Source organism: Rhinatrema bivittatum, chromosome 1, assembly GCF_901001135.1.
Source record: "Rhinatrema bivittatum chromosome 1, aRhiBiv1.1, whole genome shotgun sequence".
In the NCBI taxonomy this organism is placed as follows: domain Eukaryota; kingdom Metazoa; phylum Chordata; class Amphibia; order Gymnophiona; family Rhinatrematidae; genus Rhinatrema; species Rhinatrema bivittatum.
In genome coordinates, this window is record NC_042615.1 from 572,182,785 (window position 1) to 572,759,500 (window position 576,716).

Below are 576,716 nucleotides of genomic sequence, written 5' to 3' on the forward strand. Positions count from 1 at the left end.
TAGCAGGAGCTGTAGTCAAGGTTTGGCACAGAAAAAATACATTATGTACAATTCATGTTTTCTACACAAATGAAATGTGCATACATCATTTTTCAGTGCATTACACCTTTGCTTTGTGTACACTTTTTTTTTTTTTTACTCCTGCTACAGTAGTAGACTGCATGAGCATTAAAACAAAAACTTGTACATTAAACTGTATACTGAATGTTACCCTACAATTTTAACACTTTGCTAACCCTTAAGGAGGATGAGGTTATCTATAGAAGAACTACCATCGCAGTTGGAAGGGGCAGAGCTAAATAGCAGCAATGAGCGAATTTAGTAATTTCTTCTAAGCAGAATTTAAAAATACTTAGACATAGCTTTGTAAAGGCAGTAGGCTCTGATTCTTCATACTTTAATAATGCATAACAACAAGAAGTTCTACTAACTTTATTTTACATATTTGTACAAGAACAGTCTCCCTTTTAGTATAAAACTAGTTCACATGATATAATGCAATATTTATAGACACTGCATATTAACCAAAATATTCAAGACTTTAGGAAGCTTACTCTTAAAAATACCCTCAGCAAAATAGTCTTCCAGTAGCTCCGCATTTAAAAAAAAATATTACAAATATACAATTTGCTACAAATTAAAGGTGTGACTACAGCACTGATTAGTCAATTACATTTCAAACATATGTACATGATTTACACAACACATTCATGAAGAAACTGTAACAAATACAATTTTCCTGATTTCCAAGATTTATTTGTAAGCACTTATTGCCACAGAAAAGTATGTATTTTAAAATCGGGGCAAATCTTCCTCCATGTACTATCTTGGTTTTATTCCCTTTTATGGAGGTCCAGTGGCAGAGGAAGAACAGACAAGCTACTTACCTGCGCTCAAAATAAAGTTCAGAACTTGCTTAAAAGTACCTCCAAGTAAAAGCACAACTATTCATACACATTCCTTACCTTGTCCAGGCTTTATCCACCTGACGTTTTAAAACCAAAACACAAAATATGGAGTGCAGCTGAAGTCAGTGTAAGGGATGCAACAGCTGTTTACAGCAATTCCCAGCTGTGGCAACGTTTGGGAATGCTGCAAGTACCCATAACTAATTCAGTGAAGTTGCAGATCCAGGCAAGCTGTCATAACCAGAGATATTTAAGTCTGGGTCCCTTTTTCCTTATGTTACAAAAAGAATATTGAGTGATATACATCAGCCATCCAACTAAGAACAGCAGGGAATACCTGCTACAATTTAAAAGGCTGCTTACTGATTTTTTTCTGAAGAGGATAAAAGGTAGTAACAATTTTCACCCAGAACATTTCAGATCAAGACAAATGCCCAACAGTCACTAGTGAACAGGGTAGCATGCAGATGAGAGTAGAAGGAAAAAACCTAGACTTGAGCAGAACCTGTTTTTTTGCAGTTTTAGCCTTTGTTTATGAATCTTTCCAGCAAAATGCTGCCTTCCATTCCTTCTTCCCTTCAGAAATTGTGTAGTACAGGTTTCGAACGAAACACATTGCCAGTTCCTCCACCCCATGGTCAGGCAACATGCAAGTTTCTGAAATATTAGATTATAAGGTTGGTTTGAAAAGCCTCTCAATCTAAATTAACTGTTTCTACTTTGAGATAGTCCAATCCCTGGTACCATACATCTGAATGAAAATGCAGATGTATATAACTGCTTGTCAAGATTTTCTTGGTCCATAATCTTTGGGAATTTAGAAGTATAATATACTCATTTTAAAAAGTGCACTTTGTTTAGGCAATATATACAGACTAACACCATTGTACTTGTTTAAAGCACTTTCTTCCCAAAATATTCACAATCATAGCCTTGACTTGTATATGACGTACATGAACACATTATAACAGTCAAAGCACTAACTTCTAAAAGGCAATGATATCGTGAATTGGATGTAAATTATATTCCCCTCTTATAAAACCCAGGCATGGGATGAAAAGTTCTCATTTGCAACTATGGGAAAAATCTCTTCATGATGATTAAAGCTCCTCTACAAGCTTCCAGGCACACACAATCTCTGTTTTGAGAGTTTCCTGGTAGAATATGAACTTACATTCCACATGTACTAAGGCATAAGCAAGATAGACCTCTACCTAATGGAACACTTGCAGCTAGGACTAACACTTTCTGGTATCATACTCTTGCTAGGGAAATGGTAAAAGCCACTGATGAGGGACAGGGGAGCTTGCAGACCATTCATACTCATCTTCTTTTCCAAGATCCCCTGGCCTCCTGCTTGTGAGGAGGAGGAAAGCATGACTCACTCTACACAAAACAAACTCTTTGAATAAGATCAGGAGTAGCCAGATTTCTCCATGGACAAGCAAGATCAAACACACGTGTGGGAGACATCATACAGCAGCACCCATGTGGGAAAACTCTCTCTAGCAAAGTTTGAGCATGCACACAACTTCCCACGCTGCCTCTGTCACGAGACCCTTTGAGTTTTCTTTGTCCGCTGTAGCACTGCAACAAGATCTTCTCTCCACTCCCTGCCCCCTTCAGGTTTTTGCTAGTTGTCTTACTTTATTCCCATCTTCAGTTATTCTTTCAGTAAAAAAAATATTTAATTTCTTCCACCTACTTCAACATGCCAGGGAAGACACTAAGCAGGTAAATATCTCTTTGAACTATGCGCAAGATACTGCCATAAGATGGAAAGCCAGGATGTACATAATATAAGCTTAAGATGCCTCGGACCTCATCATGAATCCTCAACTTGCAATCCAAGTGGTAAAAAGTTACCTTGTGCGATTAAACACGGAACAATGAAGTTAAGATGTGAGCTTCTGTCTGCTTCGGATAAGGACAGCTCCTCTTCAAAAAGACAGGATTATAAAAGGTCACAGTTGAGAAGAAAAAAAAAAGAGCAAAAGTTCCTCCTCAAATAATAGTTCTCTAAAGAGGAAACATGACTCTTTGGCACCGGGAGAAAAAGATTACCATGCTGAAAAAAACCACACAAAATCTCTGAAGCCGTATTTGGAAAAAAAAATGGTGCTGAAGTCATCCTTGATCAATACTCAGCCCAGTGTGATTCTTTAAAGTCAGGGCAATAGGCATGTCCCTCAGTGCCATATCCATTGTGCTGAATCGAGCAATGCTGGAGCTAAAGCTTATGACTCCCAGTTCTAGAGAAATTTACTTCTAAATTTAACAAATTCTCCAACAACATATCTGAAGAATATTCAACAACCATCTTTGGCTTCAACACAAAAACCAATAAAAGATTCTCCTATTGTAATCCAGGATTATGATGACTCAGTCTATTCAGGCTCTGTTCCAATAAATGAAGAATCTATTTAGTACCGCATCAATCATCAGAGCCTCAAAGCGCAATACCCCTCCTGAGGACAGGACTTATCCAGTTTTCTTGCAAAGAATATCACAACTTTTCAACTTGAAGAGCCTGTTCAACATGAGGAAGATTTCCTGGGAGTTCTGAAATTTATACAACCTTAAAAACAAAGGCAGTTCCTGTACAAAAGGTTTTTCAGGATCTGCAGTCCAGGATTTGGAAAAAACCATTGAAAATGGTTCTGGTAACAAAAAACAAAATATATGGTACAACAGCTTCCAGGCCAAAGGAAAATTTAACTCCAACATGACTCCCTTATGGTTGAGTCAGGGATGCGAAAAGCTAAGCAATTTTAGTTTTTTAAGGTGTAACTGATGAAAAAAATCTTAAGATACTATCAACTCCTTAGACCTGGAAGACCAAAACAAGTTATCACTTTTAAATGAAGCTGAACCGATAAGTAGTAGCTTTGTATATATCTTCAACAGAAATAGTTTGGAGATGAGCCACTGAAATCTCTATCGCTCAGCCTTGATGAGCTTTGACAGTCTGTAACTTATAAATCAGCCAGAGCATAAGTGCACGCCAATTAAGAGTTCTTTTTGGCAGCTGTCCTTCCTAAAGTATTAGAAGGGCAAACAGCTGAGAAGCTTGACAGGGAAGCTGAGTCCTGCTTAACTAATATGTTACAGTTCTCTTGCAGTTCAAGGCATGAAGAGCATGCTCTCCTTTGTGTATGTGGTCTTGGAAAGAATGCAAGAGGCACAATAGCTTTGTTACTATAGAAAGCAGACACTACTTTTGGAAGGAACTTGGGGCAAGTTCATAGAACCCCATTATGAAAAAAACAGATATGGTGAATAGGAAACCACATTGTGTAATTTGCTTACTCTTTGTTTTGAAGTGATGACAACAAGAAACACTTTCCAGGTGAGAAAGTAGGTCCACCAACTCAATATGTTCAAAAAAAGGTTTTATGATTACTATTTTGAGATTCCACAGCACAGGAGGGTTACTGATCTGATATGTACAATGCCAAAGGTGGAGAGAGATCTAAACCATTTCTACCAGCTTATGATACACTGCAATTGCGCTGAGATGAACTTTGATTGAAGAGGTACTAAGACTTGAGGAAGAATATATATGGAAATAAATCCCTTAGGCCACAGGAGAAAGGATTCACATGCCTGATCTCACACCAAGCTGGGAACACCTTAGTTGAAGGCTTCTGGCCGCAATCAAAATATCCTCCACTTCCCTCAAAAAGAGCAGAGGAAACTACTGCATGTTCAAAATCCAAAGACATGAGGGCCAGGGATGGCCGATTATGATGGCCTGGCCCATCTTTCTCCTGTGTGATGAGGATCAGAAATATCCCCAATAGAACTGGGGACTACATCAATAGACTGAAGAGATTTGGAAACCGCACTTTCCATAGCTAGGTTGACACAATGAGGTTCATTCTTGCCTTGTCCTGAAGATGATCCACCAACATTTTCTGAATTCCTGAAAGAAAGTTCTCTGCAAATAGGCATTGTGATGACCTACCCATGACCAGATTTAGATGGCCTTCTGGCAGAAAGCATGAGAACTTGTCTTTCCCTGTTTTTATCTAAAACATCTGAGTGTTAGGATTAAAAAAATCTTTCCCAAGAGGAAGTGAAAGTTCTCAGAGCATAATAAATGGCTTGCAGTTCCAGTAGGTTGTTCTGCAGGTGACTCTCCTCTGGGGACCCCACTCAATGTGTCCAAATAGCTCCAGGATGAGTCCTGTGGAGGCGTTGGTAGACAATCACTTGCTATGGTGGGATATGTAACAAGAGACCCATTCTTAGAACTTCCAGATTCATCCACCACTGAAAAGGATGCCCTCATCTCCAGGCATCAATGAGATTTGGTAGGATAAAAGTTGAAAGTTGGTCCCATTGGTTTTGAAAGCTTTACAGAATCACATGAACCACAGCAGCCAACATCAATGTTGCTTTCAGTCCAAATTAAGGCAAGATTGTACGAGACCCCTTAGCACTGTAGCTCCTAAAGAGAGTCTCTCCAGGCTCCTATAAACTGAATCTGTTGAAGCAGATCCAGGTTCAACTTGCCAATGTTGAATAGGAACCTCAAGGATTGGAGAAGCCACACTGTTTTCTTTAGGGACTCTAAACTCCCATTGGGGATGGTCCTGTGACCAACCAAACATCTAGGTAAAGGAACATGCAGATACTCTGCTGACAAAGCTTTGCCTCCTCCATAGTCAGCCGTTTTGTGAATACCTTGGAGCCACAGTTAGGCCAAAGGGGAGCACCTTGTATTGCTAGTGCGTGTCCTTCACCACAAACCTAAGGAACCTCCAGTGGGTCAAGTGCATGGGATGTACCCATAAAGTGTCCTTCAGATCCAGTATACATAACAAATCCCTTAGTTAAAAGGAAGGAGTCTCATTTAGAGCAGGGGTGGCCAACTCTGGTCCATGAGAGCTACAAACAGGTCTGCTTTTCAGGATAACCACAATGAATATGTATGAAATAGATTTGCATACAATAGAAGCAGTTCATGCAAATCTATCTCAATCATATTCATTGTGGATACCCTGAAAACCTTGCCTGTTTGTGGCACTCGAGGAATGAAGTTGGCTACCTCTGATCTAGAGGAAGTTAATCTTTGAACAAACTGCTGACTCAGGAGAGATTAATCTTTGTAAAATCAGAATAGGCCTCAGTCCTTCCACTTTCTTGGGGGATTAGGAAATACTGGAAATAGAATGACTGGCTATGCTCATTGGAAGGTACAAGCTCGATCACCTTCTGCAGGAGAAGCAATTCCATTTTATAATTGTAGTTAGGGAGATTGAGATGAGTGAATTACAGATCAAAATCTGATGAATCAGAGAAGGAAAGGAGAAATGCCAGCAGTGGTGGTATCCAATAATTTTCAGAACTTGCCAGTCTTTGGTGATCTAACACCACTCCTGCAGAAAGGATTTAACCTCCTCCCCCTCACACACTGGTGGAGATGGGAAGGCACGCCTCAAAGCCATCAAAAAGTGGTGCCTGGCTTAAGCTGCATCTGCTGCAGGGGCTAATGCTTCTCCCTTAGATGCCTCCAAGCAGAAGACTGCTGCTGTAGAGGGGGCAGGGATTGATGATGCTGGAAAGAGTGGAAGGGAGGTCTTTAAAAGAATGGCTGCTGGTATGAGAAGAATTAGCTTCTAGCTGAAGCTGTCTGATCCCCCCCACTGCAGCTGACAGTGATTGCACCATGGATTGATGCTCCTTATAGAAGAGCCACCATCTTAACTATCACTGAACAGATTGTCCCCATGCATTGCACTCCTTCAAGAAACTCATGCACATCATCTTAGAAACTAACTCACAACAATGTGAGTGTCCGGGCCCCAGTGGCTACTGCTGAAGTTCTGGGTGCAATGTCAAAAGCTTCATAGACAGAACAGATAAGATGCTTTTCATATCTCTCAGTGTCTTCCACTGCTCTATGAATAGCTGCCTGCTATAGGTCTAACTTCTGGAAGCATTCATACAGCCACTGTACTATACAACATTTGAGAGCTGCATGCACGCACTCAATACAGAAGTCTGGAAGACTTTTTTTCCATACAAATCCAATAACTTCAGATCTTTTGCCGGGGAAAAGTTGGAATGGTCATGGATACAATTTGCATGCTTCAATGCCGACTTGACCAACAGCAAATGGTGTGGAAATTGGACCACTTTGCACTCTATTTTAAATTGTTTCTAGGCCATGGGAAGGCACGATGTAGGCATCTGCCACATCCTTTTCTGGAGATGATCCTGGAGCAACTTATAAACTGGGATAGCTGCAGAAATTGAAGGAGCCCAAAGATGTCTGTTCTCTAAATCTTTTCCTTCCTATTACTGATAGCTTGGGTCTTCGCCAACTTATCCATGAATGTGAAGTAGCAAAGATCTTCAGGGGGGAAAAGGGAGATATGCTGCAGCAAGTCTGGAAGAATATCAGATGGAATCTCCACATAGTCATCCTCATCTCCTGACCCCAGGGGAACACTAAGCCACAACCCCAATGATGAAAGCAGCAACTGAGGTAGAGACCTCTGCTGGCCCAGAGGGGAAATATCCAGAAGGAACTCAGACTTAATTGATCATCCTCTGGTAAGGATTTACACCCAGTACAGCAGTGTAGGACTTGGAGCAGCTCCATTATACAGAAAAATGTCCTCCATCTTGGAGAACAGAGGCTCTAATCCTCCTGGCCCCCCTCCCCCACCTTCAGATATTAAGGAGGCAACAGAATTCTTCACTAGCTTTGATAATTGGGCTCCCACTGGTTGGGGACCCTGTGAACCATAGTTGAAGGAGATACCTTTTCCTTAGAATCTAAGATGGCCTCATCCTCAGTGCTAACAGGAAGGCTGCAGGAGACTTCTCTACAGTCGCAACAGCTGCTGGCTCTGAGGCATTCCACTGCATTGACCATTCTCTAAGATTAGGGCTCCTGTGCGTTGATGGCACCAGCAGTTCCTTCTGTGTCATGACATCCACAGTGGGATTAACTTCCATGCTAAAGTGCTTTGTTTCAGCTCCTCGGATATCTGCACCAAGTGCATAGATTATGGGCTCTGTACCAATAGCAGATGGCACTCGTGTGCCTCACGTCTGAGAAGAGTAGATGACTATACCACAGGGATCTTCCTTGCTAGAAAGAGACACTCAGACAGTGACGCTACATCTCTTCTTGGCATAGGGAGGATCTGCTTCTGCAGTCCTCTGTGCTGGAGGCACCAATGTTTTTGCTCTGACGAGTGTCCCCCCTTGCTGCTTAGGTGCCTTTTTCCATGCCTCCTCTGCTGCCAGAAGCTTCCATGCCATGCTTAATCCCTGACCTGGGATGGATCCAGAGGCTGATGCCATAAAGAAGCCTTCCAATGCTTGTGGGGACCAGAAGAGAAATATTCCATATTGTCTCTGCGTGGGAGCCCAAAGACATTTTGCTCAAGGTAAAAGCAGCTCCACGACTCTGCCTTGTACCCAAGGCTTAGGGCTCTTAGTCTTCAGTGCCTTCTGAAGGTCTTCCCCATCTTCCAGTCATGATATTGCTGTGTCCAGGGAGACATACAACCACAGCTACAACAGTTTGATGAGGCATGATCCAGGCCAAAATATTCGTAATGAACATATGGTGCCCTCAAATGCAGGCCTTAAACCTATTTAGTGTAGGTTACTTGGACTTTGGCTTCTCCAATTTTTTTGATAACTAGATCTGAAAGAGTTCTGTTGCAGGGACTTCTAAGGCAGTGTGGTAACAAAAAAAAAAAAATCATCAATGAGGCAGAAAAAAAATAAACCGTTACTAGGCCTCATTAGATAGTGACTGAGGGGCTCCCAGGACAGCATGTACATGTGTGAACTCTTGCGGATGCTCAGTAACACTTTTACTGAGCTCTGAGAGCTGGGTTCATGTCCATGTCTTTGGATGACATCATCCAAATATTATGGCTGATTCATGAGTGCTTATCAACGGAGAAACAAAACTTCCAAGGGTCCTTCCAGCCAAGTAAAGCATTTGGACAAAGAATTATCAAGTGCATGCCCTCCCTTTTTAACAAATGCAATCCTTAATTTTCTTCACACCTTGGAAACTAGATTATATAGTTGTCTTAACAGAACAGATTTGCAACACTGAACATTTTATCTGTAAAAATACAATAAAATGAATGTTGAAAGGCCTAAACCACAAGATGACAATCATATTGAAACAGAGCAGTAATACTTTGATATATTGCATTTCCAGAGACATCACCTTCATGAACACAATTACATTTTCTCCCCTTCCACTCAAATGATCATAAACCAAACCTCTGGAAACAAGTCTTGCTTCTATTTCTTACATTTCACCAACACATTCTTTTTTAATTATTTAAATTAGCATGAGTATCATCTAGCGAAGGAAGGCAGGATGAACAAACAACCACATGAGCACAATGCATCAAGATCTCTTATAGGTCCAGAATGGGAGCAACCAGTTGCTTAACAGGTCCCACTAACAAAGCAGAGGAGCAATAGAATTTGACCTTACAAGATTATTAATATGGGCAGTTTAAAAAAAAATGTGACTAAACAGTTAAAGCAGCTGGCGACTTCCAATATTTCAAATTTATGAATGCACATTTGAGGGCAACAATAAGCTAGACACCAGAGTGTACAAGAGCAGTGGCTTTAACTTTTCCCCAGGCTGACCCCTAGAGTCATCAAAATGCTAATATCGCAGCCCTAACACCCGCGATAGTGTAAAGGGGCATGTTTAGGGTAATTTTTAGAGTTACCGCGCCACGCTGCAACATAGCGCTTCGCACAGGTAGCATCACATGGTGCAGTAAATTATTCGCACCCCACAACACTTCCTATTTCTCGCACTGAGAGAGGGAGAATGCACATTTATAAGGCCTTCATAGTAGTGAAGTATTTATACGACTATTAATTGCCCCTCCTATAGGCATATAAATAGTTGCACACTGTGAAAGCCTCCACAAAGGCGCTCTCTCTCTACTCCACTCCCCTCCCAAGCCCAGAAATGGCAGAAATGCAATTCGAAAAATGTATCATGACTTGCGTTACGGCCATTTCGGTCATATCGCACAGCTTAACACCAGGAAAAAAGGTGTAGTTATTTCTGCTGTTAAAACTGTGGGATAGCATGCAGTACGCTATCACACGGTGCGATAGTGCCCCTCATGTTCATAAATCCCACCCAAACACCTCCCTAATCCTACCCCTTCCCAAAATTTGTATTCGCGCCATGCGCCAGTGCTATTGTCACATGCATTAAAGCCATAATGCATTTTGATGAATGACCCTGTGAGTTTGCTAGAGTCATCATTAAACATTCAATACCTGTCCAAAAGAGAATACAGAATTAAAAAATAAAAGCATGTAGAAAAGGTGTCACACTGTCTTGGTCTTTTCACAGGGCCGCAGGTTGTTTTGATTATGAGCTAGAATACAAATTAATAGCTACTACAATTTTCAGTCACGAGCCACAGGTGTTACTCAACATGGGACCTTGTTTCATGGTTTGCATTGCAATCATTAAAGATTCCATTTAATTATGGAAGCATGATAAGAAAAATGTTAAGGAAATAAGTTGTCCTTTGCCTAGCACAGCCTCTCCCATTAACAGAAGGCAACTCTTGCATTGAACAGAGACTCCAATTTGTGGTAGGGAATCTCTGTCCTGTGTCCCCCATAATCCACAGGGCCAGCAGATAAGAACAACCTCACGATTGAGATGAACATGCATCACACATACTGTACAACCCTTGTTATAATAGAAGGCTTCATTATTTACACCTGAGATGAAATACACAGCAGAAATCATTATTTTAAGCAAGTAATGGAACTTTTACAAATGCATGGCTGTGCCCTAAGGAGAGAAGCTTCAAGGAGAGCACTTTTTTCGGTACACTCAGATGACCGAAAGATCTGCCATCAGAATGCCATTATAACCCATTCACAGTTCATAGGTCTTTCGCTGGTGGCAGAATCCTCTCAAATCCCACGATTATTCTTCCTCCCCTGTCACACAGACCCTCGACTGCCTTAACGCAGCACTGTTCGAGCCCTTGGAATGGAGTGACTGCTGCAGGGGAAAATGCATTAACAAAAATAATTAAATGCATTAAGTAACAAACACACTGGTTTTATAAATGAAAGGCAAGCACAAAAAAACCCCAAAAACCAAAACACTCAGCAGGAAACTCAACAACTACAAAGCACTACTAGCAAACTATGCATGCGTAATAATAATTTGGATAAAAAAGGAAAAATGAAAAATGACAAGGATAGGGTTTTGGGGGAGTTTTTTTTGCAGAGACAATGCTGTATTGATTCTAAAAAGCAGCACAGACAGGAAATCTTGAAGCAGATGAAACATTTGCAGGAAAGAAGCAGCGGAAGATTGAGAGTACCATAATTTCATTAAGCGTATTTGGTGCAAAGCATTCCTTTTCTTTCTCGCTCTCTGATGAATCAGGCTGTGGGGTGAAAGTAGAAAGAAGACAGAGTAATAAAAAAACAAGGAAACAGCGAGCAAGTACCAATTTTTGCTGAGACAGAACTAGATTATACTCAAGAGCAGCTCAGTCACTTCAAGCAATGCCTGCTTTTCAGAGGGAGCAATGAAGCTGTGGCTGACCATGCAGCATGGAGAGAAGGCCATAGCATTGTTGACAAGAGAAGAATTTTAGAAAAGATTAGGAAAGCAGCAAAAATTATGGTATCCATAGGCAAAAGGGGGGGGGGGGGAGTTTCTCTCCTGGAAAGCAGAAAGGGGGGGGAGATAGGGGAATACCAATTTTTATGCATCTTCATAATTAACAAACCTAAGCAACTGCCTATGCCTAAATCTAGCTCTGCTTACCCCCCTCCCCCCCGAGCTAAGGAAAATACATTGTTTGTTCTTTGCAAAGAGAATACCTCTTTAAAAGAAATACATATGTGAAGCCATTTCCACTCCCATCATGTCAGAGTACGTTTCACTGAATCCCATGAATGGCCACAAACAAGCTTAAGAACATAAGAAATTGCCATACTGGGTCAGACCAAGGGTCCATCAAGCCCAGCATCCTGTTTCCAACAGTGGCCAATCCAGGCCATAAGAACCTGGCAAGTACCCAAAAACTAAGTCTATTCCATGTTACCATTGCTAGTAATAGCAGTGGCTATTCCCTAAGTCAACTTAATTAATAGCAAGTAATGGACTTCTCCTCCAAGAACTTATCCAATCCTTTTTTAAACCCAGCTACCCAGCTTCCTGCCATAATGTGTTTGGACTGGGAAATACTGATGAAAAGCGAGCCCCACCGTTGTAAGGAACTTGCAGCATTAATGCATAGGGCATGTCAGATTCCCAGGGTTGTAAGGGGCCAAAAGTGTGACCACAGCTTGGTATGGGATGATGGCTGTCTCCTAACTTGGGCATCTATGAGAAACTAGTTGTCTTGGATCGCATCAGTCAAACTAAGGCTAGCTGCTCCTCCCCTAGTTTCAGAGGTGAGGGATGCCTGTGCTCTCTGTGCTGCAACTGTTGAGGCTCATGGATTAAAGATTCTCATCCTAAGTAGGCCCCCCAACAACTTTCTTTAGAGGTAGGATTATTCTGTTTAGGCACCAACACTGAAAAAAAACATAGCAATCAACAAGAAACCACAGTTTGTGCCACTGCTCCAGAGTGTAAAACTTATCGACCTTTCCTCTGTTCAACACAATCTTTCACTTACTCATAACCATATAAGTCTCAACGCACAATACATTTTTTTTGCATAGAATAGCATTACGTTTTTTACAAATGCATTTCAAAGCTTGTGTTAAACACAAAAAATTCTAAACTTTAGAAAGGGAAACAAAATATATCTGGATGATTTAAAAAAGTTAAGCGTGGCTTACCCTCTTAAATTGCTGTTTCCTGTAGCAGACCTGGTTCTTATAGGAACGTCTGCGCTGACAGACTTGGATGTTTTACTGCTTTGCACACTGGACTGCAGAATTACTCTGAAAAGAGCAGGAAAAACATCAATAACTAGGGATGCTGTCCATGAATCTCCCAGGACCCAGCAGTGGCAGCACTAGAAGCAGGTTCACTGAGCCACACATTTGCTGGCCATCCTGAATTTCTTTGCAATTCAGAAAAGAAACTGTGCATTCTGCAAAGATGGGAAGACCCAAGGACAGTCCTGGACAAATGCAGGCATTAAGTATAATTCCTTTCACATGTCCTTTAACTGCACCTCAAGCCTAGTTTGGCTCAACATCTCTATCTTGGCATCCAGCTGTTAAATAAAATGACCCATCTTGCCACTTAATTTTCACTTGATTACCATCAAGCCAGTAGTGAGGGAATGCTGAGGCCTTCCGTAGAAATCGTACACTATCACACCATAGGATGCAGAGTTACAGGTTATGCAACTATAAGTGTCATATGCACACATTGGGAAAACAAAGTTTCCAGTGAAAATGAAAAGCATTTATTGGCCAAGACACATACAATAGGAACCATTTCTAGATGCTACAGCTAAAGAGCCTTATGAAGTATCCAAAATGATCCCTCTCATTTCTCCCTGTGGATTTCTGAACTGTGATCCTAAAAGGCGGGGCTCTCTGTCTGGTTAGCATCTTCTAAGAGGTAGAGAGAGGACTACTTTAAAGGTGGCAAGATTTTGTTTGGATTGCAATCTGGAAAAAAAAATGGCAACTTAAATTTTCAGTCCAGTTTTTTTCCTGTCACAAAAATTCCAGTTGTGGATTAGAATCCAAAAATAACCCCTTAGAAAATAGCCACAGGAAATTTAGCAATTTTGGATTGTAGCCCAAAACCCAGGCATTTCAAGCTTTGTGCATAACACATAAAAGAGGCAGCAGTGGCAATTTCCCTTCAGTTCTGACAACATGTAGCTCCCTCTTAACAAGCATACAGGCCGATACAATAAAACCCGCGGGAGAGCTGGCGCAACGAGGCGAGCGCCCGCTCTCCCAATGCGCGCCCAGGCCACTCTTCTGGGTGCGCGATCAAGTATTTAAATGAGGGCCTGCTGTAAAAGGAGGCACTAGGGACACTAGCGCGTCCCTGGCGCCTCCTTTTTGACAGAAGCGGTGGCGGTCAAGTGGGTTTGACAGCAGACGCTCAATTTTACCGGCATCAGTTCTCAAATCCGCTGACAGCTACGGGTTCGGAAAACAGACGCCGGCTAAACTGAGCGTCTGTCTTCTGACCCACGGGCCAATTTTTAAATTTTTTTTTAATTTTGGGGCCTCCGACTTAATATCACCATGATATTAAGTCAGAGGGTGTACAGGAAAGCAGTTTTTTCTGCTTTTCTGTACACGTTCCCGGTGCCGGAAGAAATTAACATGTGCGGCTTTGGCTGCACATTTTACTTTGTGTATGACGCGGGAATAACTAATAGGCCCATCCACATGCATTTGCATGTTGTGGGCGCTATTAGTTTCGGGGAGGTTGGCTGCGCGTTTGACACGTTATTACCCTTTACTGTATAAGGGGTAGAAATAGTGCGTCGAAAAACGCGTGGCCAATCGTAGGCTAACAGTGCACTCCCGCACTGTAGTGTATCGGCCTGATAGTTGTGTCACAGTAAATTACCCCTCACCCCCCCCCCCCAAGGAAAGTTGGCTTAAGTTTATCCTATTTAAGCTCCCAACCCAAAAATGAGATGCAGTTATACAATGCCCTTTTGGCAGAGGAGTAGCTAGTGGTTAGATTAGCAGGCTGTAAGTCAGGGAAACCAGGGTTCTCACCCCACTGTCACTTTATGTGATTTCACCCTCTTTTGCCTCAGCTACTAAGCATTTTTCCCACAGAAACAGAATGGGAGATCAGCCTTAGTAAATCAGGCCCTTCCTCCGCAGACAGGGAATATCTATAATGCCTGAATGTAATCTGCTTTGAAGTGTCCCAAAAGGCAGAATAGGAAAAACAAAAGTCATCCAGAAGTGGAATACCTATAGATTAAACCATTTCTTTTAGTATGGTAAAGCTACTTTAAGAATTATACAAGATCATCAATTCCAACCAATATAAGCCTATGTAGTTTTAGTTAATGTAATTTAAGGCTTTGAAAGAATGTCAAAGTATATATCCCAGTATTCTCAGCCTCTTTGATTTAAAAAAAGCTGCAATCATTTAGGAAATTGCTAATTGTAACAATGACAGAATTCAGGTACAGAAGCAGCCTTGAATTGCAACTTATCTTACCCAAGTATAGATTATATTCATATATGGAGAGTAAGAATTTTACGTAATTTTTTTTCCCAAATACACAACTTGCTAGTGGCAGTGCAAGGGTGCAGATGATTTGTGTTGTACTCAAACTAATTATGATCCAGGACATCAATTTGCTAGCATTTCTGCATTGTGACCTCAAAGAGAAATCACAATAAGGGTCTGAGAACATAAGACACTAATTTTTGCAGTACATTTTGTGATTATCAGTTCCAAGGAGCATGCTACAGTTACTATGACAGTAATCCTCTCTTAATAGTGGTACATACAGTGGTATAAAAATAGAACAGTAGAATATCATCGCAGAGAGTGTCTTCTTACAGACTTAAAAGATCTCACACAGTCTGTTCACTTGCTCCAATGCTTCATAAATCTTAGGTTGTGTGTGTAACAAGTAAAAGTTTGCATAAAAATTAGTGATAAATTTCAGGGTGGGCATACTGTTTCAACAATTCACCCTTTGGACTGCTAAAGTGACTTCTCCAAAGAAATACTTTTTGATACATGATACATATACCCCCCTGTGGAACCTAAAGATAACGTGTTCATTCAAAGGCTTAATCTGGTGATGGTAAATATGCTGGGGGATGAGCAATCTCTTGAAAAACAAATCCACTCCATGGCACAAAAAACAAACAAAAAAAACCCACCACAAACAGTCCAACCTGGAATTAGTTGCCTACACATCCCTGATGGAAATAGGAGCCTTGAAAATACATACAAGATTAGTAAATAAGATTCTTCACTACTCTCGATGTAAAAATGAAAACAATTCTTCACATCTGGCAAAGCAGTAAAAGTCTCTAAGTTCTTGTCCTAAGAAACTGATAAATATTTTCTACACTGCATAAACTACTTCTGCAGAAAGATCTGGGAATGTACAATCCATCGCCAAGTTATCAACTGAAAGGTGATGGCCCCCAACCTGCTATACAGACATTGTTATGTAAGGATTCTGGATTTAATAGTTCCCATTTTTTGTACAACTTTTCATTGTTACATAGACACATCAGGTGGACATGCAATTTTTGGCAAACAGTTTTATACCGGAAAAACTGCGGTTCATGACCACTGAAAAATCTCGAATCATCATACAGTGTTTTCTTCTTTTGTATTAATTATGGAGAGTAAAGGTTTCTTCAAAGATGATAAAATGGCTAGCAGTTTCGAATGTGAATTCAGTGAATTGGGTCAGCTGCACAGTGTGCTTGGGGTGCACACAAAACTAAAGAAAATCTATATAGCAGTTTGATCTCTATGCAAAGCAGTGTCAAAAGCGATGATTGCATCATAACAGACTGGGCACCCCCAACTGTTTTGGATCTCACAGCACAAAACACATAAGAACCACCCATGCTTACTCTGGCAAACTTTTCATGAGGCTTTATGATTTTATTGCAAATCTGACTCGCAGAATTGAAAACTGACTTACCACAAAATACCCAGTTAAAAATGTAGCACACTACATACTGTTCTTTTGTCACTTATGGGCATGTTTTGTGGTCTGCACAGAAATTTACAACGCCTGATGATGAAAGCCCATTTCATCTCTACTTTCTAACACAGCTCTATTCTTTCGTTAGATTTACCCTACTAATTTATAACCAAGTATACATGATACGCTGGAAATACCATGCACAAGAACACATACCAAAAGAATCCTACATTTTGGCAACTACTTTTTTCCATTTTTCTGCAAAATGTTTGCATTACATATCTATTCAATTACTCTCCACTTTAAAATGAAAATAAAGATCTCAGCCCCTCATGACCCATCTGGTTCTCTTAAGAGATCCAAAACTCAATACAAACATTCCTTGCTTGCACCAGAAAACTCCTCAGTGATGGCAGTGAGAAGAGCTTATCTTGAACCAGAAATCACCGAACAAAATTTACATAACCTAATCTAGCATTCAGCCCATAGAACAAAATCAAAATAGACAAAGTCTGTGTCCATGGGGTCAAACCAGAACAGGAAATCCATCATGCAGCTGCTTTAGTTAAGCTTAAGTACTACAGTGACCCACCCTAAACTGAAAAATAAGGAAATGGCTTCCATCAGAACTACTTGCAATCCAAGCATCAACACGAGACCAGTACTTTGTTCACTATCTCCTTTCCTCCAAAAGCTGTGCATGCTGTTTCAAGGGCTCTCCCAGCCCAAACACCAGACATCAGAGTTGGAAACAGAGCTAAGTTGATATCCCTTTTCTCCAAAGGATTCATGTCCTAATATATAGGTAACATCATCCGACAGAGACCGGGTAAAGAGCTGAGATTCTACAGCTCTAAAATACTCTGAGGATTTGCAGATTATTATGCATCAGTGTCCACAAGTGGCCTCTCCCAGTTTTTTTTCCTCTACGCAGAGTCCAATGGACATTTTGTGGGGCTCTCTGTTTTTTCTTTTCTTCAGAGGCTTTCTTCAATTCATTTTGTTTTCTATCCTCGATTTAGATCTTTTCTTCTCAAGTCAGGTTTTTTGCATGGTGAATATGAAACTAGAACCTGTATTTCGCTTATTCTCTGTGCCAAGGTGATTGCCGCGAGAAGCAACACTTATTAGATATTCATACATCTGCTAATCAGTCTTGTGAATTAATTTGTTAGATTTTGACAACATAATTTCTTAAAACATTCTGTAGAAAACTGAGGAAACTTTTCTAAAGTCAAGATAAATCAGATTATCTGCAAGTTGGGTTTTTTTTTTTAGTCTACTAGTGTCTTTATGCTTGTTTATCGGGAAGTGGGTAGAAGTGGGAAAACTCATGACATCAACTGTTCACAGATCGATAATTTGAATGATACCTTTGTCCTTTTAATACTTATTCTAATGCTTTTTTGAAGGTCCTGTGAAAAGATTTGGCAACTGTTTCTAAATTAGCGAACATTTTTTTTCAGAGGGTTACTTGCCAGGCCACCTTAAAGTGGCTTCTCTCCATCTGATTTAAAAGTCTAGTCTAGTCTAGACTCCAGTGATTTTGGGAATTATCGCCGTATTTTGGCTCTCTGTTTTATCAAAAACAGAGAATGTCATTTTAAGTCAACTTCAATTTTTATTAATGCTCATGATATTCTTGATTTTAAATTTGGTTTCTGCCCTGGTTATAACAGACTTTACCTTCTAGCTAGTTGTGATTTATTTAGATAGGGATCTGCTAGAAGGCGATATTTTTTTCGTGCTACTTTACATTTTCTCTGTATCTGACACCCTAAAATCATTCATTTTTGTTAAGTAGGCTGTGTAATTTGGGTATATCATCTGTAGTTTTGTCTTGGCCTTCCTCCTTTCTCCAGGATAGTTTTCAGTGAGTTACTCTAGAGAAATCAACATCCTCCCTTTTTGGTTTAAGGACATTTTATCCCTAGGATTTGGCATTGTCAGCAACCCTCTAATATTTACATTTTCCCAATATGTTGAGTACTTGCCAATTTGGGGATAGGTTATAGACTTAATGTTGACATCCAATTCTATATTCCAGTCGAGAAATTGTAACTGATGCATTAACTAGGTTAATAAACTCTCTCAGTGCTATTAAGAGCTGGATGTTCTCCAATCATCTAGACTTTAATGCTCAAACAGATTATTTTACTTGCTGTTTCCTCATTTTAGATATTCTTTATAGGTCGATTTTAAAAGCATTACTCATGCAAAAATGCCCATATGCATGCCTATGTGGTCTGCGTGTGAGCAATGCGGATTTTAAAAAGCCAAAGTATGTGCATATAAACCCATGTGTGCATCAAAGGGCGGAAAAGGGGCATGGAATGGGCGTTCTGAAGCAGGGCCAGTTACATGCAGAACTCCGGATTTTAAAACCAGAGACTATGGTTAGAGTCTGCTTCTCTATCCGCGTAACTTTGCTGCTGCTCCAGATAAGGAGCAAGTCTGAAGATCTCAAGTTTTAGGACTTACAGGACAAGGTGAAGGGTCTTTGTCAACTGCAGGATGAAGAACATAAGAACATAAGACTTGCCGTACTGGGTCAGACTATCAAGCCCAGTATCTTGTTTAACAGTGGCCAAGCCAGGTCACAAGTACCTGGCAAGATCCCAAAGGGTAGATAGATTCCAAGTTATTTATCCAAGAACAGGCAGTGAATTTCTGAAACTCTACCTTAATAATGGTTAATGGACTTTTCCTTCAGGAACTTGTCCAAACTTTTTTTTTTTTTTTTTAAATACAGCTACACTAATAGCTTTTACCACATCCTCTGGTAAAAGAATTCCAGAGCTTAATTATCATTGAGTAAAAAAATATTTCCTCTTATTAGTTTTAAATGTATTACCTAGTAACTTCATTGTGTCCCCTGGTCTTTGTAGTTTTCAAAAGAGTAAACAACTGATTAAAGTTTACTTGTTCCATTCCACTCATTTTATAGACCTCTATCATATCTCCCCTCAGCCGTCTCTTCTCCAAGCTGAAGAGTCTTAATTCTCTTTAGCCTTTCTTCACAGGGGAATTGCTCCATCCCCTTTATCATCTTGGTCGCCTCTTCTCTGTACCTTTTCTAATTCTACTATATCTTTCTTGAGATGTGGTGACCAGAACTGCACAAAATACTCAAGATGAAGTCGTGCCATGGAGTGATACAGAGGCATTATGATATTCCCTGTTTTATTCTCCATTCCTTTCCTAATAATTTCTAGCATTCTATTTGCTTTCTTGGCTGCTGCTGTACACTGAGCAGAAGATTTCAATGTATTTTCAACGATAATATCTACATCCTTTTCCTGAGTGGTGATTCCTAATGTGGAACCTTGCATTATATGTAGTTATAATTTGGGTTACTCTTCCCTAAATGCATCACTTTATGCTTGTCCACATTACATTTCATTTCCATGCCCAGTCTCCCAGTTTTGCAATAAACCACCAGAGGAGGTCCTAGGCTTTTCCTGCATCTGCTGCTGGATCTTCGGTTGATGCCATTCTGTAGTGGGTAGCTGCTACTTATGAACACTGGAAGGAGCTCAATGACATTGAAAAGGACATCTCTGGAAGAAGGGATGTTTGTAGGACAAGAACTGCTGGCAGGCTTGCCCCTATTGTTGCAGAAGTTGACTGCAGGGTAGGCTGATGCTCCTTAAATCAGACCCACCATCTCCTGTACCTTATTGCCAAACAATTTATCCTTACAGGGCACATCTGCAAGATGGTCATGCACATCTTTATGAAAGCCACTCACTCACAACCACACAAGCCTTTAAGATCCTATGGAAAAGGACAAAGTCATGTCTGTGGTGTCAAAATGCTTCATATGTAGATCAGATGTTTCTTACATTACTCCACATTTTCCTTCACTTGATAGAAGTCTGCCTATCCTGTGTCTGATAAGTCTGTCAAAGGCTTCAGTTTTTGCATGCATTCGTACATATACTGCACCATGCATATCTGATGAGCTGCAATCCAAGGACTCAGCATTGATCCTTAGAAGACCATTTCTCCAAACGCACCCCCTTTGGATCCTTCCTAGGTGGTGTGTGAGAGTAATCACAGAGTGCGCTTTGCATGCTTCAATGCAGACTCCACTATTAGAGAGGTGCAGCAGCTAGACTACTCCAAAGCTTGGGATGGCCTAACTCCTATACTCAGGATCAAGTTTCAGGCAACCAGAAGATGAAGTCAGGGTTTGCCATATCTTCATCTTCATGTTTTTGAGGAGCCTATGTACAAGAATAGGTGCAAGGGCTGCTGGAGGCTGAAGAATCTGAAGTTGTCCAAAGACATTATTCTTTGGTCTTGCTCCTTCCTGTTATTGACATACATCCAAGAAACATGAGTAGCAGAGATCTTCTGGAGGAAAGGTATCCTGAGGCAAATCTGGTAGGGGATATGAAGAAATCCACAAGGAATCCTTCTCCCCTGATCCACTGGGGTATGCTGAGCCATGACTCAACTATGTTGATTGTGTCAGAGGAAAGGACCTCTGTTGGTCTGAGGAAGAAATATCTGGCAGGATCTCAGAATGAACTGAGTCTCTCTCTTCCTTGTGTAATCCATGTATGAACTTCTTCTGGGGGGTGGGGGAGTGAGGAGCCCCACTATGTAGAAAATTTTTTTCCATCTTGCACAGGAGAGGTTCCAACCACCCTCTCTAGTTTTGAGGATTCATGGCAGAAAAGAAATTCTTCACCAGCTCTTGCAACTGGGCTCCCAGAGGCTGGAGGGATCCTTTGAGCTGGAATTGGAGGACAGTCATCCTTTTCAGAAGCCCAGACTGGTTTATCCTCACTAAAAGTTGATGATGTTTATAGCACTGAGCAGGATCTCAGGGCTGCACTGGTAGCTTTAGAAGTGGCCAGCTCGGAAGTGGTCCCCACCAGTTGTGTCAACACCTTTTGTTGGCTAGTGCTAAAGCTGACTGGCAGTGCCAGTGAAACTTCCTTCTGTGCCGCAGCATACTTATGCACCAAAACACTCTGACAAGGAAGCAGACTTAGGAGTTTAGTTTATCTGTTCTTCATTATCCATAAAATCATTTTCAAAGTGTTTTATATATTAAAAAAAATCATAAAATTATAGAAAAAATACAAATACTAGTGCTATTCTAACTATAAATAACAACATATATTAAAATACTAATATATAGCCTAACATAAATCATCATATATATTACAATAACCATAATAGGTGCCCCAAAGCTGAAGAGATGGATGGCACTGGATCCGGGTAGAACAAATGACTTGGCACCATGGGGATCTTCCATGCCATGAATGATGGCACCTATGCTAAGGAGGCAACCTCCTCTCTCAAGGTCTAAGATGGCTCCACACTTGAGGAACCCCAGGCTCCTTCAATGCCAAGGAAAACAGCCCCTGAGGGGCTTTACAATGCCTTTAATCTTCTGCGTCATGCTTAACCTCTGACCTGTGCCGAGTCAGGAACTGGCATCACGAGGTGGAGAGCCTTCCCTGATTTGTAGGGAAGAAGAATCCCGCCTCAACTTCTTATGCTATGAATAGACATCTCACTCTGAGAGGAATGGTGGCTCTGCTGCTCCACCTCACATTGTGGCTTCAGGCCCTTATCCAATGGACTCTTCTATGGGGCTTCTCTTTTCTTGGTACAATATTGTTGCACATTGGGAGACATCCTAACACAACTGTAACGGTCGAGGTATCATGATCCAGGCCCATGCAGCGATAGCAAACAATGTTTATCTGTGTTAGACATCTGGCACTCACAGATGTAGGCCTTAAAACTGCTGACCTGAGTTTTCTTGGATATGGGGCTTTTCCTTTTTTTTTTTTTTTGATAGAACTAAACATTCTGTTGAGGGGCTGCTGAGGCATTGGCAAAAACAAGAGATATGCAAGTGAGGCAAAAATCAGGCCAAGCAATGACCCTAGCAAAATCTTAGAGTCTGGAAATAACATCTGTGCAGTAACTAAAACAGAGGAGCTCACAAGGCTACATGCACGTGTGGGAACTCCCATGTAAGCTCAGTAAAACCTTTAGTACGCTGAGAGCTGGGTCTGTGTCTGTGCTGTCCCATGATGTCACCCACACGTTATGACTGATTCGTGCCTGCTTGTCAACGGAGAATGGTGCGATATGCTTAGTACACCTCACATAACTAAGCAAAACATGTGTCTTTGCTGTTATAAAAGCAGCTAACAGGGTTTAAAAAATGGCACAAACCCTTACCACAATATTCCTGATAAAGTGTGGATAGCCTGCTTTATGTATGCCATAATGATTAATTGATCAAAACAGCACCTGCATGGTTGGGAAGTTTCCCAGTCAAGATTACTAGTCTCAGCTGAGCCTGCACTACCACCTCAGTTCACAGAACTCCCCAGAGACGTGAGCAGGACATTTGAAAACCGAGGTAATGGATCCTTTCTCCTGCTTTTGCTGTTTTTTTTTGTTTTAAAGAAAGGCAAAAAAACCTCCCGGATGAGAGCAGGAACGGTCCTGGCTACAGGGGGAGAAGGCTAAAGCCTTCACTGCTGAGACTCTCTCGGCCTGCAACCACTATTGAATCTTTTTTTAGTCCATGCCAATCAAAGCTACCGGACTGAGGGCAATCTATTGAGGAAGGGACCACATGGTATCACCTCAGGAGGCAAGCGGTGCTATATAGATGTCTTGTCTGTCCATTAACTCCTTTTAATTCCTCCTCCTTTCTTTTTAGTCACAGGCAATCCCCCAAAAGGAAATGCATATCCACCATCTGCTGGAGATGGAGAATACTGGCCAGCTGATATCGAGGTAGGACAATACGGCCATCACATCAGTTTTATCTCCATCTTCACCTGCTGGCAGAGGTGCCTTACCCACTCGTTGGGTTGACCTACCTGAATGCTAAGGAATTTTCAATCAGTTACAGCAGCTGATATATTACAGTTTCTCCAGCTTAAATTTTTTCTCTCGTGCACTCTCTATATAATATCTATAGAAAACGAGCGCAAGAAAAAGTTTAAGCAGGTAACAAGTTACTTAGTTTATTCCTTTTCTGTCATATCAGAAACCAATCCAGACCATAGGTATTACCTATCCAGCACATTTTCTTATGCTCAACTTTTACAGAATTATGAGTATTTTTCTTTTATAGCAATCTAGTAGCTGTATTGGTTAAGGAAAAACAATTATTTGTAGGCTGTGAAGGGACATGTTTGTGGTCTTGAAAGCTTATGTGCTTAATCAGCTTTGGGTTAGGCATATGGCGAGTCTAATATTTCTATTTACCTCCACCAACATTATTTTATTCTGAGATTTAAGAGACCTCTTTTCTCCATTAACCTAATTATTGAAAACAGTAAAACTATCCCCCCAGTCTTCGTCATAAGAAATAAACTAACAAACTCTAACATAGCTGCAATATTGCCATCAGCTATGCAAAAATTTGATCTGTTAGGACAGCACCATAGCTAACCTTCAGGAGAACAGATTAGGAAATAAAATGTCTGAACTAGTATGTAATAAGTCAAGAAACATTGCCCAAAATACCAATCTTCCTTTCATGCTTATAGAGAAAAAAATGTTCCAAGGACACTCAAAATAAGCAAGTATAAGGTACTCAAAAATATTCCCAAACACTTCCCTTACAGTCATTTGTCCCATAAACTTCATTTTATAGATTTTTAAATTGCACACAGAAACATGTTTCAAATTCCAAAGAGAAAAATGGGTTCCTGCTTATATTTTGTTTACTCAATACAGATCCATATTTTGAGATAATCTGTTTGAAGAGTAATTCAGATTCAAACACATTTCTTCACATGACTCAGCATTCAAACAACTTTCTTTCTGAAATTTAAAATGAAGGTGGTTTTATGTGCAATTAAAAATTTATAATATGAATTTTCTGGGACAAATAGGGGAAGTGTTTGGCAATATCTTTGAGTACCTTACATTTGTTTGTATTCTTGTCCCAAAACACTTTTTTCTATAACTACAAAGGCAAGATTGCTATTTCATGTGCTGTTGCTTGACTTATTGTCGGTTCACCCTTGGTTGTAGACTTATTTTGGCGATTTGCTATATATAGATATATATATATATAATAGTTATGTTTAGCTCTAAATCTCACCTCTTCTTCTTGTCTTGCTCCTTTTCCCCTTCTCAAATTTCCTCTTCTGATGCCCTCCTACTGTTTTTCTCTTCAGGCCACTTCCTCTTCTTCTACTGTCTGCTTGCTCTGAGTAATGCAGCAATGGCCTCTGAACAGTCCTGCGATCCAACGGCACGTGTCACAACTTGAAAAACACGGTGGGCAGTCAGTGAACACTCCAGGATGCCGCCAGGACTGTTCTGGGACCTACCATGCAACTTTAGAAATGGGAGTTGCACAACAGGTCAAAAATATGTATAACTACAGCATAATGCATATCTTTCTCAACAACCTATTATCAGAAAGAAACTAATTAAAGAGAGGAATAATGCTGAGTCAAATCTACAGTACTGAAAGGCAGCTTCACAGTAAGGAATACCCTTACTGTGTGCCACTTATGGGAGGCATTTATCTACATACAAGTACAAAAGGAGTAATTTCTGGTATAGCAGAGTTGCTTACCTGTAACAGGTGTTCTAGGACAGCAGGGTATTAGTCCTCACACATGGGTGACATCATCAGATGAAGCTCGGCACGGAAAACTTTTGTCAGTTTCTAGAACTTTGACTGGCACACTGAGAATGCCCAGCATACCACTATCTGCGTGGCCATACAGTGACCCCCTTCATTCTCGTTACAGAGAATTACAAAAATAAAATAACTTAAAATGAAACCAGACTCTGCAGGGTGGCGGGCGGGTTTCATGAGGTCTAACATCCTGCTGTCCTAGGAGAACATCTGTTACAGGTAAGTAACTCTGCTTTCTCCTAGGATAAGCAGGATGGTAGTCCTCACACATCGGTGAATACCTAGCTGCAGGCTGTTTCCGAACGGACAGGACCAACAGACACCAAACAGGTGCCAACGGGCACAAGAACCTAGGTGTTGTTGCTAACAGAGGAAAACAGCCTGAACCTGAAAACAGGGCCCTAGGCAGGAGAGTTGGGTTTAGACCTGAAAAAGGTTACGGGGGACAGACTGGCCGAAACTACTATCTTGTCGGCCATCTCTGTCCAGGCAGTAAGTGAATGACGAACATTTGCAGAGAAATCCACGTTGCAGCTCTGCAGATCTCCGTCTCAGGGACCACTCTCAAGTGGGCCACTGAAGTTTCATTGGCCCTTACAGAGTGTGCCTTAACACGGCCCCAAGCTGCAGCCCGCTTGCATGTAGAAGAGATGCAGTCTGCCAGCCAGGCAGACAGGGTGTACTTGGTTACAGCAACTCCCATTCTGTTATCATCAAATGAGATGAAGAGTTGTATGGCCTGCCTATGCCCTGCCGTTCTCTCAAAGTAGAATGCTAAGGCCCTCTTACAATCCAGGCCCGTTCACCTGCTTGCGAATGAGGTATGGTAAAGAAGGTGGGTAGGACAATAGACTGGTTCAGATGGAAGTCCAATACTATCTTAGGCAAGAACTTAGGGTGAGTATGGAGACCCACCCTATCATGGGAGAACTTTGTATAAGGTGGGTATGTCACCAATGCTTGAAGGTCACTGACCCGACGCGCTGAAGTGACCACAACTAAGAATATGACCTTCCAGGTCAAATATTTCAGGTTACATGTGCGCAAAGGCTCGAAAGGATTCTTCATGGGGCGAACCAAGCCAACATTAAGGTCCCAGGAGACAGGTGGAGGACGCAGACGGGGCTTTAGATAAGGCAGAACACACACGCAATGTCCCACCAAGGGTTGTACGGAGACGGGCATACCATTCACCTCATGATAAGCCTTAATGGCGCTGAGATGCACTCTGAGTGAGTTTGTCTTTAAACTAGCTTCCGACAGGTGCAACAGGTAGTCCAAGAGCTTCGGGGTGGAGCAGGTGAACAGGTCTATCCCTGTGCTGCTCACACCAGACAGTAAACCTCTTCCACTTCAGGCTATATGACTTCCTAGTTGACGGTTTCTTGGAGGCAACCAGAACCCGAGATCCATCATTAGGTCAATGCCAAGGGCTGCAATACTGGCCTTTCAACATCCAGGTCGTTAGAGACAGCGACCTGAAGTTGGGATGGTGCAGCCTGCTCTGATCTTGTGTGACTAAGTTTGGGGAGGTCCCTAGACTGATCAGGTTCTAGACAGAGAGGTCCTGCAGGAGCGGGAACCAAACCTGCTACGGCCAATAGGGGGCTATGAGGAGAATGGTTCCCCCGTCCTGCCGGAGCTTCAGGAGCGTCATCACCAACAGGAGCAGAGGATACGCATACAGAAGCCCCTTGCACCAATAGCAGGCAAAGGCATCCAAGGATGGTTAGCCCTCCTCCCCATAAAGGGTGCAAAAAGACTCCACCTTGTTGTTGCAGGGAGAAGTGAACAGACCCACGTCAGGGATGCCTCAGCGACAGAAGATCAGAGACCACTTGTGGGGTCAAAAAGCTCGACAGACAATCCGCCACTATGTTCTCCGTCCCCTCCAGGTACACTGCTTGGAGTGATACACTCTAAGACAGGCACAGGACCAAATCTGAACTGCCTCTTGGCACAGGAGGAATGACCCCATGCCTCCCTGTTTGTTGATGTACGACATCACCACCCGATTGCCGGTCTGGATTAGATCGCCGGAGCTCTAGGAAGTTGATTTAGTACACAGCTTCCTGAGCCGCCCACAGGCCGTGGGTGCAGAGCTTCTCCACATGGACACCCCTACCTCAGTGTGGATGCATTGGTGGTGAAAACAACATGGAAGAAGGGAGATTGGAAAAGGATCCCTTGCTCCAAATTAGTCAGGTCCTCCCACCAGGACAAGGAGGTCTGGAGCGGTGGCATTACACATACGTGCATTGAGGTCTTGGGAGGCTTGCTGCCACTGGTACCGCAAGGTCCACTGTGCCCTGCGTATGCACAGACGGGCATAAGGTGTGACATGGATCGTGGCCGCTCTATGACCCAGAAGGTGAAGCATGAACAGGTGGTGACCCGCTGGCTCCAGCACACCGAGCCCGCCAAAGCCGCCAGGGTAAGCGCCCAGTCATGCGGCAGATATGCTTTGGCCTCCGTCATGTCCAGGCGAGTGCAGATGAAGTTCAGGCACATCGACAGGTTCAGATGGGACTTTGCATAGTTGATGACAAACCAGAGAGCTTCCAACACCTGAATGGTCAAATGGAAAGACCGAAGCGTTCTCTCGAGAATTGCTCTTGATCAGCCAGTTGTCCAAGTAGGGGTATACTTGCACCCTCAGGCGGCGTACGTGCGAGATGCCGAGGCAAGGCCAAACACAGGACCCTGTATTGAAAATGCCTGGTGCCCACTAGGAAGCGGAGATATTTCAGATGACTGCGGGAATTTCTATGTGAGCATATGCATCTTTGATATCAAGGGAGCAAAGCCAGTCCCCTCCCCCTCTGTAAGAGGGGAAGCAGAGTGCCGAGGAAGAGCATTTTTAATTTCTCTCGTTTGAGGAAATGGTTTAAAGCTCTCAGATCGAGGATAGGATGGAGTCCCCCAGTCCTCTTGGGGATCAGGAAATAGCAGGAGTAAAACCCCGTCTCCTGCTGAAGAGGAACAGGCTCAACTGCCCTGGTCTGTATGAGGGTGGAGAGCTCGAACAGCAGTATTTCCTGATGGGGAGACTGAGCCCAAGAGGGGTACTGGGGAGCATGCCCTGGTGCACTCACAAAGTTTAGACGGTACCCTCGGCGAATGATAGAGAGGACCCACCAGCCTAAGGTGATCGCTAGCCAGCGATCCAAAAAGAACCGCAGATGGCCTCCTACTGGAGGGTTCGGTGCAAAGGGCGTGATGACTGGGCTCCTGCTCCCTCGTTCTCAGTCAAAACCCCATAGCTGGCCTCGGCTGAGGTCTAGGGACTCGCTGCTGCTTACAGCGGCCTCTAGAGGACCCCCACTGAGGATGTCCGCAGGAAACCGGAGGGTAGTACTTCCTCTGGCGGTAGAATGACCTATGCGCCCCTTGCCTCGCAGACTTTCTGGCCGAGGAGGGAGTGTCCGAGGCACCAGCCGAAAGATGCTGGAGGATCTCATGATGGTCTTTCAGCTGAGCCATGGTATCCCGGATGTTATCCCCAAAAAGGTTATTCCCTGTACAAGGGAGTTCTGCAGTTTCTCCTGGACCTCTGGCAGAGATCCGAAACTCTGAGCCCGGCCATGCCCGCTGCGGCCAGACGAGCTGACATCTCAAAACGTCATAAGTGGAACGTACCTCGTGCTTACCATATGTGAAGCCCTGCTGGACCAGCACCAGGAATGCCTCCTGCTGCTGTTGAAATAGACATTCCGCCAGCTCCTGAACCTGTTTCCATAGGTTTCGGGAGTGCTGAGCCATATATAGATAATAGGAGGTGATACAAGCTATTAACTTTGCCACTTGGTACACCTTCCTACCCAGGGCATCCCATTCCTTATGCTCCCGACCTGGAGGAGCGAAAGCATGGTTCCAGGAGCGTTTGGCCTTTTTGAGGGCAGACTCCACTACCACCGACTGGTGGGGGAGCTGATACCTCTCAAATCCCAGGGATTTCTGTACAAGGTAGACAGCATCAGCCTTCCTGTTTACTGGTGACACAGAGACAGAATGTTCCCAAATGTGAAGAAGCAACTCCTTGAAGATCTTGTGCATGGGAATAGCAGCTACCACCTCTTTTGGCGTGTCCAACATTTGGTGTCGGGCGTCCTCTTCTGTTAAGATTTGGAAGGGAATGGACTCCGCCGCGGAGCGGACAAATCCGACAAAGGTTAAGTCCTCTGGTGGAGATCGGCGCCACTCCTCTCTGGAGGGGATGGTTCCGAGAGGACATCCTCGGAGGACTCAGAATTATTGCGCCCCCCCCCCCCCCCCCCACGAGTCATATGGAGCAGTCTCCTCACTAAAAACCCCTGGCGAGGATAGTGGGGGACCCGTGCTCACAGTCTTTGACCTGGGACACCGATGGCACCGGAGTTGGGAGCGGCAGCTGAGGCGCCAGAGGCCCCGATGGCCCTGGAAGCGCTGAGCCTTCTTCCTTAGAACCGGCAATGGGTATCGACCCAGAGGGGAGAGGCATTGATGGCTACCAGGGCATCAAGGGGCCTCCGGGCATCGGTTGTGGAGGGAGGATGCCCAGCAAGACATCTAGGCATCATAGTGGATAACACATTGAAATAGTCAGTTTAGTGTACTGCGGCAGTCAAAAAAGCAAACAGAATGTTGGGAATTATTAGAAAGGGAATGGTGAATAAAACGAAAATGTCATGCCTCTGTATTGCTCCATGGTGAGACCGCACCTTGAATACTGTGTACAATTCTGGTCGCCGCATTTCAAAAAAGATATCATTGTGATGGAGAAGGTACAGAGAAGGGCGACCAAAATGATAAAGGGAATGGAACAGCTCCCCTATGAGGAAAGACTAAAGAGGTTAGGACTTTTCAGCTTGGAGAAGAGATGGCTGAGGGGGATATGATAGAGGTGTTTAAAATCATGAGAGGTCTAGAACGGGTACATGTGAATCGGTTATTTACTCTTTCGGATAATAGAAAGACTAGGGGGCACTCTATGAAGTTAGCATGGGGCACATTTAAAACTAATCAGAGAAAGTTCTTTTTCACTCAATGCACAATTAAACTCTAGAATTTGTTGCCAGAAGATGTGGTTAGTGCAGTTAGTATAGCTGTGTTTAAAAAGGGATTGGATGAGTTCTTGGAGGAGAAGTCCATTACCTGCTATTAAGTTGACTTAGATAATAACCACCGCTATTACTAGCAACGGTAACATGGAATAGACTTAGTTTTTGGGTACTTGCCAGGTTCTTATGGCCTGGATTGGCCACTGTTGGAACAGGATGCTGGGCTTGATGGACCCTTGGTCTGACCCAGATGGCATGTTCTTATGTTCTTATATCAAGGCACTCCAACAGCGGTGCTAGGATCAAGGGCGTAGGCTCCGGCATCTGTGTTAGTGGCACCAATGGGGCTGGCATTTCGATACCCCTGAGGGCTCAGAGCACAGCCAACTGAACCCTGTGATGCAGCTCCTCCTCGAAGGTCGCCGTAGGTAAGGCGGGTGGAGGAGGAGTAGGCGTCACCAGATTGCCCTCGAAACAAGGCAGATCAGTGCCTGGCACAGACAAGGGCATCAGTGAGGAGCGCCTCGGACTCCTGGGCTTGATTGAGGGTGCAGTCTCGTCGCCACGGGGTTGCTTTGGGGGCAACACAGCAGATGCTGGTGCCTTCCTGGAACTAGTGCCATGCATCGATGGCGACTGTGCTTCCTCGATCTCCCATGGTGTGTTTGGCCTAGTCTTTCCCCGGCGCTGAGAAGGGTGAGGAATCCAACGTCCTGGAATGCGACGATACTGACAGCAGTCTATCCCCGGCACCCCTCTCCCGAAGGGGACCCGGTGGGGGGTGGACATCGATGGCTCGGTGTCCAAGGGCTTCCCCCAACCCCGTGGTGTTGACGGCCCAGATTTCTTGGGAGGCAAAATGTTTCTCCATTTTATCCAAAGGTGCCTGATGACCTTTAGGAGTCATCTGGTTGTAGAGCTGGCAACCCCGATACTTTATTCTTTGCCTGGGGGCATCGCACAAACTTCATGCGGATCACTCAAAGACATGGTCTGCGGGCACTGATGAAAACTGGAGGAAGCCATGCTTCGGGCCGGCTAGTGGTCAGTGCAGGGCAGCCAGACTCCAAAAAACCCCAGGAACCAACCGCAAAGAAGGTACAAAACTTACCGCAGAGCCCTACTGACTAGGGGGAACTAAGAAAGTGACCCTGGCGCGGACGCAATGGAAACCTCAAAATGCAAGAACTCTGAAAAAAAAAACAGCAGAGCTCCACAACCGCGAGACAACAGCACCGCAGAAAGAGACTGAAGGGGGACCCTGCATGGCTGCGCGATTAGTGGCATACTAGGCATGCTTTGTGTCAAAGTTCTAGAATCTTTGACAGAAGTTTTCCGAGCCGGGCTCCATCTGATGTCACCCATGTCTGAGGACTACCATCCTGCTAGTCCTATGAGAATATCAAATGCTCCAGTAAACACTAAATAATGCTTTCTATCTCCCTCCTCATTCTCTCCTTCCATAGCTAATCTTATCTATCTCAGGGTCTCCTTGTGCTCTTCTTCCTCCATCTTTGCCCAGCTCCACCTCCCTACATGTAATGCTGTAGTGCCAGAGATCCTCCTCCTCAGCCCCCTCTCCTTTGCCTTCTCTTTACTACTGCTCTTTGATCTTCTTCCTTTATTTTGTGCTCTCTCCCACAGCTCCCCTTCCCTCTGAGGAACAAATAGCTTTCTTCTGTGGCGGAGCTGCAGTGAGAGTTGGTTGGAAAGGTATACAGGCAGAAAGTGCTTCAGCAACTTCCTGGTCCTTATACAATCTATGGGTGCGGTGGTACTTAAGAGAAGTGCTTCATGCCTGCTACTGTACCCCAGCAACTCACAAGCTGGGGCGCAGGAATTTCATATCCTGAAAAAAATACAGGGGGACTCTAGGCTACTAGAGAAGTGAAGTTCTTTTGCTTTTAATATGAAGTACCTTCAAAAGTATATTTTGATAAGAATTGCTATTTACTAGGCACACTTTTGAAACATTGCATAGTACACATAATATGATGTTTTAAGCACTCTAAAATGCTTAATGGCATTGAGCAGTCCTAGGGCAAGAGATCTAAAAACGAGGCCACTGCTTAAATTCTCTGTGAAATTTGTGGAAGACTCATTTTCTACGGATGAAAACCAATGGGATGAGGGAGAGTCTTGTTCTATGTATTTATGCATGTGATGTGTTGGACTTTTATTAAGAAGCAAACATTTATTTTGATACAATGGCTGATTCTGGAAACTTGCAACAAGACTGGAGAACTAAACAAAAAATGCTGGAGAAATGGGTTTCACATTTTAAGCACGAAACAAGGCTTCTTTTGGGAACATTCTGATTAATGGTAAATGTTCTCCATTTTTCAGACTTGTTTGTGCTACCTAACTATTTCCTCCATAGGCACAGCAAAGCAAAGATGGCCTTTCAGCACACGTTGTGGATGTGAGCATACTACGTTGTTCTCTAGACAGCAGTTCACTGTGCAGACCTTTCTTGAATTGCATTTTTTTTACACTATTTTTAACTATATGTGGAGAAACTGATTTTTTTCTACATTGATGTATTTTGTGTTGTGATTTGTCTAGCATGAATATTTCAACAGAGGCAGACAAATGTTTTAATAAATAAGTACAGAGCATATTTAAAGATCCCTACCAAAATTCCTGTTTTTGAAATTAAAAAAAAAAACCCAAACCAAAAACATGCAAGTAGATAATTAAAATTGTGTAACATTAAAATTGCATGAGTACTATCTACTTGTTTATGATGCCCCTTCTCCACAGTTTCCTTATATGCTTGTCTGTTTTCCCCAATAAGAATTTTTACAATAACTGTCAGAAAGCTCATTTTGCTTGTTTACTTGTAGTCTAGAACATTTAACTGAAAATGTCAATTTTGATTATCTCAGAATGTTGCATCTCCATGTGTCATTCTATTATGTTATGAAAAAAAATATATAAATATATTGTATACTTTCTTCATAGGAGAGCAAAAAATGTACATTAACCATCTCAGAGTTCCCTCCGAAAAGCAGAAGTGGAAGCTTTCTTAGGGGAGACAGACACTTGAATGAAATCTAAATTATCTAGGAACCTGATGCAAAGGTTTTTTTCCCCACACGTGACCCTGCTGATTTTGATCTATAGTGAGAATGACTGGAAAGCTTCCTACATCTGGGGTGAGATACATGAAGAAAGGGGGATAAAAGACATGCCTGGGACTTGACCCCTAACAGCACATCTTAACAATGGTCAGGAACACAGAAGACTTATGTGGCGACAAGAATGGTCTACAGGGCAACTGCCACTTAGCTTTTCAAGTTACCAGTCACCATTCCATGTCTGATGCCTATTTCTAGTGGCAAACCATGCAAGTAAGTAGTAAGATTATAGCTTCATTTTTTTCTACTGTTTTACAGCCCTAGGCTAGCAAAGGAAAATTCTCACAGGGGCTGGAAAAAACAACCAAAAAAAGTTCATAAACAAGTAGCAAAAGCACTCACCATGGGTGTTGCACATTTTTGGGTACTGAAGGTGAATGCGCCTCCTTCAACCTCCCACAGATGCTGGTTCTTTTCCTCCTTTCCTGCTCTATCCCTCAGCCTGCAACACTGATGGTGACAATCCTACTCTTCCTCACTATTTCCCCATATTAGTTATATTCCTAATTCTCTCCCCTTCCTTGTTTAATCACCACCTTTGACTTGACACTTCTATTCCCTTGCAAGGACTATCTTCCTATCCTGCTTCCCACTGGTGATAATTGTTGCTCCCTCACCCAATGCTGGTGATCTACCTTGTCCAATGGGATAGGACAGTGGTTCTCAGCATCTATCATCACTTTTCTTTTCACTATCCACCCCTGGCACCATTACCTTGGCATCAAGGACAGAAATGGAAGGGAAATGGTACTGCCGGGGGGGTGGGGTGGTGGAAGTGAATATGATGCTGGGGAGGGATGAAAAGGTAATGATATCGGGTAGGGGTACGAGAGAGAAGGTAATTGTGCCCGGGGTGGGTGGGTGGTGAAAGGGGAAAGTGAGGGTGTGCCACAGCAAAATGAACCTATTCATAAACATGAAAGTAAGGAGCAGTTCTGGAACTACAGACCAGTTAGTCTGACCTCTGTGGTGAGCAAACTAGTGGAACTGCTACTAAAACAGAGGATGGTGCAATTTTTGGAATCCAATGGATTACAAGATCTGAGGCAGCATGGTTTTATCAGAGGTAAATCTTGTCAGATGAATCTGATCAATTTATTTGACTGGGTAACCAAAAGCAAGTGCTAGATGTACTGTACTTGGATTTCAGCAAGGCCTTTGACACAGTTCTGCACAGAAGACTTATAAATAAATTGTGCGCCCTTGATATGGGTCCTAGAGTGACTGACTGGGTTACAAACTGGCTGAGTGGGAGGTGACATAGGGTAGCAGTAAATGGAGTTTTCTTTGAGGAGGGAGTTGGTACTAGCTGTGTGTGCCTCAGGGATCAATCCTTGGACAGGCTCTTTTCAACATTTTTGTGAGTGACATAACAGAAGTGTTGTCGGGAAAGGTTTTGTTTTTTTTTTGCCGATGATACCAAAATCTGTGACATGGTGGTCAGCCAGGAAGGAGTGGAAAACATGAGGAGAGATCTAGTGAAGCTCAAGAAATGGTCTAAGATCTGGCATACAATATTTAAAAGCTAAAAAAATGCAGTGTAATGCATTTAGGATGCAAAACCCCAAGGGAAAGGTACTCCTTATTGAAGGAGAAATTATTCTAAGCACAAAAGAAGAGTGGGATCTGGGGATAATTGTATCTGATAATCTTAAGGTGGCCAAACAGGTCGATAAAGCAACAGAAAAAGCCAGAAAGATGCTTGGCTGCATAGGGAGAAGACTGGTCAGCACAAAAAGGGAGGTGATATTGCCCCTGTAGAGGTCCCTGGTGAAACCTCACTTAGAATATTGTGCACAATTCTGGAGACCGCGCCTTCAAAAGAAAGGATATAAACAGGATGGAGACAGTCCAGAGGGTGGCTACTAAAATGGTCAGTGGTGTTTGTTCTAAAGCATATGGGGACAGACAAAGATCTAAACATGTATACTCTAGAGCAGTGGTTCTGAACCTTTTTTCAGCTAGGAAACACCTGACAGATGTTTCTCACATGCGTGACACACTGAACATGGGACCATCATGGGGCAGCCTCAGGAACCCCCTCGACCCCCAACAATGGGTGCAGAGCACAACTAGGGCATTATCCATAGAACTCACCATGCAAAAAAAGATATTCTGGATCTGATAACATCTCAGTAAAAGCAAAACAAACTCTTTACTGGCAGGCACAATACTCCTCCTTATGAAAAGACAGTAATTTACCACTAATGCATGTCCTATTGAGAAAACACAACAAATGAGATTGATACAAATGCCTACATGCTAGTAAATTACCTCACCTCGGTCACACACCCAGAACTCTCCTTCACCAAGTACAGAAAGACCACACATTATAAATATAGAGACAAAATGGAATGGAAAACAAAAAAAGCTACACTGCATGCAGTGCAAACCTGGAGAAATGGAAAGAGAAATATAGCACCAAACATAATAATGCACACAAACTAACTCGCACAAAGTTAAATATTATGGAACACACTCAAACAGTAACAACCCTATCTATGAAAAGGCAACACCACAAATATTTAACCAGGCCCCAAACACTAATACACCTCCTATTAGGAAAACAGAGCAAGCCAAGCTGCTATAGATCCCCACACAAAAATAATTGTAAAACTATACTAATAAATGTTACAAAACAGCTGATGAACAGAACATCCAACAATTAAACTCATAAAAATTATTAAAAATTGTCCAAATATCAATAAAATATTTCAAAACAGCAGACATCACATAATACCCAATAATTAAAATGGCAGTCAATCAAGAAAAATAAACTTAAAAAGCCATCTTTACTTACCCTCTCCAGTAACTCTCCTACTCCTTTCCCTTGCAGGCCAATAGAACTCACCAGAAGCAACAGTGGCAGATGAAGCTCTGTCCTCATAGTCCTCTCCCTTAGGGCCCACAACCAGTCACTCACACAGTCTTCTCTCCCTCACACACACACCAGTCACCTCCCTGACCAGTCTGTCTCTCCCACACACACACGTCACCTCCCTGACCAATCTGTCTCTCCCCCCCAACCCACACACACAAGTCATTTTCCTGACCCGTCTGTCTCTCTCACAGAAACACATCACCTCTGACCAGTCTTTCTCTCAATCACACACATGCTCTCTCACTTATATACAAGCTCTCAATCACACACAAATGCTCTTGCTCCCATTCTACCACAACCCACAAAGCTGCCACTCACAGACCCAGGCACCCATTCTACCACACACAAAGCTGCCACTCATGCACCCATTCTACCACACACACACACACACACACACACACAAAGTGGCCACTCACGCACCCAGGTACCCACTCTACCACACACACAAAACTGCCACTCATGCACCCACTGTACCACACACACACACACAGGTGCCACTCACGCACCCATTGCAGCACACACACAATCAAAGCTGCCACTCACGCACCCATTATACCACACACACAAGCTCTCACTCATAGAAACATAGAAATGACGGCAGAAGAAGACCAATCGGCCCATCCAGTCTGCCCAGCAAGCCTCACACTTCTTTTTTTTCTCATACTTATCTGTTTCTCTTAGCTCTTGGTTCTATTTCCCTTTCACCCCCACCATTAATGCAGAGAGCATTGATGGAGCTGCATCCAAGTGAAATATCTAGCTTGATTAGTTAGGGGTAGTAACCGCCGCAATAAGCAAGCTACACCCATGCTTATTTGTTGCACCCAGACACCCATTCTACCACACACACACTCACACAAAGCTGCTAATCATGGCCTCTGGCGGCGCGCAACATCTCTTCAGCCACCGCCGCTTCGGCCCCACCCCTGGGGAGAAGAGAAGCACAACTGGGGCAGTGGGACACCGGGAGCCGTGACACACCGGTTGAGAATCGCTGCTCTAGAGGAAAGGCTAGATAGGGGAGATAGTGTTGCTTACCTGTAACAGGTTATCAGAGGACAGCAGGATGTTAGTCCTCACACATGGGTGACATCAGATGGAGCTCCGATGTAGAAAACTTATGCCAGTTTCTAGAAACTTTAACTACACACAATGAGCATGCCCAGCATGCCCTATAATCACACATCTATGTAGGGTCCCTCTTTCTGTCTCGTAAAAAAGATTATGATAAAATAAAAAAAATAGGAGAAACCCAACTCCGCTGGGTGGTGGGCAGGTTTCTTGAGCACTAACATCCTGCTGTCCTAGGAGAACACCTGTAATAGGTAAGCAACTCTGCTTTCTCCAAGGACAAGCAGGATGGTAGTCCTCACACATGGGTGAATACCTAGCTACAGGCTACTCCCCAACACAAAAGAGGACCAAAAGACACCTAACCAGGTGCTAATGGGCACAACACCACCGGTTGATAACAGAGGGGGGAGAAAGCCTGAACCCAAACAGGCCCTAGGTTGGGAGTTGGATTCTACACCTCAAACAAGTTCCGGAGGACAGACTGGCCAAACCTACTATCATGTCAGCCATCCTTATCCAGACAATAATGGGATGTGAATGTGTGGAGAGAACTCCAAATTGCAGCCTTGCAGATCTCCTCCACAGGAACTGTTCGTAAGTGGGTCACTGACTCTGCCATGGCTCTGACAGAATGAGCCTCGACATGACCCGCCAATATGCAGTTCCCCCTGGGCATAACAGAAGGAGATACGATCTACTAGACAATTTAATAGTGTCTGTTTGGCAACGGCAACGCCCAACCTATTCTTATCAAAAGAAATAAAAAGTTGGGTGGACTGTCTATGGGCTTCTGTCCACTCCAGATTAAAGGTTAAGGTTCGCTTGCAGTCCAAACCGTGCAGTGCTTGATTGCCTTGGTGTGAATGCAGCCTGGGAAAGAAAACTGGCAGGACAATTGACTGGTTAAGATGGAAATCCATCGCCACCTTAGGCAGGAACTTAGGGTGTGTATGCAACACCACCCTGTCATTATAAAACTTAGTATAAGTTGGATGAGTCACTAAGGCCTGGAGCTCACTGACCCTGCGTGCTGAAGTTACTGCCACCAAAAATATGACCTTCCAGGACAGATATTTCAGGTCACAGGCATGTACCGGCTCAAAGGGAGCTTTTATCAGCTGAGCCAACACTACGTTGAGGTCCCAAGACACAGCAGGAGGTCTTAGGGGAGGGCTTCAATTGAAGCAGGCCCGCATGAATCATACAACTATAGGCTGTACAGAGATGGCTAACATCTACACCTTGGTGGTATGCGCCAATAATGTTGAGACAATCTCAGACAGAGTTGGTTTTTAAGACAGCCTCTGAAAGGTGTAGAAGGTAATCAAGTAGTTTTTGTGTAGGGCAGGAGAACGGATCTAGGTCCTCCACTTCAGTCCATAGGATTTTCTAGTGGAAGGCTTTCTAGAAGCCAGCAGGACCCAACACACATCCTCAGAAAGATCAAGCGGCTGCAGAATTAACCTCTCAACATCCAGGCTGTGAGTGACAAGGCCTAGAGGTTGGGATGTCACAGCCTGCCCTGATCTTGTGTGATGAGATCTAGGGAAGTCTCCAGACTGATTGGTTTCCAGATGGACAACTCCTGCAGGAGTGGAAACCAGACCTGTCTCGGCCAATGAGGGGCTACAAGAATCATAGTACCTCTGTCCTTGCCAAGCTTCAAAAGAGTCTTTGCCGCTAATGGAATCTGAAGATATGCATATAGAAGACCCTTGCCCCAATGAAAGGCCATTGTGTCTGTGGCTGGTTTGCAGTCTGACCGGGACAGGGAGCAGAACAAAGTCCTGTTGCAGTGGGGATGCGAACAGATCTACATCCGGGCTCCCCCAGAGGCAGAATATCCGATTCGCTATCTCCTGGTCCAGGGACCACTCATGGGGGTCTGAAGGTTCAATTCAGCCTGTCCGCTCCCAGGTTCTCCATCCAGGCCAGATACATAGCCCTGAGCACCATCCTGTGAGACAGGGCCCATGACCAGATCTGAACCGCTTCCTGGCGGTATGATCCTATGCTTGCCTGCTTGTTGACATACCACATGGCTACTTGGTTGTCTGTCTGGATCAGGACAACTTTGCTGGACAACCAATCTCTGAAAGCCCATAGTGTGTACCTGATTACCTGGAGCTCCAGGAAATTGATTTGACAAGAACGTTCCTGAGCAGATCACAGACCCTGGTTGTTGAGTCCATTCACATGAGCTCCCCACCCCAGGATGGATGCATCCGTAGTTAGTACAATTTGAGCAGCTAGACTCCGAAAGGAAATTCCCCGACCCAGACTGGAAAATACCTGTCACCAGGACAAGGAGTCCTTGAGAGATGGGGTGACTGATGCAGTCCTGGAGTTCTGAGTGGCTTGGCGCCACTGTGACTTTAGGGGCGGATTTTAAAAGGCGCGCGAATAGCCTACTTTTATTTGCGCTCCAGGCGCAAACAAAAGTACGCTGGATTTTAGTAGATACGCGCGGAGCCGCGCGTATCCACTAAAATCCTGGATCGGCGCGCGCAAGGCTATTGATTTTGTATAGCCGGCGCGCGCCGAGCCGCGCTGCCTACCCCCGTTCCCTCCAAGGCCGCTCCGAAATCGGAGCGGCCTCGGAGGGAACTTTCCTTTGCCCTCCCCTCACCTTCCCCTCCCCTCCCCTACCTAACCCACCCGCCCGGCCCTCTCTAACCCCCCCCCTTACCTTTGTCGGGGGATTTACGCCTCCCGGAGGGAGGCATAATCCCCCGCGCGCCAGCGGGCCTCCTGCGCGCCGGGCCGCGACCTGGGGGCGGGTACGGAGGGGGCGGCCACGCCCCCGGGCCGTGGCCACGCCCCCGTACCCACCCCCAAAACGCTGCCGACACGCCCCCGAAGCGCCGCGACGACCGGGCCCGCCCCCAACACGCCCCCGACACGCCCCCCTCCGAGAACCCCGGGACTTACGCGAGTCCCGGGGCTCTGCGCGCGCCGGGAGGCCTATGTAAAATAGGCTTCCTGGCGCGCAGGGCCCTGCTCGCGTAAATCCGCCCGGTTTTGGGCGGATTTACGCGAGCAGGGCTCTGAAAATCCGCCCCTTAGGGTCCATTGGGCTCTGTGCATATGTAAGCATATCAAGGGAGTGAATGGACAGTCGTGGCCATGTGGCCCAACAACCTCAACGTGTGCCAGGCTGATACCTGCTGGCTCTGTTGAACTTCTGCCACAATGGATGCCAAGGTGACGGCTCTCTGGCACGTCAAAAAGGCCTTGGCCTAAGCAGTGTCTGGCAGGGCTCCAATGAAGTCCAATTAAGGTGATGGACTGAGATGGGTCTTTGGGCAGTTGAGAACGAACCCTAGTGACTCCAACACTCAAATGGTCAAGCGCATGGACCTGGTGGCCCCTGCCTGAGAGACGCTCTTGACCAGCCAATTGTCCAAGTAAAGGAAAACATGCACTCCCAGCCTGCAGAGATGCGCCAATATCACCGCCAGGCATTTTGTGAAGATCTATGGGGCGGACACAAGCCCGAACGGCAACACCTGGTACTGGAAGTGCTGTTTTCCCACCACAAATCGGAGGTACTTCCTGTGACTGAGGAAGATCTCGATATGGATGTGTGTGTCCTTTAGGTTGAGGGAACATAGCAGGTCCTCTTTTTGCAAAAGGGGGAGCAAGGTGCCCAGGGAAACCATCTTGAACTTTTCTTTTTTTTAAAAACTTGTTCAAGGCCCTCAGGTCTGGAATGGGATAGAGTCCTCCTGTTCTCTTTGGAATCAGGAAGTACCTGGAGTAGAATCCCCACCCTCTTTGCCCTGGTGGTACGGGTTCAACTGCTCTGGCCGTTAAGAGGGAGGACAGCTCCTTTTGTAGTATCTCCTGATATGCTACCGACCCCAAAATGTGCATAAGAACATAAGAAATTGCCATGCTGGGTCAGATCAAGGGTCCATCAAGCCCAGCATCCTGTTTCCAACAGAGGCCAAACCAGGCCACAAGAACCTGGCAATTACCCAAACACCTAGAAGATCCCATGCTACTGATGCAATTAATAGCAGTGGCTATTCCCTAAGTAAACGTGATTAATAGCAGTTAATGGACTTCTCTTCCAAGAACTTATCCAAACCTTTTTTGAACCCAGCTACACTAACTGCACTAACCACATGAAGGACAATTTGGCAGGACATCCAATATGTTCAATTGGTACCCCTGGCGGAAGATGGATAGAACCCACTGGTCCGAGGTTACACTGGGTCACTGGTTTGCAAAGAACCGCAGCCTACCCCCGACTGGATGGCCATCATCCTGGGTACGAGCAACTGGCTTATGCTCCCTATGGCCCAGTCAAAACCCCGTCCCCAAAGTTGACTGAGGAGATGGCTGGGGCTTGGGAGCTCTCTGCTGCCTGGGATGGCCACAGGAGCTCTGATGGTAAGGATGGGATTGAGGAGACGGAGGACAGTATTTCCTTTGGTGAAAGAGAGACTTCCTGGGCCAGGGCTTTGACAGCCTCCTAGAGGAAGACTGGTCTGGAGTACCGGCAGAGAGTTGTTGGAGTTTTTCATGATGGCCCCGGAGTTGGGCCACAGCATCCCTTACTCTATCTCTGAAGAGATTCTCTTCAGTACACGGTACGCCAAGAAATCTATCCTGTACCTCTGGTCGGAGATCAGAGGCCCGCAGCCATGCCATTCGGCAGGTGCAAATTCCTGCTGCAGAGACCCTTGATGACATCTTAAAATCATAGGTTGCACGGACATCGTGTTTCCCGCACTCCAGACCCTTGTGCACCAGCGACATGAGGGTGTCTTGTTGCTGTTGAGGTTGCTGCTCAGCTACCTACTACACCTGCTGCCAGATGTCCCGTGATTATTGGCTCACATAGAGCTGGTAAGCAGCGATGCAGGCAATAAGCATGGCACCTTGGAACACCTTCCTCCCAAGGAGTGTCCATTGCTCTGTGGTCCTTCCCCCAGGGGCGCCAAGGAATGGGTACGAGAATGCTTTCCCTCCGGAGGAAGGATTCGACCACCACTGACTGGTGAGACAGCTGACACTTATCGAATCCGGCAGCCTTCTGGATGAGGTAAACCCCCTTCGCCTTCTTATTAACGAGAGACACTGTGAGGGGGTGTTCCCAAATCCTCAGCAGCAGTTCCTTAAGTATCTAGTATACTGGGGCCGCCACAATCTCCTTAGGAGGCTCCATGAACTGATGGATCTCAAGCATTTTGTGCCTGGCATCCTCTTCAGTTAAAAGCTAGAATGGGAAGGCCTCCTCCATCACCCTCACAAAACCTGTGAAGGTTAGGTCCTCAGGCAGAGACCTCCTTCGCTCATATGGAGGGGAAGAGTCTGACAGGAGATCATCCTAGTCTGAGGAGGACTCCATTTGATCATCCCCCTAGGTGTCCTAGGACAGTCATCTAACTGCATGCCATAGGGGATGAGGCCCTAGCTTCTCTGCCTACGTCCAGAGGTGCCTGCACCAATGGAACTGGACGGGGAACTATAGGCCTCAGCGTCTCCATTGGCCTCAGTGGAGCCTCCTCCTCGGAGGGACCAGCGATGACCACTGTAGCGGCAGGGGGAAGTTTTGGTGTCATCCCGGGAACTAATGCCAGCTGGGTCAGTAACACACCGATAAGCACATTGAGCTTCTCCAGAAGTGGAATGAGGACGGGTGGCACTGGCTTCGGTGCCGTCTATGCCATGGGACCAAAACCCTACAGCGCCTGCTCCAACGCCAGCTGGACTAGACCCCCCAGCTTCTCCTCAAACGTTGCCAATGCCAACCCCAACTGGGAAGGAGGAGGGGTGGTCAGATCTTCGGACCTGCAAAGGGGATTGGCGACTGGCACCAGGACCAGTGGAGACCGTCGTGGACCCTGGGCATTGATGGAGAATGGGCACTCGCCACGGGGTCATTTTGGGGGCATTGTGGCAAAAGCTGGTACATTCCCATGCCCGGCACAGTGCATCAATGGGGACTGGTGCCGATGCTTCCAAGGCTTCCTTCGATGCTTGGCCCGGTCCTTCCCCAGTGCCAAGGTCGAGGACAACAAATCCGCTGTGCTCGGACCGGAAGAGATAGACAATGGTTGGTGTTAAGCGCCAAACACACTTATGACGCTTCTCCATGGATACACGAACACTTAGATTTTGTAGAAAGCATAATTTTTATTGAGCAATGTAAGTATTCTTGGGCGATGCTGTGGATTCCCTTCTCTGACAAACTGACCACCAGCATCTCGTTGTATACATGAACTGATCCTTCTTTTACAGGTAAAATACAATACAGTACTAGGTCAGAAATTCTTAAGTTGCGTGACCACTTGGAGTATCATTTACAAAGGTTGTCATGACAACAGCATGATAGAGTATCCCTAAACTATCCTGACCAGTTCTCCAAGTTGGGGCCCATTTACCATCACTTTTTAGATAATCCTTTGTTCTGTTAAAATCTTGCTGCTCAGGGCAATCTTATATCTTAGGCTGCATGCTGTGTTTACAGATGCCCCTGTTACAGTTGCTCCTGTAACAGACATTCTAGCCTGAGGTTCTAACCGCTGCCTTCTGCTTTTGTGACCCTATAATTAGGCATCACAAATTGTCGCCAGCTTCAACTGCTGTTCAGGTGTCCTTGGAATTCCTCCAGGTCAGGCTCAATAGGGCATTTAAAGTTCAACATAGCCAGAAAGGCTAAGACAGCAGAGGATTCTGGGTCAGTTGTCGTCTCCATGTTGGTCTCAAGCTCAGGCACACATATCACTGGTCTCCAATGTCCTTATCCACTGGCGACCTCGACATATAGAAAGTCCCACCGATGTTAATGGCATGGTGTCCATCGGTGCAGTTCTGATGTCCTTTGATGCTGATGGCTCGGACTTCTTCAACCTGAAGAAGTGATCCATCTTGTCAAGTAAAAGCATATGTCCCTTTGGGGTCATCTGGGTGCATAAGCACACCTCCTGGATGTCATGCAATGCCCCCAGGCAGAGGATGCAAACATCATGAGGATCGGTGATCAACATGGTCCTTGGGCATGGAGGATTGACAAAAACGGGATGTGGCGTTGACGGGGCGAAATAAAAGGGAAAGAATGGAATATTGCGGTGTGCGTCGATGGCCGGCGGGCATCAAGGCACCGCCACCACAGGGAGGAATTGACTGTGAAAAGAAACTTACCTAAACGCCGAAAACTCTGACCTAGCGAAGGACCTGAAGCAAATAAACATGAAAACTGCAAAAATTGAAGTTTTCCACAAGGCAAATGGAGAAATTACTTACCTGATAATTTCGTTTTCCTTAGTGTAGACAGATGGACTCAGGACCAATGGGTATAGTGTACTCCTATTAGCAGTTGGAGACGGATCAGATTTCAATCTGACGTCAGCACCTAGTACATATACCCCTGCAGGAAGTGCAGCTCCTCAGTATTCTTCCTTGCAAAGCATTGTGGATATATGTGTGACTGACTGATTGATTAACTTAATATGGTTAACTTAGATAACTTTTGTTAGAACGTTAAAAACTTGATTAACTTGAACTGGTTGGTTGACTATAGCTGGAGACCGCCAGTGTGCTCAACTGGAAAGTGTTGACACCCGGCAGGGTGGATGCCCTATGTAAATGAAAGCATGGCTTACCCTTGATTCGTTGAAGGACCATGTATAATGGCAGCCGAGGGTGGGCTGCTGAGTCCATCTGTCTACACTAAGGAAAACGAAATTATCAGGTAAGTAATTTCTCCATTTCCTAGCATGTAGCAGATGGACTCAGGACCAATGGGATGTATAAAAGCTACTCCCGAACTGGGTGGGAGGCTGCCCGTGGTCCACTTAGGATTGCCCTTGCAAATGCTGTGTCCTCCCGAGCCTGAACATCCAGACGGTAGAATCTGGAGAAGGTATGGATGGAGGACCACGTTGCCGCCCTGCAGATCTCGGCAGGTGACAGCAATCTAGTTTCTGCCCAGGAAACCGCCTGGGCTCTGGTAGAATGGGCCTTGACCTGTAGAGGTGGTGGTTTTCCCGCTTCTACGTAGGCTGCCTTGATGACTTCCTTGATCCAGCGGGCAATGGTTGCCCGCGAGGCCGCTTCCCCTTGCCTCTTCCTGCTGTGAAGGACGAAAAGGTGGTCCGTCTTTCGTACTGGTTCCGACATTTCCAGGTATCTGGATAGGAGTCTGCTGATGTCGAGATGGCGCAGACTACGGGCTTCTTCCGACTTCTTTAAGCCGTCCATCGTAGGTAGTCAGATGGTTTGGTTAAGGTGGAAGTGTGAGACCACTTTGGGGAGGAAGGACGGAACCGTGCATAGCTGAATAGGCCCCGGGGTGAGCCTGAGGAATGGCTCACGGCAGGACAGTGCCTGTAGCTCTGAAATGCGGCAGGCCGAGCACACGGCCAGCAAGAACACAGTCTTTAAGGTTAACAGATGGAGGAACAGGCCTTGGAGGGGTCTGAAGGCGGATCCCGCTAGAAACTCCAAGACGAGGTTGAGGTTCCACAGAGAAACTGGCCACTTTAGTGGTGGGCGAATATGTTTGACTCCTTTCAGGAAGCGTGATACATCTGGGTGCGAGGCTATGCTGTCGTCCTCGCTCCTGGAGCTGTAGCAAGACAATGCGGCCACCTGTACCTTGATGGAGTTGAGGGACAGACCCTTCTGCAGTCCATTCTGTAAGAATTCCAGGATCACGGGAACTTTAGAGGAGCGTGGTTTGACGTTGTGGTTTTTGCACCAGGCCTCAAAGACTCTCCAGATCCTTATGTATGTTAGAGATGTGGAGAACTTGCGTGCTCGGAGGAGAGTATCTATTACTGCCCCCGAGTATCCCCTCCTTCTCAGGCGGGCCCTCTCAATGGCCAGACCCGTAAGAGAGAATTGAGCTGGATCCTCGTGGAGGATGGGACCTTGTTGTAGCAGGTCTCTGTGTGGGAGCAGGGGTAGTGGATTCCCTGCCAGTAGTCTTCTCATGTCTGCGTCCCAGGGTCTTCTTGGCCAGTCCGGGGCCACCAGAAGAACTAGTCCCCTGTGCCGCTGAATCTTGTGAATGATTGCGCCCAGCAAGGGCCATGGCGGAAAGGCGTATAGCAGGGTCCCCGGTGGCCAGGCCTGTACCAGGGCGTCGATCCCGTGGGACTGCGGATCCCGCCTGCGGCTGAAGTATCTGGGTACTTGAGCGTTGGATCTGTTTGCTAGAAGATCCATGTCTGGCCGCACTTTTCCTGGGTGTTTGCTCTGCTGAGAAGCCCGCTTTATTTCTTTGCTGAACCGGACTCAGCTGTTTGGTGACATCGGAGAAGGAGGAGCCGGGTAGAGTATAAAATCCTCTCTACCCCGGCAGACGTTGCCGCACTTTTCCTGGGTGTTTGCTCTGCTGAGAAGCCCGCTTTATTTCTTTGTTGAACCGGACTCAGCTGTTTGGTGACGTCGGAGAAGGAGGAGCCGGGTAGAGTATAAAATCCTCTCTACCCCGGCAGACGTTGCCGCACTTTTCCTGGGTGTTTGCTCTGCTGAGAAGCCCGCTTTATTTCTTTGTTGAACCGGACTCAGCTGTTTGGTGACGTCGGAGAAGGAGGAGCCGGGTAGAGTATAAAATCCTCTCTACCCCGGCGCGACGTCGCCGGCGCGACGGTTAAGCCGCGTGCGGTGAAGGGGCGCGCACGGCTTTGTCCGGCTTCGTCCGGATCGGACGCATCGGGCAACAGTGGACTTGATTTGTAAAAGAAAAGTTGCGGTCTTAGCAAACGACGACAAGATAAGTAAAGTTATTTTCTCATTGTTTAATTTGAGAACAGTGAAGGTGACTTGTTTGTGGACGTAGAGACATTATTACCTGTTAATTGCCATGCCTCATTGCAAGAGGAAGGCAAAATTAAGAGATTCGTCCATGACCTCCACCCCGGTGAAGTTATACCAGCCTACTATCCCTGACTGTTTTCAAACTCCCACAGTAGGAACACCGGTTGGGGCCGCAAGCAGTATAGCTCAGGAGCAGGAGCTTTCTGCTCTGGCCAACGAAACATCTTTAACCCCCGGTGCCCCGCAGAGACCGGCTCCTCCATCTATAGATCTCGAGCAAGCTTCAATAACATCAGAAGCACTACCTGATCCCCATAGAGATGTTGAAAATGCAACAACAATCTCTGTGGACAGTGAAAATCAAAAGTCCGGGGAGATCAGGGAAGGCCCTGATATAGGAAGAGGAACTGAGTCTCTGTTACAACTTGGAGATATGGTATCAGGAAGTAAATCGCAAGAAATTAAAGAGATTATTCCTAAGAAGCTTACTCTAGAGGAATTGGGACTGATGATAATGAGAATGCAGAAATCTATAAATAATTTAACATCGAATGTGCAGGAAGTGTTGAAGAAGAATGTTTGTATGCAAGGAAGCATAGAAAGTTTAGAGAAGAATATGACTGGGGTAGATGTGAAAATGGCTGAAATAAAAGAAACACAGGTGAACTTAATAAAATCAGTTCAAGAACATGAAGGGAAGTTAGAAATGATTGAAAATCAGAATAGGAAATTAAATTTAAGAATACTAAACTTTCCTTTAGTTCACTTGGTAACTCCAGTGGACATATTTTACAGTTACTTAAAGAATATCTTAAAGTATTCTGAAAACTCATTTCCTAAATTATCAAAAGCTTATTATCTACAACAACAAAATAAAGGAAAAACTGATTTAAAATCTTCAGAAAGTTTTAACCTGACAGAATTTTTGGAAAAATCATTTGAATCAACCATTGAGACTAGAGCAACTCTTCTAGTACAGTTTGTATCCTACTCTGAAAGAGATGAAGTGTTAAAACTTCATTTTAGACAGCAAAAACTAAATTTCTATGGAGCCCCAGTGAGAATATTCCCAGACATTATACGTATAACACAGATTAGGCGCAAAAATTTTATAGCACTTCGAAAAGAAGTACAAGATAGAGGAGCACAATTCTCTTTACGTTATCCATGTAAGTGCTATATAAAATATCAAGGAAATTCATATGTCTTTAATTTCCCTGATCAACTACGAGTATTTCTTGATACACACTCCTAAAGGTTGTATTTTGGGGGAAAATAAAGAAATGTAATGAGGGAGTACAATGAGAAATCTTATGTTTAAAAATTTTCTTTGTAATGCTCCATTAGTTTATACTTATTTCTTGTCAATGTTTGCTAATATTACTTTAAATATTATCCTAGATTTGATACTATTTATTTATTTATTTATTTTATTTAAGTTTTTTTTATATACCAACATTCAAGACAGTAGTCCCATCATGCTGGTTCACAAGAAACAGGGGTGCAATAAACTTTACAATTTGAACAATGGTGCAGAAAAGCAGTTACATGTAACAGGGAATCAATAACTAGGAGTAAGAAGGAAAATGAAGATCAAATAATTATATATATATATATATATAATAACATTATAAGAGGTGGCTATTAATGCTAATACTAGCGAAGAATGTTGATTGGCTATTAATGCTATTACTAGCGAAGAATGTTGATTGGAGGAGGTTAAGTAATGTTGGAGTTAGGAAAGGCCTGCGTGAACAGCCACGTCTTGAGTCTTTTCTTGAATGTTGAGATGCTGGGTTCCATTCTAAGATCCGGGGGAATGGCGTTCCATAAAGTTGGACCAGCTGTGGAGAAGGCCCGATCTCTAAGCGTGATGTGTCTGGTAGTTTTGGCTGGAGGTACTTGAAGAGATCCTTTGTAAGCATCTCTTGTCGGTCTTGTTGAGTAGTGTAATCGGAGGGGGATATGGAGATCGATTGGGGCTAATTGATGGATGTTTTTGAAAATGGTGAGAATGGTCTTGTAGATTATTCTGAAGTGGATAGGCAGCCAGTGGAGGCCCATCAGGATAGGGGTTATGTGTTCTCTTCTCCTGGTGTTAGTGAGTATACGGGCGGAGGCATTTTGGACCATTTGCAATGGTTTGGTGTGTGAAGAAGGGAGACCAAGCATGATGGAGTTACAATAGTCCAGCTTTGCGAAAATGATTGATTGTAGAATCGTTCTGAAGTCATGTGTGTGGAAGAGAGGCCGTATTCTTTTCAGCACTTGGAGCTTATAAAAGCAGTCTCTGGTGGTTTTGTTGATGTTCGCTTTCAGGTTTAGGTGATTGTCAATTAGAACTCCTAGGTCTCTCACTTGTGTAGTATTTGGTAAGGCTGGATGAGTGGGTGTGAGGGAGCTGTTTTCTGGTGTGATGAGTAGAAGTTCCGTTTTTGAAGAATTTAGTATAAGGTTGAGACTTGTGAGAAGCTGTTTGATATTTTGGAGGCAGGTTTCCCAGTGAGACAGTGTTTTTGCGAGTGACTCCTTGATGGGGATCAGGACCTGAATATCGTCAGCGTAGAGGAAGTGTTTGAGATTGAGGTCAGTGAGAAGTTTACATAAAGGTAACAGATAATGTTAAACAAGGTAGGAGACAGGGATGAGCCCTGAGGGACTCCTACTGACGCAGGGTGAAGAGAGGATTCTTTATTATGAATCTTAACCTTATATCCTCTGTTGCTGAGGAAGGTTCTAAACCAAGATAGGGCGGTGCCCGAGATACCTATGGCTGTTAGTTGGTTGATGAGAAGAGAGTGATTGACCGTGTCAAATGCAGACGAAAGGTCGAGTAGGATCAGAAGGAAGGATTGTCCTTTGTCTAAGCCTAGGATGATGTGGTCGGTCATAGAGATGAGAAGGGCTTCCGTGCTTAAGGTTTTACGGAATCCGTATTGTGATGGGAAAAGTAGGTTATTGTCTTCAAGGTAGTTTGAGAGTCGGGAGTTTACCAATTTTTCCATTATCTTGGCTATGAAGGGGAGGTTGGCTATAGGTCTAAAGTTGTTAGGATCGTTTGGGTCCAGATTTGGTTTTTTGAGAAGGGGTTTGAGTGAGGCTAGTTTGAGGTTGTCCGGGTAGAGTCCTTGAGTGAGGGAGCAGTTTATGATATCTGCCAGTGTTTTGGCGATAGAATCTGGAATTGATAGTAGTAGTTTAGCTGGGATGTGATCTGAAGGGTGGGAGGAAGGTTTCATTTTCCTTAGAATTCCTTGGATCTCCATGGATGAAGTTGTGTCAAGTTCTTCTAACTGAGTGTAGTTGATTGAGGGTTGACGAGTGGTTAGTGGAACAGTATGGTTAGTGGGGAGCTGAGATAGAAGAGTGTTGATTTTGTTGCTGAAGAATAGAGCTAATTCTTCCGCTTTCGATTGAGCTTGGTCATGTGGGATCTCTGGTTGGTTTAATTGTGTGAGGTTGGCTACATAGCTGAAGAGGGCTTTGGCATCGAATACCAGGTCATGTATCTTCGAGGCGTAATAGTCCCTCTTGGATCTTAGGGTGCTTGATTTGTATTGGTGCAGAGATGATTTGTAGATTGAAAGGGTGTTGGTTCCTGGGTTTCTTTTGTAATTGGGTTTCTTTTGTAATTGAAGTTGACTTCATGTTTTTTTTATGCTGTATCTCAGTATTAGAATTACTGTATGTAAAAATCAAGAGAAATGCAATAAAAAATAAATTAAAAAAAAAAAAAGAAGAAGATCCATGTCTGGAGTCCCTCACCGATTCACTATCATCTTGAAGGCTGTGGGTGACAGCTTCCATTCTCCTGGGTTTAGACTTTCCCTGCTGAGGAAGTCTGCGTGGTGTTGTTCTTCCCTGCGATGTGGACGGCGGAGATGTCCTGGAGATTTGCTTCCGCCCAAGCCATCAGAGGGTCTATTTCTAAGGACACCTGTTGGCTTCTGGTTCCGCCCTGCCGGTTGATGTAGGCCACCGTTGTGGCGTTGTCCGACATCACTCTGACCGCTTTGTCTTGAAGTCTGTGGGCAAACTGCAGGCAGGCTAATCTGACCGCCCGTGCTTCTAGGCGGTTGATGTTCCACCCCGCCTCTTCTTCGTTCCACCGCCCTTGGGCGGTTAACTCTTCGCAGTGTGCTCCTCACCCATGTAGACTGGCATCTGTGGTGAGCAGGGTCCAGGTTGGGGAGGATAGTCTTGATCCCCGGCTCATGTGGCTGGTCTGTAGCCACCACTGTAGCTGGGTCCGGACTCTGCCTGGTAGTGGTAGACGTACGGTGTAGTTCTGGGATCGTGGACTCCACCGTGATAGAAGTGAGCATTGCAGGGGCCACATGTGGGCCCGCGCCCATGGCACCACTTCCAGTGTGGATGCCATTAGTCCGAGGACTTGCAGGTAATCCCATGCTGTGGGACGAGGGGCGCTCAGCAAGGTCTGGAGCCGGTCCCACAGCTTTGATCTCTTCGTGGGGGTCAGGCTGACCTTGTCTTCCTTGGTGTCGAATCGGCCTCCTAGGTATTCCAGCGACTGTGAGGGCTGTAGGGAGCTCTTGTTTGTGTTGACTACCCATCCCAGGCTTTCCAGTAGAGCTATGACTCTGCTGGTTGCTTGGTGGCTTTCCTCCGGTGATTTTGCTCTGATCAGCCAATCGTCCAGGTAAGGATGAACGAGGATTCCTTCCTTCCTGAGTGTTGCCGCCACCACAACTATTACCTTGGTGAACGTCCGGGGTGCAGTGGCTAACCCGAAGGGTAGTGCCCGGAACTGGTAGTGACGATTCAGGACCTTGAAGCGTAGGTAGCGCTGGTGTTCCTGATGAATTGGGATGTGTAAGTAGGCCTCCGACAGGTCCAGGGATGTGAGGAACTCTCCTGGCTGTATTGCACGTATGACCGATCGTAGGGTTTCCATGCGGAAGCGTGGGATCCTTAGGTGTCGGTTGACCAACTTGAGGTCCAGGATGGGTCTGAATGTACCCTCTTTCTTGGGTACGATAAAGTAAATGGAGTAATGTCCAGTATTTATTTCCCGTGTAGGTACCGGGGTTATGGCCTCGAGGGCCAGAAGTCTGGTCAGTGTAGCTTCCACTGCCGCCCTCTTGCGGGGGTCGTGGCAGGGAGATTCCACGAACTTGTCCGGAGGGGTTCGAAAGAAGTCCAGGTAGTACCCTTCTCGGATGATGGCTAGGACCCACTTGTCCGAAGTTATCTCGACCCATCTGCAGTAGAATAGGGTTAGCCTGCCCCCTATGGCTTCTTCCCTTGGATGGGTCGGCTGAATCTCATTGTGGGGTGCGGCTGGGGCCTGGACCCGAGCTGGTTCCCCTCTTGTTGTGCTTGTTCCGAAAGGACTGGTTCCTGCCCGTAGGGCGGGGCGCTTGATAGTTGTTCTTGTAGGGGTTGAAGCGCTGTGAGCTTCTGCCTCTGGTGGACCTGGGAAAGGGACGCTGGTTTCTCTTCGTCTTGTCTTGTCTTCCGGTAGGCGAGGGTAATGGGGAGTCACCCCATTTGTTGGCCAGTTTCTCTAGTTCGCTGCCGAACAGGAGGGATCCTTTGAAGAGCATTCTTGTGAGGCGTGTTTTGGAGGAGGCGTCAGCCGACCAATTTCGAAGCCAGAGTTGTCTCCTGGCTGCCACTATGGACGACACTCCTCTGGCTGCTGTGTGCACTAGATCGGAAGCCGCGTCAGTGAGGAATGATAGTGCCGATTCCATGTCTTCTCCCGGGGTGTTGTTCCTGGCTTGGGATAAACAGGAACGTGTCACCACGGTGCAGCAGGCCGCAATCTGCAGGGACATGGCTGCCACCTCAAATGATTGTTTTAGTATGGCTTCCAGGCGTCGGTCGTGTGCATCCTTGAGCGCCGCTCCTCCCTCCACTGGGATGGTAGTGCACTTAGCGACCGCGCAAACTATGGCGTCCACTCTAGGGCACGCCAGAAGCTCCTTGGTTGCTGGGTCCAGGGGGTACATGGCCGATAGGGCTCGACCCCCTTTGAATGAGGACTCCGGCGCATTCCACTCCAGGTCAATTAGCTGTTGTGCCGCCTGTAAGAGAGGAAAATGGCGAGATGTCTGTTGAAGGCCCTCCAGCAGGGGGTTCATTCTAGGTTCCCCCGGGGTGCCTTGGCCAGGGATAGCGAGTTCCGATAGGCATTGGGATACAAGGTCCGGAAGATCATCCTTTCAGAAGAAGCGTCTCATGGTTCGGTGTGGCTCTGTCCCCGAGGGAAGTTCTCCCTCCTCAAGGGGCTCGACTTCCTCTTCGGAGAAATCCGTGTCCCCATAAGTGGGGCTTCTGGGTGGTGGGAGCCTGTGCCTAGGCCTCGAGGGTCCTGGGGCATGAGGGTCTTCCGGTGGCGCATATGGCTGGTCCGTCCGGGGTTCAGTTTGCATTTTGACAAAGGCGTGAATCCCCTTAAACAACTCTACCCAGGAGATCAACGCTGGATCTAAGTTGAGGGGCGCCGGTTCCCTGGGGATCCCTGTCTGTGGGATGGACTCACTGGGGCCTGCTAGGTCTGGGGTGCCCCCTGAGGAGCTAGCACTGGGCCCTGGGTAGGACTGGCCCTGACCTGGATCTCTCAGGGCCTCCTCACAGTGTGCGCATAGGGCATCTGCTTCCTCGCTCTGTGCGGCTCCGATGTGGCATGCTGGGCAGAGGCCTTGAGCTTTTATTCCTGTTTCTGGAGGTGCCAGTTCTGTGGATGCGTAAGCTCTTATGCACTCCATTGTGTCTGATATGTGCACGCAGATGTGCGCCTTGTACTGTGCGCGTAACTTATGCGCGTAAGGTTTTATGTGCGCCTAAGATTATGTGCACAAATAATTTTGTGCGCTTAGCTTAATTTGCGCGCTCGGATCGGACGGCGGGCGGTGTGGCGAACAAGGCCAAGATGGCGACGGCGAGCCTGTGGGCAATATGGCAACCTCCTCGAAGGGTCTCCACGTGGGCAGACCCTGGAACAGCCGGGGCCTAGCCCTGCTAGGGCGGATCAACCTGGTGGCACAGATTCCAATCGCCGACCTGTGCACCTCCTTGATCTTCGGAGACCGGATTAAAGTAGAAGATTTCCACCTTACCTTGTCTTCGGCGCTTCCCGGTTTCGCTCCGGGCGGTCTCCGGCTGCGGGGGGAGAGGGCAAATACCTTCACCGTCGCGCTCGAGGGGGTGCACCCGCTGCCTCTCAGCCGCACCCGAGATCGGGGGCTACGTCCTCGCCGCGATTTGGCCGTCTACGCCGCGCCCGAGGATTCAGGGGCTAGGTCCCTGCCGCGAATCGGCCACCGGACCGAGGCTCACCTCCGAGGGACCACGGAAATCACCTCGGGAAACTCAACTGGGGGAGGGACCCGAGGGTATCACCGCAGGAGTGCGGGGCTCGTCTTCAGGTAGGATTCTTCTTTAAATTTCGGTTTTGTTCTTTTAATTTGGTCTAACGCTCTGAGAGCGTGCAGATAGTCCCTAACTGCTATGGAGACGGAAAATACTGGGGAGCTGCACTTCCTGCAGGGGTATGTGTACTAGGGGCTGACGTCAGATTGAAATCTGATCCGTCTCCAACTGCTAACAGGAGTACACTATACCCGTTGGTCCTGAGTCCATCTGCTACACGCTAGGAAAGGCCACTTTTTAAAAAAAATTTTTTTTATAAAGATAAATCAACCCACAAGGCTCACAGCTCCGCGGGAAAAAAAAAAAGAGACTGACGAGGGACCCCGCGTAGTCGCGTGGTATAGGGCATGCTGGGCATGCTCAGTGTGTCTAGTCAATGTTTCTAGAAACTTTTGACTTAGGTTTTCTGAATCAGGTTCCATCTGACGATGTCATCCATGTGTGAGGACTACCATCCTGCTTGTCCTCTGAAAAATGATAGATGCATTCAAATACAGTATCTTAAAGGTTTCCATGCACAGGAGGTGAGCCTTTTTCAATGGAAAGAAGGATCTAGAATGAGAAGTAATGAAATGAGGTTGAAAGGGAGTAGACTCAGGAGTAATCTTAGGAAACATTTCTTTACAGAGAGGGTAGTACAGCCTCCCAGTGGAAGTGGTAGACAAAAACAGTATCTGAATTCAAGAAAGAATGGGATAAATATAGGGGGGGGGGATCACTAATGCTAAATTAATTGGACAGATGGGCAGACTGGATGGGCCATACATTCTTTTTCTACTGTCATGTTTCTATACTTGTGTTTCTTCCTCACCCTTCAGCATCATCAGTTTTCTTCCCTCCCGCCTCTCCTAATGCTGGTAGCACCACATCCCTTCCCCTCCCTCCCTCCTTTTCTAACTCCTGGCAGCACTCCCTCCCCCACCCCCACCCCTGGCATCATTACCATCCTTATCCTTTCCTCCCATAATCCCTTCCTTCCCACCTCCCCCATCCCCTCCCTACATTACCATCTTCCCTTTCTGCTCTGGTCCATCTCCATGTGACAAGAGGAATTGGGCGAGCAGAGGTCTATCCCTGCTGCTGCCTCCTCTACTTGCTTCCAGTTGAAGGTGGAACTGTAGAGAGTCCCTTAGTTTCACAAGATCTATCAGGCTCTGTGCAAACTTAACTTTAGCAGCATGCAGGCAAAGGAGGAAGGAGCAGCAGGTAAGGTATGCTGCTCACTGACTTCCAGCTGGTGGGAGGCCACCATGCAGAGGCAAAGAGATGAAAGCTTCGCTGAAGACAAGGATAGCAGCTATCAACCACTCATCTTCCCTCCAACGGGGGCCAAAATTTCACAGCATACCTGAGGTTCCTTGTGGAGCACTGGTTGGGAACCTCTGGGCTAAGAGACATTAGGAAGAGAAGAGGGCTGGAAAGTTTTAGCAGGGATAAGAAGAGAGGAGGAAATATGGCTGGGAGTAGGGAAGGTACGGAAAGGCATTAGCAAAGAAAGGAGAGAGCTCTGGTTAGCAGGAAGGTTCAGTAGTAACAGCAAGAAAGGGCAGGGCAATACTCATTCTCACACAGTAAGGCAGGCAACAGAAGGTGTCACTGGCATCATGTGGAGGTCAGCAGAGAAAAAGATGGTGCATGTATTATCTGCATTACTAGGTGGTGGGCATGAGCTTGGCTTGGTGGTGGAGAGGGGCATAAAGGCCACCTTCTTCACTCTGCCACCAGCTGCTTCCTATGTCCATGGTAAGCTCTGTCAACATGCTTGTACTTATTTTGATAACAGACAGAAGCAGCTCATTATAAGGTTTTAATAGTTACATCTTCAGAACTCGAAAAACAGCATTTAGCTTCACTTTCTTCCAAAGTACCAACTTTCAAAGGGATTGTTGTGATCATAAGCTCATTTTTTTTTTTAGCTATTCTGAAAAAATGAAGCATGGTGCTCATCAGTCACTAATTAGTTTTTGTTTTTTATTCTGCTCATATAACAAGTTCTGTCAATTTGCTCATTCTCAACTAGTGAAGTCTGCACTTGACCAGTATCAGTCTCCACCTACCAAGGAATTCATGATGTATCTTAGGGTGTCTACCATTACGGTTGCTTCTCTTTCCTCTCCAATTTCTCTGTAGATTTATATGTCCTCAACACCTCAACTCGGTTCAATCATCTCCAATCCCCACCTCCCAACATACTGACGACAACAGTTGACACTGAGCTCTATCACTATGTCAGACTAGATGGTTAGCTGCATCATCCAGCCCATGCCTCTGTCACTGGTGAAGCGAAAGGCTAGGCAGAGTGAAAGCCAATAATGGCTTTTCCCTTCCAGAGAGAAGATCATGCACCTAAAACTCTCACGCGTGTCCTTTTTCATGTTGCTGTTTGCTCCTGCAGGTAGCACTTATTCCTCCCATTTCCGAATGGGAGGACAGGCGACTGGAATCCAATAGTTTTACACTGGCACTCTAAGTTTCAGTGATTTCACAGTGAGTACACAATAAAAGCAAAAATAAATAAATAAATAAATTTGAGAGGCATTCTTCAAATGCTCAAAAATTCAAATAGGAACAAATAGAAGGCACAACATGCTTTCATGCCACACAAATACAAAACTTCACAAGCATTACAATAGATTCAGGCCAATGTGTTTTAATACACTTTTCCCATGCCTTTCAGAATGGGCAAAGACTATTAAAAGGAAAAAAAAACCCCTCACAGCACATGAAAATTAAAGAGCTCCTTTGCAGATTTCAATGAGATCAAAAGGTGGTGGTGGTGGTGGTGATGGTGGGAGCGGGGAAGGGAAATCATCACAATGTCCGAAAGAAAAGTAAACCAAGTTCTTTGAAAACAACAAAGCCAAAGGAAGCAGATACAGAGACATGCAGCTTCTGAAACACACCAGACACAGAAGTGAGGCACTTTAGAGAAATGGAATGGGACACTTACAGTGGCTATCTGTCATGGTCCTGGATGGTTATTACTTTCTTAAACCATCTAGACAGAATAGCAGGATGGGCAGGGGGGAGCCACAAACAATCCACCAGATGACAATGCTACACAGTGTAGAGACCAGCATAGCTAGGAGCCATCTAAAAAGAGGGAAGAGATGAACAAAAAAAATGCAAATGGGAAAGCAGAAACGTTTGTGAGCTACAGACGCATTTTAGCTAAACTAGCCAGCCATAGAAAGCAAGGTCTGTGCAAGAACTGCACCATGCCAGTGGTTTTGGTTTTAAATTGCGGTTACAAAGTAGTCCATGCAATCATCTTGCATAAAGCGGGTCTTCAGTGCGGCAGACAAAGGTGATTTACTGACGGCGTGAAAGATCTTCCCTGGGAAAAGTTTAAAAAGCAGTCATTGTTGTCCCATATGTTAAACTTCACTGACAGACTCTGGTAGGGAAGGGAAGCATTTGATGAGGTGAAACCAAACACTGGTCCCTTGTATTTGACAATCACACTTAACAGAATAGGCAGCTTATGCAAAGGCCTCGGGCTGCAAACCAGGCAAATATATCTTTTTTTGCAAAATTTTAAGTATCATAATAAACAAACAAGATACAAAGCTAGTCATCTGTGTCCAGCATGAAAAATTAAAACCACATGGAGGGGAGTTGATTGTTATAGTCTATTACAGTGCACTGCTATCTTCCTATTCCCTGTATTCTCAGGCACTTCCAGAAGCATATTTATGACACCATTCTGAGGGATCACCTTCTCACAATCCCCATGTCCCTAATTTTGCATGCAAGTGTGCAACAAAGAAAACAGTGTCTTGCACGCTGCAGTGAAACACCGTGCCAGGAGATGAAAAGGCTCTGACTGTGCAGCTGCTTAGAGGTTTACGCATCTCTGACCACAAGCCTGCAGAATTCATGATTAGCGACGGTTCAAAAGCAGAGAATGGTCTCTCCTTTGCTTAGGACATCTTTTTATTTAAAAAAACAAACAAACAAAAAACTTCATAACCTGTGAAGTTACTTCTTCTTTCCAAGGAAAGCTACTAATTTCATCTAGACATTTATGCTTCAGATAAGCAAACTGCTCCCCAGTGTCAAAAAATGCACCACTGTACATTAACATGACTGGCTTTATAAGATGTGGGTCTGAGGATCAAGCAGTCTGGGTAGCAGCACAACATGAACATGGGTTTGAATAAGAATTAAAAAAATAAAATAAAATAAAGCAGCATCTCAAAATGAGCAGGCCCCAAGCAGTTTGTTTAGCCATGTGATAATGTGTTGAGCGTAGACTTTGCGACACTTCTGCCTGATTTACCTTCCAAGCAAGCATCCTTCTCCTTCTTCAGAGAGAAAATACAGGCCAGCGGATGAGGGCAGGAACGTTTAAAAGGAAAAACGGCCCCATGATGCCTCAAGACTGGCTCTATCGAGGGCATTGTTTCCACCATCAAACAGAGGCCAACAGGTAAGGAGACTACTGACTGCGGCAACTCCTAGACAAACAGTAAGGCTAAATGTAATTAACTTGGGCACACTGTAACACGCCTGGGCCCCTTTCTTCCTTTTGCTTTAAAGGAAATGGGAGAACCCAGGTAAGGGAGAAACGATGAAAAAGCTCCACCATATTTGCCATCATCAAGCAAGGGACCAGCACAGACAATAAATATTAAGGATCCCAGAGGGACAGCATGTCATTGGGCACCAAATGCTGAACACACACGAAACCTGTCCTATGACTGCCCATCAAACCCAGAACATTTGCAGGCTGCACAGAACCTGTAAAATGAGGTCAGGGTCTGTAAAGACCAGGAGTGATTTTAACTGACCAGCTTCAGAGTTCCTGCATACTGATGCATGCTGCAGTGTGTGTTAGCAGTCATCTTGCATACATTTTCATTATCTAGGATTAAGATTTAAGAAAGAAGTGGAGGAAGGATATGCTAGGTTTGCTAACAGAAGCTGGAAGACCACAGGAAGGCATGGTGGTCAGGGAAGGAGGCAGGCTTTAGAAATAACTAGTAGTGGCAATAGTAGTGCTAGTAGACTGTAGCATCAAGATTACCACCAAGCTCCATCCCTAACAAAGGTTGCATGCAGCCCAAAGCACTTAAAGTAGACCTCTTACACTACAACTGGGCTGTGTACCTAAAAGAGCACTGAATGAACATGCTAGTCTAACGAAGTATGGCCTCAGCCCTTTTATCTGCACTTAATATTCCTTTATCATATGCACTATGGAATTGTATAGCATAAAATGTTTTGTAATCTTCACTTTTCCTACAGTCCCCTGTTGCTCCCAGCTCTACTTCCTTCTTCTTGCTCTATAGCCAATCCTTCTCTTGTTTGTTATTTTCCGTGTCCTCTAAAATTCACCACAAATTTCAAATATGGGCTAATTTAGCTTCTATTTTCTATTGATTTTCCACCACTTAAAATAACCTCTTGTTAATTGCAGGCCCATTCTTCTCCTCTCTCAAAAATCCTGTAGAGGACTGCCCATTTCTAATGTTACTCAGTTCCTTCTCATTTCAGTCTCCCAGGGTCCGTTATCCTAAGTTTAAATTCAATGAATCCATTAAAACTGATCTTTTCTGAACTTGAATTTCTAATACGCATCCATTAAACCTTTTTCTTAATTCTCTTTGTACTTCTTGCTCTATCCTCAGCTTTTGACATTATGCACACATTCATTCCTACTTTTTCACTCTTTAGAAGTTGTTGGCCCTGTCCTGGCCCCAACCTCATCTTCTTGGTACTTAAAAGGTTTGAGCTCTGTATATTCCCTCAGCCCTGCAAGGCTCAGTGATTGGCCCAATGCTTCTCACCCTGCTCCTTGATTTCTCCGATTTTGTGCTTTGAGATCTCTCATTTCCATGCTAATACGCAACACTCCATTCCAAAACATCTACTGGCCTTATTGATGTTTCATCATTACTTGCAAATGAATTTGGATGAGAGGAATTTCTTTTACTTTCTAACTCTCTTTGTAGGTTTCCAAAGGATCCGGACCATGTAGAATATAGTGCCCTATACTTGGCTGGACAAACGCCAGCTTTCAGGAAGGAAAAATGAATAAGATATTGCCGCTTGCCTATCAGGATCCAGTTTGCTGCGCCTTTTCCTCCTGTCTTAAGTGCTAGTCCAAATACAGCAGGCCTTTTTACCCCGCACAACGTGCTGGCTTCCTGCAGTTCGGCTGCAACCCCATTGGTGTACCGGTAGAACAGTTTTGTGGCAAGACCATCATCTGAGGATCAAAGATGACAAAGGGACTGTGTTCCCAGGCCCAAATCAGACCCAAAGGTCACTTGTTCTTTGGGGAGCTCTGTAAAATGAGATCAAGAAAGAAAGCCAAAAGGCAATAGCTATGGACACAGACCAGAAGGCTAAAGCACACAGGATATAACTAGCATTACTCTCTTAAGGGAAAGGACCAATGGGTTTACTGGAGGAAGCTTGATTCCTCAAGAGCCCCTCTATACAGCTCTAGGGCAATACATTTTTTTTTGTACTTGCTCAGATACAAACATAGGTTAAGGCTGTCCAGCACTTATGAAAAACAGCATGGAAGTAAAGGAGGCGGCGGCGGCAAGGGGCTGCCACTGTCTAGATTGTGAGGCCTGAATGCACTAAAATGCAGTTTCTATTCGCCTGGTTTGTGAGGAGGCACTCTCAGAGAGCGCGAATGTTGGGTCCCAGGATGCTGGAGGAGACACTGAGGAAGCAGGATAGCTCCTAGGAGTCAGAGATGGCTCTTAAATGCATTGTACATATCTTTGGCTCCTCTTAAGTGAACTGGCTAGAATAGGTATTTCTGGGGGGGAAAAAATCCCCCTCTCTTTTCAAAACAGCTTCTTTATCATGGTGTCTCAAGCCTGATGAAGACATAACAGCAAACCAAACTTATTAACTTATCTTTTTTTCTTAGTTCTATAATTTTTTCTTAATGTCTATCTCCACCTGAAATATTTGCCAACCACTACTCTAACCTGATTATCCTGATCAATTTTTAAATTTTCCAGATTTTCATATTACAAGGACCTGTCCTTCAGCTTCTGAACTGTCAGATGTATACTTTTCTTACTCTCCTAGCTACAAAACGTTTACTCTTAATGGACTGTAACCCCATTTTGGCTGCTCACCCTCATTATCACCTTCTGCGATATTCAACTCAGATCTCTATGCTCAACGGTATCTTTCTCAGCTTTCCTACCACCCACATTTAAAAAAAAAAAAAATCCCAATGTTCTTTTTTTGGCTTTCATTAATTTCTGCTTTCATTTCAAAATTGTATCAAATTTACTTAACTCTTGCTTTTCACCTCTGGGTGCATTCTTAACACTCCTTAATTTCAAAATATGTCTTCTTTTTGTGGCCTTCACTCCCAATCTAGGCTTCCTCCATCCTATCCTTTTTCACTGGTTTTCTCCGTTCTGTTTTCTCGATTCCTATCAGCCCAGGCATTTCCTGACTTGTATTTACTCACTTCCTAAACAGTTTACTGGAATTATTCTGAATGTATGTTCTGATATTTGAAATCTTTAGATAAAGATTATTAAAGCACCACATACTGCCATACTGGGTCAGACCAAAGGTCTATCAAGCCTAGTAACCTGTTTCTAATAGTGGAAAATCTTGGTCACAAGTACCTGGCAGGGTTCCAAACAGTAGTTAGATTCCATGCAACTTTTGCCCATGGATAAACAGTGGCTTCCCTGTCTACCTGGTTAATAATTGTTTATGGACTTTTCATCCAGCAGCTTGTCAAAATTTTTTTAAATGGAGCTACGCTAACTGCCTTTAGCACATCCTTTGGCAATGAATTCCAGAGCTTATTTTTTTTCACTCTATGCACAATTTTGTTTGATTTGTTTTAAACGTGCAACTTCGTAACTTTTTCAAAGAGTAAAACCACCAATTTGCATTTACTATTCCCCTCCATCATTTTATAGGAAAATTGGTTCTTACCTGCTAATTTTCGTTCCTGTAATACCACAGATCAATCCAGACCAGTGAGGTTATGCAACCCTTCCAGCAGATGGAGTCAGAACAAAACTTTGAGGCACTGCTTCTTAACTGAGTGCCACCTGCAGGACCTCAGTATTGACCTGTATCCAAGCCAAGATACTTTAGAAACCTCTTCACACAGACATAGGGAACTAAAGGGTGGATATCCCTGAACTATAAACCTTGTTCATCAAGAACCAAACAAGACAAGGAAGGGAATCCCATAGCTGTCCTCTAAGAGACAATTCTTTATTAAACAGAAAAATTCTGTACTAAGCAGCAAAACTTGGCAGAAAATCAGTCTTTCGGCATCAAACAGTAGGGCCTCTGGACTGATCTGTGGTATTACAGGAACGAAAATTAGCAGGTAAGAACCAATTTTCCTTTCCTGAACATACCCAGATCAGTCCAGACAAGTGGGATGTAACCCAATCACCCCTAAACTGGGTCGGCCCCAGAAAGACCTGCACGCAGGACACTTTCCCGAAGGATGGCTCATCTTGCGCCCTGACATCCAGTCGATAATGCCTGGTAAAGGTATGAATTGAGGAACACACCTGCTGTCCTACAAATCTCCTGTGGTGACAGAAGTTGACACTCAACCCAGGAAGCAGCCTGCGCCCTAGTGGAATGCGCCCACAAACTGACAGGAATTTGTCGCCCCTTACAAATGTAAGCCGACAGATATGGTAGCCTCACCTAAGCCAAAGAGATATGGTATCCTGAGAGGCTTTGTCCCCTTTCTTCAGTCCACTGAAGTGGACAAACAGATGATCTGAGTGACGAAAAGCATTAGTAACTTACAAATACCGAAGTAGCATCCGCCGCACATCCAGAAGATGTAATTCTCTACCTTGAGGAGAATCTTTCAACTATTCTGGAAAACCCAGAAGATCTACTGTCTGATTAACACGAAAGGCAGACACTACCTTAGGAACAAAAGAAGGCACTGATCTCAATGGGTTTCCATTCCGAGAAATCTGCAAAAACGGATCCCTGAATGACAGAGCCTGAAGTTCCAAAATCCTTCGAGCTGAACAAATAGCTACCAAAAAGATCGCTTTCAAAGTCAAATCCTTCAGGGTAGCCCTTCTCAAGGGTTCAAAGGGGGGGGGGGGAGGGGGGGCGCAAAGGACATGAAGTACTAGGTTGAGACTCCAATCCAGGCAGATCTTTCGCACTGGAGGACATAACAGCTTAGCCCCTTTGAGGAACCTTACCACAACCGGATGAACAGAGATGAAAGCTGCCTCTAAATGCACCCAAGGCAGCCACCTGCACACAAAATGAGTTGTAAGCCAAATCCTTGGACAACCCCTGCTGCAGGAAATCTAGCACATGTGACACCTCTACAGCCAGAGGATCTAGACAACGCTGAAGACACCAAACTTCAAACAGTTTCCAGACCCTAATATATGCCATAGAGGTCATTGGTCTTCTGATTGAAGAAAATTGGAGATGACCTGTTTGGAATAAACCTTCAATCGAAGTCTCCGCCTCTCAAAAGCCAAGCTGTGATCCAAAAATATGGGACCCTGACGCAACAGGTCTGGAAGATGAGTCAGACTGAGGACTTTCCGCTGCAAGTTGAACCATGGTCTCAGCGGCCACTCCGGTTCCACTAGAACCATGGTCCCAGGATGTGATTCTATGCACCTGAGGACCTGACCTATGAGGGGCCAAGGAGGAAAGATGTACAGAAGAATTCCTGGCCAAGGACACACCACAGCATTGAAGCCCACCAAACAGAGTTCCTTTCAGCAGCTGAAGAATCTCTCTGTCTTGGAGTTGAGCCGCATCACCATAAGATCGAATTGGGGAGCACCCCACCTCGCACAAATGTGGTTCCACGCCTCCGGGGACAACTCCTACTCCCCAGCATACAACTGCTGCCTGCTGAGGAAGTCCGCCTGCACGTTGTCTACTCCCACTATGTGCGATGCGGCTAGGCCTTCGAGATGACGGTCCGCCCAGGTAAATAATCTCCGGGCCTCCAACGCCACTGCATGATTCTTCGTGCCACCCTGTTGATTAGGACCATCCTCATCTTGAGGCGATTGATGGACCAGAACTTCTCCTCTGGTTGCCACAGACTTTACGCTGATCGGCCAAGCACATCGCTCCCCAGCCGGAGAGGCTTGCATCCGTGGAGACCACCACCCAGTGCAGAGGCTCCACATCCATCCCCTTCTCTAAAATTGGGATGAGACAGCCACCAGGAGAGAGACTGGACCTGGACTCCCGAAGCAGAGGCAAGGGAAGATGAAACTCTTCTGAGCAGGGATTCCACCTGGATAACAGCACGTGTGGCAGTGGTCTCATGTGTGCAAATGCCCACGGAAACAAATCTAACTTGGATGCCATGGTCCCCAGGACCTGTAAATAATCCCACATTTTGGGCACCTCCAGACGAAGACACTTGATCTGAGACTGCAACTTCGACTTCCGGTCCGCTGCCAGGAAAACCCTACCTCGCTGAGTGTCGAAGTGGGCCACTAAGTAAACCAGCGACTGAGTCGGCTCCAAATGACTCTCGGGCACATTGATAACGCAACCGAGAGACTGTAAGGTGAACATCACTCTTCGGAGGGATTTCTCACATTCCTTCCTAGACTTCGCTTGAATCAACCAATCGTTCAATACTAGTGGACCAAAATTCCCTCCTGGCAAAGAGCCGCAGTCACCACCGCCATCAACTTGGTGAATGTGCGGGGCGCAGTCGCCAAGCCGAACAGGAGGGCTCTGAACTGAAAATGTTGACTCAACACTTGGAAGCGAAGAAACTTCTAATGCTTCTGTCGAATGGGGATGTGCAAGTATGCTTCTATCAGGTCTAGGGAGGTGAGAAATTCTCTTTTGCAGACCACTGCCATCACAGTATGCAGTGTCTCCATGTGAAATTGCGGAACCCGAAGGACCCGATTCACCTTCTATAAATCGAGAATGGGCCAAAAGGAGCCCTCCTCTTTCAGCAACACAAAGTAAATGGAATACCTTCCCTGACCCTACTCCTCCAATGGAACAATGGTCTTTAGGGCGAGCAGCCTTTGCAGCATCCCCAACACTGCCTCCTGCCTGACGCAAGAGACCACGTGGCACTCCACAAAGGCCTCTCGAGGCGGGCACAAAAATTCTAGAGCATAGCCCTCTCGTATCACCTCCAGCATCCAATTGTCCAAGGTAATCTTTTCCCACTCTTCGTAGAAGCTGGACAATCTGCCTCCTACAGCTTCTACAGAGGAGAGGGGACCACTGGCTTCATTGGGCTGATTTTCCGCTGTCTCTGCCTGACCTGCATACTCCACGAAAGAACTGTTGGTGCCTGTTGCCCTGTTTCGAGACAGAAACAGACGAGGGACTTGCTGGAACGAAACAGATGGGAATCCTGAAAACGAGTCTGAGAAGGAAACATCTTCTTACTGGGCTTCCTGCCCCCTGGCAATCTATTTCCCTTGGATTCCCCCAGGGACCTTCAACAACTGATCCAGGTCCACTCCAAATAACAGCTTCCCCTTAAAGGGAAGATTACAGAGCTGGACCTTGGACGATAAATTGGCCAACTAGTTACATAACCACAGCAGCCTACGAGCTCTACCGAGGAGAAAACGCAGCAAGCCAACATATGCACCAAATCATTCAAAGCATCTGCCAAGTAGGCTATATGCCTGCCTCCAGATGTGCGGCCTGCAATGCGTCACAGTCTGCCATGGAAATCGGCATCGGGCCCTTCTGAACCCAATAGAGACAGGCCCTTTGCATTAAATTGGCACAGACAGCTGCCCAAAGACTCAATGCTGAGACCTCAAACATCTGTTTACGATCCTGGACATCCTTCAGGGCCACTGCCCCGGCCACCGGGATCGTTGTCTTCTTGGTTACCACTGAGAAGGCCACGTCCACCTTTGGGATCCTCAGCAATTCCAGGGAGTCCTCCATTAGAGGATAAAGCTTGGCCATCACTCTGCCCACCTCCAGGCCAGCATCCGAATCTTCTTGGGCAACGGAAAAGCGCTAGTGGGTCTTCTCAGCCCATCCAGGACTGGGTTAACACCCTTATTATCTAACTCTTCCTGAGTGACCTTCACTTCTAATTCCTCCAGCATCTGTGGGATGAGGGAGCACAGTTCATCTCTTTTAAACAGATGCACTATCCGTGGATCGGCTCCCTGTGGGACCGGGAAGTCGTCGGGATCAGGGTCATCTTTTGCCCTGTCTGCGTCAAGGGTCGGCGGCACATCCAGGTCAACTCCTGCATCAAGGGATGCAATTGGGACTGATCCGAGTCCTCACCGCCTCTGGGACTAGCATCTGCAGCCACACGGAGGAAACCCAGGCACTGAAGAATAATCGCCAGTCCCCCGAGAAGCCACTTTTGACTTTTTAGCCATGGGGACCCACGGGCAATCCCCTGCCTGCCTTATTCCTCCACTTCTCCTAGCCAGGTAGGCCTTATGGAGAAGGAGAATAAAATCCAGGGAAAATAAATCAGCCAATTCATCTTCCCCTGAACCTGGGGGACTGTCAGTCGCCTCACCCTTCCCTTCAGAGGCATCCTGCTTGACCAGGGAAAGAGCGGGGGGGGGGGAAAATCGCTTGACTGCGTTGCGGTCTCCTGCATTGCCTCCCTGGCGGCAAGGGGAACAGATCCTTCTGACCTCCTGTCATGATTTCCTGCATGGCTCGAGGGGTCTTCCTTCCCCAAAACACACGCCGGGCAGAAGGAATGCAAGTTCAGACCCGATACCACCATACCACACACACGGCAGGAGGTCATTTTAGTTTTTGCCATGTCTCCCAATCACGCCCCGCAGCGCTCCCCCCACAAGGCCTCCTGCGTGGCAACATGCACCGGACTTATGCCCACTGAGCCCCCGGCGGGAACGGGTGCAATCCCCATTGAGGAGTTCCTAGGAACGCTGACAAGAGTCCAGTTGGCCCCACCAGAGCACAGGACTACAGAGCACTGTGGCTCCCTCCCGGAACTAGCATTACAGCAGACCGCGAACCTATGGAGCCCCCGGTTAACAGCAAGTCGACCACCGCTCAGTCCTGCACCTCCCGGCCCTGGCCAACAGCTCCGGCTCATTAGGCTCTCCGCACCAGAAGTTCCTGCTAAGCTCTGCTCTTCTGCTTCTTGTATGCTGCATTTTAATTTTTTTAAACAAGGAACTGAAAAACTTTATTAAGCGGGTACTTCCCTGACCAGAAGAAGAAGGCCGAGAGGGAGACTTGGAGAGTCGAGGGAGCCATGATCCCTGGCTATCGGACCGTCTGGTACGCTGTGGGTGAACTCAGTCAGGGGTATCCACCCTCCCCCCTCTCCCGGTGGCCCGGCTCCACCTGAGGGATGGCCCACGAAGATGCCTAGCACCTCAGGGAGCGTCCATGATCTGGAACCTAAAACTACTGTAAAACAAAAAAATCTGTCTTTTTTTTTTTTGTTTTAACTATCAGCCTTCAGGGTAGTTCTACCATCTGCTGGAGTCAAAGAAATACTGAGGACCTGCAGGTGGCACTCAGTTAAGAAGCAGTGCCTCAAAGTTTTGTTCTCAGATTCCATCTGCTGGAAGGGATGCATAACCACACTGGTCTGGACTGATCTGGGTACGTTCAGGAAAAATCTCTATCATATCTCCTCTCAGTCATCTTCTCCAGACTGAAAAGCCCTAACCTCTAACTTCTCATACGGGAGCCATTCCATCCCCTTTATTAATTTTGGTCACCCTCCTCTATATCTTTGAGATGCGGCGACCAGAAATGCACATGGTGCTCTAGATACAGTTGCCTCATGGTGCAATACAGAGGTATGATGATACTCTGCTTTATTTTCCATTTCTTTCCTTGTACTTCCTAGCACTGTTTGCTTTTTTGACCACCGCCACACTTTGAGCTGAGGTTTTCAACATACTGTCAATGAGGACACCTAGATCCTTTTCCTGGCTGGTGACACTCTAATATGGAACCTAACATCATGTAACTACAGTTTGGATCATTCTTCCTTAAGTACACACATCACAATTGTCCACTTTAAATTTCATCTATCTTTATCACGTTCAGTCTCCCAAGGCCCTCCTACAATTTCTCACAATCCACTTAATAATTTAGAACAAGTATCTGCAAATATGATCACCTCACTAGTCGTTACCTTTTCCAAATCATTTATAAATATATTAAAAAGCAAAGATCCTAGTACATATATCGCTGAGGCACTCCATTATTTACCTTCCTCTATTGAGAAAACTGATTAGTCCTACACTCTATTCCTGTCTTTTAAACCAGTTCGTAATCCACCATAGGACATTGCCTCCTATCCCATGACTTTTTAATTTTCTCAAGAGTCTCTGTTTACTAACCCCTTCAAATTAAACCATGTCTTTTTATGTGTTTTTTAATTTTGTTCTTTAGAATACTATCTATCATTTTTCTCCAATACAGATATCAGGCTCACTGGTCTATAGCTTCCTGGATCGCCCCAAAGCCCTTTCTTAAAGACTGGCGTTACACTGACCACCCTCAAATCTTCAAGTACAATAGATGATTTTAATGATAGGTTACAAATTACTGAAAGCAAATGTTGCTTACCTGTAACAGGTGTTCTCACAGGACAGCAGGATGTTAGTCCGACATCACAGGATGGAGCCCAATCACGGAACACCCTTGTCAAAGTTTCTAGAACTTTGACTGGCACCCACTGGGCATGCCCAGCATGGCACTAAACCTACAGCCAGCAGGGGTCCCTCTTCAGTCTTGTTTAAAGGTACAGGAAGTGCCGAAAAAACAAAATAAGAAAACGTATCGAACCCAACACCGCAGGGTGGCGGACGAGTTTCGTAAGGACCAACATCCTGCTGTCCTGTGAGAACACCTGTTACAGGTAAGCAACATTTGCTTTCTCACAGGACAAGCAGGATGATAGTCCTCACATATGGGTGAGTACCGAGCTGAGGATGTCCGAGAAATGCACCAAATGTACCCAAGATGTGCAGTAGGCACGAAGAGTGGGGTGGAATTTGGTAGAGGGCATCCTGAACCCTAACAGGCAGGCGGAAGGGTGTTGGTACATCAAGTTGTAAAAAGGTTGCGCAAGACAGACTGGCCAAAGATGGAATCTTGTCTTCCGGCCTTGTCTAAGCAATAATAGGTTGTAAAGGTATGGAGAGAACTCCAGGTAGCAGCCCTACAAATGTCAGGAAGCGGCACAGAGCGTAGGTGCACTACTGAAGTCGCCATGGCCCTCACAGAGTGTGCTTTAACACGGTCTTGAAGCGGAATGCTGATTGCTGATAGCAAAAGGAAATGCAGTCCGCTAACTAGGAGGAGAAAGTCTGCTTACCCACAGGCTGCCCCAATTTGATGGAATGGAAAGAGACGAACAATTGAGTGTTGTTCCTGTAGGCAGCTGTATGGTCTAGATAGAAGGCTAGAGCCCGTTTGCAGTCAAGGGTATGCAGAGCCTATTCTCCTGGATTGGAGTGAGGCCTGGGAAAGAAGGTAGGTAGTATAATGGATTGATTAATGTGAAACTCCGATACTACCTTAGGTAAGAACTTAGGGTGAGTGCGGAATACTGCCTGGTCCTGCAGAAGGTTAGTGTAAGGCGGGTAGGTAACTAGGGCCTGTAACTCACTAACTCTGCGAGCAGATGTGATTGCTAAAAGAGAAATCATTTTCCATGCGAGATAGCGAAGATCACAGGATTGGAGAGGCTCGAGTGGTGGTTTCATGAGCCGACCCAAAACCAGATTGAGGTCCCAAGAAGGGGCCAGAGGGCGTAATGGAGGCTTGAGGTGAAGCAAGCCTTTTAGAAAACGTGTTACGAGGGGTTGTATTGTACTGAAATAGGAACATCCCCAACACCTTTATGGAAGGCGGCCAACGCACTGACATGCATTCTGATGGAGGAAGTTTTTAGACCTGATTCTGACAAGTGCCAGAGATAGTCTAGAAACTTCATGGTGGAACAGGTAAAGGGATCAAGGGATTGAGAAGAACACCATGACTTAAACCTGTTCCATTTGTATAGATAAGACTTTCTCGTGGAAGGCTTCCGTGAAGCAATCAGGACACGGGAAACTGGCTCCGAAAGGTTAAGTGGCTGAAGAATTAACCTTTCAACATCCAGGCTGTCAGGGACAAAGCATGAAGATTGGGGTGGCGTAGGCACACGCCATTCTGAGTGATCAGAAGTAGGTCCATTCCCAAGGGAACATGCCTGCGAATGGAGAGATCCTGAAGTATTGGATACCACACTTGGTGAGGCCAGTGAGGTGCTATCAGGATCATGCATCCTTTGTCCTGACGTAACTTCATGAGAGTCTTCGAGAGAAGTGGAAGTGGAGGGAATGCATATAGGAGACCGGTTGCCCACGAGAGGGAGAACGCATCTCTTGGCTGTGAGTGTTGGCTGCGAGTGAGAGAGCAAAAGTTCTCTACCTTGCGGTTTTGAGGTGACGCAAAGAGGTCTATGCGAGGATGACCCCAACGTTGGAATATTGCATCTGCTACTGAGGAGTTGAGGGACCACTCGTGCGGATGGAAAGTGCAACTTAGGTTGTCCGCCAACACATTGTCCACTCCCGGCAAATAGGTGGCCTTGAGGTACATTGAGTGGGAGAGGGCCTCCGCCCATATCTGCGCAGCTTCCTGACACATTAGGAAGGAGCCCATCCCTCCCTGTTTGTTGATGTACCACATGGCCACCTGGATGTCCGTCAATCAGGATGACCTGATTGGAAAGGCGATCCTGAAATACCCTGAGAGCATATCTGATTGCTCGAAGCTCCAGGAAATTGATTTGGTGTTTGGCTTCCTCTGGAGATCAAGATCCTTGTGTTTGCAAATCGGCCACATGGGCTCCCCAGCCGAGGTTGGAAGCATCGGTGGTGAGAATTATTTGAGGGTCTGGAGCCTGGAAGGGCAGGCCTTGGAGGAGATTCCACCAGGCTAGAGGACTGACGGAGTGTGTCGGTGATGTGGACAGTGGTTGATAGAGGTTGGACGGACTGAGTCCATTGTGACCTCAGAATCCACTGCATGACTCTCATGGCCAAGTGGGCTATTGGGGTAACCTGTACTGAGGACGCCATGTGTCCCAGTAAGATGAGGAAGTGGCATGCAGTCGTACGTTGCTGAGACTGTAGCTGGTGTGCGAGGGAGATTAGAGTGAGAGCTCGCTGTCGAGGCAGAAATGCCTTTGCCTGCAAGGTGTCCAAGTCTGCCCCTATGAATGATAAAGTTTGATATGGGACTAAGCAGGATTTTGCATAGTTGACTAGAAATCCTAGCGAAATCAGAGTGTGTAAAGTAAGACGTAGGGACGACAGAGCAGCTTGCTGAGTGGGAGCCCAGATTAACCAATCGTCTAGATTGGGGTAGACGTGAACACCTTGACTCCTGAGGAAGGCTGCTACTACTACGAGGCACTTGGTGAAGACTCGTGGTGCAGATGCCAGGCCAAATCGGAGCATTCGGTATTGATAGTGCTTGGGGCCTACTAGAAATCTCAGGAGCCTGCGATGAGATGGATTTATCGCAATGTGCGTGTATGCAACTTGAGATCGAGAGAGCAGAGCCAGTTTCCTCTTTGCAGAAAAGGAAGGAGGGAACCCAAGGTTACCATCTTGAATTTTTCTCGGAGGTACTTGTTGAGGGCACGTAGGTCCAGGATTGGACGAACGCCGCCTGATTTTTTGGGGATTAGAAAGTACCGGGAATAGAATCCTAGGCCTTGTTGAGAGTAAGGTACTGGTTCTATTGTTCTGGACTGGAGGAGGAGGGAGACCTCCTGCTCCAGGAGTAGTGAGTGGTTGGATGTTCTCCACGCCGGTAGAGGTGGGGAGTCTGGTGGAATGGAGAGAAAGTTCAGGTGATAACCTTGAGAGATTATGGCAAGGACCCACTGGTCTGAGGTGATTGTGTACCACCTGTTGTTGAAATGGCACAATCAACCTCCCACTGGCTGCTGCTCTCTATGCAGGAGTCAAAAACCAGAAGCAGGGCCCGGCTGAGGAGCTGCTTGTGGCTTTTGTTTACGAAGTTGACGAGACTGGGCCTTTTGGAAAGGTCTCGTGGAACGAGTCCTAGACTGTGGCGGATAGGACTTCTTTGGATGGAAGAATGACTTTTTAGTATCCTTCCTGAAAGGCTGTTTGGAGGAATACTCAGAGCATCAGAGAGAGCTGGCGAAGGGTCTCATGATGGTCCTTGAGTTCCACCACCGTCCGCTGAATCTGTTCGCCAAACAGATTGTTGCCTATGCAGGGCAGATCCGATAATCTGTCTTGTACTTCAGGGCACAAGTCCGAAGACTTAAGCCAGGCCCATCGTCTTGCTGAAATAGCAGTTGCAGATATCTTTGACACCGCTTCCAGGGTATCATAAGAGGATCTTATTTCATGCTTCCCTGCTTCAAAACCCTTGTGTACTAGGGTTAAAAGTTGTTCCTGGAATTGCTGAGGCAGGGACTCTGCAAAGTCCTGTATCTGCTTGAATAAGACCCTGTTGTACTGGGTCATATACAGCTGGTAGGAGGCTATCCGAGAGATAAGCATTGATCCTTGGAAGACACGCCGGCTAATGGCATCCAGGAATTTCTGTTCCTTACCTGGGGGAAACGAAGAGTGGGGTTTTGCTCTTTTTGCCATTTTTTGGGCAGATTCTACAACCACAGATTGGTGATCCAGCTGAGGTTTCTGGAAAACTGGGGCTGACTGGACCAAATAAGTGGTATCAGCTTTTCTGTTGACTGAAGCAACAGAACCAGAGTGTTCCCAGTTCTTTTTGAGAAGATCCAAAATAACCTGGTGAATAGGGATGGAGGTTATTTTCTTGGAAGCATCCAGGAATTGTAACAGCTCCATCATTTGATGTCTGTCATCTTGTTCAGTCAGAAATTGGAAGGGAACCAATTCAGACATTTCCTTCACAAAATTTATGAAGGATAGGTCCTCCGGAGGGGAATGCTTCCTGCTTTCAGTAGGAGAAAGTGGCGATGGCAAGTCATCGGTGTCTTGAGAAGAATCGTCGGTCCAGGTGTCATAAGGATCAGCACTTGCCCCACTAGGAACCTGAGAAGGACGGGATGATGGTATTCCTGAAGGTCCTGGTCTAGGCTCCAAAGGCATCGATGGAAGTACTGGAGGCACCGATGAAGGCATCAAGGGCACCGATGGATGGATCAGTGGTGCCGATGGGCGCATTGGCATCAATGGTTGAGGCATCGGCAGGACTCCCGATGGAGGAATGCAGAACGGTGTTTCCCCTCCCGATGACAGGGTAAGCGGGGAAGGCACCGGAGCCATCGGTGACTCAGGATCCATCGGTGGATAAGCAGCTAGAAGCACTTCCATCTTCGAAAGCAGCAGTGCCAATGCTGCCAGAATGGGATCGATGGTCGGTTCCGCGACCGGCACCGATTTCGGCGCCGGGAGACCTTGGAGTCTGTGCATCGCCTTATCGATGGCCTCCTGAACCATCTGGTCCAGTTCTTCACGGAGACCTGGAGCAAGCAGCCCCAGCTCCGGAAGGGAAGAAGGAGGCAGAGGCATAGCCAGAGGGACAACCGTTAAAGGTGGAGTCGCGGCTCCCAATACCCGTCCGGGTGAGGGTTGCCTCGGTGACCCGGTCGCAAAAAGGGTTGGTGCCTTTTCTGAACGGGGTTTCTTCGATGGTAACTCGGATGATGGCGAGGTCGATGACTTTCCTTCTTCGATGGTCTGAGACTTCCGGTGTCGATGCTTCTCTCTACAATCCCCTCGGTCCTGAGGGGGGGGGGTAGAGGAAGTCAAAGGCCGAGAAGTTATCAACGCCGGGCGGTCACCGGCCGGTGGCCGATACTGGCGCAAAGTGGACGGAGCTGGTTCAGACGACGTCGATGCAATAGACGGCGTCGGGGTCTGAGAACGGAAGAGAAGTTCCATCTTCTCCATTCTAGCCTTGCGACCTTTAGGTGTCATTAAGGCACATTTGGTGCAGGTCAAGACATCATGTTCGCACCCAAGACACATTACACAGACTTTATGAGGGTCTGTTATGGACATGTGCAAGTACAGTCCAGGCACCGACGGAACCCCAACGCCATGGCCTCTGAAAAAATTGAGCCGCGGTAAGGTCGATGGCCAGTAGGCAGTGAGGTCCAAACTCGACAGGAATAGACAGAAAACAGGTAAAAAATTACCGGAGTACCATGGAGACAAAAATTCGAAGAAAGGACCCCTGTGGGGTATGAAAGTTTTTAGTAATTCCGTGAGGAAAATTCCTGTCAGGAATCTCTGTGGAGCTCCTTAACCCACGTGGCTACTGCTGCGCGGAAAAAAAAAGACTGAAGAGGGACCCATCGATCAGTGGTAATGGAGGTCCAGAGGGACCTGCTGTTGGTGAGGGTGGCTCTTTGGGGCAGCCCGAGCTGGTCCAGCACATGAGGCTGGAGGACAGTACCTTCGTTGCCTGTAGAATGACTTCCTGGAGTCCCTATGTGGCACCCTGCAGGTTGTTGAGGAAGGGTCCAAGGTGGTAGCAGACAACTGACGCAGGGTTTCATGATGATCCTTTAATTGGGCCACTGCATCCCGGACTTTTTCACCAAACAGGTTTTTTCCTGTACAAGGGAGGTCGGTCAGCTTTTCCTGGACCTCTGGCCGGAGGTCAGAGGCCTTTAACAAAGCCCAGTGATGAGCACTAATACCGGCTGCTGAGACCCTTGCTGCCATCTCGAAGACGTCGTAGGCCGCTCTCAATTCATGCTTGCCGGCCTCAAATTCCTTCTGTACAATGTATTCCAAGCCCTCTTGGAATTGTTGTGAGAGACCTTCAGCGAGCTCCTGAACCTGCTTCTAGAAGTTTCAGTTGTACTGGTTCATGTACAACTGATATGCCGCTATACGGTCAAAGAGCATAACCCCCTGGAAGACTTTTCGGCCTAAGAACATAAGATACTGGGTCAGACCAAGGGTCCCATCAAGCCCAGCATCCTGTTTCCAACAGTGGCCAATCCAGGCCATAAGAACCTGGCAAGTACCCAAAAACTAAGTCTATTCCATGTAACCATTGCTAATGGCAATGGCTATTCTCTAAGTGAACTTAATATCAGGTAATGGACTTCTCCTCCAAGAACTTATTCAATCCTTTTTTAAACACAGCTATACCTACTGCACTAACCACATTCTCTGGCAACAAATTCCAGAGTTTAATTGTGCGTTGAGTAAAAAAGAACTTTCTCTGATTAGTTTTAATGTGCCCCATGCTAACTTCATGGAGTGCCCCCTAGTCTTTCTACTATCCGAAAGAGTAAATAACCGATTCACATCTACCCGTTCTAGACCTCTCATGATTTTAAACACCTCTATCATATCCCCCTTCAGTCGTCTCTTCTCCAAGCTGAAAAGTCCTAACCTCTTTAGTCTTTCCTCATAGGGGAGTTGTTCCATTCCCCTTATCATTTTGGTAGCCCTTCTCTGTACCTTCTCCATCGCAATTATATCTTTTTTGAGATGCGGCGACCAGAATAAGGATCTTTGGTTCTTCCCCAGAGGGGTGGAGGAGTGAGTGCGGGCCCTCTTGGCCTTTTTCTGAGCTGATTCCACTCCCACAGATTGGTGTGGAAGCTGGCTCTTCTGGAAGCCCAGATCCTGTTGCACTAAATAAGTGGCATCCATCTTCCTGTTGACCGGAGCCACGGAGCCTGGGTGCTCCCACAACCAGTAGAGGAGCTCTAGGAGGACCTCATGCACCGGAACAGCCACCACTTCCTTAGGGAGGTCTACGAATTGGAGAACCTCCAGCATCTTATGGCGGGCGTCTTCCTCTGTCAATAGCTGGAAGGGAATGGCCTTCGCCATCGCTCAAACAAAGCTGGCGAAAGATAAATTCTTGGGGGGGGGGGGGGGGGGGGGGGGGCGGCACCGTTCGTCTGGAGGTGAAGGCTCCGACAGAAGATAGAGGCATCCGAGGAATGCTCAGAGAAGGCATCCCCCCAGGGGATGTAAGGAGCCGCCTCCTCACCATTAAACCGCTTGGGTCAAGGAGGGAGGCCAAACCCCGGGAGCACAGGCATCGATGGTCAGTGAGGTGGCACCGAGTGTGCCGGCATCAAGGGCACCGGGATCTTCGATGGACACCGCGGTACCGGATGGCCCAGGAGCAGGATGCGGCACGGACGACATTGCTGGTGGTGGCAGGTGCAGAGTTGCATCCTGCTCCTCCGAGGAACCCGGAATTGGGATTGTGTTGGAGGGAGGAGCTAGTGGCGGACAGGGCACCGGAGGACCTCCGGGCCGGCTGCATTGGTAAGGCCCTGAGCAGCCCATCCAACCTTTCCAGAGGCGCTAACATGGAGGGCGCAGGAATAGGAGTTGGCATCGGTACCTGTTGGAGGCCCTGTTGAACCACACGGTCCAACTCCTTCCGAAATGCGGGAGTGGTGAGCATCGACCCAAGAGGCAGCGGCAGGTTGGGCGTCAAAGGAGCCCCACAGGGGTCCGCGGAGGCTCAGTGCCCGACACCGGAATCTGTGGGGAGCGCCCTGGGCTCCCGGGTTTGGAGGAGAATGGGGCCTCCTCACCTCAGGGCCACTTCAGAGGGGTTCGACTGGAGCCAACACCACTCCGGTGTCTGTGCCGACACCTGACGGCGATGATAGTCTGTATCGGTGCTTCCCATGACGCTCAGCCCAGTCCTATTCCAGCGCCGAGGAAGATGACCCAGAGACCTTGGAATGGCCCGATGCAGGTGAGGAACGGTATCCCGTACCTTGATCATTGTGGCAGGATGCCGAAGGGGAGGGTCCAGAGTCAGATCGATCCCCATGACTTGACATACCCAGCACTGGAGTTGATTCTCTGGAACCAAACAAATGCTCCATCTTGTCCAGGCGGGTGCGCCGACCTTTGGGGGTCATCTGAGCACAGCTGGGACATTGACGGACAGGCAGAGGACGCAAACGTCATGCGGGTCCGTAATGGACATAGTCCGCTGACACTGGGGCACTTCTGAAAGCCGGTGGCCATTGAAAAGAAAAGACGCCTTGTAGTCGTTGGCTGGTGGCCCCAGGAGGTAGTTGTGGTCTGTTACCAAGCATCAACGCGAAAAAAAGCACCTATCGAATGCCGGAGGAACCGATTCGCGAGGGGGAACCATGAAGCAGGAAAAAAAGAGATGAACAATGGTGAATTTCTTCCGTGAAGAGAAAATAATGAAGAGCTCCACAAACCATGAGGCAACAGCACTGCGGAAAAAAAAAAAAAAAAAGAAAAAAGAGAGACTGAAGGGGGACCCCGCGTGGTTGCGAGGTTAGTAGCATGCTCAGTGTGCCAATCAAGATTTCTAGAAACTTTGACAAAAGTATTCCATGCCAGGCTCCGTCTGATGTCACCCATCTGTGAGGACTACCATCCTGCTCCTCCTAGGAGAAAATAATGAATACTAAGAAAATATGGCCTTTCATGGTTTGCATGCACATTCGTACATGCCTGATTATAACCATGAAGCATGGAAAAATGAGTGACTAGAGAATAGTGGCTGGACTGAAGAAACCCTATGTTATTACTGAGCTGTATAGTTTGACAAAAAAGTGGCAGCCATACAGCGACAGCTTTGACTATGACTGGAGGGATCCTGGTCTGTCAGATCTCGGGTGCTGCACAGGGGAGTCACCTGCCGGTGACAAGGGCCCCTTAGAGGAAAGGTGACCCCAGCCTGTCAGCTACTGTCTGGCAAAGCAAATTTGCCTGGCACAAATATCTTGAGTGGGTTAGAGGGGAAGCAGGTAAAGATTAGCCATCCATAAAAATATAGGACTGGGTCATGCTGGTTAATTAGTTAAGCCAAGTTGCTCCTTGTTTTTTTTTAAAATACATTTAATTACCAGAAAAGATACAAGCTGAGGAAGGAAAAATCCTCCCTCCCCCAAGCACAAATATAGAGGTGAAGTAGGCAAAAATTAGGAATCCATAATGATATGGGACTGGGTCATGCTGGTTAATTAGATAAGCCAAGTTGTTCCTTGTTTTTTAGCAAATAAATTTAACTACTAGAAAGGATACAAACTGAGGAAAGAAAAAAAATCCCCCCCCCCCCCCCCCCCCCCAAGCCAATACATGTTACACAGACTTACGACAGCGGCGATGTGATTGATCTCGTCTGCCTTTTGGATTTCATAGCCCGGAGCTTATCACCTTGTGTCACTTTGCCCATTTCTTCCTCATCGCTGTACTGTGGAAATAAACAGAACATTAACACACTGTAACAATACAATCACTAAACCAATGTTCTACCTTACACTTTTATATTTTAAAAAAATAAATTAATTAAAGTTTGCTGATTTGGTAGCTACACTGTGTACTGCCATGTGAAGGACCTGGCATTGAGTCAGTTTCAAGGTCAAGTATCCTGTTCCCCAACTCGGCATTCACAGGCAGGCCCTGGGTTTGTCAATAGTCACTTTAAGCCTGTGCCTAGGATGGCAAAAATCTAGGGGCACCCCAATATTAATCTCACCCTCCTGTGTTAATTTTATTATGTTGATTTTTATTTGCTTCAATTGGAAAATAATGTAAAACGGGAAAAGGTAAGTTTCATACGTTTGAATGCATGCCTTCCTCGGCCTTGCTTCATTTATGTAGTGTAATCATTAACTTACCTCCCCTCCCTCCCAATCCCTTTATTTATTAAATATTTTATATATCTTCTTTTTTGAAACAATTTATTATAATTAATGATTAAAATGTCCACTATATAGTGCCAATGTTGGTTTTTTTTACTCTTTTTACTTTTTATGAAATATCCACTTTATATTTATGATCAAAACGCCAATTACTTGCTATGGGTTTCTGTCGAAAAGAATTCTCAATTAATTTATTCTCTTATGAACCCCATTTAGGTGAAAAATTATTTCGACAAAGAAATGTCCATATTAGACGGCAAGCGCTGATCCATAGCGATGTTGGTTTCTTTCTTTCTCTCAGGCTAAACAGCTCTGAATGACGGCGTTTTTTCTCCCGCACTACCTGATGTGCTTTTTTTAATTGGTCAGCAGATCAAAGTCCCGCCAATGGTAAGGAGGACGTCTTGCTTGTTACGTCACTCGTAGTAGTATCAATCCAGGTGTATTTCTAAATCAGGTGAAGGAAGCGTATTACGTGTTACGTCACCAAAAATGTATTTCTAATTCAGATGTTCTATAATCTACAGGAAAACTCAGAGGAGCTAATTTTGATCTTAAGGTCTTTTAAATCAGTGTTGTCCACTCAATTTCTTCGTTCAATCCCTGTGGAACTACTGTTTTTAACTTAAAGATCCAATGTTGTTCATTATAATTTAAACTTCTCTTTTGATCCCCTCCTCGATTGTTATCTTCTATTTTGTCCAAAATCGTCCATCTTAATTGTTGAAATTGATGTTCCTTTGTTACACAATGGTCAACTATTGGAGCCTCCAATGTTTTAGTGTTAAGTTTTGATCTGTGCTCTATCAATCTCGTTCTTATTGGCCTTGATGTCCTGCCCACATAATTTTTCGGGCATGGGCATTGTATAAGATAGACCATGTTCTTGGATGTACAATCTGTGTCTCTCCTCCTCTTTAAATGGTATCCTGATACAGGATCTTTCCATTCACTGCCCTCTATGGTCATGCTACACATGTCACAATTTTGACATGCTCTATGTTGTCCCCTATGATGTTCATCATTTCTTGTTATATCTGCGTGTACCACTTTGTCTCTAATGTTTGACCCTCTTGTAGTGGCTATCAAAGGAAATTCCTCAAATACTTCATGAACTGCTAATATAGGCCAATGTCTCCGTATTGAGGCTATAACAGATGCCGTTGCAGTACTTTGTGGTATGATACAAGTTAGTCTGTTCTGTTCTTTTTTACTTTGATATTGTAACAGTTGATTGCGGTCTGAAAATTTGGCTCTTTTATAAGCCTTATTGATGATTTTCTTAGGGTACCCCCTATCCATAAATTTGTTTTTCAGTAATTCCGCCTGTCTTTCAAATTCTTCTTTAGTTATTTATTTATTTATTTATTTTTAATTTTTATATACCGATGTTCCTGTAAAGAATACATATCGCACCGGTTTACAAGGAACTGAACAGTCGCCTCCAGGGCGGAAATACATTAAAACAGTGGAACATATTCTCTTGTATCTATTTAGTATCTATCTTGTATCTATTTAACATATTTAGTGGAACATATTCTCTTGTATCTAAAAAATTGGCTAGCCGGTAATCCCTGTTTTAGGGATAAGGCATGATGACTATGATACTTCAACAAGGTGTTCCTTTCTGTTTGTTTATGATGTACCGTTGTTTCAAGTTTTTGACCCTTTTTGTGTATTTCCACATCCTTCACCTGATTTAGAAATACACCTGGATTGATACTACTACGAGTGACGTAACAAGCAAGACGTCCTCCTTACCATTGGCGGGACTTTGATCTGCTGACCAATTTAAAAAAGCACATCAGGTAGTGCGGGAGAAAAAACGCCGTCATTCAGAGCTGTTTAGCCTGAGAGAAAGAAAGAAACCAACATCGCTATGGATCAGCGCTTGCCGTCTAATATGGACATTTCTTTGTCGAAATAATTTTTCACCTAAATGGGGTTCATAAGAGAATAAATTCATTGAGAATTCTTTTCGACAGAAACCCATAGCAAGTAATTGGCGTTTTGATCATAAATATAAAGTGGATATTTCATAAAAAGTAAAAAGAGTAAAAAAAGTCAACATTGGCACTATATAGTGGACATTTTAATCATTAATTATAATAAATTGTTTCAAAAAAGAAGATATATAAAATATTTAATAAATAAAGGGATTGGGAGGGAGGTAAGTTAATGATTACACTACATAAATGAAGCAAGGCCGAGGAAGGCATGCATTCAAACGTATGAAACTTACCTTTTCCTGTTTTACATTATTTTCCAATTGAAGCAAATAAAAATCAACATAATAAAATTAACACAGGAGGGTGAGATTAATATTGGGGTACACATATATTGTTTGGTGAAAAATCTAGGGGCAGCAGACTGGTTAAAGACTTGCTGCCTTCCAACTGTACTGAATCTCACTCATTAGCTCTCTGCTCTAGCACTCCCCCTCCTTAGGCAGGGTGCAAGGAACAGGAGGAGAGGGAGTAAACATGGACAGATCAAAGAGGGATCATTGGGGACTAAGGAGAGAGACTGGGGGATGTATATGTGTCAGATTGGGGAGGGGGTTAGTGAGGGATACAAGGTGGTGGAGCAGGACCGAATCATGGGAGGGACACCTACCTCTCCCCCCTCATGTCTACTGTAATTCAAACTCTCTGATTCTATCCCCCGGAAACTCCCCACTTCTCCCTTATCCCCAGATCCTAAAACCATCCCCACTTTCTCCTCCTCCCTCCTTTCAATCCCAGAACCTCCTCTCCACCTATTCTCCGATTCTGGATACCTGATATTCTCCCCTTCCTTTATCTTCCCCATCTCCCATCCTCAGCCCTTTTTCCTTCTCACATTCCTCCCTCCATCCCCAGTCTTCCTCTTTTCCATTCTTAGTCCTTTCCACCCTCTCCCCATCCCAGAGATCTCCTTCCTGTTCTGATGCTTGAGATCTCTTTTCTTCACCCAGTGGAAATAATTTACACAGACAAGCAAGGTTTGAAAATTGTTTCAGTTTTATAAAACTAAATAAAAACAATGGGAATATTTGCCGGTGTGCTTCAGATTTTTCTAAGTTTTGCTACAGAATCTGCCCTTAAACTACAATAGCAAACCATGCCTTAGACCTTCTAAATCCATGTTTTTTTTTGGGGAGGGGGGGGAGGAGGGGGGGCAGTAGGGGAGGCACGATAGCATTAACAGTATTCTAGGGGTGGCAAAACCCTACATCCATCACTGTTCATAGGTCTGGCGGTGCTCAAAGGTGACACCTACTGGTCAGTCTTAATGTGTACAGGACTCTAGAGAGAGCCAGGATCTGTGGTCCCTGGTAGGGGAGGAACTCCAGGGAGCTATGAATGAACATCCCAATAGAGAGTTGTGAAAAGGGCAGAAACAGTCATGGAACATTTAAATAAAGATCATAGAAATAAATAATTCCAAACTGCCCATTTCAACTCAAGGCAGGTTGTAAAATACACAAACATAATATGAATTGTCTGTATACAAATGCCAGAAGTCTAAAATAAAATTGGAGATTTGCAATATATGACAGTGAACAAAGATACAGACATAATTAGAAACCTGGTGGAAGGAGGATAACCAATGAGACACTGATATCAAGGAACAAATTATACTGTATTGGAACAAGAGGTCAAATCAAATTGGTGGAGGAGTGATGCTATATGTTAAGCATGGAACAGAGGAGTCGCAGGATAAAAGTCCTTCAGGAAACAAAACACACTGTGGAATCTCTATGGATAAAAATTCTGTGTGTGATGGGGTATTCTACTGTTTGTTAGGCCATGATAAAAAGGCAGGCAGTGAAATGCTAACAGAAATTAGGAAAGTTAAACCTGGCAACACAATAATAATGGGAGATTTCAATTATCCTAATATGGATTGGGTAAATGTCTCATTGGGACATACTAGGGAAGTTAAGTTTCTTGAAGCCATAAATGATTGTTCATGAAGCAGATGGTCCTGAAACTGACGAAATTGAAGGAGGGGCAGTAACTAATCTAGACCTAATCTTCACCAGAATGCAGGATCTGATGCGAGATGCAACAGTGGTGGAGCCGTTTGGCAATAATGTAATAACCTTTAGTAATCACTGAAGGGAGAATATGAAGGAAAACTAGAGCAAAAGCATTTAATTTTTAAAAGAGAGACTATGCTAAAATGAAGACATTAGGAACACAACCTAAAAGGAATGGTTGCAAAAGTTAAAGGTTCACATGCAGCATGGACACTGTTTAACAAGCCCAAACTTGATATATTCCATGCATTTAAAAAAAACAAAACAAAAACAAAAGAAAACAAAGGTAAAAAGACAACCAAATGACTGCCAGTGTGGTTAAATGGTGAGCTGAAAGAGGCTATTAAATTCAAAGGACATCCTTCAAAAATTGGAAGGTGAATCTAAATGAAAAAAGGAAAGAGCATAAATACTGGCAAGTTAGATATAAAGCATTAATAAAGTGGCTAAAAGGGAATTTGAAAAGGAACTCGCCAGAGAGGCAAACACACAAGATCATTTTTTCAAGTACATTCGAAGCAAGAAGCCTGTGAAGGAGTCTGTTAAATTACCAGATGACCAAACGGGTAAGAGAGACTCTCTGTGAAGCAATGGACATAGCAGAAAAACTAAAAGGAATTCTTTGCTTTGGTCTTTACTCAGGAGGGTATTGGGGGAAATACCTACATCAGCAACATTCTTTGAGAATGGAGATTCAAAGGAACTGAATCAAATTGCAGTGAACTGGAAAGATGCTATAGAGAAAATCAAACTAAAAAAGAATAATTAATCACTTGGGGCAAGATAATATAGACCCCAGACTTCTGACAGAGCTCAAAAGTGAAATTGAAGACTTAAATACTAGTAATATCTAACTTTTCATTCCAATCAGCTATGGTAACTGAGGACTGGAGGGTGGCCACTGTAAAGCTGAGTTGCTTACCTGTAACAGGTGTTCTCTGAGGGCATCAGGATGGCAGTCCTCACATATGGGTGACATCCTCGGACGGATCGAGGCCCAGAACTTTGATCTCAAAGATTCTAGAGCTTTCAAACATGCTCTACTAAGCATGTGCAGCTGTATTATAACCCTGCCCCCTAGGCAGAGTCCCTCAGTCCATGATATAGCTAATACACGGAGACCCAAATCACAGAGGAGGAGGGTGGGTTTCATGAGGTCTGACAGCCTGCTGTCTTTGAAGAACACCTGCTCCAGGTAAGCAACACTGCTTTCTCCGAGGACAAGCAGGGTGGCAGTCCTCACAAATGGGTGATTCCCAAGCTATAGACTGCCCGAGGATGACAAAGCGGGGAACCCCACAGTGCTGAAAGCACCACCTTTCTCCTTTTTGCCTGTGAGGCAACCAATCCAATAATGGGTCTAGGTCAGAAAAAACTTGGATTCTACACAAAAGAAAACCATAGAATAGAGACAAACCCCGATGCATAGCAGAGGTGCTTACGGCAAGGCATGATGCAAAGTCTGGCAAGAAGCCTCACGGAATCAGTGTCAGTGTTTTGGATCAGCGAACTCTTGACAAGCAAAGCAGGTCTAAATCCTCCTGTATACAGGAAAAAGCTTAGAAAGTCAACTAAGAGAAGAATTCTTGGACAAAGATTGCACAGTTTCCTTCGGTGTCATGAGAACACCAGAAAAAACTGGGGCCAGAGCCCTCCAGACAGAAACTGCAGTCCACTGGCATCTGAAGGACAGAACGCATTTGCAGAAGCGTACCCAATGGTTGGCTGATAGGCACAATTGGCAGAATACCTAGGGAACACTTGAAAGAAGCCGCGGCAGGGTCTGTGGCAGACCCTACCTGCCAGATATGACCACCCAGATCAGACGTCAAGAGAGTCAGGGGATGAACAGCAATCCCTGAAACGGGATCACTAGCCCAAACCCCTGAGCAAGGAATTAAGCTAGGCCTGAAGCTCAGCCACACTGCACTCTATCAAGGGTAGGCTTATCAATCTGTCCACAGGATAGCTCAGATGAGCAGGAAGGCATTTTGGTCAACCCAGTGAAGTATAAGAACATAAGAAAATGCCATACTGGGTCAGACCAAGGGTCCATCAAGCCCAGCATCCTGTTTCCAACAGTGGCCAATCCAGGCCATAAGAACCTGGCAAGTACCCAAAAACTAAGTCTATTCCATGTTACCATTGCTAATGGCAGTGGCTATTCTCTAAGTGAACTTAATAGCAGGTAATGGACTTCTCCTCCAAGAACTTATCCAATCCTTTTTTAAAAGCTAAAGGCAGTACTGGCCAGAACTTGGCAGAAAAACAGGGGAAAGTGGTGTACCTTTCCCTGCAGGTATACACTAACATATATCATGAACGCCCTAGCATCTTTCTCCCCCCTTCCAGACATTCTGACAAAGTCGGAAGGAGTGGAGGACACAAGGAGGCAGACACCAAGGCTGCAGAGATGATAAAGTTTCTAGGCCGTTTATCTCAACCTCAACTTCAAAAACTCACTGCTGATTCCCCTCCCCACCCCCCAGGTAGACCTCTCAGCATAATAGAAACAGACAAAACTGAGAGCAAACCTCCTGGGGAAGAAATCCGGAAGCTCTCCACCAAGAGACAAAGCAGGGGTGCTGCAAGTGCAAACCCCTGTAGAAACAGGATTTCTTCATCGTCCTGGAAACCTGAAAGGGAGCAAGGCAGGGTCAGTCTTATCTATGAAAAGACTGCCCCCATCAGCTTGGCCTAGGTATCAAACAAACTTAAGGTCATGATTACGTACACTTCCTCAAGGAATCACGCAGTCCAGTACCACATTCTCCATGCCCCTCCAGGTACATGGCCCTGAGCACCATTCCATGGAACAGGGCCCACGACCAGATCTGAACTGCTTCCTGACACAAGAGGTATGATCCAGTGTTACCCTGCTCATTGATAAACCACATTGCTTCTTGGTTGTCAGTCTGGATCAGGACAACTTTGCTGGACAGCTTATCTCTGAAAGTCCATAGCACATACCTGATTGCCCGGAGCTCCAAGAAGTTGATTTGACATGAACGTTCCTGAGCAGACCATAAACCCTAGGAGCCAAGCCCATTCATATGAGCTCCCCACCTCAGGGTAGACACATCCATGTTTAACGCAATTTGAATGGGAAGACTCTGAAAGGAGATTCCCTTTTCCAGATTGGAAAGCACACGCTACCAGGACAAGGAGTCCTGGTGGGACTGGGTGACTTGGATGCGATCTTGGAGGCTCTGTGTGGCCTGCCACCACTGAGACCTCAAGAGTCCATTGGGCTCTGCGCATGTGTAATCGTGCCAAGGGAGTAACATGGACGGTCGCTGTCATGTGGCCCAACATCCTCAACATGAGCCACTCAGATACCTGCTGGCTCTGCTGAATGTCCGTCACAATGGCTCCTACTGCGACAGCCCTCTGGCGTGGCCGAAAATCCTTGGCCTGAGCCATGTCTAGTAGGGCTCCAATGAAGTCCAATTGAGGTGACAGACTGAGATGGAACTTTGGGTAGTTAAGAACAAATCCTAGTGACTAACACCCGGATGGTCAAGCGCATGGACTGGCTGTCCCTGAGTTGTGCTCTTGACCAGCCAATTGTCCAGAAAAGGATAAACATGCACTCCCAGCCTGCAGAGGTGCACCATCACAGCTATGCCTTTTGTGAACACCCGTGGGTAGATGGAAGCCCGAAAGGCAAAACCCGGTACTGGAAGTGCTGTTCCCCCACTACAAATCGGAGATACTTCCTGTGATCTTGGAAGATCGCGATGTGTGTGTATGCATCCTGTGGGTCAAGGGAGCATAGCCAAACCCCTTGTTGCAAAAGTAGACTCAAGGTGCCCAGGGAAACCACCTTGAACTTTTCTTTTTTTAAAAAACACTAAGCAAAGATTTTGTTTCCTTCAGGCTTTTTGGTGTTCCAAATAGATTTTTTGATGTTGATCACAGATATTACTTTGAAATTTATACATCACATAAGGTTTTTGAGAAACGGCCAATTTTATGTTACAATAATTGTGAAATTTTAAAACATTCTCGCGTATATATATTTTGTCTGTCAGTAGTTTATATGATTTTTAAAATTCATGTCAAATTTTTGATGGCAAGCAACGTAACATGTAACGGAGATTAACTTTTTAAAAAATACACCAAGAAACTCTGCCTGATCATGCCAGAACTTGCTCGGGCAAGCCCCAGTTCGGCTGCAAGATTCCAACTTGTTTCCATGACAACGCAGCCTTATATAAGCAGCTACAATAAGTAGTCTCCTATGCAACGTCTGTGTGAAAGAGCGAATTGTATTGCTAAAACTGTTGAGTTTAAAGCTTGTGGATTTAATTTCATATACTTTCTAGGCAACTATAAGGCAGCAGACTATGTCGAGCAGGTTGAAAATCTGCTTCAGGCATACAAATTGATGAAGTGCAACATGTCATTGAAGATACATTTTCTTCATTCCCACTTGGACTTCTTCCCAGACAACCTTGGCGCTGTGAATGACGAACATGGTGAAAGGTTTCATTAAGACATTGTCAAAATGGAGAAATAGTATCAAGGCAAATGGAACCCCTCCATGCTGGATGACTATTGTTGGACTCTCATCCACGAAGCATCGGACAGTGATTACAAACGAAAATCTGCAGCAAAACATTTTGAGTTTTGTTTTCTGGTGCCAACATTGCCATTATAGCTTATGCCGCTACAGACACATAACAATGCTTAATGTATATCACACTTTTCTGGCAAACGGTACGTGATACAGACATAATAAAGGCATATTTGTGTTCAGCTTGTTAAAATCTACTTGTTTCATTGAAGGTTGTGGAGGAAACAAAATGTTCCCAGAAATTTGTTTACGGCCCTCAGGTTTAGGATGGGATGAAGTCCTCTTGTTCTCTTTGGAATCAGGATGTACCTGGAGTAAACTCCCCATCCTCTTTGCTGTTGTGGAACGGGTTCAACAGCTCTGGCCGTTAAGAGGGAGGAGAGTTCTGCTAGTAGTATTTCCTGATGTACTACTGGCCCCCAATGTGGGCATGAAGGGCAATTTAGTGGAACATCCAATAGATTTAATTGGCACCCCTGATGGACGATGGGCAGAACTCACTGGTTCGAAGTTATACTGGGCCACTGGTTCACGAAGAACTGCAGCCTGCCCCCAAGGGTCCATCTCCCTGCAGCTCAATCAAAACCCCTTCCCCGGGTTTGACTGAGGAGCCGGCTGGGGCTTGGGAGCTCTCTGCTGACTGGGCTGGCCGTGAGAACGGGATTGAGTAGGCGGAGGATAGTACTTTCTTTGGCAGAAAGAGGACTTCCTTGGCCTCTGCATCGACAGCCTCCTGGAAGAGGATGACTGGTCTGGAGCGCTGGCGGAGAGTTGTTGGAGAGAGTCTCATGATGGTCCCGAAATTGGGCCACAGCATCCCTCACCCTCATCTCCAAAGAGATTCTCTCCCATACATGGCCCATCAGTGAGTCGTTCCTGTACCTCTGGTTGGAGATCAGAGGCCTGCAGCCATTATGCGGGCGCAGATTCCTGCTACAGAGACTCTTAATGCTGTCTCAAAAACATCGTAGGCTGCACAGACCTTGTTTTTTCCACACTCCAAACACTTGCGCACCAGTGACATGAGGGTGTTTTGCTGCTGTTGAGGCAGCTGCTCGGCCACTTCCTGCACCTGCTTCCAGATGTCCCATGAGTACCTGCTCTTATAAACCTGATAGGTAGCTATGCGGGCAATGAGCAAGACTCCCTGAAACACCTTTCTCCCAAGAGCATCCATTGCTCTGTGATCCTTCCCTAGGGACACTGAGGAATGGGTCCAAGAACGCTTGGCTTTCTTGAGAGCAGATTCGACCACCACTGACTGATGGGGCAGCTGTTGCTTATCGAATCCGGCAGCCTTCTAGATGAGGTAAACCCAGTCAGCTTTCTTGTTCATGGAAGGCACTGTGAGGGGCCTCAGCAGCAACTCCTTAAGGATATCATGTACCGGGATCACCACAATCTCCTTAGAAGGAACCATGAACTGGAGGATTTCAAGCATTTTGTGTCTGGCATCACCTTCTGTCAGTAACAGAAATGGGATAGCCTCAACCGTCATAGGTTTTATGAGTGTGATGGCGAAGTCCTCAGGTGGAGGCTTCCTTCGCTCTTCTGGGGAAAGGGTCTGAGGGGAGACCCTCAGAGCCATCAGAGGACGACACCGTGGTGTCATCCCCCCAAGGGTCACAGGGACTCTCATCCTCACAAAGCAACAGGGGATGGGGCCCTAGGCATTCTGCCTCGTCCAGAGGTGCAGGCATCAGCAAAGCTGGACATGGGGCTGCAAGCCTCGGCATCTCAGCCGACCTGGGCAGAGCTTCATCTTCCGAGGAACTGGCAATGACCATCGTACTGGCAGTGGGAGGCTGCAGTGCCCCGACGAGTACCGATGCTAGCCCAGGAACAGACACCAGCTGGGTCAGTAGTGCACCAATGAGTGCACAGAGCGTCTCCAATAGAGAGTGTCTAGGACAGATGGTACTGGCTCTGGTGCCATCAATGCCACAGGAACGATGTCCTGCATCACCTGCTTAACTGCCTGTTGTACTCGCCACTCAATCTCCTCCTTGAACGTTGCTGATGCCAACACTGAGAGGAAGGAGGGGTGGCCAGATCCTCTTGGGACCTGTGAGGCAGATCGGGTGACTGGCATTAGGACTGGTGGAGATTGTCGTGGATCCCCAACACCGATGGAAGATTAGTGATCCTCGCTATGGGATTGCTTCAAGGGCATCACAGCACTGGGTATCAACTGGGACAGATGCCTATTCTTCTTTGGCTCGTACGTGATATGAGCGGAATCGGAGGGAACGCATAAAGGAGGCCGTGAGACCAATTCACTAGAAAGGCGTCCGAAGCGAGTCGATGAGGGCTCGGGTAGACTGAACAAAAGGCTTCCAGTTTTCTGTTGTTCTCTGTTGCAAAGAAGTCTATGCAAGGGAGACCCCATACGGAGAAGATTTGATGAACTACTGCCTGGTCTAGTTCCCATTCGTGGGGATGAAAGATTCTGCTGAGCTTGTCTGCTCTGGAGTTTTGGATGCTGGGCAGATAAGTTGCTTGAAGAGAAATCGATCTCTGGTGAGCCCATTTCAGGATCAGAACAGTTTCTATGCAAAGGTTCCAAGAACCGGACCCTCCTTCCTTGTTTATGTAGAACATTGTTACCTGGTTGTCTGTGTGAATTACTATCTTCCCTCGTAAAGATTCTTCGAAGGCTCGAAGGGCGTTTCTCACCGCTTTGAGTTATTTATTTATTTTATTTATTTAAATTCTTTTAATATACCGATGCTCAAGACCAAGTCTTATTGTACCGGTTTACAATAGAACTAGGGGGAAAATCAATTAACATCGGTATAGAAGGCAAAGTTACAAAAGGAGGTTTTTGTGTGCAGTCCATAGACCTTGAATCGTTAAGTGATCCAGATGAGCTCCACAACCTTTGGGGGACGCATCTATGGTGAGTATTATCTGATGACGAAGGGGTCCATAGGGGTGAACCAGTCTGTAGCATTGACGGAGAAAGCCACCACTGGAGGTCTTTTCTCATACTGTCTGTTAAGGCAATTAGGGTAGACAGTGGATGAAGGAATTGGATCCATTGTAACTCAGGCCCCATTGCAGACGACGTATGTGTAGGCGTGTGTGAGGGACCACATATATGGCTGCTGCCATGTGTCCTAGAACAGTATCTGGTGAGCTATTGTAGTCGTGTGGTGTAGTAGATCCATAGCCAGCAAAGAGAGGGCTAGAGCTCTCGGATGAGGGAGGAAAGCTTTGTCCTGTATGGTGTCTTTGAGAAGACCGAGGTTGTCGAGACAAGAAAGTATGAGGAGAAGATTGGATTGCAGTAGGTCTCGACTGGGTGCTACTAGAAGCCAATCTTCCAGATAAGGGAATATCTGCACCTCCTGACGACGAAGGTGCGCCACCGCCACTGTGAGACATTTGGTAAAAACTCTGGGGGCAGAAGAAAGGCCAAAGGGAAGGACTTTGTATTGAAAGTGCTGGTTGTCCACTTGGAAGCATAGGTACCGCCAGGAACTGGGGTGCATTGGGATATGTGCATACGCATCCTTCAGATCTAGCCAGCACATCCAATCCCCTGATTGAAGATAGAGAAGGATGGATTTGAGCGAAGTCATTTTGAATTTCTCCCTGTAGAGGTGTTTGAGGGGTCGTAGATCCAAGATTGGACGCAGACCTCCCGATTTCTTGGGAATTAGGAAATATTGGGAATAGAATCCCTGGCGGAATCCTTCTGAAGGTAATTTCTGAATGCAGTTGTTGTGCAGAAGCATTTAAGTTCTTTCAACAGAGGTTCTTTGTGAGATGTTAATTGCTTCTGTGGAACCCAATGAGGAAGGGTCAGGAGGGAGGAAAAGTGAAGGGTGTAACCCTGGCATATGATTGTAAGAACCCACTGATCTGTGGTTATTTGATTCCAGGCTGGTAGATATTTGGTTAATCTGCCTCCCACTGGAGAGGGTTGTGATGGTGGCAAAGGTAGGTTCAAAAACAGGATTGAGGCTTTGCGGGTGAAGATTCCGCCTGCTGTTGTGGTGGACGGGCAGCCCTTGCACGTTGACGTGGTGCTTGAGCTTGATAGGGAAATTGGCGAGGCTGCTGGGAGGTTTGAGGCTTAAAGTATGAAAAGGGCTTAAAGGATTTAAATGGGGCCCTTCTGTAGGTTGTGGAGGACGTATAAGGACGTTGATATGGATGGAATGTGAGGAGTGGTCAAGGAAAGGACAGCCATCTTTTGTTCCTTGAGCTTAGCTACCGTTTCAGTAAATTTGTCTCCAAACAAATTTTCGGGACGACAGGGTAGATTCACCAATTTTTCATGGACATCGTCCGTATGGTGCTAGATCGCAACCATGCCAAGCGCCTCGCTGCAACTGTGTTTGTGAAGATGTTATGATATTGATGAGGAAGGGTGACATCCGGTAAAGCTTGTTGCATGGACAATTTCAATGCCTGGAGATTCTCAAACAGATATTGGGTTATGTAGAATTGATGATTCTGGATGCGAGCATTCAACATCGTGGACTGGAAGGATTTCTTTGCAAAATCATCCAGTGACTTTTGGTCCCGGTGTGGTGGGGTATTAGAATGAATTCTTGATTTTCTGGCTTTCTGCATTGCGGATTCAACTACCACAGAATTATGAAGTAGTTGAATTGATGTATGAAAAGAGGAATCTTTCATCCGGTATTTTAAGTCTATTTTCCTTGATGTAGGAGGACTGGTCAGTGGCGTGTCCCAGGAGTTTTCCATCAGAGCTGCTAATACCGAGTGCTGCGGGAGAGCCACACGTTCTGTAGGAGCGTCGAAAATCTTCAATATGCCAAGCATTTCTTGGATCAGGAAGTCGACACGTCTCCACATTCAAGAATTGTCCTACCTTTTCAATAAACTGCGAATACGTCAGGTCTTCTGGAGGCGAAGACTGTTCTGGGGGAACCACTTCCGGGTCAGAGGGGTAGCCCGTGGATGAAGTATCCGTATCTGTTAAGTCATGTGTCTGAGATGGTGGTTGAGTGGAAGGGGACCTTTGGTGCTGGTCCTGGAATGACTGGCTCCACTGCAGGTTGTGATGCGTCTGCAGGTACTGAAGGTGGATGCTGAGATTATTCTACTGACTGTAAAAACTGTGTCAGTATGGTTGTGATTTGGCTCATGGCCTGTGTAGCGAAGTCTGAAGTGGAAGGCATTGGCACAGGTTGAGGTGGAGTGGGGCGAAGCCCTTCTTGAAGTGGCCGCCATTTCTATGGAGGCGGTTTCAGTGGCAGAAGTTGTGGAATATCTAAAGGTTGTTCTGGAGCCAGAGGTCCTTCTGATGGAAGGGAAGTAGAAGACATCTCTCCCGGTGAAGGAGAAATGGATGAACGAAATGGTGAAATATCTCTGTCCAGATCCCCTATTGATGATAGCGATGCTTCCCGAGGCCTCTTATGGCCAGAATGGTGTTTTTTATATTGACTGATAGGTGTCTGCATTGGCTGTGCACCGACGCGCTTCGTCTGCGTCGGTGAATCGAGGGTGCGTCGTAATGGCGCTCCTGCGTCGATGCGTGGTATGCTTCGACGATGTGCCGGCATGATAAAGCTTCAGCGCAAAATCCTCTTTGCGCCGGTGCGCCGACCGCTCGGCTTCGCTTCGATGAGTCGACGCTTCGAAGCAGTTTCAACACGCCTGTCCTCTAGAAGTGGATGCGTCGGTGAAGCATGCGGCTGCAATGCCGCAGACGCATCACCCGCTCTGATCCCAGCCGAGAGAGCAATTGCGGGTGTCCTGATGAGGGAGGGTCGACAGAAGAAGCCCTCCTCGATGAGGAGGTAGTTCTTTTTCGCTTTGTGCCTGGGGAGGATCGCACCGAGGCCTCAGAAGGGGCATAAGAACCTGTAGCAGTTAGTTGTAGCGCCTGCATTTTTGCAGCGCACAGACGCTGGGGGTGTGGGGACATGCGTCCGCAGTCCTCACAATTTAATTGGTCATGGGATGGTCCCAGACAAATATAACGCACCTTGTGGCCATCGGTGGCCGACATAATTTTGCCACAGATGCAAAATTTAAAGCCAAGACGTGGCATTCTTTGTTTAGTGATGATTTTCTGATCAAACCTTTAAATTTAAGATGATTTTCTTTTTCTTCACAAAGTTCTCTCACAGGAGAGCAGAGCTCCGTGTGCCAACTGCCGCATGGAAAAAAATTGACTGAGTAGTCTAAGGTGGATCAGAGAACATATAGGAGGGAGCACCTAGCTGAAAGACTTTGCTAGACTTAGAGAGCTCCGCCACCTAGTGGCACGGAAGACTTACCCAGACAGCATGGCTAATTCAGCTGCTTATCTATGTGAAAATGTATTTTATTTTCTGTTCTGTATTTCATTTTTGTACAGTTTGGAGTTGTATTTATTATTGATTTTATTATGCTACTGTACATCGCACCAACCACGGATCTCTCTGAGTAGGGAGTTACTAAGAATGAATAAATGAATAGATAAACAACAGGTAAATAGGGAATGATTCTTTTCCTCTTCTAATAGTACTAGGTCTAGGGAACACTCAATGAAGCTAGGTAGCAAATTAAAAACAAATCAGAGAAAGCATTTTTTCACTCAGTGCACAATTTAAACTGTTTATTTATTTATTTTAGTTTTTTCTATACCGGCATTCGTGAGGGTATCACATCATGCCGGTTTACAATAAACAGTGGGGTGATAAACGGTAACAGTGAACGACAAATAAATAATAGGTGCTAAAACAATAACAGTTACAGTTATAATAAAACAGGGAGGCGTAAAACTAGGAGCGAGAAAAAAATAATAGGAACTTTAACATAGAATATTAACCTGAAGTATGACGGGGTACAAAATGAAGCATTTTGTGATTTGCAATGACATTACTGTTGCCAGAGGATGTGGTAAAGGAAGTTTATGTAGCTGGGTTTTAAAAAAGATCTAGACTTGGGAAAGTCACTGCTTATCTCTGGTTATGAGAAAGGAGGACTGGATCTATTCTTTGGGATCCTGCCAAGTATTTGTGATCTGGATTGGCCACTGTCAGAGACCCGGCATGGCATTTCTTATGTTCTTATGGCACAGCAGCCCCAGAGGCTGGTTCTGATTAATTTGAAAACCCAAATGAACAGGTGAAAACTGCTAGACCAAAAAGACAATAAAAAAATAAATGTGAAACAGAGTGGGATGCAATCAAGAACAACCCCCATTTCCAAACACTCCTCATCTAGTATTAGCAATCATGGGTCCTAAATCCTGCCACTAAGTGTCACTGTTGCACAATGCGACTCCTTCCTCCTCAGAGGCAGTAAATGCTGCTTTCATACAGGCCAATACAGTAAAACCCGCGGGAGAGCCGGCACTCCGAGGCGAGCGCCCGCTCTCCCGACGCACGCACAGGCCACTCTCCTGTGCGCGCGATTTAGTATGCAAATGAGGGCTCGCAGTAAAAAGAGGCGCTAGGGACACTAGCGCATCCCCAGCACCTCTTTTTTGACAGGAGCGGCGGCTGTCAGCGGGTTTGACAGCCGATGCTCAATTTTACCAGCGTCTGTTCGAGCCCGCTGACAGCCACGGGTTCGGAAAACGGAAGCCGGCATAATTGAGCATCCGTCTTCCGACCCGCAGGCCGCCGGCTGATTTAAAAAAAATTTTTTTTTAATTTCTGATTTTTTTTTTTTTTATTTCTGATATTAAGTCAGAGGGTGAACAGAAAAGCAGTTTTTTCTGCTTTTCTGTACACTTTCCCGGTGCCGGCAGGCGTTACTTTCTGTATCGCGCGAGAATAGCTAACAGGGCCATCAACATGCATATGCATGTTGCGGGTGCTATTTGTTTCGGGGGGGGGGGGGGGGGGTGTTGGCCACGCGTTTTCAACACGCTATTACCCCTTACTGTATAAGGGGTAAAGCTAGTGCGTCAAAAACGCTCGTCCTAACCCGGGCTAATAGTGCGCACTGTACTGTATTGGCCTGATAGTATGCCCAGCCCCAACACACCTGGGAGTCAGAAGATCTGGGCTGGCAGTCAAACCCTGTATCTCGGCACGGCAGTATGCAGCACTGCCATTGAATCGGCCCAAAAATGATCCGATATCAACTTACTGGCTCAGACACACATTGTCAGGTTCTGTGACATGAATGGATCTCCACTTAGAAGCCCAAATCCCTCTGTTCCCTGACACTCAAGACATCATTCCCATCCTCCCCTCCCCTCCTAGGCCAGAACACCAAAGATCTTCAACAAGAATAGGGGGTGTGGTGGGGGGGGGGCCATGCCCTTTTAATGAAAGAATTATTTTGCCTCTGAGCCCGGTCAACTGCAGTGGAGATGCGGATTTCTACAGCAACTGTGGAAGTCCACCATCTATCCCTCCCCCTGAGGACCACCACTGCAATACTTTGCTTTCTTAGATAGTCCTTCACGTTTATATCAAACAACAAAGAGGGGGGAGGAGGAACAAGGGATGGGGAGGGTGGGAGACCTCACACAAGACATGAAAAGATGCATATAAGACCACCATCAGGGAATGAAGGACCTTCAACCTTCTCTCATAACAAACCCAGGTGGTGCTCTCTAACTTCTTCATGCTTGTGGCTCTGACATGGCAAAGAACTATCCAGAGAACAGACCAGTATCCAAGCAAAGCCTTACTTCTCAGAGAGCAACCAAAACACAATTATGAGCAGGGCTAATGTTTCATTGACAGTTTTTCCTCTTTCACGTTTGTACAACATATGCTACCTTTCACTCTAACCTGTAGGGGGCAATGGAAGGCAGTGATGTTATTGCTGGGAACAGTTACTCAGCTTAGAGAAGAAAGAATTGGAAGGAGTTAAGAGTAAAGCAAGAGTTAACAGCCACATCCTGGGAGCCTGACTGCCCCCCCTACAGGTGGGTCAATAGCTGTGAACATTAAAAGCAGCCATGTTTGGAAATGGCTTACCAAGTCAGAGTCGTCTTTTTTACTTGCTTTGTTCTTGTGGTCATTGATAGAAATGTCATCCACTCCAGAAAGGATTATGGTCACTGCCATTTTGTGCTTGTTTTCCTGGTCTTTTAACTTTTTACGGTAAATGTCTCCTTCCACCCAAAGCCTGGGCTCTTTACTAATAAAAAGGATAGGAGGGGAAATAAACATATAAATAAAGCCAAAGAAACCATATTTAAATAGGACAGTAAATTTGGGTTGGTGAGGGGATATTATTTCTCTTTAAGGAACACTAAGACACATTACAACATTGTACTATATTAGACAAAAAGCTCAACAAGCCCTTTGAACAACTGAAATGTGTTACCAAACTGATGTTCAGAGACATCAGTTTGGTAACACATTATTCAAATTTATCATGGCTCCAAGTCAGTCCAATAGAGACCCCAAAATATCATAGTTACATAGTAAATGATGGCAGAAAAGACAATTCTGCCCATCCTGTCTGCCCAGTTATTTTATCTCCACTGCTAAGGATATATCCCAGTTGCCAGCCATTGAGTAATTGCCTACAAGATTTCTCCTTATCAAGGACAATTTTGTCTTACTTTGTAATCCACAGTCTTTTGCTAAGAGTGTATAAGATTAGATCTAAATAGATGGCAACATCTGGCCTCCTAGGTCCTTTGCATTTCCTACTAGATAGACCTGTCTGCATTTCCATTCTAGTTCATTACAAAACTTACAACCTGCCAGACAGACCCATCTGCCAATTGATTTTACCTTCACAACCCAGCCATATGAATGCTTATGTTATCACTAGGACTACTAACCTTTTCAGAATGGCTTAGTGTGCATGTTGGGGCTTTCGTAACTAGCATGCTATTTTTGTGTGTTTGCTATAAATGGTCTTAGCATGTATACTAAGCTTTAACGCATAGGCTCCTTGGCTGACTTTTAACCAGCAACATTTACATATATTTGAATTTGATTCCTTGACTTCTGCTGATAACATCAAGGCAGATTAAAATAAAGGAACACAAGAAATATAAATTACAATTGAGTTAAAGTATCTAAGTCATCTATGTGCGGGTTCGCAAATTTTCTGCCATCTGAAAGTATGAGTATACTTTCATCACCCAGAAAAATGTATTCACATAATCATATTTATCTATTTTAGACTTTTTAAAGAATGTCATGAGATGTTTTAGTGAAGCAATTTCTTTGAGGTGGCTACTCCAGTGACTGAGCTGGGACTCAGATTTCCAAAGATAAGCTATACTGTTATGTCTGCCTGCTTGAACTGTATTTTTTTTTTTTTTGAGGAGCTATTCCCTTCATGACCAAGCAGTGAAAAAGTGGGAGGAGATAGGACAAATTTTAAGACAAAGGATCTTTAGAGAGAGTCAACTCTATATTCTTTTCAAAAAATTCAAATACGCCAAGGCAGTTGACCACCACCACATGTAAATGGGTACCCATTCTACCAAAAACTCTGACTAGGGTTAGGAGTCTACTATGGGATCAAATTTTACACAACTCCAGTACAGAAGTCTTAGAAGTATGTCCTTCCATCTGTAGTAAAAATAGGAAAATTGGTTCTTACCTGCTAATTTTTGTTCCTGTAGTACCATGGATCAGTCCAGACAGTGGGTTGAGCCTCCTGTCCAGCAGATGAAGATAGAGGAAAAACTAAAGGATATCCTGATTCAGGACAGTGCTCACCCTGCATCCCTTCAGTATAAATGTTATCAAAGCAAGAAAAGGTAGAAACCAGTAGAAGATCAAGCAAGTAACACCCAACATATAATTTGAACTATCAACACATGAAAGAACCGCTCTTACACAGATATCCAGTTGGGAAAGGCTTCCGGTGCCTTGAAGTTCCGATAGGAAGTAAGTGGATCCAAAATGCTGTTAAGAACCAAACAAAAAAAAAGAAGAAACCTTCAAGCAGACGAATCAAAAAGAAACCACAGCCCGGGCGGGAGTCTGGACTGATCCGTGGTACTACAGCAGGGGTGGGCAATTAATTTTCCCATGGGGCCGCATGAGAAATTGGAATGGTTTTAGAGGGCCGGACTAATATAATTAACTCAGTTCTCAATAGCCCTACTTATGAAAAGACAGCAGTTTACCACCAATGCATGTCCTCTGAGAAAACACAACAAATAAGACCGATACAAACGCTTACATGCTAGCAAAATATCTCATCTCGGTAACAGACACAGAACTGACCTAACATACTCCCAGGATCTGTAGTAATGCACATAAACTAATCCGCACACAGTTACACCTGTATTATGGAATACAAAACAGGAGCAACCCTATCTATGAAAAGGCAACACCACAAATATTAAATCAGGTCCTAAAAACCAATACACCTCTTATTAGGAAAACAGAATAGCAAGCAGCTATAGATCCCCACACAGAAATAATTGTAAAACTATACTAATAAGCAGAATAAATGTTTCAAAACAGCTATGAACAGAATAACATCCAACAATTAAAAACTCATAAAAACTATTAAACATTCTCCAAACACCAATAAAATATTTAAAAAAAGCAGACATCACACAATTAAAATGGCAGTCAATCAAGAAAAATAAACTTAAAGCCATCTTTACTTACCCCCTCCAGCAGCTCTCCTACTCCCCTTCCCTGCAGGCAGTGGCACACACCAGAAGCAGCAGTAGAAGCTAAGCTCTATACTTATGGTCCTCTTCCTTAGTGCCCATGTCTCTCACACACACACACCATACCAGTCATGCCCCCATGACCAGTTTCTGTCTCTCAAACAATCATCTCCCAAACAGTCTTTGGCACACACACACCAGTCACCTTCCTGAACAGTTTCTCTCATGCCATACACACACACAGGCTTCCCACTCCCGTGTTCTACTTACATATATGGGCTTCTCACTCTCATAATCACTTTCTCTGTCTCTCTCTCTCTCACACACACACACTCACTCACCAGTCTCTCACTCCCATGCTTGTTCTCTCCACATGCACAAGCTTCTCATTCCCATAATCACTTTCTTTCTCTCTCTCACACACACACACACACTCACCAGTCTCTCACTCCCATGTTCTCTTTCAGATATACAGGCTTCTCCCTCCCATGATGTGTCTCACACACACCCAGGTTTCTCACTCCCATGCTCACTCTCTTCACATGCACAGGCTTCTCATTCCCATAATCACTTTATTTCTCTCTCTCTCACACACACACACACCAGTCACCTGATCTCACTCATGCATACACACACACACACAGGCTTCCCACTCCCAAGTTCTCTTTCAGATATACAGGCTTCTCCCTCCCATGCTGTCTCACACACACCCAGGTTTCTCACTCTCATGCTCACTCTCTTCACATGCACAGGCTTCTCATTCCCATAATCACTTTCTCTCTGTTACACACACACCAGTCTCTCTCATTTCCATGCTCACTCTCCACGTGCACAGGCTTCTCATTCCCTGAATCACATTCTCTCACATTCACACACACCAGTCTTTTTCTCTCACACACACTGTCACCTTACCAAGCAGTCTGTCTCTCTCATGCATGCACACTCACCCAGGTTTCTCACTCCCACACCAGGCTTCTTAGGCTCATGCTTTCCCACATACCCAGACTTCTCACTTCCATGCTTTTTCTCTCTCACACACACACACACATCAGTCACCTCCCTGACTAATGTCTCACACTCTCACATACACATCAGTCATCTCCCTGAGCAATCACTTTCATTGTCTCTTACATACACACACACATCAGCTCTCTGACCAATCAATCACACACAAGCAGGCTGGCTGGCTGCTTCTCTCTCTTTCTCTCTCCCCCCCCCCCCCCCGAGCACAAATGGGAGCTGCAGCAGCCCCCGCAGGCCAAGAAAGAAGAATCCCATCGGCCGCGGGAGGCTCATGCTGCTGACTCCTTTCTAGATTACTGGCTGCTTCAATTGCTCGGGGACCGACGCTGCAGCCGACGCGGCACGGCTCTTTCTCCTTCCCGCGCACCGCTCCATGTATCACTTCCTGTTCCGGGTCACGGGAGGGGGGGTGCAGGCGCGGGAAGAAGAAAAGGCCAGCCGCGGGTGCCACAGCTTCTAACACCGCTGCCGTTCCCACTGGGCTTGAACGTGCTGACAGCCCAGCGGCAACGGCAGCAGGAGAGACCGGGAGCGCGCGCCGCGGACCGGCAAAAAACTCCGGCGGACCGGTGGTTGGGGACCCCTGAAAAAGACCACGAAAGGCGGAACTGGTAGGTAGGTAGGAAAGAAACTCGAGCGAAGGCACGCTGCCCGATTGGCCGGTGCTGGGCAAGGCTTGCCCAGCACCGGCCAATCGGGCAGCGTGCCTTCGCTCGAGTCACTCCCTCCCCCCCCCCCACCGAACGCTGTAAAAAAAAACAGTTCATTCTCCGCTCCCTCGCTCCCCGATTGGCTGGCCAATCGGGGAGCGAGGGAGCGGAGAATGAGGCACGCTGCCTTCCCTCTGCAAGGGAAGGCAGCGTGCCTCATTCTCCGTCTGCTCTCAGCAGTGGGCGGGCCGGTCACAGACCGTAGGCGGGCCGGATTCAGCCCGCGGGCCGCCCTTTGCCCAGGTCTGTACTACAGGAACAAAAATAGCAGGTAAGAACCAAATTTTCATTTCCCTGTATGCACCCGGATCAGTCCAGACAGTGGGATGTACCAAAGCTTCCCTAAACAGGGTGGGACCGAGAGAGTCCCGCTGGAAGTACCTGCTGTCCGAAGGAGCCAAAACCTAGCGCCTGTACTTCAAGGCGATAATGATGAGCAAAAGTATGAAGAGACTTCAAAATTGCTGCTCTGCAGATTTCCTGCGGAGAGACCAACTGACTCTCTGCCCAAGAAGTAGATTGTGCACGCAAAGCATGGGCCTTCAAGCCCTCCGGAACTGACTGGCCACGACAGATATAAGCAAACGCAATGGCCTCCTTCAGCCAGCGAGCAATGATAGCCTTAGAGGCCTTGTTACCTCTATTTGGGCCACTCCATAGGACAAAGATGATCAGAGATGAGAAATTCATTAGTAATCTGTAAGTAGTGGAGTAGGAATCTCTTTACATCAAGACGCCGGAGGTCACCGCCAGGCGTGCGTGTAATGTCTTCAGGAGAAAAAGCAGGAAGCTCCACTGACCGATTGACGTGAAAGGAAGACACGACCTTTAGAAGAAAGGAGGGCACTGTCTTGAGGGAAACACCCGAGTCCAAAAAGTGAAGAAAGGGCTCCCGACAAGACAAGGCTTGGAGCTCGGACACTCTCCTGGCCGAGCAAATAGAGACCAAAAATACTGTCTTAAGAGTGAAGTCTTTAAGCGTAGCCCGCCAGAGGGGATTGAAAGGTGCCTCGCAAAGGTCTTGAAGCACCAAATTGAGGCTCCAGGATGGACAAGTAGGCTGGACAGGTGGGTTTAAATGTTTGGCCCCCTTTAAGGAAGCGAATAACATCTGGATGGGTCACCACCGCGTAACCATCGATACTCCCAAGGAAAGAACAGAGGGCCGAAACCTGCACCTACAGAGAATTGAAAGACAAACCTTAGGAGAGACCGGACTGCAGGAAGGAAAGGACCTGAGACACCGAAGCATTGCACGCCTGGACTCCAGACTCAGCACATGCACCCTCAAACACTCTCCATACCCGGACGTAAGCGAGAGAGGTAGAGGTCTTCCTTGCCTGCAAGAGAGTGGAGATAACGTCCTCCTTATATCCTTTTTTTCTCAGGCGCCACTAGACAAAAGTGATCCGCCTGATTGAAAAATACTGGTCTTTGGCGGAGCAGCTTTGGGAGGTGACCGAGGTGAAGAGGACCATCTGTTGTGAGGTTCACCAGATTTGCGAACCACGGTCTCAGAGGCCATTCCGGCGCTACGAGAATGACCGGCCCCCTTGTGGAGTTCTATCCTTCTGAGTACCTTTCCCACCAGAGGCCAAGGTGGGAACACGAAGAGAAGAACGTCGTGAGGCCAGGGAAGAACCAGGGCATCCACCCCTTCTGCGCAATGCTCCCATCTGTGACTGAAGAATCTGGAAGCCTTTGTGTTGTTCAGGGTAGCCATCAGGTCGAGGTGAGGAGCTCCCCACTTGCGCACCAGAAGAGTCATCGCCTTGTCGGACAACTCCCACTCTCCGGGGTCTAGGTGTTGCCGGCTGAGGAAGTCCGCTTACACATTCTCCTTCCCCGCAATGTGGGAAGCTGCCAGACGACTCAGGTGTCTCTCCACCCAGGAAAGCAGCTTGCTGGCCCCCAGATCCACCAGATGACTCCTGGTGCCACCCTGGTGATTGATGTAAGCTACTGTGGTGGCGGCATTATCAGAGAGGACCCGCATGGCCTTGTGACGGAGCAAAGGCAGGAACGTCTTGAGTGCCAGACGGACAGCTCGGGCTTCCAGACGATTGATGTGCCATCGGGATTGCACAGGAGACCACCATCCTTGAGTAGACTGGTGCTGACACACCGCTCCCCAGCCGGAAAGGCTGGCATCCGTTGTCATAACAATCCACTGGGGTGTCTCCAAAGGCACTCCTTTCAAAAGGTGTGTGAGTGAAAGCCACCACTGCATGCTGGCAATGGTAGAGTCTGAGAGCGGTAGGGGTATTTGGAACTCCTCTGAGACCGGCTTCCAGCGGGACAGCAATGCTTTCTGTAGAGGACGCATATGCACAAAAGCCCAAGGAACCAAATCTATGGTGGAAGCCATGGAGCCCAGGACTTGGAGATAGTCCCAGATTGTGGGTACCGAAAGAGATAAGAGATGTTGTACCTGGTCCATGAGCTTAATTGCTCGGGCAATAGGACTTTGCTCGCGCAGGTGTCGAAACGGACTCCTAGAAATTCCAGGACCTGGGAGGGCTTGAAGTGACTCTTGGATAAGTTGACAATCCACCCGAGGGAGGAGAGAAAAGTTACGACCCTGTTGACTGCTGCAGGGACAGATTCTCAGACTTGGCCCGGATGAACCAGTCGTCCAGGTAAGGGTGGACCAGGACTCCCTCCCGACGAAGGGAGGCCGCCACCACTATCATGACCTTGGTGAATGTAAGCGGCGCAGTGGCCAGGCTGAACGGACGCACCCAGAAGTGGAAGTGGTGTCCCAGAATGGCGAAGCTGAGATACTTCTGATGGTTGTGGCGTATTGGGATACACAGGTAAGCCTCTGTCAAGTTGAGAGAGGCCAGAAATTCGCCTGAGCGAACCGCCGCTATGACCGCTCGTAGGGTCTCCATCCAAAAATGGGCCACCCGGAGAGCTCGGTTGACCCTCTCGAGGTCCAGGATCGGTCGGAAGGAGCCATCCTTTTTGGGCACAACAAAGTAGATGGAATACTGGCTGGATCCCTGTTCCTCCAGGGGTACAGGGACTATGGCACCAAGCTCCTGAGCCTGTCCAGAGTCTGGCACACCGCTGGACGCTTCCGAGAGCTGCAGGGAGAGATTAGAAAGCGGTCAAGGAGTTCCCGAGCAAAGCCTAATGCGTAGCCATTGGCGATCACAACGAGGGCCCACTGATCAGACGTGATGTTGGCCCATTCCTCGATGGGCCGCCTGCATTTCATTGGGAGGACTTTGAGGTGGAACCTGAAGGGTTCGTATCCCGGAACGGCCGTCGGCCACGAAAGGCATGAGACCAAGACTGGGATCTAGTGGAGGTGGGTCTTTGGGCAGCTCCTCTCGGCCTGTTGTACCTGCACTGACCCCTGAACCGACAGTGCGAAGGAAAAAAGGATTTGGATTGCAGAGGGCTGTCCTTCAGCAGCTTATACACCTTATTGTCCCCAAGAGAATTAATAAGCTGCTCCAGGTCCTCCCCGAAGAGTAACTTACCCTTGAATGGAAGAGTGCCCAACTGTGATTTAGAAGAGAAGAGGAGTCCGCTGCCCAATTACGAAGCCAGAGGAGACGTCTAGCGGACACTGCCGAAACCACAGCACTGGCCTGCACCCTGAGAAGATCGTAGAGGGCATTCGCCCCATACGCAATGGCGCCTTCCAGCCGCTCTGCCTTTTCCACCTCTGGGTGCTGAGTAGTTGTTGAATCCACCTAAGGCTTGCCCGCTGCATGAGACTGCTGCAGACTGTCGCCTGGACCCCGAGCACCAAGACCTCAAAAATCCTTTTGAGGTAGACCTCCAATTTGCAATCCTTAAGATCATTTAACACAGTCGCCCCCACGACTGGGATAGTAGTGCACTTCGTGACAATGGAGACCGAGGCGTCTACCTTGGGAACCCGGAGCATATCCAGTCACTAGTCTGGAAGCGGGAACAGCTTGTCCATGGCTCTGCCCACGTGCAAACTGGCTTCCGGTGTCTCCCATTCCCGGAGCAGTAACTGCATTAACATTGGATGAAAAGGGAAGGTGCGCAGGGGTTCCCTCAGGCCGGCGAGGACTGGGTCGACGTTGCTAGAAGCTGCAGCAGACGGTTGTCCTCCGGAGGGGCGTCTAAGCCCAATCGGCCAGAACATGGGGTATAAGCGGATCCAGCTCTTCACGCTGGAAGAGATGCAACACCCTAGGGTCGTCCCCCTTTATCGGTGGATTCAGAGCGAGGACATCGGCATCCGGGTCGGGGTCGGGGTCCGGTATTGGAGCGGGTGGATCAGTGGGGGCCGGAGGGACTGGAACCCCTGGGACCACCTGAACCTGGTTCGCCCCTTGTGAGTCTGGGGTCCTGGACCCCTGCGCTGCAGCCGATCTAGGGACCTTGGCAGGAGGAGGGCAGGCAGGCAGCTGAGGATCTGGTGGGTCCATCCTGTTGTAGAAGGCTGGCAACATAAGCATGAGAACAAAATCAGCTGAAAAAAATCCTGGAGATTTGCCTGGGAGAGGAGGGGGTTCAGCAGGCAGGGTGTCAGAACTGGCATCTGGGGGGTCCACGGGGCTTTAATCGGGGGGGGGGGGGGGGGGGGGGGAATGAGGAAAATAAACGGGTCCCTTCCCCCATCAGGCTCAGAATCTTCAGCGAGGTTTGGAACCAAAATGTCCGCCGTTCCTGCGGTTTGCAGGAACGGGGCTGTCCCTGAAGCGTGTCTGCTGGGCCGGGAACGAGCAGCTGATCTCTCCGGTGCAGAAGAGCCTTCCCCTCCGTTCCAAGCATTGAGAACACACTCCCTCGCAGGAGAGCCGCTAGGCAGACTTTCCACACGTGAGGCAAAAGGCTGATCGAGGCATAGAGGGGGTGGGGCAGATCTGCCACGTGTGAGACGGCAAGAATCGCTGGTGCCTGGCTGAGAGCAGGGAAGAGAAAGTTCAACTACCCTCTCTTTCCCCCGATCGAAGGTCTATTTATTTTTTTTTTTTTAATTTGTTGGAAAGGTTGAAGCAGCAGAGGAATGAACTTCTCTGCAGCAGACCTGAGGTCTGCTTCATCTCTGGGTCTGCGTGGGGGAGGGACTGGACCACCAGTTTCACCCCTAGCCAGGCAGGTCACCGGGTAAAGTGCTAGGCTGAGGATCTCAAGGGGCAAAGCCCCCCCTAGGCACCCAGTAAGAGCAAGGGCAAACACTGTTGCTCCCTACTAGAAATGAAAACTTGAAGATTTTTTTTTTTTTAAACAAACTAGAAATGAAGTACTTACTTGATCCAAATAAGACAGAAAGAGGGTGAAAGTAGACTTTCCCAAACAATCTAGCTGTCTAGAGGGGAGCCGCAGGGTCTGCCTTCTGCATCTGCTGGAGATAGAGAAATACTGAAGGGATGCAGGGTGAGCACTGTCCTGATACAAGATACCCTTTAGTTTTTCCTCTGTCTCCATCTGCTGGATAGGAGGCTCAGCCCACTGTCTTGTCTGATCCGGGTATGTACAGGGAATGATATTTTGTGGGTGTTAGTCCAAAAATATTTTTTAAACACAGATTTAAAATTCTTTGTTACAATCTGCTCTCTAAACTTCAGAGAGGTTGACAGTTATATGGTTCTCCCTGACTTCTTAACCCTGACTGCACTGCAGCATACCACAACAGACCGGGCATACATACTTCGCCAGAAACTGCTGCTGCGGCCCAATCACTGAGCCAGGCCGGCAAATCCTGATCCAGGCAATGCACTCGCCTGCCGCCATCCGGTAATGCTTCATCATGTAGCAAGCTATGAGTGTGCCTGTCCTGCCAAGGCCAGCTGTGAAGAAAAGGAGATCGGGTCAGATAACTCAAAATATCTTATGTTTTTCGGAGTAACACATATGTATGTGCAGAAAGCCCAATAATTTCACGTTTCCACAATTTACCACACACTAAGAAGCATTTTTGTAAGCCTATGTTTAAACAAAACCTTGACCAACTCTGAGTTTAACTCGTGTCATTTAAAAATGTGTTGAACTTCTCCTTGTGGGCCACCTGAGAAGCAATGCATTGTGTATGTCATATTTTGTAACTGTTTACTTTTAAAAAGGATCACTTTAATCTTGCATGCCTTGAGAAGGAATAAGGTGAAATTACTTCTTACCTGATAATTTCCTTTCCTCAAAGTAAGACAAGCCAGTCCACACCAGTGGGTTGTGCACACCAACCAGCAAGTGGAGACTGAGAACAAACATTTGCGACGTCACCCTCAGGCACCAGCCAGCCAGTATTTCTCCAAAAGCAAATTGTGGAAGCTAACCACTAAGCATTAACAATAATATTGGATCCTACAAACACCATTTAACTTAACCTTGTGGATTTTTTTCTTTTCTTTTTTTGTTAAACAATGGAGACACTGGATTCAGCTCCACTAACAATAGAATCTTAGGACAATCAGAGTATCTTAGAAGAACGGAGCTCACTTACCCAATTTGCGGGAGACCAGCTGCATGAAAGATCCTGGAACCTCATTCCTTTCTGGACAAGGATCTAGCAACTCAGAAGAAAGTCTGTCACCTCAAGGCACCCCAGGGCAGGAAGGTGGACTAGCTTGCTTTACTTTGAGGAAAGGAAATTATCAGGTAAGAAGTAATTTCACCTTCCTCTTTATTCAGGCAAGCCAGTCCACACCAGTGAGATGTACCAAAGCTAATTCCCCAGGGCAGGAGGCTGCCTGAGACCCAAGCAGTACTGCCCTAGCAAAGGCAAAATCCTCCCGCCACATCCATACCTGGCAAATGTATGCAAAGACAACCACATCACTGCTCTACAGATCTCTGCTGGAGAAAGCAAATGCAATTCTGCCAAGGAAACCTCCTGAGCTTGAGTCAGATGTGCTCAGACTTGTCTTGGAAGAGGCATCCCAGAATCCACATAGGCTGATGCTACTTCCTTAATCCAATGAGCCACCGGGCCCTGAGAAGCTGTCTCCCACTTCTTCACCCCCCCCCCGGTGAACAACAAAAAGCCTATCCAATTTCAGAAACTGGTTTGTAACCTCCAGATAATGCAGTAAGTGCCACCACATGTAAAATGGCCGCAATTTGCTGTATTCCTGACCATCCATATCTTTATCCAAGGATGGCAATACAACCGACCGATTTAAGTGAAACTCCGAAATCACCTTTGGAAGAAAGGCAGGTACCATCTGAATCTGCACCTTATCAAAGAAGGATCTCTGCACAACAAGGCTTGCAATTCTGAAATCCGCCTTACAGAACAAACAGTGACCAAACACACCATCTTCAGAGTCAGTAACCGCAAAGAAATACCCTCATTTATGGTCCTCATTTATAGAAATATCTGAACAAGAAGTTGAATCAATGATAAAAAATATAAACCCTGCTCCACATAAAATCGATACAATACCAACAACTGAGATAAAAAAGATTACCAATGTAGTAACCCCAACACTAACTAATATCATAAACCTATCCCTAACTGAAGGATTAATGCCAGATACACTAAAAGGGGCAATCATTAAGCCAATCATCAAAAAGAAAAACAGTGACCCATTAATCCTCATTAACTACCGCCCAGTCTCAAACCTTCCATTATTAGCTAAATTAATAGAGAAAACAGTACAGAAACAGCTAGCTGAACATCTAGACAATAATAACATACTGTACCCTTCACAACACGGCTTCTGAAAACACTACAGCACTGAGACATTACTTCTCTCACTAACAGACAACATACTAAGAGGTTTTGATAACAGTAAACATAATATCCTTATAATGCTCGACTTATCTGCAGCCTTTGATACAGTAAACCACAAAATACTACTAAAAAGACTTGAAGAAATTGGATTATGTGACAAAACAATAAACTGGTTCAGATCCTACCTAAACAGGTTCTTTCAAGTCCAGATAAAAAACACATTATCAGAAAAATTTAAACTTGAAACAGGAGTACCTCAGGGTTCAGCGCTGTCTGCTACCCTCTTTAACATATATATGCTACCCTTATGTCATCTGCTGGCAGGCCTAGGGATAATACATTACATTTACGCAGACGACATTCAATTAATTCTACCAATAGACGACACAATTGAAAAAACATTAAGTCTAGCTAACATGTACCTAGACATAATTAAACAACTACTAAACCAGATGGAACTGGTTATCAACATTGACAAAACTGAATTCCTTCACCTTGAGAGAAAACATACTAAAATCATTCAAACACCGATAACCCTAAGAAATAACCAAAAAATTGAGCTAGCCGAAAAAGTAAGGAATCTGGGAGTAATAATGGACCCAGAAATCAACCTGAAGCAACACATATCTGTAAAAGTAAGAGAAGGCTACGCAAAACTTATGGTCCTCAGAAGATTAAAACCATTACTCACACCTGCCCAATTCAGAACAGTATTGCAAACACTTATCTTTTCTAGCACTGACTACTGCAACGCACTCTTACTAGGACTCCCAAGCACATCGATAAGACCACTCCAGATACTTCAAAATACTGCAGCCAGAATACTAACGGGTAAAAAGAGGAGAGACCATATAACTGAAACTCTAGCAGACTTACATTGGTTACCCATCGAATACAGGATAAAATACAAAGCCTTATGCACCATACACAAACTAATATATGATAAAGAAGCAGACTGGCTAAACACAGCCTTACGAGTACACGTTCCACAAAGAAACCTCCGCTCAGCAAACAAAGCACTACTAACAATCCCTTCAGTAAAGTCAGCAAAATTAACCCAAGTGAGAGAAAGGGCTTTATCATTGGCTGGGCCCATACTATGGAACACGATGCCACCCGAACTCAGATTACAGAATAATCTCAAAACTTTTAAGAAAAATCTAAAAACATGGCTCTTTAAAAAAGCCTTCACTAAAGAGTGTGGAGGGTAGAGAATGAAAGTACAAGGTAATGCAGATGAGAATGAATTTAATCAATCCTACTTTTAAGAAGTAATATTTCAAAGCGATAGCAACTCAATAATATACCTGGACTTGACCAACATTACTCAAATGATGATTTTATTTATGAAACTGTAACCGAACTTTATTGGCACCTGTTAGAATATAAGATATCCTACATTTACTTACCTTAGTCTATGTGCCTATTTGTAAACCGTTGCGATGGTATATAACTTAGCGACGGTATAGAAAAGTTTTTAAATTAAAAAATAAATAAATAAATAAATACCCGGGAGAGGACAAAAGGTCAAACTTGCCAGAAAGGAGAGAACCAGATTCAAATCCCACAAAGGTACTGGGAATCGTAAGGGAGATCTAAGATGTTTACTCCCCTCAAGAATCTAGATACGTCTGGGTCAGAAAAGAGCAATCTCCCCTGCATGCAGCCCAATAACACACTACAGCAGCCACCTGCACCTTCAGAGTGTTCAAGGTTAATCTTTTACTCAGACCTGCTTGTAAAAATTCCAAGATTAAGGGAACAGGTGCCGAGTGGGTAAAGAAGCATAATTCTGACACCAATACTCAAACACTCGCCAGTCGCAAATATTTGCCAAAGAGGAGGAAATATCGCGCACTCTCAAAAGCGTTTCCATCACTGCCCCTGAGTAACCTCGCTTTAACAGCCTAGACCTCTCAAAAACCAAACCGTAAGACAAAACTGACTCGGGCTGTTGTGGAAAATTGGTCCCTGCCGAATCAAACCCCCCCCCACCCCCCCCAGAAAAGGGAGTTGCCAAGGGTCCCCCATCAGAAGACAACGCAGATCTATGTACCACGGCCTGCGTGACCAATCCAGAAGCACCATGCCTGGATAGCATGTTATTTTCTGCAACAAATGGCCGATCATGGGCCATGGCAGAAATGCATAGAGTAGCTTCTCTTGTGGCCATGTCTGAACTAGACATCCACTCAGAGCGTAAACATCCCTTGTCAGACTATAAAATCTCTCCACTTTCACATTCTTGCGTGTTGCCATTAGATCCAGAAAGGGACACACCCAGCAATCCACAATAAGACGAAACACTTCAGGAGGCAGTTCCCATTCTCCAAGATCCAACTTGTGACTACTGAGATAATCCGTCTGCATGCTGTCTACTCCTGTTATATGGGAGGCTGACAGTGCCTGTAAATGAAGTTCCGCCCACAGAAGGAGTAGATCCATTTCTAGACAGACTTGTTGAATTAAAGAGTCCCTTCCTTGGTGATTTATGTACACCACCACAGTCGCATTGTCTGACAACTTTCACTGCCTTTACTTCTAACTGGTCCGTAAACTGAAAGAAAGCTAGTTGAATAGCTCATGCCTCCATTCGACTGATGGACCAAGTCGCCTCTTCAGGAGTCTACTGCTCTTGTGCCACCAACTCCTGACAGTGTGCTCTCCAGCCCTGGAGACTCGTATCCGTGATGACCACCAACCAGTCGGGAGTCTCCAAATTCATACCTTTTTTCTAGATGCTCTCTTCTCAACCACCAGAGAAGCTTCCGCCTCACCTCTGGCAGCAAGGCCAGTTTCATATCATACTCCTGAGACTGGGGATTCCATCAAGAAAGGAGAGATCGCTAAAGAGGATGCATATGGAACACGCTCCCAAGGTACAACCTCTATTTGTCACGGCCACAGATCCCAACATCTACAGATATGAACAGGCTGACAGTCCGATCACCGCACGCAGGGCCTGAACCTGACCCCAGATCTTCTGAATCTCTGGGAAAGACACCTTGCCTTGGCTGTGTCGAACCGGATGCCCAGATACTCCAGAACCTGAGATGGCTGCAGGTTGCTCTTGGCTAAGTTCACTATCCATCCCAGGTGCTGCAATCATCCAAGTACAGATGAACCATAATGCCTTCCTTTCTGAGGGCTGCGGCCACGACTACCATCACTTTGGAAAAAGTCCAGGGTACCGTGGCCAAACCGAAGGGCAACGCTTGGAACTGGTAATGCTGACCTTACGCTGCAAAGTGCAGATATCGCTGATGCTGCTTGCAAATTGGAATGTAGAAGTAAGCTTCCAATAGGTTCAGAGAAGTGAGAAATTCTCCCTTCTCCTCCACCATGATCACTGATCTTAACATATCCATCTAAAAATGGGTAACTCGGAGGATCCAACTGACTCCCTTGAGATCCAAAATAGGTCGAAACAAACACTCTTTCTCAGAACTACGAAATAAATTGAATAGTGGCCTGTGCCTTCCTGATCCTTTGGAACTGGAACCACTGCCTTTAGGATAAGCACTGGACCACTGACTTCTTTTCTATGGAGTTGCAGGGGAAACCATAAAAGTGTCAGAGAGAATGAACAAGTTTTAAAGCATATCCCCCCACCGTTGGAAGTGATGTGCGTCCACCTCCAATAAAATTGAGACAGGCGACAGCTTCTCCCCGGCACCTAAGGATGGACCCTCAAAACTTCATTGGGAGGAATACAGTGTTCCAGAGCCAGAGTCTGCGTCTTTGCCTGGCTTCCTTGGCTGAAAGGACTGAGATCTTCCAAATGTCTGAGACCTTTGACTACTCAAAACTCTGGAGGAACGAAAATGCCAAGAGCTCCGAAATCGTCCCTTGGCTTGAGAAAACTAGGGAGTCTACTTCTCTCTGGTAACAGAGGAAATTTCGACTCTCCCCATCGATCCACCATCTTCTCTAATTGCTCTCCAAAAAGCGCCCCTTAAAATGTTACTTTCTAAGGTTCGATTTTGAAATAGTATCAGCAGACCAGTTCCATAGCTACATAAGCCTTCAGGCTGCAATCAAAGCTACCATCCACCAAGAATGGCTTCCAGCTCCAGATATGGGCCATTCTCTCCCAGAATTTCCTGAGCATCCTGGGCTAACTGTAACCTGGCCACCATACAACAGCAAGCAGAGATTTGGAGATTCATTGCTATCACTTCAAAAGCCTGCTTCAAAATAGTCTCAATCTTCCGATCATAAGCATCTTTTAAAGCCACACCTCCTTTCACCAGAATGGTGGTCCGCTTCGGCACAGCAAAGACTAATGCATCCACCTTAGGAAACCGGAGTTGCTCCCTCACTTTAGGGTCCCATAGGATACAATCCTGCTAAGAAGTGACCTGTAAAATTAGCCTCAGGTGCACTCCATTCCAAATCTATCAGCTTCTGGATGGCCTCATGCAGAGGAAAAAACCAGGATGCCTTGTGCAAGCTGATGATTACAGGGTTCCGCTTCGGATCTCTGGCCGCTGCCGGCAAGATCTCCTCACACCCAAGGGCATTCAAGGTCTGTAAAATTAAACCGGACATCTCATCCCTGTGGAAAAAAGTTGCAGCATAGTTCTGAGGCTCAGCATCTGGGGGAATCTCCCTCTCTTCCAATAATGGATCGCTGGGATCCCCCCTGAGGATTCCAAATCCCCATCTGAGTCTCCTGAAGGATTCTTGTCCTCGCCATCTGCCTCCTTCTCTTCTTCCTCCTGGAAAGAGACAAGGACTCCCTGGAACCCTTTCTAGGTCCCAAGGAGGGAGATTTCTGAAGCGGGCGATCTCTAGCCTCTTCCCGACAGAAGGCCTGGAGACCATTAAAAAATTCCACCCATGAAATGGCAGAAAGATCCATCCTTGGGGTAAGCAAAACCCTCTCGGAACCCACTCCCGAGGGGATGGGGAAGACTCCTCAGTTGCTCTAAATAGGAGTCACTGCCACAACCTCTGCTGTAAAGCGGGGAGAGACTCTGAGGTCCCTGCAGGAACAAACTCCCCAATAGAGACATTCCCCTGGACTTCCACATAATTTTGGCAAATACTGAGGGATCTCCTGGGACTAAGGACCCTCAAATGGCATGCTGGGCAGTTGCAAAGCTTCTTCCCGCGCTGCTCTCTAGATGCCACGTCACACTCTCTTCTCTTCTCCTCTAAAAGCTGAGCAAATGCGACCCACCGTGTGCCTCAGCAGTTCCTGCCAATCAAAATGGCGCCTGCCATGTGTGGCTTTGCTGTTGAAACTTTGCCTATTTTAAAACTAGCTTGCAGCACTCCTGAATAATATGGCTCAGCACAACTGCGACCGCAGCGGTCTGCTTCCCAGCCTGCAAAAGATTGCGCCGGCATCCGCTCCCAGCGCTGCTTGATGTGCACACTTTTTTTTTTTTTTTTAAATAAATTTTACACAGACTAAACCAGCAAAATAAGAAAAAGGCAGGGAGAGAGCAGAGGGAAGAACGCAGGACCAGGCAGAGAAGAGGACTATGTAGCAGAGCTGAGCCCAAGGCCTTCTTACCTTACCGGATCTCTTTTGCTACCCAGAGGAGGGCTAGGGCTGCAGCCTTCTCCTCACTCCTGTCCTATTTTTGTTTGTCTCCTGAGATTGTTTCTCACACACTCAACTGAGGGAGCGAGTTACTGCTTTCATCACAGGATGTCAAACCAGCCTGTTCAATCCAGGCAGGCCAAGATCCACAAGCACGGATGTATATCCAGCACCTGCTGGAGACTGAGAAAAAAACTGGCTGGCTGGTGTTTGAACAGAGCTATATGAGGGTGATGTCAGCGAGTCTTTGTTCTCCATCTACATCTGCTGGTTGGAGTGCACAACCCACTGGTGTGGATTGGCTTGCCTGGATGAAGAGGAAGAACTGATTTTCTCCAGGTTTTGTGGCTCTGTACATACTCTTGTTCCCTTCCCTTACAATACTCCACCCTCTGCTCAGACTCATAGAACAGGCTGACAGACAAGGACCGCAAGGCCCATCTATTCTGCACAAATTACTTCCTGGGGCACTGCCAGACAAGTCAGTTGATCTCTGGCTTTCATTTCACTTTTTTCTAGTTAAGGATTCTTTGTGTTTATCCCCATTTCTTGAGCTCTGCTACTGTCTATGCCATTATTACCCCCTTTACATGGCGATTCCATGCATCTACGATCCTTTGTATGAAAACATTTCTTGATGTTACTCCTGAGCCCCTGTTGTCTTTCTTTCCATCTAGAACTTCCTCTCCACGTCTTTGAGGTATTTGAATATCTCTATCATAAAACTCCTTCTCCCTTCCTCAAGGATATACCTATTTAGGTTTTTAAGTCTTCTCTCCTAGGGCTTTTGGAACAAGTCCTGCACCATTCCGGTAGCCCTTCTTCTTGACTGCTTCTACTCTGTTAATATCCTTTTAAGAGGTATGGAAACAATACTTCAGATGAGGTCTCAACAATGACCGGCACAGAGGCATTACCACCTCGTCTTTTTGTGCTGGTTATGCTTCTTCCTATGCTCTAGCATCCCTCTGGCCCTGTGTCAACAGTTTTGCTACTTTGAAATTACCAGGCAAGGGCATCCCCAAGGTCTTTTTCCTGCTTGGGGCACATCAGCATCTCATTCCCTCGGCGTTCCTCCCATTCCTTGGATTTCTGCAAACCAAATGCATGATTCTGCATGAACTTAACTCCTCAAACTCTCCCAAACCTCATCTCATTCTACCTACTCTGAGGCAGATGCAGAAAGATGCATTCAGTGGAACGTACCTTTAAGCCTGTATTTGTATGCGTCTTTTCTGCAGGCAAAACTTATTCCAGATGCAGTTTTTGCGTGCAGAAAATGTGCATACCTCAAGGAAAGTAATACTTAGTGCCTTTACATGGAAATCCCATGCTAGTGAGGGCATTAAGTATTACTCCCCGATGCAGAGAGACTGCATTGGGCCAGCACACCTTCTTTAGCACTGGAAACCTAACTCCTGGGTCAAGGCCGGAATACATCTTTCCAGCACTATAGATAAAATAATTATAAAAGGGGGGAAAAAACTGTTTTGGCAGGTAAGTGGCGGCAACCGCTGCTGCCACCTAGATGAATAAGAAAAGACTTCTCCTTCAATCTGGCAGCAGGAACCAGCTATGAGGTAGGCAAATACATACCAATAAATTGGTATTTATCAGACTATGTGGTGGTGGAGACAGCTGCTGCCACTTGTTGAAACAGCTCCCCCTCCCTGAGTTAAAATGTGCATTCGGCTTGTGCTGAATGCACATTTTACAGTTTTTATACGTTTATAACACCCAATGCATTAGCAAATCATTAGCTTATTGCATCAGGAGTTAAAAAAAAATTAACCAGAGCGTTAAAAATGTGCACTGAAAACCAAATAGTTTTTTTTCCCCCCTCCAACTTTCAGATTATTACATCTGTCCCTGTCAGGAGCATCCACTTGCTTGCAGATCTTTTTTCCTGCTAACTCCTCTGCAATACTGCTCACAAAGATAGAGCAGAGCCAGCAACAGGGCAGATTCCTGAAGTACACCACTAATCATTCTTCTTTCCTCGCAGTGAACTTCCATTTTTCATTAACCTCTGTTGTTGTCTATCACAAACCATTTTCTAAAACAGACCTCAGTCTCCGGACCACACCCCCCCCCCCCCCCCTTATTGTTCAGTTTATTCATGAGTCTTCTATACATGACAGCATCACAAGTTTTGCTGAAATCCAAATATACCACACCCAGCTCATGCACCTGATCTAATTCATTGGTCACCCAAAAAAATTGATCAGATTTGTTTAACACAATCTTCCTCTGGTAAAAACCATTATTACTTTCAATCCTGTAATCTACTGGATTCAAGGTACTTATAAAGGAAAGGATAATGGAGAATCGCCATTAATTAATTACCAATTATATGAGGAGGGAGGACATCTGCCCTTCCCTGTTTTGTGGGGGTACCTCCATCTCCCAAGACAGACTTAAGAGGTACGTTAGTGGAGTTGCCAGAATCTACCTAAACTCCCTTAATATGCTAGAACAGTGGTTCTCAACCTTTTTTCTGTCGGGACATATATGACCGATGGTTCTCACATGCGTGACACACTGAACACATGACCATCATAGGGCTAAATGTAAAAGTACAGTTTGCATCCACAGGAACCCCCCTGACCCACAATTATGTATGTAAAGCAGAATTATGACATTCCTTGTACAACTCACCTTACAAAAAAGATATTCCGGTTCTAGTGTCATCTCAGTAACAGCAACACAAACTCAGACTACCAGGCTCAATAGCCCTCCTTATGAAAAGACAGCAGTTTATCACCAATGCATGTCCTCTTGAAAAAATACAACAAATAAGACTGATACAAACGCTTACATGCTAGTAAAATACCTCACCTCTGTCACATACCAGAACCAACCTAACATACTCCCAGGATCTGCAGTAATGCACATAAACTAATCCGCACACAGTTACACCTGTATTATGGAATGCACTCAAAGAGTAACAACCCTACCTATGAAAAGGCAACACTACAAATACTAAATCAGGCCCTAAACACCAATACACCTCCTATTAGGAAAATAGAATTAGCCAAGAAGCTATAGATCCCAACACAGAAATAATTGTATAACTATACTAATAAGCAGAAAAGCAAGTTTGCTTACTGTAAACGGTGTTTCCGTAGATAGCAGGATGAATTAGCCATGCTGTCATGGGAACGGTCCATCAGGGCCCAGGAGGCGGAGCTTCTAAGTAGAGTTCAGAGCTTTGCTCTGTGCAGCTGCGCGTGCCTTCCTGCGCAGAAAAACAGAATCTCCTCAGTCTGTGATTAAGCAGTCAATGAAGTAAGTTTGGTACTTCCACTATCCAGGGAGGTGGGTGGGTCAGCATGGCTAATTCATCCTGCTATCTACGGAAACAACATTTACAGTAAGCAAACTTGCTTTTTCCAGTTAATAGCAGGGCTGAATTAGCCATGCTGTCATGGGAGTCCTAAGCTCCCGATCACGCTGTATTGTTTGAGTCCTTTTTGTTATGCGTAATCCAATCGTGGTGGACAGTCAAGTATATTTTTTATGTGGATACAGATTGTAGAACGGCTCACCCCAGTCTGGCGTCGTCAGCCGTCTGCTAATTCAAGCAGTAGTGGGACGAAAACGTGTGTAAGAATGACCATGTTGCTGCCTTGCATATGTCTATGGATTGCACATGTCGGAGATGTGCCATTGAGGTCACAACTGCTTGCACCTGATGTGCGTTTGGATGAGAAGACAAGGTTAACTTCCTTTTCTGGAAGCAGAATTGGATGCATTGTGCAATCCAGCTGGAGATGGTTCGCTTAGCCACAGGCAGACCTGGTGCGTTCGGGTTGAATGATACAAACAACTGTGACGCTCGTGTCTCTGACTGTGTCTTTTTCCTGTAATAGGCTAACGCTCTTTTACAGTCCAACGTGTGTAAAGCAAATGTTGCTTACCTGTAACAGGTGTTCTCACAGGAGAGCAGGATGTTAGTCCTCACATATGGGTGACATCATCAGGATGGAGCCCAATCACGGAAAACTTCTGTCAAAGTTTCCAGAACTTTGACTGGCCCCTATTGGGCATGCCCAGCATGGCACTAACCCTGCAGCCAGCAGGGGTCCCCCTTCAGTCTTATTTGAAAGCTACAGGCAGTGCTGAAAAATAAAACAACAAAATGTTACGAACCCAACACCGCGGGGCAGCAGGCAGGTTTCGTGAGGACTAGGATCCTGCTGTCCTGTGAGAACACCTGTTACAGGTAAGCAACATTTGCTTTCTCACAGGACAAGCAGGATGGTAGTCCTCACATATGGGTGAGTACCGAGCTGAGGATGTCCGAACATGCACCAAATGTACCCAACTGCGTGCAACAGGCACAACTGGGATGGAATTTGGTAGAGGGCATCCTGAACCCCACCGGGCAGGCTGAAGGGTGTTGGTATGTCACGTTGGAAATAGGTTATGCAATACAGATTGGCCGAAGATGGAATCCTGTCTTCCAGCTTTGTCCAAGCAATAGTGGGCTGCGAAAGTGTGGAGTGAGCTCCAGGTGGCAGCCCTGCAAATGTCAGGAAGCGGCACCGATCGTAGGTGTGCTACTGAAGTCGCCATGGCCCTCACAGAGTGTGCTTTAACATGGTCTTGGAAATGAATGCCTGCTTGCTGATAGCAAAAAGATATGCAGTCTGCTAACCAGGAGGAGAGAGTCTGCTTACCCACAGGTTGCCCTAATTTGTTGGGATGGAAAGATATGAATAACTGAGTGCTCTTCCTGTGGGCAACTGTATGGTCTAGGTAGAACGCTAGAGCCCGTTTATAGTCAAGGGTATGCAGAGCCTGTTCCCCTGGGTTGGAGTGGGGCCTGGGAAAGAAGGTAGGTAGTATAATGGATTGATTAATGTGAAACTCCGAAACTACCTTAGGCAAAAACTTAGGGTGAGAGCGGCGTACCGCCCGGTCCTGCAGGAGTTTAGTGTAAGGCGGATAGATAACTAGAGCCTGTAACTCACTAACCCTGCGAGCTGAAGTGATAGCTAAAAGGAAAATCACTTTCCACGTGAGATATTTTTGGTCACAGGTGTGAAAAGGCTCAAATGGAGGTTTCATGAGCCGACCGAGAACGAGATTTAAGTCCCAAGAAGGGGCTGGAGGACGTAAAGGTGGCTTGATATGGAGCGAACCTTTAAGAAAACGTGTTACGAGGGGTTGGACCGATATAGGGACAGCCCCGTCACCTTTATGGAAGGCGGCTACTGCACTGACATGCATTCTGATTGAAGAGGTCTTTAAACATGATTCTGACAAATGCCAGAGATAGTCCAAAAACCTTGGGATTGGACAGGAAAAGGGATCAATGGACTGCAAAGTGCACCATGATGTGTACCTTTTCCATTTAATAGGAGTAAGATTTCCTTGTGGAAGGCTTTCGCGAAGCAATCAGGACACGAGAAACCGAATCTGAAAGGTTAAGTGGCTGAAGGATTAGCCTTTCAACATCCATGCCGTCAGGGACAAGGCCTGAAGGTTGGGATGGCGTGGACATCCGTCGTTCTGAGTGATCAGAAGCGGGTCCTTTCCCAAGGGAATGTGCCTGCGGATGGAGAGATCCTGGAGTATTGGAAATCACACTTGGCATGGCCAGTGAGGTGCTATCAGGATCATGGTTCCCTTGTCCTGACGGAGCTTCACGAGAATCTTCGAGAGAAGAGGAAGTGGAGGGAATGCATAAAGCAGACCAGCTGTCCACGAGAGGGAGAATGCATCTCTGGGCTGAGAGCGCTCGCTCCGAATGAGGGAGCAGTAATTGTCTACTTTGTGGTTCTGAGGGGACGCAAAGAGATCTATTTGGGGATAACCCCATTGCTGGAAGAGAGAGGTCGCTACCGAGGGATTGAGCGACCACTTGTGCGGTTGGAAGACACGACTTAGTTTGTCTGCCAAGACATTGTGCACTCCCGGCAAGTAGGTGGCCCTGAGGTACATCGAGTGGGAGAGCACTTCCGCCCAAATCTGCGCAGCTTCCTGACACAGAAGGAAGGAGCCTGTGCCTCCCTGCTTGTTGATGTACCACATGGCCACCTGGTTGTCCGTCTGAATCAGGATGACGCGATTTGATAGGTAATCCTGAAAAGCTCTGAGAACATATCACATTGCTCAAAGCTCCAGGAAATTTATCTGGTGTTTGGCTTCCTCTGGAGACCAAGATCCTTGTGTCTGTAGATCGTTCACATGAGCTCCCCAGCTGAGGCTGGCAGCATCGGTGGTGAGAATGAGTTGAGGATCTGGTAGATGAAAGGGCAGTCCCTGGAGGAGATTGTTCCAATCTTTCCACCAGGCGAGAGACAGACGGAGTGCATCGGTGATGTGGACAATGGTTGACAGAGGCTGAGTCGCTTGAATCCATTGTGACCTCAGAGTCCAATGCATTGGAGTGAGATGGACTGAGGACGCCATGTGTCCGAGAAGGACAAGGAATTGCCGAGCCGTTGCTGTATACTGAGACTGCAACTGATGAGCGAGAGACATGAGGGTTTGCACTCGTTGTTGAGGTAGAAAGGCTTTTGCCTGCATGGTGTCAAAGTCTGCTCCAATCAAAGACAAGGTTTGAGATGGGGCTAAATAGGATTTCTTGTAACTGACAAGAAATCCTAGAGAGATTAGAGTGTGTAGGGTCAAATCCAGGGACGACCGAGCGGCTTGCTGGGTTGGGGCCCCGATTAACCAGTTGTCTAAATAGGGGTAGACGTGAACACCTTCTTTCCTGAGAAAGGCTGCGACAACCACGAGATATTTGGTAAAGATTCGTGGTGCCGATGCTAGGCCGAATGGAAGCACCCGGTATTGATAGTGCTTTGGGCCTACTAAAAACCTGAGGTACTTGCGATGAGCTGGAGCTATAGCAATGTGGGTGTACGCGTCCTGGAGGTCCAGAGAGCAGAGCCAGTCTCCTCTTTGTAGAAGAGGTAGAAGCGAGCCCAAGGTTACCATCTTGAACTTTTCCTGCTGGAGGTACTTGTTGAGGGCACGTAGGTCCAGAATTGGACGAAGCCCCCGGATTTTTTGGGGATCAAAAAGTACCGGGAATAGAACCCTAGACCTTGTTGCGAAAGAGGAACGGGTTCTATTGCTCTTAACTGGAGAAGAAGGGAAACTTCCTGCTCCAGAAGGACAGAGTGGTCAGTTACTCTCCACGCTTGTAGAGGTGGGGAGTCCGGTGGAACAGCAAGAAAATTCAGATGGTAACCCTGAGCAATGATTGCCAGCACCCATTGGTCAGTTGTGATTGATTGCCATATACCATGAAAGTGGCATAATCGGCCCCCCACTGGTGTGCTTGGCAGAGGGATCAGGCTGCTGCTCTCCAAGTGAAAATCAAAAACCTGAAGCAGGCCCCGGCTGGGGAGCTGCTTGTGGCTTTTGCTTCCAGGGCTGGCGAGGCTGAGATTTTTGATAAGGCCTTGTAACTCGGGACCTTGTTGGTGGGGGATAGTACTTCCTTGGACGGAAGAATGACTTCTTGGAGTCCTTCTTGAAGGGCTGTCTAGAAGGGAAGTCAGAAGGTATCGATGAGAGCTGTTTGAGGGTCTCATGATGGTCCTTTAACTCAGCCACTATTTGCTGAATCTGTTCACCGAATAGATTATCTCCTATACAGGGCAGGTCAGAGAGCCTGTCTTGTACTTCTGGGCGAAGGTCAGAAGACTTGAGCCAGGCCCAGCGTTTTGCCGAAATGGCAGTTGCAGACACTCTAGTGGAGGTGTCAAAGATATCGTAAGCTGTTCGTATCTCATGCTTCCCTGTCTCAAAGCCCTGCTTGACGAGGGTTTGAAGATGTTCTTGGAATTGGTCAGGCAGGGTTTCAGAGAAGTCCTGTATTTGCTTGAAAATGACCCTATTGTATTGGGTCATGTACAGCTGGTAAGAAGCAATTCTGGAGATGAGCATGGCCCCTTGGAACACTCGTTGACCAATATTGTCTAGGAACTTGTGTTCCTTGACAGGAGGGGTAGAGGAGTGTGGCTTCGTCCTTTTCGCTTTCTTTTGAGCTGATTCTACCACAACTGAGTGGTGGTCAAGCTGAGATTGTTGAAAGCCCGGGGCTGACTGTACTAGATAAGTAGTGTCAGCTTTTCTGTGTACTGGGGCAATGGATCCAGGATTTTCCCAGTTCTTTTTGAGGAGGTCAAGAAGAACTTGATGAATGGGAATAGAAGTAATCACTTTAGGGGCATCCAGGAATTGGAGAAGCTCCATCATCTGGTACCTATCATCTTGCTCCATCTGAAGCTGAAAAGGGACCAATTCTGACATTTCCTTCACAAAATTAATGAAACGCATTCTACTTTCAGTAGGAGAAGGAGGTGAAGGTAAATCATCGGTGTCTGTGGAAGTATCATCACCCCAGGTGTCATAAGGATCAGCAGGCTGATCTGTAGGATGAGAAGTGGGCTGGATACCCGAAGGGCCCGGCTGAGGCTCCGAGAAAAATCGAAGGAATCGCCGGTGGCACCGCGGACGCCCTGGGGGGCATCAGTGCCGGCATCGAAGGTGCCGATGTGCGTATCGCCCCCGATGAATGAATTGGTGGCGAGGGACGACATGGCATCGATGGCTGAGGCAATACCCCCGAAGGAGGAATGCAGAACGGTGTTTCTCCTCCCAATGAAGCAGTCATCAGGGAGCGCACCGGAGCCATCGGAGACCCGGGAATCAGCGGTGGAAGGGCAGTCATGAGCGCCTCCATCCGGGATAGCAGCGGTGCCAGCACTGCTGGAATCGGGTCGATGACTGGTTCCACTCTCGGTGCTGGTGTTGGTGCCGGAGGGACCTGGAGTCGTTGCATCGCCTTGTCGATGGCCTCCTGGACCAGCCGGTCCAGTTCTTCCCGGAGACCTGGGGCAATCAGCTCCGGCTCCGTGACGGAAGAGGGAGGCTGAGGCACAGTCGGAGGGACCACCTTTACAGGCGGAATCGCGACTCCCAAACCCCGATCGGGTGAGGGTGGCCTCGATGTCCCGATCACAGGAGTGGTCGGTGCCGCTCCTGGACGGGGCTTCTTCGACGGTGGCTCAGTCGATGATTTCGCTCCCTCGACGGTCCGAGACTTACGATGCCGATGGCGATGCTTCTCCCTACGATCCCCTCAATCCTGAGGGGAAGAAACGGGAGTTGATGGCCGTGAAGACGTCGATGGCGGGCAGCCACCGGACAGTTGTCGATGCTGGTGCGACTTAGACGGTGCCGGTTCCGATGACATCAACGCGATGGACGGCGTCGGGGTGTGAGCACGGAAAAGCAGTCCCATCTTCTCCATTCTGGCCTTGCGACCTTTCTGTGTCAGAAGGGCACATTTGGTGCAAGACAGGACATCATGCTCACGACCTAAACACATTACAGACTCCATGAGGGTCTGTGATAGACATGGTACGAGTATAGTCCGGGCACTGACGAAAACCTGACGGCATGGCCATAGAAAAATCAAGCCGCGGTACGGTCAATGGCCAGTAGGCCGCGAGGGCCAAACTCGACGGTAATCGATGAAAAACGGTAAAAAACTTACCAGAGTACCGCGGCTTGAGAAAAGTTAGAGGAGGGACCCCTGTGGGGGCGAAGTAATTTTAATTAAATCCGTGAGGAAAATTCCTGTCAGAATCTCTTCAGAGCTCCTAAACTTCGAGGCTACTGCTGCGCGGAAAAAAGAAGACTGAAGGGGGACCCCTGCTGGCTGCTGGGTTAGTGCCATGCTGGGCATGCCCAGTAGGGGCCAGTCAAAGTTCTGGAAACTTTGACAGAAGTTTTCTGTGATTGGGCTCCATCCTGATGATGTCACCCATATGTGAGGACTACCATCCTGCTTGTCCTGTGAGAACAATTTCTCCCTGTCATTCTGATGAGGTCTGGGAAAAAATGTTGGCAGTTCTATGGATTGATTTAAGTGGAACTGGGTGACTACCTTCGGAAGGAAAGAAGGATGAGTTTGAAACACAACTTTGTGATGGTAAAACTGAAGGTAAAGGTTATAATGTACTAAGGCTTGAAGTTCACTGACTCTGCACACAGAAGTTACTGCTATCAGGAAGACTACCTTCCATGTAAGGTACTTGATGTGTGCAGAGTCCATCGGTTCAAATGGCAATTGCACAAGTTGTTCCAAGACCAGGTTGAGATTCCACGGAACCGGAGGTTTGGAGATTGGTGGTCGCAGGTGGGCAAGGCCTCAGAAACCGAGATACCATGAGGTGGACTGATATTGGTTGACTGCTATGTGGTCTATGATATGCCTCTATGGCGCTGAGGTGGACTCTGATTGACGAGGTTGCGAGACCTGCTGTATATAACATGTGCAGGTAATCAAGTAAGGATTCTGGTGCGCAATACAACGGATGTAGGCCTTTAGACGTGCACCAGATAGAGTATCGTTTTCATTTAAATCCATAGATCCGCCTTGTAGATGGCTTTCTGGATTCTATAATTATTCCTTGTGTGGTTACTGAGATGCCTTACTCCATTAGAAGGACCCGCTCAATCTCCACGCTGTTAAGTGAAGAGAGGCGTGCATTGGGTGAAGCAGAGTACCTCCGTCCTGCTATAAGAGGTCTGCTCGATTCGGCAACGTGATTGGGTCTTCTACGGAGAGATGTAGAAGGTAGGTGTACCACGGCTGTCTGGGCCAAGTCGGCGCTATCAGTAACAGTTGAGCTGCGTCTTGTATGCATTTCTGTATCATTTTCGTGATGAGCAGTATTGGAGAGAAAGCATACATAAGAGGTTCCGTCCAAGGAATAAGGTATGCATCCTGTGCAGTTCGTTGATGGCTGAGCCACACTGAGCAGAAGCGAGGAACCTTTGCATTCTGTTCTGTTTGCCACAGAGGTCAGTACACCCTTTTTGGCAAAGATGTCTAGCGTCATTTGCTGGTTCAGTGACCATTCGTGAGGGTAGAATATGTGACTTAACTGGTCCGCCCGAGTATTGATGGCCCCTGGCAGATAGGTCGCTTAGAGGTGTATGGGTTGACAGTTCGCGTGATCCAAAATCTGCAGTGTCTCCTTGCATAGGGACCAAGAACTTGACCCTCCTTGCTTATGTAGAACGTTGCTACCTGATTGTCCGTATACACCATGACTAGATGACCTCTTAATTGAGGAAGGAACGTTTTGCACGCATGTCGTATTGCCCTGAGTTCCAGAAGATTGATCTGTAAATGTTGTTCCTGTGTTGACCATTGACTTTGGGTCTGCAGGTGGCCTAAATGCGCTCCCCAGCCCTTGCGGGAGGCACTGGTGGTAAGTACTGTATTGTGCGGAGGAGTACTGAATAAGGCACCCTTGGTTAGTGTCGTTCCCATGAGCCACCACTCTATATCTTTCCTCATGTCTGGAGTTAGAACGATTCTCTTCGTTAAGGGTTGTGAGTTTTGTTTCCACTGTCTCTTGAGCCCCCACCGAAGACGGCACATGTGTAGTCTGGTGCTGGGTACGGTGTGAATGGCCGCCATCATGTGACCCAGTACTTTAAGGGCTTGACACACTGAAGGATGTTGCATTAGTCTGAGAGAACACAAGAGGCGTCGTATTTCTAGCTTCCTTTCCAGAGGTAGGAAGGCTCTGGTTTTGTGGTGTCCAAAGGAGCCCCTGTGAATTGGAGAATTTGAGTGGGGTTCAGTGTGGACTTTTGATAGTTGATTACAATTCCCAAGCGGTCAAAGCATTGGATCGTTTGGCGAAGCTGGTTGTTGAGCATTTCGGGGTCCGACGCTACTAGGAACCAGACGTCGAGGTATGGAAATATCCGTATGCACTGCTGTCGCAGATGCGCCACCACCACTGCCATGCATTTCGTAAAGACTCTGGGGGCCGCTGACAGGCCAAATGGAAGGATCTTGTATTGATAGTGCTTACCCTGAAATTGGAAGGACAGGTAATGCCACGACGACTGGTGGATAGGTATATGGTTATATGCATCTTTCAAATCTATGGAGCACATCCAATTGTTGGGTTGAAGTAGTGGTAGGATGGTTTTCAGTGATACCATTTTGAATTCTCTTGATTAGGTGTTTCTTCAACTCGTGGAGATCCAGAATGGGTCGGTGGCCACCTGTCTTCTTGGGAATTAGGAAATAAGGTGAATAGAACCCCTTGTTGAGGGCATTCTGCGGCACAAATTGAATTGCCCGTTGCTGTTGAAGGGATGTTATCTCTTCCGCTAGCTGGGGTTGATGGCCTTTGGCCATTCTGGTCGATAAGATGAGGAGGACGAAGCCTAGTTGAAAATTGAAGTTGGTATCCCTGTTGAACAATTTCCAGAAGACAGAAGGCATAGTCCTTGGAATGTGGGTCCCAGTGTGACAGAAAATCCTTCTGCAGAGGGCACGTCAGCTTGTGCCCACAGAACAGGATCCAACACCATTGCCACTGAACTGAGCAGTTGAAGATAATTCCAGACTGTCTGACTTCTGGCAGACAAAAGCCAGGGCCTAATGACACAACTTCTGGATCATTTGCTTCATCAGACAAATCAGACCCAGCTTTATTTTGAAATGTGCTCTCAGATAATCCAGTACCTGAACCAGTTGATGGTTGCTCTTACAAAAACTGACTTTCCATCCCAACTCCTGCAAAAACTGAACCACCCTCTGGGTGGCCACGAGACCTTCCTGGTGTGACTTTGTCCTTATCAACGAATCATCCAGGTAAGGATGGACCAAAATTCCTTCCTTGTGCAATGCTGCCGCTACTACCACAATCATCTTGGAAAAGGTCTTTGAAGCCATTGCCAACCCAAAGGGCATGGCCTGGAACTGAAAGTGTCGTACCAGCACTGCAAAAGGAAGGAAACACTGATGATCTTTCCTTCTGGGAATGTGAATATAGGCTTCATTAAACCCAAAGAGCTCAAGCGCTCTCCTCTCTGGACTGTCAAAACCACAAACCCCAAGGTTTTCATTCTGAAATGAGTCACCTTCAAGAACTCATTGATGTGCTTTAGATTGAGAATGGGATGGAAGGAACCCTCCTCCTTTGACACCACGAAGTAAATTGAGTAGCAGAGTCCTTCCTGATCCTGAGGTACTGGGCTCATAGCCTTTTTGAACTAGAGAAAACAGGGTTTGTATCCTACTGCCGCTCTTAGTGATCTTGGGCAAGTCTCTTTACCCTTCGTTGCCTCAGTTTCAAACTTACATTGTGAGCCCTCTGGGTCAGGGAAATACCTACAGTACCTGAATGTAATCTGCTTTGAAGTGCCAAAATGCGGAATATAAATAAAATAACATAAAATAAAACATGGTAGAAAGACCATTCGGCTTATCCACACATAATAAACTATAATATTTTCTAGCGTGTAGCCAGATGGACTCAGTACCAATGGGATATATGCTCCCCTGCCAGCAGATGGAGACTGAGTCAGGTTTCAAAGCTGACGTCACCTTAGATAAATCCCTGCAGTGACCTCAGCCCTTCAATATCTCTCCATTTCCTAGCAGATGTGGACATGCTTTCTCTTCGGGATTGCAGTACTCAGAGGAAATTTTACCTTTAAATTGGAGAAAGATTGATCCCCATTCTCCTGCAGTGATACCTAAAGTCCCTCTCCCAGTCGAGAATTCCTGAGGCAGTTTCCGAGATCCCTCAGAGGTGTGCCTTAGTCCGGTAGCCAGTTCCCGGTGTGGACTTTGCTGCTGAAGCAGTTAAAAGGTAGCGGGTGCAGAAAGCTGAGCGCGGAAGTGACGGCCAAAGCTCTCTCTCCCCGCAGCCGGAGACAGTCTCTGTACTCAGCCGGTAAGTGCAGAACCCAGGTAAGTAAAGAGAGAAGAGGATTCCTCCCGATTCAGAGATGTGGAAGGGCTTCGGTAAGTCTTTCCTCCGGTCTCCTTGCTTGGCACGTCGTACCGACAACGTTCCCTATCCCGTTGGGGTAAGGGAAAGGGGCTTCCAAGCGGGTTGAGCGCCGCCCCCCCCCCCCCCCCCCCCCCCTCCTGATGAGCTAGGCTCTGCTTCAGGCTTGGTGGGCACACCGCATGGTAGGCCACAGCAGCGCCATCTTGCGCGTGATTTTGTGCGCCTTCATTGCCCTCCATTGAGCATCGGTACACGCAGTGCTTGCCAGCTGTGCTTGTAATGTCATGCATAAGCTCGCACATACGTGCACTTCAGCTTACGCACATCAGTACAGGATCTGTGCGCACTCGATTTCAAGCGCTAGCCGGCTGAGCACACAGTTACTGTTCATAATGGCTCCGGCAGCAAAGAAACATAAGTGACACTCTTTTTACTGCCTGCCATATTAGGGCTACACAGTTTGACCCTGATTCTTATTTATGTCAGCACTGTGAGGAGGCCCAGGGAAAGTTGGACTCCTAGAACTTTTCTAAGCCCTGATCCTCCCATTCAGAGGATGGGTCAGCCTCTATCTTAACCAGTAGCACCCTGGATCTGAGTAATCCCGGGGCTGTGTCTACCACGGGAGAGGGAAATTCAGCTGCACTTACCCCAGTTCCCCCGGGCTAGACATGGACCCGGCAGCCTTTTCTTGGGTGGAATTTTTTTCAAGGCCTTCGTACAGGTGCAATCTGTCAGACACCACAGACGATGAAGAGGATGCAGAGTCAGAGGATGGGGAAATCCCTCCAGGCTTGGAACCATTTCAGACCATGTTACAGTTTTTCCCTAGAGATGAATTACCAGCCCTGGTTTCCCAGACCTTGATTACTGGAAGTTCCTGGTGCAGTCCCTATGATGGAACTAAAGAAGAATCCCATCCTGGTGTCTCTACGGAAGGCCTCTTGCTATTTTCCAATGCTGGAAGCCATCCAGGAGTTGATTGACCTGGAATGGGATGTCCCGGAAGCCAGTTTTAAAGGTGGCTGAGCATTGTGAACTCTGTACCCAATGGATTCGGCGGCCAGAGAACACCTGCATTTCCCCAAAGTGGACATCCTGGTCTGTGCTGTTTCGAAGCGAACTACTATCCCAGTGGAGGGAGGAGCGGTCTTAAAGGTTGCGCATGATAGGCAGTTGGAGTCCATCCTTAAGCAAGCCTTTGACACGACAGCAATGACACTACAGATTGCTTCCTATTGAGCCCTGGTGGCTCACTTGTGACTGCTTCCCTCTCGAGAGAGGCAGATATCTCAGGGGCGCATTCCAGAGAGGCTATGGAGCATGCTGCTGCCTTTTTAGTGGACGCAGGCTCAGACCTAGTCCGTACCTCGGCCGGAGGAGTGACCTTAGTGGTGGCGGCCAGAAGACTGCTACGATTGTGGAATTGGTCAGCGGACACGACCTCTTAAGGCACAAAGATGCCCTTTAAGAGATCCCTCCTATTTGGGAGCGAATTGGAAAAGTTGGCCAGTAAGTGGGGTGAATCTCCAGTGCCTCAGCTACCGGAAGATAAGAGAGAGGTTGCAGTACCCCTCGCCTATGAAGAGTCGGGCCAGGGGCTCCCAGTGCTTTCGGCCCTACAGAAACTCGACGTTTCAGACATCTCGGTCTTTGGGAAGGTCTCAGTCCTTTCAGAGTCTACAACCAAAGAGAGGGGCTGGTTTGAGTTCGCCTGAACTTCCCAATGAAGTTTTGCCAACCCATCCTCGGGACGAGGAGATAGGGGGTCGACTATCCCTCTTCTACCAGCAATGGGTTGGAGATCACGTCTGACAAATGGGTATGGGATATCATACGAGAAGGATATGTGCTGGAGTTTCACAGCACTCCTTGGGACACATTCATGATGTCTCCGTGCCACTCCCAGCACAAGAAGCTGGCAGTGGAATCTACCTTAATAAGGCCCCTCAAGTTGAGGGCTGTAATTCCAGTACCTATGCCCCAAGTAAATATGGGGCATTATTCCATCATCGCACCCAAGAAGTAGGGTTCCTTTCGCCCCATCCTGGACCTCAAGAGTGTCAACCGTCATCTACAAGTAATTCATTTCCGCATGGAAACTCTACATTCCGTCATAATGACCGTGCAACTGGGAGAGTTCTTAACCTCACTGGACCTCTCCGAGGCCTACCTTTTATATTCCAATCCAATGACCAACGCTTTACTGTGATCTATTAGTTAAAATTTGCAACCTGTCATTAAATCATCCATTTCCTAGCGTGTAGCAGATGGACTCAAAACAAGTGGGTATAGCGTGCTTGTGCTAGCAGTTGGAGACGGATCTGACGTCAGCACGGGTACATATACCCCCACAGGAAGTGAAGCAATTCAGTAATTTCCGTCTCCAAAGCAGTTTGGAGCTCCTTCACGCTCACTGAGCGTTCTTCCAAATTCTAACTACTAAATTCACTAGACGATATCTATTGACGACGAGCCCCGCACTCCTGCGGTGATACCAGTCGGTCCCTCCCCCGGTTGAGTTTCCCCGAGGTGATTTTCGTGGTCCCTCGGAGGTAAGAGCCTCGGTGGCCGATGCACGGCAGGGACCTGCCCCCGAGCGAGTAGGGCTCGGGCGCGGCCTAGAGGTAGCCTCTGTCCCGGCGTGGACTTGGCCCCCGAGCGAGACGAGTTCAGACGCGGCCTAGAGGCAGCGGGTGCACCTCCTCGAGCGCGGAGGTGAAGGTAAACCCCCTCTCCCCCCGCAGCCGGAGACCACCCGGGTTGCAGCCGGGAAGTGCCGAAGACAAGGTAAGGCGTATATATATTACTTATTGGTCTCCGAGGATCCGAGGAGAAGCAGAGTGTGCCTCTGGGGCGGCTAGTGGAGTAGGCCGCCATTTCGTCTGCCTGCCCGCCATTACCTAAAAGCGCCCGTTTGTAGCACGTTGCTAAGCGCAAGTCCTTAGGCGCCCGATTATAGGCGCCCGTTATAGGCGCACTGCTATAGCCGCACATTATTCGGCGCATGTGGCTAGGCGCCCGTTCATAGGCGCACATTGCTAAGTCGCAAGTCCTTCGGCACACGTTATAGGCGCACGTTATAGGCGCACTGCTATAGCCGCACATTGTTAGGCGCAGGTTGCTAGGCGCCCGTTCATAGGCACACATTGCTAAAGCGCAAGTCCTTCGGCGCACGTTATAGGCGCACATTATTGGCGCACGTCATAGGCGCACATTGTTCAGCGCGCGTTGCTGAGCGCTGGTTTCAGGCGCCTCCTTCGCGCACAGCGCAGACTCTTCTTGAGTTTACGGGCGGCATGGAGAATAAGAGTGACCAGGCTTCGGCAGTGCCGGCACCTCCAGAATCAGGCATCAATCTCTGCTCTGCATGCAACCTCAGGGCCACACAGAATGAGGATGCAGACTCCCTATGTGCCCAGTGTGAAGAGGCCCTGGGAGTACTGGGCCAGGGCCGGTCACAGCCCAGCGTTCTTGCCGGTTCCTCAGGGAACACCCCGGAACCAGCTAGTAGCGGGGAGCAGCCAGGGAACCAGGGGGGCCTGTTCCCATGCGGCCAGATATGGCTTCGATCTCCTGGGTGGAATTATTCAAAGGGATTCATACCTTTGTCACGATGCAGTCAGCTCCCCGACCGGGTCCGTCCATCCAGAATGACCCGGCCCCTGGACCCTTGCGGCCTAGGCGCGGCCACTCGCCACCTGATAGCCCCGATTATGGGGATTCAGACTACCCGGCAGAAGATGACGAGCCCCCCCGAGGAGGGAGAGCTTCCCTCGGGGGTAGAATCTTATTGGACCATGCGGCGCTTCTTTACCAGGGCGGATCTTCCAGACTTGATCTTGCAATGCCTGTCGGAACTGGCCCTTCCGGGCCATGACACCCCAGGGGAACCTAGAGGGGAACCCCCTGTTAGAGGGCCTGCGCCAAACTTCTCACCACTTTCCCCTCCTCCGAGTGGCACAGCAGCTAATCGATCTGGAATGGGCTACACCGGAGGCTCCATTCAAGGGGGGGGGTCGGGCCTTGGCTGGCATGTACCCCTTAGCCCCGGCAACTAAGGACATGTTGGCGTGCCCGCAGGTAGACGCCATAGTCAGCGCAATTGTGAAGCGCACCACCATCCCGGTGGAAGGAGGGACGGCCCTCAAGGGTACACATGACCGGCGTTTGGACGCCATCCTGAAGCAGGCTTTTGAGGTGGCAGCCATGTCCCTGCGAATTGCTACTTGCTGCATGGTGGTGACGCGTTCCTGCTTATCTCAGGTTCGGAACAACGCCCTGGGAGAAGGGATGGAATCAGTTCTCTCTTTCCTTACTGACGCAGCCTCCGACCTCGTCCGTACGGCAGCCAAGGGAGTGTCGTCCTCAGTGGCAGCCAGGAGGCTGCTCTGGCTACGTAACTGGTCGGCAGACTCCTCCTCCAAGACTCGTCTCACGAGAATGCCCTTCGAGGGATCTCTCCTGTTCGGCAGCGACCTGGAGAAGCTGGCCAATAAATGGGGCGCCTCGCCTTTACCTCGTCTACCAGAAGATAGACCACGGAGGAGGAGGCAGCGCCCGTCTTCTAGACCACCCAGAGGTAGAACCTCTCAGCGCTTCAACCCTTACGGGACTCGCTACCAGACACCTCGGTCGCAAGCCAGGAACCAGTCCTTTCGGCCCCGGCGCAATAAGAGGGGAGCCGGCTCGGGTTCCGGCCCCGGCCGTACCCCACAATGACAATCAGCCGGCCCATCCGGGGGTAGCAGCCATAGGGGGCAGGCTGACCCTCTTTTACCGCAGGTGGGCCGCGAGTACCTCGGACCAGTGGGTCCTCACTATCATCTGAGAAGGGTACTACCTGGACTTTCTTCAGCTCCCGCCAGACAAGTTTGTGGAATCTCCTTGTTCTCCCCTAAAGAGGGCGGTGCTAGATGTTACCCTACAGAAGCTTCTTTCCCTCAAGGCCATTATTCCAGTGCCTGCAGGGGAGATAAATTCTGGGCATTATTCCATTTATGTCATAGTGCCCAAAAAGGAGGGCACTTTCCGGCCCGTCCTGGACCTCAAGTCAGTCAACCGCTACCTACGGGTACCCAGCTTTCGCATGGAAACCCTGCGATCGGTCAAAAGTTCAATACAGCCAGGGGAGTTTCTCACATCCCTAGATCTGTCAGAAGCCTACCTGCATATCCCAATCCATCGGGATCATCAGCGCTACCTACGTTTCAAAGTCTTGAACCAACACTTTCAGTTTCGGGCGTTACCCTTCGGGTTAGCCACAGCGCCGCGGATCTTTACCAAGGTCATAGTAGTAGTGGCGGCGGCCCTCAGGAAGGAGGGAATTCTCGTCCATCCCTACCTGGACGATTGGTTGATCAGGGCAAAATTGCCAGAAGAAAGCCATCGAGCAACCAGCCGCGTGATTGCTCTACTAGAGAACCTAGGCTGGGTAGTACACTTGAACAAGAGTTCCCTACAGCCGTCTCAGTCGAAGGAATACCTAGGAGTCCTATTCGACACCCAGGCAGACAGAGTCAGCTTGACTCCCAAAAGAAGAGAAAAGCTCAAGAGTCATCTGCAGGCGCTGCTGCGCGTCGTCCGGCCCACAGCTTGGAATTACCTACAAGTCCTTGGCCTGATGGCATCCACTCTGGAGGTGATACCATGGGCACGGGCGCATATGAGGCCGTTACAACGCGCATTCCTATCCAGGTGGAGCCCGCGATCACAAACTTACACCGTACACCTCCCTCTGCCAGTCAGGGTACGGAATCAGTTGCGATGGTGGCTGCAGCAATGCCACAGGAGCCGGGGGTCCAGGATGTCGGCTCCAACCTGGACCCTGCTTACGACATACGCCAGCCTGAGCGGCTGGGGCGCACATTGCGAAGGACTCAAATGGATGACTAACCAGGTATGTCAGTCAACACCAATTTCAGATTCCAGACACATACTCTCACCGGAGACTGAAAATGCTTCATACCCCGAAGCAAGGGTGGCCAGCTCTGGTCCTCGAGAGCCACAAATAGGCCTGGTTTTCAGGAAATCCACATGGATGTAGTGCATGCAAATCTATCTCATGCATATTCATTGTGGCTCTCGAGGATCAAAGTTGGCCACCCCTGCCCTAAAGGAAATAAAACATCAGGTCTGCCCATCAACTGGTCCCTGTAATAGGAGTTAAGGACCAATTCTTATCCAATCCCCGCTGCAGGAATTGTAAGGTACCTTGCACAGAGATCTTGCTAATCGAGCATCAAATTTCAATCAACTTTCAGACTTTCACATATGCCAGGGATGTGGAAACTTTCTTGTACCACACTAAAGGGTATTTACAACCTTTGGAGAATATCCCTTTTCTGACAGATGAGCTCTCTCAAGGGCCAAGCAATAAGACAAAACTGAGACAGATCCCTGTGAACAACCGGCCCCTAAACAATAGGTCCCTGTTCTGAGTCAACAACCATAGTGGATTGTGTCCGGCATCTTCACTAGATTCACTTACCAGGGAAACCTTGGCCAACCAGGAGCTACCAACACTAGCCCCCAATGCCCAGAAATTTTCTGCAAGATTGTCCACCAGAAGCCACGGAAGGAAGACCTAAAGAAGACCCTGAACCAGCAAGTCTTGAAGCAGGGCTTAAAAACTAGTTGATCCTCTTACTTTTCTTCGGCTTAAAAATCTTTGCACTCATGCGTTACTACTACCTCTTGGGACAGGGTACTCTCTGGGATCTAACCTGTTGCAAACTGAGGCAGTGATGGATCACTTGGTTTCCTTCCAATTCCTTGAGCCACTGGATTTTGACAGCAAATACCCCGGTCCCAAAGACTGGCATCCAAAGTCACCTTTATCCAAATGAGAAATTCAAGATTTGATAGCCACTCCCACTTCTAGGATTTTGCGCAACTGCTACCACAGCAAAAAACTCTCCTTGAGTATGTTTTCAGTGTGAGCATCATGGAATACACCTTGGATTGAAACCACTGAGTATAAGGTCCTCTGCAAAGATTTCATGTGTGCCCTTGCCCAAGTAATTAAATCCAAGGCAGCCATCATGGAATCCAATACCTGAAGAAAAAAACATCTCTGAATCCTCAAATCATGCACCTAGTTCAGCATCTTCCAGATCCTTATGGCTGTCAACCGGATCCGGCCTTACTTGGTGACCAACCGAAATCCCAGGTACTCCAGGGATTGAAAGGGTAATAAGTTGCTCTTGTCAAAATTGAAAACCCAACCTAGGTCCTACCACAACTGCATCACTCTGGTCATCGCTGATTCACTTTCCTGGGCTGACTTCATTTGGATCAACCAATCATCCAGACACAAATATACCAAAATACCTGCTCTACACAGGGCCGCCATCACCACCACCACAACCATGGAAAAAGATCTTGTAGCCATAGCCTATCCAGAAGACATGCCACCACACCCCCACCCCCGCCATTTCAGCAAAGCGAAGAATTCTAAGCCTCTCATCAGGGAAATGTAGATAAGCCTCCATCAGATTTAACGACAATAAAAATTCTCCTTGTTGCACTGCTACCACAACTGACTTCAGAGTCTTCATTGTGAAGTGGACCACCTTCAGAGCCTTGTCTCTGATTCAGGTCGACAAGAATAGGGAGAAAAGTACCCTCCCTTCTTAGGCACCTGGAAGTAAATTGAGTACCAACCATGGCCCCCTTGAGAGGGCAGAATCGGAACCATCACTGCTATATGCAGCAATTACAAAAGCATCATCGGTATGACTTCATTTTCTGAATGGAGTGACAAGAGGAAACCTTAAAGTGTCTGAAATAGGACAGGAAAACTCCAGAGTATATATAATCGCCAACGACTCCTAAGACCCACTGGACCAATCTTCTGGTAAAAGGCTGACAACCACCCACCTAGCCTTTGTACCGATTAATGGCCTCCCTCACCTTCATTGGAAAGTCTTGAAATTTCCAGACACAACCTGCCCTCCCCCCCCCCCCCCCCCATCCTTGGTGTTTTGAAAGGACTGGAACCTACTAAAGGATCTAGAACACTAGTCACCCGCCAACCTTCCCATCATAGCATGCTCAGAATCCCTAAATCAGCTGCTAGAGATGGTCGCAATGTCCTCTAAGGCTTGTCTTTGGGCAATATTGGAGAAATTACTTACCTGATAATTTTGTTTTCCTTAGTGTAGACAGATGGACTCAGGAGCAATGGGTATTGTGCTCTTCTGATAGCAGATGGGAGACGGAGTTAGATTTCAAAGCTGACGTCAGCCTACATATACCCGTGCAGCGTGCTTAGCTATTCAGTATTTCTTCGAAAAGCCAGTGTGGATATATGTCGCTTAATACTTGATTAAACTTGGTTAAACTTTTGAAAAAACTTTTTTTTTTTTTTTAAACTGAAGACCGCCAGTGCACTGAAACAGTAAACTCCGACACCTGGGTAACTGCAGGAGTCTTGGATTAGAGGTAGGCCATGGCTTACCTGTACTTGTTGTCTTGCGAGTTGATATCAGAGGTTCTCTATTTCTGGAGCAGCGGTGGGCGGGATGCTGAGTCCATCTGTCTACACTAAAGAAAATGAAATTATCAGGTAAGTAATTTCTCCATTTCCTAGCGTGTAGCCAGATGGACTCAGGACCAATGGGATGCACAAAAGCTACTTTCCTAAAGGGTGGGAGGCTGCCCGTGGCCCACTTAGTGCTGCCCTTGCGAAGGCTGTGTCCTCCCTGGCCTGGACGTCCAGGCGGTAGAACCTGGAGAAGGTGTGTAGGGAGGACCATGTTGCTGCCCGACAGATCTTGGTTGGCTAGAGCAGCCTGGTTTCGGCCCAGGAGGTTGCCTGGGCCCTTGTCGAATGCACCTTGACCTGTAGAGGTAATGGCTTTCCTGCCTCTATGTAGGCAGCGTTGATTACGTCTTTGATCCAACGGGCTATGGTGGCCCACGATGCCGCTTCCCCCTGTTTCTTCCCGCTGTGGAGGATGAACAGGTGGTCTGTTTTGCACAGGGGTTCAGATTTCTTCAGGTATCGGACTAGGATTCTGCCGACATTCAGGTGGTGAAGGGGGTATGAGTCTTCCGAATCCATGTGTTCCTCTGGTGATGGTAAGGATATGGTCTGGTTCATATGGAACTGGGAAACCACTTTCAGAAGGAAGGATAGTACCGTACGCAGCTGTATGGTGCCCGTTGTGAACCTGAGGAACGGTTCCTGACAGGATAATGCTTGGAGGAGAAGTCCATTAACGGCTATTAATCAGGTTTACTTAGGGAATAGCCACTGCTATTAATAGCATCAGTAGCATGAGATCTTCTTAGTGTTTGGGTAATTGTCAGGTTGTTGTGGCCTGGTTTGGCCTCTGTTGGAAACAGGATGCTGGGCTTGATGGACCCTTGGTCTGACCCAGCATGGCAATTTCTTATGTTCTTATGTAAGTTCAGATATGTGCCGAGCTGAACAGATTGCGATCAAGAACGCTGTCTTCAAGGTCAGGAGACATAGAGACAGGGCGCTTGTTGGTCTGAAGGACTCCCCTGCTAGGAAGTATAGTACTAGGTTGAGGTTCCATAGAGGCACTGGCCACTTTAGTGGTGGTCGGAGTTGTTTGACTCCTTTCAGGAAGCAGGACACGTCAGGGTGAGTTGATAGTCTGATATTGTCCCCATTGAACCTGAAACAGGCCAATGCTGCGACTTGGACCTTGAGGGAGTTGAGGGACAAGCCCTTCTGCAGGCCGTCCTGTAGGAGTTCTAGGACCGTGGGGATCTTGGCTGTCCTTGGTAGAAAGCCGCGGTCCTCACACCAAGCTTTGAATATTCTCCAGATTCGTATGTAGGACACGGATGTGGAAAACTGACACCCTGCTCCGGGCAAGCAAATCACTGCTTTGGAGTAGCCACGCCTCTTTAGGCTAGTCCTTCTCAAGGGCTAGTCTAAAGAGAGAATCAAGCCAGGTCTTCATGGAAGATCGGTCCCTGCTGGAGGAGGTTCCTGTATAGCGATAGACGCAGAAGGTTCGCTGTCAGCAGTCTTCGCATGTCCGCGTACCATGGTCTTCTTGGCCAATCCGGAGCGACTAGCAGGACTAGTCCCCTGTGGTGCTCTATCTTGTGGGTGACCCTGCCCAGTAGCAGCCAGGGTGGAAAGCGTACAGGGGGCGTTCCTCTGGCCACTCCTGAACGAGAGCATCGATTCCCTGAGAGTAGGGTTGTTGTCTGCGGCTGAAAAATTTGGGAACCCGGGTATTGCGACCTGTTGCTAGTAGGTCCATGACTGGGGGACCCCATCGATTTACTATCAGCTGGAAGGCTGTGTCCGCCAGTGACCATTCCCCCGGGTCTAGGCTTTCTCTGCTGAGGTAGTCCGCTGAGATGTTGTCTTTTCCCCACCTTGTGAGATGCCGAAATGTCTTGTAGGTTTATTTCCGCCCACGCCATGAGGGGATCTATCTCCAGCAATACCTGCTGGCTCTTGGTTCCTCCCTGGTGGTTGATGTAGGCAACCGTTGTTGCGTTGCCCGACATGACTGATGGACTCGCCCCAAAGTCTGTGGCTGAATTGTAGGCATGCTAGTCTGACCGCCCGAGCTTCCAGGTGTTTATGTTCCAGTCTGCCTCTTCCTTGATCCATTGACCCTGGGCCGTCAGTTCCTGACAGTGGGCTCCCGAACCTCGCAGGCTTGCGTCCGTGGTGAGCAAGATCCACTTTGGAGTGGATAGGTTTACGCCTCTGCTTAGGTGTTCTTCCTGTAACCACCATTGGAGCTGCTCCTGCACCTTTGACGGTAACTGGAGGCGGATCGCGTAGCTCTGGGACACAGGGTTCCCTTGTGACAGTAAGGAGCGTTGTAGCAGTCGCATGTGGGCCCTTGCCCACGGGACAACTTCCAGAAGGTAGTCCCACACCTTGGGACGGATCGAGGTCAACAGCTTTTGTAACTGCCCCATTAGTTTCTTCCTCTGTGGAGGGGGAAGGTAGGCCTTGTTCTGCTTGGTATCGAATCGGACTCCCAGGTATTCTAGTGACTGGGAGGGCTGTAGGCCCACTCGAGTTCCTGTAGTAGATTCTTGACTCTGGTGGTTGCGTGTCAGCTCTCCTCCGGAGACTTTGACCTGATCAGCCAATCGTTCAGATAGGGGTGTACCAGGACTCCTTTCCTCAGTGCTGCCACCACAACTACCATAATTTTGGTGAAGGTTCTGGGGGTGGTGGCTAGACCGAAGGGTAGTGCCCTGAATTAATAATGATGGCCCAGTATCGTGAATCACAGGAAGCGCTGGTGATGTTGGTGGACCAGGATGTGAAGGTAGGCTTCGGATAGGTCCAGGGAGATTAGGAATTCTCCCGGCTGTACTGCCACTATAACTGAGCATAGTGTTTCCATGCGAAAGTGTGGTACCTTCAGATATCGGTTGACGGTCTTGAGGTCCAGGATGGGCCGGAATGTTCCCTCTTTCTTGGGGACGATAAAATAGATGGAATAGTGGCCAGTATTTTGTTGAGACTTGGGCACCGGGGTTATTGCCTTTAGGTTGAGTAGTCTTGCTAGTGTGATTTCCATTTCCAGTCTCTTGGAATGGGAATGGAACGGTGATGAGGTGTGCACGAGGTCTGCAATTGCATCGGTTAGGAAGGAGACCGCGGGCTCCATCACCTCTCCGGGCGTGGTTGCATCTCTGGCAAGGATCAAAAGGAACGTGCCACTAAGGGGCAGCAGGAAGCAATTTGTAGCGTCATTGCTGATACATCAAAGGACTGCTCGAGGATGGCTTCCAGCCTTCTATCCTGGGCATCCTTCAGTGCCACCCCTCCCTCCACTGGGATCATGGTGCATTTTGAGACTGCACAGATCATAGCATCCACTTTGGGAAAACAAAGGAGTTCTTTAGCCGTGGGTTCCTGTGGGTATAGGGCTTCTAGTGTCCGCCCACCTTTGAAAGTAGCCTCTGGAGCATAGCATTCTAGGTCAATCAGTTCCTTGATGGGTTCCAGCATGGGTAAATAGCATGAGGCCTTACGGAGGTACATCAGCATGGAATTCTTCTTTGGTTCCGCTGTGGACTCCTGCATGGAAGGCCCAGTGTCTTCATGGTCTGGGACACAAGGGTTGGTAATTCATCCATTCGGAGCATGGTCCGGTGAGGCTTCATCCCTGGGGAATTTCTCCTTCTTCCAGGGAGGCGGTTTTGTCCTCTGAGGTATTTGGATCCCCCTCGGGGAGGCTCGTGGGTATGAGAGACATGTCTCGAGTATCCCAGGAGGTGCCGGGAAGGGCTGGTGCTTCCAACGGAGGTTGAGCCTGATGCATGGCCGGGGCTGGTGTGCCTGGACAAAGGTTTACAGCCCTTTAAAAAAATTCTACCCAGGAGAAGGTTCCTGGGTTCATGGTGATCCCATGAGAGATTGTAGTGGTAGCCCCGGAGGAATTTTCCTGTGGGGGTGCAGAGATGGAGATGCTTAGGTCCGAGGTGCCCTCATCAGTGGTTCCGGATCCCTCTCCTGGCTGTAGGGGGTCTTGATTAGGGCCCCCCTGGGTCTGCTCACACTGCTGGCACAGAAGGTATTCTAATTCCGGCTGTGCAGCTCTCAATTGGCAGACTGGGCAAAGGAAGGCTCCTTTGGATTTCTTGGCTGGCGGTGCCATTGCCTGCGCAGGTGTAGGTCTGGAAAATTTGACGTTGCGTGGAGTTATGCTCGTGGATGCGCTTAGTTGGATGTGCGGAAGTTATGCTCACGAGTTGTGTGTGATGTCGCCCTCTATATTCCTGTCAGTATTCTCTGTATCCAGCAGATGGCAGGAATATAGAGGGCGACATCACAAAGCCTGTTAATGTTTCCATCTGCTGGTTGCAAGGCATAAACCCAGATATCTGAACTGGTCTCATTGGCTGAAGAGGAAATTTTCCTTTTCCTACTAATTCTAAGAAACACAGGAATGAAAAACAAAACTGGATGGTTCAGCTGGGGAGGGGATTTAGAATATTACCATGAGTCTCCCCCAAATCTGATCAAAAGCTGAGCAAGTCCACAACACAGTTGCTTTATCTACCCTCATCTTTTCCCAACAAGGTTGCTTGCTTCACGTCTCACCAAAGCACAGACTCCCATTTCATGTCTTCCATACATAAAAAGTAACCCACACAGAGAAATAAAGAATCTGTACACACACCTTTACAGTGCACTGCAATGGCACCATCCGAATTCTCACAGATGTTTAAAAACTTGTTAACGATGGCATCACTAGGAGTGCTTCCATCCACAAAGAAAAGATCATAATGCTCGAAACCGGCATCCGTGAAGCGCTTGGCATCGTATATTTTCTTGTTAAGGCGAACGATAGTGGAAACGTTGTTCCTCTTGAAGTATGCAAAGTAGGCTTCAGGAGCATGATGGGGATAGCCTGAAGAGAGAAAGGGCATGAGAAAAAGAGAGTCACGAAGCAGAAGGAGTTCTTAATATGCTCAAAAGCAAGATTACATACAGTGCTGAAAAGTGTTGCTGCGTTCTCAGATCTTGTACTGGGCCTTATACTCCTGCACCAAATGAAACAATTATGAACTCTATACTCACTCTCTTTCTAAAAGGAATGTCCCTTCCCTGAAGCTATTCAATAACATTTTACAGGGAAACACTAGTTACATCTCTGGCATAATTTCAGTTTGGTTTAACTTGGGTCATACAAATTCCAACTGCCTTACGCTGGATAACACAACAAAACAGAGCACAGCAGACAGTAAATACAAAATTCAGAAAGCACGTTAGAGTCAGGAGACTGACATGCACAAGGTGGGGAGCAGTGAAGAAAGGAAGGAAGGAAATGAGAGAAGAGTAGTCATACAAAAAAAAAAAAGATTATGGATACAGAACATTTTTAGGAGATTTAAAATGGTCAAGGCTTTACTTGAAGCATTTGCTATAATACCCAAGTAACCCACTGATGGCTTTAGAAGACAAACACCCAGAGAAGTCATCAATAACCAGATTCAATGGTTCTAATTTTAATTGTCATATTTCCTTTTCCTCCATCATCAGTCTTTGCCAAGCTCCCCTTTCCCCACCACACATATTCCTCGGTGGCTCCAAGGTACCCTCAAGCTGGAGGAATGCCATGTCTATTGTGCACCCATTGCACTGTTTGCTGGCCAGTGGTGGTAGTCATCCTCCCTCCTACCTTAGGCCTGAATGTGCCACCTCTGCGGCATACCCAGGCCCCAGAGGGCCTCAATGAATGGGGGGTGGCCACAACTGGCTTTGACTGAGTTTATGCCACTGACTTAAATCTACTTGTAAAGCAAGTTTGCTTACTGTAAATTGGATCTCTATAGATCGCAGGATGAATTAGACATAACACGCGGGTGATATCTCATGGCGCTGAATGAATCCTTCTCTCCTAGAGCTCATATATCTTCTGCTCTACTGAGCAAGTGTGGGCAGTTCCAGTGCAGGCACTGCCTTGCGAGCCCCTCAGTTGATTGAACAGTTTAGCTTTGGCGAGGCAGTTGACTCTCCAGGGAGGCAGGCAGGTATTAAGCATGTCTATTTCATCCTGCTGTTTATTAAGAACTCAGTTTGCTTACCATAAACTTGCTTTCTTTCTTGACAAGCAAAGCTGAATTAGCAACAATATGTGGGGAATCCCAAGCTGAGGGTTGCAGCAGAGCAATTACTGCAAAATTAGACTCCACTGTGGAGAGTGGACAACTGGATGAACAGATTGCACAAAACTGCTTGTACAATGTTAGTCACTTCTTGACAGATTGTCCAGACAGTAATGGAATGTGAAGGTGTGAACTGATAACCAAGTTGCAGCTTTGAAAATGTCTTCACCAGGCACGGCTCATAGATGAGTCACTGGAGGTAGCCATGTCTCACTTGATGAGCCTTGACAGAGGCTGATCTGAAGGCCAGCCAGAACATAGCAATGTGCAATACAGTCTGCTAGCCATTTGGACAAAGTGCATTTGATAACTGCAAGCCAAGGTTCTTAATAGTTTAACGTGTGTGTCTGATATAAAAAGCAAGCCAAGGTAGTTAATTCTAGTGTCTGTCTTTTCTTCCCACCCACGCTCATCCTTTGATTTACAGGCAAGAGACACTTACTTTCACATTAAAAAAAATCAATCGAGCCTTACCAAGAGTTTAATTATTCCCTTGCAGGTCACTACCAGATTAATAGTGAATACACCAATAAACTTAAAGGACTAGTTTACGAATTCCTACTTCCTTAGCAACCTAAACTTAAGAACTCAACAAAATTAAGATGAAAGCAGCAATCCAGCAGCAAAAGGGAGGCCTTCAAACTTTTTGCATTGAGTGTGACATGTATGATTAGAACCCAGTACAAAGAGCTCCTGGCTCTCGGAGAATGATTCTGATCTCTAGGCTAGAGGCAGACAGGTATATAGAGACCACTTTCAGGGATATAGTAGCCAAGTCCCAACTCCAGTCTGGCAGCCCTGGTACTGCCTTGGAGGAGGAAGATATCTTGGTCAGAGAGCATCACCCTGATGTAGCAGGAAGTGATCTTGTAGCAAGGACCTGCTCTCCAGGTGATGCACTGTCCTCTCGCACAGAGAACGAGACCCCCAGGAATACTGCCCAGAAAGGAAGGGTTAGATCGGCCATCATAGCTGGCGATTCAATTATAAGGAACGTAGATAGCTGAAAGGCTAGTGGACATGAGGATTGTCTAGTAACCTGCCTGCCTGGTGTGAAAGTGGCGGATTGCACACATCAACTAGACAGGATTTTAGACAGTGCTGGGGAGAAGCTGGCTAGCGTGATATATGTGGGCACCAATGACATAGGAAAATGTGGGAGGGAGGTTCTGGAAGCCAAATTTAGGCTTTTAGGTAGAAAGCTGAAATCCAGAACCTCCAAGGTAACATTCTCTGAAATGCTCCCTTTTCTGTGTGCAGGTCCCCGGGGCAAACAGAGCTCCAGAGTCTCAATGCTTGGATGAGATGATGGTGCAGGGAAGAGGGATTCAGTTTTATTTGGAACTGGGCACTTTTGGAGAATTGGGCGAGGGGTAGGAGTTTTTTTCCAAAAGGACAGGCTCCACCTTAACCAGAGTGGAACCAGGCTGCTGACACTAACCTTTAAAAAGAAGATAGAGCAGCTTTTAAAGTAGAATAAGGGGGAAAGGTGACATCTGCTCAGGAGCGCATGGTTTGGAGGGAGGTATCTTTGAAGGATACTAATGAAACAGGACAGTTAGGTTATCCCAGCAGAGAGGTTCCAATAAAAGCAAAAGTAGTCCATGTGCCTATAAGTGAAGAATCACCTGAGCTAATAGATGCCAAATTATCCCTGTGGAATGAAAAGCAGGTTGTTAATACAAACAAAAAACGCACTTTGAAATGTCTGTATGCCAATGCCAGAAGTCCAAGAAGTAAGATGGGAGAGTTAAGAGTGTATAGCAGTGAATGATGAAAGATATAATTGGCATCTCAAGAGACCTTGTGGAAGGAGGATAATCAATGGGATTGTAATACCAGGGTACAAATTGTATCGCAATGATAGGGAGGATCAACTTGGTGGGGGGAGGCACTTTATGTCTGGGATGGCATAGAGTCCAACAAGATAAAGATCCCACAAGAGACTAAATGCACAGTAGAATCTTTATGGGTAGAAATGCCAGGTGTGTTGTGGAAGAGTAACAATAGGACTATACTACCGTCCACTTGGCCAAAATGATTAAGACAGATAATGAAATGCTAAGAGAAACCAGGGAAGCTAACCTATTTGGAGGTGCAGTAATAAAGGAAAATTGGTTCTTACCTGCTAATTTTCGTTCCTGTAGTCCAGACCGCTGGGTTGTCTCCCCCTTCCAGCAGATGGAGTCAGAGAAAAAAAACTGAAAGTCACCCCCTCTTACACCGGAATTTTGACTGAGCGTGTCTCGATGTTGTGGTCCCCGCACCAGGCTTCGAATACTCTCCAAATCCTTATGTATGTTAGGGTTGTGGAGAACTTGCGTGCTCGGAGTAGGGTGTCAATTACTGCCAGAGAACCCGCTCTTCTTCAGGCAAGTCCTCTGAATGGCCAGACTGCAAGAGAATCGAGCTGGATCCTCGTGGTAGATCGGTCCTTGTTGGAGCAGGTCCCTGTGTGGAGGTAGAGGAAGGGGGCTCCCTGTCAGCAGTCTTCGCATGTTTGCGTACCACGGTCTTCTTGGCCAGTCTGGGGCCACTAGAAGTACTGGTCCCCTGTGGTGTTCTATCTTGTGGATGATTGCACCCAATAGGGGCCAGGGTGGGAAGGCGTATAAGAGTATCCTGTGGCCAGGTCTGTACCAGGGTATCGATTCCCCGGGACTGGGATTCCCGCCTGCGGCTAAAGAAGCTGGGCACTTGAGTGTTGGACCGGCTTGCCAGGAGGTCCATGGTTGGTGCTCCCCAACGGTTTACTATCAATTGGAATGCTGTGGTCGACAGCCTCTGTTCTCCTGGGTCTAGACTTTCTCTGCTGAGGTAATCCGCAGCGACGTTGTCTTTCCCGGCGATGTGGACGGCCAAGATCTCTTGAAGGTTCGCTTCCGCCCATGACATTAGGGGGTCTATTTCCAGAGACACCTGTTGGCTTCTGGTTTCTCCCTGGCGGTTGATGTAGGCCACTGTTGTGGCGTTGTCTGATATTACTCTGACCTACTTGTCTCTGAGTCTGAACCGTAGGCAGGCTAGTCTGACTGCCCGGGCCTCTAGGCGATTGATGTTCCACCCAGACTCTTTGTTCCATTGTCCCTGAGCGGTCAAGCTCCTGGCAGTGTGCTCCCTATCCTTGTAAGCTGGTGTCCGTGGTGAGCAGGATCCAGGATGGTGAGGATAGTCTCGCTCCCTGGCTCAGGTGGTCTTCTTGTAGCCACCATTGTAGTTGGGTCCGGACTTTATCCGGGAGCTGAAGACGTATGGTGTAGTTCTGGGTCAGTGGATTCCATCGTGATAGTAGTGAGCAGTGTAGGGGTCTCATGTGAGCTCTTGCCCATGGCACTACTTCCAGTGTGGATGCCATGAGGCAGAGGACCTGTAGATAGTCCCATGCTGTGGGGCGAAGCTCGCTCAACAGGGTTCATAACTGGGTCATCAATTTCGATCTCCTTGTCTGTGTCAGGGTGACCTTGTCTTGTTTGGTGTCGAACCAGACTCCCAAGTATTCTAGGGATTGGGAGGGCTGCAGAAAGCTCTTGTTTGTGTTGACCACCCACCCAAGGCTCTCCAGTAGAGTTTTGACTCTGTGGGTCGCCTGGTGGCTTTCTTCTGGGGATTTCTCCTTGATCAGCCAATCGTCTGGATAAGGGTGTACGCGGATTCCTTCCTTCCTCAGTGTTGCTGCCACCACCACTACTATGATCTTGGTGAACGTCCGAGGTGCTGTGGCTAACCTGAATGGTAGTGCCCAGAACTGGTAGTGACGGTCCAGGATCTTGAAGCATAGAAAACGCTGATGCTCTTGATGAATCAACGTGTAGGTAGGCTTTCGACAGAACCAGGTATGTAAGGAACTCTCCCGGTTGTATCGCCCTTATTACCAAGCGTAGGGTTTCCATGCGGAAGCGAGGAATCTTCAGGTGACGGTTGACCGACTTGAGGTCCAGGATGGTCCTGAATGTTCCTTCTTTCTTGGGAAAATAGATGGAATAATGTCCAGTATTTACTTGTTGTGGAGACACTGGTGTTATAGCCTCTAAGGCTAGCAGTCTGGTCAGTGTAGCTTCCACTGCCATCCTCTTGGAAGGGTCGTGGCATGGGGAATTCCACAAACCTGACCAGAGGGAGGTGGTGGAAATCCAGGTAATATCCCTCTCGAATGATGTCTAGGACCCACTTGTCCAAAGTTCTCTCGACCCATCTTTGGTAGAATAGGGCAAGTCTGCCCTCTACGGCTTCTTCCTTTGGATGGGTCGGATGATTTTCATTGTGGGGTGCGGCTGGGGCCTGGGCCCGAGTTGGCTCCCCTTTTGTTGTGCTTGTTCCAAAAGGACTGGCTTTGGCCTGTGGGGCGGGCCACTTGATGTGTGCTTCTATATGGGTTGAAGTGTTGTGATACTCTGCCCCTGGAAGTTCGGGGGAAGGGTCGCTGGTTTCTCTTATTCCTGTCCTCCGGTAGCCACGGCAGTGGGGACTCGCCCCATTTGTTGGCTATTTTCTCTAGTTCGCTCCCAAACAAGAGGGTTCCCTTGGAGGGCATCCTTATGAGTCTCGTTTTGGAAGATGCGTCGGCCGACTAGTTTCGGAGCCAGAGTTGTCTTTTGGCTGCCATGGCGGATGACACTCTAGCTGCGGTGCGCACCAGATCAGAAGCGGCATCGGCGAGGAATGATACCTCTGGTTCCAGGGCTTCCCCGGGAGTTTTGTTCCTGGTCTGTGACAAGCAGGCGCATGTCACCACGGCACAGCAGGCCACGATCTGTAGAGACATAGCAGAGACGTCAAAGGACTGTTTGAGAATGGATTCCATACATCTGTCTTGAGCATCCTTGAGTGCTGCTCCTCCCTCCACTGGGATAGTAGTGCGCTTCGAGACCGCGCAGACCATGGCATCCACTTTCGGACATGCCAGGAGATCTTTGGTGGCTGGGTCCAGAGGGTACATGGCTGCTAGAGCATGTCCCCCTTTGAACGTAGTTTCCGGGGCATCCCATTCCAGAAAGTCATGGGATAGGAGGCGATGTCCTTTCGTGGATTACAAACTGGTTAAAAGACAGGAAACAGAGAGTAGGATTAAATGGTCAATTTTCTCAGTGGAAAAGGGTAAACAGTGGAGTGCCTCAGGGATCTGTACTTGGACCGGTGCTTTTCAATATATATATATATAAATGATCTGGAAAGGAATACGACGAGTGAGGTTATCAAATTTGCGGATGATACAAAATTATTCAGAGTAGTTAAATCACAAGCAGACTGTGATACATTACAGGAGGACCTTGCAAGACTGGAAGATTGGGCATCCAAATGGCAGATGAAATTTAATGTGGACAAGTGCAAGGTGTTGCATATAGGGAAAAATAGCCCTTGCTGTAGTTACACGATGTTAGGTTCCATATTAGGAGCTACCACCCAGGAAAAAGATCTAGGCATCATAGTGGATAATACTTTAAAATCGTCGGCTCAGTGTGCTGCAGCAGTCAAAAAAGCAAACAGAATGTTAGGAATTAGGAAGGGAATGGTTAATAGAACGGAAAATGTCATAATGCCTCTCTATCGCTCCATGGTGAGACCGCACCTTGAATACTGTGTACAATTCTGGTCGCCGCATCTCAAAAAAGATATAGTTGCAATGGAGAAGGTACAGAGAAGGGCAACCAAAATGATAAAGGGGATGGAACAGCTCCCCTATGAGGAAAGGCTGAAGAGGTTGGGGCTGTTCAGCTTGGAGAAGAGACGGCTGAGGGGGGGATATGATAGAGGTCTTTAAGATCATGAGAGATCTTGAACGAGTAGATGTGACTCTGTTATTTACACTTTCGAATAATAGAAGGACTAGGGGGCATTCCATGAAGTTAGCAAGTAGCACATTTAAGACTAATCTGAGAAAATTCTTTTTCACTCAACGCACAATAAAGCTCTGAAATTTGTTGCCAGGGGATGTGGTTAGTGCAATTAGTGTAGCTGGGTTCAAAAAAGGTTTGGATAAGTTCTTGGAGGAGAAGTCCATTAATGGCTATTAATCAATTATACTTAGGGAATAGCCACTGCTATTAATTGCATCAGTAGCATGGGTTCTTCCTAGTGTTTGGGTAATTGCCAGGTTCTTGTGGCCTGGTTTTGGCCTCTGTTGGAAACAGGATGCTGGGCTTGATGGGCCCTTGGTCTGACCCAGCATGGCAATTTCTTATGTTCTAATTAGTTGTTGGATGGCTTGTAATAATGGAAAATGGCAGGAGGTCTGACTGAGTCCCTCTAGTAGGGGGTTCGTCTTAGGTTCCCCTGAGGCACTGGTGCTCGGGATAGAAAGTTCTTTTAAGCTGTGTGTGACTAGGTCTGGAAGCTCGTCCTTGGTGAAGAAGCGTCTCATGGTTCGGTGGGGCTCTGTCCCCGGAGGGAGTTCCCCTTCCTCCAGGGGTTTTGAATCCTCATCCGAGTTGTCCGTGTCCCCGAAGGTGAGGTTTCTTGGCGGTAGGATCACATCCCTGGGCATAGAGGGTCCCGGGATGTTGAGGTCCTCTGGTGAAACTTGTGGCCGTTTTATAGGAGGCCCCGGTTGCATGTGGATGAAGGTATGCAGACTTTTGAAGAATTCCACCCAGGAGATAGATGCTGGGTCTAGACTAAGGGGCACCGTATCCCTGGGGAGCCCTGTTTGAGGGGGGGGGTCCCCGCTGTGCGATGCTAGGTCCAGTGTACTGTTCAAGAGGCTGGAACTCGGTACCAGCTGGGGAGGGCCACGAGATGGAACCCCTAGGGCCTCTTCGCACTGTATACACAGGGCCGTGGCCTCCTCATGCTGTGCAAAGACCCTGAGCCTTGAGTTTCTTTTCCGGTGGTGCGATGGCTTGTGCACATAAAATACAGTTGTGCGTTTAGGTTTGGTGCGCACACAGATCGAGTTGTGCGTCCAGCACAGTAAGCGCGTGGCTACGCACGTCGTCTGTGCGCACGGTATTTGTGCGCACGGATCAGGGCGGCGAACAGATCAAAATGGTGACGGCGACCACGCAGACAATATGGCGACCGCCTTGGAGGGTCTCCTCGTGGGAGGACCTTCGAATCTAACCGGGGTCTAGCCCTGCTAAGGCAGATCAACCCGGTGGTACTGGTCCTGGCTGGTGACCTGTGCGACTCCTCGAGCTTCCAGGACCAGAGACTTAATTAGATTTCTACCTTACCTTGTCTCTGCGCTTCCCGGTCTCATTCTGGGTAGTCTCCGGCTGCGGGGGGAAGAGGGAAAATACTTTCACCATCGCGCTCAAGGTTGCACCCGCTGCCTCTCAGCCTCACCCGATGTCGGGGGCTAGGTCCCCACGAGGTTCGGCCGCTGGACCGAGGCTTACCTCCGAGGGATCGCGGAAATCACCTCGGGAATTCTCAACTGTGGAAGGGACCCAAAGGGTGTCACCGCAGGAGAGAGGGGCTCGTCTGTAGAGGTAAGAATTCTTCTTATTCTTTTGGTTTTCTTTAGTGAAATTACTCTAACGCTGTGAAAGCGTACATAGAGTCCCTAACTGCTATGGAGACGGAAAATACCGAAGAGCTGCACTTCCTGCAGGGGTATATGTACTAGGGCTGACGTCAGATTGAAATCTGATCCGTCTCCAACTGCTATCAGGCATACACTATACCCATTGGTCCTGAGTCCATCTGCTACATGCTAGGAAAATAGCATCTTAGAAGCACAGTTCAGATGTATTCCACGTATTAAGAAAGGTGGAAGGAAGGTCAAATGATTACCGGCATGTTTAAAAAGCGAGATGAAAGAGGCTATTTTAGCCAAAAGTACTTCCTTCAAAAACTGGAAGAAGGATCCATCTGAAGAAAATAGGAAAAAGCATAAGTACTGGCAAGAGAAATGTAAAACATTAATAAGAGACTAAGAGAGAATTTGAAAAGAAGTTGGCTGTAGATTCAAAAACTCATAATAAAAGTTTTAAAAAATATATCCAAAGCAGGAAGCCTGCAAGTGAATTGATTGGACCGTTAGATGATTGAGGGGTTGAAGAGGCTTTTAGGGAAGATAAGGCCATCGCAGAAAGACTAAATTAATTCTTTGGTGTTTAATAATTTTGGGGAGAGACCCGTTCCGGAGACTGTTTTCAGGGGTGATGATTTGGATGAACTAAACCAAATCACAGTGAATTTGGAAATGTAGTAGGCCAGGTTGACAAACTGAAGAGTAGCAAATCACCTGGAGCAGATGGTATACACCCCAGGGTTCTCAAAGAACTAAAAAATGAAATTTCAGACCTATTACTAATAATTTGTAACCCATTATTAAAATAATCTATTGAAACTGAGGACTGGAGGGTGGCCACTGTAATTCCGATATTTAAAAAGGACTCCAGGGGTGATGCAGAAAACTATAGTCTGGTGAGCCTGACTTCAGTGCAGAAAGTCATGAAAACTATTCTAAAGATCAAAATCACAGAATAGATAGACTGAGTTTAATGTGCCACAGCCAGCATGGATTTACCCAAGGGAAGTCTTGCCTCACAAATATGCTACTTTTTTTTTGAAGGGGTTAAACGTGGATAATGGCAAACTGGTAGATGTAGTGTATTTGAATTTTCAGAAGACATTTGACAAAAGTCCCTCATGACAGACTTTAAGAAAATTAAAAAGACATGGGATAGGAGATATCCTTCTGCAGATTGTAAACTGATTCAAAGACAGGAAACAGAGAGTATGATTAAGTAGTCAGTTTTCTCAGTGGAAAAAGGTAAACAATGGAGTGTCTATGGGGTCTGTACTTGGACTAGTGCTTTTTAATATATTTATAAATAATCTAGAAAACGGTATGATGAGTGAGGATCAAATTTGCAGATGATACAAAATTATTCAGAGTAATTAAAGCAATTCCATGCTTTGCTCAACCCTGTTGAGGTGGTAGGCTCTGAGGCCTATATTACAGATAGGGTAGTCTGCTCAAAGATCGCCTTCTCAACTTGGCACCGAGGGAACTCAAGTAGGGGTGACATCAGCTCTTCACCACCTGAGTGACTTCTCCATTTTCCAAACTGTGGATCCTCAGAGTCCTGGTAGACATCTAACCACAATGGTAACAAGGGGCTCACAATGCAATTTACATGCATGCTCAGTACAACAAAAGCTCTACAATCTAGAACGGAAGGCAATATGTTATGGTTAATTCAGCCCTGCATGTCAAAGAATGTATCTTATCAAGCTAAATAATAAATCACTGAACAGTGTGGGTGCAGGAGCGAGACCAGCAGTGGAACACCAGGATCACTGCTGTGAGAAAGTCCAATAGACTTTACAGCCAACCATGATGACATGAATATCAAGCTTAAGACAAACTATGAATGTCTGGACAAAATCCCAACCCTCCTCCTACACCAGTGTCTCCTCAAAGGAAACAAGTTTTGCTTCCCAGCCACTCAACTGCTCAGCAAACTCATCAGGCAAGATAGAACTACTGAGCACATCAGTAATGATCAAATGCACCCTTACTAGAAACTGACCTTAACATCATTAATTTAGAGTTTCACTTATTGGACAAAGGCATTACCGTTTTCAACTTTACTTCTTGGATGAGGCCCACTGAAGGCCAGGAACCTTCCTGGTATTATCCAATTAAAATCACCATTTTCTGCTCTCTGGAAAGAAAAGAAAAAAAAATAATTTAACCCCAACACTCCCACTTCTTCCTCCACCCCAAATAGCCTTAAGTAGTAAAGTGCACAGCAAGAAACTTGCCTTCCTCCCCCATGCCTGCAACTCTTTCCTTTATGCAAATAAAGGTTTCATTACTAAAGCAGCAGGTCACTACACTAACAGGGAGCAGTCCCAAAAATCAAGCAACACTATGTTATATAATATAATTGTTAATATATATTATATTAATATACATTTTACCCCAATTTCAATTTTATTTGTAGATTCGTCAAAACTGTCCTCTTACTCAACCCCTCTCCTGGATTGCTGACAAAATCTATCAGAAAACTTGAGGTAGGGTGTGAAATTTCAGGCCCAACGGCACTTTTTTCTCCCCCCCCCCCCTCAAAAAAAAAAAAAACCCTTACATTTGCCAGACCCACCCATACTGAGACTGGCTGAGGTGCCCACGTGACATTCCGCAACAGCACCTAGAGCAATTTGTGGCACCATCATGAGTGAATTTCCTAGTCCCAAACCTTCCCATCCCTCCTAATTTCAGGGTGAGCAAAATCTAAACATTCCCAGGTGTGCCCATATTTGCCTCCTGTTCCCATTTTGTACTCTCTAAACCCTCTTTCTCCCCTCCATTTCCTCTTACACTATTGAGCAAGACCCGGCCACACTACTTTAGCATGAGCAGACTGTGGAAGGCAAACGTAATGGAGAAATTACTTACCTGATAATTTTGATTTCCTTAGGGTAGACAGATGGACTCAGGACCAGTGGGGGTTTATGCTCCCCTGAAAGCAGATGGAGCCGCAGCAAACAGACGCCAAGTATAAACCGCCCTGCAGTGACCCCAGCCTGCCAGTATTCTCTTCAAAAGCAACCAGACTAGCAAAATCCTTGATTAAAACATGATTAAAAACAGATAAACCAGAACTGTACTCAACCAACCATAAACACTGAACTCACATAAGATTCTAGGTACCCCAAGCTAGGGACTGGATGAACACTTACCAGTAATCCCTTGGGACCCAGAGCCCCACAGGAGGGCTACAGACACACTCTTTCTGCTGCCGAGGGTGGGAAGCTGAGTCCATCTGTCTACACTAAGGAAAACGAAATTATCAGGTAAATAATTTTTCTATTTCCTGGCGTGTAGACCAGAGCTTTCCAAAGTGCGTGTCACAACACTTTAGTGTGTCGCGCAAGCCCGGTCCATGTGAGGAGGCAGAGCAAGTGACGTCACCCACCTTCACTTCCTCGCAGTGAAAGCATTAAAGATTTCCAGTTGCAAGTCCTAACAAACAAATTTGCTGTAGGTTCGCCTGGCCTGTTCTTAAAAAAAAAAAAAAAAAAGTACTTCACTGCAGACCTCGTGGTGGCGTGGCTCTGGCGTAGGACCAGCCCTCCATCTTGCCGCGCTCTTTGTTAATGAAGGAAGGTGTGGCCTGGTATCTGCTGGTTTCTGCTGGTATCTGCTTTCCAGTTTGCGCCACGCTCGCCCCCCTGCCTAATTGTAGAATCGCGGCGGTTTTATAATCAGGGCAGGGGTCAAGCGTGGTGCAAAACTAGAAGAGGCTGGCAGAGAGTGTCCCCCGGCTTCCACCACCCACAAACTCCCCCGCAGCCCTGGCCCTTCCCAGCGAGCAGTAGAGGAATCCGCAACCGCAGGGCAGGTTCCTTACAGAGTGATGCCGTGCTGCTGGGAAGGGGGGGGGGGGCTTCCCACCCAATTTGGACCCAGGCCCACCCAACTGGAACCGGAAGTGGAGCACCGGACCTGCAAGGCCATCGCGGGATCCCATCTCTGTGCGGCGAAGAGGAGGACCCAGGGCTGGCGCACCATTCCATGCATTTGCACGGCACACATGGGGAAGCGATCCTGCAGCCGTATGGCCCACCGATCCTCCTATTGGGGTGGGGGGGAATGAAGCAGAAGCGCTGCACACAGCTTCTGCTTCCTCCCCCTCCCCTCCTCCAAGCAGGAAGATTGGTGGGCCGTACGGCCCAAAGATAGCAGGAGCCCGGTGGCAGCGGGAGAGGCCAACTGATCTTACTGCTTGGGAGGGGGAGGAAATGGAAGCTGTGCGCGGGCTTGAATGTGTATGTGTGGGTGAGAATGGGAGCTTGAATGTGTGTATGTGTGGGTGAGAATGGGAGTCTGGGTTTGATTGTGTGGTGAGAATGGGTGCCTGGATGAGCGTCTGTGTGTGCATAAAAATGTAAGCCTGGGGAGGGGTGAGAAAGTGAGAGCTTGTATGTGTGTCTGTAGAGAATGTGAGTTTGTGTGTGTGGGGGGAGGGGGGGAGAGCATGTGAGAGCTTGAGTGTGTGAGGGAGTCTGTGAGAGAAAGAATGTACGTGTGTGTGTGGAAGGGAAGAAGACAGTAGAAGAAGAAAGACACTGAAAAGGAATTAGGAAATGAATGACAAGGGAAAAAATAGGAAAGAGAGACCAGAACCAACTGATTAGAAAAATACAAAGATCAGACAACAAAGGTAAAAAAAAAAAAATGTATTTTGAGATGTTAGATATGCCATCTTTGGGAATGTGCATTTCTTATATTTTGTATTTTTCTCTTTCTTCAGAATTCCACTGTTCAGAGACTTTAGTTTCTCAGGCTATTTTGTTTTTATCTGCATGTTTCTGTTTCTAATTTGTGGTCTCTTATTTCTATATTAGGTAAAGATCAGTTTCTGTTTTGCCTGTGTGTGACTGAAATGTAGTATTTCTGCTAGCGTGTAGTTTCTCTGTAGTAGTAGTCCAGCTTTGTTCTGTTATTCCCGTAGGTGATGTATTAATGTTCTTAACCTTTAACCTCTGGTTTGCTAGTAGATTGAATTACTGTGTCGTGAAATTATGTTTGTCTAAAAAGTATGTCACCAACATGAAAAGTTTGGAAAGCTCTGGTGTAGACAGATGGACTCCAGACCAGTGGGATGTACCAAAACTACTCCCCAACAGGATGGGAGGCTCCCATGGTCCAATCAACACTGCATGTGCAAAGGCTGCATCCTCCCGGGCCTGCACGTCCAGACAATAACACGTGAAAAAAGTGGATAAGGAGGACCACGTCACAGCTCAGCAGATATGGACAGGAAACAACAGACTAACCTCCGCCCACAACACTGCCTGTGCTCTAGTGGAATGAGCCCTAACCTGAGTAGTCAACGGCTTTCCAGCATCCACATACGCAGCCGTGACCACCTCCTTAATCCAAGAGCTATGGAAGCCCGCGAAGCCGGAGCGCCCTTACTCCCACCATGGAGAACAAACTGGCAATCCGTCTTTCGAAAAGACTTAAAGACCTCCAGATACCGCACGACAAGACGCTTAACATCCAAGGAGCACAAAAGGTGAAACTCCCCTGCATCCCTAACCTTATCCAGGGATGGCAAGGAGATGGACTGATTCAAATGAAAGTCCAAGACTACCTTGGACAAGAAGGATTGAACAGTAAGCAGCTGTAACGCCCCCGAAGTCACCCGAAGGAAAGGTTCCTAGCAAGTCAAGGCCTGCAGCTCAGAAATCTGATGTGCAGAACATATAGCCACCAGGAACAGTCTTCAAAGTCAACAACCGTAAGGAAAAGCTATGCAGTGATCAGAACATAGGGCCCGCCAAAAAGTCCAGCACCAAATTAAGACTCCACAATGGAACCAGTACCCTCAAGGGAGTCCTAAGGTGCTTCACCCCCTTCAAAAACTGGGCCACATCAGGATGAGACGACAAAGGAACACCATTCACCAGGCCTCTGAAACAGGCAAGAGCTGCAACCTGCACCTTCAAGGAATTAAGGGTCAAGCCTTTTTGCAATCCATCCTGCAAAAAGTCCAGAATGAGAGGGATCTTAGCTGAACGAGGAAGAACACCACGCTCCTCACACCAGGCCTCAAAAACTCTCCAAACCCGCATATAAGCCAAGGAAATGGAGAACCTGCGAGCGTGGAATAAAGTAGCAATCATTGCAAAGGAATAACCACACTTTAACAGACGAGCGCTCTCAAGGGCCATACCGTAAGATAGAATAGAGTCGGATCCTCATGAAGAACCGGTCCCTGCTGAAGCGGATCCATGTGCGGCGGAAGACGAAGAGGGGCCTCCATTAGGAGTCATTGCAAATCTGCATACCACGGACACCTGGGCCAGGTCAGTGCCACCAGGAGGTACTAGCCCCCTGTAGCCTTTGACCTTGCAAATTATTCTGCCCAGCAAGGGCCACGGAGGAAAGGCATAAAGCAATCTGTCCTCCGGCCAGACCCGTACAACATCTATTCCCAGAATCAGGGATCTCTCCTATGACTGTAGAATCAAGGAACCTTCACATTTCGAGAAGTCGCCAGCAGGTCTAGGAACAGAAGGCCCCAGCGATCCACAATCAGCTGAAACACCTCGGCTGATAACACCCACTCTCTCCTGGGTCCAGACTCTCCCTGCTGAGAAAGTCCGCTCTTATGTTGTCTTTTTCTGCCATGTGACAGGCCGAGATTATTTGTAGATGACCTTCCGCCCATTCCATCAGCTGGTTTATTTCCAGTGACACTTGCTGGCTCTTGGTTCCTCCATGGCGTTTGATACAGGCCAATGTTGTCTCGTTGTCTCATCACGTGAACCTCTTGATTCCGCAGCCTGTGGCTTTACTGTAAGCATGCCAGCCATACCGCCCGGAGGCAACTGATGTTCCAGCGGGACTCTGGCATTCCAGTGCCCCTGGGCTCCCCCTACTGTGGAGACTTGCATCTGTCATGAGAACCAACCAGGTCGGACCAACCAGATGATCCTCCCACCACTGGAGGTGGGAGCAGATTTCTATCAGCAAGTGGAGCCAAATCACATAATCCTAACACTGTGGGTTCCAACGAGATAACAGAGAACGCTGAAGACACCGCATATGCGCCCCTGCCCACTGTATCTCGTCCAGGGTAGAAATCTGTCGGCGGTATCATGTTCACCAACTGACGCACTTGACACAATCTCTGGATCTGAATTTCCTGTGGGAGAACTCTGTCTTGTCTCGTGTCGAACTGGACCCCCAGATACTCCGACTGGGATGGTTGAAGATTGCTCTTTGGTCAGGTTCACCACCCAACTGAGCTCCTGCAATAAGGAGATCACATTGAGTGTCACCAGACTGTTCTCTTCCCGACGCTTGGCTCGAATCAGCCAGTAATCCAAATACGGATGCACCAGGATTCCTTCTTTTTCACAAGGCCGCTGCTACCACCACCATAATCTTGGAAAATGTTCTGGAAACTGTGGCTAGACCAAAAGGCAGCACCCGAAACTGATAATGGCGCCCAAACACCGTAAACGTAGAAAGCGTTGGTGTTCTAATCGGATGGGAAAATGAAAGTAAGCCTCTGACAGATCCAAGGAGATCAGAAATTCCCCCAAGTGCACCGCCATTATTACAGAGCGTAAGGTGTCCATTCGCAAATTAGTCACCTTCAAAGTGACAGTTGACTCTCTTGAGATTCAAGATGGGACGAAGGGAGCCCTCCATCTTGGGAACAACAAAATAAATGGAATATTGCCCCATACTTTCTTGAGTCTTGGGCACCGGAACCACAGCCCTCAGTCTGACAAGACTTTGAAGCGTGAACTCTACTGCCTACTTCTTCTGCGGGGAGTGGCAAGGGGACACCATGAACAGATCCCGAGGAATACAGTGAAATTCCAGTGCATACCCTTCGCGTATCACTTCCAGGACCCATTGGTCTGACATTATCTCGACCCACCTCTGATAAGAGTGAGACATCCCCCCCTATTTCCTGTTCTGGAAGGTGGGTCAGCAAACCTTCATTGGGAAGGTCCACTCCCAAGCCCGCTCCTCTCTTGGGCTGTTGGGGATGAAAGGACTGAGACCTACCGAAAGGCAGAGTCCACTGAAAGGTTGTACCTCTATGGGGACAAAAATGCCTGGAATTCCGGAAACGACCCCTCATACTAAAGGGGCGCTGTAATTGTTTCTTATCCTCCAGCAACCGAGGCACTGGAGACTCGCCCCACTTACTGGCCAGTTTCTCCAACTCACTCCCAAACAAGAGCAAGCCTTTAAAGGGCAGCTTGGTAAGATTGGCTTTGGAAGCTGTGCCAGCTGACCAGTAGGCTCCACAACTGCTCTGGAATTCCCTCCAGACTCAATCTCCTGAGAGAGAAGGAGACAAGATCTCGCCACTATGGCGCAATAGGAGGCAATCTGTAAATTCATCACCACTGCCTCAAAGGCTTGATTAAGAATAGCCTCATCCATCAAGACCGCTTCGCCCTCTACGGGGATAGTCGTCCGCTTAGACACAGCCCATACCAGAGCATTCACTTTGATAAAACGCAAACGTTCTCTCACAACCTTCCAATGTCTGACCCCCCTTTAAAATTTGCCTCTGGGCATCCTATTCCAGATCATTCAATTCCTGGATGGCATCCGTCACAAGGAAAAAACAAGAGGCTTTACCGTAAGGAAATCAAAATGGTATTTTTCCTCGGCTTTGACATAACATACGAATCAGGAACACCCAGCTGTTTAAAGATCTGGGAAATCAGGGCCAGCAGTTCATCTCTATGAAAGAGCCGCAACATGCTTCGATCCAGTTCCAGCCCTGGAGGAATTTCCCCATGTTCCAGGGAATCAGGATCAACCACATCATCAGTGCCATACAGATTCCTGTTGGGAACAAACAGTGGTGAGCACTGGCACTTAAGTATAGGACTGGAATATTCGTCAGAACGGCTTGCGCTCAAAAATGAAATGTGCCCAAAAAATGAGCATGGCAAGGCACACACACAACCTGTGTGCCAAGTTAAGCGCGTAAAAATGTTTGTGCATGTAAAAAGCACGCGTAAAAACAGAGCACATAACATGTGCGCAGAGCCAACACACTGAGCATACAGACGGCCTATAGAGGGCAGCAGAACATGCACAAGAGCGCGTGAAAACGGCCACTGCGGCCTACCACACAGTGTGCAAGAAAAAGCATAAGTGCGGGGCTTAGCCCACCAGGGGAGACTCAATCCACCAGGCTGCCCAGTTCCCAAGTCCAATGGGTATGGGAACGAACGTTGGCACGGCCTGCCGAGAACGGAGACTGGAGGAAGTCCTGAAACCCCTCTAACTCTGATTCAGGGACAACTTTCTCTTCTTTTTTTTTTTTTTTTTTTTAAACCTTACCTGAGCTCAGCATTTACTGGCCGAGTACAGAGACAGTCTCCAGCTGAGGGAAGACAGGGCATCTGCCGTCACCACGATGTTCAGCCTCCTACACCCTCTGCCTTTCAGCTGAACTAGCAGCTAAGTCCACGCTGGGAAACCCAGCAACCAGACCAAGACCCTCTGAGGGACCATGGAAATCGCCTCAGGAACTGGGGGAGGGACCTTTAGGTATCACTGCAGGAGAGCCCGGCTTTCTTTTCCTGAATTTAGAATTTCAAATTTTTCCTTTCAAAATGTTCAAAGCAAACCCCATAGGGAGATGCATGTCCACCATCTGCTGGAGATGTAGAATACTGGCAGGCTGGGGTCACTGTAGGGTTAAATATACTGTGACATCAGCTTGCTCTATCTCCATCTGCTGGCAGGGGAACATAAACCTACTTGTCCTGAATCTGTCTCTAGCAGTGGTTCCCAATCCTGTCCTGGGCACCTCGAGCTGGTCGGGTTTTCAGGATATCCACAATGAATATGCATGAGAGGAAATTTGCATGCACTGCCTCCATAACATTACTCCTGGGGGAATTCTGCACAAAAAATGTAAAATTCTGCACACAAAAACTTAAAATCTGCAAACTTTATATTGGTCAAAATAACAATTGACATGACAGTCTAAGTAATTACATTTTAAATTAATACAGAAAAAAGTTATTACTTAAAGATGCGAAACTTTAAATATTTTGAGCAGAATTCCCTAGAAATTCACTGTAAAATTGTCCCTTTCAGTCTCTCTCCCTACTTCCCTGGCCACTTTGCCCTCTCGGATCCAAAGTCCTCCACCTGCCAGTATCTCTCCCCTCCACCTCTAGGCTCAACCCCTTCCACTCTATTGCCAGTCCCAGAGTTTGACCCCATTCTCAGTACTGCCCCTCACACAGGCTCCCTCTGTCCCTCCCTCTCTCACACACATGCTCCCTCTCTCTAATACACATACACACCCTCATACAGGCTCCTTCACTCTCTCGCACACATACATACACCCTTTTTCATACACATGAGCTCCCACTCTCTCATACACACTCCTTCACGATCTCCTCATATAGGCTCCCTCTCTCTGAAACCAACACTCAAGCATCCCCTCCCACTCTCTCTCACACCCTCCTGCTCTCTCACCCTCCCCTCATATAGGCTCCCTCTGAAACCCACACAAGCACCACCACCCCTCTCTTACCTCCCATGCTCTCTCACACCCTCTTGCTCTCTCACCCGCCTCTCCCCCACACCCCTCCCCTCATATAGGCTCCCTCTCTCAGAAACCCACACTCAAGCATTCCCCCCCGCTCTTACCTCCCATGCTCTCTCACCGGGGCCTTCCATCTTCGCTGTGAGCGGAGTGCATCCCGCGGCACACGCTGGATGCGCTCCCTTCGCGGTATGCCGGGGTCTCCTCTGCTATTTTCTGCATAGAATTTGGCAATTCTGCACGGGGGGGGGGGGGGGGGGATTCTGCACTCCGCAGTAGCGCAGAATTCCCCCAGGACTAATAACATGCAAATTCTCTCATGCATGTTTCATTGTGGATATCCTGAAAACCCAACTGGCTGGGGGGGGTCCCCAGGACAGGGTTGGGAACTACTGGTCTATACGCTAGGAAAACTGCTTTTCTTCGGTGCTGCTGCTCCCGTCTTCTCCTGTGGCCTACTGATTATTAGTTCTCATTCTGTCCACAAATATGCTGCAGGAGGAGACGGGAGCAGCAGCAGTGCTGGAGAGACCTATTTCCTGCTCATGCTACAGCAGCAATTACCAGGACTGGTGAATCACTTGCCAGGTCTGAATTTCTAGCGAAAAGTGGTGACTAGAAATTTGATGTCTCGCTGGGTGTGACTGGCCAGTGTCTTTTGTTAAAACTGCACTCCATTTGGCCTTTTAAAACATTAAAAGTCCTAGACAAAGTCAGGTTAGAATACAGAAACTCTTATAAAAAGTCAAAGTTTACCTCATAATGTTCATACTCATCTATATCAAAGCTGTTGAAGTCCAGAAAGCTGTACTGTGAAGCCTGAAGCATACAATAAAGAATGTGTAACTAATCAAAGCCCTACAAGAAAGCACAACTCCTAGGTCTGCCAGCACGAGTCACACATGGCACAGACAGGTTTTGCATTACAGTACACAGATAAGCATAACACAATATCCAAATTGTCCAAACTGAGCAAGAAAAGACATTTTTACACACACATTACTGTTCAAAAGCTTTCAGGGCCCCATAGGTCTCTTTCCTTCAGATGCCTGGAATCTGCTCCTAGACATCTTTAATTGGTTTAGGAAACCTAGATGTATTTTACTCCTAGAGGAATTCAGTGCCCATTTTAAAATTCAGATATTTGTTCAAACACCACAATATAGTCGCTGTCTTTGGGTAATTTAATTTAGAATGCAATATAGAAAAAAATTACTCAAGGAAGCAGAATATTTTTTTTCAATTTAGTATTTATTAAATATCAAACAAAAAACCAAAAAGAAAACAGTTCAATCGCATATTCATCAATACCCATCCCCTTAAAAATTCTTAAGTTTAAGTGCAGATTTTTTCGTAAGTCCTGGCCTCTTCAGATTGCTCTCCCCCTCCCCCAAGGCTCAACAATCCTTTCCAGCCCTCTCCCTCTTATGGCTTGAACCCCTTCCCCATGCTTGACCTGTCCTCCCACTCAATTCAATTCCCTAATTTACTCACCAACTCTCCCCCTCCTGACTCTCCCTCCCCCCCCCCTGCCCAGGATTGACACTTCTCCCATAGCAACTAGCTTTCACTCTGCCACACCAGATTCAAACCCCTCCTTGTTCTTTCTCCGCTCCTCAGGAAGCCTCTGACAAAGCTCGAACCCCTCCTCAGCTCTCTCTTTCTGCTCTCCCTCTCTCTCCCACCCCTCATCCCAACAAGATTTTCTAGCTTTCTCTGTCTGACAGCTTCCACCCCCCCCCCCCCCCCCTTTTTGAAGACCCCACCAGTTCTCTCCTACTTTCCCCCCAAGGTTCGCCGTCTACCTTGTTCGTTCGGGCTCCACCGGATCCCAATTCCTCTCTCCTTTGTTTGGGGCACGCAGGCCAAGGCGGACACTGCAGGCTGATCTCTTCTGGCCTGCGTGAGCCAACACTAACTCTCCCAACTCTCTTCCGATCCACTTAGGCCACACCGCCGCTGCTCCTTTCTCACTTTCAGTTGATACAGACTATTCTCTTTCTTCTCTTCCATCCTGTGCAGGCTTCCACTGCTGTTTCTGCTGCTGCTTCCTGGTCCCTATACCTAATTCTAGGGCGCAAATGCAGAATTCTGCATAAATTCTGCACAACTGCACAATGCAGCATTACCCCAGGAGTAGTATGTCACCAATGCTTAGCAACTATTGCTTCTGCTGTCTGTCCATAGGCATAGATTGGAAGCCCTCAAGCAAGCCTAAGACTGAAATTTTGTAAGCAACTGTATTGCTGGAATTCCAGCATGCCTGCCAAATCTGGGCCAGATTTGTGCAAGGAGAACAGCTCCCAATCATTGTTCTGGGTGTGATGAAAGCTATGAAATGTACCTCCTTTCTGTTTTGCTAGACGCCTCTCCCCACTTTTGCTTTTGGGCTACTTCTTTATCAATTTCTCTAAGCATTGTATTTAAAAATCAAATCTCATTTGACAAACTTTTATTCATGGAGATGGGTCTCTAATCTTTTCGCCAAAGCCAGAAATAGCATTGCCAGCCACAAAGGGAGCTTTAAAAAAATAAAATAAAATAAACCACTCCTCGAAACAGGCTACTAATCGGCAAGCTAAGAATTTACAAGGAATGAGAACTATCATTCCTGTTCATACCCAGATCAGTCCAGACAAATGGGTTTTGCATCCCTAACAGCAGATGGAGGCAGAGAACAAAACTTCGAGGTGCTGCTACATAACTGAGTGCCACCTGCCGTCCCTCAGTATTTCTGTCTCCAGCAGAGATGGAAACCTGCAGTCTGACAAAAAAAAAAAAAAGACTAGAATAGTTTTGAGAGAGAAAAATATTGGACATTTCGGAAGCTCCCTGAGGAGTTAGGCTCCTTCGTGGACCATCCCTCAGGTGGAACAGAGCAACTGGGGGGCTGGAAACCCCTGGCTGGTGTTTGTCCTCGCTTAGCCGGAGGTCCTGATAGCTGGAGGACTGGCTCCCTCAGGGCTCTGGATGTCTCCTCCTGAGTCTTGGGCTGGCCTGTTTGCCTTTTAAGCTGTTAAAAAATTTTTTTTTTTGTTGTTGTTGTTGCAGCTGCCAAAGGAGCAGTCTAAGGCGACAAGTGCACCTAGGATACTGGGAACTGTCGGCACTTTCAGGAGGGGGAGGTTGGGAGGGGGGGATTCCCTCGTCCCTTCTCCCCGGGGGGGTTTGAAGGAGATCACGGCTGAGCTGGTAGGGAGCCATGGGTGCAACTTAAGTTTGCTTTGTGCGCCGTTCAGGCCACTGCCGTGGGGCTCCGGTGTCGCTGCGCCAGCGACCCTCGTGTTTTTTCCTATGCACCACCCAGGCCTATTTTTTGGTTTGTGATGCGTGGCGTTGCAGCCGGATGTGTGGCCTGCTGGGCATGATGTGTGCACGCATGGCGCCGCGTTTTCAGCCGTATGCACGGCCTGCGTTGGAGTGCACCAATTGTCTAATGGCGCCAAAGCTGCGTGTTGCGGCCTGCAGGGTCTGGTCTGCACAGCTTAGCAGTAGTTCCCTGTGCTCTGGCTGCATGGCAGAAGATGAAAGGACCTTGATTGGGGGGGGGGGGGGGGGCATGAAGAAGAGGACCCTTCATCGGGGGTTGCACTTACAGTCCCAGGGGGGCCTTCGGGGGATAGCCTTGAGCACAACTGCCAGAGACTCCAGGGATTCCCCTCCCCCTCTGTCGCCTGTGGTGCAGGAGGGTCAGGATGGGGAAGGGAATTCGGATGGCAGCCTTCTTGAACAGGGGGGCTGAGGATCCCGAAGATTTCTCACTGGAGTTCATTCTGCTCCTCCACCATGCTTCCCAAAGTCCTAAGGTGGTCCCCTTCTGGAGGGTCCGGGGATCTGCTGCAATGCCTGGGTTTGGGGTCAAGCAGGTTCGGAGGCTGATCCCAGGGATGGGGAAGATTCTGATGATTTGCTGGAGGAACCTTTAAATTTGCAGGGGGCCGATCCGGATGTGGACACGGATGAGACCCCGAATGCAAATAAGGATGATCTGGAACTGGATGAGTTTCCTGTGCCAGAAGGGGATGACCCTAGGGTGGTCAACTTGTTTAAGGACGAACTGCATACCCTTATTCCTCAGGTGTTGCAGGAATTAGGAGTTAATATGACTCAGGAGTTGGATAATGAGGGCGTGAATCCAGTCCTGGATGGGCTGCGGGGCCTTCCTAGTGCTTTTCCCTTACCTAAGAAGGTTTGCAAGTTGGTGTACCGGGAGTGGGACATTACAGAAGTGGGTCTAAAGGTCGGCAGGGCCTTGGCTATGCTTTACCCCCTGATGGAGGAGACCTTGGATCTCCTGCAGGTGCTGTAGGTGGATGCGGCGGTTTCAGTGGTGACCAAGAAGTTGACCATCCCGGTGGCCGGAACTGCTGCCCTGAAGGATGTTCAGGACTGTAAGTTGTAGATTTAATTGAAGCGGATGTTCGATGTTTCTGCTTTGAGTCTCCAAGCTGCAATTAGTGGCAGCATGAGCAAGCCTCATCATGGGATGTCTGTTCTCTGCAGTCAGCATGCTTGGAGGCTGGAGTGGCTTACGTCGTGGATGCTCTTTATGACTTGGTGTACACTTTGGCCAGAAGCATGGTCTCGGCAGCAGCGGCTCGCAGACTTTTGTGGTTGCGAAATTGGTCGGCGGACATGTGGTCCAAGGCACAACTGTGTAAGCTTCCCTTTAAGGGGAAACTCCTTTTTGGGGAGGATTTGGGTCAGCTGATGAAGACTTTGGGGAGTCCAAAGGGAACAGGTTGCCTGAGGATAGGAAAACCAGCAAGAAGGTATTTCTGCCTCGATCCCGGTTTCAGGAATCACATAGGTTCCGGTCAGGCAAGCCCTCCTCTGGTGCGGGAGCAAAGCAGATGGTAGGACAGCAGCAGTCCTTTCGAGGCGCCTGCAGATCTTCCAGAGATGGTGCAGGCCAAGGGGCCAGTGGTGGAAAGTCATTGCAATTAAGCCACCATCGTCCATTCCTATGTAGAAACGGTAAGGGGCAGATTGTCCAGCTTTTACGAGGAGTGGGTCAAGATTACCTCAGACCACTGGGTTCTAGAGGTGATCCTAGACAGCTACACGCTAGAATTTTCTCGCCCTGTCATGGAAGCCTTTCTGGAGTCCCACGTTGTCTCTCAAAGCAAGCTAGGGGCAGTGTGGGGGACTCTGCAGAGGTTGCTAAGCTTAAACGCAATAGTTTCTGTCCCGAGGGAGGAGCAGGGACAGGGAAGGTACTCCATTTAGTTTGTGGATCCCAAGAAGGAATGTTTTGGTCCATTCTCAACTTGGAAAAAGTGAACAGGGCCCTGAAGGTTCTGCATTTTCGAATGGAGACGTTAAGAATGGTGATTGTGGTGCTCCACAGAAGAAAGTTCTCGGCGTTGTTGAACCTAATGGAGGCGTATCTCCATATTCCCATTCGACAGGACCATCAGAAGTTTCTTTGGTTCATGGTGTTGGGGCAGCACTTCCAGTTTCGTGCTCTTCCCTTCAGAGTGGCCTTGGTGGCAGCCCTTTGAAGAGAAGGGGTGTTGGTTCATCCATATCTGGACAACTGGTTCGTTTGTGTGACGATGGAGGACAAGTGTTTGAGGTCTCTCCAGCGAGTCATAGGCACCTTGCGGTCGCTGGGATGGGTGATAAATGTGGCAAAAAGTCACCTGTTGCCTTCCCAGTCTCTGGAATATCTGGGGACGCTTTTCAATATCTAGAAGGGCAGAGTGTTTTTGACCTCGGACAGGGTGGCGAAGTTAAGAGTACAGGTGACTCGGCTGCTTCGGCTGCCGCTGTCAACTGTCTGGGATTATTTACAGGTTTTGGGGTCCTTGGCTTCCACACTGGATTTGGTTCCGTGGGCCTTTGCACCCATAAGACCGTTGCAGAATGCGCTCTTGTTCAGGTGGATTCCCTTGTTTGAGGAGTATCATCTGCCTTTGCCTCTTCTACAAGAATCCATATCCAGTCTTGTCATGATGGCTGTCGCATCACAATCTGGACAAGGGAATGGATCTGAAGACCCCAGACTGGGTGTGGTGACCACGGACACCAGTCTCAAAGGTTGGGGAGCGGTATGCCTGGGGCAGTCTGCCCAAGGGCTTTGGTCAGCAGAGGACAGGCCTGGTCCATCATTTGCCTGGAAATAAGGGCAGTTCAATAGGTACTGGAGGCCTTCCTTCCCTGGATCAGAGGCAGGATGGTTCAGGTATTCTCGGACAATGCAACGACAGTGGCATACATCAACCTGCAAGGAGGAAAGAAGAGTTAAGCGGTGGCTCTGGAAACTCGGCAGTTGTTTGGGTGGAGCTCCATCTCGAGGGAATAGTGGCGTCTCATGTTGCAGGTGCGGACAATGCATAGGCGGATTTCCTCAGCAAGCAGCAGTTGGATCTGGGGGGGATGGGAGTTGTCCCCAGAAGCTTGGGATCGCATCTGTGCCAGATGGGGCGTCCCCCAGTTGGATATGTCCACCGCAAAGACGGCAAGGTTTTTCAGTTGTAGAAGAGAGGTAGGTGTGGTAGGGCTGGATGCTCTGATGTGTCCTTGGCCAACAGGGATTCTGCTGTGTTTCCCCTGTGGCAACGCTGAGCATCACTTCCGGGGGTCAGTGGTGCTAGTGGTGCCAGAGTGGCTGCGGCGCCCATGGTTCACAGATCTCGTGCATCTCACTGTAGAGGAACCCCCTCAGGTTGGCCTCTGTCTGCTCCGCTTGCTGTGGCAGGGGCCCATATTTTCAGATTGGGAGGATCACTTTGGTCTCGTGGCTTGGCTTTTGAGGCAGCAGTTGCGTCTGATGGGCTATTCAGAACAGGTTAATTCTACACTCCTCCAGGCTCGAAGACCCTCTACTTCTATGGCAAATGTCAGGGTCTGGAAGGTCTTTGCGTCGTGGTGCCTACAGAAGAAATTGGCTCCCCTATCTGTTGACATTCCTCAGATTTTACCCTTTTTACAGGAGGGACTGCCTAAAGGTTTGGCCTATAACTCCCTCCGCATGCAGGTATTCGTTTTGGGTTCCCTTAGGGGCAAGGTGCGGGGGAGGCTTTTGGCCTCTCATCCTGATGTGCTTCGATTACTGAAAGGGGTAAAGCATTTGCAGCCTCCAGTTTGGAAGTTGTGTCCAGATTGGAACCTCAATCTGGTTTTGCAAGTGCTCTATGGCACACCCTTTGAGCCTTTGAGAAGGGCGACGTTGAAGGACCTTACATTAAAGACTATTTCTGGTGGCCATGTGCTCTGCCAGATGGCTTTCGGAATTGCAGGCTCTATCGTGCAGGGAACCTTTTCTGCGTATTTCTAATGATTGGGTCACGTTGCAGATGGTTCTTTCATTCTTGCCGATGGTGGTGTCCTCTTTTCATGTTTATCAGACAGTGGATCTTCCAGCTTTTCTGGAGTGGTCTAAGGATTCTCAAGAGAGCGCTGCATCTTTTGGATGTGTGATGGTCTCTGCTGTGGTATCTGGAGGGTCACTAATTCGTTTTGGTGCTCAGATCACCTTTTTGTGTTGTTCGGTGGCGCAAAGAAAGGTGATAAGGCCTCAAAGGCCATGACTGCTTGTTGGCTGAAGGAGGCCATTTGCTCTGCTTATATTTATAAGGGTGCAAGATTCCAGTGCGGCTGAAAGCGCATTCTACAAGAGTGCAAGCGGCCTCTTGGGTAGAGTCAGTTGCTATCTTCCCATGAGATTTGTAGAGCAGCAATGTGGTCTTTGCTTCATACTTTCACCAGACATTATCGTTTGGACACGTGAGCGCAAGAGGATGCATCCTTTGGTGAGTGTGTGCTGCATGCGGGTCTTTCGGGTTCTCGCCTAGTTTAGGAGTGCTTGGGTACATCCCACTTGTCTGGACTGATCTGGGTATGAACAGAAAAGGAAAATTGGTTCTTACCTGCTAATTTTCGTTCCTGTAATACCATAGATCAGTCCAGAGACCCTCCCCGTCGCTGCCGAAAGACTGCACTGCCTGATAGTTGATGTAATATATTCCAAAGAGTTTTCTGCAATTTCTACATTTATTTAAAAAGAATTTTTAAATAAATAAGTGACAGAGGCTCCAATGCAGGGGGGGGGGGGTTCCAGCCCTGCTTTACCTGTTCGCCCTGAAGAGGGTTTTAGGTTCTAATCTTTGGCTTGGGTACAGGTCAATACTGAGGGACTGAAGGTGGCACTCAGTTATGTAGCAGTGCCTCAAAGTTTTGTTCTCTGCCTCCATCTGCTGGTAGGGATGCAAAACCCACTTGTCTGAACTGATCTGTGGTATTACAGGAATGAAAATTAGTAGGTAAGAACCAATTTTCCTATTTCAGCATAGTCATAAAGAGAACAAAGGGTATTGTGCTAGCCCACAGAGAATAAGTTTGTAAGAAGAAAAACCTAAAAAACTGGGTCGAGATGGCAGCCTAGTATAGTAGTGAAAAGTTCTGAGATACAAACTGAGAGCACTTCAAGGAAGAGATCTTTGCAGACCCCAAACACCTGCATCATTAAAACATCTATGTTGCCCAAGGGTATCATCTCTACCCAATTCCTCCCTTGAAAAGTACTTCACAATGTAAAGCAATGAACAAAACCCACTCACCTTATATACTGCAAAAAAGCAGTCAAGAAGGGTCAGATTAAAACTGCAGGCGCCAAAGGCAGCGTCCCTGTAATACAAGTGCACACCCAAACTCATCAGCAAATAGTTGCACACTGGAGCTCCATGTAAGGGGGAAAAATTTGTTTAATTTCCTGTTTCCTAGAGAGTCAAGAAATAGCATTTTTTGCTTCATTACAACAGACAAAAGGTTTGTTCAAGACAACCACCACACCTGTCTGCAGCTTTTGCCTCCCGTGCCAAATTTCAAACACACACACACAACTGGACACGTTCCTTACATCCACAATGCCTCACTACAACCTACTAGAAAACAAAAAAAATATAAATAAAAATCACTCTTACAAGGAAGAAGAGAGAGGGGCCAAGACCATTTCAGCAGTCACATTATCGTTGAGCATTTCTTTTTGAAATTCAAGCACATGCATTCCAAAAAGGAGGCTCCATTAATTCTGCATGAACTTCTTGTTCTTTTTAATTTCATAAGTCCTCCTCTTATGTAAGAGCCAATGGCAAAAGGCGTATTTTATTTTTTATATTTTTACTTTATTTCATTTTCATTTCTATTTTATTTTAGCTGCCTGTATTTTCAACTTGCTTTGTTTTATTACTATTAGGAGTGTTTGAAATGTTATCCACTACAAACCTTTGGATATGTAGTTCAGCTTTCTTCTAGTCTGCTGGCTTTTCCCACCCCATTCCCAGACATATGTATGAAGACTATATTCCAGGGGGAATTCTGCACAAAAAAATTTAAAATTCTGTGCACAAAAACTGAAAATTCTGCAAAATTCTGCAGACTTTATATTGGTCAAAATACAATTTACATGACAGTCTAAGTAATTACATTTTAAATTATTACAGAAAAAAGTTATTACTTAAAGTTGCAGAATTTTAAATATTTTGAGCAGAATTTCCCTAGAAATTCACTGTGTCCCTTCCATATACACACACCCTCATATAGGCTCCCTCACTCTCTTGCACACACATCCCCTCATAAAGACTCCCTCTCTGAAACCCACATTCAAGCATCCACCCCACTCCCCCTCTTACCAAGCTGTCTCTCACCCTCCCCCACACCCCCTCTCCTCTCTCACACACACACATTCTCTCTCACCAGCATCCCCCCTCCCCTCATATAGGCTCCCTCTCTCTGAAACCCACACTCAAGCATCCCCTCCACCCACCCTCTTACCTCCCATGCTCTCTCTCACCCTCCCCACCCCTCTCTTACCAACTATGCTCTCTGTCACCTTCCGCTCTCTCACACACACACATTCTCTCTCACTGGCATGCCGCGGGACACACTCCGTTCACGGTGAAGATGAAGGCCCGGCGCATCATTCGCAGCACACGGGGGCCTTCCATTTTCACCTTGAGCAGAGCACAGTCCATTCATGGCACACTGGGACTTTCCCTTTTCGCCGTGAACGGCGCGCCGGGCCTTCATCTTCGCCGCTAACGGAGCGCATCACGTGTGCCGCGGCATACCAGGGTCTCCTCTGCTATTTTCTGCACGGGGGGGGGGGGGAATTCTGCGCAAATTCTGCGCTCTGCAGTAGCGCAGAATTCCCCCAGGAGTAAGACTTGCAGGATCACTAATGTCCTTGTGTTGACACCAATAGAGCAGCTGTCACACCATACCCAAAACCATAACCATATAACCTGAATCCACATCAGCTTCTAGCACTGTTAGAATTTTCAAAGCTCCTATTTATCACCATAAAGATTTTCATCTCATATGGCACTGCTGTTCCTATGTCATATAAAAAAAACATTGAAGGGCTTCTTAGTTAGCCCTAAAATTGTTCAAGTTAATCTTCCTCACCACCCAAAGAAGGAAAGATGAGATTCTTGCTGGCTCCCCTGTTAGCAGACTATCTCAACTAGTTCTTTCTATACAGAATTCACATGCCCCAGTCGTCTTAGCTGAAACGTTTATCAAGTGAATCAATTTATGAGTGTGTCTTAACTTGTGGTCCCTTTTATTTTTTTAGATACTATAACTACGATTCCCTTTCCCATGCAAGATCCGAAAGAACAGAACAGATTATGCTATCATACCAGGTGAGTAGCAGGGATGACCACCCTTCACAGTATGCCTGAAATACCCTGCTTCAATACCACTGTCAGGTCCAGGGGATTTAATTTTGTTGTGGTTTAAAATTAGCTGTTAAGTCTGTATTAGGAATCATGATTCCTTCAGCTGTCCGAGTTTCTGTGATCAACAACTAGTTTGCAAATTATTTTATCCCATCAGGAGGCAGCAGCATTTCAAGTTCACTCCAAAATGAAGGGCTCTGGGTTCCCAAACACGTCAGTTGAATTTTCAGGATATCCATAGAGAAGAAATAAACTTACACTGACTGCAAGCATTGGTGACCCAGATTTCTCTCATGCATCATCACTGTGAATATCCTGAAAACCCGACTGGCTCTGGGAATTAGTCAGAGTTCCTTGTTCCCCATCGATTAGCAGGCTGAATTAGTCATGCTATCTGGGACATCCTCCGGGAGGCCTGGGCAGAGCTTCACAAAGATCACAGAGCTTTGGCTCTGTGCAGCTGCACGTCCTTTCCCACACGGCGCCATCTTCCTCCTTCAGTCTGTTTTTTCCGCGCTGCAGGCTGCACGTGGATCTTCGTTTCTAGTCTTTTTCAGTGTTTTTTTTTCTCACATCGTGGAAGCCCTCCCTCTGATGACATCATCGAAGATGAAGCATCTGCATACTTGACATTAGGATGCATCGAGGACCTCCGACGCAGTGTGCGTTGGTTCTGCTTCGTCAGCCACATCGACGCACGCAAGACAAGGCACGACACAGACACTGGCATCAAAGCACACAATGCAAAAGGTCCAGGAGTCGCGTCTAACTCAGCAGCTGTTGAGCAAGTCTGCTCACAAGACTCGCCACAAGCCAGGACCAGCCATGGACCCTCAGGTCATGTTCGCTCCAGTGGAGATGGCTGAACTCGGGTCCTCAGATGTGAAGACACTCTCGGAACATCTTTCCACTGGTTCCTCTGGAAGAGTTTATGGAGACATATCTTCTGTGTCCAAAAGGAAGAGGAGTTTCCCTCATTTACAAGAACTCCTCAAGAAGAGACATAAGAAGTCTAACAAAATCGAAGTGTTGACACATCATCCAAGGGGTCCAGACTTGAACATTCTACTGCCCGCAGTATTCCATCAAACCACAGTCACAGGGGGGTGGGGTCCCACCCCTGGTCAGGGGGAGCTTGCATCACAAGCCATGTCACAGATATCAGAAATCCTGTCACAATTCTTCTCTTCCTTCGAAAGCAAAAAGGGCTGCCCATTGAGCCCTTCTTTGGCATATCTCTCACCAGGTCCCCGTCTCCACCTCTGAGGGAGCACAGCCTGGCTCATGCCCTCAGTGTTTCCTGCAACCGGATACGGGTTCTGAAAACTCCCCTCCTTCCTCGCTGGGTTCATCTACAGGGATCCCATCGGACCCGCTACAGGATCAGCCAGAACCATCCTCGTCCCTGGAGGACCTTTCCTACTCCAAGTTTGTTGAAAAATGTAAGAACTCACCACAACATTGAGCCCAAGAAAGTTCCACATCCACGAGCAGATATTGGAAACTCTGAAAATATTCAAGGTCCCAGCTGAGCCTACGGCTTTACTATCCCACACTGTCTTGGATTCGGTGATGGTGAAGACCTGGGAGTCCCTTTTTTCTGGTCAGCCAACCTCCAGAAAAACTAACCTCAAGTTCAGAATGTGGCAATCATCATACTACGGCATAGTCCAGCTTTCGCATGCCTCGGTGGTGGTCGAGTCGGCCATTAAGCGCTCAAAAAAGATCCGCCTTCACTCAAGTATTTGGACGACTTTGGAAAGAAGGCCTTCCAAGTGGGTATGTTGAATGCAAAAATCCAACAGCATCAGTTTTATAATCACTCAGTATCTGTATGAATGCTTGTAGTCTCTAAAACCCCACCTTGCATCCACTTCGGCAGATGCAGCTCTTCCACAGCCATTCTTCGACCTGGAAGAGGGGTTGCAGCATCTGCTCTATATGATTATATGAGGTATTCGAGACGTCAGCCCGTGCATCAGCGGGGGCAATAGGAGCCTGAAGAACAGCCTGGTTGCGAGCTAGTGCCATGTGGGAGAATATCATGAAAAACCAGCAGACCTCTCATGTAAAGGCGACAATTTGTTCGGGGACAAACTATGGGAGACAGTCTCCCACCTGAAAGAGCAGACTGTGGCAGTCCTGTCCCTAGCATCATCAGCGGAGCAGCAGCCCTCTGGCTGGAGATATTATCAGGCTATTACTGGCAGGCAATTACCAGAGGCACCCCTTCAAGCCATACGTGCCTTACCGCCCGCCGACCTTCCAGCAAAGCAGACCGCAACCTCCGCAGCCAGAGAGAACACAGGGACAGTGGCAACCACAAAACAACGCCAAACCCCAACAGGGTTTTTGAAGGTAACTGGGCCACCTCTACCACTGCTAGTGGGGGGGGGGGGGCAGGATATCGCTCTGCTATGATTCTTGGGAAGCAATTACCTCAGATCATTGGGTGTTAAACAGTCAGAGAAGGATACCCGCTGAACTTCAGAGCCAGCCCCATCCTTCCGCACCTAGTACATTCCCCTTAGTCCCGCATGCATAGCCATCTGCTTCACAAGGAAGTAAACAGCCTTCTTCATCAAAGAGCTGTCCGGTGTGTGCCTCGGCACCGGTTAGTCACGGTATTCCATTCCCAACACTTCCTTATTCCCAAGAAGTCAGGAGGGCTCCACCCAACCCTGGACCTGTGGGCTCTCAACAAATTTATTCGGAAGGAGAAGTTCAAGATGACATCTCTCAAGTTGATCCAACTCTTCTTGCTCGCTGGATTTCAAGGATGCATACTCCCACATCCCGATGCACCGCTCCTCCTGGTACTTCCTCTGTTTTCAAGCCAATATGCATCGTTACCAGTACAAAGTCCTCAGTTTTAGACTACTGTCTGCACCGAGAGCCTTCACGAAGTGTTTAGCGGTAGCGGTGGCCCATTTAAGAAGGAAAGGAATACAGATATTTCCTTACCTGGATGACTGGTTGCTAGTGGCAACGAAGCTCACCACTCTCCAGTCACACATGGAAATGACAATACATTGCCTGGAAGGGCTGGGATTTGTCATCAACTACGAGAAATCCAGCCTTCAACCCACACAGACTCTACAATTCATTGGTACCAGGATAAATACTGTCATGGGGACAGTGTTCTTACCTACAGAAAGAGTCCAAACCCTTCGCAACTTGGCCTCACAATTGAAGAACTGTGCGCATCCCTTGGCCCATCAGATCCTGACACTCCTTGGCCATATGGCAGCGGCGATATATGTAGAAGCGCACACTCGTCTGCACATGCACCGCCTACAGCAGGGTCTGAAGGCTCAATGGACCCAATTATCTCAAATACTGTCCAAGAGAATAGGTCTGTCCCCAGCTATGCGGAGATGTGATGTGGTGGTTGCACCCTACAGTTCTCATAGAAGCACCATTCTGCACCTCAACATCAATTGGCTCTTACCACAGATGCCTCAACCAAGAGTTGGGGAGCCCATCTGGAGCATGTACAGACATAAGGACTGTAGTCCACATGGGAACGTACTCAGCAGATAAACCTGTTGCAAAAGAATGCCCTTCACACATTTGGCGTCCTCCTGGGGGGAAAGAATGTCATAGTCGACCTGGACAACCAGATAGCAATGTTCTACGTAAACAAGGAGGGAGGGTCCATTTCCTGGATCTTGCAGGGAGGCGATTCAAATCCTGGAGTGGGTAGAGAGATGATCCATTTCTCTCCAGGCAACCTATCTTCCCGGCATGGCAAACACCACAGCTGACAGGCTAAGCAGAATCTTTCATCCACATGAATGGGCTCTTCACCAAAACATGGCGAACAAACTCTGCGACATGGGGCCTTCCATGCATAGACCTTTTTACAACAATACACAACAGGAAAGTTTGAATGTTCTGCTCAATCTACCCCAGCAGGACGTGTTCTTCATTCCATGTACAGGGGGAAGTCTCTTTTGCACTTAACCAATTCTGCTAATTTCCAGGACTCTCCAGAAGCGTATTGCGGATGTCGCAGGCCTCATTCGGATCGTTCCAGCCTGGCCCAGATAACCCTGGTACGCCTATCTAGTTAAACTCTCCATCGCCCCGGCTGTTCCCTGGGCGACAGCAAGGACCTTCTGATTCAAGAGAGCAGCAGCCTGCTCCACCCCATGCACTCCTTGCTACATCTCCCTGCTTGGAGGTTGAAAGAAAAGTATTAAGCTACTTGCACTTTCCGACAGAGGTTTAGGAAGTCTTGATATCATCCAGGAAGACTGACTAGAAAGAACTATCAGGGCAAGTGGCTCCGATAACTCTGCCTGCTGTGGGGGCAGAAACATAGACCCCTTCTCTTGCTCCCCGGCACTGTTGTTGGAATATCTCCATACCCTGTATCAGTCTGGTCTGGCGATGGCATCTGTGCGTGTCCATGTGAGTACTATCTTTTCGTATCATCACTCATGCAATAGGCTTCCGGTATCCAACCATCCTTTAATCTCCCGTTTCATGAAAGGGATCCTGGGATTGCGACCTGTAACAAAACCCCCTGTTCGGTGGGACCTTAACTTAGTGCTGGAACAGCTCACACTTCCTCCCTCAGAACTGCTGCATAGCAGCCATATGAAGTATCTAACTTGGAAGGTGCTCTTCCTGGTTGCAGTGACCTCAGCAAGATGAGTCAGTGAGCTTACAGGCACTTGTTCACTACTCTCCGTATCTGCAATTTCCCTATGACAAGGTTAGCGAACGCATCCCTCTTTTTTACCTAAGGTTGTATCGGCTTTCCACGAATCAGAGCATCACGCTGCAGACATTCTTTCAAAAACCACATGGAAACTGTAAGAGAGCCTTAGTTTACTATAAACAAAGACCACATTCCAAGAAAAGGACTTCTCAACTGTTTCCTTGCCCTCCCGGTACTCAAACAAACTCTGTCCAATTGGATTTCTCAGTGCATTCACTTCTGTTACGCCACACGAGTGACAGGCCTTTCTGGCACGCCAAAGGCGCACCAAGTAAGAACAGTAGCAACTTCAGTGGCTCATCTCCACAAGGTGCTGTTGCTGGACATTTGTAAAGTTGCCACTTGGTCATCGCTGCATACATTCAAGTCTCCCTCTTTGGATGCAGCGCTGGGCTCAGCAGTGCTAGAATCAGCAATAAAATAATGAGACTGTCCACAATAAGGGCAGGTTAAGCACACAGTGACCATCCAGGACAGCATGACTCTTATGTCCTCTCTCAGAGTCTTTAAACTGCGCTCACAACACTCGGCTGAGTACTCCCAGACAGCATGTCTAATTCAGCCTGCTTATCGATGGGAAAAAAGCAAGTTTGCTTACCATAAAGTGTTTTCCATAGATGGCAGGATGAATTAGCCATGCTGACCCACACACCTCCCTGGACAGCCTCTGAATTCTTCGCTGTATTATAGGCTGAAGGAGGAAGATGGCGCTGGACGGGGAAGGACATGCAGCCACACAGAGCCAAAGCTCTGTGATCTTTGTGAAGTTCCGCCCACCAGAGGACGCCCCAGACAGCATGGCTAATTCATCCTGCTATCTACGGAAAACACTGTTTATGGCAAGCAAACTTGCTTTCGATAATAAGGACCAGAATACATTACCATTTTTTGTTACAACATAATTAAAATTATTTCTAAAAGAGACTTTAAGGTCCAAAACGCTTACTGGAAGATTATAGTTTCTCAGTTTACCAGCGCCTCACCCACCACACTTGTTACTACATCATAGGGTACTTAATCCAACAATACCCCTGGGAGCCATTTATAAGAAAATTATTCTTTACCTGCTAATTTTCCTTCCTGTAGTACCACGGATCAGTCCAGATGGACTTCAGAGGGCGGAGCTACTTATACCAGTGCACCCTCTGGCAAACCCTCAGTATATTTCTGACTCCAGCAGATGCGAGTGTGGAACCTTTGGTTCCCCATTAGATTATTTTCTCCTTACTGCTTTTGCACTTATTTGTCTTGTATTTCCTTGAATGAATCACCTTTGGCTATTTAAACAAAAGTAAAAAAAAAAAAAAAAAAAATTCTCTTCAGCGAGTCTAATGTTCAACGACTACCTTGCAGTCTGCACCTTCCTTACCTCTCTATTCTTTCCTGTGGTTTTGGGGTAAGTGTTTGGTTTTTCTTTAACTTACAGGTGAATTCCTGGCTCTTCTCCCTGGGGAGCATGCTGGTAGTCCAGCCTCTCCCCCCGGCCACAATTCGACCCCTGCCCCTGAGAGGCGCCTTCCTCGGGGCAGTTTCGGCAGGGACACGCAATACCCCTGCTGTTCTTGAGGATTTTATTCTCTTGGGTCGGATACTTTTGGGCTAAACCCCCTTGCCGCGGCGGACGAACTTTCCTGCCTTTCTCTGCCGTGTGGCGCCCCGCCCCCACTCCCGATGTCGCGGCCATACCGGTGTAGTGCGTGCCGGGAGCCTGGGTCGAGGCTCTCCCGTGAGGGGCTCTGTTAGACGTGCCTCCCCGAGGGGGAGGGCCCATCGCTGCCGCCAAAGCGCTCAGTTTCGCGCTCGCAATCGCACGATGAGGGGCAGCCCTCGGCTCCGTTCCCTCTTAGTGAAGGAACGGCGGCCATTTTGAGTGAGGAGCCGGATGCCCACTCTCTGTCGGAGGATGAGCAGGACAGCGTTTTGGACACACTGCCGCAAATTTTCGCCCCGGTAGCGCCTATGGGCACACTGCCTCAAGCGGGAGACCCCCCAATTCAGACATCAGCGGGGACTGCACCGTTTACCACGGATTTTGTCCTATTGATGCACAGCGCTTATCTAGCTAGCCTGAGCTACCCGCAGGAGCCTGCACCAGGTCCTTCACCTCCCAAAATACCTAGGCTGGCGGACTCTGCTCCATCAGGGGTCTCCCAGGGCACAGCGGGCCAAACGCCATCGGCCCCCCCGGGCACTTCCAGGATCCGGGTGGTGCACCCACCAGGGGGTGGGACGGATCCCTCGGCAGAGCCTGATCTGGATTAGGTTCTACCAGCAACGCAGACTGATACCATTCATTATTCAGGAGCTGGATATTGACGCCCTGCCGGACCCCCCGATGCCCACCCCGCTACCTACTCCTCAAGGAAAGAAGGGAGATCTGGTTTTAGCGGGACTGCGACCGCCAGCCCGGGTTTTCCCTACCCCACCCTACCTTATTGCAGATTTTAGCTAGAGAATGGGAGTCTCCGGAGGCCTCTCTTAGGGTCGGTAGAGCGATGGAGCGCCTTTATCCGCTTCCAGCTGATTTCCTGGAGCTTCTCAAGGCCCCCAGTGTTGACTCTGCGGTCTCGGCCGTCACAGAAAGGACAACCATTCCGGTGACTAGGGGCACAGCACTCCGAGATCTTCAGGATAGGAAGCTCGAAGTTTACCTCAAAAGGGTGTTTGAGGTTTCCGCTCTAGGGATTAGAGCGGCTTTTTGCAGTTCTCTGGCGCAACGGGCAGGCCTTCGTTGGGCTCAACACCTACTCAGCTCGCAGGAGTTGCCCCCGGAGGAAGCTCAGCAGGCTGACCACTTGGAGGCGGTGATAGCATATGGGGCGGATGCTCTGTATGACATTATCAGAGTCTTGGCCAGGTCAATGGTCTCTGCAGTCTCAGCTAGGCGCTCCGCAATTGGTCGGCAGATGCCTCCTCTAAGTTGCGTTTGGGATTTTGGAGATGATCTGGACCAAATTATCAAATTGCTGGGAGAAAACTCAGTTTATAAATTGACGGAAGACAGGCCACGGTCGTCTAGATCTTTCAACACCTCTTGAAGTCGCTATCGGAGCCAACGTCGGTATCGGCCTCAAAAACAATCGACCCCGCGCCAGCCCTCTGTACGTTCCCAGACATGGTCCCGTTCCTTTCGTGGACGCCGGCAGTCTCGGGACGGGGGGGGGCCCAAGGGGGGCCCTCCAAGTCAACCCAATGAAGCCAGGCAGACCCACTCCCCCATCCCCAAGGTAGGGGGACGGATCGCATTCTTCTACGAGGAGTGGGTCAAGATCACATCGGATCAGTGGGTCCTCGATATTCTAAAACATGGTTACGCATTAGACTTTGCTCGCCCTCTCAGTTTCCTCTTTTCTCCCTGCGGTTCGGCGCAGAAGGAGGTCGTTGTCCGTCAGACACTCGACAAACTCCTCGCGCTTGGGGCCATCATGCCGGTTCCTCCTCGCGAAGTGGGAACGGGTCATTACTCCATCTACTTCGTAGTTCCCAAGAAGGAGGATTCCTTCCGCCCGATCCTGGATCTCAAGACAGTCAACAGGGCGCTCAAGGTGCCACGGTTCCGGATGGAAACCTTGCATTCCGTGATCGCTGCGGTGCATCAAGGGGAGTTCTTGGCTTCTTTGGATCTGACGGAAGCCTACCTCCACATTCCCATTTACAAGCCACACCAGCTTTTTCTTCGCTTCAAGATTCTGGGTCAACATTTTCAGTTTCAGGCGCTTCCATTCGGCCTGGCTATCGCTCCAAGAGTCTTCACAAAGGTAATGGTGGTGGTGGCGGCTTGTCCACCCTTGTCCTTGTCCACCCCTATTTGGACGATTGGCTCATTCGAGCGAAGTCTTTCAGCCTGTGTCAGCCTGTGTCAGCCTTTCAGCGTGTGTCAGCAAGCGGTCGACAGGGTGGTACACCTCCTTCAATCACTGGGCTGGATCATCAACTTCGCCAAGAGCACCCTGTCTCCCTGTCAGTCTTTAGACTTCCTGGGAGCCCGCTTCGACACGGTGAGGGGCATGGTGTTCCTGCGCCCGGATCGGGCCCAGTCCCTGAGGGCTCGGATCCAAAGCTTCGAGGCTCTTCTCCTTCCCACGGCCTGGGATTACCTCCAAATACTGGGCTCCATGGCATCCACTATCGATCTGGTGCCATGGGCGTTCGCACACATGCGGCCCCTTCAGAGAGCTTTATTCTCCCGATGGAAGCCGGTGTCTCAGGAGTATCAAGTGGTTCTAGCCTTTCCACAGGAGGCCAGGGACAGTCTGTCTTGGTGGCTCGATCCCCTTCATCTGGCGCAGGGGATGCCCTTGGAAATGCCGGAGTGGGTAATAGTCACGACGGATGCCAGTTTCTCCGGATGGGGAGCTGTATGCCAGTCACACTCGGTGCAGGGGCAGTGGACGCCGTTGCAAGCACGTTGGCCCATCAACCGCCTGGAGACCAGAGCGGTGCATCTAGCGTTGGAACGGTTCCTTCCCCTGCTCTATAGTCGAGCGGTTCAAGTGCTTTCCGACAATGCAACCACCGTCGCCTACATCAACCGACAAGGAGGAACAAGGAGTCGGCACATGTCTCTAGAAACGGACAAATTGATGGCGTGGGTAGAGACTCACCTGGCCCGGTTGGCGGCCTCCCACATTGCGGGAGTGGACAACGTTCAGGCAGACTTCCTCAGCCGACAATGCCTGGATCCCGGGGAGTGGGAACTCTCCGAGGAGGCGATGCAGCTCCTTGTCAGGCGGTGGGGACACCCACGGGTGGATCTGATGGCCACGTTCTGCAATGCCAAGGCGCCGCGATTCTTCAGCCGCAGAAGGGAGCGCGGGGCGGAAGGAGTGGATGCCCTCGTCCTCCCGTGTCCCTCCTCAGTTTCTTCTATACGTCTTTCCACCGTGGCCTCTGATCGGGAAGGTTCTTCGCCGCATAGCAGTCCATTGGGGTCCGGTGATACTGGTGGCTCCGGAGTGGCCTCGACGGCCTTGGTTCGCGGACTTGGTCAATCTTACAGTGGACGGTCCTTTTCGGCTGGGCCATCTCCCACGGCTTCTCCACCAGGGTCCTGTATTTTTCGACCAGGCAGATCGCTTCTGTCTTGCGGCTTGGCTTTTGAAAGGCGCCGCTTGAGGCGGCGGGGCTACCCGGAGGCCGTGGTTTCCACTCTCCTCTGGGCAAGGAAGACTTCTACATCCGTTGCCTACGTTCGGGTTTGGAAGGTCTTTGAATCCTGGTGTTCTTCTAGTGACACGCCTGTTAGATCAGCTTCGGTCTCTCAGATCTTGTCTTTCCTGCAGCAGGGGCTGGAGAAGGGATTGGCCTACAATTCTTTGAGAGTCCAGGTGGCAGCCCTTGGATCTCTACTTCACCAGCGCGGGGGGAGTTCCTCTTTCCGCACACCCGGATATCGTCCGTTTCCTAAAGGGCGTGAAGCACCTGCATCCTCCAGTACGGGCTCCATTTCCTTCATGGAACCTCAATTCAGTACTCCGGAATCTAGGGGGCCCCCCTTTTGAGCCCATGTGATCCACGACTCTCAAAGACCTCACTCTTAAGACGGTGTTTCTTGTAGCTGTCTGTTCTGCCAGGCGGATTTCGGAGCTCCAGGCCCTCTCCTGCCGGGAGCCGTATTTGCGTTTTTCGGATTCAGGGGTTTTGTTGCGTACGGTCCCATCTTTTCTTCCCAAAGTGGTTTCCACCTTTCATGTGAACCAGACGGTGGAACTTCCGTCATTCGCGGACTCGGCGTCCAGGGAGCTGCGTAAATTGGATGTCAAGAGGATTTTGCTTCGCTATCTAGAAATTACAAACGGCTTTCGTTTGTCTGATCATCTGTTTGTTCTCTGGAGTGGCCCTCAGAAGGGGTCCAAGGCATCAAAAACCACGATTGCTCGCTGGTTGAAAGAAGCTATAGTAGCAGCTTACCTGGGCTCAGGTAAACAGCCGCCGGCGGGCGTTAAAACGCATTCTCTCCGCGCTCAGGCGGCTTCCTGGGCGGAAAGTGCCTCTGTCTCGCCTCAGGAAATATGTCGAGCTGCAACCTGGGTTTTCTTGCACACTTTTGCTAAGCACTATTGGTTGAATCTTCCATCGCAGGTTTTTGGTTCCTCTGGAAATCATGTCATTTGGGCAGGGCTATCTGGGGCCCACCCTACGTAGGGAAGCTTTGGTACATCCCACTGTCTGGACTGATCCGGGGTACGTACAGGGAAAAGAAAATTATTCCTTACCTGCTAATTTTCGTTCCTGTATTACCCCGGATCAGTCCAGACGCCCTCCCTAAGATTTGGTGGACGTGGGGTTGGCTATCCCTGCTCTAATGTTCTTGATTTACTGCTCTGTTCTTCCACGTCTGTCAGACTGGAATGTCTGTTCGTTTTACCAATTTGTTGTCAGTTTGTACAACTGTTTCGCAGTTTTATCTGTCATGTTGGTTCGATTGTTGATCCATCCAGTTTTTCTGTTTCTGTCCATGCTTGGATATTCTCTATATACTGAGGGTTTGCTAGAGGGTGCACTGGTATAAGTAGCTCCGCCCTCTGAAGTTTGTTCTGACTCCATCTGCTGGACTGGGGACATAACCCACTGTCTGGACTGATCCAGGGTATGTACAGGGAATAATATTTAACTAAACATGCCTTTAACTTCTCAACCACTAGAGCTTAAAAAAAATATCTAAATGCCCTTAAGGAAAAATAAAAGCAAGCCGTTTGCAAGTGTCTGGTGAAACTTTCCTTTTACCATTAGACCCATTTTAATATTTATACTGTCACAGATTTACTTTCTAAAACTGGATAGTTTTGTTAAAAATAATTTTTACATTTTTAATGCCTTTCTTAAATCTCAAAAAGCTGTAAAAAAAAGTAAATTTTGTTTTATGTCACTGTTTCACACTATTTCCAAAAGGGATTTTTATAAAATTATTAGATTTGTGACAGGTATAAAACCTTTTTAAATGGCTCAAAAGCATCTACAAACTGGCCAGCAGGTGAGGAAGGGGGGAAACTAGCAACTTGCTCTTCAGTTTGACTAATTAGTAACCAATAAAATGTTCATCTTCAAAACGTAAATCTAATTCTAAGTGCAGAGGATGAACAAGTGGGCAACAGCATCAGTGTGCAGATTTCTCACCTCCTGCAGGGCAGGGCTTGATAGATATTTATCAGAGAGCAGATTAAAAATGAGCTGGTCAGAGCAGAAAGTTTGCCTTAATCCCGCATTAGGAGCTGCTAACTCTTGCCTGGCAGAAAACACCATGGCTTTACTTGCTGTCCTTTCAAAACAAAATCAACTGTACTGGAGCCAGCCACAGAAAAAGTAGCAGAGTCATGGGATCTGAGCAGGAATGAAGCTATGAATCCTATCGCTCATTGTTAGCCCGAGGATAAACCAGAAGCATGTCTTTTAGAGAAGGGGTGCGATGTGACAGCTCACATTCATTACTTCTTCCAGCCCATTTTAAGCCACCCCTGCGAGAGTACCCAGTTCATCTGGACGGTCTTCTTTTAAATGTTTCAAAATACAGGTGCAAATCACGTCAGATTCCGTACTTCCAGCACAGGAAGAAATGGGTATTTTTAGTTAACCAAAACTTTCCCCCATAGTTGGGTTGCGCTCTTCCATTCACAAGACTTGTGTCAAACGCTGTGCAATCCTGCACAGACAGAATCAGGTGCTGTATCGGAATTCCATCAGTCTTATGTTCATCCAAAAAAAAAAAAGGCAATCATAATCCATCTCTTGCCTGTCGCAGGGAGAAAATCCACTGCAACCCTTTAGTCTTGCCAGCACCCCGCCTCCAATCATGAAAATCCTTAGCGTAAAAGACTGAAGTATATGCTAGCACAAGCTGGTAAACAATTTCAAATAAGGCATTTTCTGATTGGAAAAAGCACTGGTACTGTGAAACTGTAAATGTGTTTACCTGAAAGGAAGGTATGATGTATTTCCTGACAACAGCAACCTATAAACCTCTTCTGGGGCTCTTTTCAAATATATCACCTATGTTAAAGGAAATAAAGAACAAGATCAAGTGTCAGAAATTAAGTCATTTTGTGGTGTACTTTCGGTTATTTATCTAGGTAATAACCAAGACGTGTATACAAACTTAGTCAAAGGGAGTTGCTGAAAACTTGTATTGTTATAGATGCGAGACTCCATCGTCTAGGTAAATTCATGCAATGATAGGCCAGTAAGCTGTTTAACCTCACTTTAGATTCCTTTATCTGTACTGGACTGAAAAACATGCTTTCACCCATCTCATTTGCCCTGATAAATTACTTCACAATGTGAGAAGAGCGCAGGAATAAACCTTGCAAGGCGCAAGAGAGAGAGAGAGAGAGACTGGGGAAGGAGTCACTGGTTTGAAATCACCAACGGCAGCATTAAAAGGAAGAGAGTGGCGTCTTATTCTTTTAGTTTCCATCTGCGACTGGGGCACCAATGGAAATGCCAGCAGGGGTAAGGGCTGCTCTCTGCTGACACTTCTGCTCAACTCAGGTCTGTTCTCTAAGCCAGGAAAGGCCAAGGGGCATCCGTCCACACAGGCAGCCCGGAGCCAGGAAGAGAGAAGAAAAACACCCTCAACCCAAGGCAATTGTTGCCAGTGTGACAACAAAGATCCAAGTTCCCGTTTGCTCTAAGTCACTGCTGCACATGTTGCTAACCCCACAAGCTGGCGTGGGAAGTGCTTCAATACTTACAGCGTAAGATCCTATGAGGAAGGCGGCATTTGCTTGTTTCTTCTGATCACATCCAGTAAAATGAATGATTTTCTTCCTACCCAATGAAGTCGACTGCATTAAGAACAAAGGGGTGGGGGGAGGGGAGAATGAAATACCAGTCAGGGCTGGGTTTTGGATTTTAATTTAATCTGAACACTCTTTATACATGGTAACCAATGCACTAGTAAGAACGTTCTGCCATTCAGTTTCATTCTGACATCTGTCAAGACTGTCTCAGTATATTACAGAAAACAGTACTTCCATCAAACAGTTCAAAACAAAAAAACTATACTAAAGTGGGCAGAGGAGGGGGATAGGTAGTCACACAACTGTCCCTTATTAAAAGGCCTCAGAGAGCCCAAGTGTGAGGTTACAGTGGAACAGGAGAGGTAGATATCTGTTTTAACCAAACTCCTGTGCCCTTCTGGGTTCAGGTTTCTCAGAGGTCTCTCTTTCTAGGCCTTTCTGGCATGGTCTCTCCAAGGAGAGGGCTGGCTTCCTGAGAAGGTGGCTGGGGACCAAGGCCTTCAGGACTAGGGAGACACTTGCCTCAGGATCCAAGAGTAGATTTCTAAGATTTTCTGAAAAGCCACAGAAGAGGATTCCAAGGAGGAAGTAAAGTTCATATGCCTGTCCTGCCCGAGAGGATACTCTTCAGAGTTGGAGAGGATTCATCTTTCTGGGGAGTCAGAGGGAAGGCTGCCTTACAGGTGATCCTTAAGAATTGCTGTCCGAGTAAAGTTATCGGCAAAGGCACACCTTGTCTATGTCTAAAGAGATGCACCCGGTTCTAATTCTCTGGCTTCCAGAATCCACACCCAGACTGCCAGCATTATCAGGGGACGTGCACGGGGAGAGTTTTCCTAAGAGTACCTACTGCCAGTTTGTGCAGAATTGATATTAACCGAGAATGATTTTCAGAACTCTCTTTTTCTGCATTAACTGTACACTAAACAAAAACGTACCTTGTGATTTTTACCTGCTGCTATCAAGTTTAGCGGTAAAGGATTTGATTTTGAACACCTACAGTGGTAGTGGTCCCTGGACTGCTGCAGCGATCCTAGACAAAAACCTTTAAGGGCCTGCTCTTTCCCCCCTGCACAGGAAGAACTCAGGTACATGGGAGCTGCAATGGTCCATGACTTCCCATATTAATCCATCACCAAGAAGAGGCTGCAGTAAAGGCCACACTATCATAAATAGAACCAAGTTAAGCCGGCCCCCGCGTAAAGGGGCAGCACATTGTATGCTTTGCTATATTTGCCAAATTCCTAAGGAACCACACACATTTCACTGTGACTGCATAAGCGACGTGGTACATGTGGTTTGTGGAATTAGTCATGATCATAGTTTTGGGTACTGCATTTGGAAGCACAATAACTTGAGACAATTTCAGGTGCCCAATAATCAATAGACACACTGGTGCACTGCAGCCCTTGGTATACGAGGTAGTTGCTCCTTCGACACATCTAAATGATTTAGCATGCCTTCTAATCCATTGATGCACAGCGCAAGAACCGACAGTAATGCCCCTTTAAGACTAACCATCATGATGCGTGCATCAACAAAACATCCTCTGTCCTTACCAACCTCACTGGCACATATCGTGAAATATCCCTCGAAACATTTGTCTGGAGCTTCCAGGCATTTCCACTACAGCAAAGTAATCCACACATTGAGTCCGGGACCAGAGTCATCATGCCACATTGCAGACACAGCTATATGCAGGCCACCTAGGTCAGTTGTAGAAGGGATCAAGTTATTTTTGTCCCCTTCAACTATGAGAGCCCTTACTCCTTCTAGATTGCTAATGGAGGGCTTCCAATTGGAGACTCCAGATCCAGTATGTTCAATAGAACCACTTTCCTCCAATAAATCATCAAAATGCAAGAACCTATTCTTTATCTCCAAAGAGGATGATTCGTTGCCTACACCAAGTTAGAAGTCATTTCAGTCACCTGACCAGATTGCAGATCTAGTAAGAAGTTTCTTTACCTCTGACTAAAGAGATGGAAGGAAATATCCAGCTGCTCCTCCAGCACTGCTGCAGTGATCCCTCAGACTGGAGACCCTATTTCATCTATTGGGCAAACACATCATCAGTGCCATCAACATGGCGTTCATCATCCCACATAACTGCAACGGAGTCAAGTCTGTCAGAGGCGGCTGACCAGAGAATTTCCCCTCAGGAGCAAATGGAAGAACCTCCACCTTCTTTGTCATTGGGGTGCTGGGTTAGTAAGCCCTGATCATTAGGCTCAGAAGAAGGGTCTACACGCATACCTTCTTCACTTACTTCCGGATCCTTCTGATCATACAGCGCCCTCAGAGGACACAGCATATTCAAAGTTCATGGTAAAGATAGGAGGTCTTCAGACTTCCCCAAATACTGGACACCCCATGAGAACAAGCAGCTCTTCCAGTCCACAACATTCTGAACATAAAGCAGATGAAAATATGGCAAACACCTATCTCTGGCATTCCTACAGCTAGGAAGCTAGATCTGAAATACAGAGTCCAAAACTCACTGGGGTTTGGGGTTGTCCAACTGCTTACCCCTCACATCTCTACTCATCAATTCTATAAAATGGTACAATAGCTCCACAACTGCATTTGAAAACTAAAGCCTTTTCTACAGCCTATGGAGGGGGGGGGGGGGGGGGAGTTATTACTCCCAACCACTTTTGGATGCAGAAGAACACATAGCTCACCTTCTCGTCTTTAGACTCAGTCTCATGTACCTCCTCCAGCTTCAAATTGAAGCTCAGTGTATGTCGTGGCTTAGAACAAGTAACATCCAAGATGATGTCCATGAGAAGTTAGCAGACCTACCTTGTCTGGGGGACAGCCTGTCTGGCGAAAAACTCAAAGAAACCGTTGCACAAATAAGACAGCAGAACGTAGCAATCCAATCCCTCTCGACAGTTCCCAAGCAGCCTCTATTTTGAGATGCTCTTTCTATATTTACAAAAGGCTGTACTTTCACAGATGCCAATTCTGATCTTTTTCAACAGTACCGTCTACCACCTCTTCCAACCCGACAGCAACCACGTCTCTCCAGATGTCAAAAACATGAATGCCATTAGCCTAAAACCATGCAACAGGCCCAGCCTAAACCAGAGCCCAGTTTTTGATCCCTCTGATCATCAATCCTCCATACCAGTGGGAGGCAGAATCCAAGTCTTCTTCATGATGTGTTGCCAGATAACCAAGGGTCCTCAAGATCATGGAGTCTTGGTATCGTTTGCATATTTTCTGTCTACCATCTCTTCCATGTTGCTCAACTCAATCCAAATCAGTCTCGCTTGACACAATTTTGCCTAGAAGTACAGTCACTTCTTCAGCAGCTAGCAACAGAACCAGTCACTGCATCCTATCATGGTCAATGCTTCTACTCCTGATATTTCCCCATTTCTAAGAAGTCAGGAGGATTGAGGCCCATTCTGGATTTGAGACATTTAAACAAACATCTGCTCCAAGAGAAATTCAAAATGAATTTGCTCAGCCCGATTCTCCCCTACATCCAGAAGAAAGAATGGATGTGTGCTGTTGATCTGAAGGATTCCTATCCTCACAAACCCATCGATCCCTCCTACAGGTGCTACCTTTGTTTCAAGATGGATTCTTCCCACTACCAACACAAGGTACTCCCAAGTTGGCCTGTCAGCAGCTCCGAGAATCTTTACCAAATGGCTCACAGTGATAGGGGTGCATCTGCGTTGCTAAGGGATTCAAATTTTCTCTTAAATGAACAACTGGCTAAACACAGCAAGCTTTCAGTAATCAGTGTTGCTTTTCCTTCACAAGATTATTCATCTTCTATAAGATTTCGGATTTCTGGTCAAGTTTGAGAAGTCAAATTTAGTGCCTGCTCAGAGAATCAAATTCATCAGAGCATGGAGAGAGCATTTCTTCTATCAGAACAAACACATTCAGAAACACTGTTCTGCCACACATACAGCAGAAAAACAACACGTACATAAAATGGCATAATAAGCATAAATATATAGTAAAGATAAATATGCTAACTAAAAAAAAATTATGAAATTAAATAGAAAACAAATAATTTTTAAAACAAATGATATACTGAAATAACTTAATTAGAATTATTTTCATTAAAACAATACTTGTTCAGGCATACTTGGCTCAAGCGCACAAATTTGAACTCAGCTTATAAAAAGTTGCAAAAAATTTTTTTTCCACACATCACCAAAGAAATTAGAGAACATTATTCACAAACTCTGTGCTCAACAGCCACATTGATTCTCATTGTGTTGGTCATATGGCAACAGCCCTTTCATTTAGTCCCATTAACCTGCTTTTGTATGTTACCTACAGTGGGATCTGCGCTCTCAATAGGATCAGCTAACTCAATCATTGTCTGCTATAGTGCAGATTTCCAGGGACATGAAGCAGGAGTTACACTGGTGGGTGGAACCCTGGCATGCTTCAGGATGGAGTTTTACTTCACACTCTCCCCCAACAAGTAACGCTAGAGACAGACACTCTACAAAAGGATGGGGCACTCTCATAGGTTCCTTTTGAATCCAGGGTACCTGGTCTCTCAAGTAAAGCCACTTTCAGACCAATCTCTTAGAACTAAGAGAAATCAGATATGCTCTATATCAGTGTTTCTACATCTTTGGGAGAAGAACATCTTGATTCAAACAGACAACCAAACTGCCATGTTTTATGGTCTCTCTGTCAGGAAGCACTGAAAATTTGGAAGTGGGCAACCAGGAATTGGACTGTCCTACAATCTATCTTCCAGGAATCTCCAACATGCTGGTGGTCCACTTCAGCACAGTATTCCATCCACACGAGTGGTATCTGAGACAATTGGTAGCTGACAAATTATTCGGCTTATGGGATCTAACATTGGTCGATCTATTTGCGTATGAGCAGAACAGGAAGTTAGACCAATTTTGCTCAGTCCTAACCAGCGATCTCAGGCTAGCTCAGGACGTTTTCCTCCTGGTTGGGGGGAACAAGCCTCATTTACTCCTGGGGGAATTCTGCGCAAAAAAATTTAAAATTCTGCAAAATTCTACAAACTTTATATTGGCCAAAATAGCACAATTTACATAAGTCTTAAGTAATTACATTTTAAATTAATATAGAAAAAAGTTATTACTTAGAGATGCAGAATTTAAAAAATTTTGAGCAGAATTTCCCTAGAAATTCACTGTAGGAGTGTCCCTTCCACTCGCTCTCTCTACTCCCCTGGCCACTTTGCCATTTCAGACCCCCACTCCTCCACCTGCCAGTATCTCTCCCCTCCACCTCTAGGCTCAACCCCTTCCACTCTATCGCCGGTCCCAGAGTTTGACCCCATTCTCAGTACTGCCCTTCACAAAGGCTCCCTCTCTCTAGTACACATACACACACATTCATACAGGCTCCCTCACTCTTGCATTCATACCCAAACAAACTCCCTCTTTCACGCATACATCCTCACAAAGGTTACCTGTCTCTCTCATGCATCCCTTCACACAGGCTCTGTCTCACACATACACAATCCCTTCACACAGGCTAGCACCCTCACATACACACGATCCCTTTTTCATATACACGATCTCCCAATCTCTCACACACATACACACTTCTTCACAATCTCCTCATATAGGCTCCCTCTCTCTGGCACCCACACTCAAGCACCCCACCCCCCCGCTCTCTCATACCTCCCATGCTCGCTCTCACACCCTCCTGCTCACACCCCTCCCCCTCTTTCACCCTTCCCCTCACGCACATATTCACTCTCACTGGGGCCTTCATCTTCGCTGCAAACTGTGCACACTCCGTTCGTGATACATGGGGGCCTTCATCTTTGCGTGCTCCGTTCGCGGCACACCGGAGTCTCCTCTGCCATTTTCTGCGCAAGGGGAAATTCTGTGCTCAACTGCACCGCCATTATCACAGAGTGTAAGGTTTCCATGCAAAAATGAGTCACCTTCAAGTGACTGTTGACCCCCTTGAGATCCAGGATGGGATGATAGGAGCCCTTCTTGGACATAAAAAAATTAATGAAATTAATGAAATATCGCCCCATATTTTTTGAGACTTGGTCACCGGAACTACAGCCCTCAGACTGAGAAGCTTTTGCAGTATGAACTCCATTCCCTGTTTCTTCTATGGGGAGTGGCAAGGGGACACCATGAACACGTCCCGAGGAATATTGCAAAACTACAGTGCATACCCTTCTCGAATCAACTCCAGGACCCAACTGGTCCGCCGTGATCTTGACCCATCTCCAATAAGAGAGAGAGACATCCTCCTATTTCCTGTTCCGGAAGGTGGGTCGGCAACTCTTCATTGGGAAGCTCAGAAAGGTCCACTACCCAAGCCTGCTCCTCTCGGTTTGTTGGGGACGAAAGGACTGAGACCTACCGAAAGGCCAAGTCTGCTGAAAGTTTGTCCCTTAGTATGGTCGAAAATGACAGGAACCCCAGAGACAACTCCTCATACCAAAGGGGCGCTGCAACTGAGGAACTGGAGACTCGCCCAACTTACTGGACATTTTCTTCAACTCGCTCCCATACAAGAGCAAGCCTTTAAAGGGCATCTTGGTAAGATTGGCTTTGGAAGTTGTGTTAGCTTGGCCACCATCACCAAAGCCACTCCTCTGGCCAAGGTCAGGACCAAATCACAGCCTGCATCAGCTAAAAAGGCAGCAACAGGCTCCATAACCACTTGCAATTCCCTCCAGACTCTTCAACCTCCTGAGAGAGAAGCAGACAAGATCTCGTCACTAGGGCACAACAGGAGGCAAACTGTAAATTCATTGCCACCGCCTGAAAGGCTTGCCTAAGAACAGCCTCAATTCTTCTATCATGTACATCATTCAAGTCAGCTCCTCCCTCTACAGGGATAGTCATCCGCTTAGAGATGGCACATACAATTTCATCCACTTTGGGAAAACCGCAAACGCTCTCTCACAGCCGGATCCAGGGGGTACAAGCCTTCCAATTTCCGACCCCCTTTAAAATTAGCCTCTGGGGCGTCCCATTCCAGTTCAATCAATTCCTGCATGGCATCCATCACAGGAAAAAAAACAAGAGGTTTTACACAAGGAAACCAAAATGGGATTCTTCCTCGGGTCTGACATAGCATCCGAACCAGGGACATCCAGCTGTTTCAAGGTCTGGGAAACTAGGACCAGCAGTTCATCTCTATGAAAGAACCGCAACATGGTTCGATACGGTTCCAGCTCTGGAGGAATTTCCCCATCTTCCAGGGAATCATGATCAACTTAATCATCCTTGCCCTCCAGATTCCTGTCGGGAACACTCAAAGGGAGCAGAGGCGAGCCTCTGTGCTTAAGCACAGGACTGGAAGAGGGAGGAACCACCAGCTGAGAGTCTGACCGGACAGGAATGGGGGGAAATGGAGGGATGCGCCTGAAGAAAGGCTTGTAAACCTTGAAATATTTCCACCCAAGAAAAAGCAGCCAAGTCCAGACCAAGCCCAGAAGGTACTGCAGCTGGTCTCATAAAACTGCCCTTGACACCAGAATAGGAAGGGCCAGACTTAGCAAAATCCGAGAAAGACAACTCTTTTTGAGCATCTGAGCAGCGCTGACACAGGTTAGAAGACAGGTCAGGCTGAGAAGCCCTATTATGACAGGCAACACAAATAGGAAGACACTTAGGCTTCTTGCTTACCAGCGCCACTGTGGCAGTAAATGTGCATCGGAACTGCTCGCGCTCAAAGTGGAATGCGCACAAAAAATAAGCGCCCAGAAGAAAACGCAGCAAGGTGCACGCACACTTTGTGCGTTAAGCACGGTAACAATGAAAACATTTCTGTGTGCGTAAAAAGCATGCCCAAAAACCAAGCGCACAACTCATGTGCAGAGCAACCACTGTACACATTGATAGCCTGTAAAGGGCAACAGAACATGCACAAGAGCAGACGAAAACGGACACCGTGGCCTACACCATGCAGCGTGCAAGAAAAAATCCTAAATGCACGGCCTAACCTATCGGGCGCCGCACAACCCGCCAGGCTGCCCAGTTCCCCAATCCCAACGGGAGTGGGAACGAATGTCGGTATGCACACCGAGCACGGAGACTGGAAGAAGTCCTGAAACCCCTCTGTCTCTGATTCAAGGTAAAACTTTTTTTTTTTTTTTAAACCTTACCGGAGTTCAGTGCTTACTGGCTAAGCACACATATGTTCTCTGGCTGCGGAGGGAGAGGGCATCTGCCATCATCAGCGCACTCTGCCTCCTGCACCCGCTGCCTTTTAGCTGAACCAGCAGCTAAGTCCATGCCAGGAAACGCAGCTACCTGACCAAGATACACCTCTGAGGGACTACGGAAATCACCTCAGGAATTCTCAACTGAGAGAGGGAACTTTAGGTATCACTGCAGGATAGCGGGGCTCTTTTTTCCTGAAATTAGAATTACAAATTTCTCCTTCCAAAAAGCTCGAAGCAATCCCCATAGGGAGATGCACCTCCACATCTGCTGGAGACTGAGAATACTGGCAGGCTGGGGTCACTGCAGGGCTATATATACTGTGATGTCAGCTTGCTCCATCTCCATTTGCTGGCAGAGGAACATAAACCCACTGGTCCTGAGCTCATCTGTCTACACGCTAGGTAATGCACCATTCTTTTGATGAGCTCTGCTTTTAGTGTCATCGATCAAGTGTTTGCACACTGGCGAGGGGGTGACCTGAATTGACAGTTACTGCGATTGAAGCAGTTATGGATTTATAAACTGAAATCTTTTGGTCCTGGGGCTTTAAATGTAGATTTAGATCCATGTATTTTTTTTTTTGGGGGGGGGGGGGGGGGGGGTGTGTATATAGAAAGGATTGGGATCAATAAGGATTAAAAATAAGGGACTGTATTATGTGGTTCATTGCAGTAGAATATATGTAGGTTCTATGGTACAAGTAAGAATGTTTCAGTGATATAAATGAACATTATATAATATATATTGTGAACTCAGATTCTGAGATTGTTTTAGACATTGTGTGTGATTGTTTTATAGATTATTTATGCTTGATAATGAATAGTGAGTATGTATGTGAATGGGTATGTTTGAGAGTGAATGAAGGCTGATTTAAGTATTATATAAAGTCATTGATGCACTTTGATGAGAAATAAATATAAATGTTCATTGTATGTTTTATGTAAACTCTTATTGAAGAGGATTGTTCACTTTTTGATACTTTTCTAAGAACTTAATAAAGAGATTGTTCTGATCATAAGAATAGTGCTGGTATTTCACTCCAAAGGGAGTGTTTTTGATATATATAAATACATATCTATATATCCATATAGATATATATCTATAAATAAACACAGATATATATTTATATATATATATTTTTTATTTTTATTTTTTTTTGTACTGACTTCGTGGTACTTAATCTCTGCTTTAATGATTCCCGGGTGGACTGCTGTTTTGGACATACTGCATCGTTATCTTTGACGCTTTAAAGGATGCCATTTCCTTCTGCTGCTTTCTTGACATCTGATTGAGACGATCCATCCGACATGAATTTATTCCTGGCATGCAAATAAGTACTATTATAATTTGATGGTATACTAACTGCATCATGTGTTATATGTTGCAGACCAGTGTCTTTTTTATGGATTATAAATTATTTAATTAACCCCTGAAGAACCTGGTTCACAGTGAAACACTGGCCGTGTTGGGCTTGGTGATTCTCAGATTAGACTGTTTGTTTTTCCTTTTTATTTGTTATAAAAAATGAAAAAGTTTTTCTTTGGATATCTAAGAAAGGTAGATTATTGAATTGTTTGGATGGTCCTTGCATAATATAGCAGGACACTTCATCAGGCATGCTGACACCTTTTCTAAGTATATTTACTGCTGACCTTTGGAGTATTTGAGTTTTGTTTTGTTTTCTGCTTAGAGCTCAGCCAGGTAGTTTTCATGCACCAGCAAGATGGTGCCAGGCAGCAGCGCATAGCACAAAGGAGTCCTGAGAAGCCAGAGAAAAATCACAAAGATGCTATGGCAAAAAGTATGCTGGAGAGGAGAGGCAGCAGGGGGTGGGAAAAAAACAACAAAAGAAGTGCACTGTTTTTTTTTTCCCTGCAGATACATTTTTATCAAATTTAAGAAAGCATTGTTTTCAGATTAGAATGCAGGTTAATAAAAAGGTTCATTACCAGAATCGAAGTCAGCAATTTTTAACTACACTTATTTAAAAATAAAACATAAGCATCACCATTTTTCCTGGCCAGTAAATGCAGTTACCTTATTGGCCCAATGGCCAAGAGAACAAAATGGCCCAAGTTCAAACATTTTTTTTCTCAATCAGTATAATTTTATAATATATATTTTGCAATGACACTACATAAGCAGCATCGCTACTGTCAAACAGTCATCTGCAAGTATTCCTAAGTATGCTTGCGAGCTGCAGCAAGTCAGGGACATGCAGATAGCTGCTTTGGTGAGGGTGTCCGGGCACATGTTTCTGGCACCTAGACGATCACGACAGCTTTGAAAATGGGCATAGGGTGAAGCCACTGCTATTCAATTACAGACTGGAAGAGACTTAGCAGGAAAAAAACTGCTGCAAATTCACAAAAAAGTGGCAACAGGGCGAGAGCCTAACAGGCATCTTGGGGTTTGTCCTGACTTGCAGTTTTGTGCTCTCAATGCCAGCCAACAAATCCTCTTCCTCAAGAAGAACCTCACGTGCAGGAGTTTAATGAAAACAAATGCACAATGTGCTCTCAAATAAATTCTCACTGTGGGCAGCTTATTCCATCTCCACCCAAACCTCCATCCCGGGAAAAAAACATAATCACCCCACATCCCCAGCCAGAAATAAATTTACCTTCAATTTCTTATTTAGCCTGTGACAGTATCGGAAAAGCATGGCCAAGTTGAGAGGTCCAAAATCTGAGTAGAAGCTGAAAGCAGAAACCAAGTTAAGAGGGTGAACAAGACACAGGCAGTAAATGCTGAAGAGATATTTCTAAATTCCCCAGAACCTGGCTAAGGCTGTAGGAGCAACAGCCCCCCCCCCCCCCCCAAGTCTGGCCACTAAGCAATGGAGACTCTCTCCAGACCAATTATCTGCCCTACATTATCAACAGTATCCACACTCACCCAGCTTTCAAACCTCATTTTCTTATTCTGGCCCAGTAGCTCAGTGCTGTCATGAAGGAAACCAGGGTTTGATTCCTAAGCGCACCGTCTGCTTCTTGGGCTGGGGGGTGCTGCAGATGTAATGTTTACAGCCTGGGCTGGGGGGGGGGATGAGTCCTAGCCACTGTACAACAGCGACACACAATGGTCAGACAGGAGAGCACGCAACCGGTTCTAGAAAGCACCAAGCTCTGAGCAGCATCCAAGGGCAGCTGCTACAACGGCTGGCCAAGACAAAGGAAGGAAACAGGGGAGGGTGTGGGTTGGGAAAAAAAAAAAATGGGGCAAAATTAACAGGTAGCTGTGCATGATGGTTCATGGTGCCACCGCACCACCAGAGGCTGTTTCTGCCTGATCTGGAGGCCCACACAGAGAGGAGGAAACTGCTGGACTACCATAACCTCTCCTTCTCAAAAGTAAACAACCAAAGCAGCCCTTATTAAAAGTATTACATGGTCTCCAGGAACTGGATTATCTGTGAACTCTTGCTCCTTTCCACCCCCCCCCCCCCCCCTGGCCACACTTTACTGTTCCTTCTCCTACAAGCTCTACCACTTCCCTCCTACAAAACAGCCACAGACTGACTGACTAAACGCTTCAAGCGGCCGACGCAACACTGAGCGCAGCAAGCTAGTGCCATGGTTTAACACGGGACTGGATGCACGTCCATAACCCCCCGCTGCAGTACGGGGATTAGCGCGTCCAAATCACCGCGTAGCCAATAGCACTCGTCACATATAAATTCCATGTAGATGAGGCTATTAGCTAATCCCCGCGATGCAGTTTCCCACGCAGCCAATGCACCCAATGCAATGTGGCAAATTTTACGCCAGCCTGGGGCTGTCATAAAAGGTATGCCACATTCAAGGGCGCATTGAAAAAAATCCTGCTTTCTGGGATTTCTCCTAATAGTATCGACGCAATACCAAGTAGGAGGAACCAAATAAAGCAGATTTAGTTCAAGTTTGTGAAAAAAAAAAAAATAATTCTGGACGACGAATAGACACACACAAGATACACAGTCCAGGCCGTGTATCTTGTGTGTGTCTGTGCTGGTAGGAGAAAACGGATGCACTTATATTGAACGTCTGGTTTTCCCAACCCACTTGACAGCCACTTCTCCTGTGCGCCCGATGCAGAAGTGGTGCTAGGGATGCACACATTTTCCCTAGTGCCTCCTTTTTTTGCACAGCCCCTAATTTAAATATTGCATTACGAGCCCAGCAGAGGTGGCTGGGCACGTGGTTAGGAAAACGGGCGCTCAGTGATCGCGCGTTTTCTCACAGGACAAGCAGGATGGTAGTCCTCACATATGGGTGACGTCAGTGGACGGAGCCCTGTCACGGAAAACTTTTCTGTCAAAGTTTCTATAAAGCTTTGACTGGCGCTGGCACACTGAGCATGCTCAGCCTGCAATTATCCCTGTGACCACAGGTGTCTCCCCTCAGTCTTCTTTTTCCTGCCCTGCAGTTAGCATCTTGGTGAGAAGTTCTCACAACTTTTCCTCACGGAAACACTTGAAGTTTTACTTCACAAACACTTTTTCCCTGCACGGGTCTCCCTCCGCATACATTTAATCGATGCTCAGTAAGTACTATGCCCTGTTTTTCGGTCGGTTCCTGTCACCTCACTAACGGTTTCCCAGGCCTACCAACTGAATTGCAGCCTTCCCTCTCCCTGTCTTTTCATCCTTAGTTAGCCCCACAAAGCCTGCGAGTGTCCTCCTGCGATCCTCCACCTGCTTATTAGAGCTAGTGGGACAGGGACATCCACGGTTATCGTTGCCGCCAGGACCGCTGTCGAAGCCATGCCTCCATCAATTCCCTCGGTACCTTCGTGCAGTCGATGCCCCCATCCATGCCGTACTGCCTCCATTGATGCCCCTCCCCCCTCGGTCCGTCAATGCCATCAATCCCTGCATCAATTTTGTCAGTGCCATCGATGTTTACATCCATGATACTGATCTCTCCATGAATTTCATTGATGACCACATCGATTCTATCGATGCCCGAGCCGATGCCGATGTCCATGTTGTCGATGCCATTGGTGCCACACCAATTCCATCGATACCTATGCTGATGCCGTCGTGGCTTCTGTCAATGCTATTGTTGCTCTGCCCGGGCCATAGACGTTTACATCGATGTTTCAACGATACCCTTGAGGCTGCTTTCAATGCTGCCATTGATATCGTCAGTACTGACATAGCACATAAATGCAATGCCCTCAATTAAACACAATGCTCCATACTTCGGGTTCTTAACTAAAGCCCCGTATCATCCTAGGACACTACATAGTGCCAGGAGCAGTGCAGGCATGCTGACAATCCATCACCACTCGCCATCCAAGACAGCGAAGGCATCCACCTAGGCGCTGGGGAAAGACCGGGCCGAGCACCGTGACCATCCGCCACCGACGCAATCCAGGACATTGGTGCTGGAGAATGCCCAGGCCGCGCTCCGAGGGATTCCACACTGGAGTCAGGGTACACTGAGCCAGCTGCAAAGCGGGCCCGGGTTCATGAGTCATGTGCTCCTCTGCTCCCGAGGCGTTCCCCACCGACATCGGTGCGGGGTTCTGATCCACCACAAAATAATGTGGAAGCACCAGATATGCCTAGCCTGTCTCCTCTGTAGCTGCGCTACCATACCAAATTACAGAGTTGAGTCTGACGTTACATCCTTCAGGCTGTCCTCGATGCCTCCCGAAATCCACCGAGCCATCGAGATTCACCGACTCGTCCTTCTGCGATCCACCACGAAGGTCAGTAAGTTCTCTACTCCTGCTTCAGTTACAATCCTATCGAGACCCGGTCACTAAATCGGACCACATGGTTTCGTAAGGTTCTAGGTCATGTTATCTTCCAAGAACCGTGTTAGTGTCACATATCGCTATTGCTGGCTATGATTGACACAACACCGAGAGAATCTATCTACCAATAATTGTGATTACATCGATACATCCTCCCGTTTTCAGCAATGGGACTCCGCTCTTGATAATACTCTGGCTTCTGGATCCGTATTACGGTCCGAAGTCCCAGATACACCAGCTGGTCTGCTAGGCACAAAATACAGCAGACATTGCCTCATTTGCAAGCCCACCTCGAGACCTGGTGACAGCTCTTGACGTTTTCTTGCACTGCAGACAGACATGCGGGTAAGATTTTTTACCGCTCACCCTCCCGCGGGAGACTAGCTGATATCCAGATTACATCAGCTCCGCCAGTTGGACGCCTCCTAGTCTCCTAACTTGCCGGATATCAGAGCGGCCACCCCACTTAGTACCAGGGTTCAGGGTACAGTCCCCCGGACGCTACAAAGTGCGGGGGGTGGGGGGAGTTTTAATCTCACTATTCTTTCTTTCAACAGAAAGCAGATGCTGTCCGCCCACCCTGGACCTCAGAAATTTCAACTTTCTTCAGAAGGGACAGGTAAAATGGTATCTCTTGTCACATGCTTCCCTTACCGCGGTAAGTGGGTTGCCTCTCTCCTCTAGTCTTTCTATGTGTTCATAGTGAGTCAACAACATTCCACTCCCAAGTTGCCAGGTGCACTTGGGATTGGAATACCACATGTATTTCACCAAACTCACTAGCAGTGACTGTTGTTTCTCTACGGACTAAAACATCATACACACTTTCCTTGCATGTATGACTGTCTAAAAGCAGTCAATCCAAGCAAGGAGCTCTATCTTCTCCATGACTCATTATAAATCTTCTACCTGGGATTGTGGTTTAACTATCATAAATCCCATATGGAACACTTCCGGGCACTACAGTCGCAATTAACTTCCTGCCTACCAACTGCGCAGACATACGGACATTTTTCCTACACATCTCTGCGCGCATGCAACAGAACCGCAGCCCCTCATTCTTTCGGGGACGGGCCACGAGGTGTTTTCACTATCCACTTACTCATCTGCCCAGAATGTCTATGAGTCAGATTCAGTGGAAATTTCAATGAATAGTGGCTTTAAGCAGTTCAACCGCTTTCGTCCCCGATCCATATTACTGTTCTAGAACCAAGGCATCTCTTAGCTGCTCTGCCAGGAAACTGCACAGCTTTTAGCCTTTGGCCCTTGCTCACTCCATGCATTCCCGGGCCACTTATCTAACAGACTTCCCGAACGCACTAGCAGATCTTATTCATAGATGTTTCCATCCTCTCGAATGGTCTCCGACTACAGGTGTAGTGAGAAAAATCTTTTAGCGCTAAGGTCAACTGACCTTCACCTCCGTGTCCGAACCGAACCTTACGGGGGACAGATTCTACACCCTACATATGTCTCAAAATGTGTTCCCATGGACGCCTTTGTTCGTTCTACAACAAAGGCCTCTTATATGTGTCTCTTTCGACGCCTCTCATAGCCAAAACTCTCATTAGGATGCACTAGGACGGTGTTCACTGTTTCTCAGACCCACGTCCTGACCGAGACCAGTATGTTTCCCATTCTTCTCAATCTATCATACCAGTAACCAATTCGCCTTCTCACAGGTCAGTCTCATATCATGGACTCACTGATGTTTTCAGGTACTGGTAGCGTTACAACAGCCTTCCACACAAATCTCACCATTCAAAATGGCATGATTTACCACACGGCACATGCAAAAGGCTATTACCCCCTTTTTTTCCTATACCACTCTTTTTCTCTTACTCTCGGATTCTGCTCCCCAGACATCATCCACATAGGTACTCCTCAATTCCAATTTGGCGTACCACTTGGGAGTTGGGATACCCAAGTCATGGTTCAACTCCTTCTGAGTCAGCTACCATGGATCATCCACTGATTAAGCCGCCTCTATTTTCACTGGTTACGGAATGGGGCCTACATTTAGTGCTTACAAGATTCATATATTCCCCGTTCGAGCCTTTACATTCCTATCACTCAACAGTATGGCATGGGAACTCTTTCCCTCGTAGTCATCACTTCTGCCAACAGGGTCAGTGAATTCCACACCTGGTTACAGACTCACCGACCCTGCGTTCCTCTGTGACAGAGTGGTCCTATGTGGTCTTATGTACTCAACCTCATATCCTTCTTAAGGTGGACGCAGCCTCTCACCTTACTCAGATTACACTCTGCCCACTTTTTCCCAACCCCTCTCTCTCTCTCAGGGAGAGAAGGTTTTTCCACTCCTTGGACGGTAAAAGTGCACTTGCATTCTATCTAGACCGCACTACATTCCATAAGAATTACACCTAACTCTTTCCTTCTTTGACAAAAGCCAAGCTGCGAGTTCTAGTGGGCAAACAGACCTTTTTCCTCCTGATTGGCGGTCTGTATCTCCTTTTGCTACCAACAAGCAGACATTCCACTCCAACACTGTGTGACAGCACACTCTGTTAGGGCCGTACCAACCTCAGTAGCTCTCCTATGGTCGGTGCCACTTGATATTTGTAAGGCTGCGACCTGGAGCTCTCTCCATACCTTCGCAGCCCATTATTTCTTAGGTAAGACTGGCTGGCGAGCTTCCGTGTTTAGCCAGTCCGTTTTACTCAACTTTTTTTTTTAGTTTAACTACCCAACATCCTTCCACCAACCCATTAAGGGTTTCAGGATGCCCTCCTTACCAAATTCCACCCCCGTCGTTGCGCCTGTTGCACGTCTTTGGTTGCATTTGGTGCACTGCTCGGGCATCCTCAGCTTGGTACTCACCCATATGTGAGAACATAAGAACATAAGAAAATGCCATACTGGGTCAGACCAAGGGTCCATCAAGCCCAGCATCCTGTTTCCAACAATGGCCAATCCAGGCCACAAGAACCTGGCAAGTACCCAAAAACTAGGTCTATTCCATGTAATCATTGCTAATGGCTGTGGCTATTCTCTAAGTGGACTTAATAGCAGGTAATGGACTTCTCCTCCAAGAACTTATCCAATCCTTTTTTAAACACAGCTATACTAACTGCACTAACCACATCCTCTGGCAACAAATTCCAGAGTTTAATTGTGCGTTGAGTAAAAAAGAACTTTCTCCGATTAGTTTTAAATGTGCCCCATGCTAACTTCATGGAGTGCCCCCTAGTCTTTCTACTATCCGAAAGAGTAAATAACCGATTCCCATCTACCCGTTCTAGACCTCTCATGATTTTAAACACCTCTATCATATCCCCCCTCAGTCGTCTCTTCTCCAAGCTGAAAAGTCCTAACCTCTTTAGTCTTTCCTCATAGTGGAGTTGTTCCATTCCCCTTATCATTTTGGTAGTCCTTCTCTGTACCTTCTCCATCGCAATTATATCTTTTTTGAGATGCGGCGACCAGAATTGTACACAATATTCAAGGTGCGGACTCACCATGGAGCGATACAGAGGCATTATGACATTTTCCGTTTTATTCACCATTCCCTTTCTAATAATTCCCAACATTCTGTTTGCTTTTTTGACTGCCGCAGCACACTGTACCGACGATTTCAATGTGTTATCCACTATGACACCTAGATCTCTTTCTTGGGTTGTAGCACCTAATATGGAACCCAACATTGTGTAATTATAGCATGGGTTATTTTTCCCTATATGCATCACCTTGCACTTATCCACATTAAATTTCATCTGCCATTTGGATGCCCAATTTTCCAGTCTCACAAGGTCTTCCTGCAATTTATCACAATCTGCTTGTGATTTAACTACTCTGAACAATTTTGTGTCATCTGCAAATTTGATTATCTCACTCGTCGTATTTCTTTCCAGATCATTTATAAATATATTGAAAAGTAAGGGTCCCAATACAGATCCCTGAGGCACTCCACTGTCCACTCCCTTCCACTGAGAAAATTGCCCATTTAATCCTACTCTCTGTTTCCTGTCTTTTAGCCAGTTTGCAATCCACGAAAGGACATCGCCACCTATCCCATGACTTTTTACTTTTCCTAGAAGCCTCTCATGAGGAACTTTGTCATCCTGCTTGTCCTGTGAGAAAGCAGAGTTGCTTACCTGTAACAGGTGTTCTCACAGGATAGTAGGATGTTAGTCCTCACGAAATCCACCCGCCACCCCGTGGTGTTGGGTCTACATACGTTTTATTATTTTATTTTTCGCTTGCGCTTTTTGCTATACACGAGACTGAGGGGAGACACCTGTGGTCACGGGGATAATTGCAGGCTGAGCATGCTCAGTGCACTCAGTGTACCAGTGTCAGTCAAAGCTTTATAGAAACTTTGACAGAATAGTTTTCCGTGACAGGGCTCCGTCTACCGACGTCACCCATATGTGAGGACTAACATCCTGCTGTCCTGTGAGAACACCTGTTACAGGTAAGCAACTCTGCTTTCTCACAGAACAAGCAGGATGGTAGTCCTCACATATGGGTGAATAGCGAGCTGAGGGTGCCCGAGTAATGTACCAAGAGCACCCAATGGCATGCAACAGGCAGAACAACAGGGGTGGTCTTGGGTAGACGGGCAGACTAAATTCCCCAGTGGGTCGCTGAGAGGAGTTGGGTTATTAAGTTGAGAATAAATTGCGCTGAACAGACTGGCCAAAGATGGAATCTTGTCTGCCAGAATTGTCCAGACAATAATGAGCTGCAAAGGTGTGCAGAGAACTCCATGTAGCAGCCCTGCAGATGTCAGCAAGAGGGACCGAACAAAAGTGTGCTACCAACGTTGCCATTGCTCTAATAGAGTGCGCTTTTACGTGTCCCTAGAGCGGAAGGCCTGCAAAAGGAAATACAGTCCACCAGCCAGGAGGACAGGGTCTGCTTGCCCAACGGGATTCCCAGTTTGGTTTTATCAAACGAGATAAATAACTGGGTGGACTTCCTATGGACTGCAGTGCGCTGCAAATAAAAGGCTAGCACCCGTATGCAGTCCAAGGAATGCAGAGCTCGCTCACCTGGATGTGAGCAGGGCTTTGGAAAGAAAGTAGGTAGTATAATGGATTGATTTACCGTAAATGAAATTCAGATACTACTTTTGGTAAAGATTTTGGAGGAGTGCAAAGCACCACACAATCATGGAGAAATGTCGTGTAAGGTGGGTATGTTACCAGCGCCTGCAGCTCACTTACCCTGCGAGCTGACGTTATAGCAAGGAGAAAGAGCACTTTCCAACTTAAATGACGTAGCTCGCAGGAATGGAGAGGTTCAAACGGAGGTTTCATGAGCCGTGCCAACACTACATTGAGGTCCCACGCAGGGGCCGGACGCAGTGGGGGCTTTAGGCGCAGCAAACCTCTCATGAAGTGTGCTACGAGGGATTGCGAGGAAATTGAAGCATCACCTATGTCCTTGTGGTAAGCAGCTACGGCGCTGACGAACTCAGATAGATGAAGTTTGCAGACCAGACTCCGACAGAGACAAGAGGTAGTCGAGAAACTTCGTTATAGGGCAGGTAAAGGGATCTATCTCCTTTGACCCGCACCACAAGGAAAACCTTTTCCATTTGGAACAGTAAGATTTCCTGGTGGAAGGCTTTCGTGAAGCTATGAGGACATGGGAGACCTTGTCTGAGAGGTTCAGAGATTGTAGAATCAACCTGTCAACATCCAAGCTGTCAGAGACAGGGTCTGGAGGTTTGGGTGACGCAGTCGACCGTTGTTCTGGGATATCAGAGACGGATCTGTGCCCAGGCGAATTTGTAGACGGACTGAGAGGTCACGAAGGATGGGAAACCACACCTGGCACGGCCAATAAGTGGCTATGAGGATCATGCAGCCCTTGTCTTGTCGCAACTTCACAAGAGTCTTGCTGATGAGTGGAAGTGGAGGGTACGCATACAGGAGACCTCTCGACCATGAGAGGGTGAAGGTGTCTCTTGGTGGTGTCCTGTAACTGCGATGTAGTGAGCAGAAGTTCTCCACTTTGTGATTGTAAACTGACGCAAAGAAATTTATGCGTGGATACCCCCACTGTTGGAATATTCTGTGGTTTACGGAATACTCGTGGGGATGAAAGGTGCGACTGAGTTTGTCCGCAATCACATTGTCCACGCCTGTCAGGTAGGTTGCTCTCAGTAGCATGGAGTGTGAGAGAGCCCAGGCCCAGATTTGCACTACTTCCTGACACAACAGGTAAGAGCCGGTTCCTCCCTGTTTGTTAACGTACCACATCTCTACTTGGTTGTCCGTCTGGATTAGGATTGATTTGTTGGATAGGCAATTTTGGAAGGCTATCAGAGCATATCTGATTGCCCTGAGTTCCAGAAAATGTATTTGATGTTGCGATTCTGCTGCAGACCAGGTTCCCTGAGTCTGTAGGTCTTTTATATGGGCTCTCCAACCGAGAGTGGACGCATTGCTTGTCAGCGTGATCTGTGGTTCTGGAGTTTGAAAGGGAAGGCCTTTGGTCAGATTGGACTCTTGAACCCACCAAGCTAGGGAGAGACGAAGCTGTCTGGTGATATGGACAATGCTGGACATTGGATGGTGGGCTTGCGACCATTGGGACTTCAATGTCCACTGTGTGACTCTCATGGCCAGGCGAGACATTGGTGTAACATGGACCGAAGCCGCCCCGCCATGTGACCTAGCAAGATGAGAAGATGACAAGCTGTGGTTACCTACCGAATCTGAACAACATTTTCAAGGAGTGCAAGAGTGTGAGCGCGGTCTTTTGGAAGAAAGGCCTTTGCTTGGGTAGTGTTGAGGTCCGCTCCGATGAAGGAGAGGATCTGGGAAGGGTTCAGATTGGATTTTGGATAACTGACTAGAAATCCCAAAGACAGTAGCAGCTGGAGGGTCAGATGGAGGGAGTGGAAAACCGCCTCCGCTGATGGGGCCCGTAGCAACCAATCATCTAGATAAGGGTAGACGTGGGTGCCGAGGTGCCTTAAGTATGCAGCTACTCCTGCCAGGCACTTTGTGAAAACATGAGGCGCTGATGCTAGGCCGAACAGAAGCACATGGTATTGGAAGTGCCGGCGTCCGACCAGGAAGCGTAAGTACTGTCTGTGAGACGGGGATTATCGCTATGTGCGTGTATGCATCTTGCAGATCTAGAGAGCAAAGCCAATCTCCCTGTTGGAGAAGAGGGAGTAGGGAGCCTAAGGTTACCATTTTGAACTTTTCCTTTCGTATGTGTTTGTTCCGAGTCCGAAGATCTAAGATGGGACGAACTCCTCCTGATTTTTTTGGTATTAGAAAATATCGGGAGTAGAATCTCTTTCCCCCTTGTAGAGTGGGAACTGGTTCTATGGTGTTGGACCGAAGGAGGGAGTGTAATTCCTCCTCCAGAAATGGAGAGTGGTCAGAGAGGCTCCACCCCGGCCGAGGTGGAGAGTCTGCTGGTATTGAAAGGAAGTTCAGATGGTAACCGTGAGCCACCACCGACAAGTCCCACTGATCCGTGGTGATGGTACGCCATGTGTTTATGAAGTGGCAAAGACGATCGCGTACTGGAAAATATGGTAGAGGTGGAAGTTGATAATTGCTCTCTAGTAGTGAGTCAAAACCCGGAAGCTGGAACAGGCTGCGGAGGTGGCTATGCTTTTTGAGACCTAGCTTGGTGGGCCTGACTCTTTTGATACAGCCTGGTTGGCCGAGCCCGGGATGGAGGGGGATAATACTTATGGGCCTTAAAGGTAGTCCTCTTTGCTTCTCTTCTGAACGGCCATCTAGAAGCAGAGGAAAAGTCCGAGGGCACTGAAGAGAGTTGTCGCAATGTCTCATGGATCATCTTTGAGTTGTGCGACAGTCTCTTGAATTTTATCCCCTAATAAGTTATCCCCTGTACAGGGGAGGTCTGCCAACTTTCCTGTACTTCGGGACGCAGATCGGAAGACTTCAGCCACGCCCACCTCCTGGCACTTATTCCAGTGGCTGAAACCCTGGAGGCAGTGTCGAATATATCATAAGCTGCTCTCACCTCAAATCTTCCAGCATCAAGGCCTTTCTTGAGAATGGAACTCATCTGGTCCTGGAACTGTTCTGGGAGGGATTCAGAGAAATCCTGTAGCTGCTTAAAATATTCCTGGAATATTGCGTCATATATAGTTGGTAGGCCGCAATATGGGAAATGAGCATGGAACCATGGCAGATCCAACGTCCTAAAGCATCAAGGAACTTCTGATCCTTCCCAGGAGGTGTGGAGGAATGTGGCAGTGGTCTTCTTGCCTTTTTCTGGGCAGATTAGACTACCACAGAGTGGTGAGACAGCTGGGTCTTCTGGAACCCCGGTACTGACCGCACTAAGTAAGTCGCATCAGTCTTTCGGTTCACCGGGGGAACCGGACCAGGACGCTCCCAGGTGCAGTGGAGAGGCTCAAGGAGGACATCATGGACGGGAATGGACATAACCTCCTTAGGTGGATCAACAAACTGGAGGACTTCTAGCATCTGATGTCTGGAGTCCTCCTCGGTCTGAAGTTTAAAGGGGATGGTCTCCGCCATTTCCTTTATAAAACTGATGAAAGATCTTCCAGAGGACTTGGTTCTGACAGTATATCATCAGAGTCCTGAGAGGCTGAAGAATCATCGGTCCAGGGCTGGTATGGCTGATCACCCGCATCAGATGGACCTCCAGACAGTAGCAGAAGACCTACTCTAGCTGGAGCAGGATGAGGCACCTATGGCATCAATGGAGGCACCGGCAAGGGGCGATGCGGCATGGAATGCAGCGGAGGCACCGATGGGATTGGTGACTCCGGTGGACACCTCGGTGGAGCGACTCTCGATGGCCCAGGAATCGGGTCGGGCCTCGATGAATCGGCGTCAATGGACGGTGAAGTATCTGTGTTTTCCCCGGTGCCGGTGGAAGTGCACCGATGAGTAGATCTAGTCTGTCCAGTAAAGGAGCGAGAATCAGGGGCATCAGTTCTGGAACAGTGTTGGTGGCGCTGGAAGTCCTTGCAGGGCTTGCACCACCGCCTCTTGAACCATCCGGTTCAATTCCTCACGGAAAGCTGGTGTTTGGAATACCAGTTCCAGAGTTGGAGGCTGGACAGGCATCGCCGGAGGGTCCACAATAACATGTGGAATCTCGACTCCCGGCACCAACAAAGGCAGGGAACGCCTCTGTGTCCCAGGCATGGAGGAGGATGGAGGCTCCACCGTGTGGGATTTCTTCCTTGGTGGCTCCATAGAAGTCAATGTCGAGGCCACCGGTGCACCCGGATCGGAGGGTGGAGTCTCTCTGATGGTGGTGGCAATGTTTTTCCCGGTGGTTGGGCTTGCTCTTGTCCAGTGCAGAGGACGAAGAGGCAGATATCTTCGATGCTGACCAGGAAACATCGGTGTCTGAATGGTGCTGTTGCTTGGAAGACGATGGTGTCGAAGACGTGGAGTCCTTCGATGGCATGAGCTGTTTGGAGGAAAAAAGAAATGCCATCTTTTCCAAACGGGCCCGGCGGCCCTTCTGAGTCATTTGGGCACACTCGGTACACGCATCTACATCGTGAGCAGGCCCCAAACATAACACACATACCCGATGTGGGTCGGTGATGGACATTGTCCAAGGACAGTCGGGGCACCTGCGAAAACCCGTCGCCATCATGAAAGAAAAAAAATCTAGGCCGGAGCGCGGTTGGTGACCGTCTGCCTAAAAACAGAAACAGTCTGCAACCGACCGAAAAAACGAGGTAAACCTTACCTTACGAACATGGGTACCGACATCGAAAAGGGGGACCCCAGATGGGGTACATTTTGTTAAAGTTTTGAAAATTCCGTGAGGAAAAAATTCCTGTCAGGAATTAAAGTAAGAGCTCCTGAATCCGCGTGGCTACAGCTGCATGGAAAAAAAAAGAGACGGAAGGGGGACCCCTGCTAGATGCAGGGTTGGTGGCATGCTGGGCTTGCTCAGTGTGCCAAGTCAAAGCTCTTGAAACTTTGACAAAAGTGTTCCGTGAAGGGCTCCATTCTGATGATGTCATCCATTTGTGAGGAATGCAGAAAACAAATTATTTCAAAGAAGTAGCCTAATGTGAACGGTAGATACATCATTCTTATTAGATCATATCGGGAACATTATTGCCCAGGAGGAATTGCTGTTACCATACTCCTGGAATTTAAAAAGGATTTTAATTGTTCAGGAAAAAAAAGATATATAGCAATCATTTTGACCTTGTAATACGCATTTGCATGGATACCTCAGGATAAATGAGTAACCCAAAGCAATCACTTGGGCTCTCATGGAAAAGAAATCTCGCCTTCTAACTTGTGTCACCCTCGCAAAATCTGGAAATATTCGAATAATTTGACCATGAAAAGTAGAAGAGATATTTTTAAAATACCTCTTCATTGTTTCATTTAAATCTTGTTCCATTATAAAAGAAATGAGCAGGGTAGACCTCTCAATAACATCGGCAGTCGAGTCCTCTAGAAACTGGATTAAATTAGAGATAGCGTCTATGTGACCTCCTTTAAGAGAACTTTCTTTGCTGAGGCTAGGAAGGAAAAAGGTTTTATTTATAGAAGGTGTCTCATCCATATCGAAACCAAGAATTTCATGAAAATATTTCTTCAGGGTGATAAGTATTCCCTCTCACAGAGCTCTAGGAAAGTTCAAGAAGCACAAATTCAAGTGTCTAGTGTGGTTTTCAAGATATTCCAGTCTCCGCGAACAAGTCCAAAAATCTTTAACAAGCTTAAAATTACATGCTTGAGTTTGTACCAAGGTCTGTTGCGAAGAGACCATTTGATTTTTTAAATCTTGAATTTGGCTTTCAAATATAACATTCTGGGAATTCACCTTGGAGGTTAGGGTCTCAATTTTATTCTGGCATTCCTTCATTGACCTACCAAAGCTCACAATAAGGTCCCATAACGCGTCAAATGTTACTGTAGCTGGTTTAGCAAGGGGTTGGAAACATTCACCCCTTGCACCAGCTAATGCCTCTCTTGACGGTCCCAGCGCCGCTGCATCGATTCTACCTCCCAACTCGTCCTGCGCTTCTACAGGGGATGAGGAACCAGGCAAAACTGCAAAATCCACAGGCAAAGATGTCTCCAACAAGCCAGGAGAGAATTGGTAGTTCAGCAGCAAACCTCCTCTCTGACCCCTGATTGCAGTCGCTCTGATGATATCATCCTGGACTGCAATCCCAAGCGGAGGGACGCTGGGCACCGGAGCCGGCGGTAAGTGCTGATCCAGGGGACTCAGCGTGGTTTCCCCAGGCGACTGCGGTGCTCCCTCACTGCTAGCCGCAGCGGGGAGAGGTACCCCATGTTCTACCACTCCGGCAGCGAAGGCTGTTATCAGACGCTGACCCAGAGGTAAGGATTCGTCTGGGGGGGAAAGCCTTTGCGCTTTGAGAGCATTTTCGAGGTAATGTTACAGGTAACCATGGGAGAGCATTCCTCTGCTGCCGCTCACGCCGCCATCTTGGCCCCTCAACCACATAAATATTGATAAATGAAACAGCAAGAATTAAATATACCCCTGAAACGACTGAGCAAAAAGTAAACTAAGATTTTCTGAATTTCCTGTAGTCCTCTAGCTGCACACTTAGAGGAAGAAAATTCCAGATGCTAGGAGCCAAGTTCAGAAAACCACTGCCTCTGGTGGATACAGCCCAATCTCTTTATGTGAGGGGACAGAAAGGAGTTCTTGATGAACAGAATGAAGTATTGAACTGGGACAATAAGGCGTAATTAAATTTGCAAGATAAGGCAGTGAACCAGGTCTAAAAGCTTTAAATGCTTATCTAGCAATCTTAGAACTGATACGAGTAGATACTGGCAATGAAGTTCAATCAGGAGTGGAGTGACATGATCAAATATATGCTTGCCAAAAATGACTTTAGTTACAGTATTGTGAACTAACTGAAGTCTGCAAATAGATGTTTTAGTGCAGTGGTTCCCAACCCTGTCCTGGGGACCCCCCAGCCAGTCAGGTTTTCAGGATAGCCACAATGAATATGCATGCAAATTCTCTCATATGCATATTCATTGTGGATATCCTGAAAACCCGACTGGCTGGGGGGTCCCCCAGGACAGGGTTGGGAAGCACTGTTTTAGTGAGACCACGAAAAATTGCGATACAACAATCAAGTCTGTTAAGAATTAGAGCACATCCAAGAGTTTTGAGGTCCTGAGCTTTAAATGGGAAATGTGGGTGGATCATGTTAAATCTCTATCTTAAGAGTGGTGGATACCTCATTGATCGGAATACGGATATCAATTATAACTGGAGTTGGGGGTGAATTGGATAGCTTTTCTCAAGGCTTCAGACTTACTCAGATTAACTTTAAATTTGGAAATCTTTAACCATTGAGCCACTGCAGTGAGGCAGTCATTAAATATTGGCTAGGCTAGTGGGTTAGGGGCTTTCAAATCAATAGATGCAATGATACCTGAATGTCCTCAGCATATATGTAAGGAGATAACCCTAGGCTTTGAATTAAAGTTCCTAAGGGAGCAAGATATAAATTAAACAGTGTGGATGATGGCACTACCCCACAGCTGAGGAGTCTGGGACTTGAAGTGTTATTTCAAGAAAAGACAAACTAACTTACGGGCCGATACAGTAAGGGGCGGTAGAAAGAGGTGAGTTAGTGCCCGGCGCACCCGCGTTTGCCGCACGCACAGTTCGGATCACCTGCCGCGTCCAACCCGCGTCCATGAAGCGCAATCCATTTTACTGTATAGGCGCTATACAGCGCCTATACAGTATCCTGGGTGCGTTGGTACCTGTCATTTCAAATGTCATTTCAAATGACGTTTGAAATGACAGGTACCAGGAAGTGGATGGCTCTCCTACAGTCCCAAACCAACCCAATCCAAGCCCCAGCAGAGAGAGACAAAATTTCACAGTCCCAAACTTTCCCCCAGCCCCTGCTCACCTGCCCTGGCCGTGGCCACGCAAGCCCCCAGCAGCAGCAGTAGAAGTAGAAAGGCGGCGATAGAGAGCGGCTTCAGCAGCCCCGCCGGCGAAGATGAATACGTGCACCCCTGTAGGTCCAATATGGACGCTCAAGGCAGCGAAGGCGCATGCGCACACGCCGTGACCAGATGGCGTGTGCGAGAAGCATTTTTTTTTCTGTGGATTGGGTTGGTTTGGGACTGGGCGGCTAAGTGCGAGAAGCATTTTTTTTTTCTGTAGATTGGGTTGGTTTGGGACTGGGCGGCTTTTGGTGGTAGAATCAGATAATTACATTCTTGTGAATACAGACAGTGCAATGGAATGTATGGGATCATGCTGAGCCTTAAATACAAAGGTTAAAGCTTTAAATTGAATATGCTGAGCAACCAGTGAACCACACTAACGCAAGAGTCAGAGTAGGCGGTAAATTAGTAGGTTAAAGACGCGGCAAGATAGCAGGTTAAAAAGGCGATAGTCGGGGCGCACTTTACTGTATGGGAGGAATAGCTAATTGGATCGTTTACATACATATACATGCCGCAGGCAGAAAGGGATACGCGTCGAGTTAAAGAAGCGGTAAGGATCGGTAAAAACAGATAGCGAATCGCGGGTTAGACTTACGCGGCGAAATTGTGAGTACACAGTGGGTTAGAAATGGGGTAACTGCGGCCGCGCTTTACTGTATTGGCCTGTTAATGCTGGATATCTGGTGAATGTGGTTATGCAGGATGTGAAAGGCAGAGAGCCATGCTATTATTTAACAGCTTATGTAAGCCACTGGTGTTTTGACTGCTAAAGTGCAATATGCAGGGTGTAACTATTCACAACACTAATCACAGTTCAGAAGTACTTCCATGACCAGCCAGAGAATAAAAAACCAACAGTAAAATGTGTCACATTTTCATTGTTACACCCATATAGAAAATTTCAAACTGAGATTTTTGCTGTTTGGATAAGTTCTTAGTTTCTAGTGAATATATTCAAACAGGATTTTCATTATAAACTACAAGGATCCTTTCACAACCTTCTATTCACTATAGGAGCCACAATTCAGCAAACTGCAGGTGCCATCTTTTAAATCTCGGCCCAAAATGTTTATTTTTGGTATTTTAGATTTCAACACAAACTCAACCTTGCAGTAGTTTAGGGCTTTGTAACACACTGCCATCTTAATTCCAACATATTACAGCAGCTTCTAGGAGTGCCTCCACCTTTCCTAAAAGAGTTAAACTCGAAGTAGCCTGGAAACTACAACTCAGCTTTCGAAGGAGAACATCTGTACTTACTTCTCGTATACAAGTTCTTCATCTGTGCAGAAATAGTGTGCGTCTGGAACAGCCTTTGGTGCATGACACAGTATGGCAAAATAAAGACGATCTGAAATGCAAAAATGTTAGTTGTATTATTACATCATGTGTCTCTTCCTCAGGAAAACACAAAGCAAGTGTTGAATTAGTGCAGTTATTTCACACTGTGGACGATTCTACTTCTTTCACCAAGTAAATAAATTTAAACAAAACACACTTGGTTGTTTCCCCTTCTGTGTTTATTAAAAAAAAACAAACAACATTGAACAGTTTTTGAAGAGAGCTTTCCGTGTACAAGCCTCTTTAAGATACAAATCATTATCTAGCTTTCTTTCAGAGGTATAACTCAAAGCAATCAAACATATCTTCAGACTAATCTTTCATTACAAAAGACCTTGCTGGCTTGCCTCTTTATATGCCTCTGCCTCACTGTTTGACTTGGAAACAGTGCAGCCCTGCATGGAATTTCTTGTTCGTAGGAAAATCTAGAGGTGGTGATCAAGTTAATTGCTACAGATCCAAAAACAAAACCAAAAAAAAAAGCTCCACGAAACGATCATCATAAAATACAAGGAAGATTCCCACATCGTTTATATGCAAGATCTGCATCTCTTTTTAATCTAGGTTTAGGGCGTACGAACCCAATCCGAATGAAACTCACGCAAACTTCCGAAAGACTTTTCTGTACAATATATACATTTCATAATTACGAGATTCGGGTGCTCCAATTGCAAGTCAAAATAAATACCACCCCCCCCCCACTAAAATGGGTAAAACAAATCATTGCAATTATTCGAGCATCTATGCTCTCATTTTCCTCCATTATTTTAAATAGGTTTCGAAATCACCAATTCCTACCATAACAAATGCGTACTTCACTTACCTCTGACAATCTCAACAGCATGTGACAAATACTTAGAGTCGCTCATTATTAAAAAAAATAAATAAAAAAGTTTCAACAAAAAAAGTAAAAATTTAAAAGTCGGAGCCGCCACTCCCCTCCGTGACTTTTAAAGATGAAAGCGCGCTAGGCAGCCGCGCAATCACAAATCTCGGAGACCAGGGCTCCGATCTCCTGCAGAATCCAGGCCGCCGCCGCCGCCCAGCCAACACTCAGGACAGCAGAAGCCAAAACTGCAGCAACACTTGAAACACAATCAAAAAGAAAAAGAAAACCGCACTGAAGTCACAACACACTTGCAGCAAAGATCAACTTTTAAATCCAGACGCACATGATTAGAAAAAAAAAAAAAAAAAAAAAGATCATAAAAGAGATCTCTACAGGCTGGAGAAACACCAACAAACGCCACCGTAACCCTTGTCATCGTCCTTTGGATCCCGCCACCTCTGCCCTTCCCCCTCGGGAGGAGGCGCCACCGTCCATTGGCCCGCGCGAGGAGGATGGAGAGAGAAGCGTAGTCACAGATAAAGCCGCCTCTCCTACGTCACAAAGAGCCGCCCACCAAAAAATGAATAATAACAACCACCCTCCCAAACTCCGCATTCGCGCTACAGGTCGAAGAGAAAAGGGGCGGGTGCGGTGGCCTCAAATTGGTGCGTTCTCATTGGAGGACGGGCCGGCTTGCGGCGTATCGACGAGGCCATCTAAGCGAACCACGCCCCCTTTATTTCCAAAAGCCAGCCTCAACTTGCCTTCCCTCCCACTCCAAAAACAGAATAAAAATCCTTCCAAATGAGCCACCCCTCCCCCCTCCGAAGTAAAGGTGAGACTGCAATTCCCTCTCCTTACCCCCACACCTCTTTGTAGCACAGCAGGACGGCCTGTGCCTTTTTCCAAAGGTCACCAAAACGGATTGTTTTGACGGAGAGGCTGCACCCTACACTATTTACCCTCAACAGTCCTGCACCAGTCGATTCCTGCTTCAGTAAACTTGCTACATGTTGGACCTGGCAACAAGCATAAAAGCAAAGCGCATATTGTATTACAGTAGCCAGTCACCTCCCTCGCAGCAGCTATGCGGACGGTTCAACACACACTGGCCGATACTGTACTGTACAGTGCACCGGTGGAGCGCACTGTTAACCCGCATTTGGACGCGCTAGCTTTACCCCTTATTCAGTAAGGGGTAATAGCGTGTAGAAAACGCGCGTCCAACCCTTCTCCCCCCCCCCCCCCCCCGAAACTAATAGTGCCCGCAACATGCAAATGCATGTTGATGGCCCTATTAGTTATTCCCGCGCGATACAGAAAGCCGCACATTTTACTTTCAGAAATTAACGCCTGCCTGTGCCAGGAAGTGCACAGAAAAGCAGTAAAAACTGCTTTTCTGTGCACCCTCCGACTTAATATCATGGCGATATTAAGTCAGAGGCCCCAAAAGTAAAAAAAAAAAAAGTAGCAAAATTTAAAAAATCGGCCCGCAGGTCGGAAGACGGATGCTCAATTATGCCGGCGTCCGTTTTCCAAACCTGTGGCTGTCAGCGGGTTTGAGAACAGACGCCGGCAAAATTGAGCTTCGGCTGTCAAACCCGCTGACAGCCGCCTCTCCTTTTACCGCGGGCCCTAATTTGCATAGGCCACCCCCTGGCTCGCGTGGCCCAGGAGAGTGGCCTGTGCGCGCGCCGGGAGAGCAGGCGCTCACCAGCTCTCCCGCGCGTTTTTCTGAATCGGCCCGACATTCAGGCTGATGCAACATCCCGCGGGAAAATCAGACGCTCATGATTTAGCACCCGTGGCCATCCACCTTCGTTGCGTTAAAAAGGAGGCACTAAGGGAAATTGTATGTCTCTAGTGCTTCGGCATCAGGTACCCAGGAGATGTGACTGTGCGTGAGTTAGGAAAACGGACGCTCGTAAATTGAGTTTACGTTTTCCTACCCTGACCACCATCAAAGACTTAAAAAAATATTTTTTTTTTTCACAATTCTGCTTTCTGTGGTTCCTCCGACTTAATATCACCTTTTTCCTAACTCACACACAGCCACTTCTCCTGGGCACCTGATGCTGAGGCGCTAGGGACATACAATTTCTCTTAGTGGTTCCTCAGACTTAATATCGCCATGATATTAAATCAGAGGAACCACAGAAAAACAGTATTTTCTGCTTTTCATTTCAACTTTTTGGGGCTCCTTCAAATTTAATGCCAGCTCTGGGGCTGGTGTTAATGTTTGAGGGTTAAAATGTGCATGCTTAACACACTTTTTTTTTTTTTTTTTACATCCAAGGGTAAAAGGTAATAGCCTCATCAACATGGTATTTACACGTGATGAGCACCATCAGCTACAACCTGGTTTGGATGCACTCATCTCCTTATTGCATATAGGGCTGTGGATGCGCGTCCAAAACACCTGTGCGCTAGCCTGAGCATACGGTATTGCATCGTGCACTTTGATATTCCATCTTTCAGTCACCTCAAAGCAGATTATATTCTGATACTAAAGGTAGCTCCCTGTCCCCAGAGGGGACAGAAGTTTACTCCTGAAGTAGCAAAGAGTTGTGTGCACAAAGCCAAGTAAAGCTGAGCACAGCCTAGCGCTCCTCCGTGCAAATCCCAGCAGAACCAGAACCAGCTTTTTCTGTGCCCAGGGCAGATATTTTATTTATTTATTTATTTATTTGAGTTTTTTCTATACCGGCATTCACGGAGTTCGTATCATGTCGGTTTACATAAAACAAGGGGTGATCAATAAATTATAAACGTACATAACTATAACATGAGAGTATACATTTGCAAAATATAACAAATTATAACAAGTGCGCAGAAAAAGCAGTTACAATAAAACAAGGATGGTTCTAACTGGGAGTTGAAGAAGAGGATGATAGAAGTTTAACAAGAAGTAGAACGTGCAGTGGTTGGTAAGTCTGTATCAGTTTTGTGGGTGATAATCAGTCTTGCTGTGTTTGGTGGGAGAGCATCAGTCAGGGTACGGAAAGGCTTTCTTGAACAGATATACAGAATTGCATCCCCCTTTACTTACCAGTCTGCTCTGACATAGCACTTTCTCTTTTAGCAGCAATGGCACAGCTGTCCTTAAGGGAGTGACAGCTTCAGCATCCCTCACTCTCACCCCTCCTTGCAGCATCTTCCTTACCTCCTGCCCACGCAATCCCTCTCTCTTCCCCCTCTGGGCCCTGAGTTCCCCCTCTTTCTCTTACCATTGCTTGCCCTGCATCCCCCTACTATTTGCTCTAGGTCAGTGGTTCTCAACCTTTCTAATGCCGTGACCCCGCAATACAGTTCCTCATGTTGCGGTGACCCCTCACCCCGCCCTCGCCCTGCGAGGGCGGGGTGAGGGCGGGGCGAGGGTGGGGCTTTGGTCATATGGGGGTGGGGTTATGGATGGGGTTGGATTTTAGTGCATACTTATTTATTATGACATTTATAAACAGAACCACCATTCCTCATAAAACAATAAAATTAAACATAAAGCATCAGTTATAATAGTAAAACCATACTAATAAAAGAATATTTTAAAATTACTGATAAATAGAATTTCTATTAATTAAAATCATATACATTTTATAATTTCCCAAACACCAATAAAATATTTCAAAACAGCACATATATCAAATAACACACAATAATTAAAACTAATAAGGATTTTAAAAAGCCCCTGCTGTCCATACATGGGAGCTCTTGATTTCCAGTCACCCTGATATTGTCGAGGATTAGGAGGTTATCCTCTCTCTCTCACACATACTCACATGTCCATTCTCTCTCACACATACACTGTCACATACATACACATTCATGCTCTTATACCCACCATAACCTCTCACTCTCACAGACACTGATACACTCTCAGGGTGTAAGACACTCTCTCCCCCCCCCCCCCCCCCCACCCCCCCCCCCCCCACCCCCCCCCCCCCCCCCCCCCCCCACTCACACACACTCTTACTCCCCTGGATTTTCTCATACACACTCATGCTCTCACTCTTACTGGCTCCCTCACAACCTCAGAGCCTCTCAGATAAAACTCTATGCAGCAGAAATAATGCTGAATGTTGAGAATTGTGTTATGCAGACTAATCTGGAAAATGCACTAATTTCTACATGAGTCATAATGAATCAGTCCTCAGCTGCAGGCTTCAATTGATTATCCTGGCTCCCTTAATGTTTGCCAAATACAGTTCATGTGTAACAGCAATCCTAATTCTCCACCAGATCAAGCTGATTTCACATCCCACTTCATACTTTGTCACCTCCAGCTGAGTCAAACAATTAATCTAATTACTGCCACGTGGCTATTGGGGAGGCGCTGATTGCTGCTATTGGCACTGAAGCCCATTCTGCTGCCTCCTTTGTGCAGGCCCCCGTGGGTTTCCACTTCCTCCATGTTGATCTCGTACATTGTGAGATCCGCCATAGAGAAAGTGCTACTCTTGCACATTCCCAAAGATTACATGTACCAATCAGTAAAAAGTAATTTATTTTTTTTTTACATCTGCTTCCCTTTCTTATTTTTTTGCCATTTCCTTTTATATTGCCTTTTTTTCTATTTCTTTTCTCTCCACCTGTCTTCTTCCCTCAAACACACAGTCAGGTTCTCATTCTCACGTGCATTTCTCTCTCACACACACATACACACACAGGCTCTCACTGTCACATGCTCTCTCTCTCATGCAATCATTCATACACACAGTCTCTCATTGGCACAGGCTGTCTGAGTCTCACACACAAGCTCTCTCACACCCCCACATGCTGCCTTGCTCAAGCACAGGCTCTCACTCTAACATGCTGTCTCTTTCACACACACAGAGGCTCTCACATGCTGTCTCTGCAAACACACACAGTCTCTCAACTCACTCTCACACACAATCTCTCAACTCATCTCATACTCGCACACACCTCTCTCTCACCTCTGGGCCTCTTCTTTACGGGTTGCCACAGGATGGGCTCTGCAGCGGCCCTAGTCTTCCCGGCCCCGCTGCTCCTCTTCTGCACGCGGCTGAAGCACCTCTTCTACCCACGCGGCTGACGCGCCTCCTCCTTCCTGCCCGTGTGGCTCCGGCAACATTTGTCTTCCGGGGCAGGGCGGGCAGGAAGTAGGAGGAGCACCTGCAGTGGCTGATACACCTCCTTCCTGCCTGCGCGGCTCCAGCCACATACTTTACTGCGACGCGCTAGCTTTTTGGGCCATGTCTCTTCCAGTGGCGTAGCCAGAATTGATTTTTTGGGTGGGCACAAGGTTAACATGGGTGGGCTGTAGGCATGCAGGTCTACTAGTTGTTTTTTTTACTGATAAATAATGCCAAATTATGCAGCATAGCATTCACATCTACGCCTAAGTATGAGGTTTACTTAATGATACAAACATAATTCACGGTGATTTGTGGTACTTTAGCCTTCTTATTATTACGATTTTATACACGGCTCCTACCTGTCCATAAATTTTGAGAGAGAGGTTGTGTTGCTTATATTTAAATTGCTAACATCTCAAAATATAGATATATATTTTTACCTTTGTTGTCTGATCTTTGTATTTTTCTAATCAGTTGGTCCTGGTCTCTTTTTCCCATTTTTTCCCTTATAGCTCATTTCCTAATTCCTTTTCAGTGTCTTTCTTCTATTACTGTCTTCTTCCCTTCCACACACACACACACACATACACGCTTTCTCTCACAGACTCCCTCTCACACACTCAAGCTGTCACTCTCATATGCTCTCCCCCCCCCCCCCCCCCAACAAGCTCACATTCTCTGCAGACACACATACAAGTTCTCACTTTCTCACCCCTCCCCAGGCTTATATTCTTATGCACACACAGACGCACATCCAGGCACCCATTCTCACCCACACACATAAACCCAGACTCCCATTCTCACCCACAAACCCATGCTCCCAGTCTCACCCACACATATTCAAGCTCCCATTCTCATCCATACATATACACATTTAAGGTCCTATTCTCACCCACACATACACACATTCAAGCACCCATTCTTATCCACATATTCAAGCTTCCATTCTCACCCACCCACACAAACCCAGGCTCTCATTCTCACCCATATATACACACATTCAAGCTCCCATTCTCACCCACCCACAAACCCAGGCTCCCATTCTCAACCACACATACACACATTCGAGCTCCCATTCACCCACATATTCAAGCTTCCATTCTCACCCACATACACAGCCAGGCTCCAGTTTTCACACACACACACACTCCCATTCTCATCCACACATACACATTCAAGCACGTGCACAGCTTCCGCTTTCTCCCCCAGAGCAGGAAGATCAGCTGCCTCTCCTGCTGCCACCGGACTCCTGCTATCTTCGGGCGTCGGGCCGAACTTCCTGTCGGGGGGGGGGGGGGAGGGAGGAAGCGTACGTTGTGCGCTGCGCTTCCGCTCCCCCCCCCCCCCGACAGGAAGTTCGGCCCGACGCCCGAAGATAGCAGGAGTCCGGTGGCAGCAGGAGAGGCAGCTGATCTTCCTGCTTTGGGGGAGAAAGCGGAAGCTGTGCGCGGCGCTTCCGCTCCCCCAAACAGGAAAATCGGCGGCCGTTTGGCCCGAAGATAGCAGGAGAACGGGTGGCAGCAGGAGAGGCAGCTGATCTTCCTGCATTGGGGGGAGGAAGCGGAAGCTGCGCGTGGCGCTTCCGCTCCCCCCCGAACAGGAAGACCGGTTGGCCATACGGCCGCAGCAGCGCTTTCCCATGTGTGCCGTGATGGCGCGCGAGGCGTGGGTTCTCTTGTTCGCTGTCGCGGGGATGGGATCCCGCGACAGCCTTGCAGTTCCGGTGCCAGTTGGGTGGGCACCTGCCCACCCAGGCCCACCCGTGGCTACGCCACTGGTCTCTTCCCTTTTGGGGTTGGAGGAGGCAGGTCTCCAGCTTCGCCCCGCCTCCCCGCAGCAGCCGCGGCGCCACGGACCGGCAAAAAACCCCAACGGCCCGGTACTGGTCCGCGGACCGGTGGTTGGGGACCTGCTTTAGGCGACCCCTGTGTTTTGGTCGTTCGACCCCCGCCGGGGTCGCGACCCACAGGTTGAGAACCGCTGCTCTAGGTGTTCCCTCTTACACACACACACTCCCTCTTCTCTGTCTTGCATCCCCTGTTCACCCTCACTCACCCCAAGTGCAGAAGTTCCCTCTCGCCCAGCAGCAGGAAACCCCTCTCCTCCACCACTGTCAGGAAGCAGCAGCCTCCTCTCTCTTTTTTTCCCCTCCCCCCAATCTACCACACAGCACCCGTCCCTTCTTTGGCTCTCCTCTTTCCCCCTGCCAAGCAGCAACCTCTTCCCCTCTCCCGTTCTCTCCTCCTGCCTATGCTCTTCAGCCTGCAATGCTATAGATCAGGTGTGAGAAAACTGGGAGGTGAGCCTCCCCAGGGGGGCTTGAACATTCCTGAAAAGGGGGGGGGGGGGGGTGAGTCCACTATCTGTTCAATCCAGGAAGGAAAAAAAAAATGGACTCGCTGTGAAGAACAGAGTTGCTTACTGTAACAGGTGTCCTCCTAGGACAGCAGGATGTCAGCCCTCACAGATGGGCAACATCATCGGATGGAGCCCGGCACAGAAACCGTTTGACAAAGTTTCTAGAACTTTGACTGGCACACTGAGCATGCCCAGAATGCAACTATCTGCGTGTCCAGGCGGGGTCCCCTCTTCAGTCTCGTAAAATAGAATTCATGAGCGAAAAAATAAAATAAAACGCAGGAGAACCCAATTCTGCGGGGTGGCAGACGGGTTTCCTGAGGACCACCATCCTGCTGCCCTAGGAGAACACCTGTTATAGGTAAGCAACTCTGCTTTCTTCTAGGACAAGCAGGATGGTAGTCCTCACAGATGGGTGAACACCAAGCTACAGGCTGCTCCCAGCAACGAGTATGACAAACTGGCACCGAACTGGGTGCGAACAGGCACAAAAGAAAACTGTGATGCTGTTGATAGGATAGGGAGACAGCCTGATCCCAAACCATGGGACTTAGGTAGAGAGAGGTGGGTTTAAGCCTGGAAGAGGTTGCGAAGGACAGATTAGCCGAAGCTACTGTCTTGCCGACCATCCTTGTCCAAGCAGTAGTAGGCGGCGAATGTGTGTAGAGAACTCCACGTCGCAGCCCTGCAGATTTCGGCAATGGGAACCCCATAAGTGGGCCACCAACACTGCCATAGCTTTCACAGAGTGAGCCTTAACACGGCCTCCAAGCTGAAGGCCCGCCAACCAATTGGTCAGATTTTGCTTGCCCACTGCAACTCCCAAACTATTCTTGTCAAAAGATATGAAGAGCTGAGTGGATTTGCCTGTGGCCTGCTGAGCGTTCTAAACAGAAAGCTAAGGCTCTCTTGCAATTCAATGTGTGTAGAGCCCATTCACCCTGGTATGAATGGGGCCTCAGAAAAAACGTGGGCAGAATGATGAACTGATTGAGGTGAAATCAGTCACCACCTTAGGCAGGAACTTGGGATGTGTACACAGGACCACCCCATCATGAAAGAATTTTGTGTAGGGCGCATACGTAACCAAGGACTGAAGCTCACTAACCCTGTGAGCCAAAGTGATCGTCACCAGGAAGAGAACATTCCAGGTGAGGAACGTCATATCTCAGGAGCGCATAGGCTCGAAAGGATCTCGCATGAGCCGCGCCAACACCATGTTGAGGTTCCAGGACACAACAGGAGGCTGGAGGGGGGACTTCAGTTTAAGCAGGCCCCACATAAACCGTCCTACTATGGGCTGCACAGAGATGGGCGTGCCAGCAACATCGTGATGGTAGGTGCTGATGGTACTCAGGTGGACCTTAACCAAGGTGGCTTTCAGCCCAGCTTTGAAGAGGTGCCACAGATAGTCCAGTAACTTCAGAGTGGGACAGGCGAAGGGATCGAAGCCAAGCCCCTCACACTAGATGGAGAATCTCCCCCATTTCAGTTAATAAGACTTCCTGGTGGAAGGCTTCCTGGAAGCTACCAGCACCTGGACACGTCATCAGAGAGGTTCAGGGGCCGCAAAACTAGGCGCTCAACATCCAGACTGTCAAGGCTAATGTCTGGAGGTTTGGATGGCGCAATCTGCCCCGATCCTGCGTTATCAGATTGGGGAAGATCAACAGATGGATAATTTCTCTGACTGATAGGTCTTGAAGGAGCGGGAACCAGACCTGTCTGGGCCAGTACGGAGTCATGAGAATCAAGGTCCCTTGGTCTTTCTGGAGCTTCAAGAGAGTCTTCATGACCAGTGGAAGAGGAGGATACGTGTACAGGAGACCTGTGTCCCAATGCTGGCAAAAACGTCCGAGGCTGGAAGTCCTCCTGTCCTGAACAGGGAACAAAATTTGCTCACCTTGCAGTTCCAGGGGGAGAAAAAGAGATCCCCATCCGGAGTGCCCCACTGGCTGAAAATCTGGGCTGCCACTGCTGGATCCAGGGACCACTCATGTGACTGGAATGTAGGACACAGACAGTCCGCCACCATGTTCATTGCTCCAGCCAGGTATATCACTCTCAGGAGCATGCCCTGCGATAAGAGCCTAGGACCAAATCTGCACCGCCCCTCGACAGAGGAGGAATGACCTCGTGCCTCCCTGCTTGTTAATGTACAAAATTGCCACTTGATCGACAGTCTGGATCAGGACTGCCTTGTGGGACAAGCGGTCTTGAAATACCCAAAGGGCATAACAAATCGCCCGAAGCTCCAGGAAGTTGATCTGATATAGAGATTCCTGAGCCATCCACCGATCCTGCGTGTGGAGGTCATCCATACGCGCCCCCCAACCGCGGGGGGAGTCATCAGTGGTAAGCATCACCTGAGGCGGGGCAATCTGAAAAGGGACTCCCTGCTCCAGGTTGGAGAAATTCTCCCACCAGGACAGGGAGACCTGCAGAGGTGGTGTGATGTAAACACATGCCTCGAGGTCCTGGGACACATGCTGACATTGCAACCGCAATGTCCATTGCACCCTGCACATGCAAAGGCAGGACAATGGGGTGACATGGAAAGATGCAGCAGATGAGCAGAAACCTGATGACTGCTGTGGACCAAACTCACCAGCGATTGCAGGGCAGAAATGCCTTGGCCTGAATCGTGTCCACTCTGACTCCTATGAAGTCCAGGTGGGGCGACAGGCAGAAGTGGGAATTGGGATAATTCATGACAAACCCCAGAGATTGCAGCACTTGGATGGTCAGACTTAAAGAGTGAAGAGCCCCCTGTTGGGAGGCGCTTTTGACCAACCAGTCTTCCAAGTAAGGGAACACATGTATCCCCTGACGCCTAAGGTGCACCCTCACCACTGCCAGGCACTTGGTGAAGTCTTGAGGGCTGAGGCCAGGCTAAACGGCAGCACTTGATACTGGAAGTGAGCTTCTCCCACCACAAAGCGAAGATACTTCCTGTGACCCCGGAAGATCGCAATATGGACGTAAGCATCATTCAAGTGGCGGGAGCAAAGCCAGTCTCTTCTTCTGAGGAGTGGGATCAGGGTGCTCAGAGAGACCATTTTGAACTTTTCCCGCTGAAGGAATTTGTTCAAGGCTCTGAGATCGAGAATAAGGCGTAGGCCTCCAGTTCCCTTTGGTATCAGGAAATACCTTGAGTAGAACCCTCGGTCCTGCTAGTGAAAGGGAATGGGTTGCACCGCTCCTGCCATTTAGAAGGGTGGAGAGCTATGTCACAAGTATTTCCTGCAGAGCAGATGAAATCCACGACGGACATGGGGGGAAAGTCCGCAGGGACATCCCTAAAATTCAGCCAATATGCTTGGCGGATGATTGTGAGAACCCACCCACAAGGGACCAGCGGTGGGTAAAGCAAAACAGTCTGCCCCCAACCGGAGGGGCAAGATGCCAGGGGTTTGGTGAACTGACTCACGCTCCCTTGCTCCCAGTCAAAACCCCATGGCGGGGCTCTGCTAGGGGTTTTGACGTGGGTGCGGGAATGCTTGGCTTTTTTGAGAGCGGATTCCACCACAACCGATTGGTGAGGGAGGTGGCGCCTCTCAAATCCCAAAGCTTGTTGGACCAGGTAGATGGCATCTGCCTTCCTGTTAACAGGAGGAACAGACACCGGATGTTCCCAAATCCTAAGGAGAAATTTCTTACAGATATGATGGACTGGGTTTCTCTTTTGGGGTACAGACGAACTGGAGGACTTCCAGCATCTTATGTCGAGCATCCTCCTCTGTGAGGAGCTGAAACAGGATTGCTTCAGCCATAGCCCGGACAAAGCCTGCAAAAGAAAGATCCTCTGGGGGAGACCTATGACTCTCATCTGGCAAAGAAGGCTCCGAAAGGAGATCACCGGAGTCCTCAGAAGACAACCCAGGTATCAGCTCCCCAGAGGTCATATATGAGAGGCCTCTTCCTTGCTAAGGTCCCTTGGGGCCTGCGTGGATGGGCCCTGTCCAAGCTTCTCGGTCTGGGCACCGAGGGCATCAAGGGCACCGATGGCCTTGAGGGCGACAAAGACACTGATGGCACAGAGGTTCCCGACGGCCCAGGAACAGGATCGGGGAACTCTAATCGTGGGACAAGCAGACTCAAAGGTGGCGGTAGCCGCAGCAAATCTTCCTCCTTGGAGGACCCAATAATGGGAATTGCTCCAGAGGAGGGCATCAGTGGCCACTGGGGAATAGATGGTCCTCCGGGCACCGGCTGCATCAGAAGAATGCCGAGTAGGACTTCCAGATGCTCTAGCAGGGGCGCCAAAAGAGATGGCGCAGGCTCTGGCACGGGGACGGGTGCAATACCCCGCAGGGCTCAGAGCACTGCCATCTGAACCCTGTGGTCCAGTTCCTCCTGGAAGTCTGGTGAAGTTAGGACTGATGGAGGAGAAGGAAGTGGCTTCACCGGAGCCTCCTTGGAGCTCTGAGGAGGCTCGGTGCCTGGCACAGATATCGGTGGGGGAACGCCTAGGACTCTCATGTCTGATAAGGGATGATGCCTCTTCCCCACTGGGTTGCTTCGAAGGTAGCATGGCTGCCACCAATGCCGCATCAGCTCCGTGGTCGTGTGTCAACGGTGACCAGTGACTGTGTTTGCGGTGGTGCTCGGCCCAGTCTTTTCCCAGCGGCGAGGAAGTTGAAGAACCCAACGTCTTGGAATGCAACAACATCAGAGAATGCCTATTTCCGGCTCCACTCTTGCTAGAGGGGCCTGCTGGGTGAGCGGAAAGGGATGGTGTATCCAACGGTTCTCCTTAGCCTCTAGGAGTTGACGCCCCCGATGCCGGAGTGGATGGATCAGACTTTTTGGGTCCAAAAAGCTTTTCCATCTTATCCAGCTGGGTATGACGGCCCTTGGAGGTCATCTGATCATACAGATGCACTTGTGGACATCGTGTGTCGCCCCCAGGCAGAGGATACAAACCTCATGCGGATCAGTAACAGACATGATCCATGGACACTGGGGGCACAGTCAAAAATCAGACAACGCTATAAAAAACAGCCGGCAATCAGTCAATGGCAGGAGACCACCAAGGAGTGACACGCCAGGAATGGTCTGCAGCGAAGGGGAAAAACAGTACCTAACACTCCGCTGGACGGCACCTACCCAGCGCAGGAAAAAAAAAGTTGAAAAATAACCAGGAACACTTTTTTTTTTTTTTTTTAAAGAAAAAACGAAGAGCTGAGCTCCAGAACCGCGAAGCAACTATTTCGCGGAAAAAGAGAGACTGAAGAGGGACCCGGCGTGGACAGTAGCATGCTGGACATGCTCAGTGTGCCAGGCAAGGTTTCTAGAAATTTTGACATAAGTTTTCCGTGCCGGGTTCCATCTGATAATGTCACCCATGTGTGAGGACTACCATCCTGCTTGTCCTAGGAGAATCTCAGTGCCATAGAGGCACTGCAAGCTCAGGAGGCAGGAAGCTGCCAGAATGTAGTGACAATGTAAGTATGCCACAGTTTAGACATGTCTTTTGGTGGGCCAGGCAGAGGGCTGCTTCTGCAGTCTTCTGGTGGACTCAGGGGGGGAGCCTCTTTAATCTATTGCAGAACTGGACCTTGGAGAAGCCACTGTGGTGTTCCACAGCCTAGGAAGACCTGTCATTCTCACGCCTCCACCCGGGAGGAGCTCTTGCTACTGCTGGGCCCTTACCCAGAGAGAGAGAGAGAGATAACAACTGTTGCCCACCGGAGAAAAAGAAGTGGTGATATAGGAGAGAGGAATGGGGAAAGGCTAGAGAGAATGAGGAAATGGAAGTGAAGAGGAGAAAGGGAGGAGGTGGGGGAAGGAAGAATACCGGCAAAAGTGTGAAATAAGTTAAATATGCAAATCATAACATGAGAAAATAAAAAACAAGATAAGCAAACTAACCAAATTGGAAAAACTAGTGAAAACAAAAAAAAAAAAAAGCAAAGAAAAAACTGGACAGGTGAAATGGAGTTTCTCAACTCCTAAAAAAATTTTGGTTGGCACCTAAGTTTTTTGGAAAATGTTCTAGTCCTTAGCATTGGATTGTGTGGCCTCTATGTCTGGGTGTGGTGTGGAATGTGCGTCTGGTGTGCGTGTGCCGTCACCCAGAGGAGAACTTTGTTGATTTCTTTTGCGTTTCTCATGGATAAAAATAATGTGTTTAAGTATTTCTTTAGAAATAGTCAAGAAAAAGTTTTTGGTCACAAGCTATGGTGTTACCCTGATATAGTTAAATCAACCCAAATGAGACGTAAATCTTTTCTCAATATGAGGGCTGAAGTTGTCCAAATGGGGGCTCAATTTAAACTCCATTTTCCATGCAAATGTTATATTATCTATCAGGAACAAAAATATATTTTCTTAGAACCCTCTCAGCTTAGGGACTTCTTGGTCTCTTGCTCCTAGATTGTCTCACTATAAGCAGTTAAAAAAAAAAAAATTAACAGGCGAAGTGTCTTCTCAGGTTGCCTTTTCTGCAATAATATATTACATTGGTATTGGTTTCACTCCATTTTCATGGGCTCTCCCGTATTTCCTTTATTGTTAAAATACAAATCAACAATTGTTATTATGATTATGTATTTTCTTTTTTGTATTTTATGATTTCTAAACTAGTTCTACTTGTATGTAGATCTAAAAATTTAATAGAAAAAAAAAAAAAGATAAATATGCAGATAAAATTCTTTTTTGTTCTACAAGCCTCTCCAATTCCCTCCCTATTTCTGTTCCCTGCAGATGGGGGGGAGGGGGGGGGGGAAGGAGCTGAATTAGGGTGGGTTCTTTGCTTTGACACTCACATCCATCCCCATCCAGTTCCTTGCATGCCGCTTGAGAGGGCAGGGGCTGAAGTAGGAAGCAGAGGGCTGATCTCTGCTGCCTGAGATTCAGGGCACTGGCCAATTAAAGTCTTTGGGGCATAACCTTGTGTACTTATACCTATAGGTAAAAGCAGCCTTGCTGATGATGCCCCCTTGAGCTTGACACCCAGGGCAGCTGCTCCCCCTTCCCCCGGCTCTCAATCCCAGGTTAACAAAGGCATTAGCTATTACTCCCCAAAGCAGAGAAGTGCATAGGCTTTTAAGGATGGAAATTTAACCAGATCAGAAGTGCAATAAAGGTTCTACAGCTAGCATTAGTCTATGGGGCTGACCCTGGAATTTGTGGTGTCAGGGTCCTATACACACGCTATGTGTGCCTTCTGTTCACATAACCCGAACATACATTTTATGTTAACACTCATACCACTTTTCTATGCACAAATCAGTTTTTCTGCACACAAACCACAATTATGTTCCTAAATCATGGTTTGTGCATATTAAAATGTGATTTGTGTATGTTTTTCATTTTTTTGGGCACATTTTAGGTTTACCCATCTTTTTTTTTTTTTTTAAACTCCCACTGCATTGGCAGTGGGAGTTAACTTTACCACTATTTACCACATTTACCACTATTAAGAAAATGTGCACTGAAATACAGCACATATTTTACACTTATCTTAATAAATCAGGCCACGGGTTTGCAGGTGGTCTCCAGCAGTGGGGGTTTGGACTATCAGGGGATCGGGCTTCCCTGGTGGGCCGGTCTCTCCCATCATTTTTTTTTTTTTTTTTTTTAAACTTCCTGGCTAAAGAAAAGGAGAGGGGCTGCTGCGGCCAGCAGAGATGCCTGCAAGGCCGCAAAAGACCCAATCGAGCTGAAGCTGGAAGACATGTATGCGGAGCCGCGGCAGAGCACGTGCTGCCAGCAGTGTGAAGAGGGGCCTGTGGGTCGAGGCAGGGCCCATGCTGCCATGGCCAGAAGTGAGGCCTGCAAGGCCGTGTGGTCCTCCCCCCCCCCCCCCCCCAACATTGCAAAAGCAGCATGGCTGCCTTTCACCTCCCTTCGGGGAGTGAGGAGCAGCACTGTGATTCAAAAACCAGCAAAGAGAAGGCCCAGAAAAAAGGGGAAGACCTGAAAGGGGTATGTGTGTATACCTGTGTGTGTGTGAGAGATAGAGCGACTGGGTGTGTATGTGAGAGAGATCTTGCATGTATGTATGAGAGCCTGCATATGTGTGTTTGTGTGTGTGTCAGAGCCTATGTGTGTATGAGAGAGTGAGAAAGACTATGCCTGACAGCAAAAGAGCCTGCATATGTATGAGAGACTGTGTATGTATAAGAGAGCCTGCATGTATCTGAAAGAGTGAGAGCCTATGTATGTGACTGCATACAGGATTTGTATGAGATCTAAGGAGAATCCCCAGAAAGATTTTCCCAGATCCAAACAAAAAGGTGGGGATTTATTAATAATTAGGAAAAAAAATAAAAAAGGAACTTAAGCTAGTACCCTACAAAGTAGAGATTAACCCTCCCTATCTGGTAGCAATTCTAAAATCTCTTCAATTAAACATAGGACTGGTCTACTGCCCTCCAGGCTTACTATAACATGACTGCTCACCATTGACTGAATTATTCACTACGGTGTTTCCATCACCAGACACTAACCTCATCTTAAAAAAAACCAAACACACCTAGAGAACACCTGGAAACAAAAAAACACCTGAAACAATGAATGCTTTGAAGTGGTCCCAATTTGTCTTTAAAGCTACTCATAAAGCAGGACATATTTTAGATCTAATATTTGCCAATACCAGCAACTGTCGAATCAATACTTCGCACACTATATTGTCCTGGTCTGATCACCAAATAGTAAAGGCAGAAATAATCTTCCTCAGCCCTACTCATAAAAAAGTATAGATAAAAATCATACTTTTACCTTTAGGAAAAAGACTGACATTGAGGTACTGTCAGAATCAATAGAAAATAAGTTAATTGAACTAAATGAAGCTAATGCTTCTTCGGCATTTCATTCCTGGGATCGGATTGTCAATGACATAGCCTAAAACCTCAGTCCTGTCCAGATGAAAACTATTAATAAAGAAAGGAATAGCTCCAAACATAAGAAGCCATGGTACAATGATAATTTAAGATGCACTAAACAGAAACTTAGAAAATTAGAGAAATAATGGCAGAAATGTCAGTCTTCTGAATCCCTAGGAAGATATAGATCTTTCCTAACAAAATACCGTGCGTTAACTAATAAAGCAAAAAAAAAAAAAAAAGGATTACTATGCTAAACAGGTTCATGGAGTAATATTTAATTCCAAATTACCTTTTGATGTTGTTAAACACTTAATCAAGGACCTGTCATCTTCCTTTTTGAGAAATAACTTCCTAAAGGGCGAATGCAATGAATATGCCACATCCTTTTTAGATAAAATCAATAGGTTGAAAAATCATTTCCCTATCTGTACAAGAACCCCTGAAGATTTACATGGCCTGGTTAAATGGACGTTTGACAGCGTAACAAAACTTGAAATTAGTCAAATTATTGCTAAAATTAGTCTTGCCATTCACCCATATGATCCAATTCCAGCCAGTTCCTTGAAACAATCACAACATTAATTGATCTCACTCTCTCAGAAGGAATTGTTCCACATGGGTTAAAACATGCTGTGATAAAGCCAATTCTAAAAAATAAAACCGGTAGAATCGACAATTGGGACAGCTATTGTCCCATAACCAAATCTGTCTTTTCTCTCAAAAGTACCTGAAAAAGCTGTGTTATCCGAACTTGTAAATCATTTGGAAGAACAAGATATTCTTTTCCCAAATCAATTTGGATTTAGGAAATATCATTCAACTGAGACATTACTCCTCTCCTTAATGGACTCTGGTCTACAAGGATTTGATGCTGATGAATCTTATTTTCTCGTGCTAATCGATTTAACAGCAGCCTTTGATACTGTAGACCATACCCTTTTATGCAATCAGCTAAGCAACATTGGGACAGACGGTAGTGTTCTCAGATGGTTCTCTTTCTTTCTTTCTAATAAGTCATTCCAAGTCAAATTGGGCAACTGCATATCTGATACATTCCATATTGATACGTGTGTCCCTCAAGGTTCAGCCCTCTCGGCAACACTATTCAATATCTATATGCTTCCACTGTGTAAATTACAGCAAATTTAGGAATTTCTTTTTTCTTGGATGCTGACATACAGTTTTACATTCCATTCTCTAAATCATTTGAATATACAGTATAGACACTTTCAACCTATATGAAAGCAACGCAACAAGAGCTATATCTCAGCTTTAACATTAAATCCTAAAGACTGAAATCATCTGCTTAAGTAGAAATTCTTCTATAGTCAAACCTCAGGCTTTAGAATTGGGTACTATTCATATCACTCCCTCAAATCAAGTATGGAATTTAGGTATCCAGCTAGATGAAAATCTCACCATGAAAAAGCACATCAATAAATGAAGTTGTGTATATTACATCAGTTGAAACCATTATTAACTTCCAAGGACTTCCATACCATATTAAGTATAGAGAGCGCTGGAGATTTTTAATCCTATTTTAAATTTTTGGATGTTATTTCATGTGTCTGCTGTTTGAAATATTAGAAAAAATTAGTTATTTTAATTATTGGATGTTCATTGGCTGTTGCCTGCTTGATATTTATTTTTTCTAGTATGGTTTTATTATAATGAATGCTTTACATCTTGACTTTATTGCTTATTTATGAGGAGTGAGGATGTTTATTTTTCCACTGTTGCACTGAATAGTCAGGTTTACTATGCTTTCCAGAGCATGTATGTGAGACAGAGTGAGTGAGCCAGTGAGCATGTGTGTGTGAGAGAAGGAGAGAACGTGTATGTGAGCAAGAAGACTATTTAAATCAGTGAGCATGTATATGAGCCAGTCAGCATGCTTAAGACAGAGAATATAAAGGAATTTGTGTAAGAATTAACATGTATGTTAGAGTGTGTATGTAAAGAATATGAAAGAGAGGAGAAAGTTTGTGCATCCCTCCTATCTCTACCTAATCCATGACAATCTCAGGGTAACTGAAGTCTAAAGTTCCCAGGTATAGAGATCGGGGGATTTTTTTTTTTTTTTAGCCTTAGTTTTAATTATTTGGTGGTATTGGATGTATCTACTGTTTTGAAATATTTGTTTGGAAAATTTTGAAAAAAGATGTATATTTTTGATCATTAGATGCTCTATTTATCAGCTGATATGAAATATTTTTTATGACTATGGTTTTACTATTATGATTGATGGTTTATATATCTTGATTTTATTGTCTGATGTTTAATGAGGAATGGTGATGTTTCTGTTTTTCCATTGTTGCACTGCATATGGAGTCGGCCTTGTTACGGTTTCAAATTCAGGTTTTGTCTGTATGTTGCTAGTTTTACTTTATTGCCTCTCTATTCTGTATTTGGTGAGGGTCTGTGTGTTCTGCATGTGTGACTCAGGTAAAGTATTCTGTTAGCATGTAGTTTCTGTGTAGGGATCTAACACAGCTTGGTTTATTCTGTTTTCCTAATATCAGGTGTATTGGTATTTTAGGGCCTGATGTAATATTTGCAGTGCTGCCTTTTCATAAGTAGAGTTATTACTGTTTGAGTGCTGGGAGTTAGTGCTGTTTTCATAAGGGAGATTTACCATATTGTAATTCAGCTACTTAAAGCTATCTGAAGGCTGACATGCTTTACAATAGTCCTAATACCATATGGCTGCAGGTGACTTTGTAAAAGTTTATGGCTGGTACCACAGCAGTGCATGTAAATAATATATATGTTGTGATACTTTTACCTTAAAACACTAAAATGTTTTTTTCCCATGTCAAATCTATTATAAATGCATATTTTTTAATTATTTGTGGGAAAGGTGGAGCCAGGAGTGTGTGCAAGGCTGTAAGATTCAGCTGACACCTAATACCCTTGCACCAGCCCTGGCTTCACAAGGAAAAACAAGATTCCACCTGAAGCTGTGCTGCTTTGGGTTAGTGGCTCTCCACAGTCTCAGCCAGGGCTTAATTTTTTTTTTTTAAGCACAGGGAACAGTATGGGTCACTTCTGGGGCCCCCTCCCCTGGAGTCGGTAGGCAGAGCACAGCCTGGGAACCATAAAAGCAGCAGACTGTGTAGCCTGCAGTCAATGGGAATGCACTAGAGTGGTGGAAGAGTTGCAGAGAAGTGAAGGCAAGCCACAGACATAGGAAGGGGGAAGTCAGGAAGAAGTGCCCTATGCAGTGTTGAGGAGGCTTCTTTCTGAGGTATCTGTACTAAGCTCTAAGAGAAACAGCTGGCTGTGAAACCAGCGAGCTTTCTAGTGCAGTGGTTCTCAACCTTTTTTGTCGGGACATTCCTGACAGATGGTTCTCACATGCGTGACACACTGAACACATGATCTTCACGGGGCTAAATATAAACATATACTCTGTATCTACAGGATCTACCCTGACCCTCCAACAATGGTTACAGAGCAGAACTAGGCCATTCCCCTTTCAATTTACCATACAAAAAAGATATTTCTGGTGTCATCTCAGTAACAGCAACAAAAACATTCCTTATGAAAAAACAGTAATTTACCACCAATGCATGTTCTATTGAGAAAACACAATAATATTGATACAAATGCCTACATGTTAGTAAAATACTTCACCTCACACACATAGAATCGACCTTCACCAAGTACAGAAAGACCACAAATTACAAATATGGAAACAAACTGGAATGGAAACCCAAAAAAGCCACTCTGTATTCTGTGCAAAACAGAAATACAGCACCTAATATACTTCCAGGATCTACAATAATGTACAGAAACTAATGTGCACAAAGTTACACATGCATTATAGAACTCAAACAGTAATAACTCTACCTATGAAATGGCAGCACTGCAAAAATTACACCAGGCCCTAAACACCCAATATACCTCCTATTAGGAAAACAGAACAAGCCAAGCTGCTATAGATCCCTACCAAGAAACTATAAGCTCACAGAACACCCTTAGCTGGATCACACATGCAGAACACAGACAGACCCTCACCAAATACAGAAAAAAAGAGGAGAGACCATATAACTGAAACTCTAACAGACTTACATTCAGCTCGATCCAGTAAAGTCCGCGGGAGAGCAGACGAACGCCCGCTCTCCCGGCGCGCGCACCGGCCCCTCGCCGGTGCGCGCTATCCAGTATTTAAATGAGGCGACGCGGTGCAAACGGGGAAAAGGAGGCGCTAGGGACACTAGCGCGTCCCTAGCGCCTCCTTTTGGCCTGGAGCGGCGGCTGTCAGCGGGTTTGACAGCCGACGCTCAATTTTGCCGGCGTCGGTTCTCGAGCCCGCTGACCGCCACGGGCTCGGAAACCGGACGCCGGCAAAATTGAGCGTCCGGTTTTCGGCCCGACAGCCGCGGGCCGAATTCAAAATTTTTTTTTATTTTTTTTTTTTACTTTTTTTTACTTTTGGGGACCTCCGACTTAATATCGCTATGATATTAAGTCGGAGGGTGCACAGAAAAGCAGTTTTTACTGCTTTTCTGTGCACTTCCCTGGCGCCGGAAGAAATTAGCGCCGACCTTTGGGCGGCGCTAATTTCTTAGAGTAAAATGTGCGGCTTGGCTGCACATTTTACTTACTGGATCGCTAGGGAATACCTAATAGGGCCATCAACATGCATTTGCATGTTGAGGGCGCTATTAGGTGCCGCGGGCGGGCCGCGTGTTTTCCTCCCCTTACTGAATAAGGGGTAAGGGAAAACACGCGTCCAGAGCAGGGTGACAGTGCGCTCCGACGGAGCACACTTTACTGGATCGAGCTGATTGGTTGCCCATCGAATACAGGATAAAATACAAGGCTTTATGTACCATACACACACTAATATATGATAAAGAAGCAGACTGGCTAAACACAGTCTTACGAGTACACGTCCCACAAAGAAACCTCCGCTCAGCAAACAAAGCACTACTAACAATCCCTTCAGTAAAGTCAGCAAAACTAACCCAAGTGAGAGAAAGGGCTTTATCATTGGCTGGGCCCATATTATGGAACACGATGCCCCCTGAACTCAGAATACAGAATAATCTCAAAACTTTTAAGAAAAATTTAAAAACATGGCTCTTTAAAAAAGCCTTCACTAAAGAGTCTGGAGGGTAGAGAATGAAAGTACACGGAAATGCAGATGAGAATGATTTTATGCAATCCTGCATTTAAGAAGTAATATCTCAAAGAGATAGTAACTCAATAATATACCTGGACTAGACCAATCTTGCTCAAATATTGATTTTATTTATGAAATTGTAACCGAACTTTATTGGCACCTGTTAGAATGTACGATAACCTACATTAAATACCTTAGTCTATGTGCCTATTTGTAAACCGTTGCGATGGTATATAACTTAGCGACGGTATAGAAAAGTTTTTAAATAAATAAATAAAATAAATTTAATTTATTTAACAGCTTTTTTATACCGACATTAAAATACACATCATATCGGTTTACATTTTAACAAAAAGGAGGAAATTACAATAAACAGGGGAGGGGACAACAGGATAACTGATAGAATAGTAAGTAGAAAATAGGGAGGAAGCAAACTTAACAGAAAGGAACCAGTAAATAGTGAAAAATTAAAAATGGGAGGCGAGTTTACAAAACTGCAGCATTGTTACAATAATTAGGTGATTCAGCGGGTTACTGTGGAAAAAGAAGGAAGAAACAGAAGGTTTTATAATAGGTATAAAGGTGGGGGGAAATTGCAAGGAAGTAACAGTGCTGGACTGGGGGCACTCACTGTGCGAGTTCATAAGCAGCAGCACAACAGGAGCAAGTCAGAGAGTGAGTTTGTGAGTCTGTGTCAGATATTGAGAAAGACACACACACACCCCCACCCATACACTGTCTGTGAGAGCGTGTGTGTGGGTATTTTCTGACAGACACATACACTCTGTGATTGGGTGTGTCTGTGTCTGAGAGAGAGTGTGTCTATCTATATGTGCCAATAAAGTTTCTGCAATTTAAAAATCTGATAGTGACTGAGAATGGGCATTTGACACTGGCTGGCAGAGTCATTATTTGAAATTGGTTCAAGAGCCAGACCGGGAATCCAGGCTCTCTCTCTATAAGAGATATAAGTAGATGTGCAGGGGGCCCAACTAATTTGCATGGAGGAAATGAGGGCTGCAGCTCTGCTCACCCTCGGTCTAGAATGTGCTCAACTTCTTAGTTATTTGGGAAAAATGAAGTTTATTTTGGAGATATTTTGGCTCAATTCCGCCGGCTTCCAGAGTTGACTTTGCTTGCTTTTGGGAGCTGTTGACACACGTGCTGCAGAGAAAGTGCATGGGCTGGTTTGAAAAAATCCCCCGTGCCAATATTTTCCTGCAATCCGCCCTGGCCTCCAGGGCTTTCTTACTGCACACCTGTGTTCACCCAGCTATAACCACGTGGAGATCTGTGGTGTAACTTTAGTCACCGTGACAGAAAACAAAACAAGATGGGAGGTATTCAATCAGCTTAAAAGAGAACTGCAGTAACTCAGCTACCTGGGAAAACTGAGGGGTGTTTGTTTTCTCTGAGTATTTGCTAAGGATGCTGAAACTACAACAGCCCACTAGTTTTTGGCTCTGCCTTTCCAGAGGTGTTGTTTCACTCCCTACCTACAGTATTCTTCTGTTTTGTTTACCTAGTTGCTGGGGAAATTACAGGAGTCTGTCTCTAGTCATTAGGTAAAATCTAGGTAGGTGGGATCTACCCTTGACCTGTCTTATCTTTATTCCACAGATGTGTTTATTTTCCTACAGTTAAAATTGTACCATATCCTTGTAACAGGGAGAATCTTATATTGCTATGCAAGGTTTATTTCCACACCTGACCTTTGAAGCAAAGACTAAAACACTTTTAAATACATATCTTTACACAAAGAAGACCTGTGTATGTACCGTAATTTTCTATTAGTGCTAAAAAACACAAAACAAATAAAAAAAAAAAAAAAAAAAGACAGCAAGATTTGGGGGAGAGGGAAATCTCTGAACATTTCATAATGCCTGGTTTGCAGCTTTGGTAAAGAATTTTGCATTTGGCTATGATTACTAACCAATGGCAGAGGACTTTTCAAAATACTCAAAGTCCTAATGTGCCCTGACATTCCTGAGATTTCCACTGACCAGAACTGTCCTGTTTCCCTCTAAGTACAAAAAAAAAAAAAAAAAGGTATTCTTAGTTCCTGGATGGAGCACAAGAAATTGTGACTTTTTTTTTTTTTTTTTTTAAGGTGGGGGAGGTAGTAGTCACTCTGTGCACTTTCTGTGCAAGAAATCTGAATGAAACTGGATAAACAATTCAAAATAATAAGTGGTGTGTGGGGGGGGGGGGGGGGGGGGACGACACACGACAGAATTTTACAAGGCCAGTTTCCCAGTAGGAAATGGCTGAGAAGTGATTAGTACTCACTTTCTACATTGGTCCCGTTTAACAACCACAGACAGTATGTCCCACCAGCCTCTTTCCATGGCTTGTCAAAAAACTGTTCAGTGAGAAACCAGATACCAGTCATTTTTCTTCTTGAAGAAGCTAGGAAAGACAGATATCTACTCCAAGTCAGAATAAAATCAAAAGAACTACAGTGGTTAAAGTCACATCATGTGACTAGTCTGATTACATTTTGATACCAAACCAGGGCTCTCATCATGAAAGAACAGAGTTAAATAGATCTCACCACAGAAAACTACATGCTAACTCTCACCTCAATCACACCACAGAATAAGAACACAAATTAGAAACAAATATGCAGGCAACAAGTTAAACAGAAACCTGTTTACAGGTAAACTGGAGAAAGCAAGTTGGTTTACCTGTAAATAGGGTTCTCCATAGATAGCAGGATGAATAAACCATAAATGTGTGACTCGATACTGATCCAGCTCTCAGAGCTCAGTAAAAGCATTACTGAGCATATGTGGGAGTTTCTGCACACAAGGACCGCCTCGTAACCCCATCAGTCTGTCTCTTCTAGAGTTTAAGATTCTCAAGGAAGGCAAGCCGTTATTATGCCAGATTCATCCTGCTGTCTAAAGAGAATCATCTTTAAAGGAAAGCAAATTTGCTTCTTGGTCGACAAGCAGGCATAAATCAGCCTTAATGCATGAGAAGTCCCAAACTGAGGGCTGTATTGTGGAGCAACTACTGATGAGATAATCCAGACTTCACCAGTGGTGAGGTGAAGAGGCTGTGCAGAACTGCTTGCCCCAAGTTACAGGAGACCCAGCCATTTAAAGTGTGTGTGTGGGGGGGGGATCCTCATAACTGGTCAGGCATGCTGCAGCCAGCTTGGGGGGGGCCTCATAACTGGTCAGGCATGCTGCAGCCAGCTTGGGGGGGAGGCCTCATAACTGGTCAGGCATGCTACAGCCAGCTTGGGGGGGGCCTCATAACTGGTCAGGCATGCTACAGCCAGCTTGAGGGGGGCCTCATAACTGGTCAGGCATGCTGCAGCCAGCTTGGGGGGGGGGAGGCCTCATAACTGGTCAGGCATGCTGCAGCCAGCTTGGGAGGGGGGGGGGAAGAGTGGTTGATCAATTGGTCAATTGGCTCCCGGCATAGTTTTAAATCAGTTGGGAGCCAATGAGAAGGGGAGAAGCAGCAAGGGCTAAGAAGGAGTACGGGATGGGGAGGAGGTATAGCACATTTGCCGACTGAGAACGAGAGCGCAACCCTCCCCCATCATCCTATGGCACTACAGGGCATGGGTTGGGGGCAGGATTTTGTCACAACCTTAAGCCACCAGCAGCAGAGCCCTCACCGGCACATAAGGGGATGCTTTAGTGCTTGTGGGAGGGGGAAGGGTTCAGGCACCAAAGGTTATGTATAGGGGGAGGGCGCATGAAGCAGGAGGCTATTGGTCAGCCTATTAAAATGCAGGGGGTGATAGACCTATGCAAGGAATGGCACAGACCGAGATGGTGGCCAGTCTGGGGGCGTGTCCAAACGGGAGGCCTGGCGTAAATAAAATAGACGTGGCTTGCAAATACGGCCAGGGATTGTTAGGAGGGGGTATACTGCACGGAGCTGCAGTGGCCAGCCATGGAGGCATTCACGAAGCGGGATGCCAGTGGGTACCACCTTCATGGAACGGAAAGTTGGAGGGCTTCTGCCTCACCAGGATGGCAGCAGCAAGCGGGGGATAACAGCATGAAAGTCTTTGCCAGTGGGGGATGTGGGCCAGTCTCTTATAAAAAGTTTAATGTTAAGTTTGCGGAAAGTATTTCTGTATGCTATGTTTACGTTCCATGCTTGTATGGCTAGGGCTACGTTTATCCACTCAAAAAGCATTATGGAAATTGTACTATGTCACTGTTGGCAATGGGGCAGGGTTCTGGGAAGCTATGGCATGCCTAAAGTCATCCGACAATACTGGGACTTTTAGGTGTGAACTGATGGTCAAGAAGCAGCTTTGCATGTGTGTTCAACAGAAGTGGCCCGGACATGAGCCACTAAAGTCACCATGGCTCTCACATAATGAGCCGCGACAGTCTACAAACTGTAAGCCAGCCAGTGCATAACTGTGCACTATACCGGTGTGCCACGGCACACTAGAGTGGCGAGACTGACCTATAAGCGTGCCGCAAGAAGAGCCGGGAATGAAAAGAGAATGTGCCGGCAGTCTTGTGTTTTTCCTTTCTTCCTAACCTGCAGGATTGTCCTCCTGCCAGCAAAGGACATCAGAGAGCAGGAACTAAACTGCTACTGCTGCTTCCCCTTGCAAGACTGCCTGGGCCTCATGCTGGTACTACTGCAGAGGCAAGCCGGCAGAGGAGAAAGCAATAGCAGCAGGTAAGTGCTGCTCAGACTTGTGCTGGTTCGAGGGGGGGGGGGGGGGGGGGGGAGAAACAGCAAAACGTGCCAAGAGGTGTGGAGGAGGAAAAGATGAATGTGTGCCAGAAGATGTGAGGGAGAGGGGAGGGAAGATAATGACAAGGGCTAGACAGGAGCTGGGTGGCTGGACAAGGAAGGTGATGATAGACCAGAGGGGTAGAAGGAGAGGGAAGGGAAAAAAGGTGATGCCAGGGGAGAGGGAAGATTAAGATGATGGCGCTAGAGGGGTGGAGGGAAGAAAAGAGAAAGTGGGGATGATGCCAGGAGGTGGAAGGAGAAAGAAGAACAAGCAATGATAAGCCCAGTAAGTGAAGCCTCAAAGGTCTGTTTCAGGATATCCTTAATCTCCTATCATGAGCATCTTCTAAAACTGCACTTCCTTCCACTGGAATGGCAGGTTCACCTAGAACTGTGCATACCAAGGTATCCACTCTTGGGATTCACAACTGAAGCTTTGCCTTCAGATTTAAAGGGTACAACACCCACTAATGCGTGCCCCCTTTAAACTTGCTTCCAGGCGCACCATTCAAGGGTTAATCTTCCTTAAATCTGATTCAGGATGGGAAAGAAACACGAGGCTTTGCATAGGGTGACCAACATGGGAACCTATGCTTGCAAGTCCCATAGCATCACCCCCTTCCAGGACTGCTTCAACAGACCCAGCAACTCTAGTGGAAAAGTCCGATGTAGTTCTGAATTTGGTGGGATTTCTCCTTTTTCAAAAGGGAGAATCCAAATCCCTGTTGAAGTCATCCAACATAGCATGATCAAACCCCTAAACATTACCAGGGAACTGCTTCCCTACAGTGCTTTCATGAAGAAGCTAGCAAGAGGGAGCCTCAAAGTATGCGAAGCCTCCATAGGATTGCTCTGCTTTCTCCAAATACTTCTGCAGAAAAATTCTGCAGGCCCTTAAAACATTCCACTCAGGAAAAAGGAGGATGGATCCATCAATCCTGACACTCTCAGACCCTTCTTCCGGAGATGTCACTGTCACTGGGAACAAGGGGTGAGGGGACACAGCTGCTGTTGCCTTCCGCCACACTCCCCTCTGGAGCTAGAGTTCGAGGGGGACAGCCCAACATCTGCAAAATCCATAGTAGACAAATCGCCTTGAGCATCTAAACAGTGCTGTCATAGGCGTAGAGAACGCCATGACTGTATTGCCATACATGGTAAGCTGCACCGACAGCAAGGCAGGTAGATTCCCCTTTTTTTTTCTCTTCCCAGTATCAGAGCTTTCATGCTGTGCACTCTAGGCAGCTTCCTGCGCATCCAACAACAGTGCACAGGAGTACACGTGCAAAATATGCTTATAAATAAAAAAAAACACTCCATTATTATATATAATACATTAAAATAAAATTACATAAAATACTAAGCATTGAAAACCTCTAATAAATGAAAAAAATAAATTAAAGATGATCATAAGATAGTAACTATCACAAGATGCAGATATTCAGATTCTGTCTGAAATAGTTTATGACAAATCCCAGATGTTCCAGGTGTTGAATTATTAGCTTTAATGCTTCCTGAATTGTGGAATGTGAATTGCTCTCAATTCTGAATCCTTTCCTGACGGAACTGAAGCATAGGGCCTTCACTTCCTTTGAGCCAATTTTACCACTGCTGAATTATGTGATAATTGAATTTTTTTCAGATCCTGGAGCCAGTTGTACTTAGTACTTAACATCCAGCCTGACACCAGAGGGGTAAGTCTAGGTACCTTAGGATTCCTAATATTGGAACTCTTTGTCTCTGACTCATCCTGAAAAACAAAAGGTTGCTGCTTGGGACGTTCTCTTAATAAATACTACAAAAGAGATCCTTTGCAGGGAAGTACTTCTCATCCACGAAAAGATAGACCTGGCATGTTATCACTATCCAATTTTAGCTCTTCTGACAGTCCAGCTTCCATTAGTGTTGCAATTCTGAATCAAACTCCAGTGAGGAGAGGGATAGGACTAAAATATCATGAGAGGACTAAAACAGATAAATGTGAATTGGTTATTTACTCTTTCAGATAATACAAGGACTAGGGAGCACTCCATGAAGTTAGCATGTAGCTCAGTTAAAACAAACCAGAGAAATTCTCACATACTCAATGCACAATTAAGCTCTAATTCATTGCCAGAGGATGTGGTTAAAGCAGTTAGCATAACTAGGTTTAAAAAAGGTTTGGACAATTTCCTGGAGAAGTCCATAAACTGTTATTAAATTGCTTATTACTGGCATTAGTACTATGGGATTTATTTACTATTTGGGTATTTGATACGCTGCAACGAACCAAAAGCAGACCACCCTCGACTAATGTGGATACCTTGGTATGCACAGTTCTAGGCGAACCTGCCATTCCAGTGGAAGGAAGTGCAGTTTTAGAAGATGCTCATGATAGGAGATTAAAGATATCCTGAAACAGACCTTTGAGACCGTGGCACTGCCTTGCAGATGACTTCTTATTGCTTCTTGGTAGCGCGGGCTGGTTTGCATCTCTCTAGGAGTCACAAGGAGCGATGATGGATCCTTGATGGACCGGGGCTGCAGTCTTAGCCAATGCCGGCTGTAACTTGGTGCGCTTGGCCACTAAAGGGATGGCTTCTGTGATAGAGATTGGATGCCTGTTATGGCTGTGAAATTGGTTGGCAGCCACTATGTCCAAATCCAACCTCACAATGTTACCCTTTTAAGAGTTCTCCTTTATCCAGCAGTGAGTTGGAGAAAATGGCAAATAGCAGAAAGGAATCCAAGGTTCCTCGTTGGCAGAGGGCAAGAAGGCGACATTGCATCCTTTTGGAACAAAGGGCTGCTCCAAGAATTTCTGGTGATTTCGACCTTACTCAGGTGTTTCTACATAAAGGTCTCAGGCCTTTTGGCTTAGCAAGTCTTGTAAGGAGGTGGACTCAGAGAATGGAGCACCTTTGGATCAGCAGGTCCTGGAAATGGTGAAAAGAGACTATGCTCTGGAACTTCTCCGTATTCCTCCGGTTACCTTTATGGTCTCTCCATGCAACTCTCTACAGAAGAGAGTGGCAGTGGAGGTAACTTTACAGAGATTCATGGTTGGATGGCCATGATTCCTGTTCCCAGATCACATGACATATGGTGCAATATCCCAGTTATTTTTGTCATTCCCAGGAATGAGAGGGGGTCTTTTCGTCCCATCCCAGAATTCAGTGCAGTCAATCGACATTTGACGGGCCCTCATTTCCGTATGGAAACTCTACTTTCCAGAATAATGGAAGTGTAAATGGGGGAATTTCTTGACTCTCTTGTTAAGACAGAGGCATACAAGCCCCCCCTAGGCAGATGACATTGGTCATCGATACATGAGCTCATGTTGGGTTTGTTGTTTATAAGAAGTGGTTGAGGGTTGATGGTGGTTATATATAAGAAGAACGGGTTAACAGCATTTAGATCAGATAAGTTTATTTTTTTTATTTGGGATTAGTTAGTGAGAAATTTTTCATGTGATTAAAAAGTGGTTCTCATAGCCCATATATAATAATTGATAGTGTTGAGAGATTTGAGACAGATTTACAAACAATAAAAGAACAATGAACCAGCAGCTGAAAGACAACAGTTATGTATATTTCTGATACCACTTGAGGCCCATTGCATGGCAAGAGGCGGTGGATGTAAACTCAATTACATCTTTTCTTGCTGATGCAGTGTTCTTGACAAAACTATTGAATAAATGCATTCAAATAAGATTTTTGAATTAATGTTGTTCTCTCTTGTTGTGGTTTTGAATAAGCTATTTGGGTATTTGCCAGGTACTTGTATCCTGGATTGGCCACTGTTGGAGACAGGATGCTGGACCTGATGGACCCGCCATCTGACCCAGTATGGCATGTTCTTATGTTCTTACTGGCAAATAGAAAGATATATGGCTCTTTGATAAAACTCTCCAAGGAATTTGAGGGCCTGTTTATCTCTCCAAGGTCAAACAGCTCTAAATGATAACGGGCTGGCGTAAAGGTATGCCACACTCAAGGGCGCATTGAAAAAAAAAAAAAGAAGAAAAATCCTGTTGAGATTGAAATAGTCCCTAGCGCTTCCTTTTTAGCACGACCCCTCATTTTAATATTGGATCAGGAGCCCAGGAGAAAATGGGCAATAAATGTGCCCGTTTTCTGCACACATTTATTGCATTGGCCCCTTTGGAAGTAGGATTACCCTGTCTCACACTCCACTCAAACAAGGAAGAGGCAACATTTCAAAGTTGAAGGTCAAATGTGATGACTTGGATGCTGAATGCTTCAATGTCAAAGCTAGACTTAGGAAAGTCTGGAAGATCAAAGCCTTTGGCTTTTTTGCTACCTACTGTGGGAAGAAGGCATATATCCACAATGCTTTTCGAGGAGAATACTGAAGAGCTGCACTTGCTGCAGGGGTATATGTACTAGGGCTGACGTCAGATTGAAACCTGATCCAACTGCTATCAGGAGTACACTAGACCCATTTTTCCAATTAAAAGAAAGAAAAAAAATGTTTTAATTGGGGGGGGGGAAGAAGAAGAATATCCCCCCCAAAAAAATGGAGAAATTACTTACCTGATAATTTCATTTTCCTTAGTGTAGACAGATGGACTCAGGACCAATGGGTCTAGTGTACTCATGATAGCAGTTGGAGACGGATCAGATTTCAATCTGACGTCAGCCCTAGTACATATACCCCTGCAGGAAGTGCAGCTCTTCAGTATTCTCCTCGAAAAGCATTGTGGATATATGTATGACTGAATAATTTGAATAACTTGATTAACTTTATAACTTGGTTAACTTGATTAATTTGAACCGGTTGAATTGGTTATAGCTGGAGACGGCCAGTGCCCTCAACCGAGAAACGTCGACACCCGGTAGGATGGGTGTCCTAGTTGGAGGAAAGCAAGGCTTACCCATGAATCACTCGCTTTTGGGGATGTCACCCGAGAATTCCATGAATAAACGGCAGCCGTGGGTGGGATACCGAGTCCATCTGTCTACACTAAGGAAAACGAAATTATCAGGTAAGTAATTTCTCCATTTCCTAGCGTGTAGCAGATGGACTCAGGACCAATGGGATGTATAAAAGCTACTCCCAAACTGGGTGGGAGGCTGCCCGTGACCCACTTAGTACTGCCCTTGCAAATCCTGTGTCCTCTCAAGCCTGAACATCCAGGCGGTAAAACCTGGAGAAGGTGTGGATGGAGGACCATGTTGCCGCCCGGCAGATCTCGGCGGGTGACAACATCTAGGTTTCCGCCCAGGACACTGCCTGGGCACTAGTGGAATGGGCCTTGACTTGTAAAGGCTGTGGCTTGCCTGCTTCTACGTAGGCCGCCTTGATGACTTCTTTGATCCAGCGGGCTATGGTTGCTCGTGAGGCCGCTTCCCCTTGCTTCTTCCTGCTGTGAAGGACGAACAGATGGTCTGTCTTTCTACGGATTCCGACCCTTCCAGCTATTGGACTAGGAGTATGCAGACATTGAGATGGCGTAGGCTGCAAGACTCTTCCGAGTTCTTATGCTCATCTGGCGATGGTAGCGAGATGGTTTGGTTGAGATGGAAGTGAGATACCACTTTGGGGAGGAATGACGGAACTGTGTGTAACTGGATGGTTCCCGGGATGAGTCTGAGGAATGGCTCCCGGCAGGACAGTGCTTGTAGCTCGGAGATACGACGGGCTGAACAGATTGCAACCAGGAAGGCTGTCTTCAATGTTAATAGTCGGAGAGACAGGTCGCCAAGAGGTCTGAAGGAAGCTCCTGCTAAGAAATCTAGGACCAGATTGAGGTTCCAAAGAAGCACAGGCCACTTTAGGAGTGGTCGGATCTGCTTGACTCCTTTCAGAAATCCAGATGAGAGACTATGCTGCCGCTCTCACTCTTGGTTCCGTAGCATGACAATGAGGCCACCTGTACCTTGATGGAGTTGAGAGACAATCCCTTCTGTAGACCGTTCTGCAGAAATTCCAAAATCGCAGGAGTTTTGACTGAGCGTGGAACGATGTCGCGTTCCTCATACCAGGCTTTGAATACTCTCCAAATCCTTATGTATGTTAGGGATGTGGAGAACTTGCATGCTCGGAGCAAGGTGTCAATTACTGCCCCCGAGTATCTGCTCTTCCTCAGGCAAGTCCTCTCAATGGCCAGACCGTAAGAGAGAATTGAGCTGGATCCTCGAGGAGGATCGGTCCTTGTTGGAGCAGTTCTCTGTGTGGAGGTAGCGGGAGGGGGCTCCCTGTCAGCAGCCTTCGCATGTCTGCGTACCACGGTCTTCTTGGCCAGTTCAGGGCCACTAAAGTACTGGTCCCCTGTGGTGTTCTATCTTGTGGATGATTGGGCCCCAATAGGTGCCACGGCAGGAAGGCATATAACAGAGTCTCCTGTGGCCAGTCTGTACCAGGGTACCGATTCCCTGGGACTGGGGTTTCCACCAGTGGCTGAAGAAGCTGGGCACTGGACCGGTTTGCCAGGAGGTCCATGGTTGGTGTTCCCCAACGGTTTACTATCAATTGGAATGCTGTGATAGACAGCCTCCATTCTCCTGGGTCTAGACTTTCTCTGCTGAGGTAATCCGCAGCGACGTTGTCTTTCCCTGCGATGTGGACGGCCGAGATCTCTTGAAGGTTCGCTTCCGCCCATGACATTAGGGGGTCTATTTCCAGAGAAACCCATTGGCTTCTGGTTCCTCCCTGACGGTTGCTGTAAGCCACTGTTGTGGCATTGTCTGACATCACTCTGACTGACTTGTCTCGGAGTCTGTGACCGAAACGTAGGCAGGCTAGTCTGACTGCCAGGGCCTCTAGGCGATTGATATTCCACCCCGACTCTTCTTTGTTCCATTGCCCCTGGGCGGTTAGCTCCTGGCAGTGTGCTCCCCATCCTCGTAGGCTGGCGTCCGTGGTGAGCAGTATCCAGGATGGTGAGGATAGTCTCACTCCCTGGCTCAGGTGGCCTTCTTGTAGCCACCATCGTAATTGGGTCCGAACTTTGTCCGGGAGCTGAAGACATAAGGTATAGTTCTGGGACAGTGAATTCCATCATGATAGTAGTGAGCGCTCTAGGAGTCTCATGTGAGCTCTTGCCCATGGCACTACTTCCAGTGTGGATGCCAAGAGGCCAAGGACCTATAGGTAGTCCTATGCTGTGGGGCGAAGTTCGCTCAACAGGGTTCGCAACTGGGTCATCAATTTCGATCTCCTTCTCAGTGTCAGGTTGACCTTGTCTTGTTTGGTGTTGAACCGGACGCCCAAGTATTCTAGAGATTGGGAGGGCTGCAGACTGCTCTTGTTTGTGTTGACCACCCACCCGAGGCTCTCCAGTAGAGAGTTTTGACTCTGTTGGTCGCCTGGTGGCTTTCCTCTGGGGATTTCACCCTGATCAGCCAATCGACTAGATAAGGGTGTATGAGGATTCCTTCCTTCCTCAGTGTTGCTGCCACTACCACCATGATCTCTGTGAACATCCAGGGTGCTGTGGCTAACCCGAATGGTAGTGCCCGGAACTGGTAGTGATGGTCCAGGATCATGAAGCATAGAAAACGCTGATGCTCTTGATGGATCGGAGTGTGTAGGTAGGTTTCCGACAGGTCCAGGGATGTAAGGAACTCTCCCGGTTGTATCACCCTTATTACCGAGCGTAGGGTTTCCATGCGGAAGCGAGGAATCTTCAGGTGGTGGTTGACCGACTTGAGGTCCAGGAAGGGCCTGAACGTTCCTTCTTTCTTGGGAACGATAAAATAGATGGAATAATGTCTAGTATTTACTTGTTGTGCGGGCACCGGTGTTATAGCCTCTAAGGCTAGCAATCTGGTCAGTGTAGCTTCCACTGCCATCCTCTTGGATGGCAGGGGGATTTTAGCATGTTTTAACCTTTTACTGATATTGCTTTTACTTTTTATCTTTTGGTAATTTTATAGTCTTAAAAATCTAGATTTTTAGCTATATTTATAATATAATAATTGTATTTTTCTATTTTCCTCCCGTTTTTACTGTGAAATTGTGAACCGTTGAGATGGACCTGTCCGCACAATGGTATATAAAACTGTTTAAATAAATAAATAAAATAAACAAACTTGTCCTGAGGGAGGTGGTGGAAATCCAGGTAATATCCCTCTCGAATGATAGCTAGGACCCACTTGTCCGAAGTTATCTCGACCCATTTTTGGTAGAATAGGGCAAGTCTGCCCCCTATGGCTTCTTCCTTTAGACGGGTCGGCTGATTTTCATTGTAGGGTGCAGCTAGGGCCTGGGCCCGAGTTAGCTCCCCTTTTGTTGTGCTTGTTCCGAAAGGACTGGCTCCAGCATGTGCTTCTGTATATGGGTTGAAGCGCTGTGATCCTCTGCCCCTGGAAGTTCGAGGGAATGGTCGCTGGTTTCTCTTATTCTTGTCCTCCGGTAGCTATGAAAGTGGGGATTTGCCCCATTTGTTGGCTAGTTTCTCTAGTTCACTTCCGAACAGGAGAGTTCCTTTGAAGGGCATCCTTGTGAGTCTCATTTTGGAAGATGCGTCAGCCGACCAGCTTCGGAGCCAGAGTTGTCTTCTGGCTGCCACAGCTGATGACACTCCTCTAGCTGCGGTGCGCACCAGATCAGAAGCAGCATCCGTGAGGAATAATACTGCCGGTTCCAGGGCTTCCCCAGGAGTGTTGTTCCTGGTCTGTGATAAACAGGCGCGTGTCACCACGGCACAGCAGGCCGCGATCTGTAGAGACATGGCGGAGACGTCAAAAGGACTGTTTGAGGATGGATTCCACGTCTTGAGCATCCTTGAGCGCTGCTCCTCCCTCCACTGAGATAGTAGTGCGTTTCGAAACCGCGCAGACCATGGCATCCACTTTCGGACACGCCAGGAGATCTTTGGCAGCTGGGTCCAGAGGGTACATGGCTGCCAGAGCACACCCCCCTTTGAACGTAGTCTCCTGGGCATCCCGTTCTAGGTCAATTAGCTGCTGGACAGCTTGTAATAGTGGGAAATGACGGGAGGTCTGACGGAGTCCCTCTAGTAGGGGATTCGTCTTAGGTTCCCCCGAGGCACTTGTGCCCGGGATAGCAACTACCTTCAAGCTGTGTGTGACCAGGTCTGGAAGCATCTCATGATTCGGTGGGGCTCTGTCCCCGGGAGTTCCCCTTCCTCCAGGGGTTCTGAATCCTCATCTGAGTTGTCCGTGTCCCCCAAGGTGGAGCTTCTGGGCGGTGGAATCACTTCCCTGGGCATAGAGGGTCCCGGGATGTTGAGGTCCTCTGGTGGAGCTTGTGGCTGTATTATCGGAGGCTCTGGTTGCATGTGGACGAAGGTATGCAGACCTTTGAAGAATTCCACCCAGGAGATAGATGCTGGGTCTAAATTCAGAAGCGCCGTGTCCCTGGGGAGCTCCGTTTGAGGGAGGGTTCCGCTAGGAGATGTTAGGTCCGGCGAACTGTTCGAGAGGCTGGAACCCAGCAAAGGCTGGGGAGGACCATGGGCTGGATCCCCTAGGGCATCCTCGCACTGTATACACAGGGCCATGGTCTCCTCTTGCTGTGCAGCTCTAATGTGGCATGCTGGACAAAGGCCCTGAGCTTTGAATTTCTTTTCCGGTGATGCCATGGCTTGTGTGCGTAAAATACAGTTATGCACTCCGGTGCGTCGAAGCTGTGTGCGTAGATTTGGTGCGCACTCAGAAGTGCGCGCTGTCGTGCGCACAGATCGAAGTTATGCGCCCGGCACAGTAAGCGCGTGACTATGCGTGTCGCTTGTGCACACAAGGTATTTGTGCGCACGGCTCGCCTCTGTGCGCACGGATCAGGGCGGCGGACAGGGCGGCGAACAGATCAAAATGGTGACTGCAACCACGCGGACTATATGGTGACCACCTCAGAGGGTCTCCACGTGGGAGTACCCTCAGATCTAAATGGGGTCTAGCCCTGCTAGGGGAGAACAACCCGGTGGCACTGGTCTCGGCTGGTGACCTGTGCGACTCCTCGAGCTTCAGGGACCGGAGACTTTTAAATAGATTTCTACCTTACTTTGTCTCGGTGCTTCCCAGTCTCGTTCCGGGCAGTCTCCGGCTGCGGGGGGAGAGGGAAAATACCTTCACCGCCGCGCTCGAAGTTGCACCCGCTGCCTCTGTCTCACCCGATGTCGGGGGCTAGGTCCCCGCAGAGGGTCGGCCGCCGGACAGAGGCTTACCTCCGAGGGATCGCGAAAATCACCTTGGGAATTCTCAACTGGGGGAGGGACCCAATGGGTGCCACCGCAGGAGAGCGGGGCTCGTCTGTAGAGGTAAGATTTCTTCTTATTTTGGTTTTCTTTGGTAAAATTACTCTAACGCTGTGCGAGCATGCATAAAGTCCCTAACTGCTATGGAGACGGAAAATACTGAAGAGCTGCACTTCCTGCAGGGGTATATGTGCTAGGGCTGACGTCAGATTGAAATCTGATCCGTCTCCAACTGCTATCAGGAGTACACTATACCCATTGGTCCTGAGTCCATCTGCTACACGCTAGGAAAACAGAATTAAAGGAGGGAAAACTGACAATATTTAAACTGAAAAAACTAGCTTCTAGAGGTTGCCTTCTTTGGTACCAAGATTTGTAAATGGTTAAAATATTTGTTATGAAAACATTTCTATGTAATAAGTGCATCATTAAACAAAGTTTTTCCTTGTAGATGCCAAGAAATGAGTGCAGTTACCTGGTGGACAAAACAGCTTTAACGTGAGCTCAATGGCAGAATTGTGGCTCAAGTTGCTGCAGAGCACTGTTCACAGGCTCCGGGAGGGAAAGGAGTTGTGGTCATCACTCAAGGGTGACACCTAATGGCTGGATGTAGGGCCCATAATTGTAGGGTTCCAGAAAGAGCCCTGGTGCTTGTCCCCCAGCCCAGGACCATTACTGCAATGTCTAGACAAGGTACATGGGCGAGGGGGGCAAGTGGGGAATACAGAGATAGGAATAAAGTCCCCACATAATTGCCAATGAAGGCTCACGATGCCATCTATGATTCCATTTGAGCTGGAGGCCCAAGGGGGCAAGAGGAAACTGTTGAGTAAAAAAAAAAAAAAGAAAAAATTGTAGTTTGAAATATGCTGCACGTCAACCAATGGCAGGGCAATTTTAACAATGCTTGTTGACCTCACAATCAGGCCGATACAGTACAACGCGCGTTTGATGCGCTAGCTTTACCCCTTATTCAGTAAGGGGTAATAGCACGTCGAAAACGCGCATCTAACCCCCCGAAACTAATAGCGCCCACAACATGCAAATGCATGTTGATGGCCCTATTAGTTATTCCCGCGCGATACAGAGATTAAAATGTGCAGCCAAGCCGCACATTTTACTTTCAGAAATTAGGGCCTACCCAAAGGTAGGCGTTAATTTCTCTCGGCACCGGGAAAGTGTACAGAAAAGCAGTAAAAACTGCTTTTCTGTACACCCTCCGACTTAATATCATGGCGATATTAAGTCTGAGGTCCCAAAAGTTTAAAATAATCAAAAATTTTAAAATTTAAAAAAAAAATGTAAAATTCGGCTCGCAGGTTGAAAACCAGATGCTCAATTTTGCCGGCGTCCAGTTTCCGAACCCGTGGCTGTCAGCGGGTTTGAGAACAGATGCCGGCAAAATTGAGCGTCGGCTGTCAAACCCAGTGACAGCTGCCACTCCCTGTCCAAAAAGAGGCGCTAGGGACGCGCTAGTGTCCCTAGCGCCTTTTTACCGCGGGCCCTCATTTGAATAAATTATTTTTCTGAATCGCTCGCCCGCTCTCCCGAGATTTTTAGTGTATCAGCCTGAATGTGCTCTGACCTGCCTGAGATTTCCACTGAACTGAACTGGCCTGCTCCCCTATAGAAGAAAGAAAAATATCGAGGGCATACAAAAAGAGTGAGCTGGGAGTTACTGAGTGCTCTATTAGAAAATGCGACGAATGGTTCAAAATGGGGATGCTGCAGAGGTAGCATTCACAACTTTGGAGGAGTTAGAGCAGAAGAGGCATCATAGTCAGCAATAACAGGGGGGGGGAGGGGGGGGGAAGACATTTAGTGACTAGATTTAGAGCCCATGATACAGAGTTCTGAAAAAAGCCTCAGGACTAGTGCGGCAATGACCAGACTAGGACAGTGGGAGTGTGGGTCTATTAGAATAAAGGGAGAAATTCCTGGGTAGTTGCAAATGAAAGCTCATGGCACAAGAATCCCAGCATTGGTTCCAAATGAGCTGGAAAAACAACAAAAAAGAAAAAGATTAAAAACTTCCAGGCCTAGCCCCCAAAATTATGGGAAACTAAGCAAAAAAATATTCCCTTGTACAATACACATGAATTGTACTGCTTTAATCACAACATGAGGAGTTTTTTTTTTAAACCTTTATGATATCATAGCCTCTACAGCCAAGCCATATAAATTCAAATATTCTCCTTGTTATAATCAAAGCATGCCAGGCAGACCTTTATCTGAATGTTGCATCTCCTCATAAACACACACAAGGTTTATACGGTACCAATGGCTAGCAAAAAAATATATGTCATGTCTTACACAGGCAAAACTGACATCCTGGTAATTGAACATCACATGTGTCTTCATAAGAGTTTAACCCCAACATCTTAAGGAATGTAGTGACACGCACACATAAGAATGTAACCCCAAAATGACTGGAAAGGAAACACATTCCCGTGCAGTGACTACTTTGAAAGAAGCATCCAACCTGAAGATTTTTTTTTTCTATTACAGTTCATAAAATGAATAAATTAATTTTTTTTTAAGGTCAAGTGTCATTTCCTTATCTATGATGCCAGCAGCAGTAAAAAAAGAAAGACTATTTAGGCAGAAATCTCAATCTGATTTCCTGTTCAGAGCAAGTACTGTTGCTCTGTAATTTTATGCCTCAGATGTGCTTGTGAGGCAGACGCCCAACTGATTCCAACTGCCTGAAAAAAAAAGAAATGGATCGATCATGTGCAGCAGCAGTTCCCAACCTGGTCCTGATGAACCACCAGGCCCAATCATGTTATTTTTAAGGGTAGCCACAATAAATATACATAAGATATATCTGCTTGTAGTAGAAGCTGTGAATGCACATAACATCTCACGAGCATTCACTGTGAATATACTAAAAACCCAGACTGGGCCCAGTGGGTCCTGGAGTACCAGACAGAGCTATTCATAATAAGAGTGGTTTCCTTTATTCTATCTTCTGCCTGCTTATTTGAGTTATTAAAAGCTTTAACTGCATGACCGTGCTTACTAATGCCATGAGGCCAGCCTCTTACCTAACTGTGTTGATACAATTACATGGTTAGGGCAGATCACAAGCTACCCAGGCCATTCCGTTTCTAAATGCTAATATGTGAATATTAATGCTGATTTATAGCGCCAGTATAACAAGTGCATTCTGCTAGCATCTTTTAAGAAGCCCCCTTTTAGGGCAGGCCCAGTGGTATGGTTGTCTGAAAACCTGGGTTTTATTACAGCAACTGGTTTTTGCTCCCCAGCCCTGGGGAGGCAGCATAGTTTAAATCAGTTTTGATATATTGCTCTTCTACAATAAATCAAAGCAGTTAACGTAACAGTTAACAATGAAACATAAGATATGTAATTTTTTTTTTTTTGGCTGGAACTAGAGCAGCATGCGTACCAGGTTCCGGAGAAAAATCAGTCTATGGCTGCTGGCCAAGGACAGACACTGGACTTGGCTAGGAAAAGTTAATACTGCTAAAATCAAGGCCAGTTCTAATTTGAGCTGGAACACCAACAAAGCAAGGGAAAATTGCCAGGCCAAAAATACAATTAAAGAGAAGAAAAACAAATCATAGTTTTGCCTGTATTCATTCAGTCACCATGCTCAAGGAGAGAACATGACCCATAGCCAGGAGCAGGATAGGAAAACTGCAGATGCAGCACCACGTGCTGCTGGGGGTATGGATAAATACTTTTCCAAGTGCTTCAAACAAGATAAAGCGGAAAAAAAAGTAAGCACAATCTAAAGTATACAATTCCTTTAAACATTTTAAGAACAGCACAAAATTCAATCTGAAGGTTAGGGATACAACATCTGAACCTGGCTGGCTGCTAAACAAGGCTCACAAAACTGGAAATTTGATCTCCAACTTCCTGGTAACACTGAGAAATCTCTCTGGGGCTGATTTACTAAAGATTTGAGTCAGTTTTGCTCTGGTATTTTCAGAGCACGAAACACTGGCACAATGTCTACCCCGGAACAAATCATAATAATAATCATCAGCCCCCCTTCTGAGGTCTACAGAGTCAGCAAATGCCCAAATAGAATGCATCACGGAAATTAATGTATTCTGTGCAAAACCTGGCTCTCTAAATCCCAACACCTGTAAAGCATGTTGGGATGTTTATTTAAATAAGTAGTAACATGCTTCAGAAGCGTGCCAGCCCAGCACTCTGCTGTCACTTTGCGTCACCTGAACTGTATGACAGCACTCGGTGAATGGGGCCAATGTGATTAGTAGCCAATTAAAAACAATTCAGCTATGACACAGGGAGCTAAAAGGGATTCGCCTGGGGTCATACAGCAGCAGAGCAGGTGCCATGAGTTCCTCTGACTCATAGGTAAGTGATCCAAGAGCCAGGCTAACATGCCACCAGAAAAATTATTTTTTAGTCATAGGGATATATATATATATAAAAAAAATTTTGGGGGTGGGTTAGGGGAGGTTCCTAAGAACTGGGATAATTTGCATATTTTGATTACATTGAAAACCGGACTCGTGCACTTCTCTGGGTGACCGGCACGGAAGGCCATTGTTTCAGAGCCCCAGTTATCTATTAGTCACAGAATTCAAACCGTGCCAGGCTTTTCACAGCAGTAGCCACCAGAAGCGCAAGTGGCAGAATACAAGGTAGACCTAGAACCTGAGGCATACTCCCTTGATCCACAGGTGATCCACCAACACTGCTATATATTTTTTTGCCACACATTTATTGGAATCCAAAAATCAGGTCCAAGGATTCCTTACCTTCCTACTCGAAGCACACACACACACACACACACACACACACACACACACACGCACACAAAGTTTGTAAGAGGCACTGCTGCTTTAAAGGTGAAAAGTTCTGGTTGCAAACATTATTCGGAGAACCTTACCTTTACCCACTCAATACGCCGCCTCCTCATCCCCCACGTCCTTATTTTGAAGTATTTTATTTATTTCAATCCAAAAAAGGGGGGATTTTCCAAAGTCTGTGGGTGGGTGCAGAGTCTGGGAATTCTGTTTCCCTATGCACCATTTCTCACTGGGAAAATGATGCATGTTATTTTCCCTTTGAAAGCCGCCTATGTGTACCAGTTTTCACCACTAGTCTCTACGGAAGATGTCGTGCGTGAGATGGCTGGACAGACTGAAAACATTTTCATACGCAAAAACACACTAAAAAGGATAACACTTCAGATACTGTATATTTTACATCTAAACAAGCAGTAAGGGATATGAGAATGTTAATAAACGACTTTCCCGTTTACTGCTGCTGCATCCTACTAATCCTTTCCAGAGTACTACTTGACCTGCACAGCACTGAATTAATGCACATAAGAGACCCTTGTTCCATAGAGCTTACAATCTAGTCAAGACAAACAGATTGAACAAAAGAGATGTGCACATAAAATGCTGGTGCTCGATGGGCAGGCATTGCTAAATGAGTGCAGCAATACATCGCAGGCTCCTTCTGTCCTGCCAAGCACAGCCTGCTAAGACTTCTGCCACTATATCACAGGCACTTGAGAAAAATGAACGAACAGTCTCAAAATGTAATCCACGGTGTCTACAGAAATGCTTTTAGTCCTCTTCCTTAGAAGCAGGCAATTGGCTAAGCCTGCAGCAAAGCAATGGCTTCTGCAGATTTCTAGCTGCTTGGAGCCACTCTGAAACCCAGAGAGGCTGCATTCTTCTTTCCCTGGCCAGAAACAGGAAAAGAGCACATGCTGTCTTGGGCCTCCCGATGTAAGCAGCCTGGCAACCGTGCAGGGTTGCCAGCTTCAGGCGAATTCAAGCTCCCAAGTCCTCGCCAGGGCCATTAGTTACATGTCCACTACAAGGGGGCTAATCTTGCTCAAATATTAAGAAATAGATGAAGGACGCCCATTTGCTGGTTTATAAAATACTTCTAGAAAATAGAATAGCTTTTAAATGGCATGCGCACCCTAGCTTGGCAGTGTTTGATCATTTTATTTTAGGATTTTCAGAACCCTCCCTCTTCCCAAATGCAGCATTACTTGAATTCCCAGTACAAGCCATTCCATTTCTATGCACACATGGGGAGGACACACAACAGAGTATGACCATTTCTAAACAGCTGAAGTGATAGTTAGGAGAACATTTATAACCAGACAAGGAATGGTCAAAATGAAAAAACAAGGTGTAAACAATTCAAGAAGAATTGCAGGAATATTTCCCAAGCTTCCACTAACAAAATTTCCCATCATACAGAACATGGGTAAGGAAGTCTCTTTCATCTGTATTTATTACGTTTTCTAACATTCGGGATGTTGGAAAGAAATGTAGAAAAAAAGGGATTGATGTCCATCTCTCTACTCATAGGCATAATTCTCCAAAAGAAAATAAATTCACCAAATCTGGTAAGCAGGAAAAAAAATATTCATATTTTGGATACATGAAAAGCAGAAACATCGGGTCAATATTTTCAGAGAACCAAGCATCCAAAAAGAAAAATCCCCATTCGTTTCCAATGAAAGCTGTTTTAATTGAGAATGCTGACCAGCACCTCATGAGAAATAATGGAATTAGCTGGTGACAAGATGGTAAGAAACCCTCAAGGCCACCTCCCCACAATGCTTCCAAATCACAAACACTCAACATACTCCCCCCCCCCCTCCATATGCTCCCCCCCCAACCCTACAAATAGACCCTCAACACACTCTCCCTCCATTCACACACACACCACATATACACATGCCCTTCTCCCACCCACATTCCCCACAGCATCATACAAACATTTCCTTCATGCACACACCCCCTCCTTACTGCAATCTTGTTGGGGATATTGCTAAAATCGCCTTTGTTAAAAAATGATAGTTCACAAAAACAGTGGTAGTAAAGTTCCAAATGTTTTAACACCATTCCTATAGACTACAAAGCAGTATACAACAAAAAACATAATTAAAACAAAACTGCAGTATCGCAATAAGCAAAACAGGAGTGTACATGACAATTAAATGACAAACTCTGGAAAAGAGCTGTGCCTTACAGTGCTCCTAATAAGAACAGCTCACACAGGAGAAATAAGCACTTTCCAATGAGAAGACTGCTAAAGGTCTGATGTTAGGTCTTTTATATTTCAAGAGAAATGCACAATTTTTTTTACCACTATAAAACTTTCAGAATAAGTGAGATTTTTTGGAGAAATTACTGCCAGCTGGTTTTTTTTTTTTGGTTTTTTTTTAATCATTCAGCAGTCGAGGGTTCTCTCTCTACCTCTCAATTAAACCAACACAATCATATTTCACACTCTCCAGTGGGAGATTTCTCTTGGTCATCTGATCTGAGGTTGCCATCACATCAAGAGCCCCCCTCAAAAAAAAAAAAAAAGTGCCACTACATATGTGCAATGCCAGAAAAACAGCTGGACATCCGGTTTCTCTTTCTCAGTTATCCTACAGGGCAGAGATCGAGTCGTCACATTAGTCCTGGAAATATCCGGCTTCTTTGCAGGCTGTGATGTTTATTGGACCAAATATAAGAAATATTGAAAGCTGTTCTGCATTAGCTTTCAAGCCCACACAGATGGCAAGAGCTGATCGGTAACAGTTTCCCTGACTGCCAGATAAACAGCTGGCTGCCTGGCCACATCTCCCCACATCTGGAAGCTCGATAACGCCAGGCATTTGACTAAACCCTATCCCAGGTGGGAACCTGCGGCCTTGCTGCTGATGTAAGACTTCTGGAAACTGGGGACGTGTGTGTTTCGGGGCAAAGGATTAGGAGGAAACGCTCCATATCTTTTTCTATCAACTGCACCTCCTCATTCCTACCCATATGTTCCTGTACACTGTCAAGTGCCGAAAAGCGGAATATAAAAATCTCAATAAATAAATCGACATAATTTTGTCCAATATTGTTCCCTTCCCTTTTAGGGTTGTTTCCTAATGCCACGTCAGGGAGACTTGCTTGGCTCAGAAGCTGCTGCCTCCAGAAACTCTTTCCACTCCACATCAAATGAAAAAATGCAGAATGCGTATTTCTCCTCCGTTTGCTCACATCTGTTACTTTGTTAGGCTGAGGAGCCACACAGATTTATGTTGCAACTGTGGTTTTATTTAGAAATGGTGATAACATAACTGTTCCTATCTTATGTACGGCAACTAAAAGTAAGAAATGAGGGCAAGGCTTACTTCCAGTCCGGATCTTTTCACCATAGATTCTCTCAGTTAACAGCACACAGCACAAATGTAGACAAGACTTCTGGTTACAGACGAGGCACAGAATTCCAGATATTAATACAACGTAACATTATTATATATCCAAGGAAAGAACTCACGAGTCTCCTCCGGGATCCCACACTTTCTTGTGGCTTCCATGCCATTTAAATGCTGAGAACACACCTTCGACTTTTGAAAGTCCTGAGGACCACGGCCATATAGCAGGCTACCCGGAGTCTGGAGTTGGCTTTCATTGAGTCACTCTGGGGCTCTGCACATAAAGCACCAGACCTAAACAGAGCAGACTCCGGCTCAGAAGCAGGAAGTAAGCAGAGTTGCTTACCTGTAACAAGTGTTCTCCTAGGACAGCAGGATGTAAGTCCTCACACACAGATGACATCATCGGAGGGAGCCCGGCACGGAAAACTTATGTCAAAGTTTCTGGAACTTTGTGCACACTGAGCATGCCCAGCATGCCACTACCAACGCATCCAACACAAGAGAAACCCAATTCCACGGGATGGTGGATGGGTTTCGTGAGGACTAACATCCTGTCCTCCTAGGAGAACACCTGTTACAGGTAAGCAACTCTGCTTTCTCCTAGGACAAGCAGGATGGTAGTCCTCACACATGGATGAATCCCCTAGCTACAGGCTACTCGTGAACAATGAAGAGACTAGACACTTAACTGGTGCCAACATGCACAACAAATTGGTAAGAGGGAGATTTCCTGCCTAGGGCCCATTTTTCATGTTTAGGCTGAGTTAGGTTCTACAGATGAAAGAGATTCCGAAGGATGGACTGGCCGAAACTATCATGTCGGCCATCCTTGTCCAGATAGTAGTGAGAAGCGAAAGTGTGGAGAGAACTCCATGTTGCAGCCTTGCAGATCTCATCCACAGGGCCCGCTCGCAAGTAGGCCACCGAAATCGCCATGGCTCTGACAGAATGAGCCTTGACATGGCTCCCAAATTGCAGTCCCGCCTGAGCGTAGCAGAAGGAGATGCGGTCTGCCAATCAGTTAGACAGTATCTGTTTAGGCCAATCTATTCCTGTCAAAACAGACGAAGAGTTGCGTGAACTGCTTGTAGCCTGCTGTCCACTCCAGGTAGAAGGCTACGGCTCTCTTGAAATCCAAACTGCGCAGAGCCTGTTTGCCCTTGTTTGAATGAGGCTTGGGAAAAAAAGTGGGTAGGATGATTGACTGGTTAAGATGGAAATCTGTCACCACCTTAGGCAGGAATTTAGGGTGTGTACACAGAAGCACCCTAACATGAAAATTTCATGTATGGCAAGTACGTCACCAAAGCCTGAAGCTCACTGACCCTGCGCGCTGAAGTGAGCGCGACCAAAAACATGACCTTCCAAGGTCAGGTACTTCAGGTCACAGGAGCACAGTGGTTCGAAAGGCTCCTTCATGAGCTGAGCCAACACCACATAAAGGTCTCAAGACACAGCAGGAGGCGCATAGGAGGCTTCAACTGAAGCAGACCCCGCAATAAAACAACTAACAATGAGTTGCACAGAGAAGGGTGCACCATCGGCACTCAGGTGTACCCTGACAGAGTTGGTCTTCAAGCCAGCATCCAAAAGGTATAGTAGGTAATCAAGCAATTTCGATGTAGAGCAGGAGAACGGGTTCAGGCCTTGATGCTCACACCACACAGAAAACCTCCTCCACTTCAGGCCATAAGACTTCCTATTGGAAGGCTTCCTGGAAGTTACCAGGACCTGAGACACATCGGACAGGTCAAAGGGCTGCAGAATTATCCTCTCAACATCCAGGCTGTTAGAGACAACGCCCCGATGGTGGTATGGTGCAGCCTGCCCTGATCCTGCGTGACGAGGTCTGGGGAAGCTCCCAGACTGATCAGCTCCCAAACTGATAGATTCCGCAGGAGCAGGAACCAGATCTGCCTCGGCCAATAAGGGCCTATAAGGATCACGGTCCCCCTGACCTGCTGGAGCTTTAGGAGAGTCTTCATCACCAGAGGAAGCAGAGGATACATATACAGAAGGCCCCTGCCCCAATGGTGGGCAAAGGTGTCCAAGGCTGGTTTGCCGTCCCCCTCTGTACAGGGAGCAGAAATTTTCCACCTTGCTATTGCAGGGGGAGATGAAGAGAGATCCACGTCCGGGGTTCCCCAGAACCTGAAGATCTGATCTGTCACTGCCTGAGCCATAGACCTTTTGTGGGGGTCGAAAGGCTCAACTCAGCCGGTCTGCCACCACATTTTCTGTCCCGGCAAGATATAGGGCTCGTAACATGCCCTGTGACCGAGCCCATGACCAAATGTGAACAGCCACCTGACAGAAGGAAGGACCTCTTTCCTCCCTGCTTGTTGATGTACCACATTGCCACTCGGTTGTCGGTCTGTATCAGAATCACTTTGTTGGATAGGCGATCTCTGAACGCCCATAGCGCATAATTTATTGCTCAAAGCTGCAAGAAGTTGATCTGGCACTGAGCTTCCTCAGCAGACCACAGACCCTGCATGTGGAGCCCTTCCACATGGTGCCCTAACCCAGGGCTGACGCATCCATGGTAAGCACAACTTGGGTAGGGGAAACTGAAAAGGAACCCCCTGCTCCAAATTGGGCAGACTCTCCCACCATGACAAGAAAGTCTGGAGGGGAGGAGTAATGCAGAAGGTACATGGAGGTCCTGTGTGGCCTGCTGCCATTGGAACCACAAAGTCCATTGAGCTCTGTGCATGTGAAAGCAAGCCAAGGGAGTAAACAAGGATGGTTGCAGCCATGTGACCCAGAAGTTGGAGCATGTGGTGGACAGAGACCCGCCAGTACCAGTGAACCTCTCCTGCAAGGGACGCCAGAGCAAGCACCCAATTGCGAGGAAGATAGGCCTTGGCCTGAGCCATGTCCAGTCGGGTGCCGATAAAGCTCAACTGCGGCGATGGGAAAAGATGGGACTTCAGGTAGTTGATGACAAAACCCAAGGACTCCAACACCCGAATGGTCAAGCGCAGGGACCAAAGTGCTCCCTCTTGGGTGGCACTCTTGACCACCCAATCGTCCAAGTAGGGGGAACACCTGCACCCCCCGTTGACGGAGGTGAGCCCCCACTACTGCCCGTGGGGTCAAGGCTAGGTCAAACGGCAACACCTTGTATTGGTAATGCCTCGCGCCCACGAGGAACCGAAGATACTTCCTGTGAGCTGGTAAGATCCCGATGTGGGTGTACGCGTCTGAGATCGAGGGAGCAAAGCCAGTCCCATCTTTGCAGGAGGGGAATCAAGGTGCCCAGAGAAACCATCTTGAACATTTCTCAGGCACTTGTTCAAGGGTCTCAAGTCCAAAATAGGGCAGAGTCCCCCTGTTCTGTTTGGAACCAGGAAACAGCAAGAGTAAAATTCCCTCCCTTACTGCCACAGTGGAACAGGTTCAATCACTCTGGCCGTTATGAGGGACAGAACCCATCAATTTGAGGTGATACTGGGCCAGTGGTCCATGAAGAACCTCAGGCAGCCTCTGACCGGAGGGCTCAGTGCCAGTGGTATGGTTGATTGGTAAATGCTCCCTTGCAACTAGTCAAAATCCCATAGTGGGGCTGGGGTGCTGGCTGAGGCCTGAGAGCTTGCTGCTGTCTGGAGCGGGCCCTTGGACCCTTGAGTTGTGAACAGGTAGGAGAGGCAGGCGAATATTATTTCCTCTGGCAATAAAAGAAACTCCTAGGGCCCTGTTGCAAGGACTTTCTGGCAGAGGACAGCGAATCCAAAGTACTGCCAGAGAGATGCTCAAGGGTCTCATGGTGATCATACAACTGAGCACAGCATCCCTCACCTTATCACCAAAAAGATTCTCACCAGTACAAGGTAGGTCCACGAGCTTCTCCTGGACCTCTGGCCGGAGATCAGAGGCTCAGAACCAAGCAATCCTGCAGGTACCAATGCACGCTGCCGCCACCCTAATAGCTGTTTCAAACACATCGTAGGTGAAGCGCATCTAGTCTTTGCCACATTCTAGGCCCTGCTGGATGGCCACCAAGAAAGCATTCTGCTGTTGTTGGGATAGGCGCTCTGATAACTCCTGGAACCTGCTTCCAGAGATTCTGAGAATATTGCATCATGTACAACTGGTAGGAAGCAATACGAGCAATCAGCATTGACTCCTGAAATACCTTCCTATCCAGCGCATCCAGTGCCCTATGCTCCCTACCCAGAGGGGCGGAGGCATGGGTATAGGAACGTCTTGCCTTTTTTAGGGCAGACTCTGCCCCAAAACCTGCTGTACCAAAGTAAATGGCATCAGCCTTCCAATTCATTGGAGGCACCAAGATGGGATGTTCCCAAATCCGAAGAGTAACTCGTTGAAGATCTCATGGACGAGAACAGCCACCACCTCCTTTGGAGCATCGATAGACTTGAGCATCTCTAGCATCCTATACCTGGCACCTTCCTCAGTCAGCAGTTGAAACGGAATGGTTTCTGCCATGGCCAAGACAAACCCCGTAAAGGTCAGGTCCTCAGGCAGGAGACTAATCTGAGAGCAGATTCCCCGAGTCGTCAGAGGAAGACTCAGAGGGGTCATCCCCCCATGGGTCATATGGGGCGTCTTATTCACTGGGAGCACCCAGAGTCATCAGGAGAGGGCCCCTGCCCAGGCCCTCTTGGCTTGGGCACAGAGGCCACGGAACCAAGGGCTTTGACACTGCCTTGGGCTGCAACGGGCATTCCCCCTTGGAGGAATCCACGATGGGAATTGTACCAGAAGGAGGAGGCAATGGTGGCTACCAGGGCATCGATGGGCCCTGGTGACCGGCAGCAGCAGCGTGGAGAGGACACCAGGAAGGACAGAGGCACTCCAGCAGCGGTGCTAACATCGATGGCGCAGGCTCCAGCACCAGCGGCTCGATGCCCTGCAGGGCTCAAACAACCGCCAGTTGCACCCTGTGCTCCAGCTCGTCCTGGAAATCTGCCAACAACATGATAGATAGAGAAGGGAGGGATGTCACTGGATCTCCCTCAGAGCCTCGAGGTAGATCGGTGCCCGGCACCGGTATCAGTGAGGAACGATGGAGGGTTCAATGGAAGGTAGTGCCTCCTCTCCATGGGGTTTCTTTGGAGGCATCACAGCAGGCACTGATGCCAATTAGAGCCTGGTTCCATGCATAGAAGGAGACCAGTATTGATGTTTCCTGGACTTCTCAGGGTGCTCGGCCCAGTCTTTCCCCAGTGCGGAGGAAGAAGGGACAATCCCGACGTCCTGGAGCATGAAGACACTGATGATGGCCAATCCCCAGCTCCTCTCTCCAGTGAGGGCCCCGGAGGGATGAACAGCGAAGGTTTGGTGTCCAACAGTTCCCCTTGGCCTTTCGGAGTCAATGTCCCCGACACCGGAGTCGAGGGATCAGATTTCTTCAAACCGAAGAGTTTCTCCATTTTATCCAGGTGGGCGCACCAGCCCTTGGGGATCATCGGGTCACTAAAATGACACCCCCGGATGTTGTGCGACACCCCCAAGCAGAGAACACATACCTCATGCAGATCCATACGAGACATGGTTTGGGGACTTTGACGAAAACCCGATGATGCCATTTCGATGACTGGCGGGCACCAAGGGAGACACCACGGGAATCGACCGCACAGAAGGGAAAAACTTACCGTGCCACCCAACTAACTAAGTCCGGGGGAATGGAAAGAGACCTGGTTCAGGAAAAGTCAATGAATCGACTGGGGAAAAAGCTTTCAGAGGCAAAAAAAAAAAGAGCACGAGCTCCACAACCGCAAGACAGCTTCACGGAAAAAGAGAGACTTAAGAGGGACCCCGCATGGACGTGTGGATAGTGGCATGCTCAGAAGTTTTCCGTGCAGGGCTCCATCCGACGATGTCACCCATGTGTGAGGACTGCCATCCTGCCTGTCCTAGAAGAATTCTTTTTCTCCAACACACGTGCCAAATTTCTCTCAAGTGGCTGTAACCAGTGGGGAAATAAAAGAACCCTTAGCCAACTTCTCTAGAATAGGGGCGGGAGGGTTTCCAAAGCCAAAGACCTGAGGACCCAGCACAACCTGAAAACACTTAAAGACCTAAAACATTTTTATTCCGCAAATTCTATTCTATCAGACACCTGATCATCCCAGTTCTCAACCAAACTCGCAGACATAATCCTCTTTCTTCCTGCTCTCCTGATGTACCCCTTACCCTTCCCTTTTCACCCCTCCCTGATCTCTGACTTGTTACGTTAAGTTTTATGAAAATGTTCTCCTCACTCTGTTTCTCTTCTACTAAGAAAAAATGTTTATTTTTCACAAAATCTCTACTGTTTCCAACTACTATGATAATTGCATTTTATTGAATGATAATTGCATATTTTGTAAACTGTTATGATGGCTCTACCGAATAACGGTATATAAAACTCTACAAATAAATAAACAAACTACATTGCATCCTTGGGGAGTCAAGGAGAAGCAGCAGTATGACAGAGCAGCCAATTAAATGCCTAGCCTCAGAGCCGCTGCCATGCCCTGCCATGTAGCATGCTCTTGGAACCCAGTTAATTCATAGCTAGAGATCTCTCTAACTTTAATTGTGTTATGTATGTGGGTTGAATTTTTTTTTATTTTATTTTTTAAGTTGACTGGGATAATCTCTTTCTTGTTCATCCCACCATATCCACCCTCAGCTGATTTAAGCGAATGTTGAGGGGAGACAAGTAGGAATTTATTGATGCCGCTGCTGTAGTAAAGTTAGTGCATTCTGAAAAACACTCTTCATACAATTATTTAATCATTTGTCCAAGTAACCATGAGGTGTTTTTTTTTTTTTTTTTACTGAAGGCCTAAAATGTTTTTCAGACAAAAAAAATCATTCTACAACGGAAAAACATCTTGGATCACGTGGAGGCAGACGTAATAAGCCACGCTGACCCTAGCACAGCTTTTACTCCTTTTTTAGCAAAGACGTTTCCGCGCTAACCCAACTCCGGTATGCAATAGGAGTTTTAGCTCCGAAAATCATGTTGCAAAGCAGGAGTTAAAATCCACACTACGATAGCACAGGGATATGCAAACTGCAGGATAACTATTACCCTGCAATGCAAAGAGGCATGCTAGTGGGGAGGCTAACTAGCTTGCTTTTTTTTTTTTTTTTTTTTACTGTGGGAAATTTACCTCCTGGTCAGAAAAGGAGTTAAATTTCTCACAGTAGAGAGAAGGCCTGGCCGAATCCTCTCCCACTCACCCACGTTCCAAGTTAAGCTACGTGGGCAGAGTCCTCTCTCCTGCAAAATTAGCTCAGCCTAGCAGGCCAAGCCTCTCCTGTGCACCTGCCTACAAAAAGGTAGCCAAAAGCCCTCCAAATCCTGCCCTATCCCAAGACTACCTTACCTCCTCAGGTGAGGTTGCTCTTTCACTGGGTGCTGATTGGCCCCTCCTGTGCAAATGGGAAGCCCAATCCTCTTTCAGAATTCTGAAAGGACATCTGTATGAAAACAGTGGAGGGATCAATTAATAGCCAGTGAAGGAGCAGTCCAGGTCTTCTTGGGCTGGGGTTCCCTGGGTATGGGAGGAGGAGGATATGGAGGGCTCCTGGCTACTTTATAATTTTTGAAGGCAGGAAGGGGGTTCCGTCACATAGCCCAGCTAATTTTGAAGGTGGGAGTTCCGCTGTCCGGCCTGACTAATTTTGAAGGGCATGGGGGGTGTGTGTCAGGAGATTTCCACCACTAGGCTAAATTTTGAAGGTGGATAAGTGGGTGAGAGGGAGGGCTTCCGCTGTTTGGCTGACCCAGCCAATTTTGAAAGTGTAAGGGGGTTTGGCCACCCAGTTAACTTTTGAACTTGGGTTGGGTTTTTCTAGCATGGATTTTCTGTTAATGACATGCAAAATGGTCAATGAAAGAAAAAAGTTGTTTAGCAAGTTTTTACACTTCTGGTCTATTTGCATGTCATTAGCTTCAAAATATCCCACAGGGCCCTGTCTTTACCGTGTATGTTAAATAAAACCTATGATTTCAGCGTGGGCTTTATTGCACTAGCCACATAACTTGTTCAGGCAAAATGTTTCCATCATCAGCTTAAGGAAAATTTAGATTTAATGAATGGATGCATTAAATTTGAGATCTCATCAGCCCAGCAGACAGTGTCAATATGCTTAGGAGGCTGTCAGATGAGAGGAAACAATTAATTCCTTAACTAATTTGCGAAGAGAGTAAATGTTGGCAGCCCAGACTGAACCAAAGCTCTCCTCTTGGCTGTGTGAAATGGTGCAAACTCCTTCCATAGCACCCTGCACCTTGAAGATAGCAAACCAGGCATTTTTCAATCTGAAAGGCCAAATAGGTGTTTTAAGAAATACCAGCGGTGGCTTTATCAGAAAATCCACTGATTTATTTCACTTCTAAATGATGAACATGCAAATGGAGTCCTTTATCTATTTTATCTACAAACAAGTATTAAATTTCCTGGGCTCCAGGGGTGATCCAGGAAACTATAGACCAGTGAGCCTGACTTCAGTGTCGGGAAAAATAGTGGAAACTATTCTAAAGATCAAAATCATAGAGCATATAGAAAGACATGGTTTAATGGAACATAGTCAGCATGGATTTACCCAAGGGAAGCCTTGCCTAACAAATCTTCATTTTTTTGAAGGGGTTAATAAACATGTGGCTAAAGGTTAACTGGTAGATGTGGTGTATTTGGATTTTCAGAAGGAGTTTGACAAAGTCCCTCATGAGAGGCTTCTAAGGAAACTAAAAAGTCATGGGACAGGAGGTGGTGTCCTTTTGTGGATTACAAACTGGTTAAAAAGACAGGAAACAGAGAGTAGGATTAAATGGTCAAGTTTCTCAGTGGAAAAGGGTAAACAGCGAAGTGCCTCAGGGATCCGAACTTGGACCGGTGCTTTTCAATATATATATATAAATGATCTGGAAAGGAATACGACGAGTGAGGTAATCAGATTTGCAGATGATATAACACTGTGATAAACTGTAGGAGGACCTTGCGAGACTGGAAGATGAAATTTAATGTGGACAAGTGCAAGGTATTGCATATAGGGAAAATTAATCCATGCTGTAGTTACACGATATTAGGTTCCATATTAGGAGTTACCAACAAGGAAAAAGATCTAGGCATCATAGTGGATAATACTTTGAAATCGTCGGCTCAGTGTGCAGAGCAGTCAAAAAAGCAAACAGAATGTTAGGAATTATTAGGAAGGGGATGGTGAATAAAATGGAAAATGTCATAATGCCTCTGTATCGCTCCATGGTGAGATTATTGTAGTATACTTATATGCTATAAAACAACTTATTTTACACATGAAATTAATTTTAAACATGGACAAAACTGAAATAATACTGTTAGAAATAAAATGCAGGAATGATGATATCCCATCACTTATTTTTGAGAACATCAAGATAAAACCGTCCATTTTTGTGAGAGATCTTGGAATAATCCTAGATTCAGAACTTAGTTTGAAAAAATATATATCTACTAAAAGGAGGGGCGGTTATTTTAAACTTCTTACGCTGCGAAGGTTAAAACCATTACTGGAAATGAATGATTTTAGGACAGTTCTTCAAGCTCTGATCTTCTCTAATATCAATAACTGCAGTTCACCGTTACTAGGACTCCCCCAATCCACAATCCGTCCCCTTTAGGTATTACAGAATGCTGCCACTAGAGTGTTGACCGGGAGTAAAAAATGCGACCATATTACACCAGTTTTAAATTTTGCTACACTGGTTACCAATTACATAACGCACACAATTTAAAACTGCCTGTATTTTACACAACATTATTTATGGTGAAAAAACTGAATGGCTAAACACGGCAATACGTCTGCACATCCCTCAAAGAAACCCGAAGTCAGCAAATAAGGGCTTATTAACAATTCCAACACTAAAGTCAGCACGACTTAGTCAGGTGCGAGATCGAGCAGTATCAATAGCCAGCCTCAAACTCTGGAACACGTTACCAATCCAGATAAGACTTCAAGCAGACACTAAGAAATTTAAGACCGAGCTTAAGATATGGCTTTTCAAATGTGCATATGCAGATATTAACAAATGATTTCATACTTACTGTTTTTTAGTTTTTAAGAAACATTTTCCACAATTATCTTCTTTTAACGATTTTATATTGTAGCTGTGCCTTGATTTTATGTTTTTACTATTTGTAATGGCTCTTAATTATTTATTATTTCATAATTATCTATTTAGTTGATTTTAAATACTAAATGATTTATTGTATTTTTCTTACTCTCATTTTATTATAAACCATTGTGAAGGTTTTACTGATCCGACGGTATATAAAAAACTAATAAACTATCAAACTAAACTAGAAACCGCACCTGGAATACTGTGTACAATTATGGTCTCCGCATCTCAAAAAAGATATAGTTGCGATGGAGAAGGTACAGAGAAGGGCGACCAAAATTATAAAGGGGATAGAACAACTCCCCAATGAGGAAAGGCTAAAGAGGTTAGGACTGTTCAAGCTTGGGGAAGAGACGGATGAGGGGAAATATGATAGAGGTCAAGATCATGAAGAGGTCTAGAATGAATCAGTTATTTACTCTTTCGGATAACAGAAGGACTAGGGGGCACTCCATGAAGTTAGCAAGTAGCACATTTAATCTAATCAGAGAAAATTCTCTCTCACTCAATGCACAATTAAACTCTGGAATTTGTTGCCAGGGGATGTGGTTAGTGCAGTTAGTGTAGCTGGGTTTAAAAAATGTTTGGATAAGTTAGAAGTCCATTAACTGCCATTAAGCAAGTTGTCATAGAGAATACCCACTGCTTTACTGGCATCAGTAGCATGGGATCTACTTCGTGTTTGGGTACTTGCCAGGAACTTGTAGCCTGGATTAATCACTGTTGGAAACAGGATGCTGAGCTCGATGGACCCTTGATCTGACCCAGCATGACAATTTCTTATGTTCTTATCTCAGCCCACCTTTGGTTGTCTAAGGCAGTGCTTCTCAACCAGCAGGCCAGAGCATACTGACGAGCCTTTGCAGAGATCTTCTAGTGCCCCAGTTTTGGCAGCCCCAAGATAATCCTCCTCCCTGGGCTCGTGATCTGACTACTGGACAGTGCCCTTCCTGCTGACTGGTGTACAGAACTGTTTTCTGCTGTGCTCTACTTAGACAGTCAATGTCCCAGGCCTTTGATGTCTGTGCTGCAGGGACTTAAACTTAGCTGACAGCAAAGGAGAGAGCCACCCAGAGCTCCAGTCAGGTGAGAATGGTTTGTGGGAAGGAAAGAGAAGAGGGTTAAATGCTGCAAGGGGATGAAGGGAGAAATCTGACTGCTTGGGGGATGGGGAGAAAATTGGAAGGTCAAGCTAGGCCATATGAGTGGAGGGAATAAGCAGGGAGGGAGAGATAAAAAGGATCAGGTATGTGGGAGAAGGGGGAGAACCAGGTACTTAGGGAGAAGAGAGAAAGGACGCTAGATAAGGGGCAGGGTTAGAGAGAGGGATACAGGACCCAGGATAGAGAAAGAGAGAACCAGGTCCTGGTTAGATGGAGAAATGAATCAAGAATATGAGAGAAAGGAGGAGCTAGAATAGAAGAAGAGGGGCAGGGATGGAAGGGGGCAGGAGAAAAAAAGAAAAAAAAACAGTGAATAGGGAAAAGGGAGAGGGAAGGAGGACCAGATATTGGATGGTGAGAGAAAGGGGAGATATGGGAGTGAGAGAGAGAGAGAGACGACCTTGGATTTGTGGGTGGGGGAATCCTGGGATATAATGAAAGAGATGGAATGAGAAATGAAGGAGGAAGAATAAGGAAAGAGCAGAATGAGTGAAGGAGGAGAAAGTATTAAAATATCCACTCTGAAGTGAAGAGACAAAGAAGAAAATACACTACAGAGAGAAGGAAAAACAACAAAAAACAAACAAAAAAAAACAAAGATAGAGAAGAAGAGCAGTAAATGAGAAAAAGACAGACATGTTGAACCAGAAAAGCAAACCAAGGACTCCAAAGGTTGGAAACTTATTGGCTGATAGAGCATATTACACTCAACAGTTTGAAATATCCTGGGACACAGTTCAAAGCCCCCTGACTTGAACAGGTCTCCCATATAAAATTTACGTTTGTTTGCTAATTTTATTATTTAATATGCAACAAGCTTATTATTTACATAGTTACAGTATTTATATATCGCGGCCCTAGGCGGGTAACAAAAACACATAAGTACTGCAAACTTGGCAGCAGAGATAAAAATGAAATCAAAGAGTCCAAATGGCAGGCCGCATTCACAGATGTGCCTGTCCGAAGAATCAAGTTTTCAGCTTAGATTTAAAAGCTTGTCCATTCTCCATCTCTCGTAACTCCACGGGGAGCAAGCCCTCTCTCTCTGGTTTCCACTTAGGTGGGCCTGCTTCTGAGCAGGACCATCAAGCAAGCCTTCCTGTCCGGAGCACAGAGACCGCACTCGGTGGTACATTTTCAGCACTGCATTTGCCCATGGGCTAGGCTGCATGAACGAGTTTAAACGTGCCAAGCATCCAAAAAGGTATAGGTGCACCCTTTGTAACCCTACGGATAACAGTCAGAGATACCAAGCAGAAAACTAGAAATTCAGGCCTAAAACTAGACAGCATCATTGCTTGTCTCTTTTTTTTTTTTTTTTACTCGCCCCAACCCCCTTCCCAGGCCCTCCCTCCCTCAATATCCTACTTAAGTGACAGCGGAGAGTAAGAGTTTAGCTACAGTGAATCTATAAACAACGAAGACATAAGGTTCGAGCACTATAACACAGCTCTACTAATTTTGGGGGCAAAGAAGAGAAATCACAGGTCACCAGACTTTCTAAACCATCTCCTACTTCCCTCTAACTCTCACTGAGAGAAGTTCAAGTTCAATCCAAGCACTCACATTTTTAGACCATTCTTCAACTGCAGGAGAGGCAATTGTACACCAAACTCGAAGAAGCACTCTTCTCCCTACAGCTAGCAGCTTAGAAATGCTTCCCCTGCCAGAGATCAAGAGGCCAATAAAATATATGAACTCTGGGATTATCCGGTACCATCAGATCAAGAATAGAAGAAATTGGTTTACCAATATCAGCACAGAAATGCCTGATAACTGGATGGCCAAATAAAAGAGGAGTTGTCCACAGGCCCTCCAGTGCTTGGCACTGTTCACAGCACCCAAACAAGAGGGTACGAAATAAGCCCGCCACGTAATTTTATGCCACTGCTCAACAACGCCCAAGCAGCGGGAACATTTCCACAATTCCATCCAAATCAAATTCCATTCTTCCTCAATAGCTTGCCCCCATGCCTGAACCCCTCTATGCAGCCCAAAATCCTTAGTCCACTGCAGTGCCTTATAGATTTTTTACTTAATCAGACTTTTGGTGCTTAAGAAAAACCCATCCAGCATAGTCTGGGTTCTACCAATGGCTTCCTGCACTCCAGCTCTGCATACCGTATCATCTCTCAGCTTTCAAGAATGCAAAGAAAGGTGGATGGAAAAAAAAGTCCAAATGGAGCCACTCTTTAAATTCTACCCAAGTATAAAATGTACCCTGTAGAAAAAGTTACCTTTTTTAACTTTTTTCTACTGTATAATTAATTCTCTTGTAATGAAAATATGCCCACCAACACAGAAGCTTTTGAATTGGGTCTAAAAACATTTTGTGGTAACAAAAAAATGTGCTTTTAGGTATATTTTGAGAGTAGATTACCATTTTCCAGGGCACTGTCCACCAGGCTTCCCCCATACTACCAACATGAACTGCTTACTTACTACTGGAACTACAGAGAACACATGTCCCAGCTTCACCCACCAGAACAACTCTGGTAACCTCACCCTCCCTCCCTCCTTCCCACTGGCAGGAGAGCAGCACTTCTTACTTGTGTCTGCCATCTCTGCCAGCTTCAATCTGATGTTTGAATACAGGGGGGCCCTCTAATCTCATAGGAGTAAGCTGGTTCCGCAGTTCAGATGTCAGACTGAAGCCTGCAGAGTTTACATAGATAAAAAGTGCCAGTGGAAGGTGGGGAGGGAGGGTGAGAAATCGTGCAAAATTTGGTATGGTTTGCTATGACCACGCCCCCCCCCTGACGTCACTGGGAGCCCCGGCGACGGTTGAAGAGCGCCTCACCATCAGGCGCCGGCCAGCGGGGAGGCCACCCTCCATCCTGGGCCCCCGCAAGAACTGAACATGTCCCCTTTGTGCACCCCTTCGTGCAACCCTTGTGCTTTTAAAAAAAATCTTTTATATTTTTCTGTTATTTAACCTTTATTCCAATTCTTTACCTTTTCTTTTCACTTGTTAACAATTTTAATTAGAAATGTTCATTGTATTAGACTATGGAAATTTATTTCCTGCTATTCTGTTTAATGTAAACCGGTATGATTTACATCGGATGTAAGAATGTCAGCATATAAAAATTAAAAATAAATAAATAAATGAGGACTGAGCAAAAAGCTTGAAAGTGTGCTACGAAAAAAAAAAAAAAAAAAAGGCTGAGAAGAACCATTCTAATGTTTTCACAGACTCCTCCGGTAACAAAGGGGCCAAAAGTCCAGAGAGTCTACCTCTATAGCACGCACGACAGGTTAGAAGGGAAGCAGCTTTGAAGGGGATGGCACAGAGCGCACACGTACACACAAACCGCCGGATTCCCCACAGGGGTCAAGAGTGTTGCCTCCCTTTTTTTTTTTTTTTTTTTTTTTTTTTAAACTTGATCCCTGTCAGCTTCAAAAAAAAAAAGCATCTTCATTCTCTGGTACCCGCAATGCCTACACATGGCCACTTATCCCACTCTTAGAGTAGAAGTCTTTCCTCACTACCTAAAAAAACCCCCATTAACTTGTGTATGCCATGCCATATACCGGTACTTTCTCCTCTGAAGTGTCTCATCTCCCCCAGCAGGTTGGCTGCTGTGCTAACCTATTGTTCCAAGACATGCTTTCTTACTAACAACTCAAAAGCAGTAACCAGACTCCCATCAGCCTGATCAGCAGGACTTGTCTATCTTCTGGCTGCATGCTTGGGCATATCCTTCCTTCCTCTGGATCACAGATATACCATTTACCTTCCCCATCCCCCTTTTCTGCTTTTCCCTCTCCCCATTGTTGTTTTTGCTTAAATACAGACTACTACCTCTTTCCTCCCTGGGGGACGATGCAATAAAGTGTGCCCGGCCCAGCGCACAGGTCAACGAGCGATTAGACGCGTAAGCCTAAGACCCGATGCAATATGGGGATTAGCACATTCAAAACCTGCACCCAAACAACTGCAAAGCTGACAGCCTCATCTACGTGGAATTATCCCCAGGAACTCAATGCACACCTCTTAACGTGGAAAATGTATCGCCAGCCCCAGAGTTGGCATTTAAGTTATTCTGCGAGTCATGGGCTTAATGAAAAAAAAAAAAAATTCTAAAAATCTCCTGCTTTTGGTGAACAACAATAAAGAAGAATTAATGAAATGGATCGATTACAAAACAACAATTTCTGGATGCACAACATACATACTCAAGGCCGATTTGGCCCTTGCTATTGTGCATGCATATTGTACGTCCAGAAAAGATTTTTTTTTTTTTTTTTTTTAAATCAATCCATTAATTCTTTCTTGAGCGCCTGTAACAATATGTAAGCCCACAGCCATGTCTCCTGGGCACCCGATGCATTTGAGCGCTAGGGACGCACAATTTCTCCCTAGTGCGTCCCTTTTAACGCACCAGCTTATTTAAATATAGCATCGGGCACCCAGGAGAAGTGGCTATGCCTGCGTAAAAAAAAAAAAAAAAGGCACCCAGTTTGGTCGCACGTTTTTACACGATTCTTACTGCATCAGCCTATCTGCCTCTTATATCTTCAATCTGCTCCTTCAGTCTCTTGAGATGATGCTAGATGCATGCTTCCAGCCTACAAACACCAGCCCTCTCCCCACACCTCCCCCCCCCCCCACTCATAAAATAAGGTTACAGCCTTAGGACTGTGTTACATAAGAACATAAGAAAATGCCATACTGGGTCAGACCAAGGGTCCATCAAGCCCAGCATCCTGTTTCCAACAGTGGCCAATCCAGGCCATAAGAACCTGGCAAGTACCCAAAAGCTAAGTCTATTCCATGTTACCATTGCTAATGGCAGTGGCTATTCTCTATGTGAACTTAATAGCAGGTAATGGATTCTCCTCCAAGAACTTATCCAATCCTTTTTTAAACACAGCTATACTAACTGCACGAACCACATCCTCTGGCAACAAATTCCAGAGTCTAATTGTGCGTTGGGTAAAAAAGAACTTTCTCCGATTAGTTTTAAATGTGCCCCATGCTTGCAAAAACAAACAAAAAAAACCCAAAAAACCTTATTTGCAATAGCCCATATATCTATAACAAGCAGGCTGAGAGCCATTGTTTTCTCCATTAAAAAAAAAAAAAAAAAAAAAAATTGCTGCCTCACCCTGTCTGGTTACCCAAGTCACAGGGCCCGAACTCACCCTATTTCTCAAAACAAAAGGTGCTCTTTCCCTCCTTGTTGTGAAGGTGCTTCCACTAATTTACTATATAAAATGAATACGTACAGCACAAAAATTACTCGAGAGGCGGGGGGAACTTTTGAACCATTCATCCAAGCTCATTCAAATTTCTATTGCAGAGTGCTTTGTGACTCCTGGCCCTCACTTTTCATGGGCTGTGGATGCCTTTGAGGCCCCCCCACCTCCATCTATAATCCCTTTTTATCATCTCCCACGAGGAAATAGGCCAATTCAGTACAGCTGAAATCCCAGGTAGGTCACTGAGTGTTTTTAAAGCTGTCCTGTCATTCTTAGACAAATTTTGTTCAAAGCACAGTAGTGAAACTTTGCTACTGTGGATTATTTTTTTTCCCCAAGCGCAGCTTTGAGATGCCCACCAGATATATTTTGGTTCTACTGGTCATCTCAGTCACATCTGACACTATAAATCACCAACTGCTATTACCCACGGCTACAGGAGATTGGCATTACCAGTGGTGTACTAACTTGGTTCACATTCTCTCTTACAAACTGTTCGGTCCACGTTGAAATTGGTGAAATATATCAGATTGTTGTCCAATTACCACCGAAGTTCTGCAAGGTTCAGTGCTTTCTGCACTGTTATTTAACATTTATATGCATCCAATCTGTAGCCTACTTGCCAATATTAGAGTGAGCCACAGACTGTACACAGATGGCATACAGTTTTTTTTGTACCAGTCACATCATCAATAACTGATGCCTTTGACTGTGTCAGTAATTGTTTGAGAGCAGTCCAGAAATGAATATTTGATAACAAATAGACTTAAATGTAAACAAAATGAACATAATTCTCACTAGGTTCCCAAACCCAGAGTATCCAGCCTCTTTCAAATTAGAAGATCACATATTACAGATTTCACAGCTTGAATCAGATTCATCACCCAAAGATCAAATAAAACATTTAGCAACAAGTGCATGCAAACAACTCCGGGTACTTCGCCATTTAAACCATATCTAAACTATGCATGACTTCAGGACTATAATTTAATCGTTGGTATTATCAAAACTTGAATACTGCAATGCTTTGTATGTAGGCCTTCTAGCCCATATGCTGAAGTGTCTAATAACAGGAGCTAGTCTTTATGATCACATCACTCCTGCTCTGTTTACACTACACTGGCTCCCACTACACTGGAGGATACAGTTTAAAATTGTTACATTAGTCCACCGAGCTTAGACATAACACACCACTGGGTGAAAGTAACCTTCTGAAAATATACCAGCCTTCAAGAGCTCTAAGATCAGCAGGTCAGAATTTATTAGACATTCTTCCCTCAGCTCAGCTGGTAAGGCTAGATGAGACAAGAGAGAACATTCTATATCACAGGTCCAGTCCAGTCCTTTCAACAATTTACCCAGTGAAATTCACTTAATTACCTGTTATTCCACCTTCAGGAAGCAATTAAAGCCTTTTTATTTTTCACAAGCATTTAGCAGTTTAATATCTCATTAGTAGTGGCTTTTGCTATGGCTAGTTCAGTATTTTTTTTTTCGTAAATTTTACTTCAAATCTTATGATTTTATTATGTAAAAAACCTGTTTAATTTTAGTTTATTGTTTTTGAATATGTATGTTTTATTGTAATCCACTGAGCACTTTGGATCACGCAGACTATAAATTTTTCAAATAAATATTCATGCATCCCTGTAACAACTTTTCTATGAGCCTTCAGTGTCAAAACCTACCTATTCACTGGCCTACCTCTAATCAAATACCCCTGCTCCCCTCAATGGAAATTTGGACTGCAAGGTGCTGCCATTTGTGGAAGTCTCAAATTGAAAGTTAGCTCTTCTCACTTAAGTACCTGGCAATCAGTGCACAAATAAAAAATAAATACAACAAAAACACATCTCCCAACACATTCCCTGCCATTGATGCAAGTTCATTGGGTTTTTTTTTGCTGCTCCTTAGCTCTGATCTTAGCTCCTGTTACCACACACAGTTTCCCAAACTTTCAGCACTTTGAGTCCCCTCAAAACTTCACATAACTCAAGCTCAAAAGGTATTGGGGTGTTTTTAGAAGTCAATAAAGACTTCTAGCCTAAGGCTATGTTTAGCTGGGAGGGCCCCCCTGGATTATATAGATACTTGTGTTTTGCTGCATTTGCTGATGTTTTTATTCTTTAATTAATCAATCATGACAATAGTCACTATAACTTCCCTTAATGTTGACGGGCTTCACTCACCAGTTAAAAGGAAAAAGGTGCTGGTGGAATTAAAGAAACAAAAAACAGAGGTAACTTTTCTTCAAGAAAAGGATCTCGATGATGCAGAACATGCTAAAACTTCGGAGGGAATGGGTTGGCCAATGTTTCTATGCCTCTATTTCAAAAAGACAGAGAGTGGCGATACTGATTAATAAATGCCTACCCTCTGATTTTGAATGACAATTTAAAGACCCAGAGGGCAGATTTATTTTGGTTGCAGGTACTTTATTCAGGGTGAAGGTCCTCTTTTCCAATATTTATGCTCCTAATCAGTACTCTCAAGTCTTTTGCTAGCTTGGTCACTACTCTGCTTGCTTGGGAGGGCTGTGTCTTTTTTCTAGGGAGGGGGGATTTTAATGTCACTAATAATCCCCTTGTGGATTTTAAGCCACCCAAAACGCCAAAAAAAACCAAACAAACCCCAAAAAGATATGGGTGTCAGTTTTTTATGTCTGGAGCTCCACTTGGTTGATGTGAGGCATCTCTCTCATATTGATGAACAAGACTTTACTTATTTTTCCTATGTCCATAATGTTTACTCTAGAATAGACTACATTCTTTTGCCAGAGTCATGGTTTGATATAGGGTGCATTATTGATACGCCACCTACAGATCATTTGTTGGTTGTCACCAAATGGCCTTTTCTCTGGAAAGGAAAAGAATACCCAGATGGAAAATATCTGCCCTCCTATATTATGAGGAGGGGTTTCCTAAGTTTTTTATGGAGCAATGGGAAGAGTATCAAAGGCTCAACCTTACTCAGGGGATATCTCCTATTACCTATTGGAACACTGCTAAGGCAGTTTTGGGCGGGGGGAGAGGAAAGCAAATTATTGCTTATCAAGTGGGTAAGCGCCGTGAGCACGCAAAAAAAAACCCAAAAAAAACCCCAGAAGTTAGTAGAACTTTAACGATTACATGTGGAACACTTTACTACCGATCTTAAATTACAAATTTCAGCGGTGCATAGGGAGTTGGATTCTTTGTTGAACTTAAGGCCAAGCAAAATTTGCTCTTTTTTCAATATAAATTGTTCCAGTGGGGAAATAAATCTGGAAAACTCCTTGCTAATTTACTCAAGAACAGGAAGAAAGTATTTGTTAATCAGCTGCTATCCCAATATGTAGTCCATAGAGGTACCACCCAGGTGGTTAAGGTGTTTGAACAATACTTTCAGAAGCTTTACTTCTCTAATACTTTATGAATGAGGGGTTGCAGGACTTTTTCCAGGATATATAGCCTTGCCAAAACTTTCCCAAGAACAGAGGCATTTCTTAGAACTGCCTATTAAAGAAGCGGAAATTAGGGAAGTCATTGTTTCTTTGCAGTTGGGAAAAGCTCCAGCGCCTGATGGCTTCAGAGCTGAATTTTATGTTATTAAAAGGATAAGATTCTTAGTCCGCGGAAAGATATGCTGCTCTAGCTACTGGCTCTTTTGAAAGGGGCATAATTTGGCCACCATTGTGCTACTACAGAAACCGGGCAAGAACCCACTTTATCCCGAGTCTTATAGGCCTATTTCACTTCTTAATCAGGATATTAAACTCTTAGTCTCTGTTCTTGCTCATAGGCTCAATATGGTGATCCCCACCTTGGTTACTCCTGACCAAACTGAGTTTATTAAGGGAAGACACGCCTCTACTAATTTGTTGAAGGCCTTATTAGCTATCATAGCTGGGAGGGGCCGAGATAGCCTTTTACCAGGTGGAATGGCTAAATCTTTGGTGCCGCCTTACAAAATATAATTATGGGGGTCAATTTTTCAGTTGGGTGCAACTATTATATTCTCAGCCAATGGCACAGATTGTGGTTAATGAGGTGTTATCCCAAAGTTTTGTCCTGCAGAGAGGAACCAGGCAAGGCTGTCCCCTTTCTCCGCCATTATACGCCCTAGCTTTAGAGCCCTTGGTGATTAAGCTACGAGGTCTCCCTTCCTTTCAGGGCATCTCTTATAAATCTAAACAACTTAAAGCAGCATATCATCTGCAAATAAACTCAGTTTATGTGGGTAAGCCCAGGGATAGTATCCAGGATATTATTCACACTATCAATTTGTTTGGTGTGTTCTCTGGTTTGAAAATGAATTATAATAAGTCTGAGGCATTTCCAGTTCACCCTGAGTTGGTAAAAAAAAAAAAAAAAAAAACAAAGGAGAAGAGAGGAGAATTTGCACTAAAATGGAATGTGGGAGCATTAAAATATCCTCTTATTTGGCTGGCTCACTCTGCTAAGGATATGTATGCCCTGAATGTTATAAATGTTTTGCATAAAATTAAACTCCTCCTACGTAACTGGATGTCCTTTCCCATTAACGTGATAGGTCGCTGTGCAATAATTAAAAGGATCATTCTACTTAAAATTTTATATAATTTGCAGATGTTTCCATTTTGGGTGTGCAATGCAGACATTTCCATGTCTAGATCTATAATCTCTGAGTTTATTTGGGGAAAACTGGCATGCTCAAATTAGATTGAATGTGTTTTAATGGGTGTGAAAAAGAAGGGAGGTTTGGGTGTCCCTGATTTGTGTATCTATAATGCTGCTTGTTTGTTACTGTACAACCAAGATTGGTGGGCACAATAAATATGACTTTGAGGACCTTCTGATCGAATGGTGTAAACCTCATAACCTGTTGCACTATTCCACTGAAACGTTGCACACTTGCCACCTCTCTGTTTGGGTATCTGTTTTTAGGAAAGCGTGGGAGTAGAAGAGATCAGAGGTCCTGGCAGGTCTCTTTTTTTTTTTTTTTTTTAATCTTTTGTGGGTAATAAGGATTTTCTGGTGGGTTTAGCTGTGTCGGTATTTTATCAATGGGCAGAGAAGGGGCTCTTTATCTTAGGGCAATTGGTAGATATTGCGTCGAAGGGATTATATTCTTTGCAGCAGGTAAATGAACAATGGGACATACCTAGAACTCATTTTCATGCCTATTTACAAGCACGTCATTACACTGTGCAAATCAGTCATAGGGAGTTAAATTCTATTATGTTTACAGAGGCTGAAGATTCTTTTTTTGATACCACACCTAAATTCAATAGGGTGGGTATATGGGTCCAACATTTAAAGGACCATTCTTTGCTGTCTGTCTTAAGCCTCACTAGCTAATTATTGGACCACAGACTTGGGAATTGCGCTGGAAGACGCAGATATTATGGAAGCATTTGTTACCTATCGATATCTACTGCCTGCTTAGCTCAGGGAAATATAGTTTAAATTGTTACATAGAGTATATGTCACGCGACTAAAAGGAACACAGGTGCATTTATGGGAATCTCCTATGTGTTTAAAGTGTCATTAATACTGGGGATCTATGTCCTATGTTCACTGACTGTCATATATTACGAAGTTTCTGGGGGCAGATACAAAGATTTCTGGAAAAGATTTTACAAAATTCTATCCCCTGGAGTGGTAAACTGATAGATCTTCATTTATTTCAACGAAATGATATATTGCCTAGTGGGGGAAAAACGTTTATTGCTTTTTCTACAGAGATGGCCAGGAAGTTAATTCAGTTACATTGGAACACCTTGGATGTACTTTTCTTTTGAAGTGGGAAACTTTGATGCTGTGCCACGCAACTTTGGAGAGGTTAAGGAAACAGGAAGTGCTTGGGAGAAGGGCCATCATGTCTCAGAGAGGCTATTTTCCGCTTTGGGAAACCGTCCTGAAAGGGAAGTAGGTATTTGAATTTCCGGGACTATTTTTACCTGTCATGGATAATAGGCTGCCTTGCCTTCCTTTGGTGTGTGTGTATGTTTTCTTGGTTTGAATGGGATGTGTATGCAATGTAATTTGTAAAACTTGTGAGATGTTATGCGGGGTACAAGTTTGGATTTTAAGGAGTTTTTCTCATGAGCTTGTTGACTTTATGGCTTTGTATTGCTTCTCATTTAATAAACATCAAGTGGGGGGAAGACTTTCTTACTCCTTTAGACGTAGAAGACATGAAAGTGAAAGGTTTCCATATTAAGATCATAGTTAGGTTAGTTCTCCTGAATTGGAGTAGTGCCTTTCTGATATTCATTCATTGATGTTTCAATAAAAACACAGTGTTTCAAAATACATTGTGTCTGTTACAGGGTCCACTCTTCCAACAAGAAACTGCAGCAAATAAACTTGGCCAGAAATTAACAAGCAATGTATTTGTTTTAACTTAATTTTTTTTCATTGAAATATCTAAGAATGAATTTCAAAAAGGCACCACTCCAATTCAGGAGAACTAACCTATTAGGCCGATTCAGTAGAGTGCGCACAGTTTAGCTCGCGTCTATTACTCCTTATACTGTAATGGGTAATAGCGCCTTGAAAAAGCGCGACCAAACTCGCGAAAATAGCGCTCATCACACGCAAATGCATGTTGATGAACCTATTGGTTAGTCGCCCGGGATACTGAAAGTAAAATGTACGGCCAAGCCGCACATTTTACTCTCAGAAATTAACACCTGCCCAAAGGCAGGAGTTAATCAGACAGCACTGGGAAAGTGTACAGAAAAGCAGAAAAAACTGCTTTTCTGTACATCCTCCAACTTAATATCATAGCGATATTTAGTCGGAGGTCCCAAAAATTTTTAAAAAATCTTTAAAAAAAAATCTGTCCGCTAGTCCGCAGGGTCGAAAACAGACGTTCAATTTTGCCGGCGTCTATTTTCCGAACCTGTGGCTGTCAGAGAGTTTGAAAACACATGCCAGCAAAATTAAGCATTGCTTGTGGGACCAGCTCACAGCCGCCGCTTCCGCTCATAAGGAAGCGCTAGGGACGCGCTATTGTCCCTGGCGCCTCACTAGCGCAGGCCCGGATTTAAATAGAGAATCACCCGCCCAGGAGAGGTGGCGCTCAACACAGAGCGCTGGCTCTCCCGCACTTTATATTGAAATCGGCCTGTATGATTTTAACATGGAAACCTTTCACTTCCATGTCTTATTCGTATTTCTAAGTATAGAAGTCTTTATTGACTTCTAAAAATGCCACAATACCTTTTGAGCTTGTGTTATATACAGGAAGGATAAGAATGAAGTTTTGAGGGGACTCCGTAAGTACTGAAAGTCTGGGAAACTGTCAGGATATATAACTCTTATCCTTAAAAATATTGTGCCAGATCCTGACAAAGTGGGACAACGTCATGTGAGAAGTTTTGTGGGGGATGGGGATAATAGTGCCAGAGATGGGAGAATGGGAGGATGCCTAGAGAAAAGCCTTATGATGGCCATTACTTGCACTGCTCTTTAAATTGCAAATATGACAACCCACAGAAGTTTGGGGGGGGGGGGGGGGGGTGGTTGTGCCATACAGTGGGCGAGAGGAACCCATTTGTGCTCACTGCTGCCCTGTGCCCCTCGAGCTCCAGTGGCATTGTTACATCATATATCTCCCAGAGGAGTTTGCTGCTTCTCCCAGGGAGGAGGAGGCATTATGGCATCACAGGAGCTGGAGGCACTGATGTCACAGAGCTGCAGGGAGGCATTTATCACACACACACAGTCCCATCAATGTTGTCCCTCTGCGGTAGGGTTACCCGCTGCCCTAACTGCTAAAACCCTAAAAGCAATACAAGTCACTAAGAGCCCTATAGATACCAGTCAGTCTCTTCATGTGTATACAACACAGGTTGGGTTCTATGCAATACATAGTAAATACTAAGCATTTTCCCCATTGATACAAGTTAGAAGAAAATACTTTGGTGCCCTAGGATAGTGATAAACCCGAAGCTGGTGAACCACAAATGACTTAATGGCCATCACTATGCTTTCATAGAGCACAGACCAAAATGAAGTAAAGTTTGGCGCAGAAAACCTTGGTAGTTGACTGTGGATCGGTTTTAGCAGCTACGAATAAACGTAACCCTCCTGGACAGGAGACAACATTGCTGGTCTGTGCCGGTGCGGTAATCCCCTCAACTGCAGCTGTGACATCATAATGCCTCTCCAGCCCATCATCTGTGACGTCGAAATGCATCCGCAGGCTGGGGCAGGAGGCGGCGAGAACCTCTCTGGAAGATACGTCACAATGCCACTATAGCTCGAGTGAGGCACGGGGAAGCAGCGGGCACGATCCATTCTCTTGCCCCCCCATAGCCCTTACCTGAAATTCCCCTGTAGGTCGCCATGTTTGCAATTTAAGCAGCAGCGCAATTAACGGACACCGTAAGACTTCTCTGTGGGCGAGTTCACACCCCCGATCTCCGGCACTCGGCACGCTCCCGCGGAGGTGGCCGACCGCCGTGTGCCGAGGGAGTTGGAAGGGGCGCGGCGGCAGCAGCCCTTCGCTCTCGCCCCTACCTGTGAACGCGATGTAGCCACTATGGCGCGAGATCCACCTCTGGTCCTCCTCGCCCGCCGCTGTCCCCTTAGATTTTTTCACAGCTAGCCCCAAATTCCTCGTCTGGGGCGCCCACCGTTTCCTCTTCTCAACCTTACGCTTCATACCAAGGGTCCCGGAGGACCCCCGGTGCCCCTCCAGCTTGTACGCGAACGAGGGCGGGCCTACGTGCGCGCGCCCCTGTGTGTGGTGGTATTGCTCACGTTGCACGGGGACGTGCCGGGCTAGCAGCAGCTTCAGCCTTGGTAGCTCCAAGGCGACTCTTTGGCCGGCTCAGTGCACGGCCCCCAACCCCGGGCTGGCGCTGCCTCCTCTCTCCGCCGCGCTGGTAACCCTCCTGCCGGCATGCCCGACCAAGCCAGCCCCTGGGGTCCCCCTGAACTAGCGGGCATGGCCAATAAAGGCCGCGACCCTCCAACTGCAGCAGTCCCCTGGGGGGAGGGGCGGCACGTCAGGAGCTGCGTGGCTTTACCGCATGGCTCGCTGACGTCATAAAAGCTGTGAGGAGGTGGGGGGGGAATAGCAGCGCAGCGCGTCCCCCTTATCTCCCCCCCCCCCCTGCCGAAGCACGCGCATGGAACGAGCCATTGCCTCCCCCGCCACTGTCCGGCAGGGGATTGGTGAAGAGCAGCCTTCAAGCTGGCCCGCAGGGCCGCGCCAGAACCCGAGGAGACCGCAGAAAGGCGCAAAGCGGTGGAGGGTTAGGAGCGTTTTCTGCACGGCTGCTTCCCATCACTAAACTCTAAATAAGACAACTTTTATTCCTCATGCTCTCCACTGCTCGAAGAGTAACGAAATCATGCGCACACAATATTAAAAGAAATGCTTAAAAAAAATAACAGTAAACAGTTACCAAAATGGCCTGTCCTGTACACACTAAACAACTTAAGACACTAGAATCCTGTGTAACATGGGATGCCATTGTTTTTTTTTTTCTTGAAGGTAGACAGCTAGGGTATGGCTTGGACGTGAGAAGGCAACGCGTTCCACAGGTAGGGCCCAAAGAACATTAAGCAGTCCCACGGAACTAGATCTCGGCCCAGGGGAAGGACACTATATTTTCAACTCAAACGAGATACATAAAAGCACTCTGCTCCTTCTGGCACTGGTGGGATTGGGTCCACTGACCTCCGCTTCTGCTACCGGTGGGATTGGGTCCACTGGCAGCACCACAGGCCTCTGCTTCTTCCGCTACCGGTAGCGATATTAAGTCGGAGGCCCCCCAAAATAAAAAAAAAATAATTAATTAAAAATCTGCCCACAGCCCACGGGTTGGAAGACGGACGCGCAATTTTGTCGGCGTCCATTTTCCGAACCTGTGGCTGTCCGCGGGTTTGAGAACAGACGCCGGTAAAATTGAGCGTCTGCTGTCAAACCCGCTGACAGCCTCCGCTTCTGTCAAAAAGGAGGCACTAGGGCGGGCCAATACTGAATGGCGCACAGGACAGCGGGTGCGAGCCGGCTCTCCCGAGCTTCTTTCTGCATCGGCCCGTTTGAAAGCCGGCCTCTAGGGCCTATTGCTTCTTGAAGCTACCCTCTCCTACAGGCCAGGGCCGGATTTAAGATTATAATACCGATAACTGGTTTTTCTCACCAGAAGAATAGCAAGAGGAAATCCCAGGCTGGGGGGGGGGGTAACTTCAGAATGTGACACTAAGTACGTGCCGATGTTGCCAATGCTTAAATCCTGCCATGCTGCAGACCAGAAATTTAGCACATCGGTCCACCACGCAGGCCTGGTGGCACCAGATGTGCAAAACCATGCAATAGCGCACCCGTTGGGGTGCCGTTGGGAACAGAGAGAAGCCTGTGTTGCCACCGGTGGACCCGATCCACCGACGGCGGAAGCAGAGGCCTGTGGTGTCTGTGGTGTACCTGAACCCATCGGCGGCGGAAGAGGAAGCCCATAGTGCTGCCGGGGGAACCTGAACCCACCAGCGGTGGGAGGAGGAGGCGGCCCTGGTTTCACTGCTGAACCTGACCCTACCGGTGGCGGAAGAAGCAGAGGCCTGTGGTGCTGCCAGTGGACCCAATCCCACCGGTAGCAGAAGAAGCAGAGGTCCGTGGACCCAATCCCACCAGTGGCAGAAGAAGCAGAGGCCTGTGGTGCTGCCAGTGGAGCCACTTCCACCGCTAGCAGAAGAAGCAGAGGTCCGTGGACCCAATCCCACCAGTGGCAGAAGAAGCAGGAGGCCTGTGGTGCTGTCGGTGAACCCGATCCCACCGGCATCAGGAGGAGGCCACAGCAGAAGAGGAAGCCCATCTGGCAGCTGCCCCTCAGGTGCTGACCCCACAGTGCTAGCACTTCCTGTATTCGCATCTTGCTAGCACCATGAGTGTTGAATTACCTCAGGGCCAGTACATGAAGAGGAGCTGCAGAACAGCTTTTCTCCCCAAAGAAGGAAAAGGCTGGCAAGAGCAGTGGAGGAGGAATGATCCATGGACCCTGACTGCCTGTCTGCTTTTGTGTGTGAGTGAAAGGAAGGCTGCCTGTGATGTGTGTTTGTAATTGGGAGACTGTCTTGGATGTGTGTATGTGAATAGGAGGCTGCCAGGGATGGGGTGTGTGTGAGTTGAATCCAAGCCTCCCTGGGATAGGTAGGGGTGTGTGTGTGTGTGAATAGGAGGCTGCCAGGGATGGGATGTGTGTGAGTTGAATCCAAGCCTCCCTGGGATGGATAGGTGGGTGTGAATGGGAGCCTGCCTGGGACTTGGGTGGATATGAATGGGAGCTTATCTGGGGTGTGTGTTTATGTTGTGCAGGTGTGACTGAGGTGAGGCATTTTCCTAATAGGAAGTGTATTAGTATATTTGGGCTTTCATAGGGTCAAGCCCACACCCCACACACATTACAATAGGCCTAATACCATATGTGTTCCAAAAAGTCATTTCTGCAGGGATGTCTGGTTGGCATTACAGCAGTGTATATAAATATAATGTAAATTATATTTTTACTTCAATAGTACTGTACTTTGATATTTTTCATGTAAAATATAAATGCCTTATAGCCTTGATGTTGTGCAAGGTTTGCCTAGGGCACCTAATACCCTTGCACCAGTCAAGGGTTTGGAAGGGGTGGAGGTCAGTTTTTAAAGTTTGTATCACTGAAGGGAGCTAGGCTTTTTTTGGGTGGGCCTGGGACACAGAATGAATGAACAGGGGGGGGGGGGGGGCAGCACAGTAATTGTTCACACAGGGTAGCAAAAAAAAGCTAACAACGGCCCTGCCACCAAGAAGCACATAACTCGTTCAGTTGATCTGCAATCAATCCAAATCTGTGATAGCTTTTCAAGTCTGAAGGTGTGGGCCTGAAGTCGAAGCTTCATCTTCTGCACATAACTAGCACTGAGCCACAGCGCTGACCCAGGAGTGCTGCTTTTAAAGGAGTGCTTGCACCAGAAGCACTTTACAGCAGCCTCCTCTTAGGGGAACTTTATCTGTTTTCCCTATAACAACAATCCATTTCACCCTGCCAAAGGAACAAACCTCTTGTGTTACTAATTAGGGGACAGGGCTTACAATTAGGAACAAGCATCAACTGTACTAATCCTCCCTTTCGCAGTTTACCATTGAAGTAATACCTCATTAAATTCTATATAGTAAAGGATAAGGAAAATGTGTATTTCAGTAACTTTTTTTTTTCAATACAGTTTTTAGGTACTTGTTTCTTTAAACGTGTCTTGCATATTTTATCCACCGGTTACCACTGTCCCTTGTCCTGCTGCTCAGAGGTTCGCTGTGGCAGGGGTGCTCAAACCGGTTCTACAGGCCCCTCCAGCCAGTTGCGTTTTCAGGACATCCCTAATGAATATCTACAAATAAATCTCATGCATATTCATTAGGGATATCCTGAAAACCTGACAGGGCCCATAGGACCGGTTTTGAGCACCCCTGCTCTATGGGATCATTTGCCCTGAGCTCCCTCATGATTTCTTATCATCACAGTACTTGAACAAGCACGCAGCTGTCAAAGAGGTTTTATTTTTGCGGCTGGTGAACAGCTCGAAAGTACACTGGTCTGGCATTGTGGAAATCGTGAAGGAACAAAGCTGGTAGAGAGAAGTGTGCCAACATCTCAGGTTCTATCCAGAAGTGTGATCACTCGCTACCCTTGCAAAGTGGGCACTGCTGAGGTAGTGAATGGGGCCTTCCCACAAACAAATATCCACAATACCATTCACCACCAGGAAACACCTAGGAGGAAATGCTGAAATCAATTGACCCATTCCTGATGGAAATTGCTTTGGTTCCAGCACCTAGGCATGGATTTAACAATAAAGCTGCATCTTAAATTCCTGAGGGAGAAAAATAAGTTTTGTTACGTAAGAACATCTGAAATTGCCATACTGGGTCAGACCAAGGGTCCATCAAGCCCAGCATCCTGTTTCCAACAGTGGCCAATCCAAGCTACAAGTACCTAGCAAGAACCCAAACATTAAGCAGAGCCCATGCTACTGCTACCAGTAATAGCAGTGGCTATTCTCTAAGACAACTTGATTACTAGCATTTAATGGATTTCTCCTCCAATAACTTATCCAAACCTTTTTTTAAACTCAGCTACACTAACTGCACTAACAACATCCCCTGGCAACAAATTCCAGAGCTTAATTGTGCATTGAGTGAAAAAGAATTCTCTCCAATTAGTTTTAAATGTGCTACTTGCTAACTTCATGGAGTGAACCCTAGTCCTTCTATTGTCTGAAAGAGTGAATAACAGATTCACATTTACCCATTCTAGACCTCTCATGATTTAAGACCTCTATCATATCCCCCCCTCAGCCATCTCTTCTCCAAGCTGAACAGCCCTAAACTCTTTAGCCTTTCCATATAGGGGAGCTGTTCCAGTCCCCCTTTATCATTTTGGTCACCCATCTCTGTACCTTCTCCATCGCAACTATATCTTTTTGAGTGCGGTGACCAGAATTGTACACTGTACTCAAGGTGCGGTCTCACCATGGAACAATAAAGAGGCATTATGACATTTTCCGTTTTATTCACAATTCCCTTCCTAATAATTCCTAACATTGCTTTTTTGATTGCCACTGCACACTGAGATGACAATTTCAATGTATTATCTATGATGATGCCTAGATCTTTTTCTTGGGTAGTAGCTCCTAATATGGAACCTAACATTGTGTAATTACAGCATGGATTATTTTTTCCTACATGCATCACCTTGCACTGTCCCCATTAAATTTCATCTGCCATTTGGATGCCCAATCTTCCAGTCTTGCAAGGTCCTCCTGCAATTTATCACAATCCACTTGTGATTTAACTACACTGAATAATTTTGTATCATCTGCAAATTTGATTACCTCACTCGTCATATTCCTTACCGGATCATTTATAAATGTATTGAAAAGTACCAGTCTAAGTACAGATCGCTGAGGCTCTCCACTGTTTATCCATTTCCACTGAGAAAATTGAACTTTTAGTCCTACTCTGTTTCCTGTCTTTTAACCAGTTTGTAATCCACGAAAGGACATCTCCTCCTATCCCATGACTTTCTAGTTTCCTTAGAAGCCTCACATGAGGGACTTTGTCAAACACCTTTTGAAAATCCTAATACACTACATCCACTGGCTCATCTTTATCCACATATTTATTAACACCTTCAAAAAAATGAAGCAGATTTGTGAGGCAAGACTTGTCTTGGATAAATCCATGTTGTGTTACCATGCAAACAGAATGTTGGGAATTATTAGAAAGGGAATGGTGAATAAAATGGAAAATGTAATAATGCCTCTGTATCACTCCATGGTGAGACCGCACCTTGAATACTGTGTACAATTCTGGTCGCCGCATCTCAAAAAAGATATAATTGCGATGGAGAAGGTACAGAGAAGGGCTACCAAAATGATAAGGGGAATGGAACAGCTCCCCTATGAGGAAAGACTAAAGAGGTTAGGACTTTTCAGCTTGGAGAAGAGACGGCTGAGGGGGGATATGATAGAGATGTTTAAAATTATGAGAGGTCTAGAACGGGTAGATGTGAATCGGTTATTTACTTTTTCGGATAATAAAAAGACTAGGGGGCACTCCATGAAGTTAGCATGGGGCACATTTAAAACTAATCAGAGAAAGTTCTTTTTCACTCAATGCACAATTAAACTCTGGAATTTGTTGCCAGAGGATGTGGTTAGTGCAGTTAGTATAGCTGTGTTTAAAAAAGGATTGGATAAGTTCTTGGAGGAGAAGTCCATTACCTGCTATTAAGTTCACTTAGAGAATAGCCACTGCCATTAGCAATGGTTACATGGAATAGACTTAGTTTTTGGGTACTTGCCAGGTTCTTATGGCCTGGATTGGCCACTGTTGGAAACAGGATGCTGGGTTTGATGGACCCTTGGTCTGACCCAGTATGGCATTTTCTTATGTTCTTATGTGAGCCAACATGCATGTGAGAAAGCTGCATTTACATAAAAGAATTTTTCACTTACCAGTGACATAAGTATAATGCTTGTTTATTTATTTGTTGAGTTTTATATACAGTCATTCGGTGAAGCCATCACAACGGTTTACAAGATTCAAGTAGTAATTTTTTTTTTCAATTATTAGAAAAGCCCAGCAAAATTTTGTATTATTAGTACGAGACATAGCACTTTTAAAAAATCAATTCTATCATGACATTATACTAAACCAAACTAATTCTTATGTAAGACCACACGGTCTCCACTAGGATGCCTTCGTGCCCCTTTGCAGCTGTCCAGTAGACAGTTGCAAAGAGGCATACCATTCTATACAGCACCTCCCCCAGAGGATGTATGGAATGGAGAGTCTCTGAGGCACAAGGGTGTAAGGGGGTGTGTGGGTGGGGGGAGCCTAGGTTAGTGTAGGGCGGTGTAGATTTGCTTTCAAAGGGGAAGGAGTTGTTTCAATGTGCTCTATAGCTTGGCAAAGGAAGAGCGAGCCTTTGCCCAGCCCTTGCATGGAATTAATGGGATTTGAGAGAGAGAGGATTTGGGCCATTTTTTTCTGATTGCTCTAGTTTTGCCCTGCACCATTCCTAGCAGGCTGATTCCCCTGCTCAAGAGTAGTCAGGAGAGGCTGTGTATCTTTTTGACCAGACCAAGAGGATGTTACAGTGCCCAAGCAAGGTGAAGAGAAGGATTTTTCCCATTTTGAGGTCTTCCTATGGAGGAGGGAAGAAAGTTAAATTTTCTGTCACCCTTCCTTACCCAGATCTGGAAGCTGTGAAGACTGCTTTCAGTAACTGGCCTTTCCTCCTGGAGGAGGTGCATCTATTCAAGTAGGAGGGGAGTTCAGAGGCCATTTGGAGACTTCCAAAGGGGTTTCAATCACTGGAATGCAGAAGACAGACAGATTGGATATCGAGAGTACTATAGATAAAAGATAGGGACTTCCACACTGTCTAGAGGGCTAAGGTCAGGAAATACCCTCTCAGGAGTCGGGTCTGTCCTTCTGCCAAGCCAGCCCTTGGGCCTAACTGGGCAAGCTGGTCAAGGCTGGACGTTGTGGGCAGAGAGACTGGAAGCAGAGGTCTGGGTGAAGGTACAGACAGGGCGCCAAGGGCTGGAGCCTGGAATAGGCAAGGACTGAGGATTGGGCTGGATACAGATAAAGGCTTGGGCAAGGAAAAGCAGGGAAAAGATACTGGGGACCGGACTGGGCAGGGCACGACCAGACCAGACCAGACAAGGACAGGACTAAACAAGGCAGACAAGGTTAGGAAAAGACAAGGAAAATACAGAAAAGAGAAGACAGAAGCCAGAGGGCAGAAAGGCACTACAAGGCCCGGAGGCTGCAAGGAGAAGTAAGGCAAGGAGGCCCCTAGCCCACAAGACAAGGAGCTAGTAGATCCAGAGGTCACAAGGCAAGGAAAGGAGCTAGAAGGCCCAGAGACTACAAGGCTAGGCAAAGCAAGGAACAAGACAACTCACAGGCCACAAGGCAAGGAAACAGGGGCCAGGTCAAGGAGATGCCATTTCATGGCATTTTAAGTTCTGGCAAGGCAGGGTTAAATGGGGCTGGAGCTTGGGTGTGGTGCAGGCATCAAGGCTGGACGTAAAGCTCACTAAGGACCCCTGGGGGAGAGGAGGCTGCACCACAGGCTCTGACGCAGGTGGCTAGTGAGTAGATGCTTGGATCAGAACTCACTGGAGGCCTCCGCATGTGGGAAGGCAGCCTGGTAGTCAATCAGGGTATGATGAGGCTATGCAGCAGAAGAAATCATAACACACACACACACACACACACACACACACAGGAGAAACCTGGCCTCTTAGGGACATTTATTCAATCCTCCCCATGGAGGATAGGAAAGTCTCAAGCCCTTACCCTGAGGGACAATTCCACAGAGGTAGAGACCCTAAAAATCTGTATTCCTATATGACTGAAGAACCTGCATATACCTGGACACTTTAGTATTTGCTCCTCTTAATTTTTTTTGAGATCAATTACAGTAAAATTTATTTTGAACACACATCTCTAAGCGAGTCCAGCCTGTTTTGTCACGGTACCTGTCCCAAAGAGCCATGGTAACACACACACACATAAGGAAGTTCACTTATCCTCTGAACCTAGTTTATCCTCTCCCCCCCCCCAAACAGAAAGGCCCCAGCCCTTGGAACAAAAAGAGGGGGAAAGAGACTGTGGATTTAGCCCCAAATTACAAAATAGTTTATGGAATCTCAGGCTATATCCAGTCCACGAAAGAAGGATTATACTTATGAATTACTACTTCCTTTGCTTCCTCTGACATTGCTTGCTAAGTGTGTGAAAGCCAATGTCAGAAGTATTGACCGTTATGCTGTTTCCGTGTTCTTTAGACCGCCCTGCTTTCCTGTGATTCTGAAAAAACTCTTGCTTTTGCTGTAAAATTGGAGAGCGTGAGGGGATCTGCTGTGTGCATGACACATGGGGTGAAGTGAGAGAGGGGGTGCCTGGGACAGAATGAGGATGCATACCTGTGACGGAGAAGGAAAAGAGAAAAAAAAAAAAAAGGAGCAGAGCTACCAGACACCTCTCTCTCATCTGGATCCCATCAGCACCTCCAGATCCTTCCTCCATCACCCTTCTCTCCAAACCCATTTGCTCCCCAGATTCCAGAACCTCCCCCCTTTTCACCCTCTGATCTCGGAGCATCCCCTCCTTCATTCCTCCCAACTCTTCGATTCCTGAGATTTCTCCCATTCAAACCCCCCCCCCCCCCCCAATAAAACATTATAGAGAGAGAGACACACACACACACAGGAGGCTGGGAAACTATTATGCAAAATACATTTAATATGCAAAATGCAATTTATGCAGCTATGCTGCATAATTGCCCACACATTTAAGAAACTTTGCCACAGAAATTCCAACTCTTGCCACCCCTGTGCTGCCACAGGAAACAGCTATGCTTATGGCTAAACTTTCTCCTTTTTTTGGAGGAGGTGGAAATGGTGGAGAGTCAAGAAAACTTACATCTGACTTTATCTATAACCAAGTTAAGATTTAAAGCAAAACTGACTTTTATAAAAATCTGATTTCAGAATCTGAATAGCCATCCTTGAAAAATCCTAATCCACAAATCCAGCCAATCTGAGTGAAAATGGGAAAAAAAAAAAAGTGTGTGTGTGTGTGGGGGGGGCTTTCTCCCCGCCCCCTGCTTGAAATAAAAATTGGGGGTTTTTTTGTACAATTTCCCCTGTTTCAATATGTGGACTATTAGGATGCAAAGTTTCAGCTTGCCACCTGCTTTAGAAGGTTCTCCCTTTTTCTGTGTTAGAAAAAATCCCTTTAATACACAGACCTCTGTATTAAATATTCATTTTGCAAAGAATGTAACTACAATTAAATTTAGAGTATTTGCAAAATACTGAAGTGTGAAGCAACTTTTCGTCAGACCCAAAATTATTTAGTGGTTAACTTGCAGTGCTTGCTCTGGAATAACATACAGTTAAGATCAGATTTTGAAGGCAGCAAAGCAAAAACAAACAAGTAGGGAAGGCATGCAGAGGTATGGCTTTGGGAATGTTTTCCAACATCAATTTGTAGAAGGGGTGTAGGTGTGTGCATAGCGGAGGGACTGGGTGGTTTCTTTGGGGGTTTGGCCATATTTGTAGCTAGTAGATGTGGTTGTGAGGATGTGTGTTTGTGGGTAAATTGTATGTGTATGAAGAGGTCATGCAAGGAGGTATTGGCATGTATGGAGAAATTACTGCTTACCTCATGATTTCCTTTTCTTTAAAGACAGGGTAATCCACGACCAATGGGTTATGCACCTCTACCAGCAGATGGAGACAGAGCAAAGCTGACATCACAGTTTGCCAGTATTCTCTGCAAAAGCCAACTGTGGACAACTAATCTGTGGGAATTCCCGCAGAATTCTCCTCCTGCACAGTTGCGCAAAGTTTGGCAGGCCCCGGCATGCTGGCCTCCACTTGCGGCACACCGGGACCTGCTCCTTTGCCGCGAGCAGGCCAACCTCTGCTTGCAGCACACCGGAGTCTGCTCCTTCACCACGGCCGAAGGCTGTCCTGCTCGCAGCAAAATGAAGTAGGCCCAGGCATCCCATGAGTACAGGCCGTCCCGTTCGCGGCGAAGAAGGAGCAGGCCTCGGTGAGAGTGAGTATGTGTGTGAAAGACTACAAGCCTGGGGGGTGAGAGAGAGAAAGTGTGAGTGAGCGTGGGTGAGAGAGAGAGAGGGAGCTTATGTGAGGAGATTGTGAAGGAGTGTGTATGTGTGTGAGAGACTGGGAGCTGGTGTATGTGAAAAAGGGATTTTGTGTATGTGAGGGTGCTTGTTAGTGAGAGAGGGAACCTATGTGAGGGTGTGTGTATGTGTAAGAAAGAGAGTGCATGTGTGTGTGTGCCTATGTGTTGGGGGAGTGAGCGAGAGAGGGAGCCAGTGTGCAGGGGTGTGTGCGAGAGAGACATGGGAGCCTGTGTGAGGGGCAGTATTGAGACAGGGGTCAAACTCTGGGAGTGGAGCTAGAGTGGAAGGGACTGAACCTAGAGGGGGAGGGAAGAGATAGAGGCAGGTTGGAGAAGATGGGGTCTGAGAGGGTAAAGTAAAAGGAGACTGGCTAGGGTAGGGAGAGAGGGTGGAAGAGACACACTTACAGTTAACTTCTAGGGAAATTCTGCTCAAAATATTTAAATCTCTGCCTTTTTAAGTAATAACGTTTTTCTGTATTATATTAATTACTTAAAGACTGTCATATATATTTTGTTATTTTGACCAATATAAACTATGCAGAATTTTAAGTTTTTGTGCACAGAATTCTCCCAGGATTAAACTAAACAATACATGATCATCACTATTAACAATCATTCAAGCACTCAGTTAACAGGAAAACACTGAGCTCAGAGAAGAAGTATATCATCACTGATCTAGGGACTGGATCTGACACTTACCAGTCCATCCCTGGAAATGAAGCCACTCAGGAGGACAATATCACCACCATTCAGCAGCCAAAGGTGCGAAGGTGGATTAATTTGTCTTCATTAAAGAAAAGGAAATCATCAGGTAAGTAGTAATTTATCCTCTCTTAGCATTCAGACAGGTTAATGCACGAGTATTGAGATGTATCAAAGCTACTCCCGAACAGGGTGGGAGGCTGCCTGTGGTCCAATTAACACCGCATGCTCAAAGGCTGCGTCCTCTCTCGGGCCTGCACATCCAGGCAGTAATGCCTGGAAAAGGTGTGTAAGAAGACCACATCACAGCTGGACGGGAGGCAACAATCTAATCTCCGCCCATAACACTGCCTGAACCCTAGTGGAATGAGCCCTAACCTGACTAGACAATGGCGGCTCAGCATCCACATGTGTGGCCGTGATAACCTCCTTACTCCAGCAGGCTATCATAGCCTGCGATACCAGCTCACCCTGGTTACTCCATATAATCAGCCAGTTGTCTTCCTGAGAGGTTTAGAAACCTCCAAATAACTCATGATATGCTGCTTGGCATCCAAGGTCCGTAACAGATGATATTCATCCACATCTCTCTCTGTCCAGTGTCGGCAGGGAAACTGATTGATTCAAGTGAAAATCTGAGACCACCTTCGGCAAAAAAATGGAACAGTTCGCAGCTGGGCTGCCCCCTGGAGTCACTCACAGGAAAGGTTCCCGGCAAAACAGAGCCTGCAGTTCGGAAACTCTATGTGCAGAACACTGTCCTCAAAGTAAGTAACCTCAAGGAGAGGCTATGCAGTGGTCAAAAAGTGGGACCCACCAGAAAATCCAGAACTAGATTAAGACTCCACAAGAGCATCGGCAACTGCACGGGGGGGGGGGGGGGGGGGGGGGGGGGGGGGGGGGGGGGAACAAAGATGCTTCATCCCTCTCAAGAACCGGGCCACATCAGGATGGACCGACAAGGGTTCACCATTCACTTGACCTCAGAAACAGACAAGAGCTGCCATCTGTACCTTCAAGGAATTAAGGGCTAAGCTCTCAATCAACTCATCCTGCAAAAAAATCCAAAATGAGCAGGATCTTAACTGAACGAGGATCAACCCCTCGTTCCTCACACCAAGCCTCAAACATTCACCAAACCCGAACATAGGCTAAGGAAGAGGAGAACTTTCGTGCTTGAAGCAAGGTGGAATCACAGCAGTTTAATATCCATGCTTCAGCAACCGAGCCCTCTCAAGGGCCATACCGTAAGATAAAATTGAGTCGGATCTTTGTGAAGAATAGGCCCCTGCCGAGGCAGATCCCTGTGGGCCAGTAATCAGAGAGAGGAGAGTCCACCAGGAGCCTCCATAGATCTGTATACCACGGCCTCCTGGGGCATTCTGGCGCCACCAGAAGCACCAACTGTTGGTGTTTGAGGTAGTTGTGGGTGGATCCTTGGGCCGGTAGCAGATGACCACGCCCCTGGGGGAAGATCCCGAGAGGGACCACCAGTCAGGCTCAGGATATGGAGACAGAAACACACTAGTTCTTTTATTAAACAGTATATTGAACCACCAGAGGTGGCAGTAGTGAGCTGGTTATGCCTGGTTGGGCTGTAGTCCCTCAGATACTGGAACAGCGATCCCAGATAACTGAGCTGTAGAGAAACTGAATATAGTGAGAAGGCAGGGTATGCAGAATTCAGGAACAGAGCCTTGATGGTAACACTCACAATAGTCTCTTGAGGCAGCCCAGGAGCTGGAATGGATTAGGCCCTCGAGGAGCAAGTACCTGGTTCCAGGGAAAGCTCTGAGAGAGAGATGGTAACTCACTGGTGTTGTAGGCAGCGATGACTTCCAGGCAGAAAAGGTATTCAGCAACCAGTCCGGGAACATGGGCCCTCGAGGAGCGAATACCGGTTCCAGACTGTGACCTGAAAAACAAAGAGAGAGCGAGGCCCCCGAGGAGCGGGTACCCCTGGTAAGTCCGAGGAGGCAGAGTAGCTTGGAGAGAACGAATCCAACTCCTTGCTAACTCGATTAGTTAGCGATTTCAGAGACCTTATATATCCGGCACGGATGACGTCACCTCAGGGGAACGCCCCTGAGGTTCGTGCCACTGCTGGTACATCAGTCGGGACCGCGCCGCACACACGCCCTTAGGCCCTTGTGAATCATGGAGGATTGCAGCGTCAAGCCGTTCCGGGGACACTGGAGGGAGTCAGCAGAAGACGCCACGGCAGCCAACCTTCCACTTCAGCAAGAGGGAGTCGCTGAGGAGGTAAGGAGGGCGGAGTGGAGACCTTGGGCAGCGACGGTCGTAACACTAACCCCGTGTGTGTCTCGATCCTCCAAATCATTCTGCCCAACATGGGCCATGGAGAAAAAGCATATAGAAGCTTGCCTTCCAGCTACTCGATGCCAAAAAACTTCAGATCTCTCCTGCGACTGCAGAAGCGAGGAACCTTCACATTGTGTAAAGTCACCAGCAAGTCTAGAACAGGAGGCCCCAGCAGCCCACTATGAGCTGGAAAGCTTCGTTTGACAATTCCCATTCTCCTGGATCAAGACTCTGCCTGCTAAGAAAGTCGGCTCATACATTGTCTTTTCCTGTAGTGTGTGTGAAGCTGAGATCTCCTGAATATGTACTTTCACCCATTCCATGAGTTGGGCTGTTTCCTACGATACTTGCTGGCTCTTGGTTCCTCCCTGGTGATTGATATAAGTCACCACTGTCGCATTGTCCGACATCATTCGGACTGTTCAACCCTGCAAGCGATCAACGAATCACAAGCATGCCAGCCAACCGGCATGGGCTTCCAGCTGATTGATGCTCCAGAGAGACTCCTCTGTACTCCAGCGCCCCTGCGCTGTCAGCTCCTGAAAGTGAGCCCCCCAACTCTGGAGGTTCGCATCAGTCATGAGTACTAGCCAGTCTGGTGTTCATAAGGGAACGTCCTTCCTTAGATGATCCGCTTGCAACAACCACTGCAGTTGGATGCTGATCTCCACTGGTAACTGAAGCCGTATCGAGTAGTCCTGAGATTGTGGACTCCAATGTGCAAGCAGTGCATGCTGAAGAGAACGCATATGTGCCCTTGCCCACAGAACCACCTCTAGGGTGGCTGCCATGAACCCGAGCACCTATAGATATGACCACACAGTCAGGCGTATTGTTTCTGTCAATAGCTGCACCTGCACCATCAGTTTCTGAATGCGGATCTCCAGCAGGAACACCCTGCCTTGCTTCGTGTTGAAGATATTCCAGTGTCTGGGATGTCTGCAGATTGCTCTTGGCCAAGTTCACCACCCAACCAAGTTCCTGTAGCAAGGAGATCACCTTGCGCGAGGCCCAAGGACTCTCTTTCATGCCCTTGGCCCAAATTAGTCAATTGTCTAAGTACAGGTGAACCAGAATGCCATCCTCTCTCAACAATTCTGCTACCACCACTATGACCTTGGAGAAAGTTCTGGGTATGTAAGCCAAACCAAAGGGTAGCGTTCAAAACTGATAATGTCACCCCAAAACAGCGAAACACAGAAAACCGTTGATGCTCCAGCCAGATGGGAAAATGCAGATACACCTTTGACAAATCCAGAGACGTAAGAAGCTTCCCAGACTGTACTGCCATTATCACTGAGCATAAGGTTTCCATGCGGAAACAAGTCACTTGATAATAACTCCCTTGAGATCCAAAATGGGGTGAAAGGAACCCTCCTTCTTGAGTACAATGAAATAAATGGAATATTGTCCCATATTTTTTGTGATATGGGCACTGGGATCATGGCCCGCAGGTTGAGGATCCTTGACAAAGTACATTCCACTGCCTGTCTCTTCTGCAGAAAGCTGCAGGGAGACACCATGAAAACGTTTCGAGGAACGCTGAGAAACTCCACAGCATAGCCATCTCTTATCACCTCCAGAACCCACTGGTCTGATGTGATCTTAACCCATCTCCGATTAAAAAAAAAAAGAGAGAGGGGCAGGCGACCCCCTATCTCCTACTTCTGGAGGTGGGTTGGCACTTCCTCATTGAGGGGGGGGGGGCACTGCCACTTGAGCCCATGCCCCATCTAGGCTGCCTGGGACAAAGGACTGAGACCTACCCAAAGGCTGAGCCCTCGGAGAAGCCACTCCTCTGTAGGGTCAAAAATGTTTGAAACCCTTAGCATGACCTCTCGCACCAAACAAGCTCGGTGCCTACTTTTTATTCTCTGGTAACCAAGGAACCTGAGACTCGCCCCACTTATTGGCCATTTTTTTCAACTCACTCCCAAAGAAGAGTGATCCTTTTAGGCAATTTTGTAAGATTAGACTTTAGAATTATATCGGCCAACCAATCCCTCAGTCATAGCTGCTCTCACTGAAGCCACCCCTCTGGCAGAAGTGTGGACCAGGTCACAGCACACAACCACCAAAAAGGCGGCTGCCGGGTCCATCACTGTCCTGGAATTCAAACCAGACTCATCAACTTCCTGAGAGAAGCAAGCAAGAGCAAGCCATCAGGGAGCAACAAGATGCTATCTGCAATTTCATTGCCACCGCCTCACAGGCCTACTTAAGAATAACCTAAATTTTCCTATCCCGCGCATCCAATGCTGCTCTCCCTTCCACAGAGATAGTCGGCTGCTTGGTGTCAGCACACAGAAGGGCATCCACTTTTGAAAAACGCAACTGCTCTCTTTCCGCCGGATCCAGGAGAGTGTAGCGCTTCCAAGGCTCTTTAAAATTAACTTCCAGGGTGGCCCCAATTGAAGATCAATCAATTCTTGAATAGCATTCATAAATGGGGAAGAAACATGATGCTTTATGCAAAGAGACTAAAATGAGATTCTTCTTTGGCTCAGACATGGAATCAGCAGTCAGCACCCCCAGCACCTTCATCATCTGTGCCATCTGGGTCCCTACCAGCGTGACCCGCAGCAGATCTACATGTACTCAGACGCTTACCCGCAGCACCAGGCTTGCAGGGATCTGCAGTCCACGACCCTGAACTCTTAGTTTGGCCGGCTCCGCCGACCGTATCTGAAAAAAAAAAAAAAAAAAAGACTGCAACCCCTGAAAAAATTCCACCCAAGGGCAGAAAGATTCATAACAAAACCAGGGGGCATCAGTCCTGCACCCATTGAGTTGCCTTTCCCTGCTGACGAACCAGTTAGGGGAGCCCCAAAACCAGGCGAAACCTCTGACATGTTTCCCTCTAGTCCCAGTGCCACATCATGCTGGCAAGGGCCGGGCTCAGCAAAATCAGCCAGAGACAACTCTCCCTGAGCCTTCAAGCAGCACTGCCACAAGTTAGAGGGGATGTCAGGATGAGATGCCCGAATATGGCAAGCAGCACAAAGGGTAAGGCGTTTAGGCTTCTTTGCTACCAGCCCCATGGATAAACACCCACTAGCAGCACATTCCCAAAGGTGTCTAACAATTGTGCACCCAACTGCATGCCCACACAAACGAGCCTGGACGGGGTGCCCACAAACAAACTCTGTCCAATAAGTGCACACTGCGGACGCCCAAAATTTAGGCACCCACCCAGATGCACAAGCGCAAACCGACATCAGACACTTTCGCGGCAGACTTGCGTGTAGAAAAGCACACGAACGCCCCCCATGGCCTACCACGCAGCATCTGAGCAAAGCTGAGAGCGGGGCCAAGCCAAAAGGCTGCTCAACCCACCAAACTGCCACGACTCTCCAAGCTCCCCGAGAGGCGGGAATGGACCTCAGATTGGCGTGCCAAGGTTCGGAGACCAGAAGGAGAATGGAATCCCTAAAATTATCTCCTTTTTTATTGTTTTAAATTTACTCTCTACCTAAACTTTACTCTCTACCTAAACTTAAAACATGGCTCTTCCGACACGCCTACCCTGATTAAATACACTGACTTCCGCAAGTATCTTGCCTACGCCTTGTATATTCCTGTAAATAGTCCGTTGCAGTTTTATTTATTGCTTTAATTCCTCCACCTCCTGCTCTTTGTATACTCCTCCTTGTTCGCCCTCCCTGTTCATTGTAATTTCTGCCTTTTAAGTTACATTGTAAACCGGTATGATGTATGCATACTAATACCGGTATATAAAAGTTTTTAAATAAATAAAATAAATACCTGAGCTTAGCCCATCCCGGTCAAGTATAGAGTCTGTCTCTGGCTGCTGGGGGGGGGGGAAAGAGGGCAAAGGCCTTCACCGCTGTGCTCGGTTTCCTACACCTGCTAGGCTCACAGCTGTTTCTCTCTTTACAGCTAAGTCCACGCTGGAAAACCAGCTACCGGACCGAGGCACTCTACTCAGGGAGGGATCCGCAGATATCACCTCAGGAAAACTCAACTGAGGGAGGGACCATGAGGTATCATCACAGGAGAGCAGGGAGAATTAATTTCCTTCTTTTCTCCTTCTAAAATTTTTTTTTTTTTTTAAAGCAAGCCTCAGTAGGGAGCTGCATGTCCACCATCTGCTGGAGTCCGAGAAATACTGGTGGGCTGATATCAGTGCAGGGATATATATACCCGTGATGTCAGCTTTGCTCTGTATCTGCTGCTGGAGGTGCATAACCCACTGATAGTAGATTATCCTTTCTGAATGCTAAGGAAGTACATGCGTGGGTATAAGGGCGAGTATTGGGAAATGGATGTGTGTGTGTGTGGCGTAGCTGTGCGTGTACTTTGGAAGCACCTTTATGGGCCATCTTCTGCCAGTTGATTCAGTTATTTTTCCTGCCTCTGTTTCTCTCTCTCTGCCTTTGTTGCTCTATGCTACAGTGTTGGAAGAGAGGGGGTGGTGGTGGTGACTGGAATGGAGCGCTGGTCAGCATTGTAACAGTTCAGACAGTAGTCTAATACTTTCCCATAGGCAGCAATGGGGACTTTTTTGGGAGGCTCCATTCTCCGAAAATGCTGATCTGAGATTTCAAACTCATTTGAGAATTCACATTTTCTTTCTGAATACCAACTTTGGTGAATTCCAATCCCTTTTTTGGACTTATTGTGCTTACATATGTACAGACAAGCAAGCTCTTTTATATAACTCTGTGTGCTGGAAAGCATAAGAAGTTAATCTACATGAAATCTTACGGTATATGCAGGACGTACTGCCAACCAGGGAAGCTGCCATTAATCTGGTTTTATTGTAATTTTACGTTTTGAGCTTGTGGAAAAGTGGATTACAAATCAAATAAATGAAATTAAACTACCCATCCTTGGTGAGTTGGGCAACTTCAGCTTTGTTCTTGTGTTTCATAATATCAAACACTCCCTGCAATCAGCCCTGGCGTTACTGGATACATATTAGACTATGTGTCCCTGCGTGCAACGCCAGTGGCGCTTCCTGGCCATTTTGCTAGAAAAGCGCTTAGCTCTCTGCTCTTCTGTCGTCTGCGGTTGTTATAGCAGGCTTGCAATGATGCTGTTATTCATGGCATTCGCCAGCACGGCGCATGGCACTTGATCCATGATTATTGGCAAGCTCCTCGGTTCTCTCTCTCCATCACGTCACACATCAATAATCCGAGGTCTATTGGCGAAATCAATGGTTTGAACTCCTGCCAGTTGCAGAAGGGAATTTACTGGCATGTGGTCCATCCTGTTCATGTCGCGATGCAGAAAGTAGACTTGGTTACCTGCAGTAAGAGAGGAATTAAAACACCATCTTTGCACACAAGTTCCATTTACTGGGGCAGGCTCAGTGGGTTTGATTTCCTGAGTTTGCCAGGACTGAGGATGCTGCGGAGGCAGTACTCACAGCAGCTGGGAGGGGTGTGGACAGTGACATAATGCAATGGCACCACTTAGTGGCTGGATTTAGGGCCTACAAGTGCAGAGTTCAGGAAGAGTGTGGCTCTCTGCGGAAGACTGTCCTTGCAGTGACTGGGGGTGGTGAGTTGGAAGGGAATATAAAATAGGAGGAAAACCCAGGCACCGCAAATGAAAGCTCATGAGGCCAGGTTCCAGTCCTAGTTTCAACTTGAACTGAAAGCCTAACGTAGCAGGAGGAAACTGCTGGCAGCTCCCGCCACCACATTTCCTCCTCACACAAAAAAAAAATATCACACTACTGCATAAACTGTATGAGCACTCCAGAATGAAAACCAAAAACAGCCATTGCCTATTCTGATTACACCCTTGGAGGAGCAATGTAAGAATTTCGAACCTGCAAGGGTGCCATGTGTGCTGAGAAAAAAAATCTGGACAATTATTCTGGCTATTGTAGTACCCATCGCTGCCAGGGACTACATGTAGTACCACCACGTAGGCTATCACCAATTGCAGGAACGCACATTTTGGATTTCTGTGTATCAGATGGGTTTATAACTCTACAGTGAAGCTTAGAGGCATTTAACCCGAAAGCATCATGGCAAAGTGAATCTGGAAAGCGTCTCCACTCATGTACATCAAGGTGGCAGAGACAAGCCATCAGTGGCCAGGATCGCAAAGGGAGCTATTAAAAAAAAAAAAAACCCCAACATTCTGCTGATGAATCTTTTGGTAAACTCCTTCCACAAGGTCACTTGGGCAAAAGAGGATGCAAACCCTATTGGCGAGGAAGGGAAAGGAGAGACAGTGAATGTTGCATTATCTCCCAAAATAAGTAGAAACATTCAGGTATAGACCAAGGATGGGGCCTGTGAGCCCCACCAATATTTAGCCTTCTGAATGCGAGTGTAAATTATTCAGTTTTATAAAAAAAAAAGCTCAGTGTAAATACAGAGATATTTTTATCTTAAAACATAATTAACCAACACGTACCTGGCCCCACGATCAGTGCCCCTCCCTGCTGTGCTGGATCTCCCTGAAAATCAAAGGCAGGGCCTAACATTGCTCTCCAGACGCTCTTAATGTTTCCCAACAGCGCATTGGATTTCACATGAGGGCTTGGTGCTAAAACATCACAGCAGAGAGAGAGAGATATTAATGCATCGGTCGATAAGCAGCTATCGAAAAAAACATAACAATTAGGCTGGCAGCACAACAAATCAACATTCATCTGCTACTCTGGACACAAGCCACATGCATAAAATATAGGGAGAGATTAGAGGCAGCATGGATTCCGTCTCCAAAACCCTCAATGTAAAATCAATGTTTGTCCACAGAGGCACTTCAGCTCTAATGCCTAGGGGAGTTGCCGATGCTACGTTCCCCAAGGGCTTTCAGCACTAACATACAGTGAGATATATAGCATCAAAGAAAAAAAACAAGGTATTACTAAATTGTTAAATATTAAATATTTGCATTGCTACCTATTTTCGCTGTTATTGGGAGTTGTGCTCCCTAAGGATCCAAAGACTGAATGGGAAAGGCAGTTCTGGCAAGTGCAGTAACGTGGCAGACTCTTAAGAGGCTCCGAGGACTGCTAGAGGGGAGAATCCAAACTTTCTGCTGTGTACTTCCAGGCCCGAGTCACAAAGAGCACAACTTAACTTCTGTGTCACTTACTCTCCTGCAGGATGTTACGTGTGGTTCTTTTTGGGTTTTTTTTCCCCTATTTCTTCTTCCCCAGCTTTTTCAATGGGAAGCTGAAATGCCTCAGTGAATGAGTTTACCTCCCTTCCCATTCTCCTGTCAGCTCTGTGCATCCCATGGACTCCAGCAGAAATCCTCCTTTCAAATGCTGCACGGGCTCAGACAGCAAACGGGTGCATGACCCTAGGTATTCTATTCTACCTACTGTACCCTTGCACATCCTAGCTCACCAGCTTCCCGGGTCAGTAGGTTGAAATGCCTTGAAACTCTCCCTGCAGAGACACTTTGTAAATGAGATAAGGATGCCCAGCTTTCTGCTTTGAGGATTAACCAATGGCAGGGCAACTTTCAAAATACGCAGTGACATCATAATATGCTCAGACATCCCTGAGATTTCAAATGAAATTAACTTGCCTGTTTATCCACAAGAAGCAAATGTAAAAACAAATAGGGATTCTAAGTGCATATGAAAGGTGTGAGCTGGGGGGGGAGGGGGAGGGGGTGTTCAATCTGTGGTAAAAGCATGAATGAAATTGGATGAACAGTTCCAAAGTTATTAAGGGGGCGGACAGGCACATATGCTGTGGTGATGTAGAGTTTCTTACATTCACCATCCCTGGCAGTGATGCGTCTGGCATCCAGTAGACAGCTGGCAGTCAACTGCTTTAATCCCGCTAGCCAGAATGCAATTCCCACAGAACTGAGGGAGGAAGCAAAATTGCCTTCTGTTTAGGAAACAGGTCAAAACAGGGCTCTTTTGCTGGGCTTGTGGTGAGAAGAGTTGAGGATCAGAAATTATATTAAAATATCTGAGGTAAGGAGTGTGGGAGGAGGGGGGGGGATTAGGAATATATGCAAGATGGTTTTTGTATGTGTGTGTGTGATGTTTTGGTATGTTTAATTTGTAAAATAAAATGTTATTTGTTTTAATGCTATCCAATTTTTTGCCGGCGTTATTGTAATGCATGGCTTATTAAAATTAATAAATTACATTTTATAAGGCCAGTTTTGCTGGAGGAAATGAGGCTAATAATGAGGATTTATTTTTCCTCCTATTCCTCCCTGCGAGCCCATTTCAGTAGACATGAGCAGAATATCAGGGGGGAGCCAAGATGGCTGCCACCCGGGAAACACGCTCAAAAGCTAGCTCTCCATTTTTCTACTCTCTTGGAAGTATTTTCCCTTTTACAGTGCCTCATACTAAAAGGAAGGCGAGGATTAGAGAGAACATTGTTTCCTCTCCAAGACTAACATCAACCACAGATCAAAAGTTTTTTTCGCGGCTCCACCGACAACGCCACTGGGAAAGCAAGCCACTGCGAATGCCGACTCAGAGAAGGTGTCTGTGTTGCTGGCTGAAGGAGCATCTTTGAGCCCTGGTGCACTTATCACACCTTCCTCCACCCCCCTTCCCCCCACTTTTTTTGTCAACTTATCATCTGGACAGACTTCCCATTTTTTACTTCTGGATCAGGGCTGCAGGGAAATATCGGCGGAAGATCACAACATGGAGGCCCTAGGAAGAGCAGGGGGCGATGTCTCCATCTGCGCATGCTGAGAGTCCTGGCCGGACCTCAGGGTTAACAGACATGGCTGGTGCCTCTGGAAGTGGGGGAAGGTATTACTGCCTCCTTGGGAGCAGGAGATTCTGATTTGAAGGTACGTTTAATTTCTAATCAACGAATATCATCTACCGATGACACTGTAAGTAATTTTGGTGAGAAAGTGAAACAGATAAATACTCGCTTAACCGCTGCAGAGAATATACAGCATGGTTTGTTTGGTCCAATCAGAACTACATGCAAAAAAAGCTTGAAAATATGGAAAATACTTTGAAAACCTTAAATTTCCCGTGTGCAAAACAAGTCAAGAGGTGCTATCTGTTTAAGCCATATTTAACCAAAATTCTGGGATTTTCTTTGGATTCTTTACCAGTGATTTCAAGAATCTACTATCTACCTTTGAATGAGCATGACCGGGGACAATCTGAAGCCCAAGTGGAGTCTTCTTTAAATTTGTCCGATATCCATAGGACACTGTTTTGAATCAAAGAGCTACTCTATTGGTTTCATTTACCTTTGTGTCTGATAAAAATGCTGTATTAAGATTTTTCTTCCTAATCGTGCCTCGTTGTTTCATGTCAGAAAATATGGACATTTCCAGATTTAGTCAAGGGGCACTCAGTTACGTAGGAAAAAGTTTCTTGAAATGCGAATGGATATTTTGTCACGCGAAGCTAAATTTCTGTTGAGATATCCATATAAATGCTTGGTTCTTTTTTCTGGCTCTAAGTATGTATTCTTTGAACCTGCACAATTACGTGTATTTCTCGAATCACATTCCTGATTAACTCCTTTTGGATTAGGTGCTTTAATTATGCGGTGAAGTATTCCTGAGATTTTCTTTTTACATTGTAACCTCTTTATAAAACACTTGCCTCCCCCTTATTTCCTATAATTGGAGAACATGTATATTATTATAAAACATTTTGATGGTTACTTTTTTTCGATTTTTCTTTGCATGATATTCTCCTTTTTTCTGTACTAGAGGATTCTTGTGGATTTGTGCAAATTTATAAAAGTAAAATTAAAAAAAATGAGCAGAATCTCTCTGCTGGGCACATCCTCCTCCTGTAACCTGTAAGGGCGCATGTAACGTCCACTTCTGCTTTTTTTTTTTTTAAGTTACCTTTCCCACCCTGTCTCCCTCCATTCACACAACAAATAAATTAGGTGATTGCTAGATACTGCTCCTTTTGTCTGCTGTTTTTTTTTTTTTTTAAAAGAAGCCCTCTGCAGGGCTGGCCCACTGATTCAGCTTATAAGCGCTATGCGCTACAATTCAGAAGGTCCCCGGGTCAGGGTTGGCTGGGGCTGCAGCAGAGGCAGCTCCCACAGCTAGGGGGTGGTAGCAAGTCATGGCCATTGCCCAAGGGTGACACCTAGTGGTCACATTCAGGACACATGGTTGCAGGATTCTCGACGGAGTCCTGGCACATGGATCCTGGCCCAGCACCGGCACTGTAAGGACTGAACTAAACGCAAGTCGGGATGGGATATAAAATTCTCACTGTCATTATTCAATGCTCAATCTTTATCCAAGAAATCTCTAATCCTTAACGACTATCTCCTCGACATCAAACCTGATATATGTGCCATAACGGAAACATGGCTCAAACCCACGGACACAGCAATCATAAACCAACTTCCCACCTCAAACTATGACATCTTCTCCATCCCCCGTCTGAAAAAAAGAGGACGACTCCTACTTGCATCTAAAAAAGACCTCAGGCTCACCCTACACCCATTCACCTCAAAGTCTAAACTAGAAATTGGTTTCTTCACCTCGGAACAATTACAAATACTACTTGTCTACGCACCTCCAGGCTTCCTTGAGACGGACCCCTCCCCCCTAGTAGAAATAATCACAACCCTAATCAAACTGGACGCTCCAGCAATCATCCTAGGAGATTTTAATCTGCATGTGGACAATCCCACCCTCTCACCCAGTTGCGAATCCTTTCTCACAGCCCTCTCAGCCCTGGGTTTTAAACAGATAGTTAACAAACCCACACACAAAGCGGGACACACGCTGGATCTTATCTTTATTAATTCAAGCATCAAACACTCTTCGCGCCTCAAGAGCAAGAAGGTTCCCTGGTCTGATCACTCACTTATCTCAACTTCATTCTCATTGAAAAAATCCTCCACCCCCAAGGGGCCCTTACCATCCTTCCCTTACAGAAGATCCTGTTCTACAGAGGACCTTAGCTCACACCTAGCCTCCCAACTACCATCCATCGATCTTTCAAATCCGAACACAGCTCTCCGCTCTTGGAACGCCATCACTGATTCTATAGCTAACAAGCTATGCCCACTAGCAACCAAAAAACCATTGCCAAACGCATCCAAAAGGCAACCATGGTTTACAGAAGAACTAAGAAAGCTAAAGCAAAGTCTAAGACAGAAAGAGAGTGACTGGCGCAAATCCCCTAGCACCCATTCACGATCCATCTACAAAGCCTCACTCCACCAGTACAAGTCTACTACCTCTAAATGCAAAAGGGACTACTATGCATCCAAGATACATCACTTAATCTTCGACGCAAAAGCCCTCTTCGCCTATGTCTCCAATCTCACCAAAATCAACCCACAGGAGATTCCAAACAACCTAGCACAACCCAAAGCTGAAGAACTTGCTCTTCACTTTCACAATAAAGTCAACAGCCTTTTAATACAACTGCCCACAATCCCCACCAACCCCACTTTGTACCAGTCTCTTCAACAGTCATCCATCAATAACAATGGTCTGGAAACACTTGAACCCATCTCTATCTTAGAGTTACAAACTCTTTTAAGAAGAATGAAACCTTCCTCCCATCCTTTGGATACCATCCCCACCAAACTGCTCCTGGCTATCCCTGACTCCATCGCAAAATCTTTAACGGACATCATAAATTGCTCACTCACCCAAGGTCTATATCCTGACGACCTCAAATTGGCCTCCATCAAACCTCTACTTAAAAAACCCAACTTGGACCCCAAAGACCCTAACAATTTCCGACCCATCGCCAATCTCCCATTTATAGCCAAGATTCTAGAAAAAGTTGTCAACACTCAACTCTCCGACTACATTGAAGAAAATAAAATCCTATTCCCATCACAATACGGATTTCGCAAATCATTGAGCACAGAGTCCCTCCTCATCTCTATGTCTGATTTCATCTTAATGGGCCTTGACAAAGGCCAATCCTTCTTCCTGATTCTACTAGACCTATCAGCTGCCTTTGATACGGTCAACCATTACACTCATTTCCATTCTGGCTTCTATAGGCATCTCAAACACCGCACTCTCATGGTTTAAATCTTTTCTCTCCAACAGAGGCTTCAAGGTTAAGATACAGGCAAAGAATCTTCAAGAATGGACGCTCCCATAGGAGTCCCTCAGGGCTCCTCCCTGTCACCTACCCTCTTTAACATCTACCTCTTACCAATCTGCCAACTCCTCTCCAACCTCAACCTCAAACATTTCCTTTACGCTGACGACATCCAAATCGTGATACCCATTAAAGAGTCTTACACAAAAACACTGAATCACTGGGAAAACTGTCTCTTCGAAATTAAACGCCTCCTATCTAACCTAAACCTAGTACTAAACTCCTGTAAAACAGAACTACTATTCATCTCCTCAGACAACAACAACTCCATCTCTAATCTTCCAACCACCCCCACTACTACACATGTGAAAGATCTAGGAGTGTTAATAGACAACCGGATGAACCTTAAAGCTTCCATCAACAGAACCACCAAAGATTGTTTCTATAAACTTCAAGTTCTGAAAAGAATTAGACCACTCTTCCACACTCAAGATTTCAGAACCATCCTTCAAGCTGTCATTTTCTCTAAGATCGACTACTGTAACTCTATCCTTCTGGGCCTACCCTCCTCCTACACTAAACCCCTACAGATGTTACAAAACGCTACGGCAAGATTACTGACAAATTCCAGGAGGAAGGACCATATTACTCCAATCCTAAAAGATCTCCATTGGTTGCCGATTCATTTTAGAATCCTCTACAAATCTCTTTCCATAATACATAAAACCATTCATCAACACTCCCCACTCGACTTACAAATCCCTTTCCAAAAGTATAACTCCTCCAGACCAACCAGAGACGCACTCAGAGGATCCCTCCAAGTACCCCCAGCCAAAACTACTAAACACATCACTCTAAGAGATCGGGCCTTCTCAACAGCCGGCCCCCTTTTATGGAACTCCATCCCACCAGACCTCAGACAAGAACCCAGCCTCCCAATCTTCAGGAAAAGACTTAAGACCTGGCTGTTCAAAAAAGCATTCCCGGACACTGATTAACCCTTGCAGCCTGTTGAACTACCTCCCATTGTAAAAATGTTAATTTAATGTAAATATCTTTATCTAATGTTATCCTCTCCCTTTCTTCTCTACTCCCAGTTCTAGCACCTTGTTATTTGTAACTGCTTCCTCCTCACTAATAGGTTACTCATTTGTTCTTTGTACACCCCTGTTCTATGTAAACCGGCATGATGTGATTGTATCATGAATGCCGGTATATAAAAATTTTAAATAAATAAATAAATAAAATAAATATAAAATGAAGGGGGGGGGGGGGGAATGCTTGAGTAGTTGAAAATTAAGGCTCTTGGCACCCCTGGTTCTGGGTGAGCTGCACATACAAAAGAGGAGGCAGAGGAAACTGCCAGGTTCTAAAAAAGCAGCCCTTTACATTTGCAGCAGCCAAGGACTGATGTAGCACTTTTGATCATTACCATCTCCCCTGCACTCCTCTCCAGTGCACTCCTCCTGCACCCTCCATGGCTCTATTTTTCAAGTCTTCCAGTCTCCATCCTGCCAGCTCTTAATTCTGAAGTGGGGAACAAGGAATTGATCTTCCCGTTTTGCTCTGCTGGATAACTTCCAAGTGACCCAGACTGGCCACTGTTGATGGACCATTGCTCTGATCCAGCAGGACACTTCTTATGCCCAGCAGCATCTTCTGCATTTGTCCTATTCTCTTTTGTTGGGGTCTTATGACTTTTTTTTTTTTTTTTAAAGCGGTATCAAAGATTACTCAAAGTTTGTTTAAGTTAATAGGAGCTGTCCCCTTCTAAGGAGCAAAGCCAGGATCAGGTCTGAGAGGCAATCAATACAACAGGGTTTCCCAAATCTGTACTGGGGACCTCACAGCCAGTCGGGTTTTCAGAATATCCATAATGAATATGCAGGAGAAAAATTTGCACATCATGGAGCCTCAGTATATGCAAATATATCTCATGCATTTTAATTGCGGTTAACCTGAAAACCCAGTTGGCTGTGCAATCCCCCAGGGCAGGTTTGGGAAGTCCTGTAATACAATTTTTAATTATGACCATACTTCTAGTCCCGCTTTTTCAAGGATAATACTTGGCAAAATAGCACTTCATTTGTAGAGTATCTTGGTTTCCCATGCAGTGCATTTCAATTTTCAAATACAATTTTTAAGTGCTGGACTACTGCAGCCTATCATGGGTTACCATTGTGGGGGAAGGTGGAGACTAATCTCCTTCATCCTGGACTTCCAATTCAAATCCGAAACTGCTTCCATCCTACAAGCCAGCTTCATAGCTCTGCTGCCAAGGGCTGCCATTCAGCATTTGCCCTTTTCCAGCTACTCAGCTACCCCAACTATTACCTCAGGCATCACTGTAGCATTCCTCCGCCTGAAGGATAGACTGCAGCGCCCCCTAGAGCTCAGCCCCTGGCAGCACGTATCACTCTACAGCAAAACAGATCCCACACAGAAGATCCCGCCACGTGCAAACTTGTTCTGCACGGCCAGGCACAGGGGCATATGGCCTCAGATATTTTTCAAGACAAGGGTAGGTGGGCACTAATTTTAAGATGGCACAAAAAGAATTCTATTTGTTTTAACATACACACTATTTAAAAGATTTTTATTCTCACAATCTCAAATACTTGGCAGGTAAATGTACATATACAATAGAAATATCCAGTGTCAAACAATGCCATTCCTTTGCAATACATAAAACAAAGACTCAGCACAAACTGCTGTCACTGAGTCATCCAGCATAATACAGCAAATCAGTTATCCAAGTCACTGTAAACTGGTTTTAAAAAAGAATGCTTTTACCTACTTTCTGAAAGATAAAAAGCACTTAATCTCATCAGGAAGGGCATACCATAGTTATGGACCAGCAATAAAGAATGTTCTGTTCTCTCTCAAGTTGGGCCCGACAGATTGTCGAGAAGATTTTGTTCCACTGATCTTAATGTCCTCGGAGGTTTATACATTTTTTTTTTTTTTTTTACAACACACAGCCAGATGTAACCACACTCAGGGCAAGGTGGATCAAGATCACGGTCTTAAACTGGATTCTCCGATATAATCGGCAACCGAGACCGCCACTGCAAAATGTGGAGTAATGGGGGCAGAAAGTCTGCAAAATTCCTGTGGCTATCCCCCCGCCCAGGATGCAGGCTTTTCAGGACCAAGTGCCAGTAATCCAGCATAAAGTACATTACAATAGTCTAACTTCCATAGTACCAAACGCAGCAGGACCATGCGAAGATCAAAAAAAGTATAGTTCTGGTCTTCGTAAAAGACGGAATTTAAAAGAAAGCACCTCTCACTACTGCTATTGTTTGCAGCTGTAGAGACAGGTCAGGTTCCAATAAAATCCCAAAGGTTTGTTACCTGACAGACAGGAATGATGCATTCTTCAGATTGAAAAGAATTGAAATTGTTCAGTGGAGATGGAGTTGATGATACTGAGTCTATCTTACCAATTGTAAGTAAGTATTAGTCTATTAGCAGCCGTCCACAGCTTGATCACACATACACAGACTATAACAGTTACCACTGCATCACTCAATGTGGACAGCATAGGTCCAAAGAACTGGATACCAGCAGTGTACCCAGGGCCGGTGCTAGCTTTTTTCCTGCTCTGGGTGAACAATTACTGTGCTGCCAGCACTCCCCCACACCATTCAGTCTCTGTCCCACACCCATCAAAAAAAGCACAACTCCATCCAGCAATCTATATTTTTAAAAACTGACACCCCCCCCCAAATGGAACCCACAGTCAAGGGAAGGGTATTACTACTCTAAGCAAACCTTACAGCCTTGCACACACACACACCAATTATGCATTTATAACAGATTTGAAGCCGATCCAGTTGGCTGTGATACAGTAAAGACAACGAGAATCGGACGATCAGAAGAAGCCCTTTATTTCAATGCCCGACTCTGGCCGAGTTTCGCTCATAGAGCTGCCTCAGGGGCAATTCATTAGTGTCTGCAGAGCACTCTGACATTCCTTCTGCTAGTGTCACACACACTAGCAGAAGGAATGTCAGAGTGCTCTGCAGACACTAATGATATTGTGACATTGTGACAGTGTGACAGCAGCCCTGCAGGCATATTTTAAGTCCTGCTAATTGAATTGCCCCTGAGGCAGCTCTATGAGCGAAACTCGGCCAGAGTCGGGCATTGAAATAAAAGGCTTCTTCTGATCGTCCGATTCTCATTGTCTTTACTTTATAACAGATTTTACATGAAAAAAGAATATTCTAAAGTACTGTCTTCTGAGGCAAAATATCACTTACAACATGCATATTATATTTACATGCACTGCTGTGGTGCCAACCAGAAAATCCTGCAAATAGACCCTTGGAAATCCTATGGAATTACATTTTTTGTAAATGTGTGCTGGGTGTGGGCTTGGCCCTCAGAAAGCCATGAAGAAACAAAATGACCATTACAATATAGTAAACCTCCCATACAAAAACACCGCAAAGGACCTCGGTAGCTGGATCCACAATGAACTTAACTTAAAAAAGAACATTGCAACTAAAACTAAAGAAGGCTTTCATAAACTTCACATCCTGAAACATCTAAAACCGCTTCTTCACCAACAAGAATGCCAAACCGTGCTGCAATCTCTTATTTTCAACAGCCTTGATTACTGCAAGCACTCCTGATTGGCCTTCCAAAATCTGCCTTAAAACCACTTCAACTGTTACAAAACGCTGCAGCCAGAATACTAACCAGCAAGAAGAAATCAGAACACATCACCCCAGTTCTGAGAAGTCTTCACTGGCTACCGGTCGAACAGAGAATCGAATTCAAAACTTTAACAATAGTTCACAATGCAGACAACACCGCCCTCAATAACATGATTCAGAAACACAAATCTCAACCCATGACCAGAACCGCTTGCAAATTACACCTAGACATACCCTCTCTTCCTTTAGCAAAGCTTAACAACACTAGGAACAGAGCCTTCTCCATCACAGGACCCAACTTATGGAACTCTTTACCACAGTACCTAAGCACACTAAGCGACATCAAATCCTTCAAAAAGGAACTAAAAACATGGATATTCAGCCAAACTTTCAGAGATGGCGTGGGTTAAGCTGCATGCAACATCCCGACTCATTATCCCTCTCTGTTTGACACACACTAAACTTCTCGAAAGTTCTCCTCTCACAATTCTCACCTATCCACGGTCTCCTAATGATGTTGCATTTTCTAGTTAATAAAAAGTCTTGACCCCTTCCGCTTACCGAGATCGGACTCTTCCCTCAGTCCCAACATACCCAAACATGAGAAAGCTAAACACACCATATGTTCGATGATGTACTCAAGTTACTACGTAACATGCTTAAAATTACCTGATGGTCCACTCCTATACATGTTCAATTCGCTTGTTTTTAGAATGTTTTTTAGAATGTAATAGTCGTTCAATTAATAAGTTTCTCGTTCCAATGTCCTCTTACTGTAATAAGTTGTTATCATGTAAACCGGAGTGAAGGCAGATTGCTATACTTCGGTATATAAAAGATTCGAAATAAAATAAATAAAATCACCCTGACTGCCAGCACTCAAACAGTAACAACCTTATCTATGAAAAGGTAACACTGCACATATTACATCAGGCCCTAGAACTCCAATACACTTCCTATTAGGAAAACAGAACAAATCAGACTGCTATAGATCCCTACAGAAAAATTATATGGTAGCAAAATACCTTACCTTGGTCACACATGGAGAACACAGACAGACCCTGACCAAATACTGAATAAAGAGACCAAGAAGTATAAATAGAAACATGCTAAGAAGAAATGAACTGGAATCCACAATGAGCCAGACTCTATAACAGTGATGGCCAACCTTTTGAGCTCAGTGTGTCAAAATTCATAAAAAAAAGCCGAGCATAACTCGGGTGGTGTGTCACTTCTAGAAAAATCCATAATTGTGATATTTGTAGCTCTAATTAATAACAAGTTATAATTTTAATATATGTACTGTATTTATTAATAAAGCAAAAACATAATTCTTTACCTTGCCTGCTTAGTGACTTTTTTGTTGCTGAATTTCGTCAGCTAAATCTTCAATTAAAACACTCTCTCCCCCTCCACCCCCCCTCCCACACAAACTCTTACTCCCCTGGATTTTCTCATACACACTCATGCTCTCACACTCACTGGCTCCCTCACATACACACAAACACACACACCCAGGCAGGCTCCCATTCATTTTCACACCACTCCCGCTCCATCCTCCAGGCAGGCACCAATTCATTGTCATACACACAGACCCCCAGGCAGGCACCAATTCATTCTCACACACAGACCCCCAGGCAGGCACCTATGCATTCACACACATACACCCCCAGGCAGAGTCCCATTCATTCACATGCACACACTAAAGGCAGACCCCCCTCTCTTTTGCCAGCAACCTCGGAACCTCTCTCATTCCTCTGCTGCCACTGTCACTGCTGCCACATGACTATTGGGGATGTTACTATTCTTGCACATTCCCAAAGATTACATGTGCCAATCACTAAAAATATATATATTTTTTTTAACCTTTGCTGTCTGATCTTAGTTTTCTAATTGATTGGTCACAGGCTTTTTTTTTCCACCTTCCCTTTCTTATTTTTTCCACCTTCCCTTTCTTATTTTTTATTTTTTTTTTGCCAATTCCTTTTATATTGTCTTTTTTTCTGTTTCTTTTCTCTCCATCTTCTTCCCTCAAACACACAGTCAGGTTCTCATTCTCACATGCATTTCTCTCTCTCTCACACACACACACACACACACACACACACACACACACACACACACACACACAGGCTCTCACTGGCACATGCTGTCTAACTCTCACACACACAGGCTCTCTCTCACTCCCACATGCTGTCTTGCTCAAGCACATGCAGTCTCTGCAAACATTCAGGTCCTCACTCTCACACACAATCTCTCAACTCATGTCATACACGCGCGCACACACACAGACCCTCAGCCTCTCTCTCACCTCTGGGCCTCCTCTTCGCGGGTCGCGCAGGATGGGCTCTGCAGCGGCCCTGCTACCGGGCTTCTTCCTCTTCTCGGGCCGCTGCGATTTGAGATTCGCGGCGGCCCGTAAGTGCAAGTGATGCTCCTCTTCTGCACGCACTGGTGCTTCTCCTCCTTCCTGCCCATGCGGCTCCGGCAACGTTTACTTCCGGGGACGCACAGGCAGGAAGGAGGAGGAGCATCAGCGCGTTCAACACGATCTTTTTCTTTGGGCTGTGGTGAAGTGAGCCTCACCACGGCCCTGCCTGTCGCTGCGCCTCCCTGCGCCCGGGGGCATTTGGGGGGGGGGGCTGGAGGGATACTAAAAAACTAATTTTAAAGGGTTGGCGCAGCCGAAAAAAAAAAAAAAAGGCTCGGCACAGCCAATAAAAAAAAAAAAAAAAAAAAAAAATCGATAGTCCCGAAACGCTAGGCGTGTCAGCAAAAACGGCTCGGTGTGTCACCTCTGACACGCGTGTCATATAGAGCAGTGATGGCTAACCTAAGATGAGCAATAATGGAAAAACAGAAACATTACCATTCTTCATAAAACATTAAAAAATAAAATCAAGAAATATAAAACATCATAATAGTAAAATCATAGTCATAAAAAGAATAAATATTTCAAACTAGTTAAATAGAATATCCCAAATTTCCCAAACACCAATAAAATATTTCAAAACAACTGATGAATACAAAGAACATATTTTAATGTTTTTTGTATATTTTAATTATTTTGGGGAACCAACACACAATAAAATATTTCAAAACAGTAGACACATCAAATTACACCCAATAATTAAAACTAATAAGGATTTTAAAAAATCTCCTTTTCTCCATACCTGGAATCTTAATTCCCAGTCACCTTGAGATTGTTGTGGATTGGAGAGGCAGAGGCACTCAAACTATCTTCACGAACACACACAGACACACATTCATTCTCTCACATAGATGCCTGTGCTCTAACACACACTTGCTCTCTTTCCTTAACAGACACATATGTACATGTGTGAGCACTTATGTGTGATACATAGGCTCTCACAGGCACGCACACACACACACACATGCATTCAGGCACTTGCACACAGGCTCTCACACACACATATATACACAAGTTCTGACACAAATACCCTCAAGCTCTCACACAGACACAATACATATATATATATGCACTCAAGCTCTCACATAGACTCAAAAACACACACATGCACACAAGCTCTGACACACACAAAGCTCTCACAGACACAGACACATACACACAAGCTCTCACACAAATACATGCACACAGGTTCTCACACACACAGCTTCCTTCCTCCAGACCACCGTGGGATGGGCTCTATCTGGCCCCCTCCGTCCTCTTCCTGTTTCACTGTGCTCCACCACGGCCCCACGGGCTACTCTTCCTTTAGCCCCATCAGCCTTTCTGTGAAGGGAGTGGGCGGAAGCTGCAAAGCTGTGCGCACAGCTAAAAGGGGAAACAGCTGCAGACTTTCTTCAATTTTGGCCGTCGGTGGGTTGAGCTTCATTGACGGCCCCACGGCGTCTCCCAGTTTCAACATGGGTTCTCACATGCTGCTTATGAGCCCACAGAAAGAAATGAAGCCATTTTAATACTGTTCCTTAGGCAAAAAGATGAATACGAAAAATGGCCCAGATTACAGAAAAACGTTCAGACTGACAAAAAAAACATTCCTTATAAATGCATGTACTGCTTACGTTATTCCAACTAAGTATAAAAATATTTGATGTGCCATAGGCAAGATGTAGAGAGCTTCACGCCTACCTGATGTAGTGGCTGTTTCACCCCTTTTCATCTCAAGTATTTTGTAAATTTCCCTCTCAGGATCTACATAGATTTCATGAGGATACCCTGTCAAACAGCAGAATGGCTGCAAAAATAAATGCACATTCAAATTTGTTTTTTCAGTTTACAATGTCCTACAATATTGGGCTCCGCATGCAATGTAGGCCACAAACCTGAGCACAGACTAAAATAACTCGTTCTCCCTAAACCAAACAAAGCTGGAAGAACAGCAAGGATTTGGGATTTTCTATATGCAACAACTGAGAACTTGCAAAAATATGCCCAGATTATAAAACCTTACTTGGCAGTGTTGTCCGGATTGTCTACCTTCAGCCTTGCCTCGAACCCTGATTGGACAACTGCTTACATTTAAGCATCCCTATGCAAAGATGAACTCTTATATTGTAACTTTAAAAAGAGTGCGCATGCGGCCATATACACGCGTATGTGGGCACGAGCGCACATTCGCAGGAATTCGTGCAAGTGTACGCTTACAATTTAAAATACATCTGGTGTGTGTACATATGCTCCTAATTTTAGGCGGTTACACGAGCATGCACATCTTCCTTAAGAATTTGTCAGCTTTAATGCATGCAGCTAAGCTGATTTTAAAACATGCAGGCGTAAAGGAAACAACCAGTTTGTCCAATTAACCCACTTGTTTGCCCAGTCTCTCTCTTGGTCTTCAAGACCCTCCTGGTTCTTCAGCCTGCACTCCCCCGAGTTTACCCAGACCCCTCACCCAGTCATTTTAGACCTAAAAACAAGTTTTTTTTCAGACTTACACCTTTATCAAGAGCAGACGTATAGAAGCCTGGGTAACAGCCCAATCTGCACGGTGGGCGTTGGATTTAAAATCCGTACATACGTATGTAAATGTCGGCCCTGCCCCAGAACACCCCTAACTCCGTCCCTTTTTCAATGCATTTGGGTTGCTTGCACAGGCGCATATATGCGCATAATCGGGCCATTTTAAAATACGATTTGCTTGCACTTAGCCCAGATACTCGCGTATATGGACCTTTTAACACGAGCAACTCTGAAAATTCATCCCTTAACCTTTAGAAAAAAAAAGGAGGACTTTTCCAATCAAAGGATCCTGTATCCCCATCCATATGTACTAACTATGCCAATTTGGCAGGATAGACAGAGTCGACAACCCTTCATCATCAGGAGCCCATTACCATCATTACTAGCAGATGCCTTTACCAACAGTGTCAACACCTTGAGGGCCAGCACCAACATCACGAGATTGCCTCTTTGTTCGATCTCCTGTGACCAGCCTACAGATGCTAAATCTGAGATGCCTGCACAGAGCCTTCCTCGCCAGCAGAGACAGCATTGCCAACAGAGAGAAAAACTACACGGCACTTCAATCAATGGTTCTTTACCAGCAAGGTGAGAGAAAAACTGACTCCCGATGGTATTAACATGATCAGAGCGTTCATCCTAATTATTCACGGGACAGTTAGCCTGTAATATTTGACCTTAACAAATCCGTGCAGACGTTTAGTCAATGATCTGTTGGGCTAATTTAGAAACTGTAAGAGTCCATGTGTCTTGAATCAAGCGACTGCTATATATCTGTGCAATAGCTAATCAATTTTGTTTAATAGATAAAAGTTCTTAATAAAATTACTTTAAATCTTGACAAATCAAAGAAGTCCTTATTCTAAGTCTTAAAACAAATAAACTATGTACATTACAAATCTCAGGCAAGCACCTTTAGCTATTTCTAGTAATGCTCTCTGCAACTTTGAAATACTTGTAGTTTTTGCAACAAATCGGAGCTTATTTCAGCAGAAGTAATACTGCGCACAACTGCGTATTTCATCGTTATTTAAACTGTGGTTTTCTTTTTTTTTTAATTTATATTTTATTGGCTTTTAAACAGGGAATACATAACATTGTAATACATTAATGCCAACTTGTATGTAAAACTAAACTGTGGTTTTCTACAAGTTAGAAAGCATTTTCTTGCTGTTTTGTACTATGCTTCGAGATCCCCATGGTAGACATGAAATAAGTAAATTGCTGAACCTGGTAAGTAAAGAGACCCCTGTGCTAAGGAACACCTCAGAAGGCACTTACCTCAATATGATGGTGAGACGACTGTCCGATAACGATGAGCCCAACACCCGCATCCTTCAACAGGAAGACACATGAGAAGAGAACATCATCAACTGCAGCATAATCGTTTTAAACACCGTTTCACACTTCTGAAGCAATCACATTTTTAGTTTTCTGAATACGGAGGGTCATTTTGTAGCATCCTGCCAATACATGCATTAAGTTAAACACTAGGCATGCACACGCTTTCCCTTTGAAATATGATCCCACAAAGCTACCCACACAATTACACCTGCTAAAAACCGCCCGCACAAATTTCCAAAGGAATTTTGCACCCAAATCTTTGGGCTGATTTAGAGTGGGCCACAGAACAGAGCAGCGCATACAGTGCATGCATTCAGCCTGCTTCACTTTGTCCACTTTTATGCATTTTACCCTCCTCAATCTACACACAATACTCCATAATAACAAAGCAAAATCAGCTTTGTAGAAATTTGTGCAAATTAATTTAAAAAACTGAAATATTACATTTACATATTCAGACCCTTTCATACCACACTCAAAGTTGAGCTCAGGTGCATTCTGTTTCCATTGATCATCCTTGAGCTGTTTTTCCCTCTTAGAGCCCACCTGTGGTAAATTCAATTGATTGGACATGATTTGGAAAGGCACACTGTCCCACAGTGGACACTGCATGTCAGAGCAAAATCAAATTCATGAAGTCAAAGGAATTGTCTGTAGACCTCCAGGACAGGATTGTGTCGAGGCACAGATCTGGGGAAGGGTACAAAACATTTCTGCAGCACTGAAGGTCCCAAAGAACACAGTGGCCTCCATCAGAACCACCAGGACTCTTCCTAGAGCTGGCCACCCACCCAAACTGAGCAGTTGTGAGAGAAGGGCCTTGGTCAGAGAGGTTACCAAGAACCTGATGGTCACTCTGACAGAGCTCCAGAATTCCACTGTGGAGATAGGAGAACCTTCCAGAAGGCCAACCATCTTTGCATCATTCCACCAATCAGGCCTTTATGGAACAGTGGCCAAATGGAAGCCACTCAACAGCCCACTTGGAGTTTGCCAAAAGGCATTTAAAGGACTCTCAGAGCATGAGAAACAAGATTCTCTGGTCTGATGAAACCAAGATTGAACTTTCTGGCCTGAATGCCAAGCGTCATGTCTGACGGAAACCAGGCACGGCTCATCACCTAGCAAATACCATCCCTAAGGTGAAGCATGGTGGTGGGGATGTTTTTCAGTTTCAGGAACTATGAGACTAGTCAGACTTGAGGGAAAGATGAATGGAGCAACGTACAGAGATCCTTGATGAAAACCTGCTCCAGAGTGCTCTGGACCTCAGACTGGGGTGATGATTCACCTTCCAATAGGACCATGACCCTAAGCAGACAGCCAAAACAATGCAGGAGTGGCTTCGGCACAAGTCTGTGAATGTCCTTGAATGGCCCAGCCAGAGCTCCAGACTTGAACCTGATCGAACATCTCTGGAGATAGCTATGCATCGACTCTCCCCATCGACCCTTTCAGGGTTTGAGAGGATCTGCAGAAAAGAATGGGAGAAAATCCCCAAATACAGGTGTTCCAAGATTGTCGCTTCATACCCAAGAAGACCTGAGGCTGTAATCACTGCAAAAGGTGCCTCAAAGTACTGAGTAAACAGTCTGACTACTTAAGTAAATGTGATATTTCCAATTTTTTTTATTTGCAGAAATGTCTACAAACCTGACCTCACTTTGTCATTATGGGGTACTGTGTGTAGATTGATGAGGGAAAAAAATGCATATTATCCATTTCAGAATAAGGCTGTAACATAACAAAATTTGGAAAAAGTGAAGAGGTCTGAATACTGGCTGAATTCACTATAGCTCACTATGGGACTTATTAATAGATCATGCAGAAGAGATTAGGGTGAAAGTGCTTATCCTTGATTTAAAAGCTGAATCCAATATGGTGGGCCTAGTCAGGGCTGGATTTAAAAATTTGGCCCCATAGGGAGGACTGGAGGTTGGAGTCAGGGGTTCCATTTCGGACAGCAGGGGATTCATCCCTGGAGACTGGAAAATAGAGGTGGGGATGTTGGGCCAGAGTGCTATGGTGGTGAATATTTGAAATGGCAACAGCCCTCAGCCCTAAATTAAGTAGGAGTAGGCTCCTCTTTGGCCTGGGTATATGGTGCCTTTAAAATTTGGCACTCTAGGTAGTTGCTGATGCTTAATGGGCCTGGACCAAGCTATTCATTTACACCATTTGGAGTCTTTCAGGATTTGTGGGCTGACAAATTGTTTTAATTCTTTTTTTTTCCCCCAATTTTACAAAGTAAACATACTTTGCAAATGAAATACAATAGCACTGATATGAATACATTATATAGATCATAATACATAACTCAAAAAAAATTACAATGGTATTAGAAAATACTCATATCCTATCTATGCACATATCATAACTGCTAAAACATATGGAGGTAATATCTTGCAAGAGATTTGTAAGAATTTTGAGGTTGGTTTAATTCTTTTCTCACAAATCGCTGCCTATCTGTAAGATGAGGGGAATTTAGTTCATAACCATAACTTATGGAATCTGGTGGTCCTCAGGGGGAATGTCTGTTATTTCTGTTAGTTTTGCATCTTTATTTGAAGCATTCTGCCGCTCATATATTATCTGGTACTCCATTGAAAAACCACATATCTCCAATTTATTTATTTATTTATTTAGAAACTTTTATATACCGGTATTAGTGGGGACATCATACCGGTTCACATATTAACAAAAGATTTAGAAGTACATTTCAACAGGGGAGGCGAACTGGGCAGGGGGTTAACCTAGAGCAGTAGGGAAAATAGATTAAACAACAAGAAATCAACAAGAGGTCATAACAAGAAGACAACAATGTACATTGTGATTAGATTCCTTAATATAAGGAAAAGGGCGGTCACCTAGGGGGTATGAGCAATAGAGGGAAGGGAGGGTCTATTCTGTGTAGGCTTGGTTGAACAGGAATGTTTTTAGTTTCTTTTTGAATTTGATGGCGCAGGGTTCAAGGCGCAAGTGGACGGGTAGGGAGTTCCAGAGGGCGGGGCCGGCAATGGATATGGAGCGGTCACGGGTGGATGAGAGATGAGCTGCCTTCAAGGACGGTACATGTAGATTACCTTTGTTGGCAGATCTGGTGGCTCGGGAGGACAGGGGCGCAGTGAAAGGGAGGTCAAGCCAGTTGGAGTTGTGTGTGTGGATAGATTTGTGTACTATGGTCAGGGTCTTGTAGTGTATACAGAAAAGGATGGGAAGCCAATGTAGATCCTTGAGGACAGGGGTAATATGTTTGTGTATGCGTGTGTTGGTAATGAGCCTTGCAGTGGCGTTTTGCAAAAGTTGAAGGGGTTTTATTGAAGATAAGGGGAGCCCTAGGAGGAGGGCATTACAATAGTCCAGTTTGGAGGTAAGGGTGGCTTGGATCACTGTGCGGAGATCTTGGGTGTACAGCAGGGGTCGGAGTTTCTTAAGAACGTTGAGTTTGAAGAAGCCTGCTTTGAGGATAGATTTGATTTGTGGTTTCATGCTAAGGTTGGGATCAAGGAGAACTCCGAGGTCCCTAACAGCTGGTTGACCTGAGAGGAGGTTAAGTTTAGGGTCATTAGGTATGAGGTCAGGCGGTTGCGAGGAGATGTGGAGGAGTTCCGTTTTGTTTGCGTTGAGGGCAAGCTGAAGGTTGGTGAGGAGGGAGTTGATGGCTGCAAGGCAATTTTCCCAGTGCTCCAGGGCGTCAGATATAGAGCTATGAATGGGAATGATGATCTGAACATCATCAGCATAGAGATAGAATTTGAGTTTAAGGTCAGTGAGGAGCTGGCAGAGGGGGGTGATATAAATATTGAAGAGGGTTGAGGAAAGAGATGAGCCTTGTGGGACTCCTTGTTGTAAAGGGTGTGAAGCAGAGAGGTTGTTTCCAATTTTGACAGAGAACTTTCTGTTTGAAAGATAGGATTTGAACCAGGCGAGAGCTATTCCTGAGATGCCGATGCTTTCTAGCCGTGTCAGGAGGCGGTGGTGGCTGATGGTATCAAAAGCCGCCGAAATGTCAAGGAGGGCAAGGAGGTAGCTGTGGCCTTGGCCCAGACCTCTGAGGAGGTAGTCGGCTAGGGAGAGGAGTAGGGATTCGGTATTAAAATGTTTTCTGAAGCCAAATTGGGAAACATGGAGGATAGCGTGATCTTCAAGGTAATCCATGAGTTGCGAATTAACAACTTTTTCCATTAGCTTGGAAATAAGAGGGAGGTTGGAGATGGGGCGGAAATTGGAGGGGTCTTTAGGGTCTAGGGAGGGTTTTTTAAGAAGGGGTTTGACGACAGCGTGCTTAAGTGAGTCTGGGACCATCCCATGGGTGAGGGAGCAGTTGATAATGTCTGCTATGGCTCTAGCTATGCTGTTTGGGATGGCTATTAGCGCTTTGGTGGGGATGGTGTTGCTAGGGTGAGAAGCTGGCTTAAGTTTACGAAGGAGGCTAATGATTTCCTTAGAGGAAGTGAAGTCAAGAATGGCCATTGTGGGTTGGGATGAGGCGGGGATAGGAGTAAGGGTGGTGGGGGCACAGAGATTGGAGAACGGAAATCTGGAGAGGAGGTTGGCGATTTTACTCTGGAAGTAGATGGCCAGTTCCTCATATTTGGCGGCTGCCTCAGAGTCTGGTATGGTAGGAGGGATGGGGGTGGTGAGGCTGGCGACATAGGAGAAAAGCACTTTGGGGTTGAATTTATAGTCATGGATTTTTTTTGAGTAGAAGTCACGTTTGTGTTTGAGTGTAGATAGTCTGTATTCGTGTAATGCTGTTTTGTAGCTAGAGGAGTGTTGCGGGGTAGGGTCCTTGCGCCATATTCTCTCTTTCTGTCTGAGATTATTTTTTAGGATTTTTAGCTCTTGGGTGTACCAGGGCTTGGAGGGTTTCGCAGAGGTGTTTATGACTCGTTTAGAGAGGGGGCATAGTTTATTGGCTATGTCTTCTGTAAGGCTATTCCAGGACGCTAAGGCTGTGTCGGGGTCAGAGCAGATTAGGTTTGGTAAGGACGAGGCTAATGCATCTGTAAGTTTGTCGCTGGGGCAAGTTTTTCTGGAAATTATGGTAGTGTGATGTGTATGGTTACTAGGAAGAGGTCTCATGGCAGAGAGTCGGCTTTCAATGAGGCAGTGGTCGGACCAGGGCACTGGGGTGCAGGTGGGTGTGGTGGTGGTTTGGAAGCTAGAGTTGATAAACATCAGGTCTAGCGTATGGCCAGCTTTGTGGGTTGGGGTTACTATGATTTGTCGGAAGCCTATGGCAAGGAGGGATTGAATGAAGGTGTCGCAGGATGCAGTGGGGGGGAGAGAGTCAACGTGGAGATTAAAATCTCCGAGGATGATGGAGGGGGTGTCAGTTTTTATCCATTCTACAAAAAATTCAATTAAGGGAGACGGGTCGGACTCAAGGATGGTGGGGGGGGGCGTAGACAAGACAGATTTGCAGGGCATCTGCCCTAAATAGACCTATTTCAAGTTTGGGTGGAGTGGCTATGCTGATGGGTTTGAGGTTGAGGAATTTTTTAGCTGCTAAGAGGATTCCACCTCCTCTTTTTTTGGGTCGGTGGATGGGGAAGATGTCATAAAGGGTGGTTGGGAGTTGGTTTATATGGACGGTGTCTGAGTCTTTGAACCATGTTTCAGTGACTGCACAGATGTCTGGTGTGCAGTCCGTGAGCAGGTCCAATACTCTTATTCTCTACATTGGCTCCCCATCAAATTCAGATTCCTATATAAAACACTGTCAATCATTCACTCACTCATACACAACCCATCTTCAACTTGGCTCTGTTCCAATTTGCGAACCTACAAACCAACAAGACATTTAAGTTCCTTAAATAAAAACCTATTAGACGTTCCATCGGTCCCCTTTGCAAGGCTGGACATTACTCGAAAAAGAGGTTTTTCTGTTGCAGGCCCATCTAATTGGAATAACTTACCAACCAATATCCTTCATCAAATTTCAAATTCACAGGAATTTAAGAAATCACTAAAAACATATCTTTTTCAATTGGCTTTTGACACTCTCATATCAGAGCACACCTAATTTCTCTCGATTAATATCTCTCCCACATTTCACATCTATGTTAACCGACAATATTTTTGTCCTGTGTCCTTTTGTTCATTGAAACTGGATATTAATTTTAATTCATTACTTATATTTTAGTTATATTTTATCTGTTTGCTTTATTTTTGTTACTTACTCTGTTTTTATTCTGTTTTTTATATTATATTATGTTTGTATTTGAATTTTATATTATGTATGTGCCTGTATGTGGACCGTTTTGACCAATTTTACTTTGTAAAAGCAGTACACAAACATTTTTAAATAAATAAAAATGATGCCACAGCGAGGTCCATCGAGCCCCGCATTATCTCTCCGATAGTGTCACGTACCCAACAGATCTCAAAGTAGATCCAATTCCCATTACTTACTCCCAGGCATAGCAACAGCTTTCTTTAGCCTAGCTGACTAATAATGTGTTATTGCCTTTTCTTCCAGGAACTTGTCCAAACCTCTTTTAAACCCGCTATGGTAATCGTCTTGATCATGTCCTCTAGAAATAGATGCCACAGCCTGATAGTACTTTTTCACACAGCGCACTTTCTACAATTTGTTTTGAATCTGCTGGTGGCTAGTTTCATGCAGGGTCCCCTTGTTTTAGTATTTTTGGAAAAAGTAAATAACCAACCTTTATTTACCTGTTCCACCCTGCGCATGATTTTATAAACTTCTATCAAGTCCCCTCTCAGCCGTCTCTTTTCCAAGCTGAAGAGCCCTAGACTGTGTAGCCTCTCATCATGGGAGAAATATTCCATCCCCTTTATCATTTTTGTCTCCCTACTCTGTACGTTTTCTAGTTCTACTACATCTTTTTTGAGATGGGATGTCCAGAACACCACGCATAACTCAATGCAATATATTTTCTATTCCTTTTCAGATCATTCCTAACATTCTATTTGCTTGCTTGACTGCCACCGCACACTAAAGCAGAGGATTTCAACATATTGTCCCCAAGGAGTGGAGGAGTAACCTAGTGGTTAGAGCAGCAGGCTAAGAACCAGAGAATCCAGGGTTCAAAACCCACTGCCACTCCTTGTGAACTTGAGCAAGTCACTTCACCCTCCATTGCCTCAGATACCAGGTAAGACTAAGTCCTATGGGGACAGGAAAAATACCGTATTTTTCGCTCCATAAGACGCACTTTTTTTCCCCCAAAGGTGGGGGGAAAATGTATGTGCGTCTTATGGAGCGAATATAAAAAAAAAACCAAACAAAAATCTAACAAACACCCCCCCCCCCCCCGACTCCCCCAAGACCTGCCGACTTAATTTCCTACAACCCCCCCCCCCAAGACCTGACAAATTAATTTCCTGCAACCCCCCACCCTCCTGACCCCGCCAAGACCTGCCAAATGTCCCTGGTGGTCCAGCGGGGGTCCGGGAATGATCTCCTGGGCGTGGGCCGTCGGCTGCCAGTAAACAAAATGGTGCCGATGGCCCTATGCCCTCACTATGTCACTGAGACCGACCGCTGCTATTGGTCGGTCTCAGTGACATAGTGAGGGCATAGGGCCGTCGGCGCCATTTTGTTTACTGGCAGCCGACGGCCCTATGCCCTCACTATGTCACTGAGACCGATCGCTGCTATTGGTCGGTCTCAGTGACATAGTGAGGGCATAGGGCCGTCGGCTGCCAGTAAACAAAATGGCGCCGACGGCCCTATGCCCTCACTATGTCACTGAGACCGACCAATAGCAGCGGTCGGTCTCAGTGACATAGTGAGGGCATAGGGCCGTCGGCGCGGTCGGTCTCAGTGACATAGTGAGGGCATAGGGCCGTCGGCGCCATTTTGTTTACTGGCAGCCGACGGCCCACGCCCAGGAGATCATTCCCGGACCCCCGCTGGACCACCAGGGACGTTTGGCAGGTCTTGGGGGGGTCAGGAGGGTGGGGGGTTGCAGGAAATTAATTCGGCAGGTCTTGGGGGGGGGTCAGGAGGGTGGGGGGTTGCAGGAAATTAATTCGGCAGGTCTTGGGGGGGTCAGGGGGGTGGAGGTTGTTAATTTAAAGGGTTGGGATGGGGGGGGGTTTTTGGGGGTTCCCACAGAAAGAAAAATTTTCTGATCTGGGGAGTGGACCGAAATGGCCCTCCCCAGACCCGAAAACAAAATGGGGAGAAAAAAAAAAAACTATGCACTCCCCTAATTTGCTCCATAAGACGCCCAGACGCAGAGCCGGTTTAGCACAATTTTTTTTTTTTTAAATTTTCCCCCTCTGAATCCTAGGTGCGTCTTATGGTCAGGTGCGTCTTATGGAGCGAAAAATACGGTACTTACCTGAATGTAACTCACCTTGAGCTACAATGAAAGTAATAAAGTAAGGACTCCCAGATCCTTTTCCTGGGTGGTGACTCCCAATAAATAACCCAGCATTGTGCACCTGTAGTTGTGTCCATCACTTTCCACATTAAATTTTAAGAATATAAAAGATATACCGGAGGGCGCAGAGGAAAAATCTGACCAGCTACCTGAGGCTGTAGAGAACGGGGCAGGGAATCCCCTTGCCGACCGTGAGCTCCAGCTGACCCGCCGACGCCGCAACGTGAGGGGCGGACCCTGAGGCGGATCCCGGAAGCTACCCTCTTAGGGGAGCTTATCAGCGGCGCGCAGCAGAGCCGGCGTGCTGCTGAAGCCGCGCGCGCTAAAGGGGCGCGCGGGTGAGACGGCTTTGCCCGGTTTCGCCCGGAATCGCCGGATGACGGCAAACATCTGTTGGGCATAACCAAGGTACTGTTTTCTTTTCTTTTGCTTGTTTAAACGATTATCTCCTCTGCTTGCCAACAAATTGCACATAAAATTTGGCATCATAAACTGGGTGAATCTGCTATTACTAAAAAGCTAAATGCCTCCAAAAAGGAAAGGCAAGGTGCGAGTGTTTCCACCACTCCCCTTGCCGTCTCCAATTCAGCAGGAAATAAGCAGATTTCTCCTTTCACCTGCGTCGAACGAGATGAAGTCCAAAGACTCTGATGTGCCTCTCAGTCAGGGAGGGCTGAGTGGGCCTACAGACGAGGCTTCATTGAGCCCGAACATCGGCATGCCTCCTGCACAAAGATTGGCGGACAGTACCCAGGCGGTTATTGTACAGACCATCGTAGAGGGGGCGTCTGCTGTCTTGGACTCAACTTCAGGAAGTGGAATAGGAGACTTGAGGTTGGAAAACCCTGAGGGAGGGAATTTAGATCAAAAGTCCCGAGACAGCAGTAACATTGATCTCCCTACTCGCCCAGCAGTGGTAACCCTTGATTCACTTTGGGGGATGATGGAAGGAATGTTACTGAATATTAAAGAGTTAGAAAAGAAAGTGGATAGTTTAATAACAGGAACTCAACAAGACACGCTACAAACACAGAAACAAATTAAAGAGCTGGTTGACAGGACTAAAGATTTGGAGAATTCCCAAAAGAAAAATATAGAATTCCAAGTAGCTGTTGTTAAAGACAGAGAGATAATTTCTAGAAGGCTTGAATCTCTAGAAAACACAGCCAAGAAATATAATTTGAGAATTATGAATTTTCCTAGAGTAATTGGGGAATTGCCCCATATTACTTTAAAAAATCTGCTTAAGGAAATACTTGGCTCTGTTGCTGGAGATAAAATAATTGTATTAAATTGCTATTTTATACCAAAAAAAGAATTCCAGAAGATAGATTAGAACAGCCCTTTCAGGGTGATCTAACAAATTTTCTTGAGTCTAGTAACCAGGTAATTGATTGGGGGACTCTTTTGGCCAATTTCTCCATATTAGAAGATATAAGCTTGATAATGAAAAATTATTTCCAAAAATATCCAGTCAACTTCATGGGAAAACAGATTAAGATATTCCCTGATCTCGCTTTTTCAACACAATTACGTAGGAAAGCCTTTCTGGCTTCACGCCAGGAGGTAATCGAGATGGGATTTACTTTCACCTTAAGATTTCCGTGCAAGTGTGTCTTGAGAAAACAAAATGATTTATTTATCTTTTTCTCCCCTGACCAACTTAAAGAATTTTTAGAACAGAGGAAAATTCCAGCCTCATCCCCAATAGTGAGTTAAGGAATAAAAGAAAATATAGCAAGCAGGTACTATGAGCCCTTTTAGTTTATATTTGAAGTAAAATACTCCCTATGGTTTCCGTATGTAGTGCAATGAGCCCTCAAATGTGATTAATACTGAATGAAACTGGCTGTGGTAAAATGTTAATGGTTTTCTTTTTAATGGAGATAAGAGCCCATTGAATCTATTGTTATATGATTTTCTTTTGTTATTCATGTACCACAAGCAGATCATGTATTTCCTATTGCAAACATTGTTTTGTATATATTGAAAAGGATAAATAAAGGATTAAAAAAAAAAAAAGATATGCCATACTGGGTCAGACTAAGGGTCAATCAAGCTCAGTATCCTGTCTCCAACAGCGGCCAATCCAAGTCACAAGTACCCAAACATTAAATAATCCCATGCTACTAATGCCGGCAACAAGCAGTGGCTATTACCCATTGATTAAGAGCAGTTTATAGACTTCTCCTCGATTCAGTGCCCAGTCTGCTAGTTTCAAAAAGTCCTCCTGCAATACCTACATCCACTACTGTTTAACACCTTTGAATAATTTTGTGTCATCTGCAAATATGTTCCCTTCACCAGATCATTTATGAATATATTAAACCACACAGGTCCCAAAACCGATCCCTGTGGTGCTCCACTAATGATCTTTCTCCATTTGGAAAACTGACCATTCAATCCTACCCTCTCGTTTCCTGACTTTTAACCAGTTACTAATCCACAATAGGCCATGGGCTTCAACCTCATGACACTTCGATTTCTTGAGGATTATCTCATGGGGAACTCTGTCAAATGTCTTCTCAAAATCCAAATACACTATATCAACAGATTATCTTTATCTGCATGGTTATTTACACCTTCAAAAAAATCTAGAAGAGTGCCAAGGCCAGACTTCCCTTTGCTAAAACCACGTTGACTCTTGCCCATATCTATCTGTGTGACCATTTTTTTTTTATTTAAATTTTATTGGGATTTATCAGTAAAACAAAAAAGATACAACACAATGTGACAAACGACAGTCATACTCAGGTTACAAAATGAATTTGTATCAATAAGAACAAGTAACAGACCTCTTATACCCAAGTGCTCTCAGAACCGAAAGAGGTGCAAATCCAATCACCCCTTATAGCCCAACCAAGTAACACCCCCAAAGTTACGAAACTAAAGTTGTGAGCCTAAGGCATGAATGACATAGCTATCCCCCCAAAGATATCCACCGATACCTCTGACCTCTCACATCTTCCGCTCAAAACACCCCTGAGGAGCAGAGCACAACCTATAGCTCCTCATACAAATCATGACTTAGTTTGCCACTGAAGACAGCGCTGTCACATTTTTTCAAATTTACCCACTTGTTGATGCTTGAACAGCAGTAAGTTTACTAAACTAATACACCTTTGCCAACCTCTAACTCTTTGTTGTGGTGGTGTATCCTGTTTCCAAAAGTATGCAATTTCCCCCCTTGCAGCTAGTATTATTTGGTAAGACAATAACATCGCAAAGTTAACAGAATATGGAACATTTAAAAGAAAAAACAGAGAATCCTTAGGGATTTGTTCTCCCACAATATCAAACACCAATTGAGCAACCGAATCCCAACAAATGGCACTCTTAGGGCAATCCCATCTCATATTTTTTGCTGGTTGTAATGTAAACCGAAGTGATAATTAATCTTGTTAATTGAACCTCGGTATATAAAAAAGTTATAAATAAATGTAAGAAGGTGCCAGATGAGCCACACCTCCTCCAGCACAAATCTCCCATGTTAGGATACAGCGCATACAACTTAGCTGGGGTAATATACCAGCGAGAAAGCATCTTGTAACTCTGCTTAACAATCAATGTGGAAATTGTTTTTCTTTTACCAAACAGAGTTCAAAGTGTCCATTTTTTTTTATGCACAATGTACATTTTAAATCCCGCTCCCAACCAACAATATGTGATGGAGTAAAAGTCAAGTCCCCATTCAAAAGTTTTTAAATTCTGGAAATTCCCTTTGTGATAGCCCCCGCCTTGTCACAAAAGCCCTCAAAAAGAGACTTTCCCCAACTTAAAGCGATCCTAACTACCTTTTGAGAAATAAAATGACATACTTGTAGATAAAAATAATAAATCAGAAGAGGGCAATCCAAAGTTACTCGCCACATCTCCTCTCCTCCCATCGCCTTGCAAGAACCTTAGAATTCCCGGGAGGGAAAGCCAAATTGAAAAAAAAAACAAAAAACAGGCGATCGATAGAATAATCTCTATTCCCCACCACACCACCCTTCTAAATATCCTAAATCCTACGGGTGAGAGCTATAGACAGAAGGACAGAACGGGGCACCACCCAAGCTTTATGAGGAAACCGAACTAAAAAGAGGCTGGAGGCACTCCCTGAAGTAAATCAGTTTCCAGCACCACCAGTTTCCCCACCCCTCCCTTATGCCAATCAAAGACAGCACCAACTGTGATCCACATAATACAAAAGTAAACAGGGAACGCCCAACCACCATCACCTTAGGAAAAAATAGTACCTTACTGCTAACCCTGGGAGGGCGTTACCGCCTTATAAAGCAAGGAAGTTTACTCTGCCAAACCTTAATACAATCAGCAGGGACAGCAATGGATAGGGTCTGGAAGAAGTAACTGAGCCTGGGCAGGACATTCATCTTAATAGTCAATATCCTGCCCAACAAGATAAAATCACTTTGTTCCCAGGATTGTAAGTCTCCCAAAATCTGCTTCCAAACTCCATCCTAATTCCTTCAAAAAAGGTCGTCAAGATTGGCTCCCGCTTTCACCCCCAGGTATTTCAATTCGGATGGCACAATTCTTAAAGGGAAACCTCCTCTTTATCTCTTGAAGCCGCCCCTCTGGAAGAGTAACATTAAGAAGTTCGGACTTGTCTGCATTCAGCTGGTATCCAGAAACCTTACTGAACCTGGCCAACTTATCTACTAAAGATGTCAAGGAAGTCTCAGGAAACGCAACTGTAAAAAAAGAAATGTCATCTGCAAACACTGAAAGTTTATATTCCTGATCCATCACCCGAACACATTGTACTGTCCTGGATTCTCGAATGTAAACTGCCAAAGGTTCCAAATAAAGTGCAAATAGAAGCGAGGAAAGAGAACATCCCTGTCTTGTGCCCCGACCTATCGGAAAGGCCTTTGAATAATTCCCATTCACTTTAATACAAGCACTTGGATTGCTATAAAGTTTCCTAATCCAAAGTGAGAAATTGCACCTAACCCCAATTAGTCCAAAACAGAAAACAAACAGTCCCAATGAGCCAAATCAAAAGCCTTTTTAGCATCAACTGTGAGCAAAGCTAAAAGAATCTTAGATTCTTGTGCCCACCAAATTAAAGTTGATCACCCTTCTCACGTTGTCTGTTTCTAACCTACCGGGCACAAACCCCGTTTGACTGAGATGTATCAAATTGCATACTATGCTGCTAAATGATTAGCTAGGATTTTTGCCAGAATTTTTAGGTCCAGATTTAGGAGAGAGATGGGCCTATACGATCCACACAGCGTGGCATCCCTACCCAGTTTTGCTAATATGATAATTCCTGCCCGATTCACATCATCAGCTATATAGCCATCCCCTAATAAGTTACTGAACACTGCTGTCAGGGGATGCGCCACCACAAAGCCCCATCTTATACTTGGGGATTTCCCAAGCTTCAATTCTTTAATGACTTTAGTGACCTCAAATTTGGAGATTTCCTTATTAAGGCGTTCTTGTTGAATGTGGTCAATCTTGGGCACAGTAATTCCCGCCAAGTAAGCATCTATATCTACCTGAGAGATATCTACCTGTTTAGAGTATAACTCTTGATAAAAACTAGATAAACCTAGACTGAATGCCATCACTATCTGACAGCGTCACACCTGTTCTATCCTTAATTTTAAGAATTTGATTATGTACTGTCCTGGCTTTAAGTCTCCTGGCCAAAAATCTACCAGCTTTATTCCCTCCTTCAAAAAATTCTTGTTTAGCCTTATCCAATTGAAAAACGTTTTCCCCTACCTCTAAATCCTGCAACTCTGCCCTCAGCTTATCCAACTGCAGACCAGTCTGGGAGTCCACCCTCCTCTTGTGTCTAATTTCCAATTTCCCCAACTTCGCCAAAAGATCCCCTTTTTTCCTTTCTTTTGCCTTCTTCAAATAAGACGTTCTTGCTATCAGTTTACCTCTAGCTACGGCTTTAAAGCAATCCCAAAGGGTACCAGTCTCATTGTCCTCTAAAATACTGCCCATTTCCCTGCAGAGACTTTTGCAATACTCTCTTATCATCCAACAAACTTTCATTAAGCCTCCAGGATCACTCCCCAATTTGGCCCCCCCAATCCCTTGAAAGAAAGCCAAATAGCCGTATGATCAGACCACATTATGGCCTCAATCCACGTAGTCCCCACCTTATTGACCGAAGCTTTTTCAATAAGAAAGAAGTCGATCCTAGAATAAACCTTGTGTGCCTTCGAACAGAAAGTATAATCTTTCTCCAAGAGGTCAAAGAGGCGCCAAATGCCAACCAAGTGCCACTCCGCCATAAGCAATTTTTAAACCTTTTCTATAACCCGAGAATGTCCCCCCTCCTCCTCCACTCGTGTCTAAAAACGGATATCTGGTAAGATTGAAATCTCCCCCAATAAACAAGGGAAGCTTCCACCCACTGTTGCAGAGTTATAGAGAACCTCTCCCGAAATTGCCCTTACCCCACATTTGGTGAACAAACATTCACTAACATATAGACATCCTTACCCAACCGAAACTTAACTATAATATACTTGCCTGGAAAAAATTATACCCATCCCCCAATACTTGTCAGCCACCGCAGCGGCCGCAAAAAACTGCAAAGGGAAGTGAGAGGCAAAGCAATCTTTCGTATTTTTTATTTAAATGCGCTTCTGACAGAGCAATACATCTACCTGCTTATTAATAGCATCCTGTAGTAAATGCTTCCTTTTAGTATAAGTGTTCAGCCCTTTAATATTCCATGACTTTAATTTTAACTCCCCCATAGTAACATTTCCAACCACGCACTCCCTGAAAACCACCCATGCACAGACCTGATTCTCGACTAAACCACACATCCTCCAAAAGCATCAGATAACCTTAAGCTCTAGAATGTCACCCCGCAAGTGTTTATGCAAAAAATGAATGCCCCTCAAAGCCTTCCACATATATCCCCCCTCCCTCCTTGACCACCCCCCTTCCCCTACTAAAACATACCGACTCCCACTTGAAGAAATGTCACTCATTACAGCCCATGAACCTCCCTCCTCCCCGATGCTCACAGTAGCATCATGCACCCTCCCTATGTAAATCATATCCAAAGCCTGTTAATAGTTACCAAACAGGTCGAAAGGACATTCACAAAAACAAATAAACATTCTCAAAAACTTTAATTAACCAAAAGAGTGAAAACCATTAAAATCCAAATTCAAAAAATATCAGTCTCCTTAACTGAAGAGACTGGTCCTCTCACTAAAGCTGTGGCCAATTGGGCCAGAACGCTTCTCAAGTTGCGGCTTCTCTAGACGAGGAGGATTCTCCCCCCTCCCCCGAGTGCCTCCGTAGGCGCTTCCCACCAGATTGAACACGCTGTCGTGGAAAAGATTTCTCCTGAGAAGATGCCGCAGCAGCTAGCCTCTCATTAAAACTCGAAGACTTCACCAGACCCGCTGCCTGAAGAATTTTCAACTCCTCCTCCATGGATTTAACCCAAGACCATGAACTGTACCCATTGATCGTGAACTGTAATCCAAATGGTAACAACCACTTGTATCGGTGATTGCCAGCCCGCAGAACCTGGAGAACCTCACAAAAATCATGGCGTTTCTTAATGGCGACCGGAGAAAGATCTTGAAAAGCTTCCACCTTATGCCCATGCCACTGCAGATCTTTACGTTTCCTTGCTTGCAACATTGTCTTTTCTTTAAGTGAATATTCATGGAAGCAGACCGCTTTGTCCCTGGGGACATTCCCTCTTGGTCTGGCTAGTGATCTACGTGCCCTATTCAAAAGAAGTTTGGGCTCCACTTTCTCGCCGTTTGGGGGACTCAAGATCAAGGAGCAAATATCTTTCACTGCCTTTTCACAGTCAGTATAGGATTCTCCCTCAGGAACTCCCTCAAATCTCAGATCCCCCCCTCTGGGATCTGTTTTCCAGGTCTTCCAGCCATTCTTGATATACTCCATTATCAGCTTTTAATTGTTTAAGCTCTTGCTGCACACTGTCCTGCTCACCAAGCCCGTGCTCAACGGCCTCCACGAGATGACCAAGCTCGGCATATTCGTGGCACAGCTCTGCTGCAATCATTTGCATCTCATATTTCAGTGACTCCCCATTCCTTCCCGCAACTCACTAAACCACTTCTGGAAATCTTTGCGGGATAAAGCTGGGTCGATCTTCCGGTTGCGATGCGTTCGGTGAGCGATGCGGCACCACGCTGCCCTGCTCCCCGGCGTTCTCCTCCACTAGGCCACCAGATTTTTTTTTATCGCTGTCGAATCAAAGGAAAATTGCTTCAGCTCTGCAATTTTCTTCCTAACAAACATTGCTGAGCTTGGGCTAAGCAAATCGCCATGTTTAGAGGCACAATACAGACAGATTGCCCCGCTGCAGGAGGAATACATTTAATCGGGTACGGGAGCTCAAGTTTCAGACTGCCATTAACACAGGTGACGTCACTTTCTCCCTCCAGTTATTTTGTTTTTAAGAATGGCTTCTACCATTTTTCCCAGCACTGACCTCAGGCTTACTGGACTTTAGCTTCCCGCATCAACCCTGGAGCACTTTAAAAAAAGAAATCAGGGGTTTTCAGTTTAACTGATGATATTCAGCTGATCATTCCTCCCATTATAATAGAAAAAAATAATAGTTATAAACCAGTTATTACAGGAGATGGGATTGTGGTTACTTGCAAATAAATTATGTTTAAATCCAACAACATTTGAAGTTTGTGGGTCTGGAAGAGGCCAGCATATAGTATTTTGGGTGGTGAATAATTTAATCCCCAGTGATTGTGTTAGGAGTCTGGAAGTTCTGTTTGATTCCTCCTTAAGGATAATCATCAGCTGGATTTTCAAAACTGTCCGCACTTCAACACTTGCATGCCTAATCATCATTTATTTATGACATACTTTTTCACCAGAAGAATTCAAAGCGAGTTACAACTTGTGGAATAATAATCAGGTTCAATGTGGCAGAACAGGAGGAAGGAGAAACAAGCAGAACAGTTTGATTAGGATTTAAATACAAGACCCTGGATGAGGGAGCCATGTATTCCAGTGACATTGAGGCAAGAGGCTATGGCAGACTGTAGTCAGCGATTAACTACATATTTCTGTTTGGAGGAGCTATTCTGTGCAGATATAACGTGGTGATTTTAGAGATCCAGAGAAGTACTAGCGAGTTTGCTGGCTAGTTCCCTGCTAAATACAGGCACGGACACAGCAGTCACATTAAAAAGAGGCGTTCCCAGGAGATGTGTTAGCTGGGGAGAGTAAATAACGCATAAAATTCAATTTTCAACTGCACACAGCTGTTTCTGCCCTGTTCCTCCGCCCAACCATACACACACAGGAAGTACAAAGTATGCAGATGCTTTTGTACCTGTGTGTTAGGCAGATTTTCAAAGAGAAAGTACCCATGCAGTTTCCCTTTCAAAATTCACTACAAATTACAGATACAAAAAGTAGCTAGCTTACTAAAAGTTGCCTCCATAATTTCTAGCAGGATCATTTCAATGTTCCATTCATAATCATAAACACATAAGATCCATAAAACAGACATACCTGTTTGTATTTTGCATGCTGGAGACATCATACAAAGATTTTTAAAACTAGTGACATAACATTTTTAATGGATAAAGGGGTGACTATTTCTAGTTGCCATATGCACTTTCAAAATGCTGCCCAGTATACAGGGAGTACAAGTTACTCTTATGAGCTTTTCTGAACAAGGTACATTTAGCAGTTTTTTGATGCTCTGTTCCTCTACCCCCTTAGTCTTATCTGCATTTTCCCTTCCACTCAAATTTTCACTTTTACAGAAGAGGGAACAAAAATGTGCTATGTATATTAGTTCTTTTCTACTGCTGGATTGGTTTTCAAATAGGCAATAACCTTCAGCTCCGAAACCTAAATAACTACTCCATATTCTCGTAGAAAACTATTCTACCTCCTGAAGTTTGTCACCTTTGACTTGCAGAATTTCTAATATTTTCCTATCCTTTGCTTCGGCCTTATGTTTTTCTCTTTCTATAACCAAGCTAGTTGCTTGCATCAGATCAGGGTTTGCTACTTAAGAGTTGTTTCAATAAAGACCATACGAATTCTTTAGCTGTCCTACACTGTGCAAACTGTCCTGATAATGACTGACGTCTTCCTCCAACAGTAATATCCGTGCCTGGTTTATCTTGCTTGGCAGCCTTCTTTTGCAACAAATACTGCCATTGTGAGCGAACAACATTATTGTTAAGATTACTTACCTGGTAATCTCCTTTTCCTTAGTGTATGCAGATGGACTCAAAACAAATGGGTATAATGTGCTCATGCTAGCAGTTGGAGACGGATCTGACGTCAGCACGGGTACATATATCCCCACAGGAAGTAAAGCAATTCGGTAATCTTCCTTGCAAAGCTGTTATAGCTATATGTGCACTGACCGATCGATTAATCAGCAGGATTACCCTGACCCATTGATGGTAGCTGGAGACCGCCAGTGTTCTCAACCGGAAGGCGTCGACACCCGGCAGGGTGGAAGCCCTATTATAAGCAAAACATGGCTTACCGTGAGTCAGCGAATCCCCCTGTATACCGGCAGCCGGGCGGGATGCTGAGTCCATTTGCATACACTAAGGAAAAGGAGATTACCAGGTAAGTAATCTTAACATTTCCTAGCGTGTAGCAGATGGACTCAAAACAAATGGGATGTACAAAAGCTACTCCCGGACTGGGCGGGAGGCTGCCCGAGGACCGTGTAGGATCGCCCTCGCAAATGCTGTGTCCTCCCTGGCTTGAACGTCCAGACGGTAGAATTTGGAGAAGGTATGGAGGGAGGACCACGTCGCCGCTTTACATATCTCTGCAGGCGACAGCAGCTTAGCTTCTGCCCAAGAGGCTGATTGTGCTCTGGTAGAATGAGCCTTGACCTGTAGAGGTGGTGGTTTTCCTGCCTCTACGTAGGCTGCCTTGATAACTTCTTTAATCCAGCGGGCGATGGTCGGCCGTGAGGCTGCTTCCCCTTGCTTCTTCCCGCTGTGCAGGACGAACAGGTGGTCCGTCTTTCGTGCTGCTTCTGACATGTCCAGGCATCTGGACAGCAGTCTGCCGATGTCGAGATGACGTAGTATTCGACCTTCTTCCGATTTCTTCAAACCTTCCGTGGTAGGCAAGGATATGGTTTGGTTGAGGTGAAAGTGTGAGACCACTTTGGGTAAAAAGGAAGGAACTGTACGAAGATGGATGGCCTCTGGAGTGATTCTGAGAAATGGATCACGACAGGATAGTGCTTGTAGCTCTGAGATGCGGCTTGCTGAACACACAGCCAGCAAGAACACCATCTTCAAACGGAGAAACAGGCCTCGAAGGGGCCTGAAGGCTGATCCCGCTAGAAATTCCAATACTAGGTTAAGGTTCCACAAGGGCACTGGCCACTTCAGTGGCGGGCGAATGTGTTTAACTCCTTTCAGGAAGCGTGAAACGTCTGGGTGCTGGGCAATGGATTTGCCGTCATGTCTGGGACCGTAGCAAGACAGCGCTGCTACCTGTACCTTGCTGGAGCTGAGGGACAGACCCTTCTGAAGTCCATCTTGTAGGAAGTCCAAAATGGACTTCCTACAAGATGGCATGCAAATTGGTGCTGTGAGAATCGCACCAGGCTTCAAAAATTCTCCAGATCCTGATATATGTTAGTGATGTGGAGAACTTGCGTGCTCGGAGGAGTGTATCTATCACCGGCTCTGAGTATCCTCTTTTCTTCAGTCTAGCCCTCTCAATGGCCAGACCGTAAGAGAGAATTGAGCTGGATCCTCGTGGAGAATGGGGCCTTGCCGTAGCAGGTCCCGGTATGGAGGCAGAGGTAGAGGATTCCCTGCCAGTAGTCTTCTCATGTCTGCGTACCAGGGTCTTCTTGGCCAGTCCGTGGCCATTAGAAGAACTAGACCTCTGTGTCGCTGAATCCTGTGAACAATGGCGCCCAACAGGGGCCATGGAGGAAATGCGTATAGCAGGATCCCCTGAGGCCACGGCTGTACCAGGGCATCGATCCCCTGCGCACGAGGATCCCGCCGGCGGCTGAAATATCTGGGAACTTGAGCATTGGACCTGTTTGCTAATAGGTCCATGGCTGGCGTCCCCCAGTGATCCATAATTATCTGAAAGGCTGTGGGTGACAGCTGCCATTCTCCCGGGTTTAGGCTTTCTCTGCTGAGGAAGTCTGCCGCAGTGTTGTCCTTCCCGGCGATGTGTACGGCTGAGATGTCCCGAAGATTGGCTTCTGCCCAAATCATCAGGGGAGTTATTTCTAGGGACACTGGTTGGCTAGTCGTTAGAATTTGGAAACACGCTCAGCGAGAGTGGGGTAGCTCCAAACTGCTTTGGAGACGGAAATTACTGAATTGCTTTACTTCCTGTGGAGGTATATGTACCCGTGCTGACGTCAGATCCGTCTCCAACTGCTAGCACGAGCACCCTATACCCATTTGTTTTGAGTCCATCTGCTACACGCTAGGAAATTTTTTTTACTTTCAGAAAACATAACTTGTCTGGTTGCCTTGTTATTCAGTCATTATATTCAGAAGGAGAAGTATGGGTGGGTATAGACTTGACTCTAGGTCAGGGCTTCCGAAACCTGTCCTGGGGATCCCACAGCCAGTTGGGTTTTCAGGATATCCACAATGAATATGCATGAGATAAATTTGCATTTAGTGAGTCTTATGGTACACAAATTTATCTCATGCATATTCATTGTGGATATCCTGAAAACCCAACTGGTTGAGGGGTCTCCAGGACAGGTTTGAGAAGTCCTGCTCGAGGTTATCTATGACCCGCTGTCTATTTCTCCCTGAGGAAACTGCACAATGAGATATTAAACCGCCAGCTATATTTACTGAATCTAGGCCAATTTTTTGTTTCTTAGTTGGAATCTTTTTATCACATGTATTGTGATCTGTCTGATTTTACTTTGCATTTGTATTGCATTTTTAGTTTCGTTTGTTTTAAGTCAATTACTTAATGTATGTACTTTTTCTGACAGTTTCAGGGAAAGGTAAAACCACTTTACAGAGAACATGTTTACATCTAATGCCCATGGGCTGCAACAATACTGCTGAAATGCGGTGCAGTTTCCACATCTATGCCCCCAGCCTGTCAAAGTTTACATGGACAGAATCTTTGGGAAAGAAAAGAGATCTCACCAATTCTGAAATGGTCTGTATGCAGACCCAGACCACAGAACTTGTGGCAGGATGTCCAAAACAGGCAGAGGGGGAAGGGTCCCAAACTACCAGTAGTAGTTTGGAGATTACCTAGAAACAGCCTTTAGACTATCCTTTACACAGCATCTGAGCCATTAGGAATCCTGCCAAAACTAGTCAGAAAAAGAGCTGCTGAAAGGATAGCAAGTCTGTTTTTGGGTTGGGGTTTTGTTTTTTTTTTACCATAATTCCTTTTGGATTAGAGGATTCTTAACGAAAACCACTGAAGTTTCATATTTGTCTTTCTAGTTCAAGGGGGAGTATAAGGAAAAATACCAGAAAAATGATTCACCTAGTTCTAAAACTCACACTTGGTGTAGTTTCAGAAAATATACATGGATACTTTTACTGGTCAGACACTGAATTCACAGAGCACATGAAAAGCCCGAGTTGCAAGTCTTTGGGTACTCTATCCGTGGCAGGAATTTAAATAAGATTGGAAAAATGGTTGAAAAGGGAAAAGGGAAGGGTGCAGAGCCATGCTTCCACTCGGCAAACTAGGCTGGCACCTAGAGCACCAACATTTTAGGGGTAGCAAAATCCCAGCGCCAATACCACCAAAGAAAAGAATTCTGGGCTGGAGCCACTACTGTTCTAGAGGTAAGTGTGCCTGCCCGGGGAGAGAGGTGATAATCTTAAAAGGCCTGTTTTCCTATGGGAAACTAGGTTACAAAATGATGTTAACAGGAAGAAGTTACTGTAGTCTGAAAACTTTACTGCAACTGTCCACCGGTTTAGAGTTAAAGAGCTCTCCGGGCAGGGACTTCCTGACCCTGAATACCAGAAATGCTGAAAGCTGTCCTCAGCAGTGCTTGGAAAGGTGGGCTAAAAATGTTTAAGAATTAAGATAGCAGGATTCCACTCACCTCCAGAAAACTCTTGGGGATTTTTGCCAGATCTTCCACGTACTCCTTCGTGGCGTAGCAGAGGAAATGCTGCAAAGGTACAAACCACAGCTGAGGGGAGGGGGAGCAAGGCGACTGCGTCGTAAGCACACGACAACCCCGGCGACTGCGGCCCCGCTAGGGGCTGTAGGTGGCCCAAGAAGCCCTCGCCCCCTGATCAGATGTCCAGGCGTGCACCGATGTCGGCGAACAGACAAATAATTAAAAAAAAAAAAAAAACACCGGCCCTGCCCAGCTGCCCGCGCTGATACATTTCCCGCCAGCTAACACTTCCCCGTCCTCCCTCCCTCTCCCTCCTTACCCGCACGAACACGAGGATGGCTCTGCGCTCGCCGAACAGCTGGCCCAGGCGCCGGCCGCTCCCGGCCCGGTCCAGCACGCAGCGCTGCGCTGCCTCGGCCAGGTGGGCGGCGGCGGGGCCGAAGCCGGGGCTCGGGCCGATCTGCCGCGTGACGGGAGCCTGGGCTGCCATGAGCCTGCGCTGCGTGCTGGAGAGGGAGGAGGCGCCTACTCCAATCACCGCCGAGGAGAGAGAAAGGAGAGCAGAGCGAGAGAGTCCCGGGCCCCTCGTCCCCACCCCCTAACAACAGGGGGGCAGGAGGACCGGGCCAGCCACAGAGAGGGAGAAACAGCTTTCAAGCTCCGGGCTAGAGCGGGACAGTGGGGACTGAATGGGAATCAGGCTTGGGAGATAAGGAGGAGACTGGGAGAGGGATAGAGCATTCAGAGAGAGGGGGGTGCGAGCGGGGACGGAGAGTCAGGACCGGGAATGTAAGCCGAAGGATAGAGAGAGGGTATAACATGGTGCGAAGAAAGTGAGAGAGGATGGAAATGGGGGGATTTAGGAGTGGGTGAAAGAAATGGAAAAACGCAGGCAGGAAAGGGGATGAGAAGCTAGATAAAGGCTGGGGATGGGTCGTCTACGGAAGGTGAAAGCTGGACCTTGCCAGGAAGAGGTAAGTTCAGGACCCGTTCCTGGCGAGGAGTTTTAGGGTTCAGAGGCAAGGGAGAGTGAGAGGGAGGAGGGATGCAGTGGAAAGCTGATTTGGATTGCAGGGGAGGGTCTGGTGGGCATATAATCCGAGGAAGGAATTTGTGTATGGGGAGTACCAGCAGCGGTTCCCAGGCCATTTTTGTTATTTAGGAAGGGATAGGGGGGGGGTGCAAGGCTCAGTAGGGCAACTATGCAGCTTGTGGGAGGGAGAGAGGAAATCAGGTCATAGGCCTCTTTAGTTCTTTTTTTTTAATTATTATTTCAAACCGTTACTTACCCAAATATCTTTTGAAGCAAGTTATCCGGCCACACAAAGCCAGACTTCAAAACCTAACTAGCTATATTCAAACAAAGCCAAATAGGTTTTTTAGTTATTTGGCTACACGTAACCAGATAAGTTTAAGCAAGTATGTTCAGCGAAAAGTTTATTCAGCTGAATATACATTTATTAAGATTTATGTCTCCCCTAATGCTTAAAATAGGTCTAGATGATGTGCAAGGAAACATACATTTGTTTATTTATTTTATTTAGGTTTTTTTTATATACCATCGTTCCAAAAGATCACAATGGTTTACAAATCAATATTCATATCCTTGTTCAATTTTCACAATATGGGTTAATATTCATATTTTAGGTCAACAATACATCAGTATAGGGATTCCAGGTGATATTCATTCATTCATTTCCTACGTCAACATAACATTGTGTACAAGTTCTAATTCTCCTTACATTACACTTTATATAGCTTTATACTTATTGCTTATTCTACTAAGAAAATCTCTGGTCCTGACAGTGAAATTATCGGCTTATTGGTGTTTTATGTTAAATCATAAGCATTTTTAAAGAGCCATGTTTTCAGTTCACATTTGAAACTCTTTCTTTCTGTTATCAGACGTAGTGACTCTAGAAGTGAGTTCCACAATTTAGGGCCTGCTATGGAAAACATTTGGAGGCAGATTTTATAAATCTGCGCACACGCGTACTTTTGTTCGCGCACCAGACGCGAACAAGAGTACACTGGATTTCAATAGATACGCACGTATCCATTAAAATCTGGGGTCGGTGCGCGCAAGGCTGCCCAAAATTGGCAGACTGCGCGCGCCGAGCCGCGCAGCCTGCCTCCGTTCCCTCTGAGGCCGCTCCGAAATCGGAGCGGCCTCGGAGGGAACTTTCCTTCCCCCTCCTCGGCCCTATCTAAACCTCCCCCCTACCTTTGTCGGCAAAGTTACGCCGGGCCGGCTGCCGCGCTCCGAGTTCCGGTCCAGGGGCTGGTCCGGAGGCTGCGGCCACGCCCCCGGGCCGAAACCACGCCTGTGGAGCCGCCCCCGAAACGCAGCGTCACTTGCGTCACGCCCCCGAAACGCCGAGTCACGCCCCCGACACGCCCCTCCATGCAAGCCCCGGGACTTACGCACGTCCCGGGGCTTGCACGTGCCGCCAAGCCTATGCAAAATAGGCTCGGCGCGCGGGGGGGGGGTTGGGGTAGGTTTTTGGGGGGTACGTGCGTACCCCTTTGAAAATCTACCCCTTGGTCTCTTATTTATGTTAGGTGTGTGTTCTGTGTTGTGGGTACCTTTAGCAGTCCTTTATTTTGTGATCTTAATGCGCTCTGTGGTGTGTACTGTTGAAGTGTCACTCCTAACAAGCTTGGATTAATGCTGTTGATGATATTAAAAATTAGAGTTAATACTGTGCAATGAATTCTGGATTATATCGGAAGCCAGTGCAGTGCTGTCAGCGAAGGGCTGATGGGATCAAATTTCCTTGTCCCTACTAAGAGTCTAGTGGAAGCAGTTTGTAGTAATTGTAGTGGTTGTAGTAATCCTGCAGGAAGTCCTAGTAAAAGGGAGTTGCAGTAATCTAGGTTTGAGAATATTAGTGTTGGTAATACAGTGCGGAAGTCCTGAGTTGATAGTAGTGGTTTCAGCTGTTGTAATATTCTTAGCTTGGAGTATCCTGTTTTCATTAATTTGTTTATATGTTTTTTCATCGTGAAGTTCTCCTTGATTTGTATTCCTAGGTTTCTAACTTGGTCTGAGGGAGTGACATTAATAATTCCCAGATCAATTGTTGGAGTTTGATTATCCTTGTATCTCTTCGTAGCCACACAATTTCGGGGTTTTTTGGGTTAAGCGTTGGTTTCAGTTGAGAAAGTTTTTGTTGTATTGTCTTCACGATTGTCAACAGGGTTGACACAGTATTTTCCAATGTTTTGTCGCGAGGTATATAGAATTGTATGTCGTCTGCATAAAGGAAAAAGTAGTGTCCAAGATTTGCTAGCAATGTATATAGGGGCAGCAAATAAATGTTAAATAGAGTAGCTGAGATTGCTGAACCCTGGGGGACACCTGTATCTAATGTGAAGGTGTCTAAAATTTGATTTCCTATTTTGACTTGGAATGTTCTATCTTCTAGGAAGGAGGAGAACCATTTGTTAACATTTCCGTTAATTCTAATTTTTCTCAGTAGGGTATGGTCAACTGTGTCAGAATCTGCTTTTAGATCAATTAGTACCAGTATATAGAATTCATTTTGTCAAACCTGCAGTACAGTGTGTGATAGTGAAATGAGTAGGTTTTCTGTTAAGTGATTTTTTTCCTAAAACCAGATTGGTTTGGGTATAGTATGTTATTGTCTTCTAATTGTGATAATACTGCTTTTTCTAGGATTTTAGCAATGAAGGACAGATTGGATATTGGCCGATAATTGTCCCAATCATCGATTTTACTAGTTTTATTTTTTACGATTGGTTTTATCAAGGCTTGTTTAGCCTTGGCAGGGACCCATCCTTCTGACAGCGAGTGGTTTATTATTGTTGTGATTGTTGGAGTGATTATGCTGTGTACAGTTTTTAGGGTACTTGCAGGGATTGGGTTCTGTGGGGGGAGTGCAGGTTTGATTTTTGTTATGATTTGGTTTATTTCAAGTTTAGATACTGGATCGAATGTGTTCCATTTTGCTTGTCCAAGATTTTCTTCAGGTTCTTTTGTTGGTAGGCTAGTGAGGAATTGTTTTTTTAACGTATTGATTTTGTTTAACATAGCAGTGCCATATTCATTGCCGGCGTTTTTTGAGAACTTGTGGTTATTTGAGGTGAGGGAAGATGGGTCCTTGATTAAGTTTTTAACTGTTTCGAAGAGTAGTTTGGAGTTAAATATTACACCATGAATCTGTTTTGCGCAGTAGTCTTTTTTTTTTTTTGCTTTATTGATTTGTTCACGGTATTTTGTTAATAGAGATTTGTATTTTTCTGGGGTTTCCGTAGTTCAGTTTTTCCTTCATTGTTTTTCAGATTTTTTTCAGGGTCTGTTTAGAATGTCTTAGATCTTCGCTATACCAAGGTTTCTTTTATTTAGCTTTATTGCCTTCATTCTGGAATGTTTTTTCCTGTATTGGGCATAGGGTATCTGCTATTTCATTGATGATTTTATCCCAGGCATCAAAAGATGAGAAGGCATTATCGTAAGCAAAATCTGTTATTTTATTTTTAATTGTTTCTTCAAGTAATTTTGTTTCTTTTTTTTCTGTATATAAAAGATTAATTATAGTGTGAGTTTGTTTGCTGTGTGTCGAGAAGGGTTATTTCTGCTTTAATTAGTTGGGGATTTGACCAGGGTACTGTACTGTTATTGGTATTTATTATGCAGTTATTGTGATTGGCAAAAATTAGGTCTAGGATGTGTCCAGCTTTGTGAGTAGGATTGGTTACAAATTGTGAGTAGCCCATTGCTTCCCTAGTATCTAGAAAGATTTCACAAGTTGTTGTTCTCGGTATGCTGTCTACATGTTGATTGAAATCCCCAATGATTAGCGTTGATTCAGGATCTCAGAATGCTTTAATGAAAATTTCAATTAGTGGAGAGCAGTCTTTTTGGAGAGATCCAGGTGGGCAATATAGCAAACCAATGTTCATTTGTGGTGATTTTACTATAGCCATTTCATAGGGAGGGTTAATCTCGGCTTTGTAGGGTTTGAGGTTAAGTTCTTTTTTACAGATTATTAGTAGACCTCCACCTTTATGTTTTTGTCTGGGGAAGTGAAAGATGTTACAGTTGGGGGTTGTCAATTTGATTTAAAAGGACATTATCATTGCCTTTCAGCCATCTTTCTGTAATGTGGAAGATGGTGGGATTTATTTCTTCTAGCAGATCATTTATCAGTGGGATTTTATTTGACAGTGATTGAACATTGAGTTAAAGGAGAGAAAACGTTAGGCAGGAGGATATTCCTGGAGAGTTTTTACTTATCTTGGGATAAATCAGGTTTGTGCTCTTTCTTTGCTTGTGTTTTAAGGTGCTCCTAAGATTTCAATTTTTTTCCTCTTCCTGTGATGATTTCTATGCTGTGCGCCAATTCCATTATTGGATCTGTTTGGTGGGGCAAAATCAAAATTTGGAAAAAGAGCTACAGAAAAAAAACCCAAGTAAATTTATATCGGGGGCGCACAAAGGGGCAAGCTCTTTTGTTGTGCTCCTTTGTACACATGCCAAGAGCGCATGCTTGCCAGTCTTTTCATCCCTAAGCGGTGGTGGTGGTGGGCGGTCAGTGGGTGGGAGCTGGCCGGCTCCTTCTTTCCCTCACCTGCGGGGGGAGGGGGTCACGTTATTTGTGCGCAACATTTCTTGCTGCATTGGGAGTAAAGTTGCACAAACATTGTGTGCACGACTGCATGTGAAACCGTGTTCTGTGCTGAGTGCTCCTGATCGCATCAGCCTTACAATTTCTTTACTCAGGTGTTAACTCCTGATGCAATAAGCTAATAGTATGCTAATGCATCAGGAGTTTAAAACACACAAATCAAAAAATGCATGCACAAAGACAAAGCATAAAAAAATGCATTATAAACACAAATCATGTCTGCACATAAGGCGTGCACAGAATGTTTTATGTGTATGCGCATGGCTCTGTGGACAGAACGTGCAAAATATGAGTTAGGAGTGTAAAACGTAGGAGCACAAAACATGACTTAGGAATAGGAATGTGCTGTGGTTTGAAATAAGAAATGACAGTATTTCTCATTCTGGTGGTATTTTTGAAACAAAACAAGAAAAACGAATAACGTCTTTTTTTATTTGCTTTGTGCTGCAGCCATTAAAACAAAATGAACAAAAAAGGATACAAACCCCCCCCCCCCCCAAATGAAATAAAATGAAAAAAATACCCCTGCATATGCCTAGTTAGGAGCATCAAAGTATACTGATAACCGGAATACAACATTTTATGCACAAATCATGTTCTCTGCACATAAATTCTGAGTATAGGATTCCACACCATGAATTCCAGGTTTAGCCACAAGCTAACACTAGCCCCAGAAATATTACTCCACTTCTTACCAGGAGTTAAATGTCCAATGTTAAGAATATTTACCTCTGCATTGAGGAGTAATAGCTAATGCCTTGATTAACATTGGATTTGCATGGTGGACACTAAGCTGTTCATGCATTTTATGTACACTAAACTCCTAAATCAGAAATAAAGTTGTATGCACAAAAATGTGCACACAACCATGCGTTAACCTATCCACAGTCAAATGCATTGCATTGGGGCCTCTGGCTGGTGACACACATGTAAGACCCCTCTCAGTATTGCCCTTCCTAGAATGCGGATTATCCACTAAACCGTACTTCAGTATGTCTAATGTTTGATGTCTGTGCCAGCTAGGCCTGTTTGCCAAATCTGGCAAGAGCTTGTGCACTGAGAAGTGGGCTGTTTTGTTACTTTAAGTGTGTGCCCCATAGAGTGAAGTCTCATACTCTCAGACATATCAAGTCTTCTGCAGTCGGCAGACTCCCAGTTTGGCAGTTCATCTTCTGCTGGGGCATCCTAAACTCCTGCTCTGTGGCTGGGGGAGTGGGGAGCAGTGCTGCTGACTGTGGCACGTTGGAAAGCAGACAGTCTGCCATGATGAGACGCCCAACCTTTCCCCCTCTAACCAGCACCTGTATCTCAGTTTTGCACTGAATGGGTGGAAATGTCAGGCATGATGCAGGTCCTGCTAACCGAAGCACAGTTTCATCTTCTGTAGATCCACTGCCAGCAGCAGCGTAGGCAGCTGCCCATACCCTGCAGAACGGATACCTTCCACTCGAGCTTGAGTTGTATGGCTCCTGCATAGGGCTGGGCTCACCTGGACGTAGGGGAGGTGGTGGTAGTAGCTGCAAAGCTGCTGGGCTCTGGTGACCGGCTCATCTTCTCCAAGTTCCATAGTAAGGTGGTGCTCACTGAGAATGTGGCTTTGCTCTGAGTCCCCATGACTAGGTGAAGCCTCTCCAGAAGGAGTTTTGTGACCAGGAGCACCAGGTATCTCCCCCCCCCCTCCTGTCCTGATGAAAATTAGCCAGCCTGAAGGAAGGGGACGGGGGAGGGGGCATCAGATTTGCTCCAGTGGGGAGGAGTGAATGCAGAATTGAGAACTGGCAGCAGGGGCAGGCCAGAGTTGAGGTGGGGCAGGGGTGTAGGATGAAAATCTCCCCTTTTAAAAATTCTTCCCTCTTAGCAGCTCTGTACTCTGCTGTAGTTTTATGGGCTGAATAATTCACTCAGGGGCCTGCCTTGTGGGTTGGTTTTAGGTTTTGTGGTGACAGTGTTGTATACCTGTCAAACTATATGAATAGACATTGCTCTGCTACGTAAATGGGAGAGGCTATGTGCAATAATTGTTAGAAATCTGTGGAACAAGAAAATGCTTGCTAAAGGAAAAAAGCAAACCACCCAGGGAGGTTTTTTTCTTTGCAAGAACAGTAAGACAGCATTGCTTTAATTGACCAGGTAAGCTGAGTCTTAAGCAGCCAGAGAGCAACTCAACCTACAGAGAAATAGGAAGGAAGTAAGCATACATCAGGGGAGCCTCCATAATTCAAAGCTAATTGCTGTGACATGCATTTCCAACAGTACTAGATATTCATGGACAGCGGCTCCCTCTTAGTCATGCACCTTACCACCAGATGTTAGGGACTTGCAGTTCCAGAGGGTCATCTGGCTATTGAACTCTGCAGCTCTCCAGTTTCTCTCCAAAGGATCACAGAAATCCCAGGGTCTAATCTGTGTAAGAAGAAATCCCAAAGGTCCAATCTGCTTAAGAAGAGTTCCTGATTCTTTTGTGGGGCTGCGTGTGAGGGCAGGCTGCCCAGCATGAGCTTAAGAATCTGTTCCTGGAGAGCTGCTAAATGTCACGTTTCAGAAGCTGCTGTAGATATCACGTCTCTGCAGTGATCGCTACCTGACTGGATTTACTGATTTCCTTTGAGAAATTGTCATTTCAGCGGCTCTTTTCAAGCTGCACCATCATGAGGGGCCAGCGAGAGATTTCCTGGTGGGCTATCTGACAGGTCAATACAGTAAAGTGCGGCCGCGGTTACCCTGTTTCTAACCCGCCTTTTACTCACAATTTGGCCGCGTTAGCCCAACCCGCGATCCACTATCCCCTTTAACCCATTCTTACCGTCTCTTTAAATCAACAAGTAAGCCCTTCCGTCCGCGGCATGTATATGAGATGTAAACGATCGGATTAGCTATTCCCCCCCATTCAGTAACGCACGCCCCGACTATCGCCTTTTTAACCTGCAGTTTAGCAGCGCGTTTAACCTGCTAACTTACCGCCTACCCTTACCCCTGCGTTAGAGGCAGGGGTAAGGTAGGCGGCAAACTTTCCCCCAGCCCTCGCTCGCCTGCCCTGGCTGGTGAGCGAAAAAGGGGCAGCCCAGTCCTCTCTACCCTCCCGAAGCAACGAAAGCGAAAAAGGAGAAAAGCGACATGTGAAGTGTAACTTACTCTTGCAGCCCTCCTCTGGAGACGCACCGCGGCTCCCCTGCCTCCCGGGGACAGCCGGCAGTGAAAAGACAGTCGGCGGCGAAAGACAGCACGGGCCCTCTGACACGATCGCTCCAGCTGCGGCCACTTCTCCTGCGTGCATTCAGCCTGTGCGTGCAATTTGACGTCACACCTTGAGCGCCAAATTGCACGCACAGGCTGAATGCACGCAGGAGAAGTGACTGCAGCTGGAGCGATCGTGTCAGAGGGCCTTTGCAGGCATCCATCTTCGCCGGCGGGGCCGTTTTCACCGCCAGCCCCCGGGAGGCAGGGGAGCCGTGCTGCGTCTCCAGAGGAGGGCTGCAAGAGTAAGTTACACTTCACATGTCGCTTTTCTCCTTTTCTCCTTTTCGCTCCTTTTTCGCTTTCGTTGCTTCGGGAGGAGGGTAGAGAGGACTGGCAATCCCGAGCGTAGGAGAACCGTCCACTTCCTGGTACCTGTCATTTCAAATGACATTTGAAATGACAGGTACCAGCGCACCCAGGTTACTGTATAGGCGCTGTATAGCGCTCTATACAGTAAAATGGATTGCGCGGGCCTAACCCTTCTCGGACGCTTCTTGGATGCGGCTTGCATTTGCAAGCTATTTAAATACAGTATTGAGCGGTAGGTGAGCCGGACTGTGCGTGCGGCAAACGCGGGTGCGCCCGGCACTAACGCAGCTCTTTCTACCGCTCCTTACTGTATCGGCCCGTGAGATTGCAGCAGTTAGAGACTCCTGAACAAAGAAAACATTATTTAATTTTCATGTTAAAGCCGAGAGGAGAGATTTCACAGGAGAGGGCTTATAGTGTGGCAGATGCTATCTTCTCCAATGACTGGTAGAGGGAAGGGAAGGAAAGCAATTGGTGAAAGAGCCTTTATAACTTTCCTAGGCTCTCCCTTTCCAAGGGAAACGTAAGTGTAGTCCCTGGGAATAGTGCAGAGCTCCCCCATTTACCAACCTGGGGTCCTGGCAGAGGCATAGGCACAAAGCAAGTCAAATGTTAGAAATATATAAAGCCTAAACACAATGGGGTCCATTTTCAGCCACTGTGTGGCTTGGTTAGTTCGCCAGATTAACATATCCGGCTAACTAGCAGGGTATATTCAGCGATGCATTAGGACACCCCTATGGCTTGATCAGAGTTAGCCAAGCAACTAACTCCGAATATCAGTTGGTCGCATAACATATGTGGCTAAATCTGCTCCTCCCAGAAATGCTTCCCACCTGCCCCCGACTTACGTGGCTAAATTCTAGCCGCATACTGCAATGAATGTCGCCAGGTAGCCATTTAGACAGATAACCTTTTAGTTATCCATCTAAATAGCTTTTGCATATCAACCTTCCAAATGTACAAAACCCTGGTGAAAAGCAGTATTTGGTGTGCCTGTTTATTTGTACAGACAATAGATGCAAGTGATTCAAAGCACTGGTGTTTCTCTGAGTGGCTCTCAGAACTTATGGAAGACCTCCAGGATTTGACATCACTGCCCCCTGGCTTTGCTTTTAAAACAAAAAAGGCAGCATCTCTGAGTCAGTCCTCAATAGGAATGTTTTAGCTTTCCTGCTCACAAGCAGATGGCTGCTTTTGATGCAGCGCAGGAGGAGAAGAATAACTTTACCCACATAACTTTATTCACAATTTAACAAGGAGTGAAGGAGTAGCCTGGTGATTAGAGTAGCGGGCTATGAACCAGAGAAACCAGGGTTTAAATGCCACTGCTGTACCTTGTTACCTTAGGCAAGTCCCTTCACTCTCCATTGCCTCAGGTACAAACTTATTACCTGATTCACTATGGTTTTTTCTCATGGACACAAGGGGCGGATTTTAAAAGCCCTGCTCGCGTAAATCTGCCCGGATTTATGCGAGCAGGGCCTTGCGCACCGGCGCGCCTATTTTCCATAGGCCTGCCGGCGCGTGCAGAGCCCCGGGACTCGCGTAAGTCCTGGGGTTTTTCGAGGGGGGCGTGTCGGGGGCGGGGCTGATCGACGCAGCGTTTTGGGGGCGGGACACGGCGTTTTGGGGGCGGGCCCGGGGGCGTGGTTTCGGCCCGGGGCGGTCCGGGGGCGTGGCCACACCCTCCGGAACCACCCCCGGGTTGCGTCTTGGTGCGCCAGCGGCGCGCTGGCGCGCGGGGATTTACTTCTCCCTCCAGGAGGCGTAAATCCGTGGACAAAGGTATTTACGCCTCCTGGAGGGAGCATTTTTTTTAAATCTTTATTTTTAATTATTGGGTCTTTTGTTTCTGCTGTTTTGAAATATTTTATTGGTGTCTGGAAATTTTTGATATGAGTTTTTAATTGAATATTCCATTCATCAGCTGTTTTGAAATAATCTGTTCTTTTTATTAACATGGTTCTACTGCTGTTGATTTTATATTTCTTGATTTGTTTAGGGGACTGGTGATGTTTCTCTTTTTCCTTTGTTGCACTGCATACAAAGTCTCTGGCTTATTGCAGTTTCCAATTCAGTTTTGGTCTGCATTTTTCTATTTCTGCTTTATGGTCTCTCTATTGTTTGTTAGGTGAGGGTCTCCACATGTGACTGAGGTGAGGTATTCTGCTGACATGTAGTTTCTGTGTAGGGATCTATAGCAGCCTGGCTTGTTCTGTTTTCCTAATAGGAGGAGTACTGGCATTTTAAGGCCTGATGTAATAGTTTCGGTGTTGCCGTTTCTTAGGTAAGGTTGTTACTTTTTGAGTGCTGGAAGTTGATGGTGTTCTAGTTTACTATTTATGTAATTTCTATCCAGAAAGAGTACTTATCTTTACCTTGTGTCATTCTTAACAATAAAAAAGGCCCAGTATTACTTTTATTTTTGCCCTGGATTATAATAAGCAGTGTGTCACTCATGTGAGTTTTGTCCTTCAGGTATGTCACGATGGGAAAAAAGTTGAGAACCACTGATCTAGAGGCCTTGCAACACAGCACATTTTAGCCCCCCCACCAGCCTCAACCACGGCAGCGAGAGAAGGTCTCTGCCACGGGGGGGGGGTAAGCAGAGAGCAAGTGCTGGCTATGTGAGCATACAGTATATGTTCAATGGGAAATTACATTTTATTTACCCTGGATATCACCAACAACCTGCACCACAAGAGGTAAAATAAACCTGTGGCTGATTTCTGACTGTAGCAGGCCTGTGCCCAGTATTTTTTAGACATTATTTGCTTTTATGCTTGCATTTAGTCAGAAACAAGCTAATCCAGTCCTGGTTTCTCCCTATTACACCTGTGACTGGGTTTTTTTTTTTTTTCTTCTTAAGGGATCGCAGTATAGGATAGCCTACCATAGCCTAAAACCAGGACTGGATCAATCTTTCCTGAAAAACCAGGGCCAGTTGACAATCTCATATGAAAACAGAGAAAGGCATATACACATTACCAATCTGCATTGTCTGTTCCAGTGCTAGTTGCACCCTGTGCATGTAGGGACCTGTGGCTCCTGCTTTCTTTAGAGGAATGAGATCTACAAATGTAGCAGGATAAAATCAGGACTATATTAGCATGTTTTTAAAAAGCTAGCAGATAGCGTTACTTACTGGATGGGCAGAAAGTAGGAATGATAACGGGTTCCTGGATTATTGTTGGATGCCATGCAAACTGTTGTGTCACAGCATTACAGAGAAAAGGCCACCAGGTGGCAGTGCTTTGCTGAGGCTGCAGCATTTTTCTAGCATCTCTTTTCCTGCCCGTGCCCCATGCATACTGAGGGGAACGACTTGTAGTCTTAGATAACACTGATGCAAGGGAAAAAGACAATTAACAATCAACAAAAATCACACAGCCACAATGGATAAACGGTAATTTTGCCATAGAAACTTCCAATTCCATGGGGGGTTTTTTTGTTCCTGAATACTTGTCTGTGTTGCATAATTGAATTAATTATAGCTCTTTTCTAAACGTAATTTCATGCAAAGTAGGTGGCACATGAGATATTAATTCTAATATGATCCAGCTGATGACACTGCTCCGATTGGCTTGGGGGGGGGGGGGGGCACTAGCACTCATAATATTCACACTTTCGCAGCTGTTAATCTCACCATCAAGAATTGTGCTAAAGTATTAGTGCTGATATACAGTTTCTGTCTTCCTCCTCTATCTTTACTGCTGCCTCTCCATCCTACTGCCCGGAAAGGCAGGTGAAATTCTAATAGCATAAAAATGGTATATTCTGAATGACTCCTAGTAGAGATCTGATAGTCTCTCTCTCTCTCTCTCTCTATATATATATATATCATAACACATCATTAATGCCATTCTTTGGAGTCCTTAAAGTTATTTCTGCAAAAGTTTGTTCTATTACATAGGTACATCTGCAGAGAGACCAATCAGCAGGAAAGGGAAATTTACAGGAGGAAATGAGCTGGAAGTGACAGCTTTGGATTTCTTGGGTATGAGGTAATCCATCTTTTTTTTTATTTGTCATTGCGGGCTGCAGCAGCATGGTTTGAGCATGACTTTGCTGTTCTTCTTCATGCCCCCTTTTTCTTTATGCTGAAAATTAAGAACAGTCTAGCACTAAACAGTGGATTAATGAAAGAGAAAACTAAAGGCAATTAAATGTTCTGTCCTCCATGAAAAAGTAACACTTTTGCAGGAGAATGCAGAAAGGTGAGTTCACCGGAATGTACAGCTCTACCTGCAGTAGTGCGTGCATTTTCTGTAGATAAACCTTGCTGCATTGGCAGCAAGGAATTTTACCCGCTGAAAATGTGCAGATAAAACTGTGCGTTGGACTTAGCACCCTTGTATGGCAATCCCATGCAAATGAGGGCTTTAGCTATTCCCTCCCAATATACAGGCCGATACAGTACAGTGCGCTCCGATGGAGCGCACTGTTAGCCTGCTGTTGGACGCGCGTTTTCCCTTACCCCTTATTCAGTAAGGGGAGGAAAACGCCCGTCCAACCTGCGGCACCTAATAGCGCCCTCAACATGCATGAATTAGAGACCTCTAAATATTGGAAGCGGATGATGTCATCTCAGGGGGACGCCCCTGAGGTTCGCGCCCTTGCTGGTACTTCAATCAGAGCGCGCGCCCTAGGTCATCAGGCAACATGGCGGATCTGCAACGTCGAGCCGGTCCGGAGACACCGGAGGGAGACGGCATGGAGACACCGCAGCAGCCAGTCGTCCATCAGACCCGGAGGGAGTCACCACAGAGGTAAAGAGGGGGAAGTGAGGGCGTCGAGCAGCGACGGACGCAACAGCCACCTCGCCACCAATTTGATCCATCCTGTCACTTTAATATAATTTGCTCCCTGATAACATAGTTTCCCATTGATTATCCTCCTTCCACCAGGTCTCTGAGAAGCCAATTAGATCTCCCTCGTCATCCAGTGTTATATACGCTAACTCCATCATCTTATTTTTTTAGACTTCTAGCATTTGTATACAGACATTTCAATGTATGTTTTTTGTTTGTATTAACAACTGCTTTTCAGCTGACATGGATAAATTTTTAATCTTTCTCCTCTGTCTGCTCTTTACTTAAAGGCATCTTGTCCATTTTAGTATTTATTGCAACCTCTCGACTGGAATGCTTTAATTTCCCTGTCTTCTTAGTATCCTCTAAAGATACATCATTCTGAACCTTGCACTTCTGAGCGATTATCGGCTTTTCCCTAGAGGCATAGCGACGGTCTCTGGTGCCCGGGGGCCAATTTATATTTATTTACTTATTTATTAACATCTTATAATCACATCTTCCTTGCAAAAAGCATTCAATGTTGTCTCCCCTGCGGGGCCCTCCCCTTTCTCCTCCTCCCATCATCTGCCAGCACATCACTACATGGCACCACTGTGTGTGGCCTCTTCACTGGGGAAGGATGCTATGAAAAGGTGACCCTGCAAACCTTACACTAGGCCCTAAAACACAAATATGCCTCCTATTAGGAAAACAGAACAAACCAAGCTTCTATAGATCCCTACATAGAAATGACATATTAGCAGAATACATAACCTCAATCACACATGCAGAACACAGACAGATCCTCACCAAATACAGAATAAGGTGATCATAAAGTAGTAATACAAATGTGCAGACAAAAACTGAACTGTAAAGCATAACAGGCCAGACTATGTATGCAGTGCAACAGTGGAAAAAATAGAAACATTACAATTCTTCATAAAACATCAAATAATAAAATCAGGAAATATAAATCATTAATAGAAGTAAAACCATAATAATAAAAAGAATATTTCAAAAAAGCTGACAAAAAGAACCACATCCAGTAATATAAAACTCATATACATTTTCCAAAGACCAATAAAATATTTCAAAACAGCAGTCGCATACACCACCCAATATTTACAACTTTAACAAAAGATAAACCCTTGCTGCCCATATCTGGGATCTGTTGATTTCCAGATGCCCTGAGATTGTTGTGGATTAGCAGGGGAGAGGAGAGGAATTGTTGCTCACAGTCTTCTCCTTTCTCTCATATATACACACATGCTGAATCATAGAACATGTTCTCCCACACAACAGATAGACATTCTCTCATACACATACATACACACAGAGACAAGCTTTCTCTCGCACACGCAGAAATGCACTCTCTCTCTCATATACATACACACCAACACACACACACACACACATCCACACATATATGCTTAGCTCCTCCTTCTTCCCCATCAGACATATTCACTTCCTCCCATCAGAAGCAGAAGTCAAGCGGGCAGTCTTCTCACAGGACAAGCAGGATGGTTGTCCTCACAAATGGGTGACATCGAGGATGGAGCCCACCACGGAAAACTTCTGTCAAAGTTTAACAGAACTTTGACTGGCCCCTACTGGGCATGCCCAGCAAGGCACTGACCCTGCAGCCAGCAGGGGTCTCCCTTCAGTCTTCTTTTTTCCGCGCAGCAGTTGCCACGCGGTGAAAGGAGCTCTCTTACCATGTTCCTGACAGGAATTTGGAAATTAATTTCTGAAGAAAATTTGCCCCTCAGGGGTCTCCCTTCGACAAATTTTTCTCATCTTTACGGAGTCCGGTAAGTTTTTTGCCATTTTCAATCGACTACCGTCGATTTTGGCCCTCGAGGCCTGTTGGCACTTACCGATCCCCAGGCTAAATTTTGGCTTACAGCCATGGCAACGGGATTCCGTCGTTGTCCGGATTGCACCCGGACTATGTCAATCACAGACCCCCACAGGGTTTGTGTTATGTGTTTGGGTAGTGAGCATGATGTCCTGACTTGCACCAAATGTGCCTTAATGACACCCAAAGGTCGCAAGGCCAGGATGGAGAAGATGGGGCTCCTCTTCCATGCACCCACCCCAACGCCATCGATAGCATCGACGTCATCGGAGCCGGCACCGTCGAAGTTGTACCATCACCGTCAACCCTCCGGTGACCGTCCGCCATCGATCGCTTCTCGGCCGTCGACTCCTGTCCCTTCCCCGGATGGGCGAGGGGATCGTAAAGAAAAGCATCGCCATCGACGGCACAAGTCTCGGCCTGTCGAGGATCCAGAGCCATCGACCTCTGCTCAAGCCGAGCCACCGACTAAGAAGCCGCGATCAGACCGGACACCCTCCACGTCTCGTTCGCAGGCACTGAGGAAACCCTCACCCTCTCGGGGTGTGGGGGCCGTGATCCCACCGGTTACGGTGGTCCCTCCGGCCCTGCCTCAGCCTCCCTCTCCCGTCGAGCCGGGTATTGTTACCCCTGGTCTCCGGGCAGAACTGGACCGGCTGGTCCAGGAGGCCATCGAGAAAGCGATGCAGAAGTTACAACCTCCATCGGCACCGTCTCCGGCACCGGTTCCGGTACCGCCTCCGGCACCGACGCCGGCACCGACTTCGCCACCGAGGAGAGAACCGACCACCGAGCCTTTGGTGCAAGCTCTAGCACCGCTACTGCGCCACATGGAGGCACTTATGACGGCCCTTCCATCGGTGATTCCAGTACCATCGACAACACCACCGTCTCCGACTGGATTCTTATCGGCAGGAGAAACACCGTTCCGGATTCCCCCTTCCGGGGTGGTTCCATCGGTGCCTTCTGGTATATCTCCACCGATTTATCCTTCGGCTCCATCGATTCCGCGACCGGCACCGATTCCATCGGCAGCACCGAAGCCCTCGATGCCATTCCTAGTTCCGCCTATAGCACCAATTCCATCCAGATTTCAATCGATGCCTTCAGAGCCTCAGCCAGGTCCTTCAGGGCTTCAAGCCCCACATGATCCCTACGATACCTGGGGTGATGATGATGATACATCTTCTGACACAGATTTGCCTTCACCACCATCTCCTACAGAGAGTAGAAAAAGATCTCCTCCTGAGGATCTCTCTTTTATTAATTTTGTGAAAGAGATGTCAGAAATTGTACCTTTTCAGTTACAATCTGAGGCCGATGACAGACACCAGATGATGGAACTACTTCAATTTCTGGATGCTCCAAAAATCATCGCTTCCATCCCTATTCACCAGGTGTTTTTGGATCTGCTAAAGAAAAACTGGGAATCTCCTTCATCTGTTTCACCAGTTAACAAGAAAGCTGACTCCACATATCTTGTCCAGTCAGCACCAGGTTTTCAAAAGCCTCAACTAGATCATCGCTCTGTTGTGGTTGAGTCCGCACAGAAGAAGGCCAAGCGTCTTAAGCCACACTCTTCCACTCCACCTACCAAGGACAATAAATTCCTGGGTAGTGTGGGACGGAAAGTGTATCATGGAGCTATGTTGATTTCACGCATAGCTTCATATCAACTTTACATGACTCAATACAACAGAGCCATCCTTAAGCAGATGCAAGACTATGCTGACACGTTGCCGGACCAATACCAACCACAGCTTCAAGCCCTTCTTCATAAAGGATTTGAGGCAGGGAAGCACGAGATTAGAACTGCCTACGACATTTTCGATGCTTCCACAAAGGTTTCAGCCACAGCCATCTCAGCCAGACGTTGGGCTTGGTTAAAGTCATCCAACCTTCGCCCAGAGGTCCAGGATCGTCTTGCTGATTTGCCCTGCTTAGGCGACAATTTGTTTGGAGAGCAAATTCAGCAGATTGTGGCAGAGTTAAAAGATCACCATGAGACGTTGAAACAACTCTCATCTGTCCCACCTGAGGTGCCCTCCAAGCAACCACCAAAGAAGGACTCTAAGAAGTCGTTCTTTCGACCACGTCGCTACTATCCTCCATCAGCTAGGGCTCGTCCTGCACGGTCCTCCAACAGACCTCAGCCTCGCCAGCCCAGAAAGCAAAGACCTACTGTAGCCCCACCTCCTGGGCCTGCGGCGGGCCTTTGACTTCCCTGTACTGAGCACATGCCAGATCCCTCTTCCACACATCCCTGTGGGGGGTCGACTGTACCACTTCTTACACCGTTGGAAACAGATCACCTCAGATCATTGGGTGCTAGCAATTATCGCACAGGGTTACCACCTCAACTTCATAACTCTCCCGCCAGACTCCCCGCCCCTTCAGGCATGGAGTCTAACCAGCCATTTGACTCAATTACAACAAGAAGTATCCCTTCTTCTACAATCAAATGCTATAGAACCCGTCCCTCCCTGTCAACAAGGGAAGGGATTCTATTCCAGATACTTCCTAATACCAAAGAAATCAGGGGGGCTACGTCCCATTCTGGACCTTCGGGCCCTCAACAAGTACCTTCAAAAAGAAAAGTTCAAGATGGTAACCCTGGGCACGCTGCTCCCTCTGCTACAAAAGGGGGATTGGCTGTGCTCTCTCGACCTCAAAGACGCTTATACCCACATTCTGATAACACAGTCCCATCGCAAGTATCTGCGTTTTCTGGTGGGCCGAAACCATTATCAATACCGGGTACTACCTTTCGGTCTGGCATCTGCTCCACGAGTCTTTACCAAATGTCTCGTAGTGGTAGCAGCATTCCTCAGGAAGGAAGGTGTCCACGTCTACCCCTACCTGGACGATTGGCTAATCAGGGCCTCTACCCCTCAGATTGCTCAATCCTCCCTAAAATTGACAATTCACACACTCCTTTCCTTAGGGTTTCTTGTCAATTACGAGAAATCTTGCTTAGTCCCATCTCAAACCTTATCCTTCATTGGGGCGGACTTGGACACCTTACAGGCAAAGGCCTAACATCCACTTCAACGGGTCCAAACTCTTATGTCCCTAGCTCGCCAGCTCCAGTCTCAACACACGGCCACGGCTCGCCAATTCCTCATTCTCCTAGGACACATGGCATCCTCGGTTCAAGTCACTCCCATGACCCGACTAGCCATGAGAGTAACACAATGGACTCTGCGACACCAATGGATTCAAGCTTTTCAGCCTCTGTCCTCCATAGTCACAGTTACACGAGCGCTACGCCTGTCTTTAACCTGGTGGACGACTCAAGTCAACCTCCTTCAGGGCTTACCTTTTCTCCTACCAGATCCACAAGTAATCCTAACCACCGACGCTTCCCACATCGGTTGGGGGGCCCATGTGGACGATTTCCAAACCCAAGGGTTATGGTCACCAGAGGAAGCCGAACACCAGATAAATTTCTTGGAACTTCGAGCAATCCGCTACGCGCTCAGAACTTTCAAAGATCATCTATCAAATCAGATAATCTTAATCCAGACGGACAACCAAGTGGCCATGTGGTACATAAACAAGCAGGGAGGCACAGGCTCTTTCCTTCTGTGTCAGGAAGCTGCGCAGATTTGGGCAGAAGCCCTCTCCCACTCCATGTACCTCGGGGCCACTTACCTCCCGGGAGTAGACAATGTATTGGCAGACCAGCTGAGCCGTGTCTTCCAACCACACGAGTGGTCACTCGATCCTCTGGTAGCGACCTCTCTGTTTCACAAGTGGGGTTCTCCCCACATAGACCTCTTTGCGTCCCCTCAGAACCACAAAGTGGACGATTACTGCTCTCTCATTCGGAGCCAGCACTCTCGGCCGAGGGATGCCTTCTCCCTCAAGGGGACGACAGGTCTGCTCTATGCATTCCCTCCACTTCCTCTTCTGTCAAGGACTCTCGTGAAGCTTCGCCAGGACGGAGGAACCATGATCCTGATAGCACCCCACTGGCCACGCCAGGTGTGGTTTCCCATACTCCAGGATCTCTCCATCCGCAGGCACATCCCTCTGGGAACGGATCCGCATCTGCTCACTCAAAACGGCGGATGCCTCCTCCATCCCAACCTCCAAGCCTTGTCCCTGACGGCATGGATGTTGAAAGGTTAGTCCTTCAGCCTTTCAACCTTTCAGATTCGGTTTCTCGTGTCCTGATAGCTTCACGAAAGCCCTCCACCAGAAGATCCTATTCATATAAATGGAAAAGGTACACATCATGGTGCACTTCTCAGTCCCTTGATCCCCTTTCCTGTCCAATCTCTAAGTTCTTGGACTATTTATGGCATCTATCGGAATCAGGTCTTAAAACCTCTTCCATTAGGATGCATGTCAGTGCGGTAGCCGCTTTCCATAAAGGTATAGAGGGTGTCCCTATTTCAGTACAACCCCTGGTAACACGCTTTCTTAAAGGCTTGCTCCATCTGAAGCCACCTTTACGTCCTCCGGCACCATCTTGGGACCTTAATCTGGTTCTTGGTCGTCTAATGAAACCGCCTTTCGAACCTCTGCACTCCTGTGAATTGAAGTATCTCACATGGAAAGTATTATTCCTGTTGGCTATCACTTCAGCTCGCAGGGTTAGTGAGTTACAGGCCTTAGTCACCTATCCGCCTTACACTAAACTCCTGCAAGACAGGGCGGTACTCCGCACTCACCCTAAATTTTTACCTAAGGTAGTTTCTGAGTTTCATATCAATCAATCCATAATACTACCTATCTTTTTTCCCAGGCCCCACTCCAACTCCGGGGAACAGACTCTGCATACCCTAGACTGCAAACGGGCTCTAGCTTTTTATCTAGACCGTACAGTTGCTCACAGGAAGAGCACTCAATTGTTTGTCTCCTTCCATCCTAACAAGTTAGGACAACCTGTGGGTAAGCAGGCTCTTTCCTCCTGGTTGGCGGACTGCATCTCCTTCTGCTATCAGCAAGCTGGCATTCCTTTTCAAGACCGTGTAAAAGCACACTCTGTGAGGGCCATGGCGACTTCGGTAGCACACCTTCGATCGGTGCCGCTTCCTGACATCTGCAGGGCTGCAACCTGGAGTTCTCTCCATACATTTGCAGCCCACTATTGTTTGGACAAAGCTGGAAGACAGGACTCCATCTTCGGCCAATCTGTCTTGCGTAACCTTTTTCCAACATGATGTACCAACACCCTTCCACCTTCCCGGTAGGGTGCGGATGCTCTTTACCAAATTCCACCCCAGTTGTTGTGCCTGTTGCACGTCGTTGGGTGCATTTGGTCCAAGTCAGGACATCCTCAGCTCGGTACTCACCCATTTGTGAGGACAACCATCCTGCTTGTCCTGTGAGAAAGCAAATGTTGCTTACCTGATGTAACAGGTGTTCTCACAGGACAGCAGGATGTTAGTCCTCACGAAACCCGCCCACCACCCCGCGGTGTTGGGTTCGTTTTAGTTTTTACTTTTTTAGGCACTGCCTGTAGCTTTGAAAATCAGACTGAAGGGAGACCCCTGCTGGCTGCAGGGTCAGTGCCTTGCTGGGCATGCCCAGTAGGGGCCAGTCAAAGTTCTGTTAAACTTTGACAGAAGTTTTCCGTGGTGGGCTCCATCCTCGATGTCACCCATTTGTGAGGACTAACATCCTGCTGTCCTGTGAGAACACCTGTTACATCAGGTAAGCAACATTTGCTTTCTCTTCTTGAAGTCATGGGGGCTGATGCCACACTGTTTCCTGCATATGCAGTGGGGGAGCAACGTGCTGTTGCTCCTCCTGTGTTCCAACACCATGCAGGCCCAAGGCTGATGCTTCCTCTTCCTGCCATGGTGCAGAGGACACTGTTCTTTTCTCTAGCTGCGATTTAAATAGAAACATGGAAATGACAGCAGAAAAAGACAAATCGGCCCAACCAGTCTGCCCAGCAAGCTCCCACACTTATTTTCCCATACTTAGCTGTTTCACCGACCACCAAGTTCAGGGTCCTTGTTGGTAACTGTTTGATTCAAATTTCCTGCCACCCCCTGCCATTGATGCAGAGAGTAATGTTGGAGTTGCATCAAAGGTGAGCATAAGGCTTAATGGTTAAGGGTAGTAACCGCCGCATCAAGCAAGTTACTCCGATGCTTGTTTACCCAGACTGCAGAGATCAATGCCTTGTTGGATGTTGTCTGAATGAAAATCCTCTTTTCCACATTTTCCCCCTGCCATTGAAGCAGAGAGCAACGCTGTATATGCATTCAAGGTGATGTATCAGGCTTAATTGGTTTAGGCTAGTAACCGCTACAATAAGCAAGCTATCCCCAAACTTATTTGTTTACCCAGACTGTGTAGTTCAGTCCTTGTTGGTTGTTGTCTGAATGCAAATCCTCTTCTCCACATTTCCCCTTGCCATTGAAGCAGAGAGCAATGTTGGAGTTGCATTAACCGTGTGAAGGCTTATTGAGTAAAGGTAGTAATCACCAGGTAGTAGCCTCCATTCCAGCAAGCCACCCCCATGGCTCTTCTCTTCATTCCCAGCTTCTAGCCTTTATGGATCCACAGTGTTTATCCCATGCCCCTCTGAAATCCTTCACAGTTTTAATCTTCACCACTTGCTCCGGAAGGGCATTCCAGGCATCCACCACCCTCTCCGTGAAGAAATATGTCCTGACATCAGTTCTGAGTCTTCCTCCCTGGAGTTTCAAATCATGACCTCTAGTTCTACTGATTTTTTTCCAACGGAAAAGGTTTGTTGTAGACCATGGATCATTAAAACCTTTCAAGTATCTGAAAGTCTGTATCATATCACCCCTGCTCCTCCTCTCCTCCAGGGTATACATATTTAGGTTCTTCAATCTCTCCTCATAAGTCATTTTATGAAGACCATCCACCTTTTTGGTCGCCCTTCTCTGGACCGCCTCCATCCTGTCTCTGTCCCTTTGGAAATATGGTCTCCAGAACCAAACACAGTACTCCAACTGAGGCCTCACCAAGGCCCTGTACAAGGGGATCATCACTTCCTTTCTCTTACTAGATATTCCTCTCTCTATGCAGCCCAGCATTCTTCTGGCTTTAGCTATCGCCTTGTCACATTGTTTCTCCGACTTCAGATTGTTAGACACTATCACCCCAAGGTCTCTCTCCTGCTCCGTGTACATCAGCCCTTCACCCCCCATCAAATATAGTTCTTTTGGATTTCCACACCTCATATGCATGACTCTGCACTTCTTGGCATTGAATCTCAGCTGCCAAATCTTTGACCACTCTTCCAGTTTCCTTAAATCCCATCTCATTCTCTCCACTTCTTCCAGCGTGGCCACTCTGTTGCAGATCTTAGTATCATCCGCAAAAAGACAAACCTTACCTTCTAACCCGTCCGCAATGTCGCTCACAAAGATATTGAACAGGACCGGTCCCAACACCGATCCTTGCGGCACTCCACTTAACACCGCTCTCTCTGCAGAGTAAGTTCCATTTACCATCACACAATGTCTTCTGTCTGTCAACCAGTTTGCAATCCATACTGCATGGCCTCTCCACCTTTCCGCCCGCTAGACCCACCACTTCCTTTTCCGAGCTGCACAGGCAGGAAGGAATGACCATGCTGTCACCGCCCCCAAACTGGTGGCATTCTAGGCCAGGGGTGAGCAAACCTTTTGGCCATGGCCCCCCTTCCATCCATATAATTTGTTTGGGACCCCACCCACCAAAGTTGGGTTATATCATGTATATAATATAATATATTTTATGTATGTATATATATATATCAAAGTCTCTCACCAACCAATCAGCTGTTGAACAGTTTGCCAAATAGCAGGCAATCATACTGCCAGCAAGAAGCTAAAAATTCCATTTTTGATTCTCTTCAGATTACTGAAAGGAGCAATCAGATACACACAAAAACAAAGAGAAGCAGATACAACACCACATCCAGACAGGCACCTCACAATCAGGCCTATACAGTAAAGTGCGGCCGCGGTTACCCTGCTTCTAACCCGCTTTCTACTCACAATTTGGCCGCATTAGTCCAACCCACGATTCACTATCCCTTTTAACCCATCTTTACCGCTTCTTTAAATCACGGGAAACCCTTTCCGCCCGCGGCATGTATATGGTATATAAACGATCGGATTAGCTATTCCCTCCCATACAGTAATGTGCACCCCGATTATCGCCTTTTTAACCTGCAGTTTTGCCGCGTGTTTAACCTGCTAATTTACCGCCTACCCTTACCCCTGCGTTAGTGAGGAGCGTCAGGCAAGCCCCAGCAGAGAGAGACAGCAATAGGCAGGCTCCAGTCAAAATCGACTCGACATGTTATTAAAGCAAATGTGAATAAAGTGCAACAAAAGTAAAGTTACTGCATGTGAATGACAAACAGTCCTCTCTCCCCTCCTCCCGAGGCGCACACTGCGGCTCCTCTGCCTCCCGGGGGCAGCCGGCAGCGAAAGCGGTTTCCAGCAGCCCCCGCCGGTGAAGGTGGATGAACGCACGCCTGTACGTGCAATTTGGGTGCTCAAGGCAGTGAAGGCGCATGAGCGCACGCCGTGCGTGACGTCACGGCGTTCGGTCATGCACCTTCGCTGGCTTGAGCTCCCAAATTGAATGTACAGGTAGGCGCTGAAGGCAGCAAAAGTGCATGACCGAACGCTTCTCCCACTCCTGGGTGTGTTGGCTCCCTGCTTATCGCGCCATCATCCCAGGCCCTGCCGCCTCTGCTGCTGCTGGTGACCCCACTGGGGAGGGCGAAAGGGCCAAGAGAGTGAATGAGGGGAGATTGTTCCGTTCCTTCCAACTCCCAAGGAGGCAAACAGCAGGCCCCTTAAACCTATCCAAGGAAACTGAGGACAGCCGTCAGGGTACATCAGTCAGTTCCCACCCTCCTCTACCCTCCAGACAGAAAGTTGAGCCAGCTGATTCTGCTCAAAGGGGAAGCATGTGCTTTACTGGCCGAGGAGGAGAGTTGCTGAAGAGGGTGATCTTCTAGGGAGAGGAGGGGCTTGAGGATCAGCAGGGAAAAGGGGGTTAAAATCACCTGAGCTAAAAGATTCCAAATTATCCCTAGCAACTGAAAAGCAGGTTGTTATTATAAACAAAACACGCACTTTGAAATGTTTGTATGCCAATGCCAGAACTCTAAGAAGTAAGACTGGAGAGTGTATAGCAGTGAATGATGTCATAGACTTAATTGGCATCTCAGAGACATGGTGGAAGGAGGATAATCAATGGGAAGGTGCTATACCAGGGTATAAATTCTATTGCAATGACAGAGAGGAGCATCTTGGTAGCGGTGTAGCGCTTTATGTCCGGGATGGCATAGAATCCAACAGGATAAAGATTCTGCAAGAGACTAAATACACAATCAAATCTTTATGGGTAGAAATCCCTTGTGTGTTGAGCAAGAGTATCCACCTGGCCAAGATGGTTATACGGACAGTAAAATGCTAAGAGAAATGAGGGAAGCTAGCCAAATTGGTAGTGCAGTAATAATGGGAGATTTCAATTATCCCAATATTGACTGGGTAAGTGAAACATCAGGACATGCTAGAGAGATAAAGTTCATGGATGGAATAAATGACTGCTTCATGGAGCAATTAGTTCAGAAACCGACAAGAGAAGGAGCTATTTTAAGGCTAATTCTTAGTGGAGAGGCGTAACGGTGGAGGGGCCGCTTGGTAATAGTGATCATAACATGATCAAATTTGAATTAATGATTGGGAAGGGGATAAGTAAATCCACGGTTCTAGCACTAAACTTTCAAAAGGGAAACTTTGAGAAAATGAGAAAAATAGTTTAAAAAAAACCCAACCAAACCAAAAAAACTGAAAGGTGCAGCTACAAAGGTTAAAAGTGTGCAACAGGCATGGATATTGTTAAAAAATTCCAACTCTAAGACAGAGAGGAGGAGGGGATTGGAGAGAGAAATCCCCATTCTCTCTATCACTGTGATCATTCATCCCCAACCTCCAGCCCAGTGTGTGAAGAGTGTGTTCAGGTATGTGTGGGTGTGTGAGGGAGTTCACACCTGGCCCTGGTCCTGGTCCTACCCCTTTGCACAGTTTACCTCTGGCCCTGGCTTCACCCATTCACTTCCCCTTCCTTTTTGTCAACAAATTTAGCCCTGTATTCAGTAAATATCAGTGTAAATTCTTTCGCATCCACGTATATAGTTGCTGGCAGCTTCATCCAAAAAAAAAGTTCATGTTGGGTTTTACATAGCGTCAGTTTCTCTTCTGTAGCCAGCACTATTGCAGTGCATGGGGGGGGGGGGGGGGGGGGTAGTTGATAGGGAATCCTCTCTAGCCAGTCAGAGACGAGAGTGATTGGGGATATCCACGCTGTCACCACACAGGCCACACTTCACCATCTGCATGACCAAATATTGAACCCATCAAACAAATTTGGCCTGGAGGACCCTTAAACAAGAGGGAACCCCATATCATCATTTTATGTATCCTGTCAGGACTGAAGCGGTCAAGGCAGCACAGAACTGGCGGATAAAGGCCATACGTAGAGCTTGAACGAGACCTTCAAAGTCAGCACCGCCTCCCCCACCTTGCCAGTGTGAAATCCCGGCCTTAGACGCATGCACACAGCCAGGTATACTCTTTGTCCCCTCTGAGGCTGATTTTTCAAACAGCCCACATAGGGGCGGATTTTCAGAGCCCTGCTCGCCTAAATCCGCCTAAATCCGGGCGGATTTAGGTGAGCAGGGCCCTGCGCGCCGGTGCACCTATGTTCAATAGGCCTACCGGCATGCGCAGACCCCGGGACTCGCGTAAGTCCCGGGGTTTTCCGAGGGGGGCGTGTCGGGGGGCAGGCCCGATCCGCGCGGCGTTTTCGGGGCGTGTCGGGAGCGTTTCAGGGGCGGGCCCGGGGGCGTGGTTACGGCCCGGGGAGGTCCGGGGGCGTGGCCGCGCCCTCCAGACCCGCCCCCAGGTCGCGTCCCGGCCCGCTGGCGCGCGGGGATTTACGTCTCCCTCCGGGAGGCGTAAATCCCCCGACAAAGGTAAGGGGGGGGTTTAGACAGGGCCGGGCGGGTGGGTTAGGTAGGGGAAGGGAGGGGAAGGTGAGGGGAGGGCAAAAGAAAGTTCCCTCCAAGGCCGCTCCGATTTCGGAACGGCCTCGGAGGGAACGGAGGTAGGCTGCGCGGCTCGGCGTGCACCGGCTATACGGAATCGATAGCCTTGCGCGCGCCGATCCCGGATTTTAGCGGATACGCGCGGCTACGCGCGTATCTACTAAAATCCAGCGTACTTTTGTTGGCGCCTGATGCACCAACAAAAGTACGCCAAATCGCGCTATTTGAAAATCTACCCCATAGCGTGTAAGCCAACTTTGAAACTATTCGGCAATTGGCCGAGCGCTCGTATGCATTCACTCGTGTAAACTTATTCCTGCTCTTCGGACCTAACTCGTGTACCTTTTAAAATCACAAGAGGCCTGTGAGTTTACTCTGCCCCCTTCAACGCCTCTGCTCAGTAGGGTAGATTTTCAAATAGCGCGATTTGGCGTACTTTTGTTGGCGCATCAGGCGCAAACAAAAGTACGCTGGATTTTAGTAGATACGCGCGTATCCGCTAAAAACCGGGATCGGCGCACGCAAGGCTATCGATTCCGTATAGCCGGCGTGCGCCGAGCCGCGCTGCCTACCTCCGTTCCCTCCGAGGCCGCTCCGAAATCGGAGCGGCCTCGGAGGGAACTTTCTTTTGCCCTCCCCTCACCTTCCCCTCCCTTCCCCTACCTAACCCACCCGCCCGGCCCTGTCTAAACCCCCTCCTTACCTTTGTCGGGGGATTTATGCCTCCCGGAGGGAGACGTAAATCCCCGCGCGCCAGTGGGCCGCTAGCGCGCCAGGACGCGACCTGGGGGCGGGTCCGGAGTGCGCGGCCACCCCCCCGGACTGCCCCGGGCCGTAACCATGCCCCCAGGCCCGCCCCCGAAACGCTACGGCCCGCCCCGAAAACGCCGCGTGGATCGGGCCCGCCCCCTCGACACGCCCCCGACACGCCCCCTCGGAAAACCCCGGGACTTACGCGAGTCCCGGGGTCTGCGCGTGCCGGTAGGCCTATTGAACATAGGCGCACCGGTGCGCAGGGCCCTGCTCGCCTAAATCCGCCCGGATTTAGGCGAGCAGGGCTCTGAAAATCCGCCCCAGTGTGCATAGCAGGACCTGCGTAATCGCTGGGTTACCTATGCACTTTTACCTTGAGCTTGATCCTGACCTGTTTTACAACAGCCATTTACAAACATCAAACCAGGTTTTTAGCTGCAGAAATGGCTTTGAAAATGACCCCTTTTATATACAATGCCCGGCCAGCTGCAATATATGAGAAAATGAGGGAAATTCAATTTAAAATTATTCATAGAAGCTATATTACTAGAGCAATGGGTGTTCATATGAAATTATGGAATAATAATTTGTTTAAAATGTAAAATACAAAATGGTACTTTTTGTCATATGTTTACAGGATGTCATAAATTGCAAATTTACTGGAGTAAAGTACAATGTTTATTAGAAAAAAATGTTAAATACCAACATAGAATGGTCAGGTAAATTATTATATTTACACTTATATGAAAACAAGTACAGTGTCCAGCGGAGAAAATTTTTTTTTGTGTTTATCGCTTTTATTAGCTAAAAAAAATATATTATTATCATGGAAGGAAGGAAGGAAGAGGAAGCCCCATTATATGAAACATGGAGCAGATTAATGCATCAAACAGCATTTTATGAGATTCAAAGAAGTAAAGATATTCAAAATCCTCGACAAAAAAATAAAACTAAAAAAATATTTCCAATTGTGCAAGGATGTTGCACTATATATTATTTGAATATATTTAAAGGAGAATGATTAGAATAGTAAAAATGTATTCATGTTATTTGTTTAGAACCAACTCTTTATTATAAATATAGGGGAAAGTAGCTGGGGGGATTAGTAGTTGGGGAATTAAGTAAAAATGATATATTGATATTATTTATATTATATTTTAAATCATATTATTTTAATTGTATTTTTTAAAATGTAATTTATTAATTGTTAATTTTATTTAATTTGTATGTTATGAAAACCTCAATAAAAAAACATCAAACACATGGACAGTTTAAAATATCCAAATCTTCAGTCTATGCATCCTCACCATCATGTGTCTCCAATGAACATTTCTCAGAAGTGGAAAAAGGAATAGGAAAAGCCATACTTTTTTTTTTTGGTGGGGGGGGCAGTACTTTCCTTCTGTTTCTGTGGAATTGTAATTGTCTCCTGCTGACTCTCGTATACCCTTAGTCTTCATACTAGCCCAACTGGGGATTTTTCTCCCTCTGCTCGTTAGCTGTCAAGGGCTTCCACAGCCATCTGATCTCCCTCTTGGAGCTTGAACACAGCACCCCCAATGATGCGGCCACACCTGTTTGGCCCTGAGAGATGGGCCATCTGAATCTGAATCCTCTCTAGTGTAATGCTCCCTGGGCTCAGGTCCAGCCCCTTTTTTAACCCCTCTCCCATGCAGCTCTTGCTTCCCAATCAGTAATGCAGAAGATGCCTACCTCCAGAACCTAGCGTGTATGCATCCTGCGTCTGGTCACTGGGTTGTGCTGTTGCATGATGGCTAGGGCGCCTTCCACCCCCAGGAGCTATGAACACAGCAAATTCGGGCTAGGCATCGAACCCTAATCTCCTGTATGGCAGCGTGCAGCAGTGTCTATCGAGGCTTTGAGCTGGCCCTATTTGCCACATATTGCACGTATCAGATTTGTTTCCATTTTAATATCTCTGGTAACCTGCCCGTGCCTTTAAGGATCAGTGAGATTCATGTGCTCTCTCTTTCTCCGTGATGCGCAGCTTCAGTCTGTCTGGTTTGGTTTTGCTTGGCTTCTCAGAAGCCCTTTGTTACATATAGTAGGAATAGTGTGCCCCTGCTGTAGACCTCATGCTTGTAGGGAGCTAGGATGCTGACAAATGCGATGGAGTGGAGGGGGTGGGTGTGCAGGGGGGGGTGGGGGTCTGTGACATTTCCTTGGGGTGATTCAGAGCCAGAGCACACAGTGATTAACTCGCTGGCCAGGAGCTTTATTTTGTAACCTTTAGAATCTAATGCCATTGAAACTTAATTTAGAAATTGCAGTAGTGTGGAGGGCTAGAAGGGCTACTCTTGCCAATTAGTGTCAGCGGCTCATCAGACAAAATTCTAAATTGAGCCAACAAACTGTGCCCAGCAGCAAGTTTGGGAACTTGCATTTGTTTTTGGTTCTGCTGTGTACATGAACAATGTCACTCCCCCAGAATCATGATCAGATTATAAGGAGTAGGCATCTACTATCTACAATTTGCTAGGCTGCTTAGACGGGATAAACTCCACTTAGCTGAAAGGATGGTTCCAACCCTTCCCCAGGGTCCCCTCCCAGAAAGCAAGCAGCACAAATGGAAATGTCTGTCTCCAGCTGGAAACTCATATCTGGCTACAGCAAAACACATTCATGCATGGAATCTCAGACAATTCGTTGCACTATTGGTGCCCGGTCGGACTGCTTTTAAAAGAATAGTCACACAAAAGAACACCCCAGAAACTGGCTCAAAAGATGCTTATACCTAGAAAATGGCCTGGAAGAGGTACCTTCAGGTCAATGGTCTAATCTGCGCTGAAGATGGCATTTTTAGTAGAGATGTGAATCGTGTCCTCGATCGTCTTAACGATCGATTTCGGCTGGGAGGGGGAGGGAATCGTATTGTTGCCGTTTGGGGGGGTAAAATATCGTGAAAAATCGTAAAATCGTGAGCCGGCACATTAAAACCCCCTAAAACCCACCCCCGACCCTTTAAATTAAATCTCCCACCCTCCCGAACCCCCCCCAAATGACTTAAATAACCTGGGTGTCCAGTGGCGGTCCGGAACGGGCTCCTGCTATTGAATCTTGTTGTCTTCAGCCGGCGCCATTTTCCAAAATGGTGCCGAAAAATGGCGGCGGCCATAGACCAACACGATTCCACGGCAGGAGGTCCTTCCGGACCCCCGCTGGACTTTTGGCAAGTCTTGTGGGGGTAAGGAGGCCCCCCCCCAAGCTGGCCAAAAGTTCCTGGAGGTCCAGCGGGGGTCAGGGAGCGATTTCCCGCCGCGAATCGTTTTCCGTACGGAAAATGGCGCCGGCAGGAGATCGACTGCAGGAGGTCGTTCAGCGAGGCGCCGGAACCCTCGCTGAACGACCTCCTGCAGTCGATCTCCTGCCGGCGCCATTTTCCGTACGGAAAACGATTCACGGCGGGAAATCGCTCCCTGACCCCCGCTGGACCTCCAGGAACTTTGGCCAGCTTGGGGGGGGGCCTCCTTACCCCCACAAGACTTGCCAAAAGTCCAGCGGGGGTCCGGAAGGACCTCCTGCCGTGGAATCGTGTTGGTCTATGGCCGCCGCCATTTTTCGGCACCATTTTGGAAAATGGCGCCGGCTGAAGACAACAAGATTCAATAGCAGGAGCCCGTTCCGGACCGCTGCCGTTCCGGACCGCCGCTGGACACCCAGGTTATTTAAGTCATTTGGGGGGGGTTCGGGAGGGTGGGAGATTTAATTTAAAGGGTCGGGGGTGGGTTTTAGGGGGTTTTAATGTGCCGGCTCACGATTCTAACGATTTATAACGATAAATCGTTAGAATCTCTATTGTATTGTGTTCCATAACGGTTTAAGACGATATTAAAATTATCGGACGATAATTTTAATCGTCGAAAAACGATTCACATCCCTAATTTTTAGCATTTGCTATTTCTTGCACTAGTGGGATAGGCGAATGTCCCCAGAAGGTAAATAATGTGTGCACTTTAATTATGGACTTTATCGCAAAATGCTCAACTACAGCTCCCTGAGGTGTAGTTAAATTGTTTTGCTCTGAACTCAGGCAGGCCAATATACACCAGTGGGTTATGCATTTCTACCAGCAGATGGAGACGGAGTAAAACCGATTTGCTGATGCCGACAAAAGCCCACCAGAATTCTCAGTCTCCAGCAGATGGTGGACATGCATCTCCCTACTGGGGATTGCTTGTAGTTAAAATAATAATAATAATAATAATAATAATAAAAAAGAAAGGAAAGAAGAAAGGAGTTATGGATGTTCACTTTGAAAATAGTTTTTATTGTGGTAATCTGTTCAGCACGATGGGTCTCTGAGCTGCAAGCTCTTTCTTGCTGTGAGCCATTTCTACAAATGACTGGGGGTGGTACAGTTTAGGATTTGTACCTTTCTTTTTGCTGAAAGTTGTTTCGGAGTATCATTTGAATCAGACTATTTCCCTGCCCACACTGGACAGGGATAGAGATGAGCATGATTATTATCTGTTCCATGCCTTGGATGTCAAGTGTTTCAAAACATATTCATTTCCAAAATTTCATCCACCATGCTGGTGAAAGAAAAACATTTTTGGGAAAGACGAGGAAGGTTTCATAGCACTTCATATCATTGCATCCAGCAATGTATAATGTTTTTAATCATAAACCAACCTCCTCCAACCCGTGAATGATTTTTTGTGTTTTTAGTGTGATAAAGGAGGTTGGTGTTTTTTTGTGTTTTTAGCGTTTTGTGTTTTTAGCGTTGGAGGAGGTTGGTTTATGATTAAAAACATTATACATTGCTGGATGCAATGATATGAAGTGCTATGAAACCTTCCTTGTCTTTCCCAGCATGGTGGATGAAATTTTGGAAATGAATATGTTTTGAAACATTTAGAGTTTTTTTCTCTTTACTGTAAAATGCTAGAAAAATTTGTTCAATATTGATTTGAGGTGATATCCGGTTTCGTATTTATGATATTTATATCCCTCGAAGAACATTTGTGCTTTATTCGTTTTTGGTCTTTTACATTGAATCAGCACAACTAAGGGGGTCATTTTCCAAGGAGTTACCGCAGGAGATAAATTCGCAAATCGCGCTAACAGCCGTTAACGTGATTTGCGAATGCAAATTCTTAATTTTGTATTCAGGGGGCGGAGTTGGGGCGGAGCATATGTAAAGTTATCGTGTGCGGCGAAACAGCCGCAGTGTTAGCGCGGCTCCTAGCTACAACCCTTTCATTCGCAATATGTTGTGCGCTAAAGGTTTATCGCGGTTCACGGTATTGCCAGACAGCCTGTTTCAGTATCCTGCAGGAAGAGAGAGAGAGAGAGAGAGAGAGAGAGAGAGAGAGAGAGAGAGAGAGACTTGCTATTATGTCTACTCCCTAGACAGGTATTTGTATCCCTATGAGAGGCTCACCTAGTAACTCGAGGTGGGGATTAGGTATGAGTGTAGGGGGTTGGGGGCCACTGTCACATTCAACATGAGACGTACGAACAGAACAGTGGTCTCTTGTGAAGATTTGATGGCCTTCGGAGTGAGGAAACTCACTCCAAGATGGGATTTGGGCAACGTTCTCTCAACCTAGCTTGTTGTTGCCCAGGTAGAGTGTCCATCAAGCTAGTTTGAGAGAACATTGCCCAAATTCCATCTTGGAGTTGAATTAAAAGCAAACATAGTCCATGTGTCTATATGTAAAAAATCACCGAAGCTAATGATTTCTGAATTATCCCTAACAACTGAAAAGCAGGTTGTTAATACAAATAAAAAACATACTTTGAAATGTCTGTATGCCAATACCAAAAGTCTAAGAAGTAAGATGGGAGAGTTAGAGTGTATAGCAGCAAATGATGAGATTGACATAATTGGCATCACAGAGACTTGGTGGAAGGAGGATAACCAATGGGACAGTGTTATATCAGGGTACAAATTATATCGTAGTGATAGGGAGGATCAACTTGGTGGGGGTGAGGCTCTTTATGTCCAGGAGGGTATAGAGTCCAACAGGATAAAGATCATACAAGAGACTAAATGCTCAGTAGAATCTATATGGGTAGAAATCCCATGTGTGTTGGGTAAGAGTGTAGTGATAGGAGTATACTACCATCCACCTGGACAAAATGGTCAGACAGATGATGAAATGCTAAGAGAAATCAGGAAAGCTAACCAATTTGGTAGTGCAATAATAATGGGAGATTTCAATTACCCCAATACTGACTGGGTAAATGTAAGATCAGGACTTGCTAGAGACATACAGTTCCTGGATGTGATAAAAGAGTGCTTCATGGAGCAATTGGTTCAGGAACTAACAAGAGAGGGAGCTATTTTAGATTTAATTCTTAGTGGAACACAGGATTTGGTGAGAGAGGTAACGGTGGTGGGGTCACTTGGCAACAGTGATCATAACATGATCAAATTTAGACTAATAACTGGAAGGGGAGACAATAAGTAAATCTTCAGCTCTAACACTAAACTTTCAAAAGGGAATCTTTGATAAAATGAGGAAAATAGATAGGAAAAAACTGAAAGGTGCAGCTGCAAAGGTTAAAAGTGTTCAACAGGCAAGGACAATGTTTAAAATACAATACTAGGGACACAGTCCATATGTGTTCCACACATTAAAAAAGGTAGAAGGAAGGCAAAACGATTAGTCATGGTTAAAAGGTGAGGTGAAAGAGGCTATTTTAGCCAAAAAAACATCCTTCAAAAATTGGAAGAAGGATCCATCTGAAGAAAATAGGATAAAACATAAGCATTGTCAAGTTAAATGTAAAACATTGATAAGACAGGCGAAGAGAGAATTTGAAATGAAGTTGGCCATAGAGGCAAAAACTCATAATAAAAACTTTTTAAAATATATCCGAAGCAAGAAACCTGTGAGGGAGTCGGTTGGACCATTAGATGACCGAGGGGTTAAAGGGGCTCTTAGGGAAGATAAGGCCATTGCAGAAAGACTAAATGAATTCTTTTCTTCCATGTTTACTAATGAGGATGTTGGGAAGATACCAGTTCCGGAGATGGTTTTCATGGGTGATGAGTCAGTCGAACTGAACGAAATCACTGTGACACTGGAAGATATTTATTTTATTTTATTTTATTTTATTTATTTATTTATTTATTTATTTATTTATTTGAATGTTTTTTTTTATACCGAAGTTTGGTGTCTGCTTTCACTCCGGTTTACAATTATAACAACGATTTACATTAAAAACATCATAGAACTATAAGGCCAGATTGACAAACTAAAGAGTAGCAAATCACCTGGACCAGATGGTATGCATCCTAGGCTACTGAAGGAACTAAAAAATGAAATTTCTGATCTATTAGTTTAAAATTTGTAACTTATCATTAAAATCATTCATTGTACCTGAAGCCTGGAGGGTGGCCAATGTAACCCCAATATTTAAAAAAGGCTCCAGGGGTGATCTGGGTAACTATAGACCAGTGAGCCTGACTTCAGTGCCGGGAAAAATAGTGGAAACTATTCTCAAGATCAAAATCATAGAGCATATAGAAAGACATGGTTTAATGGAACACAGTCAACATGGATTTACCCAAGGGAAGTCTTGCCTAAATAATCTGCTTCATTTTTTTTAAGGGATTAATAAACATGTGGATAAAGGTGAACCAGTAGATGTAGTGTATTTGGATTTTCAGAAGGCATTTGACAAAGTAACTCATGAGAGGCTTCTAAGAAAACTAAAAAGTCATGGGATAGTAGGCGATGTCCTTTCATGGATTACAAACTGGTTAAAAGACAGGAAACAGAGGGTAGGACTAAATGGTCAATTTTCTCAGTGGAAAAGGGTAAACAGTGGAGTGCCTCAGGGATCTGTACTTGGACCGGTGCTTTTCAATATATATATAAATGATCTGGAAAGGAATACGACGAATGAGGTTATCAAATTTGTGGATGATACAAAATTATTCAGAGTAGTTAAATCACAAGCATATTGTGGTACATTACAGGAGGAACTTGCAAGACTGGAAGATTGTGCATCCAAATGGCAGATGAAATTTAATGTGGACAAGTGCAAGGTGTTGCATATAGGGAAAAATAACCTTTGCTGTAGTTACACGATGTTAGGTTCCATATTAGGAGCTACCACCCAGGAAAAAGATCTAGGTATCATAGTGGATAATACTTTAAAATCATTGGTTCAGTGCTGCAGCAGTCAAAAAAGCAACAGAATGTTAGGAATTATTAGGAAGGGAATGGCTTTGGTTTGATTTAGGACTTTTTTAAAATGGTGTTGAATTGAATGTATTATGTTGTACTGATGTATTACATTGTTGTTTTTTTATGATGTAAACCACTTTGGGGGGGGGGCCCTATTTATGTGGAAAAAGATGGTATATTAAGTATGAAACAGAAAGAAGCTCAGCTTTGAAATCGAGTTGCAAAAGAATTTGTGATGAGAGGAAAGAAGCAGAGCCCATTCAGTGACTCTTATGAAACCGAGCCTTAGGCCACCTGTTTACATAGTTCTTTCTGCTTGTTTTCCTCAGAGCAAGCGCATCAAGTGATAATGGGATAGGAACTCTGAATTCTGGAGCAGATAGTTTGCTCTTTTCTTCAGCACATTTATGCTGTAATTTGAGTGTAAACGAAATACAGCAAGCAGGCTGGTATAATCTTCATCATCCCAAGAAGAGTGCAGAACTGGTCTCCATAGCTTTGGAAATAATCTGCAGGCTGAATCGTGGTACAAAGCCAGAGGTTGAGATTAGCCTATAAACAATGGCAGAAACCCTTCTCTTACAGCAGATTCCATAGGTCTGACGTGACACAGGGAAGAATGATTAACGTGTGAGCCCAACAGAAGATCTGAGTGATCTGCCCTGTGACCTAGGGTAGAGGAGGAGAATCCTGCAGGCAGTGGTGCACATGGAATAGGAACCCATATCAATATTACTCAAGCATTCCCTTCCCCCAGCTCGCTTGGAAGGAAGAAAGCAGAGAGGCTCAATCTGGCCAATTGTTGTACTTTGTCACTGCTCCTTGAATTCTCATCTAGGTCTTAGGTGGGGTTGCCTAAGGAATATACACTGCAGTGAGTTTTATAATAACAGTTACTGGAATTTGGTAACAGTTCTGCTTTGTGGCCTTATGCAGTTATATAAAAGAGTTGTGGTCACATTTGGTTACAGTTTATTTCTGGTTAAGGGTGGTATTATGATAGACTAGGACTGGAGAGTTAACATACCACTATATCCTTTAAAACGGTATGTACTGTAAAGCAGAAATTAGGCCAGTTATAGAAGTGCTTGTGGTTGCTTTACAAAAATCTAGATTTCTTAGCCACCACACAAAACTTGCCTTACTCCTATAAGTGATCCTTTCCATGACTTTGTGCCAGCCTGAGAGTTTTTGCCGTAGGTGATGAAGTTATCCTTGTTGTTTCTGTCTTCGTATCGTTAACCCATTCGTAGGTTTCTCAGTAACAGGCCACATGTGGGCTCCATGATATCCAAAATGCAGAATGATGGAGGTGGAGTTCTCCGTTCACTACTAGAGGATAGTTTTATCAGAATCTGTGGTGCTCTCTGGAACTCTTTCAACACATTGCTAGCCAAACTTCCCAAAGAGAGTACTTGGCCTAGGACGAGTATCCTCTTTCTGGGGAGTTTCCACCACTGATCTTCTAGCTCCATTGGCTCAAGGGCTGTTGGTCACCTCCACCTCCACCTCCATCTTTTCTGCTGGTTCTAATAGAGCACATTCCTTTCCCTGTCCCACCGCTCCTCCTGGAAAATCCGCAACCTGCTCCCGATCCACCTGAGCTCCTTCCTCCCCTTGGTGATGTAAGACCTGTGCAGCTCCTCCCCCTACAGAACCCTGTGTCTTACATGAATTGAAGTCTCTCTCCTGTTCTGACTTCCTTTCTGGCCCTGGTTTCCCAGGTTTTCTGTACAGCTATCTCCTTTGATGAACCATCACATTACATACAGTAGCTTCACCCAACTTATCATCACTGGCTTCAGCATTATTCAGTTCTATTAACTTTACTTTGCTTTTGGAGGAATGTATGAGTGATATATTATATACAGTAGGTGTCTCTTTGTTTCTAGCCCCAGTACATTTCTAGTTCCAGCACATCCCTGAAATTTTCATCATTTCCCCATAGTGATTCTGTATATGCCCTCTTCCAAATTGACATCCAAGATCCAACTAAACCAGAAATTGTTCCAACCCATCATTATAAATTAATTCTAAGATTTGGAAATGTAGACGCTGATGACAGATAAAGACCTCCAGGGCTAACTTGTCTGTACAGTTTCCCTATTTCTTGCAGACCCTGCTTGATCTCTCCTTTGTCCTCACTTTGCCACCATTAATGGCGCCTTGTCTTTGGCCCATACACACCTCTGCTGCGAGTCTGCATGAAGCCAAACTAATATGTACTGGCACCTAAAAAGAGATTGACAGCTGTGGCCTAGCATCTGTAGATATTTCTTTAGTCTCCCCACCCTTCTAAGTGGATACCTTTCCTGTTCTGTTTCTTTTCCAAAAGGAAATAACTTTATTTTTTTCATAAAATAATTGCACATTTACCATTTTAGGATCATCGCGGTAGAGTTCAGTTAGCAAAGTTCAAAAGAATAGGTACATGTATAGATTTAGCATCATTACAAAGAATACCAGGGTCTTCTGTGCTGTCAAACCACTCTGAGGCAAGGATGGTCTTTGAACCTTTCATTTCAGATGATAAATTCCATTGTCCCACTATCCTTGGGTCCAATTACTCTCTAATGCATCTGCCACTGTGCCACTCTCGAGTAGTGCCAGATCTCTCTCCAAGAACCTTTTACAGTCTGCTTCTGTTGTTACATTTTCCCAAACAATGTTGGTGGTAGCCTGTAACTTACTTCCTCCAGGAAAAATCCATCTAAGAAGTTTAAAAGTGAGATCCAATTTCCACAGAGTTAAAATGTTGCAGAGTCTTTTCACGTGTTCATTTATCAGCTTTGTAGCAACACTGAACCCTCTGGCTGTCTCAAATTGATTGGATTTTTTTTGTCCTTGACAAACTAGCATTTTATTCCTTCAACTAAATCTTTTTGCATAGATCTTTTGCATACAAAAGTAGTATTCTAATAAGCATGAACAACTATACCAAAGATGCATTTAAAGGCATACAACTTTTCAATCATAGATTAATTAATCTCCACTACTTACTTTTCAATCATAGATTAATTCATCTCCACTACTTTTTACCTTACACATGAGCATTGCATTTTTTACTTGACATTGCATAACACATCTAATAAATATTATTTGGTACAGGGAGTTAAATATCTGCATACTGATATTCAGTTCTGTTATATATAGTTAATTAATGGAAATGTCTACTTCAGGTAGGAAGAGCATGCTTTATACATTTAAAAAATGAGGCGTTGTTAGTGATAAGCTTTTATTACTCCCCAGTGAAATAATTCCTATAACAAATGTCAGTTCTTCACATTCACTATACAGAGCCTTCGGTCATTTCCATCGTGCACCGGTCGTAATTACCTGAAAAACAAAAGATGACTATTGTGGGACCTTACAGGAGCCCATGAAGAATATATGAAAATATTGCTTTCACAAATAGTTTCTCTTTTTCTTCTACGCAAACTAAATCATTCTAGTTCAGAATGTTGTTCTTTAATGTTCTCCAATTCCAGGGTCTGTTGTCCTGCAGACAAGATAAAATTAAGTGTTGGAATCTTTGTTATTAGAGAGAAAGTGAATAAGTCATATTTCAAATAGGTTTTCATTTTGAATCACACAAATCAAATTCACTCTTAAATAAATTAATATGAAATGCTTTTCCTTCTATATAAATAAATGGGGTTTAGAATGCACTAAGGGCTAAGATACACAAATCCTAATTAGGGCTACTGATTTTAGGTTTTAACTAATAAACTCCAATAAAACACCCCTGATAATGAAAAAAAGGTGTTTATTAGATAAACACTGGAAAAACACCATTTCCCCTAGTAGTCTGTCACCCCTCCTTTGCCTACCATGAACATAAGAATATAACATAAGAACATAAGGAATTGCCATACTGGGTCAGCCCAAGGGTCCATCAAGCTCAGTATCTGGTTTCCAACAGTGGCCAATCCAAGTCACAAGTACCTGGCAAATACCCAAACATTAAATATATCTCAAGCTACTATTGCTTATTAATTAATAGCAATTTATGGATTTTCCCTCTAGGAACTTATCCAAACCTTTTTTAAACCCATTAACAATAACTGCCGTAACCTCATCCTCTGGCAATGAATTCCAGAGCTTAATTATGTGAAAAATAATTTTTAAATGTGCTACTTGCTAACTTCATAGAATGCTCCCTAGTCCTTCTATTAACTGAGAAAGTAACATAACTGATTTACACTAACCTGTTCAAGTCCTTTCATGATTTTGTAGTGGCTCTTCCACTTTGTATTTGTGCCTTTTCCATGTTAACGATTCCTCAGCTGCACAAATGTATGGATTTGGTTCAACCAGAAAAGGTACTCAACAATAGTACCTGCACTGCGAAAATACCCATAAACACCATTTTTTGGTACCTGCAAAGAGCCCCCAGTTATCTAGAAAGTAAATAACTACTGGTAATTTACAATTTATAAATACCTAAAATCAGAAGCCCTACTCATAATCAGTCACTTGATACCCAGGGCTGGCTGCAGCATGAAGGCAGGAGAGGCAGGGAACAGTCCCTTATTATGGGGATGGATTGTGAATGAAAAATGTTTTGTATTTATATGAAAATTGATGTGAGGATTTTTGCTTCTCCTTTTTGTTTGTGAGAAACCAGAAATCTCACCATTTCTCATAAAACACCAAATAATAAAATCAAGAAATATAAAACATCAATCATAATAGTAAAACCAACTAATACAAAGGGTATATTTTTCAAAACAGCTAAGAAAGAGAATAACATCCAATAATTAAAAACTCATAAATATTTTTTAAAAATTTGCTCAGCGCTAACAGTGCTTTCAGTTATGAGCTCAACAGCAGCTATCGGCTTCTGCAGGCTCTTAACCAGCTACATGACAAATACAGCCAGCCCCCTAAGTTCCGCCCGCATACCCGACACATTTTCATGCAGGCTCACCAGAAACACAGCTATGGCACAGGAGTAGGTACTCCTGCACAGAGCCAGCCACAGCAGCTGCAGGGGTCTCAGGCACCATCAGGACCGTCGTCCTCAGGCCTTGAGGGAAAACAGGGAGGTGGCCCTACCCGGGATGGATATGTCAGGATCTGGGAGTAGTGCTGCCCTCCCACCAGCAGGGACTCTTAGTGGACCATGTTCCATGCTGCTTATTCCTCCAAGCCCTATGGCCTGGAGATCCTGCTCATGGCCATGTTTCCCTGTACTGCCACAGGATATATATGCCTGCCCCTTGGTGAGTTCAGAGCCTCGGTTTGGCGCTCTCTGTTTTCCTGGCTGTGACCTTTGTTACTCTTGTTCTTGTCCTTGCCTTGTCCCTGTTTTGTATGTTCTGCTCTTGGTTTGTTTTTTTTTGTAATGGCCCTGTTCTGTGGCTTTCTGGTGTCCTGCCTGTTTCTATTTCTTTTTCCTTGCTTTGTATCTTGTTCTATTTAGCCTGTATTTGACCCATTTTTGTGGTCTTCTGGTTTTGTTCTTTTGTCTTGTTTGTTGCTCTCTGGTTCAGTTTAGTTTTTTTCCTTTTGTCTGCCTGCACTGTGTCTCATGGTGCACTCTCTGTCCTGTGTTTCTTTTGTGGGCACCTTTTGTCTCTCTGTTCCTGAGGTCTTGCCCTGTTCTTTTGGGTGTCCTTTGTCCGAGTACATTCCCTGCTAAGTCCTCCTGGCCACGAGAACTTGAGGGCTCAACCTGAGGGGGAGATGACCGATAGAGACAGAAGATTCTGGTGCTAGGTCAGTCCTTGTCTTGTCCTAGCCAACTCTTAACTATCGTCCAGCCCACTCCTGCACTGGGGATTTTCACCACTGGCAGTCCTGCTGTCACAGGGTAAACCACATCCTGGTCCTTAGGCATGGCTTCTACATTGCCAGCTGTGGGGAGGGTGCACTCCTTCGCCAGGAGCAGCTAGGAATCCTTTTTCTTCCTAATCCTTATCCTACTTTTCGTCTTCCTCCTCCTCACTGCTTTCTCCTGCGAAAAGATGCGAATGTGTGCGTTATGTGAGCAAGTGTAGTGAAAGGCAGAGAAAGCTAGAGATAGCAGCATGATATGCATTTGGCATCAGGGGTGCTCAGTGTTTTTGGTTTTTGGTTTTTTTTTAGGGGGTGTTGTGCCAAAGGGAATTGCAGGACACAGTGGACTACAGTGCTGGGGTGATAGGTTGCACAGCAGAACCAAGCTAGCAATCTAAAATGAGGCAAGTCTAAGGCAGGCAGGAACAGCAAGGTGACAGCATAGTGTTACTGCCCAATGGTTGGGCTCTTTAGGCAACCCATCTTAAGAGTTAGTGGCTGTGTGCATGGGTTCTTGTTTAGGCCTGTTGGAAAGGAGAACTAGCATCAGAGGGAAAAAAGGGTTCCCATGCTGAAAGTGGTAAACATCGCAATAGAAAACAGGAGTATGCAATGACTTAGACAGTAGTTGTCATTAGAGGGCTGCCTTTATGAATGGCTAAGAATTACTTAAATTTTCTGTATTTACCACCGTAGCTCTTAGGGGAGGACTATAGTTAGGGTGTTAGTGTCCAGTGGAAGTGCAAGTTGTACCTTTGGGTAAAGAAGGAATGTTTAGATGAGCAGTAGTGTGTACGTGAGGCACCATACACATTGTCTGGCAATTGTGAAACCTGGCATCTGTGAGGTGAGTGTCCTTTCTTCTGGCAGCATCCTGGTGGACGAGCAGCTGCTGCAGTCATGCCACCTCCTTGCACCTCAGCTCCCGGGACTACTTCTTCAGGTCTTCAATCTGTTGAAAACGATAGATAAGAAGCTGTGAAGGTAGAAGAGAGAAATGCAGCATAAGGGTCAAGCATTATTACACTTTTCCTTGGCTGCCACCTACTCTTCCCCCTCAGGTAAGGCACTTTCCTGGACTTTTAGCTGTGTACATTGCTCCAGCTTTTGGGGAGAGAGTTCATATATAGCCACCACCTTTAAGTCAGGCGTTATGCCATAGTGACATAGTATGTGATAGTACATGGTAGCACGGGTGACCGTTCTTAGCCCTGCAGTTTGTGGAGCAATAGTGCCTCCAGTGCTTTGCTCTTAAATTACGATGGAAATTTCCCCTCCCTTCTATGTACGACAGCATGTTCAGTGGAAAAGCTTTTAGGTTGCCCACTTAGCTTGACAGCAACACCCTTCTTCCCTTAACTTCAAGAGTAGCTTTGGCATCTACTTCCCTCTAGACCCCTTACCCCACTACAGTGGTTAGCTGAGGGTTGAACTGTTGGCGGAGAAGCCTTCCATGTGGACTGCCATGCACCTGAGGCCCCAGCACATTCCATGAGTAGGGAAGAGCTCACCCTTCTGCTCAATGATCAGAAGAGTAAAGCTTCATAAATCCCCACCCATGGAGTGGGATTGGTGCCCACCCTAATGCAACCGGAAACAGTATCCATGTGAAAGTATACCCATACTTTACATATGTGTATAAAAGTACATGTGTACGTTAGGGGGCAGTGAGATGTGCATTTTAAAACCTACCTGTGTCCTGCCACTCAGGTTTTAAAATACTTGCTAATATCTCCACGTTTCCCTTTACGTGTTCAAGTGCATAGTGCACTGCACAGTTTTGAAAGATGGGCTCATTAAATGGAATGGAGAAGGGTTTACTAGCTCCTTTCATTAAAAAAAACCCAACCCCCCCCCCCCCCCATGGATAAAAAATAATCTTTTGAGATATGATAATCAAGTCATCACTCAAAGTTTTTGAGAACTATTATCCCGGTTGGACAGTTTTGTCCGTTAGTGGGATCGGAGTTCATAACAGCCTCTTGAGATGTGGTCCAGATTTATCCAAAAAAGGGTTACCAAAAGAACTTTTAAGCAGGCATTGTACCTTAATCCTGATTAATTTTGATACTTAAGAAAAAAGACACAGTCTAATCAGGTGACGTGTTTTGCCATTCTCCAGTCAAATTAATCACATCAGTCATATGATAAGGAAACTTTGGCTCATATTGGGTTATTTATGACCTTTTTAAGGAAGGCCCTTGATTTGACTATCAAAAAGGAAAACATTTAAAAAATGATTTGGTTTTCAGGGTTTACATTATTAAAGGACTACGTGAGTTGATATATATGGGCAAAACTATATATACCTGTGAAAATTTGTATAGCAAAAAAACTGTAGGAGAAATCAATTGGCAGGAAGCCCCAGTAGTGTTACATGGGAGCAACAGCTGCATTCAGTAGAAGATTTAAGATTTGTATTATTGACTGTGTTGTTCCTCATTGGAGCGATGGAGACATATCTACTGTCTTGAACAAAGAGAACAACATTAGATATTCCCTTTGAACACATTATATTCATCTGGATTTAACTCAAAAATACAGTGGAATGTTATTCTATAAGGAGCTATTTACCGATGTGGTTTGAATGATATACTCTCATTGATTACAACTACTGTGTCTCGCCTGTTTGATCATCAGTGGCCTAGGTCATGTAAGATCGTGAAATTTTACCATTGTTTTCCAAAAAGAAATGTAGCTAAGAACAGAGCATGCTTCTTAAACAGATTAGATTGCTGCTATCTGATTGGCTGTTAGTCAGTTTCAATTTATTGGAGGCTATTGGTTTATTGGTCTGTCAAGATCAAGGGGGGATTTCAGCAGGTCTTTTAAACAAATCTGAAAACACTGGGTCAAAGCCTGTTGAAGATATACCTAGAAGAATAGCCGTTAAAGGACTTTAAAATATTTATAGTATTGAGTATGGATTTGTTTGAGTTTTTCAGAAATATATTTTAAAAATAATATATAATAGATTACAAATACACCTATCAATTACTGAGATCATATTTTTAAAGGTTTTGTTGGACATGTTGTTATTGCAAATCCATGTAGAAGTACAAATGTTTAATATAAAAGTGAAGTTACAATGGTGAGGGGGGAGCAGGGGAGAGATGAAAGAGGGAGGGACAGACCTGAAACTCTATGCTGTGTCACAGGATGCAAGCTGGGGCCATGTGGGTGGTGAGAGGTAAGGCAGCCCTGAAAGTGTGGATTTCTTATTTCTGTAGTTTTATGTCTCAAGATGCTGCAGAGGGATATTTATCCCGGGGAACACCCCTTTTGGCACTGGATCAGATAGATCTGCTTATAGAGGCAGTTTTTCTTTCTTACACGATGCTTCAGACTAAAATATTGACTTGGAATGTGTGTAGTAGGCTCAGCTATTAAACAATACTAATTATTGAGAGCAATTAAATGATTTAAGACAGATTTTGCTTTTCTTCAGAAGACTAGATTGACAGACAAGGAACGTGGCAAACTGCAACAACAGCGGATAGGAGAAGTCTTCTCCGCTTCCTCGTGCTCTCACAGAGCGGGTGTTGCTATTTTGATAAACCGCTCACTTTCTTGTCAGATGCCGAAAGTAATACAGGACCCTGAGGACAGCTTCATTATAGCAGAGAGTCTTCTGTATGGAAAACAAATAATACTGGGTTCTGTGCATGCCCCAAATATCTACAGGCATACCTTTTTTTGTGATCCTGATTAATCTCCTTGTGCAATACACTCATATATCTCTTGTACTGGGAGGAGACTTTAATCTCATTTTTGATCCAACTATTGATAAAGTGCCAGCTAACCTGAAAGCATCTGTATCATACAGTTGAGGCATTCCCTATCTCTGTGATTTTCTAAATTTAGTAAAATGTTTGGAGATGTTTACATCTGGGGGGAAAAGACATTTTGAGACTAGAGGGCCAGTTGAGAAAGTTAAAAAATATATTTCACTGTAATCTAACCCCATATACAAAGATGCAATATCTAGCGAAACAAGTTAAATTGAATACTCTAATGCAGCAGCGAACAAAAAAGAGTATGCTGTATTATAAACACAAATTAGTCTTTATGGCAACAGACCTGGTCAAATGATGGCTAACTTAATCAAGCAAAGGGCGGGTAAAACATATATTACTACTATGCGAGAGGGAATGGAACTTGGTGCATTCAACTAAGGAGATGAGCCAGATTTTTTATTCGGATTATAGCAGACAAAGGGAGTCTTTTGGCCATGAGGGAATATTTGTATTCCTCTCCTTTGCCTAACCTGACGATGGATCAGCTGGAGATTTTGAATTCCCCCATCAGTGCTGGTGAAGTCTGGGAGGTAATTAAACAATCTAAACCAGATGGGCTGCCTGGTGAATTCTCTAAATTTGTTAGGATTAGTGGGTTAGTGGGCCCTTGGCCCGAGGTGAGAGATGGTACCACCCACAGGGAGGAGCCCCACTGAGCCTCACCGTCGGGAGGCGAGGTCTGAGCAATTGGTGACACAGCCCAGCAAGTATAGGGAGAGCAGGAGACTGGAGTGTGTATGTGGTTGCCAGAATAGATCCTCCTAGTGGTGAAGTGCTGAGCAGGCGCCAAGGAGTGGGGAATGCAGGCAGAGTAAGGAGGAGTGCTTGCGAGGGTGACCCCCAGGGGGTGGAGCCACAGAGAGTGTCAGCACGGGAGGTATGACGTAGGCTTACCCGAGAAGCGGGGAAGCCCAGGGGTCTCTGGCGGTGCAAGAGGACACTACCCCAAGGAGTGGGGGAGTACGATACAGTCTCAGAGATAGGCAGGATGCTATCCCGAGGAGCAGGGAGTGGAACGTCGTAACAGTAAAATACAAGGCGCTGCTCCGAGGAGCGGGGGAGCGCGGCTCAGTCCCAAGTGCACAACGTGCTATCCCGAGGAGCAGGGGGCACGGCTTAGTCACAAGCGACGGCAATGGCCCACGGAGCAGGGTACACCGGCGTTGGGTCTTCACAAAGCAGAGTAGTGAGGCAATGGCCCACAGGGCGGGGTACACCTACGTTGGTCTCCACAAAGTAGAGTAGTGAGGCAATGGCCCGCAGGACGGGTACCCCGTCCTGCGGGCCATTGCCCAGTAATGAAAATATTGGCTACTATGGATCATATATCTAGGAACAATTTGAAATCCCTGTTGATTATTTTTGATGCCAAAAAGGCATTTGACAGGGTAAATTGCTGTTTTTGTTTGAATCTTTAAAAATATGCGGGTTGGAAGGACCTTTTTATGCGTTTTATTCATTTGTTATACAAAAATCTGAGAGCCAATATTTTGGTTAATGGAGAATTATCTCCTGAATTTATTCTTAGTAGAGGCACTTGACAGGCTTGTCCACTGTCTCTTCTGCTTTTCATTTTAGCTTTAGATCCCCTGCTATGCAATATAGCAAGTAATCCAAATATAAAAGGTATTGCAATACATTCAAAACAATTCAAGCTATCTGCTTTTTCAGATGGACTCAGAAATTTATTGGAAGCATTATTACAAGAATTTAGAGTTTATGGGCCACTGGTGGGATTTAAGCTGAGTCTTGACAAGTCCGAAGCTTTATCGGTGGGGGATTGGCCAGTGCGGAGATGGCTGGGGGAGTTTCTTCTGAAATGGGCAGACACTAAGATAAGATATTTGGGGATTCTTTTGCTAAATGATTTGAACTTGCTTTATGAGGTTAATATACAAAAGTTACTAGATATAACTAAGCCCTCTTTAGTGGCTTCGACCCCTCTAAACATATCTCTCATTGGTAGACTATATTTATTTAAGATGATACTTCTCTCCAAATGGCTATATGTTTTTGGATTAATCCCACTTTATTTGAGGAAACACTCGCTGTTATTGTTCTTGAGAGATATGAGATCTTATATATGGAGGGGAAGAAATCCTGTTTAATGCTTAAACAACTGTTAAGTCAGTGGACCCTTAAACTGAAGTGCAGTTGGTGCCACTTGCCGGGAGGAGCCTTGCAGGTCCTTGCTGTTGGTGGGCAGAACTTGGCTGATGCAGAGAACTAATAGGGACTTCACCACTACCAGCCCACATTCTCCTTGGGTGCTGGGGCCGGCTGGACTTAGGCACAGGTCTCTGGATGGCGAGGTATCCTAAGAAGTAATTGGGCAAGAAGGACAAGTCTGTATGGGACGAAGTCGAGGCAGGCAGCAGAACAGCAGAAATGAAGACAAAGCTTGTTTGGGGCAGGCGGCAGAACAATCGAGGTCAAGATGAGGTCCAAGGTCAGCCAGGAGACCATCCAAGAAGAAGATGGAGTCAAGGCAAGCCGAGGTCCAAAGGAAGGAGCTGAAGAGGCAAAGGAGCAGGAATGGGAGCACAAGAACAGGAGCAGGAACCACTGGAGAAAGAACACAAGAATATGACTGGAACCAGGAACACAGGAAGCAACATTGGAACAAGCAACCAGCTACTCTCAGGGAGTTCGACTTCTTGCTGGGGCAAGTTGGAAAAGCCGAGGAGCCCTTTTATAGGGCAGAGCTGCTGGGATCATCAGAAAGGGCCTCGGGGCTTTTCCATCATGGGCCCTTTAAATTTCCAAGAGGGGCACGTACGCCTAGAGGCATCGGGTGTAGGGATATGTTGGCAGCATCAAAACCACAAGAGACAGTCAGTGTCAGCGCAGGCCACGCGAAGCAAGCCGGCAGAAGACTCAGTGCCGTGAGGACACGGCAGCAAGTCAGCATTGGTAACCGGAGCGCAGCAGATCCATTTGACAAGCCGGGAGCTGAGCACGGTGGGCCATGGGAATAGCCTGCAGTCCACCGAGCATCACAACAACTTATGATACCATGGGGGAAGGGGCGTTAGGAGTTCCTAACTTTAAATTATACAATATAGCAGCAAATTTATGGCATGTGGGTGTTATGATGCTGCTCGCGGAGCTCATCCCAAGAGCAGCCTCTCACCTCGGCCCGACGCCACACCCCTGTTTTTTCGCAGCCTAGGCCGCTCCGGACCACCAGTGCCGCTCTTCTTCGGGGCAGGAGCCATCGCCGTGAGACCTCTGCACGTGGCATGGAAGCCGCCACCATTGTTCTTTCATCTTTGCGGCCCGTCGCTGGGAGGCCTCTTCATGTGGCCCTGGTGCCATTGCTCCTCTATGCAGCAGGGACGCTGCTGCCTGCACCTGCCTCCCTGGGCTCCTCTAGGCACGTGCACCTCAACACAATATTTAAAGGGCCAGTGGCAGGAAAAGCCCGCGACCCCACCGGATGACCTCATCAATCGTCGCCTTCACCAGCCCTATAAAAGGGCTCTCTTCCACTTCCTCGGGGCCTTCGAATTGGGTTTCACAGTAGTCTGTGGTCTTCTTTGAGTCAAAATTCTCCGTGGTCTTCTCTTGTCTAGATGGCTCTTTGTTTGATGTCCTAGATGTTCCTGGTCTCCTTTGTTTGATGTTCCTGGTCCTGTTCCTCATTGGAGCTCCTTTGTTGACTCTTTGGTATCCTGATGTTCCGATGTTCCATGTCCTGAAGTTCCTGATGATCCTGATGTTCCGTGTTCCAGTCCTGGTCCTGATGTCCTCATCTCCGGTTCTTCATCCTGCTGCCAGGTTTCCTGCTTGTCCACCTTTCCTGGCATGCCACCATCGTAGTCCATGGGGGGCTGTGTAGGGCACTTTGTGGTACAAGGCATGTCTGCTGCACAAGACTCCAGAAGGCCCCCTTGTTTTTAATTCCGAGGTCTGTTCCTGAATCCAAGTTCCAAGTCTTGAATCCCGAGTCTTGAATCCTATTCCCGGTCTTCGGAGTACCTTGTGCCTGCTTCTGTCCATGCCCAAGACTCAAGCCAGAACCTGCTCCACTTAAGCATGGTCCGCGACCAGCCACGGGCACACCTCACTGCAGGCCTCTCCTGAATCTTCGACATGTTTCCGGTTCCAAGTCTTCACTTTCTTGCCTGGAGTCTGCTTCACTTTCAGCATGGTCTTCAACCTGCCATGGGCGGCTGTGTAGGGCACACTGTGGTGCAGTACTCACCCCATACTAGTGCCTGAATCTTTGCCTGAGTCTTCCAAGTATCCTGGCTCCTAGTCCGAGTCTTCCAAGTTACACGGAACCTTATCCGAGTCTTCCAAGATCCTCGTGTCCTCGTCTGAGTCTTCCAATTTCCTGAGTTCCATGTCTCGTCTTGTTCCTGCCTTCAGCCTCCATCTGGCTTCATGCACTCGTCGTTCCCAAGCGGTGGGTTCGGAAGGGCTACCGAGTGGCCGGAGGGCTACTCTTGAGACCAACATTGGGTTGCTGGGTCTCACCGGTGCATGCAGGTCCAGTGGAGGGCTGAGCCTGCCTTGTTCCAGTTCCAGATGTTTCACACCTTGATCCTGGTCCAGCCTTGTTCCAGCTCCAACCCGTGCCTGAACACTCTCACCTTCCATGGTGTGTGTCTTGGGGCTCTTCCCTGAGCCGCGCCGTGGCCCAAGGGCTCACAACCCCTCTAGAGCAAGCGACCGCACCTCTGCGCTCACAACAGTGGGTGGCTGGCTTCAGGGAACTGCTCATTATACTGACATGGAGTTTGAATCTGGATTTGTTCTCCCTTTTTCTCAGCAATTCATAGTGCATCTAACTAATAGTCAATTGCCCACCACTTTGAGACCTCATTGTTTGATTGAGCCTTTACACAAGTTGTGGAGGTGGCTCCTCTATAAACTACATTTAAATTGTGCTAAATCTCCTTTTCTACCTCTAATAGGCAACTGTAAATTTTTCTGGAAATGGAAAAGGTACGTTTTATGGATTTCCAGACCCGAGGTCTATAGGTTGTGGGTCAATTGTTGAAAGAACAGGGTCATATTCTCACTTTTGCTGACTTACGGGAATCTTTTGGTTTGTCAGAAAAGGACTATTTTTCTTATCTTCAGTCCTGTCAATATGCTTCCCTATGAATTTAACAAAGAATATTGACTTCCCTTACAAGAATGGCTTGATATAGAGGACCCTGGGAAACATACTTTGTCATCCCTTCATCGGCTATTGGTACGCACTGAATCTGATTGGGATTTTGCTTTCTTGCAGAATAAATGGCAGAAGGATTTTCATATGCATCTTCCCATGAAAGTGCTCCTGGCATGCTTTGCTGGCATACCAAAGCTTACTAGAAACATACAAATGAGAGAAACCCAATTTAAATTTTTGAATCATGCTTTTATTTCACAAAATCAGGCATATTTAGCTCACATTTCTGTCTCTGATCTTGGTATGAAGTGTTTCACTGAAGTGGGGAGCATAGGTCACTCCTTTTGGCTGTGCTCTAAAGTATAGGTTTTTTGGAAAAAAGTATATAAATATATGCAACACATTATATCTCAATAATTGGTGTTTGATGCTTTGATTGCTTCATGGGAATCTAGAGATGTCATAAATCTTCTGGTCTATTGTTACCAATTCCTTATTTGTGCCATGGTATTTATATTACTTCTGTTTTGCTAAACATGACAATAATAATAATCTATATAAAAATGTAAATGTTCGTTTGTTCAAAATCTTAAATCTCCGAAAGTTCTTCACCGATTGCTGTGAAATTTTGACACAACGTTGTATTCGAATACGCGCATGTTTTTACATACCTATCAGGCTGATACAGTAAGGACGCGTAAGAAAGAATGCGGCAATGCCGGGCGCACCCTCGTATGCCGCACGCACAATTTGGTTCACATACCGCTTGATACAGTATTCAAATGAGATGCAAATGCAAGCGGCGTACAAAGCGCGTCCATGAAGCGGTAGGCGTGCACAATCCATTTTACTGTATAGAGCGGTATACAGCGCCTATACAGTATCCTGGGTGCGCTGGCACCTGTCATTTCAAATGTCATTTGAAATGTCATTCCACCAGGAAAGTGGATGGTTCTCCTACAGACCTGCTGCCTTGAGCACTTGGCTGGAAGTCCAAGCCGGACGTCCGAGGTCACAGCTTGGACGTCCAGCCTGGGCGCTCAAGGCAGGGGGAAGGCCCATGAACGTCTGTCGGCATTGAAGCATTGAAGCAAGTACCACACACTAGTTACTCCCCAAAATACTCTTTCTTCATGTGCAGCCCCAGCTCCTTCTCCAGTTCCAGGGACTGGCCGCATAGGCTGGAGTATGGACTGCGGCAGGCCAGCGCCGTCAGCCTCAGGGTCGCCCGGGGCCCCGTAGCGCGAGTCCGAGTAGCTGAAGCGAGGGCCGACGTGCCACTGTTCGAAGCCCATGCCGATGCTGCTGTACTGGTTGCTGCTGGGCTTGCTGCCGCTGTCGTAGCCGGTCAGGACGCGGTGCACGTTTTGGCACCTTCCCGCTGCCTTGAGCGTCCGCCTGGACGTCCAAATCGGGCGCTCAAGGCAGCGGGAAGGCCCATGAACGCAAGCTGTGACCTGAGCGCCTGACTTGCTGCTGCTGCTTTGAGCGGGAAGGCAGCAGCAGCGGGAAGGCGCATGAATTCACGCCGTGACCTCGGACGTCCAGCCGGGTGCTCAGGTCATGTTCATGCACCTTCCCGCTGCCTTGAGCACCTAGTCGGGCGCTCAAGGCAGCGGGAAAGCGCATGAACGCATGCCGCGACCTGAGTGCCCGGCTGGATGCGCCTAGGGCACTCAAGGCAGCGGGAAGGTGCATGAATGCATGCTGTGACCTCGGACGTCCAGCCGGGCGCTCAGGTTGCGGCATGCGTTCATTCGCCTTCCCGCTGCCTTGAGCGCCCGACTTGCTGCTGCTGTCATGCGCCTTCCCGCTGCCTTGAGCGTCCACCTGGATGTCCAAGTCGGGCGCTCAAGGCAGCGGGAAGGTGCATGAACATGACCTGAGCGCCCGGCTGGATGTCCGAGGTCACGGCGTGCGTTCATGCACCTTCCCGCTGCCTTGAGCGCCCGACTTGGACGTCCAGGCGGACGCTCAAGGCAGCAGGAAGGCGCATGACAGCAGCAGCAAGTCGGGCGCTCAAGGCTGCGGGAAGGCACATGAACGCACGCCGTGACCTCGGACGTCCAGCCGGGCGCTCAGGTCGCGGCGTGTGCTCATGTATCTTCCCGCTGCCTTGAGCGCCCGCGTCCAAGTTGGGCGCTCAAGGCAGCAGAAGATGCATGAATGCACGCCACGACCTGAGAGCCTGGCTGGACGTCCGAGGTCACGGCGTAGGGTGTGTAGGGATAGGGCCTGATACAGGAACTCGTGCCCACTGCAAGTCAGCGGCAACAAGGAGCCCAGACCCACGAGAAGGCCAGAGGAGCCCCCGGAAATGGTGTCCGTTCTTCCCTACAGAACCGAAGTACTCTGAGGTTAAGCGCGGTGGTGCCAGGTTGGGTTACTTTTTTCCCCCTTGTGCGAGAAGCATTTTTTTCTGTGGATTGGGTTGGTTTGGGACTGGGCGGCTAAGTTCACCACACTAACGCCACACTAATGCCAGGGTCAGGGTAGGCGGTAAATTTGCAGGTTAAACATGCGGCAAAATAGCTGGTTAAAAAGGCGATAATCTGGGAGCACGTTACTGTATCGGAGGGAATAGCTAATCCGATCATTAACATATCATATACATGCGGCGGGCGGAAAGGGATATGCGTCGATTTCAGTAAGCGGTAAGGACGCGTAAAACTGGATACTGAATCGCGGGTTAGACATATGTGTCCAAAATGTGCATACAAAGGGGGTTAAAAACAGGGTAACTGCGGCCGTGCTTTACTGTATTGGACTGTATATTATATAGATGTCACACCTGTGACAGGTAAAACATGCTTTTTTGGAAAAACAGCGCCATCTGTTGGACGTAAAAGCAACACACGCTATCTACAATATAAATGGGCTCTCACAGACGGCCCACAAATGCGCAGTAGAGAGCAGCTCTACCGTGCATGTGCGGACCATAGAGCTCTGCGCTACGTGCTGGATGTCACAGAGGGGAAGAGGAAAGGGCAGACGAGTTGCCACTCCGAGAAACGGCTCAGCCCGTTCCTCTGCCGCCGGGGAAGGGGGGAGGGAGTAGGGACTGCCGGACAGTTACACACAGGAGGAGGAAAGGGTAGAAAAGTCATCAAGCCAGTCCGTCCACCGCCGGGGAAGGGGGGGAGGGAGTTGGGACGGCCGGAGCAGAGCAAATGAGGTAGAAAGCGGCTGTGAAGAGATCACAAGCAGCTGCAGCCTGCAGCAGCCAAAGCGCAAAGAGCTGAATAAAGAACAGCTCGCCCTCCTCCCCCGCCCCCTGAGTCCCGCAGATAAGGAGAAGCCAAGTAAATATCCCGCAACTGCGGGGAAGAGGAGGGAGAAGGCAGTGCTGGCAACCCGCCCGTGGGTCTCAGCCACCACGGGAAGAGTTTACATGGGCATCGCTCTACCCCCACTCCCAGCAAAGCACCGTAACGACAGTGAAAGCCAGAGCCCTGCTCCCTTCTCCCTCTCAAGTCCCCGATCAGATTTCTTAAAGCCACAGATCTCCAGAAATAGAAACGTGCACTCTCTCTTTTCTTTCTTTTCCATTTAACCAGACTGAGCCATAGCAACGAGTGGCCGGGTACAGCTAGTAGTAATAATAAAAATGACATCTTGTCACTTCACTTTTAGTAAAAATTTGTTTTCTTTTGTCTTAAATTTAACAAAAGTCGCACAGTATCAACTCAAAATAATTACACATTTCCAACAATGAGAACCACAGCAACATTTGCTCATACCAAAACAGAAACTACAGTTCCCCTTCCCTTCCTATTCTCCCCCCATTTTATCACCCCTTCCCCTTCGCCCCCTTTCCCCTTCCATTCCTTCTATGCAGACCTGTTCTCCCCATCTAACCTCATAGATATATTAAGTTCTATATGCTTAGACAGAACAATTGTAAGTCTCAGATCGAGAAATCATTAAGGATCTCACTTCTAACTTTCGGGCTGATGCAGTATGGTGTGCTCGACCGAGCGCAACGTTAGCCCCGTTTGGTAGTGCGTTTTTGACGCGCTATTTTTACCCCTTATACAGTAAGGGGTAATAGCGCGTGGAAAACGCTTGGCTAACCCCCCCCCCCCCCCCCGAAACTAATAGCACCCGCAACATGCAAATGCATGGTGATGAGCCTATTAGTTAGTCCCACGTGATCGAGAGAGAAAATGTGCAGCCAAGCCACACATTTTACTCTCAGAAGTTAACTCCTGCCAAAGGAGTTAATTTCAGCCGGCACCAGGAAAGTGTACAGAAAAGCAGAAAAAACTGATTTTCTGTTCACCCTCCGACTTAGTATCATAGCGATATTAAGTTGGAGGCCCCAAAAATTTAAAAAAAAAAAATCACTGAGTGGGGACCCAAAACCCGGTCGGTTGTATGGTAGTGCACTAGGCTGCTCCCAGTATCAATACCTATAAACGACACTTGACCGACGTGCCGCAAATGCGCAGTAGAGACCAGCTCTACCGCGCATGTGCGGGCGAGCACGTCGGCCTCAGGCAGCGTCAGGGAAAACAATGGCGGCGTCGAGTGGCGGTTCGCGGCGGCGGTTCGCAGCGGCGGTTCGCGGCGGCGGCGGTTCGCAGCGCCGGCGGGCGGCGGTTCGCAGCGGGCGGTGGCAGCAGCGAGGGAGGGAGGAGAGAGAGAGCAGGAGGGAGGGAGTGAGTGAGTTCAGGGAGGGAGAGGGGGGACTGAGTGAGAGGGAGTGAGTGGGACTGAGGGGGGGAGGGAGGGAGTGGGACTGAGGGGGAGAGGGAGGGACTGAGTGAGAGGGACTGAGGGGGAGAGGGAGGGAGTGGGACTGAGGGCAGAGGACAGAGGGAGTGGGACTGAGTGAGAGGGAGGGAGAGAGTGAGAGGGAGGGACTGAGTGAGTGAGTGGGACTGAGGGGGAGAGGGAGGGAGTGGGACTGAGGGGGAGAGGGTGGGAGGGAGAGGGGGGACTGAGGGAGAGGGGACTGAGTGGGACTGAGGGCAGAGGACAGAGGGAGTGGGACTGAGTGGGAGGGAGGGAGAGAGTGGGAGGGAGGGGAGGGAGACTGAGTGGGAGGGAGGGACTGAGTGGGAGGAGTGGGTGGGGGAGGGGGGTGGTGAAGAGTGAGGGGAGAGAGAATGAGGGGGAGGTGAGAGACAGAGGGATGTAGCCCGTTTTAACGGGCTTAACGGCTTGTCTTTTCATAAATGAACATCAAGGGGCTGATTCGCTGAAGATTTTTGTTGTTGTTGTCTTATTCTGCATCTGTGAGGAAAGGCCACAATGAATTGTGCCTGAAATGACTTCCCAGTGTAACCTATAATGTAGGAGTTTGCTCTTTATGAATATCCACGTTTTCACTTGCTGTTGTAGCTCCTTTGTTGAGAAACCCTTCATATTGAGAAACACTGTAGCCTTTATTGAGAGTTCTTGACATTTACTATATAATTCTGTGTACCAAAGGTCTTCTGTCTTGGCTTGTTTCAGCCCGCTGGGATCTAGAGAGTTTGCCTTCCTTTGTTTGCAAATATAGTAAATACCGAAAGACCCAAGTCAACATTTAAACAACCCTCTGGTTTCAATTTAATGTGAAACAATGGTACCCGATAGCCATATGAAACTTTCATGAGTTACTGGCATAAAGGTGAGGCAGGTGCAGCGATTTCCTGGGTTGATTTGACAGCAGTTCTGCTAATGATGTCGCCTTGGCATGTTTGTTGCACAAAGGGGAGGTCAATACGGGTTATTTATTTATTTTATTTTTGGTAGTTTGCAATCTAAAATATTTATGAGCAAGTGTGAGAGAGAATTAGGCCATTGCTCTCATATGGCAAGAATCCCTTAAAATGCTAAAAAAAAACAAACAAACCCATGCCCAGCTCTAATTTGTTATGCTGATAAACACTCCTTGGTGATCACCATTACCTCATTCACATTTTTACTCTTTACTATTTATTTAAAATAAATCTAATCAGGGCTTAATCTGTAGACAAAAAGGAACTGTGCAGTTGGGGGTTGGGACGCATGGGAGCAAGGTGGGGAGGGGAAGTAGACGGGGGCCTTCCAGGCCGTCCCCCCCCCCCCCACAAATTAAGCCCTGGATCTAATGCTGAACTATGAAACAAGTACAACTCAGTGCCCGTACATAGCGATTGGCAAAGGCAAGTGTACCTCATTTAGTCACCTCTACCTATTTCCTAATTAATGTGAGATTGCTAGAGTCATCACTGAATGCTAAGTTGGAACTGAGCAGTCATTATTTATCATTAGATTGTGACGGAAAGAACCGTTAATTCAATGGAGAATTGTTTCTGCAAGATCCTTCCCTAAAGTTACCCTCTGACTGTGGCCTGACAGGAGGCGTCTTTTACTGCCATACTGGGGCATTCGATTGCAGAAGCGAAAGGCACTGCCAGATGCAACAGGCACAATACCTGGCACACAAGGAAAGTGAGATGCATGTACCATAGCAAGGCCTTTTTAACTCTAAACCATGACGACGTGATAAACTCCTGGTCAGACCCAGATACCAGTCAGGCTGCTCCCCCATCATAGACAGGAATCCTTTGTCAGGTGGCAGCATCCTGGGCCTTTGTAAAGATTGCTCCCATATAGGCAGCGTCTTCCTGTGAAAAGTCCTGGTGCTGTTTAAGGGGGAGGTCGGGAATACATTGCACTGTGCACGAAACAATTTAATGCACATCGTTTGTGTTTTAGTCTTAACAGCTGCTGCTCTAGCATTTGCATGTGTTAAGTAGATCATTGAATCTTTTTTTGGAATTTATCCAGTTTACCACTTCTCTTTTTTTTGGGGGGGGGGGGGAGGGGAGATATACAATTAAGACATGAAGCCTGTAAAACCCTGACATTTTTAAGTGCAAGTGATCTGTGAGCAACGCAGAAAGGACTGTCTGCAGACTGCTGTGAAAATGTAATAGAGATTTATGGCAGAACACTGCACATTAGAGGATGAGCTTTTTACATGCAGATATGCATTTTTCTTTTTAAACATGCATAGTGCTAGCTGATTTGGTAAATCTTATTTAGTGACACTAATAAAAAAAAAAAAAGCTCTCTCTTGCAACATTTATATCGCAGTGGGTTCTAAACATAAAGCACATTTTAATGAACTACAAAGGACTTCCCAGTGGTTAGGGAAAGAAATATTACCAGGAGCAAGGAACGAAGTGCAAAAATCAAAATTCCCAGGCACAAGAGATTTTGTGCCTGGGAATGCAGAAATACACTAGATGGCGCTGTTGGTTTGGCATCTACAGGAGTTGCTGTTTGTGATTCAGAACTCACTTTGGTGCCATGACAAAAATCACAAGACCTTCCAGAAAAATGAACTGGCTTAAAAAAATACAAATGAAAACAGGCGTTCTCACATGGCTTCAGTGCTGTTAAGCTGGTGCTGTACATTTAAAGTCGTCTGTAACTTGCTGCCTTGATGTTCTGTTTTGCTCCTTTGTTTTTCAGAATCCACTAACTGGGCCTACCGTTTGGTGACCCTGTTGTCGAAGGGCGGCTTTGAAAATGGATGAAGGTTAGCATTAGGAAATTGACTAGGACAGAGGTTCCATTTGGTGCACCTGATAGACTCATTAAAAGCTGTTTGACTTGTGAGGCTCAGGCTGTTCAGCATTTTATGAGGCGGCTCCATGTGCGGTGATCAATGTTATTAAAGAGGCTGCTCTCTTTGGCTCCATGGAGCAGGCTGGCCTTAATAGAGTAATTGACAGCAACCACGCACAAGGATAAGTCAAAACGTATCTGCAGATTATTTGAAAATTGCTCTCAAAATGTCTAGACTCTAAGCAAACAAAAGTAATTGTTTTCTCATTTGCATCATCAGGAAGATATGATTGTACCTCCTCCAAGATCCTGAAATGCATGATAATAAAGTGCAACCTTGAAGGAACCCCAGTAAAACTCACACAAGCAAAAGGTTGAGCAAAACCAAAAATGCTGTGGAACGTTTGCCTGTTTGCCACTACATTTAATAATATTAAGGTAATGTTTCAGGTTTGATATGAATCTGATGTGGAGGCTGTGGCATGCCTGGCTTGATTGTTTTAGGTTTGTTACTACAAGGAATAGTGTGGGCTGAATACCTGCATTTTTGGGTTTTTTTCTATTATAATTTGGAAGTGGCGCAGGACATCATTTTTGTTTAAAACAATTTTATTTTTTCAATCCATTAATAATCACCAGCATCGATATCATCTGTGCAGTCTGGGTGCCCCCCCTCCTGCTGGTGCTTACAAGGGCCTGAAGTTCCGACTTAGAAACCCGCACCAAATTCCCGTTCCAGTGGGTCCCCTAAAGCAGTGGCCCCCAGCCCTGTCCTGGGGGCCCACCAGCCAGTCGGGTTTAAAGGATATCCACAATGAATATGCATGAGAGAAAATTTGTAAGCACTGCCTCGATAACATGCACATTTTCTCTCATACATATTCATTGTGGATATCCTGAAAACCCGACTGGCTGGTGGGCCCCCAGGACAAGGTTGGGGACCACTGCCCTAAAGTATACATTTGTAAGCCCTGCCCTCTTTAAAACCCATCCCACACAATGCAAAAATAAATAGACTCCATCCTGCTGCTGCCCCACTCTAAATTCCCACCCCAAGATGTTACTATTTTCTCTATTGGGGAAGGAATAATCCCCAATCACTCCTGCCCGATTGGCATCATCATATGGGGTGATGCTGGCTGACCCGAGGCTCTCCTTTGCCATCCGCAAAGGGATGCCTCTGCTTTCCTAAACAAATAATATATAAATCAGACACATCAATTCAGGGCCAGTGTTAGAAATGTCAGGGTCCAGGGCAGTAACTGAGGCCGAGCCCTCCCTACCTGATCCCAAGTTCTCCTCTCCCCCTATCCTTTATTTTGATCCTGGTTCCCCCCAGCCATGGACCTTTGATCTTGGGTCCAATTTTTACTATCTTCCTCCCCTCCCCTCGGGTGATCCTCTGATTTCTATCCATCCCACTGCATTCCTCCATTCCCTCCCTCTCACCTTATCTGGAAGTTCCTGTACTGAGGCACATATCTTCAATTAGTAGCAGATGGAAGCAATGAAAAAAAGAGTCAGCCTGGGCCCTATGAGCTACCGTGTGCTGATATTTTTTTTCTCTGTGCTTCTGCCAACTGCAGACATGTACCTCAGAGCATGAGCATGCCTCCTATTCTGACCCTGGAGAGGTCCAGTTGGCTTGTGTAGCCTTCAGTTCTGGACAGGTGGCAATGGTGTTAGGAGCGCAGAGGCGAGGTCCTATCTCAATGGGGTTGTGAGCCATTGGATCACGGCGCAGCTCAGGGAGGAGCCCCAAGACACACCACGAGAGGTAAGCAGGTACGAGCACAGGCAGAGCAGGAGCAAGGCTGGACTGAAGACAAGGCGAGGAATATCCGGAACAGGAACAAGGCAGGCTCAGCCCTCCATTGGACCTACATGCACGAGTGAGACCCAGCAACGCAATGCTGGTCTCGAGAGTAGCCCTCCGGCCACTCGATAGCCCTTCCGGACCCGCAGCTTGGGAATGATGAGTGCGTGAGGCTAGACGGAGGCTGAGGCAGGAACAAGAAGACTCAGACGAAGACTTGGATACTCAGAGGATTCAGTCGTAGACTTGGATACTCGGGAGACTCAGACGAAGACTTGGATACTCGGAGGACTTAGACAAGGACTCAGGATACTCGGAGGATTCAGATGAGGATTCAGGTTACTCAGAAGACTCGGACAAGGTTTCAAGTTGTTTGGAGGTTTCAGGCAAGGATTCAGGACTCAGGCGAAAGTACTGGGTGAGAACTGCATCGCAGCGCGCCCTACACAGCTGCCCATGGCTGGTCGCGGACCACGCTGAACGCGAAGCAGACTCCAGACGAGGCAATGGAACTTGAAGCCAGGACATGGCGAAGATTCAGGAGAGGCCTGCACCAGGGCGCATCCTACACAGCCACCTGTGGCTGGTCACGGACCACACTGAAGCGGAGCAGGTTCTGGCAAAGTCTTAGGCATGGACGGAAACAGGCACAAGGAACTCCGAAGACTAGGACAGGATTCAAGACTCGGGATACTCAGAAGCAAGGCATTAATAACAGAAGTCTCCCGGAGGCTTGCGCTGCAGACGAGAGGAAGGCCTTGTACCACGAGGCGCCCTACACAGCCCCCCATGGGCTGGTCACGGATCATGACAGCGGCATGATCCGTGACCAGACAAGGGACCTGGGAACTGGATGAAGAGCTGAAGATGAGACGGACGGAGTCAGGGCAGGAACATCGACATCAGGAACGTGGAACATGGTACCTCTGGACACGGAACATCAGGACTTCAGGAGAACTGGAACATCAGGAACATGAAACAGGTGACGAGGGAGCTCTGACGAGGGACAAGACCAGGAACATCAAGGTGACAAAGTTCAGGAACACAAAGAACATGGAACGAAGATCCATCAAGGCACAGGAAGACCACAGAGGACCAGATCTGGCCCACAGACGCTGTGAAGACCAGATCCGAAGGCCCTGAGGAACAGAAGCAGGGCCCTTTTATAGGGCTGATCAAGCGAAGATTGATGACGTCATTGGTGAAGGCCGTGGGGCTTTTCCCGCCACTGGCCCTTTAAATATCGTGGAGAGGGATGCGCCTGCACCTATGCTGAGCCCAGAGGGCAGGCTGCATTGGCGGCATACCTGCTGCGTGGGAGGCCAGGAGACAGCGGCGTCGGCGGCAGCACCCCTGCCGCGAAGAAGAGAGCAAGCAGCGGCAGCTTCGTGCCGTGAAGAGGAAATCCCGGCAGTGGCTAGGAGCCGTGAAGAAGCAGGAGCAGCAGTCTGGGTGGCAGTGCTAGGACCGCGGAGACACCGGCACAGCAGTGGCCTCTGGGCCTCACGAAGGATGGCTTTGACGGCGGCCTAGCGCTGGAGGTAAGGGACTGCTTCCTGCTGCTAGGCCCGCAGGCAGGATCCTAACAAATGGGCCTGCAGGGCTTTTTGTGGCATTGGGGTCCTGGGCAAATGCTTGGATTTCCCCCTCCTCCAACTCTGGCATTGTACTTACCGCGCTACTCTTTTATCTCTTGTCTCTGTCAAAAGTAGATTCATTTCTAGCACATATTTAAGCTCCCGTTTTAAATCCTGTTTCTATCTTTCCAAGACCCTGCTTTGTCCAAACAATTAAAATGTGCTCTAAAAAACTAGGTCAGATACATCTAGTATTGTCCTAGTAACCTCTAAGTCTGTACATTTGTGTGAGTACACAAGATGTGGTTTTTTTTGCACCATGTCATATTGTTTTAGTCTGCAAACATTACATTCTAAGTCTATCTGTTTGCCCAAGCACTTGAGATGTGACCTAATAGACAAATGAGGCGATTGGCTATTGTCTGCCTGTAATGCACGATCTTGGTGCACCTCTTCGGTCTCTGTTTGTCCAGGGCCATAAGCTGCGTTTTTAAAAAAATGTAATCGCTTGCATGTGTAGTTCAAGAACCTTTCACTTTGCTCTTTTTGTTTTTTTTGCAGTGTAGAAGTAGAGAGCTGGATAAATATAGACAAGCTGGAAATTGATATTGGATGGTGACTGGATGGACCATGTAGGTCTTTATCTTCCGTCATTTACTATGTTACTATATTACTCTACATGGCTTAATCCATATAACGGAGTCCCTCTAAAAAGAGAATGTGAATAGTATTTTATTAACCAACGAGTCTGCAGAATTTGGAAAAGTTCCTGTCCCCGGGGAATGCTGGCTACCTGCCTTGGAACAACAGCAGTGGACAAGCGACTTGTCAAAAAGGAGGGTGGCAACAGGAGGCGCAGGGATCTACACTCTAGAGACCACACTGCAATTACCCCATGCATCCTTTAGTGACTACTGACTACAGTCCAAGCAATACAGATAAGGAAGAAAATCCAAGAGACTACATACCACAAGGAAAAACTTAAGCAGGGCCCCTGGCTTCCTGCAATTCCATAGCCATGCCAAAGGCTGCAAAATTTGGCCCCTGCTGGGGAATTCCTCCGTTGCCATGGAACATCTGAGCAAGAAGTCTTTCTCTCTTTCCCATGGCCCCCTCCATCAGTGCCAAACCAGTAGGCAGGAGGAGGAAGAGAGTGGTAGTGATGGCAGCAGTAGTGACTGGGGCCCTGTCCCCCTCTGCTGCTAGGATTCCCAGTTCATGCTTTCATGCTTTGATTTACACTGCACACCGCACTTATGCACAGTTCAAAGTGCAACATTCTGACCTCAGGCAGATGGATGGAGTCCATCTGCCTGAGGACTCCATCCTCAGGCAGAGGATGGAGTCAAAGGTACCAGTGTTGTCCTTCTCTTGCTGATGGCAGACAAAATTGGGGGTCGGGTTTTGGGAGGGTGAGAGAGGTGCTTGGCAGTGGTGGGGGAGAGCTTAAGGGGGCATCAGCTGGGAAGGGGGAATGAGACAGAGGATGAGGAGAGGAGTGACAGAGATCAGTGTGTGTGTGTGTGGGAGGTGGTGATAGTGTTTGCTGGGAAATCATTATTGCTAGGATGTGTGTATGTGTGAAAGAGATGACTGACGTGTGTGTGTGTGCGTGTGTGTGTGTGTGTGTGAGGCGGTGATAGTGTTTGCTGGGCAATCATTATAATCAGGATGTGTGTATGTGTGAAAAAGATGACTGACATGTGTGTGTGTGTGTGTGTGTGTGTGTGTATGTGTGAGAGAGAGAGAGCATTTGGGATTGGGGGAATAAGAAATGAGGACTAGGGATAGGAGGGAAGAGAAAGAGGACCTGGGGGGTGAGATGTGGGAGAGAGCAAGACTGGAGCTAGGGGATGAATCCCTTCTCCCCTGATCCCGTCTCCTATCCCACCATTGCCCCCCTCCACCCCCACCCACTGATTCTGAAACCTTCCTCTCCTGTGTCTATGGAAAACAGGTTTTTAATAAATCAGGCCCAGAGTGGGGCTTAGAGAATTTAACAAGTGCTGGTGCTTTGATGCTGAGGCAGGCATCTTTGTTCATGCACTCCACAATGCCTTTTTGATTTTCTCTTCCCAGAAGGTTATGTGGAATGAAAGACATCCTGGACATTTCATACATTTTAGCTGATTTAAAATCAGGCACATTATCTGACACTGTAACACCTAATACCAAAAATACTGGTAGATACCTCAGTTTTATTAACCCTGAAAATCATTCTTAACAGTTGGAAAGAGCACAGACTAATCTTTGGTGCGGCACATTTCCCATCAATAGATGTTATGAAGGTTATATAGAAGAGATAAATAACTGATGAAAAAGATCGCCCTGCTATCTGGGAACTCACAGAACTGCACTTGTTAAAACAAAAATGACTGCTCCAGGGCACCGGTGTTAATTCCTATGTCTCTAGAAGGTTATAACCTTCCCTTCTCTTTCTTATTGACTCTTTCCTTTCGTCTGTATCTTTGATGTGCACTGCATTTCTAAATTAAGGGCCAGATGCACTAGGGAATTTCTCCCATCTTTGGGGCAGTTTTCCCTAAGCTGCCGAACATGCTTCTTCGGCATCTGCATAAGTTGTAGCTACGTAATTCTCAAAAGCAACCAGCCGGATCATTTCTCTGAAAATTCACTACAGGTGCAAAGGTACTGGCTAGCTAGAAGAAAGACAGGATAGAGGGCATATGATAGAACCTTTCAAACAGTCGACAGACTTCAGTCAAGAATCGGGAGGTGAAATCCTCCATGGAAGGGGATATTCCAGGACCAGGGATCCTAATGTGAAACTGCAGGGAGGAAGGTGTAAAGGAAAACATGAGAAAGCTCCCTTTACTGAGAGGGTGGTTGATGCCTGGAACAGCCTCCCGACAGGGGGAAATAGCAGCCAAAATCAATCATGACAGAATGGAAAATTCCTTGGGGCAGACCCAGAGCACATAGGTAAAGGGGCTGGCGGCAGGTGATGGGTAGAAGATATGAAAGGAAAGGATTTATGCGTGGCGGCTGAAGAGGGCAGTGGTGACAGCAAGAACGATAGGGCAGGGGTCAACTGGGAAGGGAGCTGGCGTTTGGTTCAGACAAATGGGAATTTGTGTGCCCTACTAGAAAACCATTAAAGAAATGCTCTCAATCTAGGCAGACTGGATGGACAATGTAAGCATTAGCTGCCATCATTTATTAAGAGGCTGCGTATCCAAAAACCTGCTGAGCAGGTAAGATAACTGGGCGGTGCTACCCATTTAACTTTCCCCAGCTCTTCGGCAACACTTGTCCAGCTGAAAGTGCTGTGTGGAATATCTGCTGTAAAGTTAACAGAACAGAGCTGTCCCGCTGACGTTAGGCCTGCTATTTGTTAGCCAGCCAAAGTTAATCAGCTAACTTTGGCTGGTGAAACTGAATATCAGCGCTGACTAGCTGAGCTTAATCTGCACCCTGGCTGCCACCAGCACTGTCTTTACATCTGGCTACATTTTGTGCAGGCAAAGATTTGCCCAGAGGGAATATTTCCAGCAGGTGGGGGCTTTAATTTTAATTATGCAGATTTTCCCCGATTAACTCCAAATGTCAGCCAGGCAAGTGTTTTGAATGTGGACCTCTCAGTGGCTTAGGTGCAGGAAACTATGCGTGTGTATTTGAAAATATAATTATGCACATGTAATTTACTCCCCTGAGGGAAACATGCCCTCTTTTCTTTGTGCAGGTCAAAGCACATGTGCTATAAAATGTGCGTGTTTTACCCACAAGGTGAAGTAAATTCCAATAGCCGGTTCTATGTACATAACTTCCCAAGTTATATGGGTAGACCCTTCAAAAACTGATCCCTTCATTTCTGTGGGGAAACTGCTTGCACATAAGGTCCTAAATGAAACAATGTGAACTTAAAACCGAGGGAATTCCATAGGATGAACGTCTACATAACCATTATGACCATCTTTAAATAACATTTATTTAAAAAATTATTATAGTGTTGAAAACTGCTTAGTGTACATTTTCACTTGCCAACATATTCCTTTAATAATATTTTATTTAGATTCTGCTTTTCAGCCACTTCAATGCAAATTACAGTCAAAGGGGTCAATGCAATAAAAAGCGCGGAAAGCGGGCGCTGAAAAGTTAGCGACCTTAGCGCCTCCTTGCTAACACGACCCCGCTGCAGCTGCCGGACTTCATTATTTTTTTTAATTTTTACTTTTTTTTTTACTTTTGGGGCTTCCGACTTAATATCGCTATGATATTAAGTCGGAGGGTGCACAGAAAAGCAGTTTTTACTGCTTTTCTGTGCACTTCCCCGGTGCCAGCAGAAAGTAAACCCAGCCTTTGGGCAGGCATTAATTTCTGAAAGTAAAATGTGCGGCTTGGCTGCACATTTTACTTTCTGTATCGTGCAGGAATAACTAATAGGGCCATCAGCATGCATTTGCATGTTGCGGGCGCTATTAGTTTCGGGGGGGGGGGGGGTTGGATGCGCGTTTTCGACGTGGCATTAACCCTTACTGAATAAGGGGTAAAGCTTGCGCATCAAAAATGCGCGTCCAAATGCGGGTTAACAGTGCGCTCTACCGGAGCACACTGTACTATATCGGCCTGTTAGTGTTTGGGTACTTGCCAGGTTCTTGTGGCCTGGTTTGGCCTCTGTTGGAAATAGGATGCTGGGCTTGATGGACCCTTGATCTGACCCAGTATGGCATGTTCTTATGTTCTTATAATAATAGTGTAAAAGGTATGTTTTTTTGTTATATTAAAGCATTCAAAAAGATAATTCTCATTTCAGCATTTTTCTGTGCACAGCTAATCTCAGTAACCTTCCTGACCACTTGTCATGGGTTTATTACTTGGGATCACAAACTGCAGTGCGGTTGAAGAGGCTGACCTGTTCCAACCCCCTAAAAATTAGACATAGAACATTGCATGCTACTAATTTAGTTTAGTGTAAACATTGGATTCCTAAAAGTATTGTAAAGCACAGAAAATACATTCTTAGCTCTGTTTTCCAGAGGATAGCTGAGCTTTCAGCATGACTGCTGTTTTTCTGTCTGCTCTATAGGGCTGTCAGACATTTCCCTAGAACCCAGGCTGTATATCTTTCCATTTCTTGCACTGCTCCACCTTCTATGACGCTACTAATATAGTCTCATCTTTCAGCACTATTTGCCTTTGGGCACCTATTAGTTCAGTTCTCTTCCTAAATCCAGATTCTTTAGAGGGCGGAGGAATGAAGGTACTGCCCTTCAGGGAGAGGGCAGGAAGGAGAGGCTATGGAGGAGAACACCTTTTTTTGTCCATATTGGAACAAATTGCTGTGCATGGGGGGGAGAAGGAGAGCAGGTGCTGGTAATGGATGTCGCCTGCTATCTGCGGAGAGCAGCAAACCAACCTGAGGGAGTGAGGGACAGACTGCTGGGCTAGGCTGGGGCTGGGAGCACTGTCTGCAGAGTGTGGGAATGACCTCCGTGCTTGTCAGGAAGACATGAGTGACCTTTTTGCTGACAGGGGGGAAATGAAAATGCTGCCTCTCAGGAGAAACTAAATCCTGTGAGGGGAGAAAGGTGTTGAGGAGAAAGAAGTAGCAGCCACTGACCCTGAAAACAAAATAACATTTTAGAAATAAAATCATGCCAGTAATACCTTAGCAACAAACGATGAAGGGACATGCTGGCAACATGAAAGGATGACAAGAGTAACGTAATAACCTAGTAATGATGGCAGATAAAGACCAAATGGGCCACTCAGTCTGCCTAGCAAGTTGCTCATGGTAGTAACTACCTTAAAAGAAGGCATGGGAGTAACCTGCATGGAGCAGCAGTTAAGGATTCATAATCACTGCAAAGGGGAAAGATTCCTTAATTCCTCCTCCTTCTACTGGGCAGAAGGGATGGACGACAAAACTTTTTCCCAACATAAAAATCACAATACTTCCAAAATACTCAAAAATCAGTAGGACCCAGTCACAAGCATCATGCTGCATTACACAATAGTTTATTTAACTTTTAAAACTCAAATTCAGAGCTCTGACATATATACTGGAAATTCTAAATTGTATTAGGCACGTTACGATGCTAATTTTGAACTATTCTGAGAATTCTGTGTTGAAACATCGGAAAAATATAAAGAAAAGTCAGATATAGGGAATAGAATCAGAACATAAGAGCAGTCAATTCTGTTAAGTACTGCACAGACAATCTTTTCAAAACTTATCTGATACTGTGCACCATATTCCTGAAGTACAAAATAACTAAGGTTAATAAATATGTAATGGTACAGTATATGTTTGGGAATTAGAGTGATTTGAAATTTGATTATTTACTTGATTGAGGTGGGAATCTGAAAAGAAACAGAGAATGACATATCTGTTCTCTAGATCAGTGTCCAAATTGTTATCTGTAAAAGGAAAATGGAGAGTTAACAGTATCAAGGGGGGGTCCATCAATAGACAAGGTGAATTGGTTGCCGCAGGTGGCAGCAGAGAGCAATGCACCAGTGGAGTTTCCACCCTCAGCCAGCACAAGATGATCCACGCTTGTGGGGTTCCCACCCTCCCTGGCAGGAAGAAGACTTGCAAAGCAAGGCAGTGCAGTGTGTGGCATGCTGTCAGGGTTCCTGCCTCATGCCAGCAGGAAGAAGACCTGCATGGTGCATGATGTATCCGCGGTGTTCTTACCCCCCCCCCCCCTGCTGGCAGCGAGAAGACTTGCGTGGTGGTGCAGTATGTGACATGCCAGTGAGGTTCCCATCCCCCACCGACATAAAAGAGACCAGTGTGGCAGTGTGGTGGATGACATACCAGTTGGATTCACCCCCCCCCCCACCCCAACAGCAGGAAGAAGACCTATGGCAGTACAGTAATTGATGTGCTGGCAGGGGTTCCACCCTCTCCAGTAGGAGGAAGACCTATGCTGGTGAGAAGAGACTGAAGGGTAAGGTGCTGTGAGTGAGAGGGGTGGGAGGGAAGGGAAAGGGTACGAGGGGTATGAGATAGAGGGGAGGGAGGAAGGGAAAGAGCAAGGGGGGTGTGAGTGATAGGGGAGAGAAGGAAGGGGAAGGGATGTGGGAATGGGAGAGGAGAGTGAAAGGAAAAGAGGGGGAAAGGGAGATGAGTAGGGGAAAAGTGATGGACGTGAGAGTGGGAGACTGTATGATGGTGGTGTGAGTGGGAGATGATGTTCCCTCCCCCTCCCCATGCACACACCCACACACACACACACCATTCACCCATCTTTCACTGCTCCAGGAGGCAGACGATGGGGAAGACTGGGAAGCAGGTTATAGGGTTCCCGGGAGTATAAAAAGTTTGTCAGCTTCCTAGAACTCTTGTTACTGACACTCTACCTGCCACCCCTCTGGGAACTCTGACCCTACCTACTCCTTCCCCAACTTTTAAAATCACCCTGTCCCCTGCTCAGCATAAGGCCTGCCAGCCTCCTTGCTTTGAGGGGTGGGGAAACCGTCTCAGCCCTCACCTCTGGCAGCAGATTGCTCTGAGCTGCCCGTGCAGAGCATTGCTGGTCAATGGTATCAAGTGAGAAACGAAAGGAAAAAAATCATTTACCTGTTATTTACTACTGTGAGCTTTTCCTTCTTTCTCTTAACCAATTTCATTCTTCCAGCTTCAGGCAGAGTGCAGTAAAGTTGTGTTATATTTATTTTAGTGTCTGGTCCTGGAGACAGATACACACATCATCCTCCTACCTAAAGAGAGTGAACACTTTTTTTAAAAATGTACTTTCTAGCCCCTCCTCTTTGCCTGTGGGAAATGCTTTGTCAGGGTGGTATTACCTGTTATCCTGCAGAGAGGTGGGATAGGGCTTTCCCCCCATTGTGTCCAACTTATTTCAGGCACCATGATTGGCATGGAACTCCTCTGCTGTCCTGAGGAGGCAGAGTCATATAACTGGCATCAAGAGAACAGAATTTGGATGTAGATTCTCGAAAGGAATCTAAATATAGAATAAGATTTTGAATTTATTTAGATTTTTATGTTCTACCTTTTGGAATTTCAAAGGGGATTACATTCAGGTACTATAGGTATTTCCCTATCCCCACATGGCTTATACTCTAATTTTGTACCTGAGGCAACAGAGGGTAAAGTGACTTACCCAAGGTGACAAGGAGCGACTGTGGGATGTGAACGCTGGTTTCCCTTGTTATAGCCTGCTGCGCCAACCACTAGGCTACTTCTCCACCTCAGAGTGTGGAACAGGATTTGTATTTTGTATTTGGATCTCAAGCTTCTCTTTTCAGGGATTGATGCTTCCTGGCCTTTTTGGCACCAGACTGTTCTTTCATGTTCCAGTCCACATTTTTCTGATCTTGTTGGTCATCGTTTTTTGCACTTGGTTTGACACATGATCAAGAAGGTTGAGGCGATGTAGACAGACCAAGGATCTCTGGAAGCAATATTCCTGGAACAGGCTGCAGAAATCCAGAGAAGAAAAACTAGAGACCTTCACTATGTACATTTAGAATTCCTTTGCTTTGCGATCTTAGGGCTCACTGCAGAGTGTATGGTTGAAGTGTCACTCTTATTAAGCAGGGGTTAATGTTGTTAATAATATTAAAAATTAGAGTTATTACTTTATAGTGAATTCTGGATTGAACAGGAAGCCAGTGCAGTGCTATCAGCGATGGGGTGATGTGGTCAAATTTCCTTGTCCCTAATAAGAGTCTAGCTGATGCGTTTTGCCGGAACTGTAGTGGTTTTAGAAGTCCTGAAGGTGGGCCTAGTAAGAAGGTGTTGCAGAGAACCAAGCAACACTGAGCAGTTTTTGCTAGTTTCCTTAAAAATGAAAATAAATTTTCTACTGAATTAATGTGTGCTTATACAAGAATTTTTAATTAAAGTCACTGCAGGAAGCATTTTGAAGTGGAGATTGCTAATTAAGAGGATGAAATAATAAAGTGGTAGTAAAAAAAATGTGCAGTAAAATTTAGTGAACATTTTCTTTACTACTGATGCAATAAGCTAGTAAAATTGTAACACTCCTGTTACTGCTGTTACTGTTTTGTCCAGCCTTGTCCTGCCTTGCTGTGGGCCTCCTTTGTCCAGCCTTGCCTCGCCTTGCCTCTAACCTGCTTTGCCTTGCCTCTCCATTCTGCCTTGTTCTCTTGCTCTGCTTCACCTTGCCTTACCTCCCAGTCAGCCTTTCCTTGGACTATTCTTGTCTTGCTGACCTGGATTGCTTTTCAACTCTGTGTAACCTCACCCTGGGAGGTAAGTCACACTTTGGTGAGGCCATAAACTTATTTATAGTTCTTTGGGGCAGGGACCCTGACTGGCTCTTCTCATGGACTCCTTCTCCAAGGTGTGGATCATTTTTAAGGGGGTATAGAATTATCTTTCAGGGCCCAAGTGCTAGGTGTGACTTTTTTCCCTTTGTATTGTCCCTAGGAGAGGGGCATTTTTCCTCACTGTGTGCTGTGTGCACGAAAACCACACTAGAGTCACTTGGATAGTGTTCAAAATTAAAACGTTACTGAATTGAATAGTTAGATGAAATGGCACAATTAAATAATTCCTACCACCACAATATTTCTCTCTTGGTTTCCAGTTTCTACCTCTATCTGTGCAGGAGGTCCCCATGGACAGGGTAGCCCTAAGCTGGTTGGTAAACCCCTTCCAAAAATATCCAAAATTCTGTCCTTACACACAGGCCGATACAGTACAGTGCGCTCCAGTGGAGCACACAGTTAACTCGCATTTGGACGTGCGTGTTGATGGCCCTATTAGTTATTCCCACGTGATTCAATAAGTAAAATGTGCAGCCAAGCCACACATTTTACTTTCAGAAATTAGCGCCTACCCAAAGGTAGGCGTTAATTTCTGCCGGCACTGGGAAAGTGTACACCCTCCGACTTAATATCATGGCGATATTAAGTCGGAGGTTCCAAAAGTTAAAAATAATTAAAAATTAAAAAAAAAATTTTAAATTGGCCCGCGGCTCATGGGTTGAAAACCGGACGCTCAAGTTTGCCGGCGTCCGGTTTCCGAACCCGTGGCTGTCAGAGGGTTTGAGAACCGACACCGGCAAAATTGAGCGTCGGCTGTCAAACTTGCTGACGGCCGGCGCTCCTGTCAAGAAAGAGACGCTAGGGACGCTCTAGTGTCCCTAGCGCCTCTTTTTACCACGGGCCCTAATTTGAATATTTTTTTTTACTGAATCGCATGCACAGGTGAGTGGCCTGTGCGCGTGCTGGGAGAGTGGGCGCTCGCCCACTCTCCCGCGACTTTTACTGTATTGGCTTGACAGAGAGTTCAAACCTCTCTCTCTTCAGGGTGAAGATGCTGGATGGGTTTCCTTGATGATGTAAACAAACAGGTTCTTAGCCATAGTTAGCAAATCTTCAGGATCTTTACACTTGTTCCTTTTCTAGTTCTTTTGCCTATGGGGATTCCAGAGGTGTGGGATCCATTGTTCAAACAATAATTTGTGCAAAAATCTTCCTCCTGGACAGCTAACCAAAATCCTTCTTATTGCCAACGAATAGTAACACCAGAGTTGCTCCTTGCAGTGGGTCATCACCTCAGATGGGCAGGTCTTCCCTATTCCTGCATGTCCCAAACACAGGGTTTCCCATGCCCTGAATCCAAAAAAGGCCCAGATGTCTCACAAGGCTCCTTCCAAGCAAAGTCCACAATTCCCAGAATTAGTCCCAGGACAACAACTCTGCATCTATGGAGAGGGTTACAACAGTTCCAAAGGGTCCAAGGCAGGGTGGAACCCAGGCCTCCAGTATGCCAAAAATCAACCAAGGGAGAAACTTGCCAACCTTCCTCCAAAACAACAACTTATACAGCTCCCCTCCCCCAAGCTCTCTGTAGAAAGCTGCTATATAACCTCATAGGAGGGGAAGGTCCATCCCAGCACCCTCAAGGGGAGAGGTTTTATTGCATGGATCCACCCCTAATTATCTCTCACTAATTGCACTAGCTGGCATGTCCCAGGGCTTGCTGGTAACCAGACTGGCTGTTGGTTACATCTGCTTGAACTCCACCAGCCCTGAGCTTTGCTTGCTCCATGACTGCTTGATCTCTACCTGTCCTGGCCTCTAACCATGCCTTAGCTCTGCCCATGGCGCGTCATCTGGCACCTGTCAGAGCTAAGTCTGGGCTTGCTCTGGCTTGGTTGCGCTAATCTGACTGCTATCCTGAGGGCTCACTTCCTCAAATCTGACAAAAATAAAGTACACTAAACAAAGAAGTACTCCAAAAATGGTAAAAAGTAAAAAAGTGCATTAACTTTACCATAATTTTTATCTTCAGTCGTTAGAGGTGGAAATTAAACTTAACTCATACTTCTGACCATTGAATTAAATAAAATTTGAGGCTCTCTGGTCCATCCCAGGACCCCTGAGCCAGAGAGACTCTGACTTGGTTTTCTAGAGCCAGAGGGACTCTGTCCCAAGGCCTCTTAAGCTTTAAATCAGCTTAAAGGCGCTGCCCCATGAACACAAAGGTACCATACCAAATTTAGTAGAAACAAATTTAAGTTTATTATTGCATTTCAAAAAGCAATCCTGGTACCTCTGGGAGATACGGAGTAGAAGTTCCCACTTGACAGAACTATTCCTGTGTGTCTCCCTGTACATTAGTAAAGTCCTCTTTTTTATAGATAACACAGACAGTCTCAATCCCCGAAGTGCTTGACTCTGTGGGAGGATCATGTACCACGTGTCTTGTGTTAGAACAAGATCAATTGAATCTAAGTTTCCCTGTTTCACCTCCCACCTTGAAGCCCAATTAAGGCCCAGTTGAGGCCCATGTGCCTGCCGCTAACTGTCAATCTCCTGCTAGTTCTTTGTCCTGTCAACTTTTCATCCTCAGGGGGAATTAGAAAACTCCAGTTTCACTGGGGCACTGAAGTCGAGATAGAATCCTGTGAGAACGTAACCTCATCCATATGCTCTGTATGACCTCATGACCCTCCATCATATTTGAACAACTCCAAATGCAGTCCAGATGTCTCCCAGAGTCTCTCCAAGCTAGGGTCAATTTGAGGTTCTCATGGCCAGAATTTCAGATACCCAGACTCCTTTGTGGCTTGGCCTAAGCCAGAATCTCTGCGTTGATTTCAAACTTCAGGCACACATATATCAGGCCAGAGCCTCTAACCCCCAACTTTCCCCAAGTAATTAATCCACACCCACTCACTCTACAGGCCTCCTCTAAACTTATCTATCATATGGTCTGGCTCCTTCTATCCTCCCCGTCTGTCAAATGGCTGGTGGGGTGAAGAGAAAGAGCCAGTCCACAGGAAAGGTAAGTATAGGAGGTCTTTAGGGACCCTTGGGCTGAGGTGGGGTTAGCGCAACCCGTAGGTAGGGACCTATGGGTCCCCACCGTCAGCAGGCAGAGTGGGCTGATAGACAGAGGCTGTTGGAGCTTCAACTATACCAGCCCTCGTTCTCCTCGGGTTGAGCCTTTGGGTGCTGGAGCCGGCAGGACTTAGCTGGGCCTCGAGGTTAGTTAGAGATGAGAAGTGATTCAGCCCAGAGACAGCGTAGTCCTACCCTGGACTGTATTCGGTACTGAGGCTGAGGTGCCAAAGGAACAATAGGGAACTGGAGGCACCCAAGCAAAGGAAGCCCTAAGCCTTGAAAGTCCACTTCCATATGATAGGAGAGGAGAGGTGTCACTGACAGGCTAGGTTCAGAGCCAGTAGTGAATGGAAGTTGTGGCAAGCAACATAGAACTCTAGACGTAGAAGAGTCTGTAGCGTAGTTGTGCAAAGCAAGGGTCAGGACATGGAGAAGGCAGGTATAGTCAATCCAGGCAATAGTCATGGTATGGAGAAGGCAGACATGGGCAGGCAAGGCAATAGTCAGGGCATGGAGAAGGCAAGGGTGGTCAGGCGTAGTGAAGGTCCGGGTCCAAGTAGGCAGACTGAACGTAGCAGGAATCAAGAAGCTTGATGAAAGAAGGCCAGGAGGCAACTAGGAGCGAGGAAACCTGTTGCAAAGGCAAGCTCTGACTGTCAGAGCTTGCCTTAAGTAGGCCCTGACACATGACATCCACAAGAAGGGCCGGCAACCTTAGCGTGCCACGGGACCTTTAAATTGATCAAAGAGGCGTGCATGCACGCCTGGGAACCTGGATGAGGAGAGACCAACGGCGGCGGCGGCCCTGCCGCGGTGCATCCTGTCAGCAGCGTCTCGGCTGCATCTTGGGCCCGAGGAAGCAGCAGAGAGGCCGGGGCCTGCCCCCAACAGGGCGGCGGGCTAGGTGAGGAGGGCCGGTTGCAAGTTTTACAGCCGGCCGACGTAACATAGGTGGTGTGGAGAATCCCAGTCCAGAAAGTCTAGACTTGGATCTTCCAGGTATGGGGAACCTAGACTCTGGTTTCCTGGGTATGGCATTCTCAGACTCAGGTCTTCTGGGTGCAGGGTTCCCAGATCTGAGGTTTCAAAGTGTGAAGGTTCTGGACCTGGGGTCCACAGGTCATTGGATGGCTGTTTATATTTAACTTCCATTTATTTATTGTAAAAAATAGCTAGTCTGCACTATCACCAACTTTAGGCAGGCTACAACACTATTCACATTAAAGAAAACAGATAAAATCACACAAAACATAAAACAATTGGAGCCCTCTGCTTTGAAATTAAATAAATATAAAAGACCTTAAAAAAGGCAAACATGCAAAATGTAATTGATGTGATCAGTCTTAGGCCAACCATTATGAACTGCGAAAAAGATCAACAACAGGTAGATATAGCTCATAATAGAAGGACCACTTTAGCCAGCAAGCTGTCACTGCCAGATATCCCAGATAAAAAAAAGTCTACAAAGTTACCAATACTGTTAAAAGATTTGGTTGCTAAAAACCTCAGTAAATACCTTTTAAGGTGCCTTCTAAAACGCACAAGTGACTTATTCTTCAGTACTTTGGGAAGATAAGAACATAAAACTTGCCATACAAGGTTAGAGCAAAAGTCTAGGTTAGACCACTGTTTCCAACAGTGTTTCCAACAGTGGCCAATCCAGGTCACAAGTACCTGGCAGGATCACAAGGGGTAGATTCCAAGCTGCTTATCTCAGGGATAATTAGGGGATTTCTGTAGCTCCACCTTAATAATGGTTTATGGACTTTTTCTACAGGGACTTGTTCAAACCTTTTTTGAACGCAGCTATAATAATAGCTTTCCACCACATCCTCTGCAACAAATTCCAGAGCCTAATTATACGTTGAGTAAAATCTATTTTCTCTTATTAGTTTTAAATATATTACCTATTAACTTCATTATGTGTCCCCTAGTCTTCGTACTTTTTGAAAGAGTAAACAACTGATTAAAGTTTACTCATTCCACTCCACTCATTACTTTATAAACTTCTATCATATCTCCCTTCAGCTGTCTCTTCTCCAAGCTGAAGAGTCCTACCTCTTTAGTCTTTCCTCATAGGGGAATTGTTCCACCCCCTTTAGCATTTTGGTCACCCTTCTCTGTACCTTTTCTAATTCTGCTATATCTTTCTTGAGATGTGGTGACCAGAATTGGACACAATACCCAAGATGAGGATGCATCATGGAGTGATACAGAGGCATTATGATATTCTCTGTTTTATTCTGCATTCCTTTCCTAATAATTCCTCGCATTCTATTTGCTTTCTTGGCTGCTGCTGCTGCTGCTGCACACTGAGCAGAAGGTTTCAACATATTATCAACGATGACTAGATCCTTTTCTTGAATGGTGACTCCTAATGTGTAGCTATAATTCGGGTTACTCTTCCCCAAGAGGTAGATTTTAAAAAGAGCACGCACTCGTCTATGTGCGCATGGTTCCCGGTGCATGCACATGGATGCACCGATTTTATAACATGCGCGCAGCGGCGTGCACATGTTATAAAATCCTTTGGCTGCATGTGCGAGCGGTGGGCACGGGGGGGGGGGGGGTGGTGGTGAATTTCAATAAATTATTCACGGCGACGCAATCGGGCGTTCCCCAGTTCCCTTCTAGCCCTGCCCCTCCCCACCCAGACCACGCCCCCCTGGCCTGCTCCTTTTTCAGGGCATGGCACTTGTGCGCGTATTGGGACTTACACGCATTGCCGGGCTGTTTTGAAAATGCGTGTGGCGCGCACAGGGCCTGGCCCCGTGCATAAGTCCCAATTTTTACATGTGTGGCCCTTTGAAAAGTCTCCCTTAAGTATATCACTTTGTACTTTTCCACATTAAATTTCATTTGCCATTTGTATGTCCAGTCTCCTAGTTTTGCAAGGTCCTCTTGCATTTTCCCACAATTCTCTTGTGATTTAACAACTTTGAATAATGTTGTGTCATCGGCAAATTTGATCAACTCATTCATTCCCATTTCCAGGTCATTTATAAATATATTAAAAAGCAGTGGTCCCCGAACAGATCCCTGGGGCATTCCACTATTCATCTTTCTCCATTGGGAAAATTTACCATTTAGCCCTACTCTCTGTTTTCTATCTTTTAACCAGTTGGCAATCCACAATAGGACACTGCTCCTATCCCATGTGATTTTAATTTCCTAAGAAGTCTCTCTTGAGGGATTTTGTTAAATGCTTTCTAGAAATCCAGATAACTATATCAATTGGCTTACTTTTATCCACATGTTTATTTAAGCCCTTTAAAAATGCAGCAGATTGGTGAGGCAAGAGTTCCCTTGGCTAAATTCATGTTGGCTTTGTCCCATTAAACTATGCCTATCTATATGTTCAGCAATTTTGTTCATTATGATAGTTTCTACCATTTTGCCTGAAACAGACATCAGACTTACTGGTCTGTAGTTTCCCTGATCCAGAAGGTTGTACCTGCCTCACTGAATATACATTCACGTGACTCAGGGAGCCCCATAAGTTTAAAAGAGGGTGTTAGGATTTGTGGGCCCTGGGAGATGGTACTGCCTATGGGGAGTAGCCCCGTGAGCCTCACCGTTGGGAGGCGAGGCCTCAGCTGCTAGGTGTGCTGGAAAGCAGGTACTGGAGAGAGAGTAGTGAGACGCGCACTGCCCGCAGAGCGGGGAGTGTAGCAAGAAAGTCACACAGACACAGAGGTGCCACAGGGTCTGTGGAGTGGGGTATACCCAAGAGAGAGGATTCCTCTGTAGAGATGATACGGCAATGATCCACAGAGCGGGGTACACCGGTGAGGGTCCTCAGTAGAGATGATATGGTAGTGGTCTGCAGAGCGGTGTACACCGATGAAGGTTCCTCAGTGGAGATGAGACGGTAGTGGTCCGCAGATCAAGTACTTACAGTGGAAGTAGTTATGGTTCAGAGGGAGCCCTGGGGAACGGGGCAGGCAGCAATTCTAGGCGAAAGGCCCTCCGAGGAGCGGATAGCCAGAGACGAAGAAAGGGCCCCCGAGGAGCGGGTACCCGGGACGTCTCACACCGAGGAAGCAGGAGCTGGAAAGGAAGGTCTGTAGTGAGCGAAATGGATTCAGCAATGAGGGAACTCATTGCCAAGTCATAGGTAGACAGGGCCAGCCGGCTTAAGAGTCCATGGAGAATGACATCATCCGAGGGGGACGCCCCCCGAGGTTCCCGCCAAGACTTGCATAAGACTGGCCCGGAAGCATGCATGCCCAAGGAACTCCAAGAGCAAGATGGTGGTCGGCAGCTCCCACGCCATCCAGGGAGGCCCGGGGAACAGGGGTGGGTAGGCCAGCAATAGCTGGCGGAGGCCGCAAGTCTTCCTAATGGAGTCAGTGCAGTGAGGCAAGAGGTGAGCAAAAGTGGTTGCAGCTGTCTGTGACTAACGGGCATAACAGAGGGGTTATCTAATAAATTTCAAACAGAGGAATGGAGCAACTGACCTAGGCGATAAATTTTTATCATCAAGTTTTGATAACCTCATAGACTCAACATTTTTTGGAAAAGATATCAGAAAGTAGTTGTGCTGGAAAGAAATAATCTACTGCTTCCTGTCCACAACGGGCTTCAGGCAGAATCAGATAGAGACACTATTGTTTAAATCTCCAACCTATTTGTCAATTTAAACTGTGAATAAATTTATGAATAAAAATCTCCAAAATAGGTGATGCAAAAACAACTTATACCAAAAACATGTGCACTTATCTTTTTCTTATCACTATTTTAAATTTTAGTGTTCCCATTCTCCCATGTTTGACATGGCCATTGTTTCAGCAGCACAGCTGCTTTGCTTAGTCAATTCAAAATTTTTACTGTGGAAAAATAGAAAGCAATAATTTAAATCACTAATTTAATTTAAATCACTAATTTAAAACACTAATGCAGACTTCCCCACTTGCCTGTTAACATAGTTTCTCTTCAGATCACAAGTTTGAAAATGGTGGCACACTCAAGAGATTCCAATATATGCAAGCTATTTATAAACCCCTCTTCTTGAGATCACTTAATTAAGAATCAAAAGACCAGTTACAGTGGGACTTCAATGGACAATCAAAACAATGGAAATAGAACAAATCACACAATGAGGAAGGGAAACAAAAACCACTATTTCAAAAAATGGTCCTATACCAATATCCTAAGAGAGGGATGGCGAACTCCAGTACTTGAGTGCCACAACAGGCCAGGTTTTCAGGATATCCACAATGAATATGCATGAGATAGATTTGCATACAATGGAGGCAGCACCTGTAAATCTTTCTCATGCATATTCATTGTAGATATCCTAAAAACCTGGCCTGTTTGTGGCACTCGAGGACTGGAGTTAGCCATCCCTGCCCTAAGGTGTCAACAAGTCTGTTGTAGTCAGGCAATGCAGAGGTCGTGGCTCGGAGAGGATCAAAGGCATAGTCAGGCAATGCAGAGGTCGAATCCAGGAGTCAAACGAAGACAGGGCAGGAAATCAGTAACACGGAGAAGACCAAGGCAACGAGTAGCAAGGAGACCTGTTGTGAAGGCAACTAGCAAAGACTAGGCCCAGCCTTATATACTGGGCCCCATGACATACTGCGGGAAGGGCCGGCAGCCTTAGCATGCCGCAGGCCCTTTAAATATTCTATTAAGGCATGCACGTGCGTCTAGGGAGCCAGGCCGGCCAAGGAAGCGGCGGCGGCGTCTCTGCCGCGCCTCGAAGCTGCCGACAGCAGACAGGTCCGCCGTAAGGAGGGCAGCGTTGGAGATGTTCCTTCCATGGTGGAAAGGGACTGGAGCCCATCCCCGGGAAAGCAACAGGAGGTGAGGAAGGCCGGTCATGGGTACCATGGCCGGCCAACATAACATGCAGTGCACAGGCCACCTGGTCAATTCATTCATCCACCTTGGGACAACAAATATATTTTTCAAGATTTTTTTAAGGATGCACATTAAAAATAAGTGTTTGTAGACAACCAGTCTATTCCTGCAAAAATCAAATTCAAGCTTAACAAGGCTGGTGTTTCACATACAATGCTTCTTCAGGAGCTATGTCAAATAATCATCGTTCCATTAGAATTAAATAGACTGTTTTCAGCAAAATTAAAATAACACAAAAAGTTCATATCCCGGCAGGGTGTAAAATGCAAACGTACTTATCTGTGGCCAGTAAATATATTCTCAACCAAGACGAAGCATCTCAAATCATCAAAATGGAGAACAGCAGGAAAGGACGTCTTCTTTTTTATGCCGAAACAAACTACATCTGATGACACAATCACATTGGTTTGTACTAATGGGGATGTCTCCTGCAATGACAAACAGTTGATTACATGTATTAATGTAAAGCATTAGTTGTTAACCTAAAAATACACTTAAATCAAGTTCAGCATTGAGACCACTTGATGAAACTGTATTTAACCTATAAATCCACTGTTGTTTTAAACACAGTAATCTCATGTCTAAATTACCACCCTGTCAATCAGGAACGCCCTGATCAATAACACAAAAATGAAGGTCATTGAAAACAGTGGATAAACTCATTGCATTGTGAACGCAAAAGAGCATTTGATTGATGAAGAGATAAGCTACAATGATGCTCTATCATTCTAGTTTTGATCATTCATTGCATTTTGTCTACATAGATCCTTTTGCATGGAAACTGAATGATGAAAATAACTTCATTTGACAGACAGGTAGTGTCATGTCTCAATGAAACTGTAAGATTGGCTAAGACAACAAAAATAGATGACGACTACATGGAAACATGACAAATAGTGCAGCTGATGTTTAGGTCACTTCCATCAAGAGACAAGAAAAAGTGGTATCCTCTAGTTGTCGGAGGATTTCATTCTTGTAGAAACTTTTATCCAACACCACCACTGGTCCACCATTGTCACTGCCTTGATTTTAATGGTATCATCACAATGCAACTGCCTAAGAGCAAACCATTCCTCCTTAAATAAATTGTGAACAACTTTCCTAAAATATAACCCAATAGAATAAACATATTTAGCAAAACGCTTTTAGAGAAACCAACATAATTTAAGACACGTACTACTTGTGACAAGGTAGGGGTCATCAATTTAATGTGATGCCCCTGCAATTTATTATATATAGGAAAGGGAAAGAGAATTTTAAGAACATGTATGATTAAGCACTGCAGCCCTATTTCTTGTCAGAAGCAGGAGGTACCTTTGGTTGAATACTGTGCAGCATTCTTTTGATCCTTTCAAATTTTCTGTATTGGAGAAACCTTGAGTTGGGATCTTATAATGGCAATTATGATTTGATTTTCCACCATCATGAACAGAGGATATATAAACTTGATTCAGTGCAGCTAAGCAGTCTGAATAAAGAGATCGAGTGGGCTGTTTTTGTTTAGTGAATGGCACCTTTTGGTTTTGTCCTTGTATTTAACAATAGAGAAGAGCCATTGAATCCCAATAAAAAAATCACATAACAAGGAAGGGAAACAAAAACCACTATTTCCAAAGAAATGGTCCTACACCATCTCCCAAAGTGTCAGCAAGCTTTTGGATGAAGCTTTACAGAAATTGTGGATTAAATCAAGGGAAGTTTGTTTTCTGTAAGTGGCATTTTTTACAATACCCAGTGATGTACGCACTTTCTAAGACACATATTTGAGGCCTCCTGGAGCCAAACAATACCAGTCTGGAATTTGGCAGAATCACTTTAAATGATTGACAGAGGCATAGACAGGGTTGCATTTATTTGTTAAATGCTCATAGGCACAGAAGTGATATGGAGGAATGAGAGATATGAAAGGGCCCTCCAAGGATACAGGTAGAGGGGGGAAGGGGGTGTTCTTGTTCAGAACATGAGCTGTACTGAAAGGGTCACCTCTTCCCTTATCCAGGAAGCACATATAGCATTATGTTGTATCATATTTCTGTTGCACAGGTGTGGCTAGTATTTTTTGGTTTTGTTTATTTTTATTCAAGTACTTTTTCAAGGACAACAACCGCTTCAAGAAAAAGTATCTGGCAACAGGAACAAGGCAGCAGCCCTGAGTCTAAGAGAGGAGAAGGGTCCGGGTCATTTCTTTCTTTGGCTCAGAATGGGAGCTGGACCTGAGGGCAGGAGCAGCGATGGCCATTCCCAGCTACGTTTGGGTTGTATTGGCGGCTGAAATGAGAACTGCAGCGGCAGCAAAAGAGGCAGTAGAAATTTTAGGTTAAAATCTGGAAATTGTCAATGGGTCTGGCTAGTCAGCTACTTGAGGTAGATTAAGTGTCAGAGGTCATATTAAATGCAATGCAGTGCAGGATGCCAGGAGCCAGGCCACATACTCCTGCGGCATCAGTGAAGCTATGGAGGTGGCAGGGAAAAGAGTTTAGACATATGTGAGGCAGAGAAAGGGCACAATCACATGGAATGCTATGAGAGAAAAAAAAGTTTATTTCACCAGGAGAGGTTCCTCAAGGGAGTGATGTTAAGGATCGGCACAGACTGATGACATCACCCATGTACACAGTAGCCATCAGACCTGCCCTGTTAAAGGTATGTGGCAGGCTGCTGGCAACTCTCTCCAAATATCTCCAGCCCGCTCAATATGCCTTTAAGGGGATGTGCCTGGTGGGATTCTAATCCTCAGGCTGAGTAGTGTTTCTGTGAAATTGCTTCCTGGATGGAGGAGGAAGTGCCCATTTCAGCACCTTGTCCCTAGGCAATTGCCTGCTTTGCCTAGTGAGAAATCGAGGCCATTGTGCGGAGTCAAGAGTGTCTGTAGAGCATCTATAGAGCAAACAATTGAGGAGACCTGAGCCATAGTTAACTATGGTCTCCTCAGGATGACAAATGTCTGTGGCTCTCATGGTGTTTGTGACATTTATTTATTTATTTATTTATTAACTTTTATTTACCGACATGCAGCATTGATGGTCCGTGAAGTAAGCCTTCTAAGAGATCTTGCAAAAGTTTTATTTTTAAAGATCTGTGATTGTTTCTGGCTCAACATATTTCATATACCTTTTCTTTTATGTAGAAAATTTTGAGCACTTGGGTATATTTTAGATAATAAAATAGCAGAAAGAAGGCATAGGTGCATGATAATGTGCTGACAAGTGACCAGGAACAGATGGGACCTTTTACAATCAAGGCTTTAATTTGGAATTGCTTGCCAAAGTAGGATCTTCAGTAGATGAAGTGCTACTTTCTGCCATGCTAAAACTGCCATAATACCAGTAAGTATTATAAATCTTGTAAGCAGGCATAATGCCATGGGAACAGATGGGTGTGCTAGTGTGCAAGAAAACCATTTGAATTGCAACAGCAATACTATCAATGTCCCTGTGTCATCTTGCCTGCATCTTCCTTGGCTGTTTCCTTCTGCTTTTTTCTATGCTCTTTTTTGGACACTGTTATATATCTTAGCATCATTAAAAAAAAAAATGCAGGCTACTTTTATTTTAACCATATCCCAGTTTCAAAAATCCGTTTTTGCTTTGTAACTATCTGTGTTGTATATGTTAACATTCAGGTTTCAATATGCTTTTATTTCTTTTATAAATCAGCAGTGACTGATTCCAAATTACTGATATCAGCTGCTAATAATAAGTAGGTTGTGAATTGAAATGAAAGCATAATTTTAGTTGTGTGTATGCAAATGCCAGAAGTCTAAACAATAAAATTAGAGAGTTAGAATGAATGGCACTAAATGAAGATTTTAAACATAATTGGTATTTCAGAGACCTGGGAGAAAGAAGATAACCAGTGCGATAAAAGAGTACAAATTGTGTCAAAGTGACAGAGCAGACCAAATTGATAGAGAGGTGATACTGTATGTTAAGAATGGCATGGAGATAATCTGCACAGTGTGGCAGTTACTACCAAAAGGAACTTGCTGGGCAGACTGGATGGATCATTTGCATTTTATCTGCCGCCATTTACTGAGACACTATATGAGTCAAGCAGGATAAAAGTGCTGCAGGAAATAATAGAGGTGTGCATTTGTTTGGAATGAATGCACAATCTGAAATTACAAATGGACATGCACTCAAAAAATAACAAAAGTTTTTATTTGCATTCATTTTTGGATCTCATTCATGTATATGGGGCAAGCAAAACTGCATTCTTTTTTCAGTGCAAGGCAAGCCAGACAGATCAGAGCCAGACTGAAAATGGACAAACAATGGGGTAGATTTAATAAAACTACGCCCACGCGTACTTTTGTTCGCGCACCAGGCGCAAACAAAAGTACGCTGGATTTTATAAGAAACACGCGTAGCCGCGCGTATCTTATAAAATCCAAGGTCGGCGCACGCAAGGGGGTGCACATTTGTGCACCTTGCGCGTGCCGAGCCCTGAGACCCCGCTGTGGCCTCGGAGGGAACCCAGAGCGGCCTCGGAGGGAACTTTCCTTTGGCCTCCTCCCACCTTCCCCTCCCTTTCCCCACCTAACTCACCCCCCCAGTCCTATCTACACCCCCCTACCTTTATCGCGAAAGTTATGCCTGCCCTGGCCGGCTGCCACCCCGCAATTCCCCAGCCCAGGAGCGATTTCGGAGGCCTCGGCCACGCCCCCGAAACGCCCCGGGCCAGAACCACGCTGGCGGCCACACCCCGAATGATGTGCCATCGCGACACACCCCCTGACACGCCCCCAGTGAAATTTTGTGTAAATCTGATTTCATCGTACATTTAAGAAAAGGATCTTGAGTATTTAACCAATTAAAAAAATCTTTCAACTCCAATTCAGTAGAATTCCACCAAAAAAAAAAAAAATATTGTCCATTTATCCAGCTCAGAAACAAACATTTGAAAATAATGGTGATGTATAGATATATTTCTCTTGCAGATCCTCCATAACCAAATTGTCTATGGAGGGTACTACAGATGATCCCATGGCAATACCATGTGTTTGAATATTTATTTTATTTATTTTTTATTTAAAAACTTTTCTATACCGTCGTTAAGTTAGATAACCATCACAACGGTTTACAGCAAGGCACGATAATGTTTCTCAAAACTAGATTGCAATAAACAAAAGAAAACTGGAAGGAATCTGATGTACTTTCTGATAACAAGCCCTCAATAGTTTGAGAAGCAGTATCATGGGATAGATTAGTATAAAGAGAGACCACGTCCATAGTCATAAGAATGGTATATGTTGTAATCGTCGATATCAATTGCAACTTATTCAACATTTGAGTTGTGTCTTGTATGTAGGATTTCATATTCCAAACATGTAGTTGCAAAAATTTATTGAGAAAAATATCTAAGGTTTCCAATAATGAACCATTGCTCGAAATAATTGGGCGTGCTGGTGGATTTTCCAATGATTTATGTACTTTTGGTACACCATATAATAATAGTCTTCTTGTTTTCTTTAGTGGAAGTCTACATAGTTACAATTAGCAAGCAGACAGTGTGACTGTTGTCTGTTCTACTGTCTGTGTATGTCCACACTAGTACAATTCAATATATTACAACTAGCAACTGTACCCGTTCTATGCCCGGGCGGCGAGCGTTAGCTGAAAAGCAAAAACAAAATTGTTTTCACCCAGGGCAAGGGACGTGGAGGCACATTTGCAAAAGCCAGGGCTGGCAACGTTTATTTACCAAGCTGTCTCTCGCACTACCCCACACCCCCTCTCCTCTCACACACACACATTCTCTCTCACTGGCATCACTCTCCCCTCATATAGGCTCCCTCTCTCTGAAGGCCCGGGCGCGCTGATCACGGCACACGGGGGCCTTCCCTTTTCGCCGCGAACGGTGCACCAGGCCTTCATGTTCACCGCAAACGGAGCGTGTGCCGTGGGAAGCACTCCATTCGCGGCATGCCGGGGTCTCCTCTACTATTTTCTGCCTGTCCCGCGATGACTGCTGTCCTTCTGGTTTTGAATAGTCTTTCAGCGAGGGAGGAAATCTGCGAGGTGCGGGAGGAAATCTGCGGGAAGGAGGAATTCTGAGCAAATTCTGCATTCCGCAGGGTAGCACAGAATTCCCCAGGAGTACCTCTTGTAGCTAGCGTTGTGACATGGCCGCTGTACGGCGTGTTTGAGCCTCCAAGGCAGCCCAGGGAGCCACCTGCGCCATCTATCGGCGGGCTGGGGAACATGTGCAAGCACTGACAGACACACTACCAAGCCCTATATATTATAGCGCCATCTATCAGCGGGCTGGGGAACATGCGCGAGCACTGACGGACACACTACCAAGCCTGATATATTATGGATGTAACACTAAAACCCCCTAGCAACTACCAGTGACTGTTTTAAATTTCATCAAAAAAAGAGCATAGAAAACCTCAACCCAAACAATAAAAGTGTAATGCAACAAAGAGATTAGGAACAATGTCCACAGATGTCTATTAAAATCCTCAATACAATATCTTCCCCCAAAAATATAATTGCATGCCACTATAGTGTGTCCCAACATTAACAATCTTTGAAAAAATCTTTTAAGTTTCTGTCTTTACATGCCAATAAAATCAAAATACTATCTGAATGTTCAAACTGTATTATTCAGTCTCATGAGGCCCATATATAGAAAGCAAAGTTACAGCAGTCTGAAGCATTGATTCAATATCCAAGTCCAACAGTATTTCAGAGGGTGATAAAAGGTATCCCCCCCAAAAAATGCCCCCCAAAATACCTGACACTCAAGAGTGTTTTGGCAGAAATTGCCTGCTTCAGGGGCCAACAGAATGTTAATCATTGATTATCAAGCTGATGGCATTAGTTTCAAATTTCGTCAAGTAATAGGGAGGAAAAGGTACTCATGACATTAGTGGGAAGAATAATGGGAAAGGAAGAGGAAAGGGTTTTCTTTCTCTTCAACAGGGAACTAACGCCAGCACAAGCAGCACCACTGATGTGCTAGTGAGAAGACCAGGAGTCCCATGCCCAAGATAAAGAGAGATTTTTAGCAGGGGAGAGCCAGAGTTGGGCAAGAAGAAGCATCTTTCACTTTCTTCCAATTCTGCTCCTATGGTGCAGGGACAGAAAAAGGCAAAGTCAGTGGAGGGTGGCATCAGCAATGAAGGAACAGGGAAACAAGGAGAGTAGCATCCAAAAGCAGCAATGCACTCTCCATTAATTTCTCCAAAGCAGTGACTGCAGTGGATAGTTAGAGAAAATACGGATTCAGATGAAATCATATGAGGGATTCTTAGAGGATTTTGAATTTCTAGTAGCTGTGGAGGATTTGTGGAGTCTAATTACTAACATGATATCCACTAGCGAGTAGCCGCTGGAGGCAGAATGTGATACTGCTGGGGCCAAGAGCAGAAGAGCAGATAGGGGAGAGCACAAGAGATGTCCCTGGCCTTTTCTCTCCTGGTCCACTCTCAACCCCAGTCACAGGAGCAAAAACTAAGGATCCACAGAAGGAGAGGATATCCTGCAAGACATCAAAGTGTGGAGGCACCTTAAAACTGAGAAGAACCAGGATGTTCCGGAATGTATCCACTGTTGTAAGCCTTTCAGTGGAAGAAAGATAGTGGGCCACTTTACAAACAGTGATATGCAGCATCATTTGAAAAAACAAAAACACCCATTAGCACTGGTTTCAGAGGAGGCCACCAGTACTAGTTTGGGGATTCCAACTTCCTCTCAAACAGCAGCTACAGGAAAGCCAGAGAACAGGGGAAGGCTGTCTTCCAACCTGACCTCTCCTCCCCCCCAGCCTCTTACTTCAGCGAGGTGACAGGAAGCATCCTCCAGCCCCATATCAGTGGCAAGTCACCATGGAGCAGATGAGGTGTTCTACCACATCACTGTTCTGTATTAAGAGGCAGGCAGCATCCAAGGTGGTACCATGGTGCATTGGGGAAATGACTGCCCACAATGTTCAGCCCTAGCAGATTGCGGAGAGCATGGGATTTAAATAACTGTTGAACCTCTTAGCCCCCAACTACAAAGTGCCCTCCTAAACAACATTCAGTAAGCAGGTTATCCCCACCTTGTACACTCAGTGCATTATCACAAGTAGGTGCAGCTGGCCAAGGTGGTAGAGAGTAGCATCCATTTTACCAGCTAGAACGCAACACAGATTTATCACTTTCTCATGGAACACTGGCATCAGCTTGCCAAAATAGGGGTAGGAAGCAGCTCTAGCATACAGGTGGGCTTTGCTGTTCTCCCAGGTATTGGACATCAGCCATACCTCAGTCGATATCTTAGCAGCAATAAGAAGAAAGATGGCTTGCAGTTAGACTGGAGAAACTGGACTTTTATTCCTTGTTTTTACAAACAGTGGTATTAACATGACAAAGGCTGCGGAAGATGAGAGCTATGAATGAGCCCATTGCTTTGCACACTTGCTGTACCTGACAGTAAAGTTATACCCTGGGGCAACGGAGAAATGTGGCAGCTTAGTCCTGAAGGAACTGATGGAGAGGTTCAGCAAAATAGCAGGGCATTTTCACCAGATCATGAAGAGTAGGCAACAGCTCCATGAGAAGCAGGAAGTAATGGGGGTGCTTCTGTATTGGCATATTCAGATGTAGACACCAGGTAGAATTCAATTTATTTAATGCTAGAGAGGTTAGTGGAGCAACGGACAGCTCTTCATGACTTGTCTCTGTAAACCAAGATAGGTGTGGATTGTCCCCTAGAGCATCATGAGCAGATGTATGAATCTGTGATAACTTGGGCGACAGCTTGGGAAAACAGCCAGGAAAAATAAAGAGGCAGACCCTGGCTGTTTCCTTTATGTGCAATTTATTTACAGTGCAAAGCAAATCAAAACAAAGAATGCAGCTCACCTTAAGTTTCGATAACATACACATCAAAGTTAGTAGGTTTTAGCATAGGCTGGTTCCCTGCCTGCTCCCTGGGGTCTTCCTAACCCTTCTAGGCCTTGGGTTCTTATACTCTGGTGAGGGACGACTCCTTTCATCCAGGATTCCCTGTGGGTCTGGATCTTAAGGAGGACTGAGCGAAACAGCTGTGCCCAGTCCCTTAAGGTAGTCTGAGGGAGTTTCCTATAGACTCTTTTACATACTCTCCCCCTCAGCTCTCCCTTATTCGGGTGAGCATCTTTCTGTACCAGAGACACCTCTCAGGACAGGAAATCTGCATTGCTATTTTCCTTTCCTTCCCTAAGTTGTATTTTGTAGTTGAAGGGCTGTAGGGTCAGGAACCATCTCATCACCTTTGCATTGGACTCTTTATTTCTATTCATCTAAAGGAGCGGTTGGTGGTCCATTATGAGCTTGAATTGCCATCCCAGCAGGTAGTATTGCAAGGCATCTAAGGTCCACTTGACTGCCAAGGCCACTTCTCAACTGCTAAAAAACACTTTTGCCATGGCATCAGCTTCCAGCTAATGTATGCCACAGGATGTTCTTGGCCATCCTTCTCTTGGACTAAAACTGCTACTTCTGAGGCATTGGTCTGCACCATGAAGGGTTTGGTGATGTCTGGACTTATAAAGAGCAGTTTGGAGCATAATGCCTTTTTCAGAGCCCAGAAGGCCTTCTCTGCTTCAGCTGACCACTGGACCTTCTCTGGTGCTTTATTCACCAACAGCCTTGGGAGAGGCTCAGCCTTCTCTGAATAATTGGGGATACATTTTCTATAGTACCCCATGATAACTAGGAACGCTCTCACTTTTGCTTTTGTTTGTGGGACTGATACCCAGGTGATTGCCTCAATTGTTCTGGTCTGTAGATGAGCCTTACCCTTCCCCAGGATGTAGCCAAGATATTTGAATTCTTCCCCCATAGGAAACACTTCATAGGGGTGGCCATCAATCCTGCTATCCTCAGACTGGTTAGCATGGCCTGGAGTTGGCTTATGTGTGCCTTCCAATCTGGGCTGTATACCACGATGCCATCCAAATAAGCAGCTGGATATGATGTGGGCAGAGCAGATGGTAGACCAAGCTCTGAAACATTGCGGGGGCACCAAGGAGTACAAAAGGGAGGATGGTGAACTGGAAAAGGCCCCCAGGTATTGAGAACACAGTCTTTTCCTTCACCACTGGTGTGAGAGACACCTGCCAATACCCTTTTGTAAGCTCTAGAGTAGACCAATCTGCTCATCCACTCAAGATATCGGGTATGTCTCAGGTTTTGAGACCTTGTTGACCTTTTTTAAGTCAATGCTGTACATTATGCTGCCATCTGGCTTTGGTACCAACACTATGAGTGAGGACCAATCACTGTTAGACTCCTCTATAACTATGAGCCGGAGCATCTCCTTCACTTCGATCTCAATGACGTGGTGTCTGGCCTCGGCAAGCCAATAAGTTTTTTGCTGCACAACAATTCCAGAAGGCATTTTGATGTAATGCTACACCAGGTGTGTACAACCTGGTAGTTTCAAGAAGATCTCCTTGTTTTGCTTCACCAGCTGCTTTAAATCAGTTGTCTGTGCAGTGATCAGCTGCTCTCTGAAAGGAATCTGTGTTTGATCCATTTCAGGTCCGAACTCGGGACCAAGCTTTTCTTCTTGTACCATTCCACATACCTGTGGAACCCAATTCTTCAGAAGGTTTATGTGATAGATCTGAGTTACCTTTCGTTTATCCGGCTAGGCTATTTTTTAATCTATGAGCTCTGTTTTCTCCAAAACCTCATAGGGTCCTTGCCAACAGGCTAATAGCTTGCTTTCTAAAGAGGGGATGAGAACAAGGATGCAGTCCCCTGGCTGGAATAATCTTTGGACTATGGAGCAATTATAAGCTCGGGCTTGGGTAGCTTGAGTCTTCCCCAAATACAGGCAGGCCACTTATCTAGCTTTTTTTAGGTGATCTTGCACCCAGAGAACATAGTCTATGAGGTTCTGCCCAGAGTTTTATTCGTCTTCCTAAGTTTCCTGAACTATATCCAAAATTCCTCTCGGCCTCCTCCTATACATAGTTCAAAAGAGGAAAACCCCATCTTGAGCACTTCACAGATTGCGAACTGCACTTAAGGCAGCAAGGAGTCCCAGTTCTTGCCATCTTCATCCACAAATTTCCTCAGCATTTGCCTGGGTGTCTGGTTGAAGCACTCAATGAGGCCATTGGTCTGTGGGTGATATATCAAGGTGCACAGAGTCATTACCTGAAGCAAAGTGAAGAGTTGTTTTATTACCTTGGACACAAACGGGGTCCCATGATTCATCAGGATCTCCTTGGGTAGCCCAAGTCATGAAAAAACTTCCATTAGTGCAGTCACCACCTTCCGGGTCTTCATGTTCCATAGCAGTACTGCCTCTGGACATCTTGTGGCATAGTCCAGAATGAAAATGATGTACTTATTTCCTCAAATAGATACTTCTGGTGGCCACACAAGGTCCATGCTCACCCTTTTGAAAGGGGTCTTGATAATGGGCATTGGTATGAGAGGTGGTGCCTGTACACCGGCAGGTTTTGGGAGCTGGCAGGTAAAGCAGGATCAGCAATACAACTGGACCTGTTTATGTAAGCTGGGCCAATAGAACTGTGCCAATATTTTCTCATGGGTCTTTTCCTCCCCCCAGGTGACCCCCCTAGAAGGTGATTGTGTTCTAGTTGCATGACCTTTTGGTGATATGGTTTGAGAATCAGTTGTTCTATCAATTCCCCTTTCACAGTTCCCTTTGTGACTTGGTAAAGCAGGTCCCATTTCATTACAAAATAAGGAAAACTGGGGTCTGTAACCTGCTCTCCAGGGATTCGCTTTCTGTCCACCCTTTTATATGCTCCCTGGCCCACTTAAAGGACTCATCCTCCCCTTAATCCCACCTGAAGCTTATCAAGTTACTCCCATTCTTCCATTCAAAGGGGCTAGGTATGACATTCTGGGTGGGTTGTTGCTCTTCCCCTGACCCTTCCTCCCCCATTGCCTCTAAATTCGCTGCATAACTAATTTGTCTTATCAGCATTGTCTCTGGGACTTAGGAGAGTCTTTAAGAAAGAGGACTAGGTCTTCTAAGGAAAAGAGGTCTGGAAACTTCAATTCTTCATTGTTGTGGCTGGACAAACCCATTGTGAGCTGGTTCCACAGACTTCCAAATTTTGGACAGTCCCGTATTATCAGCATGGGGTAGGGTAGCCAAGGAAAAACTCCCACCTCTATTTTTTCTTGGCTGACTGGAGTCTTCAGTTAGTATCTGCATTTGTTCCTCGTGGATCCATGCCAGGGTCACTACTCAGTTGTAGTTAATCTGGACCTGCTTTACTAACTCTCTTCGGATGAGCGTTTTCACACTCCCAAAGCCTGGGTTGGAATGCCATCTAGCTTCACTGCAATCACAAAAGAAAAGACTTCTTGGCTAGGGACAATTATAAAAGTGTGGGGCTCTGGCATTAGCATCCATTTATTCTTTTTCCATGCGGGGACAGTCTCATGTAAAATGGCCCTTGTCACGGCAGCTAAAACATGGCGGACCTGTGGGTTTTTGTGTTTGAGGTGAAAAGTCCAGCCTGGCTGGCTCTACCTGCTGTCAGGGCCTCCTGTCTTTAGGACTCTGACATCCTCTACTCAGGTCAGGAGGTTTCCCCTGAGCCCGTAGTGATTCAGGGATGGATTGAGCTTGGTAACAGACTTCCGCCACCTCCAATGCCATCTCTACTGTAAGGTTCGTGTGTGTGCACACCAGCTGCCGCATAGGATGTTCTAGGTCATCTAGGAACTATTCCAGCAAAACAATGTTGGATATCTTCACTCCGATTTTCTCTTCTGGGTGTAGTCACTTCCAAGCCACATCCTTAAATTGGTGGAAAAGGTTCTGTGCATTTCCTCTTGTTGAAGATCTCCTTGCTGAAACTGCCTGTTAGCTTCCGGGGTAAGGCCTGCCCGCTTTAGGATGGCTGTTTTGACATCAGCATATGTAGCTCTTCCCTCTGGGTTGGTGGTTTGGAAGGAAGCTTGACTACTCCCTCTAAGGAGGTTCCCCAGATAGGTAGTCCATCTATCTTCTGGCCATCCTGCCAAGCGAGTGGTCTGTTCAAAGTTCTTCAGGAAACACTTGATGTCTTCTTCCATCAACTGGCAACAAGGAAGGTGACTGGTCATAGCAGTCTGTGTGGCCTGTGCTCCCTGCATTGTGTTTTGCTGCATAAGTTGTTCAATTTGCATTCGTATGGTGTTCTGTAATTGCTGCTGCCCTGTATCACTTGCTCTCTCTTCCCTGCTTTCCGAACTGCCTCCTAACCAGATATCTTTCCAGGGAAAGGAGAGGAAAAAACAAAAAAAAATCTGCTGGCCTGTTCAGCCCTGACTCACTGTCTGAACCCTGATTGTACAGGTGGGCTACCCCTTTGGCCTGTTATAGCTTCAGCTAGGTGAATGAAAGTGGGAAGCCCCAGGAAAAAGAAAAAAACTCTACAGGGATGTTTTTGGGTTTTTTTCTCTTCTATTGCTGCGGCTGTTGGCTCCTGCTTGTGTTTCCTGTTTAGGCAAGAAAATCCCACTACTACCACCATATGTGGTAACTTGGGTGATAGCTGCTTGGAAACCAGCCAGGAGGAACAAGGAGGCAGACTCTGGCTGTTTCCTTTATGTGTAATTTATTTCCAGTCTAAAGCAAATCAAAACGAAAAATGCAGCTCATCTTAAGTTCCGATAGTATACACATCAAACACAGCAGGTTTTAGCATGTCCTCCCTAGACATTCTAGGCCCTGGGTTCTTATATTCTGGTGAGGGGGTTCTCCCTTCACCCAGGATTCCCTGCGGGTCTGTATCTTAAGGGGGACTGGGCAAGACAGCTGTGCCTGGTCCCTTAAGTTAATCTGAGGGAGTTTCTTATAGACTCCCTCACAGAGTCCTGATGCTCTTCAAGGATTCCATGGAGGATCTCAGGTCCACAAGAGCCACCTTGGGTGAGGTTATCCCCATAGTCAATTTACTGGAGAAGTTAGAGGGTTTCCAACAGGAACAGGGAGTGGCATCAGAGGTGTTGCTGCTTGTATACTCCTTGCAGCAGCAAGTGCAAGGTAAGCTCAAACCCCTCACCGAACTGGATACTTAAATGATTTGTGGCCCACAGGTGAAAGAGACCATCACCCTCTGGTCCAACAGTCTAATATGGTGGAAGGAGATGCTGGGGGTTAGGATACCAGAATGAAAGTGCCAGAAGCAGAGGGATAGCAGGGATGCAGTGCAGGAAAGAGTGGCCATCCCACACAGTACTGTCTGTATGAGCAGCACTCTGTCATCTATCATTTCCTCTACCTCCTGTATCAGCCATACCCCATGGCTACCATAGAATTGGCTCTCCTGACATAGGCCATAGATGCAGTGGTTGGCAGAAGAGATTATCCCCTCCCCAGCACAGGAGATCCAAGCACAAATTTCAGTCATGCAGTCGGATAGATTCTTATTCAGCTGAGCGTGTAAATTCCAGCCTTTACACGTGTGGCTGGGCCTTGCACGCACCAAGCCAATTTTCAACAAGGCCCGACCATGTGTGTAAAGGCCCGTATGCACACAAGTGCCGGCCTTCCTGCAAGGTGCGGGCCCGGGGGTGTGTTCTGAGTCTGTTCTGGGTGGGACGGGCCGGGACAGCACCATTGTTCATTGTCCTGGAGCTTCACGTGCCGGCTGGCTGCTGGCGCGCGCAACTTACTTCAGCTCAGGCCCTGAAGTAAGTACTAAAAAAAAAAATAATAAAAGGAATAGGTAGGTTTTAGGGGGTGGGGAGGTAGGGGGTAGGCAAGTTCCCTCCCAGTCCGCTCCTTAATTGGAGTGGACTGGGAGGGAACTGGGGAAGGCCGGGATGCGTCGCCACGCAGAAATTGCATAAGTCCCCCCCCTTGCACGCGCTGCATGCACATGTGCATGTGGGTTAGGCCCCTGGATTTTGTAACATGCATGCACCGGCGCGCGCATGTTATAAAATTGGTGCGTCCATGTGTGTGCGCCGGGAAGCGCGCGCTCATGGATGAACATGCGCTTCTTTTAAAATCTACCCCAGTGTCTCACAGAGCCCACTGAGGACATGACCACAAATCTGTTGGCATACAGGGCACACAAAGCAACAGTCTAGCCAGGCCTGGCCCAGGATTTCCTTTTCTGCCCACCAACCAGTGTACCTAGGGAAAAGATGTTCTCAATGGCAGGGGATTCATGAGTACTCATCAATCTCAGCTGGCACCAGAGTTGGTGTAAAAGCAGGCCTGGATTTAGGCATAGGCAACAGCCTCTGGCACCAAATGTTGGACAGGTATTGGAGCACTGTGACTATGGCTAATGCCTCTATCTGGGCATGTCTCCCAGCTGCTTGTTACCTAAAGCGGCGGTGTGCCATAGCCGTGAATTGACAGGCAGCTGGAGGCCCCACACTGAATTTATTTTTCAAAGTTGCTGCTGCAGCGGGATTGGGATGCTGTCGCTATAGCTAACAAGCAGCTTGGAAATGGGGAGGACCCGGATAGGGGCAATCTGGGGTCCCTAGCTCCCCTCCTCTTCCTTCTTCCCCTCTACTGAGTTTGTTTATCTTCAAAAAACCCTTTGGAAAGTATTACAAAAATTATATATCTTTAAGATATTAAATACATTATAAAAAAGTGCACAAAACCAAACAGCCCAATACTTCAAAAGTACTTCGAAAATGTTTCATATGCTCACAACACTCTGAAAAGCCTTATGTTAATTTATCTTGAAATGTGCTAATCCTAGGTAGCTGAAGGATGAGGAGATAGTAAGGTGCAATGACCAGTGTGCATGTTTTGCAAAAAAGCTCAATCAGAATGCATACAGCAGTCTTTATTTATTTATTTATTTGATTATTTATTTATTTTTGTAATATACCATCATTCCAAGAGAAGAGCACAATGATTTACAAAAGTAACATTTGTCCTTTAGGTCATTACATTATGGTGTAACACATATTGGTCTAACACATTTTAGTAAAAACCATTTTGGTATTACATATATACTTTGGTAAGATACATATTTTGGTATGGCAGATACATTGGAAGAACTCAGTAGGGTCATATGAATCAAGAGTGATGTTCTTAAACGTCTCAACTGAGGAAGGGTACAATAGGTTAGTAGGATAGGGGAATCTGTTTAGTAATTTTTATGGTTGTAGGGGAGTTGTCATGAGTTACACTGTTTTCTTGTCACTTGGTATTGTTTTTTGTTCATGTTATTGTTAACTTTGCATTCAGATAGAGTTTAAGTTAAGCTATAAATTCTTGATGACACAGCATACTGATAGTATTTAAGTTAGGTTATAAGCATTTTTAAAGAGCCAAGTTTTTAGTTCACATCTGAATGTCTTTCCTTCTGGGATCAGTCATATTGTCTCTGGTAGTGAGTTCCACAATTTAGGGCCTGCTATGGAGAACATGTGATCTCATATCTGTGACAGATGTGTGCTCCAGATTGAAGGTACAGTTAATAGTCCTTTGTTTTGGGACCTCAAGGTTTGTTGTGGAGTGTATGGTTGAAGTGTCATGCCTATTAGTCCTAGGTTATCGTTATGTATGATTTTTAGAGATTAAAGTTAAAACTTTGTAATATATTTGGTACTGTATCTGTAGTCAATGCAGTGCTATAAGTGAGGGTGTAACGTGATCAAATTTCCTACTTCCAAGTAAAAGTCTTGCCGCAGCATTTGTAGTAGTTATAGTTTTTTAATAGGCTGGTTGGGAGACCTAGAAGTAGGGAGTGGCAGTAGTCAATATTTGGGAAAATTAGCAATTTTAGAACTGTACAGAAGTCTTTAGTGGTTAGTAAAAGGATGAGTAGGCCTGGACGAGGGCCTACCGCAGACGGGACGTGCAACACATTATTGTTATACTCACGTAGTATAGGGATCCATTAATGATATGAGTCAAGTCTTGGTTGAGCAATTTTTTTCTAAAACCCAATTGGTTAGGATATAGGATGTCATGGTCTTCTAGGTGGTTTTCCAGCTGTTGTAGCACTGCGTTTTCAAGTACTTAATTGTTCCAATCAGTTCTACCAGTTTGATTTTAAGGATTGGTTTTATCACTGCTTGTTTTGCTTCATTTGGGCTCAGTTCTTCTGAGAGTGAAAGATTAATAATTGTTGCTATTGTTGGGGTGATTACTTCATTTACCAATTTCAAAAGATTTGCTGGGATTGGGTCACGTGGATGTGTTGCAGCTTAATTTTAGAAATTATTTGACTGATTTCAAATTTAGTTACTCTGTCAAATGTGACCAATTAGCTTGTTCATGAATATTATCTGGTTCTTTTGATGGTGAGCTGTTGGTGATTTGCATTTTTAATCTATTGACTTTATCTAATAGTGAGGTTGCAAAATCATTGCAGGTGTTCTTTGAGAAGTTAAGGTTGTTCAAGTGGAGGAAGATGGTTCTTTGATTAAGTTTTTTCCAACTTCGAAGAGTAGTTTAGAGTTGAATAAGACTCTGTGTATCTGTTTACATAGTGTTGGCTTTTATTTGCTTTATTTATTAATGTACGGTTCTGTATTTTCCTAGAGAATCTGCGGTTGGGCATTTCCGCCATTGTTTCTCCTGTTTTTTCAGTATTAGTTTAGTGCATCTTAGCTCTTCATTGTACCATGGTTTCTTCTATTTAGTGGCATTTTGTTCTTTTTGCAGTATTTTTGTCTGGACTGGGCTAAGATTGTCAGCTATTTCATTAACAATTTTATCCCAGGAGTCAAATGCTGAAGAGGCATTACCCTGATTAAATTCGGTTCGTTTGTTTTTAATCTTTTTTCTGAAACTGAAGGTTGATTCATATTTGTATTTTTTTGTGTTTGGTTGAGGAAGGTTATTTTTGCTTTGATTAGTTGGTGATTGGCAAGGGCAATATAATGTGGGAGGTGTTGATGAGACAATTGTTGTTATTAGCAAATATTAGATCAAGAATGTGGCCTGCTTTATGTGTGGAATTAGTAACAATTGTGATCATCCCATTGCTTCCATTGTTTCTAGGAATATTTTACAAGTTGAAGTTTTTGGTGTTTTATCTACATGTAGATTGAAGTCTCCTACTATTAGGGTAGAGACAGGAGATGGAAGCGCTTTTGTAAATATTTCGATTAGTGGTGAGCAGTCGTTTTGGAGTATTCCAGTGGGGCAGAAGACCAACCCTATGTTTAGTTGTGTAGATTTTAATATTGCTACCTTGTAGGGTGGGTTGATCTCTATTTTGTAGGGTTTTAGTTTGAGTTCTTTTTTACTGATTATTAATAGACCTCCTCCTTCATGTTCAAGTCTTGGGAAGTGAAAGATATCGGAGTTGGGATGTGTAATTTGATTTAGTAGTACATTGTCTTTATCATTCAACCAGGTTTAGTTGATCATTTATCAGTGGGATTTTTTTTGACAGAGCTTGAACATTTAATAAAAACAGTGTAAATGTTAGGCAGGAGGATAAAGTGGGAGTGTTGTTATATGTTGTCAGTAAGGCCATCTTAGCTTTCTTTCTAGGGTTGCTACTTGGGTTTCCATTTATATCTTGTCCTAGTGTGGACTTGATATAGTGTTGTAGCTCCATTGTTGTATTTGTAGTTGTGCAGATTGAGGCTCTTTTAATTATTACCACTTAGGGCTCCACTCAGGGCGCATGAAGGGGTGCACAAAGGGGCAAGCTCTTTTGACATGCTCCTTCTTGTACATGCCAAGGGTGCGTACTTCCCAGGGCAAGTGCCCTCGGTGTCGCTGCAGTGAGCCTGTGCTCGGGAGGAGGGCAGGGGGTGGATGGTCGGTAGGCGGGGAGCTGCCTCGGCATAGCCAGGTCCCTCCTCCCCTTCAGGTCCCTCCTCCCCTTCGTCGGTCCGGGGGGGGGGGGTGAGTACTCCTGGCATGCTCCCACCTCGATCCTCAGTAGTCTCCAGTCACGGCCTACCTGGCTGTGCTCTTCTTCCCGTGGCGTCTTCTGCTTTAATGCAATTTATACACAAACAAAAAAAAATCAGCCATGAACTGCCTGCCATACATTCAATGGCAGACAGGGCCTTCTAAATATTCAAAGTAAGCTTTGACAGCCTTGGTGTGGAACAGCACCATTTAAATTCCACAATTCAAGTGAGGCAACAAAATAAAATGAAAATATATTCAGGGTACTTCCCTAGATTTCTGTAAGCTTTTTCTGTAACTCATTTCCTATCTTCCATGTCCCCAATCCATCTCCTCTCTTTCATGCCACAATTACTAGGATTCTATCTTACCTCTCCATCTTTTTCTTGCATTTAATTTACCATCCCTCCAACTTTTTATGCTTTTTTCTTCACTGTCTACCTTTCCATTTTTCCTACCCCTCTGTCTAGCCTTCTGTTTTTCCCCATTTCAGTTTTCCCCATTTCCCTGTACCTCCATTGCCCTTGTTTCCATCTCATCTCTCACCCCTACATATTCCTGCATCTGTCTTTGTCTTTCCTCTCATTGCTGCCTTTTACAGCTCAGTCTCTCTCCATCTCTTTCCCATCCCAGCCCTCTGTCTCCTCTTTCTCTTTCCCAACTCCATCTCCCTTTTGTTCTTTCTCTATCTTCCCTCCCTCTTCTTCTTTCCTAGCGCCTCAGCTTCCCTTTCTACCTATCATTCCCAGTCCCAGAGCAATTCTATAGTGAGAGCGCACAATCATGGGGATGCTGAGGGAGGACTGGGCTTTTTCACACTGTGGTAATTCTCCTCTTCTGGCCTTGGTGTGTTTTAAAAAAAAACAAACCTACCTGGGAGCACATGAAGGTGGAGGTGCAGGTGCCGGGACAAGGAGTGGAGCGCTCTGTCGGTATCCCTGCAAACCATACTTCTCCCGTATTGGGTGAGCAAAGGGAGCACACAGCCCGGATGCATTGGCAAGGAGCTGCAGTTGGGAAACAGCAGCCCTTCAGGGTGGCAACAGCTGCAGGGAACAGAGAGAGACTAGCAAATGGACCTATGGGTGGGAATAACCCTGGCTTTGCTCATGTTTGTCTCACTGCTCGAAAGAGTGATGTGCCCAGTCAGAGCTAGGCGCTGGGCTCAAGCCTTCAATGGTTCACCTCGCTCTGAAGGAGGCCGGAGGCCGGGTTCTGGAGGGGAGGGGCTGATTATGAGATGCTTGCTTCAAGGAGCTCGTAGAAGCTCTGTTTATGTGAATAACAGATAAGCTATGTTTCATTTTTATTTGAGTTTGATAAAAGGTCAGTCGTATCTTTGCAGCTTGGATACCTTTTGCTGAGCGCATGCAAGAATTATCCGAATATACTGATGTACAGGGGTGTTTGAGTCCATGTAGGCTCCTTTTCAAATATGTACTCCACACTGATGTGTCATGCCACTTTGTGAAATTTGTGAATCTAATAAAACTATTTAATGTTTCTTTTCTTTTTCTAAAAATTTCTAATAAGCTTGCTGGGACATATCAACTGATCCATTTTCGCCAATGATGCAAAAACATGTTTTAAGCTCCTGCGTCAACCGCGTTCATCTTTGGAGCCCCTGCCGGAGTTTGCAGAAGGGCATTGGAGTCGGAATAATTTTCACTCTGGCTGAGCTGTGATCACCAATTACACCCTGAAAATGAATGAACGTTAATCTGGAAAGGGTGAGTAAGTGCTCGTGTGTGAACGCAGTACAGCGTTTCATTGCCCGGGGCTGTTGGCGGGCACCAGGTGACAGGGGACTGGCTGGAACATTAACCGCCTTGTGGATCGCCTATCCTTTGACAGCTGCCTTGATTGCTTTTCTGCCATGCCCTTCAAATCATCTCTCTGGTCAAAGCATCTCACAATCATTTACAGCTGGCTATGTTTGTTTTGATGAATCTGTCATGTTTGTGTTGAGCGAGACAACGCTACAGCTGGACAATGTAGTAAAATGTATTTTTAGGACTCCAGCAGTGATTACTTTTCCTATCTGGTCTCTGGAGGCATCATTACTGAAGAATCTGGCTCCTAAATTAGACCTAACACCTTTCCCCCCACCCCTTCCTAAGTCACATGTAGGAGATCTCATTTCAAAAGCTGAGGCAATCTTCCCTGTATTACAACTTTTTGTCCTTGGGTCAACTAGCATGAAAGACCTTTTTTTTTTTTTTCTGTATAAAATACCTATGAAGCAAAGTGATCAGTTCTGAGAGGCAGATTCATCAGACTTTTCATCCTGCTTGGCTCCCGTGTAAAATTTGCTCCGAATTTATCAATGAAAATATCCTGCGCTGTTGTTAATGAGAAGAAAAAGGGGGAGTCAAAATTGGAGCAAGTTGCATATATCTCCCTGCAATAAAAATGTGCGAACGTATCTGTTTGACTCTGAGACATTCATTAGAATAATCTGTCACATATCTGATAGCAGCAGCGCAAGGAGGAAATTAAAGTCTGGCTTGAATGGAGTGCTGTATAGCTCTCGATCCGCCTGCCAGCCTACGTACCTGCTCTCGGTCTGCACGCATGTCAGGCTACACTGTTATTGCAAAAGCATAGCCCATGCTGTGCTTCTTCCTTCGAAGAGCTAGCATGACCCTTTTTAACATAACAAATGCCAATTAATGAAAGTAGTGGGATGGAAAGGATGGATTATTGTCGGAAGGAGGCTGGCCTCAATGTCCCGGCCACCCTTCTTCGTTTGCGCTCGTGCACGTGTATTTATTTGATTTATATGCCCTCAAAAACCAGGGCCTTAGGGGGCACGTGAGCCAATCTATGCAATAAAAACACTCAAATGAAAAGCATAGAAATTATAACAAAAAAAAAAAAAAGGGAACCCAAGGCCTGGATCGCTGCTGGGCGGCCAGGTTACAGAGGGTCTGCTGCCTAAGAAAATGACAACCTAACACAGATGTCTTTTAAATGTCTTACGACAGCCCGTCAATCCGGGATTCCTGAGGTAAGGTGCTCCAGAGGTCCGGAGCAGCAATCGCAAAGGCTCGCTCCCTGGCGTCAATCAGCCTGGCATGCTGTACCGAGGGTTCATCCCTTTGTGCGAAATGTAGGACCCTGCCAGGATTGTAAATTCGAAGCAGAGCATTAGTCCATGGCAAAGTGTCCAAGGCCAGGAGTTTATGAGCTAGAATAAGAGTTTTAAGTTTAATCCTCCACTGTGCAAGAAGCCAGAGGAGGCCATGTAAAACAAGGTGAAATGTTAACTTATACTGCAGCCTGAGATTAGCCGTGTGGCTTCATTCTATAGTAAATGGAGCGCTTTGATAACAGTGAGAGGTAGCCCAAGATAGGTAACATTGCAGTAGCTGATGATGGGAAGAATTAAGGCCTGCACGACCGCACGAAAACTGTTGGAGCATAACAGCGGCTTAATGCAACGTAGAAGGCGCAGTTGCTGAGTACAGATTTAATTTGTATGGATGAGATGTCATGAAATCAAATCTTGGTAGAGATTTAGTGGCTCAGATATATATTAAATGATCATGTCTTTCAAATTAAAGAAATATTTAATTTAGTAGCTGATAATTTTAGATATATTTGATTAGATTTCTTGCCCACTACCAGGCCACGTTAAAGAAGCAATGATTAAATTACATTAAAATCCTAATTTTTAATTTTCCTTATCCATTATCTTTCATTAGCCCTTTTCTAATAACATTCTATTTTCTCGGAACATGAATAAATGGTTCTCATTGCATCAGCCATCCCTTTTGATGGACAACTAGTTGAGAGCCGATCGCTGAATAATAGCAAGACAATATAGTACAAGAGAGTACCTGGAGAATGGATTTCGTATTTATGTGAGATTTTAATAGGATAGGAATTCTTGGTCAGATGCAAACAGCAATTTGTAAGGGTCCCCGAATCCCCCTCTTTAAATACACCCAGCCATGTACTCTCTCCTGAGTGTCCTCACTCTTGTGCTCCTAAACCTGCTCCCAGCATGACTCGCCACTCCTGCACACCCACACCCTGGATCTCATTTTTCCAACATGTCCTTTCAACTTCTGGGGTTTTGAGCCCCTCTCTGCGTTACAGGAGCTGCAAGGGGGAGGGGGAGGGGGAGGGAAAGGATGGGGAAGGGGGTATCAGGTGCATTTTTTTCTTGGTTCTCATCTCTCTCTTTTTTTTTTTTTAAGCGGGGGAAACCAGTTATGTATGTAGCAGCAGTTGCCTGTTCCCATCTCTAGTGTTAGTGTGGCGCAGGGGCAGAAAAATTCAGATTCAGTGGAGGGGTTGCAGCAGCAGTGGGGGGGGGGGTACACTAGGAGTAGGAGGATGTCAGCCAAAACAAGCACAGCGCTCTCTGTTCTCTTCTGACCAGCAGTTCTGTGTCTGCAGCAGATCTTTGCAGAACCTACCAATTCAAATAAATCCTGTATGGGATTTGAAAAATTAGAGAAAAGAGATGTTGAAAAACTAGCAGCTGAGGAGGTTTTGGAGAACCTAGATACTGGCGTGATATTTGGTGAGCAGCCACAGGCAGTAGGCAAATGTGCCAGGGCCAAGATCACCTCCCAGGAACAGTCAAAAACATGAGAAGTACCCTTGGCCTTTTACTTGTGGTCTGCCCTCAACCCCAGCCCCAGCAATAGCATTCGAGGATCCAAAGATGAGAGCCACAAAGTTGTCAGATGTGAAGACACTTTAGAGTTATGGAGGATCAGCATTTTGTAGAATGCATTCTCTGTTGAAAGGCCATCATTTAAGGGAACATACCGGGCCATCTTTCAAACAATGGTATGCTCCATCATTTGCAAAAACAACCCCCATTAGTATCAGTTTCAGGGGAGGCTAGTGCTAGTCTGGGGATCCCATCACCCACTCAAAGCAGCAGATGTTGTGGGAAACAAGTTCCTACAGATGGTTGAGAACATGGGATTAACTCATCTGCTGCTTGTCCTAGCCCCAGTTTACAAAGTTCCCTCAGGATAACATTTAGTAGGTTGATGGCTCCTATTCTGTGCACTCTGTGCCATGCCCTGATGCATACACAGCTGGCCAAGGCAGAAAAGTATAGCAGCACTCATTTCATCAATGACATCTGAGTCGACCTTGACGGCCTTGACGGCACAGTGGTGGTACTTGGATGAGGCAGTGTCAGGCAGTAAGGAACACGTGAGCTGTGCTTAACCCAGGTGATGGACAGGACCAGCATCATCCCTTGGCCCATGTCTAGTGGAGATAGGGGGGATGACAGAAGGCTTTTGGCTAGTCTGGAAACATGTTTGTTTCTTTTTTCTTTTTTAATTACAGATGGTAGCAGGTACATGACCAGGACAGTAAATAATGGGGGCTTTATACACTTGCTGCACTCCTTGGGGCTTGTGGCCAAGGATGGTGGCAGCTTTGTCCAATGGGAACACATAGAGAGGTGCAGGAAAGTAGCCAGGTATTTTAACAAGAAAGAAGGATACGTAGCAACTATGTAAGGAGCAAGCAGCAGCTGGGGCACCTGTGCCCCAGCTTATTCAGGATGTAGGCGCCAGATGAAATTCCACCTATCTGATAATGTAGAGGCTAGTGGACCACCATGTGCCCCTTCAGGAGTTGTCTGTGGATGCTGAGATCTGTGTGGATCATCCCCTGGGTCATCGGTATTTGTTACACAAGATTCAGGTGGTACAAGTCCTGAAACCCCTCAAGGATGCCATGAGGGGATTTGAGTTTAGCAATATCCACCTTGGGCAAGGTCATCCCCATAATCAATAACCTGGAGAAGTTACAGGGTTTCTGGCACCAGTGGTGCGGGTGCTCCTGAATTTCTTTTAGCTACAACTGCAAAATCAGCTCAAAACCCTCACCCAGCTGGATCCTTACAAGCTGGACACCCAGCTGGGTGAGGTGTAAGAGATTATCACCCTCCAGTCCAACAATCTTACTAATTACAAGGGGAAGCTGGTGGATAGGATACAAGAATGGCAGTGCCAAAGATAGAGGGGCAGTGGTGATGCAGCAAAAGAATTGGCTCCTCACCATGTACTGTCAGCATCAGTAGTATCCTGAAAGCCACCACTTCCTTTATTTTCCACCCCCTATAGCCACAGCACAGTGAGCTTTTCTGCCACAGGCCATAGTTTCACTGGTTGGCAGCAAAGACCAGTGTATGCCCCCTTCTTCCCAGTATAGGAGACCCCTAAACAAATCCTAATAACACGGTACCTTGGAGAGCCCATCAAGGTCCTAGACACAGACCTGTTGGCATACTGGGCATACAAGGCAGGATCTGACTGACCCTCACTAGGGTTGCCTAGCAGGGCCGAGTCAAGGATATTAAGTACCCAGCCCCCCCACCTGACGGTAACAGTCTCCCCCCCCCCCCACAATAAAAGTGTATTCATTTATAATAACAGATTTTATGTTAAAAAAGGACAAAATACTATATTCTAAGGTAATGACTCATCTTGGTTACAAAAACCACTATATCATTGTATTTCTACTAGAAATCTTCGTTCTACAGACACTGGTTTACTCTCTATTCCCTACAGCAAAAAAATTCTCAAAACAGCTACTATAAATCGGGCCCCCTCTATAATTGGTCCTACTCTATGGAACTCACTTCCATCGCCACTAAGGACTGAACCTTCCACATCTACCTTTAGAAAAAACCTTAAAACATGGCTTTTTATCAAAGCTTTCCCCCAATAAACTCGATAGATTTCATCCTCTTATATACAGTTTATTCCTTTTATTCTCGATGAGATACTGAATTTTGGTTTGATAATGATAGGTTATTATTTTATATAGTTCTATATTAATCTATTGATAATTATTAGTTTTTTGTTTGTTTTTTTTCTTATTCCACACGCGGTGTTTGAACTGTTATACTCTATTAGGTCTTCAATAATATTTGTTGACAATTTGTTTCAATGTAAACCGGTGTGATATTTTGAATTGAATGTCGGTATTAAAAAAAAAATCAAATAAATAAATAAAAATATCACTTACAACATGTATATTACATTTTCCTACACTGCTGTGGTGCCAGTGAGGAAACCCTGCGAAAAAGACACTTGGAGCCCATATGTATTAGGCCTATTATAACGTGCTGAGTGTGAGCTTGACCTTCAGAAATCCACGAGTAACGTAAATTGCAATTACAATATAGGAAACCCCCTCCCCCATACCAAAACAGCATTGCCTGTATTCAAACAGCAACCACCCTATCTATGAAAAGGTAACACTGCAAATATTACACCAGGCCCTAAACACCAATACAATTCTTATTAGTAAAACAGAACAAGCAAGGCTACTGTAGCTCCCTACACAGAAACAACACACTAGTGGAATACTTCACCGTGGTCACGCATTCAGAACACAGACAGACGTTCACCAAATAGAGAATAAAGAGACCATAAACAGAAACATGCAGACAAAAAAATGAACTGCAAACCACAATAAACCAAACCCTTTATAAGAGACATCACCATTTCACATACAATATCAAACAATTCAATCAAGAATATAAAACATCAATCATGGTAAAACCATACTAACAAAAAGAATATTTCAAAACAGCTGATGAATAAAATAACATCCAATAATGAGGGGCCTTTGTTTTCAGTTTTTATTTTATTTTTCTGTGGAATTTCAACATTATAACAAAAATAAATTAGTGAATACATGACTGCTACAACGAACACACAGGAAAAATATGTGTGGAAAAGTAATTTTTCCAATTTGTTGTAACATTGAAATTCCCAGGAAAAATATAATAAAAGCTGTAAATGAAAGTCCCTCCCAATAATTAAAAACTGATATACAAATTTTTCAAACACCAATAAAATATTTCAAAACAGCAGATACATCAACACCCAATAAGTAAAACTATTAAAGACAAAAAAAATCCCCTGTTCTCCATACCTGGAACTTTTCATTTCCAGATGCCCTAAGATTGTCATGGATTAGAAAGGGGAGAAGAAGGGTTGTTGCACACACGCTTTTAGGGGTAGATTTTAAAACCCCTGCGCGCGTAAAACCTCCTGGATTTACGCGCACAGGGCACTCGCGCGCTGGCGCGCCTATTTTGCATAGGCTGCCGGCGCACGCAAAGCCCCGGGACGCGCGTAAGTCCCGGGGCTCCCTAAAAGGGGCGGGAGGGGGCGTGTCTGGGGCAGGGGGCGGTCTGGGGCGGGTCCGGGGGCATGGCGACGGTTCGGGGACGGGCTGGGAGGCGGTCCCGAGTCCCCCAGCACTGCGGCCTGTGCCGGGGGATGCTGGGGCGGCACGCGCAAGTTACGCCTGCTTCAAGCAGGTGTAACTTTGCCCAACAAAGGTAGGGGGGGGGATTTAGGTAAGGCTGGGGGGTGGGGTAGATAGGGGAAGGGAGGGGAAGGTGGGGGGACGCAGAAGGAAAGTTCCCTCCGAGGCTGCTCTGATTTCGGAGCGGCCTCGGAGGGAATGGAGGCGGCTACGCGCGTATCTTATAAAATCTGGTGTACTTTTGTTCGCGCGTGCGTATTTTTTTGAAGATCTACCTCAGCGTGTCTTAGGATATTGCTGCCACTGTTTGTGCTGCTTTACCTCTCTCATGGTTCCTTGGGCTGTTCATACCACTGTTGGAGGCTACTTTGCCCCACTCTTGGTGTCTTGGACTGATGTTCCTTCTACTGCTGATTCCCACCTGCAAGTTTTCATTAAATGTGGCTAGACAACCCCTAATATAAGAGTCCAAAAATGAATGCACTGCTTCCCCCATTGACTTTAATGGAAACGACTGACATAACATGACAAATGAAAAAATGAATAAAAAATGGCAATTGAACTAAAATAACAAACTAAACCAAAATTCTTTTCCCTTTACAGCCCTAAATGGCACCTGAAACTTTTTTCAATTAAAAAAAAAAAGAAATCTGTCACCTTTAAAAACAGGCTAACGAATGCAAAAAGATAAATACTGTGTGCAAAAAGATAATTCTGTGCACAGTATTTATGTGCATCTTTCAAGGTGCAGAATTTGAAAAGCATTCTTTAAATGCAAGGACTTTACAGCAATGCATTATACCATTAAGGACTTTGTTTTCCTTGAAATATGAATCTTTCCATGCACTACACCTCATAAGCCAATTCCATGCCTGATCATCTTTTCTCAATTGAGCCAAAGCTAAGTAAGCATGGACTCCAACAGGCCCTTCAGAGGAGCAACACAAACCAGCATCTAGCATGCCTCTCCTAGGGTGATATGCTAAGTAAGCATTAACCTCCTAGCATGTCTGGATAAGAGATGAGATATGTTAGTAAATAAGTCAAGAAGAATCCACATCAAGCTCTTGGCACTTATTCCGCATAATCATTTACCTCTTCTCCCTTGCAAAAAAAAAAAAAAGCAAACTCTGATTTGGCAGCAGAGATGATTTCTGTTCCATTGCTATCATTTCTAATGAGCTCACATTTTAATCTCTGTGACTATCAGGCTGTGTCTTGGGAAAAAATCAGTTCATAACCATCCAGCTACTGTCAGGCTGATAGGCATGGGCAAATCCTAAATTTCATACTTATTAGGTTTAAGACTGCAGGATAAAGTACACTGCTGCTTCCAGTGTTTATGCTGACATATGGACCTATATATCTTAAGTTCTTGAGCATAATCTAGTTGGAAATATATTTCTCCTACATACAAATGTACATGAGCTTAAGGAGCATAGTAAACTATCATCTTGCATAGGTTTACCAACAAAATGGCTGGAAAATAAGCCAGAGTTTCCATCCTGACTGCAAATGGATAGGTAACTTTTTGTATTCAAGCATGGGGTGTCACTTGTCTTAAGAGACTGTTGGCAACCTTAGTCCTTGATAAAGCTCTACACTTGGTCACTGAAATGTGAATGGAGATTCTGGATTTTTAAAACTGTCAAACTTCTCAGCTGGTGGAGAGAAAATCTTCAGTCTTTAGAAAGAGGAGTAGACAAAGTAATATACTGTACATATGCATTGCAGTGGCGCATATTGGCTAATTTATGGGCCATAAATTGTCATAGATCTAGCTAAGAGCATTATTCCCAGTACAACTACAAAAGGAGTTGTGTTCACAGGTAGATTATTTTGCAGTTCTTGACAGATATATTTATTAAAGGGTGAATGTCATGGCAAAATCACTCCCTAGGTCAGCTTCCTTGCTAATTTAAAACATTTTTCTTCTCTAGATGATGATTTCACGATCTCAGCTTTCAAATCAATTGTTGGATCAGCTTCCAGGCTTTCCAGAAAGGAAACCTCCATTTCTTCTTCATCTGCCACAGATCTTGGCAAAGGTCTGGTAACATGGGGATCACTGAATTCCTTTGGATTGATAGGCTCACTCTCCATTTTACCGTGAGTACTATTACTTGAGCATAAGGATATTTTGGAGGGATTGACCTCCACACACTCCTCTCACTGAATGTCCAGTCTCATAGATGGGCACGAAAACACTAGTTGGTAACAGCTCCTCCTGCAGCTCCTTAGCGAACAACCTCCTTTGACACATGTCACAATGCAGGACGACGGGCATCCACCTCTGGGGAATGTGGCAGCCCCAGTACTCACAACTGACCCTGGCCAGGCCATCATTCACTCCCAGCCCTCTTCCACAGTACAGGGTAGGAGGTCTTGGTGGAATATCATACTGCTGTCTTTTTCTCCACAATGGTAAAACTCCTCAAAGTTTTCATACACAGAGCATGACACACTCAATAGAGGCCTCCTGTCCTAGATCATATGTGGCAACAATTATTGCTAATTAATGAAACATGAATAATGCAAAAATCTATGGCCTCACTTTATTAGCAGTGGTTCACAGCTCCCAGATTGCTTGTTGATGCTAGATGCAGCACCCAGTGACACCTCCTGTTTGAACCAGCTGTCTCTTGATGGCAGCCCCTTGCAGGGATTGCGATAGTGGTGGATATCGACATTTATAGCAGTCCAAATTCGATAGCTTTTCTCACTTTATCTTTCAGTTTTTTTCTTGGCTTGCGGTGCACAATCTATGCACCACTGGACTCACATGTACTGTCTAGCACCACTGCTGTACCTCATGCTTTTCATTTGCTTGACGTGCTTATGTTGACATTGGCTAATGTTAAGTTCTATGTTCTACCTTTGCATTCAGTGGCAAACAGTGACATTGTACGATGATGACATGACGTGCACAACTCATTCTTCTCATCCAGATTTATGCACTTTTGCTTTTCTATGCCTCTTCTGGTGGGAACAGTAGCCATCTTAGGTCTATGTCACAGTTCTTAAAACACTTTGCAGTTTCAATTCCGATCACAGTGAAAATGTCTTAAACAATTCAAAATACAGTTTTTCACATAAATTCATATTTTCAGTGCCACAGGGTCCCTGTTGATGTACCAGTCGGTGTAACCCCTGGGCTGATGTCCTCACTGAGGAATCCATGGGCCATCTTCAAATCCACAGGCTTAAGTTATTCAAACTTCCCATACAGTTCTTAATTTCCTCTCTGAGTACCAAGATTACCTGTCGGAAAGGGAGGGATTATTCTCTAGGGCCTTGAGTGTTGTTAAGACAGTCTTTGGATACAGCAGTAATAATCACTCTGGGAGTTGATTGTAATTTCCAACTTTACTGACAATAGTGAAAATGACTATTTAAAGTTCCTCAAACAATCCAAGCCATTTACTTGTTTGGCTTTTCAATAAATCTGTGACTTTTTGTCTCTTAATATATCATGTATTTAATTCCTGATCCTTGCTAATTGTAAAGGTTGTTCAGAAGTTCCATCCCAAAATTTCAGGATACAGGTTTCTCTAAACCTAAGTACTATAAGGCATACATTTCTCCAGATGAGTAGAAAGTACTTACTTCCTAGTTCAATCTCCCCTCTTTATTATCCAGGTGATAGCACAGTGGTTAATATCAGATGTTTGATACTGGTCTTCACTGAAGTCCAACTTCTCCTCCCAGGAATCAATGAAGATTCACTCCTTTAGTGATCTTCAAAGATCAATAGTGTTGTAGGCTGGAAAGAAATGCTTAACACTGGCAGCTAACAAGAAGAGAGAAAAGTCATTTATTAAAAAAAAAAGGGATATCCCAGGAATGTGCAGGTCACTTGAACAGTCAAGGAACAATGCAGATTCACAGGTCTATCCTGTAAAGTGCGGCCGCGTTTACCCTGCTCCTAAGCCGCGTTTTACTCACTTTCCGGCCGCGTTATCCCTTCCTGCGATCCCGAATCCACTTTAACCTACTCCTACCGCATCCTAAAATCCCCGGCCAACCTCTTCCGCACGCGGCATGGATATTGCATGCAAACGAGCGAATTAGCTATTCCCTAGCATCCCGTAACCCGCGCCCCGACTATCGCTATCTTTCCCTGCCGTTTTGTCGCGCGTTTAACCTGCTAACTTACCGCCTACCCTGACCCTGCGGTAGAGGCAGGGGTAAGGGTAGGTGGCAAGCTTTCCCCCAGCCCCCGCTCACCTGCCCCGGCCGTGATCATGGGTGCTGGTCTCCGAGGCAGCCCCAGTCCTCTCCCTCCTCCCGAAGCAAAAAAAAGCGAAAAAACCAAAAGCAAAAAGTAAGTCGCTTCACCGCTTCACGGCGAAGCGACTTACTTTTGCATCCACGATCGGACTTCTGCCTAAACTTACTTTTTTTGCAGCCGTCCGGTCCATCTGAAGAAGGTATCTTCCCCTCCCCGGGGAAGATGGATGCTAGCACGGGGGAAAGCGGCCCCTGTGCATTCAATTGGCTGCTGAAGACGTGACGTCACGACGTTTGGCGTCACTGCATGTGACGTCACGTCTTCAGCAGCCAATTGAATGCACAGGGGCCGCTTTCCCCCGTGCTGGCATCCATCTTCCCCCGGGAGGCAGGGGAGCCACGATACCTTCTTCAGAGGGCCGGACGGCTGCAAAAAAAGTAAGTCCGATCGGGGATGCAAAAGTAAGTTGCTTCGCCGCTTCTCCCCTCCTCCCGGAGCAGGGTGCGAAAAGCAGCCTTGCTCCGGGAGGAGGGAAGAAGCGAAGCGACTTACTTTTTGCTTTTGGTTTTGGTTTTTCGCTTCTTTTTTTTTTTGCTTCGCCGCTGACAGGTTCTCCCCTCCTCCCGGAGCAAGGCTGCTTTTCGCGCCCTGCTTCGGGAGGAGGGGAGGGGGGATTGGCAGTCCCGACTTCCTGGTATCTGTCATTTCATATGACATTTGAAATGACAGATACCAGCGTGGCGTGAAGCATTAGGCCCGCGCACCCAGGATACTGTATAGGCGCTCTATCCAGTAAAATGGGTTGCGCGGGCCTAAGGCTTCACGGGCCCTTCTTAGACGCGGTTTACATTTACATAAAATTTGTGTTCAGGATCGAGCGGTAGGTGTGCTGCACTGTGCATGCGGCAACCGCGGGTGCCGCAGGCACTAACGCAGCTCTTCCTACCGCTCGGTACTGGATAGACCTGTCAGAGATTGGTATTGAGACACAGGTCGATACTCTAAGGCCGCGGTAGAAAGAGTGCAGCATTGCCAGGCCCACCCTCGTTCCTCGCACGCACAGTTCTCTTCACCTAGCGCTCGATACTCTCTTCTAATTGCATGCAAATGCATGCCGCGGCTGCGAAGCCTTAGGCAAGCGTTAGGCCCGCGCAACCCATTTTACTGTATAGAGCGCCTATACAGTATCCTGGGTTCGCGGGCCTAACGCTTCACGGCCGCGCTGGTATCTGTCATTTCAAATGACATTTGAAATGACAGGTACCAGGAAGTGGACAGTTATGTTCCCCGATGCTCGGCAAACTTTTCCCCAGCCCCCGCTCACCTGCCCTGGCCCCGTCCGGTCTCCGGTGCAGCCCCAGTCTGTCTCCTCCTCCCGAGGCATAAAAAAAAAAAACCCGAAAAAGTAGCAAGGCTCGGGCCTGCTACGATAGTCCCTTCTCCCTTCTCCTCTCCTCCCGATTTCGGCGCTCAAGGCGGCCGGGTGGGCGTGCATTCATCCAGGCAGAGGGAGCCGGCGGCGAAAGCGGCCTCCGGCTCCCTCTGCCTGGATGAATGCACGGCCCCCGCCGGCAGTGAATGAATGCCCGTGCGATTTCGGTGCTCATGCCTTGAGCGCCGAAATCGCACGGGCATTCATTCATGCATCAAATTCCTTATAGGAAAACCTCTTTCTAACAAATAAGTTGATCTCCAGCCTTTTTTTTTTTTTTTTTTAAATCAGAAAAAGACCACTGAACCCTAGTCATAATGAAAATAACTTTGGCTCCTGAATGGGCAACCGATTAGACTGGGATAAACAGAAACAATGCCCGTGCGATTTCGGCGCTCAAGGCATGAGCGCCGAAATCGCACGGGCATTCATTCACTGCCGGCGGGGGCCGTGCATTCATCCAGGCAGAGGGAGCCGGAGGCCGCTTTCGCCACCGGCTCCCTCTGCCTGGATGAATGCACCCCACCCGGCCGCCTTGAGCACCGAAATCGGGAGGAAGGGAGAAGGGACTACCGTAGCAGGCCCGAGCCTTGCTACTTTTTCGGCTTTTTTTTTTGCTTCGGGAGGAGGGGACAGGACTGCGGCTGCACCGGAGACCGGACGGGGCCTTGAGCGCCGAAATCGCCCCCATTTTTTACACTTTATTCCCGTTTTAATTTTCTAACACCACACTAACACCAAGTAGAGGGTGGCGGTAAACTAACAGGTTAAGGACGCGGCAAAATAGCGGGTTACAAAGGAGATAATCTGAGCGCGCGTCACAGTATCGGAGGGGAATAGCTAATTCCTTCATTATACAGCTAATTCGTTCATTTACATATCATATACATGCTGCGTGCGGAAAGGGTTATGCGTCTGTTTTAAGAAGAGCTAAGGACGCGTGAAACTGGAGACTGTATCGCTGGATCGCCTTACGCGTCCGAATTGTGCGCTCCCAGCTCGTTACAGACGGGAAATCCTCAACCGCACGTTACAGTATCGACCTGACAATAGGATAAATAGGACACACCTCTAATTTGCACATCAGTGAGTTAGATACTTAGTTAACATAACATTTTCTTAATTGGTTGGAATTATAATTTTATCTTATATAAGCAAATAAGTCTGAATTCCTGTAAGTCATATGATTTCTTGTAAATTGAGTCCAGAAGGCAGAAAGTCAGTGCCGATCTTTAATATACTTTTTAACTTTTTACTTAGTTTTTAGATTGCAGCAGCCTTGCCTATTCCTTCAAGCCTAATATGTGTAATATGTAGTGTAAAAGCAAATACTGTGAGCATGTAAGATGAGCCTAGAGCTTAGATGGGTTGCAGGCACTGACCTTTGGTACATTTCTGCATTTCTGAGTACTTTTTTCACAGTGAACATGAAGTAATAGTCTTTTCTCAACACATTCCTTTCTCATACTGCCTTTGTCTTGCAAAGAATACATTCAATAATAAGCAAAAATAGAATACAATACATAAGAGTAATGACTTATAGTGTGGCTTGTCTTTGCCTTGCATCTCTGCCTCTTTTCCGCACTGAAATATACAGATATTTTCATAAGAACTTTGCGGAGTACCCTCACAATAAGTCTTTCAGAGTGAAAGACTCCTACTCTTCTCTCAGAAGATAGCACTGAGTCCCTGGATCCAAAGGGAACTCAGGCAGAGGCTAAAAATAAACCAATTTTCAAAAGGGTAACTAAAAAAGGAGGTAAAGAAGGGTGGTTAGAACTTCTTCCTTAAAAAAAAAAAAAAAAAGGTTAAATGTTGGAATCATGAAATGGGAGAAAGGCACATTTTCTTCTAGTCCCTATCCAGGTCTCTTTCCAAGAAACCCAAGGGTCCTTTTTCCAAAACAAAACAAAAGCTAGGAACAAGCATGATGGCCTGCTGTCCATGAGAAAGGCAACTCAAAATCCACCTACAATATGGTGCCTTGGAATTTTATAGGCAGGGACTCCACCATTAAATTACCCCACATGGGAGAGCTATAACCCAAATAAATCTAACTCTTTTCTCTACCCACTTTAAGGCCAATATTCAGTAGGCTATTTAGTAGACAATTTAACTGGCTTAAGTTAGCCAGATAACTTGTCCCATATATTGAGCAGGATAACTGTCCCACTGGATATACTTTCCTAAAGTTATCTGGCTACATGTAGGCGGATAACTTAAAAATCTAACTAATAATAGCTGATTAGGTTTTGTAGTTATTCAGCCTTGTATAGTCAGATTAGTTGCTACTTATCCGGATATCTTCTAAAGATATCAGGTAAGTAGCGTTTTGAAATTTAAAAAAACAAAGATGATGTGAAGGGGTCTGTGGCCCAATTTTCTTTCTCTTACCTCCACCAAATTGCACTCCCACCCCACATCCACATCTAAATGTTAAAATTGATCCAGAGTCGATAGATTGCCCCCTCCCCACTGTAAGGGAAGTGGACCCTTGAGCTGCGACAAAAACATATGAACATAAGAAATTGCCATGCTGGGTTAGACCAAGGGTCCATCAAGCCCAGCATCCTGTTTCCAACAGAGGCCAAACCAGGCCACAAGAACCTGGCAATTACCCAGTTACCCAAGGTTGGTACTCCCGCCAGGAGAGGGCCCCTGGTTCTTGTTGACGGAAGGCGGAACAAGTACAGATGGCCCCACAGGAACTTCATCCATACCAGCCCTCGTTCCCCGCAAGTTGAACCCTTGGGTACTGGGCTGGCAGGACTTAGGCGGGGGCATCTCACAGAGTGAGTCCTGAGGAAGAGGCAGAGATGGCGTTGGACTGGCTGGAGTCAAGGCAAATGGAGAACAGGTGGAGTCAGGAACAGGCCGGAGGTCAGGACAGGCAGCAGGCAGGAAGAAGATGAAGAAACTGGCTGGAGGTCTGGGCAGGCGGAGGTCACTCAGAATTGGTTTACCAGGTGGAGGTCAGGTAGGCGGAAGGTGGTCTGGCAGGACAAGGAGCAGGAAGGCAGGCACGGAAGGCAAAGGAGCAGGCAGGGATGCTGGAACAGGAATTAGGCAGGAACGCTGGAACAGGTATCAAGCAAGAACACACTCTCACGGAGCAGGACCCATTGCTGAGGCGAAGTGGACGAGGCAGGGCCGGGTATAAGTGCCTGAGGCGTCTGATGTCATCACCGTGTGCCAAGAGGACTTTTCCCGCTACTGGGCCTTTAAATCTGGCGGCGTGGCACATGCACACACCTAGGCGTCAGGCCTGGAGCAGCACATTGGCGGCGTGGGATTGCCGCAAGAGCAGGCCGCAGCCGCGGTCTCCGCCAGGGAAAGGTAGCAGAGGTCAGTGCGAGTCTCCCAGTGGTGAGGGGGCCCAGCCGGGGTCCTCTACGGGCAGGGACCCTAACATTACTCCCTCCTTTACGCCCCCTTTTAGAAGGTCCAGGCTTCTTTGGATGAGCGGTGTGGAACTGCTGGAGTAGTGCATTGTCGAGGATGTTGGAAGCGGGTTCCCATGTATTTTCATCGGGCCAAAACCCTTCTAGGCGATTAAATATTCCCACCTTCCACATTGACATCTCACATCTAGGACTTCCTTGAGTTGGTATATCTGATACTCTTCTGCCGAGATGTTCTGCAGTGCGGGAGTCTTGCGCTGCAGCCAGGATAACATGTGAGGTTTCAGGAGAAATACATGGAATGTATTGTGAATCCTCAGGGAGAATGGAAGTCTCAAGCGGTATGTGACTGGGCCGATTCGCTCGGTGATGGAGAAGGGCCCAATGTATCGAGGGGCTAGACGCATCGAGGGCACCCGAAGGCAGTTATGGCGGGTATTGAGCCCCACTCGGTCTCCAGGATTAAAGTGGAATACCTGGCGTTTATGTTTGTCGGCCACCTTCTTGGCCTGCTGTGCTGCCCGACGGAGATGGTTATGCGTGCTAGTCCATAGGGATAACAGTTGTTGAGCTGTGAGCTGAGCTGCGGGCGAGGGCACAGATAGAGGTGTGGGAAAAGGTGGCTTTGGTTGTCTGCCATAGACCAACCTGAATGGTGAGGTACTGGTAGCGGAGTTGGTGTGGGATTTATGGGAGAACTGTGCCTAAGGGAGAAGGGTGGACCAGTCATCTTGTCTGGTGTTCACGAAGGAGCAGAGCAAGGTTTTTAGCGTCCGATTGACCTGCTCAGCCTGGCCATTGCCCTGCGGGTGGTATGCAGTAGTGAAATCGAGCTGGATACTGAATTTCTTACATAATGACCGCCAAAAGTTAGCTGTGAATTGGACCCCGCGATCTGAGGCAATATGTTGCTGGAGTTCATGGAGGTGAAAGACGTGCTGGGTGAATAGTTGGGCTAGTTTGAGGGCCATGGGAAGATTCGGAAGAGGTGTGAAGTGGAACATTTTCGAGAACCTGTCTACAACAACCCAGATTACATGGTTGCCCACTGATGAGGGCAGGTCCATTATGAAGTTGGTCAAAAAATGGTCTCCGGTTCCTTAGGTACAGATAGAGGTTGTAGAAGGCCCCAGGGGCGCTTGGTCAAGGGCTTTTGTTGGGCACATGTTGACAAGAATCAACGTAACCCCGGATGTTTTGTTCCATCTATGGCCACCAATAGTACCACTGTAATAGGTCCAGTGTGCATGCCCTTCCAGGGTGTCCAGCGGTGAGGGAGTCATGGGCCCAGGCCAAGACCCTTCGCCTGAGGTGGAGAGGAACCATGGTCTTCCCGGGTGGGGTCGTCTGAGTGGCAGCCAGGCAAACCTTTGCTGGGTCCAGAATGCACTGTGGCACTACAGGAATGTCCTCGGTCTCGAAGGCTCTAGAGAGGGCATCCGCCTATACGTTCTTAGAAGCTGGTCGATAATGAAGGTTGAAGTCAAATCGACTAAAGAATAGTGACCACCGGGCTTGACGGGGTTTCAAATATTGAGCTTGGCTGAGATATTCCAAATTGTTGTGGTCCGTCAAGACCATAGTGGAATATTGGGCTCCCTCAAGCCACTGGCGCCATTTTTCAAGCTTTCTTACATGATACCAACTGACTCCCCCAATTGCGCAAATTTTTTAAGACACTACTAATTGACCGTTATAATAGGCTTCATTGTACAATAAAGGTTCACTTCATTGCTCTGCCTTATTTATAATCATAGGTCAATATCAGTTTAACTTATTATTTTTTATAATTTTTCTTGATGAATGTCCCATCACCATTTAAAAATTCTTATTGATCCAATCAATCATAAATCAAAATCTCAGTGAGACATATCTTGTCATCTTATCTGAAGTGCGAATACTTTGATGCCGCCCATCTTGTTGTTCAACGGTGCCAATGCCCGACACGGGGCCGTGTTTCGGACAACAGAGTCCTTTTACGAGGGCTATTTCTGTGTCAAATAATCACAAAAGTCAACTTAGTACAACATGAAAATTGTTTTAAAAAAGCATCACTCAGAGCTTCACAGATCACACTTACTGCTTTGGCAGCCTCTGCCTTCTTGGAATTCCACGGCGTTTTTTGTAGCTTCTCTTCCGGTCCAGCCCGGAACCCTACTATAAATCGTACTACTCTCCTACGTCACTTACCACCTGACTGCTCCTAAATCCAAATAAGGGTAATGACATCACAAGACACTAGGTCAACCCCTCATGTTAATTTAGAGAATGTCACTCTATTGCTGAGTTTAGGCCCGACGGAGTCACTGTATTCATTCGGAAAATCCACTGTGATTCCCGCTCATTCAAAACTTTATTAGGATCACCTCCTCTAGAGTTTATGGGTACTTATTCCATAATACACCACTGCAATTGTTGAAACAAATGTTGTTTTTCCAAACAATGCATTACCATTGGCGCCTGTATTTTACCTGTTGTGATACAGCTACGATGTTCCGTAAGTCTAACTCGGATGGATCTTTTAGTCCGTCCAATATAGTATTGCTTACAAGGGCATGCTATTAAATAAATGACATCTGTAGACTGGCAATCCGTATATTGACGTTTTGAGTCAGGAACTTCATCCATACCAGCCCTCGTTCCCCGCAGGTTGAACCCTTGGGTACTGGGGCTGGCAGGACTTAGGCGGGGGCTTCTCACAGAGTGAGTCCTGAGGAAGAGGCAGAGATGGCATCGGACTGGCTGGAGTCAAGGCGGATGGAGAACAGGCAGAGTCAGGAACAGGCCGGAGGTCAGGACAGGCAGCAGGCAGGAAGAAGATGAAGAAACTGGCTGGAGGGCTGGACAGGCTGAGGTCACTCGGAGTCGGATTATTAGGCGGAAATCAGGCAGGCGGAGGTCACTCAGAATCGCATAACCAGGCGGAGGTCAGGCAGACGGAAGGTGATCTGGCAGGGCAAGGAGCAGGAAGGCAGGCAAGGCAGGGCCGCTGGAACAGGAATCAACTAAGAACACACTCTCATGGAGCAGGACCCCTTGCTGAGGCGAAGTTGAAGAGGCAGGGCTGGGAATAAGTGCCTGAGGCGTCTGATGTCATCACTGCGCGCTGAGGGGACTTTTCACGCCGCTGGGCCTTTAAATCTGGTGGTGTGGCATGCGCGCCTAGGGAGTCGGGCCCGGAGCGGTGCTTCGGCGGTGTGGGATTGCTGCGAGAGCAGGCCACGGCCGCAGCCTCCACCGGGGAAAGGCAGCAGAGGTCAGTGCGGGTCTCCCAGTGGTGAGGGGGCTCGGTCGGGGTCCTCTATAGGCGGGGACCCTATCACCCACTCCCTATTCACCCATTCTCATTTGAAGGAGACCAACTGATTAGAAAAATAAGATCAGACAACCAAGGTAAAAAAATATATATTTTGACTTTCAGTGATTGGAAAATACCATCTTTGGGAATGTGTTTTGCTTTTTCTTCAGTATTCCAGTATTCACGGAGTCTGGTTTCTTGGGCTTTCCATTTTATTTTTGTCTGCATGTTTCTGTTTCTAATTTATAGTCCCTTATTCTTATTAGGTAAGAGTCTGTCTGTGTTGCACACGTGTGACAAGGTGCAGTATTTTAGCTAGCATATAGTTTCTCTGTAAGGATTTATAGCAGTCTGGCTTGTTCTGTTTGCTTAGTAGGTGGTTTATTAGTGTTCTGGGTCCTGGTGTAATGTTTGCCTTGCTGCTTTTTCATAGATAAGGTTGCTGCTGTTATGGTATGCTATGCCAAGGTTCTAGATTTTTTTTTTTTGTAGGGGTTTGTATTACTTCACAAAGTGTTTGGCAGTGGAGGGAGTTTGTTTTCCTGTCATTGAGGTGACACCAGAATTTGAATATATTTTTTTGCATGTTCTAGTTCTGTTCTGCACCCGTTGCAAATCTTAAGTTTTTATGATTATTATGATTACTGCTGTTTTATTGTAGTTATGATATTCTCTGCATTTTTAGGAAGAGAATACATTGATATTTATTTTATTACTTGATGTTTCTGTTAAGTGTTTTTTGTTCACTTTTTAAGAACTTAAGAACATAAGAAGTTGCCATATTGGGTCAGACCCAGGGTCCATCAAGTCCAGCATCTTGTTTCCAACAGTATCTTTCAAGTACCCAAAAATTAAATAGATCTCAAGCTACTAATTCCTGTAATAAACAGTGGCTATTCCCTAAGTCCACTTGACTAATAGCAGTTTATGGACCTCTCCTCCAGGAACTTGTCCAAACCTTTTTTAAATCCAGATAAGCTCACTTTCTTAACCACATCCTCTGGCAACGGATTACAGATCTTAATTGTTCATTGAATGAAAAAAATTCTCTCCAAATTGTTTTAAAGGTGCTACTTGTTAATTTCTTGGAGTCCCCCCTAGTCCTATTATCTGAAAGATTAAACAACCAATTCACATTTACCCATTCTAATCCTTTCGTGATTTTGTAGACCTCCATCAAATCCCCTTTAAGCAGTCTCTTAACTTCTTTAGCCATTTCTCATAGGAAGCATTTCCATGCCCTTTATCATTTTGGTCGCCCTTCTCTGTATCTTCTCCAATGCATCTATACCTTTTTTGAGATGTAGTTGCCAGAACTGAACACAGTACTCAAGGTATGGTCTCACCATGGAGTGATGCAGAGGCATTATGACATTCTCAGTTTTATTCACATTCCCTTTCCAATAATTCCTAACATTCTGTTTGCTTTTTTGACTGCCGCAGCACACTGAGCTAACAATTTCAATGTATTGTCCACTATGACATATACATATTTTTCCTAGGTAGTAACTCCTAACATGAAACCTAACCTTGTGTATCTACAGCATGGGTTATTTTTCCCTATATGCATCTTCTTGCACTTACCCACATTAAATTTCCTCTGCCATTTGGACATCCAATCTTCTAGTCTCGCAAGGTCCTCCTGCAATTTATCACTATCCACTTGTGTTTTAACTACTCTAAATAATGTTATGTCATCTGAAAATCTGATCACCTCACTCATTGTTCTCCTTTCCAGATCATTTATAAATATATTAAAAAGCATGGGTCCAAGTACAGATTCTTGAGGCACTCCACTGTTTACCTTTCTCCACTGAGAAAATTGACCATTTAATCCCACTCTCTATTTCCTGTTTTTTAACCAGTTTGTAATCCACAAAAATACATCGCCTCCTATTCCATGACCTTTTAATTTTCTTAGATGCCTCTCAAGAGGGACTTTATTGAATGCCTTCTGAAAATCCAAATACACCACATCTACTGGTTCATCTTTGTCCACATGTTTATTCACCCCTTCAAAAAATGTAGGAGCTTTGTGAGGCAAGACTTCCCTTGGGTAAATCTATGCTGGCTGGCTCCCATTTAACTATGTCTATCTAAATATTCTGTGATTTTATTCTTTATAACAGTTTCCAAGATTTACTATAGGGATGACCCTGCCCTGGGTGACCTTCCTAGAACTCAGATACCCCATGGCAATTTTGAAGGGCTTCAGAATTTTATCATCATTATCCAGTCATGGATAAGAAATAGACATGGATTGCCCCCTGGGGGCAATCCATGTCTATTTCTGTTTCCAGAGACAGATCATGAAGGGGTATCTGATCCTCCACTAAACTCTGCAGCATCATATAGGTGGAATTCCTGTGGGTGCCAACATCTTGAATCAGATGCTTATGAGGCATTCTGAATTTTTCCTGCTTTTCATAGAGTAGCTGTCCCCCTTCATATTTCAATGGAAATGCCACACTATTTTCTACACCAGTCTATCGGAACCTGGAGGATTGTTTCTGTGATCCTTGTGACCCAGGTCCAGGGCATTCCAGGTGCAGCAAGTGTGCAAAGCAATGTTTTCCCTGAAAGCTTCCATCTTCTATTGCCTTTTTCATATTTGCACCACTGCCTGTCACAAAGAAACCTGCATGAAGTCTCCTGCCTCTTCTGTCTAGCTGCAAACTCTCCAGCATCTTACTTAGGGCTGACAGAATACTGCATGAGATATGATGGCTATCCATCACCTGGGTGTGCAGCACAGTCCACCTGCACTTTCATGCTTGGTCTCTGCTAGAGCTGGTGCCTACCCCTGCCTCATCCATGTCCCACCAGTGTATCATCAGGGAGAGGTAAGCATACATAGCATTTATGCTGGTCCAGATATCACTGTAAAATGTATGCTACTCCCCTCTGCCTTAACCCGCTGTGTTTGTATGCAATTACAACACTGGTTGTACAGTTTGGGGATAACCTGTCTCCTAAATGTGGACCTGGAGGGCACTTTGTAATTGGGGGGTAACACATGCAGCAGACACTTGAAGCCCATGTTATCCACTCCTGCAGGGGCTGGCCACCCAGAACAATCATTTCCCTGATGCACCTCATTATTACTTTTGATGTTGCCTGCATCTTGACTAGGACATTTATACAGAATACCACTCTATTTTCTCTATGGTGGGTAACTGCTGCAGATGAATGGCAGGGGGCTGCAGATCTGCCGCCTGACTGCTGGAAGGGACTGTGGGATCAGCTTGAGGAAATGTCTTCAACTTTTCAACCCCTTTCCTCTGACCTTTGCTTTGAGTGGCAGAGGGGGTCCCCAGGCTAGTACTGCTACCCTTCTCTGATGCCAATCTAGTGGGTACTACATCTGCTGGTGATGCAATATACCAGCATTTTTCAGATGCCCCAGTATCTTCCCTCAACTGATGGCCTTACTGTAATGAATGCCTTGAGCAAAACACGAGTCCTCCATCTCTTTAACATGATTCCAATTCAGAGTTGTCTTGCACAATCTTCTCTCTGCATCCTTGGCAATGATGCTGGCACTGGATTTGAGGTTGAAGGTGAACCATGAGGAAAAAGGTCAGGGGCATCACTCACACACTCTACCTGCACTATCTGTTCTTCCTGGGAGTTTCTCTCAACACTGTCAGTATCATCTATCTCTCCCATCACCTCACTGAAGCTAAGATGCTACTGACTGAACCACCTTAATTTTCTTCAGCTACTAGCTCTTCAATTTCTGAGTCAGGGAATCCAAGAATCAGTTGTTGAAAATAGTGTCTCCTTTGCCTCAGAAGTAATAATCATAGAGGATTGCACTGCTGGTTTTGGCTGATATGCTTCCTCTGCTGCTGCCCATGCCCTTGCACTGCTAATTCTAGCCTTAAGTGGATCTCCCCTCTTTTGCCCCTGCTCCAAAACAAGAGGGAGAGTAATAGGTGGTGGTGGAACATGCTCTCCAAATTTCAATTTCTTCTGGTTTGAGCTAGCTTCTACTGCTGGCACAAAAGTCTCTTTTCATTTTAGGGGAAGGACTGCCTTTTTTCTCGCTGCTACTACTAGGCTGATCTTGCTCTGCAGCAAATCCTCTGCTCTTTCCTTGCAGTGGCATGATGGAATTTGAACTGCTTATGAGGGGTTTTGCTATCACAAAGGAATTTGTTCGATACTGTCCCACCATTCACAGTACCACTTTATTATGTGCAAAAATGTTTTGTTACACACACACACACACACACACACACACACACACACACACACATATTGTATGTGTGTGCACAGCTGACTGATTCATTTTGCATAGAGAAAAAACTGTTAAAAACAGAACCAAGAAGCCTGGCAAGGCTCTTGTTTGATTCAATCTTTCTGCTAATCTTACTGCACTGTGCTGTGTCAGACAGAGACAATAAAATCACTGGCACTGCTTCAATATCAACTCCACTCTACTCCACTCTTACCCTGCCCCCAGTGAACAAAGAAAAGAGTACCACTGCCTTTGTCTTTTATCTCTCACAGTCAGCAAGAGAGAGAGACCAGACCACTGATAGATGCCTGCAGAAAAGAAGATCAGAAGAAACCCTTTACCAGTGCTAAAGCCTACTTTTTTAAAGCTTTTTTTCAACCCTGAGATAGATTCTATAAAAAAAATATGTTTCTCTGCAAACTTCCAGAGAACAAATATAAAGTTTCTTACTCCTGCTCAGCCTTTTTAGTGGGGTTACATCGGCGTCACTTGATCCAGATGGCAGCTATATGTTAGTTGAAAAGATGCTTCATCATTATTTGTCTTCCATTTATGTCCGGCCTTGGCTCCCAGGAGGCTGTAACATCACACAGGTAAGAGATGGTTACTATAGTTACCAGTTTGCTCAGCACAGCCATAGATTTGAATGGGCCATAGACTTATGTCGGAAAACTAAACAAATTAGATGAACATTTTTGTTTAAATTCATGGGCACCCTTCATTTGTTTCAGGGGTTCCCCGAATGACATGTAAATGGACTCATTCATTGCATTTTGCATATGTATTTCAAACATATTCACATCCCTACATACTGATACTCCTGAAGAGAAGAAGAATAACTCTAGAGGAGTTGGACTGTCTCAAAGGACTTGTTTAAATGTTTTCCTTTGTCCAGTTTGTTTTTTTGCAGGTACCCAGTTGGTGCCTGGCAGTTAATCCAGAGGAGTTTTCCAGTGAAATGACTCTCTGGAGATTTTCAGATCCCCCTCAGTTGGATGCACTGAGAAGGTTGTAGCAGAGTGTCCATAAAATGTAGTTCCCTCTGCTGAATGATAACAAGCACTGTTCCTGATTTGAAAGAAATTCCTGGACAGTTTCCAGAGTGATGCTTTATTGGGACTAAGGACTCCTTGAAAAGAAGCTGATGACTTCCCTTTATAAAAAGGATAGAAGGACAGATGACTTCTGAGTTTTAAGGACTTTAAGCCTGAAATGTAAAGGGACTTTGTTTATGGAAAAAGTTTAGAAAAAAAATGTTGAAAGTTCCTGAAAAAATCTATAAAAGAGAAAATCCTGCTATAAAAAGTTAAGAATGCATAAAAATTGTTGTTCATTTAGATTTTCACCTTCATTTGCCTTTTTATTGCAAATGTCTGGTTCATTTGAATTTTATGATTCAGGTTGCCTGCTCTAAAAGTGAATAGAAATGGTGCCTGTTAACATGGATTTTTGATTTACAGGATTTGGTTTACTTGTCTCAAGAAGATGGATTGGAGGAAGTGTATGTGTGCTTATTTTCTTTTTCAGGTGCCTGGATCTCTAGCCCAGAGTGTCCGCAAGAAGGTGTCCTGAAAAAGGCATTGTTGGTGTGAGGAGCAAGAAAGATTTGTCCTCCAGATGACCATTCCAAGTGGAAAGATGCCCACTCGGCTCCTGTAGTGGTTATGCTTTAAAGGCATGGGTTTGTGGGTGAGCTTACCGCCAAGGTTAATATGTTAAACCAATGCATCTTGTTTGCAGGTGAAGCAAAGAAGAGCATGCAGAGCTGAAGAGTTCTAAAAGAGATCATAATCTGTGTTTGCACAAGAAAGAAGTGTGGTATTATAATGAGATTTATGGTACTCAAAATTGCACCTTAATGTTAAATGTTTACATTGTCTAATATGTAATTTTCCTTTCTATATTTTGAAAGCATTTGACCATTTGGGAATGTAAAATGGCTTTGCTTTGTATGAGGAAGTTGTAAGGGGGTACCCATTTCCTGCTCTTAGAAAAATGTCCTTGCCCCTTACAAACATGTAGTATGTGGCATAAGCTGGTCTGATTGCCCTCAGTATGATAGAGGTCTCCCTAGACCTTGCTTGCCTGTGATGTCAGCCTAGTGTTAGTGTGTCAAGATGGAATACCAATCCCCCTGGGAGGGTACAAAAAGACAGTATAAAATCCCTGCTTGCATGTGATGCGAGAGGGCAGAAAGGAGCTGGAGATTTCTGGAGTCTTGTTTGTGGTGTGGAACAATCTCTTCATGGACTAGCACCAGGGGTCTTTCCCTTCACACAGAAGGCTTAGGGGTGAATTTTAAAAGAGCTGATCACGTTAAAAGGCCCAATTACGTGCGTATATGCGTGTACATGAGCAACCCAATGTGCAGGGAAAAGGGGTGGAGTTAAGGTGTGTCAGAGGCATTCTGGGACGGGGCCAACATTTACGCATGTAAATCCGTATTTTAAATCTGGTGGCCACAGCACACGGCGGGCTGTTAGTCACACATATTTACTTTTGCTCTTGAGGGGGGAGTGCAAGCTGATGAACCAGAGGAATCTGCATGACCTAGAGAGAGAATGGGCAAGCTGGTAGACTAATTGATAAAACTGGGAATGTCCTTCATGCGAGCATATTTAAAAATCTGCGATCCTGTGCATGTTAAAGCTGATAGCTTTCTAAGGAAGGTACGTGAATTGCATTTGCTTGAGTAACCACTTAAAATTAGGAGCACACACACGTGTGCACAATTTAAACTTCCTGCATATGTGTGCTTGTGCACGTGTGTGTACGGGTGCCCGCCCACTCATTTTAGAGTTACCGTCTCTGAGTAGAGTTGAGAACAGGAAGTTCTGGACGTCCAGAACATTAAAGAGAAAGAGGGTCCTAAGGAGGTAGGCACTAGTATACCAGGAGGTGTCAGAGGAAGGGCAGCCTGCCAGGGAAAGGTCAGCGGAGTCAGAATCTGATTCAGCTACAATCAGGCCAAGACTTAAAGGGGGGAGAAAGAGAGAGAAAAGAACCCTGGATGAAAAGATTTCAGATACGAAACAGGTGCTGGGAGGGCCCAGGGTGGAAGGGGTACCCATTGAGAAGAGCTGACCTGTTTTGGGGGTGGAGACAGTGGAAAGAGACTGAATTCTATTTTTGTGTATTGGATTGATTTACTGCTGTGGTGCATTGCCTAAATGCCTTTAGGTTTTACCCTGACACCAGTTGTACAGTAAAGGATTTCATTTTGAACAACAGCACTAATGTGGCGAGTGTCCTTTATGGAGTGCTTGGTTGGTGAACAGGAAGAGCATCTGCATGAAAAAAAAACCCCCTAAGGACCTTGCAGGACCCTGCTTCCCCCCCCCCTCCCCCCCCGCGTGCAGGAATTCTGGGAGGTCATGGGTCCTTGTGTGGTCCATGGCCCTCCTCATGTGCCCCTTGCCCAGGACCAGAATGGGACGGGTGTTACAAACATAGCAATCAGCCACTAAGTAACTTCAACCTATAAGTTAACATCTGAAAACAAGATGGGGAAACATACTTAGTACCAATTTATTTTCATCGAATAAACTTATTAGTAAGCGTTTAATTTTGGAACACCACCTATGTCTCCAGTCTGTTTCTTGGCAGCAAAAACTTACAGAGACATAGAGTTTGAACTAACACTCACAGAAAAAAAGACTTATACTGGGCAGCATATTCAAAGCACATTCAGCACGCGATAGCCAGTTTAAGTAGGACTTATCTGGCCATCTTTTAGCCACATAAAAAGTGGGTGGGCAGTGGGTGGATCAAGGCAGCGCTGCTTATCTGGTTAACTTAACCGGATAAGTAGTGATATTTGTTCTTATCCAGTTAAGTTAATCGGATAAATTAGACCAGTCATAGAGCTGGTCTAACTTAGCCGGATATAACTTATCTGGCTATAAGTAGTGATTTGGGCGCAGATATTCAGCGGCAAAGCCATGCCGCTCAATATCCCTTGTAACTTAACCAGATATGTTATCCATATATGGTTGAATATCGAGCCCACTATGCCGTGGAGGTCTATCCTCTCCCCTTTTGGAGAATTCAGAACAGAGTTTGGTGGAACACAGCATAGAAAGGCATAAGAATTGCCCAACTGTAAATGATTTCTTAAATGGCATTATGATTACAGTGTGCAGTAATAGTTTTGATTTTTAGAAAGCCCACCAACTGTAACACATTATTGTCCTAAGCCAGTTGTCATTCTTACCATTTAAGAAATAATTTATCAGATGGGCAATTCATATGCCTTTGTAAGCTCTATTACACCATGAATTAATTTAAATAATATGTAAAGGATATGTTTTCAAGATTCTTGGATAGAGGATATCCATTACTAGTGATATGCAAGGCCCCCCCTAACCCCTTGATTTGTCAAAAAAAAAAAAGATCTTGTTGTTGGCTCAGCTCAGCCCTCCCTCCCCGCTAAATATAGCATAATTATGGCCTTTTTGATGCCCCCTCCAAACACCCTCCCATTCCACCATCTTCCTCCCAAAGCCCTGACACCTACCTGGTACCTCAATCATGACTTCTTTCTCGCTGCTCGGATTGCAGTTCAGTGTGATCCTGGGCGCTTCCAGCATTATTCAGGTAATAACGCTGGACGCATACTCTATCAGCGTACATGTTCATGCATGCTGATGGAATATATAGAGTACATAGAGTGCAGTAGCACTTTTCCGAACCAAACCATTGCATCAATGACCTTATAATCAGGATAATCAAAGGAAAATTTAAAACAATCCAGGAACACAAGCTTTTGAAGTTAAAATGATCTGACAAAAAAGATTCAGTAAAGATCTGGGTTTCCTATTGCATTATTAACCATAAATTTATATTGCCTGTCACTTTGAAATACTCTGCTCAGTATATGGTGGCAGTCAAAAAAGCAAACAGAATGTTAGGAATTATTAGGAAACGAATGGAGAATAAAATAAAGAATGTCAAAAAACTTCTGTATCATTCCATGGTGAGACTGCATCTAGTGTGTTGTGTGCAATTCTGGTCTCTGCAACTCAAAAAATATATAGCAGAACTGGAAAAGGTACAGAGAATGGCAACCAAAATGATAAAGGGAATGGAATGATTTCTCTATGAGAAAAGGCGAAAGAGGTTAGGGCTGTTCAGGTTGGAGAAGAGACAGCTGAGGGGGGATATGATAGAGGTCTAGAAAATTATGAGTGGAATAGAAGGGATAAATGTGAATTGGTTATTTACTCTTTCAAATAATACAAAACCTAGGGGACTCTCAATGAAGTAAGTAGCACTTTTAAAATAAATTGGAGAAATTGTTTTTACTCAATGTACAAGTAAGTTCTGAGACATTCAGACCAATAGGAAATTTATACTCCTGGATGGTGTCTGACTACATCCAACAAACCCCTTTGAATATGGAACTCTCTGTAGATTAGTTTAATGTGTTCATTAAGTGACAAGTTATTCTCTTGCAGAAATATCATATCTGATTTTTTATTCAGATTAAGAATTCTTTTACATTTAATAGGATGGTTTCACCCACTAATATTAAGTGTAACTAATTGCAATTCTATTCTGCTTTGGCTAGCTAGCATACAGGTCGATACAGTAAGGCCGCGGTAGAAACAGTGAGGCAGTGTCAGGCGCACCCTTCCTCCCCGCACGCACAGTTCTCTTCACTTAGTCCCCGATACTCTCTTCTAATCGCATGCAAATGCATGCCGCGGCTTTAAAGCGTTAGGGAAGGGTTATGCCCGCGTAACCCATTTTACTGTATAGGCGCTTAATACAGCGCCTATACAGTAACCTGGGTGCGCTGGTACCTGTCATTTCAAATGACATTTGAAATGACAGGCACCAGGAAGTGTAAAAAAAAAACAAAAAACCAAAAATATGTAAAAACCTGAGTGTTATAAAAAAAAATAAATTTTAAATACCTGTCACTTTCATGCGGTCATCCAGGCAGCGGCGTGGGTCCAGGCGGGCGGCGGCGGGAGCCGGGTGTTCGATCGAGGCCGCGGGCGGGTAGGCGCGTGTTCGATTGGGCGGGCGCGGCAGCGGGATCCGGGGGGCGGGTGGGCGCGTGTTCAAACGAGGCCGGGTCGCACAGGCGCGCATTAATTCAGGCGGAGGGAGCCGGCAGCGAAAGCGGCCTCCGGCAACCCCCACTGGCAGTGAATGCGCGCCTGTGAGACCCGGCCGGGTCTCACAGGCGCGCATTAATTCAGGTGGAGGGAGCCGGGTGGTCGTGCATTCATCCAGGCAGAGGGAACCGTGGGCCGTTTTCGCCACCGGTTCCCTCTGCCTGGATGAATGGCCGTGCGATTTCAGCGCTGAAGGCAGTCACATGCCATGACGTGACGTCACGGCATGTGACTGCCTTCAGCGGAGGAAGGGAGAAGGGACTGCCGTAGCAGGCCCGAGCCTTGCTACTTTTTCGTTTTTTGTTTTTTTTTGCTTCGGGAGGAGGGGACCGGACGGGCTGCAGGAGACCGGACTGGGACTACACCGGAGACCGGACGGTCTGGACCGGAGACCGGACGGGACCAGGGCGGGTAAGCAATGTTTTTTACACTACACTACACTACACTAACTCCTACTAGGGGGAGGCGGTAAACTAACACGTTAAGGCCGCGGCAAAACAGCGGGTTACTGAGGAGATAGTATCAGCGCCCGTTACAGTATCGGAGGGGAATAGCTAATTCCTTCATTATACAGCTTTTTCGTTCATTTACATGCTGGGTGCGGAAAGGGTTATGCGTCTGTTTTAGGAAGCGCTAGGGACGCGTGAAACTGGAGACTGTATCGCTGAATCGCCTTACTCGTCTGTATTGTGCGCTCCCAGCACGTTACAGACGGGCAATCTTTAACTGCACGTTACTGTATCGACCTGATAGTATTTTACAGCTAATGCCTTGAATGCAAAGTTGCATCGTGTATACATGACCACTAGATAGCAGCATAAGACAATAAATAATAATAAATCCAAGCCTGTTATTAATATAATATAGGGGTTTGCACAAAAACATTTTCAGTTCAGCTCCTGATTTTAATTCCGTTGCCATTTTTTTATTCGTTTCATTCGTTATGGTTCCCAGGTTCATTCATTTAATTTATGTTGTTTCATTTGTTTCCTATAAAGTCAATGGGTGAAGCAATGCATCATATTATGGACTCTAACACTAGGATTTTCTATCCACATTTACTGAAACTTGCAAGCAGGCATCAGTAGCAGAGAGAACAGCACACCAAGATGACAAGAGTGAGTGTTGCATGGGCTGGCCACGTGGCTGCACGGCTGACCCTGCTTACCAGCATGGCAGGGCCCTCCTCCGGCTTCATCCCTGCTATGGGGAATCCCCATCCAGTGCACATGCTGGCCAATCCGTGCGTTGGCAGGCCCTCTAGGTGTGCATGCGTGCACCTCCCCACCTCTTCAAGGGCCAGCAGCAAGGGAGTGCCGCGGCCCAGGGAGATGACCTCAGTGCCAGGGCTCTATTTAGCCTGAACCCTGGCAATCTGGATTGCAATGGGTCCTCCTCATGAGCAGCTGGTTTCTGTATGTTCCTGCTCCTGTGTTCTTGCTCCTGTGTTCCTGCCTCTGTGTCCCGGTTCCTGCACCTGTCTCCTGCTTGGTTTGTCTTCTGCCTCCTGACCTCAGAATGTTTCCTGGATTATGCTTGTCTGCCACCTGCCCCGACCTCAGAACATCTCTTGGATTCTGCTTGTCTGTCGCCTGTCCTGACCCTGGCCTGTCTGACCTCTCCTTCGCTTCACTTCGTGGGATCCCCTACACCAGGAACCCTCACCTAAGTCCTGCTGGCCCCAGCACCAAGGGCTCAACCCGCTGGTATAGGTGAAGGTCGAGGTCCGGTTCCTACTATGACTGGTTCCGCCTGCCGATGGCAGGGACCTATGGGGTCCTCTCCTACAGGTAGCGACAACCCCACCATGCTAAGGGTCTACACCCCAGCCGGGAGCAGCTAACAGCGAGGAAAAGTGGCACCAACAGTGGCATGAACAGCCCAAGCCATAAGAGGAGCAAAGCATCACAAACAATGGCAGGAACACCCCAGGGCACTTTGAGAGGGGCAAAGCAGCACAAATAGTGGCATGAACACCCTAAGGTACCAAAAAAGGGGCAAAGGTTTGCAACAACAGTTATATAAAGGCCCCAAGGCACCACAAAAAGGGTAAAAATGGCACACGAACACTCCAATGCATCAAGAGACAAGAAAAGGGTTCCAACAACTGTGGCATGAGGACACCAAGCACCAAAAAGGGGGCAAAAGCAGCACATGAGCATCTCAAGAGATCAAAAGGGGGACAAAGAGCATCAACAATAATGGTATAAAGACCTCAAGGCACCAAAAATGAGACAAAAGCAGCTCATGAATATCCCAAAGTACCAAGGGAGGGAGGAAGAACAGCAATAATAGTGGCATGAAACATGAATACCTCAATGCATGAAGAGAAGGACAAAGCAACCACAGAGTGCACCAAGAGAGGGACCTCAAGCCACAGAGTGAAGGGTATGGCAGCAAGCAAAGTAATATCAACACCCATTACATAAGGAATAATGGCATCGATATCTTCAGGCATAGAGTATAGAGTGAGGCAAAAAGAACAGCGGCATCAACATAACAAGGTAATAAAACAACCGAGGAAGGATATGCGGAGCATATCAGGCCATATTCAGCAGCAGCAGCAGAAGCAAGGCTCCAATATTACAAGTCACCCAGAGAGGGGCAGGAGAAGAGAAGATTTTTCTTCTTTTTTTTTTGGGGGGGGGGGGGGGGGGGCACAAAAAAATCCTGAAATAATCAGGAGAGAGGCAGGGCATGAGGAGCAGATCTGGCAGTGGCAACAAGAGTGGCAACCAGCAACAACACAGCCAGGAACTGCTTTTTTCTACATACATTAGTAGTCACATTTTTTAAGGTAGATTATCTAATCTTGTTTTCTCTTTCCTTTCCTTGAAATCTGCTGATTTTAAGCATAAGTCCTGGTTTCCTCTGGAAGCTGACTCTTCATTTCTGTTGTCTAATATCCTTAGTTTTCTGCTACTCTTTCTAATCTGTGCGATAAGGAAAGCGGGGAAGACAAGTTTTCTTAAGGCAAATGCTGGGTAAGATAATCACAAGCTGAACTGTTAATTAGCCAAAGGCTATGGCATTGTCAGAAATATACAGCAGTGATCAAAGACTGGAAAAAAAAATGTCGGTCTTTCAAAGTGCTGAATGTGTAGCTTTAGTAAGTGAACTATGTCAGGTCCCAAACATTAGAAGCACGTTATCAGATAGCAAGTAAATTCTCCAGACCTGGAAAAGTTCTAGTATCTCACATGAACAGTGCAGGTTATGATGTCATGGCAAGACTTTCTCTGATTGTGCTGGGAAAATTATAAGCAACTAAGGGGGTCATTCTCTAATGCTATCGCATGCGAAAAGTCCCTTTTCGCATGCTATCGCACTGGGGCCAACGCTGCGGACACATTGCTGGCGGCGAAAGGTAAGGTTCCTTAACACCGCCAGTTTCATGCCAAATAACTACACCTTTTATGGTGCAGTTATTCATTGCATAAACCGGCAGCGATCGCACCGAGGAGGTGTGATCGCTGCTGGCTATCGCAGGACCGCCCCCTGCTTCGCCCCCCGCCCCCCATTACTGCCGGATTCTCTAAGGTCTGCAACCTTGGAGAATCCAGGCCTAAGAGACAGTTATTGAAGAACTTACTCATAACTCATTTACACCCACACACACTGAGCTTTGCACAACTGCAGTAATAACAGCTACTGTAATAAAAGCTTAGTACCACTAAGCTTAACAAGTAAATAAAATAAAGATTCACAACACTAATAGCAAGATTAACAGCAATAGACACACAACTGCTACAACATCCACATTACCAGCATCATCATCATCTGATGCAGAGAAAGAGAGACCCGCATTAGAGAACAGCAGGACATCTGGGAACAGACAGACTGCCACTGGCAATTCCCAGTTCCAGCTTATGGGTGAGAGATTTCCATGAAGCATGGAATTTGTATATGTTGTTTCCCTGTTCTAAACAGAATGGACTATACACTAAAAGGGCAATCATAAGGAGGTCGATATTCAAAGAGCTCAGATACTGACTCTGCCTGCTTGCTGCCTGCCCTGACCTCAGCCTGTAAACTGACACTGACTGTGTGCCACCTGTCCTGACCCCTGCTAAGACTCAATCCATCTGACCATTCTTCTGTTGGTTTTTTCTAAGTTCTGCCAGCCTCTGAACCCAAGGGCTCAACCTGTGAGGAAAGTGGCTGGTATAGGTGAAACCTTCATCTCGCCCCAGCCTGACTGTGTCTGCCTGCTCTCGGAGTGAGCACAGCTGTTCCCACGTGTTGGGCTGTACCAACTATGCCACAGTCCAAGGACTCGCATTCTGTGACACCAGTATCTTGATTTAAATATTTGTGTATCCAGTTTGGTACTCATTTATCTTTTGCTTACCCTACATATTTACGTTTGAGCACAATTTTATAATGGTGCGATTAGGGTTGAGGTTTGTATGTACAAAGTACAAGTGGACTTACATTTAATTTCTTGGAGAATAGTGAAAATCTGAGTTGTTTTATTTTAGATCATGTAAGAGAGTCACTGAGAGGGGGAGCTCAGCAAATGTTTCTTCTACAGGTGGAACAGCCTTGGATATTATAATAAAAGAATGCTCAGGAATGCTGAACTGATGGTGATGATTGATTAGTTCATATTGGTTCCTTTCTGATTGCATGAAGACTTTTTAATTTATTTAGCTTAATGTTCTATAAAAGTTATGACAGCGGGAGGCACTATGTTCTACTAAATGAAAGAAGTGGTAGAAGATAGACCACAATGTGAGAACCTGAAGATTTTGCTCAGTAGTATTTTGAATAAGTGACATTTATCTTCTTGACCATTTTGTTTTAGTCATATTTTATTTATTGTTCTGTTTTATGTATAATATAGAAAATAATCCTTATTTAATACAAATCAAAACAATACTAGCACATAATGCATTTTATTAGAAAATCAATGTAAAACATCACATACTTGTTTTGAAAAGATAAGTACAAACCATCAATTGCATACTAATACAACATTATAGTTTCATTACAAAACCCATATAATATCTATAATATAAAAACTCATATACAGACGTATTTCTACACCCCTGTATTCACTCATAATATACACCATTCACACACTCACATAAAATAACCCTATTGTGACCAAATACCAGTGCCACACAATAACACAGATTCACATCAATATTGCCTCAAAGTTCTTCTAGTCACTTATAGAGAATCACAATGTACCCCAACAACAGGCCCGGCTGTTTCACCTATGCATCTTCTTCAGGGGGATTTAATTAGACTTGCCCTCCGCCAGGTATTCCTTCAATCAATTATTCAAAACCAACAAATTTTTATTGGTCTTCACTCTTGCAATATGTATTGTGGGACATCTAATTTCCCAATAGATCGCAATCCTTCATTATTATACCCAATAGTTAATGTGATGATCACAATTCCTCACTCATCTGAAAACATACAAACAAAATATTTAAATCACTATATGACAATGAGAACCTGCAGGGCTCCTCTGTGCAGGTTGCGCCAATCTCACCTGGACCCAACTGTCCACTAATCATGTAACAGGTTGCTGAGGCCATGGATCTGGTGGACTTGACTTCCTTGTAGGCTATTCTGGATTTCGCTCACAGGCTGCATGATCAGCAACAAAATTTGGCACTCTTAGCCACATCCATAGATTGGCTATCTACCCACCTGAACGTCTTGACTAATTCTGCGGTGCCACTCCCACCTGCGCTGGTACCGCCACTTATTCCTCATCCAATACCACAGTTATCTGTTCCACCCTGGTATTCCAGGGACTCCAAATGATGTTGAGAATTTCTAAATCAGTGCCATGTGCACTTTGAATTGCAAGAACCTCATTCTATGATGATCAGACAAAAAAACCCCACGTATATACTATCACTACTGGATGGTTCAGCCTGGCTCTGGCATCTCCTCTCTGGAACAAGGAGATCCCCTCCTACTTAACCTACAACAATTTAATGAACAATTCAGAATAGTCTTTGAGGAGCCTGGCTGAGCTGCAGTCATGGTTTTCAACCTGCTCCACCTCGGTCAGGATTCCAGAACCCTGGCGGAGTATGCCATAGACTTTTGCACACTGGCTCCTAAGCTAAATTGGCGAGAAAACAGTTTGACCACAATATTTTTTTAAGGTCTCTCACCTAAAATTAAAGATGAGCTTGCTGCCCGAGACCTCCCTACTTCCTTAGAAGAACTCATAGCTCTCACTGGGAAAATCAATCATCAACTACAACAGAGGGCTCATCAGTTGGCACATCAGTTGGCACATCAGTTTCAGAAACCATTCTCTCTCTCAACTGCAGCTCTATCAACCTCTCTTCCTTCCAAAGAGCCCATGCAATTTTGGTTTACTCGCTTAGCCCCAGAGGAGAGACTTCACTGCAGGCAGCAGGGTCTTTGCCTATACTGTGAGGGTTGGGGCTACCTTTTAGCCCAATGCCCACTGAAGCCAGGACTTCAACACCTAGGGCCCTATGGGGAGATGACACTAGGCATCACCATTCCAGCTCCCCAACTTCTTATTCCTGTGACTCTGGAACTGGGTTCCACATACTTCACTAACAGGTCTTTGTAGACTGTGGCTCTGGAGGAATCTTTATCTTGAAAGACCTCATTGACCAACTCTTAATTCCCACTGTCCAGATGACCACACCATTAATAATCTTCTCTGTCTACGGAGATCCTCTTCCAGGCCAAATTACTCTGACCACTCTACCCATGACCTTAAGCATTATTCTTCTACATCTGTGGAAAATCAGTCTGCATGTAATCTCCAGGGCCACTCATCCCATTATCTTGGGACTATCATGGCTCCAGCAGCATCAACTGCATTTTGACTAAAGCAGAGTACAAAGCCATCATCTTTAGAGGAAACCCCCCTCACTTCCTTACCTTACCCGTGACCCCACACTCCTTAGTCCCAAACCCCCAGATGCCCCGAAGCCCAAGTCTAGTCCCCTTCTGTCCCCACCCTTTTTTAACTCTGAACTGATTGAGCATGTGGCTCAAGTTCATTCCAGTATCACTCCAGAGGAAACCCCAAACTCAGAGGACGCCCTAGATACAGAAGCAAAAACAGACGGAGTGTTTATGGCCACCATCGCCATTCATGCTCCAGCAGATAATGTTGCAAGAGGGGTCCCTCCGCCCACTCAGCTCCCTCTTTCACCGACTCCTGAGCAATAAAAAAAAAAAAAGCCCCAATCAGTTGCATGGCTGGACACTTACTTTAAGCCCACAAATGACAGTCTATTCCCTGGAAGGATCCCTGACCACAAATGACTTTAATACAGCCTTTACAGCCATAAGCAATAACCCTGGCATTTCGTTGTTACAGCATTAACCTCAACAGTAGTGGAACTTGGGCAAGCTACTGTGTAACCTTACATTAAAGATATTTTGTATGGTTTATCCTGTAAGAGCTTCCTTCCCTTTCCCCCTTCTTTCCGTGATACCCCCAGTTCCTAAGTTTCTAAAATCCCCCAGTATTTGTTTGTCTATCTATCCTGCGGTACCGTTTTTTCTCTTATCTTTTTCTCATATCTTAATTAAGGTGATCACCATGTGCTAGCGTTCTTTAATCTTCTTTGTTGCTTCTTTTATATTTTGCTTTCAGTAAACATTTCCAGAGATGGATGGCAAATCGCAGGCATTGTTTTGTGTGACTTGTTTTGTTTGAAGTTCTTGACAAAAGTATTTCCTGGTGTTAGTGCTTAAAAACTCTAATGACACTGGTAGTTAAGGGGTTAATTGAGCAGAATCTTAGAAAAAAAAAGAGAGAAGAGAAAAGAGGGGTTGAATCAGCATGTGGGCTTCCTTCAATGCAAGCAACGGGAGAGAAAGAAAAAGAAAAAATTAGGTTTCGTTTGTTTAAACAAACGGAGCATTCCTATTGAAGGTGTGTGTATATGAATAAAGATAGAAGTGTGGCATGGTTATGCTAATTAGATTGTTTTGAAAGTACAAAGAGACATTGAAAGAGTTATGATTCTTTAACGTGCAATTATTGGTGTAGGTTGGTACACTGCATTCACTAATCATTACATTTCAGGAAACCTCACAAGTTTTTTCTTGCAAATCCTAATTGATTGGTATTTCACATAGAATTTCAGCTCAGAGTGCTGCTGACCGAATTCATTCTCAAAGGTTAAAACCTAAAAATTGGTATTATTCCACAAAGCGGCTTGTGATAGCACCTTCTAGTGGATGCATATCTCTCTTTTTATTACTTTTTTGTATGCTAGCTTTTATTTTTCAGGTCATTGGCCTTCCTGTCATGAAAGAATTAAGGCTGATATTTTATTTTTCTAAGTTTTTTCAGTTTTATTTTCTTTTTCCATTTTTAAACAGAATTCTGTTTTTTTTTTTTCTGGCATTTCCCAGGCACTTTTCAAACACCTTTTTCGTTTACTTTTACTTTTGTTTTCATTTTTCAGCTCAAAATATGTGTTAACTGTTGTCTGTCTTGATGTTATGAAGACATTGTATGAATATTTGTGAAATAAATGGATATGTGTTGGTCTTGTGAAACATATGTTCTATGTAGTGTCTGCTGTACCTGAGTTGTCTGTGGTTCTGTTTATTACATTTGACTTCTGCTGCATCAATTTGAATTTGTGTTGCTCCATTACACACATGTGTTTCATAAACACACATATTTAACGTAGGCCTTGATTAGCGAAAGATTAATACAACCTACTGAATAAAATGAATATTCCATTGATTGTCAGAATTCAGAGCTCATCTTGGCGAGCCAGCCCAACATTATTTCATTATATGACCTGAGTTATCTACTCATTTGGCCTGATTTCTTCTTTGTTTTATGTTTCGTTATTCTTTACCCTGATGTAGTTTTCTTGATCACATGAATCAATGTACCTTGATCTGCCATGCGATAATTGATTGTTATATGTATCTAGTTATTATGCCTTTTTGCAAGTGCCATGATTTAGATTTCCTAAATCAATGATATAATTTGAGGTCATGCAATTTCTACACTTGTAGAAATTTCCAATCCAACAATTTCTATTATGTGATTGCTTGAAATGTTCTTCTATCTCTTTCTATAAGCTAGTTTGTTTACATTTGGGATTCCAGAGGGGAATATATTATTTTTCCTTATTTCTGGTTTTTTATTTTACTACATTTCTTCCTTTTCCTGTGCAAAGACTCACACTGATGGTTTAGCAACCCTGCAAAGTACATTCTTTTGTTTTAGACCACATAGCATGCTAAAGACTTTCTCACAGTCAGCTGTCACTTGTTTCTATGATTATCCCCAATTACACTCAGACACACCATCGATCTAAGAGGGGTATTAGCCCCCGCTTCCCCAGAAGCACCCAAAGATGAAGCATTACAACTAGCCCTCAACTATATTAACAGCATATACTCCTTGACCAAAACTCATTTAGAAGCCTTCCCATCCACAGCTGAGTCACCTCTTGGACAGGTGACTGCCACAGTTGAATTAGGAATATCCATACAGCGATTGATTTCACTGCTACATGTTTTTGTCATTGAACTAAATAGCACCGTCAATACCCTGCAGGACCAGCATGATCTACTGGACTTTTGCTATGCCTTTGCCTACCATGCATATGCCTCTGCCTTCGATGATTTGGATCTATCGCTGCAGCCATACCCAGGATGCCCAGACTGAAAATTATTGTCAACTCTTCATCTGCAGTGCAAGATCAAGTAACTACTATCTGTCAGCACTTAATGATGGACATGCATGAGCTTCCCCACGAATCAGATGGGTAGGGAAACACAGTGGGCTTAGCCAAGGACGGATAAGATTTCTTCACCTAAGGCTAGCTTAGGATGTAAGGGACAACCTAAGACAGGCACCCACAGCCCCGCCCATATGTGAAGAGTTTCTAGGCGTAACCCTTCAAGAGGGGGATGTATGTAGTATTATGCACTGCCTTTCTGAGGCACCTCTTTCTGCTGTATTCCTGAATACTAGTTTTAGACAAAGAAAGCAGAGCCCACTCAATCAATGGCTTCCATCAGCTCAGTGACATTTTTCATTTATCAGTCCCATGGTGCTTAATGATGATGTTGTTGGAGTGATTGCGTTGGAGGGGGCTTGTGAGGTGCTGGAGACAGTCCTGAAGGATGTGGAACCACTGCTTGATGATCATCAGGGTGAGTTTTGTTCCTCTCCTCAGACCCCATTTCTGAGTGTTCTGGCTTCTACTGGGGTAGATGTGACTGTGGTGGTGCCTTCTCTGAACTTGGTCTGGGAAAACTTATTACTATCGAGTGGTGGGCCCTCTGCAGTTCCTGTTCGTCCAGCTGTTGTAACTTTGGATTCTCTCTGGGAAGTGATAACTGACTTCGGGAACTCACTAAGTGCCTGTTCCCAAAAAATGGATGTTCTCTCTACTATGTTGGAGTAGATGGGAGACAAACATGATGATCAATTTGTTTTTCTCACACACAAAGTCTCACAAACAGAGCTGGATATTAATGATGTTCATACTTTTCAGTCTGCCTCAGTGAAGGATCATAACATACTGTCCAGAAGGATTGAACAATTGGAAAATCATATCCAGCATGTTGTGTTCTGTGCCCATGGAAGGCCACGGACTCGGCCCCCTACCTCACCCGTGGCGGCGACCCACTGCGGCAGCTCCCAGAATAACCCCTGAGCCCCATCGCTCTGGCGCAGGTTCCCGGTCTGGCCACTGAGTGGGGAGCCGTCCCTGCTCCTCCCTCACGGCGTCCTGCAGTCTTTCCTCCACGGAGGAAATCCAAGATGGCCGCCACCATCTTTTGGCGCTAGGCCACGCCTCCTCATTAGATTTAAAGGGACCTGATCCCTTAAACCATCTACAGCTGTTCCCTATGAGCCAGAGCAGAGGAAGTATAAAAGGAGGCTTCCTCTGTTCATTCCTCGACTGCAACGTTCCTCGAAGTCAGGTCTGCTTGCTTCAGTGAGTTCTTGTACTTCGGATCCTTGTTCCTGTTTCGTCTTGGTGTTCCTGGTTCCTGATTTTGGATTGGCTAGCGGTGATTCCTGGTGTGTGACTTTGGACTGGCAAGCGGTGATTCCTGGTGTGTGACTTCAGACTGGCAAGCGGCGATCCCTTGGTATAGACCTCGGACTGGTAAGCGACAACCCTCTGGCACTTGACCTCGGACTTCTTCTGGACCATCATATCCAAGGGCCCACCTAAGTCCCAGTGGCCCAGGTCCCTACGGGCTCCTCTCGGGGGGACTGCGGGCTTCCAGGGGTGAAGCTCCAGTTAGCCCTTGCACCGAACTCTTGACTCCTTGACCTCTCAAAGGTCCACCTAAGTCCCAGCGTTCCGGGTCCCTACGGGCTCCTCCTGGGGGGACTGCGGATTTCCAGTGGCAAAGACTCCGTTCCTCTCCTTGACATCATGACTCTTTGTCTGCTTCCACAGTCGCCTCAGACTCCAGTGCCGAGGGTCAGCTGGTCGCATCTTCTGTTCTGCCTCACCACCCGACGGGAGAACCTACGGATCTTCCTCCTAAGGTATAACATTGTCCCGTCAGCCCAAGGGTTCACAAGCCTGAGCATAACACAGCATTTGAATCTACACTTTTTAAATTTCCCCAAGATTATAGGGGAAATACCTGATAATACTTTATTTCCTTGAGGTATTAAAGTTTCAAGCTGTTTTTTATTCCATTGGTTTCTTCTGGAAATTCCAATGTTCAATCTTTGTCTGTTTTTCCTAATTTGAACAATTTTCTCGAGAGTTAAACACCTGAAATTCTTGAATGTGCCACCCTGCTGGTAGATTTTGCTTCCTCACAGTATGTGAGATGTGTTATGCGAAAATACTTCAAGAATTTAACATCCTTATTTTATTTTATGGTCAATCCATTCATGTGTTTCCTGATCTTGCATGTGTGACTCAAGAAAGAAGGGCTTTTCTTATATTTAGACAAGAGGCTATTTTCTTAGGGGTAGATTTTAAGAGGCGCGCGAACAGCCTACTTTTGCTTGCGCATCAGACTCAAGCAAAAGTACGCTGGATTTTAGTAGATACGCGCGGAGCCGCGCGTATCCACTAAAATCCTGGATCGGCGCGCACAAGGCTATCGATTTTGTATAGCCTGCGCGCGCCGAGCCGCGCTGCCTCCCCCCGTTCCCTCCAAGGCCGCTCCGAAATCGGAGCGGCCTCGGAGGGAACTTTCCTTTGCCCTCCCCTCACCTTACCCTCCCTTCCCCTAGCTAACCCACCCACCCGGCCCTGTCTACACCCCCCCTTACCTTTGTCGGGGGATTTACGCCTCCCGGAGGGAGACGTAAATCCCCGCGCGCCAGCGGGCCTGCTGCGCGCCGGGCCGCGACCTGGGGGCGGGTACGGAGGGCGCGGCCACGCCCCCGGGCCGTAGCCACGCCCCGTACCCACCCCCAAAACGCGGCCGACACGCCCCCGAAACGCCGCGTCGACCGGGCCCGCCCCCCGACACGCCCCCGACACGCCCCCCTCAGAAAACCCCGGGACGTACGCGAGTCCCGGGGTCTGCGCGCGCCGGTAGGCCTATGTAAAATAGGCTTACCGGCGCGCAGGGCCCTGCTCGCCTAAATCCGCCCGGTTTTGGGCGGATTTAGGCGAGCAGGGCGCTGAAAATCCGCCCCTTAGGTTGTTCCATCTCTTTCCGCTATCTCTGTAAATGTTTTATTAAGTAGAATAATGATTGTTTCAAATTTTTTGTTCCCAAGCTATTAAGGGCATTTTTGGATTCCAAGAGGCCACTAACCTCTTCTCCAGTGCTAGCCTAGAGTATTATGGGCTTTGATGTTTATTAGTCTGATTACATGCTATTCTAGTTCCTTTTTTTTTTCTTCTTCTTTTTCTGTATAATCTCCTTTGGATTTCAGGCTCCTCTCCATTTGCTGTAATTCATTTGAATGGATGAAGATATGTAAATAGTTTTAGTTAACATTACTACATATTTGTCCATATATTTCCAATGCAAAGACAATTCTTTGTATATTTTAAAATTGCATAAATAAAAAATAAAAAAAACCCTAAAACTAGCTCTTGAGGAATGTTGTCATTTACTCGAAGGAGCCCAATACCGTGTTACAAGGTACATGGATCATAAGAATCTCAAACATCTCCTATAGGCTCAGCAGCTCAACGCAAGACAGGCCCATTGGTCTTTATTCTTCACTCATTTCAATTTCAAATTGTGGTATCGTCCCCACATTCAAAAACCAATGGGCAGATGTTGTTTCCTGCTTCTTTCAAACTAAGGATGCTCCAGAACCTACTCTTGGCTACCACAGTAATTATCCTTCCAGGGAGAATGGTTGTGTCCTCCAGACTCCATGAGAAAGTGTTGAAATGGGCCCATGACTCATGTGTTGCAGGTCACCCTGGGCAGGCTCAAACCTTCAAATTGCTTCAGCGACACTATTGGTGGCCCCAAATGAAGCAAGAAATCAAGGCCTACTTTGACTTGTTCTCCACTTGTGTACAACAAAAAGTGCTGCATGGCCGACCCTAGGGGCTGTTACAGCCTTTGCCAGCCCCCAAGGTCCCCAGGGTACACTCGTACCCCTACTGGTTCTCTCATCCAACTGGATTTGATATGTCTCGTAACACTTCACAGTGCGATATTGGTCCTTGCTCTGCAAGAAGTTTGACATTATGCTTGACTACATCACGGTTTATCACCCACAAGGCAATGGACAAGCAGAGTGCACCAATCACACTCTCAAGACCTTCCTTCGCTTATACATCAATGAGCACCAAAACAACTGGGCCACTACTTTCTTAAACCAAATTCTTTCATGATATTCATATTAACGCAGCCACTGGATATTCCCCCTTTCAGCTGGTCTATGGGAAACAATCACTACTTCCTATGCCACTCTGTGTGATAGTACCTTCACCAGCAGCTAACTGTCCATCCAGGAATTGCATGAACTATGGGAACAGATCAATCACCTTATTAAGAAAGCTGCCAATAGAGCAAAAAGACTGCAGATGCCTATAGAAGACCTGCTCCCCAGTTTAATATGAGAGAGAAAGTGTGGCTGAGTACCAGGCATTTACACCTGTGACTTCCATCTATGCGTCTGTCTCCACATTACATTGGACCTTTTCCCAGGATTTGACAACTGGGGCCTGTCACATACCAATTAAGGTTATCACCTACATTGAACATTCACAATGTATTTCATGTGTCCTTATTCATTGGTACTCTCATGGCCTTCTATAGTGATGCCCAAACTACAAGATGTGGCCACTGATGGAGAGACTGTTTGAGAAGTTGAAGAGATCTTGGACTCCCACCATAAGGGCAAGAAGGTGGAATGCCTAATTTTATGGAAGAACTATGGCCCAGAAGAAAATTCATGGGAGCTAGCCTCTAATATCTTGGACCTCAATCTTTTGAGTGTTTTCAATCATCATTATTCCCAGAAGCCCAGGGCATCAGGGAGGGGCATTAAGGGGGGTACGTTTGGCAATCCACAGGCTACACCTGTGGGCTGCCTCACTCACCCCCTTGGCTGGGCCCATCCTGCCATCTGAATGCTTTGCCAGAATTCCACGTGGCAGTCCACCACACTCTGATGCGGCAAGATGCTGCTGACTCCTCACATGGCCCAGCGCCACTGACTTCTCACATGACCCAGCACTGCCGACTTTGCATGTGGTTCAATGCCACTGACTCCTCATGTGGCCAGGTGCTACCAGACCCAGATGATGCACCTCTTCCTAGGCACGTGCATGTACTATCTCCCTTGATTTAAAGGGCCAGTGGTGGGAAAGGCCCCATGGCATCACTACTAAAGCCCTATAAAAGGGGTTATCTGCTCCTGCCTCATTGCCTCAACAACAGGTCCCACTACTCTAGCAGTAGAACATGTTGCCTCAGCGTCTTGTCTTCAATTCCAGCCTTGTTTTCAGCATCTTGTCCTCAGTCCAGCCTTGCCTTTCGTTTTCCTTGCTTGCCTGTGCTTCTTCCTTCCTACCTGCCCTGCCTATCCATCCGTACTTTCCTTTCAGATGGCTAATGGTTTGACCTTAGCCTGATCTTGATTCCCCTGACTGCAGCCTGCCACTGACCACTGCCTGTTACGGGATATGCCTGACTGCCGTCTGCCCTGACCAGCACTTGGAACTTGGACCATCTGACCTCTCTATGCTTTGATCCAAGGATGACCAACTTTGCCATCAGCAGAGACCCCCACTTAAGTCCTGCCGGAACCGGTACACAAAAGTTTAACTGAAGGGGACCGAGGGTTAGTATAAGTGAAGTTTCAGTAGGGTCTGCCTTCTGACAGTGGGAACCTGTAGGGCTCCTCCCTACGTGTTGCGCCAATCCCACCTTAGCCCAAGGGTTCACTAACACAACACACTGAAAGTGGTTAGAATATATACAGTCCCAACATTTAATCAGAAGTTAGACCCAGATTTAATCTCTTCCAAAAAAAGGTGATTGGCGGTCTATAAATTTTGTAAATAAATAAATAAATAAAATCCTTTTGACATAATTTAACTACTTAGCAAGAGAAGGGTACTTTACTCTTTTTCTTGATTCTTTTAACTCTTTAGGCAGTGCCTGGTGGGCACTTCTCATTCCTTCATGTAAAACTTCCCTCAATAGCAACAAAATTCTTGTTAACTTTATGTTGTATCTTCTTTGTTTCTCCTGGTAGCGCACTTTACTGGGATCCCTTTCTTTAGATGGAATATGTAACTCCTCTGTATCTTTCTGGATGAAAGACTTGCTTCTTCCAAAGGTTTTGGTATACTGATTCCCAGGTAACATGGGTTATCAGCTCCAAGTGGAAAAAATATTAAATGAACCAAAAAGGGGAAAAATCAAGCAAGAAGCAGGAAGGGTGGAATAAAACTTCCATGCCTCCAAACAGAGGAGATAGTTTAAAAGACCGTTAATGCAAAAATATTCTTCCTCTGTATTAGGTCACTGACAGGTCTATACTCTGAAGGAGATTTAGCATTCTTCAGACCTTTCTTACCTCAAATTCAGAGACATCCCAAATCACTGCAACCTGATGGATTGGCTCTCACAGGAAATTCTCAAAAATTGTCTTAAAAGAGTCCAAAGCAACACTTAAAGGGCTGGATAGTCAAGTGAAAGGAAGACCTAATCCTACATAGGGACTCTTTCTTACTCCTGTCCCATAGCTTAGAAAAAATTACATAGCAAGAACAACAAGCTCCTTACTGCTTGAAAGTCTAAACCAAAATCTATGAGGATAGCAGGTGCTTTGGGATAATAAATAGCTAGGACACACCATCTGCATGTTCCCACATGGGGGAGCAAATTCCAAACCTCTCTCACTTGTTTCCTCATTGAACTTCCCCAGTAAATTGGTACACTCCTTTAGTAACGGGAAGCCAAAGGTCCCTTATAGCTCTTCCCCCCCCCCCCCCCTTTGTTTTTCAAATTTGGGACTTCTATTACACTGGTAAACAAAGTTTTTGTTTCCTTCAGGCTTTTTTGGTGTTCCAATAGATTTTTTGATGCTGATCACAGATATTACTTCGAAATTTGTACATCACATAAGGTTTTTGAGAAACAGCCAATTTTGTGTTACAATAATTGTGAAATTTTAAAACATAATCTCGCATACATATATTTTCTTGCTGGAAGGTAATTTTTATGATTTTTAAAATTCATGTCGTATTTTTGATGGCCATAAGCAATGTAACATGTAACAGAGACTAACTTTTTTAAAAATACATCAAGAAACTGCCTGTTCATGCCAGAACTTGCTCGCCCCAGCTCAGCTGCAAGATTCCAACTTGTTTCCATGACGACGCAGCCTTATATAGGGTCTGATGCAAAAAACTAGTGCTGAAAGCGAGTGCAGTGTATTCAGTGCCTGCTTTCATAATGCGCCCCCAGGCACCTCTCCTCGGGGCTCGATGTAATATTTAAATTAGGGCTCGCGTTGTCGAGGAGTCGCTAGGGGCGATTGCGCACCCCTAGTGCCTCATTGACAGTGCAAGCCGGAAAGAGGTCCGCTGTGGTGACTGTCCACCGATTAAGAAACCTGACTACCGTATTTCCACGCATATAACCCGCGGGTAATGTGCGTTTTTACCTACCCCGCATGCCCCCCGCGGGGTATAAACGTGGGCGGGTTATCCAGAAAAAATTTTACAACCAATAAAGTTTCCCGACTCTGAATAGGCTGCAGCTGAGAGGAGTCCGTCCTATCCCTGCGCCCGGCCGCTTCCTGATTGGTCGCGTGTTAAATCTAGGCCGCAGGCGGGTGGGCGCTTGTTCCAGGCGGCGGCGGGGGCGGGTGGACGCGCGTTAGTTCGAGACGGCCGGCGGGTGGTCGCGTGTTAAATCTAGGCCGGGTCGCACAGGCGCGCATTCATTCACTGCCGGTGGGGGCAGCCCCCACCGGCAGTGAATGAATGCGCGCCGAAAGCAGCTTGTTCCAGGCGGCGGTGGCGGGTGGACGCGCGTTAGTTCGAGGCGGGTGGTCGCGTGTTAAATCTAGGCCGGGTCGCTCAAGGCAATCTAGGCCGGGTCGCTCAAGGCAGTCACATGCCGTGACGTCACGGCATGTGACTGCCTTGAGCATCGAATCGCAGGGGTCGCATTCATTCACTGCCGGTGGGGGCTGGGGCAGCCCCCACCGGCAGTGAATGAATTCATTCATCCAGGCGGAGGAGCCGGCTGCTTTCAGCTGCCGCTGCCGGCTGCTTTCGGCGCTCAAGGCAGTAGCGGCGAAAGCAGCCGGCTCCTCCGCCTGGATGAATGAATGCGACCCCTGCGATTCGATGCTCAAGGCAGTCACATGCCGTGACGTCACGGCATGTGACTGCCTTGAGCGACCCGGCCTAGATTGCCTTGAGCGACCCGGCCTAGATTTAACACGCGACCACCCGCCTCGAACTAACGCGCGTCCACCCGCCACCGCCGCCTGGAACAAGCTGCTTTCGGCGCGCATTCATTCACTGCCGGTGGGGGCTGCCCCCACCGGCAGTGAATGAATGCGCGCCTGTGCGACCCGGCCTAGATTTAACACGCGACCACCCGCCGGCCGTCTCGAACTAACGCGCGTCCACCCGCCCCCGCCTGGAACAAGCGCCCACCCGCCCGCGGCCTAGATTTAACACGCGACCACCCGGCTCCCGCCGCCCGCCTGGACCCACGCGGCCCTCCGACAGGTATTTAAAAATTTATTTTTTTTTTGAATTGCGGGTTATATGAGGAGGCGGGGTATATTAAAACTTTTTTTCATAAATCTTGAAAACCTGCGGGTTATGTGTGTGGGCGGGTTATATACGTGGGCGGGTTATTGTCGTGGAAATACGGTACTGGCACCAGAAGGAGTGTATAAAATCAATATTAAAGCGTCGGGCACTTAATATTAATTTATTCACTCCTTCACTTATTGCGGATTGGTCCCTTTACTGTCACATGTCAGTGAAAGGACCAATCACCTTTCAGAAAGCTGTCCTGAAATTAACACCTGCTCTGAGCAGGTGTTAATTTCTGATTGCTAAAAGGTGCGTCTTAGATGCACATTTTTTTTTTGCATAGGGAGTGAATAGCTAATAGCCTCATTCACATGCATTTGCATGTGATGAACGCTATTACCGTGTTTCCCCGAAAATAAGACCTAGTAGAGGTTTTGCCAAATTGCTAAATATAAGACCTCCCCCGAAAGTACGACCTAGCACATATTACATGTAAACGATCGAATTAGCTACGGTATTCCCTCCCATACAGTAACGTGCGCCCCTGCCATTTTGCCGCGCGTTTAACCTGCTAACTTACCGCCTACCCTTACCCCTGCGTTAGAGGCAGGGGTAAGGGTAGGCGGCAAACTTTCCCCCAGCCCCTGCTCACCTGCCCTGGCCGCGTCCATGGGTGCTGGTCTCCGGGGCAGCCCCAGTGCTCTCCCCTCCTCCCGAAGCAACGAAAGCAGAAAAAAAATCGAAAAAAAAAAGTTGCAAGAGAGAGGGGAGAGAGGACGGGCAATCCTACACTCGGGATTGCCCGTCCTCTCCCCTCCTCCCGAAGCAAGGCACGAAAAGCAGCCTTGCTCCGGGAGGAGGGGAGAGGACTGGCAGTATAAAGCAACGAAGTGACTTACTTTTTTCACAGCCCTCCTCCGGAGACGGATCGCGGTTCCCCTGCCTCCCGGAGGCGAAGATGGATGCCTGCACGGGCGAAAGCGGCCCCTGTGCGTGCGATTGGGCCGCTCAATGCGTGACGTCACGACGATCCGTCTCCAGAGGAGGGCTGTGAAAAAAGTAAGTCACTTCGTTGCTTTACCGTACACTGCCAGTCCTCTCCCCTCTTCCCGGAGCAAGGCTGCTTTTCGTGCCTTGCTTCGGGAGGAGGAGAGAGGACTGGCAATCCCGAGCGTACCGTAGGATTGCCTGTCCTCTCTCCCCTCTCTCTCTTGCAAATTTTATTTTTTTCACTTTTTCGCTTTTTTTTTTTCTGCTTTCGTTGCTTGCTTCGGGAGGAGAGGAGAGAGGACTGGCAATCCCAAGGGTAGGAGAACCATCCACTTCCTGGTACCTGTCATTTCAAATGTCATGATATCTGAAATGACAGATACCGGTACCAGCGTGTCCGTGAAGCGTTAGGCCAGCGCACCCAGGATACTGTATAGCGCTCTATACAGTAAAATGGGTTGTGTGGGCCTAACACTTCACGGACGCTTCTTACCGTAGACGCAGCTTGCATTTTTTAAAATTACTGTATAAAGAGCGTCACTCTTCTTTTTCAGTCAATCTGTGATTCTGTGAGCACGCAAGCCCAAAAGGGAAGAGAATGCAAGCTTTGTTTTGTTTTGTTCAGCAACTGCCCTATATATTGGTGATATAATTGGACATCTAGATTAATAAAATCTCATACAAATTGCTATAAGAAGGAAGGAATCAAATTAATCAGATTAGTCTGAGTTTCCTTTCTTCTGCATTCTCTCAAAGATCAACAAATGAATGGAGAAGAATGGATGGTAATGGACAATGTGCTCAACGCCCCGTTCTCTCAGGATTCAGTAACATCAGTGGTCATTTTCTAGGTTTGAGTCAGCAGCAGCCTCCACCTTTCAGTTTTTCCCAATGGAGAAAAGGAAGCAAGTTAAAAATGATCCCAGCAGGCAGAAGTAGTTGAATACAGGCACCGAGGCAGGGAGAGCAGGCCCTCGAGGAGCGAGTTCATTTTTTTGTTCAACAATATACCGGTATGTGAATTCTTCTTCATGGAAAAATAAGACATCTCCTGAAAATAAGGCCTAGTGCATCTTTGGTAGCAAAAATTAATATAAGACACTGTCTTATTTTCGGGGAAACAGGTTAGTTTCACTCCACATTGGACGTGCGTTGTAGAGGCATTAATCCCCTTATTGCATAAGGGGATTAGTTAGCACCTCTACAACCTGCATCCAACTGCAGGTTATAGAGTGTGCTGTACTCAGCGCACTGTATTGCATTAGCCCCATAAGCAGCAGCATTGAGTAGTCTCCTATGCAACATCTGTGTGAATGAGCGAATTGTATCGCTAAAACTTGTGGATTTAATTTCATTGCCATTATAGCTTATGCCACTACAGACATGTAACAATGCTTAATGTATATCACACTTTTCTGGCAAATGGTACATGATACAGACATAAAAAAATGCATATTTGTGTTCAGCTTGTTAAAATCTACTTGTTTCACTGAAGGTTGTGGAGGAAACAAAATGTTCCCAGAAATTTGTTTACCAGTGTTATTAGTCACAAATGTACTGTACAAAACAATATTACACAGTAATACACACACACATGGAGAGCATAATAATCCATTTCTATCATGATCAGACATCTCTAATCATATCAGGCTCTACACCTGATATAGGCACTCTATTGCACGGATTATTCTCCAACTTATAAATGTTAAACTGTTAGTTATGGAGATACAGATTAAATAACTTTCCACATGCTCCCTGTGTCACCAAAACCCCAAATTATACCAACTGATCCCAGCATATCACACCTATAAACATCCAGGACTTTTGTCAACCCCTGTAACGAAACAGGTTTACTTCATAACCCCCTCCCTACATGTCCCATTACTCTGTGCAATGGTCACCACAGATATCAATGGCACAGCTTAAACCCAGATTGCCATTCAATAATATTGATGCACTTGAAACTTGCATTAGTTTAAAGCAGTCTCACTGCTAGGCTATGGATGGAGTCTGCCACAATCCATTTGCATAAGGAGAGATGGTGAGAGCACCATCTTTTGGTTTATGAACATATACACCTATCACATTTGTCCCAGCTGTAACCTGAAAAGGAAAAAAAAAACACATTAGACAGGTCTTCCCAAACTGTGGGTCAGGACCCCAGATAGGGGTCACAAAACTTTCAACTGGGGTCACAAGTGCCTAAAATGGCAGCACCCTTCAGGTGCCAGAAGTAGCAGCATTAATAGTGGAAGGCAACATGAGGCCTACAAGCCAATAGGCACTCACAAGCCCTGCATGAGTTTCTGAGGTAACAGGAAGAAGGGATTGGGGCTGCTATGGAGCCTGTGAGCTTGCACTGGCCCCATGATGATTTTCATTTCTAATGTTGTTGCTGCTGCTTGCAGGTCGCTGTCAGGAATGAAGTGGGGAAGGGGAGGACTGAATACACAAGCCACTAAAGATTGCCTTGCCTTCGCTATCCTCATGTACCACTGAATCTGCCCCAGAGAAAAATGTTGCCTCTTCATCAGCCTGCTCTCTCGTCTCACTAGTTGGCATCCATCTTTGGCCCGGTACCCAAAGGAAAATGTTGCCACTGCTCTGGGCACAGGGAGAGGTTTAGAGAAGGGGGTTCAGTTGCAGCAACGGTTTGCATGTTGCATTGGTTGGAGAAAGACTGGCTGTGGAGGGGGAGAAGATTGACTGATGGATGTAAGAGAAGAGCTAAGAGGTTGGAGAATCAGCTGAGGGAACGAGAGGAAAGGATTGGAGAGGAGGAGGGGCTAGAGGAGTAATGGGGATGAGAGGAAGGAGGGAATGGTGAGAGGGAGGATGATAGAAAATCAGTTGGGTATTTTAAGAAGGGGCTGGGGGTGAGAGAGGATCAGCGGAAAGATAGGAAAAGGGCTGAAAGGGGGAGAGAGGGGGTGGGGGTGGGAAGAATGTAAAACGGGTTCCCCTGGAGAAGAGGAGGTCCTTTAGAGAGGGTAGAGGCTGAGCAAGAGGATCAGCTGGAGTGCGGTGAAGGTAAGAGTGGAGTCATTGTTAGCGGGGGACCGCAGGCCTGATAATTTGTTTTGGTCATTCTTTGGGGTCATGTGAATTTTCAAGTGCTAACATGGGGTCACATTGGCTAAAAGTTTGGGAGGATCTGCATTAGACAGATAATTCTCCTCTTCTCTGTATCTTAAATCTTCAGGATATTTCTGTACCTGAAACACAAATCTCATCACACTGGGAACCAGACTATTTCACATTCAGACTGATACAAAATTATTCAGAGTAGTTAAAACACAAGCGGATTGTGATACGTTACAGGAGGACCTTGCAAGACTGGAAGATTGGGTATCCAAATGGCAGATGAAATTTAATGTGGACAAGTGCAAGGTGATGCATATAGGGAAAAATAACCTTTGCTATAGTTACACGATGTTAGGTTCCATATTAGGAGCTACCACCCAGGAAAAAGATCTAGGCATCATAGTGGATAATACTTTAAAATCGTCGGCTCAGTGTGCTGCAGCAGTCAGAAAAGCAAACAATGTTAGGAATTATTAGGAAGGGAATGGTTAATAGAACGGAAAATGTCATAATGCCTCAATATCGCTCCATGGTGAGACCACACCTTGAATACTGTGTACAATTCTGGTTGCCGCATCTCAGGAAAGATATGGTTGCGATGGAGAAGGTACAGAGAAGGGCAACCAAAATGATAAAGGGGATGGAACAGCTCCCCTATGAGGAAAGGCCGAAGAGGTTAGGGCTGTTCAGCTTGGAGAAGAGACGGCTGAGGGGGGATATGATAGAGGTCTTTAAGATCATGAGAGGTCTTGAACGAGTAGATGTGACTTGGTTATTTACACTTTCGAATAATAGAAGGACTAGGGGGCATTCCATGAAGTTAGCAAGTAGCACATTTAAGACTAATCTGAGAAAATTCTTTTTCACTCAACGCACAATAAAGCCCTGGAATTTGTTGCCAGAGGATGTGGTTAGTGCTGGGTTCAAAAAAGGTTTGGATAAGTTCTTGGAGGAGAAGTCCATTAACGGCTATTAATTAAGTTTACTTAGGGAAAGACCACTGCTATTAATTGCATGGGATCTTCTTAGTGTTTGGGTAATTGCCAGGTTCTTGTGGCCTGGTTTGGCCTCTGTTGGAAACAGGATGCTGGGCTTGATGGACCCTTGGTCTGTCCCAGCATGGCAAGTTCTTATGTTTTTATGTTCTTATGTTCAATAGAAACACTACTCCCTGAAACATAAAGAAAACCCACAACTTCACTTTATTGTAGCAGATGTTCTCCACGTATATCAGCATAAAGAATTTCGTTTCCATAGAAATCCATACATGTTGCATGGTAAATACTCCTTTGCATCATACCTGTGTCTGAGGGTGCACAACAAAATATCACCATGCCATACACTTTGTTCATTTTACATTTTAAATCTTTTAACTTCTTTTCACTGGGACTAACACTCCAAACTCTTCATCTCTTTGCACTTCTACATTTACCAGCTTTCATTCGCATAAGCTTCCAATCCTAGAACTCCAATAAGAGAAAAGATCATACTAGAAAAAAGAGAAGAAGAGAAAAATTTAAATCAGTTAGTTTTGTTACTTGTCAAAATATTTCTACAAAGCAGTCTAGTCGCTGCCAAATCCATACACCTGCAATGGAACAAGAAGTTATGGATATATATACTTCAATATGAGACTTGAGCAAGTCAGAAATCTGTTTTATGGAAATTTTATTATTTTTGTAGTAAGGTATTTTTTTGTCTCAAAATAGCGTTTCCCCAACAAATGTTTATTGCTCCTGCAACAATTCCCAACAATCAATACCTCCCTATTGAATAGGTAATATTTCTCAACAGTTCCTTTTCAAACATCATTCCCAACAGAATGGCATAATAAATCAATAAATCTTTTAGAAATGATTTTGCTAATCAATGAATGAGAACCTGGGTAGCAGGTACATGGAAATAAGTCCCATTAATATGGTAGGTATTGTCCTGTCCAATGGTGAAAACTTAATTAACTTACATTGAAGCTTCCTCTGTGCAGGACCTTCTTGATGTTTTTCTTTTGGCCATACTAGTCTTCAGTAGTCATTTTTATCTAGGACCTGTAACAAAGCAGAAGAGAACAACATACAACCAAAACAGTACAGCAACATGATAGTAGACTGGAATTAGGTTTTAAGTCCCAGTCCTAAAAGTAGGAATGTTCAACAAATCAGAAACAATGGTTAAACAACAATAACACAATCTGTGGTAGATGATTGTTTAGCAGCAAATATAAAGGCTCCTCACATAGCTGCTTGATCTCCACTTCCAGAGGCAGATTCCTCTGCAGGTGCTCCAGGTGACATCAGAATGACCTCCCAATAAGGAGGAGGGCAGGTTTACAGCACCATTACATATCTCACCTGGCCCTTGGCAATAAGAAGGGACTTCATCATAGCATCCTCTTCTTTGATTTCCCCAGGACAATAAGGGAAAATAGTGGCCATATTAGGGATGTGCAGAGGGACCACATACATTACATTCGGTATTCATATTCATCGGGGGGGGGGCAGATATGTTGCATTCGACAAGGGGGGCCCCCAAGCGATAATTTTTCCTCATATTGACTACTGTAATGGCCTATATATCGGCCTACCTAAGTTTGTCATCCATTCGATCCAATTGATTCTGAATTCAGCGGCCAGCGCTGTTTCCTCTTCTAAACGTTTTGATAGGATTTCTCCTGTTCTAGCTAAACTTAATTGGCTGCCTGTTCATGAGCGTATAGTGTTTAAGATTGGTATGATAGTGTTTAAATTACGTGTTTCAGAGTCGACTGTTTGGTTCAATGCACTTTTACGAATTTACAAACCTGTTAGATCGTTAAGATCTTCACAATTGAATTTATTAGAAATTCCTACAGTCCGTCAGGCACGACTTTTTAATACTAGAGAAACTTCTTTTTCCATCGCGGCTCCAGTTCAATGGAACCTAATTCCTTTTGAAATCCGTGCGCTGGAAGATGTCAAAAAATTTAAGATGGTATTTAAGAACTACTTGCTCACTCGTGCATTTAATATTGTATAATTACAATGTTAATGTTTTACGATATTATTGTGAAATCATGGAGTGTTAACTGTTGAATGTCCCTGTTAAATATACTTCAGGTATGTAATCCAGTGAATCTCCTGGGATATGTTCTTAATGTTAGTTTGGAATATTTTGTGATGGTTTCTATGAAACCCATATTTATGAGTGTTATTTTTATGTTATTGTTTTTATTATTATGTATGTTTATTTTGTATATCGCCTAGGCCATCTTGTGTTAGGCGATTAATAAATTTGAAAAGAAAGAAAGAAAAGAATCCATTCATGCCTTCTATTCTTATTCGTTTCCCGGCTAAAATTGAATTAACTACAACCCTCCACTCTTCTAACCCCCCCAAGACTTGCCAAAACTCCCTGGTGGTCCAGTGGGGATCCAGGAGCCATCTACCGCACTCACGCCGTCGGCTGCCGGTATTTAAAATGGCACCGATAGCCTTTGCCCTTACTATGTCACAGGGGCTACCGGTGCCATTGGTCAGCCTCTGTCACATGGTAAGAGCAATGGACGGACGGCGCCATCTTGTGCTCCTACCATGTGACAGGGGCCAATCAATGGCACCGGTAGCCCCTGTGACATAGTAAGGGCAAAGGCTATTGGTGCCATTTTGATTACTGGCAGCCGATGGTCTGAGTGCAGGAGATTGCTCCTGGACCCCCGCTGGACCACCAGGGATATTTGGCAAGTCTTGGGGGGGTCAGGAGGGTGGGGGGTTTGTTTAAATTCGCTCCTTTAGACGGCCAAATAATTTGGTGAAGATTCGTTGTATTCGTGGGAAATCGCGATACGTTTCGCGACGCAACGAATATGTTGCGGATTGCCAATACATTGCAAATGAATGCACACCCCTAGGCCATATAGTGTCCAGCCACCTGAAGGTCCAGCAAGCCTGGAAAATAAGGCAACCTACATGCAGGACAGTCCTTTTCCATAGGCACCGAATTGGTTTAGTCCTGGCAGATCTCACATACCCAGCGCTTCACTGGCACTCCATTTTCATGGCTGGCCAAATGGGATACTCTGCATCCTCCCCAGGTAATTCCTGTTCAGATATTTCACCTTGATGAGGTCTACTTCTTGCAGCAGCCTCAAAGATTGCAGGAAACATGCCTTGTACGCTGGCTTTCACATCGGCAATTTCTTGTTCTCGATTCCTCTCCACTATGCAGGGTTGGTAATAACACGGATATTGTGTAGCAGTATCAATAGTGGAATCACTCCCCAGCCACCTCTTTTACTCAGGGTTCAACAATGGACATGCATGGATCAGATATCAATACCTGTTGGATGTCCCGACTACGAAAATAGCTGGGAGAACCCGGTGTAGCTGGCCTCTCCGGTGGCAACTGCATGCTCTTTACCCTTAAATTCAATGGGTCCTTCTTTTCCACAGCCTCTGAGCTTTGGCTAATCCCCTGCAGGGATTAGTGGTGTCCTCAACCATGGTTAATGTGACACTGACTTCCTTCAGTATCACTCCCAATCTCATGACTACTTGATTAGCCAGGAAAGCATATTGTACATGGGATTGACGAGGTGTTTTCCCACTTGAGGCTGGCTTCTTAGATTCAGCCACAGTGATAGTGTAGCAGCTGCAAGTTGGAAATGAAGTTGCTCAGGAGTGGCATGTGCTGGCACCAACACTATAGGTAGCTTTTGGCTGCTTTTTACTGACCAGGACTCCTCTAGTGGTCCTGTATCAGGGATCGCTGCTGTTTTTGTGGTCTCGGTTGGTCTTGGACAAAGTTGCGGTCCTGATGCAGGAATTGTGAAATCGCTCTTTGGCAATCTCCAGCGATCCTTTTATCTGTTGAAGGATAATAGCTAAGTCCAAATCTGAAGAAAAGTTTTTGTAGAAGCAACAAGTGCTCAGCATGGCTAATATGCATGTCTCTCGCTTCTTTTGGTTCTGTGCTACAACCGGCTCCTTGTGCTTTTCAGGCGTTCATAGCACTATGTCACCACCATGATCAATACAATAATGTGGGACTTCTCGATGTCTGCTCTCAATTGGCTCATGATCATTGGTGCCAAAGGCAGCTTCTCTAACATGCACAATGCAACTCTCCTCGTGCAGGTTTCGTGTGCTTAACTCTTGCAAGATACCCCAAGGGCAGGAAATGTCAGCCATCTTTAAGCAATGTCGCAGTTCACAAAAACACGTAGGCTTCACTCCCAAATGTGACGAAAACAGTCACAATTTCACAAAACACAGTCTTTTCACTTCAGGGCGCTTATAAACTTGGAAAAAAGTGTCCCTATTCAGGCACCACTTTATGTAACCCATGGGCTAGACATTAAGTTTAGCTTAGCTTTTGCATTCTGGCTTTCATGGCTGGTCAGTCACCTCAAGGTGGATTACAGGGTGGATGGCTATGTCAGAGTTAACAACACATTACCTCATTGAAGCTTGCATACAGATATCTGCATACTTTGTCTTTGAAAAGCAGAGCAAAGTACATGTGTTCAAAGCGCTCGCTTACTTAATAAGCATGCAGGTGCATTGAGCACTTTTTGCTCCCTTTCAGTCCTGGGCAAAAAGTAAAATTAAGACAAAACTTGCAGTCATGAATGATGTAGTGATAAGCAAAAGAAGCAGTGCAAGACTTTTAATCCATGTGCACTACTTGAGCAGAAAAGATGCAAATTAAGAAATGTTTGCAAACACTTTAAAAAAATATCAAAAATAGCTTTTAAATGATTTTCTTACCCTTTCCAGCTGTTAGCTTGAGCAGGAAGAAGCATGGTGGTGATATCTTCTTTTGCACAGCTCCACTGACCTGCTAATTTCCCCAGGCAAAATTCATTCATATATAACACATTTTCCTTACCAGTCTTGGAAGCAAGGAATATCTGAAAATGGAATACAATTGGTTGGTGGGATAGGGAACTGTAAAGGTTGGCATGAGCCCTTGGTGCTATGGTGTAGTTGATGAAGCCTCGTAGGAAAACCTACGAGGCCTACACTGGCAGCTGGCAGATGTACACTGTAGTGGGACAGACTGAAGCTTCACCTATACCAGCCACCTCCCCCGCAGGTTGAGCCATTGGGTTCTGGCAGCTGGCAGGTCTTAGGCAGGTCCCTATGGCGGGGACAAGAGCAAGAGGCCAATAGCACACCGGGGTCAGGTCAGGCAGTGGGCAGACGGAGTCAGAGACAAGCTGAGGTCGGGACAGGCTGTAAACAGACATGGTCAGGTCCAGGCAGAAGGTCAGGTCCAGGCAAAAGGTCAAGATCCAGAAAATCAAGCCAAGGGAGGATGATGACAAACTGAAGACACTGGATGAGATGAACGAGACAAAGCTGGATGTGGTGGGCTGGATGAAGGAAGAGGAGGAGGAGGCAAGGCAAGGCTGGATGAGGCAAGCCAAGGCTGGAGAATACAAAGGAAGGCAGGAGAAGACAAGCTGAAGATGAGGGAACTCAGGAACATTGGCAGCACGTACTGCAAGATCCATTACTGAGGCAAGGGTCTGCTGTGGGGCTTTGGCTTAAATAGTCCAAGAGGCTAACATCATCTGGAAACATCATTCAGAGGTTGCCACCACCGTGTGCACCTATGAGAAAGCCGGGTCATGGTGGCATGGTGGTGTGGGATGCTGGGTCCAAGGCGTTCCTGCTGCGCTGAGGCAGGGCCACATTGAGGCCGACAGGAGAGTCCAGGTAGCACGGGAGGCTGACTCCAGCGGCTTTCAAATGCACTGAGACTGACTGGTGTTGGGGATGAGTATTGCGGCTTGCGGAGCCTACCTGTGGGCTGCAAATCTTAACAGAAACTAATCATTTTTAAATAGCAGCTCCTATTAATAATAATTGAAGAGCTAGTTTTTAAAGTTCTAAAATTTTCTAGGATTTCATTAGCATCTAAGGCTCAAGGAGGGTAACTGTATAGCATTGTGGGTAAAATATGGCAGCCACGTGGATAAGTTACACCAATTTTCTATGCGAACCTATGTGCATAAATATGCTTTGAAAACGATGCAAAAATATGCACACAAACTCCTCCACATAAAGTTACACCTGCTTTTTGCAAAAGATAACTTGCATATATGGATGTACAGGTATACTTTTAAAAATCAAAACTTTGTAATTAAATTCAAACCTCCAGCCCGATACCACATCTCCCTTCCTCCCCGGGACACTTCTTTTTCATGTGCATAAATATATGCATAAAATTGGGTTACATGCATACTTTTATATGCACAAAGCCTAGGCAATTTTATAACAAGCCATTTATGTGCATAAACCTAATGTTTTATGCATGTAAATGTCTTCGAAAATTCACCCCTTCAAGGATTCTTTTTGCATAGTAGTGCTATACCTTTGTTTTATTTTATCTTTGCACGTCTAAGAATGAAGTCTTTCTTTTCGGCCATATGAGAATTAACCTACAACATTTTCTCATAGGAAGTGCATTGATTTCTGTATGCTGTCACCAGCAGTTAGATTTATTTCAGAGGGTGCTGCATTGAAGGCTTCTAATAAAAAGAAAGTTGTGTCATTGAATATCATTAGCCGTTTGGTCATGATCATGATTAATCTCCCCACAGCCTCTGTTAAGACTCTTGATTCATGTGAGCTGAACTTCAGTGCTTGCCTAAAGTTATTTTTAGACCATGAATTTGCACACCCCCAAGCTTTCAGGATTCAATTTACACTAATTGCTTTATTTGTTAACAATGTGATATTTTGTAGTGCTTTTAATGTATTTCTTGCAGCACTATGAGTGTTCTGACCCAACTATTGGGTCAGAACCCAATGCCTTAATGCCTTAATGCACGCTTATCGCGTGCATTAAGGCATTTTTCACATGCAAAAATGCCTTAACGCATGCCAAAACGCCATAATATGATTTGATAAATGACCCTGTAAGTTTGTAGCTGAGGCAATGGAAAGTAAAGTGACTTGCCCAAGGTTACAAGGAATGGCAGCGCGACTTGACCAAAACATGCTAAAGCACAAATCAGATTTATACAATATTCTTGACATTATATCATTTCTAGTGGAATTGAGAAACAGTTTGAAATTATATACGTTAGACCTGAAAGCTTAAAAGCTTATATCTACTGAATACAGATAACTGCCAGAGAGGAAAAATAAAGAGGTTACAAGGGGACATTGGCATCTCGTTGCATCTGCATTTGGATCAAAGTAATGAAGTATTAGTAAATGCACTAATAATGTCTCTCAGAACACTTGCCCTTATATTACCTTTCACATAGACTTGTAAGATAGGGACTGTCCTAATTAGCTGATGTAAGCTGTACAACAAAGTTGGACAGCCATCTAAAGGGTTGCATAAATAGTAGCAAGGGATCTTTTCACATCCCTTCTGTGAAGTGAATGGATTTTACTAATGCCCTAGTAAAAGTGAGAAAAATATTTACATTGTAAATATTTTTCTCACTTTTACTAGGGCATTAGTAAAATCCATTCACTTCACAGAAGGGATGTGAAAAGATCCCTTGCTACTATTTATGCAACCCTTTAGATGGCTGTCCAACTTTGTTGTACAGCTTACATCAGCTAATTAGGACAGTCCCTATCTTACAAGTCTATGTGAAAGGTAATATCAGGGCAAGTGTTCTGAGAGACATTATTAGTGCATTTACTAATACTTCATTACTTTGATCCAAATGCAGATGCAACGAGATGCCAATGTCCCCTTGTAACCTCTTTATTTTTCCTCTCTGGCAGTTATCTGTATTCAGTAGATATAAGCTTTTAAGCTTTCAGTTCTAACGTATATAATTTCAAACTGTTTCTCAATTCCACTAGAAATGATATAATGTCAAGAATATTGTATAAATCTGATTTGTGCTTTAGCATGTTTTGGTCAAGTCCCGCTGCCATTCCTTGTAACCTTGGGCAAGTCACTTTACTTTCCATTGCCTCAGCTACAAACTTACAGGGTCATTTATCAAATCATATTATGGCGTTTTGGCATGCGTTAAGGCATTTTTGCATGTGAAAAATGCCTTAATGCACGCGATAAGCACCATAACATGGTGCGATGCAAATTTATAAAAGGGGAGGGATTGGGGAGGAGTTGGGGTGGGATTTATGAAAAAATGGGCTGGCTTTGTGAAGTCATAACACACAATTATAATGTTGAAAATAACAACACCTTTTTCAATTGTGCTAAGCTGCATGATATGTTTATAATGAAATTTATGACTTTTAGGCTGGGGAAAGGCCTGAGATGTAGAAGAGAGAGAGGGAGAGCCTCTGAGGGTTGCAACATAGTAAGCAGCTAGTTATGCTACTATAGGAGGCCCACCTAGTAACTCGAGGTGAGGTTTAGGTAGTAGCGTAGGGGTTAGGGGCCACTTTTACATGCAGAGTGAGATGTACGAACAGAATAGTACACTCTTGTGAAGATTTGATGTCCTTCGGAGTGAGGAAACTCACACAAAGATGAGGTTTTTACAGTGTTGTCTCAACCTAGTTTGATTTTACCCAGGTAGGGAGTGTATCAAGCTAGGTTGAGAGAACATTGTACAAATCTCATCTTTGTGTGAGTTTCCTCACTCCGAAGTACATCAAATCTTCACACGAGTGTACTGTTCTATTCGTACATCTCACTCTGCATGTAAAAGTGGCCCCTAACCCCTACGCTACTACCTAAACCTCACCTCAAGTTACTAGGTGGGCCCCCTATAGAGATATAAATAGCTAACTACTAGAAGGACCTTGTAGATAGTCTCTCTCTCTCTTTTTCTCTCTCTCTCAAAATGCAAATATATTAATACCTGTACACACTGTAATAATTGCAAAATTACCATAAAACACAGCAATTTGATAAATCTAGGGCCTACATTGTAAGCTCTCTCAAGATATACACGCATCTTTCACGCATTGAACATGTTATTACTACATACATGCATGAGATTAGCATGTGAAAACGTGCGCAAGTATATGCTAAAACAAGCGGCAGCAGTGGCACAGCATATTACTTTGGTCTCTGTGTTTTTTTTCCCCATTGTGTGTCTATAGGAAAAAAAAGCTTGGTACAACAGGCAAAATATATTTAAGTTACAAATATGAACATGCTGTCATATTATGTTTTTCAATATATGCTGAAAATACTTCTGAGGAAGATACTGTATATTATTAAGGAACAGAATGCCTCAGCCAGGATGAGTGTCTAAATTCCTTTACCATGAATCATAGATGGAAGATTTAATTAGCTAAGTTGGAAGGCATTTGTAAAAGTTAATTGGACTGAAATGTGAAACTTAGCTGCGACCCTATTGACCTCATTTTCTTCTGTTAAGAGCATATCTTTTAAATACTCTCTAGGTCTCTGGCATTTTTCTGGAGCCACTAGAATTTTTGTTCCATGATTTCTATGTTTTATTGGTACCTTTGTTTTTTTCAGCATCTGATATATCTTATTCTGCCGAATTGTCAGATCATTAGCAAAGTTGTGGAAAAATCTTGTGCATGGCTTTGACAACAGTAGGAGAATATATGTTTTTAGGCTCAAATAGGATCACTTCTACAGTGCCAGATAGGGATGGTAACTTAAAAACAACTCTGCACGGTCCCATATATGTGCGCATATGGCTGCACACAGATCTCCGACAGCATTTTATAAACTGCACATATGAGATATGTATGTCAAGCCCCAAACATATGCATCTATGTATGGTTTCATTTGAACACCTATAATGCAATGAAAGTGCGAATTTCAATGCATCGAAAGCACATACTTTTCCCACCCGTTTTGTAAACATATGCGCATATACCTTACATGTGAAAAATATCATGATTTGCTTGCGTAAAAAACCTGCTTACATGTGGCCGTCAGTATATTTTAAAACATGAACACATAACTGTAATCATCAGTTTGCCAAAACCTCTACCAGTTCACCCAGTCCCTCTCCAGTTCATCGAGACCCTGAACCAACCAATAGTATACAATAGATGAGTCAATCAATTGTGCAAGATAATTAGCAGGTGGATGATGTTTACATGGTCCATGGGAAAAGATGTCTCAGTCTCTGATAAGTGTCAGTAGCCTCTGGAGGCCAATCCATGGTGTTGGTGCCATTGTGGGTAAGGGCGGTAAAGGGGTCTGCCAAGGTGGAGTAATTAGGGATAAATTGGCAGTAATAGTTAACAAACCCGAGGAACATTTGCAAGGCTTGGCGTCCAACTGGGTGAAGCCTCTCCAGGACGACTTTTACCTTGGCTGAGTCCATCTGAAATCCATCTCGGGAGACTATATACCAGAGGAAAGGGAGTTCCTCTTGTTTAAAGAAACATTTCTCCAGTTTGATGTAGAGATTATTTTAATGGAGGCGCTGAATAACGATCTGAACATCTCTACAATGGGAGTTCATAGTCTGGGAAAAATCAGTACGTCATTCAAATATATGACCACACAGGTGTTCAGCAGATTTGAAAGATCTCGTTGACCATCTTCTGAAAGACTGCAGGCGCATTGCAAAGCCTGAAGGGCATGACCAAATACTTGTAGTGCCCATCACGTGTGTTAAAGGCAGTCTTCCTTTCGTCCCTAGCCTTGATGCGGACGAGGTTGTACACGCCCTGGAGATCCAGTTTCAGAAATATCTTGGTACTCTGCAGGTGATCAAAGAGTTTAGTTATTAATGGCAGGGGCTCTCTGTCCTTCTTAGTAATAGCATTCAGACCATGATAATCTATGCACAGTCTGAGAGATCCGTCTTGCTTCGAAATGAAAAAGAAACTGGCTCCCTCTGGGGAAGAGGATTGCCAGATGAGTACATGGGCCAGATTTTCTTGAATGTAGGCTGACATGGCAAGTGTTTCGAGTGGAGATAGTGGGTAGACCTGACCCTGCGGGGGTGCAGTTCTGGGAATGAGCTTGATGCAGCAGTCATATAGGCGATGAGGCGGCAGGGTCTCAGTGCTCTTCTTAGAAAAGACATCTTTATTCTCTGCATAATAGGTAGAAGTTCTGGGAGTGTGGAAGCCGGGTGAGATGGTGCCATGAGTGCAGCACACCCACTCCCCCAATGGGCGAGTTTCAAAGTGGACCAATTGAACCGAGATTGATGTATGACAGTTCTAATATCACAGGATTAACAGCTCTGTGAATGACATGTAAACTGATAATCTCCTTGTGCAAGAGACCCGTGCACAAGTCAGAGGCACAGTGGTCCAGGAAACTTGCTCAGGTAGTGGGTCCCCATAGACCAAGGATAGTATGAAGAATGGAGACATCTGGACTGTGGGTATTTGTAGCTGGTGGACCAGGGCCTGCAGAATGAAATTCCCTCCAGACCCGGAATCCACAAGGGCCTGTGTGGAGAAGTGAGTCAGACCCAGTTCCAGTGTAACTAGTAGGGATAGTTTTAAAATAACATGTGTGCTAGTACATGTTACTTTCACAGGTATACAGGGCCAGATTATGGGTGGATGAACTTGGTGGCTGTGTGGAGTGCTATGAGCTGGGGGCATCCAGGGCACCACCAGCATCATCCATCCCTCAGCAGCGTAGCTGAGGCAAATTCCAACCCATCATGGATAAAGAGAGGCCCAATGGCTGCGGCAAAAAAGAGATTCAGTAGCCATGGTGGATTCTGTCCCACAGTAGCCGAAGAGAGGACCAGAGGGGTGCCATCAAGTGGAGAGGATGTTTTTCAGCCAGTGTGCCAGTTGCCCCAAATCCGGCTGTATGTATATATACTAATTTTACATGTGTAAATGTTTTGAAAATGTATCCCTTTGAGTAGTAACAAGCAGCTGTACATACCCATAAGCTAGTAGTATCCAGGACTTTTGGCTATTAGGGCCTCAATCAAAACAGTCTTAAAAGATTCTCTCTTCAAGATCAGATTACTAAGACATGTTAAGCTCCTTCTCGATCCAGCTCATTTTTGCACAGTGGTTCAATCATTAATTCGTTCCAGTATTGATTACCGTAATTCTTTGTTTCTATGCCTACCACAAATCACCACCCGTCCGTAACAATTATTACAAAACTCAGCAGCGCGGCTTCTACACAATATAAAATTCTGAGATCACATTTCTCCAGTTCTTCACAAACTTCACTGGCTTCCTGTTAAGTGGCGTGTGCAATACAAAACTTTAATGATCCTCCACACTCTTATTTACAGTAACAACACTTCCTGGCTCTCTGCTTCACTATATATCTAAACCCCATGCAGGAATCTTCGCTCCAAAAACAAACTTTTACTCCAAGTCGCCAAAAACTAGCAGACTAATTTAGACCAGAGAGCGTGCATAGCCGGACTGATATCTGGAACTCAATTCCATTTGAAATTTGACTAATTCAAGATAAAAACACATTCAAGAAAGCCATCAAACATCATCTGTTCCTTCAAGCCTTTCCTGACTTATGTAAGTCTTGTTGCGCTTGGAGGTGGACCCTTGTCCTGGAGCAGTGTAGGATGTCTCCCTGGTCGGGCCCATGGAGCACCTGCCCCCAGGGGGCGGAGCACAGGAGGAGACAGAGGCTAGAAGGAGCTTCACTACTGGAAGCTCGCGGTCCCCCCGGGTGGAGCCCTTGGGGACCCGGGCTGCTTGGACTTAGGTGGGCCTCACAGGGTCTCCTGGAGAGGAAGTATAGAGGTGTGCCCACCAGTAGCAAGAGAGCACAGTCGGTCAGTAGACTGTAGGCCTGGAGTATCAGAGAAGGCCAATACAGCATATGTGATGACAAGGCAAGGGACAGAGCCAGAATCAAGGAGGTGTGGTCAAAGGCAGCCAGGGTCAGGTTCCGAGGATCAGTCCGAGAGAAGTCAGCCAAAGCAGGAGTCAGAGCAAGAGTAGTCAACGAAGCAGGGGTCAGGTTCCAGAGGTCAGACGAGGTCACGAAGGCAGGCAAAGGTCAGGCAGCGATCAGAATGGTCAATGAAGCAGGTAGAGGTCAGTACCAGAAAATCAGTCCGAAGGTACTACCTGGGGAGACAGGGACAGACAGACACTGGAACAGAAGGACGCTGGAACAGGAGGATGCTGGAACAGAAGGACGCTTGAACAGAAGGACACTGGAACAAGCCTGGAACAGGACTGGAACAAAGCTGGAACAAGACTGAAACAAGAATGTGAACATGGAGGCAAACTAGTACACATACAGTGCCGACCTGATTGCCAAGGCAATGAAGTGCAGGCAGGAACTTCCTTAAGTAGTACGTTCAATCAGGATGCGCCGCGGAGCTAGGATCCGCCCCTCGCCCTACAAGAGACCGGGCGGTCCATGTGCATGTGCGTAGGGGCGTGGCCAATGCCATGGAGGACGCCGAACTCAGTTTATAAAATCAGGAGTAGGGTGGGACAGGTAAACAGGGAACATAAGAAGTGCCATATACAGCCCGGCATCCTGTATCCAGCATTGGCCAATTGCAAAAAGTAGATCCAATTACTTGTTCCTTACTCCCAGGGAATAAGTGGTGGGTTTCCAGTTGTCTCCTGCTTAATCAATATTGACAGACTTTTTTCGTCAACTTGTCCAAACACTTTTTAAACCCTGCTATGCTTTGGCCACATCCTCCCACCACAAACTCTTAACAAATTACATTTTGAAGAACAAAGGGTCTTGAAAAGAGAGAATTGTTCTTCCCTATCTGATGAAGAACCTGCATTGTTATGTGCATACAGGGTGTAATATTTAGAATTTAGCTTTTTGGTAAACCTCCTTCTCTGTTACTGGCTAGGAGGTGGGAGTTTACATTTAAAATCCTACCTCTGTCTTTTTATCCTTTCATTGTCATATGTTATTTTGTTCAATGCAATATGTTATAAAGTTCAAAGCAAAATGTACCAAAGTTCAATGTAAAATGTGAAGAAGTCCAATCTTAAATGTCACAATGTTCTAATGTAAAACAAGAAGTCTACGCTATTAGACTCCTCTGTTGCATATGATATGTCCGACGAACATCGGTATAGAAAAACAAATAAATACCTGAAAAAAGTCTTGTCACCTCATGTTACATCTTTTGCCATCGTTTCTTCAGCTCACACCTTTACCTTCTTGGTTATGCTCACTGCCTCTTCCAGCTTTAACAGGTATTTTTCCTTGTGATAAGAACTTAAGAAGTGCCACACTGGGTCAGATGAAGGTCCATCGAGCCCAGCATCTTGTCTCCCTCAGTAGCTAATCCAGGCCACAAGTACCTGGCAGATCCCATAAAGTAGATTTAATTCCTCTTACTCACTCCCAGGGATAACAATAGTTGTCTTTAGTCTAACTAGCTAATAATGTGTTATGGACTTTTGTTCCAGGAACTTGTTCAAATCTCTTTTCAACGCCTCTATGCAAGTCATCTTGATCATGTCCCCTGGCAACAGATTCCACAGCTTGTTTGTGCGTGGAATAAAAAAGTACTTTCTACAGTCTGTTTTGAATCTGCTGGTTCTTAGCTTCGTGGAGCGTCCCCTAGTTTTAGCATTATTTGTAAGGGTAAATAATCCTCCTTACGCTTGTGATATTTTCCGTTTTATTCTCCATTCCTTTTCAGATCATTCCTAACATTCTAGTTTGCTGTTGGAATTTAAAACTTACATCCTAAGAAAGACTGTGTTTGCTGCAGAGCAGAGACTGTGTTACTCAACCACCTGCGAGAGTGGATGCAGGGAAGCCATCCGGAACTCTGCCCTGGAATTGTTTGCTTTCTTTTGCTGTGTTTGAGAGTGTGCAAGGACTGCACTACATCCATCACTTGGGAGGGTGAGTGCAGAGAAGTGGCCTAGAGCAAAAGCAGTATTATTTCTTTATCTAAGAGGGGATACATATCACCCTCTGGCAAACATGTCCGCCAGAAACACAGAATCCAAGTTCACTTACCTGGACTGATAAAAGTTGGAGCACCTACACCATGACATGTAGACAAATAATTCATACACTTCATAAATTATTACCTCTGTTTCATCTTTCAAGGACTTATTTTTTAATATTGAGAAGCAGGTAGACTTGAATATGATAAAACTTTAGGGCTCATACTAAAACTCTGGCACTTTTTAGCTTGTGTTGGCATGACAGATTGCATGTGATGAATTTAGGGAATCAAGCCAAGGGTTTCTTTCAGAGCAGTAATAAAATAAGCCAGTTAGTACATGATTACCTCTCACAATATAGAAAGCCCTTGAAGGGTCCAAGGCCCTGTATATCATTGCCTGTATAGTATAAAGCAGAAGCTCTGGTTAGCTTGCCAGAGGAGATGCTGCTCTTCAAATGCATTCTCATAAGCTCCCCTGTTACGGCTGTGGGCCAGCTAGGGTTGGTGAACCCACAGGGGCAGGCCAGGACTTCCGGACAGATGCTAACGGGACTAAGGATCTTCGGCCTATATTAGCCACCTCCTCCGCAGGTGAATCCTTTGGTTCAGGTGGCCAGCAGGACTTAGACTGTGGCTGACATAGAGGTACAGGCAGAGCAGGGCTGTAAACCTCAGACAAGGCAAGGCTGGAATCGGCCAGGTGTGGAACTGGAGTCTGGAACCAGGTGCAAGTAAGTGTGGAACTCAGGAATAGACTGGAACACTGGAGCTGAGTGTGGATAAGGCTGGAACAGACTGGAGCACTGGAACATGCAGAACAGACAGACCAGGACAAGATAAGGACAGGACAAAACAGAACAAGGAAGACAAAAGCCCAAAGGCAATAGACTAGAAAGCAGGTCTGAAAAGGCCACCAGGCAGGACAATAGCAGAAGGCCTGAAAGGCCACAGAACAAGGCAAAGGCAGAAGGCCTGAGAAGGCCAAAGCACAGTTCGGTGCAGGACAGGGACAAGCAGAGAGCTAGCAAGACTCAATGACAAGGCAGTGAGCAAGAGCATAGCCAGAAGCAAGGATTAAATAGACAGAGCCCTGTTAACTCATGGGATCATGGAGACTATGACTGAAGCAAGAGTAGGAGCAGTTCCACAGGGACCTCTGGTGGTTGGAAAGTTACATAACAGGCAGGATCACAATAGTAAACCCCCCCCCCCCCATCTTAAACCCCCTTCCCCCGGGTCCCAGCAGGAAGGAGCTTTTGGGCATTAGGCTATAGCCAGGATGAATCTGAACATCAGAAGTCTTTGAAAGTTCATAGAAGGTACCTGTATCTAGGTTATTTAAGAGCAAAGTTAGTGGACTAAAGTCTCTTGAAGGAAAGACTGGTGTGGCTGACTGGAACCCCTCCTGAAGTGGCAGGGCTTGACTGTAGCCCCTCTTGGGGATGGCAGGGCTTGAGCCACTGTAGTAGCACTCACTTCCTGGACCAGATCGTTCAAGGCTGGATCTGGGTCAAAAGGAGAAACTGGAACATGGTTAGAATTCTCTTCAGAGAGTAAGGGCAGACTCTGGGTGCTGAACAGCAGATCCTTTCTAGGTAAAAGTTCCTTTGCAGAAGAGTGAAACAAAAGATTTGGAATGGAATGTGTCACAGGATTCTGTTTTAGGAAAAAGTCTTTTTCAAAATTAGGTTCTGGGCAGGAAGTTCCTCTGGCTGGCTGAGACTGCTACAGGATCAGAGCAGGAAGTAACCTGCACTACTGAAGTAATCTTTAAAACGTCATTCACATGGTCAAACTTAGAAAAGCAGGCAGAACCAGGCTACTGACTGAGAGCTTGAGCACTAATTAGTTGCTGCTTAGCTACAGGTGGGGTTTCAGGGCACAGCTTTCCATCAGGCTGATTCAGTAAAAGTCGCGGGAGAGCAGGCAAGTGCCCGCTCTCCTGTGCGCACAATTCAGGGTGTAAGAGGATGCAAATTAGAGCTGAGACTGAAACTGAGGGGTGAGACTGCTACAGGATCAGAGCCCGCAGTAAAAAGAGGCACTAGGGACACTAGCGCGTCCCTAGCGCCTCCTTTTTGACAGGAGCGGCAGCTGTCAGCGGGTTTGACAGCTGACGCTCAATTTTTCTGGCGTCAGTTCTCGAGTCCGCTGACAGCCACCGGTTCGGAAAACGGATGCTGGCTAAATAGAGCGTCCGCCTTCCGACCCGCGAGCCGCAGGACGATTTAATTTTTTTTTTTAATTTTTGATTTTTTTTAAATTTTGGGGCCTCCGACTTAATATCGCTGTGATATTAAGTCGGAGGGTGTACAGAAAAGCAGTTTTTTCTACTTTTCTGTACACTTTCCCGGTGCCGGCAGAAATGAACGCCAGCCTTTGGGCGGGCGTTCATTTCTGAAAGTAAAATGTGCAGCTTGGCTGTTATGGGCACTATTAGTTTTGGGGGGGTTGGACGCGCTTTATCGACGCGCTATTACCCCTTACTGTATAAGGGGTAAAGCTAGCGCGTTGAAAACATGCGTCCAAACCTGGGCTAACAGTGCGCTACACTGTACTGTATCGGCCCGACACTTTAGTTAACAGAGTAGAAAACCTGGAAGCAGTTGAATTAGGTATTACCAAATCTTCTTGTCAGATGCTGGTTTTAAAGGTAAGTTAATCTGAGCTGGAGATGAGATACAGACAGGTGTAGCCATTAACCTGGTAAAATCAGGAGTCAGAATAGTGTTAGGAGAAGCTAAAACACAAGGATCAGTTATTAAAACAGGTATCTCTGGAACTGAATACTTTTCTTTGTCATGTTTCTCCTCCACTGATTTCTGCACAGATGTTATTACTTTCAGGAAAAGTCAGAGCAGAATTTTTAGAGGCAGAGTGAAACTGCTTTTCTTTTTCTAATGTTTGGTGCTGTGAATTAACTCTTGTGCAATACAGAGGGCTCTGTGAATGTGTGTTAATTGAAGCCACAATGGAACCAAGTTCCAGCTGCATGGCTTCCTTCATGTTTCTACTGACAACAGGAATATTGGAGTCCTCTAAAAAAGAATAAACCCTTTTAACTTGATTGCAGTTTCTCTCTCTGTATATGTTTTGCTGAAATATATTTCCTTTAGAAGCAGTTATGACAATTTCTTTCTCACTGGGGTTGATACAATACGGTGTGCTCAGCCTAGCGTATAGCTTGCCGTGGAGTTGGACGCGCCTTATGGATGCACTACTATAACTCCCGATTCAAAAATGGGAGTAGCATGTCCAAAATGCACATCCAAATAAGCGCATAGCTAATAGCACTTGTCACATGTAAATAAATGCCTTGTAGATGAGGCAATTAGCTATTACCCCTGATGCAAAAATTCATTGTGTGTCCGCACATGTTTTAACATGCAAAACTTAATGCCAGCCCTGGAGCTAGTGTTAAGACTTCATGTGCTCCAAGCTGCCACAAAAAAAGCCAACAACACTGCTTTTCTCTGGTTCCTCCTTCTTAGTATTGTCTTGATAGTATCGTGCCTGTGCACGGGTTAGGAAAACGGATGCTCATTAATTGCGCGTTAGTTTTCCTAACCGTTGCACAGCCACATCTCCTGGGCGCCCGATGCCATGGACACGCTAAGGATGCATACTTTATTCCTAGCACATTTTTTTTTATCGCGGCAGTTCATTTGCCTATTGCATCAGGCACCCAGGAGAGGGGATATGAGCGTGCATTGAAAAAACTTGCACCCAGATTGGATGCACGCTTTTGCGTGCTTAATATTGCATTGGCCCCTCTGTGTGTTCTGCTGAAATATATTTCCTTCAGAAGCAATTAAGGCAGGTAACAACTTTAACAATTGATCATGTTGCTCAGTTTTCAATGTCTGGTGCTGCATATTAACTACAGGGTGATCTGGAGAGTGCATGTTATGTGAAACCAATGCAGAAAACAAGCTTCTTTGAAAAGGCTTTGGAAGATAAGGTATTTTTGTCAGAAATACATTTAGGAACACCACATTTAAGACAATCCTCTAGAGATATGGGAGTCACACATTTGTATCCCTTGCATTCTCAATAACAAGGGATGGAAGACTGATCTAGGAACTGGAATTCTTGGAAGAGCAGGTATTTTAACAGAAATAGATTTAGGCATAAGACATACAGAAAATTTAGATATTCGCACCTCTTGCACTCCCTTTATGGCAGGACTGGAAGATTTACTTATAAAGCTTTGAAAATCCTGGGAATTCTAATGAATCAGAAAAATTTTCATTGGGCTTACCAGACAGACAAGAAGTCCTGAACCCGCTGCCGTGGGGACAGTATGGCCTTGTCATTCTGTTATGGCTGTGGGCATGGCTAGGGCTGGTGACCCCCACAGGGGCAGACCAGGACTTCAGAACAGATGTAGACAGGACTAAAGATCTTCGACCTATATCAGCCACCTCCACCACAGGTTGAGCCCTTGGGTTTTGGCAGCCGGCAGGACTTAGATAGTGGCTGACGTAGAGGTGCAAGCAGAGCAGGACTGGAGGCTTGAGACAAGGTGAGGCTGGAATCAGGCAGATGTGGAACTGGAGTCTGGAATCGGATGCAAGTAAGCATGAAACTCTAGAACAGACTGGAACATTGGACCTGAGTGTGAATAAGGCTGGAACAGACTGGAACACTGAAACAGACAGAACAGACAGACCAGGACGGGACAAAAGAGAACAAGGAACACAAAAGCCTGAAGGCAATAGGCTAGAAAGCAGGTTTGAGAAGACCACCAGGTAGGATTATAGTAGAAGGCCTGAAAGGCCACAGAGCAAGGCAAGGGCAGAAAGCCTGAGAAGATCATAGGACAAGACAAAGGCAGAAGGCCAAAGTGCAGTCCAGCACAGGACAGGGCCAAGCAGAGAGCTAGTGAGACTCAACAACAAGGCAGTAATCATAGCCAGAAGCAGGGTTAGATAGACAGAGCCCTGCTGAGTCATGGGATCATGAAGACTATGACGGAAGCGAGAGTAGGAACAGCTTCACAGGGACCTCTAGTGGTTGGGAGGCTGCATAACAGGCAGGATCACAACATTCCCTTTGTTCTTCAATGTTGTTTTGGGGACAATTTTGAATAGTCCTCATTGTTTGCAATATACATGAGCACTTTTAGCCTATGAACATTGGAGTCAGTTTTAAAATTGGAATCTAATCTATGTTGTTTCCCTTTGAAAATTAAAAGCCACAAAGTACGCACACTAAAATCACCCATATACTTTGCACTTCCTATTTGTGTAGGCAGCCAGGAAGGGGTGCAATAGTGTGCATATGTTTGGAAATTGAACATATGCATGCTGTTTTCCTCTCCCAGACTAATAAATATCCTTGGGAATGCCTCTTTTTAGCCCAGCTACAGGTTTGCTTGCTGAGGGAAGCTGGCACACACTTTTGGTTGGACTGGAGCAATTTTCAGCTTTGAAAATTTTCAGCTTTGAAAATTGCCCTCCCCTTGTATTGAGTATTAAAGATACAAGGTCTAATTTAGCTAAAGACTTCTCCCACTCTCTACCTATAGAAAAACGCTACAAAACATCTAATCTGTAGATCTCATGCAGGAAGACAGTCACTCATTTTTTCCTTTTGAAATGTAAGGACATGCCTATTACCTCTTTCTCTTAGCTTTCCCTAACTAAGCTGCTGTTATGTAAAACATCTCAGCTGGGGAATGTCTGGGGCACATGACAGGCTTTACTTTTCTTGCAGTGGGACATCTGAGCTAGAGGTGCTAAAATTTCTGCAGTGTGACCTGAGGTGTGAAAGTTTTTGCACATGACTGCAGTCTGCCTGCCTGTTGACAGAACCACTCCACACAAGTATCAGCCTTATTACCGAGGACTACTGCCTCCTGGAAAAAAGGGGGGCAACTGTCATCACCGCATAAGAAATATGCACAGTACTGCAAGAGACCCTTAAGAGATTTAGTTCCTGATTCTTGAGAGTGACTTTTAGAAGGCATATCTAATAACTGTTGTTTCTGATATTTTATTGGAAGCTATTTTTCAATGCTTATAAGTGCATATCTAATAATGTTTGCCGTGAAACCTAAATCGGCAAACAGAAGGAACCTCATATAGTTGGCCGTGTAACTTATATGCAGCTTATTACTTTATTAAGTAACTAGTAATCTGGGCATTGACGTGTTAAAACAAGAAAATAAAAAGAATATCAAAAGGATAATAAACCATATGCACATTATGTTAGAGCAGGGGGATATTCTGCCTGAAGTCGCAAAATGAGGAACAGTTTAATGTTGTACAGAAAGAGACTGGCAGCCTACATAGTGGTCAGAATACAGAACACTTTCCTTTTTGCCACAGGGACATTATATCAACTATGTAAGTTATCTGGTATCACTACGTAAACTTATGGTGCTGACTGTATATTTAGAGTCCTGCTATAGACTCTGAGCTGTACACAGAGCACATGACCTCTTTACAGCTCTCAGCACATTCCTACTGCATTCTTTCCACAGCACCCTCAGAATTTAGCATGTCTGAAAACTGGTGGCTTTCCTAAAATGTAGAAACAAATAGAATAAAAGATAATTAAAGCGCAGTGGAAAACTGAATTCTTTTTTTTATACTTTTTATTTTCAAAAATTTTAGATATTTCCAGTCATAAATACTGACAGTAAAGAAATATGACAATCAAACATATAATCAAAAATATAAATTTCACTGAAAAAGATAAACAAAATGGGGCAGATTTTAATACTTACGCGCGGGCGTAGATTTGTGCACCCCCTTGCGTGCGCCGACCCTGGATTTTATAACATGCGTGCGGCAGCGTGTGCATGTTATAAAATCAGGGGTACATTTGTTCGTACCGGGTAGCGCGCACAAATGTAACCCGCGCGCGCACATTATAAAATCTGCCCCTAAATTTTCAAAAGGGAAATCTTGATAAAATGAGGAAAATATCTGTAGTTATGTTATTTTTTTCATTTTTGATATAATTATTCCTTTGCTTGATTGAGCTCTTCACTTTGGCCTGGATTTATCAAAATGCGGTACTTACCGCATGTGATAGCAAAAGAGGTGTGTTTTATCACTAATTACCTGTGTGAAGAGCTAAGTTAGTGCAAATTGTGAGAGAGAGAGAGAGAGAGAGAGAGAGAGAGAGAGAGAGAGAGAGAGAGAGAGAGACTGACTTGCCATAATATCATGGCCCATAGGCAGGTATTTGTATCCCTAGGGTAGGCCCACCTAGTAACTCGAAGTGGGGATTAGGTAAGTGTGTAGGGGGTTAGGGGCCACTTTGACATGCTACGTGACACCTACGAACAGAACAGTGGTCTCTTGTGAAGATTTGCTGGCCTTCGGAGTGGGGAAACTCACTCCAAGATGAGATTTGGGCAATGTTCTCTCAACCTAGCTTGATGTTACCCAGGTAGAGAGTCCATCAAGCTAGGTTGAGAGAACATTGCCCAAATCTCATCTTGGAGTGAGTTTCCTCAGTCCGAAGGCCAGCAAATCTTCACAAGAGACCACTGTTCTGTTCGTAGGTGTCACGTAGCATGTCAAAGTGGCCCCTAACCCCCTACACACTTACCTAATCCCCACCTCGAGTTACTAGGTGGGCCTACCCTAGGGATACAAATACCTGCCTATGGGCCATGATGTTACAGCCAGTCTCTCTCTCTCTCTCTCTCTCTCTCTCTCTCTCTCTCTCTCTCTCTCTCCCCTTCCCCCCCCCGCCTCAAGGGCTCTGGAGCCTTCAAATTGTCTGAAATAAGCCTTACAGGACAAATGGCACTGAATCATCACAGCCACTAACACATTTGAAAGAGGTGTAGTTAAAATCTGCATTATGGCTGTGTGATAGCTCTTTGCAGGCTAGCCCACACTCCTCCTATTTTTCAAATTTGCATCGCACCATACGATATGGTGCAATCGCATGCGGTAAACATGTTTTCGCATGCGTTAAAGGTCTATCGCATGCAAAAACGGGGCTTTTCACATGCGATAAGCCCTTAATGCATGCGAAAACGCCTTACCGCATTTTGAAAAATGACCCCCTTTGTTTGGTAAATGGAATTCAGATGTTTGATTTATGAGCTATAAGTTGTAATATGATTTTATTATAGACATTTGTCTTCCTAAAAAAATTCTCTGGTGTGTCAGGGAATTATATACATGTATGTTTTGCTTTGTAATTCAAAGTTCATAAATAAAGAATTAAAAAAAATAAAAAATGAGGAAAATAGTTAGAAAAAACTGAAAAGTGCAGTTGCAAAGGTTAAAAGTGTTCAACAGGCATGGACATTGTTTAAAAGTACAATCCTAGACACACAGTCCAGATGTATTCCATGTATTAAAGGTGGAAAGAAGGCAAAACGATTACCACTATGATTAAAAGGTGAGGTGAAACAGGCTATTTTAGCCAAAATAACATCCTTCAAAAATTGGAAGAAGGATCCATCTGAAGAAAATAGGAAAAAGCATAAGCATTGTCAAGTTACATGTAAAACATTGATTAGACAGGCGAAGAAAGAATTTGAAATGAAGTTGGCCGTAGAGGCAAAAACTCATAATAAAAACTTTTGGATAATAGAAGGACTAGGGGGCACTCCATGAAGTTAGCAAGTAGCACATTTAAGACTAATCGGAGAAAATTCTTTTTCACTCAATGCACAATTAAGCTCTGGAATTTGTTGCCAGAGGATGTGGTTAGTGCAGTTAGTGTAGCTGGGTTCAAAAAAGGTTTGGATAAGGTTTGGATAAGTTCTTAACTGCTATTAATCAGGTTGACTTAGGGAATGGCCTCTGCTACTACTGGCTTCAGTAGTGTGGGATCTTCTTAGTGTTTGGATTCTTGCCAGGTATTTGTGACGTGGATTGGCCTTTGTTGGAAACAGGATGCTGGGCTTGATGGATCCTTGGTCTGACCCAGCATGGCAATGTCTTATGTTCTTAACTATTTGGACTGTATTCTGCCTTTTGTTTTCTGTATGAATTGCACTGTTCTCTGGTGTGCTTGCTTTTGATTGTATTCATCTGCAACAGTTATTCCAGCAAAGGGTTTATTTTTTTGAACAACACCAGGCTCTGTGGAGTGTGTTATTCTTACCTAACTGCCTAAGGGCCTTGAAAGACTTTATCTTTCCCCTGTCAGGAAAGAATTTGGGAGCAGGAGTCAAATGTTGGCCTCAGTACTCTCACAGGATACCCTGCCCTTGACAAAGATGGGGCAGGGTTTACAAGGAGGTTTTTAAAAGAGCTTTATTCTGTAACAGGGAGTTGTTATGGGAACAGCTTAAGACAGGGCTTCCAAAACCTGTCCTGGGGATCCCATAGCCAATCAGGTTTTCAGGATATCCACAATGAATATGCATAAGAAACATTTGCATATGATAAGAGACTCAGCAGATAAATCTCATGAATATTCATTGTGGATATCCTGAAACCCCAACTGGCTGTGGTGTCCCTAGGACAGGTTTGAGAAGCCCCGGCTTAGGACCTCAGACCCATCTAACCTGTGTTTTGCCTTTTTCCAACAAAACCCATCTGATTGGTCTGTTCTACAAATACATGAAGTGTTCCAGGACACATCATGCATAGCCTTCACTCAGGGCAGGAACCTGAGCAGCTTTCCTGCAAAAACCCTACATGTAATCTGAATCCTCTGAGAATTCCTATTTTTGGCCACTGGACATGCAGCCACTCTGTGTGTTTAGCTATGGAGATGAAATCTTTTTTTGACAAGTGCAATGGAAAACAATGTACTTTTTTTTTGTGTGCCAACTGTAATTTATCTATAGTTACACATGTCATCATGTGCTCATGTGGATTATTTTACATTGGCAAAATGTCAAGTAGCATTAAGACCTGTGTTATCAAACACAGAGTCGGTATTAAGAATTAAACATCTGAGGCCACTTTAGTTTCTCCTTTGATAGAGGTGAGACATACAGCTGATGATATTTGCTTCTTATGTTATTGAAAATATCAAATATGTTAGGGCAAAAATTATGATTAGCATTGAATTATGGCCTGCTCAGTCAAGGCAGCTGTTTTATGTACAGAGTGACTTACAGAAGTGTAGGATAAGGCAGTCATTGCATACAGCTCAGTGTATTTCATAGGTCTCGCACCTAGGGAACCTGACTGGTCCTCAGGGCTTTAAGGATGAACTGTGAGAACATCTCAGTGTGGAAGTCTAAGAAGTTGTATCCCTGGTGAAGACCACGAGTGTTCATGTCTGTTTTCTAGATGTTAAGTGATGTTGAAATGTCAAAGTCTTACCTAATGTTGTGTGCTGAAGTACCGTCCAAGTGTGTGCTTTGTCTGTGTGTAGCTGATCTCCCTGTGTGGGTAGTAAACCTCCAACAAGGGTGCTACGGGTCTGGGTCCAATGTCCAGATGGGGAGAAAGAATTATCTTCCGGGGTCTCTGGCATGGTCAATCACAATCTCAGTAGCAAATTTACAGTCTAGTTCAAACTCTCTAGCAGGTGACATATGGTAAAGAATAATAGCAAGGAAGCCAAAAGTACACCACAGGAAGAAACCATGAAGCAAATCAGGGTCCATTCATCCCTTTCACATCCATAATAGGGTATAGAATTAAAAGGAAAAATGTGGGAGACTAAAAATGGTGTTCATTCAAATAAGAGATAGTCTTTACTGTAACTTAAAGAAGAGAATCCATGCTAAGATCACAAAAAATCAGAATCAGCATACTGTTGTATGGAATGTTGTATGGAAGGTGATCAAAACAAAATATATGATGTCTTTGTCCATTCTGGTTCTTCTCACTTCCCTCCTTGCTCTTACACCTTCATCCAATGAAAATACAGTATATCCTCACCAGTGAGAGTGAGAAAGCTAGGATGTAGTTCCAATATAAACCAGTACTAGTGGAAAAATATCCCCAAGTCCAGAAAAATGTCAAAATGGGTTCTAAAACTTTCCCAAACTTCAATTATAAGTCCAATTCTCCAAATGTTGAGTCTCTTTCTTATGTTCGTATGTTCTCTTGATTCCTTTTCTCAAAAGCCTCTGACTTTCTCTTCATCCTTGCTTTCTCTTGATCCAATCCTTTTGGACACTGGGGTCTGCCCTTCCTTCTGGATTGGTCAAATAAAAAAAAATCCCTAAAATAGTCTAAACACTGGAATCAAAAGCTAATATGATGAGCAGAAGCCCACCAAAATATCCTTCTCTGTTGAGACCCTGGATGAATCTCCAGCTCTCCTCAATTCTTTCACACTCCTTCAGCCCCATCACTTGTGTAAGAAGAAGTAAAGATTTACTGTCTATCTAAACCCCAGACTGGATATATGGAATGATTAAAATTGTATCCCAAACTGTGAATGATGTTACTGAATTCTAAGTTATATTTCTGCATAATCTGCAGAGTATAAGCCAGGTTCTGCTTGTGTTATAGGTCTGTCCTTACTGAGATGCTACTTCTAGAGTAGCCAACTGGCTCCAAATTTTAAGGACAGGTTGATCCATTCCTGGTTTAACCCCACTGCCTGCATGGACTTGTAATTTTGGTGACCAGAAAAAAAAAAAAAGAAAGACTATATGTCCATGCAGGCAGTAGAGTAAAACGATATGATCAGCCTGCCCTGAAAATTTGGAGCCAGTTGGAGCTAGTGCCTACTAAATTTGTTGCTAGCTACAGGTGAGTGTTACTTATCATTCTAATGACCTCCAACCTAACAAAATGTAATTGGAGAATAAGTGTTGTGGAGTCTACACTGGCTAGAGCAGAGCAAGGATGGACTTTTATATTGAAACCTGTGTATCCACAAGGTTTAAACTGAAATTTAACAGGGAGTATTTTTGTGATTTTTTTTTAAATCAATTCTACTCCTCTGGGAATGTTCTGGATGTTGAAACTGTCTTGTGATTGGTCAGCTTTCATGTGAGTTTTTACACATTCTCTTTAAAATCTTGCTGGCATTCTCCAACATTTATCATTGACTTGTAGAAGTATCTGTCTGCTTGTTAACATTTTTACACTTTTTTTCCTTCAACAGTTTATTTGTTTAAAGTGACTATAATTTTTGGGACTATTTTTTTTTCAGTAGTTGATCTTCCCAGTTCTTCAGTGAAACTCAGATTGTGTCAGATGAGTTGGATCCAGTTTTTACTTAACTTCTGAGATAAGTGCTTCTCTTGAGAATGAAAAGGACTCTTTTAAACATGGAGACTTTTAAAAATTATTTTTTGGCATTGCATTCTTATTTTGATATTGCACGTTCGTGCATGTGGTTTGCTTTATTTGCACAATCTTGCACCAAAAAGGCATTATTTGATTATAGTGTCTGGCCTGCAGGATCCTTTTTATTTTGATTGCAAGGCTTTTTATGATATTGCCTACATAAATTATTCTTTTCCAATTTTTTGTTTCTTTTAGAGTATTCACTTTTTTATGTGAGTTAAGTTTGTGATCACATGGTTCATTGATCTCTATTTATTTATTTGTTTAAAATATTTATTACCCACACCCTCCAAAGTTTGGAGCAGATACAAAGTAACATACATAAAATCATTACAGTATTGGGTTACTTTAAAAACAAGCAAACTGACAGACATATACAGATTGCTTAGTGTTAAAAACAGCGCAGTATCAGATCTAATAATCCTGGGAAACTTCATTGGCTACTAGGCAAGACTATTAGATAGTATCAGGCTGATACAGTAAAGTTTGCGGGAGAGCGCGCTATACAGTAAATTAATTTATTTAAATTAGGGCTGGTGGTAAAAAGAGGCGCTAGTGACACTAGTGCGTCCCTAACGCCTCTTTTCAGACAGGAGCAGCGGCTGTCAGCGGGTTTGACAGCTCAATTTTGCCGGCGTCGGTTCTCGAGCCCGCTGACAGCCATGGGTTCGGAAACCGGATGCCAGCAAAATTGAGCATCCGGTTTTCAACCCGTGCGCTGCAGGCCCATTTCAAATTTTTATGTTTTTTTTATTTTTTACTTTTTTAAACTTTCGGGACCTCCTACTTAATATCACCATGATATTTCCTGGTGTCGGCAGAAATTAGCGCCTACCTTTGAGTAGGCGCTAATTTCTGAAAATAAAATGTGCGGCTTGGCTGCACATTTTGCTTTCTGAATTGCGCGGGAATACCTAATAGGGCCATCAACATGCATTTGCATGTTGCGGGCGCTATTAGTTTCGGGGTGGGTTGGACGTATGTTTTCGACGCGCTATTACCCCTTCCTGAATAAGGGGTAAAGCTAGCGCATCCAAAACTTGCGTCCAATCGCGGGTAACAGTGCGCCGGAGCGCACTGTACAGTATTGGCCTGTATGTTAGTGACTAGACAGCTACTTAAAGGAATGCCTGATCAAAGCTTATTTAAACAAGAATGTCTTAAGGGCCTTCCTGAACACTTTGGTTCATTAATGCTGCGAATAGGTGCAGGCAGAGAATTTCACAGGACTGGCCCACTATTGAGATTACCCTTCTGCATGTCTCTGTGAGATGTGCAGTTTTTGAAGATGGGATAGCCACTAGTCCCTGACTGGAGGAATGAAGGATGCATATCAGAGTATACATTTTTAACATGGGGTTTATCCAGGGAGAGGTAACATTATGGAGTAGGTTGTTAACTTATATTGAATGTGCCAGTGTATCGGCAGCTAATATGGAGAATAGAGCACCAGAGTGATGTGTTCACTTAGAGGGGAACTGGTCAAAACTCAGGCTGCATCATTTTGAATGTTGAAGGGAAAACCAGAATAAAGAGAGTTGCAATAATCAAGTCCAGTTAATATTGATTGCGTAACTGTACAGCGGTTGAGGAGTGGTTTTAAATGCCGCGGAGGCGTAGTGTGGCAGATGATAATTGAACCACCACTTTCACATGAAACTGCATAGCTAGCATAGGGTCTAGGATGACTCATAGGTTCTGTACTTTCTGGGATATTGGAATGTTATGACCATCAAATATTAATGTAGACAGAAAGATACATAATGGGGGGAGAGATGTAATACAATTACTTCAGTCTTGCTGATATTTGAAGAGTTTATTGTGATGTAACCAGCTCCAAATTGTAGTCAGATATATAGTGGCAAACTGAATGGTATCAGATCAAGATGATTTGAGTGGAAAGAAAAACTGGATGTCATCACCGTAGCATCTATAAGATATGCCTAGTCCAGCAAGCAGTCAGCATAATAGTGTTAAATAAATATTAAAGAGAGCTGCCAATAGGCTGAATCTTGGGAACACCTGTTGAAATGGAGTGCTAGGAGATGGTGATGGAATTCATTCTAATCTGTTGTGTGCGATAACTGAGGTAGAATTTAAACCACGCCAGTACTGAACCCACTAGTATAATATTGGAAAGGCAGAATAGGATGTGATGGTTTAGGGTATCAAAAGCTGAGGAAATGTCAAGTAAAATTAGCATGTAACACGTTTCAGTATCAAACCCAAACCGAATAGCATCAAAGCTGGATTGTATGAGTTTTTCAGTCATCTGGAACTTTCAAAAGCCAAACTGATATAGATCTAGAATAGAAAGTGTATCAAAGAAATCATACAGCTATCTTAAGAATGCAGTCTCAATAATTTTTGGCAAAAACAGCAGAGACAAAATGGGGCAATAATTTGAAAAAAATCTGTTAGGCTGGCAAAGGATTTAAAATAAATAAATAAATAAATAAAAAATAGACTGAACAGAGGCTCTTTTTGGATTACATTGTAGCCAGTCACTGTCTTGTGCTGTGAACACCATTTGAGGTTCCACGGGTCTGGGTCCAGGTCCGAGTCCAGATGGGGCAGAGAAACTAATCTCCAGGGCCACTGGTGCGCGCGCACACACACACACCCACAGGAACAAGGAAGTCAGAATAGGTAAACTAGGAGAAAATCAGTATTCAAACCAGTTCCATCTATTCACCTGGCACAGCCAAAATAACCACACAGAGTCCTTGGTGGTGTTCAAATTAAATCGTTTACTGTAACTTAAATAAAAGTATCTAGGCCAAGACTGAGAAAATCACAAACAGTATTTTGGGATACTGGGGGGGGGCTTTCCTCAGGACTGATCACTCTTAACAAAAATCGTCTTCAATTTCCTCTGTATCTTCCAATACATGCTTGAGGTCCAGGGAGAAATATCTAGTTCTTCTCATCTCCTGCATCGCCTTCCCAACTAGTGTAACGTCCAGTCCACTAACCCTCTGTGGGTTTCTCCTTCTTTCTCCTTTCAGTATCACTTTCCCTCTGGAAACCGAGCATGCTCGTGGGGATACTTATAACACGCACAAGCCTTCCCCAAAAAGATGGGGTCATGGCATGGGGAGGAAACCGGAACATCAAAATCTCCCTCCCCAAGCTTATAGCTGGAAAAATACCCGGGATAAAATTAGTGACGGGTATAGTCCCATCACAACGTGTAGGTCACCAGCTGAAAGAGATGGAGTTACTCTCTTAATAACAAATGGCACAGTGCTGTAGAGCGTAGATTTAGAGGGAATGTTGAACAATTCATTTTATTTTTAATTTGTAAAATTTCAAACTGGAAAACGCTTTTAATTGATCCCATTTTGTTTCTTCCACAGAGCAGTTATTAATCTATACAGGCATTAATTAGCATAGTTAGTACATAAATTAGCCACTTTGGATATATGGGAACAGGGGCGGCACTATAGTGAGGCAGGGTAAGGCAGTTGTTTCAAGCAGCAAAATTCTGAGATGGCAGCAAGTGCCTCCCCAAAATATCCCCACAGCGACCACTTCATTTCCCTCGCCGACAAAGGTTCTCGCTGGCAGAAAGAATGCGACTTACAGCAGTGGCACTCATCACTGGCAGGGAAGCCAGGCCCTGCCAGCAAAAGAAGAGAGGCAGAGCCATTCAGAAGAAGAGCCGCTGACAGGGAGGCCAGGCTCTGCTAGCAAAAGAAGAGAGATGGGGCGGCTCCAGAGAACATCTGCTGATGGGGAGGCCAGGCTCCATCAATGAAAGCAAAGAGGTGGGGCTGCTCCAGAAAACAGTCACTGATGGAGAGGCCAGGCCACACCCACGAAAGAAGAGCGGCAGGGTCACTCCGAAGAAGAGCCACGGACAGGTAGACCAGGCCCTGCCAGTGAAAGGAGGAAGGAAGGGGAGCGGATGAGAGAGAATGGAAGGAAGGAAGGGAGGTAAAGGGAGTGAATGAGAGTGATAAGAGAATGTCGAAGAGTGGAGTGAATGAAGGAAGGGAAAAGAAGGCAGAATGGAATTTGAGGCCTAAATGAAGGGAGGGGACAGAATGAGAGAGAAAGATGGGGAATGGGGTAAGAGGGAAGGGAGTGAATGTGAGGGGAGAAGGGTGAGTAAGAGGCAAAGAAAGGAATATGAGGGTTGAGTGGAGGGCAAGAACATGAGGAGTAGTAGAACATGAGTAGGAGAGTGAGGAAGCACATGAGAGAGAGAACATGCACATGAGTAGGAGAGAGAGGGAGGGAGCATGTGAGAGACAGCATTCATGTAAGAGTGAGAGGGAAGGAACATATGTGAGATAGAACATGTGTGAGAGGGAGAGAGAGCTTATCTATATTAGAGTGTGTTTCTTGAGAGAGAGGAGATATTTTGTGGGTCACCCACCCACTACAAGTCCACAACACTCTCAGGGTGACTGGAAATAAAAGTTCCCATGTATGGAGAGTGAGAAATATTTTTTATCTTTATCAGTTCTAATTATTGAATGTTATTTGTTATGTCTGAAGTTCTGAAATATTTTATTGGTGTAAATATTATTTTATTTAATTATTAGATGTTCTGTTTGTCACTTGTTTTAAAATATGTATTCTTTTTATTAGTATGGTTTTACTGATAGGATTGTTTTATATTTCTTGATTATTGTTTGATGTTTTATGAGGAATGGTAATGTTTCAGTTTTTCCATTGTTGCACTACATAAGAACATAAGAACATAAGAAAATGCCATACTGGGTCAGACCAAGGGTCCATCAAGCCCAGCATCCTGTTTCCAACAGTGGCCAATCCAGGCCATAAGAACCTGGCAAGTACCCAAAAACTAAGTCCATTCCATGTAACCATTGCTAATGGCAGTGGCTATTCTCTAAGGGGCGGATTTTCAGAGCCCTGCTCGCGTAAATCCGCCCAAAACCGGGCGGATTTACGCGAGCAGGGCCCTGCGCGCCGGGAAGCCTATTTTACATAGGCCTACCGGCGCGCGCAGCGCCCCGGGACTCGCGTAAGTCCCGGGGTTTTCGGAGAGGGGCGTGTCGGGGGGCGGGCCCGGTCGTCGCGGCGTTTCGGGGGCGTGTCGGCAGCGTTTTGGGGGCGGGTATGGGGCGTGGCTACGGCCCGGGGCGGTCCGGGGGCGTGGCCGCGCCCTCCGTACCCGCCCCCAGGTCGCGGCCCGGCGCGCAGGAGGCCCGCTGGCGCGCGGGGATTTACGTCTCCCTCTGGGAGGCGTAAATCCCCCGACAAAGGTAAGGGGGGGGTTTAGACAGGGCCGGGCGGGTGGGTTAGGTAGGGGAAGGGAGGGGAAGGTGAGGGGAGGGCAAAGGAAAGTTCCCTCCGAGGCCGCTCCGATTTCGGAGCGGCCTTGGAGGGAACGGGGTAGGCAGCGCGGCTCGGCGCGCGCCGGCTATACAAAATCAATAGCCTTGCGCGCGCCGATCCAGGGATTTTAGTGGATACACGCGGCTCCGCGCGTATCTACTAAAATCAGGCGTACTTTTGCTTGAGTCTGATGCGCAAGCAAAAGTAGGCCTATTCGCGCTTTTTGAAAATCTACCCCTAAGTGAACTTAATAGCAGGTAATGGACTTCTCCTCCAAGAACTTATCCAATCCTTTTTTAAACACAGCTATACTAACTGCACGAACCACATTCTCTGGCAACAAATTCCAGAGTTTAATTGTGCGTTGAGTAAAAAAGAACTTTCTCCGATTAGTTTTAAATGTGCCCCATGCTAACTTCATGGAGTGTCCCCTAGTCTTTCTACTATCCGAAAGAGTAAATAACCGATTCACATCTACCCGTTCTAGACCTCTCATGATTTTAAACACCTCTATCATATCCCCCCTCAGTCGTCTCTTCTCCAAGCTGAAAAGTCCTAACCTCTTTAGTCTTTCCTCATAGGGGAGTTGTTCCATTCCCCTTATCATTTTGGTAGCCCTTCTCTGTACCTTCTCCATCGCAATTATATCTTTTTTGAGATGTGGCGACCAGAATTGTACACAGTATTCAAGGTGCGGTCTCACCATGGAGCGATACAGAGGCATTATGACATTTTCCGTTTTATTCACACAGACTCTGTCTTTTTGCAGGCTCCTGTTCAGTTTTTGTTTGCAGGTTTCTATTTATGTTTCATGGTCTCTTTTTTTATTCTGTACTTGGTGAAGATCTGCCTGCATTCTACATCTGTCACTGAGGTGAAATATTCTGCTAGTGTGTAGTTTGTGTAAGGCTCTATAGCAGCTTGGCTTGTTCCTTTTTCCTAATAGCAGGTGTATTGGTATTTAGGGCCTAGTGTAATATTTACAGTATTGCCTTTTTCATAGGAAGGGTTGTTACTGTTTGAAGGCTGGCAATTAGTGCTGTTTTGGTATAGGAGGTTTACTATATTGGAATTCAATTTACTTATGGCTTTCTGAGGATCAAGCCCACACCCCACAAAATTTACAGTAAGCCTAATACCATATGAATTCCAAGTGTCATTTCTGAAGTGTTTTCTGGCTGGTACCTCATTAGTGCATGTAAATATATACATGTTTCTGTAAGTGATTTTTTTCCTCAGAAGACAGTACTTTTTCATGTAAGCTCTCTTATTAATGCATAATATTTAATTGTGTGTAGGAAGGTCTGAGGGAGAGGAGGTAACAAGACTATAAGGATTACCTATGGCACCGCACACATACTCCCACCATTCACCCTTCTCCCACTTCCCCAGTGCACAGATGCTGGGGAAACATGGAAGACAGTTGGCAGGGTTTCTGAGAGCGTGGCTGGGTTGCCAGATTCCTACAAATATTATCACTGACATATCTTCCACTCCTCTGGGAACGCTGATCCCTGTCTTCCTCTCTTCACAGGCATTTCAAATTACCAAAAGGGTCAGACTCCACGGGGTCTTCTCACCCCCTTTGACTTCTTGCTGATTTGACCTGTGTCACAGGAGGGCGCCATCTCCTCCCTCACCTCAGACAGCAGATTGTCCTGATAAAGAAAGTAGCAAATGCCTTTCAAAGGTCAGAACTGATGTTAGCAGATGGAAAAGCTTGCAAATGTGAGGACAGTCTGATGAGCTGTTGCAGCGTGGAATAATTCTTGGGTGTTATTACCAGAGACTTTGATTCGGCAACCAAAGGATAATTTTTTAGTATTATTGGTTGCTAATCTATATTGATTAAGTCACAATTTATAAGCCTCGAGATTTTCTTGGGTAGAAAATGTATGCCATCTTGTTTCTAGCCTCTGGAGAGTTTGTTTCATGGCCAATAAAAATGTGTGAGCCGGAGGGTCTTCTTTTTATGCCTAATGCATTTCAGTTTAATAGGAGTAAGCTCGTCAGACACAGTCTGGATGGAATTGTATTCCCAATCTCATTTAATGCATCATCTGCTGAGTTAGCCATCTGGGAACTAGTTTGTTCTAAAAGCTTAGGGTCAATATGGCCCCACTCACACACCATTGATTGTTCATCGGTGACTGTTTGGGGTGCAGAAAGCAGTACAATAATGATATTAATCAGTGAATGGTCTGACCAAGGCACTTTCTGAACATGTAAATTGGCCAAATTTAAAGAGCAGGTTAATGGATTGAGATAAAATTAAATCCAAAATATGGCTGGCCTTGTAGGTGGACAATATACTAAACAGATATTGATCTTACTAGATGATAAGCTGTCATGAATATCAAGCTATGTGCAGGATACAAGTTTTTAAAAAATAAAAAATAAACAACTGATAACTATAATATCTTGTATGGTGAAGGAATGGATACAATTAGTGTGGTAAGCCCTAAGGATCATTTAAAGATTATAAATAAGCCACCCACTTTCCTAGCATGTGGTAGTTGGGAGATATAACAATAATCATGTGGATAGCATTGTGTTAGCAGAAATATACCAGAATCTGTTAACCATGTCTCAGTAAAACAGAAGCAATCAGGTTTTAAAGTTGAAAAGGTATCATGAATCGCAGTAGCCTTTTTTTGAAATAGTTTGAGCATTGATGTTAGGGAAGATGGAGACCTTGAGCATGGGAAAGCTCAGAGGCCTTCACAATCTGTTGGGAAGCGCTAGGAGAGCGGTCCCATTTCTGAGGAGATTGTGTGCCCTTGGACTTCGGCACAACCCCAGAGGGCTCCAAGGCGGTACGAGGCAGGCGAGACATGTCCGAGCCTGGGCTGAGACCAGGAAGCCAGGTCCCTGCTGACCTGCACAGCCTGAGTGAGACCAACCACGTAAGGTTGGTCTCTGAGTGGTCCTCCGATTACTCCAAGCCCTTTCGGACCTGCTGCTGGGAACAGCAAAGGCAGCAGGCCGGACAGGAGACAAGGGCAGATGAAGGCTCTGGAACATGAAGACTCAAGACAAGGAACTTGGAGACATGAAGACATGGACGAGAAGCTTGAGCACGAAGACTCAGGACCAAGGTTCAGGAACAAAGTCTAGTACTGGGTTGAAGCTGTGACACAGCGTGCCCTACACAGCCCACCACAGGGTGGACCCACGGGACTGGTCATGGACCACGCTTGAGTGCGAAGCAGACTCCAGACGAATATATAGAAGAAAAAGCCGGAACATGGCAAAAATTCAATAGAAGCCTGCACTGAAACGCGCCCTACACAGCCGCCCATGGCTGGTCACGGACCACGCTGGAACGCAGCAGGTTCAGTCAGAGCCTTAGGCATGGATGGAGCAGCCACAACAACATCCAAGGGCCGAGATGAGATTCAGGGTAAGGGACCAAGACGAGACTTGACTTCAGGCATGAGACAGAGGACCAAGACGAGACATGGCTTCAGGCGAGGATGACCCTCCGGAGGCTTGCACTGCAGATGAGAAGACAGGCTCATGCCACGAGGTGACAAGACACGACATGGCACGCCAGAAGAGATAGCAATGAGGAACCAAGGGTCCAGGAAGCAGAAGCGGAGACAAGGCATCAGGAAGGAACATCAGGAAGACCACGAAACATCAGGACAAGACGAGAGATAATCCAGAAGAGGCCACGAACATGAAGAATGATGAGGGATCCCATGAAGAACAGGAAATACCAGCAGGAGAGAAGACGAGAAGTCCTTGAGAGGAACTAACTCCTTGCGAAGGCAACTAAGAACTGGAAGCTGGGCCCTATATAGGGCTGAAGATCAGGAAACGTCCTGGGAGGAGTCCAGGTGGGGCCTGGGGCATATCCGGCCATGGGCCCTTTAAATCACAGGAGGAGGCCGGCCCACACCTTAGGAGACAGGAAACAGGAAGCTGTGCTGGACCATGGTCAGCGGCGTCCTGGCGCAGAGCAGTGCAGGAAGAAGCTAGACCTCCGCGCAGGCCCCGATGATAGCGGCGGTGTCCAAGTCGCTGAGAGTCACCTGGGGGCAGCCCCTGCTGCGTAGGCGAGGCCAGGGACTGTGGCCTCCGGGCCGCGAAGCAAAGCTGGCGTCGGCGGCGAGTCCTGCTGCCCTGGGAAGCACCGAAGTCTGTGGCTCATTGCCGCGGTGAAGAGAGGAAACATCAGTGGCCTCCGGGCCGCGAAGGTAAGTTCTTGCTTGCGGCTAGACCGGTGAGCAGGAGCGCAACAATTGATTCATATAATTGCTAGTACTGTAGATGGAGCTAACAGTTTGGAATATTTTATAGGTATAGTGATTAATGCTGTCCTCAAAAGCCTTTATTTCCCTCATCAGATAGATAAAACAGATTCATGTCTTCCATCATGCTTAGTGATAGTGGGCATTTTGAGAGAGAGAGAGAGAGAGAGAGAGAGAGAGAGAGAGAGAGAGAGAGAGAGAGAGAGTATAAGGACTGCATCTAAGTAAACTATTTATACCATTGTAGGAGGGGTAACTAGTAACTCAGGGTGAGGTTTTGGTGGTGGAGAAGAAACCAGCAGAAACATGCTAATCCACCCTGATGTGACAGCAGGGAGAATGGTGTTGCAGTTCAACAAACTACAGACAACCAAGGTTTTGAGATCTGCATCTTGAAAGGGAATCAACAGCCTCTGGCTGAATGCAGCAAAGGAATTGTGGTGTCTGGTAAAAAAAGTATGGGGCCTGAAGAAAGCAGTGCCCAAGAATGAGCAAGCCCTGCATTGTTGAGAAACAGAAAGGTTGGGCTCAGTGTAGCAAGTCAAGTAATGGACTAGATCGAAGGCAGATATAGGAGTTGCAGTTTCATATTTCAGGAAATATTTTTTCACAGAGAGGGGTGGTAGATGCCTGGAATGCCCTCCCAAAAGACAAGGTGAAGATGAAAACAGTAAATGAATTTTAGACGGGCATGGGATATACATTGTGCATCCCTAAAGGCTTGAGGTTGGTAATGAAGAAAAGGGACAACCTATGTTAACTTTAGGTGTAACATTTTTGCACTGGGGTAACCTGCATGGTGCGGCAGTTACTACCATAAGCCATTTACTGGGCAGACTGGATGGACCTTTTGATCTTTATCTGCTGTCATTGTTATGTTATTATTTGTTACTCTGCCAGTACTCACTAACAGATGAGTGGCATACAGTACGCTGTCTTGTTCCCAGGCAGATCAATGATGTACTTAATGGTTTTTCATAGTAAATCTGAATTATTATGTTAAAATTACTGCACAAGCTGTAAGCAAAATTTACTTAAAGTATTGGAACAGTGATCAGGGAGGTAAAAGGGGAGGGAGGTGTGACTGGGGTGAATGTCTATGTTATGCCTATTCTTCTCATGAATAGTATAGAAAAAGCCTTAACGGATAATACGAAAGAAGAATAAACTACAAGAAAAATGTATTCACCAAAAATGACACATGAATAATATTCTTCTATGGGACCATCATATAAACCCCAGATTTAAATATCTTTTAGAGCATTGGATATGCCCCATCGATAAATCAAAGGGGTGCGGTTTTAATCATTGGTCCAATTTTTTTTAGAGATTATTTTAAAGCATTTTTTCTCATGAAGACATTTTTTCATGTAAGAGTCTGTACTAGTTCTCAGCCTTATATAATGAAAACACACTTTTCATCTGTTTCCATCCCCTACACCTGATCAAATTTTAATTCTCTTTCTTTTCTTCCAAATATACTGAAATAATTTTTAAAATGACATTGCTATGGAATTTCAACATTATCTATGATCTGTTTCAGGATCTAACTGATAATTTCTCCATTGATTTGATACCCACTCTAATTGCATTCATTTCCAAATTACTTAGTACATGAAGCAAATGTCATTGGTAGTGCTTTTAAACAGCTCTTATTCTTATTGCCAATTAACATTATTCAGAAAGCTGATAGAATATTTAAGCAGAGGCCAATATGCAAAGATATTTTCCTTGTGCTGACAATTGGCCCTTGTGACTGTATGTCAAACTATCTGTAGCTGAGTACAGCAGTAAGACATGGCAGAACTCAGCCTTCAATGGAGAATTATTACAGATCCTGGGTGAATGGTAAGGCATGAGGTCAGGAGCCAACTGCAATAAGATTACTGGATGCAATTCTCTGGAAGGTATTACTAGTACTATAAAATGATTGTCACGGAAAATCAGTTTTAAAAATCTACCCTTGTATTTATTGGATAATATTGACAGAAGGTAATCCAAGACCAGCAAAACACAATGAGCAATTACTGCACCTAATGCAATATCGTAGAATAATAATGGTGCAGATGAATATACAGTCCTGACAAAGCACCTTGACAAACATATAAAATGTGAAAGTGTTTTATTTCTTCAATCTGGCAACTCCACAAAGTTATGCAAGCAGCAGTTTAATGGCGTCCCCCGACACGGACCCGTGTTTCGCCGTGGGCTGCATCGGGGGGGATCACCACTTCAGGCATTCAAACTAAGAGCTGTAACATGAAAATAAACAAATGTCAGGAAATAGAGGGACTTACAACCGACCATAATTCGTTAAACAGACCATAATTCGTTAAACAGATTTCTCAGATCTCTCTTTCTGTGTCATCGAAGTTGTTCCACGCCCTCCTCGGGGAGGTAATTATTCTGAGATACTTGGTAGGATTGAACAACGCTGGATTTTTACCCTAGATACAGTATCTCCGAAAGGTTTAAACCGCGAAATTGAATGGTTTTTATTTACCTGAAGAACACTGTCTAGCAGGATTGGTTGGTCTTGGTGCTGTTTGGGTGCCTCGCAGGAACGGTAGCCAATGAATGGAGTCTCCTGACTCACGTGGCTACCTCTCCTGCTGGTTTGGCGCCAATTGCGATCTTTAAATACCTGTCACTTTGTAAGGGCATTGCGCTCCCGGTTATCTGTATACGCTGCAAACAGGTATGTTAATCTCTGTTTAACGAATTATGGTCGGTTGTAAGTCCCTCTATTTCCTGACATTTGTTTATTTTCATGTTACAGCTCTTAGTTTGAATGCCTGAAGTGGTGATCCCCCCCGATGCAGCCCACGGCGAAACACGGGTCCGTGTCGGGGGACGCCATTAAACTGCTGCTTGCATAACTTTGTGGAGTTGCCAGATTGAAGAAATAAAACACTTTCACATTTTATATGTTTGTCAAGGTGCTTTGTCAGGACTGTATATTCATCTGCACCATTATTATTCTATAATATTGACAGAGCCATGTGACAACATTTGTCAAACAAAAATCCTTTTATGTGATTTTTGTTACAGCTTATTATAAACTCTTCTGGTGTCACACCTTGAGAAGACACAGGAATAAGCATTGTGAGGTCTATATTCAAAGGTTTTGCCCTGCTAATTTTTGGAGTTAGCTAGACGAAAGCCAAGATTTAAATAGTTTCCCCCCACACTCCCCATTGCTGAACAGATTTGTGTACACAACTGATTGCGTATACAGTATCTATCTGGATAGAAAGAGGCAATGCAGGAGGCGTTCTCAGGGCAAGGCTAAACTTTATCTGGTGCGTGCAAATGTGAATGCTGTCCAGCTAAAGTTAAATGCATAAGTCTGACTTGGAAAAATGCTAGTCGTAAAGTTACCCAGGTATGTAGGTATATTCAAAAGTAGACTTATCCAGGTAAGGCCTGCTGAGTATCCATATACAATTATGTGTCTAATTGTACCTGGACAACGCCCTGAATATTGACTTTTACAAAGTGGAACACATTTTCAAATTTATTAAAAGTTATTCAGTCTGTACTGCAGATATTTCAGCATAAGGCTATTTTATAACAGGACTCCAAAATCACCTTCTGTTTCTGATTTTTTTTTTCGGTGGGGGAGAAAGAGCATGCTGTTAAGAGGTAGCATTTCAGACAATCAATTGAAAAAGAATAGCATATTTTATGCACCAAAATAAGAAAAAGTAAACTGCCAGAATAATTTAAACTGTTAGAGAAAAGAAGCTGTAACAAACAGTAGTTGTTCTGCACTAAAGATTCTGTGATGAATAATTTGCCACTGGAGTCACACGACATGCCTGTGTTACTGTAGCAGAGCATACTGGTCTTGCCGAGAACATTCTGGCAAATGCCAGACTCTTGTGATACTCTGAATGAAGCCACTCTCTTGACTCTTCATTGTCACCCTCAACTATTTCCATGTTTCTAATATTGCTTTCTGACCTCATTACACCACCAATTTACAAACATTCTTCATCGCCATTGCTCCTCAAAGGCAAATTCTGACATTCCTTCACTAACTTAAAGTAGTAAGTTTGTTAAGTCTATGATTCTCTCTCTCTGTCTTTTCACTTTCCTCCGTCAACACCTCACAGACATTCAGGCCAATTCAGTACGGTGCGCTCAGGCTGAGCGTACTGTTAGCCCCCATTTGGACGCGCATTTTTGACGCGCTATTATTACCCCTTATACTGTAAGGGGTAATAGCGGGTGGTAAACGCACGTCCAACCCCCCCGAAACTAATAGCGTGCTCAACATGCAAATGCATATTGATGAGCCTATTAGTTAGTCCCGCTTGATACAGCCAAGCCGCACATTTTACTCTCAGAAATTAAATCCTGCCAAAGGAAGGAATTAATTTCGGCCAGCACTGGGAAAGTGTACAGAAAAGCAGAAAAAAACTGCTTTTCTGTACACCCTCTGACTTAATATCATAGCGATATTAAGTCAGAGGCCCCAAAAATAAAAAAGAAATAAAAAATCTTGAAAAAAAAAAAATCTGCCCGCGGCCCACAGGTTGGAAAATGGACGCTCAATTTTGCCGGCGTTCATGTTCTGAACCAGTGGCTGTCAGTGGGTTCGACAACCGTTGCTGGTAAAATTAAGCGTTGGCTGTCAAACCCGCTGACAGCCGCCACTTCCACCAATAAGGAGGCGCTAGGGACGTGCTAGTGTCCCTAGCGCCTCCTTATTAGCGCAGGCCCCCATTTGCATACTGAATCGCGCGCCCAGGAGAGTGGCCTGGGCGTGCGTTGGGAGAGCGGGCACTCGCCTCGGAGAGCTGGCTCTCCCGCGTGGTTTACTGAATTGGCCTGATTATTAGGCTGATGTGAAGTTTAGCATAGAATGGGTGGTAGAAATCATGAGACATCAAAGGGATTTTGTTGTGCTTTTCTACAGCTGCACATGGGTTCACACATTCCAGTGATATGCATGGGAAAGAACTGAACTGACCAATCTGCTAGGCTGATTCAGTCGTCTGCTGCTAATACTGCCCAGGTGTATGGATGATAAGTCACTGACCAAGTAGAATGAATCAGCTCAAAGTGATTAAAATAGGTTTATCACCCTGTTTCCCCGAAAATAAGACCTAGTAGAGGTCTTGCTGAATTGCTAAATATAAGACCTAGCAAAGTTTTTATTTGGGAGCATGCCCATCGCACAGAACACCAGAGCATGCAGCTGTGATTTTTTTACCCTGCAGGATTCACAGTTAGTTGTCAACACAAACCAGCATAACCAGACAACTATTCAGAATATAATAAATGTTCATTTTTTTGTTCAACAATATATGTGAATTCTTCTTCATGGAAAAATAAGACATCCCCTGAAAATAAGGCCTAGTGATTCTTTGGTAGCAAAAATTAATATAAGACACTGTCTTATTTTCGGGGAAACAGGGTATATGAACAAATTTTAAAGTTTATAAATGACTACATGAGGTCTAAATGACACAGTAGATTAGTTTATCTTTGCATTTCTGGCTACCTAAGCTCAAAACTTTTATTAATCTTCACCAGCATGGCATGTATGGGTCTTACTAAGAAAAAACCATGCTCTGATATCAGCATTTTCTTTCTATTAATACAGTTACCCATGGGTGAGAAAACAGGATGAAAGAAACAGCTCCCATGAAATCCACTGTTAATACTGCAAATAGGTAGGAAGTTATCTATACATACATATATATATAATTTATTTATACGCACATGCATGCATATATACGTATATATATGCATACGTGTGTGTATATATAAATAATTATATATATATATATATATTTTACTCAGAACTGCCCTCCAGTATTAAGCTTTTTATATGTTTGTCAAGCTGAACAAGAACCTAAATCTGGAACTACACCCTTTGTCTCACATGGCAACCTAGAGCACCAATGACAGATGTACTGCTGCTCTAGAGCAATGTTTTAGAAATGAAAGCCCAAGAACGAACATTCCTTATGCTCATTAGTTCTGGGCGGCTTCCACTTGAATCTTAGCCAGTTGGGAACACACTTTAATGTTATTTATTAAGCACCTCATTTACTTTTATAGTTTTTGATATAATTAATCAAGAGAACTGTTGATGTCAGTTTTAGTTACAGCTTGAAACAGAATGGGAAGCAATATGCGAAGGCAATGCTTTGGAATGCATTATTTCCAAATCTTTACAGCAGAGTTAGGCAACAGTGTTAGCTCCTGGCTGATTATCTTCGGCTGGCAATGGGGACATCTGTCTTTTCAGTTCTTCCTGGCGGCACTGTAGCATTATTTGGATCCTGCCTTCCAGCCTCTGGCTCCACTCTCTCCTGAGTCTATGAGCAAGAATCAGATACTCCTGTCAGCAAATAAGGGCATATTCTTGGAAGAGAAATTATACTGCACAGTGAATTCAGAACTCTGCTCCATCTTTCAGCACCAGAACAATCTGCTATGGCTAGAGTATGTATAGGGTCATCTGACTCTCCAGATTAAAAGCCCAGAGATAAAATGTAGATCCAAGAGTACATAAACACTTTTCTGCAACATTTTGTGATACTTTTGCATGAACCAACCTCATTTCCTCATACCCCCCCTCAAGAACCTTTTCAACAGTTAAACAGAATCTTCTTAGATGGATTAAAATAAATCTCTGCCTTAATGCTTTATCATATTGTCGGAGAGCAAGGTACCATTTTATTGGTGTGATTACATTTTGTTGTGCATTTCTGTATATTGTTGCATTCCTTTGTTCTAAATTAAAACAAGCATGAACTGTGATTATATTACCAGCCTAACCAATCATAAGACGTGGGGAATGGTGTGTGATTGTCAAAAGGGTATTAGCACTATTGAATGTGTTTTTGCTCATTTGTCACAGAATAGATTTCCAGGACAAACGATTTACAGATTGTGCTTCCCTGACAAATTTTCAGTGTGTGCCATTAGACAAGTGTGAACTTTATCAACAAAAGAGTTTGTAAACTAGCTTGAGGAGCATGTGAGATTGTTTGTGGGCTCAAGGAATTAGTTCATAGTACTTTGTTTTTTGCACGAATTATGATGTGGATGTCAGTTAATCACTGAATCCACCTTAAATTTTAGCAAAAGTGCTCAGATTTTCACTGTGAAAGCTTTGTTGAAATGTTCACAGCAAATCTGAGGAAAAATCAAAAAGCAACCAAGTTCACAATCGACTAAAATCGCTTTGTTTGAGTTTGACTTCAGGTTTTGTGCCTCTCTCTATGTACCATAGCAATCATTAGCATGAAGAATAGAAATCTCTGCTCCAAAACGATCAGCAATGTTGCTTTCTGTGATGATGATGGAAAAATGAAAGTATGTTTCAAAAATATTGATATTTTGTTATGAAATTGGACATAAATGTTAATTTTGGAATGGTAAAATGGGTTCATTTGAAATTCAAATGCTTGGTATTGAAAGAGAAAGTAAAAGCTGGATTGTTTTGGAACGTAAACTTGTCAGTTTCTTGCTTGTGTTTCTTTCTCTTTCTGGTCTGTTTTGTAGACTTTTACAATAGTTTTTGAATAAAGCATATGCACTTTTTATTACAGTCACAACCTATGTTTTTGTTTATCTCCTTCCCTTAGCCCAGGTTCAACTCTTTCTACTTTGCAGGTGTTATTGAGATATGAAGAAGGAATTCTTATTTCTTATGTGGTTCAGTCCCACAGGAATTGTGTTTGTTTAGATTCATAATAGTGGAACTACCTACAGTATGTAGGAGGAGCATTTAAAAACCTTCGATACTAGTGTCGTTTAAAAAATGAAATAAAAATCAGGATACAAAATGGGGAACATTATTCATTTTCCTTGTTTTACTTCACTGATGCTTAGAAAAGGCAATGTTTCAACATGGGATGCTAAAAACGTTTACTAGGATGAAATGCATAGCTCTAGAGCAGTGGTTCTCAACCTTTCTAATGCCATGACCCCGTAATACAGTTCCTCATGTTGCGGTGACCCCTCGCCCCGCGAGGGCGGGGTGAGGGCGGGGCGAGGGTGGGGCTTTGGTCATATGGGGCGGGGTTATGGATGGGGTTGGATTTTAGTGCATACTTATTTATTATGACATTTATAAACAGAACCACCATTCCTCATAAAACAATAAAATTAAGAAACATAAAGCATCAGTTATAATAGTAAAACCATACTAATAAAAGAATATTTTAAAATTACTGATAAATAGAATTTCTATTAATTAAAATCATATACATTTTTATAATTTCCCAAACACCAATAATATTTCAAAACAGCACATATATCAAATAACACACAATAATTAAAACTAATAAGGATTTTAAAAAGCCCCTGCTGTCCATACATGGGAGCTCTTGATTTCCAGTCACCCTGATATTGTCGAGGATTAGGAGGTTATCCTCTCTCTCTCACACATACACTCACATGTCCATTCTCTCTCACACATACACTGTCACATACTTACACATTCATGCTCTTATACCCACCATAACCTCTCACTCTCACAGACACTGATACACTCTCAGGGTGTAAGACACTCTCTCCCCCCCCCCCACCCACTCACACACACTCTTACTCCCCTGGATTTTCTCATACACACTCATGCTCTCACTCTTACTGGCTCCCTCACAACCTCAGAGCCTCTCAGATAAAACTCTATGCAGCAGAAATAATGCTGAATGTTGAGAATTGTGTTATGCAGACTAATCTGGAAAATGCACTAATTTCTACATGAGTCATAATGAATCAGTCCTCAGCTGCAGGCTTCAATTGATTATCCTGGCTCCCTTAATGTTTGCCAAATACAGTTCATGTGTAACAGCAATCCTAATTCTCCACCAGATCAAGCTGATTTCACATCCCACTTCATACTTTGTCACCTCCAGCTGAGTCAAACAATTAATCTAATTACTGCCACTGCTGCCACGTGGCTATTGGGGAGGCACTGATTGCTGCTATTGGCACTGAAGCCCATTCTGCTGCCTCCTCTGTGCAGGCCCCGTGGGTTTCTACTTCCTCCATGTTGATCTCGTACATTGTGAGATCCGCCATAGAGAAAGTGCTACTCTTGCACATTCCCAAAGATTACATGTGCCAATCAGTAAAAAGTAATTTATTTGTTTTTACATCTGCTTCCCTTTATTTTTTTGCCATTTCCTTTTATATTGCCTTTTTTTCTGTTTCTTTTCTCTCCACCTGTCTTCTTCCCTCAAACACACAGTCAGGTTCTCATTCTCACATGCATTTCTCTCTCAAACACACATACACACACAGGATCTCACTGTCACATGCTCTTTCTGTCATGCAATCATTCATACACACAGTCTCTCACTGGCACAGGCTGTCTGAGTCTCACACACAGGCTCTCTCACACCCACACATGCTGCCTTGCTCAAGCACAGGCTCTCACTGTCACATGCTGTCTCTTTCACACACACAGAGGCTCTCACATGCTGTCTCTGTAAACACACACAGTCTCTCAATTCACTCTCACACACAATCTCTCAACTCATCTCATACTCGCACACACCTCTCTCTCACCTCTGGGCCTCTTCTTTACAGGTTGCCACAGGATGGGCTCTGCAGCAGCCCTGGTCTTCTCGGGCCGCGCTGCTCCTCTTCTGCACGCGGCTGACGCGCCTCCTCCTTCCTGCCCGTGCGGCTCCGGCAACATTTGTCTTCCGGGGCAGGGCGGGCAGGAAGTAAGTAGGAGGAGCACCGCGACGCGCTCCCTTTTGGGGTTTGAGGAGGCAGGTCTCCAGCTTCGCCCCGCCTCCCCGCAGCAGCCGCGGCGCCGCGGACCGGCAAAAAACCCCAACGGCCCGGTACTGGTCTGCGGACCGGGCCGTTGGGGTCGGTCCGCAGATCAGTTTTGGTCGAACAACCAAAACACAGGCGACCCCTGTGTTTTGGTCGTTCGACCCCCGCCGGGGTCGCGACCCACAGGTTGAGAACCGCTGTTCTAGAGTGTGTAGAAGGCTATTTTTCTTTTCACTTGCCGTTCTCATACTATCTCCTTCAAGCAACTGTTTATAGAATTAGAATAGAACCCAAGCAAAAGGGAATTCCAGCCCCACCTTTCTCCCAAAAAAATGAGAACAATTTTTATGTTGTATAATATATAAAAATGAATTATAATTTTATATTGCCATGAGTTGGCGACACTAATAGGTCAATACTTCATCAGATGGTGAGTAGCAGAGTTATCCAGAAACTTTAGCTAAATATTTAGCACAACCTATCTTCTGTTGATTATACTTTGCTAAAGCTACCTGGGAAACTTTACAGCTCACCAGCTTACGGAATATTTTTAAAAGCAAAAAAACCTCATGAGCCAGCAGTAGTCTTCCCGCTCCACCTCCTCTCAAACAAACAAAAAAAAAATGCTGGGTTGTAATGACCCAGTTCCCTTTTCACATAAGTTTTACAAAATTATTTCGGGGCCACTGTGATCATTTAGAGATCGAAATTCAGAGGAGTTCGCCTGGCTAAGTTTGGGACTTAGTGGAACAACCTCAGGGTTTTAAATACCTCCCAACCCCCCACCCCACTGACCAGATATGTTTTAGCAGAGTAAGTCAATACCCGGTTAAAAACTACTTATATAATAAAAGGGCAAGGGGCTTTAACTTAGCCAGAAAGCACTAAAATTCAGTACTACCCAGCTAAGTTTAACTGGATAAGTCTGATTGCGGTGGAGAGATGTGTTATCTGGACGAGTGCATGTCCCGGGGCTTCAAAAAAGGGGCGTTCCGGGGGCAGAGCCGTGTGCGGGGCGCCGGTCCGGGGGTGTTCTGGGGACGGGGCTGAGGCCTCCTCCATTGCGGCCCTGCCGAGGGATGGTGCACCGGCAGCCAGCCGGCACGCGCAAGTTACGCCTACCTCGACGATAAAGGTCAGGGGGAGGTTTTTAGATAGGGCTGGGGGGCAGGTTAGGTAAGGGAAGGGAGGGGAAGGAGCGGCCTCGGAGGGAACGGAGGAAGGCTACGCGGCTTGGTGTGCGCAAGTTGCACAATTGTGCACCCCCTTGTGCGCGCCGACCCTGGATTTTATAACATGCGTGCGGCTGCGCGCGCATGTTATAAAATCGGGCATAGATTAGTTTGCGCTGGGTTGCGCGAACAAATCTACACCCACATGTATGTCTGAAAATCTACCCCATTATGTGCTCCCAATGGAGATGACAAAGTACATTTGTACTGTTCACATAACCACCCAATATTCAAACACAAATTGCGCGGGTAACTTGTTTTTGAAGTTCAGGTTGGTTTGCGTGGGTTGAAAAGTACCTGCATACTTTGTCAGTTGGCTTATTCAAAATTTATCTGCACATAACCAATGCTTCTTAACTAATCCCAGACCGGTTGGCTAACAGAATTATAAATATGTTACACTTGGCAAAGGTCTTTCTATAAGATCAAACTTGATATTTTAGCACACAGTCTACAGTGACTGCACTTTTAATTACTTTCAGGGCACACATAGGGGTAGACTTTCAAAGGGTTACATGCGTAAACCCGAAAACCTGCCCCTGCGCATGCCGAGCCTATTTTGCATAGGCTCGGTGGCACGCGCATGCCCCGGGGCTTTGAAAAAGGAACGGGAAGGGGGGGGGTTGTGGGCATAGCGAAGATCCGGGGGCGTGACCGAGGCCTCTGGGGGGGATTTAGGTAGCACTGGGGGTTGGGTTAGATAGGGGAAGGGAGGGGAAGCAGAAGAAAAGTTCCCTCCGAGGCCACTCCGATTTCGGAGCGGCCTTGGATGGAACGGGGAAAGCCATCGGGGCTCCCCTAGGGCTCGGTGCGCGCATGTTATAAAATCGGGTGTACATTTGTGCGCGCCGGGTAGTGCGCACAAATGTACCCCGCTGCGCGTTTGTTTAAAAATCTGCCCCATATTGCTTATAAATATGTACAGCCATATATTTTAAAATGTCCTATTGTGGCTATATCTATATTTATATTTATCTATGTATATATATATATCTTTCCATCCAAAATTTAGAAATCAAATATATATGATGAAATTAGTACTAATTTCTTTGGTTTGTAAATTTTGGATGGACATTTTGGTTAATTTGTTAACTGTGTTCCTGTTTCCCGGACAATATTCACTAAGATGCCCAGTGGCAAAGCACTCAGGTACTTTTGTATTCAGACAATTTTAGCAAGGTTTCAAAGCAGGAAAAATTGCTAACAAGAATACAACATGAGTACTTTGTCCTTGCTATATTGCAGATGGGATTAGGCAAAGGAAACGAGGCAGGCAGATTTGAATATTCATGTTCGCATGTGATTTTTTTTCCCCTTAAGTAAGCTATGCCCCCAGGAATGTCTACATTTAGAGCAAATAAAAACAGCCACCTTGTGAAATGACTGAAACTATCTGGCTTTATTAAGCCACTCTGCATGGTCTAATTCTCACCACTGGAGATCTAGCTGGCTAACCCCTTAGTTAACCAGCTAGATTCCTCTGAAAACTATTCTCATCATATATTAACTTAAATATTCCTTTGTTGACCTGCTTCACCTCTCCTCTTCTCTGGTTCCTTAGGGCCAGATTTTTTTTTTTTTTTTGGACAAGAATAGGTAAAAGAAAAGTCTGACGAACTTTTGCATATTTGTTGGCTTGCATAATGTGAAAGATTTCATCTTTTGCCGTAAGGATTTATTTTTCCTGCAGCTTGTGGGAAGAGGAAAAAATTCCACAGGAGACAAAGAAATCAGATGAGCAAAATGCTGTGCAAAATGTGCAATCAGACTTTTATCCCAAAGTGCAACAGTCCAGCAATGTCTTTTTGCACAAGTTTTTAGGAAAGATTTAATGGCAGCAAAATGTATAATGGAATCATACTAATGCTTTTTGTTACAGTACTGATCCATATTACACCATTCATAAACTGTAATACTATAAAAAGACAGGGACCCTTCCTCCCAAAATAGGAAGGTGGTAACTCACTTCTCCAGGGCACTTCGCCTTGCTCTGTCATCTTCACTCTGCTGCAGAATAGTATGGTTCCCAATTTTGGCCTCCCAAAAAGTTTTCAGCCAACATGTATCATGGGAGAGAAGACGACGACATGCAGAGTTGTTTTTATTCATTTTCTGAAAAAAGTAATACAAGAAGCAATCGAGAGTGCTCCTTTTTCCTTACATTTATACAATAGAGTACATAATGCTAATTCAGAACTCTTTGATGTTAGGTTCATACTAACACAGTAACACAGTAAATGACAGCAGAAAAAGACCATTGGGTCCATCCACTTTTAGCAACTAAGGATCCTCTGTATTTATCCCAGGCCCATTTAGACTCCGTTCCTGTTTTAGCCACTACCACCCACCCTGGGAGGGTGTCTGTCCCATGCTTCCATCGCCTTTTCCATAAAAAAGTATTTCCTTACATTGCTCCACTCTCTTAGAGCCTGTACTAGAACTTCATTTACATTGAATCAGGATTGCTTCTTGGGAATTATTCATTCAGGTACTTGAATGTCTATATCACATCTCCCAAGTCTCATCTCTCCCCTAGGGTACACAAGTTTAGATTTCTATGTCTCATTTCATAGGGCTTCTGTTACAGACCTCACTCCATTTTGCAAGCCCATTGCTGGACTGCGTCAATTCTATCTATAATTTTTGGAGGTAAGGCCTCCAGAATTAGACACAATACTTTAAGTGAAGTCTCACTAATGGCCTGCACAATGATATAAACACCTCCTCTTTTCTACTAATTATGCCTCTCCTTGTGCACCCCAGCATTCTTCTGAATCTGTCCACTGCCTTCACTTACAGTTTTCCTACCTTGAAATCATCAGATATAATCACCCCGAGGTCTCTTTCATACTTTGTGGATATCAGTGTCTCACTCCTCATCGTGCACCACCCTCTTGTATTTTGGAGTCCAAAATGTATAACTCTGCTTTTTTTTGTATTGAAATCTAGCTGCCAGGAATCTGACCACACTTCATAAGAACATAGGGGGTCATTTTTCAAAATGCGGTAAGGCGTTTTTGCATGCGTTAAGGGCTTATCGCATGCGAAAAGCCCCGTTTTCGCATGCGATAGGCCTTTAACGCATGCGAAAACGTGTTTATCGCACCATATCGTATGGTGTGATACAAATTCTAAAAATAGGAGGAGTTAGGGGCAGAGAGTGGGCTGGGCTAGCCTGTCTGCAAAGAGCTATCGCACAGCCATAATGCAGATTTTAACTACACCTCTTTCAAATGCATTAGTGGCTGTGACCATGTGCTGAGGTTTCATTGCCATTTGTGATGTGTCCTGTAAAGCTTATTTCAGATGATTTGAAGGAGAGAGAGAGAGAGAGAGAGAGAGAGAGAGAGAGAGAGAGAGAGAGAGAGAGAGAGAGAGACTGGCCATAATATCATGGCCCATAGGCAGGTATTTGTATCCCTAGGGTAGGCCCACCTAGTAACTCGAGGTGGGGATTAGGTAAGTGTGTAGGGGGTTAGGGGCCACTTTGACATGCTACGTGACACCTACGAACAGAACAGTGTTCTCTTGTGAAGATTAGCTGGCCTTCGGAGTGAGGAAACTCACTCCAAGATGAGATTTGGGCAATGTTCTCTCAACCTAGCTTGATGGACTCCATCTGTTCGTAGGTGTCACGTAGCATGTCAAAGTGGCCCCTAACCCCCTACACACTTACCTAATCCCCACCTCGAGTTACTAGGTGGGCCTACCCTAGGGATACAAATACCTGCCTATGGGCCATGATATTATGGCCAGGCTCACTCTCTCTCTCTCTCTCTCTCTCTCTCTCATATATATGTGTCTGGGATCATTGAAAACCTGGTCCCCCAGTGGTTGAATGCAGGAAATACATCTGGTTTGGCACTTATCACAGAATCTGAAATGGTATCACAATGTGCACTAACTTAGCTCTTCGCACAGGTAATTATCACAAATTGCAATAAATACTATATTAGCATAAAACACACCCCTTTTGCTATCGCATGCGGTACTTACCGCATTTTGATAAATCCAGGCCATAGAGAGGTGTCATGCTCAGCCAGACCAAACTTCCACTGAAACCCCAGCATCCTGTCTCTGACAATAGCCCATCCCAAAAAGTAGTCCAATGTTTTGTTGCGTGTTCCTAGTGACAAGTAGTGGCTTTCCTAGAGTCAGCTGCTTAATAACTGTTTATTGGGAACTTGTCCAAACCCTTTTTAAACCCAGCTGTGTTAGCTACTGGGACCACATCCTCCGGCAACAAATTCCTCAGCTCGATTGTGCATTGAATGAGAAAATACTTTCCCCAATTTGTTTTACATCTACTACCTGTTAGTTTCAAGGAGAGTCCCCTGGTCCTAGTATTATTTGAAAGTATAAATAATTGTTCCCTATTTTCCTGTTCCATTCCACTCATGAATTTATAAGCTTCTGATATAATCCCTCTGCCCTCTCAGTCATCTCTTCTTCAAGCTGAAGAGACCTAATCTGTTTTTGTTTTTCTTCATAAGAGATCTGTTTCATCCCCTTTGCCATTTTTACTGCCCTTCTCTGTACCTTTTCTAATTATGCTATATCTTTTCGGAGATGGGGATGACCAGAATTGCACACAAAACTCAAGGTGTGATCACACCATAGATCAATAGAGAATCATTAAAATGCTCTATTTTATTCTCTATTCCTTTTCAAATACTTCCTAGCATACTGTTTGCTGTCACACACTGAGATGAATGTTTCAGTGTACTCTCCACAATAGTTTATACTGCACAAGATTGATTTTCTGGGTAGTTGCTCCCACTATGTATCTAAAATTAGAATGATTTCCCCCTATGTGCATCACTTTACCCTTGTGCACATTAAACTTTATTTGCCATAAAGATGCCCAGTTTCCAGTCCCACAAGGTCTTTCTGCAGCTCCTGAATATTTTTGTGTCATCTGCAAGTCTGATCACTTCAGTTGTTGCTCCCTTTTCTAGATCATTAATGAATAAGTTGAATTACACAGGTCCCAAGACAGATTCCCTGGTGCATTTCGCTATTCACCTTTCTCTACTGGGAAAACTGACAATTTCACTCCTACTCTTTACTTCCTAGCTTTTAACATGTTACCATTCCAGGACAGGACAATACCTCCTGTCCCATGACTTTTTATAATTTTCTAAGGAGTGTCTCATGAGGGACTTTACCGCCTTCCTTCAAGCTTTCTTAAATCTCTTCTCATGTCAACTACTTCCTGAGATGTATCCACTGTATTGCAGATCTCAGAATATTTTTCTCCCAATGTCTCACAAAGATAAGGAACTGGACTGGTCTCCAGCACAGATCCATAGGATACACCAACAGTAATTCTGCTTTTTCTTTGACTCCTCTACACACATATTTCTCCAAGTCTCTTCTTAATCTTACAGTCCCACCTCTTCTTCTGACATACCTGAAGCAAGTTTTCTTGCCTCGTTTTACATTCTTAGTTATTTTTCCTTCCACCTGAGTCTTTGCCTTCCTGACGATTTTCTCCACCTCTTTCAGCCTGACTATATTCTTCCCTGTGTACATTCTGAATGCTAATCTTTTGCTCTTACTTTCTCAGCCACCTCTTTTGAAAATCAAATTAATCTCTTTCTACTCTTATTTTCTTAGCATAAAGATGTGTTGCTTTTTCTACAGCTCCTTACGTTTAGCCTGTGTGTTCCTCCACTTCACTTACATCCTCCCACTCTATCAGCACCTCCTTATGGTGCTTTCTCATTTTACCAAATGCAGAACAGGAAGTCGGTAGAGAAAAGAACAAAATTAGCACACATTTAGGGAAAGGCACGGAAAAGGTGCCCGGGTAAGAGCAGCAAGCCGAGGGCGAAAAGCCGGAAAGTTATGGGCACCAATGCTCTCAGTCCTGAGCAACAAAGTTCCAGACTTGCAGGCCCTAATGGTGAGGCAGACTTGGATATTGTTGCTATTGCAGGGACATGGTGCAATGAGTCTCATGAATGGGATACAGCATTCCCGGGCTACAAAAAAGGGGGAGGAGTAGCACTTTATGTCAAAAACAATATCCCAGTAATTGAAACGCAGGAAGTATGGGGGAAGGAAGAAGTGCTATGTGCTGTTTTAAAAAAAAAAAAATATGATGGCGCTTCCATTTACATTGGTGTGGTCTACAGACCTCTGAATCAGATAGGAGGTCTGGACAGAGATTTGGCTGAAGATAACCCAAAGGTGGGAAGTGAAAACTGTAGAACAAGGGCTCATAATATAACGCTGTAGTGGGTAGGGTCAGGACCAATATCAGGAATTACTTTGTCTCAGAAAGGGAGATGGATGCTTGGCATGTCCTCCTGGAAGAGGTAATGAGGACAAAGACTGTAAAGGAATTGAAAAGGGTATAGAATAAACACAGAGGAATCTCAGTGGCTAAAAGATGGAGATGAAGAAAAAGGATAACTTTTTCTTTTGCAAGTTACCCTATGAACTTTTTCTTTTGTAAGTTACCCTATGAACTTTTTCTTTTGCAAGTTACCCTATGAACTTATTTTTTTGCAAGTTACCTGTTTATATGACTAGTTCCCTGTAAAGCGCTACTATGGCAAGTTCATGTTTTATGTAAATCGATGTGATACTCAAAGTGTATGTCGGTATATAAAAATCTTTAAATAAATAAATAATGTATGTTGACTGGGGTTACCTGCACAAAGCAGCAATTACCCTAAGAATAAAATAATAATAATAAAGACAATAGGAATTGGATGAAAGAACAAGCCCTTTATTAGAACGCCCGACTCTGGCCGAGTTTCGCTCTTTTGCACAGAGCTGCCGCAGGGGCAACTAAAAATAGACATACAAATAATTAAAACCAGTTGGGCGTTTTAATAAAGGGCTTGCCCCTATGTCTATTTTTAGTTGCCCCTGAGGCAGCTCTGTGCAAAAGAGCAAAACTTGGCCAGAGTCGGGCGTTCTAATAAAGGGCTTGTTCTTTCATCCGATTCCTATTGTCTTTAAAATAATAATAATACATTAAATAGTTTGCTGGACAGATTGGATGGACCACTTGGGTCTTTTTCTGCCAACATCTACTATGTTATTATGTTTTAAAATTCAAGACTTTGGAGCGACTTCTTGTCACATGATTGCAGAGGTGGGTGCCTACTCAGACATTAGAAACACTCTCCATTTATAATAATCAGATCCAATATTGTCTTTTCTCTTGTGGGTTCAATTACCATTTGACTGAGAAGATCCTCTTGAAGAGAGTCCAGGGCATCTCTACTTCTGACCAATTCTGCTAACAGGATACTCCAATCTACATTCAACAGGTTAAAATCTCTGACCAATACCACCCACTTCATTCACATCTTTTCTATTTTTTTTTCTTTGTATTAATTTTCAGTGTAATTACAAAGCATAAAGGGCCGGATTTTAAAAGGGTTACGCGTGCCGGGCCTATTTTAAAAAGGCCTGACGACACGCGTAATGTCCCGGGACACATGTAAGTCCCGGGGCTTTAGTAAAGGAGCGGTCTGGGGACGGGGCAGGGGTGAGGCGGGGCGGCCTGGGGCAGGGGCAGGGCCAGAGGCCTCCAACAGAGCGGCCATTGCCGCTCTGTCGGAGGATCACGTGCCGGCGCACGCAACTTGCGCCTGCCCAGAGGCAGGCTCAAAAGGTAAGACAATAATTTTGGGGGGGTTAGAGTAGGGCTAGGGGGGAATGTTTAGGGGAAGGGGTGGGAAGGTTAGATTAGGGGGGAGGAAACGGAGGAAGGCAGCGCGGCTTGGCGCACGCAAGGTGCACAATTGTGCACCCCCTTGTCCGCGCCGACCCCGGATTTTATAACATGCGTGCACCTCCGTGCGCATGTTATAAAATCGGGCGTACATGTGGGCGCGCCGGGTAGTGCGTGCACAAGTAGGCCGCGCATGCTTCTTTTAAAATCTACCCCAAATCTTTGTACAGAAAATAGAAACTGAGACTATGATATTACATCATTAGAGGAAACATGCATCATATATCAGACCTCAAGCACAATGTAAAGGGGAGGAGAATGATATAAGGAGCACAAGCAAAAGGAAAATTTAAAAAGAAACAGCATAACATGTATTAACTATCCATTAATGTTTACCTAAGTTATACGGCTTTCTTGAGGAGAGGAGGTAGGGAGCAACCTTTTATGACATTCTATAAACAGTTTAAGTTGCTCTGGAACAAAAAAGATATATATATCATTATTGAGTTTTAAAATGCATCCTGAAGCAAGGTCAAGAAGCCCTTCCTCCTCTCTTGAGTGGCCTTAGCTAGGGCTGGAAAGATTTGGACAAACTGACCAAGAAAATTAACCCCCAGATTTTGGAAATAGCTATGCATGACCAAGCTTAGATCTTGCTCGTAAACAAATGAAATTAACAATAACATTCACACCTTTTCAATGTCCTCAGGAAGATCTCTGTCCAGTTCTTCCAACTGTTGGAAGTCTGTGGACCAGCAGTTAAGATGGAAGTGCCATCATCCCTTTCAGGCCAATACAGTAAAAATCGCAGGAGAACAGGCGCTAATTTCTGAAAGTAAAATGTGTGGCTTGGCTGCACATTTTACTTAGTGAATCGCGCGGGAATAACTAATAGGGCCATCAACATGCATTTGCATGTTGTGGGCGCTATTAGTTTCGGGGGGGGGGGGGGGGGTTTGAACGCGTGTTTTCGACACGCTATTACCCCTTACTGAATAAGGGGTAAAGCTAGCGCGTCAAAAACGCGCGTCCAAATGCGGGATAACAGTGCACTCCACCGGAGCTCACTGTGCTATATCGGCCTATTTGTAAGATAACCCACATTCCCTGCATTTCAGAAACTTTGATACTATATTTTACATAAAGATCTACTCCTCTCCCTTTTCTGCCATCCCTGTCCTTCATTAACAAATAATTGCCTGGTATATTGTATCCCATTCATGGGATTCATTGAACTGTGCCTTTGTGGTAGCAATGATATCTAGGTATGCTGCCTCTATAAGGGCTTGCAGATCTGGAAATTTCCTAGACTATGAGGATTTGTACTTAGAAGTTTCCAGCTAATTTTCCTCTCATTGACTACAGTCTACATGGGGTCCAAACATGCTCCCCTTATCTACTTGTTGGTCAAGCATAAACTTGAATATCCTTGTGATTGTGTCCTTCTCTACTAGTTTTATTTGTTCCTTAGGGGTCCATCATCTTCCATTTATCAACCTCTTCTAGTTCCAATACCTGTCAATAATGAAGTGAATTTCTCCACTAATATCCTTTTCCTTTCACCAGACAGATATGGACCATCTCTACAGCATAGCCCTCTCTTGATCCAAATATGGCTCAAGCCTCCAATGTATCTAAAATCATCTTCTTTATATCAGGTTTAGAGCTATATATCAAAGCTGATGATATGACATAACCTTTTCTTTTTTTTTTATTTTTTATTTATGCAGTTTTCAAATATAATTCAAGACTTGAATAGAAAATAAGTGACAATTTTTACAAAATACATAGAATTATAAAAAAAAATAAAAAACCAACAGGAAAAATTGAATATAACATTAAAAAATTGCCACAATTCAAGTCCTCAAATAGGGGATAACAATGTCACCATTTCAAGGTATTTTAGTTAAGAAACCTAGATATAAGGAAAAGCTGGCTTTATCAAGGGCCTACACAATGAATGAACTACATTCTATCATAGATGACATAACCTTTTCTTCCCCTTCCATAAATGGGTAATACCTCAGAATAAACTATGGTCTTTGCCAGGTGCCTAAGTCCTAAATTCTTGAAATCCTCCCATACTACTTAGACTCTGTTTCTTATAAGTAATTGATTTCCAAGTGCAGTATGCCATCTACCTCAGAATCCTTTTTTTTTTTTTTAACATGGGAGGGTGGGGCCTGTGCTAGCCTGTCTATGTTTTCACTCTCTTCATACCCTGAGCCAAATGTGAGGGGGCACAGGCCCCTGCTTGACAAACATACTTTCATACTCAATTTATGTGGGCATGTCTTGTTGTGAAGGTCGTGGATGTGACAGTGACACCTATTTGATAAACATGGGAATCAGTGCTGCTGTAGCTGTCTTGCAAATTAATCAACCTTTTAAAAAGGCAAAGACTAATTAAGAGCAAACCACCACAGCCCCAAAGAGTTATTAAACTGAACTAATTGACTTCTTAATCTGTTACATAGTTATATTGACATTGACCTGCAAGACAAATAAGGTCTGTCAGTATTAGCCATTAATTAGTGCTATTAGCAGATCCTTACTGTTAACTCTTCAGACTTGTTGGAGTGGCTTTGTATTTTTAGAAATCTGTTAAAATAAGCTTGAACTGTCCTCTGTAGATGAGTGTACTGGGAACTGATATGAAAAATATTTCCCTCTGCTAATTTCATTCCTCTTCAGCTTACTTTCATTTATAAAATGTCTCTTGTAGAAAATACTTGCATAGATCATCAAAGAGTCTTGAAAAGGTCATCTCTAACCTTTTTTGTTACATTTCTTTTCTTTTCCAAAACATTCCAGGATTTTCAGTCCTGTGTTTTAGTAATAATGGGTGATTTCAATTACTCCAACATTGACTGGGTACATTTAACATCAGGACTAAGGAGGTAAAGTTTCTAGATGAAGTAAATGACTTCTTCATGGAGCAGCTGGTAGAAGAACTGACATGAAGGAGAACTATTCTGGACCTAATCTTTAGTGGAACATAGGAATTGGCATAAGACATAATGGTGTCGGGGCCACTTTGACTTGATAACAGGAGGGAGGCCACTAAGGAAATCTACTGTGATAGCATTTAACTTTCAAAAGGGAGACTTTGTGATAAAATGAGGAAAATGGTTAGGAAAAAACTGAAAGGAGTAACTACAAAGGCTAAAAGTTTATTTCAGGCATGGATGTTGTTTAAAAATACCGTCTTGTACAAGCAAGTATCCAAGATCAAAACAACTCGCATGAAAAACCTTAATAAAAAGATCATTTAAAAAACAAAACAAAACAAAACAAAAACCATCTTGGAAGTCCAGGCCAGATATATTCCATTTATTTGAAAAGGTGGAAGGAAGGCCAAATGACTGCCACGTGGCTAAAAGTTGAGATGGTGAGAGGCTACTATAGTCAAAAGAACATCTTTTAAAAAAAGGAAAGGGATCAGAATTAAGAAAAAATAGGAAATAGCATAAGCACTGGCAAGTTAAATATAAAGCATTGATAAGGAAGGCAAAGAGAGAATTTGAAAAGAAGATTGCCATGGAAGCAAAACAGGTACATTCAATTCAAAAAGCCTGCAAGGAAGTACGTTGGACCATTATATGATCGAGGTTTAAAAAGGGGCATTAAGGGAGGACAAGGCCATAGTGGAGAGACTAAATGAATTCTTTGCTTTGGTCTTTATTGAGGAAGATGTAAAAAAACTGATATTTAAAAGTGACCACTCAGAAAAGCTGAAACAAATTGAATCTGGAAGATGTAATAGTTGTGGACTAGGAACAGATTAAAGATAGAAAACAGAGAGTAGGGCTAAATGGTGAATTTTCTCATTAGAGAAAGGTGAATAGTAGAGTGCTCCAGGGATCTGTACTCCTTTTTAACATATTTATAAATTACCCGGAAATGGGAACAATAAGTGAGGTGAATAAATTTGCAGATGATACAACATTTTCAAAGTTGTTAAATCACAAGAAGATTGTGAGAAATTGCAAGAGGACTTTGCGAGAGTAGACATCCAAATGGCAGATCAAATTAAATGTGGACAAGTGCAAAGTGATGCACATAGGAAAGAGTTACCCAAATTATAGCTACACAATGCAAAGTGCCACATTAGTAGTCATCAACCAGAAAAAGGATCTAGGCAGCATTGTAGATAATATAGTATGTTGAAATCCTCTGCTCAGGGTACAGGGGCAGCCAAGAAATCAAATAGAATACTAGGAAGTTTTAGGAAAATATTGGAGAATAAAATAGAGAATAACATAACACCTCTGTATTGTGCCATTGTGCGACCGCACCTTGAGCATTGTGTGCAATTCTGGCCACCGCATTTCAAAAAAGATAAAGCAGAATTAGAAATGGTGCAGAGAAGGACAACCATAATGCTAAAGGGGATGTAATAATTCCTTTATGAGGAAAGGTTAAAGAGGTTAGGGTTCTTCAGCTTGGAGAGGAGACAACTGATAGAAGTCTATAAAATAATGAGTGGTATAGAATGGGTAAATGCAAATCAGTTGTCTACTCTTTCAAAAAGTACAAAGACTAGGGGACATGCAATGAAGTTATTAGATACTACATTTAAAACAAACAGGAGAAAATATTCTTTATTTTACTTAAAACATAATTAAGCTCTGGAATTTGTTGCTGGAGAATGTGCTAAAAGATGTTAGTGTAGCTGGGTTTAAAAAAGATTTAGACAAGTTCTTGGAGGAAAAGTTCATAAACCATTATTAAGGTTCACTTGGGGAAACACACTGCTTATTATCTTTGTAGCTAAGTGGCTGATGTATTAACCCATGGAAGTTTGCATAGGGATGGATTAATATCATGAGATGTTTTCTTGTGTAGCTGGGTCATTTGTGTAATGTGAAAATAGCTCCTGCAGTGACTTCCATACAAAAATGTTAGCAATAAATAGCTAGCTTATTTACAAAATAACTTAAATACACCTTCCTGTTAAGGGGCAAAGGCCAGTTGATACCATTTTGAAAGATGGCATCGTTCAGCCCAGAGCTAGGGGGAGCTCCAGGCTCCACTACATACCAGGAATTTCTTCAAAAGCTATGGGGGGAGGATCTGGGGGCCCCCATTAGACACCAGGGACATTTCCTATGTGATAAGGGTATAATATTTGAAAAAAAGCCTTTATCGCACGTAAAATGCTATTTATCCTGCGATATTCTCATATTGCGGCGATATCGCATGCTATCTTGGCCAAATATTTGCCCCTATTGAAATTAGCTGCTTTGCATGCATAACATTTACAAATACATGCAAAGCAGCTAATGCACAGGTAATCCTATGCTAATAAAATAATGCGGCTTTCAGAAAAATAAGGGAAGCCATGTTATTTTAATGAAAATTGAGGCAGTGTGGATATGTTCCATTCTGATACTCCCATAGTAATATTTAAAGAATCGTATGATCTGAAACCTTACCCCAAAGTAAAAATTCCCCTGGGAAGTATAGGAAGACCCCTGCCTACATTCCCATCCCCCACTGCTACTTCGGAAGGTGGCTCGGTAGAGGCTCGGTAGAGGCAAAAGCCAAAAATATTAATTTAAAATCCTGCAGCAAGATCTCCCACTTCACAGAACCCCTCACCCCACTTCCATAGTTAAACTCCCTAGCTTCTAGTGGGCCCCCCACCCTAGCGCCCCCCCCTGGACTCCACCTTACTCCCAACTCTCCCTCTGCTCCATCAAGCCTGCCTGCCTCCAACCCCACTCCTCATGCCTACCTCTCTCTAACCCTCCTCCAGCAATCTTGCTTCCTGCCTGAAATACCCCCCCCCTCCAGGAAGCCTGCCTGCCTCCACACTCTCCCACCCAGCAAGCCAGCCCTTTCAAACCTTGCTGGCTTCTTGCACAGTTCTTTAGTCTCTTGGCCGGTCTCTGGAACAGCTAATTCTGTCACCGTGCAGCTCTCTCCACTCTTGCACTGGTCTCATGGTCTTAGTCCCACAAGATCAGCCTGACAGAGGAGTCACCCGCATGACTCAAACTCAAAGGGATGAATTTTCAAAAGAATTTATGTGTGTAAATGGGCTTTTTAACATTGCTATGATATATGGTACTTTTATGTGTGTAAATCCTTTGAAAATTCACTCCATGGAGAGCTGTGAGCTGTTGGCCTTAGCTGTTCTGGGGACCAGCTGAAAGACTGAAAATTCCCAGTTACAGAAAAAGTTGGTCAGGCCAGGGCCTGAGTGGCACACCCTGTTCCAACACTTATGCTAAGAATGAATTTCTGTAACTTTTAAAGGGGAGAACACATTCAAGATGTCAGTTCCAAAAATTATAGAACTATTTGGAAAACAGCTTTCCGATAGCTTTTGATTATAAAGTATTTTCAGGTTACAAAAGTCTGGAACATAAATGAGCACATATTAACGGCCGGATTTTAAATGCCCTGCGCGCGCCGGCGCGCCTATTTTGCATAGGTTGCCGGCGCGCGCAGAGCCCCGGGATGAGCGTAAGTCTCGGGGCTTAGTAAAAGGGGCGTGTCGGGGGCATTGCGTAAATGACGCGGCGTTTCGGGGGCGTGACGCGGTGTTTCAGGGGCAGGCCCGGGGGCGTGGCACCAGCCTGGGGGCGTGATCGAGGCCTCCGGACCAGCCCCCGGGTTGGGTGATGGCGCGCCAGCACCCCGCTGGCGCGCGCAGATTTACGTCTGCTTTCAGCAGGTGCAAATCTGCCAACAAAGGTAAGGGGGGGGTTTAGATAGGGCCGAGGGGGTGGGGAAGGTGGGGGAAGGTGGGGTTTAGATAGGGCCGAGGGGAAGGGAGGGGAAGGTGGGGGAAGGTGGGGGGAGGGCGAAGGAAAGTTCCCTCCGAGGCCGCTCCGAAATCGGAGCAGTCTCGGAGGGAACAGGCAGCACGCGCTGGGCTCGGCGCGCGCAGGTTGCACAAATGTACACCCCCTTGCACGCGCCGACCCCAGATTTTATAAGATACGTGTGGCTACGCGCGTATCTTATAAAATCCATCGTACTTTTGTTCGCGCCTGGCGCGCGAACAAAAGTACGCGCTCGCGCAAAATTATAAAATCTACCCCTTAATGTATAAGGACGTGATTGCATAAAACCCCTTAATTAAATAAGAAAGTAAACTGTAAGGATGAGTTGCTGTGATCCTGAATGCCTGCATGAGGTTCACTGTGCTGAAAACCCAAAGAGGAAGAGAGTTACAGCTGCATAACATCCTGCCATTCTCATACCTGTTACAGCTCCTGATTTTGCCTACTAATGTTACCTTTTTATACAGATACAGGCAAAGAAGAAATGTGAAAAAAAAAATCAAATCTTTGTCATAAACTAGAGACAGCCATGTGCTCGTGCTTGGCTGTATGTTTGCTGGCACACCCATATAAAGGCATGAATCTCTAGAGAAGGACATTATCACAAGGTCTGTCTGAACATGTGCTATTTACTTATTACAGATGATCTCACTGCTCTTCATTTAGCTCCATTCCATCACTCTCATATGAACCAGTCCACCTGCAACTTATGAAAAATGATGTATGTTTACATCCCTCAAATAACGTCCTGTGTATATCCCTCTACTGGCATAATAATCTTAACATTTATCAATACCAACAGCCTATTATCAGGCCGAATTAGTACAGTGCGCTCCGGTGGAGCGCACTGTTAACCTGCGATTGGAGGCGCTAGCGTTACCCCTTATTCAGTAAGGGGTCGAAAACGCGCGTCCAACCCCCCCAAACCTAATAGTGCCCGCAACATGCAAATGCATGTTGATAGTCCTATTAGGTATTCCCGCTCGATTCAGAAAGGAAAATGTGCAGCCAAGCCACAAGTCGGAGGTCCCAAAAGTTACAAAAAGTTTTTTAAAAATATTGAAGTCGGTCCGTGGCTCACGGGTTGAAAACCGGATGCTCAATTTTGCCGGCGTCCGGTTTCCGAACCCATGGCTGTCAGCGGGTTTGAGAACCGACACTGGCAAAATTGAGCGTCGGCTGTCAAACCCGCTGACAGCCGCCGCTCCTGTCCAAAAAGAGGTGCTAGGGACGCGCTAGTGTCCCTAGCGCCTCTTTTTACCTCTTTTTGCCACCGGCTTTAATTTGAATACTGAATCGCTCGTTCGCCCGCTCTCCCTCGGACTTTACTATATTAGCCCGTTAGTTTGCTATTATTATATCAAGCTTTAGACCAAAAATAGGTTTTAGGAGACACTAACCCATATCATTCTTGGGCTACAGCATGAGGTAGAGAGTAAAGAAAGTGCTAATAGAAATGTATTTATTTTATTTTCTTGGATTTATAAAACTGCCCAAGGCGGAAATATCATGATTCTATCTAAAGGGTCGAATCTAGCAAGGCCTTGAACTTGGCAATTTCATACTAAATAATACATTACCCATGCTGTGCTCCCTTGGACATTCAAGCTCATTAACAATTAAGAAATTCTCCCCTAGATTCATCAAAATGTTATAAATTTTGCATGAATAGCACCTGTAGTAAAATAGGGGCGTAACTAGGGTTATTTTTGAGTACTGCAATGTGTTAAATCTATCACATCTGGAGGGGGAGAGAGAGAAAGAGAGAGGTGGGTCATCATGTAACTTGAGGTGAGGTTTTGGTAGTGGTCTAGGATTTGGAAGTGCAGTTTTACATGTACAGTTAGAAGTACGAAGAGCATAGAACATATCAGTGAAGATTTGAAGTGATTTGGAATGAGGAAAGGTACACAAAGATGAGATTTCTACAATGCACTCTCGCCCTAGCTTGATGCACTCTCTACCTGGGTGCTATATATTCCCCCTCCCCTGTCCAAAAAGAGACAAGAGTCTCATTTCAGGCATATCACACAGCTTAACACCAGGAAAAAAAAGTGTAGTTATTTCCTGCTTTAAAACATGCATTATGCCATCACACACAATGTTAAACAGCCCTCATTTTCATAAACCCCACCCAAACTCCTCCCCTTTGACTACATTTTCAGAATTTGCATATATATCAAGCAATGCGAAAAATAGCACATGCGTTATGACATTATCGCGGGCGTTAGGGCCCTAACGCCCGCGATAACACCCTAACGCATTTTGATGAATGACTCTGATAGCTAATCATTTTTAAAATTGTATTTATTTTGAAAGATTTATATTCCACACTCTATATTCCCACAGGTTACGGGAAAAACGTACATAAAATAATGACAAGCACACATGAAATAAAACCAAAAAATATCACACATATATTAGTGCTTGTAAAAAAATATTGCCTGACTAATCGGAAAGTTATAAAAATCGCTGTGACTTAATCAACCAGTCATATTTGAGAGAATATACTTTTAGCTATAAGCAAATGAAAAACAATGCATATGTGAGAAAACAAAATTATTGCAAACTACAGTAATAAGGTGCAAGATCCTTTTTAAGAAAAATAAAAATATGCAGGGTTAATTTATTACTTTGCCTTATAACAAAGCAGTTTGTTATACTGTGCTGGGACTAAGGAAGCTGTATATGTAAGTGAGGAAGCACTCTTTTCACAGAAAGGGTGGCAAATGCTTGAAGCAGCCTCCTGGAGGAGAAGATTGATCAGAAATGACATCTCTGAGCTCAAAAATGACCTGGGGCAAGCACATAGGTTCTTTAACGACAGGGAAGTTTGAGTAAAGCCAGGGACAAAGTTGCATCTTCAGTATTACAGTAAGCAGGGAAAAATGGTTTAAAATTTTTAATTCCTCATGTGCATATCGAGGTCCCATATTCAGATGCTCTGTGGCTGTGCTAGTTAGCCGGTGACACATAACCACGGTGACACATAACCACGACCAGAGTTAGCTGCAGAAATTAACTGGCTAACTCAGAAAGTTAACAGTGGCCAAGCCAGGACACAAGCAACTGGCAGGATTCCAAGGGGTAGATAGATCCCAAGCTGCTTGTACCAAGAATAAGTAGTGGATATCTGCAACTCTCCCTTAATAATTGTTAATGGACTTTTCCTCCAGGAACTTGTCCTAACCTTTTTTAAATGCAGCTATACTAATAGCTTTCACCACATCCTCTGGCAATGAATTCCAGAGCTTAATTATGTGTTGAGTAAAAAAATATTTTCTCTTATTAGTTTTAAATGTATTACCCAGTAACTTCATTGTGTGACCCTTGGTCTTTGTACTTTTTGAAAGAGTAAACAACTGATTAACCTTTACTCATTCCACTCCACTCATTATTTTATAGACCTCGATCATATCTCCCCTCAGCCGTCTCTTCTCCAAGCTGAAGAGTCCTAACCTCTTTAGCCTTTCTTCATAGGGAAATTGTTCCATCCCCTTTATCATCCTGGTTGCACTTCTCTGTACCTTTTCTAATTCAGCTATATCTTTCTTGAGATGTGGTGACCAGAACTGAACACAATGGGCTAGATTTGAAAAGCCCTGCGTGCTGGCGTGCCTATTTTGCATAGGCTACCGGCGCGCACAAAGCCCCAGGATGCGCGTAAGTCCCGGGGCTTCGTAAAAGGGGCAGGAGGGGGCGAGGCCAGGGCGTGGTGGCAGTCCAGGGGCGTGTCCTGGGGCGTGGACGGGGTCAGGGGGCGGTCCGGGGCGGGTCCGGGGGCATGGTGATGGTTCGGGGGCGGGCCGGGAGGGTGGTCCCGAGTCCCCCAGCATTGCGGCCTGTGCCGAGGGATGCCGAGGCGGCGCGAGCAAGTTACGCCTTCTTCAAGCAGGCGTAACTTGCACAACAAAAGGTAGGGGGGATTTAGGTAGGGCTGGGGGGTGGGGTAGATAGGGGAAGGGAGGGGAAGGTGGGGGGATGTGGAACGGAGACAGGCTGCGCGGCTCGGCGCGCGCAAGGCTGCGATTTTGCGCAGCCTTGCGCGCGCCGGCCCCGGATTTTATAAGATACGCGCGGCTACACGCGTATCTTATAAAATCCGGCGTACTTTTGTTCGCGTACTTTTGTCCGCGTCTCGTCCAAGTCTCCAAGTACCTACGTCTTGTTTCTGTTCCGGTACCATCGCCTGCCCTTGACCTCTGTCTGTTCCGTCGCATCTGCCGTACCCAAGTGGCAGTCCAAAAGGGCTATCGAGTGGCCGGAGGGCTATCCCAGAGACCAGCATTGCATTGCTGGGTTTCTTCTGGTGCGTTCGGTTCGGCAGAGGTCAGGGCCCCTGGTCTTCAGCCTGTCCGCCCGTGCTTGGACACGTCTTGCCAGCCGCAGCGCTTCTTCGGAGTCCTCTGGGGTCATGCCATGGCCTAAGGGCACAGTAACCTCCTCAGAATTGGGACTGTTCCCTAGCACTCCCTAGAAAACGATGTGTTTTGTTATGTGCTGAAAAATTGCCTACAGAGAATGCAGGCCCAAATCTCTGTGAGTTATATTTTGTTGGACAAAAATCAAAGCAAATATACCCATGTACTTTTGTTTTGAATATAGTGCAAATCACATCAGTAAAATACCTGCAGAGTTTGAACCTAGGCACCCAGTTTTAAGTATTTATGCCAATATGTAAGAGGTTGGAGGGGCAATGTTCCACCTTGCTGCCATTAACATGGTGGCAGGAAGAACATTTCCCCTCCATTATCCCCCACATTGCTCGTTTGGGTTAGGGGCGTTTCAGGGATCAAGAGGAGCAGTCACTGGCCTTCTTTACCTGTCTGCAAGATTTTTCCTCCTCCCTGCCCCCCTCAGTTCATGTCATCTAAGGGTGTTATGATTTGAAAAGTAGTGGAAGGCCACAAGGGGACGTTGGTTGGAGGGTTGGGCTTCCCTGGTTATTTTCCTGGCTTTAGGTCAGTGTGCTCACTCTCTTTAGTGGCGGTGATCCTTCGGGGCAGTGTCAGAAGCCTTGGTGGGCTATAGGCAGCGGACTTCTGGGATGTAGTGATAGTGTACTCTGCATGCGAGCAACGTATTAAGTTTTTGTATGCTCAGGTTGTGCAATGTTCATAAAAAACTGTGGCCATCATTAAACCCCTGTCCAATGTCTAAGTGTGGTTATTTGGAATGGGTGGCTGAAGAGGAATTTCTTGCAAATCCTACCTGCCCATATTAATTTAGCATGAAATTATATTTTTTTTATTGAACCATAAGGTTCAATAAATCACACACAATCAATCAAATCTATCAAACTCCTCCGCACTCGAATCTATCAAATCTATCAAACTCCTCCGCAATCAAATCTATCAAACTCCTCCGCACACAATCAATCAAATCTATCAAACTCTCCTCCACCATGAGCAGAGCATTTTCCCTTGCTGGCCCCACCATATGGAATTCCCTTCCTCCTGATATACACATTGAGACCTCTACTCCTAAATTAAAAAAAAAACTTAAAACTTGGTTGTTCCGTCAAGCTTACCCCCTTTCCCCTCCCCCCCCATAAAAAATACCTAACAGCAATTGAGTAGTTGACCTGTTTTTGCTTCCTCCCTCCCCTTTTCAACTGTCTTCGATTCTACCCTTCATCCTCCCTACCCCCCCTTTTTTTAGTCGCCTATGCTTCACCCCCTCCTTTGATATGCTTTACCCCCTATGAATCCTTTCGATGCTGTAGCTCCCCCTTTCCTCTTATTTCTGCTCTCCCTCCCGTGTGCCACTCGACCCCTGCATACTACCACCTCTTAAGTCTGCCCCCATCCCTGGCCTTTACCTGTGTTTATTTATATTAAATACATATGTGTGTTTGTTTTCAAAAATAAGAAAAATAAAAGCTTAAGCAGTCATACTGCATGTGCATCTCAATCATTTACATACTTATTATTTTTATAAATAAGTTTCTAAACTCAAGCAAGCACATACCTGATTTAACTGTGCAGTTAGCAAATAATATTAATTAATTTACTTATTTTGGCCTTATATGTCGCTTTTATCACAGTTCAAAGTGGTTTACATAAAATACATACCTAATAGGATAAAAAAAACCAGGAATGAATACAATAAAAAACTCATAAATAAATAAAAGATCTGATGTTGGGTAAGCACGGACTAAAAAACATATTGCATCAGAAAAAGCCAGCCAGAACAAATGTGTCCTTAACAGCTTTTTAAAACTTTTGGTACAGGTGGTTAGCCGGATTGATTCAGGCAGTGCCTTCCAGATTGTGGGACCCGCCACAAAAAAAGCTCTTTTTTTAATCTCATAAAGACGTGCTTGACTGACTGATGGAATCTCCAGAAGAACTCTTTGTGAAGATCTAAGAGAACGGATAGGATTATAGATCTTCAGCAAAGAATTGGTAACAGATCAGAACGCATAAGTTTGTGAACCAGAAATATAGCTTTATAATGGATTCACCAAAATACAGGCAACCAATGAAGATCTTTTAAGATGGGAGTAATAACCGCAATTTAAAATAATCCGCTTTTACAAAAGATTTCACATGAGCTGACATAGTTAATTTGCTGTCTATTAGCACTCTAAGACTGCGAGAGGAAGAAACTACAGATATCTGAGTTTTTTCAAAGACAAGAAATTTAAATGTGTTTGATCTTTGAATGAACAAATTTTCAGTTTTCTTTAAGGTTTAGAATCATTGCTTGATGACTGAAAGACAAATGGATACCTTCTTAAAAGTTATGGACCAGGAGGATGAAATTGGAATAAAAAGTGTAATGTCCGCATACAATCTGGCAAGCAACTTACAAATGAGGCCATATAAATATTAAACAAGGTGGCTGAAAAAGCCGAGCCCTGGAGGACATCAATTGTGACTTGATATCATCTAGAATGTGTAGAACCAATTGTGAATCTATAACATCTCTCAGATAAATATGATTTGACCTATTCAAAAACTGTGCAGGATAGTGAAATGCTAAGAGAAATTAGGGAAGCTAACCAAACTGGTAGTGCAGAAATAATGGGAGATTTCAATTATTCCAATAATGACTGGGTAAGTGAAACATAAGGGTATGCTAGAGAGATAAAGTTCCTGGATGGAATAAAAGACAATGGCGCAATTGGTTCAGGACCCAACGAGAGAGGGAGCAATTTTAGATCTAATTCTTAGCATGGCGCAGAATTTGGTGAAAGAGGTAATGGTGGTGGGGCTGCTTGGCAATAGTGATCATAATATGATCAAATTTGAATTAATGACTGGAAGGGGGACAGTTTGTAAATCCACGGCTCTAGCACTAAACTTTCAAAAGGGAAACTTTGATGAAATGAGGTACAGCTACAAAGGTAAAAAGTGTGCAACAGGCATGGACATTGTTAAAAAATACTATCCTAGAAGCATGTATTAAGATAGGTGGAAGGAAGGCAAAATGATTACCGGCATGGTTAAAAGGTGAGGTGAAAGAGGCTGCTTTAGCCAAAAGATCTTCATTCAAAAATTGGAAGAAGGATCCATCAGAAGAAAATAGGATAAAGCATAAGCATTGTCAAGTTAAATGTAAGACATTGATAAGATAGGCTAGGAAAGAATTTGAAAAGAAGTTGGCCATAGAGGCAATAACTCACAATAAAAACTTTTTAAAATATATCTGAAGCAGAGTTGGACCATTGGACCATTGAACCATTGGACGATCAAGGTATTAAAGGGGCACTTAGAGAAGACAATTTCTTTGCTTCAGTGTTTATTGAAGAGGTTGTTGGAGAGATACCTGTTCCGGGAACGGCTTTCATGGGTGACGATTCAGATGCTCCAAATCACGGTGAACCTGGAAGATGTGGTAGGCCTGATTGACAAACTGAAGAGTAGTAAATCACCTGGACTGGATGGTTACACCCAGGGTTCTAAAAGAACTAAAAATTGAAATTTCAGACCTAGTTCAATTAATTTTTAACCTGTCATAAAATCATCCAATGCACCTGAAGATCGGAAGATGGCCAATATAACCTCTATATTTAAAAAAGGATTCAGGGGTGATTCGGGAAACTATAGACCAGTGAGCATGAATTCAGTGCTGGGGAAAATCATGGAAACTGTTATAAAGAATAAAATCACAAAACATTTAGATAGTCATGATCTGATGGGACACAGCTCCCATGGATTTACCCAAGGGAAGTCTTGCCTCACAAATCTCATAAATGTTTTTGAAGGGGTGAATAAACATGGGGACAAAGGTAAACTGGTAGATGTGGTGTACTCAGATTTTCAGAAGGTGTTTGACAAAGTTCCACATGAGAAGGTTCTAAGAAAACTAAAAAGTCATGGGTTAGGAGGTGATGTCCTTTTGTGGATTGCAAGTTGGTTAAAAGACAGGATTAAATGGTCAGTTTTCATACTGTAAAAACGTAAACAGTGGGGTGCCTCAGGGATTTGTACTTGGACCAGTGCTTTTTAATATATTTATAAATGATCTGGAAAGGGGTATGACGAGTGAGGTGATCAAATTTGCAGATGACACTAAATTATGCAGAGTAGTTAAATCTCAAGTGGATTGTGATGAATTACAGGAGGACCTTTTGAGACTGGAAGATTGGGCTTCCAAATGGCAGATTCAATTTAACGTGGACAAGTGCAAAGTGATGCATATAGGAAAAAATAACCCTTGCTGTAGTTACACAATGTTAGGTTCTATCTTAGGAGTTACCACCCAGGAAAGAGATCTATGTTCTGGAATTCATTGCTAGAGGATGTGGTTACAGCAGTTAGTATAACTGGGTTTAAAAAACATTTGGATAGGTTTGTAGAGGAAAAATCGATAAACTGCTATTACGGTAATTAATAAGCATTAGTAGCTTGTGATTTATCTAATGTTTGGGTACTTGCCAGGTACTTGTGACTTGGCTTGGCCACTGTTGGACACAGGATACTGGGCTTGATGAACCCTTGGTCTGACCCAGTATGGCATATCTTATATTCTTATGTATATTCTCATGAGGATGGCTTCATGAAGTCTATATAACAAAATCTTATGGGTAACAGTATCAAAGGCCACTGCAATATCTAGAAAGATCAGGACAAATCCTTGACTGCCATCATTTCTGCTTCTGAAAACATCTAGGTTAGAAAGTAACAAAATTTCTGTATTTAGACCTTTACCAAAACTAAATTGAAATTGGTCCAAGATTTGATTTTGTTTTAAAAAACTGCCAAGCTGTTTTACTACAACCATCTCAATGACGTTAGCAAGAAAGGGTAGAGAGGAGATGGATCGAAAATTCCTTGGATCATTAGAATCACGTCCAGGCTTCTTCAACAGTGGGGGAACAGAAGTTAGAGATAAATTAACAATCAAAATTGTTGAAGCAATTATTTCATACCTTTTTAAGAAAGAGATGTGACAAATATCTAATGGCGAAGAAAAAGAACTTGTGTTAGAAAGTTAGATTTCAAATTCAGATTCAGTTTGAAAAGACTCCCACTGTGCAGTTAAATGGGATATCACATTGCCAGTCTATGTGCAATCATATGAAAAAGAATAACAAATCTTCAACTTTCTTTGAGAAGTGATTCATAAATCTATATGTGGCTCTTGAGTCTTAAATCAGAAAGGGTCACCAGGAGATTGAGAAGGCACTGAAGTAAGACCTTTGACAATTCAAAATAGCTCTCTCTGGAGTATTACCCATTGATTGTAACTAATCACATAATTCTCTATACATCTTCAATTGTGATCTATATTTTAAGCAGGACTCAGATGTTTTGCAGTGCCTCCATTGTGTTTCACATTGCTGGAATACATGACGTGATTGACTCAGCTGCAGAGCGTACCATTTAGCTGATTTACCACGCTTTGGCTGAAAGGGCTTTAAAGGGGCTATACTATCAAGCACATTAATTATTGAGTTGTACCAATTAGAAACCGCATCATCTATCTCCTGTACTACAAAATTACTTAAAGACATTGACTGCTTTTTTTTAAAAGTATCAAAATCAATATGACTTCATTTGTTCATGGTCTGAGAAACAGAACATGGAAGAACTTCAGTAGATAATGGGAATTAGAAAGCAAGCAAAAAATGATCAGACCAAAGGACTTTTATGATCTCAATACACAATGGCAATTTATTTGCAATAGGTGCATTAATAAAAATTAAAGCTAACGTATACCTAACTTATGGGTGGTGTCAGAAACAATTTGCTCCCAACCTAAATAGATCATGGCATCTGAAAAAAGATGTGAGCAGCTTGTGGCAAACAGGTTGAAATCACCAAGGTTAATCACCCTATGCAAGTGGTCAAGACAAGGGCCAGCTGCTAGTGCATTTATTTATCCTCACATTTTAAAATAAAATGTTAAAAATAATTAGAAGCTTATTCAGGAATAGAGTAGAATGGGAAACCATGGAGTCAAAGAAGTCAATATTCCACAGTGCAGCTAACAGACAATTTGTCTGGTAAAGTTAGCTGGATAAATCATCACATAAATTCAGCGGAGCACTGCAGATTAGTTGCTCCATTGAAAATAGCCAGATAAAGTCCTAGTTAGATGGATAAACATCCAACTAACTTTAGGACTGCTCACTGGCACAATTAGGCTTAGTCAAATAAGTTATCTTGCTAATGTTGAATATTTATTTTTATTTATTTATTTTTTTTGGTTTTTATATACCGGAAGTTCCTGTATACAATACATATCACTCCGGTTCACATTTAACAGAAAGAACTATCGCCGGGGAGGCGGTTTACATGGAACATATCGAATATAATGAATGGATAATAGTCAAAAAATCTATTATGAAACAATTAATGTATTAATATTAATACATATACTAATATTAATGTTAGCTGGATACGTTATATGGCTGCCAATCTGGAACAACCCCCAGAATGCCTCCAACTTATTTGGATATCTTAGGCATATAAATCAGAGGCATGCAGAGTGGTGAGAATTTAAGCCCCATGGTTTGATCAGCTAAGTCCCTAACCTAGCCATACAAACCATATGAATATTGATCCTAAAATGTCACAAAGTATACATATCGATTTGATTGGACTCCTACTATTCATAAGGCTGATTACACCCCTGAGGATCCATTACATTCTTTGGAGAATAAGTATATTTAATATTTTATATGGGCCACCAGTATATATAGCATTGTGCAAGCTAATTCACATGACTATCAAGGGGCTTACAATCTACACTTGAACACAGACTACCAATTGACTTGTTCGAACCAACATAGTGGGAGATGGGCACTAGAAGTAAACTGTGGTCTCCCATGCTCTTATTTCTGTGCTTCAGATCACTCTTTTATCTCAGTAAACATATACATTAAAGTTGTTAAACAAGAAGCAAGGTTACAATTCTGATTCAGTAGCACTGCTCGTGTTTTCACAGCTACTGATTGGTCTGTTAATATGTTTTCTTAAGACATAAGGGCTGCATGTCAGCCTTCTGAGAGTGTTGAGCTGTATCAAAGGGGGCAATTGAGTTTCTCAAAATAAATACTCTTGACCTTGCATTGAATTTGATATCAACACTGTCAATGCAAGCCTCGTAAATTTGAGGTCAGATTACTGGCAGCTGTGGTGTACACCATCTGAAGGGCGTGAATGGTTCTGAAAATCAAAATGATGCTTTTCTCTAGTTGGCTACCATTTGATCACACTTTTTAATAGTATGATGCACAGTAATTGCTGATCCATGTTACCTATGTTGAATACTTGCAGAGAAACAACCCAGAATGAATTGCATTATACAATCTTACTATACAAAATGCTGGGCATTTATTTCTCATCCCCTTTGCTCACCCTGCCCTATCTTCAATCTCATGTAAATTTTTCTATCATCGGAAGGAGAATAGAAGTGCTTTACTGATATCTTTCGTACAATACTGAAGACTCTCACTTGCACTGAGTGCCTCTCCCGTCTTCCTCTGACAGGGCTCTCTTCTCTTGCAAGCATGTGGTAACTTGTACACCTTTGTGCCCTCTTGGGTTGGCACACTTATTTCATTAAATAATCTCCTGGTAAACTACCAGAGGTGCCAAAGGGCACCTTGGGTTGATGGCATACGAGACACAAAAAGCTCTCATAGTGCTTTTCATAATTACACAACAAACTCATGAGCCGAGACTGGGCAGTGATGCATCTTCTAGTTTTAATCCTTAAACGTGTGCTACAAACAGTTCCTATTTCTCGTCTACTGTTTAAACTGCTGCTGCCTTCATCTTTCCCTTGTTGTTGTGGTCGAATATGGATAACTTCTGTAGCTTACCACATGAACAAGTGAATATGGCATTGTGAGGAGTTCCGTAGTCATAACATGCAGAAAACGGATTAAGATTTTATCAGACTGTGCAGCTCTCTCTCTGTCTGAATGAATTTGTATTTAATGTTTTGTATCTGTGTGCTGTACATTGGATAATGTCTCTGAAAGAACTCATTTGCAGGAAACCTGAGAGATCTGGACTCTCAGAAAAGCGGTGGGATTTTGTCTCGGGTTAGCTGAAAGACGCTGTGCTGCTTGTTGCCGTGAGTTTTCAAATAAACTCATGTTGTATTCACAGCTTTGGCTGTGTCTGTTTACTGAGCTATACAACACAGAAAATGGTCAAAGGCTGTAAATAATGCCAAGTTTCCAATTTGCACTGTGGCATGTATGTGTTACACATGATGATATAATTGTTAGCGAGCTGAAAGTATGAGGTTAGCTTAGTTTTGCAGTGAGAGCAATAAGGAAAATAACCCAGTAAATATCAGATTCCTGTGATATGAAACAAGAACTTTATCTCCCGATGTTATAGTTACGGGTTTAAACACTTAATGAAAACTATTTTGTTTTATACCAACTGTTTTTCCATAGACTCCATATTTACTATCAAGCATAGATATAACAATCTCTATGCTTTATTGTGATTTTTTTTTTAATTGGACAAACATTTTGAGAGAACATACACTAGTGATTTGTTTTAGTAAAATGGCATGCAAGCAATGAAAATTCACAGACTCTGCAGTGGTTCTGTTGTCCCAGATGTTTGTGACAGCAGTTGGGTGGCAGAGCTGAGGTGCAAGCTAATGATATTTTAAAAGCTAGTGTATACAAAGGATTAAAAAAGCTTACTTTGAACAGAGATGCTTCTCTGAGCTCAGGCACTGCTTCCTTGAACGAATGCTCCTCGGTGTGATTTACATTACCTCCTCTCTCCAGTGTAATAGCTGGAGGAGTGGCCATTTTTCTTCTTGTTGTCACTCAGGTTTTCTTTGGGGCTTGTGTGACTGAGGCTATTTTAAAGAAGTCCAGCAGCAAAGACCAGTCCTCTTCCACCAAGCCTACAACATATGATGCAGGATAGCCGGAGAGGGCCCTGATGTACAGATCATAACTGAATAGTCATCTCATTCTTATTCTTATTCTTATTGATATTATTATTTTTCTGTACAGGTGAAATGGGTGAGACCCAACTCAACATGAAACGAACAGTCATTCTTTGACAGCCATATGTCATACAATCATGACTTCCATTATATAATGTGGCAAAATCCAATGCAGTTTCCTCCCACTGAAAAAAGGAAGAAGCCCACAGCATCCTGCACAAGGAAATTAGTGCAGGTGTTATGTTACAAGAAGGATGTGGAGAATCTGCTCTTCCATTGAACTGCATTTCACTAAGGGCCTGATTTTAAAAAGCATTCACATATTTAAGTTGGGTTTTACACATGTAAATGCACTTTAAGTGTAAGTGGGCTTTTGAAAATTGCTACAATATGTGCCACTGAATTGTCCATAGGATTTACCAGCGTAAGTGGCTTTTGAAAACTGCTACAACAGTAAAAAATATAAATCCTTTTGCAAAATGACCCCCTTGATGAGCTGAGAGTATGGAATGTACCACAAAAATCTGTGAGAAAATTGGAACCATGGCTTACGATGGCTTTAGTTCATGGCATGACATTACTTATCCCCACTGGTTGAATGCCCGAGGCAGGCATAACTTGCGCACGCCAGGCCAGCTGCCGGCATGCGATTCCCCAGGTGGAGGGACTGGGGCACGGCCCGGGACCGTAACACATATCGTATGAGGTATTGGTTAAGAAAACCCCTGCAGGGTTTGGATTCCCCATTATAGCAAGGTGGAGCCGAAAGAGGAGCAGGTCTTGGAGGAGCCAGGAAGGGTGCTGGCACGGGTGGCTTCATAGCAGAAGGCAGAGCCAGAGAACTGGTGGCCTGTAGGTTGTCTAAATGGCTGGTGATGACCTGCCGGGGCCTGTGATGTGCTCGACTTGGCCTTGTTGCTGCTGGACCCTGTAGGCCAGACCTTGCAGGAACTGAGGCATAGGCATATCTGCTGAACTCATGGGCTCAGCAATAGCTCTGGGGATATGAGTCCTAGGACTGCTGCTAGGTTGGTGCAGTCTGAGGCATGTGAACATGCGCCAGGCCCTAGCAGGAAGCAACTGACATGTCACAAGGCAAGGTCTTCTGCCTAGCTGGATCCTTCCCCCTTAGGTTGAACACACAGGTTTTGGTGGCCAGCAGGACTTCTCTAGTAGGATGCAAGGAAAACAGGACCAAGGCGGGCTGAAATCAGGTCGGTGACCAAGCAGCAGTCAAGGCACGCAGAGATTAAGCATGGTTCAAAAGGCAGTCTGGATGAGCAATAGTAGAACAATCCAAAGAAAGGCTGACTGGAAAGCAAGGCAAGGCAAAGTAGGACAGGAGAACAAGGCAGGAAAGAGAGTCAAGGCAAGCTGAAGCAGGGCAGGAAAACAAGGAAGTACAGAAAACCAAGGCAAGGCATGGCAGAAACAAAGCTAGGCAAGACTGGACAATACAGGAACATGGTGAGGCAAGGCAGGAACAGTAGCAACGTAGCACCGAAGACTAGTGCAGGAGGACCTACTGCTGAGGTCAGACTGGTAGGGATGTGCATTTGTTTAAAACGAAAGTGCAAAATGCAATGAATAAGACCAATTTGTTTCATTCCAGGGGCCCGAACTGGAGGCCGGGTCCTGACACCAGAGCCTCAGTCCAGACCTAGCCCCATCACCACGACCTGGCCCTGAGGTTGGGTCCTGACACCAGAGCCTCAGCCCAGACCCAGGCCCTGACACCATGACCTGACCCAGAGGCTTTGTCCCAACACTGAGGCCTTGGCCCGGACCCAGGCCCAACAACAAGACCCAGGGGAGGACTGTAGGAAAATATCAGCCCGGGGGATTTTTTTTAAACAGGCCCATGTGATTCATGACTCCCAAAAGCACACCAAGCTGACCCTAGAGAAGTAAATTATGTGACCTGGATCACATATGCCTCTACTGTCAGACTTGAGCCAAAAAATCTCCCTCACCAGGGATGCTCGCCCCTTCCCCAATTTCACACTTACCTTCCTCCAACCCCCCACCCCAGCTATTTTTTTTTTTTTTTTGCAGGTAACTGTAACTTACCTACAGGCTACCACCAGTATATTTAGCCGCTGGGCTCTGCAGCACTTTGTTGCCCTGGCGACAGTGAGAGAGCTGCAGTGTGATGGTCCCAGCCAGTCCCTCTCTCCTTCACAGCTTTTTTTTTTTTTTTAAACTTAACTGGATTCACTGAGGCCAAAAAAAACCTCAGTTTCCTGTCCCAGGGCAGTGCTGTTTTCAGTCACAGGGCTGCCCGCCAGTGTTTGAACAACCTTACTTTCCCTTCTTCCATCTCTGAGGCTACAGGTAGGCAATTTCAACTTGATAGAAACAGAGCTCTGTTACTATGGGGACCGGGACTGGCAATAGTTTGCTTTTTTTTTCTCCCTAGAAAGGGCCCTGGGGCTGATAGCTTATCCAGTTAGTATAAAAAAAAAGGGAGGCGTTATCACCGCCGGTTGCAGCAGACCGTGACCGGGGCCAGACACTCACCGACGTGGCAGACCGCCGAAACGCTGACTGCACTTAGGCATCAGCAGGGTCCCCTTGCAGCGATTCCTGCTGCCGCCGATCATGGCCGCGGCGTCGGCTACCTTCCTGCTCCTCCTCTGACTCCTCCCCTGCCGGGCCTCCCTAGAGCCGCGGGCGTGGCAGAAGCTATCTCTTAAAGGAGCCACGACAGGATATGGGATTGGCCCCTTCCAGTGGGCTCCACCTTCTGAGGTACTATTTAAGGCAAGGTCTGCACCTCAGACCTTGCCTTGGCTTCTTGGCTCTAGTGCTGTGTTCCGTTCCTGTGTTCTGTTCCTGTTTCACTGTTTGGATTTCTGGTACTTGACTCCTGGACTGGCTGCTGATTTTCTTCTGGTATTGTCTCCCGGATTGGCTGCTGAGTTTCCTTTGGTTTGGACCCGTGGACCGGCTATTGACCCCGCTTTGGCTTTGACCCTTGGACCGGCTTTGACTACTCTCGAGCTTGATTTAGAGCTGCACCCGACCTGCTGGAGGCACCAGCCATCTGGATTACACGACCTGCTGGAGGCACCAGCCATTTGGATTACACGACCTGCTGGAGGCGCCTGCATCCAGATTCCCCTCTTTAACTTCACAAGATCTTCTTGCCTTCCGACGGTAGGAACTTGGGAGGGTTTTTACTCTCTTTAGTGCCAACTCTACCTCGGACCAAGGGTCCACCTTCCGGATCATAACACTGCCGCGACCTGACCCGGAGGCCGGGTTCAATGCCTGGAGCTTGGCCCAAACCCAGGCTCAAGACTTCAAGGGAGTCAATTAGACTATTAGATGATCAAGAGGAAAAAGGGGCACTTAGGGATGACAAAACCATAGCAGAGATATTAAATTAATTCTTTGCTTCAGTATTCCCTGAGGTAGATCTTAAGAGAGATATTCATAGCAGAAATGCGGAGCAAACAGCACACACATGTAAGTCAATGCAGAAAAGGAGAATGTATGGCTCACTAAATTAATAAGGGCACTGTTCAATGCCTGGAACCATCAATTTTATTTAATTATAGGCAACAAAAGAAGATTTTCAAATTGCAAGCTGTGTCAGGGGGACCAACGATTGCATATTGTCTAGAAACAAGAAAGATTCTTTGAGTATCGAACAATGGGCTAACACGGGAAAAACATAAAATAAATAAATAAATAAGCCCAGACAAATAAGAACATAAGAACATAAGAAATTTCCATGCTGGGTCAGACCAAGGGTCCATCAAGCCCAGCATCCTGTTTCCAACAGAGGCCAAAACCAGGCCACAAGAACCTGGCAATTACCCAAACACTAAGAAGATCCCATGCTACTGCTGCAATTAATAGCGGTGGCTATTCCCTAAGTAAAATTGATTAATAGCCATTAATGGACTTCTCCTCCAAGAACTTATCCAAACCTTTTTTGAACCCAGCTACACTAACTGCACTAACCATATCCTCTGGCAACAAATTCCAGAGCTTTATTGTGCATTGAGTGGAAAAGAATTTTCTCCGATTAGTCTTAAATGTGCTACTTGCTAACTTCATGGAATGCCCCCTAGTCCTTCTATTTTTCGAAAGTGTAAATAACTGATTCACATATACTCGTTCAAGACCTCTCATGATCTTAAAGACCTTTATCATATCCCCCCTCAGCCATCTCTTCTCCAAGCTGAACAGCCCTAACCTCGTCAGCCTTTCCTCATAGGGAAGCAGTTCCATCCCCTTTATTATTTTGGTTACCCTTCTCTGTACCTTCTCCATCGTAACTAATTCTTTTTCGAGATGCGGCGACCAGAATTGTACACAGTATTCAAGGTGTGGTCTCACCATGGAGTGATATAGAGGCATTATGACATTTTCCGTTCTATTAACCATTCCCTTCCTAATAATTCCTAACATTCTATTTGTTTTTTTGACTGCTGCAGCACACTGAGCTGACGATTTTAAAGTATTATCCACTATGATGCCTAGATCTTTTTCCTGGGTGGTAGCTCCTAATATGGAACCTAAAATCGTGTAACTACAGCAATGGTTATTTTTCCCTATATGCAACACCTTGCACTTGTCCACATTAAATTTCATCTGCCATTTGGATGCCCAATCTGCCAGTCTTGCAAGGTCCTCCTGTAATGTATCATAGTCTGCTTGTGATTTAACTACTCTGAATAATTTTGTATCATCCGCAAATTTGATAACCTCACTCATTGTATTCCTTTCCAGATCATTTTTATATATATTGAAAAGCACTGGTCCAAGTACAGATCCCTGAGGCACTCCACTGTTTACCCTTTTCCACTGAGAACATTGACCATTTAATCCTACTCTCTGTTTCCTGTCTTTTGTAATCCACGAAAGGACATCGCCTCCTATCCCATGACTTTTTAGTTTTCGTAGAAGCCTCTCATGAGGGACTTTGTCAAACGCCTTCTGAAAATCCAAATACACTACATCTACCGGTTCACCTTTATCCACATGTTTATTAACCCCTTCAAAAAAATGAAGCAGTTTTGTTAGGCAAGACTTCCCTTGGGTAAATCCATGTTGACTATGTCCATTAAATCATGTCTTTCTATATGCTCCACGATTTTGATCTTGAGAATAGTTTCCACTATTTTTCCCGGCACAGAAGTCAGGTTCACTGGTCTATAGTTACCCGGATCGCCCCTGGAGCCTTTTTTAAATATTGGGGTTACATTGGCCACCTTCCAGTCTTCAGGTACAATGGATGATTTTAATGATAGGTTACAAATTTTAACTAATAGATCAGACATTTCATTTTTGAGTTCCTTCAGGACTCTAGGATGCATCCGGTCCAGGTGATTTGCTACTCTTTAGTTTGTCAATCTGGCCTACTACATCTTCCAGGTTCACAGTGATTTCGTTCAGTTCGTCTGACTCATCACTCCTGAAAACCATCTCCGGAACTGGTATCTCCCAAACATCCACATTAGTAAACACGGAGGCAAAGAATTCATTTAGTCTTTCTGCAATGGCCTTATCTTCCCTAAGAGCCCCTTTAACCCCTCTGTCATCTAATGGTCCAACTGACTCCCTCACAGGTTTCTTGCTTTGGATATATTTTAAAAAGTTTTTATTATGAGTTTTTGCCTCTATGACCAATTTCAGTTCAAATTCTCTCTTCGCCTGTCTTATCAATGTTTTACACTTAGCTTGACAATGCTTATGTTTTATCCTATTTTCTTCAGATGGATCCTTCTTCTAATTTTTGAAGGATGTTTTTTTTGCTAAAATAGCCTCTTTCACCTCACCTTTTAACCATGACGGTAATCGTTTTGCCTTCCTTCCACCTTTCTTAATGCGTGGAATACATATGGACTGTGCTTCTAGGATTGTATTTTTAAACAATGTCCATGCCTGTTAAACACTTTTAACCTTTGCAGCTGCACCTTTCAGTTTTTTCCTAACTATTTTCCTCATTTTATCAAAGTTTCCCTTTTTAAAATTTAGTGTTAGAGCTGCAGATTTACTTATTGTCCCCCTTCCAGTTATTAGTTTAAATTTGATCATGTTATGATCACTGTTGCTAAGTGGCCCCACCACCGTTACGTCTCTTACCAAATCTTGCGTTCCACTAAGAATTAAATCTAAAATAGCTCCATCTCTTGTTGGTTCCTGAACCAATTGCTCCATGAAGCAATCA

The 576,716-nt window shown here is 45.5% G+C and overlaps 2 protein-coding genes and 1 long non-coding RNA gene across 11 annotated transcripts; 1 reads left to right on the forward strand and 2 right to left on the reverse strand.

Moving 5' to 3' along the window:
* Positions 1-381: 381 nt before the first annotated feature.
* On the reverse strand, positions 382-283,799 carry CDC14B (cell division cycle 14B). Of its 9 annotated transcripts, XM_029617825.1 has the most exons (15): positions 283,320-283,799; positions 212,948-213,038; positions 195,622-195,697; positions 184,777-184,869; positions 183,999-184,075; positions 169,240-169,306; positions 161,432-161,494; positions 152,191-152,278; positions 141,176-141,406; positions 106,647-106,785; positions 96,649-96,811; positions 78,588-78,685; positions 12,762-12,866; positions 11,285-11,350; positions 382-10,956 (listed from the first exon to the last, which is right to left on the reverse strand). In XM_029617825.1, exons 1-15 carry the CDS (start codon positions 283,462-283,464, stop codon positions 10,917-10,919), a joined length of 1,542 nt encoding a protein of 513 aa, XP_029473685.1. In that variant the 5' UTR covers positions 283,465-283,799; the 3' UTR covers positions 382-10,916. The 9 variants fall into 9 exon arrangements, 8 of the variants coding, with proteins under 8 accessions (XP_029473685.1, XP_029473707.1, XP_029473675.1 ...); XM_029617847.1 differs by lacking the exon at positions 11,285-11,350; XM_029617815.1 differs by lacking the exons at positions 382-10,956; positions 283,320-283,799 and adding an exon at positions 213,852-214,179 and having other exon boundaries at positions 10,999-11,350.
* Positions 283,800-301,802: 18,003 nt separating this feature from the next.
* Positions 301,803-343,345, reverse strand: PRXL2C (peroxiredoxin like 2C). The gene is made up of 6 exons (XM_029617891.1): positions 342,759-343,345; positions 342,419-342,487; positions 319,928-319,981; positions 317,816-317,921; positions 303,445-303,576; positions 301,803-302,318 (listed from the first exon to the last, which is right to left on the reverse strand). Exons 1-6 carry the CDS (start codon positions 342,927-342,929, stop codon positions 302,191-302,193), a joined length of 660 nt encoding a protein of 219 aa, XP_029473751.1. The 5' UTR covers positions 342,930-343,345; the 3' UTR covers positions 301,803-302,190.
* Positions 343,346-442,424: 99,079 nt separating this feature from the next.
* LOC115081594 lies at positions 442,425-466,343 on the forward strand. The gene is made up of 3 exons (XR_003853835.1): positions 442,425-442,615; positions 451,094-451,262; positions 466,031-466,343. It is a non-coding gene; the product is annotated as an uncharacterized LOC115081594 (long non-coding RNA).
* Positions 466,344-576,716: the final 110,373 nt, after the last annotated feature.

What these genes read in the sequence shown, in the direction of transcription:
- CDC14B (XM_029617809.1), bottom strand. Translation starts at nt 283,464, where the DNA reads ATGAAGCGTAAGGTTGAGAAGAGGAAACGGTGGGCGCCCCAGACGAGG. An exon ending in AAGAAGTAAAGTTGAAAACG is followed by an intron (nt 141,407 to 152,190) that starts GTAATGCCTTTG and finishes TTCTCTCTTCAG; the next exon opens with GCTATCCCCATCATGCTCCT. An exon ending in TCAATCACATCGCCGCTGTC is followed by an intron (nt 12,867 to 78,587) that starts GTAAGTCTGTGT and finishes TGCTCTTTTCAG; the next exon opens with AGTAATTCTGCAGTCCAGTG.
- PRXL2C (XM_029617891.1), bottom strand. Translation starts at nt 342,929, where the DNA reads ATGGCAGCCCAGGCTCCCGTCACGCGGCAGATCGGCCCGAGCCCCGGC. An exon ending in CCATCCTCGTGTTCGTGCGG is followed by an intron (nt 342,488 to 342,758) that starts GTAAGGAGGGAG and finishes GTACCTTTGCAG; the next exon opens with CATTTCCTCTGCTACGCCAC. An exon ending in GGCACTGATCGTGGGGCCAG is followed by an intron (nt 302,319 to 303,444) that starts GTACGTGTTGGT and finishes CTCTTACTGCAG; the next exon opens with GTAACCAAGTCTACTTTCTG.